This window comes from Puma concolor, chromosome D1 (genome assembly GCF_028749965.1).
Source record: "Puma concolor isolate L17-30 chromosome D1, mPumCon1.1.hap2, whole genome shotgun sequence".
Classification (NCBI taxonomy): domain Eukaryota; kingdom Metazoa; phylum Chordata; class Mammalia; order Carnivora; family Felidae; genus Puma; species Puma concolor.
In genome coordinates, this window is record NC_141676.1 from 1,408,471 (window position 1) to 1,944,012 (window position 535,542).

The window sequence follows — 535,542 nt, forward strand, 5'->3', positions numbered from 1 at the left end:
GAGTGGGACATGGACGGGGTGGGGTCCACAGGCCCTCCCAGCACCCCGAGTCCCACACCCCTGGAGCTTGCCCTGCAGACCCCTGCACCTCACTCACGCGCAGGCCCCCACCGCCCAGCCTGCAATCACCGGCTCTCTGGGCCCGGCGCTGGCCGCCCTCACAGCAGTGGACCCTGAACGGGCTGTGCCCCCCGCACCCCAGCTCGTGCCCCAGCAGTGCCGCTCACACACCCAGCCCTCTCTTGCTTCCTGGGGGGTGCAAACTCCCCTGGGGCAGTGACACGCCGGGTCGTCTCTGCCAGGCCACCGAGAGTCCCTGGGTGTTGGGGGCCAGCCACAGCCCTGACCAGCCAGCTCTTTCCAGGCGTTTCCTGCCGACCGGCTCCCCCATGCGGCCACCTGGGGCATCACCTCCCTCCCAGCCCACCCCTTTGTGGACAGGAAAGAGGGGGCAGCCTGCCTGGGGAGGGCTCCAGCAGGCAGCTGGGGGTCAGGGGAAGCCTGCAGGGAAGTCGGTGGAGGGACATCTGGGCCCTTTGGCGGGGCTCAGGGCCAGCTGCAATTGGACTAAAGGGCCCAATTTCCCGGACCCTGGGCCTAGAGGCCGGGTTTGCAGTCCTTCCAGGGTCCCCGACATGGGCAGTCAGTGGGTGGTGCCTTCCAGGATGCAGTCAGCAGCTCAGGTCAGAATGTCAAAGGTGTGCACGCCGGCCCCAAGACACCTTGGAAGGAGCAGGGGCCCTCCCGGGGTTCTCTGCGCCAGGACCCCCGCGCGCCCCTGGGGTCTGCCTGCCCACCCACCCGCCACCCAGGCAGCTGCCCTGATGCAACCCCACAGGGTCCCTTTCCCATCACCCCCATCTGACAGATGAGAAACGGGGGTCTGGAAAGGCAGTGAGTGGGGGGTGGGACCCAGGCTGCCTCTGCCTCCTTGGGGAGGGGGCTGGCACCTCAGGAGCAGGGGTCCTGCCTCGACGGAGGGGTGGCATCCGTTCTTGGGGGTGCGTCGGGACCTCACATCCGGGTGGGCAACCCTGCGGGGGGCGTGTGACCATCTGGCCCACGTGGGGGTGGGGTGGGGGTGGGGGTGGGGGCCGGGCTGGGCCTGGTGCTGGTCTGGGGTCTTAGTCTGGTCCTGAAGAGGGGGGCACCTGTGTCTTGCTGTACAGCCCAGCGGGTTTGGGGGTCCAGCCACCAACACCACTGCCACACACAACCGTGGGGGTGCAGAGGACCGCTCGCTGTGGACACGGGGCTCTCCGTGGTGGCGGGGGGAGGGGCAGGGCAGAAGGAGCAGGTCTGTGTGGCCCCGTCAACAACCGCCCCGTTCCCCTGTCTGTCCCTGTCCCTGTCTCTGTCTCTGTCTCTCTCCACCCCCCGCCCCCACACACAAACATAGACACACAGACAATTAGGGAGGAAGATTAAAGTCGCAGGCAGGACCCTGGAACCGCCCGGCAGGGTGACCAGGTGGCCACACGGTGGGGCCCTTGCCCCAGTTTTGGATTCTGTGTCCACCGGCCCACTGGGGACTGTGGTGTTTGCTTCCCCAGGTGATAGGAGGAGAAGGGAGGGGTCAGAGGTCAACAGATGCCAGCGAAGGGGGGTGGGACAGGGTGGGGGGGCTGGGCCTCCATCAGGCTGCTATCAGGGAGCCCAGGCAGGTCCCAGGACGGAGGAGGAAGGGAGGGGACCACCGAAAGGCAGCGTGCTGGCCTGTGACTGTGGTGTCCTGAGCCCTGCAGCTGCTGTCCCCCAGGCCCAGGCCACGCCGCCTCCCTCAGTCTGCAGGACTAGACTCGGGGCCGCCTCTTCCAGGCAGAACAGGGTCATCCCAGCGCCCAGGAGCAGGTGTGGCTCCCTCGAGTGGGGTGGGGGTCCCCAAACTCCTCCTGAGTCCCACCTCACAGCTCTGGCCCTGCCCTGTGGCCGTGGTCTGGACCGGGGGTGTCATGGGCCGATGGGGGCCGGGCCTGAGGACACAGGGGTCCCCAGCACACATACACACGCATGCCTGTGCCTATACACACTCACACGCACACACGTGTGCACTGGCCCTTCATTCAAGCGCAGGAGAGGGTAGAAGGCTCAGCCCAGAAAGAGCCCCCAGGGCCGAGGCCTCAAGGGAGGGGCAGACAGACCTCATCTGGGGACAAGGAAAGCCCACCCCAGAGGCTGCTCCCCGGACAGAAGGTGCACCCCTCTTCACAACATCCTCCAGGGGAAGAGGTTGTGACCCTGTTGCGTGGCTGTGCTTGGCCCCCCCCCCCCCCCCCCCCGCACACCATCCGGCCCCGGGGGGACAGAGGGCCAAGCCGTTCCTGCTGGAAGGCCTCTGCGCCCAGCCGGCACCCCGACCCCGCACACACAGGGCTTGGCCTGCCCACTGGCTGGAAATGTTGGGGCCAGAGAGATGCCCAGAAGCTGCCTACTGAGCGGCCCCAAAGTCCTCCTCCCAGGTGTCCACGGTCGGCCCAGAAAGGGCCTCACAGACACAACCAACCAGAGACCTTGGCCACATAGCAGGTAGGACCCGGCCGGCTCAGCCTGGCCCGTCTGCCCTCGGAAGTCTGACTGCCACAGACAGGCGGCCTGGAGGACGTGAGTTGGCATGAGTGGCCACCACAGTAGAGGTATGGTCCTGGGGGGAGCCCAGCACAGCTGGCACCTGTGGGCAGATGCCACTCAGGGCTGAAGGAATCACACACAGCCCCACCTTGGGGCTCCCAGCCTGGGATAATCGGGGGGAGCCCACAGGAGCACAGACCTCCCACGTCCCTGAGCGCACCTGCAGGGAGCCTGGGTCAGATGGTGGGAGGTGCAGGCCAGTTGGAGGGCCCAGAGGCCCTTTACACCCCCCTGCTTGGAACACCCTGGTCCTTCCTGGCAGGCCAGCCCCCTGTCTCCGCTGGGGCCGCACTGACCACTCCCCACCCCACATGTCCCCTTGCCCACCTCCACCAGGGCCAATGAATGCGTGGGTGGATGTCTGTGGGGGCTCCCTGCCCCTGTACTCAGAATTTCCAATATCAGGGCCACCCTTCCCTCCTCAGCCTGGGCCTTCCTGAGACTGGAACACTCCGGATAGAGCCTCTGGCCAGCTGGGGTCCCTGGGCCCATCACAACCTCCAGTGAGGAGACTGGCCCACCCAGACCGTGGGTATCAGCAGGCCCCCAAGGATCTCCTGCTGCATCATGGCCAAAGGAGGCCATTGGACAGGACCTCCGGGCCATTCCTACATAACAGATCTGCTCTCAGTGCTGCTGGGCCAGTGATGGGTCAGGTGTGCGTGGTCAGTGCCAGAAAGTGTCCAGCTGGGGTGGACTATCCAGTCCTCCAATCACTCCCAGGCCATCCGGCCAGGTGGACTGGATTCCACCCCCAGGGTGCAGGGTGACCGGGGTCCCCACGGCACCCACTCTCTCTTGATCCTCCAGAGCTAGTGGGAGCGACTCCTCCGAGAGACTCACATCTCACACCCCTGAGGTGGCCCCGCCCCCAACCCTACCCATGGCCCACCCTAGCTCCTGACCTGGGGTCAAAGCCCATGACTGTGCCCTGACCACCCACTCGCACGCCCTCCTCCACACTCATCTGACCACCTGCCCTGCACGTGCCCAGCACCCACCTGTCCTCACGCACTCATTCAGGGACCAGATGCATCCACACAGCGGACAAGGGTCACCCATGTGCAAAACAAGCATGGTGTCAGAGTTGGCCCAAACCCCAAGTTATCTTATTCCCTGGGAAGGTGAAAACAGATAGTTTCAAAGCAAATGGGTTAATACAACAGTCCAGCTGCTTTTGAATGCTTTCATTCATTCAACAAAGATTCCTGGGAGCCCACTCTGAACTATGGGTTTATAGAGAAATGTGGACTGTAGCCCCCACAATTTCATAATCTAATAAGAAATAAGTTGTGTTTTAACTCATGTCCATTTGCTCAGTAAATGGGGAGGTGGATAGAGAGATTGGATGGATGGATGGATGGATGGATGGATGGATGGTGGATGGACTGATGGACTGATGGATGGATGGATGATGGTAGATGGATGGATGGATGGGCATGTGGACTGATGGATGGATGGTGGGTGGATGGATGGATGATGGGTGGATGGATGGTTGGACTGATGGATGGATGGTTGGATAAATGGTTGGATGACTGGATGGATGGATGGATGGATGGATGGATGGTTGGATAAATGGATGGATGGATGGATGGTTGGTTGGATAAATGGATGGTTGGATGGATGGATGGACGGTTGGGTGGATGGATGGATGGTTGGATAAATGGATGGATGGTTGGATGGATGGATGGATGGATGGATGGATGGATGGATAAATGGATGGATGGATGGATGGATGGATGGATGGATGGACGGTTGGGTGGATGGATGGATGATTGGATAAATGGACGGATGGTTAGATGGATGGATGGATGGTTGGATGGATGGATGGATGATGGTGAATGGATGATTGTGGATGGACGGATGGATGGATGGTGGATAGATGGATGGATGATGGTGGTGGATGGATGGATGGTGGATGGATGGATGGATGGATGGATGGACTATGGTGGATGGAAACTGAGAAGATAGACCTTTGCCATGTTCAGAATGCCCTCTAAATCTACATTCCTGGTTTAGAAGCTCAGTCCCAGCTTCCTGTGTGCTCTGAGATATTGGGTCAATTGTCTTGCAAACAGGCCTCAAAGGCCTCCAAGTTGCTAAAACCCAAAGCTTTCTCAATGTCAAACCTGGTGCGTAGTCAACATAACCCCAAAACCCTGGTCACCTGGGACTCCACAGGCACAGCAGGAGGCACATAGCTGCTGCCCCTGGTATCTGGCGAGTCCTCAACTGAGTTTCTGTCCACCGACTCAAGGTTGAACGGGTAAAGACACGGACCGCAGATAGATGCACATGTCTGCACAACAAACCCCCAAAAGGAATCCCAAGACCCGACAGGAGAATCCTAAGAGCCATCTGCCTGTCCACGTCCCTCTCTCCCCTAAGCCCAGCTGAAAGGTCACCACCTCCAGGAAGCCTTCTCTGAACCCAAGGGGCTCCCCTGTCCTCTGTCCCCGGGGTCACTCCCTGAGTTCTGGACCATGTCATTCTCTAGCGCCTGGCTGTGTCCTGGGCACCCACCCGGCTCTGCCCTGAGCAGGGAGAAGTGTATCTGAAGGCCGTGTCCGCACAGGTGGGAAGCAGAGGCCAGACCCCTCCCTCCTCCAGCCTGCAGCCATGACAGTCCTGGACACAGTCCCCACCAGACCCCTCCCTCCAGACCCAGCCCTTTGTAGCACTCAGAGAGGTGGAAAGCATAGCCCGGGGAGAAGGGAGGCAGCAGGGCGCTGAGCCTGCCCCACCCACCCCTGCCTGCAAGTGTGACTGGGAAAGCCTTCTCCACCAGGGCCTCTGCACACAAGCCCACGCCCACCCAGGGTGTCCAGCACTTTGCAGGGGTGCGGGGGTGAGGGGCCGTGCGGTGGGGGGTGGGGTTGTCCAGCTGGGGCCCGGGACCTCCTGGACACGCTGCCCCAGAATTCACTACCCCTCCCCCCACCCTGGGGGAGGTTTGTAATCCCTGGTCATAACCTGTTGGTCCTGTTTGGGAGGGAAGGGCCGCCAGATTCTTGGGGAGCCCGGGGCTCAGGCGTTGGCTGGAGGAGAGGTAAGCTGAGCGTGGAGGCAGCAGGCCCGGGGGCTGGTGTGCCCAGGGCCCTCGCGTGTGCGGGAGCTCTTGCCACGGTGAAGCACGTGACCACGTGGGGGGCCTGTTGTGTGCACGTGGACACAAGCGCGCGATCCTAGTGCCCAGGTGTGTGCTGTGCCTGTGGACGGGTGAGTGTGCACAGGGGTGCCTCCTCCCTCACCTGCCCCGGTGTGCACACAGGGGACTCCGACGGGGACCCCGGGCCCTCAGACGCCTGGCTGCCCGAGGCTCTGGGGTCCCAGCTGGTTCCCCACTGATTGGTGCTCTCCGGGGGCAGGGGCGGGGAGAGGGGGGAAAGACCCAGAGGCCCCAGCCCAGCCCCTCCCCCGCTGAGGCCCTGCCCTCCTAGTAGGTCACCCTCCCGGAGCGTCTAGCAGAGAGCAGAGGGCACGGGCCCCCAGGCCGGGAGACCCTGCCAGATACGACCCAGAGCGGGTGGCGGAACCCCTCCACGCTCTCGGGGTAGCCGCCAAGGCCCGTGGTCAGCCGCGCCATGTGCCTGAGGCCGGTGGGCAGCTGCCCTCTCCCTCCCGGCGGCCACAGGAGGCCCAGGCGGGGACCTGAGCCCTCAGCCACCCGGCAGCCTTGGGGAAGGCGAGACCTCCCGCCTTCGCCCTGTCGCCTGCGTGAGCAGCCGTGACCCTAAGGAGCCACACTCACCCGGAAATCTCTGCAATCCTGAGCCATAAAGAGGCCACCTGCCTTTCTGAATCTGTGATTTTATAGCAAAATGAAGAGATAAGTCAGCTTTGATTCTGGCTCCGTTTTATGAGCTTATGTTTTCATTCCCTCTTTTGTTCGGGGGAACAAACGGGTTTATGGCTGGGCTTCCCTCTCTCTGTCAGCTGCTCCGATAAGGCCTGGTCCCAGTCCCCTCCCACACCTGCTGCGGGTGGGCCTGGGGCCTTGCTCCTCCTCCTACCTGGGGTCGCTGGGAGGCCCAGGGGGCAGGCACCACCTTCTGGGCCTCCTCCACCGGGAAAGGCATGTGTCACAGCGGGGCCACGCACACACTCGGCTGCCGCTCAGCCTCTCCCAGAGCTCCCGGAGACCCCTAAAGTGAGCAGGCTTCTGGCGGGGGACCGGGGGCCATGAGCCTCCCCACAAGCCAACTCCACGCGGCCCAGGTTCTGCCGTGTGTGGGCCACAGGGCAGTGCCCGGCTTCAAAGAGACAGGAGGAAGCCTTTGGGCCCCACCCCTGCCCGTCTGGGGACATCAAAGGGCCTGCCCGAGGGGTGGCAGGCGGTCGGGAGGGCGTGGCACTGCCCACTGCTCCGTCTGTGTCTGTGGAGGGAGCGGCGGGGCGGGCCAGTCCCACCCTGGGGCCCACAGGAAGCCCCTCATGGCGACTCCAAGCCACCACCCTCGGGCCTCTGGGAAGTGCCATCGAGGTGGGTGCATCCCCTGGGGGCCAGGGTCTGCTCCCAGCCGGTGGCACCTGACAAGTGGCAGGGGGTGTGGTGGGGCCTCCCAGGGACTGTGACACGACCCCACGCCACCTCCTGACCACTGGGTGGACGAGTTTCCAGAGACCCACGGGAGCTCAAGCCCGGGATGATGGCGCTGGGGACCAGGCGGCCACATTGCGCTCTGGGCCCCGTGGAGCCTCTGGAAAGGTCCCCCCGGCCTTCCCCGAGGGTCAGCCGGCTGGGCCCGTGTTCTGGAGAGCTGCTCCCCTCCCCTCTGCAACCTCGGAGGCCCCACCATACCTCCTGCGTCCCAGATGTGGAGAAGGATGGACCGCAGAGGTGGGGTGACAGCCAGAAGTGCCCTTTGCTTCACCCCTGCATGAGGGAAGCTGCATCCTGGGAGGCGGGGTCACCTGGCAGGTTGCGAAGCCCGGATGGGCAGCTGGGCCTCGGCCACGAGCGCTGCCCCAGTGGGCCTGCTGGAGCTGGAGCACCTGAGAGCCGGCTCCCCTCGGCCCTGGGTCCTCTTCCCCCCACCTCCCTGCAGAAGCAGGGGCAGGACAGCCTTGCCATTCTTGTCGTGTCGGCCCCGCTCCGTGGCCCTCGGCGTGGGCCTCTCCTTGGACCCACTGGGGCCTCCGGGTCTGAATGTGACACACTCTCAGGTCACGGTGTCCGCCCTGTCCCCTTGCCCCACACGGGGTGCAGGAGGCCCGCAAGCTTTCCGACCTCATTCCCGGGATATCTGATGGAATCCCAGCTGGGGGTGGGGCTCGGCAGCTCCTGGATTCTAGAGGATTCCTGGGCAGGAATCCCCACCCGGGGCCTCCCTGGGTGGGTGTGTCTGCAGAGGTGTCCCCACGACAGGATGCCACGGCCAGGAACAGACTCAACTGTGGGGGGCGGCCGGTTTTCCCGGGGAGGGAGTGACGGGTCGCTAATTGACGTGTGGGATGGCGCTGCCCCTGACCTGGGCTGTCCTCAGGGGCTAGTGATTCGCGGCCAAGCCCACACGCTGCCAGCCTCCTGCCGCTCCCCGCAGCTGGCTCATGGTCTCCTGGACAGACACACCCTGTGACCCGGCTCCCTGCCCCGGGGGTCTGGGCTGGGCTGTTCGTGCCCACAGGAGAGTATATGCTCGGACAGGACAGGCCCCAAGCAGGAGGGGCCCCGGGGGCCACAGGGTAGGGGCCACGGGGGTCGGGTCCCCCTGTAGGGGGCGGCGGGCCGAAGGGCCAGGCACAGGCATTGCCCGTGGACAAACCAGGGGAGGGGTCACTCCCAGAAGGGGTCTCCTCGGAACACGTTCACGGATTCTGACCCCCTTCTTCACACCCTTCCGCGGAACCAGGCTTTGTCTTAACGCTTCCATTGGCCACGCGGTAGTCTCGCTGTGACGGCCACAGTGACCAGCTTGTGGGGGTGAGCCCCCCACAGACACCGCCTGCCGGCACCCGCTGGTAAGATCCAGAAACTGGCAGAGCAGGCAATAGCCCAGAGGAGGCGGGAGGCCCCTCGGTCAGGGAGCCCCGGTGCCGGGCGAGGAGGCCCAGGGAGGCCTGTGTGGGGACAAGCCCGGCCACCGCGCGTGGGGCCGGAGGGGCTTTGATGTGGGGATGTCAGCCGACTGAGTTTTGGCGTTTCCCTTCTACGCATGTGCACAAAGTGTCACAAACCCGTGACACGGACCCTTCAGCAGAGAGCCTTCCACGGGCACGAAACGGAACTCCGAGCAGGAAGAAAGCACCCTTTCATAGCTTCGTTTCTAGACCTTCTGCCCCGCGGAGATGACAGTCGTGGCCCGACCTGACGCGGGGCTTGGGGTTGGATGTGGTGCCGGCCCCCCACCGTCCGCCCTGCTGTGCCGTGGGCTCCACCGCGTCACCACTTTCCAGAAGGGAGCCGGGCCGAGGGCTGGGCGGGCAGGGCGCTTCCCAGGGTCCCCGAGCTGGTGAGGGGTGAGGTCAGACGTGCTCGTCACAAACCTTCCCGACTGTCAGGCGTCCCAGCTGGTGCTGGCTCGCTGGGACTTCAGCCGGGGCTGCGGCTGGCAGAGCTCTAGCAGGCTTCCCAGCTCGGGCCCCGAAGCTGAGTGTCCGGAGAGAACCAGGCCTGCGCCCGTGGGTGTGCTGAGCACCTGTGGGTGCCCGGCCCTGCTCTGCGGGTGGGGACGGAGACGCACCCTCACGCACACCCCACCATGACCCGGGGACGCCCAAAGCTGGCACGGGAGAAACCCCTCCGGGGCAGCGGGAGCAGGGAGGCAGTGCCGTGTAGCGAAGGTGCGTTCCTCAGGCTTCGCCGAGGAGCCGTGGGGACGAACATCTTCATGAGGCAGGTCCCCGGGAAAGGAGCAGCCGTGCAAAGGCACTGAGGCAGGGCGTGTCTGCTGTGTTTAGGGAACAGCAGGAAGAGTGATGGGGAGCGGCAGTGAGTAGGGAGGGAGTGGAAGAGGAGGTAGAGGGTGACCACAGAGGGAGAGCGGAGCGAGGGGACCATCGTGCCTCTGCCCCTAAGGGTTCAACAGAAATGGAAGGCCCCCCTGGGCTCCAGAAGACAGGACCAGGGGCTCTCAGAACTACCTACAGGGTGTGGTAAAATGCAGGCCCCTGCCCCATGGCCAGGCCCGGGGAAGCACCAGCAAAGCCCAGGAGCGTCCCTGGGGTGCCCTGAGCTGGCAGGCCCGGGGAGCCCAAGGCCCGGGAAAGTTTTGGGGCAGGAGGGGGGGGTGTTGTGCCCTGTGCGTGCAGGAGGCCCTTTAGCCCAGCTCTCCACCGCAGCGGGCAGCCGGCCTCCCCGTGCCACCCAGCTCCAGGAAGGAGGACAAGACGGCTGCCGAGCAGAAAACGGGGTCACTCGCCCACGGCCACGAGCGGCCCTGCGAGAAGCTGGCGGCTGCCCACGTCGCGTGCTGGGCCCGGTCGGCCCCACATTCCAGAAATAACCCGTCCCGGGGCTGCCCTGCTCGGCGCCACGGAGGCCAGGCCATGCGAGTCTCAGCATATGTCCATCTGGAGCAGGGGCAGGTGGTGCCCACTCCCGCCCTGGCGCGGCCGGGCAGACAGCGGCAGTGCCCCTCGGGCAGCAGAGGGGCGGCGAGACCACAGCCCAAGGCGGGGGCCGGGACAGGAGTGGGGAGCAGCTGGCAGGGAGCGGGGGGTGGGGGGCAGCAGACAGGGAAGGCACCAGAAGGGGGACTGAGACACAGAGGCAGGCCCGGGAGGGCAGGGAGGATGCGGGGGGAGAGGACGGGGCATGCCGGCTTCCCCCCCCCCCCCCAGAGGGCAGTGGCTCAGACCCAGGCAACAAAATGGAACAGCCGGGAGCCAGAGAGGTAGGCGGGATGGGACGGGGAGGGGCGGCCCGCGGAGGGGAGGGACAACGTGACTCAGGCTGTCAGAGCGGCCTCCCTCGGGCCCACTGTAGAGGGAGGGGCAGGGACAGTCCAGCCCACCAGGGAGGGTGCACTCGGAGACTGAGAGGGTCAGGGGCTGGGGACGCTGGAGGGCCGGAGGGAGCCCCTGCTGTCCCGCAGGCCCCAGGCAAGACCCAGAACAACTGGGGCTCAGAGGCTGAGGGTGAGGCTGGGTGGGAGACCCCACCGGGCCCTCTCTGTGCTCCCCAGGTCGCCCCGCCTCCCCTCCCCTCCTCTGTGGGCCTGCACTGCCTCTGGCCCACCTTCCACCGTCCCCCCACCAGGAGGAGACCGTGGCCAATGCATCCTGCCCTCCCCAGGGGTGGGTTCCAGGCCCCACACGCCCAGGGACCAGGCACTCACTGCCTCCAGAGGCCACCCTCACCTGGAGCCTGTGACACCTGCCCAGGGGCCCCAGAGGGGCAGGGACAGCCCTGCAGAGACCCTCGGACATAGTCACCTCCCTCCGCCCGACCTGCTCTGTCCAGCCTGAGGGCCTCCGCGATTCTACCTCATCGCCAAGAGCCAGGCGTGGGGAGGGTCAGCGTCTGCAGTCCCTGCACCCGAGGGACGTCTCCTTTGGGCAGAGGGGCCAGCATGTCAACCTGCTGGGCGACCTCCAGGGAGCAGCCCGGGCCTGCATGCCCCCACCCGGCCCTCTGCTCACACTCCCCCCAGGTCTCTGCCCAGCCCCTTGGTGGCGCCACGGAGGGGTCCCGGACTAACCCCACTTGCTGCGGTCATGACCCGTAAGGACCCACCGACCGGCTTCCACATCCCCATCCTGTTGTGACTGGCACCCGTGCGTGTGGGTGGGGCTTACTTGCCTCTAACTGATAGGAGGCCAAAGAGGGGGTGACGCTTCCCAGATCGGGTCGCAAAGGGCTCCGTGTGCTCTCCCCAAGGGAGCCGTGCCCTCCCGCAGTGAGGCCCTCGAGGCAAGCCCCCCACCCGTGTAGAGGCGTCACGTCAGGGCCGTCGGGGAACAGAGACCATCTCACCGGGCGGGGCCCTCTACAGCCCGGGTCCCCCCGGAAACCCCCGCGGCGAGGAAGTCCTGATTCAGCCTCTTTTGCCACGAGGAGGCCAGCTCAGAGAGGAGGCGACCGGCCAACTCCTGGCAGGGCCGCCTCCGACCCCGTTGCTTATGTGCAAACTCGCATTCGTGCCCCGGGATGCCGGCCCAGAGTCAGAGGGGGGGTTGCACCACTGTCCAATCCAGAGGAGTTTGGGATAGAACCCCCACGGGGCACGGGGAGGTCAGGGAAGGCTTCCCGGAGGCGGCTCCAGAAGGCTCGGCTGGGAGGGCGGATGCAGCGCTGCTCCTTGTGGGATCAGGGTCCGAGGCGGACCCTCCTGTGGTGGGTGGGGGGGAGGGGACTGTGGGGGGTGGGTCACCAGGCCGGACAGTGGGTTTCATATGCAAATGTTGAGGACGGGAGAGAAGGGACCCAGTGGAGCCCATGGGGCTGAGCCTGCCGGTTGCCAAGGGTGACGTGGGCGGGGTAAAGGGTGGTATGTCCGGGGGGTCAGAGGCCGAGGACTCCTGGGCCTGCCGTCCTACTGGGCCTGTGCTGAAGGACAGGGACCCCGACCCCTCACAGCCTGGCCCCTGGCCACAGCCGAGACGGTCACTGCTCGTCCCTGCTGTGGGCCTGGAGGATGGTGGGGTCACGTCCGGGGAGCTGCCCCAGGACGACAAAGGAACCCGCGTACTCCCTGTCTGCCTGTGGCTCCAGGCGGGTCAGAACCGGGCTGTGGGCCTGCTCTGGGAAGCAGTCAGGGAGCTGGAGTCCAGCAAAGGGTCTGGGTGTCCCCCGGCCCCAGGGTGGACCTGACCAGGGGCCCGTCACCCCGGATCCGGTCTTCAGGAGAACAAACCAACAGTCTCCTCCAAGGATTCCGGCCCTGGTTACGGCACTCTGGCCACCTCTGGGTTTCAACAGAGACCACCGGCCCCCCCTCCCCCCCCGTGTGCAGGCCCCCAGGGCACAGGGCCGGGACTTCGAGGTGACCTGGGGTGGAGGCGGGCCTGCAGGCATCCTGGGGGGCAGGACACCAGGAGGAGCCTCCAGGCAGCCCTGAGAGAGGGTGCCCCTTGGGGACGGGGTGCCCCTTGGGGACAGGGTCCCCCCGCCTGCGGACGCCACGGGGAGATGAACCGCTTCGCCGTTTTACAAAGGGCCCGCTCAGAGGGGCTGTAGGAAGAGAAGAAATGTGCTCGACTCTTCCCAGAACATGGGTGGAGAGCCGGCCCCGCCCCGAGGGCCTGTCCACTGCGGACCAGCCTGGCTCCAGGCGGCCTCGGGGGTGAACGGGGTGGGGTAGGCAAGACCCGTGCCGGGGGCCAGGCTGATGGCAGGGAAGGCGCGGCCCAGGGGGAGTTTATGGCCACCTTTCGGAGCCCCCAGCCCCGGCAGCCAGCCAGGCCCCTGCACCTGCCTCTTTGTTTGCACAAATCCCTTCCCTAATAGACTTAATCATGGAGCTTTGATGGCTGTGCCAGGGCCCCGTGCAGGCCCCCCGGCCACGGCAAACAAGCACACCATTGTCTGTAGCCCCACCGCCGGCTGGCCTGTTAATGGGTAAACCCAGCGGACAAGGAGGGCCCCTGCCTCAGGCCAGGTGGGGAGCCGCTGGGCTCGGCCTGGGCACACCGGTGCCCATGTCACCAGGGCGCTGCTGTCCTGCTCCGGGGGGGCCCCCATGGGCCAAGGAAAAGCACTGCTTCTCCAGAACCGGCCTCCAGAGCCCTGGAGCCGGGACATCAGTCCAGGGAGGGGCCACTGGGAGAGCCACCAGCCAGACAGCCACTCCACCCCCCCCCCCCCCGCCACGGGTAGGCGGGTAAACCTGGACACTCAGTGCACTCCCAGACCCAGGGGATGGGCGGACACAAGAGCAGCCCTCATCCTCCCCGGGGGGAGTGGAAAACGGTGTGGAGAATGGCCTGGGAGTTCCTGGAAAGTTCCGGAAAGTCAGACACAAAGTCACCACGTGACCCAGCAATTCCGCTCCTGGGTACAGACCCACAGCCATGAAAGCAGGATTCGGGGAGACGTGCGCACCTGCGTTCACGTGTGCTCCGTGGGCGGTTGGGGAAGCGGAGGGTGGTCCAGGGGCACGGGGAGCGACCCTCTGCCACGAAAGCACCCCACGGTGAACCTCCTAAGTCACTCGGAGATGAAGAAACCTGGCACTAAGGCTCTGTTTACACAAAACATCTGAGCACAGGAGGAGCTGAGCCCGGGGCGCAGAGGTGCACCTGCTTCGGGAGGGGGTGGGGGCGCAGAGTTTCCTCCTGGGCCGCTGGGAAGGGCCAGGACGAGGCAGAGGCGGGGGGGGGGGAGGGGGGCACAGCTGTGTGTGCGTGCGGAGCGCCACAGAATCGTGCACTTTAAAATAGTTCGTTTTATGCGATGGGAATTGCCCCTGAAAATAACAAACACGACCCCCAGAGACAGATGCGCAGACGGGAGCCTGGAGCATGGGGACCCAGGGGGCCCGGTGACGGGAGGCACGGGGCCCGAGCCAGGGGCTCTCGGCTCACAGATGGGCCGTGACCTTGGGGAGGTGGCTTGGGGAGCAGCGCTTCTGGGCTGCCCTGCGAAGGTGACGGAGAGCCCTCCGGGCCAGCGGTGGCCCCACTCACACTGCCCGGCCTCCTTTGTGTTCTTCGAGTCCCCTTCCCACGATTCCGTGCAGACCGACCACCCGCCAGCTGCTGTCTGGCCTCCCGGGACGTGGGCGGATCAGACTCACGCTTCCGGAGGATGCGGGCAGTCCAGGCAGGAGGGAAGGCAGGACGGGGGCGTGTGGCCCATCTTCGGGCACCACCCTCTGAGGACAGGGCTGCCACAACCCCAGCAGCCGGGCCCTGCCCACTCACCCCTCCCGGCCCTGAATCCCCAGTCCCTCAACCTGCAGCCCTGGGCCGAGTGCCCGGGTGACCGTCTCTGACCCTCGGTGTTTCCCTCTGAGATGGGGAGGGTGGACCTCTGCTGCTGTCCCGGCACCCCTGAATCCCTGCCCCCTGCCCACCTCGCTGTCCCTGGGAACAAAAGTGCTATCTGAGCCAGGACACCCCAGCTGCCCACGACGCCGCACAGCGTCCCCAGAGCTGGCTCGTTGACCCTGCTCTACCGCAAGCCGCCCGTGACGTCCCCGTCACTCGGTGCTGCCGTCCCCTGGGGACGCCTGGCTCCAGACCCGCAGGGCCCTGCCCTGCTCCTGGAGCACCACCTTCGGCCTCCCCTGCCCCCGGGGGCCCCCTAGCTGGGACCCCACCCTGGACGGGACGCCCCTCCCTCTTCAAACCCCCCCTCCCCCAGACCCAAGTCGTGGCAGTGTCTCTCTTTTTAACCCGACAGGCTTTATTGTCGCAGATCCCTAACGTCAGGGGCCAGGGCGGCAGGTGTCTTACCACTGAGAAGCCAGCTGCCATAGGCTACCTTGATATTTTTTATCACAGAAAAACACACCTAAAATGTGCCATCTTCACCGACTCTAAGCACGCAGCTCAGGGGCACTGAGCACGTTCAGGCCGTTGTGCGGCCGTCCCCACCCTCCGTCTCCAGAACTTTCCATCTCCCCAAACGGAAGCTCTGTCCCCGTGAAACACGGACCCCGGCCCCTCCCCCAGCCCCGGCGCCCACCGTCTGCTCTCCGTCTCCGGGAACCTGGAGACTCCAGGGGCCTCGTGTGAGGGGATCACACGTGAGCATCACGTCCCCCGGGTCCATCCACGTGGTGGCAGGTGGCAGAGCCTCCGTCCTCGTCAGGCCGAGCGACAGTCCAGGGAGCGGACGGACCACGTTTTGTTTACCCTACTGACAAACATTAAGTCTACAGCTGACACTGGGGGTCCCTCTCGGGGGTGCGCGTTCTGTGGGTTCGGACAAACGCGTGACGACGCGTACCCGCCACTACGGTGTCACGAGGAGTCGTTCCCCTGCCCCCAAATCCTCTGGGCTCAGCCTGCTCATCCCTCCCTTCCGTCCAAACCCCGACGACCGCCGATCCCTGCACTGCCTCCCCAGCTCTGCCTTTTCCGGAACGTCACAGAGTCGGAATCCCAGTGCGCGCCCTCCTCCGACCGGCTTCTGTCTCTCACTTGATCTGCCTTTACGGCCCCTCCGTGACTCTGCAAGGCTCCGTAGGCCGTTCCTTCCCTGGGCTTCTAGACGCACTCAGTTCCCTCCCTCCCCCTGCATCCCCCACCAACCCTCCACCAGAGACTCACCAACCCCATTTCTTCCTGTCCTCCTTGCTCAGACTATAGGTCAGGAGGCCGCCGGGTCCCTGCGCCAGCAGATTGGCCCTCGAGGAGCCCGGAGGCGTGTCCCAGCCTCCAGCCCCGAGACCCTTCCCCGCCCCAGCCCCCTCCCGGTGTCCCTCCCGGCTGCCTCTCCATCCTGAGACGCTCCCACCAGCCTCGATGGGTTCCTGGTGCCTCGTCCCCTCACAGCCCCGTCCTGGGCCCTGTCTGCATGTGGTCTAGGCCACTCCTCCCCCTGGCTCCGGTCCCAGGAGCCAGCTGGCCTCCGACTGCTGCTCTCAGACGACCGATCGAGAGCCAGTCTCGCTCAGCCTTCCCCGGCCCAGGCCCCAGGGCCCCCACAACCCAGCTCTCCTGTAAGGTTCCAGGTCTCCGTGCTGGCAACGGCCGGGTTACTGACTGCCCCGCAGGCCACCGCCCCTTCCCCACCCCACGCCTGTGCACTGGCCACCCCTGCGTGATTCGCCTGACTGCTGAGGTCTTCCCCACCCTCCCGTCTGCACTCTCAGCCTCCTCCAGGAGGTCGGAGTGACCTGTGCACATGAGAGTGTCCACGTGCCTTCCCTGTGTTCAAAAGCCCCTCAGGCTTCCCTCCTTCCCTTGGGCCTTCTACAAAGACAGCTCATGCCTGGGCCTTTGTGCCTAGCCGGCCAGCCCACCTGCCTCCCCAGGGCCACATTATGCCAACCCCAGCCCCACCTGTCCTCAGCAGCGCCATGCACCCATCAGCCACAGGTCCTTTGCACGTGCTACACCCCTGCCTGGGTTAACCCCACTGGAGCCGTACTCCCCAGGGAAGCCTTCCTCAGAGGTCCCAACCGGGTCTTGTGCATCCGGCCCTCCTTCATAGTTTCATATCTGTCCCCTCTACATATGTCCCAGGCAGCGCTCCAGGCCCTGGGGCTCCGCAAAGGACAAAGCAGATCAAGTCCCGGCAACAGCGGGACCTCCATCCTCGTAGGGAGAAAGCAGAGACCAGACGAGTCAGTAACTATGTGGCCTGTTCACGGAGCCATATTTATCCCATAGAAAAGTAGAAATGGCCCGAGGTGCGACGTGGAAGGCCCTGCGGTCCCAGAGCGTCAAGACGGAAGTGCTGGCATCGGGAGGGCGCACGTGCGGGAGGAAAGCGGCCTGAGCCCAGCCTGGGCCCCTCCGGCCCAGCTCCACTTGCTGCCCTGAAGCCCCCCTCCCACCTGGGGCCACGGGCTCTGGTCTCTGATCTGCCACTGCATTCAGCGTATGCAGTAGGTGCCCCATAGCTGAATGCGGCTGCATTCCGTGGCTCTGTGGACGCGCTGGACGAAGGCTGGGCGAGGAGCCTCCACGCGTGAAACGCTTCGGGTGGACGCACAGAGGAGGACACCGGCCCTGGGAGGGGCGGGGGAGGGGGTGCAGGGGTGAGGTGAGGGCCGGCTGGCTCTGCTCTGCCCCATCCCTCCCTGCCACCCAGGCCTCCGTGGCCGGCAGTCCCCGCAGAGCTCCGGGAAAAGTGCTCAGACGCCAGGGCCGCGGGAGGGGGTGAGCGGTCCCTCCCCTCCCCGCCCCTCCCCCCTCCTGCTCCTCTGCCAACTGCCCCCACCCCTAACAAGCACAGACACGGGCCTGAGCGTGCGTAGTTACACCCAGCCTCACACCCACAGTGACCCACTGGGAGGCGCTCCCGGCGCCCGTTCTCCAGGGGGGGCGCCAGCCACACGCAGGCGCACGCGGAGACGCACGCCCAGCCACGGCAGGGGCGCCGCGCCCACACCCACGCCCGCGGGGACGGCCCTCCCGCCCCGGCTGCCGCCGCTGCCACAGCTGCAGACACGGGGCACCCGTCCTCAGCCGCGTCCACCCCGCCGGCAGGTTCAGACAGACACCACGCACTCCGAAGCCCCGAGGCCCGCCTGCCTCGACAGGGAGGCCCGCGGTGCGCAGACACACCCCTGCCGCCCGCCCCGCCCCACCTCGCGCACGGGCCAGCCTCCCGGCTCCAGAACACGCCCGGCCTCCTTGCAGGGTCACCTTACGGACCTCGCCCCTGGGGCCCGGAAGCTGTCGTGTGGGGGCACGTGGGCCCTGCACGCGCCCCCCCCCCCCCCCCGCGCTGGCTGCCACCAGCCGCTCTCACGCACGGGGTGGGGGGGGGCACGCCCACCCGCCGGGGCAGCCCCCGCCGGGAGGGACCCGCAGGGTAGAAAAGGCTGGTCTCCGACCTCCAGGCGACCACCCTGTGACACGGTCTGTGCCCTTGTGCTCCCGCGGGGGCCGTCCCTCCCCTTCTCCTGGGGACACCCCCTCCCACAGATCCTTAGCAAGAATGACAGGCTTTCTTTCTGGGGGCCGGGCTGCAAGCAGGGCCCCTGCCGTGAGCACCCCTCCAGGGGCCCCATGCAAGGGGGGGGCTGGGCACGGGCCGCCTGGAACAGGGTGTTTGCTGAGCTCGCCCTGCACGGAGCTGGGCCAGAGCCGGGCGGGAGCCACGTCCACAGCACTAGTGAGCCACAGGGAGCACCGAACCAAAGGCAACGGAGGGGTCCCCACTGAGCTCTATGGATCCACAAAGTAAAGTCAGGACCGCGAGTCCCAGGGTACCGGGGGAAGGGGAGGCAGAGGGGGCAGGGCCAGCCAGACCCAGGAGCGCGTTGTCGGGGTCCCGGGATGATGGAAGAGGAAGCCCTGAGACCCTCACCCTGAGAGCGTTGAACGCAGACTCCCCACGTGCCCCGGGCCGGCGGGAAACCCCTCTGAGGAAGATGGAAGGCACACCCTGCTCAGAGATCACATGGGGGCCTCAATGAGGCAGGGGCCCCCAGACCCACAGGCAGGGCCGAGCCTCAGCACCAGCAGCCGGGGAGGGCCGGCCTGGACAAAGGCGGCAAGAGTTACAGGCCCGGTGGGTGCAGGTTGGCAGGGCCTGGGGGCAGGCAGGGGCCCCAGGTCAAAGCAGCAGTGTATACGAGGCCCATTTCCCGGGACATAGGATTGACCCTTGGCAGGGGCCCCGGGGAACAGACCTTCCTCGGAAGCACAGCAAGACGCTGGCCGCAGGAAAGGGAGGACAGGGGCCCGGGCGGCTCGGAGAAGCGGGTCCCACGCAGGTCTGTGTGTAAGCCCAGAAAACCCAGCAGCCGTGCTGTTCGGAGGCCCCCCTTTACGGAGGCAGTACAGGGGCCCAGCAGGGACCGTCCTCCCGAGGCTACACATCTGGGCTCCCAGGCATCAGTGGGAAGAGAGAATCCTGGGATAGCCTGGGGCGGCGGGGGCGGGGGGGGGGGGGCGGCACACATCTTTCAGGGGCACGGTGGATATAATCACATTACGGGCAGCGCTGTAGGCTGAATTGTGTCCCCCAAATTCCTGTTGGGGTCCTGACCCCCAGGACCCCAGAATGTGACCGTAACTGGTGATGGGGTCTTCGCAGAGGTGATTACTGGGGTCACTGGGGTGGGTCCTGATCCCGTGAGACGGGGTCCTTGTAAGAAGAGGGGATCGGGACACAGACACGCACAGAGGGACGACCCCGTGAGGACACAGCGGGAGGACGGCCAGCCACACACAGGAGAGGGGCCTCGGGGGGACCCAGCCCTGCCCACGCCTGGACCTCGGGCTCCGGCCTCCAGGACCGGGGATGGCGACCGCCTGTGTTTAAGCCCCGTCGGTGGAGCTTTGTCACAATGGTGCTAGCCGCCTCATACGGGCAGCAAAGCCGGCACCAGGGCCTGACCCACGGGATCTACAAGGTCAGGGAAGCACGGTGCATCCAAGACGAGGTGAGTGGCCAGCAGCCGGGTGACCACTCGGAGCCACACGGACAAGACACGAAGACCACGGGGCCCAAGGTAGAGGTCATCCTCTGCCGTGCAGAGTCACGGCCCCCTGGCCGGTTCCCCCACCTGAGCCGGTTCTCAGACGCGGACCCATCCACGGAAAGAGAAGCTGGGTCCCCAGGAAGAAGCGTCCCACCATGCAATCCGTCCGTCCTTCCCCCCGGGGCACTACGACCCCCAAATCTGATAGCCACAGCTGGGGACACCCACACCCTTGCATGCAGGGTCCACACGGACACTGATACCGGGTCCCGACGTGCCATCCCGGGCCCCCGTCAGAGAAGCAGCACGTGCGGATCTGGTGACAAGGACGTCCCAGCCCGGCTGCATCTCGCATGGGTGCCTGTGTCCCAGGGGCCCGAGCGGTGGTGACCTCCCCCACTTCCTGCAGCACGGTCCCAGCGCCAGGCTTTCCTGTGGCTTCCCTGACCTGCGCGGTAGGACCCATCCAGCAGGAGGGCGCAGGGGCCGTCCCCGAAACTGCCCCTCACCCCCGACCGGAGCCTAGAGGGCACCTCAAAGACACTGACGCTTCCCGAGGGCCTCATCGCTTCTGGCAAAAGTGGAGAAATGGAGCTGGATTTCTCTTCCGACCTGAAAAGTTGAAATTCATGAAATGCATGAAACCCGGGTTTTCAACATGTTGGATCTCGGGCAACAGAGGCCGATGCCCCCCAGAGCCAGAGAGCAGGACCGGCGCCCTGCGAGCCGCTCACGACAAAAACCCACAGCAGAGGAATGAGCAGAGGGCACGGGAAAGCTACACAAAGAGCCGGAAGCCCCATGTCATCTGCCGGTGCTGCACTGACCCCTGTCCCTTAGCTCAACCCTCTGGTCCCCGAAGACCAGGTGGTGGAGAGAAGCTGGGCGTGGCTCATCGGTGGCTCAGCTGGGTGCCGGAGTGGACTGCCCTTGGACTGTTCAGCCCTCTCAGGTGGGGTTGGTGGTCATGGACTAAGTGACAATTACAGGGGACCCCCCCCCGGCAGCGACAATTACAGGGGACCCCCTCCCCCAGCAGCGGACAGACCTCTGAGCGCTATAGCCACTGACCTCCCGTTGGTCTCGAGACACTTCCCCCAGGAGACACTGCTAAACATAAAGGGTCCGTTACCACCTGGCCGCTTGGGGTCCTTGTGCCGGCAGACCTCCGGCAGAAGAAAGGAGGGACCTTATGGGCAGGGGCACCGGCCCCGAGCATGAGGGGGAGGTCAGGCGTTGTTCTCAAGCGGGGCGGGGAACAACACGTTTGGTGCTCAGCCACCCGCGCCGGGCGTCTCTCGGCCCCCGCGTGACCAGACTTCACCGCCAGCGGACGAGCCCCACGGCCGGACGCGCAGAGGCCACGGTAGCTACGGGCTGTCCGAGGAGGCAGGCCACCTGGCGTGGGCGATGGAGGAGGGAAGCGATGAGTGTCCGTTCTGGCTCCAGGAGCAGAACAGGAATTGTGGTTCCTCCTACTGGACCCGTCAGTGTCGATCTCCCCAGCTGGGGCGGACCGGGTCCCGAGACGTGATCCCGGACGGACAGCACGTAATAAAGCAAGGGCCGTTGGCGCCCCGTCCAGCTCCTTCTACTGGGTCTGTGTGCTTGTCCCCCCTCGAGAGGGTCCGCTGCTAGGAGCTCCCCTGAAGATTGCTCTTGGCTGACGGGGAGCTCCTCAAACCGGAGGCAAGGGCCACGGGGGGACTTCACGGCAGATGTCTGGCGTGGGGGAAGGGAAGGGTTGGCCTCTTGCTTCCGGTCCCGTGGGGCCGCCCCTGCCGGGTATACCAGTAAGCTCCCCGGGGGTCGGGCTCCCACGTCCCTGCTTATCTGCTTTCTCCCGCACAGCAATGCTGTCCTGGGCCACGTGTCCGGGACACCTGCAGTGAGACTACAGCAGTTTCCGCTTCATGCGGACCAGCCAGTCAGCTCTGCTGGACAGCGCCCGGTGCCTGGTGACAGTGCCTGGTCCCTGGTGACAGCTCCCAGTGCCTGGTGACAGAGCCCGGTGCCTGGTGATGGCATCCCGTGCCTGGTGGGGTTCGTCTTGGACCCTGACACCACCCTCCCGACAGTCTGGAAAGGAGGTTAGGACACGCCCTCAGCAGCACCCAGACCTGGTCTGGGCGGGCCAGCAGTCTTGGCTTGGGAAGTTCCTGATAGTCTTTGTGAAGGAGGGCTGGGGTCGGGAGAGGGCAGGACGCTGGCTACGTCTCCTTCAACAGGCATCCCCACCTGAGTGTCCGCAGAGTGGGGGGGTGGGCGAGATGAATCCAGGACTCCACTGAAGGTCAACAACCCGTGGCTTACTGTGGTGCTGCCCCCTTTCTCCTCGCTCCCTGCCCCTCACGACCCTGACTCCCCAAGCCCTGGCCCGTAATGATGCTCCTAGAAACCAAGAGAGGCCCGCTTGAGAAAGGAGGCTGTGGGCAAGGCCAGGCTGTCAGGTCGGCACCTGACCCGGGTTCCCAAGTCGTGCGGATTCCCCGGCAGACGGGCCCTGAAACCCCCGGGGTATATATTCTCCCAGGAGAGTCAGAAACCTGACCCACCCTCAGCCTCCACACTTGCCTAAGCCCAGGATGTCAGAAAGGCCCTAAATGTCAAACTCAACCCGCCAGTCTGCCTCCATATCCAGGGATGGGCCCGGGGGTCCTTGGGTGGCATCAGAGATTCCCAGGTACAGGCCTAAGAGGTGATCCCAGGAGAGGGCCAGGCCAGGGGGCATCAGAGACAGAAGAGGTTCACACCCCACACCACCCTGACCTCCCCCTCTGGGACATGACCAGCGGCCCCAGGGGCTAAGGACCAGCCCCAGCCACTCTGTTACGTCAGGGTCGAGCCACGTCTAAGAGGATCTGGAACAGCCTGGGACACGTCCTCACTGGGAAAGCTCCAAGAATATAGAAAGACACCCTGTCGGATGCACAGCCCAGAGGCAAGACTTCAAGCCGAAGGCAGGTCTGACACTGGGAAAAACAATCTCCACACCACACACGAGGCGACGTCAGAGGAATGTGATGTCCGTGGTGGTCTGAGGGAAACCATGGCAACGAGAAACCCACCAGGCTGACTGCAAACCCCGTCTGCAGGCGTCCTCATTTCCAGGCATAAGATTATTTGCCCCGGTCTCCTCTGTGTGCATCTCGGCAACAACCACGAGGCTATCAAAAGGGCAGAGAGACGACACGCCTCTGGGCCCAGGAATCGGAGCGACCAGACTCGGACGTGATACAGATGTTGGGACCGTCGGACGGGACGTTTTCAACAACAGGGATAAATATGCCGGAGATCCTACAAAACACGCGCCCAAGATGCTCAGAGAACACCCAGAACGATAAATACCACAAGAGACAACCCGAGCTCTATTTACATATTCAAACTGCTGAAAACCCAAGGCAAGAGAGAACATCCTGAACGTGGCCAGAGAAGGAAGCACGTCCCATAAGAGGAAGAAGATAAAAACAACAGCACGCTTTTTTCAGAAACCAAAGGAGCCAGAGCAAGAACTCTGGGGTGGCTCGGTCGGCTGGGCGTCTGACTTCGGCTCCGGTCATGATCCCGCGGCTCGTGAGTTCGAGTCCCGTGCCGGGGCTCCGTGCTGTCAGTGCCGAGCCTGCTTGGGAGCCTCCGTCCTCCTCTCTCTCTGTCCCTCCCTCGCTTGTGCTTTCTCTCTCAAAAATAAATTTTAAAAAAATTACAAAAAAAAAAAAAGAATCTGAAGAAAAGAAGAAGAAAACGAAGCTGGAGGTTTTGTGCTACCTGATCCACGTGCAAAAAAATGAACCCCGGAACACACATCTCACAGCTTATACAAACACTCGAGATAAATCATAAAGCTCAGTGTAAAATATCCAGCTAAAAAACATCTAGAGGAGAAACCCCGGGAGAAAATCCTCATGCCCTGAAGACAGCCAGGGTCTCTCACCTCAGCACTGGGGACATTCGGGGTCGGGTCACTCTTTCCTACAGGGGCTATCGGACACACTGCAGAATATCCGGCACGAGCCACTGGTACCCTCCAAATGTAACAACCAAAACTTCCAGACATTGCCACATATTTCTTGGGGGCAAGATGGCCCCTAGCTGAAAACCGCTGGGTTGGGCAAAGATTTCTGAGCTACGACCCCAAAGCACGGCCAACGAAGGAAAAAAAAAAAAAAACCCGATACATTGGACTTGGTTAAATGTGAGACTCTCCCTCCGTAAGAGGCGAAGTTAAGACACGCTATCTCATACCAGAACTTGGATCCGGAACAGAACTCCCCAAACTCGGCAGTGAGACGACAAATGAGCCAAACAGAAAGCCAACCTTGAAGGCACGCAGATGGCAAAAACCCACGTGGAAAGATGCTCACTACCACCAGCCAGGAGGCAAACGCAAATTAAAGCCACAGCGAGACGTCTCACGTTGAGACAAAACAGTACACACAAACGAAGGAAAAGCCCTCCGCCCCCGCCAGCCCAGCACTGGCCTGGCGAGGGGACAGGTGGCCCCTCACGCTGCTGGACGGGGAGGCAGTGCCGCCCGGCTGCGAGCCAGGTGGAGCCTCTGTGCCCCTGGCTGTCACAACCCTTTGCCCAGGAGCCCGTGGGTGGAGGGGGCAGCAAGGCCAGAAGCAGGGCGGGGGGTGGCGCAGGGAAGGCACAGGGGCACAGACGTCTTCACCCAGCCCACGGCGACCTGAGGGCCACAAGCCCAACCCTGCATCTGTCGAGTCTGTGTGCAACTGTACATGTGTGCTGTGTCTGGATGTGTGTCCATGCTTGCGTGCATATGCGTCTGACGTGTGTGTGTGTGTGTGTGTGTGTGTGTGTGGAAGGAGGGAAGGAGGCTCCGGCTGCCTGGCTTTTCCGAGAGCGCAGGCCCTCAGAGGAGGGCAGGGATGCGGAAGCCTTCAGAAGCAGCTGAAAGGGAAAGCTGGAATCCACCCCCGGGGGCAGCTGCCCAGAACAGGTTGGACCTGAAGGAGCAAAGCCCTGCCCTGGGGGTGGGGGTGCTGGGGCAGGGAGGGGAGGCCAGGGGCTGTGGGGGTGGGGGCCCGGGTGCGTCGGTTCTGCTCTGTCCCCTGCCCCCGGGGGTCCCACATCCATCCGTCCCTGCCTGCTCTCGGGCAGGCCCTCTGCCTGAAGGCTCTCCATCCTGCAGGGCCCCCAGTCCCCGCCTCCAGGAAGCCCTCCCTGCCCACCCCGCCCCCCCGGCTGAACTTTGACCCCCACGTCAGTTCCCAGCACCCACAAGGGCTCCGAAGAGGCTGGGCATCCGAGTATCTGAGAGAGGGGGGGTCCTTGAGACCGTCATTTCCCACCTCCCTTCAAAGTCCCCGCCAGTGGGTGGGCCGACGGAAGAGGGAGGGTCCTCAGCTCCCCTTGGGCCCGGCGCCGGACTGGGCATCAGACTGACCCGCGGGACCCTCTCAGGCCACCTCCTAGCTGTCTGACTGGGTGCATCTGTTGATTTTAATGACATTCTGCCTCATTCCGAAAGGAACGTGGGGCGCAGGAGCAGAAACGGGAGCCCCCTGAACGGGAGGCCTGCTTGGAGGACGTGAGGCGAGAAGCCACAGGGCAGCGCAAGCCCACGCCCGGCGCCCGAGGGTGCACGGCGACCCCCAGCTCACGCAGCGCTGGCCCCCGAGAGGTTCCCCCACCAGCGGCCACGCTCTCTGCAGATGCAGGGTGAAGGAGGGTCAGGCCCGGCCCCTCCTGCCCCCCATCCCCAGGCCACACTGAGTGGAAAGGAATGGGACGCAGCTGGACACACAGAGTCCACGCCGTGACGTTCAAAGACAAACCCGACGTCCGGAGACAGGGGTCAGAGTGGGGGCGGAGGGTGAGGGCTCACCCCTTAGGGCGGGCTGGGTGAGGTGAGCTGAGTGCGCACATGTGGAAAATTCGAGGACACACACTCCAGGTTTACGCGTTTGAGAAGAGTCGTACCCAACTAGACCTCGGGGAGGCAGGCAGGGCTGGGTCAGCCCCGATGGGAGAGGCGGAGGACAGGTCACCTGTACGTTCCTGTGGGGCGTGGGCTCATCCGTCCCGTCCACCCGCCCTCCCCACAGGACCCACCTGCCCACGGCCGCTGGCCCTCGACTCCCCGCCAGCCCTGTCACTCCCCGTTTCCTGGGTGAGCTGGCCCAACCCCCGCCCCCCTCCCCCCTCCCAGGGGCAGGGCGTCTGGGAGCAGAATCCTGCTGCCTGGTTTTCTCGAAAGAGTGAACACAGAGGTCAGACCTCCAAGCCCTAAGTCACCAGATGCCCATTCTGCTGTGAGATCCCGCACGGGCCACCAAGACCAGCCCTGCCCTCCCGACGATCCTGCTGTGCCCCAGTGCTCCCCACACCCCGGGAGCGAAGCAGCATTGAACACGCAGGGCCCAGGGACCAGTGGGGGCTGGCGGAGCTTTCTGCCTCCCGACCTGCCTGGCCTCCTCCCCAGCCATCGTCTCTCCCCACCTACCTCGGGAATCCCACTCTGCCCCGACCAGCCTTGGAAGCTCATCCGGTGTCCAGGTCTCAGTTTCCACGCCTATAAAATGGGCACAGCACACCAGGACGGACTGAGGCACAGCCAGAGGGGCAGTTAACATGGTGACACCACGGGCCTGGTGAGTTCGCCGGCACTGGAAAGGCAGAGCCTGTGCTAACTACCCGAATACACACACGTCCGGCCACACGCCCACCCCCATGACAGCCGGGCCCCTGGTGCATCCCAACCCAGTGCCAACTGGGAAGTGCCCCCCCACTCCGCCTGCCAGCCGCCACCCCCTCCCACGGAACCCGAGCTCTGAGTGGGGGCAGAAGGGCCCCAGGACCCTGCAGGAGGCTCTGTGCAGCACAGGGACCAGCAGGGTGAGAAGCCTTTCAGGGCTGGGGGTTGGGAAGGGATGGTCAGCGAGGGGCCCTGGGGCCCCGGAAACTGCCAGGTGGGGTGGGCGGACCCGGGATGGGGCAGGAGGGGGCGCACAGTACAGTTCAGACCCCAGACCTAGCGTGCCGGTGTGTAAGAGCCTGGCTTTGTCTCCTGGAAGCCAGGCCCCTGGCAGCCCCCGCCCGCCTGCCCACAAAAGGCATTCAAATGAGAGCCAAATATTTGAGCCCGGCCCGGCCTCTGTAGGCAGCTCCCAGGCCCTCATTTGGGTACTAATTGGATTCCATTTAGAGATTTGCATGCTATCAATGCCAGCAGTGGCCAGCCACTGGGGGCTGGGCCTGGGGAGCCCCCACGCCTACAGGCCAATGCCAGGTGGAGGGTTGGGGGGAAGGACTCAGGAGCCCTGAGCGTCGGCATCTCCCCACTAGCGTCAGGGTAGCAGGAGCTGGGGGGGAGGCCACCACCACGGGGCCGGGGCCGTGCTGAGCGACAGGGAGCCTGGGTCCTGGCCTGGACCCCACACAGAGCTGGGACGTGGCGGGGACAAGCAGGGAGAGGAAAGTGGGTCATGCCAACCGCTCCTGATGATGACGCCACCCTCCCCAAGACACTGGCTGCCATCACCCCACCGATGGTGCCGGCTCCCCCTCCCAGGGGGTTAGGACGGCCCTGGGGGTCCCGTCACCTGACGTCCCAGGCAACAGAGGCACAGACACCCTCCCTGGGGAGGCCTGGAGCCTGTCCTCCCATTCCGCGTGCTCGCTGGGGTCCCCGAGAAACAACTCATCCATGGCCACCGGGGGCCCCGGGCCTGTGGGTCCTTAGCAGGGCTCACCTCGGCGTGGCCTGTGGCCTCTTGCTGAGCCAGCTACACCCTGCAAAAGGGGCCTGGAGGCAGTAACGCTTAGCCCGAGGGACCAGACCGGCACAGGAGAGAAGGTGTAGCTGGGGCCCTGCGGCGGAGGGTGGGCAGCGGGCCCTGGGGGCTGGCGTTACTGGGAAACCCCTTTGTTTCTGCCTGTTGTAGGCTGAAATGTGTCCTCCCCCCAAATTCATGTGGTGGAGACCTTATTTGGAACTAGGGTCTTTACAAAGGTCATCAGGTCATTAGGGGGACTCTGATCCTGTATGACTGGGGTCCTTACATAAGGGGGAATTGTGGACACAGACACGCACAGAGGGGCGACCTCGTGAGGACACAGCAGGAGGACGGCCGTCCACACACGAGGAGAGAGGCTTCGGGAGGCCCCGGCCCGGCCCACGCCTGGACCTCGGGCTCCAGCCTCCAGGACGGGGGGCAGCGGGTGTCGTGTGACCCTCCCCACCCCTGATGGTGGTTTTGTCACAGCATCCCGCTGACTAACGCGCTGCTGGGGCTGCTGGGTTCCTGCCCAGGCTTTGCCGGCCCACCGGTGGATGCATTACCTCTGGGGCCTGGTTTTCCCGATCTGTGGCTTGCCGCGGAGAAAGGGCTTTGCTGGTGGCAGGCGGGGGCACACAGGACCTGGCCTGGAGCCCTGCGGCGCCCTGACCTTGTACGAGCAGGCTCACACACACCCCTTTCCTCCGTTTGGTGTGTGGCCTTGGGCAGGGGCTGTTCCTGGGGTGCTGACAGGATGACCCCCGTCAGCAGGCCCCTCCCTGCCTCTGGGAGGCTGGAGGCTCAGAGCTCTGGTGACAAAGGCCTATTTCAATAAGTAGGGAGCGCTAGGGTCCCAGCCTCAGTGGGGGGCCCTGCGGGGGGCACGGTTTGCTGGCGAAGGGAGTTCTCTGGGCATTCTGCGCCCCCCCCCCCCACCACACACACACACACTGATTGATTTGCCCCATTAATCACAGCCAGCAGCTGGGGGTGGGGTGGGACCAGAGCAGGCACTGGGCCAGAGCCATGGGGGCCCCGGGAGGGGGGCAGAGGTCAGGACAGGCTTTCTCTGTCATCTCCCTTTCCCTCCAGACCCACCCAGCTGAGGGGAGCCTGGGGAAGGGACACAGTGCTTGGTGCCTCTTCCAGCTCCCCGGGCCCCCAGGATTCCCTCCAAAGCACACCCGGGCCTCCACCCATTTGGAGAGCCGGGGTGTCCCGAGGCCCGAGCTAGCATCCCGGGTCCTGTCCAGCCTTGACTGCTAACAGGACCCTCCTTTTCGGTGTTCTCAGCAAAAAAAAACAGCAATAACAGTGCCTCCTCCAGGCAGGTGTCCGGGGCCAAGGGAGGCACGATGGGGGCTTCAGCTCAGCTCTGTGGACTCTGAACCGGATTGCCTCTGGGTACCTGTGGGCCTTGGGCCGGGCCTAGAGGTCGGGGCGAGACCCCGTGGAGGGGCACATCTGGATGCACCAAACCCCTCGCCTCTTGGCCTCTGGATTCCGGGAGGCCTTACCCACCCCCCACCCCCGGCCCACCGCCCTGTGGTGCAGCCCCTGCCCAGAGCCGCCCCCAGCCTCCACTGCTGGGGAAAGGGTCAGGAGCCCTGCGGGGCCCCCTTCCCCCTTCTCCCTTCTCCCCACCAGCAGTCGGGCTCTGCCCCCTCCCCAGTCTCTCAGGCCCCCGACCTGACCGGCACCCCACCAGCCCTACTGCTGCGGTCGGGTCCCTTCTGTCATCCCCCCAGATGCTGGCTCCAGCCTCCTCCTGCTGCCCCTCCCCCCAGGACCCCATAGGGGTTCCCCGCCCCGCCTCCCGCCACAGCCAGGCCTCCCTTCAACCCCAGGTCATGTCCGTCCTCCCCTCCCTGCCCGGCAGAGTCCTCAACCCCTGGAGGAGCACCAGAGACTGGACCTCTTCCTTCCATGAAGGGTCCCCTCGTGGTCCTGTGGCCTCCGTTCTCCGGACGCTCCATGCTCCCAGTCTGTGGCCGCCACCAGCCCCCTCCCCAGGGTCCCGCCCCAAGCACCTGGACGGAACTAGACCAGGAACACGGGAGAGGGAGGAGACAGCATCCCAGCCTTGCGAGCGCCTCCCGGCCGCACGACGGCCCCACCGGAAGCCACGCACCTGCGCGGTCACCCTCCCTCCCGGCGTCTTGAGGCTCCTGGCTTTATGGTAAGGGCTGATGTCACTGAGCCCGGACGTCCCCTCCACCCCGTGCTGTCGCAGCAGGGGCTAGAGGCAGGTCCTCAGGTCCAGTTCGGCCAGGGGCTCACGCCGGGCGAGCCTGGCCTTGCACTCAGCTACGCTGCCGCCTCTCCGTGCGGAGGGAAGGGGAGCGCCCGGCCCCAGGGGCCGCCCGCCCTCCCTTCCGGGTGGCGGGGGGCACCTTGCTGCCGTTTCGGGGATCCCTTATCATGGAGGAGGGGTCAGGTGCTGGCTGCCTCTCCACGAGGCTCCCCCCGCCCCCAGCGCTGGGACGGGGGGCAGGACCAGTACTGGCTTCGGGTGCTGGAGACCTGCGGACACACAGGTGCGGAGGGGGGCCCCGTGCGGTTCGGTGCTCTCCGCTGGCTGGTTGGAAGGACCCCGTGCTTTCAACCCTGAACGTGTGTTTGCTGGTGAAGGTCAGTGGGACAGAGGAACACACGAAGCTTGCCCTATGGGGGTCCACCCCACCCCCAGGCCCAGGAACACAGACGCCCGGGGACCCACGGCACGCTCTTTCCCCCGGGGGCCCAGCGTGTCCACCACTGGCCAGCCTTGCTGACTCACCCATGCTGCTTGTGGGTTAGACCCTAGGATGTAGGGTCCGTGAGGTTTCCCTTGGGCGTGTCGGTGCATCCTAAGCTCCTGGCACAGAGAAGGTGCCCAATAAAGGTTTCGGAATAAACGGGGAGGGGGGGATCCAGGTGGGCCAAATAAGGCAAGCCTGGATGCATGGACCTCCGTGCTCGACCCCTGGTGCCATCGGGACAGTCCCATGTCAGCAAGGCCTCCCATGTGATCAGCCTAGGGGGACATGTTGAGGGCAAAGCCATCGGGTGAGTTGTGGCCACAGATACACCCCCAGGACAGCAAGGGAGGGCTCCTTGGGGCGCCCGTATCATGAACAGACAGGAACGATGTACTGACCCCAAGTAGCAAAGGGCTGCCAGAGCACTCCCGGGGCGGGGGGGGCTGGTCATCCGGACTGGACTGTCCCACCCCTCGTGCCCTCCACAGCCCTGCCTGGTCCAGAGGCTGCTGGGTCTGACTTTGTGCAGTCACCTTAGTGAAGGTCTCCAGCTTCACCCCTAGTCCCAAATCACCATCCCCCCCCCATCTTACGGATCGGGGTCCTCAACCTAACTCCACCCTCCGGCCTCTGATCACCTTCTGTCTGCAATCAGCCTCCCGTGGGGGGCAGGGCCTGGGCTGGGGGCTCCTGGCAGAGCCAGCTGGGTGTCCAAGGGGCTGCGGTGTCCTCCCAGGACACCCTCTGCAGCCGCGCCCTCCTAGAAGGGGAGTGTCACAAGGCCTTGGAAACGAAGCTACCCAGGGTTTGAATCCGAGTCCCATCGTTTTCCAGTCCTGTGACTTCAGGGGCTCAGTTGCTGGGTTCTGCCCTTCACAGTTCCCTACGATGGGCGTGTGAGCAAAGGACAGATGGGGGCACTTTGTAAGTAGGGTGAGCGGGCAGGCCGGTGTGCCCGGGTAACACGCCTGATGGCCTGGCTGAGCCCCGACTGCAGCCCTTCCTGTCCCAGTAACGTCCCTGCTCCGACAGCGAGGGACGCGGTCTGGTGGCCGCGCGTATATCTGCCGGCAGGCTGCAGCGGCGGGACCTCCTCTGAAGTGAGCCAGAAACCCAGCTGGAACCCGGCCCCCTCCCCCGACGTGCCGGAAATACAGGCGCAGACACCGGAGAGAGGGCACCCAGAAGGGTGCCCACCAGCAGCGCCCAGAGCTCCGGAAACACCGCAGAGCGACGGACACAGCTTACGAGAGGCTTAAAGGGCCCGCGGCCAACTCCGCGCGCGACCCGGCTGGGGCCTGATTCTGCAAAACCCGCCGTAAGAGACCCAAGAGGCCGCCACAGGGTGTCGGCTCCAGCGAAGGGACCGTCGTTCACGGCGGGGAGAGCGGTGCAGGGGTTTCCCGGACAGGCGCACACGAGCAATTTCCAGGAGGAAACGGTGTTGGGATTTGCTTCAAAGCAACGTGGGGGGGGGGGGGGGCGCCTGGGTGGCGCAGTCGGTTAAGCGTCCGACTTCAGCCAGGTCACGATCTCGCGGTCCGTGAGTTCGAGCCCCGCGTCAGGCTCTGGGCTGATGGCTCGGAGCCTGGAGCCTGTTTCCGATTCTGTGTCTCCCTCTCTCTCTGCCCCTCCCCCGTTCATGCTCTGTCTCTCTCTGTCCCAAAAAAAAATAAATAAAACGTTGAAAAAAAAAATTAAAAAAAAAAAAAAAAGCAACGTGGGGGGGGAGCGGTGGGGTGCCAGGGCGGGCGCGGCCTGCTGACGGGGGCTTCTCAGAGGCTGCTCGGGCCCCGTGCGTCCCTCACTGACCAGCCTGGTGACAGACTCACCTGTGCTGCTTGTGGGTGGGATCCCACGTCCCCCCCTCCCCTGATAGAAGTTCGCGACGGTTCCTGGTACAGAGAAGGGGTCCAATAAAGGTTTTAGAACTTTTGCCTACATCTGGGATTTTCCATAGTAACAGCAAAACAAAAGTGGTAACACTTACGTTATCACTCAGCCCTGGCAGGGAGGGAGGGGGTTTTCCTGGGGGCCCGTTCTCCCATGCCTTCCCTCCCCCAAACCCATGTAGGGTCCCACCCTGCCCACCACGCTGTGTCCAAGCCTCTCCCTGGGGTTCAGGCGTGTGTGGTTCAGTGAGGTCACTGACCAGGCAGCGGGTCCCTAGGAGAAGGGTGCGGGGTGCCCCCCTCTGTCCCTCAGATGAGGCCCTGCGGCCCCAAGCCACAGCGGCTCTCCTGACCCCGGCCCAGCCTGTGCCTCACCAGACCCACAGACCTGGTCACCAGGGTCACCCCGGACCCACCTGCTCTCTGCCAATGTGGCCAGCTCCACCCCCCAGCGTTCCAACGACTCTGACCCGACCACTCCCTGCCAAAGGAAGGGGTGCCTTCGGCACCCTAAAGCAGCCTGGGGGATCCCCACCAGCCCCGCCCTACTCCTGCAATAAAAGAGAGCTTTGGGCCTAGCGAGACTTCAAAGCGGCAGAGGCCGGGGTCAAAGGTAGAGCTGAGTAATCTCAGCAGATTCTCCGGGCTGGGGGGCCTGGGGGGCGTCCTTGTGCCTCCCAAGGGCGGCCCTCATAGCACCGTAAACAGAGGCGGGCAAGGCCTCAGGCCCGGGGGGGGGGGGCCGGGGCCTACAGCCCAGCAGGGACACCACTGAATCCTCCCACCACTTCCTGGGGCAGCCATGCTGTCACCCCACCCGTGTGTTGAGGGATGTGCCCAGCCCACCCAGAGGGTGGGGAGCAGTGCCATCACAACAAAGCAGCCTGATGCCAAGCACGTGTCCTGAGCCCTGAGACGGGGTGGGCCGAGCCCCTCCCCCAGCACGCACCCCAGACCCTCATGCCTCTGCCAATCTGCAGCCCCCAGACCTCAGCCTCCCAGCTGAGTGGCCCTGCCCGGCCGCCCGCCTGCGCCTGCCACCTGCTGGAAGCTCCCTGCCCCACGAGGTGCCTATGAATTGCTTTGGCACAGAGGTGACCCGGCTGCAGGCGCTGACCCGGCTGCAGGCCTCTGGCCCCACCCTACAGAGGAGGGGGTGGAGTCCAGGAAGAAGTGACCACAGGGGCCAGACCTGCTGGGTCCCACCCATGCCCCACCTTCACCTGGGAAACGGGGGCCTGAGGGCATGGAGAGGGCACCCCCAACGCCAGATACACAGCACTGATTTATTCGTTAAGTCCACCTGCCCTGAATCAGGGTTTCCAACAAGGTCCGACCGGAGCTGGTAGCACGATCCAGCCACTGCAAGGGCACGCCTACCGGGGACACTGCCCCTCAGGGGGCAGCCAGCGTCCAGATCTTGGCGGGGTTGGGAAATTCCAGTACTGGGGAGGGGCTGGGGTAGACAATCTTTATTGTGTTCAGAGTCTAAGGAATTTTTTATACAAAAATAAGTCTTCATATTACCGGTATCCCTGGGCAGTTCAAATGAATGTGTAAAAGATCGACGTTCTGTGTCCTTTATAAAATCCTCTCCCGTTCAAACCTCTCGGTGTTGGTGCCCTGGCCCCATCCGGGTGGAGAACCTCTCGGGGAAGGGTGGTCTGGGTCTGAGGAAGCTGCTGCCAGCGGGGCAGGTTCAGGCCGGGGACCGTTTCCCCAGCGGCGCTTGGTCAGGCTGGGCCGCACGGGGGACCGTCGGCAGAGACCAGGCTCGGCGGTGGCTTCGCCCGCCGGGACGGTGGGCCCGAGGCGCGGGCGGCCCACTTTGCTCCTAGGTGATGAGCGCGCTGGCCGCTCGGTGTCCAGGGCTTCGGCTGCTGGGAGGAGAGGGGAGGGGAAACGCGGACGCGCATTAGTTCGGGATCCGGCCCTGCCCCCCCCCCCAAACCCCACAAGCGAAGTCTGCAGTTTCGTTTGCTTGGTTGGTTTTGGAGCTCGAGTCCGTGGGTGCCTCGGATTCGGTCTGCGCCCGGACCGGGGCGGGGGCGGGGCGGGCGCTCTGAGCCGCAGTGAGTCAGGCTCCGCACCCGCCGACTCATTTCTGCCACTCGGCCCGGGCGCGTGATTTGCAATGCAAAGTCACCCCGCCTCCCAGCGCCCAACTCTGCCCCGGGATCAGCGTGCGCTCGGGGCCTCACCCGCCCGAGGGCCCCCCTCCCTGCTCCCCCTTCAGCGCGGCAGCGGGAGGAAGTTTTGCAATCCCGGACAAACAAACGCCTGTCTTGCACAGGCTTGACAAAGTTTGGGGAAAATGAAGAGTGAGCGAAATCGAAGCCCTCACCCGGGCCTGGCGCTGGGCTCGGCTGCTCTCGGGGGTGCGTGCGGCGGGGCTGTCCCCTCCACCCCGCCCGGCTGCCCCTGCTGCGAACCCCGTCTTCCCCGCCGCCGGAGGTTACCTCGGGGACAGGGCGCTCAGTAGCCCCCTAACCAGCTGGAGAAGTCGAGCAGCTCGCGCTCCACGGGGCTAAGCGCGCCCTCGCAGCCGCTGTCGTCCAAGGAGTAGGCGGAGCGCGGCGAACCGGGCTCCGAGCTGCCCCCGCGGCCCGGGGACGACGAGGCGCAGGAAGGCGAGGCGGCGGCGGCGGCGGCGGGGATCCCGGGAGGCCCGCTGGATGCGGGGGGCCGCGCGGCTGTTGGTGCCAGCAGCCCCTCGGCCAGCGCGGCGCGCACGGCATCGTGCTCCGCCAGCAGGCGTTGCAACGCGCGGATGTACTCCACGGCTGAGCGCAGTGTCTCCACCTTACTCAGCTTCTTGCTGGCGCCGCCGTGCGGCACGTGCTGCCGCAGCGCCTGGAACCCCAAGTTCACCAGCTTCACGCGGTTGCGCTCGCGCTCATTGCGCCGCGCCACAGCCGCCGCGCCGCCCCCGGTCTCCGATGCGCCGGGCCGTCGCCGCCGGCTGCAGCGCAGCAGTGGTGGGGATGTGGGTCGCCGCCGAGCGGCGCAGCCGCCGGAGACACCAGGCACGGGGGGCGCGGGCCGGAGCAGTGCGCAGCTGTCCATCGCGCCCGCATCCACTCGCCGCGCGATTCCTCCGAGTCCCCGCGCGCAGCAGGTGGGGCGGACAGAGGAACGGGAGTCGGTGGGAGGACGATACAACCCCGAGAGGGCCCCGGGCGTTGTGCCGCGGAGCGATTCGCCAAGGTACGCGTCCCGGGTCGTCTGGGGCCCAAGGAGAGCGGGGCGCAGGGGGCCAAGAGGTGGCAGGCCGTGCGCGCCTGGGAGCGTGGGGCGCTCGTGTCCCGCGCGTGCGGTCGGACGCTCCCCAGGTCTCCCCAGCGCGGCGCAGGCGGTTCGGTTTTAAATGTATAGATAACCCTCCTCCGCGCCGCCGCCGCCTCCTTTCTCACGCCCTCCTTCCCTCGCCTCGCCCTCCTGCCACGCTTCGCCCTCCCCCTTGCGCATACAAACCTGCAAACACCACGCCGCCGTGAGCGCGTCCCCCACCCCGTCCTCCCCGGGCGGAGTCTGCAGGTCCCCAGCGGGCCCCCAGCTCCCAACAGGTGCTCAGTGCGCCCCCCGGAGACGCAGGGCGCAGGTCCCGTGTGCACCCCTCACCCCCGCCCGACCTCCGGGCGCTGTCTGCAGGTCCCCGGTGCGACCCCCGCCACCTGAGCTGTGTCCACAGGTCCCGCGTGAAACCGTCGGGGACCCTCATCCCATCCCACGCGTAGCCCACTATCCCCGGAGCTGTTGATCTTTCGCACGCGCAGCGCGCGCCTTGGGGAGGAGGGCGTGGCTTCGATGGAGGCGCGGCCGTCCCGGAGGCGCGCGAGACCCCCCGAGGGCAGCACGCGCCGCGCCCCCCACCCCACCAGACCCGCGTCCCTGGGGGCGGGGGCCGGGGTGTCAGCCAATCGCCGGCCGGCCGGCCGGCCAATCGCGGAGGGCGCGGCCCCACGCCCCGCCCCCGGGAGGAAGCGCGTATGCCCGGCGCGTGGCTCCCGGAGCGTCGCTAACAAAGCTTGGTGCTGCCAGGCGGCTCCCCGCGCCGCCGGGGTGGCCCGCTCCCCGCAAGCACGCTTGGTCCCTGGCCGCCCACCTAAGTGTTCCTCTGCGGGCAGAGGGAGAGGGTGATGCGCCCTTGGGGCAGGGCGGGATTGGAGGAGTGGCGTGCTGGGGTGGGGAGTTCAGGCTCCTGGGACGCCTTCCACCATCCCTGCAGGCACACCTTTTCCTTTGCCTGTGGTTTCCATGTGCCCCCGGGCTTGCGGAGGCTGGAAGCCCAGGGCCTGGAGGTTTGCACTGGCCCCTGAGGCCCCGGGGCGGCCGTCAGCCTGGCCCCGCCTGGTCCCGCCTGGCCCCGCGGCGTCTTCCCTTTAGCATCTCTCCCCCCTGCCCCCCAACAACCTTCCCCCACGTTCTGCCTCTCTGGCCTCTTAGGCTCCTGCCTGCTCACCCTTGGTGCCAGCCCGCTATCGTGGCCCTCGCTCCTTTTCCCTCAGTGCCACCCTTCTGGCTTCCTCTGCCCGCCCCCCCCCCCCCCCCGCCCCTGCCCCGCCCCTGGCTGGGGTCTCCCTCTGTCTCCCCAGCCCAGGGACTGAGATTGGGCTGCCAGGGGAAGGAAGGTTTCCGGACAGCTGCCCCACACCGGGGCAGAGACTGGTCTCCCAAGGGAGGAGGGACAGGAGAGTTTCTCCCTGACAGATGGGAAGACATTTAGGGGCAAGGACCACGGAAGTGTGCAGCATGCGCCCTCAATGGAAAGGTTTGTTCTGTCCCACGGCAGGGGCATGCCCGCCAAGTGGCTGTGCCCTCAGGAGGCCGCGGCCCGCTGGTTTTTGCGCAAGGTGACCAGATCCTCCTGGGACAGGTCTGCTGGGAAAGGAGTTCTGCCAGGAGCCACTTCCCGTCTGGCTGGGGAGAGGCCCTGGATTCCTCCCCAGGAAGCTCCCCTCCCCCCCCCCCCCCCAAGGCCCCAGGGCCTTGTGGGCGTCCACTGGCTCCAGTTACTCTGAGGCTCTCCTGGCGGGTCGGTTTGGCCTTCCTGCTCTGGGGCAGGACCTAGAGGCTAGCACCTGCCTGGAGCCAGGTGGGGACGGGCCCCGTTCGTCTCGGGAGGAAGTGACTCCGTGAGGACCCAGGCTGTGTCTGCAGTCACCCCTCTGGCCAGCGCAGCAATCCAGGTCGAAGTCAGGGCCCAGACCCCTGACTCCAAGTGGCCCAGCCTTCCTCCCTGTCCGGGACGGAAGGCTTGGCTCGTGCTCTCTCTCCAGAGCCTCTCTGTCCTAGCCTGACAGTCAGCAGCCCCCAGCCAGAGACGAAAGCAGATCGAAGCTAGCAGGGAAAACCCCAGAGGCCTGCAATCCGGCTCCTGACAGCCCTCGCCTGGACTTGTGTTCAGTCTCCGGGGCCGGGAGACCTCCACTTACCTGTCCCCACGCGACAGACTCCCCAGGTTCTGGCCGCCTTCCCAATGATTCCTCATTTCTGAGGACTCTGGTGGTGCCTCTGCTGGCTTGGCCCGCCGCCTGCTGCGTGGCCGGGTCTCCACGTGGCCCTCCCCCTGCCCTTCCCAGCTGGGCTCCGATTGCTAGAACACCACCTAAGAGAACGGGGTTTCTTTCTGAGATGGTGCAGCTGTTTTAGAATGGACTGGGGGGGGGGCGCCTGGGTGGCTCAGCCGGTTGAGCGTCCGACTTCGGCTTGGGCCACGATGTCACGGTCCGTGAGTTCGGGCCCCGCGTCGGGCTCTGTGCCGGACCACGGCCACACGTCTGTGTGGACGGGCCACGGTTTGTTTATCCGTTTGTCCATCGCGGACACTTGGGGTGACTCCACGTTTTCACGGTTGTGAATAACGCCACTGTGAACGTGTACGCGCACGTCTCTCCAAGACGCTGCGGTCACTTCTCCTGGGGGGACGTCCAGCATTAGGACTGCTGCTCACGTGGTAATTCTACGTGAAGCGTCCTGAGGAACCTCCACACTGTATCCACAGCCGCTGCCCCCTCTTAAGTTCCCACCGATGGCACGGGAGGGTCTCTGATTTTTCCACATCCTCACCAACGCTCATCACTTTCTGGGTTTTGTAATAAGTTTTTGATGGTAGGTCATGAGTGTGCATTTTGTTTTGTTTTGTTTTGTTTTGTTTTTGACCGCCTAAACGCGTGAAAACTATTCTCAGCTTGCGGGCAGTCATTGGAGCTACGGGGCTGTGTGGACTCCCTGGGCCGTCCCCATCGTGAGATTGGACTGGGCCGTGTGGGGGCTACAGCAGAGGGGTGACCACCGCCTGGTTTGGTCCGGGCTCCCCACTCGCCCCGCACACAGCTGAGGCTGCTGCCTCGCTTTATCTCAGCCCTTGCAGAGGTTCTGGCCTCCCAGTTACGTTCTCTGGGTCAGGTCATGGGTTGGGAGGCTGGGAGCCCAGCTGGGCCAGGCTGGCACCTTCCCCAAGCACACAGATCAGGCTGCAGTCCTCTCCTGTGCCCCATCTGTGTGTTCAGGTCACTCGGGAGCCAGGAAGCTTCTGGAATCCGGCTGCCGGGGAAGCGGGAGCTGTGGGAAATGAAATACATCCAGACGCTCAAGCTTTGGGTCCACTGAGGCACCATCAGGGCTCTCCAGAGACACAGCGGTAGGAGTCACAGACTGACTCACGTGCTCAGGAAGCCCGGATGCCCCACCGTCTGCCGTCCGCAGGCCGGGGGCCCGGGAAGGCTGGTGCGGTGGTTCAGTCCGAGCCCGAAGGCCGGAGAACCAGGGAGCCGGCCGTGAGAGTCCCGGGGTGAAGGCCGGAGGAGACGACAGGAGACGTCCCAGCTCAAGGGGGGAGGCCAGAAAAGGGGCAACTTCCTCCTTCCTCCGCCGTCTGGTCTGCCCAGGCCTCGAGGGGAACCCGGTGAGGTCCCCCCGCACTGGGGAAGGCTGTCTGTGGTCCTGAGTCCACGGAGGCCAGCTCGTGTGTCCAGAGACGCCCTCCGGACGCCCCCAGAAGTGATGTCCGGTCCGGGCCCCCTGCAGCCGGTCGCCCTGACGCACAACACTAACGTCCTATCAACCTGGCACCTGTACCATTTCTTTAAGCCACACTGAATGTGCGAATAAAGACACTGACGAGCTCATAATTCCACTGGGAGGCTAATTCCTAAATACTGGGACGTGAAATTAACAGCCCTCAGTCCTTAGGACAGGAAGACAATATATCTTATGTTTCGTGATAAGGGGACAAGAGAGGAGAGAAAACAAACACACACATTCACAGGAATCAGGAGGAAATGCTTGTGACCGTTACAGTCCTCACTTTTAGGTCCTGTGGTCATCGCTGGTGTTTGTAGCTCCCTTCTTCCACTGCCCCCTCCGCCTGCACTCCCTGCGTCCTCAGCAAGCACCCCAGATGGTTGTGGTTCTTAACCTGGTGGAGCCACTCGGCGCTTCCTTCCTGGAGGGTCTGGACCATTGCTGGTCCTCCCTGGGTTGGGCCGTCGTAGTTTTCCATTGACCTCAATCCCAGGGGCGGTACCACTAAGAGACGCCCTATAGGCTCTGCTGTGTTCCAGACACGCTCTTCCTTCCTTACCCCGACTGTGGAGCAGCGATCCCGTGTCCCCTGGCTGTCAGGATCAGTCACTCCCGACGACACCATACCTCCCTTCCCTGCCTGTTGATTCAGGGGCATGAGGGGCCCAGGGTGGCCAGGTGGCAGTCTGAGCGGCCAGTCCAGTGGAACCATTGTTGTGTCTTCTGATGGAAGACGTCCCTCTGCGGCTAAGACCTTAGGCAGTGAGCATAAGGTCGTGGGGACGGGACGCAAACGTTTTGCCAGTGGGTCCCTGGTAGTGAGTGGGGCCCCTGCCGTTTCCACCCCTTGATTCCTGGGCCCGTGAATCCTGGCTCTGGGAGACACGGCCCCGCATGCTGGACACTGACTCAGAGCACGCACGGCCTTCGAGAGAAGCCTGTCCCGGCCCTGGCGGGCATTGCCACCTCACTGGGGCTGTAATGGAGCCACTGTTCTGTCATGGCAGCTGCTACAGTTGGCGGGAGCCGTGGCGAGACCCACCATGTGAGCGTGGACCCAAGGCCACGCTTCGTTTGCGGTGGAGCGAGTTTCTGGGTCAAAGCTCTGCTGGCGGAACACCACGAGGGCGGATGAGGCATCCTGGAAGTCCACGATGTCACTTGGGTGGAACACAGCGTACACAGAAGGCAAATCTGTGTCCCGAAAGAGTGTCTCTTCCAGTAGGGACAGCCCTGCCCTTTCCGTGACGGAAGCTGTGAGGTGCAATCCACCTGCCGGCAGGTGGCTGGCCGGTCGCCCCAGGAATGGTGCCGCGTGAGGGCTCCGTGTGGGTCTCGGCCGCTGGCAGACTGGACAGGCGCTGGCCCACTGCAGCCCCTCGCTGGACATCCCTGAAGGGCCCGGGGAGGGGACATCCTCCCGGGGAGCAGAACCGTGGGCAGCACACCCGGCCGTGCCCCCTGCCCGGAAGGAGGAGGGCCGGACGTGAGGTTACGCACCGATTCGTGGGCCGTGGCCAGTCTGGCTGGAGGGTCCAGGGACTTGGAAGGACCGCGACTGGGAGACCGATGACAAAGGAATTTGGGGAAGAGGCATGTGGCCAGGCAAAGCTGTGGACACTTGTGCCCCGAGTGAATGCCCACCGAAGCGGGAGCTCGGCAGAGGGTTTCACAATCAGGTGGGTAGGATGACCCACTCCGTGGATGCCAGACAGCCCTGCCAGTGCCCGCTGGGCCGTGAACAAAGGGGCCGTGGTGGCAGAGAGGGAGGTGATGTGTGGCCCAGCAGCACGGACTTCACCCGCCAAGGCCGGCTGGCTGCCCAGGGCTCCGAAGGCACCTCTGTCCACACTGGCACTTCAGGCCCCATCGGCTGTGCGGGTCCCAGCTGCACAGAGTTTGCCCGCGCCTGCACCTACCACACAGCCGGCCCTTTACTGGGCCCCCCTCAAACCTGGCAGCTCTCTGGTCTCAGAGCTGACCTGGGGTGGCGGGGAGGGAGGCGGGAGGAGGGAAGGGCGGAGGGGGGAGAGGGGGATGGAGGCGGGAGGAGGGGGGGCGGAGGGGGGAGGGGGGCGGGTGTCTCTCTTGTCAGGATTCAGGTGGGACGTTTGCCCGCTTGACCCAGGACGTTTCTGCTCATACGATCGAGTGTGGATTCCGTGGGCATCCCGTCTATTCCCCGCCAGGAATGCCGTGATCCCCCCGCCGTCACCGCGCCTCCCTGAGAGCCACACTGTGTTGACGGCCACCCGGACTCCACTGTCCGTCCCGGGAGCCATGCCCAGCTGGCCTTGGGTGGCCGAACCCCGCCCGCCGCTCAGCCCCTGCTCCCTGGGATCCAACTGCCCTCACCGCGTGCAGGTTCCCGGGTCAGAGGCTGGAGCCCCCCTGCGCCCCCACGACCCGGGGGGGCGTGGCCTGCGGAGAAGAGTGACCATGGATCTCCCCCCCCACAGGTCCAAAGAAAGTCGTGTCATGTGCCCCCTTGCATTGCAGGGGTGAGCACATCTCAAATGACGAACACACTCCGACTTTCCAATCTCCTACGCCTTCGATCAAGGGAGGCCGGGCCTCTCTGGGCCACTCTGGGCACACCGTCTTCTGGTCTGCGTTCCGGCCTACCAGACTGTGAGAGCCCCTCCTCGGCGCCCAGGCTGCACGGTTAAACCCAGAAACCCGGCCCGGTCCAGCCGCGTCCCTCCCAGCGCCACCCCGACCCATCAGCACCCTGTCCCACACGCGCTCCCCACACTTGTGCTGCGTGGTTAGAAGGTGAGGATCACCTTCTCCTGAGTCACGCTTGGTGCCTCCCCTTCGGGGCCTGCCGGGGCTTGAGTCCAGGTTTGGCTCTGGAAGCCAGGAGGGGCGGTGGGCTGGGTCCTGAGGAGCAGCCGCCTGGGGCAGGGCAGGGTTCACCCCTCGAGGGAGCGGGGAAGGCCCCTGCCCACTGGGGGAGGCGAGGCCTTTCGCACGGAAGAGAAGAGCGACGGAATTTAGGGGCGCCGCACCCCCAGCTTCTTCGGGGTCTCCCCGCCCGCCTCCGAGTCCACGCACAGGGTGCCAGCCTTCGCAGTCAGTGCCCTCACGTAGCGGCAGATGCCCCGCGCGGCTGGGGGCTCAGCGGACATTGTAGTTCAGCCAGTCCCGGGGTGAGGGTCCACACCGGTCTTCTTCGGCGTCAGCCCTGGCGCAGTAGGGAGAAGGCTGTCCGTCCGTCGTCCGGGCGGGGCGCACACAGCGGCTCTGAGGCCGGGAATTCAGGTTCTTGACTCATCCTTTCCCTGAACCACTCCGTCCAACAACATTAGGAGCAGCCAAGCAACGTCGCTGTAGACCTCAGTTTTCCAGAATGTTGGGAGTCATTCAGATCCTCGTTTCATGTCAGTGGCTGACGACAGGCTGTAGGTATCTCATGCGTCCCTGTGGGCAGGTCCCGCCGTGGACTCTTGTGCTGCGTTTGCTACTGGAGAGCCAGTCACGTCTTTAAACTGGAGAGAGGATTCCAGAAACCCCAGCACCAATTCAGAAAACTCACCTTTGGGGCGCCTGGGGGACTCGGTCAGTTAAACGTCAGACTTCAGTTCAGGGCATGACCTCACGGTTCGTGGGTTCGAGCCCCGCGTCGGGCTCTGTGCTGATGGCTCGGAGCCTGGAGCCTGCTTGGGATTCTGTGTCTCCCTCTCTCTCTGCCCCTCCCCCCACTCATGCTCTGTCTTTCTCTCCTCTCTCTCAAAAATAAATAAAAACATATATATAAAAAAAAAGAAAATTCATCCTTAACATCTTGTCCCTCTACAATCACTCTTGGTCCCCGAATCTCTATTAAGGTTCTCCAGGGAAAAGAACCACTAGGTGATATCTAATCAATCAACAGGGAGGGGAGAGAGAGGGAGAGGGAGAGATATGATAGATAGATAGATAGGGAATTCATCACTATAGATTATATACGTATTAAATGAATACTAAGAAAATATTATAAACTTTATGCCAATAAGGTCATCCACGTAGATGAAATAGACAAATTCTTTAAGATACACAAACTACCAAAACCCATTCAAGAATAAATAAATACCCAGAATAGCCCCATATCTATTCAGTAAATTAACTTAGTTGTGAACAAACAAAAACAAAAACAAAAGACATTTCCTACAGAGAAAACTCCGGGCCTAGATGGCACAACTCGTAAATTCTTTCAAATATTTAAGGAACAAATAGAACCAGTCCTACAGAAACCCATCTAGAACAATTAAAAAGTATAGACTACTTCCTAACTCATTTCACGAGGCCAGCATTACCCTGATACCAAAGTCAGACAAATACAACCCAAGCAAGGAAAACCACAAGTTGTCATCTCTCGTGAGCATGGGGGCAAAAATTCTAACGGAGACCCCAGCAAATCAAGTCCAACAATACACAAGGGGGGGTTTATTCTAGGAGTGCAACTTGGTTTAACATTCAAAAAGCAGTCCACCCAATTAATCGGCCATATTAAAGTTAAAAAGAAAAACCACATCCTTATCTCAGTGGACACAGAAGAAGCAGCTGACAAAATCCAAGAGATTCATAATTTTTTACGTTTATTTATTTATTTTGAGAGAAAGAGAGAGAGGATGAGAGTGAGCAGGGTAGGGGCAGAGAGAGAATCCCAAGCAGGTTCCCCACTGTCAGTGCAGAGCCTGACATGGGGCTCAAACTCATGAACCATGAGATCATGATCTGAGCCAAAATCAAGAGTCGGTCGCTTAGCCGACTGAGCCACCCAGGTGCCCCAGCCATTCATGAATTTCAAAATCCCAGCAAGCTAGGAATCAAAGAAACTATTCCTGCCCTGATAAAGGGCATCAAACTTAGTGCTGAGAGACTGGATGCCCTCCCTCTAGGACCAAGGACCAGACAAGGATGTCTCTTCTCCAACTTCTATTTAACCTTGTTTTGTAGGTTGTAGCCAGTGCAATAAGGCAAGAAAAAGAATCAAAAGGCATCCAGATTGGAAGGAAAGAAAACGTTCTCACTCACAGAAAACATGATCGCCTCTGAAGAAAGTCCGACCAAATGTACAAAGACACTACCCTAATTAAAATGAGTTTAGCAAGATTGCAAGATACAAGAGCAGTATAGACAACAAATTGTAATTCAGTATACCCGCAAAGAACCATTGGACAATGAACTTTAACATGCCTTTTACGGTAACATAACAAATATTAAGTATATAGATGTAAATATGGCAAAAGATGTTTAAAACTATACACTGAGATCCACAAAACATTGAGAGAAGTTATACAAACCTTAAATAAATGGAGAGGTACACAATATTCATTGATTAGCAGGTACAGTATTATAACACTAATTTTCTCCAAGTTCATCTTTAGATTCAACATAATCCCAATCAAACTCCCACCGGGCCGTTTTATAGAAATTGACAAACTGATTTTTTAAAGTTAATTAAATAATTAATTAATTTAAAAAAAAAAATTTTTTTTTTTCAACGTTTTATTTATTTTTGGGACAGAGAGAGACAGAGCATGAACGGGGGAGGGGCAGAGAGAGAGGGAGACACAGAATCGGAAACAGGCTCCAGGCTCCGAGCCATCAGCCCGACGCGGGGCTCGAACTCACGGACCGCGAGATCGTGACCTGGCTGAAGTCGGACGCTTAACCGACTGCGCCACCCAGGCGCCCCATTATAATTAATTAATTTTAAATATTTCTTTCTTTTTGGGAGAGTGCAGTTGAGGGGGAGGCAGAGAGAGCGGGACAGGGGATCCAAAGTGAGCTCTGTGGCTGACAGGCTGACAGCAGCGAGCCTGATGTGGGGCTCGAACCCACAAACTGTGAGCCCATGACCTGAGCCAAAGTCAGTTGCTCCACTGACTGAGCCCCCAGGCACACCCCTCCCTTTTTTTTTTTTTTTTTGTTAAATATTGACAAACTGATTTTTTAAATCCCCGTGATCTTTGTACACATTTATTTTTCTTCCTCAATTGTTATATTATTTTACCTGTGGAAGTTTAGGGGGTACTGGGTTGGGTTGGAGCGCATCATAATTTTTGCCATTAAAATTTAATGAGAAAAATATTTTTTTTGTTTAACGGCTTTATTGTTCACAGAAAGACTCTCACGAACAAAGTATACTTTTTTATTTTTTTTAATGCTTATTTATTTTTGAGAGAGAGAGATACAGACAGAGTAGGAGCGAGGGAGGGGCAGAGAGAGAGGGAGACAGAATCCGAAGCAGGCTGCAGGCTCCGAGCCGTCAGCACAGAGCCCGACGCGGGGCTCGAACCCACGACATCATGACCTGAGCCGAAGTCGGACGCTCGACCGACTGAGCCACCCGGGAGCCCCGATGAACAAATAAATATTTTTAAGCGTGAAGCAAATGTCTACAAGTGTGTGTCTCCCACACCTTCCACCCTCTGGCTTTGGTCTTCCCTCTTGTGTCTGTCCCATGCAGTTTGGGATTTTTCTGTGGGGCTTCATCTTGGGTCTTTCTGTCGGACAAGGCAAGTCCCCCTTTGCTGTTCTTTGCATCAAGCTGACTGTCCTACTCACCGGCTTCTACGCTTCAGTGTCGGTGGTGGGTGAGTGCCCTGAGTGTTGCAAACTCCGAGCTGAGAATCTGCGTGGGCTGGCGCTGGGTGCCTGGGTCGATCTGGGGAAGATCGGCGCCTCTGCCCTAGGAAGCCGTTGCTCCAAACAACGTCCATCAGGGTCATTGTTTGAGTCTAGGATCTGCCACGTGGAGGCCTGAAATATCCCCGTTCCGCTGATTTCTAGACACCTCCAGGTATGTTAGTATTGCCCGTGGTCTCTCGCGGGTGACTGTTTCCTCCTTGATTGCTGGCTTTGTGAGCTGTAATGGTCTGCTATCTTCCACAGCTCTTGATGGACCCTCCCAGATTTATTTCTGGGAATTTGAGAATCTTGTTGGCAAAGCGGGTGTTTCCGTGGCCAACACTCCCGACATTCCGAGGATTGTTCCTGACGGGATCTTTATTCTACCTCCGGAACGTTCCAGAACTTTGGTGTTTGTAAGTGTCACTCGGACGCGTCCGGTTTCCTCCCCATCCGTCCTGTTGGCTCCTGAGAGCGCTTGCCTGGGTTTCTTTAATTCCGAGGCACTTGCTCCTTCTCCGGCGTTTCCTCCCCTCATGTCTTGTGTCCCCGTGTCACTGCGCACATCAACCTATTCATGCTTTCTCCCCGCGCCCCTCCGCTTCCTGGGCCCCCCCCGAATCCCTGCGTGTGACCGTCCTCCTCACTGACAACTCTGCTGCGGCTCCCGGGCTGCCACGTGTCACTCGCCGTGTCACTCGACTGCCGCTGTCCCCTGGCTCCTGGGATGTGCTCCCCATGACCTCTTCCTGCTGCACATCCCACCCCTTCTGCTCGGGGAGTGTCGGTCAGGATTCCTTGAACCTCTCGTTCTGCTCCGAAGGCCGTGTGAGCGTCGGACTGTGGCTTCTCTTTTCCGCTGGTGTGCCCAGGATTCACGTTCCCACTCAAATGTCGCTGCTCCGCTGGGTGATGAGCATGGGAAGAGCCGAGGCCAGGCCCCATCCGGGTCCCCCAGGCCGTCACAGAACAGAGCAAGGGCTTCTGTTCCTTTCTCGTTTGTTTACTTAAAACACGTCTGTCGGTTCCCTTCCTTCGAAACATCCAGGCTGAGGAGAGGAGGCTGGGGGACAGGGCGGGCGTTACAGGCGAGGAGGTGGGATACGGGGAGAGAGGGAAGAATGAGGGGTGTGTGTTGGGGTTGGGGGAAGCCAGGTGCCCGAGGTCAGAGAAAAGAGCGACAGATACGAAATGGGGGAGCCTAGTGCCCCCCCCCCCGCCGTGTTGGGCTGACATCAGACAAATCGCTGTGAACTCACGATTTTTTTAAATTTCTCTTATGTTTGTTTATTTCGGAGAGAGAGGGTGAGAGCGAGCACGAGCGGGGGAGGGACAAAGAGAGAGGGGAACAGAGGACCCGACGCAGGCTCTGTGCTGACCACAGAGAGCCCGACTCAGGGCTCGAACTCAACCTGTGAGATTGTGACCTGAGGTGAAGTCGGACACTCAACCGACTGAGCCACCCTGGCGCCCGACTCGTGACCTTTATTTTTTTTTTTTTTAATTTTTTTTTTTTAACGTTTTTACTTATTTTTTTGGGACAGAGAGAGACAGAGCATGAATGGGGGAGGGGCAGAGAGAGAGGGAGACACAGAATCAGAAACAGACTCCAGGCTCTGAGCCATCAGCCCAGAGCCCGACGCGGGGCTCGAACTCACGGAGTGCGAGATCGTGACCTGGCTGAAGTCGGACGCTTAACCGACTGCGCCACCCAGGTGCCCCTCGTGACCTTTAATATAGGAAGATGGACAGAGAACCAGAGGCAGATGTGTGTGTGACAGAGAGGGGGACAGAGAAGAAAAGCTGGTGACTGACGGTAGTCATGTCCCACCCATTCCCGTCAACTCAGGAAGGAGCTCAAGCAACTGTCGAGGCCGCCTCGTGCAGTGGGCCACGTGGACGACCGGGATCAGAAGCGTCTTCCTCCCCCCGCCCACCATGCCACATTCTCTCCGTCTCGACATGCCCCTCAGCTGGTTGTGGCTCCTGGCTCCGCGGATGACCCGAGCCGTCATTCCTGATGGGTCTGGGCCAATGGCTGTGATGTCCCGTGGACTCTAACAAGGGGACAGAGGAATCCGAGGTGCTCCAGGGACTCTGCTCCCTGACAGACATACTCCTCCACCCCATCGTGTGACATCAGCCTCCCTTCAAGAGGATTGGCCCCCGCAGCCTGCGCGGTGAGCCCCCCTCTGCCTGCCGTCTCTCCGGTGCCAGGACCCCAAGGTGGCCCGGTGGCCGTCTCGGCTTCCAGTGTAACCGACGGTCGTGTGTCCTTGAGTGGGAGCCCCTCCCGCAGGCACTCGGACTTCCAGACCTGGAGAGCCTGGAGTGGTGGGACGGGAAGGCAGGGTCTCAGCGGTGGGGCTCCATCGGGTGGCAGAAATCCCAGCCACTGCCCCCACGACTCTGGAGCCACGGATCTGAGCTGATTCAGAGCGTCCCCTGCATCCTACAGGGCGTTGTCCCCGCCCCGCAAAGTGCTGTCACTCAGCAGATGCCACGGCCCAGACTTCAAAAGGCCACTCCCCTGTCCTCCCTGGTCGGCTGCTCCAGGGAGGCCGGCATGCGGGAAGACCTAGGAACTGCACGAGCAGGGGCCCGCTGCCCACCCCGCCGGCTGGGCCATGCGCTCCTTGGCCAGAAATAGGGGTGCGTGAGACGCCGTGATCGCGAATAAGGCGCTCTGGAAGTCGGCAGCGGGAGTTTGGGCAGAAGCGCGGTGGTCAGGAAAAGCGGATCCGCGTTCAGAGTCAGAGTGTGCCCTAGTGAGGCCAGAGTGGCGCCCTGTCCCTGGGGGAGGCCGTCCAGGGCGGCCACTGCCTGCCTCAGGGGAGCCGGTGGGCCCCCGCATGGCATGGGGGTGTCAGGGCTCGTCCCCGCGGGGTCTCGGGGCACAACCCCCACCTTGGCCCCCGAACGCACCTGCCGATGGCAGCGGCCGCGGAGGGAGGCTGTCTGTCCCACAGAGCGGCCATCCTGTCTCCCCGGTAGCTGGGACTGCCCTCGGTGGAGGCGGTCGGCCCCTCAGCAGATGCTCACATGGCTCACAAACACCTTCAGGTCCCGTGCCCTCTCGGGGAAGTCGAGCCGCGCTCCTCCTCCCCAGACCCTCCTTCCCAGAACTCCTGCGGCCCGTTTTCTAACTGCATTCATTCCGGGTCCCTGACCGTCCAGCCAAACAGTTAGCGGCTGGCCGTGAATCGGAGCAGACCTGTGACGTGGCCCCTCCAGCCGTGTAAACTGGGACAACCAGGGGGGCAGATGCCTCGCCAGCCCGATGGCTGCGAAGTTCGACTTTGTTACAATTAAACCCGGTGAAGACAAGGAGACACGGGGACTGGAGGAAATATTGGCAAACACACACCTGACGAAGGGCTCGCCTGCGAGACGTGCAAAGGACCCTTAGAGCTCAAGAGGAAGAAAAGAGCCTGATTTAACACGGACCGGCAGAGAAGACGCACAGACGGCCGCCGGGCCCACGGAACGATGCTCCACGTCACGTGGCATGAGGGAAACACGCATCAAAACAGTCGTGAGCTCCCTCCACACACCCGCTGGAGCGGCCCAAAGCCAGAACGGCGACATCACCCAATGCTGGTCAGGACACAAGGCGACGGGAACTCTCGTTTGTTCCTGTGGGAATGGGAAGCGGGGCGGCCGCTTTGGGAGACAGTCTGGTGGCTTCTGAGAAAACTCCACACGCCATTACCACGCGACACAGAAGCCCTGCTCCCCGGTATTTACCGCGGGAGCCGATGACCTACGACCACGCAACGCGGGCTCACGGGACATTCACGGCAGCTGTATTGATAATCCCAGCAGCTACGTTCACAACTGACAACGCCCGGACGCCATCAAGATGTCCTTCAGCTGGTGGACAGATAAATAAACTGTGAGATGTCCAGGCGAGGGAATACTATTCGGCACCGAAAAGAAACGAGCTAGGAAGCCGTGGAAAGCCGTGGAAAGCCGTGGAGGAAACGTAAAGGCATCTCACTGAGTGCAGGAAGTCGGTCCGAACAGGCTGCTCACCGCACGATTCTAACTCTGTGACATCTGGGCAAGAGCAAAAACGACACACAGCGCAGATCACCTGCCCTCGGGGGCTCAAGGGCAGCAAGGAATAAACAGAAGGAGCGTGGGGGTTTAGGGCAGGGAAACTGCCCCGTGTGACACAGTCGTGGTGGATCCGCGTCCTCGTGCATCGGTTCAAACCCACGGAACGCGCACCCCAGAGGGACCCCCAGTGTCAGCTGTGGGCTTCCGACAATAGTAACGCCTCAATATTGGCTCATCGATTGCAACCGTGTCCCCAACGAATGCAAGATATTAGTAACGAGGGACGCGCTGTGTGGGGAGGGAGGCCGTGTCTCCGAACTCTCTGTCCGATATCTGTAAACCCAAAGCTGCTTAAAAACTAAAATCTATTTTTGGGGGACGCCTGGCTGGCTCAGTCAGTGGAGTTGTGACTCTCCATCTTGGGGTTGTGAGTTCAAGCCCCACGTTGGGTGGAGAGATTACTTAAAAATAAAATCTTACAAATAATTATTATTTTTTTAAAAGCCTTTACCAGATCCATGGCTGTCACGGGGTGTTTGATCGGCTCCAGCCATCAGCCGTGCCCGGAAGGGCTGGTGTGGTCCGTCACCGCCCTCCAGGACCCTCCTGCCTCCCGCATGGGCCCCGGCCGGCAAGGGGGATGGGGGCATGCCGGGAATCACCGCCCACGGCCTTCAAGTCCTGGGTGGAGGCTCAGCGTCTACACGGCCCCCGGGAACTCGGCGTTGCTGTGCGTGGACTCTCGTCCTGGGGCCACGTGGTTCCGGAGGCTCCCCTGGGCCTGTCCCGCCACGACGGCCCTCCCTGCACAGTCGGGGAGCCCACGTGGGGAGCTGCCAGCTGCCGAGCATGTCAACTCCCATTACGCTTCCGGGAGCTGGAGAGGAGGCCGCGCACCGGGGGGGGGGGGAACCCGCTGGCCCCAGTGCGAGGTGGCCCTGGGCTAGAAGTCTGTGGGCCCCCGTGAGCCCCGACTGCTGGTTACAGGGACGTCTGGGGCCTCTGGGAATCGGGGTCAGACCAGAGCCAGGGCCCCGTGCCCCCCAGAGCCTGCTTCTTTCCCCCCCCCTCCCCTGGGGCACCGTCGCCCTGGTAAACGCCGCAGGTCCTTTGCGGAAGGCGGGGACAAGGTGGCCAGCGGACGTGTGCAGCCGTGCCTGGGGTCCTCCCTCCAAGCACGGGGTCTGGGGCCGTGAACTGGCCCTGGTCTCGGAGCTGACCCGGGGCGGAGTGGGGGGAGGGAGGCGGGAGGAGGGGGGGCGGAGGGGGGAGGGGGGCGGGCGTCTCTCTTGTCGGGATTCAGGTGGGACGTTTGCCCGCTTGACCCAGAGCTTGTCACGTGCTCCTGTCCTTCCAGGTTGATTCTGGGACACACGGTCCAGTAGCTGAGATCATGGGTCCCCATCACAGGCCTGCAAGGGCTCCAGGGCCTTCCAGCCGGGCCACCCCTACCTGCATCATCAGCAGTGTGGCCGTCCCCCAGCCCCCACAGCCCTCCTCCATGCTTCCTGACTCGGTGCCCACCCCCCTCCGTCTGCTGTGGTCTGGATCCACCACACCCCGTTCAGACCTCGCTTCATGCCGGCCTGTGCGAACGGCAGCCCTCAGCCGATGTAGCATGTGCTGCCCAGGGTCAGCTGGGTCCTTGGGGTGGGACAGGCCTGGGGGTCCCTAGCTCCCCTCATCCTGGGGTTCAGCCTTACGTGGCTCCGCGAGGCAGGGAAGGCACCACTGGGGGCCCCACTTTGCAGCTCCTGACCCAGAGAGTGGCCCTTAAGGGTCACATATCCAACCCCAAGGCCCACCATTGGGGGCGGGGAGGGCCACTGTGATCGGCCAGAGCTGGTCCTGGGTCACCTCTGCAGCCACCAGGCCGCACGCCGGCGGGGTGGGGGGGGCATTCAGAGTGGGGTCTCGGCTGCCTGCCCCCACCCAGGCCTCCAGCACCTCTGCCTCCCGCCTCTCGTCCCCCATCCCTCCTGCCACCTGGACGGGCCCCAGCATTTCCAGACTGTGTGTCCTATAGGCAGGCGACGACCGGACGGAGCTCCTGCCGGCTGGTGACCGCTCCCTCTCTTTTCCTCACCGCCTCCCCACACGCCTCTGCCTCTGCCCCCAGGACCCGGGTCCACCCCCCCTCACCCCTGCCCGACCTGAGCCTTCCCCAGGCCTCCCCACCTCCCCGCTCCGGATGGGCCCCCCGAGGCCGGTGGCCACATCTGCTTCCCTCACTGGATTCCCCAGAGCTGGCTCGGAGGTGCTCCGTAAACACGAGGTGCACGTGTGATGGCCTGCCACGGCCTTCGCACCGCGACACCACAGGTGTGGCCTGCAACCTCAGACGTTTATCCTCAAGGTTCTGGAGGCTGCGAGCCCGAGGCCGGGGCCCCTGCACGCGGTTCCTGGGGAGCCCCCCTTCCTGTGTGCACACAAGGGCCCTTCCCTGCGGGTCCTCGCCAGGGCGGGGGGTGGGGGCACCCATCCCATCGCGGTCGCCACCCTCACGCCCTCACTCACCCTAACCACCACCCTGAGGCCCGGGCTTCGGCTGCGAACCCGGGGGCAGAGCATTCAGTCGGCAGGATGCGGGCACGGAGCTCACCGCCTGAGTGCGAAGGCCTCTCCTGTCCCCTTCCTCACTCGGCTGTTGGCTCCACCCCGACCCCGGCCTGCCTTGGGAGACGGAGGGCCTGTCGGAGGGACCCCCTGGGGCGTGGGGTCTGCAGCCTGAGTGGCTCCGGGCCCCCGGCGGGGGTGTGGATATGCCCCGGAGCCACGCAGCGCTGACAGTGAGTGCTTGGCACCGTTTCGTCATCGGGCACTCTTTCACGGCGGGTTAAATAAATTCCAGGAGTGGGCTGGAAATGTTTGCCGTGAGGTGGAGGCACCCTTCGACCCCCTCTGCGTGTGTGCAGGGGTGCAGCCCTCCATGGGCCCTACCCCACCCCTTCATGGGCAGGACAAGCTCTGTCCCAGAATCTCGGGGCGGGGGATGGAGCAGGGCGCGGAGCCCCGAGCCTGGGTGTGGCTCGGCCGCTGCCAGACCAGGCCAACGTGTGCCCTGCCAGCCTGGGGTGGGCCCTCCTGGGGGAAGAGGGGCTCCTGGGGCTGTGCGGGTCCCACGTGGACAGGTGGGCAGGTGGGCAGGTGAGTGCACGAGTGTTCAGGCAGGTGGGCAGGTGCCGTCACCGAACAGGCGACAGTCTTGGTGGATGAGCAGCTAATGGACTGGGGGTGGGTAAGCGGGGGGAGAAGAGCTCACGGCTCAGTGAGTGAACAGGCAGAACCAGCACCACTGCGCCCCCCCCCCCCCCCCCCACCGCCCGGTGCTGTGAGACTGGGGTTCTGGACATAACCACGCCTCTAAATAAAAGCTATTGTAGGACAGCTTTAGGTTTACAGAAACGTTGCCGAGGTCGTGCAGAGAGTTCGAGCACCCCCTACGCCCGCTGTCCCCTGGCACCAACATCTGACGTGGGTCTGGGACATCTGTCACAACGAATCAATGGCTGCTGACCCATTATTGTTAACTAAAGGTCCACACTCTACGCAGAGTTCTTGTCTTTCCCCGCCGTCCTGCTTCCATCCCCGATTCTCACCCAGGGCACCGCGGGACACTTGGTCCTCAGGTTTCTGACAGTTTTTGACGCCCCGGACAGTTCCGAGGGGGACAGGTCAGCCACATCGTGGGGCGCGTCCCAGTTGGGGTCTGTCTGGTGTGTGTGTCACGGTCAGGCGGGGTTGTGGGTTTGGGGGGAGGGCCACAGGGTGACGCGCCCTTCCCACCCCATCACGTCCGGGCTCTTGCTCCCCACCTGCCTCGTCCCCGCGATGCTGGCCCGGCTCACCTGGCGGAGCTGTGCGTCAGGTGCGGCCAGGCTGTGGTCTCCGGAAGGACGTCGCTGTGACAGCCACACCTGGGCTTCTCCAGGCCGGCGGGTGTCCTGGTCTCATCTCCCGTTCCTCCAGGGGCCACCTGCCCAGTGTGGGCGCCCGGGTGTCTGCGACGGGGTGGGTTATGGGGCTATCGTCCAGCTCCACGTCGCCGAGCCGGGTCTTTGCTGTCCCAGCCTTGGCCACTGGGGGCACTTTCAGTCAGCTCCTATGACAGTTTCCAATGACCCGATTAATTATTAGATGAGGTCGCGGAGGAGGAAGGAAAAAGGAGGTCGCCGGCCAGTAAATAACATATAACGCACATATGCACACATGTGTGCACGTGCTCCCACACACGCCCAGCGTCTTCCGTGGAAAAGAAAGCAGGGGCGGGGCGCCTGGGTGGCGCAGTCTGTTAAGCGTCCGACTTCAGCCAGGTCACAATCTCGCGGTCCGTGAGTTCGAGCCCCGCGTCAGGCTCTGGGCTGATGGCTCAGATCCTGGAGCCTGTTTCCGATTCTGTGTCTCCCTCTCTCTCTGCCCCTCCCCCGTTCATGCTCTGTCTCTCTCTGTCCCAAAAATAAATAAACGTTGAAAAAAAAATTTTTTAAAAAAGAAAAGAAAGCAGGAGGAAGGCCGGGGCTGGCTCGCGATGGGGCCACCGTCAGGACGGGGTCTGAGGGACGCAGGCCGGGCAGCGTCCCACCGGGCCACCCCTCGGGAATCGGCCTGCTGCTTTAGGCCCCCTCACGGCTCCTGGAGGTCGTGGCCGCCCCAGGTGCCCGGAGGAGACGGGCAAGTGTCTGAAGGCCAGGAACCCAGGCCCGGCTCCGAAAGCCTTTCTCCAAACTGAGCACGGAGGCACCTGGGGGTCTGGCTGCAGGCAGGGTCACCTCACTGCCTCCCGAGAGGCTGCCAGGCGCCGTGTCTCTCACCAAAGTTGGAGAGAAGTGACGGCAGTGAGCGGCTCGTCTCCGCCAAGAGAGCGTCAAGCTGGCCAGTCCCCACGGCCGGCACCCTGAGGCACCCGGGATCCTGCACCCCCACTCCTGCCGCCTCCTGGCTCACGCCTGGGCTCCATCTGGAGCGGTGCCACAGGCATCAGAGACGCCCCTGTGTCCCTGCAGACCCGGGGGGTACTGCTGGGACCAGAGTGGAGGGTCTGGGGGCACCGGGATGGGGGAGGCCTCCCGGCTGCCCCTGTTCTTTGCAGCGGGTGGGAGGAGATGGCCAGAAACGCTGGTTTCCAGAAGGCCAAGGGGGTGACCTCGCCTGCAGCTCTCAGGGGCACCCCCTCCCCTGCTGAGGTCCCCAGGGTCCAGGGGGGACCCCACACGAGAGACACCAGAAGGGAGCCGTTCCAGCACGGAGGTGAGCCCCCTGCTCTGCCCAGACAGCCTGCCTCCCCGAGGAGCACAACAGCGGCTGAGTGGTACAAACCGGCCAAGATTGGACCCCAAACAGTGGCTTCACCACGCGCCCCCCCGGGGGACACAGCCCCACGTGAGTTTGTGGCCCTGCCTCACCCTCAGGTTTGAATCATCCAATTACAGACTCGGGTTTGGACAAAGCCTCCCTGGGCCTCCCAGCCGGGTGCGTGGCACCAGGGCCCCGGTCCTCCCCGGTGCCCCCAAGATGGCTCTGCTCCAAATCACCCCTTTGTGCCACGAAGGCGTTGAAAGTCAAATTCCCTTTCCAAATATTTTGTCGTCACAGAACATTTCAAATGGTGTTTCGTAAGATGGCACACCAATCCTGATGTTCGCGTTAGATCCTGCCTCCCACATTCCTCCCAGAATCGAGCCTGGGGCAGGATTCCACTTGTATGCTCCCAGGACAGGAAGCTCACCCCCTACCCAGGCACCTTCTCTGCTCACCCACCTCCCCTCAGGATGTGTTCTGCGGCCACACGGAGAACAAGGCCACACTCTTCGGGGGAGGCCCCGAATCCCTCCAGGGGTCCTGGTGCCTCGGGTCAGTGCTGGAGGGCAGCAGGGGTGGCAGGAGCTGGCCTCACCACCCCGCCCCTGCTGCCTTTGTGTCCTCTGGGGCAGCCAGAGGCTCAGTTCTCTGGGTGTGTTGACAAACACAGAGACACGCAGGACGCAACCTACCTCCTGGGCGGGCAGATGTGGTCAGAGGCCCCTGCCCAGCTGGAAACCACAGTGGGCGGGGAGGGGCGGAGGAGGGAAGGAGGGAAGAGGAGAAGGGACCGGAGGAGGCCACCATGCAGTCCTGGAGTCGAGTCAGGGTGGCCAAGTGCCAGCTGCTGGTCACCAGCTCCTTTGTCTTGGTAACAGGCTGGTCAGGTGGGAAGGGTGGGGGGCGGGACACGTTATCGGACCTCTAGGACTGTGGTTCCCCCACACCCAGCCCTGCTGTCCCTATCCTGCCCCTGGGACATGCACTTGGAGCCCCTGGTGGCAGACTCCTGGCAGGTGACTGTGGGGACAGGACGCCCCTGGGGGCCTAGCCAGGCAGCGCAAGTCAGAGGGGGCAGGGGGCAGGGAGAGGGGGCTGCTGGGGTGGGGTGGGCCCATCCTCCACTGTGCAGACAGAATGACCCAAGGTTCTGGGTCCTTTCGGTGGCTGGAAAAGGAATGTGTGTGGTGGGGGAGGGTGGGGAGTGAGTGTGTTGTTGGTGCATCTGTGTGTGCAACGTGGTGCCTGGGACAAGATGAGCCTGTCCCGAGTGAGACCATGAAGCTGAGGGAGGTTGGCCAGTGGACCCAGGACACCCAGACCCTGCTCTATGGGGCCCCGTTCTGCGCCCAGCCCTGCCCCAACACTGCGGGTCTGCCCCACCCCCAGCTACTGGGCCTTTCTATGGCCGCCATGGCAGCTGTCAACTACCTAGGGACACACTTTGCTGTCGTCGGCCGCGCATCCTCAGACAGGACCCCCTATGAGGCCACACGCCGCTGGGGTAAGTGAGGTCCTGTCGGGGTGGGGGAGGCTGCAGGTGCAAAGGCCATGGGGGGCATCCTGGGCTGGGGTGAGGGCCTCCTAGTGGAGCCAGGCTGGGCCAGGCAGTGGGTCAGGGTAGAGAGGTAGAGAGGGTCACCCCGGGGTCCTTCTCCACTGGGCAGAGCCAGGGCCCGGGACACAGCCTCTGCCTCTCCCTAGGTCTCCCGCCCTCCCTTGGGGGCCTGGGGACAAGCGAGACTATCACATGGCATCCAGATGGCCTCGTGTCCTGGAGGCGTTGCTCCAGGACAAAGGGGCCCGGACCTGGATGCACTCTGGGGGCTTGGTCTCAGGCAAGAGCACAGGACGCCAAGGAAGGCAACCGTGGGGGAGACTGAGGCCCACAGGATCGGGCCGTGGTCCCAGCCCCAGGCCTCCTGCCCCTTAGGCCCCAGTTTTTACCCTGAAGCCGGAATCCTGGAGCAGGAAGCCTGGGTCTTGAGCCTGGACCGATAAGACACCCCGCTCTTGCCTGGTGGCTTCCGAGATAGCCCGGGCGGGCGACTGCAGAAGCAGAAGTGGGGGGCGGGGCCTCGGGTCTCCTCCTTCCCTCTGGCCTTCTGAGCATTGGGAGGAGAGGGAGTGGGTGGTGGGCGGGACGTCCTGCCTGAGGGGGCGTGTGGACCTGTTCAGAGCTCCCAGAAGTCCACCCCCCAAGTGTACCCTTGGGTCGGATTTCCGACACAAGCCCTGTGCACTCCGGACCCCCGTCCGGGACACCCCTAACCTCCTCCTCTCTCTCCCCACCCAGCCTTCTGCACCAGCATCAGCCTGGCTGGGCTCCTGACCCTGGGCGCCGTGCTGGGTGCTGTAGCCACCGTGAGGGAGGCCGGAGGCCTCATGGCTGGGGTGAGTTCTCGCTGCCCCTCCCTCAGCCCCCCAGCCCCTGGGGCGGGATCAAGAGCGGGGAGGGCTGGGAGCACCCCTCACAGTGTCGCAACAGAGACAGAGGTCCCAAGGCTGTGCGCCAGCTGGGACCCCCATCCACCGGGGCCAACCAGGGCCCCTCTGCCAGGCCTCCTTTACTCCGTCATCCAGGGGGGCAGAGTCGGCCCTCCCAGGCCTGGAAGCCATTGCCAAAGGCCTGGGGAGGTCTGGTTGCATCATGCTGGAGGCTCTGGGAACCGGCTTCCATTTCCTGTTACGAGGACACGCGGGGAGGCAGGGATATGGCCCCCCCCACCCCTCTGGTGGCCAGATCACTGCAAGTCAGGGCTCGTGCGGTGCCCCAAGGCGGCCTGGAGCCCACACTGTTCCCTTGCAGCCGTGGGGAGGCTCTATCTGACTCCAGAGCAGCGGCCCCTTGTCCCCATCCCTGCCTCCCCAGACCCGTCCGTCCTGCCCCCTCTGGTGCGAACCCTCCTCTCCTAAGGGACCCTGGGCTCTCACCTGCTCCCCCCCACCGCCGCCACCAGCACATGCCCCCCCAGCCTGGGCCCCTTCCGGGACTCCCTACAGGCCCAGCACAGAGTCCAGTTGACAAAGGCAGGCCAGGCCCAAGGACCCTGAGGGGGTCCCGCAGAACCAGCCAGGAGGGCCGTCCGCTTCTCACAGGACAGAAGTCACAGGCGAGCGGGAGGAAGTGAAAAGTTTATTGAATATCAGGGTCAGTGACAGAGAAGATGGAGGGAGACGGGGAGACTCAGAAAGGACAGAGAGAAAGTCCCTCCGTCACTCAGGTTTGATTTGGCAAAGGGGTCCGGGGTACGTGTTTCTTCGGGACTCCAGGGTAGGGTCTGGTCAAAGGTGAGCATCACCGAGGGGGAGGGGGCGCCCACGCCGGTGCCTCCCAGGTTTGTCTGCAGCTGACGTCCCGGAAAATGATGTTCGCTTCTGCTGAGACGTTCTCACGTGCTTGGGGCCTAGGACCAAAGCTGGAGGATGACGAAGTTTCTTGCCTCCCCCTTGGAGTGAGAATGTGGCTTCTTTGTTTATTCAGATGCAAGGGCGGGGTGGGGTTGGGGGGGGCTACACAGTTACAGAGTAACCGGGGCGCAGCAAAGAAACAGACACAGAGCCTTTGGACACCGGGAGCCCCTTCCGCTGCCCGCAGGGCAGGCTCCCTGCAGCCCCTTGGGTCCCCCAGGCCTCCCTCTACCCCCTAGGAGACCCCCCCCCCCCTCCTGCCTCCAGCCCTCTCCTCCTGCAGACCCCACCCCTACCCTGAGAGCTGTTCATGGGGTCACCAGCCAGGGAGCCAGCCACCCCGGGGCTCGCCGAGGGCTGGCAGGGTTCTCCACCCAGCCCGTGTCAGCAAATGTTTGGGGAATGACTCCTGGTTTGTAGGGACACAGGCCTCTCCTAAAGCTGCAGTCTCGGGGGGCTCAAGGGCACCGGCTCCCCGCTGGCTGGTAGGCCGGGCAGGAGTGAGGGGGCACTGGGGCACTGGCAGGGCCGTCCGTCTGTGTGACCAGGAGCCCTAAGGCCCGGCTCAGGGAACTGACAGGCGGGTGGACTGCCCCCCGCCCCCGAGCGGAGCCCTAAGGCTGGGGGCCTGCCAGCGGGGCGAGGCTGGAGAACGAGGCCGCACGCCCGCCCGGAGAGGCCCTCGCCGGGGCGGCAGCCTCGGCCGCCAGGGGGCGCCGTGGTGCCGGTCGAAGCGGTAAAGCTTCGGGAGGCGGGAGGTGCTCCCATTCCCGCAGTTCGCGCTCCGGGCACCGGATCCGGGCATCCCCAGCCCGCGGCGGCTCTTCCTGGTCCAGATGCTCCGGGGCGCCTTCCGCTCTGGCCTGTGGGCAGGGGGCAGGGGCACCGGGATTGAGCCGACAGCCGCCTGCGGCACCCCGCCCCCTCCCTGGGCGCCCGGCCCGATGCCCGCGAGGGCCCGCGCCAGGGAGCCGCCCCTGCGCGTGCACCTTCGTGCGCCGCGGTGTCTGGCGCGGCCGGCCGTGCGTCTGCACACGCCGAGCAGCGCGTGTGGACGGACTGGCCAGCGGGGGGACCCTTCCCGACTGTCCCCCGCCCACCCCTTCCCGCTCCCACCTCCTCCAGCCTCGCCCCACGCGGGCCTCTCAGCAGGAAATGAGCGGAGCCCAAAGGGCGGCTGATTTATTCGTGGTTTTTATTTAGAAGGAGAAAGCAAATGCTGGCGCTGGGCCGGCCGCACCCAGCGGCTCCAGGCTGTGCAGGCCCTTGGGGAGGTGAGGTGGGCCTGGGGCCGCCAGAGGCCCTCCCTGCAGGCGGGCGAGTGGAGGGAGGGAGGTGGCGTGCTCTCTCCTGAGGAGCGAAGCGATTTCTGGAAAATGCTGGTCTCCTGAGCTGGCTCAGGGCCCCCATCCTGGGAGGCAGTGTTGAGCGATGGTTTCCAGATGGAGAAGGAGGCCCTCAGCCAGTCAGGGAGGAGGGGGAACAGGAGGAGGAAGAGGAGGAGGAGGGGGAGGAGGAGGAGAGGGAGGAGGAGGGGGAGGAGGGGGAGGGGGAGGAGGGGGAGGAGGAGGAAGAAGGGGAGGAAGAGGGATGTGGAGGAGGAGGAGGGGAAGGGGGAGAGGGAGGAGGAGGAAGAGGCAGAAGGGAGGAGGAGGGATAGGGAGGAAGCGGAGAGGGAGGAGAGGCAGGAGGGAAGAGGAGGAGGGGGAAGAGAAGGAGGAGGAGGGGGAGGAAGGTGGAGCCATCTCTAGGACAGGCAGGCAGGAGGCAGCAGGGGAAGACAGGGGGCTGCCTGCTGCCCCCCCCCCCCGCCCCCCACCACACACCCCAGGGCAGAGCCAGAGGTCCCAGTGCTCCTACCAAGTTTGGGGACTGGTGGGCATGGCCTGCTCTCTCCCGGCACCTGGTGGAGGCCCCTGGCACGGACCGTTTCTCTGTCCCGGCCCCGCCCAGCCAGTGTCCATGTGTCTGTGTCTGCAGGCATCTCTCGATTCCACTGGTCATCGATCCTCCTGGGTGTCATCCTTAGCGAGGCAGTGGCTGGGTGGGGAGAACCCGGCCACAGTCTGCCCCAGGCTGTAGACAGTCCCGGGAGGACTGTCCCCCGTGGCACGGGGCGGCGGTGCCCTCACAAAGCCAGCGCGGCGGGGAGGTGAGGCACACACAGCGGGCCTCTGGACACCTAGGCTGTGTGGTCAGCAGCCAGCCGAACTGCCCAGAGCTCTAGGAGACCTGGCCGGAGTCCCAGGTCTGAGGGTCACCGGCACGCAGGTGACCGGTCAAGCTGCAGTGGGGGTGACATCCCCGGGGCGGCATGTGAGCCAGGGTTTCTAGTCTCGGGTGACCTTCTGAAGCTGCCCACAAAAGCTCGGGTCATGCGCACTTCTCCGGGGAGGGGCCCATAATACTCCCCGGCCTCTGCCAGCGGGGGGCTCAACAGTTCCAGACCCCCGAGCCAGAGAGAGGAGGGCACCGTGGGGGCACTGATGATGGAAAGACATTCCCCCCAGAGAACTCCCTCTCCTCCAACGCTGGGGTCCCAGGGGGTGAAGACAGGAGGCGGACCTCTGCCCAGACTCCCCCTACCTGGGGGTGCCCCACCTGCCCTAGCTCCTTCCGGCCAGAACCACAGAAGCCCAGCTGCAGAGGCTGGGGCTTGACCCAGAGGCACGTTCCAGAAAGCAAAAAGAAATGAACAGTCCCTGCTGTGCGCCTGCAGAAGCCCCCACCCCCCACCCCTGTGCTCCACTCACTGGACCCTTCTCCCAGATCCGCATCTCAGCCCAGCGCCCGCCCCCGGAAGCAGCCCCACTGGGTGGGGGCTCCCATCATCCAGGGGACTGCCTCCTTCCCTGGGGTTGGGGGGACGTGGCGCTGCCACGGAAGGGCCCCCGCGAGCCAGAATGACCAATAGGGGAAGAATTCGCAAACAAGCCAGAAGGGCTGGGAACAGTGTGCCCGCAGCCCAGGTCTCTTCCTCGGCCTGCGTGTGCACCCCATGCACTAGGGGGCCCAGGCCCAGCCTCGAGGTGGCCGGTCGGGCCGCACAGGGTGACCCTCGTCTCTTCCGCCCCAGGGCTTCCTGTGTTTTGCCCTGGCGTTCTGCATCCTGGTGCAGGTGGCCTTCTGGAGATTCCACAACCCTGCCCAGGTGAGTGCCTGCCCGCACCCCCCCCACCCCCAAGCATCACACAGCAGGGGGTACCTGAGCCAGGTAAAGTCCACTCTGGGGGGGACTGGGACCTGAAGGCTGGGACAGGCCTCGGAAGCCCCCCAGGCCTGGGGGGTCAGGAGTTGGAAAGGGGGTGAGGTGCGGGGGAGGGGCGGCCGGCTGACCTGAGGGACTGACTAGACAGGTCCGTGTTCCGGAAACTGGCCCAGAAGCCCTGCCGGTGTCCAGGCCTTATCCCCAGATGACAGCCACCCTTCAGCCCTGGAGCAGGGGCAGCCAGGGGGCCACGGAAGGGCAGGGCTGTCCTCCTGGTGGCACTTCGGGGTGGGCTCTTCCCCAGGGCTTCCGTGTTGGTGGTGATCGGGGCGGTGATGCCCGTGGGGGGTGGACCCCCACGGGAGGTGGTTCCCATGTCTGTCACCCCTCCGCCCGTCAGCTGCTGTCCTCTGTGTGCTTGCTATCTCAGCACAGTGTGGATGGACTCAGGGTGTGAGAGGGGGCCCTGTCCTGATTTGGGGGCCGGGGGGAGGCCCCAGCTCTGGGATAACTCAGTCCTCAGGGCCAAAGTCCCCAGAGAGCATACATGAGCCAGGCTCAAAGCCCGCAGGCCTGGGTGCTGACCCAAGGGACCGAGGCCAGACCACAGCTTGGGGGCAGCGCCTCGGGCACAGGGGCCAGGACAGCCTGGCCCTGCAGAAATTCTGTCTGAATCCAGAGCCCTGAGACGGAGCTGAGAGCCTGCCTGGGGAGTGGGGCTGGCCCCCTCCCAGAGCAGGGCTGGGGGGCAAGGCAGGCCCCCCGTCTGGGCAGAGGAAACGGGTACCCTAGAGGCTCAGAGAGGGAGGCCCAGGGGTCCAAGCCCCTAGCCCAGCTGCTCCCTGGCTGAGGCCAAAGGGACAAGAGACAGGCCGTCCGCAGTCCCCAGCGGTTGACAAGATCCTGATGGCCCTTGGGCCCAACCTTCACCCATGAGAGCCTAGACCCAGGTGGGGTCTCTGGAGCAGGCTGAGAAGTCAAGGGGCCAGCAGGTGGGACTGCAGACAGGGTTGGGAGAGTTCTGCTGCATAGACCCTGTCTGCCCTGACTTTCTGTGATCCCTTCTCCGCTGGGCCTCAGTTCCTCCGTGTGCTCCCAAAGGACCAGCCCAGGCAAACCGAGGCCAGTCTGGCTAGAATGTACTCGGTTTCTGGCAAAACACTGTGCAGGCAGCAGGTGACAAGCCAGGACTTCTTGCCTGTGTGTCTGAGTCCCAGTGGCCCCAGGGTCTCTTTTGGCCGGGCCCCCAGAAGCAGAGGCCCCCAGGGGCAGCTGGGTCAGGAGACTGGGCCTGGCTTATACTGTGTGCTTTTAGGTTTGTGCTGACCCTCTCTGGTCCTGGCTTCTTCCTTTCTCCCTCACATGCTCCTCGGATGGAGGAGGCCGGATCACCGGGCCAGGTTTGATGGTCATGGCCTTGCTCTATAGAGGAGGTACTCAGGCCCAGGGGTCACCTTCCAGGGCACATTGCCCTGAGTCAATGCCTCTTTGCCCCTCTCTGCCTGGGGTTTACCCTAGACAGTGCACCACCCCCCCAGCATCATTTGGGGTCACCACCCTGTGACCAGGTGGGAATCTGAGAGGAGCACTGTCTGGGGGGTACGGATCCAGAGACCCCAAGATCCCCTCCACCCCTGTGTTTCCAAACCCATCCTAGGGGGCCCCCCTGGGGTCCTGGAGGTCAGGCTCAAGGAGGAGGGACCCTGGCAGGAAGCACAGAGGCATCCGAGACCACCAGGTGCACTCCAGTTTTGTCACAGAGAAACAAGGCCTCAGGCTCCCAGAGCACCCCCAAACCCAGTAACGGGGACAGATGCCGAGGCCTGTGGGGAGGGTCCAGCTGGGCCCCCACTGCTAGGCCCCGGGGTCTTGGGTGAGGGGCGTGGCTTTGCCTGAAGCCGGGGCCCGTGCCTCCTGCTTCTGGGGTTCTGGGGACAGACCCCGGTCAGCACATATTCTTCCTACGCCAAGATTGCAATCGCGAGAGCCGGCCGTGGGCCACCCGGCTACTCCCTGGGCCCTAGTGGGGGTGATGCAACCAGGAGGGCGGTCCGAGCTGGCCTCCTTGAGTCAGCCACTTGCCCGCTGACCCCAGGCCCACTCTCCCAGGCCCCCAGATTCACAGGGACGCCCTCCCATGGGGACACAGTGGCTTCATGGTCTCCCCTCGTTTTATACCTAGAGACAGAGGCAGAGAGAGGGCCACCAGCCAGGCCCTACTGCGGTGCTGGCCAGCCTGACGCCTGCCCTCTAGCCCAGTGCACTGCCCACCTCCCAGCGATTGGCTGGAAACCAGCTGACCCAGTTTGGGATGGCTTGCAGTGCAGAGTCTCAATGGGAGGGTCCCTTAGTGCCAGGAGTGGGTGCGGAGGGGTTGATGAACGTCCCTCTGGCTCCTGTTGAGGCACAGGGGCTTTGGACATGGCTGGCCAAGAGACCCTCTGTGGCCTGCCTACCCCGGTCCTCCAGGCTGCCAGCAGGACAGCCACCCTTTCCGGGGAGCATGTGGGTCATGCTGGGTCATCTGTTTACCCCCAGCCTTGGGGACAGCCCTGAGCAGCCATCGTGTCCCAGCTGTCAGTGTGACAACAGCACAGGGTGGAGAGAGGGCAGGGGAGGGCTCAGGGTCTCTAGGAAGGGACAGGAGGCATCACAGGACAGGGGAGCTCAAAGAAGCCTGGCCCACGCCAGGAGACCATCGACCCCAGGGCGGTCAGGGAAGGCTTCCTAAAGGTGGTGAGATTCCCGTTTGTCTTCAAAGGACTCATTTGGCAACAGGTGGGCATTTAGGTCTGCAGAACAGGTGCTTAGGAAGATGGAGGCAGTGAGGTCTGGGTGACACTGGGTGCGAGGTGAAGACAGAACCGGGCCAGGCCCCTGTCCACACCTTCCTTCTCCGTTATCTGCCTTGTCTGCTCAGAGCCAGCCCTGGATGCCCAGGCTTCTTCCCTGGAGCCCGGCTGCCTGGCTTTACAGAACCCACCACGTGGTTCTGGGGAGAGACCTAGACCATCAGGGGGGAGCTGAGCTCCTGGCAGAGGGTCCTCCCAGGCTTCTCTGTCCAGGCCTGGCTGCCAGCCTTCCCTGTCCCACCCCCATTTCCAGATCAACAGAAGTAGGGTGGCCACTTCCCTCGGCCAGGCCTTCTATGCTCCAAAAGGTCAGAGCCGGAGGTGACCGCGGCTCAGGGCTCTGGCTTATGCAAGACCCCTGCCCCCAGAGCGGGACTGTGGCATTGGTGGCCCTTCCTGTGGGGAAAGATCCCCCCAGCTGAAGCCTCGGGGACTGCTGTGACCAGCCTCCCAGGAGACCTCAGGGAGCTCTGCCTGCTGGAAGGAGGAGGGGACTGTTTGGAAGGCACGTGGGGGCAGGCCCGCCTTTGGGGAGCTGTGTCCGTCATAGGGAAGGGGCTTCTCCGGCACAGAGGCCTTCCCGCGATGCTCTCGGTGCAGGTGGAGGATGCCGTGTTAGACACCTACGATCTGGTGTATGACCAGGCAGTGAGGGGCTCGTCCGTCACCCTGCGGCAGCAGCTGGTGGCCATTCAGGACACGGTGAGCGTGTGGGGGGTGGCCTCCTCCTCGTTGGGCGGCTCCGGGACACTCGGCCTCCCCAGGTGGATTGCAACCCCGAAAATGGGTACAGGGTGCCCTCCCAGAGTCAGCCAGCCGGGGCCAGATGCTGAGCAGGGGGTCCCAGGACACGGGCCACCAACGCCCTCTCGGTCGTGGGGACGGGGGGTACAAAGACCTCTCGTCTTCTCCCTCTGACCCGGGCAGGGCTGGCCACCTAATTTGGGGGGCCCGAAGCAAAACTAAAAAGGCTTCTTGTCAAAAAATGAAGAATTTCAAGGTGGCGATAACACAGCATATCAAGCAAGGTGGCCACAGGGTCCTAGCCCGAGAGGCCCAGCTGGGCATGTGAGCCGTCCCGGGCAGGCGGCCGTGGTGACCACTTGTAGCTGACCCTTAGGGGACCTCTCCCCCCGCCGTGTTCTTGCAGTTCCTGTGCTGTGGGAAGAACTCTCCTTTCGGCCTCCTGGGGGGCACGGAGGTCAGTCTGTGTCCGGGAGAGGAGGCCACCAGAAAGGTGAGGAGGACAGCCGGGACCCTGGGCTCTCCCTCCCCGGGCTCCTGGAGGCAGCAGTGAGGGCTGGACTCGGCCCCAGGCTCCGTTCACGCCTCCACTGCCTCACGCAGTTTCAGCTCGGGGCTCCCCAAGGCCAGGCCTGCCCTCGGAAGCCTCCAGAAGCATAGAGGGAGGTGGAAGACAGACAGTGATCTGGAGGGGGCTCCTCCGGAAGGAGCCGGAAGTGCATTCGCGGAGGGAAGGAACAGCCTGGCCCCAGTCAGCCCGCCCAAGGGCCTCGGCGACAGAGGCTGGGAAGTCCCTTGCTCCCCAGAGAGGGACGTGGCCCTCCCTCCGACCACCCCACCAGCCCTCCTCCAACCCACCGCCTTCCCTGCTCCCCTCCCCCATGTCCGGGAAACAAACCCACCCCTATCTGTGGGCCAGAGGCTCCTGGCCGTCCTCCAAGAAACAGACAGGAGGTTGCTAGGGCTCCGGGCCCAGCAGGGGAGGGAGGGCGGCGTGCAGGGGAGGGGCGAGGGCAAAGGAGGGCCCAGCAGGGCTGGCAGGGGGCTTTCTGCCACCCAGGAAGAGGCTTCAGGCGCCCGTCTGCAAAGCTGGGCCACAGGCCGCTTGGCGACCTTCCAGAATGGCGGGGTCCCCACTGTAAAGGCCTCAGGGGGTGGGGGTAGGCGCTGGAGCCACCCCGGGAGAGGGCGCTGGAGGGGCTGGGGTGGAGTCCCTGACGGTGGTCTGGCCCCCAGCCTGCCTTCCAAGAGGAGCAGCCACAGGGGGAGTAGGGGCTGATCAGGGGCCATTCCCCCCACCCCCCTCCCCCCGGGGCACCCAGGCCAGGCTGCAGCGTCGCGGCCCAAGCTCCTGGGACCATTTCCAGCTGCCCTGGGAGCCAGAGGTCCCAACCTCCCAGCCAGCTGAAGTCAGTCCCGCGGCCCAGGGCCCAGCGAACATGGGAGCAGATAGATGCACAGACAGACGGCAAGCCAGCCTCCCCTCCCCCATCCCAGCCTTCAGAGCAACATCCCGAATGTGCTTCCTTTCTGCAGCCGCCCCAAATGCCAACATCTTCCCCAGACCCAAATGCCGCCATCTGAGTGCTTCAGAGATGGGTCGGTCACCTCCCTTTTCTGGAGGCAGAGCCTCTGCGGCAGCCGTGCCCTGGGGAAGCACTGGATGGGGATGCCCAGGACCCCAGGCCTCTCCCCCAGTGCTTTCTCTGCCCCTCTTGTTGGCCAGCACCCCCACCCCTCCCCTCACTGATGCTCTGCACCCAGCCCTGGGCCAGGGAGTGAGGGAGAGCCAGCCTGCCCACAGCAGCCAGATGCATGACCCAGCACAGGCTGCTCAGGGGACGCCTAAGAAAGGCACGCGCTGGACCCTGGGGCAGCGACCTCTAGTCCCCACAGAGGTCTGCTCTGTCCGTCCGTTTTTCACCTGTTTGTGACGCCATTCCCCAGAGCCCCCAGGCCCCACCGACTTCCCATCACCCCAGCATTCGCCTTCAGTGGGCACTGCGGGTCTCTGCCTTGCGGGGGGGGGGGGCGGGCCTCGACCCCGGGCAGGGGAGGGGCAGTCAGGGCAGGCGCCTTACGAGCTGTCTCTGCTCAGGACTGCTTGGTGGGGGTCAGGAGCTTCCTGAGGACCTATGGAAACATCGCCTCCACCCTCACTGGCATCGGCCTGGCCTCCACGGTACACTCGCCCTCCCTCGGCACCCCTCCCCCACCGCCTGCCCCTGCATCCACAGGACCCCCACCCCGACGGAAGGGCAGACTGGGCAGCCCCAGGCCAGCATCTCCGGTCTGGGGGAACACCGGCGAGCCAGAGAGGACGCTGCTGACCCCAGGGACGCAGTCTGGGGGGTGACGGTGCCCACCTCCCGAGACGGGCGGGAGCCCCGCAGAGCCCAGACCCTTCTAGGGAGGCAGTGCGCGCCCCACTGGAGCCGCCGGTGCCTGTGCTGACGCCACCCCCACCCCCCCAGGTGTATGCCGTGCTGCTCAGCTCCTTTCTCTGGTTCGCCTTTCGCTCTGGCTGCAGCTTGGACCGCAGGGGCAAGTACACCCTAAGCCGGAGGTAGGTCCCAACCCGCCCACCTGCCCCCACCTCACCCCCCCGAGTGCAGACGGCGGCAGGTGGAGGCGTCTGGGTGCTCACTGGCCGGAGAGCACTGCCCCTCCCCACTCCCGGGATGTCTCTACTGCCCCCGGCCGCTGGGACCCCCGGACCAGTAGCCCAGTCCTCTAAGGCGGGTGCTTTGGGGGTGGCTGGCCATGTGGAGGGAGGGGGACAGCTGGAGAGCTGCCAGACCAGCCCCCCAGAGACGCCCCTCTCTTCACCCCACTCCTCACCGAGACCCGACCTCACAAGTGCTGTCTCCACCAGCACCGAGAGATAGATGCTTCTGGGGCCCCGCACTAGTCCCAGGCCAAGACCTGTGATCCTGGGGAGCCCCAGGGCTCCCCGTGCACCAGGAGCAGGGAGGACCCAGGCTCAGCGGCCAAGAAGGCCCTCCTGGTGTTCACCAACCCCGCCGCTCTGCCCCGGCCTTCCCGTCCTGCCCGGGGCCTGGTGCATTCTAGAACAGCCTCACAGTCCCCTCTGCTTCTTAGAGCCCGTGACTGCCGGCCCCAGGAGCCCAGCTTCTTCAGACGCTCCCCGGGGGGGCCCGCACTCCAGCACCCGATGGAAGCGGACGTTCTCGATGGCCGCCTGCGTGCGAGCAGACCCTCAGGGGGCCCTCAGTTCCTCCAGGACAGCTGACGCTGCTTCAACCACCTGCCCTGCCACCTGTCGGCCCACAGAGCCCGAGCGGGCCTGAACACGAGCCTTACGAGGAGGGTGCGACGTGTTTTCTGCCGCAGCACGGAGGGACGGGGAAGGAGAGGAGGAGGCCAGCTCTGTTTCAGCAGACAAGGGGACCGGGGTCACTCACTGACTCCTCCGGAACAGACTGGGAAGTGGTCGGAGCAGAGAAGCCACGGGGCAGGTTTGGGCAGTCTGCTTAGTCTCACGAGGTCAGAGCCCAGGGCCGAGCCTGGCCGGGCGCCCCACTGGCCGCCGGCTCCGGGGGACCCTACTTCCAGGCTCAGTCCGGCTGCTGGCTGGACACAGGTCCGTGCGGCTGGAGGACCGAGGGCCCCCTCCTTGCCAGCCGTCAGCGGACCACCTCCGTTCCTTCTCATGCAAGGCTTTCACGTCCGAGCCGGCGAGGCAGGCCCGTCCTCTTGTGCTGAGACCTCTGACTTCCCCTTGCCCCTGGCCGGGGAGCTCACTTGCAAGGGTTCCTGTGGCTGCAGAAGGCCCACTGGGAACCTCGTGTCTCTGGCAGAAACCCCACACTTCCGGTGGGGTGTTCACAGGTGCCAGGGCCGAAGGCGAGACTTGTGGGGTGTGTGCAGGAGGGCTCCGTAGACGGTCCAGTTTCCAGGCTGCTCCCGCTGGACACCCAAGCTACCTCTGTCCGTTCTCTCCAACCGTCCCTGAGGGTGTTCACTCTCTGCTCGAAATCGGAAGTCCCAGGTGGAACCCGGATTGGCCCAGCCCAGGCCGAGGCCCCGGCAGAGCTGACCAAGGAGAGAGGAATGTCGGGGCCGTTTAACCCCCTTCTGGGGAGGTCAGGCCTGCCGCCACCAAGACCAGCAAAGGAGGGTCCTCCAAAAGGGAAGAACCCTTTGTGACAGGACGGGCAGGCAAGACAGTGGACACGTGGCCACACCCCCCACCGTCCTCCTCTTGCGTTTCCCCTCGCACGCCCACGCACGCATGCTTCCGGAGGCAAGCGTGTTCCCACCTCATGTATAGCCGGTGGCCCTCCTCCAGTGGAAGAGCTTGACCCCAGAGTCTCCTGGGTCCTGCATTCGGGGACAGCCCAGGGTCTCCGGCCATGTGCATTTGTCCTCTAGACCTGCTCTGGTCAGTCTGTCACTCTACAGCTTACAAAACATATTTTATAATTTTTCAAGTTTATTTATTTTTGAGAGAGAGAGCCGGGGACGGGCAGAGAGAGGGAGAGAGGGAGACTCCCAAACGGGTTCTGCCCTAGCAGTGCAGAGCCCGACACGGGGCTTGAACTCACAGACCGCGAGACCACGATCTGAGCCGAAACAAAGAGCCGGACGTTCAACCACCTGAGCCCCCCAGGTGCCCTGCAGAATGTGTTTGAAAGATCACAACCAGCGAGGTGTCCTCTGCACAGCAGTGGGGGAAAGAGGGAAAGAAGATAGGGGATGTAGTTAAGCTCTACAAACACGGAACTCAGCAGGGAGGGAATCTCCAGACGGTTATTAAGAGAACAGCTGGGGCACCTGGGGGGCTTGTCCGTTAAGCGTCTGACTTTGGCTCAGGTCATGATCCCACCATTTGGGGGTTTGAGCCCCACATTGGGCTTTGTGCTGACAGCTCAGAGCCTGGAGCCTGCTTGGGATTCTGGGTCTCCCTCTCTCTCTTCCCCTCCCCCACTTGTGCTCCGTCTCTCAAAAATAAATAAACATAGAAAAAGAAAGAAAGAAAAAAAGAAAGAAAAAAGGAAGAGAAAAGGAAGGAAGAAAAGAAAGAAGAGAGAAAGAGAAAAAAAAAGGAAGGAAGAAAGAGAGAAGAAAGAAAAAAGAAAGAGAGAAAGAAGAAAGAGAAGAAAGGAAAGAAGAAAAAAAGAAAGAAAAAGAAAGAAAAAAAGAAAGAGAAAGAAAGAAAGAAAAAAGGAAGGAAGAAAAGAAAGAAGAGAGAAAGAGAAAAAGAAAAAAGGAAGGAAGAAAGAAAGAAAAAAGAAAAAGAAGAAAGACAAAAAAAGGAAGGAAGAAAAAAAGAAAGAAAAAGAAGGAAAGAAAGAAAAAAGGAAGGAAGAAAAAAGGAAGGAAGAAAAGAAAGAAAGAAGAGAAAGAAAAAGAAAAAAGGAAGGAAGAAAGAAAGAAACAAAGAAAAAAGGAAGGAAGAGAAAAGGAAGGAAGAAAAGAAAGAAGAGAGAGAAAAAGAAAAAAGGAATGAAGAAAGAAGAGAGAAAGAGAAAAAGAAAAAAGGAAGGAAGAAAGAAAAAAGAAAGAAAGAAAGAGAAAGAAAAAGAAAGCAAGTAAGCAAGCAAGCAAGCAAGCGGGTGTGGGGGCAAAACCAAGGCCTTAATATAGCACCATCAAGGCTGGGAGGGCCCAAGCAATGGGCTGGTGACCCACCAGTGCAGTGTCCCCAGCAAGTCTGGCCTCTCTGTCCCAGCTTGGCGGGTGGGGTGAAAGAAACAGGAAGACAGAGGTCACTAGGAGAAACCAGACCTGGAAGTCTGGGGGCCACGTTGAGGCGCCTGATCAAGATAAAGACCGAGGGGAAGGCCGGGTGGCTGGGCTCCACCCTCCCTGAGGTGAGGAGTCCCCAGGCCTCCTTGACACGGGAGCCCCATGCGCTGTGGCGCCCAAACCCACGGTGAGGCCGCAGTTGGCCTGGGAGAGGGTCGCCAACAGCTGGAGAGAGCAGGAGGTCGGTGAGGTGTCTTCTCCAGGATGGGGTCCTGGGGGCGGATGCGGGGTCCGCCGGGAGGTGGCCTCCACCCGCCACCGTCAGACAGCGAGCACACAACCGTACCCCTCGAGCAATGACCCTGGGACGCTGCCCTGTGCCCGTGACCCCGGAGCTGCTGGGCTGTCCTGTTCGGAAGTCCGGGTGCCGGTGGAGGGAGGTGACAGGGCCCCGCCCCAAGGGCTGACCCGCCGGCGGCCTGCCCAGCTGCGAGGGAAGAATGGGACAGGTGGGAGGACCCCCTGCCTTTGGTTTCTGTGGACTCATGGGCAGTGGCCAGCAGCCTGGCCCTGTGTCCAGAGAGACAGGGGACGGAGATGTGCCTGCTGCTGGGCCCCGTGGGAGCTGGAGTAGGACCCGTCAATGCCTACCGGAAGGACGCCTTCCAGGCTTGGAAGGAGACGGAGCCACAGGCAGGTGTCCCCGAGTGCTCCGGGGGCAGAGTGGACGGAGCAGGGGCGGGGCTGCCGTGCAGAGCGGGCCGGGTGTGCCGGGAACAGCCTCAGTGGCCCGGCAGCCCGGTCCTCATGGGGACAGCGGTGCTCGGAGGGCAGGCATTCCCCACCCTGGCCAGAAGGAGGCCGGGCTCAGGTCCCTTCCAAAGGGCACAAACAGAACGGTAGCAGCTGAGGCGAGGGGACTGAAACGACTATGTAATGACGGCCGTGCAGCAGGAGATGACGCTGCCTCCCAGCGCAGTGCCACGGGAGCCACGGGAGCCACAGGAGAGGCGGGACAGCAGCCGGACCAAGTGTAGTCGCGTGCTTTGGACTTTTATGATCATTTTGCTGTAAAGGATGCGGCCAAAGGCCAAGGAGTGGCCGGTGATGTCATTAAAAATGAATATTGGGGGGCGCCTGGGTGGCGCAGTCGGTTAAGCGTCCGACTTCAGCCAGGTCACGATCTCGCGGTCCGTGAGTTCGAGCCCCGCGTCGGGCTCTGGGCTGATGGCTCGGAGCCTGGAGCCTGTTTCCGATTCTGTGTCTCCCTCTCTCTCTGCCCCTCCCCCGTTCATGCTCTGTCTCTCTCTGTCCCAAAAATAAATAAACGTTGAAAAAAAAAATTAAAAAAAAAATGAATATTGGGTCTTTGTCTAGTTCCCGGCACACATTCCCTAAAACCCCTGGTTTTGCAGTGTTGAGAGTGTCCCAGGTGTGTTCCTGCAGTGACTAGTGGCTTATGGACAGAGACTGGCCTCCCGGGAGGCCAGGCGTCCTGAGAGCCCCCGGGAGGGGAAAGGGCGGGAGACCCACCAGTGGCCAGCTGTGAGATCACCCAGGCCCACCCAGCGGGACAGCCAGACAGGCCCCGAGCCCCTGGGCTAGACTGGTGAACACGTGCAGGTGGCAGGAGGGGGGGGCGCCCCCAGACAGGGGCGTGGACCCCTTCCGCGGCACCTCGCCACCTGCACGCACGCCTCCCGTGTGGCTGTTCCTGAGTCGTGTCCTTATAATGAGTCGGTAACCCCCAACGTGGGGCTGGAACTCACGACCCAAGATCAAGAGTCACACGCCCCACTGACTGAGCCGGCCGGGCGCCCCTGACTCAAGCTTTGGGGTCACTGGCCCCAGACTCAAGCTGCTGGACCAAGAGAAGGCACGTCCCTGTGCTCACGGCCTGGCGGTTCCGGACCCGGGGATGGACGCTGTGACCGGACGGGCTTCGGGGAGGCACAGAAGGTGTCTGGGGGCGTGGAGGGGGCACGCGGGTCAGCAGGTCACCGTGTCCTGGGCAAAGAGAACCGCTGCGTTTCTCAGCCTCCCCGAGGGAGTGGGGTCAAGGCGGCCACGTGGCTGAGTTTCACCAAGGGCAAGCAAGGAGGGTGAGGTCAGCGTCTTCTTCCCTTCGAGGTGACCTTGGAGGACACGTGTTCCCAAAGACACTTTGAAGGTGAAGGAGAGCTGGTCAAGCCCCGTGAGACCCCATGCAAGGGAAAAACAAGCACCCTGGGCTTCGGGGCCAGGCCTGCGGTGTGGTCAGCCCTCGCCCCGGAGCCCCTGACCCGGAAAAGCCGCTGAGCCCGCAGCTGGGTGGCCGCAGGCCCTCGGGGGACCTGCTGGCTGTGCAGGCTCACAGGGAGCTGGGGGCGCTCGCTAGGGCGTGGTCGTCGTGAGGACCAGGCGTTCGAGGCCCAGCAGGAGCACAGGAGCTGCGGGAAAGCAGATTGCCCGGGAGGAGGCCGGCGAGTGACGTGAGTGCAGAAGGGCCTGGAAGGACGGGGCCCAAAGGGAGCCACTGGCCTCACTCACGGGGGTGGCGTGGAGGGGGCTGTCCCACTGGAGGATATGGGCACTGGGCCTGAGAAGAAGATTGGAGGCCGGCCTCCGTGGACGTGGCCCTTGGGAACCCCCTCCTGTGCTGACGTCGGACCCCTGGAACAGTTCCAAGGGCACAGCGTTTACATCAGCGTTCTTTAGGGAAGCAATACTGTGTGCGTGTACATAGAAAAGAGGTTTGTCGTAAGGGATGGGCTCACGTGATTATGGAGGCTGAGAAGTCGGCGGGCGGGAGCGGGGGGTGGGGGGCAGGGACCAGGCAAGACCGACACTCCAGTATGAGTCTGAAGGCAGGAAGACAGTGATGTGTGGGCTCACACAGTCCGCCACAGGAGTTCCCTCCTTCTCAGTCCTTTCGGTCTAGTCAGGCCGTCAACTGATTGGGTAAGGCCCACCCACATTAGGGAAGGCCACGTTCTACTCGATCTATGCGTCGAAACGTGAATCTCATCCAGAAGCACCCAGAGACACACCCAGAATCACGTTTGTCCCAATGTCTGGGCCCCCCGTGGCCCAGGTCAGGTGACACAGTTAGCCCTCACACAGGGCTTCTTGTTGTCTGTGATGGTGTGGTGTTCTACCTGATCTCCCCCTTCGGGACCACAGGCTCAGATATGACGAGGATGAGACACAAAGGAAGCCGCAGAAGCTGGGGGTGTCCGTGGGAGTCTGAGCCCGAGCCTGCCGCCTCGGGGAGAAAACATATCCAGCCGGATGCGATGTCCCTGTTGGAGTACTCCATTGTGACACGGGGCCTAACTTCCTCGCAAGGGTCTTAGAGCACCCAGGTCACCCCTAGGCTGGCATTTGGAAGCAGGAGGACGAGAAAGAACTTCGACTATGTGTCTCTGTCTGCTCGGGCGACCATAACTCACGCCACAGACTGTCACGTCCCCATCCTGGAGGCCGGAGCCCGAGGTCCAGGCATGGGTGGGGCCAGGCCTCCCGAGGCCTCTCTCCTGGTGCGTGGATGGCCGTCCTCTCCCTGTGTCCTCGCGGGGGTCGTCCCTCCATGCGTGTCTGTGTCCCCATCTCGTCTTTTTACAAGGACCCCGGTCACACGGGATCAGGACCCCCCCCCCCCGGTGACCCCGTGTTACCTCAGTCACCTCTGTAAAGTCCCCATCTCCAGATATGGTCACATCCAGGTTCACCATGTGAATTTGGGAGGACGATTCAGTCCACAACACTGACATAAAAGCACAGGACGTCAGAACATACTGCCTGGTGAGGCCGATGCCTCGTTCCCCATTTCTGCTGGGACATGGGACAAACGATCACACAGTCGGGGGCCTCAAACAACAAGAGTTTTGTGGCTCCGCACCATTCCGGGGGGCCAGAAACGTACCTCAGGACGCCGCAGGGCCGCATTCCCCGCACAGACTCTAAGGGAAGATTCTTTCCTTCCCTTCGTGGCTTCTAAAGCCTCAATCCTCGGCCTGTAGCCTCTTCCTCCATCTGCAAAGCCAGCAGGGCTGTGTCTCAGGATGCGACTCTCTGCGGCCATCCCCCCATCACCTTCTGCGGCTCACTCCCCCTTGTGGCCCTTGCAATAACACTGGGCCACATCTCCACAGCTCAAAGTCCTTCACTTACTCACATCTGCAAAGCCCCTGTTGCCGTAGGAGGGGACATTCCCAGGTCCCAAGGATTAAGACCTGGGTACCTCTGAAGACCATTACTTAGCCGACCTCGGCCAGAAACCCCAGCAGCTGTGTTTGGTGGGGGCCCCCGAGGACACCCCACTTGCCGAGGCAGCGAGGAGTGGAGAGTGGAGTGGCCAGGCTGAGGGTAGGGCTGGACTCTGATGCTGGGACCCAGCACGGCAGATGCTCACAAGCAGGGACAGGGTGCTGTCACTGGAGCAGCAAGGAGCCAGGACCCAGGCAGAAAACACGGCTTTCCTGGGAGGACACGGGGGGGGGGGGGGGGGCAGGCAGCAAGGGTCCTGCTCCGTCTGAACCATCACAGATACCAAAGATGTGTGCCGAGGAGGCCGAGGGCGGCCATCCTGTTATTGGCTGAATTGTGTCCCCCAAATTCTTGTGTCAAAGTCCTGAGCCCCCAGCACCTCAAGGCATGACTGCATTTGGAGGCAGAGTCTTTAGAGACGTAATTCAGGTGAAACGAGGTCATATGGGTTATTCCGGGTGTGTGTGGGGGAGAGGAACTTTTGGAAGGGCGGACTGGCCCTCCTGGTGTGGACCGGCCTCTCCCGGTCCTGCGGAGAATGGGGGCGGCGGGGGGGAGGAAAGCTTGCCGCCGTCTCCGTCCTCGTCCTGGCCTCTGGCCTCCACACCTGGCCCAGAACGTACGCGGTGGACCCTCCCGGTCTCAGACCTTCAGCCTGCTGACCTGGGGGCCTGCCAGCCTCCGTGAGCGCGGGGCCAAGTCCCTATCATAAGTCTCTGCGTGCATCCGTCCCGCTGGTTCTGTTTCTCTGGAGAACGCTGACCAACACGAATCCCACCAGAGCAGCAGACGACTCAGCCGCTGGGCCGAAGGCACGGGCTCAGGACGCGGCGTGCGGCCAGGGACCTCCTGAATGGTTCCATTCCTCCCCCGTCCAGAAGGCGTCCTGGGCATCTCTGTCTGGGGGGCCGTCACATCTCCCCCCGACCCCGGGGAGGAAGCGCACAGGGGAACCTCTAGCAGCAGCTGTGACGGGCAAAGGTCTTGGGAGCACAGGTCTGTGTCCACCGAGGGGGGGCCCTGAGCAACCTCAGAGAATGGTCTCTGACCTTGGCCACTCAAATGCTGCCCCACGGGGCCCGTGAGCAGAGTGGCCTTGCCGATAGCCGAGGAAGTCCCTCCCACAAAGGATGACCCGGGTCATGGCTGCTGCCCATTGTCCGACCCGCCGGCCACAGGCCACTGGGGAGCCCCGCTGTGACACCATCCCTTGAGAAAGCTGTTGAGCCCTCTGGAGGCCACCCGGTCACTTCAGACACCCCCACCTGTAAGGGGCAGTCATCTTCAGCAGAACGGACACTCAGGCCAGGTCAGTCTTCCCCGAGTGCAGGCGCTCAGCCTGCCCCACTCGATGAGGGTCTGCAGTGTTGGATGAGTGTCCTGGGCCCAGGGACTGTGTTTACAGCGTGGCAGGAGGTGCGGCAGTGGGCATGGGTCCCTGTGGAGGCCACACCACTCAGAAGTGGCCAGGCCCACAGAGCCCCGGGACAGCCTTTGGAAAGCTCGGCTGAGGCTCCAGCTTGGGGGGAAAGCCTTGAGGCAGGGGGGTCACGATGCAGCATGCAGGGTCCACCCCAAATCAACAAGCACAGGCACTGTGTCCCCAACAAGGCTGGAACCAAGCGGTGTTAGCAGGGGTGCAGCCCACCCTCCCAGCCAGTGACCACCCTGTCCATGCCAGGCCGTGTGGGCTGGAGGGGGCGCAGCAGGGGTGAGGCCATGTGGGCTGGAGGGGGCACAGAAGGGGTGAGGCTATGTGGGCTGGAGGGGGCGCAGCAGGGGCGAGGCCGTGTGGGCTGGAGGGGGCGCAGCAGGGGTGAGGCCATGTGGGCTGGAAAGGGCGCAGCAGGGGTGAGGCTCTGTGGGCTGGAGGGGGCGCAGCAGGGGCGAGGCCGTGTGGGCTGGAAAGGGCGCAGCAGGGGCGAGGCCGTGTGGGCTGGAGGGGGCGCAGCAGGGGTGAGGCCATGTGGGCTGGAAAGGGCGCAGCAGGGGTGAGGCTATGTGGGCTGGAGGGGGCGCAGCAGGGGCGAGGCCGTGTGGGCTGGAGGGAGCACAGCGGGGGTGAGGCTATGTGGGCTGGAGGGGGCGCAGCAGGGGCGAGGCCGTGTGGGCTGGAGGGAGCACAGCAGGGGTGAGGCCATGTGGGCTGGAAAGGGCGCAGCAGGGGTGAGGCTATGTGGGCTGGAGGGGGCGCAGCAGGGGCGAGGCCATGTGGGCTGGAGGGGGCACAGAAGGGGTGAGGCCATGTGGGCTGGAGGGGGCGCAGCAGGGGCGAGGCCGTGTGGGCTGGAGGGGGCGCAGCAGGGGTGAGGCCATGTGGGCTGGAAAGGGCGCAGCAGGGGTGAGGCTCTGTGGGCTGGAGGGGGCGCAGCAGGGGCGAGGCCGTGTGGGCTGGAAAGGGCGCAGCAGGGGTGAGGCTATGTGGGCTGGAGGGGGCGCAGCAGGGGCGAGGCCGTGTGGGCTGGAGGGGGCACAGAAGGGGCGAGGCCGTGTGGGCTGGAAGGGTGTCGAGCAGGGGTCCTACTTTAGACCACAGCTGCTGTCTTGTCACTTCATGTTCTTTGTCCTGACCCCACCCGGCAGGCAGGACAAGGTGTCCGGTGACCGTCAGGAACAAGCGGGACAACAGTCACACAGCAGAGGCCCGTGTGTCCACGCGGGGCCTCTAGGTGCCCCCCTGACTGGACAGGGGAGCAGCCCTCTCAGAAGGGGGTGGGCACCAGGGGCTCAGACCCTTGCAGGTGACCCCTCGGCCAAGGGCGGGGCCCGCCGGGAGGGAGGGGAACGGGGTTCGGGTAGCATGTTGGCTGTGGCCCTGAGACGCCATCGGGGCAGGGCTGTGGTCCACTGTCCCTCCCTGGGAAATGCCCAGGGCCAAGGGGAGCTGGGTCCCCCGAGGTTCACCCCGGGGACAGTTTGTACCAGCGAATGATTCGGGGAGGGAGCGTCAGTCCGTGATTTCCATCAGGCCACCTTGGCTCCCAGGATGCACCATGGCATGAAGCTGTTCTCGCGGGCACACCCCTCCACCTGGTCCCCCTCCTCGGCTGTCCCGAGTCCTCCTCCGGAGTCCTCCCCACGACACGCCTGGCCTGGACATCTGTCCCGCAGGGTCTTTTTCGGGGCACCTCAGCCAGCTCCCCATCACCAAGTCCCTAGGTCGTGTCCAGACCCCTCGCTCGGCTGCCATACCCTCCCCGGGGCCTGACAGCCTGCCCCCCCCTCCACCCCCCAGGCCTGGCATCCTGTGTGGTGGGGCCTGGCACACCCCCACTGCTTGGTACAATTCTTTTTATTATTATTTTTTTTTTTTAATGCTTATTTATTTTTGAGAGAGGGAGAGACGGAGAGCAAGCTGGGGAGGGACAGAGAGAGAGAGAGGGAGACACAGAATCGGAAGCAGGCTCCAGGCTCCGAGCTGTCAGCACAGAGCCCGACGCGGGGCTCGAACCCATGAACCCTGAGATCATGACCTGGGCCGAAGTCGGACGCCCAACCGACTGAGCCACCCAGGCGCCCCTAACGTTTATTTACTTTTGAGAGACAGAGCGCAAGTGGGACAGAGGCAGAGAGAGAGGGAGACACAGAATCGGAAGCAGGCGGGTCAGGGCCAGGGGGTGTAGACAGCAGACGTCTGTGTTCTCGAGGTCTCGGGGCTGACAGTCCAGATCGAGGTGTGGGCAAGGGAGGATCTGGTCCAGGCACCTCCCCCCGCTGCTGCCCCCCCTTGGGGCTCCTGGGCCGGGAGAGGCATCACCCTGATCTCTGCTTTCGCCTTCAGCCCCCTTTCTCCTGTGTCTGCCGCGTCCAGCAACCGGGACCCCGTGGCCTGGGCGTCCCCAGCCCCATCTCTGAGCTTTGGAGCCGAGAAAGACACGCTTTCAACCCAACTTCCCACTCCCAGTCCACCCGACCCACCCTTGCTCTGTTTCTGCCCCTGTTTCCCTATTTTGCAAGCGCCAGAGAAAGCCAAATACGCCTTTCCTGGGCCGCGCCGGCTGGCCGCCTCCCCCTCCCCCTCCCCCACCCCCCAAGGTTGACAGCCTCCCATCGGGACACACCTAAAACTTCCCTGTTTTCAGCTTTACGGAGATGCAATTCACACACCGTAAAATGCACTCACCGAGGCGTATGGTTCAGGGCGCCTGGCTCCCTCCGTGGAGCGTGTGACTCTTGGTCTCGGCGTTGTGAGTTCGAGCCCCACGCTGGGTGTATAAATTACTTAAAAGAATTTTTAAAAACCTTAAAAAAAAACCCTAAATGTACAGTTTAGTGTTTTTAAAAATACTCTCAGGGTTATGCAACCACCACCACTGATCTAACTTCTCCGCGTCGCAAAAAAAAAACCCTGCGCAAACCCGCTCCGACCCTCCCCCCCCACCCCCATCCCGCGATGGTCGCGAATCTTTCTGCCTGTGGGTCCGCCCCACGCGGACATTTCACATCAATGGAATCATCCAGCGAGCGGCCCTCTGCGTCTGGCCTCCCTCTCCCGGCACAAAGTCCTCAAGGTTTCTCCGTGGTTCGGCCGTGGACGTTTCATTCCGTTTTATGGCCGAGTGACACTCATGTTGTGGATGGACCAGAGTTCGCTGGACCACACTCCTCAACGCCCCGGGGGTTGAGCCGCGCCCCCCCCCCCCCCCGCAGCCGTTGCGAGCGATGCCGCTGTGAACGTTCGTGTGCACACAAGAGTGTGCTCTCCATTTCTCAAAATGCCCCGACGGGGAGGTGCCCGGTCACACGGGAACTCTATGTTTAGCATCTGGAGGAAGTGCCCGTCTGCATTCCGGGGCCAGCCGCCCCGCTTTGCACCCCCAGCGGCCGCGAGTGCAGCGAGGGCTCCGGTCTCTCCACGCCCTCGTCAACACTTGTCATTGTCTGTCTTTTCCACCCTGGTGGGCGAGAAGCCTTGCCTCATCCTGGTTCTGATCTGCATTCCCTGACGGCGGCGTGTGACTTCGCCCCCTGTGTGCTTCGACCATTCTGTGTCCTCTTTGAAAAAACAGGTATGCACACCCTTCGTCCGTTTTTTACGTGGGGTTATTTGGGGCGTTAAGAGTTCTTTGCATGCACTGGACGCTCGTGTCTCATCGCATCTGTGGTTTACAAATATTTTCCCCTATGTCGTGGGCTGTCTTTCCTCGCCACTATCCAGGTCTAATTTACATAGTTGTTCTTACTCTGCCTGTGTTTTTGGCGTCCTGTGTAGAAGCCATTGTCTAAGCCAAGGCTGAGGGTCTGCTCAGCCGCCACACCGAGGGCTCCGTCCGCCTGAGATCCCCGTGAGCTGGTGTTCGCGTGAAGCGCGAGGCGGGGCCCAACTCCGTGCCTTTGCATGTGAAGATCCACAGGTCCCAGCATGGCTTGGTGGACAGACTACCCTCCCTCTCCCTGCCTCGTCCCGGGGCCCCTGCCGAGACCACCCGACGACGGGGACTGCGAGGGCATATTCCTGGCTCTCAAGTGTTTCCCACGGCGGCTCGGCAGCGCGTTTCCAGGGGGGAAGTGGGAGTCCAGTCCTTCATTCTTCTGCTTCAAGACCTGTCTTCGCTCCTCTGCAGCCCCCGCGTCCCCTTGTGGATTTTACGATGAGCTCCTTGAAAGGCCAGCTGGGTTTCCACAGCGACCCTGCGTGCCTGGAGGCTGTAGGTTAATTTGGGGAGTTCAGGGCATTTCAGCGGCATCGGGACTCCCGATCTGGGGACACTGGTATCTTTCCACTGGGTTAGATGGTTTGCATTTCCTTTTGATGATGTTTTGTAACTCTTTGTGCACAAGTGTTACTAAATCCATTCCTGGGTATTTCGTTCTATTTGCTGCGACGCCTCCGGGACCCCGTTTGCACACTGACCATTGCTCGTGCGTGTTGTTAGCACACTGCTTGTTTTTCAGACGTTAAACTCTTTTCTTCTTTCTTTCTTTTTTCTTTCTTTCTTTCTTTCTTCCTTCCTTCCTTCCTTCCTTCCTTCCTTCCTTCTTTCTTTCTTTCTTTCTTTCTTTCTTTCTTTCTTTCTTTCTTTTCTCTTCTCTTCTTTCTTTCTTTCTTTCTTTCTCTCTCTCTCTCTCTCTCTCTCTCTTAAATATAAAGCTGTCCCCTCTGGGCCTGTCTCTGCCAAGTGCAGGGATGGTCGCTGACTCCCTCACGGAGCACACTCCGCATAAACTCCCTGCTGGCTTCATTTGGGTGGTCTTTGTTCATTGCTACAGGAAATCAAGGCACAGGAGTGGGGTTCAGGGACTCCCCCAACAGGAAGTGTGCTCCACGGGAGCAGTGGCTCCGGCCCCTGGAGCTGTGCCTGGCAAGTAGCCTCCAGTCCAACAAGCCTGAAGGAGGAAGCTGCCTCCTGCCTCCCAGGGGCCAGGCCCTGCTCCACGTGCCCGGGCGTGGGCGTGACCTCACGTGCCACCACCCAAGAGCAGGTGATGGGCACTGCCACAGATGGGGAAACTGAGGAAGCTCAGAGCCAGACCCGGGGAGGCGGGGCAGCAAAGGCCTGCTCTTCGCACGTGCCCAGCACATGGCCACCCTCATCACCCCAGCAGCCTCACCTGCCCTCAGGGTAGCCAGCCCCTCTCAGGGCGCGGCTCTCCCGTCGGGGGGTGTAGCACTGGCAAACCGGACCCCATTCTCTAACCCCTCACGGTGCTATTCCGTGCATCCTGGAGCCAGAACAGAAACCCTTCTCGGGACACACCCCCCGGGTACCCACCTGCCCCGATCACACCAACACGTGTCACGTCACTGCCGCCCGTGACGTTAGTGTTGTGCGTCAGGGCGACCGGCTGCAGGGGGCCCGGACCGGACATCACTTCTGGGGGCGTCCGGAGGGCGTCTCTGGACACACGAGCTGGCCTCCGTGGACTCAGGACCACAGACAGCCTTCCCCAGTGCGGGGGGACCTCACCGGGTTCCCCTCGAGGCCTGGGCAGACCAGACGGCGGAGGAAGGAGGAAGTTGCCCCTTTTCTGGCCTCCCCCCTTGAGCTGGGACGTCTCCTGTCGTCTCCTCCGGCCCTCACCCCGGGACTCTCACGGCCGGCTCCCTGGTTCTCCGGCCTTCGGGCTCGGACTGAACCACCGCACCAGCCTTCCCGGGCCCCCGGCCTGCGGACGGCAGACGGTGGGGCATCCCGGGCTTCCTGAGCACGTGAGTCAGTCTGTGACTCCTACCGCTGTGTCTCTGGAGAGCCCTGATACATTGCTGGTGGGTCCCCGACGTCCTCACAAGGTCAAGTTGGTGGGCCACTGGGCGGCGCACTTCAGAAGCGGTCCCGGGCGGGGGCGGGGAGCCCACCTGTGCCAGGCTCCCAGAGGTGGCCCTGAACACCCTCACAGCCCATTTTCACAGTAAGCCCCACGTGCCTGTGGTGCCAGTTCCCCTGGAGGGCCGAGGCAGCCTGCTGACACGCGTGTCCCCATTCGACACGGGAGCCAGGCCTGTGCAGAGACCCTCCAATCGTCAGAATCTAATGCAGCTCTGTTCTGGGCTTCAGACCCGAGGGCTGGCCCCCCGACCCCCCACCCGCTCCCCCACCTCCACGTGTAGCCCTCTTCCCCCTTTCTGCTCCCGTCCCCTGGCTTCCTTTCTCTCCCTCCAAACGTGTCCCCCCTTTGCCTGGAATGCTCCTGCCCTACAGGGCTGACTCCTTCTCAGTCTTCAGGGCCAGGTCCCACCCCACTGTTCCTACCTTTACGTCATCCCAGGAATTCCCTCCCTTCCCAGAATTGACATGGTCCGTTGCGGGGTGACACCTGTCACCTTCACCAGTTTCTAAGGGCCTCGAGGGAAGAGGGCCTGGCCGCCCAGTCCCCACAGCCAGCATCTGGAATGGCACCTGGCACACGGCCGGGGCCCCTAAGTGGCCACTGCATGCCCGAACACAGAACCAGCGGCCAGACGACCTATTTTGGGGGCTGATGGACCAACGGCTCGGCGTGTGAGGTTCTGCCCCCCACCTGGCTCCGTGAGGGTGGGCTCATAGTCCCCCTGTGCTCCCCTTTCCCGAGGGCCCAAGGAAGGCCTTTCTCTGAGGAGTCAGCCCACATCTGTGGCAGGAAATGTCCCCATCACTGTGGACAGCAGGCCCCTGATGGGAGAGCAGACGGCCCAAGACTTCTAGACAAGCGTTTCGACACCCTGGAGACCTGTTCTGCCTCCTTTCCAGCAAAAAAGAACCTTGGCGGACCCCCGGGTAAGGACTCAAGCCACTTTTATTAACAATATCACCTGGACGCGCACAAACCTAACACCGTGTACAAACGTGTGCTTACAGCTCTCATCCAAGCATGAAGCCAGAACAGATTTTGAAATTAGCCACCAAAGGGGCGCCTGGGTGGCTCAGTCGGTTGAGCGACCGACTTCGGCTCAGGTCATGATCTCACGGTTTGTGAGTTCAAGCCCCGTGTCGGGCTTGGTGCGGACAGCTCGGAGCCTGGAGACCACTTTGGATTCTGTGTCTCCCTCGCTCTCTGCCCCTCCCCCGCTCATGTTCTGTCTCTCTCTGTCTCAGAAATAAATAAACATTAAAAAAATAATAATAATTAAAAAATAAATAAATCAGCCACCAAGAAAACCACAGAAGTGGGAGCACACAGGAGTAAACTGGGCTGCCGCTGTGTCTACATGAAGCCACAGCAGGGAAGTGCAGTGAAAAATTCGGTTCTGTGGCGGTGGCGGTGGCGCTGGCCAAGTCTCAAGCAGTCAGCAGCGATGTGTGCTAGGGTTATGCGGATACAGAACACGTCCGCGGGTCACCTGGCCACAGCTTCGCTCTGTCCCTTCGGGAGGAAGAACCCTCTCCACATCCTCGTCAGCCCAGGGGGTGAGGGCAGCAGAGCCTGGCCCCCACGCCTTCAGAAAGCCAGCTGGGCTGTGCGGCCGGCTTCCGTGGGGGACCGGCACCACCAGAGTGTGCACAGGATACACAGTATTTAGAGGCTGTCTTCCAGGTGGCTTGGGTCTCCTTGTCATTTAACACTGGTCTAGAGTCACCCTCTCAGCGATCTTTCCGAACAAAGACACCTCTAACAGCACTCCACAACCACCCCCTGACCATGGGACAAGGGCTTGGCTGCCTGGAATCGTGTTCCAAGGTCTTCAGGCCCCGCAGGCTGACTCTGTCACCCACCCAGGGTCCCGACCCTTGGAGCTCTTGGCATCGCCATCTCTGGTGCACCACTTCCTCCAGGGAGCCTCCGTGGATTGTCCAAAGCGCCTGAGGGAAGACAAAGCGGAAGAGGTTCTTCCCGGGGCGCCGCTGGCCACAAACCCCGTCTTCCCGCGCGGCCCCTCCCGGGCTCAGGCTCGCGGGTTGGCTGCACGCGGGTCTGACCCCGCCCCCGCCGGCCGAGCGCCTGCTCCATGGGGGAGGGGCTGCGCGCTCGGGCGGGAGGAGGCGGGGCCTTGTGGGCGGGGCCTTGTGGGCGGGGCCTGGGCGCCCTATAACAGGCGGCGCGGGGCGCGCGCCCGGCCAGAGAGCGAGCGCGCAGCGGCGGCGGTCACCCCAGTTGCCCCGGCCCGGCCTCCCGCTCCCCGCGCCCGCGTCTCCGCGCCCCACCCCCCCCCTCGCCGCGTCCCGCGCCCCGGCCCCGGGCCCGCGCCCCGGCCCCGCCGCCCGCTAGGCCCCGCGCCCCGCGCCCCGGACCGGCCCGCAGGCCGCCCGCCGCCCGCGCCGCCATGGGGGTGGAGGGCTGCACCAAGTGCATCAAGTACCTGCTCTTCGTCTTCAATTTCGTCTTCTGGGTAAGCCCCGACCGGGGGTGGGGCGGGAGGGCGACGGGGGCCCCCCGAGCCCCGGCAGGCCGCGCGCCGCGCTAGGCCCCGCACAGGGGGCGCAGCCAGGACGCCAAGTTGCGGGGCCACCTGTGGGCGCCGTTCGCGGGTGGGGGTCCTGGGCGGGCACGCGGGGAGGTGAGGGTCGTCCTGGCGATGGCGACACTGGGGGCTGCGAGCCGGGTCTAGGGGCTTCTGCGCGGCCGGGCCCAGGGCCCCCGCGGTCGGGCCGGGGCGTTCGGGGGCTTCGGGTCTGTGCCCGCTGGGTGATGGCTGTCGGTGCGGTGGGTGCGGGCTCCGAGCCGCCGGCCGCGGAGTCAGGGACCACCCGGCTTCGCGGGGACCGAGGGGGCTCGGGGGCGGGGCTCCAGGCGCCCCGCCCCCATGAGCTCATCCGGGCCACCGCCCCTGAATGGGCGGCCGGGGGTGGGGGGGGGGGTGGGGGGTGCGCACTCGGTCCGAGTGTCGGGAACCGTCCACTCCACTCCATTCCTGGCCCAGGTCGGCTCCCACCCCGGTCAGCTGCCTCCGCCCCGGGGACCGCCGTGAGGGGTCCGGGCCGCGGCGGAGCTCACACAGGAAGCACCTCAGCACAGTGTGGCCCGCGTGCTGGGCGCCCGCACCGCGGTGGCCACGCTTTGTGGGGCTGACCCCCCTGCACCCCTCACCCAGACCGAGACTGCAGCCCGGCCTCGCCCGGGAGGCTGTGGAAGCTCGGACGGGAGTGGGGCTGCGGCGGCCGTTCGGAGTTGGCACAGGACAGGCGGCCCTGAGGACCCGAGCCTCTCTGGGCACGCGGCCTGGGTCTGGGTGGATGCCCAGGTCTGGGCTGAGGTCTGGGTTTGGACATCCCCCTTGGAAAGAGGTCCTCCCAGGATGGTCATCTCTGGGTGCAGGAGGGTCTTGGGGGCTCCAGGCTGCTGACCTGCCAGTTGTGTTTTCCTGGCCTGGGTTAACCGCTAGTGTGTAACCGCTGGTGCTTTGGCACGGTCTTTGCTTCCTGTCTGTGTCGGGGTTGGGGAGGGGCCCGACTGGGTGCAGGAACACCTCTCAGGCCCTGCTCTGCCTCCCTGGGCAGTGACTGGGTACCCTCCTGGGCCCCTCCATCCTGCTGTGCCGCCACAGGCCGCTCACCCTTTCTCAGGAGGGACCCTGACAACATCTGGTGGACAGTGTATTTCTCCAGTAGACACTGGGGGGTAAACTTTTAAAGTGGCCCCTGAGCAAGTGTGTGGGACCGGGGACATCTGTTTCGCATCTGGACAGCCGAGGATCCCAGAGTGAATCTCGGGGCAATGAGGTATTTGGGGTGGTGAGGACAGAGACTGGAGTGAGCTCTGGCTGGGGGTGGAGTGGGGGTGTCACATCCTACCTGGCTGGGGAGGCACAGGTGGGGGGGGGTTGCGGCCATTGGCCTCTGCCCAGGGAGTGGGGGGCAGTGGGGCTGTCAGGATGGGCCAGGTGTGGCCTGAGCAGCCACTGGGGCCTTCACTCAAGGGGTGTTGTCAGTGTCACGTTAGCGTTTGCCTGCTGTGGCCTGGGCATGTAGGGGGCCAGGGGCACATCCAGACGCCCCTCTGCTGGCCCTTAGGCCCATCCCCTGCGAGCAGAGCCTGGATGTGGGGTCAGGGCCTTGACCAGGAGGTAGAGGGTAGGCGGACGTAGACAATGTGGCTTGGAGTAGAGTCTTGTCCTCAGGCTGAGTGTCTTTGCTGGGTAAGTCCCTCCCCCCTGCCCAGACTGGCAGGTCTCCAGGGCAGCCCCCACTCACCCCCCAGCTCTACTTGGGTGAGCCTGGTATTTCCCCAGGCAGCTGGGGTGGAGGCCTCACACGTCCCCAGGGGCTGCTCTGTATTGAGGCTTGAAGAGATGTTTGAGGCCTCTCCCCTCAGCAGCCACCCCGCTGAGCACTGAGAACTATGTTCCACGGTCCACGGTCACCGTGGCCCCACCCACCCCTGCGGTGGGGGCATGCAGAGCTGAGCAAGGCGGGGCTGGGGGGGCACCGCTCTGGCAGAGCCCCTCTCAGTGCGGGTGTCCTGCCTCTCCTGGCTGAGAGCACGGAGCCGTGGGGGTGGGTCTGGATGCTGGAGCCCCTCCCCACTGTCCCGGTCCTGGGCCTTGGCTTCCTGCCCTCTAAGGTGGAGGTCCACATCCTATCTCCCGGGGTTGGCCGATTACTAACGCTCCAGTGTTCGGAACTCAGGAAATGGTTGTAGAGCGTGGATGGCCGGCAGGAAGACTGCTCTCCTGGCCCATGTGGGCAGTGCCTTGGGGAAGGGGCTTGGGGGACCCCAGAGGATGTCGGGTGAGCCCAGCCTGACTCTCACTCACTGGGCAGCCTGGCCACGGTACAGGAGCAGGTGTAGATGGGGAGCTGGGAGGAGGCTTTGACAGTGGGTGTCTGGACCAGGTGCTTTTAAAAGTTCCGTTTCAGAGAGTGAGGAGGCTCCCACGACGGGGGGCGGGGGGGGCTGGCTCCTCCGGGAAGGGGCGCCGTCACCTTGCACACTCACGAGGCACGTCTCCTCCTTGTGCTCAGACTTCGGGGCCCCGGGCAGTGTGCAATCCGTAGGCCTGCCCACCGCCCGCTGGGGGCTCCCTGGCCGGGTGGGCATCGGGCAGTGAGGCAGGGACAGAGTGGGGGCCGGGCCTGGGCCAAGCCTTCGAGACGGTGCCGGTGGTGCAGACACCCTGCCCGGCAGCGAGGAGATCCTCCCGGTGGGGCGGGACCCGGAGCTTCCCGGCAGAGGCGGCAGGTCCTTGGGACTCCTGCCGCTGGGGCATTTCAGGAAGGGCAGAGGCTCCCCTCCCCGGGACCCGGGGCAGGTGACTGGCACGTGTAAGGTCGCTCGCCTTCCTCGTCTGTGAAGTGGGTACGATCGCAGCCTCTCCTTAGAGGCTGGCCGGGGAGAGTGCCGCGTGCCCCGCCCGGGCCTGGCTGCTCCTCCGACCTAATGCCTTCCGTGGCCGCCTTCCAGAGGCAGGGCAGCCAGGCCCGGCTGGGAACAGGGCTGATTAGAAGCCTCGCTAACTGGCATTTCATTCTCGCTTCCAGACAGCACATGACTGTCTGTCACTTAGCGGTTCTGTCGCCTTCCTTCCGGGAGAGGGGATGTGACCCTGGCGGGCTCTGGGTGGGGGTGGGGATTTCCTGTGCCCCGTTTCGGGGGGTGGGCCAGTGGACGGAGTGAGTGGCACAGCTTTGGGGGAAACAGCCGTTGGGCTGAGACAAGAAAAGGAAGTCTGTGGTCTGTCCTTGGAACGAACTGCCCCCAGCCCCCCAAGGATGTCTAGGCGGCGAGAGGCCTGGGACCCTGGCTGGTTCTGCTCTGGGGCTGGTGCGGTGCCCTTCCTGCAGGGTTCCCACCCCACCCCCAGCTCAGGTCTGTCCCCAGGAGTTGAGTTCACCCCCAATCCCTAGCTCACTCTGCTTCGAAGTCCAGACAGGGAGACGGACCCCAAAAGCCCCCTCTCCCAAAGAATCTACCCCGTGCCTTCATATCAGCGCCTGAAACCCCGTGAGGGGAAGAACCTGGGGCAGAAAATCAATAAGGCAGAGTCCAGGCACCCGTGGGAGGGGCAGATGGTCACCTTTGCCCTGGCCCAATGTTTTGGGTTGGGGATGGAGAAGCACAGGGGCTCTTTCTCTGGCCCTGGCACCCCAGGACCCAGGCCAGGGCACACGGCAAGGGCCGGGTGGTTTTCAGCCCTGGGTCTGCCCTGTGGCCAGCATGTCTCGTCCTTGACCAAGAACCAGGCTCACCCGGAATTGGCCCTCAGGACCCTTTTCCTGGGCTGTTTTCCACCTGTCTGGCAGAATGTGGTTTGACCCAGCGTGCTTCCAGAAAGCACTGGACTTCTCAGTGCCCCCCTGCCCCCAAAGCACACATCATTTGTACTTTGGGGCCTGGCCTAAGCCCATCCTGATGGCAAAGCAGGTGCTAATTCACACAAGACCACTTGGGGGCTTTCCGGGTGGACCCCCAGAGGCTAGGGGAGTCCCCATGGGCCAGCTGAGCCATTTCCCTTCCTAAGCTAGCTGCCAGGGACAGGGTAGCCACCCCCCCCCCCCCCCCCCCCGTCCCCGACCATGAGGCCTGGCCAGAGTGAGGGGCTTGGGAGGCAGGTTGGGCTGGGGGTCAGGTTGGGCCTGTAAGTTCCTCCAGTCAGTGGCCAGGGTGCTCTGGGCAGCAGACCAGAGGCCAGCAGCTCAGCCAGGGCCTGGGGGTTCGTGCCTCTTTGTCCCCTTCTTCTGACTTTGGAGGGTTAATCTCCCTCGCCTGCCTCCGATGAGTGGGGAACATGGTCATTGTCAAGAAGGTAAAAGACAGGAAGCCAGGGCCATCTGCCCTGCAGAGTCGGCGAGTGGCTGACCCACCCTGGCGTCCGTGTCACACAGGAATCGTCTGTCCCAGCTATCCCACACCCGGCTTGGCCTGGGTCATAGACGCCCTCGGGAGATGTCTAGCAACTCCCTGTCACCTGTCTTACCTGTGCCATCACAGGTGTATGTCGAGGCTGGTTTTGCACTGCCGCTGACAGCCAACTCCTGACCGAGGACGTGGACACTCAGGCTGAGACCCAGGGCCGAGAGGGACCCTGTTGCGGCTGGGGGAGCAGGAGTGGGGACTACCTGCCTCCCTGGGTCTCCATCCTGGGGGCCGGGAGGCCTGGCCCCCGGAGCTCAGGGCCCTTGGTCTTGGGTGGGGGCCTCCGAGAGGCAGTGGGTTTGGTAGTCACCGAGTGTGGTCCCACCCGGAGCTCACGGGGAGCTCACCCTCTCCCATGGCTGTGGCTCTGCTTGGCAGAAGGCCCACACTGCTCCCTCTGGGTGGGCAGTCTTTCGCTGTGTCCCCGAGATGATAAGAGCTCCGGCCCACGTGAGGTGGCCCTCCCCTGGGCCAGCTGGGCACAGGGCTGGACGTCTCCTTTGCCTGCAGCCGGGGCCCAGCCGAGGAGGCCCTTGCCCCGCTGTGCCTCACAGCCTGGCGTGGCTCCAGGGCTGGGGCTCCCCTGGGGCGGGGACAAGGACATCCTGACCTACTCTCTGGTCCCCTGCCCAAGCCCGCCCACCTCCCATCTCCCTCCCCAGGAGGAAGGCCAGCCCACCTCTGCAGCCCGTCTTCTCTGGCAGGTCACCGGGATGTCTGCGCCCACATGCCCTCCCTGCAGCGGGCGGGTTTGGGGCAGGGGAGCAGCCCACTTCCTGGTTTCACTACGCGGGGATTGGGTGGTAGGGTCGGGGTCTGGCCCTGCAAGTGGCTCTCCAGTGTGGCCCTAGAGGTGGCAGGGTGGGCTGGGAAGTCCCAGCTGAACGGGCCCTTGAGGGCCTGTGTCATGACCCCCTTCTCACCTGCCTTTAGGCGCCGGGCCAGGCGGCTTCCTGAGGTTCAGGGGCCTCGAGAGACACTTCTGCCTCCTGGCCAAGGTGAGGGTCTCTGCTCCTGGTTCCACTTCCTTCCTGCCTTGAGCTGCTCTCAGAGGCCGGGGTGGGCCCCCCCTCCCCCCCCAAGGCCTGAGGTTGGTCTAGGGAGGAGTCTGGACCTGTCCCCTCATGGTGGGTGGAGAGTGAGGGCCAGCCTGCAGGAACCCAGGACCTGCACCCAGCCTGAAAGATGGCAACAGGACTTCCCCCTTCCCTACTCACCCTGTGGAGCCCATCCTAAAAGTGTCTTTTTTTTTTTTTTTTAAGTCTGTTCATTTATTTTGAGGGCGGGGGAAGGACAGAGGGAAAGGGAGAGAGAAAATCTCAAGCAGGCTCCACATTCAGCACAGAGCCCCATGCGGGGCGTGGTCTTATGCACCTGGAGATCATGACCTGAGCCGAAATCAGGAGGCAGATGCCCAGCCCACTGAGCCACCAGATGCCCCTGAAGCGTCTTTGCTGCGCAGCATTTCCTCCGACTTAACCTGGTGGCCCTGACGGTGTTTATGGCCTGTGCTTCCCTCCTGGGGGGTCTCCAGCTCCCCGCCAGCCGCCAAGCCGAGTGGGTGCTTCCCCATGCCTTTTCCCGCGAGCATGTCCCCTGGAGGCGGTGGGTCGGGAGCGGAGCTGGCGCGGAGCCCGGCACCCTCCCTCTCGGTGGACCTGCCCCCCTGCCCCTGACACCCAGGCCCCGGGCAAGACCAGCACCGCCTGGAGGGTGTCAGTGACGCACCAGTTGTCCTTGTTGCCCATGGAGCGCGTGGGTGGGACGGGGGTGACTGCTCAGCTGCGGGCCCGGGGTGCGGCTGCCCCAGGCCTGTCCGGGCAGCACCCGCTCTCTCTTGCTCCCTTTTAGCCGCTTCTTGGAAACGGCCGGCAGGCTGGGCAGGATCCCAGCGCACTTGGCTGTCCCCTCCTGTTTCAGCTGAGGCTGATATTTATTAATTCTCAGAAGGGAAGAAGAAAGAAACAGAAACAGAGCCTTTCATAGGGTCCTAAAGTGGCCGTGCTGTCTCCACCGTGGGACCCGCCCCTGTGACCAAACTGGCAGTCTCCTTCCTGAGTGCTGTGCCCTGGCCCGCCCTGTGGGAGCCTTTGGGGGGCAGAAGCCTGTTGGGGGGCAGGGGTGGGGTGCAGGAGGCTGTTGGGGGGCAGGAAGCTGTCGGGGGGCAGGAAGCTGTCGGGGGGCAGGGGTAGGGGGCAGGAGCCTCTTGGGGGGTAGGAGGCTGTCGGGGGACAGGGGTAGGGGGCAGGAACCTTTCGGGGGCAGGAGCCTGCCGGGGGGCAGGGGCAGGAGTCTGTTGGGGGAGGCAGGAGGCTATCGGGGCAGAAGCCCTGTCGGGGGGGGCAGGAGGCTGTCGGGGGGCACGGACTGGGGCCAGCAGGGCTTCCGGCAGGCGAGGGGGTCCGGTGACCATGCGTGCAGGGTCCTGTTGGGTGGGGATGATGAAACGTGTCCGGCCCTACCGCTGATACACCTGCCGCGATGACCATGGCCGCCGGCGCGTGTCGTGAGCCAGTGTTATCCAGGGGCGGCATGGGAAGCACTCTGTGACATGAGCTTATGTACCTTTATATCCTTGTCTTACGAGGGAGGGTGTGGAGGAGCAGAGTCACGGAGGTGAGCCTGAGGTGAGCGCAGGGCACCCCTGGCTGCCCGCTCTGGGCCCCACCCACTGCCGTCACTCCTGCGGTCCCTTAATGCTGGACGTCCGGGCTCCACAGTTCTGCGGTCCCTTCTTTGGCCCTAAGACCATGGTTCTGTGGCAGGACTTCAGCACAACCTCTCCAGGTGCTTGCCACGGGCCACGGGCACCCTGGCGAGCCCAGAGTGTCGGCCTCCTCACCTTGAGGCCCGGTGGGACCCGGGAGAAACATTTACCCCCAAAGACCTTGCTTAGAAGTCCGTGGTCAGGGTTGACTGGGCAGCTGGGGGTTGAGCACAGCTGTGTCGGACGTGGAGCACCCGGCACGTGTGGGAAGCGTACACCTTGCTTGCTCAGTGCTGACCCAGGTGGACCCCTTGGGGCTTGTCACCGTGTCGAGATAAGGGACGTGTCCACCAGCCCCGGCGGCGTCCCGGGGCCTTGGGGCCCCTCCCCCACCCCGGGGCGGCCAGGGGCCTGTTTTCTGTCGCTGCGCGTGATTTGCATTGCGTGTACTTTATTTAGAAGCTGCTCTCCATTTGGTCTGGCTTCTGTCGCTCAGCACAGTTCTCGAGCCTGCGGGCTGTCGTGCAAGGGACACACTTCCTACTGCCGGTGGCTTCGCCGCGTGGCTGGGCCACTTTGTTTTCGTTCAGACTGTGGGTTCTCCAGTTGAAGGAGAGGTCTGGGGCTGGGAACAGCGGGGCCCACGTCATGGTGGGGGCGCTCTCGTTCACGTCCCTGGGGGGACACCTGTGCCTCGCCACATGGTGGGTGTGTGCTGGGCCGGGTGGAGGACTGCCTTTTTCTGCCAGCACATGGACTTCCCTTCCCTGCCGGGGGCGCTTTCCAATCCCACCCCCCCCCCCCAGTACAGATGAGGTGACCTAAGGTGAGCATCTGCCCCTCCTCTCCACCCCCCCGCTGCCTGGGCCTCGTCATCTGGGAGCTGGGAATGGTCCTCACCACTGCGTTCACCTGGCTCTGCCCGGTGCGTCTGTGCAGGGCCTGGAGTGATGGGGTCCTGGCAGGGAGGGGACACTTCAGCACCAGGCGGGACCAGCTTCCATGGGCCTGTGGTCCCGCCTGTAGTGTCTGGGGGGCGGGCTCAGCATTTCTGCTAGGACCATGCGCCCCAAGACTGGCTTGTCTCCTCCGTCCCTGGGGGGCACTGTGCTCCACACCCCGCCCCCCTCCACTGATGGGGACAGGGAGGCCAAGCTGCAGCTTGTGGCCAGGCCTCTGCGACTACAGAGGGACTACAGAGGGAGGCCCAGGACAGGGGCTTCCCCTGCCCCTCCCCCTCCCCCCTGGAACATCTCACAAAGCCGGCTCTGGACCACAGTTTCGAAACAGAACAAGTGACCGTTTCAAGCCAGAGTTGCCACGGCAACCCTCAGCCTCGACACCGCCTCCCTTGGAGCCGCAGATGGCCGCCACCTCGGGAGAAGCCGAGGACTCTGGGGCCCCTGCCCTGCCCACCCCCCCTCAGCCGTCCCCTGGGTCCTCTGGTCCTCTTGCGGCTACGACAGGTGCCACAGAGAGGCACAGGATGCTGGGAGCCCGCGGCCCTGCCCTTTGAGGGCTACGCGGCGCCCGGAGTGCCACGGGAGGGGACCTTGGCCAGCAGGTGCACTGTAGGCCCTCGGCACTCACGCTTGGATGGGAAGGGCTTACGGTGCCTCCGTCTGCCCCTCCCCCACCAGACCTGGGACTCCGGGAGAAGTGAGCTGAGAAAGCGAAACCCAGGCTAGCGGGGCGGCAGACCGGGTGCTCTGAGGGACGTGCTGGTCAGCCTCGCCCCCCGCTGATGTGCCAGCGGTCCCACCGGCCTTACCGTTAGCTGAGCCGAGTGTAGAAGGGTCTGGGAGCTGCTGGGGCTTTCCACGGGGCACCGTGCAGTGCTGGGGCTCCCGGCCATACCCTCCGCCGTCTCGGGGGTCTGCTCCCCGGCCGGGGCCCCGGGGCAGGTGCTGGGCTGGCCAGGGGGTTTCCTTGGGGTCTGCTTTTCAGTTTCTCTTCCCCATGGGACGTGTAGCTGTGGGTCTGTGTGTGAGGGTCAGCGTCTGGTGCTGCTGTGGGAAGACCCCGGCTGCCAGCACACGGATGGTGGGAAGAGGGAGAGCCGGAAGCTGGCGGCCGCGTAGCCAGGCCTCCCGACTGGAGCCGGAGTTTGTAGCTCTGGGAGTACGTGCCACCTTGGTGGGGCACCCAGGGCTGGGACGGCCCGGGGAAGAGGCTGGGGCACTGAGGGCAGCCCGGCCGCTGGCCCGGGGTTGGTCGCATGCTCGTGTGGAGGCTGGGCCGGCACAGTCCAGGCTCCTCTTCGGGGGGCCCGCCCCCACCCTCCACGGATGGCCCTGCGCCGGCAGGACAGTGAGTCTGGTGGGGGCCTCCCTGGGCCGGGAGCCCCTGTCCTCATGCCAGGCTCTGAGCAGAACCCCCGTCCTGCCCCAGCTGCTCAGGCAGCCCCTCCCCTGGCCTGAGAGCACAGCGGGCTTCCTTCCTCCTGCAGTAGCTTCCCTTCCCAGGGCCGGCAGCGGCAAGGATTTCTCCCACAAACAGCCCGGCCCCTCGGCCTTGCGGCTTCCTGGATGCCACCAGCTCAGCTGCCTCCCTCCTCTGTCATTCCCTCCATGGGTCCCGCCAGGACCCCGGTGGCATCAGACCCACCGCTCTGTGTCTCTTGGCAACAAACACCTGGGGTCCTCTCTGTGGGGTTCCCAGATGAGCTGAGGGCTGCTGGAGCCACCCCCCTCGGAGGAGGGCCCAGCGGTCCCTGGGGTGCTCCGGTCTGGTGTGGACTCTGGCCAGATTTAGCAAATGAAAATACAGGACATCCACTTAGGTTTGCGCTTCAGATAAAAAACGGATACTTTTTTGACATAAGCGTGCCCCATCCGATATTGGGGACCTGGTCTTCGGTATCCAGGCCTTCTTGGGGCCTCTCAGATCCCAGGTCAGCAAAGCAGACGCGTGGAGCCGGGAGGCTGCCCAGACCCCGGCAGTGTCTGTGAGGGCCACCTGGAGCGCGAGCCCTCGGACAGCTGACCCGGTGGCAGTGGGGGCCCAGCACCTGCCGCCCCCTGGATGTTCAGTGTGGTGCGGTTCACACTCACCCCTGCACCGCTCTGGGCGAGTAACCCTGTACCCGTTCTTTCTCTAGTTGGCCGGAGGCGTGATCCTGGGTGTGGCCCTGTGGCTCCGCCATGACCCACAGACCACCAACCTTCTCTACCTGGAGCTGGGAGACAGGCCTGCGCCCAACACCTTCTACGTAGGTGAGTGCACTCAGTCCGGGTCCAGGGCCTGGCTGGCTCTGGGCTGGGGGACCAGGAAGGACCCATCTAGGCCTCGGATCATGACTGCTGCAGACAGACGGTCAGGACGGGCTTCCAGGAGGAGGAGGAGGAGGCAAGGCCTGGGCCGACTTAGTGGGGCTTGCCCTGTGCTAGGCTGCTAGGCAGGTGGAGGCCAGCCAGGAAGGGCTTTTTGGGCAAGAGAGTGAGCTGGAGACAGAAAGTGGGTGGGGTCACCTCAGCCTGGGGACCTTCGGGGCCTGGGGTCAGAGGTGGTCAATGCCTGAGTGCTTGGGACAGGAGCCAGGCTCCCGGACAAAGCTGGAACTTCAAGGGGTGGGTGAGTTGTTGGGACCCCACCAGATCACTGCCGGGGACCAAATCGGGGCAGGAGGCAGCTGGGTGGGGGCCGGGGAGCTGTGTCTCCTGGAGGGTATTTCGGGGGAGGCTCCCTGGGAAGGGGTGGGGCCGGATGCCTGGGCAGCGGGACTGGCAGCTGGAGCCCAGAGGAGGGGGCGGGGGGGAGGAAGACTGGGGCCCCAGGGTGGGGCAGGGGCCAGTGTGACTCAGGCCGCCCCCCCTCCAGCCACACCTTGTTGCCTTATTAGGCTTCGGCACCAGCTGTGCCCCTTCGGGGTGTCTGTCCCTGAGGGATCGGGCCCCGCCCCCGCCCACCCTGTCCAGCAGAGTTGCACTCCTTAGGTTGGTCCCCAGCCAGTGGGAGGCAGGGCCTGGCCCTCGTGTTTGTGGAGATGTTTCTGTCCTTTAAAGGAACGGCCTGGCCTGGCCTTGGCAGCTGGGCAGGAAGTGTGTGTGTGCCTTAGGGTTTGGGGCTCCATGTAGGGGTCAGCGGCCACCCCTCTGGCCTGGTGTCCTGTGTGCCGCCTGGAAAGGGTCTGGGCCCCTCCCATGCACTTGGGATACATGCTTGGTTGCTGAAGCAGGGATGGCCCAGGGCACCCCGGGCCACAAAGAGGATCCTCTCTGAGCTGCAAGGTTGAGAGGTCGGGTCCAGGAGCACCAATAGGGTGGCCCCTTTTTGCTCCCTGGAGATGGGAGCTTGTGACTCTGGCAGTGGTTTCCTGGGGCTGGCTGTCCCTGGGGCGTGGGGGAGGGGTCCTCCATCTCCACATTCCCAGGCTCCCCCAGGGCTGTGCAGCCCCTCCCAGGTTTGAGTCTCCGGAGGACAGGGTGCCTCCGCCTACCTGCTCCGAGGGTGCATGCGAGGAGGACTGTGACCCAGGGTCTGCCACAGGTGGTCCAGGCGCCCTCAGAAACAAAGCTGTCGGCTTTGCCCGTGAGTCCAAGGGCAAGGAAGTATCCTCCAGACCCGCGAGAGCCTTTTCTCTCCTGCGAGGCTCCTCTCCCTCCCCTCTCCCTCCCCTCCCCCAGAGGTCCGAGCCAGCAACAGCTGGGCGTGGCCTGGGGGGGTGGTAGGTGTGGGCAGGTGGCTCCGGAAGGGATCCCCCTCCTGAAGGAAGCCTCAGGGCACTCCTGTTCTTGCAAAGCCTCCCCCTCACTCCAGGCCAGGGCTGGGCAGGGGAGGGTTCAGGAAGCAGGGGGGCAGGGAGGGGAGGGTCTGCTGCAGCTCCAGGCCTCCTGCTCTGCAGGGCTGTGCCCGGGCTCCGGTGGGGAAGCGGTCCCACGGGAGAAGCTCCCTCATAGGGGCGCCACGTCAGGCTGTCACCCGGGGCCTGACCCTGGCTTGCAGAGAGGCCTCCAGCTTGGTGCTCCTGGCTCTGGGGGTGCCTGTCCTCGGGGGTAGCTCCAGCCCAGGGACCTGGGCTCCTGTGGTGCCCCCCTTCTGCCCTCCCCCACTCCATGGGCTGCCAGTCCCTGCCCATCAAGGACCAGCCTTCTGGAGCCTCCCACTGGCCCTGGTGTGGGCTGGGCCTGCCAGGGAGGCGGGGAAGCAGATGTGTCCCTGACAAGGGCTCTTTGTCCGATGCCGGCAAAGGGGGAGGTCAGCTGGGTTCGCTCAGCACCCTGGGCAGAGCCGCAGGGCCCGGTGGGTCCCTGACCTCACCTGCCAGAACCCCCCACAGGCTCCAGAGGAGGTGGGGCCTGGATGGGGCGGGGGGGTCAGGCACCTGCTGCCGTTTGCCGAACCTCACAGTGACCCGGGAATGGGAACTTGGGGGTCCCATGTGGCCTTGAGGATGGGGGTATCAGGGCCTGAGGGAAGGGAGACCCAGTTTGAGGGTGCTGCCCCCCTGAGCCGGGAGCCCCCTAGGGCGGCCGTAGCAGGAGGCCTCTCTTCAGCCAGGTCCACCGAGTGCTGCCCAGAGGCTTTGGCTTTTCTGAGCCCAGTGGTTGAACCCCAGCCTCCTTCTCCCCCCCGGCTGGCCAGACAGAGGAGCCCTGGGGGTCTTGGCTCTGCGAACCGGGGCCTGGGCTGCCCACAGTGTTGGCCGTGGTGGCCAGGGGACAGGCCCAGGCTTGCGAGGCGGCTATGGCTGGCACCCCCTGAGGGGCTCAGGGCCCTGTCTGGGTGGGTCACAGGAACCAAGAAGGGCAGCATGGCTAGGCCAGAGGCATTCCCAACTCTGTGGTGGCCCCTCCTGCCTCCCCAGGAGCATGCGCCCAGACCGGTGGGCACCCCGGGCAGAACTGTCCCTGCCACCACATGCCATCCTCAGTGGGGTGGGGCACCGCAGCCGCCAGGCCACCTTGTCCAGCAGGCCGAGAGGCTGAGCCGAGCCCGCTCCTCGAGCCCACGGAGCCACACAGAGCCACGGGATCTGACCTCTGCCCAGGAGCAGTGGGCATGCCCTGCTGCTGGCAGAAGGGCCCCTGCAGCTGCCTCCCTCTTCCCACCCCTCAGGGCCCTGTGCACCGAGAGGGGTGGTGCTCTGTGCCCCGCCTCCCCCACCCCGAGTCCCAGAATCTTAGGAGGAGCCAGAGTGGGTGCAGGTTGTACGAGGCCCTCCCCTCCTGGGGCCCGTGGGTACGGATCTGATGGCGGAGCTCTCTGCGCACCGAGCACATGCCAGGCAGTGCCGGCCTGGGCCTCACCGGCCTTGCTCCCGGGTCGTGGACGAGGAGGCCCGTGCGGGAGAGGTGCCCTCATGGCTGGCCGGGCTGCAGGGCCCTCTCTGCTCCTCCCTGGGGCATTGGGAGTCCTTTGTCTTCCGGCGGGGTGGCCCGAGTCCTGGGCAGGGGCCGTGCGCACATGGCTGGGGAGGTCCGGGGCGGCAGGCTCTCGGGAAGCGGTGCCCTACGGGACGTGGCGCACTGAGGGTATCTGTTGCTCCCCCACAAAGGCATCTACATCCTCATTGCCGTGGGCGCCGTGATGATGTTCGTCGGGTTTCTGGGCTGCTACGGGGCCATCCAGGAGTCCCAGTGCCTGCTGGGGACGGTAAGGTCCTGGGCGGGGTGAGGGGTGGGGCACGGCTCCGCTGGAGGCAGCACGCGTTCACTCTGGCGGGACCCCCTTGCCCTCTTGGAGGTGGGCTCTCTCCGTGGCCTGGGGACCTCTCCCTTTGGTTGCCTTGCTTGGTCCTGAAACCCCTCTGTGCTCGGTTGCCGTCCCGCCTGGTCCCTAACTCACGGTTCCACAGTTGCTTTTCTTGTTTTTAAAGAAAAGTCACAGAAACGACAGGGAGCGAGGCCCCGACCCATGGCCGGCCTTGGTGGGGAAGCTAAGGCCAGCCAATCCGGGAGGCACGGGTAGCGGGCGCTGTGTCATCACCCCCTTCCCGTGGGGAGAGGGAGCAGCGGGGTGCGCAGGGGACACGGGGCCCGCGGCTATGCCAGCCCCTCCAGCTGCCCCGCCACGCAGAGCCCACCCCGCGGGGATGGCGATAGGGTCGGCACACGCTTCTCGACTCCACGCGGCCGGGTGCCACCGAACGCCCCACGCACACCTGTGCGTCACTCGGGTGCCTGTCGTCTGCGGACGGTGAGCCCCAAGCTGCCCCGTGCCTGCTCTAATCCCCCGTTTCTCTGTCCTCCTCTGGGTCCTGCACTCCGTCCTCAGTTCTTCACCTGCCTCGTCATCCTCTTTGCCTGTGAAGTAGCTGCTGGCATCTGGGGTTTTGTCAACAAAGACCAGGTGAGCCTAGGGCCGGGGGGCGGGGGGGGGCCCGTGCAGCGTGGACAGGAGGGAGGAGGGCCCTGCCGCTCAGCCGATGGGCCTGACCTTGGATGCAGGTGCTGTTGGGGTGCCCCCTGATGAAAGGCCACGGAGGGCTTTCTGGAGGAGGTGGCATGGGGGCCAAGTAGAAGCAGGTCCCCCTGTCTCCCAGCACCCAGGGCGGAGTGGGGGAGGCATCCAGATCTGTCCTGGAAGCAGTGTCTTCCCAGAAGAGCCAGGTGAATGCTTGCTGCCCCGCACCACTGGGGGGGGTGGTCCCTGCCGTGGGTGTGACCTCACCCCTCCCACACACCCCTCCCCCAGATCGCCAAGGACGTGAAGCAGTTCTATGACCAGGCTTTGCAGCAGGCCGTGGTAGACGACGACGCCAACAATGCCAAGGCCGTAGTGAAGACCTTCCATGAGACGGTGCGGGAGGGGGTGCCCGGGGACCGGGGCGGCTGGGGGTTCGGGGCGTTGGCCTCTTGGGTGTGGCCCCAGCACGTTCCTCAGGAACAGGAGGGGCGTGGGGGACCTGGCAGCCCTGCCCCTGGAGGGTCTGGGAGCCCCCCTGGAGGGGATTCTCCAGGACCTGTGCATCCCCAGTGTGAACCAGATGAGCCAGTCAGGCTGCGGTGCCGGGGTCTCTGAGCAGCTCAGCTGAGAGGGAGGAAGGGAAGGGGAGGGGCCCCTGGGCTCAGTGCTCCCCCTGGAGTGGACCATCCAAGCCCCCCACCCTGGGCCAGGCTGGGGCAGCGGCTGGGGCTTCGGCAGCCTGTGGGGTCACCTGGGCCATCTCCCTGCGGATCCTCTCTCAACGAGGGCCCAGGGCTGAGCACGGGTGCCCTCGCTCTTTGCAGCTCAACTGCTGTGGCTCCAGCACGCTCTCCGCGCTGACCACCTCCATTCTCAAGAACAACCTGTGTCCTTCAGGCAGCACTGTCATCAGCAACTTCTTCAAGGTACGCGCTGGCGGGCCGGGCCGCCGGGCTTGCTCCCCGACTCGGCTGCCGCCACCCCTGGGCGGGGCTCGGGCAGTGGGGCGGGGGGGGGGGGGGGGGCGCCTGGCTGCTCCGCTAGCACCAGCAGGGATGCGGCCGACAGCCAAGCTGGGTGGTGCTGTGGCCAGTGGGGGTGCTCTGCTGGGGGGCTGGGCTGAGGCCGAGGTTTTGCTGACAGCCCCCCGGGGGAGGCGAGTCTCTGCCCCCGGAGAGTGGGTGTGGACGGCGCCCTGACCTCCCAGATCAGCACCCTCCTCGTGGCACCTAGCGACCTGAGTGGAAGACAGCACGCACAGCACGTTCCGTCTCCACGTCCATTTTAAAATGGGTGTGATAGGGGCGCCCGGGTGGCTCAGTCGGTCGACCGTCCGACTTCAGCTCAGGCCACGATGTCACAGTTCGTGAGTTCGAGCCCCCCGTCGGGCTCTGTGCCGACAGCTCGGAGCCCGGAGCCCGCTTCGGATTCGGTGTCTCCCTCGCTCTCTGCCCCTCCCCTGCTCACGCTCTGTGTCTCTCTGTCTCTCAAAAAATAAACATTAAAAAATTTAAAAATAGGGGCGCCTGGGTGGTGCAGTCGGTTAAGCGTCCGACTTCAGCCAGGTCACGATCTCGCGGTCCGGGAGTTCGAGCCCCGCGTCAGGCTCTGGGCTGATGGCTCGGAGCCTGGAGCCTGTTTCCGATTCTGTGTCTCCCTCTCTCTCTGCCCCTCCCCCGTTCATGCTCTGTCTCTCTCTGTCCCAAAAATAAAATAAACGTTGAAAAAAAAAATTTTTTTAAATAAATAAACAAAACGGATGCGAGATAACCTGGCAGAGACTGGGCCCCTGTCACACCTCTCCCGAGGGGTGGAACCCCTCCGTGCTCTTTCCGTAATGATCTCGTGCTGCCATACCGTGGGGGCCTGAGGACCTACGCCCCTGACCGGCTGCGGGCTGTCACCCCACAGGAGGACTGCCACCAGAAGATCGATGACCTCTTCTCGGGAAAGCTGTATCTCATTGGCATCGCGGCCATCGTGGTTGCTGTGATCATGGTGAGCGCACGGGCCGGGCATCTGACCGGGGTCCCCACTGGGTCTCCGGGTGCTGACTGTCCCGCCCGCCTCTCCCCGCAGATCTTCGAGATGATCCTGAGCATGGTGCTGTGCTGTGGCATCCGGAACAGCCCCGTGTACTGAGCGGCTCCAGCCGCTCCTGCTGCAGGGGGGGGGGGGGGGGGGGGGGGGGCGCTGGTGAGAACCCTGCGGTGGCCCTAGAGTGACCGGACATCCCTGAGGGCCCCCCTGGAGGGGCCGCCACCGCCTATGTATAGAACTTCTCCGGTAGTACTCTGCTACACTTATTAGCCTTTTTACTTCCGAGGTTTTGTTTTTGTCCTGAAGTTCCCCGTTCCCTTTTGGGGCTGAAGTCACCTATAGACGGCATGTGAGTTGGGCCTTGGGGACTGCAAGGCAAGGGCCCCTCTGCTTCTGCAGCTGCTTAGGGGCTCTGCCCGCTCAGCCAGGCTTCTCCTGGGGGCCACGTGGCCCACCCACCTGCCCCGTGGGCTGCACGGCTCATGCCTTTTTTAACCCTCTTTCCCCTCCTGCCACTTGTCTAGAGCCGGGTCTACAAGCAGCCTTATGCCTTCAGTGCACCTCTCCTTTCTAACTTGTCACCTTCAACTGTAATTACATCTTGAAAGTCATTCAATAAAGAAGGAAAAACCGGGCATGCTAACAAACTGTCTGGCCCCTTCCTGTGCCTGCAGCATCCGAGACCCTGGGGGTGGCTGGAGGGGCAAAGGACCCTGGCGCTCGTGAGGCTCAGCTCTGCGGACCTTGCTGGGCCCAGGGTGTGCTGCCAACCTGCTGGTGGGCGGTGATGGGACCCCCGGAGAGCACTCCCCACAGCAGGTGCCCCCTTGGTGGGCCCTGTGCCACCTTCAACAGCTTCCCCCCAACCTCCCTCCCCCACCTACTCCTGGTCTACCACCACCCAGAGCAAGCAGCTGAACAGGGCAGCCAGATAGCGGGGTATAGGATGTGTTTGGGGTAGGGGGCTGCCACACTGCCCCTCCTCCTGGGAGATAGCTCTGTGGAGGACACGCGTCTAAGGGTCTGTTCCTGGCCTGCCTAGCTGCTCCCTCGTAAGCATTCCCTGGAGAGGCAGGGCAGCTCCGGGCCTAAGCTCCATCTTGCAGGGGCTAGAGGGGAAGATCTCAGACACTGAATGAGGGCACCCACCCGACCCAGCGAGGTGGACTGAGGCCCAGCTGCCTGTGGGGTCAGGCTGCTTCCCCCCACTCAACACCCCGCGTGCCGGGTGATGTCACCATGAGCTGAGCGCGGGCACCAGCCTGGTGTGTGCTAAATTGACCCCTTGGGGGCCACAAGGGTCTGGCTGGGATTCACGGTGAGGGCTCGGAGCTGCCTCCTTCGGGGGCCACCGGGTCTCAGTGGGTCTGGCCCCTCCTGTCACACCCCTCTGCCTTGTGTGCCAGGGAGGGTCGCTGGGAGAACAGGGTGGCCCAAGGAGCCCCCCTGCGCAGCACGGCCCCTGGAGCGTCCTGGCCCGGGTGCTGGTGCGGTGCGTGCCGGGGGCCAGGACCGCCGCTCCTGAGGGGCTGCGGAGGGCGGCCCTGGGGACAAGAGGTCCCTGGGCTTCCCGCGACCCCACGACTGCAGCCCCGGGAGGGGCGGGACCCGTGGAGAGCTCGCAGGGTGGGCCGGGCGCATGCGGCCAGCCAGGCCATCGCGGTGGGCAGGCGAGGCCAGGCCGCCACTCCCCCGCCCGCCTGGAGCTTGAGACCAGCGCCGGCCCGGCCCCAGCACCGCTCCCGGGACCCACGAGGGGCGCGGCCGCGGGCTTCCGGCCGGACCGGAAGTGCCCGGTAACAGCGCCGTGCGCGATAACGTGATTCCGGCTTGAGGCGCCCACTGTGCTCGCAGCTTCCGACAGGTGGCGCTGGGGCCCTGGGAACGCGCAGCTGGCCGTTAGCCCTCGAGCATTCTGGGAGTCACAGTGCTGCCTCTCCCTCCTCCCTCGTTTCCTTAATCAATTCCGGCTCTGCGCGAAGGAGCGCCGCCGTTTCCGGGGAGGGGTGGCAAAGGAGAAAAGCGAGGGCGCATGCGTAGGGACTCCACGGCCCGACAGGCCTCTGGAGTAGCGGTCCAACAGGCCTCGCGAGTAGCGGCCCAACAGGCCTCGCGAGTAGCGGCCCAGGGCCTTGTGGGGGATGTAGTTCCCTAGCTGCGGACGCCGCGGCGCTGGGCCAGCGGAAGACTCGGTTTCCCAGAGAGCCGAGCGCGGCGCCAAATGGAGGCCACCAGGTGGCGGTGAGCCGGTAGGTTTGAGGCGAGGGAGGGTGGCGCTGACGGTCGGGTCTCTGGGAGACCGTCGTCCACAGCCTACTGGCTCGACCCCGGAGACCCCAATGTGCTCCGTGTCTCCCGTGCCAGACGGCCTGGGCCCTGGGACCCGAGCCACGTGAGGCCCGGACGCTGGCCCGCCCAGGCCCCCGACACGGAGAGCCTGCTGGGCCCATAGAGCGGAGAAAGCCAAGGGTTTGCTTCCAAGGGGGAGAGAGCGCGGCGAGGAAACCCCGGTCCCGCTCCCTGGGAGCTGGCCTGCCCAGGCCCTGGACCCTCGGAGGCCCCCGACCCCGCAGCCCCACGCCCCCCAGCCTGGACTCGGCCCTGCCTCCGCTGAGCTCACCAAGTCCGCAGAGAACTCGCGGGTCTCTGTCCCCATCTCCCCCTGGAGTGCCCCGCCGGTCAGGCTACTTCTCTGGGTCGCGGTGGAGTCCCCGGCCGTGTGGACGCCGGGAGAGCGAATTTGGGAAGCAGGAGTCTGGTGGGAACTCGAGCTTCCCCTGCAGCAGTGTGTGCAACTGGCAGGTGATCTCTCCCTGGCCGGCCCTGCCAGCTGTGAAACACGTCGGTGGCGTGTGTCCCGTGCTCCCTTTCTCTCCTGGAGTTGTTCTTTCACTGTGGGAGTCATGCCCCAGAGCGATGGAGATCTCATCTGTGTCTGATCTGGCGTGGGGCACTCGCGGCCACTCCGGGTCCACCTACCTGCCTGGTCTCTCGTGGGTGCACGACAGCGGGTCACCCTGGGCTACGGAGGCTTGGTGGGGAGGAGTCGGTGGATGGGTGGGTGAGGCTGGGCTGTCCTCTGAGCCTGGCCGTGAAAGCTGCTAGGTGCCCTGCTTGGCCACGCTTGGCCGCTGAATGAGTGCCGAGTGTGGGCAGCACTGCTCTGCTGGGGAGGGGGAGGTGTGTGGGGGCGGTTACCGGGGAAACAGCGCTGGAGGTTGCTGCGGGCTTGCCTCTGCCCAGCAGGGCTGCTCCTGGTGGTGATCCACACCCCAGCTCCCTGAGAGCTTGACCCTCAGGTGCCAAGGACCTGGCGCAGACCCCTGTGGAGCTCCCAGGGCATCTCCCAGCAGTCGGGAGCAGACCCCCTTGCCTTGGACCAGGCGGGTGGCCCAGTCTTTGAGGACTGTGCTCCGTGCTGTGCCCTGTGGTTAGTAAGTGAGCCTGCTTGGTGAGAGCGGTCTCGTGAAGCGGAGGCTGTGTTTCCCCAGGTTCAGGCCCGGCTCTGCCTACCCACCCCCCCTCCCCGGGCTTAGCTCCCAAGGACCTGCTCTCCGCCTGGCCTCTGTCGGGGCTTCGCAAACCTGGGACTGCCCCTTGGGGTTGTGGCACCACCTCTGCACCTTTGCTGTCTGATCTGATGGTTGGCCCTCCTCCCCCCACAGCCCACTACAGTGGAGCAGCTGAAAGGAGCCGGACTGAGGCCACCACGCCTGTGCCAGCAAGGGGCCTGTGCCAGCACGCCGGTGTCTGCACGGCGACCCTCAGACAGGGGAGGTGAGAGGAGGGCTTTCAGGGGGCGGGGGTCCTCGGTCCCTTCCTCTGGACGACACCATTCTTAACGCTGATCCTGCCGCCTGCCTAGGGACAGTGGGTCTACAGGGCGGACGTGTCCTAAACGCATGCGATCGTCGGAAACGAACTTGGGCTGTTTTGGTCTAGGTGTGGTGTGCCCTGGGACACATGGCTGAGGCAGGGGCAGGACAGCCCCTGGAGGCTGAGCAGGGGACAGAGTATGACACCCTGCCTTCTGACACCGTGTCCCTCAGCGACTCAGACTCTGACTTCAGCTTGCCTGGCAGTGCTGAGATGGCGGCTGTGTCCCCGGGGGTGCTGCCCTGGGAGGCCCAGGGGGACTCAGACCCCGATGAGCCCGCTTTGCCTCTCAGGGGCCGCCCCTCGGCCTCGGCCTCGGCGCAGCCGTTCCACCTGAGGGACACGAGCTCCACCTTCTCCCGGCGCAGCCACAACATCTTCGACTGTCTGGAGGGGGCAGCCAGGCAGCTACTGCCCGGTGACAGTGGGGACTCCGCACGGCCACCGGCGCCCTCAAGCCAGCCTGCGGCGGAGGGCCCAGGCGGAGCCGGCCAGAGCCCTGCCCTCCCGAAGCGGCCCCCCGTCCCTGACTACGTGGCCCACCCCGAGCGCTGGACCAAGTACAGCCTGGAAAACGTGGCCGAGGCCAGCGAGCAGAGCAATCGGGCCGCCGCGCTGGCCTTCCTGGGCTCGAAGAGCCTGGCCGTCCCTGGTGACTACACACCCTCTTTCAACCAGGACCCCTCCAGCTGCGGGGAGGGGAGAGTCGTCTTCACCAAACCGGCCCGGGCGGGCGAAGCCAGACCTGAGAGGAAGAGGGCCTTGAGGAAGGCAGGAGAGCCAGGCGGGGCTGCCCCTGGGAACCTGGGAGCGGCAGGGGGCGAGGGTCCAGTGGAGCTGGCCCACCTGGCGGGGCCTGGGAGCCCCGAGGCTGAGGAGCAGAGCAGCGCCCCCGGGGACCTTCAGGACGTGGGCTTGCTCCGGGGGGCTGCCCCCGCTGGGTCAGAAGCCGGGCCTCCAGTGGTGGAGACCGTTGGCTTCCATGGCAGCAGGAAGCGGAGCAGAGACCATTTCCGGAACAAGAACAGACCCGAGGCCCCGGGTGCTGAGGTCTGAGAGAAGAGCCTGTTCGGCTGATGTTCCCTGACCAGGCTGGCGGAGGGGGGCGGCCGGGGTCACTGCCCGCCTTCGGAAGGGAGCCTGCAGGCTGCTAATAGGAGGGACCAGCGTCCTGGGGCGGGGGGCGGGGGGGAGGCTCAGGGGAGTGGTCTCTGAAGCAGACAGCTTGCCTGCGGATGGCAAAAGCCCTGCCCACCTTGTGGGGCAACAGTAAAGGTCGTGGGTATTCCTCAGACTCTGTATCTCTGTATAGACCCTCACCTTAGGGTCTCCTCTGCCGTCCGCCACATACAGGTTCCCTGCCCCCTCACGTGAGCCCCCCCAACTCGGTGTCAAGGGGACACAGGATTTATAAATTGACGCTCGGTTCCGCAGCAGCACATCTGCCCCCTGAAGGTGTCAGGGAAGGCAGACAGGAGCAAGCACGTACCCCCTGTGCCTGGTACGGGGCTTAGTGGAGATCGGCCAGCCTGCCAAGCCCCCAGAGGGGAAGGAAGGAAGCGGGGACCGACCTGAGCCGCTCACCGAAGCTGGGGGGGAGCACAGGAGCCTGGACCCCGACCCCACAGGACAGGACCCCCAGGTATACCCGTGTCCACTGTCCCGCGGCCTTCACTGGCTTGGTGTGGCTGTGTTCTCTTAAGATGGAACAGCTTTGGGGGCAGTGTCCCGGGGCCGTCGCCCAGGCCAGACACAGTCCAGCGCTCACCATGCCACGTGAGCAGTTAGGGGCGTGCGGGGTGTGAGCCCACGAGCGTAGTAAACACTGGCCCCGGTGCTAAAGGGCAGAAGCAGCCACTAATGTTCTGGATAAATCCGTGTTTTGGCGGGTAACACAGGGTGGGTGGGAGACTTGCCCAACAGACGGGAGGTGCTTCAGGCACGGCACTCAGCAAGTGCTGTCAGCCCAGGCCGGGCGGTTCGGGATGGGGACCCACGGGGCTCTCCACCGGCCTGGGAGAGGGCCCACCATGCTCCCAGGTGGAGGGAGGTCCTGGGAAGGTGCCAGGCAGGGCAAGGAGTGGTTCCTTTTGACAAGGCCACTCGAGCCACAGCCCACTGAGGGCTCCACCAGAGCGAGGGGCAGTTCAGTGTATCTTCAGGGGCCCAGGACGGCCAGCTAAGGGCCACGTTCCCGCCTGCCCATCCTGGTCTGGGCCAGAGGGCCAGGCCGGGGCTCTGGGAGAGGTGGGCCCGGTGCGCCGACAGTCCAAATGCTCAGGTGTCTGAGAGCAGCCGGCCAGCCTCTGGGTGCCCCCCGCTGCCCACGCCCTCTCTGCGCCCGGCAGAGGCTTGCTGGTGTCCGTCTTCGGTGTTCTGAGAGTCTGGTGAGGAAGGAAGACCCCTCAGCTGCTGGGTGTCCGGTGGGGCGGGCCCGGGGAAGGGAGAGGTAGCTCATTACTGTGAACAGGGGACAGACCTGGTGGCTCTGGGTTGAGGGCTGGGGAAGCAGGGCGGGGGCCTGCGTGCTGCCAGGCAGGGCCTCCAGGAGTCGGCCTGGCCAAGCCCTCACGCCTGGCTGAGTCGATGGGCCTCGGCAGAGGGTACCTGCCCCACCCTAAGGACTGTGGCCAGCCGAGGGCCGTCGGAGAGCTGGGCCAGTCCCCTCCCAGGACAGGGAGAAGCAGAGACCCAGAGAAGGCAGCGACGGGGCACAGCGACAGCCCTCCACCCATCTGCATATCAGCCTGTGCCCCTCCCCGCCCTCTGCCTTCCCCACACCCCACTTACTCCGGTAGGAGCCGCCCTGGGCCATGGAGGACAGGAGCACTGTGCAGTAGTCGACCTGGAGGAGAGAGGCGTCCGGGGCAGCCCCAGGCCCTGCTGCCCCGTGACCCTCCCCTCTGCTGGCTGTGCCTGAGGGAAGGGGTGTGGGTGTGGAGTGTGGACAGTGAGGGGTCTTGAGTGCAGGACCCACTCCAGGGAGGGCATGTGTTTTCCAGAACCCTCTCCAGGGAGGGCACAGTGTCTCTGAAGTTGCTTGTGGGGACAGGGACCGGGTAGTGGACCTCCGCAGGGCCTCAGCCTGCCCTGGGCGCAGGGCTGCGGGTGAGGGCCCCCTCCCAGGAGAAGGGCACGAGGTCTCCCTGTCTACCTGTGACTCCAAGTGCTTGATGCGCTTTTCTTGCTCTCTCAGCCCCCCGAGGTACTTGGCCATGATGTCCACCCTGTGGCAGAAGCTGGTCGGTAGAGGGCGCTCCAAATTCCCAGATGCTCCCCATCCTCCCCTGAGGCCCTTTGGGTGGGTTTGGGGTCCCTGAACCCTCTCTGGGTGGGATGCCCTTTTCTCTCATTCCCAGATCTGGGTACAGAGAGCCCTTCTGAGTCCTCCCTGGGAGCTCCATGGGGGCTGAGTTCCGCGGGGGCAAGACGTGGGGACAAAGGCAGGCAGGGGCCGCGGGCGCCTGGACAGCTGGGATGGACCATTTTGGGGGGAGACCCAGAGGACGGGGGGAGGAGTTCCACTCGGGAGACCCCAGAGCTGGGAGGACACCCCCTGTGTTGGCCCCCCCCCGTCCCCCAAAAGCAGGGCAGGCCAGGCTCCTGCCCCTGCCAGCCTCAGTCTGCCCAGCTCAGGCAGGTGCAGGGCTGCGGGTGAGGGCCCCCTGCCCTCAAGTGACGGGCAGGAGAGGGCCCGACACCCCACGCCCCACTCGGGGTCCGGCCCTCCCTTGGGAGGTGCTGCAGGGGACGCAGACGCTTGCCCCCAGGCCGGGGGTCCCGGGGCACCTGCACACCTGTAGGCGGTTTTCCTCAGAACCTCTTCCTTGCTGTCCTTTCTCTGTCTCTCCAGCCTGCTCAGGTAGTTCTCCTTCTGAACCGTCTCCCAGGTGACCACCTTCTGGTCCAGGGGCTCCGCCAAGTCTCTCTCTGGGAAGGTCGGGGCGGCACAGGCTCGGCCAGAGCCTGGTGGGCCTCGGGGCCAGGGGAGCCCAGGGCAAGGGCAGCGGGCCTCAGTCACCACGGCTAGCCCGGGCTGTGAGGTGGAGAGAGGGGGACGGCCCCCCTGCAGAGAACTCCAGGCTCAGCCCCGTGCCAGCGGCTCTGGGGGTTGGGGGGGGGGTTAGGGAGGGGGCGCGGCCTCTCCTCACCTGCCCACTGGGCACATCGCCCATACCCCCCGTCCCCCCCCCCCCCGCAGTCCGGGGCGGCCGGCCGGGTCCAGCCCTGCGGCCTCACCCAGGCGTGCCCGCCTCTGCTCAGCCCCCTTCTGGAAGAGCCTCTTGAGTGCCAGGCTCAGGTGGCTGAGGAGGATGAAGGGCGGGGCCAGGGCAGGGCGCTCCTGGTACTCCGCGATGAGGTGGTAGCGCTGGAACTTCCAGAACGTGTCCGCGTTGCCCTGCACCACCTGGAACGTGTAGCTGTGGGGCCGGCGTGTGGGTGACGGGGACGCACAGGCACCCCCTCTCCTCCCAAGCTGTTGCCAGAGCCGGGGGGCACCCTCTTCTGTGATCGTCTCAGATCACTGACTTCCCTCTGCGGGTGTGTCTGGAATGGAGTCCACTCAGGCCCCCTTCCGCTCTCCTGGACAAGCCCGGGCCTCTGGTTCCAGAGGGGACGACCCGCCCCCTGACCTTCCCTTCCTCGGGGCCCTGCCCTCCCTCCGCCTGCAGCCGGGGCCCGGCGGAAGGGGAGCCGGTGTTTGGGGTGACCCCTCACACTCAGGCCTTTCCCCACACAGGCCCCAGCCCCTCCCGGGGGTGGAGAGACCCCCGCAGCCCCCGGGCCGGAGGGATGAGCAGGTCTGGGCCGGGACAGCCGGGCCTGGGGGCGCCCACGAGGGGAGGGTGGGGGAGGGGCACCTGAACATGGCGATGAGTAGGTTCATGAGCAGCACGTTGGTGACCAGCAGGAAGGTGACCAGCAGGAGGATGACCAGCCAGTTGGCATAGAGGTTAGGGCAGGAGGCCGAGCCCTCTTGCAGCAGGGGGTGTAGGGAGCAGTTCACGCGGGCTTCTGAAACGGGAGTGGTGTGGTGGGGGCGGCGCGGCCACAGGGGCACCCTTGGGTCTGGAGGGCCTCCCCCTAGGGCTAGGGCCCCCGGGGGGCAGGCCGGGAGACCAGCTGTCCCGGTTGACGGGGGGACTGTCTGGTTTAGCACTGAAAGTTCCCGTCTCAGGACACCCCAGTCCTGTCAAACCGGATGGATGGTCAGCCTGGGGGCACTGGTCCACTCTCCACCTCCACCTGACTGGGGTCATGGCCAGGCCGTTTGGCAAGTGGGCACAGAGGACCCCAGTTTCTGCTGGTAGTTGTGTGGATTCCCCACCTCCCCACACCAAAGGCTGTGCTCAAAGCTGGTTTGGAGAAAGCTGCCCTAGACACGGGTGACCGTGTCTCCCCCTGCAGGACTTCTCAGGGCCTTTATAACACTAAGGCCTGTCACATGGCACCCAGCCGGGGGGGCGAGTCTGCATCACCTCCAGAGCTCATCTGGCCAGGCCGCCCTTGGCACTGATTGCAGCAGGCACCGTGGACACGGCATCTCTGGGCCATGCCAGCTCAAAGAATGTTCTCCGGGCAGTGGGAGTGAATGCTGGGTCTGGGAGCAGGCTGAGCCTTGCGCCCTGGGCAGGCACGCCCTGGGGGGCCCGAGGATCACACCTCTGGCCCCTCACCAGCCAGTCCCCTCCTCACGCTCATGGGATGGGAGGCAAGGAAGGAAGGGCAGATATCAGTGGGTGAGCACGCAGGCCGTGTATGTGCGCGTGCCCGTGTGGACGCTGCACACGCCCGCACGTTCGGCTGTGTTTCTGTGGCTGCCCCTCCTGATCTTTGCTCCGTGACCGAGTCCAGGTGACACTGGGGGCCTCTGTCCCTCTGTCTACACCTGTGTGCCCGTGTCCCCACTGTGCACATGTGTCGGGCCGGCAGGGGCTGTTTTCGTGTGTCCGTGGCTCCCTCTCTGGGGGGAGGCCCTCTCCTAATGTCCCCCAAGTCAGTCTGTGCCAAGAGCCCACGGTGAGCTGCGAGCGTGCAGAAGGGGGTGGGGAAGCAGCATCTTCCCAGACCCTGCCCTGCCCTGGCCTGTATCTGCTCAGGGCCGATTCCGGACCCTCGTCTCTCCCCTGCGCCCAGGCTCGGGAGCAGTGAGACCCCTGTGACTCTCAGAGGCACCATGAGGCCAGGCTGGAAATTAAAGCGTCCATGGGCCTGGAGGCCAGACCAGGAGCTCCGCCCCAGGGCTCCCTCCTGGCACACGGGGACCGGACGGCGGTGGGGGGGGGGGGGGGCGCGCTCTGGGCTCCAGGACCCCAGGGTGCACACGTTAGTGAACCACCACAGCCCTGCCCCACGTGGTGGTGTGGCCCAGAGGCCTGAGCAGACGGGAAGCCCAGGCCCTGGGAGGGGAAGGGGCCTGCACAGTGGGCTGTGCCCCGACCTGGCCCCAGTCACGGACTTCGTGCCACAGCCTGCACTCAGACCTTCCCAAGGCAGCCCCCGGGGCTAGGACCGTCCACCCCCGGAAGTCTGCACAACCTCTGCCCTCCCCCGGTGGCCCCGGGAGTGACCCCACCCCTGCCCTCCTCCAGAGGGTCCCTGCAGTACAGGGCTGGGCAGGGCCTGGAGCACTCCGGATGAGCAAAGGAATCCCAGCTGGGCGGTGGAGGGGGGGCAGGGAGGAGGGAGGTGGTGCTAAGAAAATAGTCCAAGGAAAGGGGCTTTCAGAACACCCCAGTTAGCCGGTTTCCACGGTGGCAACGCCCCTCCCCATCTTGGCGGCTCAGGTCCGCTCCCCTCACACTCTCACCCCACTGACAGACACTCAGTGCGTGTGGCGGGCACCCGACCTCGTCTCACTGGCTCCGGCGGCTGGGGCCCGGCCTTAGACACCATGTGCCCGGGGGCACCCTGGAGCCCCGGTGGCCCTGGTCCGGCACCAGCCTGAGTGAACGGCCCCCGGTGCTGGCTCACTGTCCTGGAGGGGCTGGTTCCCTCTCCTCCCCCTCCTCACCGAGTCCCAGCCGTGTCGGGGGCTTGCCCCCCAAGCCAGGGCTCCCCTACACCTACCAGCCCCCGCGGCGGAGCGGCTCTGCCTCCCGCACCGTCCCCACGGTCCTGGGACAGTCTCAGAACCTATGCTGGCTGGCCCTCGGCCCTGCACAGAGGCCGCCTGCAGACGGACGGGAATGGCCTCGGCCCTGCCCCTGCGGCACCTGCCTTGGCACAAACCATCCCAAAGCAGGCCGGCCTCCAGGCCCCCCAGCAGAGGCTGCCTTGCAGCCTCCTGGTGCCTCAGTTTCCAGTCTGGGGCCCACAGGGAAAGGTCTCTGTGACCAACAAAAGTCCTCCCGGAGCTGCCCCTGGGCTGGGCCCGACCCTGTGCAGGTGTGTGGGGCCTGGGGACTGTCCTCAGGGGCCTCGCCATCTCAGCCGGCTCCTCTCAAGGGCCCCACGTCCAGAGTCTTCTGAAAGGAGGCTCCGTAAACTGGACCCCATCTGACAGCACCGTAGGAAGCAGGGGATCTTGTGTCCAGCTGGCTCAGGGACACGCCCCCCCCCCCTCAGGCAGGCTGCGTGCTGACCATCGATCTCGTCCAGCGGGATCTGCCCGAAGATCTGCAGGTAAGGCCGGTAGAGGACGCGGCGAAAAACCCACTCCAGGCGGCCGTCGTGGGGGTGCAGCAGGGCCTGTGTGGTCACGCCGTAGGCCACCAGCCACACACTCAGGAAGAAGAGGAAGAAAAAGACGTCCTTCATCTGGGGGAAGAACGGAGAGTGTTAGCGGCCGCCTGGCTGGGGGGGGGGGGGCGCTATTTCACCAGCTCCCCCACCCCGGCCCCCAGGCGGGACCTGGGGCTCACCATCCGCTCCACAATGATGATCTTGGGGCCCAGCTGCTTGTGGATGGCGAAGATGTGGATGAGTCGGAGCGTGAACACCATGAAGTCCACGGCGAGGACCGCGCGACCCGCCTCAAACACTGAGGGCAGCATCCTGGGGTGGGGGCCGTATTGGGGGTGCCGCTAGTGCCCAGAGAGGGGAAGGAGCTTCCCCCAGGACACACAGCATGGGGGCCAAGGACAAGCCGGGCCTTCTGAGGCCTTCCGAGGCTTCGTCTTGAAGCCGGCCAGCCCAGCGGCCCACCCGAGGGGCCCGCATCCCAGGCCTCTGGGCCCCAGAGACCTGCAGGTGACGCCGACGACGAACAGGAAGATGGCCACCATGTCGCACTTGTTCCAGTGGTCTTCCACGTAGAGGGTGAGCTTCTTCACCAGACTCGTGTCCTCGTCCGTGAAGAATCCCTGGCAGAGGGCAGAGGGCAGAGGGGCGGGCGGTCCACTGACAGCTGGCCGGGGACGCCCCGCCCCGTCCAGGCCAGTGGGAGCGGGGGGGGGGGGCAGGCGGGGGCGCAGGGCCCACCACTGACCTGCCGGATCTCTTCCAGCACCAGTGTGAAGACCCAGAAGTACAGGGTGACCTCGGGCCCAGACGGCCCCCGGGGAGGTGGCCTGAAGTCCACCAGCAGGACGTAGGTGAACAGGAACAGGAAGGCAAAGTACATGACCACGTTCCCCAGGAACACGGTCACGGGCGCCCCCCAGAACATCCGCCAGCGCGTCAGCAGGAAGGCAGCACGTGGACCTCGGTCACCCCGAGCCCTTGGTGCCCCGGTCAGCGCGTCCCGCCTGCACCGTGAGGAGAGACCACGGACGGCGGTGAGGCCAGCAGCAGGGGCCCCGCGGAGTGAGTCCAGCCCCCTGGCCGGCCCGCCCCACGGCCCTCACCGGCTGCCCGGGCTGCACAGCAGGCTCCTCTCTGAGTCCAGGCCGTCCAGCTCCTGAAGGCCCTCGGGGACCGTCCTCAGCAGGGCCTCCTCGCTGTGAGCACGGGGCACCCTCAGGGCCCGCGGGAAGGGCACCAGAGCACCCAGCCAGCAAAGGAAGCGCAGGGGGCCCTGGGGAGGGATGTGGGCGGGGTCTTTGGCCAGTGGGGGCCCCCCCACCGCCCCCGGCGGCTGCCCGCACCCAACAGACCTGAAGGTGATGAGGTTGGTGTAGATGAGGGCCGGGCAGAGGAAGGCCCCCAGCAGCCGCAGGATGGCCGTGCCCGAGGCCATGTTCCCCCACCAGATCTTGGTCAGGAAAGCCTGAAATAAAGGCACAACCTCCGGTCCCCCCCCCCCCACACCTCTGCCCATGCTGGGCCGGGCACCGGGCGTGCCCGTCAAGGCTCAGCTGAAGCATTGTCCCCCCCCCCCCACCCGCCCGCCATCCGTCCTGGTGGGGACAACCTTCAACGGGGAGGCCGGGTTTTGGGGTCTGGGAGGGCTGAGCTGAAGAGGTAGCACTTCTGCTGAGACCCCAAGTGGAGAAAGGGCTGGCGACAACAAGAAGGCAGCCAGGCAGGTGCCGTCCAGGAAGCGAGCAGCCCCTGCCCTGCACGGCCAGGACATGGAGAGCGGGGGGGGGGGGGTGGGGGGGCATGGACACGGAGAGTGGCGGAGGGGGGCTCCCGGGGCACCTCCCGTCTGCCGTCCGCTTTGCCCCTGACGGCCTTCCCCGAAGCCAGACCCTCACCTGCACCCCGTCGTGGGCAAAGAAGGCCTTGGTGTCGGCCTCGGTGGCCAGGTGCAGACAGGTGGTCCTGCTCCAGCAGCGGTTCCGACGCACCAGCAGGGCGAAGGCGCGGTCCTCGCTGCTGCGGTAGCACTCAGAGAAGAGGCCTGCCCGAGGGCGCCGGCCGCCCGCACTCGCCCATGCGCCCCCTCCCTCCTCTGCCCTGCACCCACCCCCGCCCCCCCCCCCCCCCCGGGGGCTGCCGAGGCCTGCCCGCCCGACCTGCCCAGGGCCCTTCCCTCCCCCGTCAGTCACCCCAAACGTCCCGAGGGGTAGCAGGACCCGGTGTGTGCCCAGGGCCCCGCCCAGAGCCCCGCTGCACCCCGCCGGGCCGGTGGCTCACCCAGGGCCAGCTGCTCGTACTTGGCCTCGCTCCCGCCGTGGTCCCCCTCGGCCCCCGCCTCCAGGTGGGACATCTCACGGAGGATCTTGCAGGCGGCCAGAGCGGCGGCCACCCCCTCCTGGCCCTGGGAGACGGGGTCTGAGGAGGCCGCCCACCACGCCGCCCCTGCCCGGCTCCCCCCGCCCCTCCCCCCCCAGTCAGGGACCCACCCACCATGGCCCAGAAGTAGGCGGCCATCTCGTGGCGGTTCTGCAGCACGGCCCAGAGGAACAGGTCCCGCCACGGGTTCTCGCTCTTTCGGTTCAGGTCCAGCAGCCCCTTCCGGGCCTCGGGCCGCCCGGCCGGGCCCCGCTCCTGTGGGACCGGGCTGTCAGCGTCAGGGTGGCCCCGCCCCGCTGCGCCCCGCCCGGCCCGGGCCCGCTCACCGCCTGGTAGAGCCCGCGGCAGGCGTCGTGCAGGAAGTCCTTGAGCAGGCGGGACACCTCGTGCAGGGAGAAGGCGGGCGGGCCCTCGGGCGGCTCGCGGGCCTGCTGGGCGCCCAGGCCGGCCAGCGTCAGCCGGCCCTCCTCGTGCTTGCGCCGCAGCAGGTCGAAGAGCAGGCTCTTGGGGGGCGCCGAGCGGTACAGCTGCTGCAGCCGCCCGAACGTCAGGAAGTCCGCCACGTCGGCGCCGTTGTCCACGAAGAGGCGCACGAACTCGGGCTTGTCGCTCACCAGCGCGTCCATCATCACCTCCTCCAGGTCGCGGGACTGGGGCCGCCACCCGACACGCCCGGGGCGGGGAGAGGGGCCGAGTGAGCGGGAGGCGTGGCCTCCCTGCCCCCCCCCCTCGGCCGCGTGGGGCAGAAGGGGCCCCCGCCGGCGGCCCTCGGGGCCGCCGCCTGCCCCCAGGCCCTCAACTCGGCGCTCGCCCCTGTGTTGGCCAGAGGCGAGGCTCCGGAGGCGTCGGCCGGCGGGTGGGCGGGCGGGCACCTTCCACTCCACGTCCCCGTTGAAGATCTCGCTCTTGGCGATGTCCACGCGGTCCCAGGCCACGGCCAGCTTGAGCTCGTCCAGGTAGTCCTGCGCCTCCTGGCTGTGGCTCTTGCAGGCTGCGGGCAGAGCGGGCGGGAGGTGAGCGGCGAGCCCAGGGCCCCTCGCGGTGGTCTTCTGGACACACAGCCCTGGAGCCATGGCCTGCGTCACGCCCTCTGAGTGACGGCGAGAGGCCCACGGCGTCGCAAGGTTGTCGGCAGAAATGTTGGCTCCCGGGACCCCGACGGGACGGGGTGAGTGGAGCCGGGGGGAGTGGATGGTCTGTCTGGAGGAGCTTCCGGCCCCCCTGCCCCTCCCGGCCTGGGTCTGTGTCTGGCTGCCCGAGGTCAGGCCCTCGGCACGGCGTGTCCCCACCATGAAAAGCCTTTTGAGGGGCAGCCAAACAGCAGGGAGAGCACAGTGTCTGTCATAGAGGAACAGAGAGAGACAACGCGGTCCCTCCGCTCCGTGGAGTGTCCCTCGGCCCTGGAAAGCAGGGAGGCACCAGCAGGCCACAGCGTGGATGCTCTTCAGAAACACGGGCTCAGAGGAGGGAGCCGAACACTGCCCACGGCGGGAGCCCATGGATGGGAAGGGCCCCAGAGGGGCAAATCTGTCCACACAGAAAGCGAGCCGGTGGCCACCGGGGGCCAGGGAAACGGGCAGTGACTGAACGGTGCCAGACTGTCTTTGGGGCAATGCAAACGTTCTGGAATTAGACAGTGGGGATGGTTGCACAACTCGCAAATGTACTAAAAGCCGCTGGATTGAACGCTTCAGTTTCTTAAATTACAGTAAGATAGGTCAAACTGAATCTTGTCGACCACAGAACACTGGACAAATTTGCACAGAAGCCAGGGCCATCCCTGTGTCGTTCCAGTGTTGTTACATGTGCTGCTGGAAAACCGAGCACTGGGCCCCGCACACAGGCACAGGCACTCAGGCACACGCTCACTCACACAGGCACACGCCCGCATGTGACGCACACAGGTGCATGCATGAGCACGTGCACACACACACGCACACACGCACACACGCACACACGCACGCACACGCACAGCAGAGGCGTGCCATCCCGGGAGTCCTGGCTGCTGATTGACGTGGTCCCTGGGCGGTGGCCCGGCCCCATGGACGTGTCAGATCCTGGAGGGTGAGGCCCAGGACGGGGCGGGTGCGGGAAGCAGCCCCTGCACAGCTGGCGCCCCCGCTCACCCCTGCCCCTGCGCCCTCACCTTTTATCAGGGCCTTCAGGATGATGGTGTCCAGCTCCTCGGAGCCCTCCTGCTCGAAGTCGTGCACGGTGAGCAAGTGTGGGTGGGAGGTGATGTTCTGCAGCTGGGACACCGGGACAAAGGCCCTGAGTGGCCCTGGGGGCAGGGGGCAGGCCAGGGGCCTGAAGCCAGAGCGGGCTTGGAGACTTTATTGGGGAAGGGAGGAGGCTGGGCCCTTCCTCGTGGACAGGAGGCACGGAGACGCCCAGCAGGACTTTCCCCCGGGGGCGGCCCACCCGGGAGGGGGGCCTCGTCCTGTGGGGGGCCCCTACCAGCTGGGTCCAGTGCACGACGTCCTCCCAGCACAAACGTTCTCCGGGAAACTTCTCTTTGAACTGCTTCTCCACCGCCTGGGGCACCAGGAGGTGGGGCTGGTTCACGAAGGCAGCCAGCACGTCCGCGATGCCCCCCGAGCCCGCCAGGATCAGCCACGGGGCAGCGTGCTCCACGGCCCTGGAGATCCTCTGAGGCGGCGTGGCGGGGAGAGTGGACCCCGAGTCAGCTCAGGGGCCGCCCTGGGCCCATGTGCCAGAGGCAACCCGTCCCAGGCCAGGGAGGGCCCCGCAGGAAGCCGCAGCCGGCCAGGGGGCTCCCGCCAGGCCCCCACCTCCCTCCCCTGCCCTACCTCCAGGGTGCTGGGGTCGCCGTTGACCAACAGACAGAGGACGGGGATCTCGATGCTGCTGGTGCCTGCAGACAGAGCGCCGGCCAAGTCCTCCCAGGTGTCCGAGCAAGTGGGGACCCTGGCACCCTCCCCGTGGGGTGGGCACCCAGGCCGCTGGCCATCACCCCCAACATTATCTAGGGAGACACCTGCCCGGAGGCTTTTTCTAGTGAAGTGTGGGCTCCAGGCTGCATATCACATACAGACACGAGCCCCTTCGCTTGCGGACAAGGACGTCAGCCCCGCACCCCACTGCCCAGTAGGCCGCTCACAGATATTTAGACACAGAGGAACGTAAGTGAAGTGAAACACTCAATCCCTGGCTGCACCAGCCACGTTTCAAGCGCCTCTATTCCCGTCATGGCAGAAAGCTCTGCCGATCGCCCTGCAGGCCCGCGGGAGCAAACCAAAGAGTAGGGGAGGGGCCTTGGTCGGCTTCGCCCCCAAACGTTAGCCGGAAACGAGAGTCCCGACGCGGGAGGACGCTGGGGAGGCAGGGAGCAGCGGGCCCCTGTGACTCCCAGAGCGGCCTCCTCGTTGAATCTAGAGGACAGACCGGTGCGTGCCGTCCAGGCTTCAGCGAGCCGGAGCCCCCCACCACCGACGTGGTCTAAATGCGGCCTCGACCATGTTTTTATTCTTAAAGAATACTCAGTTAGCAGATATTTAGGCTGTTGATAAATATCGTAGGCAGTTGTATATCGTGTGTATACATTTTACTTACGCACTAGTATTTCTTAATACTAGAAACCCAGCTTTCAAACCCACCTCTGGCCACAGTCACATCCGTTCCTTGGGCAACACCGCCCTCTGGTGGCAGCGTACCTCGTGGCTAGCTTGGCTGGTAGAGGAAACCAGGCCTTTCACAGCTCGCAAATCCGTTTCCTTCCCAAGCCCCGAGCCCCCCCACCCCCGCCCCTGGGGAGCCCCGGGGCGGGCGGGCGAACAAACCAGCAACTCTCTCATCCGGCAGGAATGTCGCTGCCCGGCGGGGCCAAACTCCTAGCTGCGCCCCCACCAACGCACTGACCGCTTCCCATCCCAGACCCCCAGAGGCCAGGTCTCCACACTCAGGCACGCTCAGTGCCTTCAGCCCGGAATGCGCACACCCCGTGCCCCCATGACCACCCCCCTCCCACCCGCCCTGGGACAGGTCTCACCCCCATAGCCGGTTCTCTGCTCCGAGATGTGCTTTTCCAGCCTCAGCTGCAGCTCCGTCGGCCCGTCCCCCTTCCCGGGAGGCCCAGGCTCCACCAGGATGAAGTAGGCGTGGTTGTTGTCCAGGGAGCAGAGGGGGCCCCGGCTGCTGCCTTCGTCCACGGGGTAGTGGACAAGGCTGTCCTCCTGGACCCCCCCCCCCCACCGTGAGCCCTAAATGAGGGTTCTTCTGCCCAGGCCTGTCCCCACCCCCAGAGGGAGGGAGGGCCGGGCTGCCGGCGCCTGGGGCCCAGGGGCGTGGTGGGGGAGGGGGGGGCGGCCAGTGGGTCCTCTGGACAGAACCAGGGCCGTGGGGCTGCCAGGCCCTGCCTCGGACAGACTCTGGGCGGGGAGCAGAGGCCACTTGCCGGGGTCACCCAGGCTTGCGGGCCGGTGTCCGGATGGGGCCTGGGTCCATTGGGAACCAGTCCTGGGCAGGGCTCTGGAATCCAGGTCCCCATGTCTGGTCTGCGCTGGCTGCGAATCTGGCAGACCCCTCCCCACACTGCTCCCTGAGCAATGCTGCCACCTGCTGGCCGTGTGCTGGGCGCGCCCTCCTCCCCCTCTCCTCTTCCCCTCCTCCTTCCCCTCCCTCCCCTCCTCCTTTTTCCATCTCCTTTCCTCCTCCCTCCCCTTCTCCCTCTTCCCTCCTCTCCTTCCTCCTTTGCCTCTCCCTCCTCCTCCCCCTCCTCTTTCTCCTCCCTCCTCCTTCCCCTCCCTCCCCTCCTCCTCCCCCTCCTCCCCCTCCTCCCTCCCCTCCTCCCTGCCCTCTCCCTCCTAACCCCACCTCTTCCTCTTCCTTCCTCCTCCCACTCCTCCCCTTCCTCTCTTTCCCCTCCCTGTTCCTCTCCCTCCTAGTCCCTCTTCTTCCCCTCCCCCTCCTCCCTCCTCTCCCTCTCCTCTTCCCCTCCTCCTTCCTCCCTTCACTCCTCCTCCCTTCCTCCTTCCCCTCCACCCTCCTCCTCTCCTTCTTCCTCCTGTCTCCTTCCCCTCCCTCTCCTCCTCCCTCCCCTTCTCCCTCTTCCCTCCTCTCCCTTCCCTCCTCCCTCCCCTCCTCTTCCCCCTCCTCCCTCCCCTCCTTCCTAGCCCCTTCTCTTCCTCTTCCTTCCTCCTCCCCCTCCTCCCTCCTCCCCTTCCTCTCTCCCCCCTCCCCGTTCCTCTCCCTCTTCCCTCCTAGTCCCTCTTCTTCCCCTCCCCCCTCCCTCCTCTTCCTCTCCTTCCTCCTCCTCCTCCTTCTCCCTCCTCCCCTTCTTCCCTCTCCTGCTCCTCCCACAGCTTCACTTCAGTATCTCGGTCCTTCAGGGTGCCTGCCTCACTCCCTGAGCCTGTGAGCCCCCCGGTGTAGGAGTTACTCTGTCCATTGCAGGCCTGGCATGTGGAGGGTGTCTGGTTTGCCAAATAACCAGATGGTGGGGTGTGGTCGGCCTCGGAGAGAGCACCGGTGGCTTCCTCGGCGTACCTCCTACCCTGGGGTGGGTATATTTGGGGGCCACGAGCCCCTCCCCGCCTCCCAGGCCCAACTTGCCCGGCGGCTCGGCGCTCCAAGACAGACGCTTACCCGGGCGTCATCCAGAAGCTGGTGGTGCAGGACGCGGCCCAGCGAGGCGATGCCGATGGCCACCACGCGGGCCTTGGTGGACGTGCTGGCCAGCGAGTGGTCACGCACGGCCTGGCCCACGTACCGGGCGAGGCCCACACGGAGCGCGCTGGTCAGGATCCAGGCTCCTAGGGCAGGGGGCTCGGTGTGCCCGGTGGGCTCGGGCCCCCAGGCCTGCCGGAGCCGAGGCCACCCCCCCCCCCCCCCCACCGCCTGCAGGTGTCGGCCCGACCCGAGCCTGGGAAGGTTGTTCTGAATCACGAGGCCCTGGCCTAGTCGGGTGTGCAGCCTCTGCTGCACAGCGGTCACCTCGCGGTGAGGCGGTTCGGAAACCCCATATCCTTCTGCCGGCTTTTCTGCAGGCTCGGCGGGCCTGAACATAAATTAGCCCAGTAACTGGGTTTGGACCCCACGACCGTCCAGCAGGCGGCTCCCCTGAGGCAGGCGGAGGGTGCGATGGGGGCCCGCCCTCGGGCGCGGGTGCAGGGGGGGCCGTCTTGCCGAGGCCCGCAGGGTGGGCTGCGCCTCCCGGGGGGGGACCCCGGCTCCCCCCTCCGCTGCATCCCCCAAGCTGCTCCCGCTGCAGGCTGCAGGGAGGGAGGCACCGGGCAGGGTCTGGGGGCTGTGTGGCCGGGGCACGGGCTCCGGGCTGTGCGGGCCGTCGGGCCCTGGCGGGGCCTCACCTGTGCTCTGAGCCGCCTTCACCAGCCCCTTGCGCAGGACGTCCCGCAGCCAGGACCTCACGGCGAACGGCCGCTCCTCGCCCGCCAGGGACACCACGAGGTTGGGCACTGGCAGCTGCCACTCGGCCAGAAGGAGGTCAAAGAGCACGGAGGGGGCCACGCCGCTCGGAACCTTCACGAACTGCAGGGCAGGGTGGCCTGCAGCCTCAGGGCGTGTGTGTGGGGGTGGGCATGGGGGTGCTGGGTATGGGGGCGTCAGGGGCACTGGGTATGGGGTGCTGGGCATGGGGGCGTCAGGGGCACTGGGTATGGGGTGCTGGGCATGGGGGCACTGGGCACAGGGTTTGGGGACACCAGGGGCACTGGGTATGGGGCACTGGGCATGGGGGCGCTGGGTATGGAGGCACCAGGGGCACTGGGGATGGGGCATTGGGCATGGGGGCACCAGAGGCACTGGGCATGAGGGCACCAGGGGCACTGGGTATGGGGTGTTGGGTACGGGGGTGCTGGGTTAGGGGGCACCAGGGGCACTGGGTATGGGGCGCTGGGCATGGGGGCACTGGGCATGGAGGCACCTGTGGCGCTGGGCATGGGGGTGCTGGGCATGGGGTCACCAGGGAAACTGGGTATGGGCTGCTGGGCATGGGGGCACCAGAGAAACTGGGTATGGGGCGCTGGCACGGGGGTCACAAGGAGGTGGGGAGCAACCAGCATCAGGAGAGAGGCCGACCCCGTTTAGATGCAGGGTGGCAGCAGGCGGCCAGGGCGCAGGTGGGTCCGGCCTTCACCTGACTCCTGCCTAGGCCTCCCTTCCCTCTCCGTGGTGGGGCGGGGTGGGGCGGGGCGCGCAGAGGAGGGGCCCTGGACGTGCTGTGCATGGGGGTGGGAGGCGGGGGGCCAGAGGGCTGGAGTCGGGTCCTGGAGGCTCTGACATCGGCCAGGCTCTGGAGGGCAGCAGGCGCCCAGCGCTCAGTGTTTGGGGAGAGACTGGGAGCTCAGCATGGGGGGTGGGGGGCGAGCCTTAGCACAGCGGGGGCGGCGGGGGCGGCCCCTTACCTTGCCTCGCTTCTTCCCAGACCCTCCGAATTCGATCTCGCCCCGGCACAGGTCCTGCGCCCACCCACGTCCGGCAGCCCTGGGGCTTCCCCGGCAGGGACCCCCGGCACCCCACATGAGGACCTCTCTGCAGGGACAGAGCCGACCTCCGAGGGCGTGAGAGGCAAACCCTGTCCCCCTCCCTGCAGGACGCCAGCGGCGGCCTCACTGGGGAGGCCACCCCCCCTCCCCCCCTGCCAGTGGCCGGGCCGCGCCACGATGTCCACAAGGCCCCCTCGCAACCCGGCTTCAGCTACTGGAGCCTCCCACGCACCCCCTTCCCAGTGGGGTGGGGAGTGGGGGTGCATCTTAGCCCCTCCACCCGGCTCCGGGCCCTACTACTCACCCCCCACCCCGGGGCGCCTCAGGCCGGCCTCTCCCGTCAGCACTTCTGCACAGGCTTTGGTGGGGGGTGTCCTAGAAACCCCAAAAGTCTCTTGGGCTTCTGGACAAGAAGCCTGTCCCCTGCGCCCCCGTTGGCCCCCGGATGGGGATGGACACCCTGGTGTGCCTGGGCAGAGGGGGGATGCGGGTGAGAGGGTCAGGCTGGTGCACACGGCTCAGGTGCAGGGGCCCCGGGAGAGGGGGGCCGGGGGAAGATGGCGTGGGGGGAGTGACGGACCACCTCTCCTTGCCAGGAGGCCGGGCGGGGAAGGCCCTGCCCCAAGCTCTTCCCCCCACGTTCCTGGCCCGCCCCCAGGCCAGGCGCCCCTCGCTGCATCCGGACCATGTCCCTGCGGCCAGCAGCTCCACCCCACTCGACAGGGACTGAAGGCTGGGGGCCCAGGACTGGCCCATGTGACCAGGAGCTGGGTCCCAACGGCCTGCCTGACTGCTGGCACCCCCAGTGTCTCCCTCACCCCCAGCCCACATCTCCCTGGTTTTCTCTGCCCCTGCCCAAGGGCCCTGGGTTCCAGGACAGGTGAGCCGCCCTGGCCAGTCTCCCCCACCCTCGGGTCCACGGCCACCTGTCCAAGTAGGGGCGTCGGCAGACCCCCTGCCGCTGAGTCAGTTCCCCAGCCTGTCCACGGTGGCCCCACCGGCCCTCTATCCCCGGGAGGCGTCCCTTGCTAAAAGGCAGCTCCCCGGCCAGGCCACCCTTTGTGTCTTGGAGAGGGGCCACCGGCATACAGAGGAAGGGGCAGCGGTGGCGGTCACGGCCCCGCAGGCTTGACAGGGACCTACAGCCTCACACCCTCCCCCACCCCCGCCGTGTGCCCCAGAAACCCAGGCCCAAGTCCTAACTCCCGGCCCCCATGAATGGGGCCCTCTGGGCAAATAAGGTCTTTGCAAACGTGGTCACGTTAAGAGAGGACATTAAGGTGGCCCCTGACCCGGTGACTGGTGTCCTCATAAGAGAAAGGGAGGAGCCCAGCGAACGCAGGCAGAGGCTGGAGCGATGAGGTCACAAGCCCAGGAATACCCGGAGCCCCAGACGCTGGAAGAAGCGAGGCAGGGCCCCCTCTCGACGCTTCAGAGGGAGTGCGGGCCCCTGACGCCCCGATTTGGGAGATGCACACCGTGAGCTCCTCTGTTCCGGCCGCCGTGGACACGGAGGCCCACAGAGCCGGGCGAGCCTTGCTGGAGCCAGACCCCAGGCCGGGGCCGCCATGTGTCTGGGCAGGGCTGGTGTCCTGGGGGCGGGTGGGATGCAAATCCTCCTGACTTCCACCCCCCAGAGCAGGAACCCGGGCTGGATTTGAATGTGGCCTTTCCAAGCTGGGGATTATGGACTTTTAATAGGAGGCTGGCGTCTGGGGACAAGGCCCGGCCATGTGTGGGTATTACCGGGGCAGCTGTGACCAAGTCCAACAGACCTGGTGGCTTAGAGCTGCCCCTTAGATCTGCGTGCCCCCTGCTCAGGAGCCCGAGGGCCAAACTGAAATGTGGCAGGGCTGCGTTCCCCCGAGGCTTTAGGGAGGGTCCCCCCCCCCCCTCTCCGGCTCCTGGGGGCTCCAGGTGTCCCTGGGCTGTGGCCACGTCCCTCCAGCCTCAGCCTCTGTCCTGTGTCTCTGCGTCCAAATGTCCCTCGTCTCGCAGGGACACCAGTCACTGGATAGGGGCCCACCTTACCCCCTGTGACCTCACCTTCACTAATTACACCTGCAAAGACACGATTTCCAGATGAGTCACATTCTGGGTTTCCGGGGACGTTCCTCAACCCCCAAGTGCAGGTGTCGAGGTGCAGAGTGTGTGTGCCTCGCTGGGAGGGTGGGGGCAGGACAGGGACCTCGGGGCTGCCGTCTGGGCACAGACCTCCCTCCCACCAGGGGCCTGGGGTGCCGGCCGCCCTGTAGGGTCCCCTCTGGCCGCATCTGGGCGTGTGCCCTGTAAGCAGGACGCACACAGCCCAGGGTGTGTGAGCGTTTGGGGGCGTGGGGCCTGGACAACTTGGGTGTGCTCAAACCCCGTGAGCCTCGGGCTTGCAGTCCCAGGGAGGGGACCCGGTGGGGACGGCAGCAGGCAGCGTCTGGAGTTCCTCCTCCCTCCCTCCCCGGGCCCTCTGTCCTCCCGATGGGACAGGCGGTCCTGAGCAGGAGTGTGGGACGCCAGCCTTGCCTCGCTGTGACCACACCCACCGCCCCGCACCCCGCACCCCAGCCTGAGGGCCGTGCCGGGCTCCAGGCAAACGGGCCTCCAAGAGGGAAGGCCATGCAAAGAGGCCAGATTTGCATGAGCAGCTGTCCTTGTTTCCAGAGGGGTGTGGGGGTTCGGGGAAGCTGGAGGGGGTTCCTGTATGTACAACCCCTGGTCGGAATCTCACCCCACGCCTTGTTGGGGAAACGGAGGCAAAATCTCCAACCCTGGCAGCAAGGGACCTGGGGGCTCTCGCTTGGGGGGCAAAGGGCCACCCCTTCCCAGAGGCCATCAGGAAAACGGCCCCAGCGTGGACGCAGCCTGGTACCCAGGCCCCAGGGGTCCCAGCCCAGCCCCTCCCCCAGCTGCGTGACTGCGGGCAAGCCCCTCAGACCATCTGAGCCCAACCCCTCCTCCACGAGTCGCAGGGAGAGACCAGCAAAGAGAAGGCGCCAGACAGACCCCCACCCAGCTCAGCAGGCCAGCGGTCAGTGCTGTGGCCCTTCTGTCCCCCGTGTGAGGCCAAGCGTGGAGGCGGTGGGTCGGGGGAGGGCAGCGTGGGTGAGCCTCCCCGCCCAGACAGGCGCCGCTGGGAGCCCCTGCCTCCTCTCCCGACTGCTTGGGCAGACGCTGCCCCAAACTCCAGGGCCCGGGGCCTCGGGGCCACCCGCCAGCCCGGACCCGCCCCAAGCACCGGCTTTCGGGCACCCCCTTCCCACCCCCCTGCCTCAGACAGAGAGGCTGTCCTCCACCACCCGGGAAGGCAGAATCCTCTCCAGGCTGCAGACCAGGGGACGGGGACCAGAGTGAGGGATGTGGCCGGGGCCCCCACTCCGTCCCACCTGGAGGCTGGCAGCCTGGGCACCCACCTGCCTGCCTTCTCCCCGGCGCCCTGGCATGCGGCTGCCGGCCAAGGTGCAGAGTGCAGGCCACCCATCGGGGCGCCCGCCCGCCAGCTCTCTGCTCCTCCTCTTCCGCCTGGCACCCGGGCAGCCAATGCCGTGCCCGGCACGGGCACCACCTGATCTCTGCACAGCGGACCCACACGCCTGCCGCGGCCAAAGGCCCACCCCCCGGCCCCGGCACTGAGGGCCAGCCTTTCCCGGCCTGACCTCGGGCACAGCTACAGGGGGCCCCACGTGGGGGTCGCTGCCAGGCCACCTTGCTTGCGGTCACGCCCCCCACGGGCTATGCCCCCGGGGGCGGCCTGGGGCCTGGAGCAAGTCCCGTCTGTGTCACACCGGACGCACCTGGATCTCTCTGTCCAACAAGGGGGGTGGCTGACCCCAGGGTGCGCAGCCCAGCCGTATCGTGGGGGACCGGCAGCCGGGGACTGCCCCTCCCCTCCTGGGCTCGCACCCTGCATATCTGTCAGGCTCCCCATCCACTCTGGGCCTCTGTTTCTCTGAAAAATGGGAACCTGAGAAGCCCGGCTTCTGAGAGTTTGTGGGTCACACCTGAGAACAGAGCCTGGATGACACTTCTGTAGGCCCCTTCCCCAAAGAGACCCCCAGGACCCCCCTCCCCAAACCGCCATCCAGGGATGACTCATTCCCTGAGCTGGGGGACGGGTGGGGGACAGCATCCAGGCCCTGCCCTCTGCCCCCACCCCCCCCCTCCACCGAGGCCTCTCCAGTCTGACCCGTCAGCCACCAGAGGGCGCCCCAGGACCGCGAGCAGAGTCGGGATGGCCGAGGAGGTCCGGGCAGTGGACGCCAGCTTTGCCCCCGGACACACAAGGGCTCAGATCACGGCCGGGGCCCATCCCCTAGCCTTGCTGGGGGCCTGCCCAGGGAGGATGGGGCTTTCTGAGGTCCCTCAGGAAATAAGGGGCCCCAGGTAAGTGGAACCCACAAGCCCTCCGGGCCTGAGACCCTGTGGGCCAGATTCTGAAGGGGAGCGGCCGCGTGCACCGGGTCAGACTACGGCCCCGGTAAGAAGGGGGGGGGTCTGCTGGGCCACTCCCCAACTCCGAATGAGCAACCTGGGCTCACGCCCACCCTGCCAGCCTGGGGCCTGGGCCGGCTGGGGGTCCTGCCGGTGTCGGGGGGAATGGACAGTGAGGCGGTCTCCCCAGCCCCTCGAGCTCGTGGGGCACACGGTCTGCCCCTCACGTCCCCTGTCCCTGTCCTGCCCCTCTGTCTCTGCCTCCCGGGCACCCTGCCCCAGCCACCCCAGCCCCGTATCGGGCCAGGCTCCTTTCCTGCCTACAGCCTTCCATGGCTCCTATGGTTGAAGTAGAACCCTGACCGCCCGTGGCCCCTGCCCTGCCCCCGCCCATCCCCCCGCCTCCCTCGTCTCCGCCTCCCCACCCCTGCCCATCCCCCGCCTGCCTCTCTCCAGCCATCCGGACTCCGCTTTGCTCCCTGCCTCCCCCTCCCTTCTGCTGTCCCCCTACCTCTGCCCGACCAGCACTGGGTCCTGCCCCGGGGTCTCTCTCCCCCACATTTCCCGGTGTTCTTCTCCGGGGAGCCTGGCCCTCTGAAGTGACCTGTCACGTACTTGTTTGCCTCGGGTCTGCTTCCTGGTCAGACCTGTCAGCCGCCGAGTCCGCCGCCGTCCCCACCCCAGGCTCAGAACCAAAGCCGTCGGGAAACAAAGGAATGAGTGGGGGGCTCAGCGAGCGTGCGGGGCTGTGTCTGGGCGCGAGCCGCCGTGGGGCCAAGACAGGACAGCTGGCAGGTCTTAGTGCCTGGGACAGGCAGGGTGTGGCCAGGCTCGGCTCAGGCTGGGGCGCCTCCAGGCCCTGGGACCCACCAGCGCTGCGTCCCTCTGTGCGGGGAGGGCCGCCCCAGGGCCCTGGGACCCGCCGGCCCTGGGACCCGTCCGAGTGGGCCTCCCTCACCCTCACCACAGTTGGCCCCGGACGGGATTGGGTTCACACGACGCCTGCTTTTGGGGGAGAGACCAGGTCAGGGAGGGGACCAGCCCCCCAGGCCTCAGACCCCGCCCCAGAGCAGGCCGACCCCAAGGACCCACGGAGGCACAGCCACGGCCCGGGAGGGACACAGGGGTGGAGGGTGTGGCCCTAGAGGGGCGGCCCTCCCCGGGGTGCTGGCTGCCACACCGGCTCTCGTCTGCGGGGAGACTCTCGGCCTCTGCACCACCTTTGCTCTGTGTCGTAGCACAAAAGCCATGACCCAGAGAGGGCCCCCCGGCCCTGGGTCTCCTCCTTCCCCAGGCCTCCCTTGGGTCTGCATGAGGCCCCGACTCAGGGACCCTCAGACAGGAAGGGTCACTGCCCTGGTGCTCATGAGGGATGCCCCCTCCGGCTGCTCCCAGCAGGAGAGGGCAGGGCAGGCTCTGGGGGCCAGGACCCCTGACCGCAGCCCCTGGGCTGACCCGGGTGCCCACAGTGGAGGCCAAACGCCCGGTTTAAGGGCCACCCGTGCGGCGCAGCCCAGACTCGCACCCTGCCGTGAAGCAGAACCGGGTCTCTTCCCCCGGCTTTCTGGAGCGGCACGAAGGAGACACGCCCACCCGTCCCCTCCAAGGCGCTTGGCGGTCAAAGGCGGACCTGCAAATAAAGGAGTGCCTCCCGCAGCAGGCGGCCGTGCAGAGGTGTGGAGGGCTGGGCCCAGGGAAGGGGTGCTGTGTCCCGCACGTGTGCACACACCCCCGTGAGGGGGCAGGGGCTGCCGGGTAACGCTCCCTAACAACCGGGTCCCCGTGCGAAACACAGACGTGACTCCACTGCCCGTGGGCTGTGGTATGTGTGTGGGGGGTGGGGGACAGTGTCCTGAGCAGAGCCCTGCGTCCTTGGAATCGCTGGAGCTCCCTCCCCCGCGCCCCGCGCCCCAGGGCCCCAGGGAGGTGAGCGTCCAGGGACCAGAGGGTGTGCTGTGCACCCGCCAGGTGTCTTCGGCCACACAGGTCTTGTCCTACAGGGGCAGCTGGAGCTGCGGAATGCGGCATCGGGCCCGAGGACCACAGCCCCGCCAGTCCTCAGCTGCCCCCATCCTTCCTCGTGGCCTCCAAGAAACCAGTCCCCCTCACCGGGCTCTGCGAGGGTTGTCACACACGGGCCTCTGTGGACTCCCCGCCTCTTGGCCCCGTGGTGCTCCCACCCACACACCACCCCGCACCCCTTCTGTCACCAAACACGTCAGCACTGTGCCGGGTGTGAGGCGAGACACAGACAATGAACAATGAGACACGTCGGAACTAAAGAAAAGAGAGAGGGGCTCTTGGGTGTCCAGCTCTTGATTTCGGCTCAGGTCTCGATCCCAGGGTTCTGTCGAGCATGGAGTCTGCTTCGGACTCTGTCTCCCTCTGCCCCTCTCCCTGCTGGCTCACTCTGTCTCTCTCAAACATTAAAATAAGATAAGGTAAAATAAGATAAAATAAAGTAAAAGAAACTCCGAAAATAGCTGTGGAAAAAGTGATTATAGGATTTATTTGAGCAGGTCTGTCTATGAAGGATGACCCATTGAGAAGGTAACATTTTGCAAACGACTGAAGGAAGGGTGGTCCATCTGCCTGTCATTCATTCGCTTACCCTCCCCCATCCATCCACCAGTCCATCTGTCCATCCATCTGTCCCACCACCCGTCTGTCTGTTCATGCATCCATCTAACTGATCCATCAACCCACCTGTCATGACTCATCCATCCATCCATCCATCCATCCATCCATCCATCTGTCCATCCAACCATCCATCCACTCATTCATCTATCCATCCATTTCTCTGTCCATCCATCCACCCATCCATCCACCCGTCCATCTGTCTATCCATCCATCCATCCATCCATCCACCAGTCCATCTGTCCATCCATCTGTCCCACCACCCATCTATCTGTTTATCCATCCATCTAACTGATCCATCTACTCACCCGTCATGACTCATCCATCCATCCATCCACTCATTCATCTATCCGTCCATTTCTCTGTCCATCAATCCATCTATTTATCCCTCTACCTGCTCATCCCTCTATCTGTCCATCCATCCATCCATCCATCCATCCATCCATCCATCATCCACTCATTCATCTATCCGTCCATTTCTCTGTCCATCCATCCATCCATCCATCCATCCATCCATCCATCCACCTGCCCACTTTTCCACTAACCCTTCAGTCCATCTACCCTCCCATCACCATGCATCAGTCCATCCGTCTGTCCTTTCCTCAGTCCACCCACCCCCCTCTCCATGCACCCATTCGTCTCTCCGGCCATCCACTCAGCATTCACTGCCTTCTCTTGGACACCTGGACTCACAGGAATGAATGAGTCAGTCTCAGCCCTCAGGGTGCCCACATGGCTGGTGAAAACGGCTCTTTCACAGGCGCTGGGCAGCTGTGGGGGGAGCAGGGGAGGGGCCGGGCAAGGCACCGTGTATAGCGTGTCAGGTTCTCATGTGGTTTCTCCCTTGGTCTGTGTATCTCACAGACAAAATCACCATCCCCCCCCCCCCGCCCCGGGGCAAGGCCTGGCCTTCCGCTCATCTGGTCTCCCCCACACCGTAGCCAAGCAAGGCTGGGAACTCAGTAGGCGCCCAATAAATACTGGCTGGGCGACTGAGTCATCCCTGCTTCTCCCTCCTCCATTCATCCCGTTTTGCTGTTGGCTCTGCCACCTGGCCTCCCTGCCGGTCTGTGGCCTGAACCTGCTCACCTGCCCCGCTCCTGGCTGAGGCCCAGTCTGGTTCTGGCTCCAAGACCGGCCCCAGGGGCAGCTTCAGAGGGCCCGCCTGTTGGCTGGAGTGCCAAGCCAGCAGCACTAGCCAAGTGGACAAGGACCCTGGCCAGGAAACTGCCTGCCATGGCCTCAGAGGACTGGGGACAGACCACCTAGTCCGGGCTTTCTGCCCTCCATTCTCCAAATGGCCAGGGACACCCACCTGAGTCTCCAGCAAGGAGGGGCCTGATAGCTCACCAGATGCCCCAGGAGCAGGCCCTGCATGAACCTCGAGGGGACACAGCAGCCTGCTGACGGGGCAGGGTCAGCTGAGGCCATGTGCAGTGGGCGTGGGCGGAGGGGAGTGGGGGGTGCCCCCAGGGCCCGACCTGGCTCGGAGAGCCCCTGACTGTGCCCTGTCAGGTCACACTGGAAAGCAAAGGATGAGGGCGAGAGCCCGAGGAGCACGTTTTCGGGGTGATGTCACCAAAGGGCACCAGACCGCACATCTTTGCAACGGTTGGATGGATGGTTTAGCATAAAATCAAATCTCGATTTTGCAAGTAGTTGGTGCAAATTCCCAGCAAAGGTATTATTACACGGCCCTGCCAGCTGGACGCTGGCCCCAAACCCCAAAGCTGACTTTTCTGCCCAGGGCGAGTGCTGTCCGGGGCCCCTGCGAGGGAGACCACGCCAGGCTCCAGCCGCCTTGGACCCTCGTCACCGGGACTTTGGATTCTCGGGGCTGGTCCCGAGGACATCCTCTCTGAAGGGGAAGGAGGCTCGAAGGCTGGTGGGGGGGGGTAGCCGGTGGGGGGGGGGGCCAGGGTTCTTGCGGTACAGTCACAACACGCTTCTGAAGCTGAACCCCCAGCACGAAACCAGTGCCGGGGCCCCAAACTCATGCGAAACGTTTGCTCCATCAGGAGAACTGTGGCTGAGCCCCAGCGAGCGGGCAGAACGGCCGCCTGTGGCCGCCCTGGGCCCCGGCCCCAGAACGGGGAGCGGGAGAGGAGCTCGGGAAGGCGGTGAAGCCTGGTGACCTGACCTCGGACCACAGAAAACACTCGGGGAGCTCCCCGCTCGCCCACAGGCTGCCAGGCAGGACTCCGTGTCCCGGCTGGGAGGGGTGAGTGTGGGCGTCTGATTCTGCCGGCAGGGCTCAGCCGCAGGCAAGCGACCGTGTGGGCGGCCGGCTGGGGTCCAGGTATGGGCCTGCGGGGGGCTCCCTGCCCCCAGCTCTGACCGTGCCGGTCTCCCTTCTGAGCCCTTCTTTCCTCCGACCCCACCAGGTCTGGTTGTTGCTTCCAGGCTGCCCTTCCAGGAGGGCGGACGGGATATCTCCGGTCCCTTCGTGGTCCAGCACAGCCCGGGCACACGTGTGTGCCAGACACGCACGCAGACAGGCAGAACACATAGGCGTGCCCACGCACCCCACAATGTGCTTGCACACTCGCGTGCACATACATGCACGTACACACGTGCATGCACACGGCTCCAGCCTCGCGCCTCGGAAGGGAGAGGGGCAGAGAGCACAGGCGGCAAGTGGAGGAGAAGGGCGGGGGGCCGTCCGTCTCCTGCCTCCGCGGTGTCCGTGTGCTGACGGTGCGTCCAGCTCCGTCTGTCCGGCTCGGCTCTGGGACCCGCCAAGGCAAGGCCTCTCGCTCGCCAAGCCGGGCACACAGTGGGAACCGGTCACCTCTGTGGAGTGACGTTCACATGGCCCACGAGGGACACAGACGTGGGCAACTCAGGAAGGATTCCCCTCTGGCCTCTGTCCGAGTGCGGTGCCCAAAACTTGGGGGTCCTCAGTGTCCCCTGCCAGGGAGGGCGGGGAACCCACCGAAATGCCGATTCCTGGGCCCTCCCTAGACCCACTGCGTCTGCGTCTACACTGGGAGTCCCAGGCGACTCGGTGTCCAGCGGCCGGAGACCCCTGCCTCGGGGATGCTGTGCCCACCGGCCCGCGCGGACGGGAGTCCGTGCGGGGCAAGCGTCTAGGGCTCAGGTGCGACCAGAGCCGCCAGTGGCCAGGATGGAGAAGAGCCTAAGTGTGCGGCTGGGCGGGGCAAAGCCACATTCCCCGGCACCGCTGCCACGCCCCCAGGGAAACGCGCCAGCCAGCACAGGACCCTCTTTGGAGAGACTGGTTAGCTTGAGGAAGACAGAGCCGTGGCAGCGCCCCCCTGTCCCCCCCTCCCCCACCCCGCATCTGTCCGCTCTGCACTAACTGCCCACTCTATGCAGATACCTCTCCAATCAGCTGAAGGGCCTGGAAAAGGTCTTTGTAAATGTGTCCCCCCTAGACCTTCTCTGGGGGTCCCCCTCAGCAACCCGCCCTCCCCCTCCCCGGCCGCTCTGTCTCCTGCGTCTGCACTGCCCGCTCACGTCAGTCCCCGGGAGGGCAGAGCCTCCTGCACACAGCTCGTGGCCCCTGCGTGAACGCTGTGCCCCGTGCTCAGTGAGGCTGGAGTGAAAGTCAAGCTGAAGGCCACCAGCTGGGAAGCCTCTGGTGGTGCGTGCCCTAGGCCACAGACCCCGTGGCAGCCACGCACCCCACCCTTCACCAGCCTCAGTTTACCCAAGTGTCTTCCATGAGCCTAGGCTCCTCCCACGGCAGCTGGCCTGTGGCCCCCCGGAAGGAAGGTCCTCAGTTCTCAGTCCTGGGTCCTGGGTCCTGGGTCTTTGGTCCTGGGTCCTAGGTCCTCGGTCCCGGGTTCTCCCCCAGGGTGGGGCTCGCAGGGAGCTCTCTGCAACCTCGTGGCCAGCCTCCCGTGCCCCCCAGTGTCCCTGTGCCACCGCCCAGGACCCCCAGAGCAGGCTCCTGCACGGCTCAGGGCACGCCCACCAGCCCCTTGCCGTCTGGCCCGCAGCCCCAGGCCAGCACGTGGCCCTCCGGGAAGCCTCCCCGGGTGCCTGGGTGGCAACATGTTACAACTTAAAAAATATGGAAACGTACACAAAAAGTAAACTTGGTAGTGTCATGACCTTGCCCATCGGCCAGCCCAACAATGGCCAATTCAGAGGCGGTTTGGCCTAATCTGTACTCTGACCCCCACCCCTCCCTGCCGACTGCTTCAAAGTGACTCCCGACCCGGCACAATCGTTATCGGGAAGTAGAGCAGGGCACACCTCCAGCACCTGGGCCTCTCGCCCCTGAAGTCTGGTTCAGAAAAGGGCGGGCGGGATACACACACCGCCGTCCCTTCTGTACTCGGTTCCAGAACAGCGGGCCCGCTACCAGCACAGGCTCAGCGAGGATTTTTTTTTTTTTTTTTTAGCCTCGCTCTGAATCAATGGTTTAAGCCATGAGGTCGTTTGCTCCACGAGTCTTTTTCATGCTCAAGTTGTCCTGCTGCCGACGGGCCCCTCCTGAACCTTTTCGGCGGGACGGGCTCGAAAGTAATTTTGTCTTCAGATAAACGGGCACAGCAGATGATGCCAGGATTCCCGATTCCGATCCAAGGATTGATCCGTATTTCCTTGATGGCTATGCTTCTATTTCTTAATACCCAGAGTCCCGGAATTTAACATCCTATACCTAATCCCAAAGTGACAATACTCCTATCAGGAACAACGTGGTCTCTGGGTGCCCTGGGCCTTCGCGTGCCGGTGAAAACACCGATCGTGGGCGACACTGTGGGGCGGTGCCATATCGCATTCGACTAACTGAGGGACGTTGTTTCCGGTGTTTGGCTGATACAACCAGCACACCGCTGCGTGGCCCGTGTGTGCACCATTTTCCATCCCCACCCCCGCCCCGGGTCTCTGGGTCAGTTCCCGATGTGCGGGAGCCCTGCCTCCTCGCCCGCGGCATGGGGGCCCCGTCAGACGTCTGGATTTTCGCCAATCAGATAGGTGAACGGGGCATCAGAATGTACTCTTCGCTTGTATTTTTCCTGCCACGAGTGACGTCGGTCATTTTCTCTAAGTGCAAAGACCACGAGCCCCTTTTCCTGTGAACCCTTCCCGTCTTGGGTTCCCGTCTCCCGGAGGCCGTCTGTCATTCTCTGTCCCACATCAGATGTCCTCTACGAGTGGGTGCTGTATCAATCCTCCGCCTGTGATGGGAGTCGTAAATTCTCCTTCCAGCTGCTCGGTTGTCTTTTTGACCTTGCTAATTTCAGGCATCGTCTCGATTTTAAGCACAATTAGACATGTTTTCCCTGCCTACAGGTGTTTGCGGAATGAGAGTTTCTACAGGATCCGCGTGACTTCACTTCAGCGTTTATATTTAAGCCTCCGCCCACTCAAACTCTACTCCCGTCTGCTGTGTGTGAGACGGATCCGAACTCACTTTTTTCCTTCCTTCTCTACGGCCCTCCCTCCTCAGTTCTTCCACTATTAAAAGACCATCTTCCTCCTTCGGCTTGGGATGTGGATGTGCGGACGCAGCTTGCTCATTCACGCGTTCATTCAGGAAGGATTGACTGAGTGCCTGCTGTGTGCCCCGGCCTGTCCCCTGGGGCCCCGTGGTGGCTGTCTCTCCGCCTCCCTCTGGCTGTCTGCCGAAGCGTTGTACTTCCAGAGAGGCTCCCCAGTGCCAGCCTGGAGTCTCCGAAGTGCCCGGCACAGGCTGGGACCCACTTCATTCATTTTTCTGCAAATACAAACTGCTGGCTGTGTGCGGGCAGCACCCAGGGGTGGGGAGTCAGGGGCGAAGGGCCAGAACCGCACTGTATCCACCAACACAGGTGGCTTTCTGGTGGGGGCGGGGGGGGGGTACATGAAATAAATCAGCCCGGGGTGCTCAGTGAAGACCTGGGAGGCGTCTTGTAAGTGACCTGTCCCTGACATGGCTAGCAGGCAGTTATCCGTCTGCCCTGGGCAAGGTCCCAAGAGAGGCTATTTTTTTCTGTTCCTCCCCCAATGCTCCACTTCTGCACCCCAGGGTGCAGGGAACCGGACGCCAGGGGCAGTGCGGAGGACCTTGCCAACCTGACACCCACCCGCACCCAGGGAAATCCACAGGTCCAGCCGCAGCCTGGGGCAGAGGGCCAGAAGGACAAGACGCCCATCCTGCACGGCCCTTGAAAACACCTTGCCATGACCTGCCCAGCGGTCAACCCCACCGACGACCCCTGACAGACACTTCCGGCAGCCTCCACCGGGCTCCCGCTGGGCGGTCCTGACCGGCTTGCCTCCCGGGTCCGATGGCCCTGGTGGGCACGGAGCCCACCCATATTTCTCCACTCACAGAGCCAAAGGGGGGGGGCAAAGGGGGGGCGCGCAAAGTGTTGGAGGAAGAGCTAACAGGCCGCCCTCCGGGCACCGAGAGGGTCAGTCCGGGCGTGCCCTAGGGCGCCCCTCTTTACCTCTGTATCCCCACCCTCTGTCCGGTAACGCGGGTGCCCGAGCCCCACCCGACTGGCCCGCCCGGCCGCCCGGCTCGATCGGGGTCGCTGCACCTGCCGCCCAGCGCCTGCCTTCCCGAGGCTCAGCTGGGAGCGCCTTCCCCGCGGCAGGTGGGCGTGGGGGGCGGGGCGCGCGCGTGGGCGCGACGGGGGGCAGAGCAGAGGCGCGCGGGAGGGGGCGGGCGGAGCCGGTGAATGACACAGGGCGGGAGGAACAGGTGGGCGCGCGGCTCGGGAGGGACCGAGCGGGCGAGCGGTTGCAGGCGCGGGGCCGGGGCAACCCCGGAGCGCCGACGGTCCGGGCGGGGCGTCTGGCCGGGGGGCGGGGCGCGCCTTCCCCCGGGGACCGGCCCTCGGCCGCCACCCCCTCCGGCCCCGCCCCCCGCGGCCGGGCGGGGCGGGCAGCGGTCCCCCGCGGCGGGGCTGGCGGCAGCGGCCGCCCGCACTGCGCCCAGGCGCCCGCCCTCGCTGCAGCTCCGGGTGCCGCCGCCCGCCCGGCCCCCCGCGGGCGCTGCCTGGCCATGGCCGCGGCCTCCTCCCCGCCCAGGCCCGACAAGAAGCGCTGGGGCTGCGGCCGCCTGCCGGGCTCCCGGCGGGGCAGCACGGGCCTGGCCAAGAAGTGTCCCTTCTCGTTAGAGCTGGCGGAGGGCGGCCCGGGGGGCGGCGCGCTCTACGCACCCATCGCGCCGCCGGGCGCCCCGGGGCCCGCGCCCCTCGCGTCCCCGGCCGCGCCCCCGACCGCCGCCGACCTTGCCCCGCGGCCGCCCGTGAGCCTCGACCCGCGCGTCTCCATCTACAGCGCGCGCCGCCCGCTCCTCGCGCGCACCCACATCCAGGGCCGCGTCTACAACTTCCTCGAGCGCCCCACCGGCTGGAAGTGCTTCGTGTACCACTTCGCAGTGTGAGTAGCGCCGCGGGCCTCGGCCGGCGGGCACCGGGGCTCCCCGCGGGTTGCGGAGGGGCGTGCGGGTCCCCCTGTCTCCTGCCACCTGCTGCCGCAGGGACGGTGCCAGCTGCGTGCGACCCAGAGCGGCCGGGAGGGCAGGGAGGGCTTCACGGGGAAAACGGCGACTCTGAGGAGCCCGTCCCTTGGACTTCAGGGACGTGTGGGTCTGACCCTGTGGGGTGGGAAGCTTCCTGCTGGCTCTGCCCAGGCGTGTGGGGGGGAGGTGGCCCGAGCCCAGCAGTTGGCTCCGTGCCTCCCTGGAAGGACGGTCCAGGTGTTAATCCTTCTGGGAAAGACCGCGGGCCGGGGCGCTTGCCCTTGGGTGCAGAGGAGAGAATTCCTCCGGGTCGCTGGGACCCAAGATGCCGGAGCCCCCAGGAGGGGAGGGGCCCAACTCCTGCTGGTCCAGCAGCGTCTCAGACCCTCCCAGTTCAAGGCAGTCCACGTGTGGTGGTGGGGGGGGGGGTCTCCCGGCCAGGGGTGCAGGGCTGCCTCCCAGGGTGACAGGCATCGGGGTGTCCCTGAGGGGTCCCCCTGGCCGCGGGGAGGGCCCAAACCGCCTTCAGAGATGCGAGCTGGTGAAGCAGCCTGGAGGAGGAGGGGAGGGGCGGGGAGGGGAGGGGCGGGGCGGGAATGTTCCCCGGGGTTCCAGCCCTCAATCAGAGGAGGCCGGGCACCGGGGAACGCAGGGCCCTACAGGCGGCACCTGGCCCTGCTGTGAGCCAGGTGCTTCTGATTCGCGCTGTGGCGTGCCTGTGTGGGGCAGGGCCCTCCTTTCTCGGGGGTGGGGGTACAATGAAGTTCCCTCCTCGGGGCCACCCTCCTCGCGGCCTGCCTGGAGCCCTCCCCTGCTGTTGCCTGGTCCTACTTCCTGGCTGTTCAGCCGGCCAGCCTCGGGCCGTGAGCCTTCACGGGGGTTGGGGGGGGGGGGCTCTGCCGGGGGGGCACGTGGGTTAGCCTCCCTCTAGTGACAGGTGCTGTCTCAGCAGCCTTGGCTGGCCTGTGGCCGGGAGAGACCTGGTTGGCGGGGGGGGGGGGGGGGGGGGGGGCGGGCGTCAGGGCCCTTCATTCTCCCGCCGAGAGACCCTCGGGCCCCAGGGGTGCAGCGGGAACTGGGCTCCGGCTGGCTTGGAGCATCCTGTGGGGAAGGTGAGGCGGGGTGGGGGTGGGGGTGGGGCAGCCTCAGCTTCGCACTCCGGCTCCTCTGTGAGTGCAGGTGGTACCTGGGCTGCTGCCGACCCCACCGAGGGTCTTGTCGGCTGACAGGTCTCCGGGACGGTGTCCCCAGAGGCATGGGAGCCTCTTCCCCACCCCGCCCCCACCTCCCAAAGAGTCAGAGGGTGCCCGAACCGTGTGGGTGGCCCGTCTGTGGGAGAGAGCGGGTGGCCCTGCCCGTGGTTGCAGCAGTGGCTTGTTTGGGGCTTAGGGAACGCTCGTGTGCCTCCACCCCGAGGGACCCCACGAGTCAGACACCGGCTGTGGGTGCCACGGTTCCCACGGGCTGCCTGTCTCCTGGCCCTGACCTGAGGCGCCCAGGGGTGGGACGGACCCCACAGCCAGGCCCCGGAGAAAACCCTGCCCCGCAGCCTCTCCGTCCCGGAGCCCCACGTGCCAGCTCCCAGCAAAGGCGGGGAGGCACGCCCGGGGGTCTTCCCGGTGGCGTGGCAGTGGCTCCGTGCCCCTGGAGTGCTGCCAGGACTAGGGGCCTCCGGAAGACCCCCGATGCGCATCCTGGGGATGCAGGCCTGGGGGCGCGCGTCCCCCGGGCTCCCTGGCCGTGCCGTGTGGAGGAAGAGGGCTCGCCGCGCCCCAGAGGAAGTCTCTGCTTACACTTGTGTTTTCTTCCTGATTCTGATTGTTTAGCCCTCGGAAGTGTGCTCAGCACAGCGCCTTTGCCCGGCCTCTCCGGGAGCTGGCGGGCAGGGGTGGCTGCTGGGGACGGTGGCTGAGTGGCTTCCCCACGGGGTGGGCCAGGAAGGGATGCTCCTGGAGTGGCTGTGTGACCTTGGGTCAGTCATTTCCTGCTCTGGGCCCTGCCCTGGAGGAGGTATGCCGTGGCCCTGGGGGGGGGGGGTGTGGACCCCCGCTGCGGCTCCCCACCCCCGCGTGGGCCAGGGCTGGAGGTGACCCTGGCCGGGCAGGGCGTGTGGCTTGTCTGGGGCCTGGGAAGCTTGCCTCCGTCACCCCCGGTGTCTCCAGGAGGTCAGCAGGCCCTGGTCACTGTCCGAATTGGCCAGTGACTTGAGGGGACCTGGCCTTTGAGCTGGGATTGCAGCAGGGGCCTGGGGCTGGGTGGCCTGAGCCCAGACGGAGCCCCGTGAGAGGGGGCCACGGCGTCCGCTCCGGCCCCGGTGCGGCTGGAGGGAGTGGCCGAGATGGCGGCCGAGAAAGCCCTGGCCTTGCTGGGCTAGCTCGTGCAGGGGCAGGACAACGCCACGGCGGCCGGGCTCGGTTTCCTGGCCTCGAAGGGCCAGGGCCCCGGGCGGGCGGGCGGGCGGGCGGCCATCTGTGGGAGCCACTGTCCCGGCGGTTCCCGCGAGCCTGGGCACACTCTTCCGGGGGCAGCTGGGGAAATTAGCCAGGATATCCTGTCCCCCCCCGCCCCTCCCTTTTCGGGGAACCCCTGCTCCGGCCAGCCCCGAGGAGAGCGGCCTTTCCTGTGTGCCCCCGGCCTTCCCTGGCCGCTGGGGTCAGGGAGCAGGACTCTGTCCGCTTGGGCTTCCTGCCCTCTGGCCCCCCGGCCTTCCGAGGCCCTTTGTACCCCCACCGCGTGGCGGCTCCCAGTCTGCCGACGGCGCGGGGGTCCCGGTCTCCCCGCTGATGGGCCACAGTGGAGCCGGCTGGGCAGGGGAGAGGTTCCCCTAGCCACCCTACCCTGGGTGCTGGGCCGGGCCCCCACCTCCCTCTGTAGACCCCCGGGGGTCCGTGTCCTTCCCCTGAGTGGTGAGCCTCGGGGAACCCCGCCTCCCCTCTTCCCCCCTCTTCCCTCCTCCTTCGTCCTCACCCCTCTCCCCTCCAGCTCTCGGGGAGCTGCAGCGTGATGTGTGCTGACTCTTGTCCCTTCCCGCCTCCTACCCTCCCACCACGGTGGCTCCCCGGTGCCGGCCAGGTGCGCAGCGCCCCCCACAGGCAGCATCGACTCCGGCTGCCCTGACGTTGAGAGCAGGTGCGGCTGAGAGGTTTGAGGGAGGGCCTCAGGGCGCGTGGAGGGGGTCTTGGCTCTCAGACTCCGCGGGGCGCTCCTGTCCCCGTCCCCCTGCCTCTCCTGGGCTCCCAAGGAGGCTCTGGCAACACCTCACGGCGAGTGTGTGTTAATCATTGACGTGCTGGAAGTCGGCCCGGCGGTTTCTTGGGCTGCGTGGGGGGCGGGGTGCCGAGGACAGCTGTCAGGCCTCTTCCCACCGCCCCTTTGGGCCTCCCCGACGCGTTCCTCCGCCCCAGTGCTTGGTGAAGCTGGGAATTCCTTTTAGTGCCTTTCCCCGTGTCTCCTTCTCTGGGGCCTGGTCCTCTGGTCGTGGCCCGGCTTAGTTGGGGATCCCAGGCCACAAGCCCGAGATGGGGGGCAGGCGGGGAGGCCCTTCCTCGAGGCCACGAGGAACGTGGGAGGAGAAGAGGGACGGTCCAGGGGTGGGTGAATTTGGAGCCCGGGCCAGAAGGACCTCCGAGCACATGCCAAGGTCCGGGGGTCCGGAGGCCATGGGGCGCGGGATGCAGGGAGCGTGGCCAGGGGGCGGGGATGGGGCCTCACGTCTGAGCACGTCCGTGGCTGGGCGGCCTTGCCAGGTTCCTTCGCTCTCTGTGGCGGCCTCAATGGGCTGCTGGCACCACCCGGGAGCATTGCTCAGACGAGAGAGAATGTTCTCCTGGGCCTGGCCCCGAGTCGGTGGCTCCCTGTGGGCTCTGCCTGTCCCTCTGCGGGTGCCGGGGTGCTCTAGGAGGGACCCCTTTGCACTCGCTGCCCCCACACACTGGACCTTAACATGCAACAGGGTGTCACAGGGGCTGGGCGAGGGCTGGGGGGGCCGTCCTGGGGAGGATGGACATGAGGCGTCTCGGGGCTGCTGGGTGCCCGTGGGATAACCTGCCTGTGACTGGGGCGGTGGGGTGGGGACACCGGGGTCCCGGGGCCTGGCTGTGTGTGGTAGGAGTGCTGGCATGGCCACACGGGTGCTCTCGTTTGGGTTCAAAGGTCATATCACCACCCTGAACCCCGAGACCGGCAAATGTGGCCGTATTTAGAGAGAGGGCCTCTAAAGAGGTGGTTAAGGTGACACGGGGTCACCGGGGTGGGTCCTGATCCCGTGTGACCGGGGTCCTTGGAAGAAGAGGGGATCGGGACCCAGACACGCACGGAGGGACCACCCCGCGAGGACACAGGGAGAGGACGGCCGTTCGCACACAAGGAGAGAGGCCTCGGGGGGACCCGGCCCTGCCCAGGCCTGGACCTCGGGCTCGGGCCTCCAGGACCAGGGGACGGGACAGTGACTGTCTGTGGTTTAAGCTGCCCCGTCCGTGGTGCTCTGTCGCGGCCACCGCAGGAAACTCCCGTGCCTCCCTGCCCGGCAGGGCTGCACTGCCCGTGGTCAGGGTGACTGGGGCCCAGGAGCCGGCAGGTCCCTGCTGTGTGCCGTCCAGGAAACGGAGAGCAGCTGCAGAGCAAGGAACCGGTCACGTGGAGCTAAGCAGCTGAGGGCCTGGAGGGTCGCGTCCACCAGGGATCCGGGGTCCAGCCGGGCACCTGGTGTGCTGCTTCTCGGGGACTCGAGTGCCCGGAATCTCCCTCCTGCTGCAAGAGCCGGTTCCCAGGTTCACTGCTCTGGTGCTGGGCCTCTTTGCTGGCACGCACGGGGAGCGGCCAGGCCCTCGTGCCCCGGGGAAGCCGCCGAAGGCAGGTGTGGTCCGGCAGGCGTGGGGCCCGAGGGTCCTGGTTCACCAGCTCCCTGGTGACAGGCCGTGCTGCCCTGGGAGCACGTTCTGGATAGCGAGGCGCAGACGCACGGGTCCTGTGCCGGGGTGGCCGCTCGGGGAAGCCCCCTGGCCCTTCTCAGACCCACGTTCGGAACCAGCTTTTGGCTGGCGTGGCGTGGCGTGGGGCTCGAGAACCCGTGCTCTGGCAGGGGTGACGTGGCCGGGACGAGCTCACGTCTGGCTGCTGGGAAGCGGGAGACGGTATCCGAGGACAGCTGTCTGCGAGGACCCGGGGGGGCATCATGTGGGCCCTGAGGTGACGCCACACAGAAGCTTCTGGAAGCTCCTGTGCCCCCGGCTGCTGTGGCTGGAGGAGAAGTGAGAGTTTCTGCACGCCTTGAGCTCAGACCCCCACGGATCTGGAGGGTCAGCTGGGTCCGGGCTCCCTCTCTGCGGGAAAACCTCTGAGTGTGGAGGAGGCCCCGGGTCCCCAGGGCACCTCGGGCGACCGTCCACACCTCCTCCACCAGCGAGGGCCACCGCTTTCTGTCCCGAGGCCTCCCCAGGGGCTGTGAGCAAGCCCAGATGCCATGAGGGCAGGGTGGTCCTGGCTGGCAGCAGGTGTGGGGGCTCGGTGACCACCAGGGACACTACGTGACCCGAGCCCCAGGAGCCATCTTTACGTGAGACCTTCCAACCTGTGAGAGGACCCGCCCTCTGAGCTGGTTGTCCTTTGCCGTGGAGCCCGGGAGACGCGGGCCCTTTTCTGAGCCCGTGTAGGCACCCGCTGTGGTGACCGTGCTGGGGCACAGGGGCCTGGCTCCCCTCCCTGCCCCCTGCCCCCATAGGAGTGGAGGCGATGAGTGGTGCTGGGTACAAGCCCTGGGGCTCAGAGAGGGCAGGTGATGTGCCCAAGGCCACACAGCCAGGCGTGCCCAGGGCTGTTTGGCTGGAAAGCCCGCAGCGCCTCCTGCGATCTGGGCCGGAGCCCGGGCAGCCCCGCGGAGGCCCCGTGGGGCAGTGGGGAGTGTGGTGTTGACCCGTTCGTTCGTCGGGGACGGAGAGGGGCGGTGGCCCCGGGCAGGTGGGAGCCGGGCCCAGCCTGGAGGTGCCACTGGCCGGTGAGCTGACCGTCCGCGCGTCCTAGGTCTGCCCACCCTGGGTCGGGGGGTGGTGGCCGGCCTTCAGAGGCCTCTGCCTTAGAGCTCTGCCTCCCAGAACCGCAGGCCGCTCCTCCCTGTGGAGCCGACTGCCTTTCTGCCACCTCTACCCCCGAGCTGGGACCCCGGTGGCTCAGCAGCTCTCGGGTGTTAGAAGATCTGAGTGGGTGATGCTGATGGGGGGCAGGGGGGCTGCCCGGGTCCTCCCCCTCCTGGCACCCCGCAGGGCAGGCGCTCATGACAGGGTCACCTGGCATCCGGCCTCAGCAGCCGGGGCCCCGAGAGGCCTGGGCCGAGGCGCTAGGCCCGTTGCCCAGCAGCTCCGAGCCCACAGACAGGCCGGGCCTGATGATATCCGTCTGTGGGTATTTTTATCCAGCGGCATTCCTGAGCTTGGGAAAGCGGTGTGCCCGAGAGCCCTGCGGGCCCCGGGGTGTGTGGGAGGCCGTGGGGGGTGCTTTTCAGAGCACTTACCTCAGGGACTTCTCTGTGCCCGGCAGCCCTGGCTGGGGGTGGGCTCGGAGCGGGAGGCCGAGGGCCGGAGCGGCTGGGGGCGACGGCCCAGGGCCACGCAGCACCTGACGGCGGGTGAGGCCCCGGTGTCTGACCCCTCCCTGCCGCCACCCGCCCTGATCTGCGGAGCCGGCCCGGCCCGGGGCAGGACTCTCTGAACGGGCCCCCTGATCTGCGTGCCCGTCCAACCCCCCTGGGTCGGAGGGCCTGCCCCTGCCCACCCGGGACTCTGGACCTGCCTTTACTGTTCAGCCACTTGCAGATGGGGAAACTGAGGACTGGCCCCTTGGCTCACGCAGCCCCTGGAAGCCTATTCCACGTCCGCCTGGAAGTGCGTGGCACGTGAACGTCCTCGATCAGGGCGAAGCCCCTTTCCCGGCATCGTGCCCGGTGCGCGCCCAGGGGCACCTGTACGCTCTCTGGCCCTCACCCCCAGGCTGTAGAGGCTCCCGCTCCACAAAACACCTGGCGGCCGCCTCTTAGATGCTCCCGACAGTGGCTCCTCTGCCTCTTCCCGCTGGATTTGCCACCAAGTGCCACACGGAGGTCTACGGGGAGACTGAACACAGCAACTACGGCCAGGCCGGCCGGACAGGAACCCTCCCTGCAGCCCCGGAGACGGCCGGCCACACCGGGACTCCCACCCCACCCAGTCCCGCGGGGGGCTGTGCCTTTACCGGCAGGATGGGAGGGTGAACAGGAGGAACCCCGACCCAGGGGGACAGGCCCCCGCCTCCCAGAAGTGTCCCCCATGGCAGGGGGTGCAGCAGGGGGCCCCTGGGGGAGCCCAGGAGAGCTTCAGGGGGTGCCCGGGGAACCACGCGCTTTGAACGTGTGATGTGGATAGGTCTTGTGGTGACTTTCTGCTCCATGACGTCTCCAGTGGGTCCCTTGTAAAAGTCACATCTGCGTTCTTGGCTAGGACGGCTCAACAGATCATAAACCGTAAAGCTCGGGTAATTAGGACGGTGCGGTACCAGCACGTGGACAGGCGGATGGACAGTGGAACAGAATGGAAAATCCGCGTGTGGACTCGACCGCGTGTGAACGCATGGCCGGAAATCTAGTCGGCGCGTCGGGCCAGTGGGGGAAGCACGCGGTGCGGGGGAGGGGAGGGCCCCGAGGAAGAGGGCCAGGCTGGACCGCGGGTCACGCCGCGGCAGGTGGATTCCGCGTGGGCCGAAGGCAGCCCGGGGGCTCCTGTGCGGCTTTAGCACGTTAAGACGAAGGGCGCATGTGTGAGAAAAAACCCTTCTGCGACACCAGCACCGTAAGAACAGGACAAAACCTGGAGAGGGGTTGCGTCTTATCACGGAGGCTCGATCTCTCTGGTAGGGAGGGAGGGAACTCCTGCAAAGAAGCAAAACCCCACTGACCCCGCGGAAGGTGAGCGAGAGGTGAGCACGGCTCAAGGGGTCCTAAGAGAGACGGTACGAGCCCACTGGGGGTCGGGGTGGCACGGACACCGCCAGGTCCCATCGGACAGGCAGGAACCCGCCAGCCTGTGTAGACAGCCTCGCTGGCGGCTGGTGAGGCAGACAGCACTCGTCTGGCAGGACAGCCTGCCGGATGCTAGGCTCTGTGGGGAGGGGGCTGTGCGTGCGTGTCCTCCCTGCCCCAGCAACCCCGCGTCCTGGAGTCTATCTCAAAAATGTTGGCCACAAAAACCCCCAACACGACCCAACCGGAAAATCTGCGCGCGCGAGGCTGTCTGTTGAAGAGCTCCTCAGCACAGCAAAAAAGGACGGAACTTCCGGCGGCCGTGGTGGGGACCGGCCGGGTCTGCCCTGTGCAGGGCCTCGTGCAGGTGTGGGAAAGGGACCTGTGATCCCCGCACACTCTCAGGGAGTGATTGCCAAGGGTAAAAGTCTAACAAGCCACTGGGCACCTAGTAGAGGGAGAGTCACAGGCGTCCGCGTGTTTGCTTTACGTTAGAAAAGTGAAGGCAGCAGGACAACCCAAAGCTTCCACAAAGGCGCCTCCGGGGAGCAGGAGGGGCCCACGGAACCCGCGCAGCTCTGTGGGCACTTTGTTGTGCAGACCTGGCCGGGAGACCACGTCGTCTCTGCGATTTTCAGTGTCCCGGCACACTGTGATGGCCCTCACCTGATTAGTCCCAGGCCTTCGCACGGGGTCTGCGGGTGAAGCACAGGAGTTAATTATGTCGGCGTCCTCGAGAGCTGAGACTCCTGGCAGGAGGAGAATCCCAAGGTAAGTTGGTGAAGCGAAAGCCCTCCCGCCCGCACCTGAAGTGTCAGGTGTTCATGGTGATTTTGTTGAAGAAAATGCTTTTCTGCTTGCTGGAAAGGGCCAGAAGGGAGGAGCGCCCCCTTAGCCGTGAGCACCCCCAGCCCGCAGAGCGTGGCCTCTCTGCACCGTCTTCCCTGGACGATCCCAGCCATCTGGGCCTGGGGCAGGGGTGGTAGTGGTGGAGCCCACGCTGGAAGCAGGACGGCCATCAGAGGCCACCAGGGCCGCGTCACCAGGCCGCGGTGACAGCTTGAAGGTGTGCTCCCCGCTGGAGGCGTGGCCGGTGCGGGGGGACGCTGCGCGGACCGAGATGCACCAGGAGGACTTTGCACCCTGGAGCTCACCTGCCGGTCAGGGGCTAAGCCGGCAGGTCCCTGTGGAGACAGCTCGTCATCTTGTACCCTGACGAATGTGACTCGGGGAAACCCAAGAGCCGGTGAGGTCCTGCCTCTTCGGGGTCCTGCCTGCGGCCTGAGCAGGTGGCCCGGGGGCTCGAGGCCGTGGGTCTGGCACCGAGCGTCGCGACGGATCCAGACGTGTGCCTGCCCGTGACGCTTTCTCGCCAGTGTAGACGGGTGAGAGAGTAGGACGAAGCCTCTAGGTCCACATGCGAGCCGAGTGGAGGCACCAGGGCCCCAAGAGCACAATAAATGAAACACGGGCGCCCCTGCAAAATCCCACCGGGGGGACCCTCTGCAGGCCAGACGCCCCATTCTGTCCACAAATAAGAGACCAAGAAATAAGAGGGAACGGGACCCTTCGGAGAGGATCGTGCAGGGACGGACCGCGACGCGTGACCTCACCCGGGCCCTGAGTAAACCCCGTCCCCTCCAGTGGGACGGGTGCCTGTTCCCGTGGACGCTCCCAGCCCCCTGCTGTCCTGGTGCTCCGGCCCCGTCGGGAAGGTGTGGGGCTATTGGGACCCTTCCGCGAGTGGCTCCCTCCCGTCCCTGGGCCAGGGGTCCCTGGGGTAGGAGGTCTGCGTCCACACACGGCTCCCAACTCCCTGCGGCCCCTCAGCTGTTTGCCGGGAGACCCAGGCTTCCTTCCTGTCCAGTGGCAGGGACTCGTGGCCTCTCATAGCTGCACCGTGGTGCCTGCTGCCGTGATGTCAGGGGCTTGCGTGGCAGGCCTGGGGCTGGGGACGGAGACGCACGTGACAAGGAGTCAGAGCAGGCCTCCTGGAGATGTGCACTGGGGAGAGGGTGGTGGGAGACCCGGGGTGCTGGGGTGGGTGGGCTCTGGGGTCTGGGCAGGTGAGCTGGAGGCGTTGGTGGGGGCCGTGAACACAGGCGGAGTTGGCCGGGCTCACCTGAGGGCCACGGGAGGCCACGGCCACATGTGTGTCTCTAAAAGGCCACCTGCCCTCGTGGCTGTCGAGCTGTCCAGCTTGGGCCTCGCCCCGGAACCCCAGACCCGTGTCCTGCCTGGCTCACGTATCACAATGTTGACAGGTCCCAGATGGCACACGGCGCCCTCCCCCCGTCCTCCATGCTGTCCCCGCGACGCCCCGTCTGCCCCCTGGGTGTGCGGGTGCTGGACGGCAGACGTGTGTCCCCTCCGTACAGGCCGCAGCGTCTTTCTGCAGTGCTCGGGACTTTCTGTCTCAACAGGTTGCAGACTGTTTGGACGCGGAATTAGCCTGCGGTTCACGTTTAAGGCGATCCCTGAGGCTCTCACGCCCTGCAGCGCCGGGCGCGGTGGTCTCCCAGAGCGCCTCCCGGAGGGCGTCTCTGCACCTGGGACTGCGGGGGTGGGTGGGTGGGTGGGTGGTCTGCGGTGTGAGGGGGCGCGTATCATACCGCTGTTCGCTGTTCGGAGCGCAGATGTTCACAGGCTGGGAAGCACGTGGGAGATTCGAGGCCGGTTGCAAACGAGCGGGGGAAATGCTCAGATGTCCGCACCAGGGCTGAGTCGCTGTCCTTAGACAGCCTGTGCTTAGCACGGTGTCCCCCGTGCTTAGAACGCGGGGGGGGGGGGGGGGCAGGAGAGAGGCACGCGGCTGGTGTGCGAGCACGTGACAGTCTGATGTGCCGTGCAGTGTCCCTCACGGCGGCAGGCCGGCCCCCTGTTGCTCCAACCCGCCGGCCCCTGTCTGAGCTCTCAGCTCTGGGGCACAAGTGCTCACAACCCTCCTGATGTGAGGGCGCACCTGCCGTGGGGTAAGCCCGGGTGCGGGGCCCAGCAAGGAGCGGGGGCCGCTGAGGGATGGGAGGGTGAATCCAGGGACGGACAGACGGAGAGACGGTGGGCGGCTGGACAGATGGGCGGACGGGTGGGTGAATGGATGTCTGGGCAGACGGATGTACAAATGGACAGACAGGTGTGGGCGTCTGCTGTCCTGAGAGGGTCTGTAGGTGGATGTGGCCTTGGCCAGCCTTGTGCCCACTGTGGTTGGGGTAGATTGATGCCCCGTCGGCCGTCCTGGGCCACTCTAGCCACGGTCCAGGACGCGGAAGGTGGTAGAACGTCCTTGGTCCTGGGAGGACACGAGCTCCACGGCCCCTTCACGACCCCTGGGCCCGTGGCTGTTTTTGGGGACGTTGCTGTGGGAGCCACGGGAAGCCAGCTGGTGGCCCAGGTTCCAGATAAATGGGCGTGTGGGTGGGCAGCTGTCCCTGGGGCCACTGGCACCGTGCATGTGTGTGGGTGGTCGGTGGGGTCAGTGTTGGGCTGTGATCTCTGGTGCTGAGTCCTGACTTGCCTCCTCCCTCTGACTGGCCTCATCGTGAGCTGAGCACCTGCCATGGAGCTCCCTGCAAAGGCCTCAGTTTCTAGAACGTACTTCCTGCTTCCTCTTCCTCAGAGCAGAATCAGCTCTGATCGGGGAGGCCGCTGTCACAGCCCCATCAGGTCCCGCGAAGGCCCCCTGTTACCAGCGGTGAGCCAGCGCTCACGCACGCGACCATCCGTGCCCTGGGTGTCGCGGGGCTTAGGACCCAGTGACCCCACCCGAGAACCACATGGCTCAGGGTGGCCCGAGGGCAAGGGGGCGAGTAGGGCCGGTGGGAGGGTGGCCCCTGCTTGTGGAGCGGCGGCTGCAGTGGTCAGAGGCACCCAGAGGTGGAGGGGACACCGAGGCCTGCCCAGGGGTCGTGTTTCTTCCCAGTGTGTCCAGCAGCCACGCAGCGTCTTTGCAGTGAGGGTCCCGACCTGGTCTGAGCCTCTCCAGCTGCTGAGGAGGGGGCGGGGGCAGGAGAGCAGAGGGCAGGGGGCTTTGGGGGCAGGGGCGGGAGAGCAGAGGGCAGGGGGCCTTAGGAGATGTGGGGAGTGGGGCAGATTCCAGGAGGCCCCGGTTTGCATGTGACCCCAGTGGGGAGTCCTGACATTGTCTGCTCTTGGCTCATCCCTGACCGGCTGTGTGCCCTTGGGTGACCAGTTGACCTCCCTGTGTCCCTGGAGGGCCCATCATTCCTCACCGGGCAGGGGACGAAATGGGGGGCTCTGAAAAGCCCCTGCGGTCCCTGAAGGTGAGTCCCTGTGTTTCCCCCTGGATCGGGGCCCACTCAAGGTCCTGGCGTGCAGCTCCCTGGAGACGCAGCACCTCCCGGGCAGCCCTGGAATGTTCTGGCTGCCCTTGGCATGAAGGGGGATGGGCAGGCTGGGGGCTCTGCAGGCTGGTTGGCCTTGTCCCCAGGGGTAGGCCCCGCCTCCCCGCTCTTATCAGGCCTCTGCCGGGCGCCCGGAGCATCCACAGGCCTTTCCAGCCTCTTCTGGGGCAGGGGTGGGGTGTGGGGTGGCAGTCTTTGTCCCCACTCCCCCACCCCATGCCCAGACAGCGCAGGCACTCGGAGCTCCGGGAGCGGCCAGCCGAGGTCTGAACCGGGTTTGAAAGACCCAAGGCTCAGAGCAGGGGCCTCCCTGCTTCCTGAGACCCCAGGACGTTGTCTGGGAGGGGTCCGTGGGTGCCCGGCTGCCACTCAGCGGCTGCAGGCGTCCTTCCCCACGGGCGGCCATGTGCCCAGGAATTGCTCGGCAAACCCGTCACAGGGAACACGGGAGCCGGCACCGAGGGGCCCTGTGTCCCGGGGCCTCCTTGCTGGGCACTAGAGCTGGTCTATCAAAGGCGGGCCTGGGACAACGGGCCCCGTCTCTGCAGCAGGATGGACCGAGTCTGGGTAGGGCAGGGGCAGGACACCTTGCAACAAGTAGAACGTGGCCTGGGCTCGACCCAGGCGGGAAGGCGGTGCCCTCTCGACAGCAGATGGCGGGCACGGCTGCGTGGGTGGATCGTGAGGGGTTCCTCGTGGCCACGCTGGGCGTGGATCCTGGGTCCAGGTCTGCTTCGGCGAATTTTCTACTTTGAAAACATTGTAGGTTGTTTAAAATACAGGCAGCGAGAAGGCCCCCGGAGTGTTTTCTGGCTCTCCCGGGTCAGGTTGAGCAAGATACGGGGCCAGGAGGGTGACCTGGGGCCGTGCACTGGTGAGCACGGAGCGTCGCCTGCCGATTGGGCCCCAGACAGGCCTGGGTCCTGCCTTTGGGGAGCCTGGGGGGTTGGCAGTTGGATGGGGCGGGCCGGGCTGCTGCAGAGGGGGCCCCAACCCCTCTCGTGGGGTCGGAAGCCCACGGCCCATGTTGGGGGCCCTGCTCAGCCCAGGTCTGGAGTGGGCTTCCTGCTGAGTGAAAGGACAGTCTGGCTGACCCCTCGCAGGTGGGCTCGACATGGAGGTTGGACACCCGTCTGGGCTGGGGGCGGGGGGGGTTGTGCCCAGAGATGAAGGGAGCCGGCTCCATGGCGGGGGGAGGGAAAGGGGGCCTGGATGGCAGGCTCATGGCCAGCGCTGTGGCCCTTCCCTATGGGACAGACCTGTGAGGCCCAGGGCTCGGGGTAGGACACCGTGATGGTGGGGGGGTTGGAGGTTGCCGTGTGTCCAGCCACAGGGCCTGAGACTGCCTGGCCAGTCGGGGGTGGGGGTGGGCACCTGTCTCCTCTGCTGGCCATCAAAGCGGGTCACGGCCTGAGAGGGCACAGACACTACTCAGCGTCACACAGCTGGAGGGTGGCAGGCTGGCATCGGACCCCATCACGTGACTCTGTCCGGCGTCCCCCTGACTTGTTCTGCACAGCGTCTTACCCCACGCCAGCCCCTCGCTCTGGTCCTGTTCACGGCGCGGGCGCTGGACAAGCGGTCCCCGGGGGGCCGTGGGCTGGGGGCATGCTGGGTGTTGGGCCCCGACTGGAGTCCCTCCCCAGGCCGGGGGAGACCTCGCCCTCCCACCTGGATGTCCCCAGGGTAGCTCAGACTGAGCCAGGGACACTCTTGGCGGGTGCCCAGCCTCTTCTTGGGGAGACTGGCCCAGCCTGCCAGGGGGGCGGGGCAGGACGGTGGGGACAGAGATGCAGGAGACCTGCCGGCTCAGCGATCTGCCTCCCAGTGCTGTGCTCCTCTGGGGAACTTCCCAGCCGGTGGCGTCTGAACTGGGGAGAGGCTTTGGGAGGGGGGTGGCTGTGGGGCAGAGACCAACATGCACCCCTGATGCTTATCGTGTGGGTCGGGACAGCGTGCCATCGGGTCCGGAGCCTGGGTGGTCCCTGGAAGGACGGCACAGCCTAGCTCCTCACCAGCTGTGCCTCCCGGAAGCTGGGAAGGTCATTGTCGGCCTGGCATGCCATGGCAGGGGCTGAGCGCTGCCGAGCAGGTCTGGATCTGGATGGTTCCTGGTGGCACATGCCTGCCTTGTAACCTGACTCGTCCTTGGGGGAGCCGGTGACTGCCTCGGCTTGTCTCCCGGTGGGAAGGCGGGGAGGGCACCGACACCAGCCGTCTAGAGGTGCCCCAGGCCATCAGGAATGCATTTGACTTTTCCAGAGGTGTCTGCTCAGGCCAAATCACCTGCAAGCCTGGACAGTGACCTTCCTTGTTAAGGAGATGGAGGACCGCTGTGGCCGTGCTGCCCCACACGGCGGCCTGGGGAACCCAGGCCAGGTTGGAGAAGGGGCCTCCTGCCGCCTGCTGGTGGGGAGCACCCTCCCTCCCGCCCCAGCGCCCCCTCCGTACCCCGTGGTTCCCTGGTGCCCTTCCTGCTTGCAGGAGGAGGGCTCACCAGGTGAGAGTCATGGAGGAGACGGAGGGCTGGGGTCTTCCTTCCCGGTCCTGGGGCTGCTGTCTGCAAAGGGCTGAAGGTCTGGCCAGTGTTGCCCGTGTGGTGGTTGGGGCCTCCCTGCTCGGCTCTTGCTTGTCCTGGAGTGGGAGTGACGATGGCGTCACGGACGCCTGCCTGGCCTCGGGGGTGCTGGCCTTGCCCGGGGAGATGGGGTCCCCAGGAGCCAGAAAGTCCTTTGGGGACCTTACTGCTGTCAGATGTCCCCTGCGGCTGGGCCGCAGGAATGCCGGTCAGCGTTGCCCAGGGGCTCCTGCCAGGTGGGCGTGGGGAGAGAGGCTTCCTGCCCTCGGGAGTGGGGGGCCCGGGGGGGCCCTGCGCCCCAGCCCCGGCAGCCCTCTGGCCCGGGGCTTGCGTGACCTCGAGGCCTCAGCTGTCTTATCTGGAGACAGCGATCGCGATCGTTTTCCGTTTAGGGGACAGGGCTCCCCCACCTCCGCACTGTTGACGTTTGCTCCAGACGGTCCTGGGGTTGGGGGGCTGCTGTGGGCTGTGGTGTCAGCCCCCCTGTGGCCTCGGTGCCCACCACACGCCGTTAGTGTCTGCCTCCGAGTTGTGGCAATAGAACCTTCTCCAAACGTTGCCCAATGTCCCTGGGGGGGCAGAGCGTGGGGTTGAGAACCTGGGCTTGGGCAGTAAGTGGGCGGGGGGGGGGGGTGGGTGGTGATGGTGGAAGAGGTGAGCACCCTCAGGCCGTGAGAGCACCTGGCGGGGAGAAGCCCCAGCCTGGCCCCGGCTGCCCCTGTGGGTGGCCCTGCTGGGCACAGCGGCTACCGTCAGGGGGAAGGCCGTGGTCAGCTGGGAGGACGGGCCCAGGGCAGTCAGCTGAGCCGGCGGCCTGTTCCCCTGGTTCTCCGAGGCCGGTGGGGCTACTGCCTTCTGTGGGTGCCGCCACCCCAGGAGAGGCCCCTGGTGCTCCCGGGAGAAGAGGGAAGGGGCGAGATGCGGCCGTTCGGGAGCTCTTGGCCCGTGGGGACCGCTGACCAAAGGCTGAGTGGCCCCTGCACCGTGCCTAGCTCAGGACCCAGCGACATCCAGGTCAGACCCCCCCCGGTCTTACAGGGTTGATGCCCCCGGTCGTTGGCCCATTCTGAAGCCTCCAGGGGGTCCCAGCCCTGGGGTGGGACTTGGGTATGTGCCTGGAGCCGGCCCTGCCCGCCTGGGCCTTGTCCTCCCAGCCCTGCCCCCTTCCTTGCTGGTGTTCTGTGTCTATGGTTTCGTGCCACGTGGGGCCCAACTCATCTGTCCACGCTGGGGGACGGGCCTGTGTCCGGGAGTGCCCAGCAGGCAGGGGGCCCCCGAGGACCCATGCCGATACCCCACGCATCCTGCCCCGGGCCCCACGGCCCGCCTACACCTTCTGCGCCCAGTCTGCCAGGCGGAGACCAGGGGGCCTGCTGAGATTAGGCTCCGTGGTCTGCAAGGCTCAGGGGGCCGAGGGGCCCCGCCCACGTGTTCTGGACAGGTCACGGGGGGTGGGGGGGTGGGGGGTGGGATCACCCTGTTCCCGCACTGTTCACTGCCCGCCTGCCCGGGGACCTGCCCCGCCCCCAACCCCGGGGCCAGGGCCCGGTCGCGGGGCCCTGAGCAAGACCTAGTTGGGGCCCTGTGCGTATGCAGGGTGCTCAGGGGTACAGGAGCCCGAGGTGGGCTCTCACGGGAGGCTGGGCTTGAGTGGGACGCTTCAGATAGAGGCAGGAGGGGGGCCTCCTCAGGGGCCTGAGAGGCAGGCAGGGTCGGTCAGCGGGCCTGCGGAATGGGTATCCTGGGGGGTGGGGGTGGGGAGGCCCCTGCAGGGCCGGTGGGTTCGTCCCCCCATGGCTCCCGGGGGTGGGGCTGAGCTGTGGGTACCCCTGTGGCGCCCCAGTGCCCGGCAGGAGGTGGGTACCCTGGAGAGGTCAGGGCTGGCCCCGTGTCTGCTCTGCCTGTTCCCACCCCTCGGCCTGGGTCAGCAGGGCCAGGGTGCTCTCGCAGAGGATGTGGTGTGGCCACGAGGGTCAGCTGAGGAGCCACGGGAAGGCAGATACGGCCTCAGGAAGTGGCTCTTGGACACGGGGTCTGCGGAGCCATTGAGATGACATCGAGGTGTGGGGGGGCAGGGGAAGCCGGCCTCAGAACCGAGGGGGACAGAGTGATACGGGCAAATGGTCCCTTGCACTCGGCCTGGTAATAACCTTTCTTGTGCACGGACCCCTCCTTAGCAAGGCTTTCTTCAGAGCGGCCGGATGGGTGTGCGGGGGTGAGGCGTTGGGCCCATCTAACAGGTGTGGAGGGGTGAGGCGTCGTGGTCCTGGAGTTGGACCACCTGGCAGGCATGCAGGGGTGAAGTGTCGTCCTGGGGTTGGGCCCGTCTGGCAGGTGCGCAGGGGCTCCCTGCCGCGGTTGGGTTGGCGCGTCCCTGTGACTGACACGCTGAGCGTCTTTCCGGGTGTCGTTTGCCGTCCGCGTCTCTCCTGCGTCTCTCCCTTCCTCTGTCGGGAGCACGTGGGTGGTCTGTCTCCCGATGGCGAGCTTAGGTTGCGTTCTGGATGCGAGTCCTCCGTCACCGCCGTGCCGGGCAAAGACTGCACTTGGTGGGCCCGTCTCGTGCCCGGAGCCGTCTGGCGGGGCGACAAGATTGAACTCTGGGTGAAGTCTGAGAAACCCCCGAGCAGCCTGAGGCCCAGATCTGCGCTTTCTTCCAGACCTTGGTGGTTTCAGCTGCGGCTTTAGGCCCGGGCCCGTGTGGACTCCGTTTCCGTGTCAGGTGTGAGCTGTGGCCTGAGGCTTCTTGTGAACGTGAGTCCCCGAATGTCTGTCCGCCCCTGCCCTCAGGGGCACGGCCCTCACAGCGACCGCAGCACCGGGGACAGGGTCCTGGAGCCCCTGGTACGAACAAGCCTTGACTCCCTCCGCGCACCTGTGGGTCACTGGAGGGTCAGCAGACCCAGCAGAAGTCTCCGTGTCACTCTATACACCATGAGCCCCCAGGACTTGGAGGGCCCGGTGGCTCTGATGGTCCTGGCCCTGGGTTTTGACCATGGCAACACCGTGGCTGTGTGTGTGTGTGTGTGTGTGTGTGTGTGTGTCCCTTATCACACAGGGCAGCCTGTGCATCCCGGGGTTAGGCGCCTGCATGCAGAGAGGGAACATTGAGGGCTCTGGCCTGGGGCTCGGGGTGCTGGCCTCTGCCCCTGATGGAGGGGAGGCTGTTGTGCTGTGGGTTTTGGGTCCCTGTGATGTGAGTGTGTGGGTGGGGGTGGCCAGCTCAGGTTCCTGCCTGCCGCGTGTGCTTGGCCAGGTCGCTTGCCGGGCCTCTTCCCTGTCTGGGGTACCCAGGAGACCGGGCCTCTCCTGCCACGTCCCCCGCTTGTTCGAGGAGCGCATGTGATAGTGCTCTGTGTACCCTTTCCACACCGTCCTCAAGGGCATTGGGAGGACACCTGACATTCCCGGGGCCGCTGTGGGGCGACAGGACTCCCAGCTCTGGGCCAAGACTCGACCCTGGGCTCCTCTGACCCCATAGCCCCCCCCCCCCAACACCCCAGGGTACCCAGATGGCCATGAAGAGAGGGCCTCTTGGTGAGGGGGTGAGTGTGGGCTGGGGCGGGGATGACTTTGGGGGAAGAGCTTCCTGCCCCTCCCCCCAGTCGTGGCCCCTGGTGGGGAGCACCTTCCAGGCGGAGTGGGCACAGAGTCCCAGGCGTCTCAAGCCCCCCGTTTGCCCCAGGGGAGGCTCCCACCTGTGGGTTTGACTCTGAAATGTTCCGTGTGTGGCTGAGGGAGTGGCTGGTGTGGGCCAAGGAGAGCAGGCAACATGTTGGGGGCAGGCCGGGGCAATTCTGTTATTTTTCTCCGGTATTTGTACAGTAACCAACAAATGGGGATGGAAGTTGGGAGCCCGTGGCATCCGGGACTCAGAGAGGGTTGGGGGCCTCATCAGGGAGGGAGCCTGGGTGGGGGTGGCGAGGTGTCCTGGCAAGGGCCCCGGGGACAGGGCTGGGGAGGGGTCTGTGCCAGGGGCCCCAAGAGGCAGGGCTGTTTCCCATCAGGTCTGGAATTGTGTCCCCAGTGGTGGCGAGGTGCCTGGCGTGGGACGGATGGTTGGTTGGGACGAGCCGGCGTGCGTGGCCTGGTGTCGCTCTGAACCCATCAAGAGCCTTCAGATTCCTGAGGCCCTGATGCCAGGGAGGGCCAGCTTGCCAAGATGCCCCTCGCCTGGCGGGCGTCACCCGAGAGCCCTCTGGCAGGGCAGGGTGACCTGCCCCCGGGAAGCCCGGGGAGAGCAGCACCTTCGTGTGTCCTGGACTGGACGTCCTCCTGCCCCAAACCTGCCAGGAGGCACAGAGGGTGGGGTGGGCGGCCAGGGTCACAGGGCAGCGGCTGAACCCCGTGCTCTTGGCTTGGGCTTGGTAGGCACCGGCACCCCCTGATCGGGAGCCCCCAGTACCTTGTCTGTGGGACGCGCCCCACCCTGCGGCTGAGCAAAGGAGGCTCCCGGGGCCAGGTCCCAGAGCACCGCCAGAGGTCGGGGCGTCTGTTTGCCTGGTGGGGGTGCCCTCGGGGAGGCCGGGCTGCCAGGCTGAGGTCTCTGGACCTTCCGTGGTGCGACGGATGCTCCTGCTGGCGCCTCTGCCCCTGCCCTGACAAAAGGCCCCGGCCTCAGGTGTGAGGGGGGCGGGGCGGCCGGAGACATGCTCCTGGGACAGAGGGGCTCGTCCCAGCCCGTGCTGGCGGCTCCCTGCAGCTGCTGGGGCTCAGGTTCGCTATGAGGAAGGAGGTGCTGGCGGGAGGGCCATCATGGCCCCGGTGGATCGTTCTCCATCACGGCGGTGGTGGTCAGCCTGACCGCGCGTGGACCCCAGACGAGTGCCGGGCACTTATGTGGGCTCCCCACCCGGAGCCTCCCCACGGCCCCACACGAGCCTTGTCACAGACGCGGAAAGCCAGGACAGGGCGCCCCGGCTCTCTGGCGAGGGGCAGAGCCAGATGGGAACCCGGGGTTGGACCTCAGAGGCGACCTCCATGTATGTGTGTGCTTCAGAGCGCGTTTATTGTGGTCACCCAAAATGGGCCATCCTGGCATACAGCTCAGTGTTCCGAATTCCCCAGCGTCTCCGTCGCCCGCACAGGAAACCCCTAACCCGGCAGCAGCGAGCCTTCTCCCCAGGGCCCCGGGCGGCCCCCGCGCGCTGTCTGTCCCTCTGGACTGGCCTGTTCCGGGCACTCGGCATGAGTGGAACCGTGCAGGGCGTGGCCCCGGCTGCCTCCACTTACCATCGTGTTTCCAGCTTCAGGCGGCCGTGACAGGTGTCTGCACGTCAGGGCTGTTCAAGCTGCGTGGTGTTCCGTTGTGAGGACGGGAGATGTTTTGTGGATGTGTCCTTCCGTCCGCGGGCGCTTGGGCTGCCTTCAGTACAGCCTCGCTGAACGCCCGTGTTTCTCTTTCTTGGGCGTCTACACCCGGGGGGCGGGCTTGCCGGGTCACGTGGCTGCTGGGCCAAGCTGCCCGTCGGGCCCCGCCCACAGCAGGGCCCCGCCCACAGCTTCCACTTGCGGGGGCCGCCCCCAGTGGGTCTGGGTTTCGGGTGGCCTCGGCTCCCCCCAGCTCCCCGCTGCCTGCCCTCCGACTCCCACGCTCAGGCCCCGGCTGGAGTCCCTTCTGCCGTCCCCTCCTCGCCCACCTGGACCCTATCGTGCTGGGCGCCCAGGCTCTCCCGGGACCCGTCCCCACCCTGCCTGGAGAGCCTACGCTTCCATCCGTGAAACTGCTCGTGGGCCCCCCTGTTTGTGGTGCCCGTGGGTGTCAGGCCCCCAATGTCCACCTGCGATGAGGTGCAGCCCCCGAAGGCCGAGTCCAGGAGAGAATGTCTTCGAGACCTAGACCTGGGGAGGAGCCAGACTCCTGGAAGACAGCAGGAGACCCCGCCCCCTCCGCCTCCCCTCCCCCAGTGGGGGAGAGCAGCCCCCCCCTCGGGCCTTCCACAGCTGGGGGGCAGGGGCTCTGAACTTCAGCATCCCTCACCGGCAGCCCCACATCCTTCCTCCCCTCCCCTCCCGTCCCCTCCCAGCGGGGCTGGGTGCCCCTAGAGGTCCTCACAGGTGCCCGTCCTTCCTGACTCAGCTCGCGCTCTCTGCTGGCTCTCCCGCAGCATCACCTCTGCCCCAGACAGAGCACAACTGAACCTGCACCCCCTTCCCCAGCTCTGCGGCCCTCACCCCCCACCCCCACCCCAGACTGGCTTTTCTCCCCTGCCCCAAAGGGCCAGACATCTCTGTGCATGTAAACCGTGCTGAGAGCCACTTCCTAAAGGCCTGCATTTTAGAATGGATTGAAAACAAACTCCAATATATGCTGCCTATAAAGATATCACGGAGCCGGGAGTGGCGTCCTGGAAATAAAAGAACGGCGGAAGGTTTTCAAGTAACTGCACCAGGAGAGAACAGAGGCGCGGCCTGCATCTGGGACAGAGAGTTGGGGCAAAGAGGGTCATTTCCGTTGCTGGTATATGGTTCAATCATTGGACGCACGGGTTGTGCCCTGTGAGCAAGAGAACTGCCCTTTGCAACGTTCCCGGGACAGCCACAAAAGCAGATTTTATGCCAAAGCCAAGATGGGTTCTGACTTGTAAACTTGCGTTCCAACGGGTCGGAGAAACTTCGCGAGACGGTCGCTTATTTGGGAAAAGACATTAAGTCAGAGCCCAGCCAGTAGGAGGTGTCTCAGTAGATACGGAACAAGCCGGAAAGGCCACCGAGGGGCCCCGGGGGGTATGATGCGTGCAGGGTGAGGCGCGATCGGGACCCTCCACGAGGTGGCCCCGGTGAGTGCGAGGCCGGTCACGGCACAGCCTCCGTTCTGTGTGCTTGAACGTTTCCGAGTGCGGGGTGGGGAGCACGAGAGAGAAGGCGCTTCTCTCCTGGGGAGCCTGTGGCCGGGCGACCTACGCCTCCAGGTCCTTCCCCGTCCAGGACGACACCGTGGCCACCAAGCAGCCACCCACCCGCTTCCACTCGGAGCACAGTGCTGACCTCCAGGCCTGGCGAGGACCCCCAAAGAGGCGACTACAGACCGGCCCTGGGCGCAGGCGGAGGTGGAGAATTTGGCTTAAAACAACAGCACGCGAAATCCCGAAGTGCGGTAGGAGAGGCCATCACACAACGTGCGGGCGATGCGTGGCGCTCAGGGGAGAAGGCCGGGAAGGTTGGCTCCCTGTGGTCGGTCATCGGTGGGGACCCCACCCTGGTGGGCAAAGCCAGAGCAACGGGAGGGCTCGGTACCCGGCCTCAAAGCATCTCCCTCGGTGGTGACAAGCAGAAGATTCGTCCTTGCGGGATGAAATGTGCTGGTGCCACCGTGCCCGACTGATCAAAGTTAACATCCCCAGGAGGGGCCAGACCGACCACAGGAGCCCCCAAGTGGACGTCCTCAGCCAGCCGAGTTCTTGCCAAAGACCCAGAACCTGAACCTGATCGTGAGGACACATCAGGTGGACCGGGGTGAAGGGCGCTCTGCGCAGTAGCTGGCCTGAACTCTTTGCAAATGTCAAGGTCAAGAAACCGTAGGGAGAAGCTACAGAAGCGTTCAGATTACAGGAGTGTGAGTTACGACAGGATGGGGCCCGGCCGCGGGGCGCTGGCCCACGGGGCTGAGCGGTGGCGTGTGTGTGGCCTGTTCCCCGATTCTCACGCCGGTCCTGTGGTTACCGACCGGAATGTCCTTGTTCCTGAGATACGGGCAAGGAAGTCTTTGGCAGAAAGCAGACCTACCCCCAGATGCTTCCGGAAAACCTGACGGAGGGAAGGAGGAGGCGGGGGAGAGGGGGGGCGCGGGGCAGGAAAGGGGTGTCGTGAGCGCTGGGGAATCTGGGCCAAGGGCATTTGGGGGTTTCTCATGCCGTTCTACTCTGTAAGTTTGCGATTAAACCGTGTAAGTAAAGAGTTACCAGAAATTGCCACGACCACCCTGGGTTTCTCTCCTGACCACGGGCGTGGGCGGCTTACTCTTCCGAAATGTGCCGATAGGACATGTTGAGTCACTGGCGCTCGTCGAAAGCACGTGATCATTTCAGTAGCTGCTGGAAAGCTTCTGGTTATCTCCTCAAAAACATAAGGACGCGTTTTTTTTAGAGGATCACCTTTTCTGATCATAAAACTCAGACACGCTGAGCGTAGACCATTCGGAAACTTGAACGAAGTAATTACAATTGCTTATTGAACCCTCACCCGGCGACGCCTGCTGTGGACTCCCTCCCAGTCCTTCCCCAGCTCGGTGGGTGTGTGTGCCCACGTGCGCTCCTGGGGTGCGCGAAAGAGTGCGTGCCCGTGGTGCGTCCGTGGTGAGCGGAAGGGCCCCGGCCGGCTCGCCCCCTGAGCTGTGTGGCCGCGGGCTGTTTGCTGTTTGTGCCTCAGTTTCTCCCTCCACGAAATGGGGCCGGGGCAGGCCCTTGCCCTACGTGGCTGCTGGAGGCGAGGCAGGCTCTTTGGAACACGCTCCGATTCGCGGCAGCTCAGAGGAGGCCCTCGGCACCTGTCACCACGTGCATTTGCACGCGCGTATTTACGTAAATACCTGATAAAATGGGGGCGATGCGAAACCAGTCGTTGCTGAGCTTGCGCCACTTGACTCGGGGCAAGTGTTTCCCGCGTCCTTCTTTCACACGTGACGTTTCAAGGCTGCCTAGCGGTGCTGCTGGGGGACCCAACAGAACGGATCCTGCCTCCGGTCCCCCCGTTGACAGCCGGCTGATTTCCCACTTTACTCTTCCAAGATTCTGATGCACATCCTTGTACGTTCGTTTTTGCCCGGAACCTGGATTATTTCCTCGCAGGAGATTCCCCGGCGGGATCAAAGGGTTCCCGCGTTTTTATGGCTCTGACACCTTCCTCCAAACTGCCTTCCGGGAAGCTTTTCCTAATTTAGCCTCCCTCCCTGAGGCTGGACGGCCCTGGGGTTTTTTTCTACCCTCTCTAAAGCTGGGTATTATCGGAAAAGCACTTTGCCCTTTTGATGAGGCAAAAATAGCGTGTTGTTGTTTGTAGCGGGGGGGGGGGGGGGGGGAGCGCCTTCATGTGGATCGTATGTTAGTGGTTGAGTCAGCCGCCCGCGGTGCACCTGTGATGCGCAGGGCTGACTTCCAGGTTCCGGGAGGACTGAGTTAGTGAGATGGGATCGCTGTCCTCCAGGACATGACGCCCCAGAGAGTAGACAGGGGCTCAGGCAAACAACAAGGGCATGAGGTGGCAAGAGCTTGAGAAGGCGTGAAGCGGGGAACGGGGCAGAGAGCACGGTGGCTCTGGTGTCCTTTCCTGGGGGTGGTCCGGGGCAGCCCCTCAGACTGGGTGGTGGTTGAGCAGAGACCCGAGGAAGCGGGCCGTGCCCACTGGTGAAGGAGGAGGGTGCGGCCAGAGGAGACAGCGTGTGCAAAGGCCCTGTGGTACAGTGTGCTTGGCGCACGTGAGGAGCAGCAAGGCTTGGGGGCCGGAGGGGGGCCGGGTCACGAGGGTGGGCCCGGGCTGTGACTCTGGGAGCACTGGGGACACCACGGGGCCTGAGTGACGGGTGCTGAGATCTGTCCTCTCAACTTTTGTACTTTCTGGTTTCGGCCTTTTGTTTGGAGATAAGCGCAGATTTTTCAGAAAAGCTTCCCAATGGTACAGAGCGCCCCGTAGGCTCCTGCCTCAGCCTCCCCTAGTGGGAACACCCTCCTGAGCCAGACACGTGGACGAAAAGCAGGCCACTGACCTGCTGTGTTCCTACCAACAAGGCTACAGACCGTGTTCAAATCCCGTGGGGTTTTCCCGCTAATGTCCTTTTCCTGCTCCGAGATCCCCACGCTGCATTCAGGGGTCTCCCGCGGCCCCTGGCGGCTCCCCTGGCGTCCCCTGGTTTTGTGACCTGCGCGTTTTTGATAAGCACCAGTCAGCTGTTCTGGGGTCGGTCCCTCGATCTGGTTTGTCTGATGCGTGTGGTGATTGGATCGAGGTTGTGCCTTTTGGCGAGAGCAGCCGGGAACACCGTTGGGCCCTGAGCGGCGCCTCGTGCCAAGGGTATGTGACACGGGCACGTCTTATTCCTGGAGACTTTGACCTTGATCGCTGGGGTAGACGTGTGTCCTTCAGGCTTCTGTGCCGAAAACTCCTTTTCTTCCCTTCTGTCGTTAACGAATATTTTGAGGAAGACGCTTGGAGACGTGGCAGGTAGCTCTTTCCTCCCCAAACTCTGCCCTCCGAGTCCAGCGTCTGTCAGCAGCTCTGGTGAGCGTGGCTCCTTCCGTGGCATCTGTCTGACGGGGATTTCCTATCCCTGCTCTCCCCTCCCTGCTTAGTGACTGGAATTTGTCCCTAGGGCGAGGGTCTCTTCTCCTCTGCTCATTTGTTTGGAGGTTTGTTTATATCCGTGTGGCCTCGTGGACATTGATTCGATTTATGGGTGATCGTCCAATACGATCACTACTGACTTCGTGGCTCGACTCGTCCAGCGCTGGGCACCGGGAGCCCCTTCGGGTCAGCTTCTGAGCCTTCCGGCACGCCCCGTCTCGGTGGAGCACTGGGTGTCCCTGTGCCCCGCTCCTGCCCCCGGGCACGCTCCAGGCTTCTCTTGCCTTGTCCCTTGTCCACCCACGTTGTGGCAGGTGTCACGGTGTCTCTCCTTGTCAGGGCTGAGTGACAGTCCTGTGTGTGGACGGGCCACGTCCATCCATTTGTCTGTCGGTGGACGCAGGTGGCCTCCGTGTTTGGCTGTTACGAATCCTGCTGCTGGGATCATGAGCGCACAATTACTTCTTCGAGACCCTACTTTTAATTCTTTTGGGGACGTACCCCGAAGTGGGGTGGCTGGATCAATGGTGACTCCGTTTGTAACTTTTTTGAGGGATCGTCATACTACCGTCCGCAGCGGCCGCGCCCCGTCCCCTTCCCACCATCAGAGCACGAGGGTTGGTTTCCCCGCCGTCTTATCGACACCTGGTCTCTCTCGTCTTCTGATGATGGCCCTTGTGACAGGCGAGAGGCGACGTCTCCTCGTGGTTCGGATGTGTATTTCCCGATGGTCAGTGATGTTGAGTGCCCCCTGTTGGCCGTCTGCTGTCTTCTTTGGAAAAATGTCTGTGTGGGTCCTTGGCTCATTTTGAAGTCAGGTTCTTGAGTTTTTTGCTGTTGAGTCGTGTGGGTTCCTTGTCTGGTTTAGGTGTTAACCCCTTATTGGATGTGTGGTTTGCAGACATTTGCTCCCATTCCCAAGGTTGCCCGTTCATCTCGTTGCTGGTTTCCTTGGCCACACGGAAGCTTTTTAGTTTGATGCGGTCCTGTTCGTTTATTTTGGCTTTTATTGCCTTTGCCTTTGGTCTCAGGTCCAAAAAAACATCTCCAAGACCGATGTCAAGGAGCTCACTCGCTGTGTTTTGTTCTAGGGGTTTTACGGCTTCACGTTGCACACTCACATCTTTAATCCATCCTGAGTTGATTTTTGGGTGTGGTGTGAGATAGGGGTCCAGTGTCATTGGTCTGCACATGGCTGTCCTGTGTCCCCAGCACCGTCTGTTGAAGAGACGGTTCTTTCCCTCTTGTGTGTTCTTGACTCCTTTGTGACAAATTAATCAACCATAGGCGTGGATTGATTTCTGGGCTCTCTGTTCTGTCCACCTCTGTGTCTGTTTTTACAGCAGCACCAAACTGCTCTGCCGACCTGAAGTTTTGTCTCAGAGCCTGAAGTCAGGAAGCATGATGTCTCCAGCTTTGGGGTCTGTGGTGGTTCCACGCACCGTTGAGGATCGTTTTTTCTGTTTCTGTGAAAAATGACATTGGGATTTTGGCAGGGATTCCGTTGACTCTGTAGATCGCTTTGGGGAGCATGGCCATTTTAACGACATCAATTCCTCCAACCCATGAGTGTGGGATGTCTTTCTAGTTATTTCTCTTTAATTTCTTTCACCAATGTCTTCTACTTCTCAGTGCATGGCTCTCTTACCTCCTTGCTTAAAAGTATTCCCAAGTATTTTATTCTTTTCTTTCTGATGTTTATTTTTGAGAGCGAGAGAGACAGACAGAGCACGAGTGGGGGAGAGGGAGACACAGAATCCGAAGCAGGCTCCAGGCTCTGAGCTGTCAGCACAGAGCACGATGCGGGGCTCGAACCCATGAACTGTGAGATCATGACCTGAGCATAAGTCGGATGTTTAACCGACTGCGCCACCCAGGTGCCCCTCTATTCTTTTATCTTTAAAAAATATTTATTTATTTTCAGAAAGAGAGAGAGTATGAGCAAAGAAGGGGCAGAGAGAGAGGGAGAGAGAGAACCCCAAGCAGGCTCCACACTGTCAGCACAGAGCCCGACATGGGGTTCGAACTCACCAATCGTGAGGTCGTGACCTGAGCCGAAACCAAGAGTCAGATGCTTAAGAGACTAAGCCACCCGGGTGTCCTGGGATTATCTTCTTGATTTCTTGTTCTGGTACGTCATTATTCGTGTGTAGAGACATAGCTGGGTTTTGTATGTTAGTTTTATATCCTGCGACTTAACTGACTTTGTTTACTCTAACAGTTGTTTGGTGGGGTCTAGGGTTTTCTACCCCTCATATCATGTTGTTGCAAATGGAAACAGTTTTACTGCCTCTGGTTTGGATGCCTTTTATTTTTCGTGCCTAATTGCTCAGGCTGGGACTTCTAGTCCCATGTGGAATATGAGTGGTGTGGGTGGGCATCGTTGCCCTGCTCCTGATCTTAGAGGAAAAGCATTTAGCTGTTCACCATTCAGGAGGATGTCAGCTCTGGGCTCATCCTATGTGGCCTTTATGATGTTGGAGTACGTTCCCTCTATACCCGATTTGTTGAGAGTCTTTACCATGAAAGGATCTGTCCGTGAGTTTTGTCAGATGCTTTCTCTGCATCTGTAGAGCTGATTGTTAACTTTAGCCTGCATTTTTAAAATTTTTTTTTAACGTTTATTTATTATTGAGAGACAGAGCATGAGCAGGGGAGGGGCAGAGAGAGAGGGAGACACAGAATCTGAAGCAGGTTCCAGGCTCTGGGCTGGCAGCACAGAGCCCGACACGGGGCTGGATCCCATGAACCGTGAGATCATGACCTGAGCCGAAGTCTGATGCTTAACTCACTGAGCCACCCAGGCACACGTTTTGTTAATGTGGTGCATCACGTGCGCTGATTTAGGGATGTGGAGCCATCCTCACAGCCCTGGAATAAACCCCACTTGCTCATGGCGTGCGACCGCTTTTGTGTATGGTTGAACTTCGTTTGCTGACGTTCTGTTGCAGGTTTTTGCATCTGCGTTCATCAGGGATGCTGGCCCGTGACTCTCCTCCTTCCTTGTAACGTCCTTGTCTGGTGTTGGTGTCAGAGTAATGCTGACCTCAGGGAACCAGGGTGCGAGTGTTCCCTCCTCTTCTGTTTTCCCGGAAGGGTTCAAGAAGGATTGCGTTGGCTCTTGAAACGTTTGGTGAATTCACCAGGGAAGCCACCTGGCCCTGGGCTCTTCTTTGGGAAATTTTTGATTGCGGCTTCAATCTCCTTACTCGTAACTGGTCTGTCCAGATTTTGTTGCCTGACGATTCAGTCTTGGTGGATTGCGGTTCCCAGGAACTCATCCATTTCTTGTGACCCTTTGGACTTCCGTGTAATTAGTTATTATGTCCCCTCTTTATCTATGCTTTTATTTATTTGAGTGCTTTCTCCCTTTCTCTTGGTGAGTTTGGCAAAAGGTTTGTCTGCCTTGGATGTCTTTCCCCAGAGCCCAGGTCTGAGTTTTCTTCCTCTTTGTTTTATCATTTCAGACTGTGTTTCATTTCTCCCTGCTGCAATCTTGGTCACTTCCTTCCTTCTGTTCACACCAGGCGTAATTCTTTTTTCAGTTCCTTGAGTGTAAAGTGGGTTCTTCTTTTTTTTTTTTTTTTTCAACGTTTATTTATTTTTGGGACAGAGAGAGACAGAGCATGAACGGGGGAGGGGCAGAGAGAGAGAGAGGGAGACACAGAATCGGAAACAGGCTCCAGGCTCTGAGCCATCAGCCCAGAGCCCGACGCGGGGCTCGAACTCACGGACCGCGAGATCGTGACCTGGCTGAAGTCGGACGCTTAACCGACTGCGCCACCCAGGCGCCCCTAAAGTGGGTTCTTCTTAATGTCGATGTTTCTCAGGACAGACTTTTCCCTCTGCACTGATTTTGCTGCATCTTGTAAGGTGTGGTGTGTTGGGTATCCATTTTCTTTTTTTTTTTTTTTTAACATTTATTTATTTTTGAGACAGAGACAGAGCATGAACGGGGGGAGGGTCAGAGAGAGGGAGACACAGAATCTGAAACAGGCTCCAGGCTCTGAGCTGTCAGCACAGAGCCCGACGCGGGGCTCGAACTCATGGACCGCGAGATCGTGACCTGAGCCGAAGTCGGACGCTCATCCGAGCCACCCAGGTGCCCCGGGTCTCCATTTTCACCGGTCTCAAGGCCTTTTGTTTTAATTCCCGCCCTGATTGCTTCTTGGTCCACGGTTGTCCAAGAGCGTGTGGTTTAATCAACACGCACACATGTGAATTTCCCAGTGTTCTTCCTGTAACGGATTTCTAATTTCGTACCACTGTGGTCAGAAAAGATGTGTGGTATGATTTCAGCCTTCTCGCGCTTAGGAAGACTTGTTTGGTGGCCCAGCATGCGACCCGTCTTGGAGCGTGTCCCCCGTGCGCTCGAGAAGAGTGCACACGTGTCCCGCTGCTGCTGGTGGGGACGTCGTGTGTGTGCCTGTAGGTCCGCCTGGGCTCCCGTGTGGTTTGCGTCCAGTGTTTCCTCACTGACTGTCTATCGGGACGATTTGCCCACTGTTACGAGCGGGGGATTGAGTTCTGGGCTGTGATTGCATAGCATACGCATCCGTCTCCTTTCGGATCTGTTTGCGTTTGCCTAATGTATCTAGGTGCTTCTGTGTGGGGTGCGTAAATATCTGCCAGAGTTACGTTCTCTTGTGAGTTGGCCCTTTGATGGCCTTCTTTATAGCTTAATGCAGCCTTGGGCTTGAAGCCTATCCTGCCCGATGTGAGTCCGGCTGCCCCTGCCCTCTCGTGGCTTCCGTTTGCACGGGCTTTACCTCTCCATCCTGCACCTTCAGTCTACGTGTGTCCTCACGGCCGAAGTGCGTCTGTTGCGGGCAGCGCAGAGTTGGATCGTGGCAACTTTAAATTAGGTGATGGCGGCGTTGACTTGAGGAGCTCTAGGATTTATTTACGTGTACCCTCTCCCGGTCTAGGAGGTGCCTTTCCACTTTACTGATGATGTCTTTGGCTGCACAGAAATTTTTCATTTTCACGCGGTCCTACGTACGGGCCTAAGTTCATCCTGAGTTGATTTTAGCGTCTGGTGCAAGGTTAGGGCCTAGCTTCATTCTTCTGTGTGTGAACGTCCAGTTTTCCCTGCACCCTTTGTTGGAAAGACCGTGGACACTCGTTTGTGACCGTGTATCCTGGAAATCACCCTGTCTCCGCTCATCCACGCCTTCCGCGTTGTCTGTCACGGCTGCCTGGGACCTCGCTGTGCGACGCGCCCGCGGCTCCTCTACGGGCGTTTAGGTCGTTTCCGATATTTGGCGACTGCGGACGCCGTTGCGGTGAATAACCTCGTAAGCTTGTATTTTTGCATTGTCGGAGGTGTGTTTTTGGGGAGATGCCTGGAAGCAGGGTGCTGGGGGGTGGAAGAAACAGGTCATGTTGTGAGGCATGACGACCAAGTGTCCCTGCGGAGAGCCTGGGCCCCGTGCACCCCCAGCCGCAGACGAGACGAGAGTGCCAGCTTACTCATGGGGTGTTTTCACGCTCTTGTTTCTGGCCAGCCTGATAGCTTTGTGGTTTTTTAACGATTCTTTTAATTTGTTATTTTTTTATTTTTTAGATAGAGAGAGCATGAGCAGGGTAGGGGCAGAGAGAGAGAGAGAGAGAGAGAGAGAGAGAGACCAACCAAAGCAAATTCCACATTTAGTGCAGAGCCCGACGCGGGGCTCAAATCCGTGAACCATGTGATCGTGACCTGAACCAGAGTCAAGAGTCAGATGCTCAACCGACTGAGCCACCCAGGTGCCTCTGATGGCTTTGTTTTCATCTGCGTTTCTACGATTATAATTATGCTTTTGGACATTTTTCATATGCTTGGAGGTCACGTGAGTGTGTATTCTTGGATTCGTGTCTTTTTCAAATTTTTTCTATTGAGTTTTTGGTCCTTGGTCTCTTAATTTTTTTTTAAGCTTATTTATTTATTTTGAGAGTGAGCGAGTGAGCATGAGTGGGAGAGGGGCAGAGAGAGCCTCCCAAGCAGGCTCTGAGCACTGTTGGCATAGAATCTGATGGGGCCTCGAACCCACGAACCGTGACCTGAGCTGAAACCAAAAGTCGGACACTCAACTGGCTGAGCCTCCCAGGCGCCCCAGTCTCTTAATTTTTAAGTCCTTTATATTCGGGGAACATTAGTCCTTTGTGGCCCGTATTGGGGATTTCTTCTGTCAGTTGGCCATTTGTCTTCTGCCTTTGTTTCTGGTGCTTTCGGTCAGGAAGAAAGTTTCAGGCCCGCCGGTCCTGCGTTCCGTTGCCGCTGGTTCGTGAGTCACGGTGGAGAGCCGTTTCCCCACGCTGCGTGCGAGAGCGGTTCACCGTGTATTCTTCTAGAAGATGGGGGCTTCGTCCCCTGCATGCCACGCCGTGTCCACGTGGAGTTAGCGTGTGCGATCTAAGGTCACCTCTTTCCGGTGGCCGTCCAGGGCCCTTCCTTAGCCGTCCGGCCTGCTCACCGGCCCTCTGGCCTCTGGGAGCAGTGGGGGCAGGGAGACCAGAAGGCTGACGCTGGGAAGGGCTGGGGGCCACTTGGCTCAGATTGGGATGAGAGCGAGAAGGGAAGGGTCTACCACCGAAGCTAGGGGTGTTTTCCGGGAGAGGGGGCAGTGGGGGCAGGACCCGAAGGTTTGCCTCGGCACCTGGGCACGTGGGGTCTGTTTCTGAGTCGGGGAAGGCGCTGGGGTCAGGCGGGGACGCGGAGCCCCGTGTGGGATGTGTCCTGTTGCAGGGCTTTGCCGGGCAGCCGGGTAGGAGGTCAGGGAGCTGGTGGGAGCTCAGGGGAGGGCCTGGCTGGGCTCCTGGGTCTGGATAGGTGATAGGGGAGCAGGGGCCAGATGGCACCTCAGGTGACGGTGAGGAAGGGGGAGCCCAGGAGGGCAGGTGTCCTGACAGCAAGGTGAGTGGGTGCAGAAAAACAGGGCAAAGCATTCGGGGGTCCTAAAGGGTCTCAGACCGGCCTTCGGGGGCCCCGAAGCTGCCCTAACGCCACGTCCTCCCCGAAAGCTTGTGGATCCTGATTGAGCGTCCAGGGGGGCTGGCGGGGGTGGTGAGACCCAGGGATTGGGGTTCCCACCTGGCTCCAAGCTGGGACCCCGGGGACTGGCCTCACGGGGCCAGGGGGGCCCTTGGAGCAGAAGCTGTGGGGGACACAGCCCTTCTGAGTTCTGCCCCTGCCCCATCCCCCGCTGTCCCCCCAACCTGTGATGACCTCGGTGACCGCCCTGGCTTCTGTGACAGCAGCGCACTGGACAGGAGGGACAGGCAGGAGCTGTCAGATTAGCGCTGCTTTTCTTCTGGCTCACCGGGCCGGAATGTTTAATTCATGCCGCCTCCGCACCAGCGTGCCCCAGGACGTGGGGATTGGGCCGGGCCCGCAGACCCTGTCCCTGCCCCCGTGGGCGCTGGGAGGGGAGCATCTCAGTCACAGGATCACACCAAGCAGAGAAACAACGCTGCAGCTGAGCAGGCAGGTGTGCATCACCGGGCACTTGCGTGTGGTTTGTGTGAGGCACTTGCCTGAACAGTCCAGGAAGGCTTCCCGGAGGAGGTGTTGCTCAGGGTGAAATCGAAGCTTCCAGATCACTGCAACACCCGCCCTGTCACGGGGGCCCCTGGGGAAAGAGCCGGTCTGCGTGATGAGGAAGGAGTGTGGCACACGGCACAGATTAGGGAACAGCAGACATCTAATGGTTTTTATCTGCTGATTCACGAGACAGAGAATTTCAGGCTTTGACGTCCTGCAACATGTCGTGAGAGGTGGCTGTGGGGCAGACGGGATGCCAGGGCACCCATACCTGCCAAGCCCTGCCCCCCACCCCCCATCCGAGGCCTGCAGGGGCTCTCTGCTCTGTTGTGACGGGTTTCTGGAAGGCTGGTCGGCGCAGCGTGGGGCGTGCTCAGTGTCCCGGGGAGAAGTCTGTCCACGGGCAGAGGTCAGGGAAGGCAGGGCAGCGGCGGGCTGAGGTCTGGGCCGGCGGCTCAGAGGATGTGCAGGCTATTCTGGGCGGCGGGCAGGAAGCGGCCGTGCTCCGGGCGGCTGCGGAGAGGTGGGAGCCAGCTGTGGGCATCTCCGGTGCCCACGTCGGTGCTCCGTCCCAGCTGGCTCTTCCCTTCCTCTGCTTTGTTCCCTCCTCGGCCACGGCCAGGAGACAGTCCCCGGATTGAGAGGGAAGAGGGGCTCTCGGGGGGGTGGGGGGGGACGGTCGGGGGGCGGCCCCGTTTGGGGCATGCCCGCGGAGGTGAGCAACTCCCACCGCGTCTGTCTGAACGTGTCCCGGCATGGCCTGTTCCCTGGTGTCGCTTCCGGTTGCTGCACAAGAGAGCAGAGCACGGCTGCCGTCACCCCACCCTCCCCCCCATCCTTCCAGTCAGGGTCTCTGGGGCCCCGGCCAGATGCTCAGCTGGTAAATAGCTAATGCCAGCCCAGAGCCTGTGCCCACTGATCCTGGGAGGCCTGGCACAGCTCGGTGCCTCTTCCACTCCTGAGCCAGGCCTTCCCCTGAGCCCCTGTCACAGGTGGCCCTCCCGGGCCTTCCCTGACCCTCCTGTTCTGGCCTCAGGCCTTCCAAACTTTGCCTCAGGGCCTTCGCATGACAGTCCTCTCCCAGGCCTAGCTGCATGTCCCCAGCTCCTAGAGCAGTGCCCCCCCCCCCCCCCCGCCCCTCAGCCCCATCACTGTGACGGCCCCTTTCTGTCTCCTTGGGGTGGCTGTCACTGTTCCTTTTGATTTGTAGATTTGTTTTCTAGGTTATTGTCTCTTTTTCCCAAGCCTGCCTCACTCCTGGAAGCTGGCCTGGTGCCAGGCGCGCAGACCGGGCTTTCCGTCGGGGCCGGGATCGGGGCGGGGAGGGCGGGAGGCCCCGCCGGGCTGTGCAGGCAGGACAAGAAGGGCGCATTTGTGTTGAGCCCCTGGGGAACCACAGGAGGGCTTCCTGGGGGCGCCGGCTGGCACCAGAGGATTCCCGCCCCTGAAACTCCAGAGGGACCAGAGTGGCCTTGCGGGCCCGGGTGTCCTCCGTGGTCAGCCTCCACGTGGCAGGGACCTGGCTCAGCCAAGTCCCACTCACTCCTCGGCCTGGGGACCCGCCCTCCGTGGCCGGTGGCCGGGGAGGGTGACGGAGGAACGTGTCTCTTGTCCCCCAGCCTTGGCCAGCGGGCTCCTTCCGGGGGCCGGGGATGCTGACACAGAAATAACGCTGCTGTTTGCATCCGGCGGTGAGAGAGGAACGCCACGGCCCCCGACCCGCCCGCCGCACAGCTGGCCGCCTCCTCCCTCCCTGCTGGGAGCGGCTCCCGCCTCGGCGAGGGCGGGACCCGGTGGACAGCGCCACGATGCCCGGCCCGCGGGGCACGGGGGCACCTTGACCACGTGCGGGGCGCGGGCCCCCGTCCGCGTGGGTCCCTTCTGACGCCCAGGAGCCCGGCGCCGTGCGCTCACTGGCGGGGTGGGGGCGGGGGCGGGGGCGGGAGGAAGTCTGAGGCCAGCCGGACAAAGAGGAAGCGGGCACTGCCCGGAGGGCACACCCCCCGCGAGGCCGGCTCCGGAGGGCGAGACCTCATCTCGTCCGGGGAGGCGGCGGGAGGCACCCTGCCACGCGCCTCACCCCTGCCCCTCGCGGCTGGGCCCTGGGTGGTCGCCGGGTGACACGGGACTCGTGTCCCCCTTGCTGGGCCCACGCGGGGCCCCTGCCCCCGGGACAGGAGCAGCTGAGGGGCTGGAGGTGCGGCCGGCCGTGCCGCCCCCCTGCCCCTGCCGTGCCCAGGGCCCCGGGCACGCGCTCACCCTCCGGGCCCGCCTGCTGCAGCGTCCCGTGGGGCCAGCCTGGAGGGCCGGGCCGGGCCCACGACAGGCGGGGGGTGGGATCTGTGAACGGCGCGCCCCGGACCCTCGGATGCGGTGTGGACGCCATCCCCCGAGCGATGGGCTGGGGCCCTGTGCTGGGGAGGGCACGGGGTGGGCTCAGGACCTCGGCTGTCGGTCAGGGGGCCCGCGGTCCTTGGTGACCACCTGTTCCCACCGTGCCTTGGCCGGGGGTGCGGACGCCGGCCGGGCAGATGTGTCCGCAGCAGGGAGGTCCCCATGATGGGCAGTCAGGGAAACCCCGTCTGTCTCCCACCCCCAACCTCCCTGCCCCTGAATCCCTGCTTCCCCCCTACCACGCGTCCCCACCTCGCGCCCCCCTCCCCCTCCCCCTGCATCCCTGCCTCGCGCCCCCCTCCCCCTCCCCCTGCATCCCTGCCTCCCTGCCTCCCCGCCACACACATCCCTGCCTCACCCCATCAACTTCCCGGTCTCCCCCCACCCCACCACCTTCCTGCTGAAATCACCCCATATCCTTGCCTCACCCCTCCATGCCTACCTCACCCCCCTCACCCCTGCCTCCCACAGGCTTCTGGGCGCTCTGTAGGAGAGCTCGCGTGCAGCCTTGCCCGACCGGTCTCTCTCCCGGGGCCTGGGGCTGGGCCATGCCCGGGTCCCCGGGGGTGCCCTCTGGGGTCCGGCCCGTTCCTCCCTGGCACCTCCCACACCACAGCAGCAGGCTGGCGAGGCGCTGTGCCCGGCTGAGAGCTTCGTGTGGGGGCAGGACCGGCCCGGGGAGGCCCGGGTGAAGGGCCCCATTCAGGAGGCCCGCCCGGGGCTGTATGGGCCGGGCTCCCGCTCCCCATGGGCAGTCCTGTCTTGTTTTGTCAGCAGAGGCTTTCCTGCTCTGCAGGTGCAGGGGACGGGCCCCCCTGGGGGCCTCTCGAGAAGGAGGAGGCTGTGGCCGGGCTCCAGGGCCCTCACCCTGCTCCCTCCCTGAAGTGGGGTCGCCCTGGCCCTGCCCACCCCCGGGCCTTCTGAGGAGTCAGCGTCCCGTCCTGTCCGGGGAACCTGGGCCGCGGGCAGGTCCCACAGGACAGGAGGACTCCCGGGGACCCTGCTCACCGGGCCAGGGCCTCCCCAGTGCCAGCCGACTGGGATTAGGGGGACCCCAAAGGGGGTGCGGGTGGGGTGTGCGCTGAGGCCAGTGGGCGTGTGGGCGTCCCGTGTCTGTGGGGTGGGGGGGGTGGGGGTCACGCAGCTGGCCGTCTCTGGCTTCGAGGGATCGGGTGGGCCAGCCCAGGGGTTGGGTGGGCCCCACCTTGGGTTACAGGCTGGCCACGAGGGCTTTCCGGCCTCTCGGAGGACCTCTGTCTCTAAGACACGGGGTCAGGGCTTTGGGGAGGGCGGGGAAGGAGGCGGGGGGGCTTGGCCCCGAGGACAGTATGGGTGACCCCTCAAGAGCTGCCCTTGGACTACTGGGGTCTGGGCTGGGGGGCCAGGGCTGGAGGGTGAAGCATGACGGGGTCGTTCCGGCCCTGTGGGCGGTGAGCTGGCCCGTCCCCGGCACATGGTGCCCCTCTATGGAGAGGGGCCCCTGGGCCGTTCCCCGTGAAGGGATTTCGCTGTGTGGTCTGGGCCGGCCTGACCTTGCTGGGCCTGATTTCTCCTCTAGAGAAGCAGGGCCCGCTGGGATTCTCTCCCAGACCCCGTGTTCAGGCCTTTCACAGGACGGAGCCACGGCCCCAGAGGGAGCGCGGGGCTACCCCCTCCCCCACACTGCCTTTGCTCCTTTTGGGGGAACCCCAGGCTTCGGCATTTCTTTTTTTTTTTTTTTTTTTTAGAGAGAGACAGAGCATGAACGGGGGAGGGGCAGAGAGAGAGGGAGACACAGAATCGGAAACAGGCTCCAGGCTCTGAGCCATTAGCCCAGAGCCCGACGCGGGGCTGGAACTCACGGAGCGCGAGATCGTGGCCTGGCTGAAGTCGGACGCTTAACCGACTGCGCCACCCAGGCGCCCCCAGGCTTCGGCATTTCTAAGCCTCTGTTTTCCCGCCTGAGAGATGAACGTTCTAATACCTAACTCGCTGCCTCAGTCGGGGGTCCAGGAAACACTCTGGTGTTGTTGATGGAGCCGGGTCGGCCGCACAGGAACCCCCCGGCTCTTACCGCTGTCCTTCTCGTCAGTGACCGTAGGCTGCTGCCCCCTGCCGGGTCACCCCCTGGTGTCTGCACGACAAACGAGGGGCCTCGTTCTGGCAAGGTTCCTGGTCTGCGCCTGCCGGGTCACCCTCTGGTGTCCACATGACCAATGAGGGCCTCGGCCCGGAGAGGTTCCTGGACTGCACGGGCCCAGGCGGGAAGGCAGGGCCCTTCTGAGGGGCGGGCAGCTGCAGACAGGACCTGGCAGTGAGGGCATCCACCCGCCCTCTCCTCAAAGTGCTGGGCAGCTCCTCGGAGCCACAGAGCCCTGGTGGTCTGGGACCGCTCCCCAGGGCGTGGCCCAGGTGCCCCGGCCCGAGGCCCCCCTGTCGGGTTCAGGGGTCCACAGGCATCTGTTTCGGAAGAGACAGCGAATTCTGGGGGGCCTTCTCCAGTACCCGGAATCTGGGGCCGCTTCCTGGCCTCACCCTGCCCGCTTCCTGGATTCTTTGCTGTCTCCCTGGGGGTCGTGTTCTCCTCTGGCCTGGCACCTGCCGCTCCCTACCTCTGCCAGGACCAGGTCCCTGCCTCGGAGAAGCCCTCCCTGATCACCCCTTCCAAGGGGAATGAGAGAGGGAGGGGTTTCAGGGAGAAAGGGGTGCCCGGCTGGAAGGAAGCCCCACCTGCTCATGTCAAGTCCAGTGAGGTCCCTGCCCCCCGGGGAGTGTGTGCCCAGCCAGCTGATGCGAAAGGAGGGCAGTGCCCTGGCCCCTTGGTGACACCTGGGAAAGCCTCCTTCCCCTTCAGGGTCTGCTGGTGGTTCTTGACTCCCTTGTGAGGCCGGGCAGCATCCCCCTGCACCCCCGCGGTCCCGGCTCCTGGGGCTCAGGCCGACAGGGTACAGGTCAATCTGATGGCAGTCATGGCCCAGGAAACCCTTTACTGAGTACGTGCAGGGGGCATCCTTGATGCGTCCCTTCCCTACTTCCCAGTGGGGAAACTGAGGCTCAGGTCACACATGGCTGTTTCCATGGGCCCCTCGTGTCCCCTGGAGTGGGACCAAAGCCTCCACAGTGGGGTTGGAGGTTCCTTCATCTGGAAACTAAACTACAGCAAGAAAGACTTAGGCTGGACACAAGGAGGGACTTCCCCAGCAGGAAGGAGCCTGGGAATCCCATGCCCTCCTGGCAATGGTGGGGTCGTGTTGACCTGGCTGTCCGAAGCTCTAGGATCAACGTCCCTCCTTCTGCCCCACCTTTCTCTTTCTTGAACCTGGGCTGAGGCATCCTGGGAGTCCTGGGCACAGCCTCGACTGCTGGAAGGAGGGCAGGGCCCTTTACGTGCTTGCTCTGGGGTGCCATCGTCCACACGCTGCCCCAGGCCAGCGCCCCCCATTGCCCTTCTCGCCCCAGATGGGAAGAGGGGAGGTCCCCCCTGCCCCGGGAGGCCTGCAGGGGCTGGCCGTCCCCAGGCCGAGGACCTCCCGAGACAGGGGGTGGCTGGGGTGCAGGGTGGGCACAGGTGAGTCCAGGATGGGACCCCTCCCTGGGGAAGATGGTGAGTGAGCTCATGGGAGCACACGCGGCCCCTGTGGGTGAGCTCGGTTGGGTTACTCTCCCCACACCTTCTAAATAGGTGCTGAGAGGGGCTTCTTATCAGGGCACCTGGGGGGCTCAGTCGGTTAAGCGTCTGACTTCCGCTCGAGTCGTGATCTCGCGGTTTGTGGGTTCGAGCCCCGTGTGGGGCTCTGTGCTGACAGCTCGGAGCCTGGAGCCTGCTTCGGATTCTGTGTCTCCCTCTCTCTCTGCCCCTCCCCCGCTCGTGCTCTGTCTCTCTGTTTCAAAAATGAATACACAGTTAAAAAAAAAAAAAAAGTTTAAAGAGGGGTTTCCATCACAGGCCGGCCAGGCTCAGTGCCTGTGCCTCCCTGGGCCCCGGACGGCCCTCCCGCCCCACGGGTGGCTGCGTCAGGTGGGTGTCCAGGGCTGAGTGCCTCCCAGCTCCCCACCTACCCCGTGCCGTGTGCCCGGTGTGGCTGCGGCGACGGCTGTGACTTACCATCCAGGGTCTGTCCTCCCTCTGCCCGGGCCACACGCAGCTCCCGGAAGGTGGACTGAGGAGGGCCTGGGGTTCCCACCGCTGGCTGACCCCTGAGGCTGGGTGGAAGGAGGCCTGTGCTGGAGCCCTGTTCTCACTGGCTTTGGTGCTGTGTGACTGTGGGCCATTTCTCACCCTCTCTGAGCTTCCCTCCTCCTGTGATGAGAGATAGCCCTGCTTCTCAGGCTTCCCGTGAGGACTGGAGTGGACAGGAGGAAGCAGGCTTTATGTAGCTCATGGCCGCCCGCCCTCCATGCTGGGGCCTCAGACCCACCGGGCCCTTGGGGGGCTGCTGGGGGGGCCTGACAAGGGAGAGGATGTCGGTCTCAGCTCCGTGGGTGGGTGTCCCTGTTGTCTGATGGGCGCCGACCCGGGGCCGGAGGCTCCCAGCTCAGTCACCTGCAGCCCGACGTTGGGACGTGCCTCCGAGTCACGCGTGCACACACGCACGCACACCGGGGAGACCCCTGAGCAGCCCCTCTAGGGCCCCCTGAAGGCTTTGGAATGACAGCTTGGGTGGCACGGTTAAGCTCACAGCCAGAGTCTCTGCCCCCAAGCCACCCCCAGTCGGCGTGGCCCTTCACGGGGTGACAGTGGGAGACCCCATGCCCCCCTCGCACACTCGAGGTCTCTGCGCTGCGGCGGGTGTGGGCAGCGAAGGGACATGAGCACAGCCGTCGGCTCGGGCCCTCACGGCCCCGCGGGGCCATCCAGACACACGGCCGGTGTGGGGGCAGCTGGGTCTCCCACCGTCACCACCTCCGGGGGTGCAGCGGCGTGTCTGGGGGTCGGCCAAGATAGGCCTGAAGTGCCTCCGGCCAGGGAGCCCCGTTTCTGTACCTGGTGGTCGGGGTTCTGAGCGGGGCCAGCGGGGTGAGTAGCCCCTCTCTGTCCCCCCATCTCAAGGGGGACAGATTCTCTGTCCTTGTGGCACGGAGCTGTCATGGGCCTTCCCAGAAGAGCGCAACCCCATCCCTGGGCTCCAGGTGTCCCCGTGTGCCTGTGACATCCCTGTTTCGGGGAGAGGCCGGGCGGAGAGGGTGCGGGCCGAACCCCAGCCTGCCACCGCCTGCGCGGTGGCTTTGCCGAGCCTCCGCGGGCACCAGGAATAGCGGGCACAGGGCAGTGCCTCGTCCGGCTCTGAGAAGGCCGGGGGGCTGGCAGCATGGGTGCTGGGCTGGCCTGGTGTCTCCTGTGGTCCCCGGGTGCGGCCCTCCCTGCCGCCTCGGGACCCTTGCCCCGCGCCTCCTGCCCACGTGTGCGCCTAGCAGCTGGGGCGGCCCTGCCTGCTCCGGGCTCATGCCAGAGCCACCCCCTGCCCACCCCCAGGCCCCTCTGTGCCTGGCACCGTTGACATGCAGGCTGGGTGTGTGGAGAGCTGCCCCCGTGCGGCGCCCTGGTCCACCGGGGGCCCTGTAGGGCCCTGCTGAGCCTGTGGGGGTGGGGCAAGGAGGGACGGAATGGAGCACGAGGACCTCACGTCTTGACACACCCTGGAGGCCTGCGTGGAGGAGGCGGCCCTGAGAATTCTGTTCACTGAGCCCCTGACCTGAACCTAAAGCTGCGTTCGGTCGGTTCAACAGACGTTTGTGTACCAGGCCTCGCGCTGGGCCTTCAGATGGGGCCCCACCTGAGGAGGCAGGGGGCGGTCAGTGCTGTGATGGGGGTGCGGCAGGGGCCACGGGCCCGGCGGGGGTGTCTGGAGGCCTCCCTGCAGGGGAGCTCAGGCCTGTGGGGCAGGGGGTGACCCAGGAAGATGGGCCTGGAGTTCAGGCTTCATCTGGAGGGTCTTCAGTTGGGAGGGAGCTGGCAGGCTTGCATCTCCCCAGGGCCCCCGGCTCCCCAGTGGGGACTGAACCGCTGAGGTGGGGAGACCGGCGGGGGCTGGGCTGCGGGTTCTGGCCGCGGTGACCCCGGGCCGGTGCCGTGTGCATAGGCGCCCTGTGAGGGCCCGGCTGGAACACGAGGCGGGAGGGTCCATGTGTCTGGGGTCCCCAGCGATGGGGATACAGGTTTTAATCTTCTGGTAAGCTTCTTGCCTGGCGGTCTGGAGTCTGTGCAGTGGGGCCTTTGGGGAGACGATGACCCAGGAGCCACACCTCCGCGGGCCCAGCTGCCTGTCGTGTGGTCCTTGGGGTTGTGGGTCGAGTCCCCGGGGCAAACCTTTTAAGGAGACGAGCCTCCGGACAGTCCCTGGTGGCAGGTCGGGGCCGTGTGGGGGTGCGGGGAGGCGTGGCTGCGTGCTGGTGCACGTTGGGGTGTGGCAGCCAGCGGGCGGGGGGGGGGGGGGGACACAGGCGGGGCTGCCCGGGTGTCCCTGGGGGGCTGGGCGGGAGGGAGGGACTCGGTCTCCCCTGGGGGCTGTCCTCTGCCCCTCCTGCTCATTTGTCTCCCGGACCTGAGGGGGTCGTATGGTGCAGTGTGCCCGAGGGGGACCCCGAGGAGACGTGTCCACGTCCCGACCCGGGACCCGAGAACGTGACCTCACGTGGAGAGAGGGCCTTCGCGGGCGCAGTTCGGTAACAAAAAAGGAAAAGACGAAAAGGACGTATTTCGAATTATGTTTTAAAAACCGCTACCAATGTTTGTACCCAGTACTAATGCCAGTTTTTAGAAACTCACGGAGGTTTCCGTAGTTATTATCGTCACGAGTAACTTGTTGGCTTGGCAAACGGCCATTACGAGTGCAGGGGCCGAGCTGGGGGCCCCCACAGATGTCTGGTCCCTTGGAGCATAAGGATGAGACCTCACGCAGAAGCACCTTTGCAGGTGGGACGGAGCTCAGTGTCGTGAGAGGCCATGGCCATCCCGCGTGCCTGGGTGGGCCCTGCACGCGGTGACGGGCGTCCCCATGCACGAGAAACTAACAGCAGGGGCCACGTGACCGCACAGCCACCAGCCCAGGGCGATGCCTGGGGCCCCAGAAGCCGGGAAAGGATACGGCCCCCCTCACCCCACCCCTCCCTGCTCAGGGTGAGCCCCCACCAGGGCTGAGCTGCGTCCACGCACAATGTGGCATTCCTGCCCCGGGGTCTGTGGCTGCCATATGCCCCAGTGGGGGGTTCAGTCTTGGCCTGAAGCCAGGGCTGGGGGGATCCTGGGGTCGGCCAGCTTGGGCTCATGGTCGCTGTGGCCTTTGACGTGCTCCTGCTGGCTCATAGCCTCGGAGGTCCCATCAGTGGCCGTGACTCCCCTCTGGGATGTCCAGGGCGTCTGGGACGGAGGGCCAGCTCCACAGCCTGGAAGCCCTTGGAGGGCCCGTTGAACCGCGCCCCAAGGCCCCGCCTCCTCACGTGGGATGACGGGTCACCTTCCGCATGGGGTTTAGAGGGAACAGTGCCACGCAAGGGCTGGGCCCGCAAGGGGACCCGGGGCACAGCCATGCAGGACCGGAGGCCGCCGCCGTGGGAGTCCGATGTCGGGTGGATGTCGTGGCCCGGGGTGCTGAGCTCATCGGCTTCACGGCAGGACACCTGCCCTCGTGTGTTCCGGGGTCTTTGGAACTTTCCAGGGCGACTTTTATACAAACTGAAGCCTCTCTGATACGATTTGGGGTTTAAAACGTCAGCACCTAATCTGTTGAATCACACGTTCAAAACCCCGTCTGGCCCCGGGCTTGAGGTCCCTTGACGAGCCCTTGGTTTATCTGCCTGGAAGGTCCTGTCCTAGCCCGGGCGGGGGGGGGGGGGGGTGGCGGGGGGTCCGGACCCCTGTCATGCCTCACCACCAGCCTTTGTTAGGCTCCCTCCGTCAGCTGCTGCCCACGAACGTCATTCCCTTTCCTTTTTGAAAATTGTGGTAAAATACACACAAAATTTATCATCTTAACCTGTCAGGTACACAGTTCAGGGACATGAAGCACATTCCGTCTCCAGAACTTTCCGTCTTCCCAAACAGAAACTCTGTCCCTGTGAAACACGGACCCCCACGCCCCCCCCAGCCCTGGCGCCCGTGCTCTGCTCTCTGTGATCCACCGCTATGTTTCAGCCTCCCCGAATTCTAGCTTAGACCCCAGGGTAAGCCCGGCGGCCACGCTCTTGGGTGTTGGGGCTCCGAGGGCTCCGGGAACAGCCCGTGCTTTCTGCACGAGTGTGGTCTGCGTGTATGATTCTGACCTTCACCGGAAGCATCCCAGGGTGGAAAGGTGCCTCGGGGTGGGCTGGAGAGACCTCGCCGTGGGTTCACAGCGCCTCCCGGGAGTCTGGGCACACCCCCGACTCAGCTCCCCACCTGCGTCCTGCCCCCGCGCCCTGGAGTGCCCTCCCGCTGTCTTGGACGGCGGCCCTGGCAGGCCTCCCGCATTCTTCCGTGTTCCCAGGGCACCTGGCCGCCACAGGTACAGGGATGATGACCGATAAGATTCAGGACGTCCCTGGTGCTTGCGGTCCCGGCCCCTGGCCAGCGGCACAAGCAGGGCACTGTCCCTCGGGGCCGACGTGGCCTCGGGGGGCCGGCGCCTCTTCTGCACCCCGCCCTGCTCCCGCACCCTGACCCAGAAAACGGGTCAGATCCTTCTCTTCCTGGTCCTCGTGTCCCAGCTCTCGGGACGCATAGGCGGCGGACTGGGCCGGAGCCGTGGTCTCAGCCCCGTGGAGGCAGGAGGTCCTGAGCCCCCCCGAGGGCAGGGACCCCGCCTCAGCATCTCTGGGGCCTGCAGGCCCACCCGGGACAGGACAGAGTAGACACGAAGCACACTGTGTGTGTCACGACACCTGACTGACCGTTTAGCCTTCAGGACGCAGCGGGGCTGGGGAAGCACGACACTTGGGGGGGCGTCCCCCGTCCCCCCGGCCTCGGTGGAGAACCCCCGGTGGCCGTCCCAGGAGGGGCTCCTCAGGCGGGCTCCCACCCCCCGGCCCAGTCTCCGCCGCAGCTCTGTCTGCACAGGGGCCTCGCCGTGACCTCTGCCCAGGAGCTCGGGGGTGAACCCCTCCTGACGTCCCCTCCTGGGGGCCGGCGGGGTCCGTGCGCAGATGGGACTTGGCCCCGGTCATCCTTCCGTGCCCGTGGGCCTCCCATGGTGGACGCTTCACGTAAACGGAGTCACGCGACACGTGGTCTATAAGCGTGGCTTCTCGACGCCCATGTTTCGGGGTCTGTCCCGCTGTAGCGGGGGCCCGGGCCTCGTCCTTTACGGCCGGCTGACCGCGCCCCGCTCCATGCGCCTGGTCCCCGGCCGGTGGGCCTCGGGCTGGGTGGCACTTGGAGTTCTGAGACGGGGGGAGGGAAGGGGCGTGGCCCCACTGGGCGGGGGGTGGTGGGCAGCCCCTCCGGTCCCCGGGCCTGGGCTTGTGTCTGGGCGGGAGGGAGCGGGCGGGCTGGCCGCGGAGCTGACCGCCGTGTCTTCCCGCCCTGCAGCTTCCTCATCGTCCTGGTCTGCCTCATCTTCAGCGTGCTGTCCACCATCGAGCAGTACGTCGCCCTGGCCACAGGGACCCTCTTCTGGATGGTACGTAGCCACGCGAGGGGCTGGACCGCTGCCCCAGCCGCCGGGGCTCTGGTCTGCCAGGCGAGTGGGCCATGGCATGGAGTGAGCTGCTCTGGGCCTCTCCCGCCCGCACGGTGGCCCCGGACCGATGTCCTTCCCACCCTGCCGGCCAGCAGCCGGGGACCGGAGGCATAGAGACCCCCACACTTGCCGGGAAGACCGCCGTCAGGCTGGGACTGGTGGTCTGGGAGGGCTTCCTGGAGGAGGGGGCTCCGAGCTGCGCTGGAAAAGGAGGACAGGAGGACCTGTCCGCACGGCTCGCCAAGCCTGCCCGGTGGCCTGGGTGGGGGGGGGGGTGACTCCTGACCTGGGTTGAGGCCGGTACGCCGACCCCGTGGGGGTCTCGCCCCACCCCACGCCTCTGGCCGCCTGCTTGGCCCCGTCCACAGACCTGCGTCTTCCCGCCCTGCCTCGAGGTGCCGTTTTCATGGTAAACCAGAGCCCGGGGGCGCGTAGACCCTCGTGGAGGCTCTGCTGCTCCGTCCCCCTGGTCCGACTTCTCCCCCAGGGCCGCGCAGCTTCCGTGACTGTGTGCCGAGGTCTGTCCTATCTCACGACGTAGCGTCCGCGCGGCAGACCGTCCTCGCTCGTGTGGTCTTCCCAGCGACCTCTGCCGCCCAACTGCCTAGCGTTCGGAGAAGTCTGGGGGCAGCTGGGGGACGAGCGTGGGGAGACTGCCCTCGGTCTGGTCTGGTGAGGTCTCCCGTCCACGACCGTCACGCACCCGTCTGCCAGGCGCACAGGTTTGCGATGGGGGCTTCCGACCGCGGCGGTGACGGCTGTCCCTGGTGACGGCGACAGTGGTCACTGTCGGCTACCGTCACAGATGGGTGCTCGGACCGCACAGGCCACAGCTGCCGCCGCCTCCGTGTTTTCTGGAGGTCGCGCTCGCCCGCGGCCCCCTTGTGCGTATGAAAGCTGTTGGTGGCTCTGTCTGGACGTGGGGTCGCGGCCGGCAGAGGCGTGTGTGGCTCGCGGGGCCCAGCGGGGGTCAGCGTGGTGGCCGTCGCGGCTGCCGGGCCCCCGGCCTTGCGGGCTGGGCGCACTCCCGGGGCTTCTTGTGAGGAAGGGTGCCGGCCTCAGGCTGGCGGGCAGTGGGTCTTCTCTTGACCGGCGGCATTCTCCGAGTCTGACGTGAGGGTGTTGACTGCGGGCAGCTCTCTCCCGCGTCCGTGGAGATGGTCGCACCGTGGAACCGCTCGCTGGCCCAGCATGTCGCTTTCATCGTCCCGATAGGCTACGCTTTCTCGTGTAAAAGCAGGGACGTGCTCACCGTCCAAAAGCAGGATGGTGACGCTGACAGCCTTTGGCTGACAGAACTCTCCCCCGGTCCTGGGCGCCCACGGGAGCAGCCGAAGGTGCCGGCCTGGCCCGTGCCGAGGCCCTGGGGGCTGCAGCCCGGAGAAGGTTCCTCCTGCACCCGGGCAGTGTGTCAGCCGCCACTGTCCTGGCGAGGAATGTCCCCGAAGCCCTGCGCCAGTGGCCCCGGTACAGGCCGGGGGAGGGGGTCCACCTCCTCTGCAGGTGAGACGTGGGTGATGCTTCTCACCTGCACCTGCTTCCCAGGGTGGGGACTGTCCTTCCCGCTGGGCGGCCTCAGGTCCCAGCGGCCAGCAGCTGGGGAAAAGTGGGGAGCGTGGGACATGTCTCTGTGTTTGAGGGTATCACATGATGAGTCCTGGGCCGCACGGAGCACGTCCGAGTGTCCTGGGGCGGCCGCAGCAAAGTCACCCAGACATGTGGCTTAAACAGCATTTATCCCCCACGGCCTGGAGCCCGGAAGTCGGAGATCAGGGGCCGGGATGGTCCGTTCAGCGAGGACACCCTTCCCCCTTGCAAGCGTGCCCTCTCTGTGTCCTCACACGGGGGGTGGGGGCTCTCTGGCGTCTCTTCTTACAAGGACACTGACCTTACAGGACCAGGGCCTCATCCCAGTTACCTCAGTTTACCCAATTGTCTCCTTAACGAGCCCATCTCCAAATGTAGTCACATTCCAAGGTGCTTGGGGGCTGGGGCTCCCACATGTGAACTTGGGGGGCAAACGGTTCGGCCCATGAAGCCCCCCGAGTGGCTTGGGGTGGTCACTCTGGTACCGGGAGCTTGGCTCTTGGGTTTTGAGAGGCCCCGATGACATCTGGAGTCTGGGTGGGCGGAAGGCATGCCGGGTGCCCCTGCACGCAGAGGGCTGTGTGAACTGGGGGCCCTGAGTTCAGGTGGTGACTTGCCCCGTCCTCGAGAGCTCAGGCAGGGCCTCCAGGCGCAGCTGGGGTGGGGGGGCAGGGGGACAGGACGGAGGCTGCCGAAGCTGCCAGGCCCTGCCGACCGGGACCCCGGCAGTCATGGCCGGCACCCCGATGTGTCGCTGGGACCCCAGGCCCTGCGCTGTCTGTGGAAACCAGACCCACAGATGACGGCCCCAGGGTGGGGGCAGCCCCTGGCAGCCTCAGGCCCTGTGTGGTCTGGCCTTCACTCTCCTCTTGCCCAGGAACACCTCCTGCCAGACAAGGCTTGTCCCGTTCAGAGCACATAGTTCATTCCATGGCACGGGGCTGCCCTCTCGGCAGCCCCTCCAGAATCCCACCTGTCCCCCCGGCAGCCCCTCCAGAATCCCACCTGCCCCCCCAGCATCCCGGCAGCCCCTCCAGAATCCCACCTGCCCCCCCAGCATCCCCTCCAGTATCCCACCTGCCCCCCCAGCATCCCGGCTGCCCCCCAGCATCCCGGCTGCCCCCCAGCATCCCGGCTGCTCCCCAGCATCCCGGCTGCCCGCCACCATCTCGGCTGCCCCCCACCATCTCGGCTGCCCCCCAGCATCCCAGCAGCCCCTCCAGAATCCCACCTGCCCCCCCAGCATCCCAGCAGCCCCTCCAGAATCCCACCTGCCCCCCCCATCTCCATTTCTCCTGGGCATCTCCTCTGCCTGCCCGCCCTCAGTCACAGCATCTTTGAGGCCCGCGTGCCACCTGGTGGCCGTTGTGTGAACTGCATGCGCAATGCCCCGGCTGCGGACGGGGGCTCAGCAGGGGCTGGGAAGGGGGAGGCTTGTGGGTACTCCTTCCCCAAGCGGAGAGCCCACTCCCACTGCGTCCCGCTTTCCCTCCACCCGTTTGAAGGCAGAGACCCCTGCGGCCTCCCTTGTCCCCCACCCTCTCGTGTCCGCTGCCTCCTGCCACCCTCGTGTCCCAGCAGGGGCCCTCTCCGCACGCAGCCTTCTCTGGGGTGGGCAGTGCCTTCCAAAACAAGCCTCACCGTTCCCAAAGCTCCCTGTTGCATTTAGGAGAAACCTGGCCCCTCTGTCTGGGCCTCCAAAGTGCCACACGTTCAGGCCCTCTCCCCCTCCCTCTACTTCACTCTCTCCCCCTACCCCAGTGCGCTGTTTGCTGACCCTCGGACTCTCCCCACTGCTGCCTCGGGGCCTTTGCACACGCTCTGCTCTTGGCCCGCTATTTCTCTGCCATGCCACATGACCGGCTTCTTGTCCAGCTTTGGGCCTCAGGCTGGCTGTCACTCTTCCTGAACCTGCCACCTGGGGGTTCCCTGCTCCTCTCTCCTGGCGCACCTGCTTTTTCCCAGCAGTCTGAGCGTGCCAGGGGATCTGCGGGTGGGTTTGCAGCTTCCCATCATTGTGTACTGCCTGAGGGCAGGGGTCCAGTGTTGGTACTCTCCCACATGCCCAGCATGGTGCTCCCAGAATTTGGACATCCCTCCTTTGAGCCCCCCCCCCCACAGGACACCCGCAAGTTGCCGTGTGGTCCTGGGCCTCAGCACCCCCCCACCCCGTCCCCCGCCCCCACTGGTGGAATAGAGGGGGTGGTCAGGGCAGCTTCAGACTTAGCCCGCTGGTGGCCTTGCTGGGTTTCCAAGGACGTCCGGCTCCGTGGCCGAATGGAGCCGGATTGCTTCGGGCCGGGGGGGTGGGGGGGGGATTGAGCTGGCTGTGTCCGGCTGCCACTGGAGAGCCCTGACCACGGGGGGTGGCGGGCACGGGGGATATACCGGGGAACGAGGCAGCCCGGTCCCAGCCTCCAGGGACGGATAGGAGTTGTGTCCCTGGCAGGGCCGGGAAGGAGGGGCACGGTGAAGCGGGGCCGGGTGGGATGTGTCCGCACAGGTGCGGAGGCCTTCTCCAGGGAGGGGATCCCCTGAGAAGGGCAGGGGAGACCAACAGGTACTGGGGGCTGGGACAGGCAGGGGCCCCCGCCCCGCAGCCTACAGCCGCCGGGCCCCTGCGGGCGGGAGGACGGGAGGGGGACTTCCTGGGGAGGCGGCAGTCGGCAGGGGTGAGGTCGGAGCTGACCCCGGGCGGGGCCGAGGAAGAGCCCCCTGTCGGGCGGGGGGGAGTGGGCCTGAGCGGTGGTGGCGGGCAGAGGGCGGGGCCGCGGGCCACCAGGTGGCGCTGTCGTCCGCGAAATGCGGGCACCGCTGGCCGGGGCCCAGAGTGCGAGCGGGAGCCAGACCGCAGGCGAGAGCGCAGGAGGGGCCGAGCGTGGGCTCCGTGCGAGGGGCCCCGGCGACCCGCGCGCCGCGGACACGGTGGAAAAAAGCCCCCCGAAGCTGGGCTTTCCCAGGGAGCCCATTTGCCCCCGTCCCCTTTCACAAGCCTGGCGTTGGGAGGCCGAGCTGTTATCTCGGCGGAGCGAGGAAGCCCCAGGGCGGCCTCCCGGGGATTAAGCGTTCTGCTGAAGCAGGCATATTCGAGGGCCTGCAAAAGCCATTTGGGGAGGGATCTCGGCGCTGCGGGTCCGGCCCCGGGGCCGTGAGCGGGCACACGTGCGACCCGAGCCCCGCCGGCCGCTTCCCGGGGAGGGGCCCTTCCCGCCACGGCGCGGGCACGCGTGTGCGCGCGCCCTGCCCGTTGCACGCGCGGAGCGTGCGGCGCCCCTGCGTGTCCGCCCGCGTGTGCGCGTGAGCGCGCGGGCGTGTCCGCGCCGCCTTAGGCGCGCAGTCCGCCCACGTCCCCGTGCGGCCGCACGGCCGTGAACGTGACCGTGAACGGGCCCCCGGTCTGTCGGTGGCCCTTTGTTTCTGCCTCTGCTGCGGGGGCAGAGCCCCCCGCCCTGGGCAGTGAGAGCCCGGGCCCAGGTGAGGGGCCGGGTTTGGGTTTTGTGTCTTCTCGACTCGCACACAAAGAGAGGCCCTCAAAGGCCCAGCACAAACAGCGGGTTCGGTGCCTTCTGGCGCTGAGCATACCAGGGGATTGTCCCGCGATGCTGTGGTTAGAAACCCCGTGAGCCGCGGCCCGGAGGCCTGGGGGATGAGGTCATCGCTCGCGGCTTCCTCCCTTGCTGCCGGAGGCTCCCTCAGCCCCGCTGCCGCTGCCGCGGTGACCCAGCCCTCCTGCCAGCTGGCTGGCCCCCCTGGGGTTCCTGCTTCCCCGCGGCGCAGCGCGACACCCTCCTACTCTCCCGGCCTTGCGTTGCGAGCTACAGCGCGAGGCCCCCCCGGGACCGTGGGCGCCCTCGACGGCCGTCCGTGGGTCCCCGTTTCTCGGAACGAGGTCCGGGTTCTGTCCCCGGTCCCCCGGCCCCTGCAGACCTGCGCGTTTCCAGCTTCCGCCCTCCACGCCCTTCAGATGCCAGGGAAGACGGCTGGGCTAACTTCAGGGCCGGCGGCTCCAGTGGTCGGGAGCCCACTGTGCGAACGCTGTCTGCTGTGCCCTTTGCTCGCACGGAGGGGACGCAGCTCACGGAGCCTAAGTCGCTTGTGGCCAAGGTTTTCCACCAAGAAACCCCGAGGTCTCATTTGCTCCGGGGCAGCCTCCTCCTGGGGGGGTCCTTCCCGCTCAGGCCTCACCTCTGTGCTTGGTGAACTCCTACACATGCGACAAAGCCCCACTCCACAGTTGCCTCCGGGGCCCCTTTCTGCTAGCCCCGTGGCGTCACCTGCTTCGTCCACTGGAGCCCAGGGTGCACTGGGCAGACCGCATCTCCCTGCTTCACAGCCTTGAGCTCACATGTCCCTCTTTCCCCAGCAGGGCTTGCATGCAGATAGGTGTGGGCTCTCAGGGACAGGACACAGGCTTCACGTCTGCACCCTGTGGGCCCTGCCTGAGAGCGGTGGGTGCCCAAGTGCAGGGCAGGGGCGACCCCTCGATCCCCGAAGAGAGTGTGTGCATGTCTGTAGTCCCCAAAGAGTGTGTGTGTGTGCGCGTGCGTGCGTGTGTGTCCGTGTCTGTGTGCACGTGTACCGTGATAGGTCACACTTGGGCTGTTGCTGGCACACATGTTCAGATTGTCCCTCTGCAGGGTGGGGGCTGTCCGCTGACCCTGGGTGGCCCGACTTCCACGGGCAAACCAGACCTTTGCTAGTTTCGACAGAAGCACTGAGATAGATGTAAAGAGCCCCGAACGGCTGCGGACTGCATTCTGGATGTTTCTGTGCCTGTGGAAGAAGGGCAGGGGACCTCTTCTCCCGGGTCTGGCAGGCAGAGGTGTGAGTCGTGCTGTGTGAACACGGTCGGCCTGGGGTGCCCACTGCGCGGCCCGTGGTGTGGAGCGGCCCGTGGCCCTGCTCAGTGTCCTGCTCACGTGCCCTAAACCCAGGTGCCGACCCAGGGTGACAGCGTGGAGGGAAGCCGGGACGATGGCGGGCGGGGTGGGGGCCCAGGGCCCGTGAGCAGGGGCCTGATGGGCACGGTGCTCGTCTGGTGGGGGCAGGCTGCTGGGGGGCCATCTCTCCTGTGCCGGGTGGGGCAGGGAAGCCCTGGCAGGCCTCCCCAGATGCCCCTCAGTCCAGGTCAGCCCCTGATGCCCCCGTACATGTCCGCAGCATTGGAAACCAGTACCCTCCAGGGGACTTAGCCGGTTCGCCAGAGCCCCGTGCTGGCGGTCAGGGACCCCTGAGAATGATACCCCACCCCCTTGGTAGCCTGAGCCACCTCTAAGACCCTGGTGCTTTGACACCTGCTTGCTGGGCTTCAGCCCTGGCTCTGCCTGACCATGCCCCACACTCGGGGCTCTATGCCTCGTCCCAGATTTTGTCGAACGAGTGGGGTTGTCACGGGTCGTGACCCCCGTGACTGGGCGCGGCGGCCATTCGTTCGTGGTCTTCCTCCTCCTGAGTTTCGAGGGGCCGGTGCCTGCTTCAGAAAGGGGACAGTGCCCCGGCCCCCGGGGACGTCTGAGCAGGAGGAAGCGGAGGGCTCGAGGCTTGAGGGGCCCAGGGCAGCAGCTAGGCCGTCCCGCCACTGGGGACATAGTTTCCGCCCCACCCAGGACCCCGCTCCTGGTGAGGGTTACAGGGTTTGGGCCGGCTGCGTTCCTGTCCCTGAGGGGACATTCCCTCTTGAGGGGTCTGCACTCAGCCCAGGCGTGTGAAAGCAGGAGTCCTCGGCTGTTACCAGAACCTTCCGGCGGTACGCCGGGGCCCTGTGTTGGAGGGTCAGTGGCTCGCTTTCTGTGACAAAGACACCCTCCGTGAGGCCCACCGCCGGGCCCCGTTATCTGTCGCCAGAACTGTCGTATCGATCGAGTCTGTTCACAGCGAGGTGGGGGGCCTGGGCGGGAGGTGGCCGAAACTGCCACAAGCGTCCGAAACTTTCCTGAAGAGCCGCACCCCGTCCTGCGGGAGGGTCTGAGCTGGGCCCACGCTCCTGGCCCCGGCCGGCCAGGCCGGCCCGGTCCTTCGGGGCTGCTCAGCCCGCAGTTCTCTCTGCCTGGGTGGGGACAGGGGCGCCCCCTGCTGCCCCCGGGTCACCCGCGAAGCGGGGCACCTGTTCCCTCTGGCCCCTGCACCCCGAGTCCCCCCCCCAGATGCCGCCCTGATCTTGGTTCCAACTGGACTCCTAAAGGAAAAGGGAGGTGGCCCTCGGCTTGTGCCGAGTGCCGGATCCCCGTGGTCCTGGGGCGACTCTGTGATGGCCAAGTGGAGGCCCCGGGGCCCCAAGACCAGCCGGGCCTGGCCGGTGCCGGCCTCCCCTGCTCTACAAACCGCCGGGGCCTGGGCCTGGCTGTGTGTCTCCATAGCATTTCCTGTTTTCAGGCTGTTAAACTCTGTGATGCGAGGCATGTGCTGGCATCTGTGCTGGGGGCCCTGGTGCGAGCCCCGGCCGGCACCCCGGCTGCCCTGGGCTGTGCGGGCCTCCTTGACCCTCCTCCCTGGGAGGCTGTCGGCCCCGTGAGCGGACCCCCCCACCCCCCCAGCCCCAGTCCCCCCTGGGGCGGACATGACGGCCGCCTGTCGGGAGCAGGGGCACCGGGGCGGGAAGAGCCAGGTAGGGGGACGGCCCGGCTGGTTGCCCAGCAGGCCGAGCGGCCTCTCCGGGCACCTGGGGTGCACGCGTGTGCGTGGTTTCCAGGCTTCTCCCCCCGTAGTGGCCAGGCGTCTGGGTGGTCTCAGGTTCCCCACCGTACCCCGCTGTCTTTTCTTGCCTGCTTTCAGAAATCGTGCTGATTCAGCTCCGGGTTGGTAACCGGAGACAGAGCGGCCCCGGGTTGGGGCGCAGGCAGGGGACGAGCGGGGCGCTCTGGGCGGGTGGGGGGGGGGGCTCAGCTCAGCCTCTGGTGTCGGGGCGGACGCAGCAGGAGTCCCTCCTGCCCGCCTGGAAGGTGACGGCCGTCGGCGGGGCATGTTTGCGTGCCCCCGGGTCTCCCATCGGCTGCCCCCCCCCCCCCCCCCCGGGGAGGAGGGTCCCCGCATGGCACTTTGGGTCGGCCCGAGAGGCGCCAGCCCGCGACGGAGGCCTGGGCTGCCCGGGGCTCCCAGGCCGGCTCCCGTGTTTTCTCTCCCGCCTGGCCGGCCGAGACCCGTTGCGAGCGTCTCCCTGAGGCCCAGGACAAAAGTCAGACACTGGGGTGGGGGCCCCTCGCCGCGGCCCCGCAGGCTCCCCCATTCGGGATTTAGCGGGATTAGAGTGTGCCGTCCGCGGGACAGGTGTTTCCTTTATGCTGTGCCCGAGGGCTGGAGAGACGCTCGTCATTAAGTGCCACATTCGGTGGGGGTCCCCGGCTCGGGGTAGCTGGAGGGCCTTGTTTTCACATCTGACCCCGGCCAGCTGGAGAGCCTTGTTTTAAGCACGGGGCAACAGCTGACATAACATAACGGGGACCGGGCTGAACAGGCAGCGTGTCGCCGGGCGCAGGCGGGCCTGGCACTGGCACTCGGCGGGGGGCTCCCGGGGGGCTGCCCCGGGGAGGTCGTCCGGGGTAATGGGAGGAGCCCGGAGGGGCCTCGTGGCCGTGGGGTGCGGTGCTGCCGGCCGTGTTTGCCAGCTGTCGCCGCCCGGGTGAGCGGGCTGCCCGAGTGGCTGGTCGCCGGGCGGGGGCCACGGGCCTGTGCAGGTGCCGGAGTGATCGCCCCAGGGTACTGCATTCAGACGGGTTATAATCACGCTCTCTGCCTCCCCAGGTCACACAGAATGAAAACCAGAGCCCCGGCTGTGCAGCCATTGAAGTGTGTGATCGTGGGTCTTTGCAGGCAGGAAGAAGGGGGCTCAGGGCCGCTCGGTGGGGTCGGGAGCCGCCGCCCGCTCACCCCGCCCCCGCCCCTGGCCCCCTGCCTCCCCGGACCTCGGAGTTGGGGTGTAGCAGCTCCTCTAGTGTGTGCTTTGTTTTCCGGCTGTAAAGTCATGTGATGGGCACGTTGGGTGGGGCAAGTGGAGAGGGGGGCCGTGGGTGACCCCCAGGACCGGTGGCTTCTGACAGCCCTTTTTTGAGAACGGGGTGGGAAGGGCCCTTGGCCAGGAGCCGGTCCGGTGTGCCCCGAGCACCACCTGTCAGCTCTCTCCGGGCTCTCAGACGGCCCCCGCTGGGCCAGGAGGGCCCAATGACACCCGTAGGTTCCGAGGAGCTTCTTCAGGCTCATGGGAGCTGGGGGTGATGCTCTGCACCCCAGGCTGTGGCTGCTGGCCACCTGGGAAGGCGAGGTCCAGGCCTCCCCTTGGGTGGCGGCTGTGGGGCACAGACCCCCAGCCCGAGCCCAGGGCAAGGGAGGCCACGCCGGACCCACCGCCGCCGCACCGAGAAAAGTTCCTTGTGCCGAAAGCCAGGCTGGGGCGGCCATGGCCAACGGTACCGTTTTCCCGGCTTGGTTGGGGTCGAGGGCAGTCGAGGGAGCAGGTCGAGAAGGACGGGCCTGGTCTGGCCCTGGTGCCTGATGGAGAGGCAGGCGTGCAGAGGCCCCCCCCCCCACACACACACACACGTGCACACGGGGACAGCACACACAACTACACACACGTGTGCACAAGCACGCTCAGTCCTGGAGCTTCGGGCCGGCAGGGAGCGAGACCCCTCGGGGCCGCGTTCCATTTGCACATTTAATCCAGAAACCGTCAGCGCGGAAGCCTGGAGGAGAACAGAATGTCAAGTGTGTGCTGAGAGGCGCAGCCTGCCCCCTTTCCTGGCGGACGATGATCTGGTCAGTTTCCGAGCACGATGAGCTGAGAATAATTTGTGCATTCAGAGCAGGGTTCGCGGGGAGACCTGGGGGAAGGGCAGGACTCTTTCTTTTACTTCTAGTTTCTCGGGCTGCCCTGAGTCTCTTCTCCCGGCCGCTCCCTGCACCCACCGAGGAGGGTCGGGGCCGAGCCCTGCTGTCCTCGGCGGTGGAGGCCGGGCCGGGGTCCGCACGTGACTCACTTCTCGGTGTTGCCTACCCCGTGAGGTCCCTGGGCCCGGCAGTTGCTAGGGAAGCCGGTGGCCCCGCAGTCTCCGGGGAGCCGGGCTTGGTCCCACCATTGGGATCCCTGAACTTTCCCCGAGACACCCCTCATCTGCTCGTGGTCTCCGTCTCGGTGTCAGGTTCAAGGTGATTTTCTCGGAAACGAAGACATCCGTGAGACCATTTGGTGGCTCTGGGACATCGGGAAACACCTCTCCTCCTAGGGGTCCGGGAGCACTAGCTCCCAGTGCTAAGACCCCCGTCCTAAGGGCCGTCGCCGGCCCCTGCGTACACAGACGGCGAGGGGCAGCGGGAGGGGGCTGTGGGACAGCTGGTCTGGGAAAGACTGGCTATTGGGCGTGGCCCTCCGAGGTGCCCAGACCCTGGGCCTCGGCAGGGAGCCTGCAGGAGGTGGTCAGGGTCGAGACCCCCCCCGAGACGTGACCCTGCTGGGCCTTGGTTTTCTCACATGTATACGTCGAGTGACGTTGGCAGCTCTGACCCCAAGGGCCGTTGGGGTTGGGCACGTGTGGCGTGAAGGTTCTCGGTCCCGAGGGCCAAAGGGACGTGGTGGATGAGGTGCACAGTGGCCTCCCCATGTGGGCAGGTGTGGGGTGGCAGGGTGGGCGTGCCGGGGAAGGGGCAGGAAGGCCGTCTGTGCCGCCAAAGGTGCCCTGGTCGCGAGCCGGTGACCTCGCTGTGCGGTGGCAGTGCGGGCACAGGTCTACACGAGGCAGCACGCCACTGCTTTGTATCCTCTGCCTCTGACGGAAGCCAGCCGTGTCGGGCTCTGCCTGATGCGTGGTAGGTGCCGCGTCTCAAGCGCGCAGCTGGGTTTGACACGTGTAGACACGGGGAGACAGTCCCCGCCATCAGGACAGCAGACACGATCCTCCCAAGTGTCCTTGTGCCCTTGAGGTCCCTCGTCCCCCCCCCCCCCCCCGCCCACTCGGGAGGCACCCGCGGCCGGTTTCCATCCGTGCCGACCCGTTGGCATTTTCTAGAGCTTTCTTCAAATGGGCGCCTACGCCCGCGCCCTCCTGCCTGGCTCCTTCCACTTGGCACCGCTGTCCTGAGGCTCGTCCAGGTGGCCGCGTGTGTCGGGCGCCCTTTCTTCTTGGTGCCGCGTCGCGTTCCGCCACGTGGCCGTCCCGCCGTCTGTTGATCGATCGCACGTTGATGAGCATCTAGGCGGCTTCCGGTCACGAGCTGTGGTGGGGACGCGTGTCCAGGTTGTGGCGCGGACCTGTATTTCCTGTCTTCTTGGGTAAACACCTAGGGACCGAGCGGCCGCATCGTACGGTAGGTGTTCATTCGAGTGCCAAAGACACTGGCAAGCTCGTGGCCCCACGAGCCACGTGGGGTTTCTGCTCGTGGCCCCACGGCCACGTGGGGACATCTGGCTGCTCCACGGACCCGCCGCCACCTGGTGTGGTCTGTCTTTTCCTTCACCCAGCACGCGTGGGCGGTGGTAGCTCAGGTTTTAATCTTTATTCCCCGGTGACTAGGGACGCCGACCTCATCTCCGTTCCCGTTCGTATGACCTTTTCGGTGAAGTATCTTTTCAGATCTTCCATTTTAAGATTCGGGGGTTTGTCTTGTTGCTCCGTTGTAAAAGCTCTTTGTATATCGTGGACACGAGGCTCTGTGCTCACAAGCATTTCTCCCCCGTCTACGGCCGCCCTTCTCATTTACGGAACAGTGTCTCTTAAAGACTAAAAGTTCTCAATTTTAATGAAGTCAGGTTTATTGCTTCTTCCTTTTTTACGCTTTCTGTATTTAAGGACTCTTACTCTGCCCCAAACACACGATTACTAAGATTTTCTTCTCTACTTTCTTCTGATAGTTTCAGTGCTCGTCTTTAGGTCCGCGAGTTAATTTTTACGTGCTGTGTAAATCATGGGTTGAGATTCACAATCTGTTATGTGAGTGCCCAGTTGCTACAGTGCTGATTGTTGAAAAGGTTGTCCTCGACCCATCGAACCCCACTGACACCTTTTGAAAAGTCAACTGAGGAGAACGTGGGCTTACTTTTGGACTGTTTATCCCAATGCATCGGTCAGCAAATCTGTGTCTGTGCCTTGATTACTGTAGCTTTACAAGAAGGCTTGAAATAAATTAAGACAACCACCCAACCTTGTTCCTCTCTTGCAAGTTTCTCTGATTTCCCCAGGTCCTTTGCGTTTCTTTTTTTTTTTTATTTTTTTTAATGTCTATTTATTTTTGACAGAGAGAGAGAGAGAGAGGCAGAGCATGACTGGGGGAGGGGCAGAAAGAGGGAGACACAGAATCGGAAGCGGGCTCCAGGCTCCGAGCCATCAGCACAGAGCCCGACGCGGGGCTCGAACTCACAGACCGCGAGATCATGGCCTGAGCCGAAGTCGGACGCTCGACCGACTGAGCCACCCAGGCGCCCCACGGTCCTTTGCATTTCTACATAAATTTTAGAAGCTTTTCCAAGGCAGCCTGGTGGGATTTTGTTTGGGATGGTACTGAACCCAGAGATCAGCAGGGGGAGGCTGGGTCTACGGAGATCAAATTTTCTGGCCCTTGGACGTTGTACATCCCCCATTTATTTAGATTTTTAATGTCTGCCGGGCTGTGTTGTAGTTTCCAGAGGAAAGGTGCTACGCATCCTTTGTCAGACACCTAAGTATTTCCTATTTTTTATGCTGTCGCCTATGGTATTTCTTTGTCACGTTTGGTTTCCGATTATTCGCTGCTGGTATTCCAAACTGTAATTTTGGTATCTCATGTCTTGAATCTTTCCTAATTCGATTCTTTCTTCTAGTGGCTTTTTTAGTGGGTTCTGTGGATTTCTTACACTGATAATCATGCCTTCAAGTAAAGGCTGTCTTAGCTCTTGCTTTGCAGCCTGGACGCCCGCCTGTCTTTCTTGCCCAACTGCACGCCGCCTCACAGAGGCGGGCAGAGCAGGCGCCCTCACCTTCCCACTCGTGGTAGGAGAAGCACGCTGAGCCCCTCGCCGCCGAGTGTGATGTCTACGGCAGGTGTCTGTGGACCTCCTTTGCCAGATCAAAGAATATCCCTCCTAATACAGATGCTTGAGAGGTTTGTTAACACAGGTGGATGTTGAATTTTGCCGAATGTTTTTTCTACATCTCTTGAGGTACTCACGGCGAATCGCGTTGATTGATTTTCGAATGTTAAACTAAGCCTGCGTTCCTGGATAAACCCTACTGTTTGTGTTGTATTTATTACCCTTTATATATACTTTTGGACTTCATTTGCTCTAATCCTGCTAGGAACTTTTTTGCATCTTAGTTCATGAGGAATATTTTCTAGTTTTCTTATAACATTTCGGATTTGGTACCAGAGTGATGCTGTCGTGGTTGAGTGAGCTGGGCTGTGTTCTCTTCATACGGGAGAAGAACTTTGTGCAGAATTGGTTTTATTTCTTCCCTACGCACATGGTGGAACTCATTGGTCAAGCTGTCTGGGCCTGGACTTCTCTTTCTAGGAAGGTTGTTAGCTAGATTCTGAACATACTTAATCAAATATCCAGGCGACTTATTTCTTCTGGAGTAAGCTTTGGTATTCTGTGTGTTTGAAGGAAGTTATACGTTTCACCCAAGGTGTTAAGCTTAGTGGCACAAAGTTGTTCGTGATGTTACGTTTTCCTTTTAACAGCCGTGGGACATGTAGTGATGTCTCTTCTCTCGCTCTTGATGTTGGTAATCTGTCTTTTTTGTGTGAGATGGGTCTGGCTAGAGTTTCCTTGATTTTATTGATCTCAAAGAACCCACTTTTGATTTGGGGTTTCAGTGTTTCTGTTTTGTGATTTCATTAGTTTCTTCACTGATTTTTATTCTTAAAAGCGCTTACTTGGTGTCACTTGGCTGTCCTTTTTCTAAGTTTTCAGAAAAAAATGTAACGTTTGTTTGTTTTTGAGAGAGAGAGAGAGAGCACAAAGCAGGGGAGGGTCAGAGAGAGAGGGAGACATAGAATCCGAAGCAGGCTCCGGGCTCAGAGCTGTCAGCACAGAGCCCGACGCAGGACTCAAACTCAAGAAACATGAGATCATGACCTGAGCCGAAGTCGGACGCTCGACCGACTGAGCCACCCGGGCATCCCTTCTAGTTTGTTAAGGTAGAAGCTGAAGGCGTCGTTAGAGTCCCTCTGATACAGAGTTGGGCGGTATGCATTCTCCTTGACGACTTCACTTGCATCCCACAGATCCTGACGCGTTATGTTATTTTCCTTGCATTCAAAATATTTTCTAATTTCCTTTTTGTTTTCTTCTTTGATGCCTGGATTATTTAGGAGCCTAGGACTTACTGCCCAAACATGTGAGGATTTTCGAGATACCTTTCTGATATTGATTTCTACTGTAATTCATTTGTGGTCAGAGAAAATACTTAATATGATTGGATTCTTTTTATTTTTAAAAAAATTTTTTTTTTCAACGTTTATTTATTTTTGGGACAGAGAGAGACAGAGCATGAACGGGGGAGGGGCAGAGAGAGAGGGAGACACAGAATCGGAAACAGGCTCCAGGCTCTGAGCCATCAGCCCAGAGCCTGACGCGGGGCTCGAACTCCCGGACCGCGAGATCGTGACCTGGCTGAAGTCGGACGCTCAACCGACTGCGCCACCCAGGCGCCCCTGGATTCTTTTTAAATGTATTAAGACTTGTTTTATGGCCCCAGCATACGGTTTGTGTTGGTAAATATCGTACCGGGCGTGGGAAAACGGTACGTGTCCTGCTGCCGGGAGGACCGTCCCGTGGACGTCGACCAGGTGGTTGCGGCCGGTGGCGGGGTCTGCTGTCGAGGTGATTGCCGGGCACTGAGACCTCCAGCTCTAAGGAAGGGGCTGTGGGCTGGTTCTTCCAGAGCTGGTCACTCTCAGAGTGTGTTGTGAGGCTTTGTTACTGGTGTGTCAGTATTTGGGGCCGTGTGTCCTCTGATGAATGGGCCCCCTTATCACCACGAAGCTCCCTTCTTTTTTTTTTTTTTTTTTTTAATTTTTTTTTTCAACGTTTATTTATTTTTGGGACAGAGAGAGACAGAGCATGAACGGGGGAGGGGCAGAGAGAGAGGGAGACACAGAATCGGAAACAGGCTCCAGGCTCCGAGCCGTCAGCCCAGAGCCCGACGCAGGGCTCGAACTCACGGACCGCGAGATGGTGACCTGGCTGAAGTCGGACGCTCAACCGACTGCGCCACCCAGGCGCCCCAATAGTTCCTTCTTTATCCCCAGTCACGTGCTTTGCTCTGAATTCTACCTTGTCCGCTACTAACTCCGGCTTTCTTTTCCTCCGTGTGCCCATAGTGTACGTTTTCCACGTCTCTGGCTTTTAACCTGCGTGCGTCTTTATACTCAAAGTGGGCTTCTCGTGTGAAGTTCATGCTGAGTCTTACCTGAATCAAAACGTTTTCCTCTTAATGCATCGCTTAAGCTCGTGTGCACTTATTAGCGTGACTGAGATGCCCGGTGTCAGCTGTCACAGTGTTTCCATAATCGTGTGTATTTTGTCGTAGCCGCCGTGGCGGTGCTGTCTGCAGGATGCGTGTTCTCTGTTCCGTAGAAACACCGTGATGTTCCGGAAGGTTCCCTTCTGTCTCGACAGCTGCCTGTGCACTCACGCTGTGACGTCTCCCCAGTCCTTACGAAGACCGTCACTGTCCCGTCACCACCTGGCACGCTGACACTCGTCCACACCCCCTCACGCCCGCCCGCCGCCCTCACGCACCACACGTGACCCTCCGGCCTCCTGGGTTTCAGGCTCCGGAACCCGGTGGACAGCCGGGTGCCCAAGGGAGAGACAGTGACACACGTGGTTGTGGTTCTCAGTCGAGGGGTCCCCAGTGGCCTCGCTGGGCAGTGTGGCTGTGCGAGCAGGGGAAGGACAGAGTCGCGCAAATATTTTGGTCACAAGTGCTCCCAGCAGAGGGGATGGCATGTGGTCCTGTCCCCTGCCTTGCGCCAGCCCCGGCCTGGCTGGCCCTTCTGTGCTGGAGCTGGATGGGGCCTCGGCCACCTGCCTGTGACACCCCCCCCCCCCACTGCGGGAGCCTCTGTCTCTGGCTGTGGGGTGTCAGGGATCCCAGGGCTTGTGGGTCGGATGCAGGGGGCTCGCTGGCCTCAGGACAGGAAGGCGGTTAGGCCTGGGGAAGGACGGAGCAAACCAGCAGCACGAAGGTGCCAGCGTTTCCCGTGGTGGGGGCGGGGGGCACACACAGCCCCCCAGGGACAGCGCAAGGGGCCGGACAGCGTGGGCGCACACGGGTGGGGTGCGTACCAAAAACACTTCTTTAAGATTTATTTTACAAAACGGACAGACTATTTTTCACAGCATTTTTAAGCTTACGAGAAATTGCGCAGAAAGTGCAGAAAGTCCCCGCGTGCCCCCCACCAGCACCCTGACCGTGCCCTTCTCTCCCCAGCACGGGCCGTTCGTCACAATCGATGGGCCGACGCGGATATGTTACCGTTCGCCCGAGTCCGCCCTTTCCATGGGGGGTCACCCTTGGTGTCTTTTCTGTGGGTGTCGACCGACGTGTGAGGGCGTCCCGTGTCGTGCAGAGGAGCGTCCCCGCCCAACGGTCCTCTGTGCCACCTGTGTGCATCCTCCGTCCCCCGCTCCCCTGCAGCCGCCGGTCTTCCGCTGTGTGGAACTGCGCTGACTCCTCGGCGGGCGTGTCCCAAAGTGGGGTCCTGGCCCCGTGTCGGCCTCGGAGGCGGGGTGAGCCCTGACCACGCTCCTTGGCTCCGAACTGGGCCGTGCTCTGAGCATCCACAGGGTGAGGGCGTCCCCGTGCCCTCGGGGGCAGGTCTGGGCTTGGCCGTGCTGAGGTCGCGCTCTGATCCGGGGCCACAGGGCTCGGACGTGGTCCCAGGCAGCTGTGTGTCTGGGAGGCCCCCGGCCCACGTGTACCCCGTCGCACCTGGGCACAGGCCTCCCTTCGCCCCAGCCCGAAATCTGCTGTCCCTTGTCCGGAGTGTGCTGGCCGCCTGCCCGGCTCCCTCCCTCGGCCAGGCCTCACCGGCACCCACAACATGGCGGTCAGGACAGACCTCCTCACAAAGGGAAGCAGATCTAGTCACTGCCTTGTTTAGAACTCTCCGGAAGCTTCCCACGGCTGTGAAGGGACAGCCACGCCCCTCCCTGTGACCCACAAAGCCCCTCGGGGCCCCACCTCCTGGACTCGACCTCCCCGACGCCTGGCCTTCGCCACGCGTGACCCTCCAGTCCTGCAGGCTGCGGCTGGGTGGTCACTCCCCGGGGAGGCCTGCCTTCCCCCGTCCCCGTCCCTCTGCCCTCTCTCCTCGCCCGCAGTTGGGTCCCCCCGAGAATGAGCCTTTTCGGTCACGGTGCCGGGGGTCTCTGCAGGGGAGGAGCCCCGTGACCGGCGGTTGGCTTTCTTCCGTGTGGGGTACCCTCACTGTCACCCCACCGCCCCCGCATCAGGTCGCTCTGGGGATGCGGTGCAATGGTGTGGGCGGCAGGCGGGAGAAGCCAACATACTTCGAAGGTCACAGAAAGCTCAGAACTCTGCACGTTCCCTACTGAGCAGCTCCGAGTGCACGCGGGGGGCGGGGCGGGGGGCCGGAAAGCCGCCTGAAGTGAGCTGGGCGCCCGCGAGCGAGGGGCCGGGGACACGCCTCCTAAGGCCGGAGTGCGAGGGTGGGGCCCCAAGTTAGCGCCCGAGCCCAGGTCCCCCGAAGGCAGATGGGACGTGGGCAGTGAGTCTGGGGCTGGTGGACGTGGCTTTCTGGGTGGGGGACGGCTCAGGGGCTTCTGGGAGGAGCCTGGATGACCCCGGTGGCCACAGGGTGCGCTTCAGGTCCCCTGGACTCAACCCGGGACCCGGCTGCGGATAGGGTTGGGGTCCCAGGTGTGAGGTGTGGACACAGGCTGGTGCTGGGGCATCTCGGCACCTGTTTCCTGGGCATTTCTTGTACCCTCTGCCCCGCACGAGGACGTGAGCCAGAGGGGGTGTGAGGCACCCTCGGGAGCTCTTGACGGAGAGGGAGACTGGCGGCCCCAGGCGGTCACCAAGACGCGAGGTGATGGCTTGCTGTGCTAGGTGCTCAGGGGAGTCACCGAGGAGGACAGGGGTTGGGGGGAGACCTCCTGGGGGGCGATCGGGGACCGCAGCCCAACTCCCCGGTGACAGGAGCTCGGTGGGCCTGGTGAGGGCCAGTCGTCCACTCTGGGCATGCGGGAGGGGGGCGATTTCTGACTCAGGGTGTTTTTGTGTTTGTTTTTTTTAATCTCCAAAAACCAGGTCTTTGATTGGGCGCATCTCTGTTTTTACTGAATTAACTTGTTTCTTGCAGAAGGGTCCGTTTACTCGTACATCTCTCAGGCTGGTTGCATTATTCGTCTGATTTCTTCTTCCTCTTTTCTCCTTAGGCCCGTAGGGCTCTCACTCCCCAGCAGCGAAACCACGCCTTGTAGGTGCGCGGGCCAGCGAGTCCTGGCAAATGTCTGCCGTCGTGAAATCACGATCTGGAACATTCCCATCACCCCCAAAAGTCCCTGGTGCCCCTTGGCAGCTCACCCCGCCCCCGCGCCCCCAGCACCTGGTAATCACGGATGTTTCCTGTCCCCGCGGTCGTGCCTTTTCCAGAACGTCATACGAACGGCATCCTGCACCACGGAGCCATGGCGTCTGGCTTCTTTCACGGACCAGAATACACGTGAGCTTCATCCCCGTTGCGGCGTTCACGACTTTGTTTCCTCTTAATTGGAAAGGATAAAATGTACCACAGTTTGTTTATCCGTTCACAGGCTGATGGACACTTGAGCCATTTCCAGTTTTCTGCTGTTATGATTAAAGCCGCCCTGATTATTGCATACAGGTTTCGAGTAGGCCCCGTGTCCTCATTCCTCCTGGGGAAAGCCCTCGGAGCGGACGGCCGGGCCAGCACGCTGGCCTTGCTGAGAGACCCCACGCCGGTTCCCACGTTTGCCCCACGTGCACGTTCTTTCCGTCGTCCACGCACGGCTGCTCTGGGTCCCCGTCCGTGCGGCCACCGCTCACGGTTCTAACTGCGTCTCCCCGGTGACCCGCGGCCCTGCGCATCTCTCCCGGGGCCCGCTCCCCGCGCTGTACCTTCTCCGACAGAGGGCTCCGTTCTCTGCCTACCTTCGCGATCGGGGCCTCTGTCCTGCCGGTGGGACAACCAGTGGGTTGTAACAGCTGGTACATTCTAGATCCAAGTCGAGACATTACATTGGGACGATCAAGTGTGTGTTTGGCCAGCATTCCCCACCCCCCCCCGCCCACCGCCCCCCGATCTGTGGTTTCTCTTTCCTCTTAACACCGTCTTATGGGAGAGCACAAGTTTTTAATTTTGACAAAGTCCAATTTTTCAGGTTGTTTTTTTCTTTAAAGGCTCATGTTTTTTGTGTCCTGTCTAAGAAATATTTGCCTAATCCAGGGTTACGGAGACTTCTCTCCTCTATTTCTGTAGAAATTTTATAGTTTTACATTCCGTGTTTATATCTGCGATCCGTTTCAAGTTTAATTTTATGTGCAGTGACAGGTATTAAATCTTTCTTGCATGTGGCTATCCAGCGCCGTTTTTCCATCGAATTAGTTTGACACCTTTGATGAAAATCAGTTGACCATATGCGTGGCTCTGCTTCTGGACTTTCTAATCTGTTTTGCCATTACCACACTGTCTTGATTAATGTGACTTTTGTAGTAAGCCTTGAAATCAGGCTGTGTTAATCCCTCAATTTTGTTCATTTTCAAAAGTATGTTGGCGATTCTAGTCTTTGCATTTCCATGTAAATCTTAGGATCACTTTGTTAATTTCTACCAAAAAAAAAAAAAAAAAAAAAAAACCCGTCAAAGTGTTGATTCGCGCCGTGGTGAGCCGGTGGTGGGTCAGTGAATCTGAGTGTCCCTGCGGATCTCAGTAACATTGTGTTTTCTGCTTCACGGCCGTGCTGTGTCTCTATGCTTTCTTAGATATTTTTCCGTATCGCTCATCCGCGTTTTCTGGTTTTGAGTGCACAGATCTCCTACGTGATTTGTGCGATTTGCTGTGTCGTGTTTCTGACATCACCCAAACGGTGTACTTTTCTTAATTTCACTTTTGGATGGCTTCTTCCTAGCATGTTGACCTGGTGTCCTGTGGCTTTGCTAACCTTATTAGTTCTGGAAGCTTCTTCTTTTTTTTTTTTTTTTTTGGTAGATTTTTTAGGATTTTCTATGGAGATGATAGTGTTGTCCCAAACAGAGTCAGCTTTATTTATTTATTTTTTTTCCATTTCAATCTCTGTTGCTTTTTGTCCCTTGTTCTTGCCTGATCGCTGGCTGGGCCTCCACGGTGACGTTCAGTAAATGGTGAGGAGAGACCAGACCCCCCGCTTCTGCTTCCTGATCCCGGGGGGACGCTTGGTCTCTCGCCGTGAAGCGCGATGCTAGCTGTGGCTTCTGGACATGCCCCTTAGCAGCTGGGAAGCCCCCCTCTTTCCACTGTTCTGGGAAGAGTGGCTATCGAGTGTGGCTGCTGGATTTCGTCAGACGCTTTTCCTGTATCTATTGATTATATACGTGTGTTTTTCTCCCCACTTTATTAATACGGCGAACTACACCGAGTGATTTTCAAATCGTGAACCGACCCTGAATTCTTAGTATAAAGCCTACTTGGCCATGGTGCGTTTTTTAAAAAATACATTGTTGGCTTTCATTTGGCCAACGTAACAGAGAGTTTTCACATCTGTGCTCACGAGGGATCGTGTCCGAGGTTTCTTTGCTCTCAGCGTCTTCGCTTTTGGCATTAGGTAATCAGTTGGGAACCGTTCCTGCTTTTTGGTTCCGGAAGATTTAGGGCAGAAATGCTGTTTTCTTCAGCGTTTGATAGGACATGCAAAGCCATCGGGCCTGGGGTTTTCTTGGTGGGAAGGTTTTTGGTTAGAAATTCAATTCTTTTCACAGGCTTAGGGCCGTTCACTTTATCGATTCCTTGCCGAGTAACTTTTGGTAGTTGGTATCTTTGACGTTTGTCCCCAAGGAGCCAGCCCCCCTCCCCATCCTAGGACCAGGGTCAGTCCCCTCTGTGGGAACGGGGGGACCCAGGGCTGTCCAGACACGGAGGACCCTCCTCGGTGCCCTGGTGGGGGGGGGGCACGGGCTGGAGGCTTGTATCTCAGAGCCGCTCCGGGCCCCCGCCCAAGCTGGCCACCCGGCCGGGCGCCCCCCACTCTGGTGACGGTGGTGGGGGTTGAGCGGGGACTGAAGGTCAGACCTTCTCTGTTGCCTCCCAGCCCCGCTCCCTGGAAGGCCACCCCTTCTTGGAGGAATGAAACTCAAGCAGACGGCCCTCGGAGACCACGGCAAGTCTGCTTTTCTCTTACACTTTTACTCTGTAAACTCCAGCCCTAAAACAACACACATCCTTCTGAAGCTGTTCACATATTAGCTCTTAAAACAGCAAAATCCGTGCACAATTTCCTCTCAATCCCTTAAAACATTCCTGAAAGAAGAAGAAGAAAAAAAAACTGTTGAAATTCACCGCCTGTCATGCAAACCTCTGGATGTGCCGAGCCGGGCGAGGCACCCAGCCGTCAGGACACCGAGGAGTGGGGCCTCCGCACACGCGCGCCCCGCGGGGACCCGAAGCCCACGCGGGCCCGTCCTCCCCCTGCCGGCAGCCCCCCGCCGCCTCCGCTAAAGCAAACACCATTCAAACCAAGGCAGAGCCTTTCAACGCCTCAACCAGATAATTAGAAAGGGTTTTCGTCCCCAAGTCGCTCTCGGTTCGGTCAACTTCTCTTTCTGGGTGAATTCTTAAATGAGACGTTTTTAGCAGCTCGGGCCCTCGGCAAATAAAGACTCGGCCGCCGCCCTCTCTCCCCCAGCCCTGCCGGCTAAGGTGGCCGTCGCAGGGGTGGAACTTCTTTGGGGTTAACGGCCCTCGGCAGCGAGGTTCCGGGGCTGAAAATAAACCCCATTTAGCCGGCCTGGAGACGGAAATAGCCGTGCCTGGGGAAGACGAGGGATTTGCTTTAAATACGTGTAAAGCTGGCTGCCGGGGCGCCTGATGGTGTCTACAGCTGGGCACGGGCGGTCCCGGGGCCTCCCGCGCCCCCACCGCAAATTACAGGGCGGCCCGCCCGGCTACTCCCGTGTGCGCGAGGCCCCGAGCGTGATTCACGGGGCTCTTGGCCCCCAGGCCACGAGGTGGAAAGCCCCCCCCCCCCGCCCCCCGCCCCCCGCTGCCTCTCTGACTGTTTAGTGTCCTGGAACACGGCACCCCCCACCCCGACACACACACACCCAACCTTTCCTGCCCCTGGGCCTTTGTTTCTGCTGGCCTTAAGCCTGGGATAACTCTTCCAGCCTTTCGGGGTCTGTCTCCAGAGCCCAGATTTTCCCGTGGAGCAGGGAAGGCACACAGGCCAGCGTTTGCCCACGCACAGAATGGCGCTGTCTCACCAAGGCCTACAGGACAGGACCCCTTCCCAGGAGGAGAAAGCTTTGGGGCCTGTGACCTGGACGTCCACAGGGACCTCCGTCCAGCTCTTGGTCTGACCTGGACGACGACCCCGAGCCCCCGGATGTGACTGCTGTTCCCTTCGGGCCAGAAGCCCGTGATCAAGGGGTCGCCATGTGGATTTCCTCTGAGGCTGGGAGGGGAGGGGGGATCTGTCCCAGCGTCCGGTGGTTCCGTGGCTCGTAGATGTGTCCCCCCCACCTCTGTTCTCTCTGCACACGGCATTCTCCCTGCTCATGTCCATATCTCCCCCTTTTGTCAGGACACCAGTCATATGGGATCAGGGCCCAGCCTAGTGACCTGGCTTAACTAATTACACCTGCAAAGACGCTGTTTCCAAACAAGGTCCCATTCGCCATCCGTGGGTCAGGACTTTAGCATACGAGGTTTGGGGGGAGACCCTTCAACCCCAAACGGTGCCTGGGTGAGGGGTGAGGAGTGGGTCTGTGGAGCAGGAGACACTCAGGATCACTCAGGACCTGTCCTGCTCTGGTGTGGGAGGCAGGTGGCCCTTGGGGACTATTGCCACCCGGCCAGCACCCTGGGGGTGGCATTGTGCTTGGAGCCAGGGACTTGGTCAGAGGGACACGGGAGAGGCCCCTGTGCTCAGGAATTCTTGAAAGAGATGCGGGGTGTCATTGAGTCCACTGAAGTGACGTTGGAAACTGCTTTGTCCACTCACAGTGCCATCGATGGGGGAGAAGGGACGGGGGGGGAGATGAAGTCACCGGGGAGGCAGCCACTTGGGGGGGCTACAGTGTAAGCTCTCCCGACGGGAGCAGGGGCTGTTCCAAGCTTCAGGGGTGAGGGTGCAGCGATGGAAGAGGATAGTCCAGTGAGACTTACCCGCTCAGGAATGAGAAGGGAAGGGATACTATGCTGATCACCTCTCCCACTCGAAGGAAAATGAAGGAGACAACATCACACAGCAAACAGTAAGTAAATCGAATCAGATGTATCCAGTTTTACACTAAATGTGAATGGCCTGAGAACCTCTGTTAAAAAGCAGGGACTCTCAGAAAGGTTTTTATTTTTTATTTTATTATTTTTTTTATTTTTGGGACAGAGAGAGACAGAGCATGAACGGGGGAGGGGCAGAGAGAGAGGGAGACACAGAATCTGAAACAGGCTCCTGGCTCCGAGCCATCAGCCCAGAGCCCGACACGGGGCTCGAACTCCCGGACCGCGAGATCGTGACCTGGCTGAAGTCGGACGCTTAACCGACTGTGCCACCCAGGCGCCCCTCAGAAAGGTTTTTAATTTCATTTTTAACAAATACGTCGTTCAGAGGAATTCAGTAAAGCAAACTAATAATGGATGGTGGAAAACGAAGGAACGGCCGAGCCATGCTGAGCGCGTACACACAGACGCGGGGTGAATGGTGTCCGCATCGGCACTCGACAGGCCCAGGCAAGGCACCACTTCTGGAGGAGACGGGGTTGTAAACTCTGACGTGTCAAACAGCGTAAGAGCTCCGTAAAGCAAAAGCTATTGGAAATGCGGGGCAAAGCGGGTTAGATGTGATCACTGCAGGAGGCTTAATTGTACCTCCCAGAATAGGACGATTCTGGCCGACGCAGAATACGTGAGGGTGTGGACGGCTTATGTTGCAATGGATTCTAACGGTAACCTGTGGCCCCTGCTGCTTACAGCTGTGTAACAAGCATCCCCCAACCCACGATCCAGCACTGTAACTATGGGTCTTCCTGACCAGGACCTAGTTCCTTACGCCCACAAACATTTGTAAAACCAGTCATTTCACTCAGCTGGGGGGGGGGTAACCCAACACACTTTGAAAAATTGGGGTGAAGTTGGCTGTGATCAAAACCCAATGCAGTTAGAAATAAAGGATGACGAGGTTACCAAAAAGGCTCAGCTATTTGGGAATTAAGCAGCGAATGCTCTCGTGAATAACCCCCAGGACGAAGAGGTGAATGTCGGGCACGCCTGCCGGGCAGGGTCATGGAAAGGCTCCCTCTGCGCCGTGGGAGGCACCTTCTGGGACTGCACCCCGACACCGACCACGGACACATAATTTTCATCCCATCATCCACAGTTGGCTGGTAGTGGCTTCCTTGTGTTGTAAGTGTCGCCTCCCCACGTGCGTTGAAATTCACTCATTGAAAGCAACTAATGAGTAAAACACACACATTAGATGGTCGCACGTACCGCGTGTCTACCGAGCGCCCTTCACTGGGTGCTCCGGGGGGCGGCCACGGGCTGTATAGCCACTTCACCAGAATCTGGGAGAAGACAGCTGCCTGGGGCCCACTTCCTGGCTGTGTCTGCCTCTCCCCCCCCGCCCCCAGTCAGGTGTCTGTAGCGGTGGAGCCCTGGCCCACCTCCCGACCTCGGGAGCACCCGGGTGGGGAGGAGGGGGGCCGCGCTGACGTGCCCTGCGGTGCGGGCACGCTGTCTGGTGCAGGAAGCTGGGTCCTGGCACTGGTAACACGTGCAAAGTGACTGTGGCAGAGAGAGTCACTCTTCCCCTCCGGCGAGGTGGGGGGGGGGGTTCTCTCAAGGCTGAGCTAGGAGGCCTGGGATCCGAGGATTACGGGCCTGAGGATGCACCACGGCCATGGGTGTGGTCGAGTTTCTGGTCTTGCTTTTACGCTCTGCGCCCCCTGGATACACACACAGCCGTGGGGCCCGGGCCCTGGAGTGTGCAGGTGCTACAGAGGAGGGGGCCGGGCTGGACGCCTGACTGGAGCCACTGAGGCTCCTCTGGGTGGGCAGTGAGCTGTTGGCCTCAGGGACGATTGCTCAAAAGCTGTCCTCTGCTTTCCTTGTTCCCTAAAAGCCCGTCTGGCCCTGCAGAGGGGTTTCCCGGGAAGCCCACGCGTGGAGAGTCGGGACATCTGTGCCTCGCCCCATTGGCCACTGAGCCTGCACAGCTGTACTGGCAGGTCTGATCTCGGCTCCCATGAGGCTGGGGTGGGGGTTGGGGGGTGGCACAAGGTGAGCCCCGGGGACTGACCCCAGCCAGGGCGTCAGGAGTGGGGGGGAGCCCTGGAGCCTCACCGTACCCCCAGGCGCCTGCTGGGGTGCGGAACAGGGGTGAGGGAGGCAGCCAGCCCCCCAGCAGCCTGGACGGTGGGCCTACCTCGAGCGGCCTGCTCGGGCAGCGTCCGCGGCCCCTCACCAGGCCAGGGGACCGGACGGCCGCTGTTGCCCACTTGCAGGGCCCGGCTGCTGGGTAGATGGGAATATCTGTCCCCATGGTGATGGATCAAGGCTGTGGCCTGTCCTGCTTGGCCTGCAGAATGGCCACCCCAGACAGCTGGCAGGTAGGGCTGCTTCTCGGGAGAACGCGGACCGGTGCCTCCTGAGTCGCCCCAAACCGGTGACTGTGTTTAAGGGGTGGGGCAGCACCCAAGGCCCGTCCAGGCCGTCGGCCTCCAGGCGGGGGGCTCCTGTCTCCTTGCTGTCTGATGGCTCGCGGGGCCCTCCTGGGAATTCAGGGTGGCTAGCCTATTGGGGAGAGGCTGTGGGGCCCCAAACCACCGGTGACTTCAGGCAGGTGGGTCCCAGACCCGTGTTGGGGGGGAGGTGGGGGTCCATGTCCCAACAGCAGGGAAGTATTGTCTGGCCTGGGGACACTGGGTCTTCCTGGGTCCCCCAGCCCCCCCGGAAGGCAGCACCCACCCCGGGTGAGGGGGCGCGGGGGAAGAAGCAGGCATGTCCCCCACCTAGAGTTTCCCGTGTGGCCCTTAGAGCACCAGGTGGGCGCCCTGCTGGGGCTCGGTGTGGACCGTGCTTCCAATGTGAAGACAGACCCCCAGCTCGGGAGACAGCTGAGGAGGTGGGGAGGGGTCCCCTGGGCTGGGATGAGTCCCACTGCCTCGGCAGGAGGGAGGTCGGGCCAGGGAGACACAGGTGAGGTCCAGGTGGAGGCGTCAAAGGCTTGGGGTGCATCACACAGGGTCAGGGGTCAGATCAGGAGGGGCCCTCTGTGCTGCGGGCAGAGTGGGGGTTCCAACACGGATCCGGGGTGGACTCGGGCCTCCGGGGGCGGCGTGCGAGCCCCAGACCGGGTCAGGGTTCTGCACGCCTCTGTGCCGAGCCCCCCCCCCCCCCCCACCTGCTTGCCTGCCCCTGGGAGGTCACTTCTGTCTTGAGGCCCTTCAGTGCCACCCTGTCTTCTGGGTCTTTCCATGGCATCTCCACAGGCCCAAGCGGCCTGTCTAACGTCAGCCCTCCCCACAGCCCTGGGAAGTAGGCACCCCAGGACCCCCACTTTATAGACCAGGACCCCCACTCTACAGACGAGGACACTCGGACGTTGGCACGGTTGTGGGGCCCACCAGGGTCACCGCCTGCGTGTTGGGGATGCCGTATCCTGCCGTCCTGTGGGGGAGAGGGGCCCTCAGTGGCCTCTGTCCCGGCGCAGGGCTCCTCTCGGGCAGCAGGGCCCCTTCCCTGTACCCCCAGTGGCTGACCCGGGGCCTGGCCCACAGGCTGTGTGGACCAGGGAGCAAAGGGGTCCAGGCACACGGGCCCCCGCCCCAGCACGGGCCGAGGTGGGGCAGCGCTGGCGGGCGCGGGTGGGGCTGGTGGGCGCAAGTGTGGGCCGAGGGCCCCAGCTGTGCCCAGCACATGTCACCGGGAGGCCCCAGAGCCCTCACCGCGGGCGCGCGGCTGGGAGCAGCTGGCCACGGGCAGCTCCTGAACAAAGGGTGCTTTGAGCGGCCTGCACGCCTGCTCTGTACTCTCCAGCCAGCTGACTGTCCCGGGAATGCGCAGGCCAGCACCCCTGCGGCTCATGGGGTCCCGCTTGGAGTCAGAACAGCTGGGCTGGCCCCTGTGCTGTAGGGACCACAGCGCGCCCCCCCCCCCCCCCGTGGGGACGCCTCCCGGCTCGTGGGAGGAGAGGAAGACCCTCACGCTGGTTGCCCATGGCCCCGCCCTGATGGGTGGCCTGGTCGGGTCCCCGTGTCCCCCCCGCCCCGTTCCAGGTCTCCGGGACCACTTCTCCGCTGGCGAAATCCTGTTGACCCCGGGAAATACGGGCATCCTGCCCCCTGTGGCGGTCCTTGGTGCGGGGCGGGGGTGGGGGGCAGGAGCTCCTGCAGAGCGGCCCCCACCCCCACCCCGGGGCTGCACCCCTAGTGGGCCACATCCAGCGCCCACAGGGCCACCGGGGAGGCAGCTGTGCTATTCGTCCTTGACCCTCATTCCTGCTCTTTGTCATTTCTCACCTGACAACCCGCGGGCCCCTGCACCCCACAGTCCCCGGCGCTTAATCCTTTGTGGTTCAGTCTCTATCTCTCTCCGAAATTTTTCATCATCGAGATAATAGAACAGTCACATCAGAGACCGCAGGGATCACAAGGATAAGGATCTGGGAGGCTGCCTTTCTGTTTAGCAAAAGAAGAAATATTTTCCGTCCCAAGAGTCGGGATGTGAGGTCGGCTAATCTAAGCGGGTTTAACCTTCAGGCCGTCTTGCTCTCTGTCACATGTGAGTGGTTCGTGGTGGGGACGTTCCCGGCGCTCCTAAGTCATGCGATGCCAGCAGCACTGAGCCTGAAAACACGCGGGGCCTTAGACGATCTTCCCGCTGATGAGGATGCAGAGTAGCTGATAAGGAACAACAGATAAGCCCAGCAGCGACCTTCATCCTTCTTGTCGTTCTACACGGTTACGAAACGCTTGAGTAATCGCCAACCTTTTCCCCGTGTGCGCTCGCAGCGGGAGAAACCAGATGAGCCCCTGCTTTTCTGAACCTTTATCTGCACTCTTGGGATTTGCAGAAATGCTGTCACAACAGTTCCCCCAAAACAGCGAGGGCAGGGGAGGGCCGGGGTGTCTGTCAGCAAAATGACAGGACTCCAGGCGAGGACCCCACGGCCAAGTCCCGGGGGCAGTGAGCCCGTGCCGTGGGGCGTCCGAGGCAGGGCCCAGAGCCTCCCGGGGAGGGACCCCGAGCTTGTGCAGGGCCCCACGTGCCCTGTCAACCCCGCAGTGAAACGGGGCAAGGGAGCGTTCAGAGACTCCGTGCTCACTGCCAGCCCCCTCCCCAGGTGGACCCTTTGCACACTGCCTCCTCTGCTGTCCCCGCAGAAGGGGACCCGGCGGGGTGCCTGGCATCGTTCCGTGAGCTCCCCTGACACCGGGCTAGCAGCGGGTCCGTGAAGACGGGACCGTGAAGACGGGACCTTGTGCCCCAGGCCGACCACGCAGTGACTCTCCCAGCCCCAAGCGGGGTGACGTTTGGGGCCCATCTTTCCACCCCGTGGGGCCGCCCCGAAGGTCCGCTGCGGGGCCCGCGGTGTGTCTGTTGTGGTCAAGCACACAGAGCACCACGTTCGCCATTTCCAAGGGCGCGGTCAGTGGCATTCAGTGCATTCACGGAGTTGGGCAACCACCACGCCCGTGTCGTTCCAGAACTCTCCCGCCCCCCCCCGGAGGAAAGCCCCTAACCGGGGGCCGCCGCTCCCCACTCCTCCTCCCTCCAGCCCCTGGCATCCACTAATCTTTCTTTTCACAAAATCGTGGTGAAATACGCATACTATGCACTTTATCATATCTGTGTCGAGGGGCATGCAGAGCTCTGGGCGCTGAGCATGTTCATGCTGTTATGCAGCCGTCCCCACCCTCCGTCTCCAGAACTGTCCGTCTTCCCAAATAGAAACTCCGTCCCCATGAAGCACAGACCCCCAGCCCCGGCGCCCCCCGTGCCACTTTCTTTTTTAAGCAAAAACCCAGGGGCGCCCGGGTGGCTCCGTCGGTTGAGCGTCCGACTTCGGCTCAGGTCACGATCTCACGGTCCGCGAGTTCCAGCCCCGCGTCGGGCCCTGTGCCGACAGCTGGGAGCCCGGAGCCTGCTTCGGATTCTGCGTCTCCCTCTTCCTCTCTGTCCCTCCCCTGCTCGCGTGCTGTCTCTCTCTCTCTCTCTCTCTCTCTCTCCCTCAAAAACAAATAGACATTAAAAGAAATTTGTTTTATTTCAATTTATTTGAAAAAGCAAAGCAGATCACTCATTTCTCACTGCGCCCCCCCCCCCGCCCCCAGCAACCGTCAGTCTGTTCTCCGAACCCACAAGCTTGGTTTCGCGTGTATGTGCGGTTTCCACACGAGTGAAATCTGGGGCATTTGCCATTTGCCGTGGTTCCCTCGAGGCCCAGCTGTCGTTGCGGACGCCAGGGTTTCCTTCTCCTTCCGTGGGCAGCCTCTGGCCGCCGCCCTGCCTTGGCTGTCGTCAGTAACGCTGCGGTGAGCGTGGGGGTGCAGGTATCTTTTTGGATCAGCGTCTTCATTTTCCCTGGATAAATCCCCAGGACTGGAGTTCCTGGGTCTTACAGGAACTGTCACCTTCCGAGGCACCTCCACCTGGGCTCCATCCATGGTGGCCACACTGGGTTGCGTTCCCTCCAGCGGCGCGCGAGGGCTCCCTTTCTCCACGTCCTCGCCGACACTTGCGGTTTCTTATCTTTTCTTGCTCGAGCCTTCGTGACAGGCGCGCGGTGCTATCTCACCGCGGTTCCGATCCGCGTCGCCCTGATGGCGAGCACCCTTCTGGGTGTCTGTGGGCCGTCACGTCTTCTCTAGAGAAATGTTTGCTCAAATTCCTCACCTATTTTCCAGTTGGGTTCTTTGTTAGAACTTGTTTGTAGGATGATGCCGGATCACACCGGTAACACCGCTGAGAGCCACCCCTAACACCCAGCACCGGGGAGACCCACAGGAAGGGCCCAAGTCCGGCCCGAAACTCGCGGGATGACGCGGGTCAGGGTGGGGGGCTAGTTGGACGCTTGGACCCGTGAGGTCCGTGTCTCAGCTTTGGCAGGTGGCAAATGCTTGGGTCTGTCCTCTGGTCTCAGCACCCGCCCTGGCCCACCGGCCCCTCGGCCATGAAGCTGGCACCGGCCGGGGTGGGAGGGGTCCCCCCGTCCCTCTGGCTTGACTGTGGTCTCCGAGAGCTCCTCTCGGAGGACAGCCTCTGTCCTTGTATCTGCAGGGCAGAGCTCAGGGCCGCACGCCCTCAGCGTCCCGGCCTCCCGGCCTGCATCCTTGACCTGCTGCACACCTGGGGTCACACAGGCACCACGTGGAGCTGGCCGAGAGGGCCCCTGGGCTGGCTGTGCTATCGGCGGGGGAGCCACGTGGCTTCCACAGGGGTGGTGGGTGCGGCTCCCAGGGGGTGGGGGGTATTGAGCTGGACCGAGGAAGGGTAAGGACCCAGAGTGGGGAGCTGGGGGGAGGGGAGCACCTGGGGTGTGGGCCAGCCGCGGGCCAATGGGAGGCTCTCAGGATAGGGTAGGGGGGTGGGGCCCTGGGAAGGGGGCCACAGACCCCGACCCTCTGGTGTGGAAAGTGGGGAGCGACAGCAGAGGCTTGAGCAGTGAGCCTGGGGGGAGGTGACAGCTGTTGGCAGGCTCTGGGCGCCCTTTAGTTCACCTTTGGGGCTTGCTTAGGGCCTGGAAAACAAAGACAGAAGAGTCTGGGGCCTGCTCCTGCCAGGGTGGAGAAAACTCAGGGCACAGAGGGTGGCCAGGGTGGGGGGTCACCCTTCCCGGGTCTGGGCCACTGGGGCTGGAAGCTGGCCTCCCTTAGCCCGGAACTAATGAGCTTGCTGTGGTCCGGGGGGACGTCATACCTGAATCAGGGGTGACACCACGGGATGACAGAGGTCAGTCCTCATGCAGGCTCCCCGCCACCGGTCTCTGCAAGTGGACGGTCAAGGCCAGTCACAGCCCCGCAGCAGCCTCCAGCCCTCCTGTGAAAACATTCCAAGGCCCCTGCTGGGCCACAGCCCCCGCCGGAGCCCAGGCCAGTGGACAGGTGGCTTCAAGAGAGAGCAGTGGGCCGGGCTGGCCAGCAAGCCTGCCCGTGGGGTGCTTGAGCCACGGCGAGCCCCCCGCAGCCCCAGCACGCAGCACCCAGCTCTGAGGGCCTGGCTGTGGCCTTGACCCTGAGTGCCACCCCACCCAGCACTCCAGGCAAACATCCGTCCCACCGCCTCATGCCCCGTCCCCATCCCCTCCCAGCGTGCAGGCAGCATGGCACCTCGAGCTCAGCCCCGCCCGGGGCCTGGGCCTCGCTTACACACGGTGAGCACCCCATGCGGCCCGCCGGGCCTCGCGCTGCATTCCAAACTCAAACAGGATTTGAGGATTAGCATTGCTTTAAATTATTCCTACACCTCACCCCTCCAGGGGGGAGTCCGTGTTCTCAGGCGGCCAGCCCTGGGAGAGCGGGGGTAGCTCCGGACCAGGTTCTCCCCACGAGTGAGACGAAGATGATTCGGGTCTCAGCAATCAGCAATCCCTGATAGTTCGTTATCTTGAGGTCTTTCAGAAGACGTTTCTTGTGCTTTGAGTCTACGCGGGGCACAGCTGAGGAAGGGATTTAAATGGTAAGAATTGCATGAAAACAAGAACGAAAACTATGGAATGACTGATAAGCCGGATGGTGTGTGGATGTGCAGGCAGAGCGGGGAGGGAGGCCCCGAGGACGGCTCTTCTGGGGACCCCCTAGTGGCCAGGTGACCCCTTCTCCACAAAGATGCCGGTGCCCGTGTCTCCACTTGGGGAACGCGGAGGTGACGGCCAAACCCTGGAGGCCCGTGGTGCATTCAGACCTCGCCCATCACGGGCTCCTCCCGCCTGCCGGGACCCGGCAGGGCCGGGTTCTTGGGGGACACGTGAACAGGACGGAGCCTTGCGAGCGGGGGGCCGTCGGCCCCGCTCTCTCGTTCGCCCGGTGGACCCACACTGAGCGCCAACCGGGGCAGGCCCTGGGTTGTGGGGCTGTGGAGCGGGGGATGGGCGGTGCACGTGGCCACTGCCCCCGTGAGGTCACACGCCCCCTGCCCCCTCCAGGGCACGCACGACGCCCTCCCCCCCCCCAAGGATTCAGTGTTATGAACACAACTTTTTTGCAACAGGAAAGAGGTAAACTCTCCTAGGCTTCCCCCCGTATCCACTGAGCTTCCCCAACACTGGGGGCAGTGTCCCGCCACCCCCTCGTGGCGGGGAGGGCAGGGGTGCACTACGGACCAGGACCTGCCCTGTCACCCCGTGAGGCCCCCTGCCAGGGCCGGACTCCAGGGGCAGGAGGATCAGCATTGCCGTCTTCATCCGGCTCCTTCCCCTGAGCCGGCGGTCTGGCCACTGACACGTCACGCCTTCCCCCCGGACCCCATCGTGGTCCTGGCCTCCACTGTCGTCCTCCGCGTGGGCTCCAAGGGGCAGGTTTTTGGGCCACCCCAGGGCCCATCCCTGCTGGGGCAGGTGTCAGAACCTCCTTCCTTATAAGGCTGAGTGATATTCCCTCGTACAGATGGCCCCCATCAGGGTTTGGGGGGACAGCGCTGAATCTCTACATCACTCTGGTGCCGGCAGCTTCTCTGCGGTCCAGGACGGGGGCTGTGCCTCCCTCCTTTCATTTCTTGGCATGATATCTTCAGGTTTCACCGCACCCGGCTTTTGCCTCCTTTGTTAACTCACAACTCCCGGATTCCTTCTGATGCGCCTGTAAACGGAATTGTTTTAGTCCTTTCTTTTAAAGATCGTTCGCGGTTGGTAGAAACGATACATTGTTAACTCACAACTACCGGGTTCCTTCTGATGCGCCTGTAAACGGAATTGTTTTAGTCGTTTCTTTTAAAGACCGTTCGCGGTTGGTGGAAACGATACAAGTGACACAGAAATGCAGTTGCTTCGTGCTTCTTGACTCGCACCCGCCTTGCTGAATTCTGCAACCATCTACCCGGCGTGTTGTGTGTGCCTGTGTGATCTTTGCAGTTTTCTACACGTAAGTTCACATCCCCTGCGAGCAGAGATGGTTTTGCTTGTCCTTTCCGATTGCGATGGCTTTTCTCTCTCTTCCGCGCTCAGCCGCTCTGGCTGTGTTGTTTAGCACAGCGTCGAATGCGATGAAGGAAAAGCTCCCGTCGATGTAGCGTGTGCTGTGGGGTTTGCAGGTGTGGCTTTTATTACGTGCAGGCACTATCCCTGCGTTCCTGATTTCACTGGTTTTAGCAGGAAAAGGTGGGCAATTCTGTCACGTGCTTTGTTCGCAGCGACTCAGGTCGTGCGTTTTTACCCCGTTCTGTTGTCGTGACGGGTTGTAGCTGACCGGTCTCCCTACGCCGGGCCCCCCTTCCGACGTCAGTTCCACTCGGTCACAGTGTGTGATCTTTCCGACAGGCTACTGAGCTGGCTGCTAGTATTTTCTCGGGCGTTTCTGCACCGGTGCTCACAACGGAGGCCGATCTGGGCTCCTCGTTCCTTACACGTAGCGTCCTTGTCTGGCTTCATTCTGGCCTCGCAGGACAAGGCAGGAAGTGTTCCCCTCTTCAGTGTTTTGGAGAAACTCGGGAGCGATCGGGGTTACTTCTTCTCCAGATGTTTGGTAGGTTTCACCAGCGGAGCCGTCGGGTCCACGGCTTGTCTTTGTTGGGAGAGTTGTGCTCACCGGTGCAGTCTTCTCGCTAGTTCTGGATCCGTCAGGATTTCCCGCCCCTCCTCATCCATCTGTCCATTTCACTACATTGTCGTTTGTTTCCCTTTGAACGTGGTTTTCATACTGTCTCTCTTCACTTGTCCGCCTCGCCACCTGTCCTCGGTAGCCTGGGTGTTAGCCCTCGGGGTCCCGGCGTCCCCTCCTCGAGGTGCGCTGACTGCAGACTGAGCCCTGGCCGTGGAGCGGCTCCGCCAGAGGTGTCCTCGAGGCCTCTGCCCTCCTCCTCCTCCTCCTGCCACCCACCTCCCTCCCCTGCCCTGGGGCGCTCCGGCCCCCGGGTCCCGGCAGAGCTGACAAATGTCCCCGGATGCTGTGTCCTTGGTGGCGTGGTGGCTGTGAGGTGAACGAGGGACCATCTCACGAGGATGGATGCTCTCTGACACGCAACTCAGGATGCACGGCCTGAGCTCTGGGGGCTCGGTGGCTTAAACGAGTGCGGCTGGAGGACACGAGCCCAGGTCGTCACGTGCCTCGGGGCCAGGCGAGGACGCGAGACCTGAGCCGCTGCTGAGCCCGGGTGTGGATGTGGCCCGGCTGGGCCCCGGTCTGAAGAGCAGCAGGTGTCTGCTGGGGGGGGGGTGGGTCCGGCCTTGGGCCACTGGCCCGTCCCGGTGGGCTGCCTGCTTCCCCCCCCCCCCCCCAGACCCAGGCCAGGACCCAGGCCAGCCGCTCTTGGGGGTCTCTGGGTAGAGGCCCCGGCTCACGCCCCTCTGCCCCGCAGGAGATTGTGCTGGTGGTGTTCTTTGGGACGGAGTACGTGGTCCGCCTCTGGTCGGCAGGCTGCCGCAGCAAGTACGTAGGCATCTGGGGGCGGCTGCGCTTTGCCCGGAAGCCCATCTCCATCATCGGTGAGTTGTGCCTGCACCCAGGGGAGCTTCGCGCGAGGTTTCGGGGCGCGGGCTGGCACCCTCCCCAGAAAGGGGGACCCGGCAGCCCGGGAGCGGGGCTGGGAGGTGGGCCGGGTGGGCCCGTGTGCCTGAGACGGAGGGCTGCTCTCCCGTCCGAGTGGCCCTGTCCTCCTGACCGCCAGGCCCCTTCCCCCGAGCCAGCGGCCTGGCTGTTGACACGCCGCCCTTCCCCCCGCAGACCTCATCGTGGTCCTGGCCTCCATGGTTGTCCTCTGCGTGGGCTCCAAAGGGCAGGTGTTCGCCACCTCGGCCATCAGGTACACCTGGGCCACAAGCTCTCCCGGCTGGGGGTGCGAGGGCCGCGGGGCAGCGTGCTGGGTGGGGGCACGCGCTCAGGCGCCACAGCGAGGTCGGCCGCCCGGGTTAGAGACCCAGCGAGAGCACCTCTGGGCCTGGGGCTGTGACCTCCCCCATCTGGGGGCCTCAGTTTGCCCATCTGTAAACCGGGGTGATCCCAGGGCCGTGCCCAGAAGGTGGTCTGGGGACCAAAGGGATTTGGAGGTGGACAGGTCCAGCTGGGGCCTGGCGTGTCCCCCCTACCCAGCCCTGACCCTGTGCTTGGGGGGGGGGGAGCGGGGAGGCTGGCACGGCGGTGGGTGGGCAGACCCAGAGCCAGGCTTTGAGGGGCCGAGCGGGGGCCCCGGGGCTGTTGCGAGGCACCTGGGCCGGTGAGTCGGGGGCAGGGGCACAGAGGCGTCTCCCCCGCAGGGGCATCCGCTTCCTCCAGATCCTGAGGATGCTGCACGTTGATCGCCAGGGAGGCACCTGGAGGCTGCTGGGTTCTGTGGTCTTCATCCATCGCCAGGTGGGTGGTCTGGCTGGGGCGCGGGGGTCCCGGCTGTGGTGCGTGCATCCTAGCCGGCCGGGCGGACGATGTGCCCGTGTTTCTTCCAGCTGGGGACAAGAGGCTGGGGGCAGAGCTAGGGGCAGACGTGCAGGGTGGAGAGAGAACGTGAAAGCGGCAGGCGGGAACAGTCCCCCGACTGAAGACGGGCGCGTCACCACGGGTCTCGGGGCACAGCCGGGCAGCCGGCGAGCCTGTGTAAGCCGGCCCGTCTGTCCAGGTGGCGGCCGGGGCCCGACCCTGGCCAGTGGGGAGACGGGTGGAGACGGGCCCCGCGTGGGCATGTGGACCACGTGGGATCCATGTGGAACCGTCTGGGACAGGCCGAGCTCGCACCGAGCAGGCCGCCGGCCTGTGCCGCCTGCCGGGAAGGTCACAGAGGCCTGGGCGGCCGTCAGTGCTCCGCTGACCCGCACCCCTGTGCCCGCACTGCCCCCAGGAGCTCATCACCACCTTGTACATCGGCTTCCTGGGTCTCATCTTCTCCTCGTACTTCGTGTACCTGGCCGAGAAGGACGCCGTGAACGAGTCAGGTCAAGTGGAGTTTGGCAGCTACGCGGATGCCCTGTGGTGGGGGGTGGTAAGTAGAGACAGGCGTCCCGGGCAGCGGAGGGGAGGGAAGCCACCACGGGGGCCGAGGGCACTGCGGGCTCGGGCCACGGGCTCCTCACGCGAACGTGGGGAAGGGTGCCCGCGGGAAGGTTTGCGCCGGGAGCCAGCAGCGCGGGGGCGCTCGCTCCGAGGGGGGGACCCACAGTCTACCCTTCGTCTCCGGGCACGTGCCGGGGCCGGGCCCTCTGCTGTCCTTCACCCTGGTGGGGGGGAGGCATGTGCCCTGCCGTCTGGGAGGGTTTGCGCTGGCCCCAGGACTATCCCTGCACCAAGGAGCGCCACGTTAAACGGCAAACAGCACCGTGACATGAGGGCGGGGGGACCTCCCGAGAAAGAAGTGCTCCCCTGTTCTGGCCGGGCACCAGGCCTGCCTGCGGGTGCCGTAGCTGGGCCCGGCCCGGAGAGGTGCCGGTTCCCCCCCACAGGGCCCCCAGGCTCTCCTGGCTGTGGAGATGGGCTCCTTGGGTGCACTGAGGGCAGGGCCCGGCGCCCCAGTTCCACCTGTAAGTGGCCCTGCTGGGCAGCTCTCGGCTCCCTGGGCTGCGAGGCTGCAGGAGAGGCGGTCACAAGGGAGAGGGCCCCACGGGGCGGGGGGCGGGCAGGGGTCCTGGTGGGTCAGCCTTGCAGAGGGCCAAAGGGACATTCTGCTGAGGACCAGTCATTGCTGTGGACAGCCAGGTGAGGCCTCAGCCAGCCACGTGCGCCCTGAGTCCTGGCCGCGTCCTCGCCGTGTGGGCCGTGGAGAGACCGTTCAGGGCATGAAAGGTGCCCCTGACCACACCCTCCACCCACAGCCTGGCTTCGAGGGGAGGGGGGTTCCAGGCACTTGACTGCGGGTGGACCCGGGCCCGGGATCAGCACACACAAGGCCCCGAGGCAGCCCGGGGCGGACGCGTGCTGTGGGGAGAGACAGGGGTGTGGGCCACGGGCCGGGCCCCCACACTCCCCAGCTTTCCATGGGGTACGGTGCTCCCTCCTTCAAAGTGCTCTGGGGTGTGAGCAGCCAGTGCCCGGGAGGGCCTCCCACGGGGCCAGGAGCAGGGGTCAGGGAGACAGCAGTGGACACCGACCCCTGCTTCAGGCTGAGTGCGGCTGCGTGGGGAGGGGAGCCCCTTGGAGCTGGGGGTGCGGCGGCCGATGTCTGGGCTGATTGGGGAGGGGCTGAGGAGAGGGTCCTGGCCTTCACGGGGTGTGGTGACGCCTCGGGGCCAGCGCCGTCCCCGGCCCTGTCTGTCCCCAGCCTCTTCCTTCCGGAAAAAGCGGGCCTTGCTCTCCCCTGGGGCTCCCTGCCCTCCTCCAGAAAGGAGGCCCTTCCCAGTCCGTCCAGGTGTGGCAGGAAGCCACCCGGCGGCCCCCCCCCCCGGGCGGACACATGCCCCTGCCGTGTCCGTGTTCCACGCCCGTGAGGCCGAGCACACAGAGGGGGCTCCCGATGTGGGCGAGTCTGTGTTTTCTGGAAGCTTCCAGCGTGCCAGGCCGCTCGAGGGACCCGACTCGGGGCTGAGGAAAGCCCGGGTTCCGGCCTCCGTCTGCCCGTGCGCCCGTGCCCCCGTAGGCCCAGGCGAGGCGGGCCCTGGCAGGTCTGGGGGCAGGGAGGGGCGGGGAGGGGCGGGGAAGGGCGGGTCCCGGTGCCGGGCCCGTGCGGGCACAGGCTGTCCGGAGCCGGGAGGAGGTGTGTGGGTGAGCGCCCGGGGCCCGGCTGATAAGCGGTGCCCAGCCTTGGCACCGGCCTCCCCGCCTTCCCGGGGCCGCCGAGGCTGCTCCCCTGCCCCCCGCCCTCGGCGGAGCAGCGCCCCCACTCCCACACCTGTGCAAACATCCGCCCGCCGGCCGGGGAAAACGGCCCCTTTGTGCCCAGCTTGGCACCGGTGCCCCAGCCCTCGCCGTCAGCTGCAGCCCCAGCCTCGGCCACCGCGGGCCCTGGCCCGGCCATTGTTCCCGCCGGGCCCCGCGCCTCTGGGCCGCCCCGGGCCCCCCGCCCCCCGGGGCTCCGGGGCAAACGGCTCCCATTCATCGCCGTGGCTGCCCCTGCAGCTGTCCGGGCGGGAGCGGCCCCCGAGCCTTGAGTTATGGGCTGTGTTCCTGGCGCGTCGCGGACAAACAGAGCTCAAGGAAAGCGAGACGGGGCCGGCCCCGACTGGGGCTTTGAAGCCAGTGTGGCGGCCTGTGACTGCGCCCGGCAGTCGCTCCCGACCCGCTCCCGAGGCCCGGCCCCGCTCGCCTCTCCGGGGGGGGGGGGGGGGGGGCGCCGGCCCGGGCCCCGAGGCGCCCCGTCCGGGACGGGCAGAGGAGGGGGTGCCGCCAGGGGCCACCCCGGGGAGGGGGGGGCGGAGGGGGGAGGGCGAAGGCTGCTGGCCGTGCTGGGGCAGGGGAGGGTTCCGGTCCCCACTCCGGGTCCGCCTCACTCCCCACGGCCGGGCCGGGGGCTGGCCAGAAGCCAGACCCGCTTCTCAGCGTGTGGCGGGCCAGAGCCCGCGAGGGGGCGTCTGGGCCGCGGGAGTCCGGCGGGTGGGTGGGAGAAGGGCTGTGGGTGCCACGGGGGCGGCCCCGGGTGTCCTCAGCACGGAGGTCCAGCGGTGTCCGTGGTACGAACGAAGCGCGGACGGGCCCGTGGAGCGGTTCCGTCTGTGGCCCCAAGGACAGTGGCTGTGCCAGGCTTCCGGGGCGGCTGTAACCAAGTCCCGCAGACCGAGGCGCTCAAAGCGTGAGAAACGTGTCCTCCCCCAGTCTGGAGACCAGAAGTCCGAGATCAAAGCCTGGGCAGGGCTGCGCCCGCCGCGGAGGCTCTCGGGGAGGGTCCTTCCTGCCCGTGCTAGTTTCCGGGGGGTTCGGGTGTCCCCGCGCTGGTGGCCGCATCTTCTGCCTCTTGTAAGGACACTTGTCGTTGGCTTGGGACCTGCCTGGATGAATGAAGCAGGACGATCTCAGCTCGGGATCTTAACGTGACCACCTCGACAGAGGCCCTGTTTCCCAAGGCACTCCCGTTCCGAGGGTCTCGCGGACACGAATGTTGGGGGGACGCTATTCCGCAGCCCGGGACCGCCGTGTGCCGGCCAGACTTCACGAGAAGTCCCCTCCCCTCCCCCAGCCCCAGTCCCTAGGTTGTCCAGCGAGGGTGACAGCTCAAAGGCCGCGTGTCTCCCCCCCCCGCCCCCACGCCGGGTGGGGACGCCCGGCTCTGGTGTGCAAGCCCCCTGTTCCCCCAGGTGTGGCGCCCCGTGCCTGGCTGCTGAGGTGTTTGGGGAGGATTTAAGACCTTTTTCTGTGCCCTTGGAACAAAATGCGTTTGTTTGTGTTAAAGTTTGAGTGGAGGGAAAAGCCGTTTTTGCAAACACGGGCTCCTCTGTTTAGCGCCCGGGGGTCTCTAAAATCGGGAGGCTGCTGGGCTCTGTTTACCCCCCGCGTCTAAATTTAGAATTTAGCGCAAAAACGCTGGAAGCCCGTCCCTGCATTTCAGCCCGACCCTTGCCAGTCTCGGCAGCTGGCGGCTCCAGAGGGGTCCGGGCTCCGGGGCTCCTACATCCTGGTAGTGTGAGGTCACAGGGGTCTGGGGGCTGAGGAAGGGCCTGCGTGAGGACGGGACCCCCCCAGACGTCCACGTGAACCTCATCTGAAGCTGGAAAAACCGAGGCCCTGGGCCCCCAGGGTGGCAGGCCGGGCCCCCAGCCCAGCGCTCAGACCCCACCCGTTCCAGGCCTCGTTCTCTGCTGGAGCTCTCTGCAAAGCCCGAGAGTGCTGTGCAGCTGGGAAGCGAGGTCCGCAGGACCCCAGGCACAGTCTTGTGCCCGTTAGACATCAGGTAGGGGTGAGAGTGGTGGGCTCTGGGAGCCTTCCCCAGAGAAGGACCCGGACAGTGGGTTTTGCAGGATGCGTAGGAGTGCGCAGGGTGAGCACATCTTCTTGTACTCGCTGTGCACTGGCTGATCCCTGGGGAGGAGTTCTCACGTGACCTGGTGGGCCCAGTGAGGGTGGTACACGGGATTGATTTCTTCTTGGGGCGGGGGGGTTCAGCTCATGTCACTGAGGGTAGGAGCTTTCCAGCTTCGGCCCCAGGGAGAGACTCGTGGTCAGCCTCAGGAGACAGGAAGATAGGAAGCTGTGGTCAGCAGCGGGGGGCAGAGCCACCTGTGGAACTGCATCTCAGCTGCACCGCTGACCGCGTGTGCGTCCTGGTACAGGTTGCCCAACCTCCGTGAGCCCATCTGCAAACTGGGTACAAAATGCGGGCCTCTGCCCACAAACTGTGGGAGAAGTCAAATCAGCGAGGACACGGGAGGTCTGGGGCCCCAGGCGCCCGGCGAGGAGGCAGCGGAGGCGGTCTGCACATTGTGGGGGCCTGTCACCAGCCCGTGTTCTCTAGGCTTTCCCCAAAGCCAGACGCTTGCGACAGACCCTTAGCAAGCTAACTCACGCTACGGTGTTCGTGGCTGCCATCATGCCCCAGTCACACCCCTTAGCCCTTCTGCCTTTGAGGGTCCTGCTCCGCCCCTGACCGGCTCCCCACCTCCAGCACCCTCCTCACAGGATGGCCCCTTTCCGTGCATGTGTTTTGGCCTCCCGGAACCCCAAGGACCCCCACGCTTCTGATCCCCATCCCAGGCCCTGGGCCAGGCCCACCGCAGGGAAGGGGCTCGGGAACGAATGACGCCCTTCATCAGGCCTGGTGGTGGAGACAAGGAGGGCGGGCCACGGAGTCCGCAGATGCCTCCTCGGCTGCACCGATGAACTGGGTCCGGGGCCAGCGAGCACGTGACTGGTCCGGTCCTCAGTTTCCCCGTCCGTAAGATGGAGGGGCAGCAGAGTGGCTCCGAGGACTGACGTGGGGCTCTCCGCGGGGGCTGCAAGCCCAGGAGGGCAGCAGATGTGTCTGTGGCCCGGAGCGCCAGGGTTTCCGTGAATAGGAAGATACGCTCACTGAGAGGCTCTGATCTGCGTGGGTCTGGGTTTGTTTATTGAGTCCTTCCCACGGAAAGGAAGCCTGGCCAGGTGGTTCCCTGGCCCCCGCGTGCGTCTGTCCCCTCCACGACCACTTCCCGCCAGCCAGGCTGGGGCCCCACGGGGGCTGGTGCCGGGCGCACCCTCAGGACAAGCGCCCGAGAAGCCTGCTGCCCGAGGTGTCCCGCCATCCGCCCGGCCCCCCGCTCGGTCTGTGACTCTCCCGTCCCCGGCCGTGTCCTTGCAGCCTCCTCGGGGCAGGCTGGTGGCACAGTGTCCGGCCCGGGGTTTGCTCTGCAGCCTTCCCGGGGTCGTGGGAACGCGCCCGCTCAGTCACTGACCAGCGGTGAGGCCTCGTGCACCGTGACTGCCCTCTCAGCCTCTGTCTCCCCCTCGGTGGGATGGTCCCTACCTCACGACACTGTCACAGTCGGCCTGCGGTGCGAGCCCCTGAGTGTACCCACCAGCGTGGTCCTCACGCCTGCTCGCGGACGGACAGCCATGACGTCTCTGGCGGGCAAGGCCCGTGGGGTGGCCGTGGGCCACCCGCCTCCCCGGCAGGTCGGGGTTTCTGGGCTGGCCCTCCCATCCCGCTGGGGGCCCACAGGGCCTCCCGCGCCAGGGCGGACTGTGTGTGAGGGGAAGCTTCCAGGTGCCTCCTCGTGTGAGCGGGGACACAGAGGCCAGCACGCGCCCCCGCGGCAGCTTCCAGAGGCCGGGGACAGCTCGATCCCCTGCCCCCACGGGCCTGTCCCTGGGGCCACACGGCCCTGTCCCCGGCGGTCATGCTGGGTCCCCCCACGTTTGCGGGCCCGGACGTGCACGTCTGCCCCTGGCGCGCCCCGGTCAGGGGTGCGTGGCAAGCGCTGGGCAGTTAGCACCCTCCCGCAGCTGCCCGTGTCTCTGAATTCGGGAAAAACAAACAGCTCTGCGGGGATGGGCCGTTTCCTCCAAGAGCCGAAGGACGTCGTTAACTTGACAGAGCAAGTCTGTGATGGGGTCTGAGAGGCGTGTGCCCTCCCCGGGGTGGGGGTGGGGGGATGCCTGGTCAGGCACTCCTGATCTCCGCTGGCCGGCCGGTCCCCAGGAGCCCCAGCACCCCAGACGGCGCAGGGCCGGGGAATGGCACGAGGGGGCCGCCCTGCGGGGCGCGGGTCTGTCTGCTGGGGGAGAGGGTCTCCGGGGACCCTGCCCCACTAGCCCCCAGGGCCGTCCAGGCCGCCCCTGCCCTGCCCGCCCCCTCCCCCCCCCCGCCGTTCACTTCCCAGTCAGGGCACATTTTGTTTGTATTTTTATAACCTTCGTATCGATGGTCTTGATGCCTGAGTTTTCCAGTGCCCCCTTGCCCCTGAGTGGGGGGTGCCTTGCTGGCGGCCCCTGCCTCCCCCTGCCTCTCCCCACCCCTCCCTGCCCTGCAGCCATTCCCAAGTTTGTTGGTCTCGGGACTACCTTACGCTCTTGACAATCGCTGCGGAGCCGGGTTATACGACGCTCAGCACGCAGGCAAACGCGACGGGATTTTAAAAACGTGTCCATATTAATCCATCACAATGTAAGGCCCATCCCGTGTTTTTATAAATAAAATAATTTTGTGAAAAACTGTATTTTCTGAGAGAGGGCTGGCGCGGCGTCTCAGATGCCCTCACCCCGTCCGCAGCCCCAGCTCTGCCTTTGCTCCGAGCACCCGGGCCCTCTGAGCAGGCAGCTGTGGGCCAGGCCTCACACATGGGGCGCAGGCCTTCCGGGGAGGACGGCCCACAGCCGAGGGGCGGCCCCCGTACCTGCCAGCTGACTGTCAGGCTTGCCCCTGGCTCTGCCCCGCCGGTACCCACGCCGAGGCCCAGGTGTGCGCGGCCCGCGTGCAAGTCCCGGAGCGTGGAGGGCTCGGCGTGGGCACCGGCCCCTCCTTACGTGCCCTCGCTCGTTCCGAGCATGCGTGAGATGCTCGCACGCGTGTGTGCTGTGCCGCCTGTGTGGGGGGCACGTTGGTGGGCACGCATCCACCTCCACGGGCTCGGCTGGTCCCTTCGAGGGGCCGGGCAGTAGGCAGCTCAGTGCGCTTGGCGCTCGCGGCGAGATGTGTGGTTTTGAGGGACGGTGACGTCGCGGGAGGCCCAGGACCACGGCAGGCGCCCCGGGCCAGGCTCCACAGCGGCCGGCCCCCTCGTGGACGCCCAGCGCTTGTCTGGACCCGCTGCGTGCTGATGCGCTCGCTGGTGCCACCTGGCCTCCTGCACCGTGGCCCCTCTTGCTGCGAGCGGACATGTGTGTCCCTGCCTGCCTGTGGCCCCTGGGTTCCTCCCTCCGTGCCCCGTGGCTGGTGGAAGGCGCCCACCGGGGTCCCGGGACGGACGGCGATGAGGCGGACCTTGCCACTTCCCGCCTGGGCCTTGCTCTCAGTCGGAGTCTGTTAAACGGGCCTCTGGGGCCCCGGCCCTGCGTCCTTCCTTCCTCTGGGACTCCTCCGGGCAGGATGTCAAGTGAAGCCTCCATGCAGACCTTCCTGGTCCTGCCCTGGGCCTGGACTGGAGGCTCCAGAGGGGAGAGGCCGGGCTTCCCAGAACAGACTGGCCGTGACCACAGGGCCGGCACAGGAGGACCTCAAAGGCAGAAGGCCACGTGGCCACTCTGGGCCACCGAGCCTGCTGCCGTGCCGTGCCGTGCGGGTGTGAGGCCCCAGGTCCCCGGGCCAGGCTCCTGCAAAGCCCACGGGCGGCCCCAGGCCCCAGACGCCAGGCAGGCGGGGGCCGGGCATGTCGGGGCTGAGTGGTGCAGCCAGGGCGCGTGCTCACGTCCTGCAGGATGTCTATTCAGGCTCACGCCGGAGGCCCTGGGGACAAACCTCAGAGGCAAGCAGGATGCAAGCCTGGGGGGCGGGGGCGGGGGCGGCCCTGGGCCCGTGGGCCCACCGCAGGCTCTGCCGGTCGGCTCCCCCACCGAGAAGAAGGCTCAAGCTGCGTCTGGTCCTCTCGGAAGAAGGGCGACTGGAACATCTGGCGCCCTGGGCGGCGTCAGGAAGCGAAGCATCATCCCCGTCCGGGCTCCTGGTGCAGGACCAGCCTCAGTGCGCACTTCCGGCCTCCCGGGGGCTGCGGCACGGCGACGTCGGTGGCCCGGGGGTCGGGCCCCCTGGCCGCGTGTCTGATGGCAGGCCCCCTGCGCACGCCCGAGGACCCGCTTCCCGTGAGGCACCGGGTCTGGGGGGCCCCGGCCGTCTGCAGGGCTCGCGCCGGCAGGGGCTGAGCCTGGGCCATCCCGGTGGTGGCGGCTGGAGCTCCGCGTCTGTGTCGGCAGAGTGGCGGGTTCGGGCCCGACGGTTACCCGTCCCGGGCTCTGGGCCTGACCGCCGCCCCCCTGCGCCTCCCGCAGGTCACGGTCACCACCATCGGCTACGGGGACAAGGTGCCCCAGACGTGGGTCGGGAAGACCATTGCCTCCTGCTTCTCTGTGTTCGCCATATCGTTCTTCGCGCTCCCGGCGGTAGGTGCTCCCGCCTCCTCCTGGCTCCCAGGCGGGCAGGGTCCCCCCCGGGAGCAAGGCCACTCACAGAGGCTCCTGGGAGTCCCCTGCCCCTGCTGCTCCAGGAGGGTGCTTTGCAGCAGGTGTGGGTGGAGGCCGGTGGGGTGCGGCCGGCGCATTCGGCCCAAGGGGTCTCGGGGAGAGACCGACAGCAGCCGCCAGGCGAGGGCAGAGGCGGAGTCTGTCCGCCTGGTGGGGGCGCTGGTTCCCTTGCGCGGTGGCCTGGGCCCCGCTTTGACCCATGTCCTTCCGAGAAATCACAGATCCCGAGGGCCACACCTTCTAGCTCCCCGAGCGCGTGGAGGTGTACGCGTCACGTGTTTGGTGCACCTGCTGTGTGTGGTGAGCGTGCGTGGGTTGCGTGTGTGCTCTGTGGTCACCTGCGTGTGTCACACGGAGCATGTGTGCATCTATGTGTGTGCGTGATTGATCCCCTCTGTGGACGGGGAGCTCCCTCCCTGACGAGCCGGCCCCATCCATCCCGTTGGCGATCCTGGGGAGGCGGCCGCGGTCCCCCTCGGACGGGGCCGCCTCCTGCCCGAGCCAGCGTCCCGGTGCCGCCCCGTGTCCCCAGCACCTGTGCCCCACGGGCCGGGCCGGGCGGTGGCTGCCTGCGTGGACGCGAGCCCCCGTCTCTGCTCCTTCCCAGGGGATTCTCGGCTCCGGCTTCGCCCTGAAGGTCCAGCAGAAGCAGAGGCAGAAACACTTCAACAGGCAGATCCCGGCCGCAGCCTCCCTCATTCAGGTGACTCGCCTGCCGTCCTTGATGTCCGGCCTGGCGCCGGCAGGTTAAGTGCCGGCTGGTGTCCCTTCTGGGAACCAGGAACTACCCTCGGCCACAAAGCTCACGAGACCTTCTTGCTACGGGTCCCTCTGGAACACAGATGAGCCTGTGCTACCACACAGACGTGCTCGGGCCTTCTGGGGAGCGTGGGCGATGCCGACGGGGTGGGCACGGGAACGCGGGGTGCCCACCTCCCTCCCTAGAGGTCCTGTTGGAAGAGTGGGTCCTGGGGGGGCGGGCCAGGGGACGGGGACGTGCCCTGGCCCGTCCCGGGTTGGGGTGAACTTTCTGTGGGCCCCTCACCTTCCAGCCACAGTGGCCTCCTTTCGTGGTCACCCCCCTGCTTGGCACGGGGCGAGTCTGGGAGGGAAACCCCAAGGGTCCAGGGCCCTGCTTGTGCAGCACGGGTACCTCCAGGGTGTTCCCCCACATCCCACGGGGCTAGGGACTCCCAGGTGACAGCAGGTGAGGCCTGGCGAGCCGACAGCTCAGCCACGCTCTGGGTTCACAGGCCCCTCAGTACCCAACGGGGACCCCGAGGCCGCTGTGACAAGGCCTGGGTGCTGGAGGAGACAGAGGCTAAGAGCGGCAGGGTAAGGAGGGTGGCCTGGAGCCCCTGGATGCTCAGTTCTGTGACCCCAGCCTCCCAGATACACCAGAGAATGGCTGACTCTTAATTTAGCGCAACAAAGACTTAGGCCGAAAACCGGGTCCCAGACGGTTACCAGCCCCCGCCCGGGGGCAGAGCAGGGATGCGCGGGCCCAGGTCTCGCCCGGGGAGCAGCTGGGCGGGGGTCCTGGGGCACAGGCCCTGTGGGTGTCCAGCCGTAGATGTGGGGCCCTCTGCCCAGCGGGACAGCCACACCCAGTGCCGAATGCCCCTCAGGGACGGTCCTGGGGTCACCCCCGGGGCCCTGGTCTCCTTCGCCATCCGCCCCGGGCAGGGCCCCCTGCACAGGCAGCAGCCACCAGGTTTCGCTCAGCCAGGGGCGCCCCCTCATTCCTCTGAAGCCCTTCCGGACCCTTCCGGAACCCACCGTCTGGGGCCTGGACGGTGGACCTGGACGGGAAGGAAGTAGCAGCCGCAGCCATAAAGCCGAGGGGCCGGGCCCCCTCAGGCCTGGTTTTACGGCCCACAGCTTCTCCTTTCGGGGAGACCATAAATCAGGCCCGTAAAACCAGCCCAGGCCGCCGTGGGCAGGCTGCCGGCGGGAGGGGAGCACGGCGGGGTCCTGGCGGAGCCGGTGCTTGGGGGTGAGCACCCCTGCGAAGCCCGGGCTCGGGTGCTGAGCCCGAGGGGTGCGGACACGTCCGCCACGGCAGGACTGGGGCCCGGAGGAGGGAACGCGGACCAGACCCGGGTGGGAAGCGGGCGGCGGCCTTACGTTTGTGGGGATGGTGGGACACGGAGGTGGCACGTGGCCGTGGAGGGGCCAGGCCTGTGGCCGTCCCCTGAGCGTCCCGGGCAGGGAGGGCTGCTGTGTGTGTCCGGGTCCCCATCCTGGGTGGCGTCACGGCCTCCCACGAACCCTGCCAGCTCCCCTGTCTGCTCCCTGCTGTCCGTCCCCTGCTGCCTACCCGGACACGGCGTGTCCTCCACTCGGATCCCGTGCAGTGGTGTCCCCTCCTCTGGGTCGTTCCTGTGTGGCAGTCGCCACGAGCATCTCTCTAGGATGCGGGTCCAGAGCTCCCCACGGCGACAGGCCGTGCCCGGGCTCCGGGACCCAATACGTGGGCCTCTGGGAGGGGCCCGCCCCCCATGTCCCCCCACGCCCCCTGCCCCCCTGCCCGGTGTCCCACAGGCCCCGGGTGTCCTCGGTGTCTGTGTCGGTCCCTGCACCCGCCGTGCGTGCCCCGGGGAGAGGCAGCCGAAGGGTGTCTGCGTCTGCGGGTGGGGCCTCCGTGGCGCCCGAGCCGTGGGTACCGGCCCGTGGGTTAGGCCGTGAGCCGCCTGGCGCGGGAGCAGCCCCGGGAGGTGGGGGGGCTGGCACGCAGGCCAGGGTGCGGGCGGGCCCGGCGGCTGACCGTGTCTCCCCTGTGCTTGTTCAGACGGCGTGGAGGTGCTATGCGGCCGAGAACCCCGAGTCCTCCACCTGGAACATCTACGTCCGGAAACCCACCCGGAGCCACACCCTGCTGTCCCCCAGCCCCAAGCCCAAGAAGTCCGTCATGGTAACAGCCCCCACCTGCCTCCTGCAGGGATCCCTCGTGAGCGGGGGTGGGGTGGGGTGGGGTGCGGTGGGGGGGTGGGGAGGCCCTGGGGGCCACGGCTGCTGGCCGGGGTTCGGCCCTGGCATTTCAGCGGCGCCACATCAGGGCACTGGTGCCACTCACTCTGGGCCCTGGGGGTGGGCACCTGTGCTGGGTCCTGCCACCTGGGGGTCCCCCTGGCTCGGGGCCCCGTAGGGCTGGTGCTCCCAGGCCCGGACTATGGGAGGCCCACAGGGGGCGCCCCGGGAACAGGCCGGGCTGGGTTCTGGCTAGAGGTTGGGAACAAGGCTCTTGAGAGGGCCCTGATGTCAGGCTTTCTGTGCCGGGGACAGCGGGTGCCGGTCAGGACGGAGGTCTCTCCCCAGCTCGGGGAAGTCGATCTTCGGGTCGTGGTGCAGGGGGCTCAGGTAGGCTCTGAGCAAGAGTGTCACGATGGGGCCGGTGTGGGGACTGAGGGGGGCACCCAGGCCTCCCGTTGCCAGCCGCCCCTGACGCCTCTGCACTCGCTGTTCCCTTGCCAAACGCCCTCACCAGCTCCCACAGCTCCTCCTCCACGTCACCTTCGCCGGCCCCAGGCTGTCCCCCCGATGGCCCCCGCCGCGTGCCGGAACTCCCGGTGGCCACAGCCCTAGTCCCCACGTGCCCGCTTGTATGTTTACCTGCCCGGTTTCCTGTCCGCCGGCCCCTTCAGCCCGAGCCCCCAGGCAGCGCCTGTGCCAAGCCCCCCCCCCCCCCACAGCACCCCTGTCTGCTGGCCCTGAGGCCTGGCTCCCTGGCTGGTGCCCTTGGGGGCTGCTAAGGGGTTCTGGGGCTGGGGACCCCCGGGAAGCGCCAGCTTAGTGCTCGTGGTCTTAGGTAAAGAAGAAGAAGTTCAAACTGGACAAGGACAACGGGGTGAGTCCTGGAGAAAAGACGCTCACAGTCCCCCACATCACATGTGAGCCCGTGTCAGAAAAGCGGAGGCCAGACCACTTCTCCGTGGACACCTGCGACAGCTCTGGTGAGGAGCCTTCGCCCAGGGTGGCAGTGTGGGGACGGGGATGGGCGCTCAGCTCCCACTGACCTGGCGTCTACCCGCCAAGGCCCTGCCCTCCCCCGACAGACCCCACCCCGGAGGGACCCTTCCTCCGGCTCTGTTGCGGGCTCTGGGCTGCGGGTGCCGGGCCCCGCCTCGGTCCCGCTGTGCGGCCGGCGCCCCGTGCCGGGCAGAAGGGAGGTGGCCCATGTGTGCGGACCCCCCGTTCTTGGTTTGGGGGGGGGCGGGCGTCCCGAGCCAGCGCTGCGTGCCTGCGTCTGTCCTCGACGCCGCGTGCCTCTGCTCGTGCGTCACCGCCCTGTGGGTCTCTCCCTCCTTGGACCTCTTCCCGGCACCCACCAGAACGTGCTGGCACATTGGCAGTCGGGAGGGCAGTGTCGCTGTCTTAGACGTGGCAGAAGGGGGACAAGCGTATATTGTTCCTGACCCTTTGTGCTTACGGGCGCCTGGCCCGCCAAGTGCTTGGTTCTCGGGCGGCTGACCCCCGGTGTTTCCTCCCGCATTTGGTCACAGTCCCCTGGAAGAAGGGCAGAAAGTGTTCCGGAAAAGGGCTGCGGCTGCTGCCTGCTCCTTGGGGCTGTCGGTGGACCGGGCGGGGGCGCCCACCCCGCCGGGCACCGGGCCACCGTGGCCCCGTCGCAGGCGGTTGGGATTCCGCTCTGGCCTGAATTTGGCCACATCGCTGGTGAGCCCCCGGGACGCGCTCCCCGCCGCCCCCCGGAGTGGGCACAAGGAACAATTGTGCCAACGAGTGCCCGGCAGCCCCCCCAACTCCGGATTCAGGGGCAGGACCATTGTCGCGATGCAAATGGGGGCTCTCTGCAAATGCTAATGGGCAGGTCGGGGTGGGTAGAAGCCTCTCGTGCTGTTTGCTGCGTGTGGAACTGTCCATTCAGCCTTCTTGCTGTTATTAAGTGCCCAGTGCCGCCTGCAGAATGTTAATGAGGCACGAGTGCAGGGACAGTCAGGCACCCTTTGTGGGGTGCTTTCGCAGGGAGTTTTCCTTTCCCGCCAGCACGAGTCAGCCCAGCCCGGAGCCGCTGTGTTTCTGGGGCCTCCGCCGTGGGCCCCGAGTGGCCCCCAGCCTCCGGGCGGTACCCGGGGCCCTCGAGAGCCCTGGTCGGGGGAGAGGGGGCCTCATCCCGGCCAGGGCCCGCAGCCCCAGCCTCCACATGGCAGGGCGCAAGCAGCCACGCTGAGAGTACCCCCCCGCCCCCCACCGGCCGCACCGAGGCCTGGCGCCCGAGCCTCGTGCCGCACCCCTGCACACCCCGCCCTCCAGGCTCCCGTCCGCATTTCTCATGCAGGTTCCAGCCCCCGGCTGCTCACGCTGTCCTGGTCGTCAGGACCCGGCTCCGTGCGCGTGAGGGTGAGGCCCCGGGGCGAGGCGGGCCTTGGCATCAGGGAGGAAGACGCGCGGGCGTCTGGGGCACGAGCACCCAGCTCGGCCTGGTTGGGCCCGCAGGCTTCCTGGAGGAGGTGGTGTTGATGCTGAGTACAGCTGGCCGGGGAGGGGAAGGAAGGATCAGCGGCTGTGATGGAGTTGCCGTGGGGGGAACAGTCGTGCTTCCGGGCGGGATCACGTCGTCACCCCCCACCCCCGCCCCGGGCCCGCCACCTGCACACCTCAGGTGTGGTGGGTGTGGGGCCTCCCTCCTGTGGAGAGGCCCACGTGGGCTCCTGCCGTGCCGACCCTCCTTCCTAAGACGGGAGCGGTGCCCAGGAGCCTGCGGGTGTCGGACGGGCGCTGGGAGTCCACGGGGCAGGCGTGGCTGCGGGCAGCCCTGTGCCCTCTGAGGCTCGCCCAGGAATGGCACGGATGGGGACAGGGCAGGACAAGCCTCGGGCCAGGCCAGTGCCTGGAGTGACGTGGTGGCTGTGGGGCTGGGGGTCAGAGGAGTCAAGGCCAGCGGGAGGAGCTCCCGAAGACCCGGGCAGCCTGGGGGCGACCCCTGAGGGCAGGCGGGCCGTGAGGCGCTGGGGGCACCCTCACTTCCGTCTCAAGGTGGTCAGAGCCGACCGAGTCCCCAGCCTGCGTGGGGCCTGCCGCTCACGAGCCCGATTCAGGGGACGCAGTCTGCAGCCCCACCCGCCGGGCCTGGCCTGTCGCCCTCCCCTCGGGTGGCGGCCCTCACAGGACTATGTGCCCCGGATCCCACCCCACCCCCCTCACACGCCGCCCCTGCCCTGTGTCTTGCCCTTGTGAATCCCCTGAATCCGTGGCTTGTTGGGTTCGTGGACACTTGCCGATATTTACCAGCAGATCCGTCGGATTCCGTCTCGGGGTTTAACATCCTTCTTCCTGAAGGCCCTTCGGCGGTTCCTTCAGTGACGGTCTGTTGGGGGTCAACCCGGTCTTTGCCCCGAGCCTCCGTGTTCCGACTTTGCTGTCGGATGGGGGTCTAGCTGGGGGAAGGTTCCGGGTTGAGATACGTATTCTCTGTGAACGCTCGGCAGGCGCGTTGTCCAGCTGTGCGGCCGCCCTCGGGAGTGGCCCGGCCCCCTCTGGAGACTTCGAGGGCCTTCCCTTGGACGTCGGTGCTGGGTAGTTCCAGGACGGTGACCCAGGGCGGTGCATTATCTCTGTTCGTCCCCCTGTGGTTTGCTGCTGTGACAAACCTGCGGGTTTGTGTCTTTCATCCGGTGTGGAAAGTTAGCACGGTCCCGTCACAGGTTACCGCCTCCCCTAAATGCTCTGACCTGCCCCCGAAACGCCTGCCTGACCCCCGCGTCCTGGCCTCCCGGGCCGTCTCTGCTATTTTCCTGCTCAGTCTCCCTGCACTGCATTCTAGCAGCTTCCTTCCAGTTTGCTAACTGTGCCGCTGTGTCTAACCCACGGGTTAATCCACCCGCCGAGATGTTAGTTTCCGTTACTTCTGCGCCTCTGCGTGTGAGGGCGTCATCTGCTTGGCCTGTGTCTTCCTCATGACTTACACCTTGGAATTTCCGAGTCATTAGAACATACTCATTCCGTCACCAGGGTGACGTCACGTCACCATCCGCGGTTCTCGGAGAGTCTAACTCTGCTCCCTGTGGCTCCCCCAACTTTTTCTCATGACGGCTTGTTTCCCCGTGGGTCTGTAAGCGTGGGCTCCTTCTCGTGGGCCCCCCCCCCCCGTGCACCCTGTTGAGGGGACGCCTCTCTGGAGAAGCTGTCCCTTGCGCAGGGTGACCCCGTGAACCTGTGCAGAACATTTGTGGTGCGGGTTTATAGGCACGGGGTTTTCTAGACGACCGTGAGGGGTCAATGCAAACCCAGCCTCTTGTCAGAACGAGCCTGTCCCCACGTATCAGGGGGAGGCTTTTTACTTTTATTCTGAGAAAACAGGCCAACACCAACGAATTTTCATTTTTGTCCGCATTTGCCAGTGCGCGGGCTGGTTCGCTGGCTTCTGTCTCGCTTTGTGCGTGTGATTTGAGTGCACCCTCCCCCCGTCCCTCATCCAGTCCACACCGTGGCTCCTGGCGTGAGCGGACGCCGTGCTGCCCGCACACGGCCGCAGTTCCAGAGGCGGCTTCACTCCTGGCCCTTGGGGACGCCCCCCGTGGAGCCCATAGGAGACGTTTGCTCGTTCCAATGAGCTCGTTTGGGAGTTCATAGAGAGAGGCCTTTGACGAAACCAGGTCTGCTCATTGCCAAAATCCAGGTCCTCGTCCTGGCGACAGAGTGTCCCCAGCAAGGGAAGCCCTGAGCTCCTCAACGGCAGAGGGCTGGACAGTGACACTCCTGGTTGGAACTTCCCTGGGGGGGTCCCTCGAATCACGAGGAGAGTTTTAACACAGACCCGGGCTGCCCCCACTGAGATTTCAGGTCCCAGGGTGTGCGGGGAGGCCCAGGGGGCGTGTCCGTAACGAGTCCCCAGGTTACTCTGGGCGCTGTACCTGTGACCCTGAGGATGAGGCCGGGCACCGGGCTTCTGTGGCTTCCGGGGCGACCTCACCTGGGTTGGAGGAGAAGGTCCTCGTTTGGGGCCCCCACCTGGCCCCCGCACCGGGGTTCGGGTTGGCCGTTCATTATAATGGCTCTCTGTCGATAGAAGAGAGGGAGGGTCTCGGTGAAGACCACCCCGAGTCAGCTGCAGCTGACACACGTAGCGAGGAAAGACGGGCTGCTGTCCCCTGCAGTCGGGATCTTGGCGAGGATGCCTGCTCTTATCAGTTCTGCTCCGCCTCAGCCTGGAGGTTCTAGCCTGCAGGACGGTCCAGAAGCAGAAATCCCAGGCGGACGGTCCAGAGGCGGAAACCCCGGGCACCCAGGCTGGGAAGGAGCACATGAGTGGAGCCGGGTCAACACTCAAACGTCACGTCTACATCTGTGTTCCGGCAGCCCGTAATCTGAGGTCGACAGTATTTACGGTACCCGAAATCATGGCATCCTGGGGCGCCTGGGTGGCTCAGTCGGTGGAGCGTCCGACTTCGGCTCAGGTCACGATCTCGCGGTTGATGAGTTCGAGCCCCGCGTCAGGCCCTGTGCTGACGGCCCGGAGCCTGGAGCCCGCTTCGGATTCTGTGTCTCCCTCTCTGTCTGCCCCTCCCGCACTCACGCTCTGTCTCTCAAAATAAATAAATAAACATCTAAAAAAATTTCAAGATTTATATGAAAAGCAGGCCGGGTTTGAACATTCACCCAAGAAGATGTACAGATAAGCACGTGAGGCTATATTCAGCACCATCAGTTATTAGGGAAGCGCAAACTAAAACCACAATGAGATGTTACCACGCAATTATATTGGCTACAATTAAGAACGTTTTACCGCGTGTCGTGGTTTCACGAGGGACGCTCCCATCACTCCCACGAGTGCTGCCCAGGACGCGGGCACCGAGCCCTTCACGCGCTCCCGCTGGACACTCGAACGGCACAGCTGCTCTAGAGAACAGGCTGCGAGTTTCTGAGAACATTATGTGTGCACCTGCCGTATTATCCAGCCATTCCGTTCCTGAATGAGCGGAGGAAAAAGAACAGAGAGCAGACGTGTATACGGATGCTTGGACGTGGAATATCCCCGTCGTCGTGTTTTCTGAAAACCGGAAACAGTGCAGATACCCCTCGTGGTTTAGCCCCCACAGTGAAGTCCTCAGAAATCAGAAAGAACGAGCCATGAGCATACACACCGGCCTGGATACATGCCAGAATAATGATGGTGAGTGAAAGAAGCCAGACTGGAAGGAAGGAAGGAAGGAAGGAAGGAAGGAAGGAAGGAAGGAAGGGGAAGGGGGGCAGGGAGAGAGGAAAGAGAAGGAGAGAGAGAAAGAGAGGAAGGAAGAAAAGGAAAGAGTACATGTTGCTTATTCTGTCTGTGTGAAGGCCCGGGAAGGGCAGGCTGGTCTGGGACCACGAGGCCAGCAGGCGTGCGTGGGCGCGATCGGGTTGGGAGGAGGAGAAGGGCACAGGGAGGCCTGGGGCCGATGGGTGTGTTCACGATCTCGATTGTGATGACGTTGTCGCGTGTCAAAACTCACCGAGCGGCACGCTCTAAACACGGCCGCTTTGTTGTGTGTCCGGCACGCTTCAGTGAAAACGTAAAATAAAAATGTGGTGCAGAGCAAAAACAAACTCCAAAACCATTTCTTCAACGATGATCTGGAGAAAATAGTTGCGGCTCGTATTGTACACGCGGGGCTAATTTCACCCAGATACCAGGAGGCTCTGTGGGTCATGGAGACGAAAGGATAAAAGCTATAAAAACAGGTCTGGAGAAAAGGGATCCCGAGATTCTCACCAATGAACGGATGCCAGTAACCTCAGTGGCGATCACGGAAATGTAAATTGACGCGACGGGAGCTGTATTCATCTCGCGAGCCTTTGAAGAGTGAGGAGCCTCGTGGGCCAGGCACGCGCGAACCCTCAAGCTGAGTCACCACGTTGGGCGGATAAACGGATAGAGGCTCTACGGAGACAAAAACGGCCACTGCCGTGAAAATTCGAGACGTGTACGCCCTTGAACCCTTCCAGAAATGTATTCCGCACTTGCGTTGCACGTCTGCAAGACGACCCGTCGTCAGGATGCTCCTTTCTGCGGTCGCTAACCGGCAAAAGGTAGCCAGCCGTCTACACCCGCGGGTGGACACCCGCTTGCGGGAAGCACGGTGTGCGCGTCGAACCCGTGAGACGTGTCCGCGGCGTGCCCCCCTCCCCCGACGGCTGATCGCGGAGGCGACTGTACCTCAGGCTCAGAAGGGGAGGCCGTCTGCCACCACGTCTGCGCGGACGCAGTGTCTGCACCGGGGAGACCCGCCCACCTTGTCGCGCGTCCCACACCCGTCGGAAAACAGCGCCGGAGTCCCCTTCTTCAGGGGCTCAGCAGCGCAGCGAAGTTGTAAAACCATCTGGGCTGGTACGTGTGCTCAAGGAGATCTTTAATTTCCTTTTAAAAGTCTGCTTTATGGTAATTTGTTCTAAATAAATGTGCTGCCTCTTTGGACGTAATTTATTCATTGCTCTTTAATCCTCAAGGGTTTCAATTATGTTGCCTCTTGGTGGCGAGTTACTTCTAGTGAGTTGAGTTCTGCTGTCTCTATCAGCTCTTTGTTTCTTGCCTGAGCTTTGAGTTTTGCCTTTTTTCCCTCTAAGCTCATGAGACATTTATCTGCTTTATGTGTGTGTGTATATATATATATTTTATATTATGTATATAATATTTAATTATATATTTAACATTATATTTGTTATACATTATTTATATTATACATATTTATACATAACAGCACGTATCATATAGAATATATTTATAACATGTATTATTTATATTCTATTATTAATCTTTATAATAATAATATAATATTTAATATATGTAATATATAATATTTACTTTCTTAGCCGAAAACTACCATTTCACTGTTTTTGTTTTCTATTTCCCCAACTTGGGCTTCTATATCTGTGTCTCCCCTCTTCCTGATTATTCACTTTTTTAAAAACTTGAGTGAGACTCGCACCTAATGTATCTAAAGTCTTTCTTCTCCGAGGCGTTTTAGAAGTTACATATATTTTCCTCTGATGGCAACGTTAGCTGTGACGTAGATCTTACTGTGAAATGCGTTCCTTTTCGTCGCGTTCTTGGCCGCCTTTACGTTTTGACTTTCTCTTTGGTCTAAAGAAATGTTTTCCTGCTTTTGAAGCAGAACACGTTTTATCTCTGTTATTTCTAACTTAACAGCCTTACAGTGAGAGGACGTGGGCTGCAAAGTATTTGCTTTTACTAAGTGAAGATTCTCTTTGTGTCCGAGGGCAAACATAAAAGCATTGCTTTTGCAAATATTCCTTGGACTTGTTAAGGTTATATGCTCTGTCTGTAAAACAGAGTTTTATTTGTGTGCTCAGACAGATAACACGTACGTTGCGATGGATCGCGCACACACACGTGGATGTGTCCATAGCATCGTTCAGATCTGCCCCACCTTTCCTTATTATCACTACTATTTTTTTAAGTTTATTTATTTTGAAAGCGATAGCATGAGCAGGGGAGGGGCAGAGAGAGAGAGGATCCCAAGCCGGCTCCGCTCCATCAGCACAGGGCCCCATGTGGGGCTCAGACTCACAAACCGTGAGGTCATGACCTGAGCTGAAGTCAAGAGTCGGATGCTTAACCCACTGAGCCGCCCGGGTGCCCCTAGCATTATTATTTTTTAATCCGGTGCCAAATTCCGCGGCAGGAAAATTAATCCTTCCTTTACAGTTTTGTCCTTAAAAGCCGAGTGGCAGATTCGGGGAGTGGCTCTGAGTACAACCTGACGGCCGGCCTTCCTGGGGCCGAAGGAAGTTCTGCCATTTTGTCTTGGGTGACCCTGGGCAGGCCACTGCCTTCTCCCAGCCTCGGTTTCTGAATCCGCGAAATGGGGACCCTTGCGGGGTTGTTGTGTTGACCAAGCGAGTTAGAACACGCGAGTGCCCCACCCCGCCACCCGCCCCGGGCCTGTGTGTGGCCAGCTTCCTGGTGCCTCTGGCCTCCCACCTGGAACCCCTCTCCTGGGCGCCCACTCACCCTCCACCCAGCTTCTCACCCCACAGATCCTGGGGCTGGTTTTTCTTTTAAGGTTGTATTGCTGTCCCAGGGCTCGTGCTGTAAACGGGCTCGTCACGGATTTCCGAACTCACGGGATCACGTCCCACATGCTGTCTCGCCTTTCCCGCTCAGCTGCACGCGGTGCACCTCCTTGCTGGGGCATTCAGCCTGCAGCCTGAAGTCTCTCCTTCGTTCCGGGATGTATTAGTTTGCTAGAAACTTCCATAACAAAAGACTGCAGACTGGGTGGCTTGGGCAACAGAAATGCATCTCGCCCATCCTGCAGGCGGAAAGGTTTCGGGTCACGCTGTCGTCTTTCCTGGGCTTGCCGACGGCCACCTTCTCGCCACGTCCTCCCCCTGTCCTTCCTCTGCATCCCCGTTTGTCCAAATTTCCTGTATAGGGACACCCGCCATAGTGCAGTGGGATCCACACCAGCAGCCTTGTCGGAACTGACCTCTTCAAGGCCCTTCTCCAAACGTCTGAGGTGCTGGGGTCGACAGTGCTAGTGTGTGAGTTGCAGGGACTCAGTTCAGCCCCTGACTCAGGATCAGGTGCATTATTAACATCGTGGGTGTTGCCGGGTCACTTTCGAGGGCTCCCTTCCTGGCACCCCTGCGGGCTATCACCGGCCACCCGGGCAGGGCTCTGTCTTGTCAGCCGAGCGAAGCGGGTTTTCTCGCCTGCGGCACCAGTGACATTGGGGGCCAGACTGTGCTTTGTCGAGGGCTCAGCTTCCCTGGCCTCTTCTGGGGCCAGCGTGGTGACCAGAGAAAGGTCTCCCCTGGGCAAAATCGCTTCCAGTTGAAGACCACTAGGCCAAGGGGATACCTCAGGGTTCATTTTGCCGCATTCGTTTTACCGTTCGTACCCCTTTCTGTAGGGATCTTGATGTACCTGGTTCTCTGAGTCCTTTGACAGTAAGCTGACCACTCTGGAGACCGTGGCCCCGAAATGTTTGCCGTGTTTTTCCTAAAAACAAAAGTCCCCCTTTTACAGCGCCCTGCACATGAAACGTGGGTCCAGCCCTCTCTCCAAACCCACCTGCGTTCCGTTGTGCCAGTGGACGTGACCCTGCCCTTCATAGCTGTTCGCGGTGAATGTTGCCATCAGCTGTCCTGTCTCCGGAGCCTTCTTGAACCTGGAACATTTCCAGTTTCCGCCTTTTACGGCGTTCGCGTTTTCTGCGGGCCACAGTCCTGCCACTTCTTAGGGATTTGCAGGATGTTTCCCTTGTAGTTAGATTCAGGTTGTGCCTTCCAGCTGGAACATTCCATCAGCGACATGGTGTCCTTCTTGGGGTGACCCACCCCGGGACATTTGATTCTCTCTGCCCCGAAATGGGGTGTGACTTTAATCACCCGCCGAAGACTTGTCCTACTTTGCTTTGTAACCGATAAGCGACAGGGAAATTGTGCAAGGCTATGAGCACATCTGGTCCCTTATTTTAAGTTTTTTTTTTAATGTTTATTTTATTTTTGAGACAGACAGTGCAAGCAGGGAAGGGGCAGAAAGGGTGACACAGAATCCGAAGCAGGCTCCAGGCTCTGAGCTGTCAGCACAGAGCCCAACATGGGGCTCAAACCCACGGAGATCATGACCTGAGCTGAAGCCGGTCGCTTAACCGACTGAGCCACCCAGGCGCCCTTCCTGTTCCCTGTTTTAAAACGTCTCTCAGATGCAGATTTTCTGGAACCGTCTTGATTATGGTGGCTGATGCCCTCTCAGCTCTAGCACACCTCCCACAGAAGTACTAGGAGCTGCCTTCCAGCCGGAATGGTATTTATTCCAAGAGAAGACATCTCCGGGTCGTTCTGTGGGAAAACCTCCCTTCTCCCCCATCTGTCTGTTTCTGGGACTTATTATCTATATGCATGGGCTCATGGATTTTTTTTATTATAATTCTTTAGTGTCCTTAATTATTTTGATATTCAAATTGTCCCAGATTTGGCCAACAGAAGCCTTTTCAAGCTGGCTTCTGTGTCCTTGGGACATGCTCACATTTTTTTTTAGCATTTTTTATGTTTATTTTTAGAGACAGAGAAAGACAGAGCGTGAGCGGGGGAGGGGCAGAGAGAGAGGGGGAGGCACAGACTCTGAAGCAGACTCCAGGCTCCAAGCTGTCGGCACAGAGCCCGTTGCGGGGCTCGAACGCACGAACAGTGAGATCATGACCTGAGCTGAAGTTAGACACTCAACCAACTGAGCCACCCAGGTGCCCCAATAGTTCAACTTTTTATTTTTATTTTAATTTTATTTTATTTTATTTTATTTTATTTTATTTTATTTTATTTTATTTTATTTAAATGTTTATTTATTTTTGAGAGAGACAGAGAGAGAGTGAGCTGGGGAGGGGCAGAGAGAGAGAGACACAGAATGTGAAGAAGCTCCAGGCTCCGAGCCATCCGCACAGAGCTCGACGCGGGGCTAGAACCCACAAACCACGAGATCCTGACCTGAGCTGAAGTGGGACACTTAAATGAGCCACCCAGGTGCCCCCCCCTTTTTTTTTTTAGCATTTATGTTCTGGTGTAAGAAGAGTCAAGCTAATTTCATACACCCTCTGCTCCAGCCCCGGAGTCGGCCAATTTTCCAAGGAGCCCCTTTTTCCCAGGGGAGGAAATGACTGGAAACCAAACTCTGGGCCCTGCACAGCCTGCAGAGAAGCCGGGATGTTCTGGTTGCCTCGTCCTTGGGCTGTAACATCAAACCTGCTGAGGAGGGTGAGGGTTCGCCTGGCATTCCCCGCCTCCTCCCACTCAAGATCACGGGCGTTTGATCAAATACTGTCGTCTCCATGCGCTTGGATTAGTGATGTTCTCCTCTCTCCTTTCGATGTGGTTTTTTCTCGCTCATTTGAAAATGAGTTCGGCACATTTCTTTTTTCTAACTTGCTTTTTAAAACGCCACTCTATCGAAGTACAATTTACGTACCTAAAATTCACCCATTTGCGATGTAATTTCAGTAAATTTACTGACTGACGCAATCATCACCACCATTTAGGTTAGAATATCCGCCACCCACTCAGTTGGTTGAGCATCTGACTTCAGCTCAGGTCGTGATCTCACAGTCTGTGAGTTCAAGCCCTGCGTCGGGCTCCGTGCTGACGGCTTGGAGCCTGGAGCCTGCTTCGGATTCTATGTCTCCCTCTCTCTGACCCTCCCCCGTTCATGCTCTGTCTCTGTCTCAAGAATGAATAAACATTAAAAAAATTTCTAGAATATCCGCCACCCACTGAAAGACCCACTGTGCCCACTTAGAGTTAATCCCTGTTCCCACGTCCGGCCCCCACACCCCCTCATCTACTTCCTGGTGGTGGCCATGGATTTACCGCCTCTGGAGAACTTGTTTAAGTGGAATCGTATAAAGGGCGCCTGGGGGCTCAGTTGGTTAAGCGTCTGACCCTTGATTTCAGCCCAACTCATGATCTCACGGTTCATGAGTTGGAGCCCCAGTGTCAGCACAGAGCCTGCTTGGGACTGTCTTTCTCTCCCTCTCTCTGTGCCCCTCCTGCTCACTCATGCATTCTCTCTCTCTCAAAAGAAAAAATAAATAAATAAAAATAGACATTAAAAAAATAAATGGAAGTGTATAAAATGTAATCTTCGTTCACCCAAATTATAGCACATAAAAGTATTCCATTTTATTGTCTCTTTAAAATTTTTTTAGTGGGGGAGAACACAAGCAGGGGAGAGGCAGAGAGAGGGGGACAGAGGATCTGAAGTGGGTTCTGAGCTGACAGGCTGACGGCAGCGAGCCCGACGCGGGGCTCAAACTCACGGACTGCAAGATCATGACCTGAGTCAAAGTCGGACGCTCAACCGACTGGGCCACCGAGGTGCCCCCGTTCCATTTTGCTGTTAAAAAGTAAAAAGTATTCATTATGTGGATAAAACACATTTTGTTCATCCGTGCACGGTTGAGGGACATTTGTACCGTTTCCACCTTTTGGCGATTATACGTAACGTGGTTATGAATTGTGTGTTCACAGGCTCACACGTCTCCTGGAGGGAGACCTAGCAGTGGAATTGCTCAGGTGGTAACTTCCTTTTTATATTTATTTTCGAGAGAGAGAAAGAGAGAGCGAGAGAGAGAGCACGAGCAGGGCAGGGGCAGAAAGAGAGGGAGACACAGAACTTGAAGCAGGCTCCTGGCTCTGAGCTGTCAGCACAGAGCCTGACTTGGGGCTCAGTCCCACGAGCTATGAGATCATGACCTGAGCCGAAGTCGGACGCTCAACTGACGGAGCCCCCCAGACGCCCCTCAAGTGGTAACCTCACGTTTAAGTTTTTGAGGGATTGCCGGACTGTTTTCCAAAACGGATGTGCCATTTTATATTCCCACCCACAACCCGTGAGGATTTCTGTTTGTCCATACCCTTCTTAGTATTTCTTATCGTAGCCATTCGGGTAAGGGTGAAGGAGCATCTCGTTGAGGCTTTGATTTGCATCTCCCTGATGGCTCATGATGTTGAGCATCTTTTCTTGTGCCCGTTGATCGTTTGTGTATCTTTTTTTGAAGAAACGTCTGTTCAGCTCCTCCATCCTTTTCTACAAATGAGAATATTTGTCCTTTTATTTTTGAGTTGTAGGAGTTCTTCGTAGATTCTAGCCACAATCCCTTATCAGATACGTGATTTGCAAATATTTTCTCCCATCTGTGGGTTTCTTGTTGCTTTCTTTAGAATGTCCTTTAAAGCACAAAGCTTTGATTTCGATAATGTCCAGTGTATCTTTTCTCGTTGCCCACGCCTTTGGTGTTAGGTCTTAAAAAACACGGCCAAATCTGTTCGTGAAGATCTATCCCAATGTTTCCTTCTAAGAGCTTTGTTACATCTTGGTCTTTGATCCAGTTTGAGTTAATTTTTGTACCCGGTATAAGGGAGTGGTCCAACTTAATTCTTTTCATATTGTTCCAGCACACCATTTGTCCCCGAGGTGATTCTTTCCCCCATGAATACTTTCAGCACCCAAGACAAAAATCACTTGATGATGGATATAAGGCTTTGTTTTTTAGACTCTCATCCTATCCTATTGGTCTAAATGTTTTACCTTAAGCCAGTACCACACTGTTTTGAATGCTATTACTCTGTAGCAAGTTTTTTAAATTGAGAAGTCTAACACCCCCCCCCCAACTTTCTTCTTTCTCAAGATGACTTTGGCTATTCTAGGTCATTGGAACTTCCATATGAATTTTAGAATCAGCTTGTCAATTTGTACAAAGAATTCAGCTGGGCTTCTGGTGAGTATTGTGCTCAGTCCGTAGGTCAGGTTGGGGGAGTCCTGACAACACGGCAACATTGTCTGCCAATCCATGAACATGGGATGTCTTTGACTTATTTAGATCTTTTATTTCAGTAATATTTTGTGGTTTTCAGAGTACAAGTTTTGCATTTCTTCTGCTCAGTTTATTTCTGAGTATTTTTTTCTTTCTTTATTGTGGCAAAGTAGATCTAAAATAACATTTACGATTTTAGCCATTTTTAAGTGTCTAAGTCTGTGGCAGGAAGCACATTTACATTGTTGTGCTTTATTCTTTTTTGATACTTTTGTACATGAAACTTCTTTCTTGATTTCATTTTCTGATTGTTTATTGAAAGTATGTAGACCTACAATTGATTTTTGTGTACTAACATATCTTGCCATCTTGCTGAACTTGCTCCTTATTCATAATAAGTTTTGGTGGATTTCTTGGGATTTTCTATATATAGAATCATGTTATCTGTGAATAGAAATACTTTCACTTCTTTCTTTCCAAACCGGATGCATTTGTTTTTCTTGCCTAATTGTCCTGTATCGAACCTCCAACATAGTGAATAGACGTGGTGGGAACAGACATCTTTGTCTTGTTACAGATCTTAAGAGGAAAGCACTTAGTCTCTCACCACTAAGTACCATGTTAGTTCTGGTTTTTTACTATATGCCCTTTATCAGACTGAGGAAGTTCCTTTCTGTTCCTGGTATACTAAAGCCCTGTTTTATCATCACGGAAGAGTATTGAATTTTACCAAATGCTTTTTCTGTGTCTTTTCTTCGACCGATAATCATGTAGTTTTTGCCCTTTATTTTACTGATACGGTGCATTAGATTCATTGATGTTGAGATGTTAATCCAACCTTGCATTCCTGGAACAAATCCCACTTGGTCATAGTGTATAATCCTTTCTTTCTAGTGCTGGATTGTATTTGCTGGTATTTTGTTGAGCATTTTGCATCTATTTTGATAGGAGTTGCTGTTCGGCAGCTCTCCGTTCTTGCCACATTTTTTCCTGGTTTGGTAGCAGGGCAATGTCACCCTTGCAGAGTGTGTTGGGGGCGTTTCCTCCTCCCGTTCTACTCTCCTTTTTGGAAGAGTTTATAAAGAATTTTTATTCTTTAAGTTCTTGGTAGAATTTATCAGTGAAACCATCTGGGCCTTGTGGGCTTTTGTTTGTGGGTAGTGTCTTGATTACTAATTCAATCTCTTTATTTGTTATAGATGCGTTCGGATTTTCTACTTATTTCTGATCGGTTGTAGTAGTTTTTTCTTTTTACTTTCTAGGAATTTGTCCATTTTATCAAAGTTGTATAATTTATTGTTATGAAATTGTGTGTAGCATTCATTTAAATCTTTTTTATTTCTGCAAAGCCATTTCTAATTGTAGCAATCTGAGTTTTCTCTCCCTCATTAGCGTAGCCAGAGGTTTCCCAATTTTGTTGATCTTTCAAATAATGAATGTTTGGTTTCATTGACTCTATTATTTTTCTGTCCCCTATTTCATTAATTCCCACTATAATCTTTATTATTTAATTTCTTATTCTCGCTTTAGGGTTAGGTTTTTTTTCTTTTTTTCCTTCTAGTTTCCTCCAGTGGAGAGTTAGGTGAATGATGCGAGTTCTCTTTTCTTTTTTAATGTGGGCATCTACAGCCATAAATTTCCCTTTTAGCACTGTTGTAACTGTATCCCAGAAGTTCTGGTATTTCGTGGTTTCATTTTCATTCATCTCAAGGTATTTTCTAATTTTTCTTATGAATTCTTCTTTGATATATTGGTCAGTTAAGAGTATGTTGTTTAGGGGTGCTGGGTGGCTCAGTCGGTTGAGCGGCTGACTTCAGCTCAGGTCATGATCTCACGGCTTGTGGGTTCGAGCCCCACGTCGGGCTCTGGGCTGACACCTCAGAGCCTGGAGCCTGCTTCAGAATCTGTCTCTGTCTTTCTCTGCCCCTCCCCTGCTCACGCTCTGTCTCTCTCCCTTGAAAATAAATTAAAGAAAAAATTTTTTAAAGAGTACATTGTTTAAATGCCACATATTTCTACTTTTATTCCATGGTGTTAGAAAACAATCAGTATTATAATCCTTTAGAATGTATTGAAGTTTGTCTTCTGGGACAGCAATATGGTCCCTCTTGGAGAATGCTCCATGGGCACTTGAAAAGACCAAATATTCTTTGGTTGTTGTTCGTGTTCTGCAGTCATCCATTGGGGATAGCGGATTTATTGTTCATATCTTCTCTTTCCTTGTTGATATTCCCATTTTTTGTTCTATGCGTCATTGCAAGTGGCATACTGAAGTCTCAAACAGTTGTCACGCGGGCTGTTTCTGTGGCCACTGTGATTTCAGCGTAACACCCCCCGTATGTGTGGTTGCTGTTCACGTGATCTGTCTTTTTCCAACCCTTTGCTTTCAATCTGTTTGTGTACTTGAACCTCAAGTATGCCTGCTATAGACAGCGTCTCACTGGACTTCATTTTTTAATCCAGTCTGATTAGCTCTGCCCTTTTGATGGTTTGATCCACCCATGTTCAATGTTACTGATACAGTTGGATTGATGTCTGCCCCTTACTTTTTGTTTTCTATCTGCTGTATTTTTTTTTTGTTCCTCTCTTTCTCCTTTACTGCTTTCTTATGCATTTAGTGAATATTTTCTAATATAGTTTTTAAGATTTTTCTAAATAGTTCTTCACTGTTTCCTTAGTGGTTGTTCTTATATTCATCATCTACATCTTAACTTCAGATTTACGCTCACCTAAGCCTGGTTAGATACAGAAGTTGCCCCGATATTCCTTTATTCCGTTTTACCCATTTCTGTGATATTATCGTTAAATATATTTATGTCTATTTTTGTTACAAGCCCAAAGGTGTATATAGTCTTTGTCCTATTAACCTTCTTTTTTTTTTTTTTTTTTTTTTTTAATTTTTTTTTCAACGTTTATTTATTTTGGGACAGAGAGAGACAGAGCATGAACGGGGGAGGGGCAGAGAGAGAGGGAGACACAGAATCGGAAACAGGCTCCAGGCTCTGAGCCATCAGCCCAGAGCCCGACGCGGGGCTCGAACTCACGGACCGCGAGATCGTGACCTGGCTGAAGTCGGACGCTTAACCGACTGCGCCACCCAGGCGCCCCCCTATTAACCTTCTTAATGAACATTTTTGATCCTTTTCATTTCTTCCCGTGGATTCGAATTACCCACGGGTGGCCTTTCCTTAGCTCAATACAGCTTTGCAACAACCAACCTGCTTTGAGTTGGCATTGACAAATATATTACATTCTCTATGGTACAAGCCAACAATACAACTAAATACACGTTTTATACATTTGCTCTCTAAATTAGTTCTGAGAAATGGGAAGAAACACGCATTTATATTTTCCCATGTTATTACATAATTACCTTTATGGATACTTTTCATTTTCTTTAAATTTTTTTTTTCAACGTTTATTTATTTTTGGGACAGAGAGAGACAGAGCATGAACGGGGGAGGGGCAGAGACAGAGGGAGACACAGAATCGGAAACAGGCTCCAGGCTCTGAGCCATCAGCCCAGAGCCCGACGCGGGGCTCGAACTCACAGACCGCGAGATCGTGACCTGGCTGAAGTCGGACGCTTAACCGACTGCGCCACCCAGGCGCCCCATATACTTTTCATTTTCTATCTGCGAATTCGATTTCCTATGTGGAGTCACTCCCTGCCTGAAAAATGTCCTTCCACAGTTCTTGTAAACTGGATGACTAACAAGGAATTCTCTGTTTTTATCTATCTGGGAATGTCTGTATTCTGTTTTCCTTGTAAAAGATAATCTTTCTGGATGCAAGGTTCTTTTAATTTTTTTTTTCCTCTAGATATGTTACCTCACTGCTTTCTGGGCACCATTGTTTCTGATGAAAAGTCACCCGTTAATTTTTGTTGGAGCGCTCCCTTTTTCCTATTCCCGCTTTCACGATTTTTCTCCTTGTCTTTGGGTTTTGGCGCTTTGACTATGATGTCATCTTCAAATAGCGACAGTTTCCTTTGTTCTTTTTTTTTAAATTGTATTTCTTTTGGGGGGGGGGTTGCTTCCCTAACACCGTTGTGCATAACGCTGCTACAGCCACGATGATACAAGTCCCTGCTTTCAATTCTTTTGAGATTATACCCAGACGTGGAATTGCTGGATCATATGGTAATTCTAATTTTAATGTTTTGAGGAACCACTGTAGCATTTTCCGTAGAGGCTGCACCATTTCACATCCCTCCCAGCAGCACATAACAACTTCCCCACTTCCTCACGAACACTTGTCTTTCTCTGTTCATTAAAAAAAATATTATTCTTATAATAGCACCCCCCCCCCCCGTGGGTGTGAAGTGGTATCTTGTTGTGGTTTTGATTAGCATTTGCTTGATGACTCGTGATTTGACCATTTTCTCAAGTGCTTACTGACCATCTGTTTATTCTGCTGGGACAAATGTCTATTCAAGTCCTCTGCCCAGTTTTGAGTTTTTGTTTTGTTTTGGTTGTTGTTGAGTTGTAGGAGACCTTTATATATTCTGGATATTACACAGTTTTCTTTTTTTCCCCGATATGTATGTCTTTTATTGACTTTTCTTGTGTTATTGCAGTGGCTATAACTTCCAGTACTCTGTTGAATAAGAATGATGCGTGAACATCTTTGCCTTGTTCTTGATCTTAAGAGGAAATCAGTCTTTCACCGTTAAGTATAATGTTAGGTACAAGTTTTTTTTGTTTTGTTTTTTGGTAGACAGTATTTATCAAATTGAAGATGTTCCCTTTTCTATTTTTTCTGAGTATTTTTGTCATGAAAAGATGTTGGATTTTTGTCAAATGCTCTTTATGCATCAGCTGATATGACCACGTGGTTTTTATTATTTACCTATTGATATCGTACATTACATTGCACGATTTTGAATACTGAAACAACTTTGCATTCCTAGAACAGATCCCACTGGTCATGGCGGATATTGCTTTTCATATATTGCTGAATTCTGTTTGCTAACATTTTAAAGGGACTTTTCCATCTCTATTCATGAGGGATATTTGTTTGTACTTTCCTGCTTTGGTACTATCTTTGGTTTTGTTATCAGGGAAATTCTATATAAAATGAATTGAAAAGTAGTCCCTCCTAGTCTGTTTTTTGGAAGAAATTGTGTGGCATTATAATTAATTCTTTCTTAAAAATTTGGGCGAAATCTCCAGTGAAGCCATCCGTACCTGGGAATCCCTTCTTCTGAATTTTTAAATTAAAATTTTAATCTCCTGAAAAAAATTTAATCTCCTGAAGTTATAGGGCTATAAAAATGACCTATTTCCTACTGGGCAAGTTGTAATGGGTGCTTTTGCGGAATTGATCCATTTCATCTAAGTGGTCGTGTATATGTGTGTGGAGTTGTTCTGAAATATTCTCTTGATATCCTTCTGATGTCTTCAGTGTTTCTGAGGGAGTAGTTTTGTAGAGTTCTCTTAGAGTCGCCCTAGGTATTACAATATAAATATGTCATTTATCATATTCTGGTATCAGTGCTTTGCCTCTTTAAGTGAAGAGTTGAAACCTTACTTCCCGTTAGTTCCTGTTACCTTTTTGAAAATTGATTGAACAAATTGTATGTGCAGTATTGTGGAAGTGTAAGGTGTACAGCATTCCTATGATGTACTTATATGCTGTAATATGGTTGCTGATGTATCTAACACCGTGTGTAACTATAATATGACATTATGCTCATTATACTGTGTCTTAAATCTCTACAGCTTATTTACTATTCATTATAATTTTGTCCCTTAAACCGTCACTCTTATCCCTCCCTGAGCCCCCACCCCATTCCCTGGTAATCACCATGTTCCTGTCTTTTACAGATTTGGCTTTTTTTTTTTTTTTGATTCCACACGTAAGTGATATCATACAGTACTTGTCTTTGACTTATCTCAATTAGCATAATGTGCCCAAGGTCCATCCATGTCATTGCAAAATGGCAGGATATCTTTCCTTCCTCGTGGCTGAATAATATTCCACTCTGTATATGTATCTTTTTAATCCACTCATCCATTGATGGGCATTTGGGTTGTTTCCATATTTCGGCTACTGTGAATAATGCTGTGATACACATAGAAGTGTATATATCTCCTTGAAATCCTATTTTCATCTCCTTTGGATATATACTTAGGAGTGGAATTCTTGGATTGTATTATCTACTTTTAAATTTTTGAGGGAGCGCCTGGGTGGCGCAGTCGGTTAAGCGTCCGACTTCAGCCAGGTCACGATCTCGCGGTCCGTGGGTTCGAGCCCCACGTCGGGCTCTGGGCTGACGGCTCAGAGCCTGGAGCCTGTTTCCGATTCTGTGTCTCCCTCTGTCTCTGCCCCTCCCCCGTTCATGCTCTGTCTCTCTCTGTCCCAAAAATAAATAAACGTTGAAAAAAAAATTTAAATTTTTGAGGAACCCTCATACTGCTTTCCATGGTGGCTGGACCAATTTAAATCAGCACCAACAATGTATAAGGCTTCCTTTTTCATCACGTCCTTGTAAGTACCTGTTGTCTCTTCTTGATGATAGCCATTCGAACAGGTGTGAGGTGATGGCTCATCTTGGTTTTGATTTTGCATTTCCCTGATGATTAGCAATGCTGAGCATCTTTTCATGTGTCTGCTCGTCAGTTTTCTTAAAAGTAGGCTCCACACCCAGCGTGGAGCCCACCACGGGGCTTGGACTCACAACCCTGAGATCAAGACCTGAGCTGAGATCAAGAGTCAGATGCTTAACTGACTGGGCCACCCAGGTGCCCCTGCTGGTCATTTTTATGTCCTCTTTAAAGAAATGTCTAATTTAGTTCAGTCTGTTTTTTAGTCAAATTGCTTGGGGTTTTATTTTATTGAGTTCACTGGGTTCTTTGTATATTTTGGCATCATGTCTCCCAAATTATTGCCACAACCAATATGGGTGATCTTCTTCCCTAGGTTTTCTCCTTGGAGCTTTTTGTTATCAGGTCTACTGTTTAAGTCTTGGATCCATTTCAAGTTAATTTGTGTGAGTGGCGTGAGATAGGGATCTAGTTTCATTGTTCTACACGCGTTTCTCCAGTTTTCCCAACACCATTTGCTAAAGAGATTGCCCTTTACCCATTGAGTACTCTTGGCTCCCTTGTTCAATATTAGTTGACCATATATGCTGGCATTTAATTCTGGGCTCTCTGTTCTGTTCCATTGGTCGATGCGTCTATTTTTGTGCCAGTACCATACAGCTTTTATTACTATGGCTTTGAACTCGTTCAAACTAGTTATAGTTTTAATCACACATACACACACACACGGTGATGTTATAAACTAGTTTATAGTGATACCTCCAGCTTTGTTCTTTTTTCTCAGGATCGCTTTGGCTACTGGGGGTCTTTGTGATTCCACACCAATTTTAGGAGTGTTTCTTCTATTTTTGTGAATAATGTCTTTGGTATTTTGATGGGGATTGTGCTTAATATGTGGATGGCTTGGAGTAGGATGGCCATTTTAACAGTATTAAGTCTTCTGATCCTGAACATAGGATGTCTTCCCATTTGTTTGTGTGTTCTTTTTTTTTTTTTTTTTTTTTTTCTTCAGCAAAGGTATGTAGGTTTCTTTGTATAGACCTTTTACTTCTTTGGTTAAATTTATTCCTATTTTCATTTTTTACACAATTTGGAACGGGACAGTTTTATTTCTCAGATGCTTCCTCATTAGTGTAAAGGAATGCGATTGATTTTTGTATGTTGATTTTTGTCTCCTGCCACGTTGATGAAATCACTGATCAATTGCACTTTTTTTTGACTAATTCTTTGGGATTTCCTATACACCAGCAATAATGACAATTTTACGTCTTCCTTTCCAATTCGGATTCCTTTTATTTCTTTGTCTTGCCTGATTGCTCTAGTTGGAACTTCTAGTACTTTACTGGATAGGAGTCGTGAGAGTGGGCATCCTTGCTTTGTTCCTGGCCTCAAGGGATATGCTTTCAATTTCTCTCCATTGAGTATAATGTTAGCTGTGGGTTTGTCATGTGTGGCCTGTATTGTGTTGTGTTGTGTTGTGTTGTGTTGTGTTGTATTGTATTGTATGTTCCTTCTAAACCCAGTCTGTTAAGGGTGTTTATCATGAAAGGATGTTGCACCTTGTCAAATGCACCTATGGAGATGGTCGTGCGACTTTTATCTTCCATTATTGCTGGGTGACATAGATGTTTATTGATTTGTGTACGTTGAACCATGCTTGCATCCCAAGGGGTAAAATCTCACTTGGTCACGGTGTTTAATGTTTTTAACGTGTTCTTGAATTCGATTTGGTAATAGTTTGTCGAGAACTTTTGCATCTATATTCATCAGAGATATTAGTCTATAGTTTTCTTTGGATGTGATGTCTTTATCTGGTCTTGGTCCCAAGGTAACACTGGCCGTGTAGAATGAGTTTGCAAATGTACCCTCCTCCACATTCACTCCCTCTTGTCCCCGTGGTTTTGGATGACAAATGCACCGCCATTCAAATCAGTGTTTCTCTGGAATTAGTGTGCCAGTTTTCTCCTCCCGTAAGATTTTGTCTTTAGTTTTCAGCAGCTTATCATGTGTCTTGGCATAACGTTTGTTTGGATTTATGCTCTGTATTCACTTGGCTTCTTGAATCTGGAGGACTGTATCTTTCACCAAATTTAGGGAGTTTTCAACCGTTATTTCTTCGAGAATAATTTTTGCCTCACTTTCTCCTCCCCTTTGGGACTCCAAGGACAGAAATGGTAGCTCTTTTGTTATTGTCAAACAGGTCCCCGAGATTTTGCTTTTTATTCTCAGTCGATTTTCTGTTATTCAGATTAAGTCAATTCTATTGATCTAGCCCTAGCCCCAAGTTCACTGATTGTATCCTCTGTCATCCCTACTCCACACTGGAGTCCCCTCAGTGAGGTTGATTTTGTTATTGTATTTTTAAATATTTACATTCTAATAGCTTCTATTTCTTTGCTGTGATCTTCGGGGTTGTTTTTTTTTTTTTCGTTTGTGTCAACAAAATTTGTAATTGCTTCTTAAAGCACTTTTATAATGATGTCTTTAAACCTTCTCCAGTAATTCTGACACTTGACTTGTTTTGGTGACAGCATTTCTTGACTATCTCTTTTCCTTCATGTTGTGACTATCTTGATTCTTGGCATGGCAAGTGATTTTTGTTTGTACCCTGAAAATTTTAGAGATTATATTACGAGACTCTGGATCATACATACATATGTGCCTGTGTATAAAAACATAGCTATTTTTTGCAGACCGTTCCCCTGTTGAGGTGTAGCAAGAGGGCCAGGTAGACACGAATGTTGAGCCTCCCCCCGGGGACCTCCCACCCAATCCCACTGCAGAAAACGTAGGGCACTGCCTTTCGCTACTTCATTATAAGGGGGTGAGTAAAAGTTCGGTTCCCTTTTGCCTGCAAACACCTTCTCGCCAGCTCACACTGTCACATTGCCTGGGTGACACATAAGATGGGCTCCCTAATGGATCCCCTGACACCAGAACAGGGCGAGGCATTAAGCAGACTGCCACACAGCTTCGTCATGTGGGCACGTGACTTCATTCAGCAGTAACAGTTCAACACTCCACTCTTCACAATTGACAAAATGAGGCAGAGAATCAACAGGGACACAGCAGACACGAATACTGTTATTTTACTCTTGAATTGTCTGTCATTGCCGAATTGCCTAGTCCATTCTGTCAGCTCTTGCTTAATGGATTTTAGGACTCCGTTAGCTGCATATATGATTTTTATTTCTTTATAACTTTCACAGTACGTGACTTTTATTTCTTGCCGATGAAGTGACCCTTTTATCATTATAAATGTCCCTTGTTGGCTCCAGCAAGAGTTTGTTTTTAAAAAGTCAGTTTTGCCTGGGGCGCCTGGGTGGCTCAGTTGGTTAAGCGCCTGACTTTGGCTCAGGTCACGATCTCCCAGTTCATGGGTTCTAGCCCCGCATCGGGCTCTGACAGCTCAGAGCCTGGAGCCTGCTTCGGATTCTGTGTCTCCTTCTCTCTTGGTTCCTCCCCTGCTCACGCTCTATCTCTCTCTCTCTCAAAAATAAATAAAGATTAAAAAAAAATTTTAAGTCAGTTTTGCCTAACATTTAGTAGCAACCCCAGCTTTCTTGTGTTTAATGGTTGCATGTCATTTTTCTCCATCCATTTACTTTGAACCTATTTGTGTCTTTGAACATATAATGTATCTATTGTAGGCAGTTTATACTTGGTTCCTGTTCCAGGCAGTCTGGCCATCTCTGCTTCTTTATTGAGAGTTTAATCCGCTTATAGTTAATATAATTACCGATATAGTAGGACTTACATCTGCCATTTGCTACTTGTCTTCTGTATGTGTCCTGTCTCCTTTATTCCACTCTTCCTCCCTTACTGCCTCCTGTTGTATTGAACAGATATGTTTTAGGGAGCCAGTCTAAGTCCTTTGCTAGGATCTTTGTCCTGTTTTCAAGTTGTTTTCTTAGCAGTACAGCCTGGGGATTATAGTAAGCATCTCAACTGGAAACCACCTGCTTCAGGTCAATACTGAATATGTCTTCAAATGTCTTTGTCTGGCCCTCCCTCCTCTCCCATTCGGGACTCGAATTGTACAGACGTTGCTACTCCTAATGCGTCCAACAGGCTTCAGGCTGCATTTGGTTTTTCTTTTATGTTCTTCGGGACGAGCCATCTTTCCCAATCTATCTTCAGGTTTATTGATCCTTTCTTTCTCCTACCAGCACACCTCTGCTGTGCAGCCCCTCTGGGTTTTCATCTAAGTTACTGTACCCCACAGCCCCACAACTTCCATTTGGTTTGTTTCATAAACCGTTATCTATTCATTGATAGCCTCCATCTGATGAGTCCCTGCCATCACCCTTCCCTCGGATTCTTCACATGTGGTTTCTTTTCATCTTTTGACCGTGTTTATGATGGCTGCTTTGAAGTGTTGGCCTGTGAAGGCCAACATGTTAGTGCCCCACCCCCGAGATCACTTCTGTTGACTGCTCTTTATTCCTGCTTAAGGGTTACACTCCTGGTTTCTTTGTATGTCTTACAATTTTTCGTTAAATTTTTTTTTCATTTTTCCATGATTATAGGAACTCCGGATTCTGCTTCTCTCCCCCGCCCCCCTAATCCGGGGTGATTATGCTGCTGGGTCTCCTGTAGGCTTGTTTACTCCCAGCCTTCAGAAATTCTGCAGCTCGTGACCTCCTGCAACACATAGTCACTGGTATCTCTGCTTGGGTTTTTTTTTCTTTCTTTCTTTCCTTAATGTGCTTTTTTTAAGCCTGGCTTTCTTCATGTCACCCCTGGATCAGCATAGCCCAGCGGTCAGGCCGCGATTGGTCAGAAGCGTTGTTCGAGCCACCGGAGCCAATGAGGCGCCCCTCCATTCGCTGAGGTGATCTGCGTGTGAGTTGAGACATTCAAAGTTCAGGCAGTTTACAAGTCTTTCATGGTGGCTCCTCTGCGCCCGCATGGAGCCCCACGGTCAGCCAGGGATAAGCAGATAACAGGTGTCCTCGCTCGTCTCTCTTGAGGGTGCGTGCCATCTGCCAGATCTCAGGAATCCCTTGAAAAATTCTTGCGGGGCCGTAGCTTGTCCCAACCAGTACTGCAGCCTCTGGTAGCTGTGGAATCAGCATTCCCCAGTTATCTACCAACTTGCCCCTGGGATCACTGTGGTTGGATGTGGTCCGTGGGGTCTCCCACGAGGCTCCCAGTCCGGCTGGCCCTCTCTGTTGGCACAAAGACCGAAGATCCTCGAGGCCACTGCGCCACCGAGCTCGGGGCCGGAGATGGGGGCGCGGGGGAGGGGGGGGCTTGGGAGCAGCCCCGAGTGAAATTGCCACAGGCCATGCTGTTCTTACTGAGGTTCAAGAACTCTTTCTTGAATAAGCACTCTTCAACCTGATGTGTGCCTTCGGTTCATTTCTGGAGTCCTTATGTGGTTGTTTCTGACAATTTTGTCCAGTTCTACCGTTGCCTTTTAGGGACAAATTTTGTCCAAGTCCCCATTGCATGTTTCCAGAGGTGTGCTACATGTCACCAATTTAATGTAGTTTAACTTTTTTTTTGTTAAACTCAGAGGTTTTTTTGTTAAGCTTCAGAGGTTTCTGAAGCTGGGAGACGTGGGTAGTTTCTGGAAGGCGGCCTTGCTCACCATCCTGCGGCCAGCATCTTGGTCGTTTCTAGCATTCTGTAATTGCAGGTAATGGTGCCCTTTGCACATCGTTGGAGGTGTATCCTTAAGGTAAATTCCGAGAAGTGGGATCACTAGGTTGGAATACAAATGTGCGTTCGGATTGGTTAGATATTGCTGAACCCCCCAGCACAGGGATCGTGCCATTTTGCACTCCCAGCAGCAGTGGGAGGCTGTTCCCATGTGGCTTCACCAAAGGAGTAGGGCATCGATACTGAATTTGTATCCCTCCGATAGGTAACGCATGGTATCTTGAGTCAGCTGTAGCTTGCGTCCTTCGCGTTACCGGTGAAACCGCAATCTTTTCCTAGGCGTAAGGGCCATTTTCACCTATTTCCCGAACTGTTCTTATATTTTGTCTATTTTTCTACAACCACGTTGGCTCTTTACTCCTCCCAGTTTTAGGTTTGGTGTGGATCACTGCCATCAGCCTTCTGTCGGTGACACATGTTGCAATGATTTCCTTCCATTTTGTTATCTTTTAATTTGGCTTTAGGTATTTTTTTTTTTCCTATGCAAACGTTTGTCTCAATGTACTTGTAATCAAATGTAGATTTTTAGAGGCAGGAAGCTCTTCTACCGGGCTTGGTTTATAGAGGAATTCATGGTGTCATTCTAGTTTTTGGGCAGTTTGATCAAGGAGGCGTCCATCCGTTTGTATCTTCGCGAGTTTTTAACAGGAAGGATAGGTTGATAAATTCTTACGCATCATCACGTTTCGTCTTAAACCTATTCGTATGGGGAAATACGTGAAGTTTTTGTACCAGCCTTCACAAATAATGTCGGCCTTTTATTTCCATGTTCCACTTTTATCAGGTTTATATTTCAGTGTTACACTTGCTTATAAAAAGTATTCGGAAGCTTTCTTTCATTTTCTGTGCTCTGAAACAATATATGTAGTACTAAGGCTCCAGTCTCTAAAAGGTTTTGGGAGAATTCCCCTGTGAAACTTTCTTTCACAAGGGAAAGATGTGGCACTTTCTTTCAAGGCAGTTCCTTGGTATTTTTTTTTTTCTGTTTTCTTTCTTTTTTGAAAATCAGTGTGCGTAAGCTTTCTATTTCTGCTGAGATCAATTTTAGATAAACTGTATTTTGCAAGGAAGTTATCCATTTCATCTGAGTTTTGCAAATTCTTTGCATAGAAGTGTACCAAGAAGTCTATCATTTGAAAAATGTCCTTCACAGCACTTTCTCTGGTTTGTTTTGTATGTTCTGCTCTCTTTTATCCCTAATTCAATAGTAGTTGGCCTATTTTTTCTCATGGAACCAGGATCTTTATTATATTAATTTGCTCTATTATTTTAGTGTTTTCTGCCTCATTAATTCCTTTTATCTTTGTTACTTACTTCCTTGAGCTTTCTGTTGACTTACTGTCCTTTTTTTCCCTGGCTTTTTCGGTGGTCGTGTGTGTATTTTTATTTTTACTGATCTTTGTATTTACGCCAATAAATGTGTGCTCAAAAAAGGACATTCGCTATGGTCATGGTGTCGTGTTATTTATATATGCATATACGTATATAATATATATATATTCACAAAAAACGTAACTTATGAATTACCTTCCTCAGATTTTTTATATCTTTCCTTGTTGTTCATTTAATTTGTCATATGAACGTGGAATGTTAGCCTCTCCCACATCTAATGTGTTTGTATTTCCCCCGGCATATCGGGTAGCTTCTATTTTATATACATGGTTGCTGGGCTGTTTCCTAGAGAGTTTCACATAATTGTTATAACTTCATCAAGACATACAGCTTTTAGTATTAAAAGCATCCTTACTGGTCTTGTTTAATGATTTTTTTTTTTAGCATTAATGATGCTTTCGTCGATATCGGAGTCACGCCCCCTGCCCTGTTGGTGTTTACGTTTACCTGATAAATCTTGACCCATTCCTGTATTTTTTCAGCCATTTCAGTCACCGAATTTTAGACATCTTTTTTTTTTTTTTAACTGCATAGAGTGGGGTTTTGCTTTCTGAGCCGATCTAAATAGATTTTTCTTTTGAGAGGCATGTTTTTTACCGTCACTTATTAGTAGAACTGATGCATTTGTATTATCTCCTATTGAAATTATCTCCTGTGTTCTGGCATACTGATTTCGTTGCTCTGTTCTGCGTGTGTGCTCTGCTTTTTCATTAATCACTTGGGGGTTTAAGAACGTTTACATATGCTTTTCCCTAGCGGTTTCCTTTGCATTACTGGTTTCCTTCTGGCTTAATACCCCTTTTTCTCACTCGGCCCTATATTGTTTGATGTGCCGTTTTAACTGTATCTCTGGATTCCTATCTGTGATGTTTCCAAGTCCTACTATCTGTACCCTACATCGGGTACATCCTGTCTACTCTCTCCTTGTCCTCTCAGACTGGTATTCTTCCTCTTGTGTCAGAACATAGGACGTTCACGTTATCTTCCAGCCAAGACTCTATCTGGGTCCCCATCCAAAGTGAAATACACGAAGCGTTCACTGTCCCTTCTCTTGCCACAGCCTGTCCATTCTCCCAGTGGTTGCACGTCGCTCCCCCTCTGGTGTGAGTCCCTGAGCCAGGACGCCGTGTGCAACATCCATACACACGTACGACAGGTTCTCCGTCACCTTGATATAGGAAGGTCAGCCTGGCTGAATGTAGGATCCTTGGCTTGCGCTGGCCTAAGGGTTCTGAAACTGCCGTCCCACCGTTGGTGGGAAGTCTCTCGCCAGCATGCTTCTCTTGCCTTTGTAAATTACTTCATCTTTCTGCTCGGAGGCCATCTCCTTTATTTGCAAAGTCTTACAGTTTTACTAGAAAGTGTCTCAGGATCGATTATTCTAGATAAACTCCCTGCTACCCACGTGGCACCAGAAATGCAAGAGTTAGATTTTACTATTTACAGGAATTTTCTTAGGTAAGGGCTTAAGTACGTTTTCTGCTGTATTATTTTCATTTTCTTCCTCAGAGACGTCCAGTGATCTGCATTTGGGGCCGCCCTTAACCATACTCACCATTGTTTTTGTTACTTTCTTTACGTCTCTGCTTCGTTGAAGTCTTCCGCACCCCCTTATGTTTTTTAATGCGGTAATAGTCACATAATGTAAATTAATTACTTTCAAGTCCAACAATTCAGTGGCATTTAGCAGATTCACAATGTTGGCTTTGTCACTTATGGCGTATCTAGCAATTGATTGCCAGATCCAAGGTCATGTGACTTACCGCTGTGTCTTCTAAGACATTTATGGTTTTTAGTTCTTATACCTGCATATTTAGCTCTCGTATATGGTGTGAGGAAGGGGTCCAACTTCATTCTTGTGCCTGGGCTGTCCAGTTGTCCCAGCACCATTTGTTGAGGAGACTACTCTTTCCCATTGAATAGTCTTGACACCCTGCTGGAAATCAGTTGAACATATATGTGAAGGTTTATTGCTATGTTCTGTTCTATTCCGTTGGTTTCTACGTCTGTCCTTACGGCAGCACCACTTTCTTTTGAGCACTGTAGCTCTGTGTAGGTTTTGAAATTGGGAAGTGTGAGTCTTCCAACTTTCTTTTTCAACACCAGTTTAGTAAGTCAGGGCTCCCTGCAATTCCATAAACATTACGGGAACACTTTCTCCATCTCTGCTTAAAAAAATAGGGGGCCATTAGAACTTTGATAGGGAATACACTGAATCTATAGATCATGGAGTAATACTGTTATCTTAACAGTACTGTCTTCCAATCCATGAACATGGATGCTATTATAAATGAAACTTCAAGTTTTCCTCCTCAGGTTGTTCACTGCCTGTATAGAAACAAATGATTCATTGTGGGTTGACTATGTGCCCTGCAACTTTGCTGAACATATTTAGTAGCTCTAGTAGATGTTTTTCTTTTCTTTTTTCTTCTTTTGAGGATTTTTTGGCATTTTCTAGATGTAGGATTATGTCATCTATGAATAAAAGTAATTTTACTTCTTCCTTTCCAACATGGGTGTCATTTACTATTATTATTATTATTATTTTGCCTAACTGCTATGGCTGAAACTTCCAGCCCATTAGAGAAAAGCAGTGGTAAAAACAGGCATTCTTGTCCAATTCTTGATTTGAGGGGGAAAGTTTTAAGTCTTTTCACCAGTGAGTATGATGTTAGCTGTGGGTTTTCCATAAATGTTCTTTATCGTATTCAGGAAGTTATCTTCTATTCCTATTTCCCTAAGAATTTTTATTCTGAAAGATCATTGGACACTGACTTCTGCCATTGAGGTGCTCATGTGGGTTTTTTTCCTCTTCCTAATAACGTGATGTATGACATTGATTTTTCTTATGTTGAACCACCCTTCCATTCCTGAGTTAAGTCCCACTTGTTCATGGTATATAATCTTTTTAATATGCTGCTGGATTTGGCTTACTAGTATTTTGTTGAGGGGTTTTGCATCTATAAAGATATCAGTATCTAGCTTTCTTGTGTTGTATTTGTTCGGCTTTGACATCAGGGTAATACTAACTTTACAGGATGTATAGCCAAGTGTCCTCCCCCCCCCCCCACACCGTGACCTCCTCTTTTTTGTTAGAGTTTGATTGGTTTTAATTCCTCCTTAAATGTTTGGTGTCATCGTTCACCAGTGAACTCATCAGTTCCTAGAGTTTCTTCCTTAGGAGTTTGTTGACAACTGATTCAAGCATTTTCCCTGATACCGATCTGATCAGAATTTGTTTCTTCTTGAGTCAGTTTTTGTAGTTTGTGTGTTTCTAAGAATTTGTCCATTTCGTCCAAGTTATATAATTTGTTGAAGTGTGACTGTGCATGGTGTTGTCTTCTAATCCTTTTTATTTCTGTAAGGCTATGTGTAACATCCCACTTTCATTTACTATTTTATTTATGTTCATGGTCTCGAATTCTTTCTTAGTCATTCTAGAATGCTAAAAGTCTGTCAGTTTGGTTGATCCTTTCAAACTCAGCCAACTTTTTATTCTGTTGATTCTGCTGTTTTTCTATCTTCTTGCACCTCTCACCAGTGTCATTTTTATTATTTACTTCTTTCCTTCTAACTTTGGGTTTACTTTACTTTTTCTAGTTCTTTAAGCTATAAAGTTAGGTTGGTGAAGATCTTTTTTCTATCTTAAAGTGGAAATTTGCAGGTGTAATTTTCTCTGAGCACTGCTTTCATCGCACCCATGTTTGGGTATGTTATATTTTCATTTTCATTCATCTCAAAGTATTTTCTAATTTCCCTGATGACATCTCCTTTGACCCGTTAATTTAAAGAGTGTCTGCTTAATTTCTACCCATTTGTTAATTTTCAAGTTTTCCTTCTATTATTGATTTCTAGCCTCCTCCCATGTTAGTTAGAGAAGATACTCTGTATGACTTCAGCTGTTAAAATGTACTGAGACTGCTTTGTGGCCTAGCATGCAATCTATCTTGGAGACTCTCCCATGTGAACATGAGAACGTGAGAAGAACATATATTCTGCTGTTGTTGGGTCAAGTGTCCTCTAGATGTTTGTTAAGTCCCATGGGTTTGTAGTGTTGTTCGTATCTTCTCTTTCCTTGTTGATCTTCTGTCTGGCTGTTCTATGCATTATGGAGTGTGAGGTATTGAAGTCCCCAACAATAATTACAGAACTGTCAGCATCTTCCCCAAATTCTGTCAATGCTTGCTTCATATGTATTGGGGCTCTGTTCTTTGAAGTACACATATTCGTAATTGCTATGTCTTCTTGACCAATTGACTCCTTCCTCAATATATAATGTCCTTTGTCTCCGTTAACCATTTTTTACTTAAAGTCTATTTTCCTTGGCATTAGGATACCCACTCCACGTCTCTGTTGGATACTGTTTGCATAGAATATAATTTCCCATTCTTTCACTTCCAATCTGTTGGTCTCTTTAGATCTAAAACGAATGTCTTGTAGACAGTGTAAGCATGTAGAATTTCTTTTTATCCATTCTGCCAGTCTCGGTCTTTTGATTGAAGAATGTAATCCATTTACACGTAATGTAACTCCTGATCAGGAAGGACTGCCAGTTTGCTGGGGGTTTTTTTGTATGCCTTATACCTTTTTTGTTTCTCATTCCTCTTTTACTGCCTTTTGTGTTTAACTGATTTGGGGTAGTTTACAATTATTCTCTTCTCAATCCTGCCATGTATATTTAGATGCTTTCTCAGTAGATACCATGAGAATTACATTGAACATCCTAAATTCATAAAGCTCTAGTTTGAACTGATACCAACTTGGCTTCAATAGCATATAACACACAGCTTCTGTACAGCTTCATCACCCTCTTGTGATTGTCACAAATTATGTTGTTATACATTATGTTCCCAATAACATAGATGTGTAGTTCCTGTTTTATGTATTTGTTTTGTAAGTCACATAGGAAAAAAAGAATTACGAACTAAAAGTATGATGACATTGGCTGTTATGTTCACCCACGCAGTTCCCTCTTCCGGAATTCTTTTGTTGTACAGCTTTGAGTTCCCGTCTAGTGTCCTCTCACTTCAGCCTGAAGAACTTTCTTTAGCATTTTCTGTAGGGCAGGTCTACTAGTGCTGACCTCCCTCAGCCTTAGTTTGTCTGGGAATATCTTAATTTTCCCTTGTTTATTTCTATTTATTTATTTTTTAGACAGCATGTGGGAGCAAGGGGGAGGGGCAGAGAGAGAGAGAGAATCCCAAGCAGGCTCCACATTCAGCACAGAGCCCAATGCGGGGCTGAGTCCCAAGAACTATGAGATCATGACCTGAGCCGAAATCAAGAGTCAGACACTCAATCAACTGAGACACCCAGGTGCTCCCCCCTTCATGGTTTTATTTTACTTTATATTTTATTTAATTTTAATTGTATTATAATTCCAGTACAGTTAACATAACAGCGTTCAAGTGTACAAGACAGTGTCCCCTCATTGTTGAAAGGTAATTTTACCAGATATAGAATCCTCGACTCCTTTTTCTCTCGCTGCTTGGAAAGTGTCATCCCACTCCCTTCTGGCCTCCGTGCTTCCTGAGGGGATGTCTGACATTGACCTTACTGTGTGTTTCCATACACGATACATCATCTCTCACTCTTTTCGTGGTTCTTTGTCTTTTAGCAGTTTGGTTATGACCTGCTCACTTTCACCTCTCCTTCGAGGAGTCTCATGATGGATATTTTGGTATGCTTGATGGTGTCTCACAGGCCCTTAGGGTCCGTTCCTTATTCCTTCACATTTTTTCCTTCTGTTCCTTAGACTGGATAATTTCAACTAACCTATCTTTGTCTTCGCTGACTCTTCCGTCTGTTCAAACAGGCTAGTGAAACCCTCTACTGCGTTTTTCATTTCAGCTATTATGCTTTGCAGTTCCAGAATTTGTTTCATTTCTTTTTATACTTTATCTTCATTTACATTAGGTATTTGTTCATGTGTTGTTCTCCTGGTTCCCTTGACTTCTGTCTATGATTTCTTTTAGTTCTTTGAGCCTTTCTAAGAAAGTGGATTAAAAGCCTGTCTAGGATGTTTGATGTCTGTGCTTCCTCAGGAACACTAGCTGCTTGTCTTTTCTGTAAATGGGCCATACTCTGTTTCTTTACATGTTTCGTAACTTTTTGTTGAAAACTGGGTATTCTAAATATTATATGCAGCAACGCTAGATAGCAGATTCTTTCCCTTAAGACTTTTTTTTTTTTTTGCCGTGGGCTGTAGCTGCTTAGTGACTTCTAACGCATTTTTGTGAGATCTGTAAACTCTGTTGTGTTTGGTCTCTGAAGTTCCTTTAGTTCGTGCCCAGTTTGTATTTTCACAAAGCTTTTCCTTGGTTTCCAGGGGTCAGAAAAACAGAGGGAGAACTGGGGACAGGGAGAAATAAAAGACTCTTCCCATCTTTGCAGGTTTGCTTTGTGCAGGGGTACTTCTGCGTCCAAATGTCCAGGCTCTTCAACTCTGCCTTAGCCTTCACCTCTTGTTTGGGGCGAGCGCAGAGCTCAGCCGGCGGCGAAAGCTTGGCATGTTCTCGGGACTCTCCAAAGCATGCGTCCTGCCCTGGGCGTGAGCTTGGATTTTCTCAATCTCTCAGTAGCCACGGTGCTTTCTGAGCGGCCTGCTTTCCAAAAGACACTGTTTTGTCCGGCTTTGCCCCCAGGCTTTCGATGCTCTGTTGCGTCCCTCAACTGTAACCCGTCCCGGTGGCTGAAAGTTGCTGGACTCCCTCCGCCCACTTTCACTACTCTGTTCCTTCCAGAACCGAGGATCAGGGCCCCCGACCCTGGGAATGTGAACTTGCCCTCAAGATGCCACCGAGCCGGGGGCGGGGTGGGGGGAGGTTGGCAAGGGCAGGTGGAAACGCCACGGTTCGTCCCGCCCACTTCCAAGTCACCGCCTTCTGTGACTCTGCCACGTTGACTCTGGAAGGTGTTCCTTGACTTTCCAAGGCCTCCGAAGGGAAGGGTCCTTGAAGGTACACACTCCTCTATCCTTGCCGAGGCCTCTCAACGTTCCCGTTCTTGACTGAGCGCCTTAGCCTTCACCTCCCGCGTCTGCGTCCACAGGCTTGCGACGGCGGGAGCACCGCTCGAGGCGGGCTCGTCTGTCCACCCACAGGAGACCCGAGGCCCTCGTGCGCGGACTCCTAGCGCGGCTGGAGGCACGCTCGGGTCTGCTCTCATTGGCACGTCTTGGTCCCGTGCCCCGGCGGAGGGTCGGTTCAGAGGCCTGAAGGGAGCAGGGAGCCTCTGCTCCGCAGACCTGGCCGGAGGTCGTCCGGACCCGTGCCTCCTTCTTAGGGCGTCTGTCCGACCCGTCACCACGTCTTGTCGACTCCCTGGGCCGTGCCCACCCCGTGCCTCGTCTCCTCTCCGGCCACCCTCCTGGTCCAGGCTGCTGCCCTGCCCTCTTCGCCGGTCACTCCGTCTCCGGCCCTGCCTCCCACCCGCCCACCCCCCATCCTTCACACAGCGACCCGAGGGAATTCCTTAAATACGAAGTGGACCTTGCCGCTGTCCTGCTTAAAATGCTCCAGTGGCTTCCTGTCACAGTGTCTTGGGTCAGTTCCACCGGATACAGAGCCCAATTCAGGAACCCTCACGCAGGACGCTTATTGAGGAGAGCTCCATGGTGGGCGGCCGGGGAGCTGCACAGAGCACCCAGAGCTGCTCCCACCAGCGGCTAAGGTGGCCGGGGTGTCTGTCTGCCTGCCGGGGGCTGCCCCTCACCGCCTTTGGCCCAGCCCGCGTGCGGCCCAGCGGGCCCCAGGGTCAGAGGGCCCTCGCAAAAGCATGTGGCAGGTTTGGCGGGTCTGGAACGGGCGTGCTGAGGGCACACGGGCGGGGCCCGGCGCTGCCCAAGCGTCCCGGGGAGCAGGGGCCGTGTGGCATCTGCCACCGTGTCCCCTCTGGGAGGCTTGGTTGGGCCGCCCGACCCACACGGGGCTGAGTCGCTCCCGCAGCCAGATGAGGCCAGCCACGTGCCCCTCGCCATCTGGAACCGACTGGTCCTCAAGGAAGCGTCCTCCTCGCTTCTCCACGTTTTCTCCAATGACTGGAAATTCCTCACGCTTGACCACTTTGACTCCTGGGCCCGCCAAGAGGCCGGCAGCTTCGGAAGGGGGCCCGTGCGGCCATGCCGGCCCGACGCCCCCGTGCCTTTCCGTGCCCCGGTGTGGGGTGTGTGGCTGCGCTCCCCTCGGGGCCCCCTTGCCCTCTCCCAGTCCCCCCAGCCCTCCTGCAGCCAGCGGGGTCGGGGTGGGGGAGCCGGGCGGAGTTGATGATTTCTGACATGGGTTGTTAACATGATTTTGACGTGGAGCCTCCCCCCCCCCCACGCCCCCCACCCCCGGCTCTGGGGTGGCTCTGACTGTCCAGGCTCCGGCCTGGGGAGCCGTGGGGAGCCTCTCGGCCCCGGCTCTGGCCTGGCTGGGAGGCGGCCTGGGAAGGGACCTGTGTTTCTCAAGCCCGCGCCCTCGGGGCCTGGGGGTGGGGCCCGAGCAGATGTCTGGACTTGGTAGCCAGGGCCTGGAGCCGGATGCTGAGAACGAGGCCTGCAACTCATTTCCCCATTAAACATTCTGAGAACATCTGCACCGGCTTCCAAGGCTTCTCCCTCACTAATTGCCGTGATTATTGTGTGAAGTGAGGAGCTGGCATGTTTCCGTGCTGTGGTGAGGAAGGTGAAAACATCGCTCTTAATTAGATTAAAAACATTTTTTTCTCCCTCTGTAATTTTGCCTTGAAAATCAAGGCCACTTTTTTGTTTTCTTCATCCAAAGACCTCCAGAAACTTTCCTCCCCACCTCTCCAGAGGTTTCTTGGGAATGTCCTGTGAGCTCAACTCTTGGAGAAGACAGTGCTCAGCCCAGATTCCATTGTATATTAACGTTTCCCGGGGCCGCTCTCGCTGCCGGGAACCGTCCCCCTGAAACCGTGTCTGGGGAGGCTCGGACAGTGACTTCCCGGAGCACGGAGACCCCAGAGGGTCGCAGGGTTGTGTGGGTGGCGGTGCTGCTCCCTTTCTGCCGACCCTGGCCTGGCCTCCCCGGCGCCCCCGCTCTGCAGACCCCACCCTTGGGCGCACAGACGTCTCTGGTCCCTGTCGGAGCTGAGTGTGCTGGGGCCTGCAGGCTCTGCGGGGAGGGGGGCCGCTGGGGAGGGTCCTCGGCGCCCTCCACGCCGGGCCTGTGGGAAGCCCGGGGTCCCCGGGGCTGGCCAGGGCTGCCAAGGCCGCCCCCGTCTCCCACGCCGCCGCTGTGACACGTCCACGCACGTGTCCTCGACTGGACAGGAAACCCGGCCCGTTCCACCGTCAGGGACACCCGTCCTCTCCCACCGAAGGGGTGGAGAGACGGGGCTCGCACCCCAGCGGGAGAGAGCCAGCCACCAGCTTGCGGGAGCCCCTTCCCAAGGGGTCCCCAGGCCCGCCTTCGTCCCCTCTGCCCAGGGCCTCCCAAGTTCTCCTGTGATCTGGACTCCCCAGATCCGTCCCCTGGGGCCCACGCCTCACCCCTGTCGGTCACACACATTCCTGAGGACTCTCTCGGTAACAAACGATGGAACCCCAAACTCAACCGAGCTGAAGCACAAAAGGGACATTTTTTGGCTCGTACATCTGGACCCAGCTGTTTCAGACACAGCTGGACCCCGGGGCTGGGATGATCGGCCTTGCTCGTTCCCACTCTCCCCCACCCGCCCTGCTCCCTCTGTGCTCTGGCCCCTGGGACGGGTTGGCCTCAGGCAGCCGCTTCCCAGGGGGACAAGATGGCCGCCAGCTCAGCAAACCCAGCAGACAGAGGCCGTCTCTTTCCCCGTGCTTCCTGCCAGAGTCTGGGCCCAACGAGAGCCAGGGTACAGGCCATCCTAGGCCTGCCTCCGAAGGCCAAGACCTGGGCCACAGGCCCCCTCTGGGGACAGCCAGTGGGCACCTGGGAGCGGGGAAGGGGCCGCTCCCTAAGGGAAGATTCGAGAAGCTGTTCCCAAAGCCGGGCCTGGCTGCCGGGCCGGCGAAAACAACAGGTGTCCACTCAAGCAAGGTATTTTCCTAGCGGGACCGGGTGCCAGCTGTGAATATACATTTTCGCTCCGCTCCTCACCCGTTCCTGGCAGCTGTTGTGGGAACGGCTTTTACACTTTCTGCCCATGTCCCTTACTTCTCGCCTCTGAGTGGAGACACAGGTGGCGGCACGGCCGTGCTGGCTCGGGGTCTGTGAGCCGGGCACAGGCAGCTGGCACAGGCCCGGGGCCGCGGCTCAGCGATGTCACGCAGGGCCTGGCTGCAGCTGTCCGGATGCCCTGGGGAGGGGGTGTGCGTTCACGGTGTAGATCTACAGGGCTTTGGCAAATCCGCCGGGGGGGGGGGGGGTGGATTTCGGGGGAGGGGGGTAGGGAGGGGGCTTGGACTGGGGAAGGACAGGGGCAGCTTGTGTCTACCCCTGTGGGACAAGCCGCCCCGGGAACGCGCCTGTGCCTGAGGCCTGCAGGGAAGACGGGAGGTGACAGGCGAGGTCCTGGCCCAGACCTGAGGGCCTGTGCAGGGGCGGGGGCGGGAGAGCTTTGGGGACCGAGGACTTGGGTTACACCTGGGAGATTATGCAGGATTTTAATCAGTCACGAGGCAGGGCGGGTGACTTTACCAGGCAGATTCTCCCCGGGGTGGAGGGCAGAGGGCGGGCGGGGTGGGGGGGGTGGGGCGGGGGTGGAGTGCGGGGGGGGGGGGGGGGGGAAGGGGAGGGGCTGGAGTCCGACTTGGTGCTGCAGGCCCGGCCTGGTCTGCGTGACCCGAGGCACAATTTGTAGCCTCTCAGAACCTTCCTGCTCGTCTAGATACAGAGATGGGAGCCCTGATCCCGTGGGGCTGCTGGGGCAATAGAACGAGGTCATACCCGAGCATCAGATGGGGAGATGGGAGCCCCCTCCCGCATCTCGGGGGAGCCAGGCATGCCCCCGAGTCGGGGTTCAGCCGGCCTGGCCCTGTGGGTGAGGGGGCTGCGTGGGGTCAAAGGACACAAGACCTGGTGTGCGGTGGGGACCGAAGGCCTCGGGCACGCGTGTGGCCGGTTGGGGCTCCGGGTGGAGGATGGGGAGTGCGGGGCCGGGGGAGGGAGGGCAGGGCACGCACGCAGGGACACCCACAAATTGCCGCCTCCCGCCGTGGGGAGCGTGCCGCACGCCCAGAGTAAGACACACGGACACAAGAAGTTAGGAGACGAAAATCGCCCACCCGTCTCTTCACCCAAACACGGACACAGCTAGCATTTTGGTGTATTTCCTTCCAGTCTTTTTTCTGTGCCCGTATTTTTTTTTAAAGGAACTTTAAATCGCCCTCCTGAGCAGGGCTGCTGGCCGGGAAGGGAGCTGCTGCACTGCTGGGTTCCGTCCTCTGGGGGGAGGGTGAGCCTTGGCAGCCCGCATGGCCAGCTGTGCTGGTCGCCAAGCCAGAGGCTCTGCTCGCCATCCCAGACCTCCCATTTTCCTAGAAAACACAATTGTTCTGCCCTGAAAACTGAGGCCCAGATTCTGGCCTAGACCAGGCAAAGGCGGCCAAGGAATTAAAGCATCGGAGAACTGGGACGGTCTTAATGGAAGTATGACTTCACTGTCGCCGGGAGCAGGGCGCAGGCCTCTCCTCCCCAGGGTCCAGCCCTCCCGGGAGCCCGGGGTCCGGATGAGCTGCCCTGTGGGCTCTGCCCCGGGCCCGGCCAGGCCTGGCCGTCCCTTGCCTGTCCTCATCTCCGGCCCCTCGGAGGTAGGGGTTGCGAGCCTCTCGGGACCGGCACTTGCCCTCCCAGGGGCCCTCGCCTGAAGGGGGCAGTGTGTCGCTGTACCTGCGGAGGAACCGCTTCCCCTCCCCCCAGCCGCTGCAGCTGGGGACCAGGGAGGTGGTCTAGGGCCCTGGCCGCTGCCTGCCCGTGGTGGGGGAGGCAGAGCCCGCGGTCTGTGACACAGAAACGGGGAGAGCAGCGCCCTCCCTTTCGGTTTGGAAAAACACACCTGTGGAACCCCTCGCTGCCCCTCGCTGCGGGGCCCCCGTGCTGTTCCCAGGATTAAACCAAAGACTGCACATTCTTCTGTGGCAGGCGCAGGCCCCACCCGCCCTGGACAGCCAACCGACGTGCACATTTCAATTTCCTACAACACCAGGGCCGGGTGCTTCTCAGGGGTCAGGCGGCTCACCCTTGGCCCGCGGGGCTTTGGGGATGGCACTTGTCACCTCGGGTGCTCAGAAAGCAGCCCCGCTTTCCAGCCACCGTTCCGCCGCTCTCGCCTTCTGTATACAAGTGATGCAGACATGAAAATATGTATTTGTGTTCTTTTTCCTTTCCTTTTTTTTTTTTTTTTTTTTTTTTTGAAAGAACATTTGAATCCTGGACGAAGCTTCAGCCCTGTCACTTGACAACTGTATAATATAACCCAGGGCACTTGAATCTCAGCCCCGAGCCTCTGAGATGGGGCAGCCAGTGCTCTCGCCAGGTCCCAGGCCTGTGAGCCTCTGAATGTAGACACATTCTTCGAGGCTTACCGGTCACTTTCCTGTGCTCTCTGGGAATGTCACGGGCAGAGATCCCTTCACTCAGCCCTTCTCCCGGGTGTGACTAAGTCATGTCTGTGCGGTTTCCTGCTGGAAGTCTGCCCCTCACCCCCACGGGCCGTGAGCTCCGAGTTTATTTACAGCTCTCTGAGTGCTAGTCAAGGCACAGCACCTTTGCACGTGCTCTCAGGACATTCTGATCCCTCCTTGGTGACGTGCCTGTTGCCCATTTTTCCTTAGATTGTTTGTCTTGTTCTTACAGATCTGCATGAGTTCTTGGTATTTCAAGGGCACCATTCCTCTGTAGCCGTCTTTTTACCCTGGAAGGTGGTGCTTGATGACCAGGTCTCAGTTTTAGTGTCGCGGAACCCACCGGTCTTTCCCCGCGTGGATACTGGAACTTTCAGGAAGCCCTTCCAAAGCCTGAGGTCATGACTCTATTCTAGATTCGGTTCCACAGGCTTCAGAGCTTTGCTTGTCTTCGTTAGGTCTTCAGTCGCCCGGAATGCTAAGAATGAAGTTTTGGTGTGAGGCATGAGGGTCCGATGGGACGTTTCTCCCACGTGGACGGCCAACTGTCCCCAGACATCCTCTGCCTGCCGCGTGAGGCCGCCTGGGGTACACAGCTAAGCGTCCCTGTGCAGGTGGGCTATTTCCGGACACTCGGCCCCGTCCCGCTGGCCCGACTGCCACGCTCTGTATCCACAACACGCCGTCTCGATGACCACGGCTTTTCGAGAAACGCCGGTGCCTGGTGGAGCGAGCCTACCCCGCTGCTCTTCAAGAACGTGGTCGATTTAGCTTTTTGCTTTTCCAGACCAATTGTAGAATCGGGTGCCAGGGGCGTGAAGGTCTGAGGAGACTCTTCGCTACGGAGCCTTCTCGGCAACGGAGCAAAAGCGTATTTCCGAATTCAGTTCTATCTTCCTGAATGCCTCTCACTGAGGTTTGGTAATTTCCCCCTTAGAGTGCTTGCACGTCCTTCATTAATACCGAAGAATTTTCCCTACTATCGTATAGAGGATTTGCTTATCTTTTGACTTCAGGGTTTTTTAGTTTTTTGCCTCAGCTTTCAGAATGCTTTTTTTTATTTACACGAAAGGCAAAACTAGCAGTCCCCACCCCCACTTTTACTGGCCTCCCCTAATGCCCCCGCCTTCTGTAATCATTGCACCATTATTAAAACTAAGAAGTTGCAACACTATTATGAGGCACAGTCCAGCTCACTCGTGAGGATTTTCCCAGTTCAACTACTAATGTCCTTTTTCCGTCCCAAGACCCACCGAGTACGGTTAGCGAGTGCGCTCCTATCCAGCAGGTCTCTTCCGATCTGCAAAAACGCCTCCTCGGTCCTCCCTTGCTTTTCGTCGACCTTGACGCTTGAGGAATACGTCCGGGTTTGTCTGGCATCTCGGGAGCCTGGGGGTACAGGTTTGGGGGGAGAATGCCACGGAAGTCAGCTTTGCCCACCGCGTCGTATCAGGGTCCACGACATCAGCGTGGTCTGTCACTGGTGTTGCTAACCATGACCCGTGCGGTTGAGATGGTGTCAGACAGGTCCCTCCGCTCCCCGGGCACTGGTTTCCCGTTTCCATAGCCTGGTGGTTGGAGCGAGTCCTGAGTCGGCTGTACTCCGGGGGAGGGGGCTTGTGCCACCACAGCTGTCACAGCCACCACAGCGGCAAGGAAATATCTGAGGCAAGACACTCTGAAGTTTCTCCTTGAAGCTTCACCTGCCAATTTGACCGTCCATCCGTGGAGGAAGATTTGTCCCTCTCTCGCGGTCGTTTGTTTGTTGATTTGTATCCGTACGGACTCAGGCCTACCTCTTTTTTGGGCCGGAATTCAATACTATTATTTATTTGTGTCACTCAAAACGTTCTAGCTTTGGCCATTGGATTGACAGTCCTTTTGGGTTAGCTCCTGCGTCCGTCTGACATGTCTCCCGTCCCTTCCATTTGTGTTTTGCGTGTCCCCTTCCTTTCTGGCGCTGAACAGCGCTTGAGGCTCGTCGTGTATGTGCCTTGCCCCAGAATCCTCATTTGGCCAGAGAGCCCTGGTTCCTTTTACCGGGAAGCGAGTGACTTTCAGGCACCAGGTCTGGTACAGGGTGTGACCGCTGCTCCTGGGCCGTCACTGCTTCTGGACTTCCCAGTGGGCAGGACCAGGGGGTGTGTGCACGCAGCCTGAGTACACACGTGTGGTATATTTAGCGAAGTAGGAGTTCATACCAACATTTCTGGCCACAGGACTCCTTCCTGCCCCGCCCACCCACTCCACACACACACTCGGTGTGTTCCTTTCTTTACTTATTTGTTTAACCCGTGTATGTGCGGTCCCCCCTCCACCCCCCAGAAGCGTAAGTACCGGCTGGAGCGCTAACGGTTATGGCAGTCAAGAGACTGTTTCCCAAGGCTTCGTAGGCCGCCTCCTCCTTCCCTTCCTCTCCGTGCCGTGTGGTAGGTACTGTCATACGTTCCTAACACGGGACTCACTTTTTTCACGGTCTGCTTTCATTCCTAGGACCCTCCAACAGGCTGGCTGGGGCTTTTTTTTTTTTTCTTTGTATACAGTAAAATTCACTCCTGGAGATCTGCAGCCCTGTGGGTTTTGACAGATGCCTGGATTCGTGTGTCCCCCACCATAGCACCCTACGAAGGAGTTCGACAGCTCTAGGAGTTTCCTTGAGCGTGCCTTTGGAAGTCAGATACTCCCCCCTCCCAAACACTAGCAACCATTGATCTGGTTTATGTCCTTGTAGTTTTGCCTTTTCCAGAATGTCATATAAATGGAATCATATAACGTGCAGCCTTTTACATCTGGCTTCTCTCACTGCTGAGCAAAATGCATCCGAGCGTCCCCCACGTTGCCGCAGGACCTCTTAGTTCATTTCCTTCGGGTCCTGGGTGCTGTTGCACTGTACGGACGTGGCGGTATGTCCCTTCACCGACTGAAGGACATCTCGGCTGTTTCCGGGTTTTGGCGACTGTGAGCGAAATTGCTGCGCACGCTTACGTACAGGTGTTTGTGAACGTGGATTTCCGACTCGCTTGGGTAAATCCCTGGGAGAAGGACTCCTGGATCACATGGCAAGTGCACGGTCAACTCTGTAAGAGACCGCCCAAGTCTTTTCCAAGGTGGCTGCATCGTTCTGCACTTCTGCCAGCGGCTGGAGAGTTCCAGGCGCTCCGTGTCCTCCTGCTTGCGTGGCAACGTCAGGCTTCAGTTTCTGTTTTTTGATTTCAGCCATTCTGGTGAGGGTGCTGTGGCATCTTGCTGTGGTTTTAACTTGCATTTCCCTAACAGCTGCCGGTGTCGACTGAGCTGGGCATCTTTTTAGGTACTTGCTTGTAACTCACTTCATAAATCGGGTCGGGGGCTTTCCTGCTATCTGCTTGCACGAGTTCTTCGTATATTCTAGATACAAGCCCTTGCCCAAACAGCTGACGTGGAAACGCTTTCTTCAAGTCCGTGGCTTATCTCTGCGTCCCTTAGCGGCGTCTTTTGCACAGCAAATGCCTGGGATTTTGATCAAGTCCAACATTTCCATTTCTGCCCCTCACAGATTGAGCCTGTAGTCTTGTGCTTCAAAACTCAGCGCCAAACCCGAGGCCCGGAGATTTTCTTTTGTGATTTTTCTCAAGAAATTTTAGTTTATGCTTTAGTCTCTTAGGAGTGTATCCAATACCTTTACATTTTCAGATTGTTGACGATCACCCGTAACGTTAGGCAGAAATGCCAAATGTGTTAAAACTTACACACACACAACATTCATGGGTTTATATTACACATAATTTAGGAGGCAGCCGTATTACTCTGAAGTGGGAAGATCTTCCTTTTTCACAAAACAAAAGATAGCTCTTATCACCTTAAACACATAAAACACTCTCTATGATAAAAACAACCATCCTAAGGGCTGAAAGACCAAAGATTGACGGGGGGAGATATCCATGCCTGATGTAACAAAAAGTTAACATCTTTAATATATAAACACTTCCTACAGATTGACAAGCAAAAATGGGCAAGAGATATGAACAGGCAATTCTGCAAAAGGAAATGCAAATGGCCTCCAAGCCACAAAAGGCATTCAGCACAAAAGGAAAACCAGATCCGGTCTTCATCCACGCGTGGCACGCCCCGGGGAAGGGTGCCAACGGCTGGTTCGCACCTGGATGTGGGGGAGCTGTCATATTCACACACCGCTTGCTGGTGGAGTCTGAATTGCTAGTTTCTTGGGAAAGCAATCCAGCAACATCTATTAAAATTACCTAGGGAGAACCCTCTCACCCAGCCCCAGTGTCAGGTTTCCATACAAATGGGTGGCTCAGCATCGACTCAAAGTAATGGCTTAAAGCTAAGAGAGCCTAAGGAGCTATCAGACACCGAATGGTTGAGTTAATGTGGCAGGCGTGAACCACAGACTATTATCCAGCTACCAAAACGCAGCCCCACATCTGTATACCTGCAGAAAAATGAGATGAGCATGTCTCAGAGTGACAGGGACAGCACTGTCCCATGTGGGTTAAAAAAAAAAAAAAAAAAAAAAGAGGTCTTACCTGGTGTCAGCGGCCGCTGAGCAGAGAGAGATGAGCTAGGAATCCCGTCGGTGGTTGACCTTGAAGGAGAGCCTTCGTGGACCTTTGAACTGTGTCACTTTCTACAATGAGTACTTAATTTCTTTTACAATAAAAACGTCAACTGAAGGGAAAAAAAATCAATCCACACTGAGAATCAGGGGACGGATAACGTATTCTCAGCAGCGCTGAGCACCAGCCCCAGACTGTAGGGGGTGGGCCCGGGAGCCTGAACGTTACGCTGACCCTTCGTGGCGGGTATGGGTCGCAGACGTGACGCGGTGAACCGAGCGAGGGGCCGGGAGCTCACCGGCTGCCCCTCTCTCCCAGGCTTGCCACTCCTTGCGGGCAGGAGCGCGACTGCCCCGGGTCTCCGCTGACGTGAAGCCCTCCGTCTGCGTGACGGGGACGGCATGGTGGCGGGGCTCCGGGTCCCTCACCGGACCTGTGCCTGTCGGCCGTGTTTTATCGTTGTGCCTGAACGTTCAGGGTGAACCCGGAGACAGACCTAGACGCCCGGGCTGAGCCCTCGCCCTGCCCGGGTGTCGGGGGCCCTCCACTGGTCCCCAGCCTCGGGCTCAGGGGGGCCGCCTCAACCCCCACACCGGATCCCCCGTGCGGAGGCCCCGTGTACCGTCCCCGTCCCTCGCGCATCCCTGCAGGCGCATGTCCTGTCAGTCTGTGGGAGGGCTCGGGGCGTGCAAGTCTGCCCCGCGGCGGGGTGGGGGGCGGGGGCCGGACACGCGAGCCCGGCTCTGGCCAGCCCCGGGCCCTTCCCCGGCGAGCCTTGCGTGGAGGCCTAACGTGCTGCCCCACACCTTTGCCCACAGTGAAGAGCCCCATGCTGCTGGAAGTGAGCACGACCCACTTTTTGAGAACCAACAGCGTGGCCGAGGACCTGGATCTGGAGGGGGAGACGCCGCTGGTCCCCATCACGCACGTGTCACAGTGAGTGGCCGCTCGCCCGCGGAGAACGGGCTGGAGGGGCGCGGGGCTCAAGAGGGCCGCCTCGGGGCCGCTCCGGGGCCCAGGCCTGCTCTCCCGGGGCCCGCCGCTTGCCGCCCGCCCTCGGCAACCTGGGGGCCACCGGCGGCCAGGGGCCGGCGCCAGCGCCCAGGCACCGAGCGCGGAGGAGAGCGGGGGCGCCTCCCGCCAAGTCTGGGAACACGATCCTCTTGTTTGGACTTATGGAAAACCAAACTGATCATTTTCCACTCGTTTTTGTGCTCTGAGCGTCTGAGAAGATTGTTTTTCTCTCCCCTCGCCCCCTCCCCCGCCCCCCAAAAGAGAGACGACTTTGTTTTTCAGCAGCGCTTCCCCGTAGAACCCTGGCCAGAGCCAAGGGGCAGATGCCGCGGCTGTCCTCAGGGGCTCCTTCAGGTGGAGGAAATGGCTGATTTTCCACGCCTTCCACTTGGCCTTCCCCCGAGGCACAGCTGGCCTGGGACGCACGCCCGCCCTCCCCCGCCATGCCGGCATGGCCAGGCCAATCCCCAGGGCCCGGCCATGGTGTGATTCCCTTGCGATGTATGACTCAGTGCTCCCGGCAGGGGCACCCAGTGGTGACAGCACGTGGTGGGGTCAGTGGGGCACTCGGGCGCCGTCTGGCCGCCGCCCCGTCGGGGACTCCCCGGAGGAGTCCTTCTGTGTTGGGACGCGCGCGCTCCCCTCAGCCCTTCCCAGAGTCACTTGCTGACACGGTGTCCTCTCCACGGACATTTCTCCGGAGGGTGTGTCCGTTCTCCCAGGGTCTCAGGGTTGTCGTGAGCCATGTGCGCCTCTGTCAGAGCGAGGCCCTAGGCCTGCCGGCTCTGCCCGGCAGGTGACTGGGGACTGAGACAGCCGGGACCCAAATGGCAGGGCCTCCTGGCCGCCCACGCGGGACTGGCGGAGTCGGGTGGCCAGCGAAAGAGGAAGGCAGGACTGTGTCACGATGGTACCGTGATCACACAGGACGGGACCTGCCCGCCGTCTTTCCCTGCGCAGCACCACCTCCCCCCAGGCTCACGGGGGGTCAGGCCTCACCCGGTGGTGGTGGGGGAGGGCATTGTGCGCAGGACCTGTTTACCGGACTCGCGTGAGCCCGCTGGGGCCCTGGGAAGCAGGGGCGACTTGTCCTCATGGACCCGGCAGCGGAGGGGGCTTCTGGGCCCCCATCCACCCCGGAGATGACCGGACAGGCTTGCTGGGCGAACGTGCCAGGGCAGAGGTGTGAACAGCCAGGGAAGCCAGGCCGTGCGGGTCCAGGCCGGGGCCCGAAGGCAGAGTGCGGACTTAGGCACTTGGGCCGAGGCGTTTTCAGAGTCCAGGGCACAAGAGAGACCGCAGGGTGCTAAAAGCTGGCGTTCCGTGCCTGGTGGTGTGTGCGACTCCGGCGGCAGTGGCTACTCGGGGCAGGGACAGCCATGACCCTCAGGCAGGTGGATTCCACGCGGGCGTCACGGTTCCCGCTGCCCCTTCTCGCCGCTCTCTCCCGTCAGCCCGTTCATTCTCCCAGCTGTGGCCCAGCCCCTCGACACACAGGAGGAGTCCCACCCTGGAAGGACAGGGCTGCCTCACCAGCTCCCTGGCCCTGCGAGATCCCCACAGGGAGGCCCAGGGTGAGGGTGATAAAGGACTGGGGATCCAGGGGGCCCACAGCCAAGCCCGCAACAGTCACCCCTTCGGGGTGAGGGCCGTCAGCATGCACCAAGCTTCCCGGGGCCACGGCCTGCCCACCTGCCCGGGGAGCCCCGGGAGGCGATCCAAGCCAGCAGAGGCAGTGTCATCAGGGGCACTGGGCCACTTCTCTTCTAAAACTGCGGCCGTCAGACCGGAGCGGCCCGGATGCTTGCTGCGGATTGGGTGCTTCGCCGTCCCAAACGCCCGCCGTGGGCCTTCTCGGGCCAGCACTCCCAGTGTGGCAGGTTGGCTGGGGGGTGGGGTGGGGTGGGGGGGTGTCTCCTGTCACCCCCGGTGCTGTCCGGGCCTACACCCCAGTCCTTGCCCAGCTGGGTCCCCATGCTAGAACCTACAAGGGCTTCTCCCAGCAGATCTGTCCACCGCACTTGGTCAGTGGTGGGTGCTGGGAGCAGGGAGCCGAGGTGTCAGTAGAGGGGCCACCTCAAGGCATCGCTGTCCCATCAGGTCAGGGTCAAGGTGGAGACCGCAGGGCATCTGCGTGAACGTGTCCTTAGTACAGGGTGCTGTGCCCTGGGGAGCCCTGGTGAAAGGCGTGTGATGCGGGCCCAGGGAGAGGTGGGGGGGCCTCAGAACCCAGACGCCCCCGAGGCTGCAGGCAGGGCAGAGGCCCCCCCACCCCCCGCCCCACGGCTGGCAGAGGTGGCTCTGGGGGCGCCACGACTGCCCTCCGTGCCTTCACCTCCTGCCCGGCACTCCTCCTGACGGATGCCCCCAACTGAACAGCTCCGGCTGCTTGGGGACACGTCAAGGCTGCTGCAGGCAGCCCGGCCCCGCGGGCACCTGCCTTGGTGTGTGTGAGAGGGGCAGGGGTGTGCACGGGGGTCTCGCAGGGGGGCAGAGAGGGTGGGAAGCAGTTGCTGACAAACAGATTCGTCCTTCTCCAGCGTTTTACTGATGTTCAATGTATTACCACGTTGGGTCGGATCCAGGATTCAAATTAAAAGCATAAATAAAGACACATTTTGTTTCCATCTCAAGCTCTCCCCACCCGTTGGGCCCCAGGGAGGTGAGGTCACTGCAGCCTTGATTACGGGAAGGTCCCTGGGGCTGGGCGAAGCTCCTCTTTCCGGGGCCTCTGGCCGGGATGAGGGGCGGGGAGCCGGGGGCCCTGAGCAGCCCTGGTGCGATCTAGGGAGTCGCCGGGGCGTACCGTGTTAGGGAGACAGAGTGCTCTCGGCCACCCCAGCCCCCCACGCGAGCCCCGGAGACCCCATGCAGCCCTGCCCCGCCCCCAGCTCTAGGGAGCCAGGCCGCAGCCTGATGCACCCCTTCCAGGCCGACCGCCTTCCAGGGCCAGCGGAGGGGAGCCCCGTGCACACCTGCGTCCCCCACCCAGAGCCTTGCCACCAGGTTTCCGAGGGGCCGGCGTAAGGTGGAGATGGGGCATCTAGGACAATGGGGGGGGGCGGGAAAGCCCTCTCCCCAACTCTGAGAGAGGAGAGGAGCCCTGCCCCCAATAGGAGCCGGGAGGAGTTCCTGGGCTCCTGCCCCATCTACTGCCTTGTGGCCACTGACGGCCACTGACAGGACAGTGGCGGGGGGGGGGGGGGAGGGCACCTCTGTGTGCATCCTTGTGCCTCCCCATCTGCAGCCATCAGATTCCCACCCGTCTTCCCAACATCTGCTCGGCCAACCTCACCCCGGGGAGGCCCAGGCAGCCAAGCCCTCTGGCTGTCGAGGCCTCCACACCAGCTCCCTGAGCCCCGAGTACGGGGCCTGGGACCCTTCCGGGGCTCCGTCTCCTCTCAGGCTCTCTCTCCCTGGGAGTCCTGAAGCCCCAGGCTGGGAGGGGCTCCAAGACGTGGCTCCCACCCCCCGGCAGGCGGGACCCGCACCGGGGCCAGGCCGGCCTCACCTGAGATGAGGTGGTGAGGGGTGTGGGTGCCTCGGCATGCCTGTTAGCACACCTGGAAGTGGGCAGCTAGGCCCGAACTGGCCACAGCATGAGGCCCCGACTGGGACCGCGTACGGGTGTGGCCTGGGTGCCCCTCGCCCAGGGGCCTTGGGACACGGCAGCCATTTCCACGAAGCCCCCTCCACCCCTGCGGCCAAGCCAGCCAAGCATGGCCAGGAGTCCACGTCTGTCCCACTGGCTGCACGCGGACACCCAAGGCAGGCTGTGTGAGAGGCCCCCCCCACCCCCGACGGGTTCCTCCGGAAGTGGTGACCCCCGGCCCCCTCCATGTCTTCTGTCACAGCATCCTGGACAGGCGAGGCTCAGCTCCTGTCTACCAGTCGCCCCCAGCCCGTCCTGCTCCGCCGGGGACAGTATAGCGGGACACCCTGGGCACAGATGGGCACGGGGAGGGCCTTCCAGGGAAGGCAGAGCTGAGGCTGGGGCACTGCGGGGCCCCTACCAGGTGGCCACGAGCAACTGTGTGCTTGTGGGCCGTCCTGTGACAAGACAGCCTGTAGGTCCTTGAGCAAAACCAGCCCCGTGTGCTTCCATTAGAATTTCCGTGTCTCCGGCTTTCTCCTGGGCCCTGCGGTCTCATGCCGAGACGCTCGATCTCTCTTTTCCAGCAAGGCCCCCGCGGCCCAGCTTTCACCCACGTCACTACTAAGGTCACCTGAGTTCTGCGTTTGCCAGGGAGGCCAGGGCCAGCCCCACGCCTTCTGGAAGCGGGGCAAGTGTCACAAGGCTCGGCCCTGTACTCAGCTCCAGGGACGGCGGGGCTAGCTCTCTGGATGGGACCAGGGTTGCCAGGGGCATTTCAGGGACCCCAGGGCCAGCTGCGGCTCGCTCCCGCGGACCCTGGTGGAGGCCCAGGCACTGTGTGAGTGGCCACCTCCTTGTTCTGCAAACCTTGGTGGGGAAGGACGACGAGGCTGCTTCGGGGCCAGAGAACAGGGGGAAGAGGGAGGGGGCCTTCCAGGCACATCAGAGACCGGTCTCTTTCCGGACCGGTGTCCTGTCTTCTCGGAGCTCCGGACCACCTCCGTCCGCACGAGGTGCCAAGGAAACCCCGTGGGAGCCCGCCCGGGAGTGCCGTGTGGAGCTGCCTGAGTCAGAGCCTCCCAGCCCCGGCCAGCTCAGACCCGTCTCTGAAATGCACGGGGGGATTAAATGTTCTCCTAATTAAATTAGAAGCGAGGCGGAGTGGCTCAGTGGGAAAGGGACGGGACTAGGAATCAGATGCCCTCGATCTGGCTCCCAGCCTGCACCGGCCCAGCTGCAGGCCGGCCCCTGAGGCCCCTGCTCCGGGGAGTGGGCCCTCTTCTAGGTGGAAGGCCCAGAGGAAAGCGGAAGGCTTCTTACGTCCTTTGGGGACCGTGACAGTGAACTCCCGGCCCCGGGCCACTCCCATGGCGGGGCTCCGCGCTCTCCAAGGGCAGGGCTTTGGTGAGGCCGGCCCCGGCCAGGCAGGCAGTGCTGGAGGAGGTCAGGGACAGGAGGGCATCCACTTGCTAGAGGCGGCTGGAGGACTGCAGTGACTCCAGAGGTCGCGCCGGTGTTGCTATGGAGACATCTGCGGTGGCCGCGGGTACCTCCTCTATGTGCTCTGCCTAAACCTGCGAGGGGAGACTGAGCCCTAAGGCAGCCCGGCCGGGAGGCCTGCGTGGGGGGCGGAAGGGGTTGGGGGCCGGGCCGGCTCAGAAAGGACAGTCCTTGCATAGAGAGTGTTTCCCACTTTGTAGTGAAAGGAGACGAGCACGCAGGTCTCCACGGGACTCGGCTCCGTTCACCCCGGGCCCCATGTGACTAGCAGGCAGGTTCCCAGGAAGCCCCCGTGTCCCCAGTCCCCGCCATGCCTTCGGAGGGTAACCACCGTCCCGGCTGCCGGCGGCACCGCTCAGCCGCGCCCGTTCCCGAACCTTCCGCAGACAGACTCGCACAGTGCGCACACCCACCGGCACGTCTGCCTTCCCGGAGCCGGGCCGCGCGGCCGCAGAGAGCGGCGCCTGCCGGCCGGCCCTCCGCGGGGTTCATCCATCCCGTTGCCGGCGGCCACGTGGACGGTTTCCAGCGCCGGGCTGTTACCGTCGGTGCTAAGAGCGTCCCGCACGGGCTTCCTGGGGCGAGAGCAGGCTGCACGTCTGGTGAGAATACGCCCAGGCGTGGGGCTGCTAGGCTCGGGTTCAACAACACCGCCTAGCTGCTGCCCCCCACCGCGGCGGCGGGGCGGCGGGCCGGTTCCGCAGCGTCACCAGCACCGGGCCTTTTTCACGGCCGCTTTCCGCCACGCTGGGGAAGCGGGGGCAGGGGGCACGGCTCGCAGCAGCGCTCTGGGATCTGGTGCAGGCGAGCCTGTTCTGTCGTCTTTTATTCCGCGCGTACTGTCCTCCAGGAACGTGCTCGTGTCTCCGGCCCGCTTCGTTTCGGGTGGCCTTTTCTCATCCATTTACAGCACTTCGTTCTTTCTGCCTTTACCGTCGCCTGGCTAGGACGGGCGTCAGAAACGCGCGTGCCCACGCCCACGTACGTACACGGCACGTAAGGGCCGCCTCCCCCTCTTCCGTCGTCTTTCCCTTCTCCTGAGGGTGTCTTTTGACGAACAGAACTTTAAGTGAACTCCTAATGTGATTCAGTTAATCAAACATTTCCTCTCCGGATAGTGCCGTTTGTGTCCTATTAGGGACACGTTGACTGCTCCAAGGTCATAAAGATACTCTGGTTTTTTCTGAAGCTTTATTAGCTCACCTTCCCCGTGTCGATCTGCAGGGCATCTGGAATCCATTTCTGCGTCCAATGTGAGGCCGAGGTCAAGGTGCATTCTCCCCCACCGGGCTGCGCAGGCGGGCTCAGCACCCTTCACCGGAAAGCCCATCCTTCCCCCGCTGCCCCGCCAGGCCCACCCCGTCACCCTCCGGCTCGCTGTCTGCGTGGACCTCGGCTTCGGAACCCCATCTGGTCCCTCTGGTCAGACTGTATGTAGTTCGCCAGGGCCATGCCTCACGGTCCCCGTGCTCCGATCCCGGGTCTTGACAGCCGGCGGGGAAGGCTCCGGCCAGGTCCCCAGCTTCGCCGCTGGCCTGTGTCCGTTTGGTCCACCCCTCCACCCACAGCCGGTCTCCCCAGAAAACCTCCTGTAGGTGGGGGGGGGGGCTCTCTAGACGACTGTGGGGAGGGCGACCATCTTTGCAGGATCGAGTCTTTGCGACTGTGGCCCCGATGCGTCCCTCGTTTACTTAGAACTTACTTCTCTTTTCGTGGCCTGTAGTTTTCTGTGCAGTGATGGTGAGCGGTGCGTCTGAGATTTATTCCTCGTCAGCTGATGTTTGTATGTCCACCAAGCCCAGAGACGCTGCATTCGCGGGAGCCCTGGCCAGCATGGATCATGTCCTGCCTGCAGGACACCGGGGCAGTCTGCTGGCCTCCCTGGGCCCTGGTGCCCTCTTGTAGACACCGGAGGTGGGTTCTCACGGTGCTGGTATGAGCCCTTGAGGACACGTGGTCGGGAGTCTGGCCTTGCACCTAATTCAGGAACATGCCTGATAAATGTCGGCCGGTGTAAAACGTCCCCCTGGGACGGAAGAGCCCATGGGGACATCCCTTCCTTCACCCAAGGGCTTCTGAAACCGCCACATGTCCATGGGGATATCAGGGACTGTCCTTAACAAGATGTACACGGAGGCCATTGAGCCCCGGGCCTCGAGATGGGCTGGAGGCAAGTTCACAACCTCTAGTAGCCTCTAGTAGCTGGGAAAGGGGGTCCGGGACCGTCGGGGCCCCTGGCTCCCGTGGAGGTGCAGGGAGAGGCCTGGGCCCGCCGTCCTGCTGCTCAGGGGTGGGGCGAGGGGGGCCGGAGGACCGTGCCCCGGAGCGGCCACACGTGCCCCAACATGCTTGGGCCGTTCACGCCCCTCACGGCCGGGCCCACCTGCCGAGGACAGCACAGGCTTGCGGCAGAGCGAGGGGCAGCGTGGGCCGTGTGTCCCGCCCTCCCTGGGCCCTGTGCGAGGCGGGGATGGAGGTCTAGCCCTCATTCTCTGGGCGGCTCACTGGTGCCCAGGGGTGCCCAGCAGGGCGGCGGCCGTGCTCCCGGGCTTGCTCGTGTCCAGGTGCTTAGAGCCCACACCGACGGAGCCCTGCTCTGTGTCCAGCTCTTGTGTCAGGGTCGGGAGGGGAGGCTGCCCTTAGCCGAGACGCACAGCTTGTGTCCTTGCGGGTCGGTGCGCCCGTTCACAGCGCCCGGCCCTGCCAGCGTCCCCGTGAGGCAGGGGCAGAGCCGGGGCTCATGCAGACACGCCGTCTCTATGGGAGCCCAGGTCTGTGAGGTGGAACCCGGGCCGGTAGCCTGAGGGCCGGCAGGGGGAGAGAGGCGACAGGGGGCGTGGCATCGGCCAGTGCCCCTCTCTTCGCCGGCGGGAGGGAACGGCGCGCGGAGGCCTGTCTGCGTGCCGGCTGGCGGTCTCTGCGGCCGCCTCCTCCAGGGAGAATCCTGCACGGTCAGCATCTCCACACGCCACGGCCCCGGGGCGCCACCAGGCAAGGGGGGCAAGGGGCCTCGCAGACCTACAGGCTACCCGGGGGGCTCCCGGATGGCTTGGGCAAGGCCGAGCTGCCTTCCCGGGACACGGAGTGACAGGCCCAGGGTCACGGCTCCTGCTGCGGGCCCAGAGCCCCCCCAGAGGCATCCGTTCTCAAGACGTGCCGGCCCTTTTGGGACAAGGCAGGCATCCTGGGCAGGGGCGGGCCACAGGGCGGAGGTCTGGCTGTAAATCTGTGAGGTCTGGATGGCCCACGGGAGGCCTGGGGCACCAGCTGGGAAGGAAGTCCTCATGGAGGAAAGGGGAAAGACAAGTGGTGGCAGAAGAAGACAGGAGTCCGGATCCAGCCTCGGAGTCTGGTGTCCACGTCATCCCCACACCCTTAGCCCTGACCCCGCTTTTGCTTTGATCTCGATAAGTAATCTCTTCACATGGGCCGCAGCTCTGGAGGCTCCCTTTAAAGACAGCACTGGGAGGGTCCTGGATGTCTGCACTCAGGGCCTCCCGCCTCCGTGGGCACGAGGGCGGCGGAGTGGGGGTGTGCACAGAGCCCCGAGCGCTGGGTTTTTTTCTTTTTGGGGGCAATTCAAGGGATTTTCAAAGGCAACTTTGACTCTACTGGGTTTGCCTTCCAAGACTTGGGAACTGAATCGTGGGTGAGATATCAGACTGGCCGGCAGCCGAAGCAGGATACCTGCCTCAACAGTGCCCTGCTGGGGAAACTGAGGCAGGGAGTGGGGTGACTTCCCGGTGGGGCGGGGGGAGGCCGCTGGAAGATGGGTGGGAGGTAAGGCCTTGCAGAGAGCGCACAGCTATGCACACCCATACACACACACACACACACACACGCTCAGGGGCGGTCCTTCCCCACGGTTACCTGGCCTGCTGTCCCCCCGAGAGCCAGGCCCCCCCCGAGAGGAGGTGGGCAGCTCCCCGCAGAGTGGCCCCCTCTTGATTCGTCAGTCAGCCAGGCTCTGTACCTCTGGCTTCGAGCCTTTGAACGTGCCCTGGGCTTGTCTCCTGGCCCAGCCCCGGGCGGCTCTGGGGCCCAGTGCCTGCCACTCGGTGGCCCAAGGGCGCCTTTCTTCCCCTGCCTGTCCTTGCTCTCAGGCCTTCTTGGGGTAGGCTTCTGTTTCAGAGTTTCAGGATTTGTCACATCGAACAGAATCTTTTCCACTTTGAAACACTTGAATGCTTTTTTTCTTCTTTCTGCTGTTCTTTTTGAACTGCCCTGCAACCCCCCCCCCCCCAGGCCAAGCGTGCGGGCTCCCCTCCGGAGGGTCCGCAGCAGGAGCAGGGGGCAGGCTCGTGAGATGGGATGGCGTCGGGATCAGGAGAACAGGCTCCCAGTAGGATGGAGTGCCGGCTGTGTGTGTAGGGGCCGGGGGCGGACTGCCCGGGAGACTCAGAGGGACTTCCCTGGAGACGTCCTCCCCAGTGACCCCACGGTCCACGGCAGCTCCGTGCTTATGGGCCTCGCCACCACCCAGCCGTCTCCTGCCCTGGGGAGTGGACTTCTCCAGACCACGTGGCGGGGACTCAGGGGTGGGAAAATATCTCTGTAGGTGTCAGGAAATGGACAAACTGGGAAATGGCAGTGCCAGGACCAGAGTCCCAGGGACCAGTCCCTGAGGGGTCCCTGCCCAGAGAATATGCCAGCTGTCGACAGAGCCGGGGCCGGGCCCTGGGCTCCAGCCTCTGGATACCGTGCCCCTCCGTGCCCCGCGCCTGCTCCTTACCCTGCTGATTCTCCCACCCGCAGGCCCTCCCCCAAGGGATGGTGAACAGTGTCCCCCAGGCGGGTCCACCGCAGGCCAGGCTGGGGAGCAGAGGCCGGTGCTAACCCGTGAGGTCTGAGCTGGCCAGAAGGAACAGTGAAGGTAGCCTCGCGGGCCACGGCGGGACCTCACGGTGCCCAGCCAGAGGCCCCAGTGGCAAGACCGGGGCAGAGGTGCCCCCATTCCCGTCTCAGGAGCACCAGCGAAGCCCTGAGCGGGGCCAGAAGCCTGGGCTGCAAAGCTGCAGCCTCTCCCCAGGCAGAAATGCGAGCCCCCGGGAGTCTGCCGCTTTTGGAAACGGTCTCTGGAGCAAACAAAGGGCCTGTCCGAGCAGAGCGAGGCTTGGCCTGGACTCAGAGCCGCCACTGCCTGGGCGCCAGGCCTCCCTGGACGCCGCGCACCCGGAACTCCGCAGAGGCTCCTTCCCGCTGCTCACAGCCCTCGTCGGCTCCCGTGACCTACAGAAGGACCGCACCGTCCACCTGTCGCTACCTGGCCGCACAGGTGGCAAGGTCCCCGTGACTTGGGTCAGAGAGAAGCGAAGCGTGACCAGCCTGTCCACCGTGTGTGGCTGATCATGGGCTTGTCTCATTGACTGGGCTGGTGTGGGTCTCCGTCTGTAAATGTTTAACTCCCGAGGATGCCAGATCCCAGGGCCTGAAGGCCCAGCCTGGGTGGGGGGAGGGGGCAGTGCTTCTCACTGGTATGTGGGTGTGTGGCGGGGGGGGGGGGACAGGGGAGATCATCTGCAGCCGGCACCCCAGTGCTGCAGCAGGGGGGGCACAGGTGGGATAAGAGGAGGGACTTCCCGCGGGGAGCTCAGCCCCAGGGTGTGCCGGTCAGGGAAGGAAGCCCCATCTTCTCCCCCCACAGCCGAGAGGCGGCCACGGGTGGGATGCCCAGCCCCGAGGGCCCCTCCGTGGTTTCCGGCTGCTTCGGGGCTTGGGGTGCGGCCCCCTCGCCCGTACTTGCTGGCTGCCCCGTGAGGGCCTGGCCTAGGTCTCCCCGCTGGTGGGGAGGGAGGTGTACAAGTTGGGTTGTGGGGCCACCCAGTGTGGGCTCAGGAAGGGAAGGAATGTGACCGAGGCCGGGTGTGGCTGAGGAGAGCACAGCCAGTTGTGGGTTTTTCTTGGGGCCCAGATAGACGTGAGCAAAGATGGAGGGGCCCTCTCTCGCAGCCCCCGCCACACACACTAGGACCTTTCTTCGGCGTGTGGCTACGGAGCTGGAGGCCAAGGACACCCTCTGGAAATCTGAATTCCATTCGCTCTTGGCAAAGAGCGGCTTCCTGCCTGGGGAAGGTGTGTGCGTGTGCGTGCGTGTGCACACACGGCCACGGGCGCTGGCAGGGGCGAGGCGCGTGGGTGGAGGGGTGTTTGATGAGACGGGGGAGGCGACCCCCGTGTGCTTCCCGGCACCGGATGGCACTCGCAAAGCCTGTCCCGAGGACTTAAGACAAACCCTGGAGGAATGAATCAGAAACGTGCGGCCGCGTTGCCTTTGGAATAATCTCAGGCTTAAACCAGTCCCGGCTAAACAGCCTTTGAATTTGAAAGCCAGGACTTTTTGCAAAATAATTCAAAAAGTTTGTTGAACCTTAACCCTTCCCTGATGAGTCCTTCCTTCTGAAGTTAACTCGTTAAAGCTGCTCCAATCCCAGGCTGGTGCCAGACCAGCTTCCTGGAAACCCTCGCCAACTGCTGGCCTTTGGAAAGGCTTGTCACCCTAATAGCTGTTAAAAAAAAAAAAAAAAAAAAAAAAAAAAAACTCTTGCTGGGCACCTTGGCTGCAGGGTCTGAGAGTCCTTTGTGTTTCCTCCAGAGCAGTTTTCCAGGCCTCGCTTCTGGGGCTGACAGGCTGCTGCTGTCCGCGGCCTTACACTGCTGGGTGCCCGGCTGCCCTCTTCCCGCCCAGCTTCGCCAGCGCTGTGTCCCAGCCTCCCCACGCCTGGGCAGAGCCCCCCCCCAACAGGCTAAGTGTGGATACGTCCCGAGGGGCTCGTCAGCCTCTGTGTCCCCTCCGTTCCCTTCCCCCGGTGGTTGGGGGGGGGCAGTGCCCCAGTGGGAACAGACCGGGGGCCCCCTGCTCGGCCAACACCGTGCGCCGCCCCCCCCCCCCCCCCCCGGATGCCCAGCGTCCAGGCGGTGCTGTGTCACAAGTGCAGATAACTTGCTCCTCCCCAGCCCCGAGTTTTTGGCCACACACACAACGCCCGGTCGTGAAACAGGGTCCGGGTTCTAGTACTTTTTCAAGCTTAGACCGTGAGCACGCGTTAGCCGATATTTCAGTGGACACAGACAGGAGGCAGATGCATTGAAAAATACATCATCTTGTTAATCAGAATCAAGGATTACCTGAAAATGGGAGGGGAGGGAGTTACGCAACTAAAATATTTAATGAGACACGGCGGTCAGAACAGACCACGGGCGTGCACGGTCCTCCCTTTACAGAATCACGGGCCTCCAGGTTCCGTGACGACCGGACAGACGTGACGTTTCGTTTCCGAGGAGAGCTTGCGGCTCGGCAGATGGTTGGAGGGCACCCTTCCCACCGGGGCGGGGTGGGGGGGTGGTGGGCTCGCTTGGAGCCTGCCCGGGGTCTGCTCTCACTCCGCTTCTGCCTTGCGCTGTCAAAACCCCCTTTGTGCCGGAGTAGGCCCTGCCCCTCCGGGTGACACGAACCAGAGCCCGTGGCACCGTGTGGCCGAGCTCCCCCCCCCACCCCACCCAGGGCTGCCCCCACACCAGCCGCCAGCACCCCCCCCCCAGGGCTGCCCCCGGAACAGCCTGGAAGGACACTTGACCCACTGCAGCGCTACAAAATAATAACAAGGATAAAGCAGGCCTTACACGCACACGGCAGAACAAATTCAGAGCGCCACAGGGAACACGGGAAACTCAGGCTGTCCCCACCCCGACCCCCACCCCCACCCCCGAAGTCTCCTTCCCTGAAGGTGAGCACCGTGACCGGTTTCCGATCCTATTTTCCTGAGCGTTTCGTATGAGCGGATACGTCCGTGCGTGTATTCTCCCAATGTATACCGCCTTTCTCCATAAGTAGTCACGTGTTACACATATTGCCTGCGGTTTTTTGCGGGACTGAATGTGTAGGCGTGCCACACCTCTGAGCCACCCGGGGGACACCGATTGTAATTATAGGGGGCACTGCCTCGGAGAAGCACCATTGCCGAGGAACCGTGTGCACGGGGACGCGCCCACGCACGAACCGGGGACCGCTCCGCGCAGCAGGGTTCAAGTGCTGCTTCTGCGATGCTTGCAGGCTCCTGGCCCGTGTCCCGGCGGTCCCCAGATGGGACCGTGCTTGGGGTAGCTCTGGGCTTGATGGCACTGCTTCCATAAACACGGGGACCCAGACGTGGCGGGCTGGGAGGGCCCTGCTCGGGGCGAGTCGGCGAGCTTTCCGTCAGTGGACACAGGGACCGAGGGCCATAGGACTTAAGTGCAGGTGGCGGGACGGGGCCGGCGGTGGCCCACGCAGTGACCCGCAGGCAGGACGGTCTGGGCAGGAAGCAAGCGCGGGGCATCTGAAGAGAACAGCCGGCGTCCTGCTGTACGGGCACCTCCCAGCTGTCACCGAGGGAGCCCACGCATTTCTCGGTGAGCGCGCGGCGTGGCCCTGGTGCACGGTGTTCCAGGGAAGATGCCTGGGCGTTCTGGAGAAGGATCTAGATCGGGACATCTAGCGCATCTCCTTTCTATTAACATTTGCAGAGCATTGTACACAACACGTCCTCCTTGGATGGGTGCGCGGGGCAGCCAAAGGCAGCCATCAGCCACTCGCACAAACTAAGGAGCTGCCCGTGGCGAAATCAGTCCATCCCTCCCCACTGAACACTACCGTGGGTCCCCACCGCGCTCACCCCTGCTCGCGCTCTCTCTCTGCTGACGGAGGCTCTTTCTAGGCTGTCCCTCATCAAAGGGGGACAATACAAAGTAAATCAGTTACGGAGGAGACCTATAAATCTTGCCAAGATAGGAGATGTCGCGACGTTAAGGGAAGTGAAATCGAAGACTCTCTCTCACAGATTAAGCAGAGTTAGACACAGTCAGCACGGAGGAGAAAATCAAGGCCGATGCCTAGGTAAGCACTTCAAAGGAGAGCAAATGAAACGATACGAGATTGAGCGTGGCCCCCAGGCAAAGCGATGGAGCCCTACTTCCCACTGTCTTCATAGCTGCTGTTGCTGTCTCTCAAGGTAAAGTCACATCCAGTCACACCCCTTTTTCATGTAATGTCTCCCTCTTAAGCGGATTCCTTTCAAAAGGTCCATTTCCTCCCATCTACACGTTTTGACCCACGCTGCCACATGAGGGCCGCACCTGCCCCCGCAGTGAACATGGCCGAGTGCGCCCATCTGCCCGCGCCCTCCCCAGCAAGTGAGTGGTCCCCGATTTTCTCTTCATTCAGCTGATGGGTGAGCGCAGGTGTCCTGGCATCTGTTCCTCTTATTATAAGTGAGGACTTTAGCTCTCCAAGTATTTAAGAGCATTTCCTTTTCTCTTTGTATGCTGTCTCCCCAAATTCTCATTGTTTTTTTTTTTTTTTGATTTTTTTTTTTTAACATTTATTTATTTTTGAGGCAGAGACAGAGCATGAACGGGAGAGGGTCAGAGAGAGGGAGACAGAATCCGAAACAGGCTCCAGGCTCTGAGCTGTCAGCACAGAGCCCGACGCGGGGCTCGAACTCACGGACCGCGAGATCATGACCCGAGCCGAAGTCGGACGCTTAACCGACTGAGCCACCCAGGCGCCCCTCTCATTGTTCTTTAACACCTCTCCTTACTGACTTATAGGAAGTCATGTGCGTTGAAAATGTCTCATCCCAGTTCTTCCTCGGTCTTCTAACTTCTACTTTTAAATTCTGACGTCGACTTTGGCGGTCTTTTGTGACTTGGGGTCCTCGCTGGGAATTCTGAAGACTTCTTCATTCTGAGATCGCTGTCACGATTCTTCCATCTTTATTCCGTCTTTTCACATTTAATGGTGCTTCATCTGGATGTTGGGGTAAGAAATCATCGCATCCGATGTGTCCCCCGCACGTCTAAGTAGCTGTCCCGACACGATCGGTTGGAGGGCGCCCGACTTCTCTCCGCCGACGTCAGCTGTCGCCTTTGTTGTGCCTCAGGCTCTTCCCGTAATCCGTGTCCGCTGCTAGACCGGCTTCTGGGCGGCCGACGGGCCTGGTGATAGGCCGGACGCGACGGTCTCACTCGGGAGCTTTACGACGTCCTCAGCGGCGTGGCGGGGCCCCCTCATCTACGTTACTTCAGGGCCGGCGCGAGGAAGCCGCGTTTCACACGGTGCAGTCAGCCAGGGAGTCCACGGCACGGCCGCAGATCCAAACGCCCTTCGGAGGCAGACATGGGATTAGTGGAACGGGACACGCCGGAGGGTTGGGGACCGAGCCCTCACCTCGGCAGCGGGGCATGTCAGGGACCGGGAGCGCGCGCACAGGGGACCCAGCCGCTCGCGGGGTGTGGGGCTGACCCACGGCCTGCTTCCCGTGCACGCTAAAGGGCAGGTTTTGGAGCCCATGGCCCAAGTTCCAACCCTGACCGCACCACCCGCTACTGGGTGGACCTCGAGGGAGGAGTGGAGCCGGGGTCTCGGTCTCCCCATCTGTAAAATGGGGATAACAGGAAGGCGTGCCTTCCAGAGGGCCGCCGGGAGGGTTGAGCGGACTCCTGCGTGAAGCCTCGACACCGTCACTGACACGCGGGAGGGCGACGGTGCGCGCCTTCGCCGCGGTGGGTGCCTGGCCAGGCCACGGGGAGGGGGGTTTGCATGAGTCAAATCGGCCTCAGGAAAAAAGGCAGTGCACACTCACGAGCCTGTTTACGACCACAGGCACTCCAAAATCCGCTGCCTTCTAGATCACAGGGCCGGCTGCCGCCAGAGAGCTCCAGATGACGCTTTCTCAGAAGTTTTCAAGACACACAGACGTGTGCCCCGTGTTCGCAGAGACTTCGGGACCAGCCTGTGTGATCAGGAAAGGACCGTGTGTGTGTGTTTCGTGACCCTCTGTAGTCCGCTGGCGTTTTCTGCTGAAGCTGGGATCTATTTAGATTAACTGAGAATTCTCTTCACAGAAACAGCCTTTCTAGCCACAGATAGAAGAGGTTTATCTGTGTGTTCAAAGGAGCCGTAACGTCCCTCAGCATTTCTTGGCGCTTTGGGCAGGGTTTGTGCATTTAAAAATTCATCAGTGGGTACTTTTAGGCCCGTTGATTTTTTTTAGTACGGGCATCGTGATTTTTTTAAATAACCTTCATTCTGAGAGAATCGCGGATTCACATGCAGTTGTAGGAAATAATCGCTTGTGTGTGTCCTTCGCCCGGTTTCCCCCTCAGTGACATCTTGAAAACTGTAGGGTAAGATCGCCGGCAGGACGCAGACACTGATCCAGAGGGGCTCCTGTCCCCCACAGGGGCCCTTCTGTCACCCCTCAGGGCCATACGCACTCCCTCGACCCCACCATGTCCTCAGCCGCCGGCAACCGCCCCTCCATTCTGCCCTTCGAGTCTGTCCTTATGAGAATGCTCTGTGAGTGGGACGGACGACATGGGACCTTGTGAAATCGACACCACTCCCTGGAGACCCACCGGGGCTGCCCCGTCTCCGTGCATCCTTGGCCTGGCCCCACCCAGGCTTGGACTTTTAGAGCCGGTGGACCCCAGTCACTAGTATTTTCTTTAGGCTGGTTTGCATCACCATGGATGAAACAGGGGCACGTTCCCGTGTAATGCCAGCCTCGCCAGATGCCGACACCGGTGGAGTCCGGGCTCCGTTAGTGAGGCTCCGGATGATTTCGTCAAGAATGTGATTATTTTAAATAGATGCTCAAAAAAAAGATCCAGTGAAAAATGTTTTCGTTTTGCTTTTAATCTCCTTATTTTTAGCCCCTTGGTTGAGGTATGGCTGGCATACCAAATCTGTACGTGACGAACAGTGCGGCACGAGGGGTCTGGAGGGAGGTACACGCCCGAGACCATCGCCGAGACCTAAACGCTCCATCAGCTCTCGCCCGCTTTATCGTCTGCATTATTGTTATTTCAGAAGGGTGCTCCACACAAAACCCGCCCTCCTAGCAGGCTGTGAAGGCAGCGGGGCTAACTGCGAGGGCCCTGCGCCCTGGGGCTGGTCGCAGCCCCACCCGCCACGGCCACCGGCCCTCCACTCCCTGGGGTCTGGCCGACCTGCATCACCAAGCATGTGTCCTTCTGCACCTGGCTTACTTCCGTGTCCTCCACGTTTGTCCCTGTCGTCACAAATGGTAGGATTTCCTTCTGGTGAAAAAATTCTTGGACCACGGCTCCATTTCTGAACGTCAGCAGGACACAGAGAGTCCTTCCGCGTCGCTGGTGCTGGGTGAAGGGGTGGGCTAGAAGGAAGCAAGCCAGCTCCCTGTGGGAAGACGGGGGGCCGGGGAGCCCTGGGGCCGTCCTGTGGGGGCGGGGAGGGGGGCATTCCTGCCTTGAGTGCTCCCCCCAGAGAGGGCCTCACTCTCTCCTGGTACCTCCTGTCTCCCCACCAGCCCGCTCAGCAACGTCTGCCCCTGTCGCCCCTGCTATGGGACCCCTAGTCGTCGTCTCGAAGCTCCCTGCTCACCCGCATGGAAAGGATGGCTCTTGGAGCCGGGGTGACTGCACCGGTCCCCACGAGAGTTCTGGCGGAGGGAGGGGTGCAGTCAGCCGACCTTCATGGCGTCAGGCTCCCTTGATAGGAAACGGGGCTTCCCAAAGGCCCCTACCTGGTCCAGGCTGGGCCAGCCCGTGAAGCCTGGAAGGGACTTGTCTTCCGCTTCTCTGGAGGTTTCTGACTGTACTCCTGCCCCCCAGCACACACCCTGAGCTAAGACGGGAAAGGGGCAGCTCGGGTCTGGAACTCCCGTGGGCTCCCCCAGGGTGGATACGTGCAGGGTCCGGGCTCTCAGAGCTGCAGGCGTCTAGAAGATTCTGCAGTACCCTGAAGGCAGATGGAGGAGAGGGTGCTGCCTCTCCCCGTGTGTGCGTGCTCCCACGAGGGAGATGCGAGCGCGCCAGGCCCTGTGCGGGCCCCAGGGGACCAGCCGGGGGCAGCCCTGTCCTCTCAGAGGCCCGCCAGTGCCGTTTAGGCGAAGAGAAAAGTCCCCAGCCCTGCACACACTCTGGGCTCAAGAATAATCTTCAAAGAGTCAGAGGATTCGTACTTCCCTCAGCCAGGCTCTGTGCTAAGCGCTTTATAAACATGATTTCACTAATCTGCCACATCAGAGCAGCTCTTGACGTAAGAACATTATCACCCTTGCTTTATACATAATCAACCTGAGGCTTGAGAGGTTAAGTCTAGGGCCCAGGGTCACAACGCTCGTAGTGACCCTGGAGTGGTAGGTCTGATGAAGTCACCGTGCCTCCTCGGACATTCCCTTGGTAGCCTTTTAAGCATGCCGAGCCCTCTCCCCGCCCCCCCTTCCCCCCCCCCCCCGCCCCCGCCACCGCTCCCCTTCCCCAGGCTGGGAAAGACTCACCCTACGGGTCCTGGCTCAGATGTCCCCACCTCAGACCGGGCCTCCGAGAACCCCGCACCCTGCCCCCCATTCTTAATGTGTAACCGCGTGTGTATTTGCGCTCACGGGTTTCCTGGCTGTCTCCTGCAACTGCGAGAGGCCGGTGGAGGCAGAAACCAGCCTTTCTGTTCAGCGTCGTTATCTTTAGTGCTTAATCCGCGTGGAGCCCATCACGGCCCCTCTGTGAATGTTTGATGAATAAATCGGTAAATGAATAAGCGAGGGGGATTTGTGCCCAGGCCGTCAGGTACGGGACCCCGGCTGTGGTCCGTCCGTCATCCCGGGGGGAGGGGGGGGCCTGCTGGAACCCACGTCGCCTGCGGCGGGTCTCAGGGCAGCCATGAGGCCTCAGAACTCTTTTCGGAGCCCCCCTCAGCCCCCCTTTTCCTCCAGGGCTCATGGCTCATCCTACAAGGCCATGGCAGCTGGGAGCCCAGGGTCTGCCCAAGGTCCCTAATCACAAAGGATCTCTTCCCCGAGGCCCACTCCCCTCTGTCGCCATTCTACACGTGGGGAGAAATCAAATGCACGAAGTGCGATGACCCTCCAGGGGCCTTGTACGGAGAGGCTACTTGGATTTTTATAGATCAAGAGACAGAGGCTCGGGGAAGGCAGGTGCTCCCGGACAGCAGGCGGGGGCGCCCAGGGAGGTGCTCAGAGAGCTGCCTGTGCTGTAGGCCAGGAGTCTCCCTGCCACGGGCTGCGCTCCGACGCCGGCCGTGCCTGGTGGCCCGAGTCCTGTCCTCCCCAGGCAGGAAGTCTGCCCCCGCCTCTTAATGGAGTCCCCTCCTGGGAACCAGGAGCCGTTACATCTTCCTGTTCCCAGGCTAACGCTCACCAGCCAGGGAGGTGTGGGGACGGCCGGTGTCAGGAATGAGGCCAACACCTGCCTGAAGGCTCCCACCGAGGCTGAGAGAGCGGAGGAGGGACAGGGACGGAGGGACAGGGTGGGGGGTCCCGGCGCTCCCCTGCAGGCCTGGGGACGGGCAGTGGCGTTTAGTTTGCAAGATAAGCCACGTGGAGGCCGGGTTTCCCGTTAGGCCGCTGTGCCTGTCACCACCACCTACAAAGCCTGGTCCTGGGGGCTCTGGGTGGCCGAGAAAAAGGAGGGAATCGCGTTACGATTCCATCAAGGATGGTTTTCCTATGAAAACAGGACTCGTTAAAACACGGGGCTTAGTTCTGAGTAAACATTTCTTTTTTTTCTTTTAATACTTATTTCTGAGACAGAGAGAGACAGAGCATGAGTGGGGGAGGGGCAGAGAGAGAGGGAGACAGACACAGAATCCGAGGCAGGCTCCAGGCTGTCCGCACAGAGCCCGACGCGGGGCTCGAACCCACGCACTGTGAGATGGTGACCTGAGCCGAAGTCGGTTTGCTCAACCGACTGAGCCACCCAGGCGCCCCTCTGAGTAAACATTTCTAACTGCTGAGGAGAAGCAGAGATTTATAACGCAGAGCAAGAATTAAAGAAACAAAAGCCCCCTATATATACCCTGACGGAATCCGTGAATCCTGCCCTGAAACACCACTCCGTCCGATCTGCTCCTCGTCTCTGCTCCCGGGAGCCTGTGTCACGTTCCCGTCTGGGTACTGGCGGCTTGGAAGGCCCCGGAGCCTGGCCGGGGCCTCGGGGCCTCCGCGCCCGCTCCCAGGTTGAGCGCCAGGTCGGCCCAGACGGCCTGGGCTCCGGGACACAGCCCGGACCTCAGCCTCCGCCTCACACACCAGCTTTGTTAGCGTCCTCTCCCTGGCCCCACGCTCACGGCTGCCTCTCTCTTCTGAACCATAAGCACAAAAGATGGCCAGAGGTACACTCTCCACGGCATTTTTCCGAGACAGACAAAACCCGACGAGAGCCTTTTGATTCCTTCCACTTAGAAGCATTTCCCTGGCAACCCTGTCTCTCCTTAGTCAACACCAGCTAACTTCATCCGTCCCCTTTATCAAGACATTGTTTAGAGCAAATAACTCATTCATTAACTGGTCCCGCAACTTGGGAACCCTTTCACACCGGCTCTCAAGAGGCCTTTCCCCTGAGAACAGGCACGCCGGGCCGGTGGAGAGCGGTGCCGTGGGGGCTGTCTGGTCTCGGCCGGGAGACAGGCAGCTGTCCATTTATCCACCGTGCCCACTACCCTCCGACTGGATTAAGGAACCTAACAAAAGGGGAGCTGATGTGGCTGGAGTGACCTACCCTGTGTCTATCCGTGTGGCCGCTCCCGGGGGGCCCCGGGGGCTCGGTCCTCACAGACTCCCACAGCATCCTCTCTCACTGGGAAACATGCTCCTCTGGCAAAGAGACTACGTTCCAGAACTTTCTAGCTGACCTCTCCTCTCTTCCTCCGTTTCCACTGTTAGGTGTCAGAGAAAGCCCCAGATTTGCTTTCTCGGTGTCCCTGAAGGACTCTCTGGCAGAGGAGAAAGTTTTTCCCTTGTCTGTGGTGCCGAGGTTGAGGCTTCCCTTTTCTGGGGGGGGGGGGGGGGCGGGGCGGGGTGGGGGGAGGAGAGGCTCGCTGGCCTGGCTGGGAGCTGGCAACTGAGACCGAGGGCTTGCTTCAGCTGTGGGACCCAGGAGGAGCCCCGCGGCTGCCGTGCCCGTCCGGGGGTGGGGGGCAGGCTCTGCCTCAGTGTCTCCCTTGCGGTGGGGGCTGCCTCCCCGTGTGCCCTTGCAGCAGAGTTCCCAAGACGTAGATCAGGGCTTTGCACAGACTCTTCTCTCTATGGAAGGGTAGATTTGTGTTCCTGATCTACCCAGGACATTGTGGCTGCTCCAGGGGACGGAGGAAGAGGTGAAATGCCTTCGGCTTTTAAAGTCCTGCCCTATTCATCCCCGATCTCCTCCTGCCCTGCCTCAGGTACTCCTGCTTCCTGGCTTTAAAACGTGCGCCTCTTGGACAACCCGTGGGTGTGACAGATTGGGGGACCGTGCTCCCCACTGGTGCAGGTGGTCTGATGGTCGGACAGGGAGGGGCTGCCCGCCCAGCCCCCCTCCCCCCCATCTAGACAGAACGGCCCCTGCGTGGGGCTGGCGAGTTCGGCCCACGGGAACATGGCTTCCGTCTCCTTCTCGATGGTTCTCAAACCCCCATGGCATACATACCGTGACCTGTGACACGCATAACCATGGGTTTCCCACTTCGGGGCCCCAGCCACGTCACATGGGGCCCCACTGCATCACTGAGGCTGGACAGGGGTCAGCGGACCTCTGTTCACCCAGACCTGCACCCTGAAGGGGAAGCCCTCAGGGTCGCCAGAAGCCCAGTGTGCCTCCCACCAGGCAGGCCACACCTAAGCATGGGACCCTGGCCCCACTGCGCAGTGGGACTACCCACAGGAGTAACAGCTTGTCGCTGCAAGGTGGGGAAGTCACCCCAGGCGGGGTAGAGACACAGGCCCACACAGACGCTTGAGGCCCCAAGTGGGTCTGGGGTCTGGGGCTTGTGCAGGCAGACCCCCGCCCCGGGGGCCCTGACTCGATCTGCCCAAAGGGCCCACACAGTGGGCACATCCTGGGAGCAGGCAGCCTCCTGGCTCACCAGGGGCTCAGCCATCACCTGGGCTCGGGGAGGACGAGCCTGGGGAAGTCCCGAGCACCACCGGTGAGGCCTGCACGCTCTGGGAGAGTCGGGGTGGGGTTTGCCGTAGCCCCCTCTGGCCCCCGTGGGGGACGGCGGGGCAGAGGAGGGTGCCAGGCCGGCCCCCCAGCAGGTCTGAGTCGATGGCCAAGTGCGGGCCCTCGCTGTCTCTCGACTCCTCACTTCTGGGTTTTCCACGCCTTCCTGAGAACACAGCTGTGCCCGCCCATCCGGTGTCCCTCCAACCCCCACAGGCCCCGTGACACACAGAGCAACGTCCCCGTCCCAGTAAACGCCGCTGGCCTGGGAGGCCGGACCCCAGACCCCAGTGCTCCGTGCCTGGCCAGGGGAGGAACATGCTCGGCTGGGCTTCGCAGGGCGTCACCCCCCAGCCCCCCCCCCACCCCGATCAGGAGACCCAGATCCCTGCGCCCAAAGCCCCTGCCTGCCAAGTCTCTGTGATTGTTCTGAAACGTTTCCCACCAGCAGACACCCCCGCCCGCCCCCCGGGGCAGTCGCCTGCACAGCCGGAACGAGAGCCCCGGCGAAGGCACAGCTGCTGTGAGCAGATCTCGGAGCCTGGCTGCCAGCACTTTCCACATGAGCGAGTCTGCTCTCAGGCTGAGCCCCGGACTGTGCCGAGCACGGCTGCTGGACCAAACACGGGTCCCCACCTGGGCGGCAAACCTGTGTCTGAGGTGGGGATGAGCACCCCATTGTCAGCCGCGGCCCAGTGGCCTGCAGCTGTAAAACCACACCCCCTCGGCAGGAAGTAGCCCTCTGCCCACCCCCACAGAGCAGTCTCAGCCCTGGCGGAGAGGGGCCCCAGGGAGGGGTACAGCGGGCCTGGACGGGGCGTATCAAATGGACAGCAGTCCACGAACCCCTCCAGAGAGATCTGACACTGGCCTCGCCCACCGCCCGCAGGGTCTGTGACAGCGTTGGGCTCCCAGACCTGATGGCCTCGGGACGAAGGCCGGGACGGGCTGGCCTCCGTGGAAGCCTCCGGTCCACGGATGCCACCCCTGCACCCAGCTGTCCAGGCGGCGTCCCCGCCTGCACGGGAGCCATTCTGGGAACCTGGGACTTGGGACTGTTCCCTGTGCGGTCCCCTCACCCCTGGGAGGCGCTGTGGCTGCTGGGGGAGGGGCCCTCTGCTGAATCGGTGGCCATCCCTCCCCAGCCAGGTCCCAGAGCCCGGGCGCTGAGGTGCCTGGGCCGGTAGCCAGCAAGGCTTGGGGACACAGAGGACAGGGGTCTTCCGGCATCCCGGCCATGCTCCCCAGCCACCCAGCCCGGCCCCTGCCCAAACCCTGGTTCCTGAGGAGACTCAAAGGCCAGAGTCGGGGTGTCCTGCGGACATCCTGACGGGATGGAAAATCCCCAGCAGTTGGGCCCCGGGCTGAGCCGTGACACTGACTTCTCCCGCCTGCTGGGGTCAGCCGGGCCCACTGCTTCCTGCTTCCCTTTGATGTCTGCGTGTGAGGGAGGGGTCGGCACCCCCCTGGGTGCGGGCACACTTGCTCACTCGCTCGCTCGACTGCAACGGGGAGTCTGTGCTTGTGGGGCCTGGGTGCGCTGGGGTCAGGCAGGGGGCCCGGCGGGGTTGAGAGGGAGGCCGGGCGGAAAAACCCCAGCCTTCGCAGAGCCCTCCCGAGGGTGAGGGAGGGTCTGCCCCGAGCCCCCCAGAGGGCACGTCGGCTTGCTCGGGGGCCCTCCCGCCTACGCGGTCTGATCTGGGAGGGAGGCACCGTAACGAGCCTGTCTAGATGAGGAAACTGAGGCCTCTGGACGGTCCCAGCAGGTCACTCGCATGGACTCCTGGGGGCCTTGCTCTTGTGCATGGGAAACTTCCCAAGATGCTTCGGTGGCCGCTGCCATTTTACCGGCCCTCGGTGCGGGCGCTGGGTCCCAGGCTCCACGTGTGCCCTCCTAAGTCGTAGGAGCCGGGCAGACAGGCCTGGTGGCCCTGGTGCCGGCCTTCTGCACGCTCCCTGCCTCTAAGCCAGGCGCTCTCCTGGACGCTGGGCCCAAGTCGGCCCCTTAAAACCGGTCCAGTAATCCCAAGAGGTACCTGCTGGTTTTAATCAGTGTGCAGAAGAGGAAAGTGAGGCAGAGAGAGGAGGTGACCCGCCCCGCCCCACTGACACCCCCCACCCGTCTGCACTAGAGCCGGGTTCCAAACTGGGTGGCCTGGAGCTGCTGTTTCATGGCACTGTGGGCTCCCACCACCCCACACCTGCAGACTCAGCCCCCACCTCCCCCGCCAGGCTTGGCCCTCCTGCAGAGGTGCCCGAGGGTGACAGGGCAGGCTGAGGGTCATGCAGCAAGGCTGAAGCTGACCTGGGGGAAGGGGCTGTGTTCTCTGCTCCCGCCTCCAACTAACGTGGGGCGGGGGGGCTGGAGAGCAGGCTGGCTCTGCCCGGACAAGCCCCAGAAAACGGCGAAGGATGACCAGGGTAGTGGGGGCCGCAGGGCCCAGGACAGGATCCCCGGAGGCCTGGGAGGCGGGTGTACCTTCTGCAGCATTTTGAGGAGCAGTTATCACCCCCTCCCATTGTGCCGGATGGCGTGGGAGCTGAGCGGTCCGGCCCCCACCTGCCTGCACAGGTGGGCCTTTGAGACCCGAGGAGAAGAGCCGTGAGGCACGGGTGACCGGGGAGGGCCAGGGCCCTCCCCTTTTAATGACGCTGGTGCAGGGGGTCAGGGGCAGCAGCTTTGAAGCCAGCCCTGCGGGATGTTCCAATCAGCCCCCGCACAGATAATCTCCCACCCGACCCTGGAACTCAATGCCAGTCTTGGGGTGCCCCCCCACCTTCAAGCCTGAGGCCTTTTTGGTGGCCTTGGGAAGAGCCCCACCTTGGGAAGTGGAGAGTGGAGGAGGGGGCGGCCCTGCCCGCCAGGATGCATGCCCCCAGAGACCCCTGCCCCCTACTCTGCCTCCCTCCAGGTACCAGCTTCCTCAGCCGAGCCCTAGATGGCGGGGGGGGGGGGGGGGGGGGGGGGGGGGAGGGGTGTCCGGAGAACCACCCAGTCTCCTTAGCCCTGGCGCCTGGCCCCGGCAGGCTGGCGTGACCCCCACCATGTCCCGCCGCAGTCCCAGATTTCCTCCCTTGCCTCGTCTGCCGGCCTAGGAGCTCACAGAGGGCCCCGTCCGATGGTCCTGGTTTCCCACCACTGGGCCTGCGCAGGAGGGACAGCACGATCGATGAATCCATGAAGTAGCAATCTGCTAGCGGGCTATCTTCTGGATTCTCAAACATCCAAACATTTCAGGACCAAAACAGAAGCCGACCAGTGGCCCGTGGCCCCGGCGGTGGGAGGGGGAGGGGCAGCAGGCAAACAGCGGTTGGGGAGGGCAGCGCCGACGAGTGGCCTCCGGGGACTGCCACCCTCCGTGGCTTTACGCGAAGCTGGGTGAGGGGGCATCTGCGCCCTAGCAGCCCGTGCAGGGGGAAGGCTGCCTCCTCGGGGTGGCGGCTGGCCCTCCCAGGTGTGCAGCCGTGGCCTCAGGCGTCCCTCTTGGGCTTCCGGGCCGCCTTCTCCGACGACGGGGACGGTGGCGGGCCACGTGGCCCATGGGGACAGGCTACTTGGGCAGCCATGGCCCCCGCAAGGGCCGCGAAGGGCCGGGTGAGCCCCGTGTCTCCTCCCTCTCCTGGTTCTGCACCGGTGACTTTCTGTCTCTTCCAAGGTTGGGATAGGGGGCCCTGTGGCCCACCCCAGGCGCGAGAGGACTCGGCGGGCCGGTCTCCCCAGAGACTGGGCTAAATCCTGCACCGTCGCCGCCCAGCGGTCTCAGGTGAGACACTCCGTTCCGTGGGGCCGGGCTGTTCTTTGCTGCGCCCACCCGTGCAGACAGCGCCCCCTGCCTGTAGGGCTGTTCGGAGGATAAGCAGCGAACTCGAGGAAGTTGAGGCACTGGGTGGTCCGGGAGCGCCGTTGCCGCTGGGCTGACTGTTCTGGCGGGTGACAGTCTCCCTCTCTCAAGAACGTCCCGCGGCCAAGAGTGGGACCAGTGTGAGAGCAGAAGCCAGGGCGGGGGCCTCGGGAACGGCCCCGGGGCCCGGCAACGTCTCCACCTCCATCGTGAAGGTGCTGAAGGGGCTGGGGTTTGAGCAGGAAGTGACTCGAGGGGAGAGAACCATGGGCGCTGGGGGGGCTCGGGTGGGGGGGGGCCGCGCGTGTTATTTCAGCGCACAAGTTACGGGCGTGTGTCAGGAGCGTGGGTGCAAGGGGGCCGTCTGTTAGGCTTCTGAGGGGGTTCCATCCCATCCCGGGGGCTGAGGCTGGAGAGGGTGCCCCGGAGCCCTCACCCCCCTGGGAGCCGGTTGCAGGGGCGCAGGAGTCTGAGCCGCTCCTCCCTCCGGGGTTCACTGGCGAGTCAGGGCCGCGCGTTAAAGCCCACCAGGTGTGGGCGGAAGGCAGAAGCTTCGGGAGAGAAGTCCTGTCTCAGGAGGCAGACTGAGCTGGCCGGCGGAGGGAACGGGAACGGGGAGCCTTTGTTCTGGATGCTTGAGGACTCCTGGCGATGCGGGGGGTGGGGGCTGTGCAGAGTCCCTCTCAGGGCCTTCTGGGAGGGGCGCTCCCAGCTCAGCTGTGTTTAAAAATTAGCGAGCAGAGGAGTCTGAGGTCCTGCAGTTAACCCCTTTAGAGCCTCGGAGGCCCATCTGAACTGCTAATCGGGAAGGCTGAGCCGGGCAGCCGAGCCCAAGAAACTGCGGGGGGACTGCTGTCTGCGTGGGGTCCCCCGGGCGCCCTTCCCCCTCCCCAACTCCCATGTTGACAGCCTCTTTGTTTTCTCCTCTCAGCCTATTCAAGGCCGTTTTTCAGCTTGCTGGCTTTCCGTTAAGATTGGGGGGATTTTCCACCCTCGTGAGGTTATGAAACAGCGAGGACGAGGACGAGGCCTCCCCGCGGGAGTCGACCCGGCCTCCTGCTGCACGTGCGGCAGGGAGCGCCTCTTTGCTGCCCCAATTCCAAGGGCAAAGTGGGAGCGGAGGGAGGGCAGTGTGGGGAAGGGGCCTCTCCCTGGCGGCCCCGGGGAGAGGTGGCCGGTAGGGAGCCGTGGGGCAGGCGCGTCCCAGGGGGCCACCGTTAAGCCACTGGCTGCCCCGTGGCTGCCCAGAGTCCGAGCACCGGGGTGTTGGTTCCAGAGACTGTGACCAGGGGGCAGGTGACTGGATACTGGGAGGTCCGTTCCGAAGGCGGGGGCTGACAGAGATCCAAGGGGGTCCCTCCCTGAGTGGGACCTTTCAGTGGCTGCGGGTGCCCTCAGTGGGGTCAGACTCAGCAGCACGGCTCTCTGGTCTGGCCTCCGCCTGCAGCTTCTCCCGGGCCTATCCTGCAGCCTCCTTCTAACCCTTGGGCTCGTGGGCTGCCTCCACCAGAGGGCCCCTTGCCTACAGCCCTTGTCCTGTGCCCCCCTCCCCACCTTCCCCAAGGGAGCGTCTAGGACCCTAGGCTGATTCCGGGTGTAGGCCCTGTTCCGGGTGGTTCCTGCGCGGGCCGGCCTGCGGATCGCTCCCCCGGGAAGTGCAGTAAGACCCGCGCCCTCACACCGGGGTGGGGGGCTGGGGGGCCCTCCCCTCCAGACCACCAGCCCCAGGAGGGCCTGGTGAGGTTGCCACAAAGATTTGTTCAAGGACCAACTCTGTAAAAGGGGGCGCTGACCGCCGCCCTGCCTCTCAGACATAGTTCACCGCCTGGGAAAGCTCGAAGTCGGCTACGCCGCGGCCTGTGTCGCCAGCAGGTGCGCGCGGCGAGGGTCCACGGCAACCCCCCAGGTGGGTTCCGGCATACGGGGGCTCTGGACGCGCGCAGAATGAAGGGGCAGAGGAAGGGTTCCACTTGACTACACTGGGAAATGGCTCCCTCCTGTCTGGAGTTAATTGGCTCCTAGACGACTTCCTGTCACACCGTTGGATGCTCCGTGCCTCTGCCCTCCCGAACACACACTCAGGCAGAAACGTGGCCTGGCCCTGGCTCCAGTCAAGCCCCCTCCGGGAGGGCCACACGTCAGGGCCCAGGGTCACCTGGGTGGCCTCTGGCCCCCACTGCGGTAGCACCCACCTGCCCCCCCCCCCAGCCCTGAGCGGCGGCAGCCCTGCTGCTCTCCCACCCCACCCCCACCTTGAAGCTTAGCCAGGACGGCGGCGGTGGGGGCCCCTCTGCAGCCCGAGGAGCTGGGGACAGCCCTGTGTGCCGGGCACTGGCCCCCCAGGGAGTCCCCATTCTGTGACACTAATTGCTACAATTAGCAGGAGAAAGGCCTATTAGATCAGTTTCTTCTGGCTGAGGCCTGGCTGCTGGGGAGGGCCAGCCCAAGCCCAAGGCTTTTCGGGGGAGCAAGGACCCTTCCACAAATGAGGCCACATTTAAATTGCAAACAAGGGCCTCGCCCAGCCCAAGGAAAGGCTCCCAGAGAAAGGCTTCAGTTTGGCGGACGAAATGGCTGGGGAGTGGGTGCCTGCACGGCTCCGTGAGCTCTCCCGGCTGATCCGATGGGAGCGGGGGTCCTCCAGGAGTGGCCCGGTCCTGCCGGGGCCTGGCCAAAGGGCGGAGGGGGGGGGGAAGGGGGCACGAGGGAAGGAAAGACAGTGGTAGAGGCTCCCCCTGCCCTGCCCCGGGCCTGCTTGCGGGCGGCGGACCTTCCAGATCTGCTGTCCACTGAGAGCCACTCTCTCACCAGTCTGCGAACCTGCAGGAGGGGAGAGGGCCCTCCCAGCCTCCATCCGGGCCACGGATGCCCGTGCCCTAAATGGCTTAGAGTCTGCAGCCGAGACAGTTCCGGGTGGCAGCCCAAGGGCCATAGGACTCGAGGCACCCGCCAAACTTGAGTCACACCCCTGGCCAGGGAAGGGGGTGCCTGCGTTGGGGTGTCTCTCTCTCTCTCTCTCTCTCTCTCTCTCTCTCTGCGAGGGTGAGGTGGGGCAGTGTGTGCAGAGGCCAGGGCTCGTTTCATTTAAAGGAGCAGAGACCATCCCGGTCCCCAGAGTGGCCCTCACAGTTTTGGGTTTTTTATGTTTATTTATTTCTGAGACAGAGAGAGAAAGAGACGGAGTGGGGGAGGGGCAGAGAGGGAGACCCAGAATCCAAAGCAGGCGCCAGGCTCCGCGCCGTCAGCACAGAGCCCGACGCGGGGCTCGAACCCACAGACGGCGAGATCATGACCTGAGCTGAAGTCGGTCGCTCAACGGACTGAGCCCCCCAGGCGCCCTGTGCACAGTTTGATGATCACAACTGAGGGGCTGGGCAGAGGCCGGGCGAGCCGCTAACCACCCTATGACAAAAAAGACACCCCCCGGTGATACAGAATGCGCGGGCCTCAAATGTCCCCAGCACGGTGGCCGGGAAGTCCTGGTCCGAGCAGCCAGGACCCCCGTGCGCTGCTCTGAAAATGGACTCACACTTGCCCGGCCCCTTCCTTCCTTCAGGAGCCATGCCCGACGCACCCAGCGGGCCGAGCCTGTGGAGGGGACGACCGTGCTCTTGTGAGGCCTCCCTCTGGGTGGAGGACACGGGCGGGCACAGAGCGCGAAGGTGACTAAGGAGCTAGAAAATGTGTGGCCTGTGCTTGCAGAGGCGTGAAACGGAGGGCTGACCCCGCGGGCGGCTCAAGGGGCCGACCGTGGTGGCTGCTGGGGGAACGGCTCCCTGACAGGCAGCACTTCAGGTGGGACCTGAAAGGGGAGGAGGAATCCTCACAGGAAGTCCAGGGGGACGGGGATGGGCCAGGCAGGCAGGCAGGCAGGCGGAGGGGGCTGGCGCACGGGCCCCTGAGGCGCTTGGCTGGCTTGAGACAGAGGCAGGCGTGCCGGGAACTCAGGACAAGGACAGACAGCGGGCAGGGCAGATCTTGTAAAACCTGATGGAATTTGGATATTGTTTCCTAGAAACAGAAACCACTAGAGGGTACCTGGCAGGAGGGTGACGGGACCCGCGCGCACCCGTTCACTCCTTCTTGGCTGTGGGGTGACTCACAGCCCGAAGCCCACGGAACACTGTCACCGGGCGAGGGCCTGGGGGAGGCAGCGCCCTGGTCCTTTCTCCACCCCCCACCCCCCCACCCCCCCTCCGCCAGAGACGGTGGCTCCCGCGTCGTTTATTTCTGTCGTGCGCCCGGGCCCCGCTGATGCTCGGAGCATCTTTCAGCAGGTCTCTGCACGGTGCGTGGTTTTAATTGCGATACAGCGTCGCGGGCCGAGGCCCCCGCTCCGTTGGGCATCGGCGTCACCCGGTGCCCTGTCTGCGCACGCCTCCGGTCTGCGAAGCGTACGTCTAGTCCTCAGTCCTCCCCGCAGCGCCGGGCTCCAGCCCCCCGCCCCCACAGGCAGGGCCCCGACGAGCTTGCGCGCACACAGCCCCTCGTTGTTCTGCCGAGCGCTGCCCTGGCCGCGTCCCCAGGAGGGGAACCGCTGGGCTGCAGGTGTGAAATGTTTTATTTGAGGAAGAAGGGCTGGAAGGCTCTCCAGAAGGTCTGTGCCTGCCCGACACTCCCACCTGCAACACGCAGGAGAGGCTCGTGTCCCGCGTTTCTGCCAACACTTGGCATTACCCTACTTTCTAATCCTTCCCCGATGAAGGCGGCCTCTCGTGCTCATCCGCGTTTTCGACGGGACGGCCGATGAACTTCAGGCTCTTTCCAGAAGTTTGTGAGCCCCCGCCCCCTGTGAACTGCCAGTCCCCCCTGTCCCTCGTGCGCCCGCCGGCCTCACCGGCTTCCTCCGTTTTTCTCGTTGGCTCGCCGGACTTTGCGGGCTGTCTTGGTGATTGTCCCCTTAGCGGTTTTGCGTCAAATATCTTGTCATTTGTCATCTGTAACCTGGGCAAAGTCACACGAGCGAGGGTGAAAATGGCAGGTCCCGTCTCACGGGTGTTGACGAAAACAGTTTTGACCTTTGCCACGACGGATTTATCGAACAGAAATGATTTGCCCGCATTCGAGTTCATAAATTTCAGTGTCGAAGTTTGTGCTTTTCCAGGTCTCCGTGTACGACCCCCAGGCTACCTGGGCCATGAAATTACTCTTCACGGCCTTCTCCTCCTGAACAAACATCGAGGACCTTTCCTTTTAACTCTTTCATCCATTTGGAGCCTGCTTCTTCCAGGTTGGGCAGGCATGCACATTCAGACCGCGCCACTCGGGGCTGCTCTCCCCCGGATCATCCGTTTCACGGCCCCCCACCAACAGGCCGTGCCACCTCCATGTCCCGCCACCTTCCTCCAGAAGCAAGCCAGTGTCCCCCACCGTTCCGGAGGCTTGGAGCGTGCCCCGGGATCTGCTGGTACAAAGCCTTCTCTGTTCTCCTTTCCCAACGTGCACTTGGCGTTTGTAGATCTTTTGCTTGTGCGTTTTAGAAAATGTGTGTCAAGTTCCTCAAAAACTCCGGCTAGAAGTTGGAGCAGAGGTGTAGCCGACGCACGGGTTCGGGAGGACGTGACCCCTCTCCTAAGGGGAAACTGCCCCATCCAGGAGAACGGAATGTGTCTCCATATCAAAACATCTTCACTAGCAGTTTCAAATTTGCTCCACAAAAGTCTTCTTTGTTGATTCGCAGACCTGATATAAACGTTGCTGCTATTCCAATTGTTGCTCTAACTTCCATTCTGCTTTTCGGTGCCTCACTACCGGCCTAGGTGCTTCGGGGAGTAGGGCCCGGGGCGGGGTGAAGGGGCACGTCGATCTCCTATCCAAAACCTTTGCTGAAGTGTCTTCCTGATTCTAAAAGCTGACTGTTTTTCGTGCAGCTCAGCAGATTTCCGAGTATGGTCTGAGGACCCCAGAGAGCCCCCGAGGCCCTCTCACACAAGGTCAAAACCATTTTCATCATACTAACTACTCAGACATTCCTGCCTTTTCTGCTCTCGCTCTCACAGAGTTAAGGAGTTTCCCAAAGGCAGCATGACCCTGCTGGAACATGTGCTTGGGTTTTCCCGTGTTCCTCAGTTTGAACTTCCAGGAAGGTAACTCTCAACAGATACAGCCCCTATTAACACGAGTTCTTTGGGGGCCTCCCTACTTTTTCAGAGGACAAAGGTCCTGAGGCCGCACTGCTTGAGAACCCCCTTGTGGGCGACACACCTCCAGACGGGCTGCTCCCCCTCTCTCGGGCCTCTCCTCCACCTCGGTCCCCTTTCCTTGTACCACGGCCCCCTACGCCTACGCCTCGCCTTAAAGGGACGGATACACTTGGGGATTCTCTAGCAGGCTCGCTGCAAGGTCAAGTGTTGCTACAGAAGCTGCGTCAAGTCAGGGCAGTTCCCTTCTGGTCCTGGCCGGCTCTGTGGTATCCACCCCCCTCCCTAAAATCATGCGTAGGCATTAAACTATATCATGTAATTCTTCTGCCTCTATGCAGAGAACCATATGGTTTTTCTCCTCTAGTCCCTCAATGTGGTAAATTACACGGATAGAGTTTCTCATACTGGATCATCTTTGCAGTCCTAGGAGAAATCCCGCTCGTTTAGGGGTCGTTGCGTTCACTTTTGGATTCGGTTAGCTAATGCAGTCCGTGGGACTTCTCCAGCTATGGGACTTCAGCATGCGTGCGGGAACAAGTTCACAATTTTCTTGTGCTCTCCTTATTTGAATTTGGACATGCTCTGACTCCCGATTTAAAAAGATCCCTCTTAGCTGGAGCGTAAATCCCAAAACAGGCCCACTTTTCTCTTCAGCGTGTTTGGAAACACATTAAAATAGAACCGTGATCAGGCAACCCAATCCTTCAGTTTTTGTCCCAGCGAGTATCTGGAAAACAGGTGCAGAGATGGAGCATTTGAGACACCATAGAAATCTGGTTAATCCTGCCTGCCGGCTCTCCTTCGGCGAGTATTGCCCGGGCAAGGCTGCGTATCAGGCTCTGGGCTGGGGGTGGGGCAGGCAGCAGAGAACAGAACAGCCCCTCCTGGGAGCTCTCCGCCCAGCGCAGGCGCAGCAGGAAGCACGGGGACTCGTAAATGCACCTGACACGCAGATATTCTTGTTCTAGCAATGTCTTTGTGCCTGGTGACCCTCCGTCTAGGACAGAGCTATTGTGTGCAGATGAATTCATCCCTTTCATAACCACCACAGTCCTGCGGGAAGGCACTCATCCCCATTTCACAGAAAAGGCAATTTGACCTGCTCCGGGAGCACTAGGCGGTGGGGGGAGGGGACCTGAACTCCCAGGCTGTCTATCCCCTGCTACTGTCCAGACCGTGACCTCAGTCACCAACTCCAGTACCGGACACGACCAAGAGTCCCAGGCCCTACTCCCATCCCCCACCTGGCCCCAGGATTCCAAGCCCCAACCCCAAGTGGACCTTGCACTCAGAATCCCCACCCTGACTCAAGCCTCGACTTCACTTTCTGTGATCCCCAACTCAGGACCCCTAACCCCAACTTGCCCCCCCGCCCCGCAGCTGACCCACAACCGGACAGCTTCCACACACAGTCTCTGGACCCTGACTCAGAAGCACCACCCTGGCTCCAGTCCGCACATGGACCCCAACCCCGACCTGGATCCCCTGCTCAGAACTCTGACTCTAACTTGCACCCTAGACACCCCACTAGCACTCCCGACCCTTGACACAGAGCCCCAACACAGACCCCGGACCGAGACTCTGGTCCTCCACCGGGACCGCCGCCGACAGGCCAGAACCCCTGGCCCTTGGTCCCGCGTGTAGGCCAGGGGGCGGATTTCAGACACAGTCTGGGACCCTGGACTCAGAACCACGACGTGAACTCTGATCTCCGACTCAGAATTCTCATCTTAACTCCAACAGACTCTGCCCTGACCCCCAACTTGGAACCCTGAGCGCCTACCGGAACCGGGAACCTGGACTTGGATCCCCCACACGGGACCGCCACACGGACTCCAAACCCAGATTCCATCCCCGGACTCGGACCCCCCGCGCAGGACCGCGACACGGACTCCAAACCCAGCTCCGATCCCCGGACTCGGACCCTCCGCGCAGCACGCGACGCGGACTCCAAACCCGGCTCCGATCCCCGGACTCTGACCCCCCGCGCAGGACCGCGACGCGGACTCCAAACCCGGCTCCGATCCCCGGACTCGGACACCCCGCGCAGGACGCCACGCGGACTCCAAACCCGGCTCCGATCCCCGGACTCGGATCCCCGGACTCGGACCCCCCACGCAGAACCGCGACGCGGACTCCAAACCCGGCTCCAATCCCCGGACTCAGATCCCCCGCGCAGAACTGCAACGCGGACTCCAAACCCGGCTCCAATCCCCAGACTCAGAACCCCGATGCAGGACCGCAACGCGGACTCCAAACCCGACTCTGATCCCCGGACTCAGATCCCCAACGCAGGATCGCAAGGCGGATTCCAGACCCCGGCTCCGTTCCCAGGACTTGAAACCCCCGCACTAGACCACAAGGCGGACTCCAGACGCTCTGACCCAGACTGGGATCCCCGTTGCAGGACCGCGAGGGGGACTCGAAACCCCGGCTCCAACGCGGATTAGAACCCCCAACGCAGGACCGTGAGGCGGACTCCAGGCGCAGAATCCAGACCAGACTCGGAACCACGACACTGGACCACGTGGTGGACTCGAAGCATGGAATCCGACCCGAACTCGGAACCATGACGCAGGAATGCGCGGCGGACTCCAGACCCCGCCTCTGACCCCCGGGCTCGGAACCAAGAGGCTGGATCACGTGGTGGACTCCAAACGCGGAATCCAACCCGGACTCGGAACCACGGCACTGAACCACCAGCCAGACTCCAGGCGCGGAATCTGACCCAGACTCAGATCCCCGACACAGGCTCGCGAAGCGGACTCCAGACCCCGGCTCCGATCCCCGGACTCAGATCCCCGATGCAGGACCCCGAAGCAGACTCCAGGAGCGAAATCCAACCCAGACCTGGAACCATGACACTGGGCCGCGTGGCATACTCAAACCCCAGCTCTAACCCGGACTCAGGTTCCCGACGCAGGACCGCGGATCCCGGCTCTGATCCCTGTACTTGGAACCATGATGCAGGACCGCGTGGCGGACTCCAGACCCCGGCTCTGACCCGGACGCGGAACCGTGACGCAGGACCGCGTGGCGGACTCCAGACCCCGGCTCCAACCCCGACTCGGAACCGCGACGCAGGACCGCGCGGCGGACTCCAGACCACGGCTCTGATCCCCAACTCGGAATCACGAGGCTGGACCGCATGGCAGACTCCAAGCGCGGAACCCGACCCGGACAGATCAACGCAGGATCGCATGGTGGACTCCAGACCCTGGCTCCGATCTCCAGACTCGGATCCCCGACGCGGACTCTGCAACCAAGCCAGGACCCCCGACCCGGGCCAGCGCTCCTGGAGGCGCAGAGCAGAGCGCCGACCTCTGCTCGCAGGACATAGAGCTCACCTCGGTGCGCCGGCGATCTCCCGTCCTGTGCCGCCAGGTCAGACCGCGCCCGCAGCGCTCGGGGGCCGGAGGAGTGCAAGCTGCGGAACTGGCGCGGCCGAGAGCAGGGCGCGGCCAAGAGGGGGGCCCTGCTGCGAGCCGAGCCCCGCAGCCAAGAGCAGGGCGCGGCCAAGAGGGGAGCCCCACCGTGAGGAGAGCCCCACCAACAGGACGGCCCCGCCGAGAGCAGCGCGCAGACTGAGCAGCCGGACGGCAGTCTGCTCAGAGAGGCTGCTGCGGCACCCGGACCCCCGCTGACGTGGCAGCCTCCCGGCCGTTGATTGGACGAGCCCGAGGGGTGGGTTGCCGCGCGCTGCCGCGCAGATTGGCTGGGTGCGGAAAGTAGTGTGCCGCGCTCTGCCATTGGCTGAGACGGACCAGTGCCGATGCCATCTGGGCTTGGATTGGTGGGACGACTACAGTGCCACGTGCCGTGCGCCGCCCCCGCCTGGGGTCCGAATGTCCACCCCAGGTCCCGGTCACCTCTGCGCGTTCACACCCTTCTTGGCACCCCATGGGACGCTTGTGGCACTCGGCACACAAACTCACTGCTGCAGACCCTTGCCCCATGGGTCCACAAAGGCAGGCAGACGGCCTCCCACCTCCCTCTGGGGACCTTGTAGGGTATATTCGTGCTGTCTGGGGCTCTGCTAAGGGGTGTCCTGGTGTTCACTCATCAGGAGACCTCGTGGTGGGGATACCCAGACTCTGTCAGGTGGGCTCCTGAAGGAGGCTCCAAAACCTAACCAGGTCACTCCAAGGGAAGTAACCCAGGTGCTCAGCTTCCTGCCTGAATCACTACAACTCTGGGTGCAACCTTCTCCTTATCCACCTGTGCCTAAACGCTGGGTCCTGTCACGTGGCTACTATCCACCCACCCACCCACCCACCCATCCATCCAACCATCTGCCCATCCAACCATATATCCACCCATCTGCCCCTCCATCCATCCATCATCCACCCACCCACCTGCCATCCAACCATCCATCTTCCCATGCACCCACCCAATCATCCACCCACCCACCTACCTATCTATCCATCCATCCATCCATCCACCCACCCACCCACCCACCCACCCACCCATTCACCCATCCATCCAACCAACCATCCACCCACCCACCCGGCTATCTGTCCATCTACCCACCTACCCATCCAAGTATCCATCCATCCAACCAACCATCCATCCACTCACCCAACCAGCTATCCATCCGTCTACCCACCTACCCACCCAACCATCCCTACACCCATCATCTGTCTGCCCACCTGCCCATCCAAGTGTCCAGCCAGCCAGCCAACCATCCACCCATCCACCCAGCTATCCATCGTCTACCCACCCACCCAACCAAACATCCATCCATCCAACCACCCATCCATCCAACCACCCATCCTACCTTCTCTACATGCATCATCCATCCACGCATCTGCGCATCCAAACATCCATCCATCCAACCATCCAACCATCCATCCACTGACCCACTCACCCATCCAACCAACCAACCATCCATCCACCCTCCCAGCTGTCCATCCATCTATTTACCCACCCACCCACCCACCCATCCCTATATCCATCATCTGTCCACCCACCATCCATCCATCCATCCATCCTACCTTCTCTACATCCATCATCCATCCACGCATCTGCCCATCCAAACATCCATCCATCCAACCACCCATCCATCCAACCACCCATCCTACCTTCTCTACATCCATCATCCATCCACGCATCTGCCCATCCAAACATCCATCCATCCAACCATCCAACCATCCAACCATCCATCCACTGACCCACTCACCCATCCAACCAACCAACCATCCATCCACCCTCCCAGCTGTCCATCCATCTATTTACCCACCCACCCACCCACCCACCCATCCCTATATCCATCATCTGTCCACCCACCATCCATCCATCCATCCATCCATCCTCCCATCCTCCCATCCTCCCTACACATCTGCAGAGCTCCTCCTGGGTACTGGACGCTGCAGTAAACACTGGCAATTGGTGGCAAACAGCAGTCAGGAATCTGTCCTCGCAGGGCTCTCGCTCCATGCAGGTCTTAGCAGCAAATCTGGGGCAGTTTAGACCTTATGTGAACCCTCAGTCTGTTCTCAGAAGTTGGTAGCCCCACTCCACCCCAACCAGGATTGACTTTAAGGGAGTGAGGGGGAGGCTGGAACCAGCCGAGCAAGCAGCCATCCCTTACTGAAAACAAGCAATGAGCCCATTCATCTCAACTGCTTTTGCCTGAAATATGTGTCTACAGAAAGAGCCAGGAATCTCCCCAAGGGTGAGAGTCACTTTCTTCTTTGTGGTGCAGCCTGGAGGAGAAAGGGAAAATGGCGTCATCTCTTTACACGTCAACAGCTTGTCCTCTGACTTTCAGGAGCAATGCCCATGCCCAGTTTGGTCATCTCTGTGTCTCCCGACCAGTCCGCAGGAAGGCTGTACAGCAAGCCTAGCCTGGGGCGTCTGAGTCAGAGGGTCAGCCAGCCCTCACCACATGGGCAGGTGTTTTGGGGGCATCTACCAATTCCAGTGGCAGGTTGTAACCAATACCATCGCATGGGGCCCTGCACTCAGAAGGGCCCCCCACACGTAGGGCTTTAATGCTCTGGAGCCACCACCTTGAAATTCTCAATGATTTTATCTTTGAACTTGTGTTTTGTAAGTGAAGTCCAGTGGGGCCATGGAGTATGCTCCAGGGGCTGGGAGCCTAGGTTCCCGTGTCGTCCCGCCACCTTCCTGCCACCTTTGCCTGCCCAGCCTCCCTCTCCCTGCTCCCACCAAGTGGCCACTGTCCCCCCCTGCCTTGGCCGAGAATGGCAGGGAGGGACTGGGGTCACGGCCACACTGTGCAACACTGGGATTCCTACCTGGCAGGTAGAGGTGACCTTGCCGGCCTTGTGGAGCTGTTGACACGAGAGCAAGAGAGTGACACAGGGGGCACTGCCTGCCTCTTACTGCCCGGAGCGGGTGGGACAAGCCTCCCTCCTCTGCCTCTCCTGGCCTCCCGCACCCTCCCGTGGGAGGCAAAGACCCTCCCCGGACACCCTCCTGCCACGTCCACTTCCACCTCCCTAGGGTCCTCAGGGGGATGTCACAGACCTCCTGCCTGGGTGGGGTTTCCAGTCCAGCAGGAAAGACGGACAAGAAATTCTCAAGGTGCTCTGGACGTTCTTTGTCAGCGCCTACAGCCCCCTCTGTTGTTTTGTTAGCTGGGTCTTGGCCCCAGTACCTGATGCCTCTAGTCTTTGCTCGGGAACGCGAGCTTTTCCCCAACGTCTTGGTTTCGCTTTTGTCTGTCATCCACAGATCTTGATCGCGGGATGAAAAGCCACCTCGGGCAAGTCCGCTTAAAATGGTGATCCCCCTTTCATAAGAGTGACAGGGTGTTGACTGGGATTTCGTCTTGAAACCTGGTGTTTAAGATCGTGAACACCGAGTTGACTTGATGTTAACCAAAGTTGGGTGCTGATGACATGACTGGATGGGGGCACACCTCTCGCACGGCCCGTTTCACTTGTGTATGTTTCCTCGTGGCGGTGCCGGCCCCACCGAACCCTCCAACCTCAGACCCTGAGACCCCGAACGCTTGGATTTCCTCCCAACAGACTCCCTCGTGCAGAAAGTCGTGGGCACCGTGCCCTTTTGTGCTCGAGTGACCATCTTCTTGGGACCGTGCTTCGAGCCAGGCCAAGGAGGCTGCTGCCGTTGGCTGTGGTGACCACACAGTGGTCAGGGAGGATGGTTCCGGGTCACGTGCAGGCCCGTCCTCAGCCCTCAGCCCCTGGCTGTGCGTGGGGGTGTCGCTGCCTGCCGGCCCCGGTGCACCTGTTATGTGCCCACACCACCCCTCCTCCTCTTCGCTAGTCCTTTGGGGGAGACAGAGAGGAAAACATTCCAAGACTGAGAGGGGTTTGTTGTCTCGTCGGAGACAAGAGACACGTGGGAATTGGCTGCAGAGGCATGTAGGGCTGGGCGGACCCCGGGCCGGGAGTGCTGGGAAGGGGGCCTGGAGCCGGCTTGGGCACATCAGAATGTGGGGAGGGCTGGCGGGCATGGCCAGCCTGGGGGCTCTGTGACCCCGGGAGCCCTGGGCTGTGATGCCTGCTCCTCGTCACCTTCTTAAGCAGGGCGGGTGCAGGGCAGAGCGCCCGGGCACCTGGTGGCCTCGACGCCCGCTTCCCGTGTGACAGAGGGTATCCGCTGTGTCTCATCTGTGCGTGGGGGGGGGGGGGGGGCGCTGACCGAACGTCCCTCGCGCTCCCTCCAGCGCTGATGTTTGGGGTTCAGAAGGTTCCCTCGCAGCCCCTGCACCCGAGCACACGCACGCATACACGCACACACAGCTGAAGAGAATTAGGCTCAAAACGTCCACTCGGCTTTTCTCTTGATTCCGAGGTATTTAGAGTGGGGGTGGGGGATTAGGAGAGGAAGTTGCTAAGCTAATTCCCCCGCGTTTGCCAGCACAGAAGTGTAGATGGGGCCCAGAGCCCCGGGCGTCCCCGGGGGGTGGGGGTGGGGGGGATACAAGCTCTCCTCCCACGGGGCAGGGCAGGAGGGAAGGGCTGGTGGGAGCCCCGCACCCCAGAGCCGGGACAACGGCAGGCCCTGGCCCGGGGCGTCTCGGGTTCGCGGCTCAGCCCCCCTCCACCACTGTCCCACCCCCAGAGGCTAAGGGTGGGACGGGCCTCAGGCGCAGGCAGGTTCCCAGAGAGCTGCTTCCCCCTGAAGCAGAGAGGCCCAGGGCCACGTGGCCGCCTCTGCAGCATCTTCCAGGGAAGGCCCTGCCCCAGCTGCTCTGAAAGTGGACGGGAACTCGGCCGGGGTGGGGGGAGGGGGGCGTGAGGAGCCCAGGGTACCCCCGGGGGCCGATGCAGACGCCAAGAAGCCTGCTTTTCAGGTCGGCCGGTGCACCGGGTGCCCACCATCGGCTCCCATGTCCCCCGAAGCGGCGGCCACCGCTCAGTCCCCCTCGGTGAGACGGGCACTCGCACACGCACCCCTGCGGCTATCCCGGGGGGGGTCCCTGTGACCCCCCCATCAGGTGGCTCTTCACTGATCCAAGGTCTCTCTGACCCTGCTTCCCACACACTCCTTCCAGAGCCTTCCTTCTCCTGTGGCCTCTGTGCGCCTCGCGTGCCCAGATTCCACCTGGGCCTCCCCTCCGCCCCGAGACCTTGGGGTGTGTTGATCTGCAGCTGACTCCCCGCTCCCGCTCTGCCCTGGCACTCATGTCTCACCGTCCTCGCCCCCGAGCTGTCCCGTGCCCAGAGGTGGCATGGCCTCCCATCTCCGGGCAGAGCCCTCGTCTGCCAAGCCTCCCTGCCTCGTGCTCTCCGCTTTGGACCTTCACACCCCCCAGTGAGGATGAGTAGACTCCACACCATCCTGGGCTTTGCAGGCCACAGGAGGGATGAAGCACGGGGGGACGTCTCTGGGCGGTTTGGGGAGAGTGGCGGTGAGGATCAGGCCCCCCTTCTAGAAAGACCACTGTGGCCACTGAATGGAGAGAGAATTGGGGAATGGGGGTGGGAGGGGAGATGGAGGGGGGTCTTGCCTTGTGGGGAGACTTGCCATCACCCCGTGGTGGAGGCAGGAGGCCTGGGGGAAGGTGGCACCTGTTGGGGGGGGGGGTGAGAGCAGCCAGGCGGGGCTCTCACAGGGGGTGGCTTTGGTGGGACCCTGTGGCCCAGGGCAAGGAGGGTTGCAGGTGGCCCCGTTCCAGGATAACCTTGGGCCCCCACGGTACCCCTTCTCTAAGAGCAACATGGGAAGGGGATCATGGGGGAATGCCATTAGACGGTTCTGCGTGGGGGTCGGCGCTGGCCTCATGAGCAGATTTGCTGTCCTGCACTGGGATGGGGAGGAGGGGGGTCTCGAGTCCAGGCGGTCTGATGAGCGGCAGTGTGGGGTGTGGGTCACTTCCTTCCCATCAAGAGGGCAGCTGTGCTGTGTGCATGTACGTTCAGGCATTGCACAGCCAAGCCTTGATTAGCCGACCCCGATCCTCCCAGAGCCCCCGCTTCGACGCGGGTTAACTCAGCAGCTGTCTTGTGAGCACCTGCTTGGGTCCTGGTTGGATGCCAGGCGTGGGGGGTGGGAAAGCAAAGCGAGCTGGGCCCTGCCAGACCCGCCGCCTAAAGAGCCTTTTGCACCATCACCTTCCAGAGGCCAGTTCTTCCCCCAGCGCGTCCCCCCAGGGCATGTCTGCCCCCCGCTTCCTGCCTAGGCCGGCCGTTGGCACAGCCACGACCCAGCTACGATCCCCCCCACCCCGGCCCTCGGGACTGGATGGGCCCAGGCGTTTGAGGACATTGGCATTGCCAGGATCAAGCCAGAAAGGACTTTCGATGATCTCTGCCGTCCTGGGAGAAAGTGCTGATAGGAAGCCCCGTCCCCGTTGCCCTGGTGGTTGTAGATTGTTTTTAAATGTTGAAGGGCCCTCGGTCTACATGTGTGGTGAAAACAAACACTTGTAGAGAACCCGCTACGTCCTGGGCTCTGTGCCCGTAGAGGGCAAGCCCACTGCCGTGAAACCCACCAGGCCTCTGGTGAGCAGTGGGCACCAGATGATTGGCTATGGGGGGCTTTGGGGAACCGACTGAGAATGTTCTGATCAAGCCAGACAGGCTCAGAGGATGGGTGGAATTTGGACAAAAAAGACAAGAATGTGGAGAAAAGCGTGATCCGTCTGGGACACCACGTGGCATGTGGTTTTCAGATCTGTCCGTGAGGTCTCTGAGACTCCTTCCTTCAAAAGGTAGAGCTTAATCCCCCCCGCCCCCCGCCAATGCCTTGATGTTGGTGTGGACTCAGTGATTTGCCTCTGATAAATAGAATATGATGGCGGTGTCTGAGCGCACCTTCCAAAACCAGTCACGAAAGGCACTGCTGCTTCCTTCTTGCTCTCCCACTGGGATCCCTGGCTCTGGAAGAAGCTGGCCGCCATGTTGTGAGGGCACCCAAGCAGTCCTGTGGAGAGGTCCGTGTGGTGAGAAACTGAGGCCTCCCACCGATGGCCTCCTGAGCACATCATCATGGTGGGGGATTCTCCAGTCCCAAGTCTAGACATCAGAAGGCCACGGCCCCAGCCCACATCCCAGCTGCAGCCCCCCAAGACACCCGGGGCCAGAACCACCCAGCCACTCCTGGATTCTGACCCACAGAAGCCACGTGATATAACAAACATTCGTTGCCTTAAGCTGTGAAGTTGTAGGCTAATTTGTTACTCGGCAATAGCCGGCTGATATATGCCAGGTTCAGTCTGACCCTTGACAGGGGCAGCAAAGAGGGCTTGGCCTGCCCGTCAGCTTTTGCCGGTGGTCGGTGGCACCTGGGCACGGGAGAGAGAGTGCGACGGCCAAACGGCAGTGTCTGCCCCAGACGTACACGCCGTGCCTCTGCTCTTCCGGGATTTGAATTCCGTCTTCCAGGCCAGGGGCTGTCCACCTGAGGTGCCCGTGAGAACCCCAGCCCCGCGCGGGCCCCACTCAGAGATGAGTGCTTTGGACTCAGCGGGTGGTCCTTGGGGGGTTTGAGCAGAGGGGCGACTCTGTGGCGACGTGCTTCTGGTTGGGAGAAGCTACCGGCTGGCATGCAGCCCGGCAGCCGGAACAGGTGATTGCTTTCTCCCCGAGAACATCCAACTCCAGCTCTTAAACACGCGGGTAGGACGACAGGCAATGCCGCTCCTGGGACTGGTGACCAGGGACCCCGCACCGCCAGGTAGTCTCCTCAGGTGTGGCCTGAGGGTCCGAGGGCTGACCTTGAGCTCCCACATGGATGGTTCTTCTGTGACCGGGGGCCTCCTCAGCCAGCTCTGGCCCGGTTCGCCTTCTGTGCGCTGGGAACACTGACGGGCCCTCTCATGGGTTAGCCACAGGGAACGGGGAGCAGGCCCATGGGGGTGACGGCCTGTCCTGTGTGGGCAGACGGTGGCACCGGGGACCCCAAGTGGGGAGGCACGGCCTGTCTTACGTAACCAATGGAGCGTAGTGGCCCCTGTATGCCGCCCGGTCCCAAGGGCTTTGTGACGGTAATTCCTTTCCTCCCATCGCAACCTGCCGTGGCGATGGGGAGACTGAGGCCGGTAACGCCAGGCATCACACGACCAGCAGGTACTAAAGCCGGGCTTTGCTCATGGGCGTCCCAGGACCAGGCTCCATCTGTCCGTCCTTCCCTCTGCCACGCGGCCTTGGTGTGAGGGACACGGGCTCTGCTCACACAGCAGCCCTGCCACTTGCCTGGGAGGTCCCGGTGTGGACACAGGGTTCACTGGTGACTCTTGCCCACATTTGCCGGGGAGGGCGGAGACCCCCCGAGCACCAGCCCGCCTTCCCTAGAGTTTGTGTGCCCAGCGGGGGAGGACGTGCGGGCAGCCGCACCCCCAGACGTACCAGGCCCCTCGGGGTGTGCCCCTGCTCCTCAGGTCGCCTCCAGCAGACAAACAGGCGGGGACCCCTGCTCCTGAATCGTTCCACGTGAACGTGACGTTCTTCTCTAACGTGGCCGGGGACGCCTCAGAGGGTCCCCTCAGCAGGGAGAGCACGACTCCCCCCGGCCCAAACCCGCTCTGCGGCAGCCACATGGCGGACTTAAACACCTTCTCGGCAGAATCCCCTCCTTTCTGGGGTCTGCAGCCCGACCCCCGACCCCCAGCACGGCCAGGCAGGACTGGGCAAGGCGGTGAACCAGGGTTTCGTTTGTGCCGTGGGCCCTTGCCATTGTCTCTAATTTGCCCGCGTTCCTCCTCTTTCTTTGTAGCTTCCCTTTGGTGCACCCCAAATCTCTGAGGAGCGTGGGGAGGTGGGGCAGGGAGTCAGCATAGGCGAGGCCTCCGGGGGTGCGCAGTGGCCCCAAACCTCAGCGCTCGACCCGCTTCTACATGCGGGAGGCGAAGGCTTTACAAAGCCTCGGCTCGAGGGAGCAGGGATTTGGTGTCCGATGGGGGGTGGGGGGGGGGGGCGGGTCAGCCTCCTTCACCCCGTTCCCTCCCCAGGCCCACGGGGCTGGGGCCAGAGTCCTCCTCGGGACATGTCGATGGCAGCAAACATTTTACAGATGTGACATGCTCCGAGCCTGGCAACAGGGGCGGCTCCAGCTGCTGGAGAACGTGGTTGGATTTACGTCCACAGCAAAGCACCCCGTCACCTTTCTCTGCTTGGAGTGTAATCTTTTTTTGGAAGCCTTGCTGGAAAATCTGAATCTTGTGAGCCATCAGCTGTTTATAATCAGAGAAGCATATGTTTAAAAGAGCTGAGGGGCCTTATAAACTCCGTGTGCAAATTACCTTTGGGGCTGCCTGCCCCGCCGCCCCTCCCCGCGGCTGCCATCCCTGGCGAGGGGCTCAGCGCGCTGCCCAGAATTAGCTGTCACCCCGTTGTGGCATGGGGTCTGTTTAGCGTTAGCCACGTCAGCTTGGCCCCGGAGCGTGGGAGCTTCCATGTCTGCTGCACGGCTCCCAGGCCCCCCCCCCCAGGGCCCCCCCCCCCCACCCCAGCTGCAGAGGACTTCTGGTCTCCCTGTTGCTGGGCGAGAAACGTCCAGCCTGGGGGCCGCGTAGCAAGACGTGGGTAGGAGCTCGGCCCTCCGGGCCCCCACGCTCAGCAGGGGCAGCCCAGAGTCGGGGGCTGCCCTCGGGGCCGGCCGGGGCGCCCTGGTCCCGCAGGTCTGTTTGTTCTGTGCTTTTCAGTTCTTGTTTTTGTTTTCGCAATAGCTTTATTCAGATATCACTCGCATACCGTACAATTCACCCATTGAAAGTGTGCGAGCCGATGGCTTTTAGTGTTTCGGCGTTGTGCAACCGCCACCGCTGTCTGGTTCCAGAACGTTTTCAGCACCCCTAAAAGAAATCCTGTGCCCGGGTGCAGTCGCTTCTCACTCCCCCTCCCACCCCCCAATCCCGGGAAGCCACAAATCTGCTCTCTGTCTGGATGGATTTGCCTGCTGTGGACATCTCGTAGACGGAGAATCACACAGCACGTGGCCTCTTGTGGCTGCCTCCTCGCTTGCCACGGTTGTCCTCAAGGTCCCCCCATCCCTTGCGGGGGCTTCACTGCCAAGCGGTACCCCGCCGTGTGGCCACACCCCGTTTGGTTTGTCCTTTCGTCCGTGGATGGATATCTGGGGCCGTTTCCCCTTTTCAGCGGTTATGAAGCATGTTGCCGTGAACATTACCGTGCGAGCTTTTTGTGAACACGTATTTTCATTCGTCTGGGATCTGCCCCAAGTTGCAGAATCGGCGGGTGACGGGGGAGCTTGACGTCTAACCTTGTAAGGGACCAACCACCCGACGGGTTTCCCGAGGTGGCTGCAGCTCCTTGCCTTCCTCCTGGCTTCATGTGACGCCTCCGACGCCGCCACGTCCTCGCCCACACCTGCTGCCCTGGGTCGTTTTCACGTCAGGGATCCTGGTGGGGGCGAAGAAACATCTCGTTGTGGTGTTGAATTGCATCTCCCTGATGGCTGACGAGGTCGAGCGTCTTTTTCGTGTGTTTATTGGCTATTTGTTCTTCATCTTTATGGAATGTCTAGTTAGCCCCTCCGCCCAGTGTCTATTACGTATCATTTTATCATTGAGCGGTTTGAGTTCTTTATATATTCTGGATGCCAGTCCTCTATCAGACGTGTCCCCCTCCGTTTTGTGGGTTGTCTTTTCACTTTCTTGATGGTTTCCTCTGGCTCACGATAATTCTTAATTTTGATGAAGCCCAAGCAAACTACTGTGTTCTCTTGATGGTTGTGCGTTTAGTGTTCTAAACTAAGAAGCATTGTGCAAATCCGAGGCCACAAAGATGTATTTCTGTTTTCTTCGAAGTGTTTCTTCTAAGTTAGCCTCAGCTCTTACATCTCGATTTTTGATCCATTCGAGTTAACTTCTGTGGACGGAGTGAGGCAGGAGCCTGGCTTCGTTCTCTGGATACAAAGATCCAGTTACCCTCGCACCACTTACTGAAGAGACCGTCCTTTCCCCGCTGAACGCTCTTGGCACCCATGTCAAAAACCGACTGACCGGGCGCCTGGGTGGCGCAGTCGGTTAAGCGCCCGACTTCAGCCAGGTCACGATCTCGCGATCTCGCGGGATCTCGCGATCTCGCGGTCCGTGAGTTCGAGCCCCGCGTCGGGCTCTGGGCTGATGGCTCAGAGCCTCGAGCCTGTTTCCGATTCTGTGTCTCCCTCTCTCTCTGCCCCTCCCCCGTTCATGCTCTGTCTCTCTCTGTCCCAAAAAAATAAATAAACGTTAAAAAAAAAAAATTAAAAAAAAAAAAAAAAAAAAACCGACTGACGGTAAACGTGAGGGCTTATTTCTGGGTTTTCCATTCTATTCCATCGATCTGTACGTCTGTCCTTATGCCAGCACCCCGCCGTCTTGGTCACGGTAGCTTTGCAGCAACTTTTGAAATTAGGAAGTGTGAGTCCCGCAGCCTTGACAGGTGAGCCGCTCACCTGTGTCTGCCCCCGCAGCCGGGCTGGGCCAAACCACATGAACCAGATTGGGTCTTCCAGCTTTGTTCTTTTTTCAAGATTGTTTCGCTGTCCCGGGTCCCTCGAGCGTCCATACAAATTTTGGATCTGCTTGTCCATTTCTGCAAAGAAGCCAGGTGGAATTCTAAGAGGGATTGCCATCAACCTGTAGGTCATTTTGGGGAGTATCGGCATCTCAACAATGTGAAGTCTTCCGTCCGTGAACATGGGATGTCTTTCCGTTTGGTTTAGATCGTCTTAGGTCCCGGGGAGGGGCTACTGTGCGTTTATGGACCTGATGCTGCGGGGTTTGGGGCAGCAGAGACCAGCAGCTGCCCTTCCTTCCCACCCACTGGTCCTGCCCAGCCTCCAGACCCATAAACTCCCCAGGGTCTCCACGCTCCTCCCAGCCCTGAGCCCCTTCCTCCGGGCTCTGGCAATGCTTCGTGGGCCCAGCTTAGTGCAGAGCACAAAGTGTTGCTCTGACCCAAATCTCTTCACACCCCTGCCTGGGGCACATACCCTCCCCTCCCCTCTCTGGGAGTATCCTCATGTCCCAGTGGGCTCACAAGTTGCCCCTCATACCCAGGGCCTCTCATGCCTCTACTCATGGCTTGGTTGTCCCTCCCTGAGTGTGACCACCACCCCCAGACTCTGGCTTCTGGAAGCTAGGATGGCTCTACCGTCTCACCTACTCTGCACCCCAAGATTATGTACGAGGCGTGGAAACCCCAGGAAGGTCTATAGGAATAACTAAACTGTTTCCCGGACGAGTAGCTTTATGGCAGTGCCTGCCCCAATCGAGAGAGAGTCCTTAATACCAAGCGAGGCATCTTAGGGCCTCACTGCCAGGGAAACAGGACTTTGACAGCTTGCAAAAGGAATTTGATTTTTTGATTTCCTTCCAACTCCAGGGTCCCAGATCTGGTGTGTAGTCCTTGAGGGAAGGGTCCTGGCACTGCTTCTGGGGAGGGTGCCTTTGAGGGGAGGCAGAATCGGCTCGTGATGAGCTCACCTGGAGCCAGTGACAGGTGGCTGGGGCTGTTCCACTGCTCACCTGTGTGTGGCCTTTGGTCAGGGCTGGGTCAGACCGTCTGGAGCAGGTTGGATCACTGACAGCTGGTACGCCCCAGCCTCACTGGGTCTCCCTCCCCGTTGGGGAAAGAGGGAAATGCTCCCTGTATTCCCTGCCCCCCCCCCCCAGAAAGCCAGAGAGGGGACCAGGTCCAAGGAGGTGGTGGCTTATGTCCTTTGGGGTCCTGGGGAGGGGCTTTGTGCAGGCATCATCTCATTCAAACTCCGAGTATGGCTCCTTCCCACTCACCCATGGACTGTGCGTTTATGGAGCACCTCTGTGCACCAGCCCTCGGCTAGGTGTGATGGCTGCAGTGTGGTATGGTTGTACGTTCGCTGATCCCAGAGAGGTCCGGGCTGCCTGGCCTCAGGGATATCATTACAGGCTCACCAGGGCCCAGGCCGGAAGGGGGATGGCAGCACCCCAGAGCCGTAGAGAGGCTCAAAGAGGGGCCCCCCGTAGTCACAGCGAGGTGTTGTGGGGCAGAGAAAAGGGCTCCCTTCCCACCGGCCTCCCCCAGGGTGCTAGGCCGGATTACGGGCCAGCCAAAAGCACATTGCACCGGAGCCCGGAGGCCTGGCTGCCAGACTCTCGGAGGCTCGCCCCCACCTCATAAGATGGCGGTAAGTCAAGGAGCTGTGAGGGCTTCTGTCCCTCTTGGAATGTGCAAATGGGTTAGACAGAGGCCTTTAGTGGGAGCCCCCCCCCCCCCCCCCCCCCGCCCCATGGCCAGCACAGCCTGAGGCCTTCTGTGCCCTCAGCAGCCGTACCCTGTGGCCAGGAAGCCGGAGGGGCTGAGCTCCCGTGCCTTCTATGCACATGACTCCCTTGCAGCCTCCTGGCGTGGGGCGCACACGTTGTCCCCTGGACAGGCTTCGGCTGGCCATGGGGAGGAGGCTGTGGGCGACACGGAAGGATGCCCGCCCCTGCACCCCTGCGAGCCTGTTATCAGAGTGAGGCCAGCCCCCTGGTTGTAAATGGGGGTGGGCTGGGGGATCCTGGTAGGGATGAGGAACCGGAGGCCCCACCTGCGCGGTCCCCCCACCGACACAAGAGCACCCGGGGTGCAGCCAGCTGAAGCCCCCCGTGATATTAACCACGTCACGAAGCGTTTGGCATTTGGGGATTTTACGTTAGGGAGGGATTAATGAGCCTCCGAAATGAGATCCGAGAGCAGCCAGGACCCTGCCTGAGACGCAGCTTCCGTGGATTGAGCGTGGGGAGCCCCCACTCCTCCCGGCGCCCCAGGCCAGCCGGACCTGCATTCCACTCCTCCTCCCGCCTTCTGGAAGCGTTCCCTGAATCACATTGTTCGCTGCGCTCGGTCGGGCCTTCTGGGCTCTTCCTCTGCTGTTTGCCATAAAAACGCTCCGGTCATCTTTTCCGCTGTGGTTTTTATTGTTTTATTTTATTATTCCAGCTATATTAAGTCGGCAAGAGCTACAGAAATGGTTTTTTTCTCCCCCAGATTCCAGAACAAGTCGTAGCCATGGTAGATTTTAATTCATCACCCTCCCTGCCTTCCTCCCCGCCCCCCCCACCCCACACACACACACTTGCGTTTTCTCCAGCGTTGTCCTTCTCACTGTAAATGGGCGTCTCAAGGACAGGAGCTGGAACCGGTCTCTGCTTCCCCCCCAACCCCCACTCCCATCCAGGGCGAGAAAAAAGTGAGCTCAGATCCCGGGTCAGCCCTGTTTCTGGAGGCCACGGCCACAGGCGCTGCTGGCCCCTGGCCGGGCTGGGCTGCGGTGGGAGCCAAGTGCAGGGTGAAGGCCTGGGGAGGAATCTGGGTTCTTTTGGCTGCTGGTAAGATTACCCATTAAATCCATATTCCTCACTGAGTTCACGTATTCAGAGAATATCCCGTACTCTGGCCGTCTTACATTACTGCAATATTGCTTCCAGATGGGCAAACACCCACTCAGATCCCGGCCCTCGCCAAAGCTACGGCCCAGCGTGCTGCCCGCCACCGTGCCTTTGTTCTGTCCCCGATCACTCGCGGGGGGGGGGGGGGGGGGTGCCAGGCCTGTGGTCCCCAGCCCCACAAGAGTCTCTGGAGAGAGAGAAGAGCGCGGGAAACTGAGCGTCTCCAGGCCCGAGCCGTGGGCCGCCAAGGCCTCTTCCCGGGGCCTGTTGCCGCCGTGGCAAGGTCCCGGCCCCACCGGTGCCTGGGCTGGCAGAGTCCCGCTTGTCTGCCCTCACGTCGGGGCTGGCTCAGACAGGAGCCTTCCAGCATTCTACACCTGACTGGCGTGGGTCAGATCCCCTCGCCCTCTCGGCCCACTCCCCTCGCACAGCCCACCCCGCCCCTCAAGGCCCCGCCCGGCCCCAGTGAGGCAGTGCGTGAGCTCTGACTGTGCCGTCTGCTGGGCCGTGGACTCTAGGCCTCCTCCTTTCGCTCCTCTGGTCGGCTTGAGCGCGCTCTGGGTGGGGCAGTCATCAGAGACCTGGTCTGTGCCTCTCCCGGGCTGGGCACGGGGCCCCGACCCCACGTGAGGTGGTGTTTGGCAGAAAGGTGGGGGGCGGAGGGTCGGCCGAGGCTTCGTAAAGTCCGATCCCTCGAGGAGGAGACGGCACGCCGGGCGGACCCCGCACAGGCAGAGGCGTGGCGGGCGAAAGACGGCACAGGGATCAAGGCCAGGGCACCGTCAGGTGGGAGGAGGCCTCAGAGGCCGGCTATGGAGCCCCACCGCCATCGCTCAAACGGAAGCATTCCCTTCTTGAGCAAGGAGGCGATGCGGACAGATGGGCTCTCGTTCCCCAAAGTCCAGGTCCTGGGACCTGAGTCCTGGCCCCTCACACGCGTGTCTCCAGCTTGTCAGTGCCTGGCCCGGATGCCGCAGCGGGGACCCCGGGGCGGTGCTGCACGTCCGGCCGCGAGGCGTAGCAGACCGTGGCCACGCCCATCGTTGCCGCAGGGGAGAGGTCGCGGGGTGGCTGGGCCAGCCCAGCGCTCAGGGCTATCCTGGGGAGCTGTCGGCAAGGGCACTCCAGGGCACCAGCCCCGAATTACAGAGACATTCACCGTCCCTCCCCCCCCCCCCCACACACACACCTGTATCCCCAGCCCGGAAAGCAGCCAGCAGCTTGGACCTGTGCCTCTCTTGGGTCTGAGCTCTCAGGGGAGCCCATGTCTTAAAGGCCGTATCCCAGAGGAGCCAGGGAGGTGGGGCGGGGCGGCCTGTGCCTGTCGCCCAGGTCCCCTTGGTGGCCAGCAGGGGAGGGAGAGGGTCCAGGGAGCACCCTCCTGCAGCCGCCCAGGCAGAAGGTGCCGTGACCAGGCCGAGGCAGGGCTCATGTGATGGAGAGGAGGAGACCAGAGCTCTGGGGACTGTGACGGCTCAGGGAAGGGGGGATGGCCAGGGGCCTTGGTTTCCAGCTGTAGGAGTGGATGGGGGTGGATGGGGACCACCGCACCCGAGAAAGCCCAGGTCTCCTCCCTCCCACCGTCCCAGGCTCTCTCGGAGGAGACTCCCGTCTGTCCCTGGCCGTGCCTGTGAGGGTGGACCGGCCAGCGTGGCCTCCTGCTCTCGGGAGCCCCGTGTCGACCTGCGTGCCACCTGGCCTTCTGGGGCGGGGGAACGGCCATGTGAGCCTGAGCTCTGGTGACTGAGCGGGCAGGGGGCAGCCAGGTCGGAAACCATGCTGACGCAAGCCATAAAACCATCCCCCGGGGTCTCCGTCAACCCCCCGCCCCCGGCTGGCCCGCTGTGACGGATGGCAGGGAGAGGCCGCCCTCCGCCCAGGGGACAAATTTTGGACCTGACTACCTGAGATAAAACAGGGATTTCCTGACAACCTCAGACCTGCAGCTTTCGGATGAATTCCCTCCCGTAAAAGCCCGTTCCAGAGGGCGTGAGCCACCCAGGGGCTGTGCCCTGCCTTTGACCTCGGCTGCTCTGGGAGTGGCAGGACAGGCTCCGACAGGGAGGCCAGACCCCCTGTCTCTCATCCACCTCGTTCACCTTGGTTGCTGGGCCCACGTTAATTGCTATTTGTATCACTTACAGTTTTTCACATTTTCCACATTTGTGGTCATAAGTAGCCTCACGGCAGTGCGTACCCACTCGGGGCCACGGAAAGAAGCCAGGGGCCCCTCAGCATCCTCAGACAGGCCAGGGCTCCTCTGGGTCCCCCGGAGGGACGGTCTCAGGGGCCGGAGCTACCGGCTAGCGGGCGCAGCCACCGTGGAAGGAGGCAGCCCCGTGGCCAGACACGTGCCCACGTGGCAGCCGCCTAGGAGCACTGCCGTGTCTCCTCCTCCGACAGCCTTGTCCCCGGCCTCCAGCGTGGACCTCGGGCTTCCTGGGCACGTGCCTGCCCGCCCGGCTTCCAGGGCTCGGCCTGCCTCGTGGCGTCCACACACACACAGTCTCAGTTCTGCGAGGCCTGCCGGATTTCCACTCCCCACCTCCCAGCCACGGCCGGGCCACAGCTGGCCCGAGACGCAAGAGTCCCGCCGAGAAAGTGAGCTGAGAAGGCGTGGGCGGTGTGGCGCTTCTCCCGGGGGGCGGAGGGGTGGCGGGGATCAGGCGGCCGACATCAAACGGGGCAGCGCACGGGTGTATTGGCTCCACAGCGTTATTTCTGTTTCTGCTTCTGGGGGGAGCTGTGGGCAGCCAGGAGCCCGTGGGAACGGGGTCCTGGATAGGAACTTACCGGGATCACTCCCGGCCTCAGGCCGGGAGCTCAGGAGGAGATCAACATACAGCTGCCGGAGGGGCCCCGGTCTGATGTCAGGGGCACGGTAGTCCGTGAGCCCTGGACCAGTCAGGATGACCAAGGACCTGCTGAGTACCAGACAGCCCCGCGGCTTTCCTTCCCTCTCGAGCTGCTGTCCCACTCGGGCCGGCCAGGGGGTCTGCACAGGAGCCCTGCTTACGGCACCAGCAGGAAAAGGAGGGCTGAGGGGAGGAGTGTTTGGGGGGGGGGGGTCTCTTCTCTCATCAGAGTTTGGGGATCAGGGAGCAGTCCTGATCAGGACTGAGGCTGGCTCTCTAGAAGCGCGCTAGCCCTGACCATCGGGGCCCCGGCACGACACGGAGCCGGCCTCCAGCCCGGACCCCTTTAACACGCCGCTCACTGTGGAGAGCCCTGGGTTCTCCTCCTGCCCCCCGACCCACAGGCCGGACGCTTCATCTCGCTGAGGGTCAGCTTAGGGGGCACGAGATCCTCCTTGCGGGGCTGCGTGTGAACTTCACTGAGACTCACGCCCGTCAGGTGCTACCTCTGTTCCCAGCAAGTGAGAAATACGCACCGTGGGGGCTGTGTTATCATCCAGGTGCCAAGTGCACTCGGCCGCCAGGTGCGCATACCCCAGCACCTGGGCCTGGAAAATTAACGGTCAGCCGGGTCCCCCCCACCCCGCACAGGCGGTCCTGCTGGCTGGTGCCACGGCCCCTCTGGCAGCCGAGCCGCCCTGCAGGGGCGGGGAGGAGGGGTCCTGAGCAGCGTGCCCTCCCTTCCCTCTCACCCCCAACAAGGCGAACACGCAGGGGTGAGGTGGTGGGGTTGCTCCCCTGCGGCACCCCACCCCCCCCTTGGCAATATTCAAGGCCGTCTCGGGGGAGGGGGTTGGAAATCAGCTTGTGGATCGCCCAGAGCGGGAGGGTCAGCAGCTGGCCCTGAACGCCACTCACAGTTTCTCCAAAACACTCAGTATTCAAAAGCCAACAGAAAGGAGACTTTGAGGTGGCCACGGTAGAGTTCTCCCTCCCTCCAGGCTTTCCGGCCTTTTCCTTGTCCCTCTCGAGAGCCATTACCTATGCCGGCCCCCTCTGGGCCCCACCAGCCCCCTCTGGGCCCCACAGCCCCACCGGGCCCCACCGCCTGGGCTAGGAGGAGACTGGTGCTGGGGGAGGGGAGCTCCAGGAAGTCACGGCCCTCCCCCCACCCTGTATTCAGGAAAGTTCCGCAGGCCCCGCTCGCTGGCTTCTTATTTTGTTCTAACCGCAAGCTCTCAGGAGAGCAGAAGCAAAGGTCCCTGGGGACAGCACTGGGGGGGAGGGGGTGCGGGAGGAGGCGGGGAGCAGGAAAACTGCCCTTGAGAGCCAGGGAGAGGGAAGGAGAGCCTGTCTGCAGCCTTGGGGCCAGAGGACCCCACCCCAGGACCTCAGGGCCTGAGTACCCCAGAGTAGTAACTCCCCATCAGGGTACTTCTAGGGTCACAGGGAAAGAACTAAACTCTGCCCCCCTGGGGCCGGGGAGGCTGCTGTTCAAGCATTTCGTGCTGTGTTGTGTTGTGTTGTGTTGTGTTGTGTTGTGTTGTGTTGGAAGGGCGTAGTCTGGTGCCCTGGCAGCTCCTGGCTTCAGGCTGATCCCTTCCTCCGGGCTCTGGGTCGACAGGCTGACACGCCTGGCCTGGATAAACCCCTTGAGGACCGCCCCAGCCTACAAGGTCGAGGTTCAGGACAGGGGTCCAGCCCCCAGCCCCTTCTGACCGCCGCCCCCCTCTCACATGCCCCCAGCCTCACGGGTGCACCCTGGAGCCGGGCACCAGCTGCCCGAGCCCCTGGCCGGCCCCATGCTTAGCCTCCCTGCCTCCGGGAGGGGCCCCCTCCCCGTCTCTGAGGTTCCACGCACGGACCTACCGCCACCACAAGCTCTCTGGGGTGCAGCTCCCAGGGTGTGGATGCAAAGGAAGCAGGGGGGGTAGGTGCTGGCTCCAGGAGCTGGCCTCCAGCGACCGCGAGGCCGACAATTAGGAGCCGTCAAGGAGAGCTAGGACCCCAAACCGAAGCTCCCTGCAGCACGAGCACGGCGGGGGCCCCGTTCGGTGACACTGGAATTTGTCACGGGAAGGACAGCTGCAGCTCGGAGCACACTAAGGTGTTGACACCCACCCGGTAGGGTCGTCTGTAGGTGCTGTCTCCCTTGTCACCGCTCCCTGGGTACATGCCGGGGGCGGGAGGCCCCGTGGCTGTGGACTGCGTCACGGCCCCTCCAGCTGAGGGCTCTCAGGCACGCAGAGGGTCTCCAGGTCCGTGCCTCCCGGGGTGGACGTGCATCCCTGGGCTTCGTGATCCCAGGAACACACAGATTTACCTTCCAGAGAGGCGACGTGCCCGGCACACGGGTCCCCAGTGCTTAGAGAACACAGGCCGGAGTGAGGGGTGAGTCTGGAGGATTGTCACAGCTTCGCCGGCCCTCGGCCCAGACGTGGCCTGCAGCGTGGCAAGCCGTGTCTGGTGACCTCAGTGCCCGGGGCCCACTGGTAACCGGGGCGGCCAGGGACAGCACCTCAGGCCGTATGTCGTGTGGTCTCAGAGAAACGGCCCCGCCTCGGCCGTGACCTCCAGAGGCACATCCTAATTTTCTCTAACCTTCACTTCCGGAAAGACAGAGAGAAGCCCAGATCAAACTCTCCTATTGTAAATGTGTGACCAGGTCGCACATGTGTGCCACATACACGTGCCTGACCCCTCTTGCGCCCCTCGGAGCGGGGGTGGGGGGCACTCCGTCACGGGGACCAACACGCGGACCCTCACGGTCTTCCAGGACCGGCTCTGGAAACTACCTGTGTCCCTCCACCGTGGCGTGGCTCCCGCCGAGAGCCGTGGGGCTGGCGGAGGCTGGTGAGGAGACACTCCTAGGACCTTAGATGGCACAGGGCGCTTCCAAATTGATCACATGTGTGAGGTTTAGAGGCTCAAGACAGAGCCGCCGTCCCCGCCATTTATTATCCTGCAAAGTATCGACGATATCCCGAGAAAGGCTCGCTTGCGTCGGCGGCCAGCCGCGGCCGGTGATGTGCACACGCAGGCACGCGCTCCCTGGCTCGGTTGCCTTCCGGGGCCAGGCTGAAGTCAGGCCTCCTTCAGGCCAAGCCCACGCTGGCCTTGTGCGGGGACAGCTGAAGGCCAGGAGGAGGCCACTGGCCTTGGGAGAGGCTCCCAGAGCAGAGGCAGCCCCCTCGAAGGTCACCGGGCTGTTCCCTGCAAGGGGAGTGGGACCCAGGGCTGGCCAGCACCGGCAGTGTCTGGTTAACCCCTGCCTGCCGGAGCTCCAAGCGCCTGCGGGGGCCTTCTCGGAGCGCCCTACGTTGGGGACCTCGCCCTGGGTGCCAGGGGCCCAAGAGTGACTTCTCCTTGGCCGCGGAAAAGGGAGCTGAAGCTCAAGCAGGGCCATAGCCGCCCCATTTTGGCAGGCTGGGCTTCCAGAAGCTGGCGGCCCCGTGCCTCCTGGGGAGTTCTCGCTGTGTCTCCTGCAGCCCACGGGAAGTCAGGCCCTCGGAGCACCGGCGGGATTGTCCCTCATTTGCCCCGTTAAGCAGGGTCCGGCAGGGGAGTCGGAGGCCAGCACAGACCCCAAGGCCACCGGGGCTCGGTCCCGAGGGAGAAGGAAGAGGTTCTCCCGGGTTTCCGCATCCCAGGGGCCACGCCGGGCACTGCCATCCTGTCCTCCCCAGCTTTCCAGGGACGAGGGCCCCTGGCACTCACGGAGGCCCGGCCCGGATGCAAGAAAGGGGTTTTGTCTGTGGACGCTTGTGAAGAGTTAAAAGGCAGGGAGGGGGCCAGCAGGGGCTGCTTCAGGTGACCCTTTCTGAATGTCAAGAGACGAGCTGCCTGGGCCAGACCAACTCCAGGGAGACAAGTTACAAAACATCCAGCAGCATCCACGACTAATTTCTTCCCCTGTTTGTCCTGCAGAGGAGGCTGAGTTAAAAGGCAGTGCTTTGGGGGTTGAAAGGCTCCCTGCAGGGGTCTGCGTGCAAGGGGACCCCAAGCCTCCACAGCTTTTGTTCGAGGCCGCTAATAAGCTGACTCCTGCTGGGCGCTTTGAGGGCCTGAGGCCTCCAGTCCCAGCCCAGCGGCTGCCCCTTTTGCAGCGCCCCAGCCCCAGCAGCCGGGGGTGTGCCCAGCATTTCCCCCGTCCATGGTGTGAGTGGAATTAGCAGACTATCAAGAAATATTTCTAGGGATTTACATTCCGGTGGTCAAGAGCCTTCTCGTGGCTTTTCTCCTGCGTGCAGGGGTGGGAGGCGGCCCGCAGAGCTGGCCAGGGGGAGGTGGGGGCGGGCCTTGGGGGGTCACCCTCCTCCATCCCACGGAGCCTTTAGGAGGACCACTCCACTCGGCAGGTCGGGATGCAGCGGACGGCGTGAGGCGGCCACTGTGTGGCTGTTTGCCACCCCCTCCCCCAAAGTGGCCGGGTGGCCGCCCCCGGCCCGGCCGGCAGCACCACTCACCCGGAGTCGTTCCTCTGTCCGCCCCTCGGGACACCGTCACCCTAAGCCCATAAGGTCCTGCTGTGTCCTTGTCACCACCCGCCCCCCCGGGACACGTGCACCAAGCTTCCCGTCACTTCCAGCTTCCACGGGCCCCCACGGGGCCAGCGTCTTGCGTGGACCGCCTTGCCGCGTGCAGGGAGCACACAGACGGCCTGCCGGGGTCCCGCCTGGCACAGGTCGCAAGGAAGCCCCACACCCCCTCGTAACAGGGCTGATTCCCGAGATCCCCTTGTGGGCCGGCCGGGGCGAGTCAGGGCGTGGGGGTGGAGGGGTGGTGGGGAGCCACAGAGCCAGCACACCCTGTCCCTGGAGCTCACAGGTGACGTGACATCACATCAGGCTGACAGGTGAAGAAACACAGGCTGGGTGAGGGCGGGAACGGGTGCGGGCGGCTGGGGTGGGGCTGGGTGTGATTCTTCGGCCCCGGGTGATGGCTTCCCCAAGGGGGTGACAGTCGGGTGGGACTGAGGGCGGCCGGCCGTGCGGGGATGCGAGTGCAGTCTGGGGGGGTCCTGGGGCCAGGGTCTGAGGGCCACGGTGCCCTCGGAGGCCGTGAGAGAGGGGGTGACGGTAGGCAGAGCCGGGCTCTGGGTGCACCCCCGTCCCATCCTGCCAGGGGCAGACGCGGCCTCCGGCCGAGCTTGGAGCCCCATGTGCCTGTGACACAGGACGTCCCCGCCCCAGGGTTGTCCCCGTTTACCATGGGACAAATGGGGGGGTCACAGACTCTGTAGGGTAACCTCTCTGGGTAGCCTCCCTAGGGACACCGGGCATGTGGGCCTCATGGTGCGCTAGAAGTTACGCGAACCCATGCAGACCAGGATCCTGGCTGGGGCCCTCGAGACCCCCAGCAAGCCCCTCCCTCTCTGTGTCTCGGTGTCCTCGTCTGTCAGGGGGAATATGGTACCCTCCTCGATGGATTCGGGGCGAGGCGGGGAGAGGCACGTAGGTGAGGCCGTGTGGTACTTTCTACGTTCCCGGCATGTCGAGGCCCCGTGAAGACAGTCCCAGGCCAGGTCCGGTCCGTGGACGTGTCCCTGCTGTGACAGCGGTGCCTGGAAGCAGGGACAGCTAGTCAAGGACGATGCTGAGGCTCGAAACGGCAACGTGTCTGTTAGCTTTGCTCGGAAACAAACCGTCCCCAAACCTAGCAGCTCAAAGCAGCAAACCTTCCCCGAACCGAGCGGCTCACACTTCCATGGGTCTGTCGAGCGGGCGGACTGGTACGAACGGGGGCTGGATGGTCTCGGATGGCCTCACTCGCAGGTCAGGCCCTCGGCCGGTGCCTGGGACCTCTCCAGCCAGCTCGCTGGGGTGATTCACACGGTGGTGGCCCCAGGGTTCCCGGCGGTAAGAGAGGACGGCCCAACGCACAAGTTCAGCCGTGCTCCTGACTCGGTGGCCAGGGCACGCCACGGGCAGGGGGTGGGGGAGGGGAGAGGGTGGTGGCCTTCGGGAGCAGCTGCAGGTGTGAAGGAGTTCGCTCTCTTCACCAGGCAGAGCAGAAACGCAAGGCTGGCTCCCCGCTCCTGACCCGGAGCCCGCCCTCCATCCACCTGCCCCCTCCACCACCACCTCTGCACCCTGACCCCTAGGGCCCGGCCAAGGGGCCCCATCCTCCCGACAGAAAACCACATCTGGACCTGGGCCCTCCAGTAGAGTCACAAGGGAGCCCCCGAGAAGGAGCCCAGGAAGGAAAGACAGGCTCAGATAATCCACAGTCTCCCGCCGGCTCAGGATCGCTTCGTGGGGTCACCTTTCCGCGTGGAGCCACTCACTCTGTCAGGGCAGACAGTCCTCGCTCTGCCAGGTGACGGCCCTACATCCTCGGGAGCAGCAGCCGTCGCCCCGCCCGGACTGCGTCGTGCGGGATGGACCAACACTGGCCGCCAGGGGCCCCGGCAGGTGCCCGTCGGGGACTGGGGACCGGGGCTACGGTCGCCCTCAGAGCAGGGAAGGTGGGGAGTGAGCAGAAGGGTCAGGATGCCCTGCGGGGCTGGAGCCTCATCACCCACGGGTGGGGTGCACGTTGGTGGCCCCCCTGCACCTGCACACGGCACCCTTTGCAGGCCCTGGAGGAGGAGGGCAGAGGAGCCGGGGTGGGGGGGGGTGAGTGCCAGCCTCGTGCTCTGCCCTCCCCCCTCACACCCCCAGGAGGCGATGCCATGACTATCCCGGGCTCCTAGACGAGGACGTGGGGACTTGCCTAGGGAGACAGAGGGGCCAGTAGAGCCAGGAGTCAGGATAGGGCTTCGGATCACCTGCCCCACCCAGAGGGGGCCTCTAGGATCAAGCTTTTGGCCTCAGCACAGAGCCGGCTTTATGTTGCCCTGCTGCTCTCCAGCTGTGTGGTCTTGAACAAGACCCTTACGGGCCTGGGCCTCAGCGTCCTTAGCTGTCAAGTGGGGGCACAGTGGTTTCTGTCACACCTGACCCAGTAACCCTAACCAGATACCAAGGGCAGCACCAGGGCTCAGGGGCCGTCCATCGGGAACCAGCACACTGAGCCCAACGTCACCAGGCGCCCGGTCTGCTCGCGCACAGCCCGAGCCCAGCGGTCAAGTGTGCAATTTGCCCGAGACCGACCGACGTGGCTCTGAATACACGCCTTGAACCCGGGCTAGACCCGTCCGCCGCCCTCATTTCAGCTCCGGGGAGCCCCCCAGGCAGGGCAGTCGGAGATTGTGAACCGGAGACAGGAGCGAAGTGCCCTGGGGCGAAGGCCGCCCCCGGGGGACACAGGGGTCTCCCCTTCCTGGCGCGATGGCGGGAGGCAGTCCTTGGCGCTCGGGGCTCCGGGCACCCCCAGCCCTGCGCCGCGGGCAGGAGAGGCCGCTCAACCCACCTTTGTGTCCACAGAACGGCTTTCACAGCTGAGACGCCCTGCCGTTCATCTGCGGGGGGGTCCCTGACCTCCCTGGGTCAAAGTTGAGGCCTCGCGTTTACCTGTGGTTGAGCGAGCAGCTTCACCAGAGGCTCCCCGCGAACACGGGCTTGCGCCCCAGAACCCCAGTCCGGCTGGCCTGGACAAGCCCATCACACAGGCCGAGTGCCCCTGTCCCTGCAGCGCCCGGAGCTCCTGGCTCGGGCCCGGCTCCGCGGCCAAGGCTCCCTTCCAGCTGTCGGGGACCTAAGGAAGGCAGGGGTGCCGGGCTTTCTGAAACCTGCCAGCTTTTGCAAACGCTGTCTCCCCCCTGCCCAGAGAGCGGGTCACCTGCCTGGTTAATCATCCCGGGGCCTTGCAGGTCAAGGAGAGGCAGGAGGCCAACTCCCTGCTTCTCAGATTCTGCTGAACTAACCGAAACCCTAACCTTCGGGCTTCCCCGCTAATTTGTGATAAGGTCTCGCCAAGAAAAACAGCAGGCCGAAGACCCCTGATTTCTTCACGAATTCCAGAGCGCTTGGTTCATTCCGGCAGGGAAGGGGCCCGAGGCAGCCGTGGGTGCGGGGCCAGGGACGGCCTCGCAGGGGCCGCTCTGGACGACCACCTGCCCGCTCCTCAGAGATTGCTTCCAGCTGGCCTGGGCAGCAAAGGCCGAGGGCGGGCCCCGGGCGGCGGCTCAGACCAGGCTGTGCCTGCTCATGTGACGTGTATGCAGACGTGGCCGGCTTGGGTGGGGTTCGTGCGGAGGCTCACGGGCCCAGGCTCCTGGCCTGGCGACCCTGGGGTCCCCGGATGGAGTTGCAGGGATCTGCCAGTGCCCTCGGGCCAGGGACAGCAGTGCCTCTGAGCGAGAGACAGGGCCTTCCCGGAGGCAAGCCTCGGGGTTTCAGAGGGCCAAGGGCCCAGACGTAACGCAGGGGCAATTGCTGCGCTCCAAGAGCTGGGGAAACTGAGGCCCAGGGTGGAGAAGTGATCCCCTCGAGGTCCTGGATCTCCTCACCCTTGCCCACCGTGGGGTATGTGACGGGGCAGCGGCCAGGAGCCCAGAGGGTGCGGGACTGCGGTGACAAGCCAGGACACTGAGGCCACAGAGATGGGCAAGGCCCATTCCCGACAGGGAGGGGACGTGCCCTTCCAGAGGCTCGGGAAACACACGCAGGCCCTTGCCCAGCAGCTTCCAGCAGACGGCCATCTCCTTAAAGAGAGACGGAACCTGTTCCGTTCACCCCTGTGCAGGGGCCCCTCTCGCTCTGCCCCCCAGCTTGAGGCCCTGGGCGAGGAGGTCAGCAGGGGTCAGAGGACTTTTGAGCCCCATTCCTAGCTCCCCACCCCCAAAAGGGTCTTGGGGACCCGGAATTGCCCCTGATGTATCCCGGCAGGAAAGTCTATGCCTGCTTTCGGCATCAGTGTCCTTCAGTTCCTGAGCTCCGGTCCCACAACCCCACAGTTGGAGCGAGATGCACCCTGCAGTCCGGGAAGCACAGCCCCAGATTGGGGTGGGAGCGGGGGGGGGGGGGTGGGGGTGGTTCTGGGGGAGCAGAAGCACTTTCCAGGGACAAGCATGCAGCTTAGCGGGCGTTCTGGGGCAGACACACGGGGACCCAAATCCTGGCCTGCCGAGATCGGGGACAGCTCACAGCCTCTCCAAGGTCCCGTCTCCTTGTCTGTAAAACAGATGATGAAGGAAAGCTCAGTGCGTGGGGCAGGACCCTACAGACAGCAGGTAGCTCCTGGGGACCATCTGCGTGTGGGTGAGGTACTGGGAGCAGCCAGGCTCCCCTCGGGAACCTGCGGCCACTGTCCTGGCAGATCCAGCCTGGACCCGGAGGACGGGGGTGCGCGGTGGCCCCAGAGCCCTGGAGAGGGAAGGCTGCAGCTGGCCTTGAGCAGAGGAGCACGGACCCGAAGTGGGAGCCGGTGGGGGAGGGCTGCGTGGTCTGGAGGGTGAACGGGCAGCACCAGCGGGAAGCATGCACTCGTGCGCCCACGCCGTGAAGGGGCAGGGACATGGGCATGTCTGACACAGGTCCTGCCCCACCCTCTCATGACTCTCGTACAGCCGACGTGACATGGCCAGTTCCCGCTTCCCACAGCCCCTCACTGCACCCAGGCGCTCTGGCTTCTCCCTGTTCCTCAGCCCCTTCCAGCACGTGCCTGCCCCAGGACCTTTGCACAGGTTCCCCTCCAGGTCTCACGATGGCACTGCCCTTCTCCCAGCCTCTCCTGTCCCCTCATCCTCCTCTTTTCTGCTTTGACTCTGACCGTGGCTCCTCACAGCCCCTCCCCCCAGGGCATGGTGCCTCCTCCCACCTTTGAGGCTGGGGCAGGACTCTTGCTCCCAGAGATTCTAAAACCACCCTGAGGCCGCCCATCTGCAGAGCCGGGCCTTGGAAAGGACCAGAGCAGGACACGCGGCATCGTCCCAGAGCCCGGCCCGGGGCAGACGGATGGCCAGTAAGATGGCCAGTCCGGTCCCCGAGGGCTCAGGCTGGCGGGGGGCATCCAGAAGGGCCCTGCAGAGCAGTGTCTGTCTGCCCTTGGCAGACCCCTCGCCACCCCAGAGGGCTGGCCTCCGTGGATGCTGTTGAACCGCCAGAAACTTAATCTATTATTACACAGAAACTTCTGTGAAGTCAGGGGTTTGAACTCCCCAGAAGTGTTTGCCTGATTCGGGGCCGATAGCGGGGTGATTAATGCTGGCGATAAGGTGTTGATTGGTTCTGGGAGCCGCTGCAGACACAGGGGCTGCTGTGCAGCCGGGCTGGCAACGTGCTCGCCCAACAATAGCCCGTTTATCCAGCGCCCCGCCCGCCCCCCGCCCGCCGCGGACGGGCGGAGAGGGCGCGAGGGCCGGAACCCGGGAGCCCATTCTCTGCGGGGAGGCCGCCCAGGGCCCCCTGTGCTCCTCCTCCCTCGGGCTCCCCCCGGGGGGGGGTGGGGGCACACTGCGGGTGACACCCCCCCCCCCGGCCTCAGTAGCTGTACCTGCAAAATGGGATACTGAAGCGTCCACTCCAGGGGGCCGCCGGCCCGTGAAGTTAGACCAAGTAGCAAAGCCCTCAAGGAGAGACAGGTGTGCATTTATTCCACAGAACACCTGCTCCAGGTGTGGGGCGGCCACGACCACGTGGGGTTGCAGAATTGACACAACCTGACTCAAAGCCAGTGCAGAGCGGAGGGGCCGACGTTCCAAAGTGGGGGGCGGGGGGGGGGGGGGACGGACAGTCACAAGACCCGTAAGCAAACGCATTGAGAAGGCAGACGAGGCTGGTGCACAGCAGGGGCCCGTCCTAGGTCGGGTCAGGGGGCGGACGTCTCACAGGGAGGGTGCTAGGTCAAAGCCTGGGGACGGTGAGCTTCTGGTCATCAGGGCAAACAAGGCTGCGGACGAGGGCCCGCCAGAGGAGGCGATGTAGCCGGACTCCAGGAGTCTCACGGGGACACTGGCTTTCACTCTGAGCAGGCTGCAGAGCCGAGGACAGACCACTGAGGGGCCGGGGCAGGCCTGGGAGACCCGGGTGTGCAGGTGAGAGGGGGCGGTGGCTGCGCCGGGCCCGGGGAAGGGAGGTGGCCGTGTCCTGCGGCTGCTATAACAAATGACCACAGACTTAGTGGCTTTAAACAGCACGGATTTATTGCCTACTGGTTCTGCAGGTCCTAAGTCCACAATGGGTCTCACAGGGCTAAGGTCAAGGTGCCAGCAGGCTGCGTTCCTTTCCGGAGGCTCTAGGGGGATCCGTTCCTTTCCTTGCCCTTCCCAGCTGCTGGAGGTGCCCGCGTTCCCTGGCTCGTGGCCCCTTCCTCACGGTGCTCAGACCTCGCCTCCTTCACCTCTTCTCCCCTCCTCCTGTCTCCCTCTTTCCCCATGAGGATGCGATGGAAAAGCGAGGCGGGGCAGGGTCTGGAAGGCCCCGGGAGAGAGGCCTTTGTCCCCGGGCAGTGCGTGCAGAGATGAGTCTTGCTATGGCCACAGCCTCCCTGCCCCTGCCCTTGTCTGCGGTGGAGGCGGATCAGGGCCCCGGCTGCAGGCGTGCGGCCATGGCGGCTCGAACGGGCAGAGGAGAGGGAGAGGGGGCCGGGGCCAGGCCTAGGAGGCTGTGGACAGGAGCTGGGCTGGGCTCTCGGCCGGATGGACCAGCGCTTGCCCCGGTGGGACCTGGGCCAGGTCCCTTGTGGCTCCGGAAGGTCAGTCTCGCTCACGGAAAAGGGAAGAGGCGTTGTTACCTCGTGTTGTGAGCGAACGCCTACCACTGGCCTCTCAGCCATATATAGAGCCAGACGGAGGTCCTGGGGCCTGGTGGAGCCGCCCCCCCCACTGCCTGGACTCCCCCTGCCAGAACCTCAGCCCCGTACGAGGCCCAGCCCGGCATAGGGCGGGGGCCGCCCCGAGGGGAAGCCCACGGCTCCCCAGCTTGAAGGCGGCCGAGCTCCCCGAGGCCGGGGTCGGTTCTGTGGGATGTCATCACCCGTGCTCCCCAGGGTCGCGTGGAGAGGACAATAACCAGATGCCCTCGTCCTCCAGTCGGAATGCCCGGCCCCTCGGGAATCAGGCCCGGGTGAGTCCAGCACATTCCAGCTGTGTGTCAGCGGGAGAGTCCCTGGAAAGGCCTCCCACCACACCCACCTCGGGGCTGGGCACAAGGACCCAGGACGTCCAGCGAGGCCACGTCCCCCGGCGGGATGTGCGGCATTAAATGCTTGTCCTCCCTTGTCCTGGTCCTGTCCTCAGCTCTAGGCAAACCCCTCAACAACCCAAACAGGGCCTTGTCACGGCCCAGGCAGCCCAGCTGCCCGGGGATGAGCAGTCCTGGTTGTCAGGGTCCTCGGCTGGCCCTGGGCAGTGCACAGAGGGCGGACCACAGGAGTGTCTCCGCAACAAGCTGGGGCAGAGGGCTGGCTTGCGAGCCCGGGTGCCCTACAGAGGCGCCATCTCTTTGGAACCTTCTAGAAGCTCTTCCCATGGGCCTCTCTTGGCCACCTCTCAGTCCCGGGTCCTCTGATGGAAATGCGGTTTTGGGGGGACTCACTCAGCAAAAGTAGGTTCCTGGGCCACTGTGACAACCTGTCACGGATGGTGAGTCACCTCTTTTGCCTAGCTCCTACCCCCAGGTCGGCAGTTTGCCTCGACCCCTCAGCGCCAGAGCTGGGAGGTCAGCCTGCAGCACCTTCCCTCGAATGTCCCTTCCTCAGCCGTCTGGCCCTCGGGAGTGTGTGCGTGTGCGTGGCCGGGGGGGGGGGGGGGGAAGCGGGCCCCTCTCCCTGCGTCTGGCTCGTGGCCGAGGCCCCACCCCCCGCACAGCACTGTCTCTGGGGGGGGGCTCCCCCCCCCGGGAGAGAACTGGAAGCATCCAGAGGGCCACCGTGGGGAGGTGACTCAGGGTTCAGCCCCTGAGGCTGGCACGTTGTGGGCTCTGTATTCCTCCTCCCCCATCGCGGGAACGGAGACCAGGCTTGGCTTCGGGATGGTTTCCCTTTAGGGTTTCGAGATCAGGGCAAGCCAAGAGTCTGGGGTGTGCTCACCCCAAAGATGTCTGGCCACAGCTGTGTGTCCCGGCACCTTTCTAGAAGCCTCCGGCAGGGATTCTGCTGGGGAGGGGGGGTCACGGCTGCCATCCGCCGGCTTCCGGGTCTCTCCATAGCCTCGCCCTGGCGCTCCCTGACATCAGACTCGGGCCGGCACTGCCCCCACAGTGAAGCCCCTCGTGCCCAGAGTGCCTCCCGGGCTCTGTGCCTGGCTCAGGACGCCTGCCCCGGCCGGCCAGGCGGACTCCTAGCTCCTCTTCCCTCTGCCTCCGCGGGGGCCGCCTTGCAGACCTTGTCTGGCACCTTCACTCCCGTGCCAGGGCCCAGAGGTGATGTGGATGGACGGCTGTTACAGCTGAGAGCGAGCAGAGGGGCCTGAGGCCCCAGTTGCTTCCGACGGGGCCCGAGGGGCGTCTGACCTTTCCGGCCACGGGGCAGCAGTTGCGTGAGCGTGAACAATCGCCCCAGTGTGCAAGGCACAAGCGGCCTTTTCTTCCTCACCAGGCCAGCGCACACAGCTCCCAGCCTGGCTTCCCTTGAACAAACATATTTATTGTGGCCGCCACGGAGGGCCTCGCCTCACAGCCGGAGCCCGGGGGCCTCTGTCCCACCCACCGGGGCCCGGGGAGGGGACCCCTGCCCCGGCGGTCTCCCCCGCCGGGTCCCCTGCCCTGCAGGCCCCAGCCCCGTCATGCCCCAGGCGGGGTGGCTCCAGTCTCCACCCCCACCCCCACCCCCACCAGCCCCCAGTGGCTGCTGGCAATCCCTCCGGGAGCCTGTGACCACCCACAGGCAGCAAGCCAGCTGCTGAGCCACAGGCACGTGGGAGGAGGGGCCTCAGGGACAGCCACACCTGAGCCAGCCCTCACCTCCCTGGGCTCAGGTCCCTCCTCGGTGAGATGGGGAGTGTCACCCGCATGGCTCCGGCCGGCCTGGGGAGCACCCTCCTGCCCGCCCTGGTCTCTGCTCCTGGTGCTGCTCTGGGCTGCTTGTCCCCCAATCCGGCAATAGGTACCAGGAGGGAAGGGATGGCCTGGGCGCCTGGGGCTTCCCGGCCCCTCCCTGGGGACGCCCCGAGTGGTGGGCACTCCCAGCCGTGCTCAGCACAGGGGCCTCTCTGGTGCTCCCCCCCCCCCACCGCAACTCTGTGGCCCCCTGACCCTTGCTCTCCCTCAGCCCCCGTCAATTCGCTTGCCTCCTTCCTCCACCTGGCAGGCAGATCCAGGCTCCTTCCCACGTGCCCGGAGATTGTGGCTGACCCCCAGGTCAGCGGATCCGTACTGGTTCAAGGGCGTGGGCGGGCCCTGAGGCCCGCACAGGGCAGGGCAGTACCCCAGCTTCCAGGCAGCACCCCTGGGAAGGAGAGCCCGGAGACCTTGGCGGGGGAGGGGGGCGCGGCAGGGAAGGGACACGGGGCACGGGAGCCCCGTGGGGAGGGGCAGGGATGGGTGCTGCTGTCTCTCCCCTGACCGGTGGCAGCTCGGTTAGCCCCACCCACAAACCTGCCGGAGGCAGAGTACGGAGGCAGGGGGCCTGCCTGTCTCTCCCTGAAGGTTGGGAGCTCGGGTGCCTGGCAAGGGACGTCACTGCTCTGGTCCTGGTGGCCCCGGATGTGTGTGCGAAAGGTGCTTAAAACACGTGTGGAGCAAATGAATGAAAACTCACACAGGCCTGAGCAAGAGACGGCTGGTGAGTTTCAGAACCTGCAAGTGACTCAGTCAGGCCTGAGCCCCGGTGCGTGACGTGCTGGGCAGGGGCGGCCGAGGAGGGCCTGGTGATCCCACCTGCGTTCCAAGGGCTGGCCTGTCCTGCCCTCCCTCCTCGTGAGTTTCCTCTCAGCGCTTCTGGGAGCTTGATGGCTGTGCCCACCAGGGAGAGCTTTTGTAACAAACACCATAGGCGGTCACCGTCTCCTGGTCCCTGAGGCCGGAGCCCGAGGTCCAGGCGTGGGCGGGGCCGGGGCTCCCGAGGCCCCTCTCCTTGTGTGGGGCTGGCCGTCCTCCCCCTGTGTCCTCATGGGGTCGTCCCTCCGTGCGTGTCTGTGTCCCGATCCCCTCTTCTTACAAGGACCCCGGTCACACGGGATCAAGGCCCACCCCGGTGACCCCGTGTTACCTTAATTTTCTCTCTAAAAGCCCATTGCCAGATACAGTCACCTTCTGAGGCAGGATGGCATGAATGGGACGAGGCCTCCCCAATTTCTTCAGCGTCTAAAGGACAACCGGAGGCAAGGAGGTGACCTCCGCCTCGGGGAGGCAGATGACCTCTGGGATGTGGGTGCAGGAAGCTCTGTCAGCTGCCGGGAGCTGGTGCAGGGAAGGGGGGCTGCCTGAGATGCCGGAGGGCTGCTCACTGGCCGGCCCGGCCCTCCCGCCTGCCCTCGGGGCTTCTCCAGTGCCCCAACCACTGTCCTAGGGCTGCTGGGATTGGGACAGGCCTACACTCCATTCTAGTCTTGAGAAGACATGGGATTGAGGAGCACTGAGTTTGGAGGGTACTGGGTACTTGTGAGTATTGGGAACCTGGATAGTATCTGGGTCCTGAGTCGCAAGATCCCTGAGCATCCAGGACTGGACAGCCCAGATCCGGGGCCTGTGAGTATCGGAGCCTGAGAGGCCTCGGGGATCCATGGAGTCACTGGGGCCCGTGAGAATGATGGGCTCGGGGAGCCTCGGGGGTCAGAGGCCGCCTGCTGTACTGGGGGTGCAGGGGCAGCGTGGGTTCCGGGGTGGGGACAGTGGGAGCCAGTTCCCTGGAGAGGAAGCCCCTGGCTTGGCCCCGGGAGGGAGGGGTCAGCGTAAAGTCCCAGCCACGGGGGGGGGTGGGCTCAGGCTGTCTCCTGGCCCCCACCCCAGCCCCTTCCAGGTGTCCCTTTGTGACCTCCTCCAGGGCAAATCCAGTGCGGCAAGGGCTGCTGCCCGATGCGGGCATGGCAGGGAGCAAAGAGCGGGAGGCTGCCTTGGTGGGCTCGTGAGCCCGGCCCTCCGGGCTGTGTGCAGGCACCGGGTGGGGTGGGGCCATAGGATGGGAACTGGGTTGACACGAGATGCTGGAGGCAGGTCCCCAGGCAGGGTCTCTGGTCCCCCAGGCGGGGCGCAGGGGGTGAGTCCAGGTGAGGCGTGAAGGGGAGCGGTTGGTCCCCGAGCCGGCCACCACGTGGGCGGAGGTGGGAAAGGGAAGAAGAGGTCACCGCTTCCCCGCCTGGTCACCACTCGCCCAGCATCTCCACCGCTCGGCCTCGCGGGGGGCTGCTGGGCGCCTGAGAACCAGGAGCTGACTCCCAGCCGTGTGGCCTGGCAAACCGACTCACAGAGCCATAAAGTTCTGGTTTTAAAAATCAGTATATTAGCTTAACTTTATAGATTTCAGAAGTGCTACTTGAAAATAAAAATATCCCAATTATGTTTATGATCCCAACGTGAATCCATTCGACTCGGCTCTGGTGAAAAACCTTTGTGTAAGAGGCCGGGAAGCCCTCGTCCTGACTCAGCCCTTACAGACCGCGAAACGCAGCCAGAGGGTCAGAGCTGGAGGGCTCCAGTCACCGGGAAGCCTCTCCTGCTCTGAGTCCCCCTCACCACCCGGGGGCAGAGGCCGGGCCTCGAGGGGAGTCGGCGGGTGTCAGATATGAGGACCGGCTGGGCCGACATAGGTATGCACAAGTGGGGCCACGTGGGAGCTGCCTGGGGGCGGGGTCAGCACTCACAGCATCCAGAGGAAGGACGTTCTGGACCCTTCTTGGGGTTTGGGGAGAACCGATGACAGGGGAGAGCATCCTAGCCTGGCCATGACCAATGGCCTGTGGTCATTAGGGGAAACGCAATTTGAAGAAGGTGCACAAGGAAACCTGCAGACAGCAGGAAGGAGTGAGCCCCCCCCATGCAGGGTGGGTCACGATAGGCTCCTAGGCCAAGGGGTGGGCAGCAGCACGGTCATGAGGCCAGGGTGATCAGGGAGGACTCCCTGAGGAGGTGACATTTGATTGAGTGTGACAAGAGGGGCAGAGAGTCCCCGCTTCCAGCCTGAAGAGCAGAGTGAAATGTGGTAGGAGGCGGGGCCCGTGACACCCAGCCTATCTGCTCTGGGCGTTCCCCGGGCCTCTGCTCACCCTCCTGGGGGCAGAGACCCAGCCAGAGCTGCGGGGTGGGCCTGGAGCCTGGTACCTTTGGGGGCCAGAGGAGGCCAGCCTACACTCACCCCAGCCCAGCAAGGGTCCCCAGGTCGCTCGGGAGGCCGCGGGGCTTGGCCTGGAAGGGGCCTCTGCGGCCTCCAGGTGTGCGTGTGGGTGTCTGACTTTCCCGGGGGGGGGGGGGCCCGGCTGGGCCAGGGTCCTCTCGGCAGACCGCACGCTGGGCACCAGGCACACACATCGGACGGGACCGCCTTCCCCCCCGGCCTGGCTTCTGCACTCGGATCTGCTGCAGGAATTCGGAGCAGCCCGCTCAGTGGGCTGTAATCGGACGCCAGGCCACCTCTGTTGTTGCAGGTGCAGTGTGGGCACCCACGGCCAGGTGGGCGGGCACAGCACCGCCTGTCACTCACGAGCCGGCCCGGCACACAACCTTCAGCAAGGGCTTCCCCGCAGTCTCCATTTCCCTGAGAGGCAGGGAGGACGCTGGCCTGACCCCCGGGTGGGGGTGGGGGGGGGACCGTGAGGATGTCAGGCTGGCACCTCGTGCACACCCAGGGTGGAGGGACAGGCCACAGCCACAGCAGGGCGCCTCCCCAGGCTGGACAGGCTGCCCCAGCCTCCGTGGTGCGACGTGCTGGGCGCGCATCCTGCACACGCCTTCCTGCTGAGGCCCTGGGAGGTGGGTGGCAGGCCCAAGGTCACCCAAGGTTACGCGGGATTAAACCCAGCGGTTCTGGCTCCCGACACAGGCCATTTCCACCCTGTTGTCCTGTTGGAGGCCCGGGCTGGTCCCCAGTGGCTGCTGTGACACATGACCCGACTTCGGTGGCTGGAAACAATACAGATTTTTCATCGTACAGTCCTGGAGGTTGGAACAGTCTCCCTGGACTAAAATCAAGGTGTGGCCAGGCGGGGATCCTTTCTGCCAGCTCTGGGGGCTTCTGGAAGGAAGCCACCCACGTTCGCTGGCTGCACAGGCAGCCACGGCCGGAGGACCCTCCTCACCTAGCACCCATCTGACCTTCTGCAGAGCCACCTCTCCCCCTCTGACTCTGCCCCTCCTGCCTCTTGCCCTGCGAGGATCCTCGTGACCACAGATAATCCAGGGCAATCTCCCACGGCGAGGTCACCTGCTTGGCAAACTTCTTTCCATCCACAGCCTTTCCCCCTTTGCTGCAGAGCGGAATTTGTCCCTGGGCTCCAGGGGACAGGACGTGGGTGTCTTTGGGGGCCATTGTTCTGCTCACCACGGTGCCCTGGGTCCCACTGCAGCCCCCATGGGACGCCTTGGGCTATCCTGCCTCAAATGGGAACCGAAGGGTGTCTTGGGAGGCTGGGGACCAGGGCATGTGAGGGCAGGACTCAGACATCGGCCAGGTCCCCTGGGAGCTAAGGGGGACGGGGCTGCTGCCTGCCATGTCCTAGCCCTCCCAGCATGCCTTCCTTTATGCTGGTCCCTGACCTCCTCCCTTTAGCTTCATCTGTTAGCCATGCAACGTTCTAGAACATTCTGCTGCACTTTGCCGGCAGTCGTCACCCCGTCACTGTGAGTGGAGGTCCTGGGCCGTAGAACACTCCAGGCTCCTCGAAGGGGCAGCTAGCTTTGGGCACACCAGCAGCTGGGGCCAGGTCCTCTTCCAGTGACCCATCCCGCCTGCCTGCCGAGCCCCTCTCGTCGGCTCCCCAGGCAGGTCCAGGCTGGGTGAACGCCTGCAGGAGCCCCCAGAGGCCCCCACCCCCCGCACTCTCGGTTCTCCAGTTTGTTCAGTGGTATTGGCTGTTGTAGGTCACTCTGCCGGGCATGTGACCCGTAAGATCTTTTTACATTAAAAGGTGAAAGGAAGAAAATTAAGTTGTAAAAACACGCCAGGCTCTCCTGCCCTGGCCTGCAGAGGCTTTGCGCAGAGGGGCTGTCCTCTCTGGCCGCCCCCCTCCCCCAGGAGGTGGCTTGGACCCCAGACAGGACTCACACTGGCTGGAAGCAGCCGTACGAGATGGGCGGAAGGGTCCGGATCCAGGGGCTGCCTGGTGCCTGGAGTGTAGACGCCGCGGGAGGTGGCTGCCACGGGAGGTGGCCAGTGGCCTTGGGGCCCGACGGTTCCCGCCGAGGGGCTGGGCCTGGTGGCGCCCGTTTGCCGCCTGTCTCGGAGCCAGGGCCATCTGGCCACTGAACTCGGGTGCTGCAGTGGGGGCCCTCTGTCCAGTAGGGCGTCTGCCTGCCCAGCTGTACTGCCTCACAGGAAGGATTCGCTTGAATGCGGGTCCAGGGGGCTCAGGCCCCCACCCCGCCCTTTCTAGGGGGCAGTTTGCACTTTGCAGCTGAATCAATCAGAGGCAGAAACTCCATGGTGGGGGGGTGTTTACTGATTTGGCTTTTCTGTGGCCAACGATGCTCTGTGTTTGTCCAGGCTCTGTCCTGCCGGGTCCTCTGGGAGCTTTGCAAACAAGAGCCCCGGGAGGGAAGGAGGCCTCCCCTCCAGGGGGCCATCGGGGCCTCCCGTCTGAGTCAATGCAAGCAAAAAGCCTAGGGGCCCCGAGGGGGTGGGTGCAGGAAGCCCAGAGGTCCAAGACCTCTGGGTTTGGGTGTGGAAGCCACCCAGCAAGGCCAGACAGAAGACACCTGACGGGCCACCATGACAGGCCGGCCCTCAGGTGCCCAGGGGTGGGTGTTCCTTCCTCCTCTCCCAGACCTGCAGGCGGGGTTCTTGAATCCTCAGTGGGGCCACACAGCCCTCTGTAGCACGGAAACAGATTCTCTGTGAATCGAACCTGAACCAGGAGACCCCGGCTATGAGGTTTGGGAGGGAGGCAGACGTTTTTTTTTTTTTTTTTTTTTTTTAATTTTTTTTTTCAATGTTTTTTTGTATTTTATTTTTGGGACAGAGAGAGACAGAGCATGAACGGGGGAGGGGCAGAGAGAGAGGGAGACACAGAATTGGAAACAGGCTCCAGGCTCTGAGCCATCAGCCCAGAGCCTGACGCGGGGCTCGAACTCACGGACCGCGAGATCGTGACCTGGCTGAAGTCGGACGCTTAACCGACTGCGCCACCCAGGCGCCCCGAGGCAGACGTTTTTAACAGTGACTTGGGGGCTGCTGGTGTGGCCCAGACGCCCCAGCGAACTGGGACTCACAGGTACCCTAACGACCCCCTGTGCTTCCCCAGGGCCATGCTCGCCGCGTGGGGACCGATCTGTGTCGCCAAGGGTCTCCCCGCCCCAGGACTCTGTGCTCCTCAAGTGGGGGAGGTCTGGGGCCACGGGTCACCTTTCTTCCCTCCTTTTGAAGTGTTATTCCAGCCCCTTCCCTCCAGGACCTGCCCTCTCTCATCCTCTGTCAGGGGTGGACTTTGGGGCTGGAAGTAACCCGGCTCAGGCCTGAGATGTCAGGGCCCTTGCTGTCATTCTGTCGCAGCCGCCCCCCGACTCCCCTCTCTTGGCTCCCAGAGAAGGTGTGTCAGCAGGGAGGGGAGGGATGGACCCAGAGGAGAACAGCCTTACCTGGCCCTCTTTTGCTGCCTGCGTGGCTGGGCCACAGGGCTCTGCGTGTGCCCGTAGTGCCGGAGGGGGACAGACCTGGAGTACTCCTACCCGACATCCCCCTGCCCACATGTTCACCCAGAGGCCCTCTCCCTGATGCCCTGGGGAGTATGCCCAGCACACTAGGCAACAGCCCAGACATGCTTCTTCCTGGTGGACCAGACACATACAAGTATACACGTACGTGGGCCGCCCCCCCCACGGCATTGTAATATATCCCATTCTAGTTGATTCTATTCTGTTTTAAACAATTTCATTTTATTGATAATACTAAACAGTGTTTGTAATAATGCATTGTAAGTTCATAGAAAATACATCATAAGTAAAATGTGTAATACAATAATGTTATTAGTTTAACCACATTAGAAAACTATCACGACCTGTGGCCTGGATGCCCTGTTGGAGCCCACCCGTGCCCCCATCGGGGCACCTGCTGACTCAGCCCGGTGGGTTGTGTGGTCGTGAATGGTTAAAGTTCATGTGCCCCCGTGCGTATGCACAGACACGGATTTCAGATTTCTGTGAAAACATAACTGGAAAGTTCAGGAAGATTCTGTTGAGGTGTGTCGGGTCAAACAGCTAAAAGAAAACAAAACAGAACAGAAAAGTGTCGTAGGGGATTCCGCGAGAGTTTCGTGCTCAGCTTGCCCCGTAAGTGCCTTTATGTTCTCTTTCCACTGGAAAGAAAAAGCCTAGAAAATCTGGATACTCTCGGGGTGTGGTGGTGCAGACAGGACTTTGGTCTGCTTTGCAGGGTTAGGGAGTCCGGGGTTAGGACAACATGTCGGAGGTGGCCGTGTATCAAACTCACCACTTGGGGTTTTGCAACCGGCCTTTTCGACCATCTGCCACCAACTGCCCAAGTGCACGGCTTTACAGGCCCGTGGCCCCCAGCAATGGCACGGGACACCAGTGCAGGCTACGAACCGCCTCAGGGAAGGAATGTTACCCCTGGCCGGTCCTCCCAGCAGGGCAGGATGTTTTAGGGGGAAATCATGCAGGTGTCCTCACAAGACATCAGGTAGGCCAGGGGGCAGGGGTGCCGGCCTGCGGGCCCACTTGTGTGTGTTCTCACCCGATCCGGGCTCCCCTGAGCCCAAGCCTGGGCTCCGGGCCCCGGTGACCACCCTCCTCCATGTGGCTGGGGACGTCAGCCACCCTGTTGCCGGTGCCTGAAGCACCTTTGTTGATCCCCTCCTGGGACACACTACCGTTCCCCCAAGCCTTGAGCCCGGTGTGTGGGGGGCACTTCTGGGGCCCCTTAGGGTCACACCTTCCCCAGCTGCCCCGCCCTCACCTGCAGGGGAGCCTAAGGCTGTTGAGTGCATCCCCCACCCTGCTCACTGCTCACGGAAGGCTTCTCTTTGGAGCCCTGGGGTCAGGGAGGGGGGACAAGGAATGGGAAACTGAGGGATCAAGATCCAAGCTCTTTGCTCAAGGGTGTGTGGGGGATGGGTCTGTCACCATGCATTTTCACGGCACCTGGTGTAGCCATCAAGGAGGGTCTCTAGGCCACCACCGCCTGCTTGGGACGCCGTGGGTCCACATGCGTGTTTCCTCCAGACGTGTGAACATAGGACTCGAGAGAGGTTTCTGGGCCAGGCGGACACCAAGCCGGACCATCAGCTGGGGAGCTGCTCACGCCTCTGGGCCCTAGGAGCCGAGGATGCGTCTCTTGCCCACTCCAGTCCCAAAGAGCATCTGACACCTGTAGGGGACGCGGTGCACCTGTTCGGGGCCCTCCAGAGGGGGCCCAGGCCGGGCAGAGTGGAGACTCTGCGGGAGCCGCTCCTGGGTACAGAGCTGGGCGGTGTGGAGCCCGTGTGCCTGCAGTCGTCCCTCTGCCACCGTGCCATCCTATCACCGCTGTTCCCTGAACCCCTGTGTGCCAGACATGGTCCTAGACCCCAGAGATATGAAAGTCAACAAGAGAGACAAAGTCCCTCCCACAGAGCGTAGGATTTTTCCGGGAAGGCGGCAGGGAAGAAGGAATGTCCGTAAAGAGAAGTGGGGTTTTGGCGAGGCAGCGGGAGGGGGCAAGAACAGGGCCCCGGAGAGGAGCTGAACAGCCCCGCCAGCCCAGTGTCCCTCCGTGAGCGGGAGTTCTAAGCTCTGACCCACCAAATGCGTGCTCCTGTGGCCTCGTCGCGCGTGGCTCCGGGAGATATCATCCTGCATTTCCTTCCATCAGTTACAGTTGCCCCTCACGTAGGGCTTTATCGCTTCCAGGGGACAGCCCGGGGCCCGGCCTCGTTTTCCTCCGCGCAGGAGGGGGGCCTTGCCTCCCGCCTCCCCAGCCCGCCCCTGCCAGGCGCCAGTGTCATCCTTTGTGGTCAGCCCTGTCCCCAAGTGCACAAGGCGTGTGGCCTGGGTCCCTCCTCCTCACCGGGGATCTGCTCTCAGGAGGATCCACCAGCACGACGCAGACCCGCTTTGCAAATAGGTGCTAACGCGGGCACACGCTCACCCCCTCTCTGCCCCGCAGGTGATCTCTGTTAAAGTTTGACTTACCTCTTCGGGACATTTGTTTTTCCACGTCAACCTTATTAAGTTTCTTAATTGTAATGGGAAGCTTGCTTGGGGGTGCACTGGATTTGCCGGCTGGCTTTGGGGGAAATGGAAATTCTGACTTAGGCCGTCTCGTCCAAGAGTGAGGGGTCTCTCTGAGCGCCTCGGGCCGTCTTCGGAGTCCCCCCCTGGGGTCTGGGAGCATTCTCAGGGGACTCCTCTCATGGGGGGAGGGGTGGCTTTCTTACCCCCGACAAGGCACCCTCCCTAGAGCTGGGGGCCTCTTGCTGGGGTAGAAAGCACCACGGACCTACACGGGTCGGTCCTCTGTCTGGCGTCCCTGGTGGCCTCTCGTCGCTTGTCGTTAGCCTTGATAATTTCTTAAGTAGATGATCTTATCAGCTGCAAATAACGACCCTTTCCTCTCTCCCGACCTTCGCGCCTAGTTCTCTCTTTCCTTTTGCAGTAAGCGGGATCTGTGTGACTATGAGAGCGTGGGGCCCGCCGTCCTTGTCTTGTGTCAGCACTTCATAGAAATGCGTTCTGCATCAATTAACAGATTAATGGCACCGAGAGAAATGTTTCCTGCGCTCCTGGGACTGTTGGCTCTCGCTCTTGGCTAACCTTACCAAGTGAGGGAAGCTCCTTTCCAGTCCCATTTAACAGAAATTTTAATGTAGCTTTTTGCTCTAAGAACGTTTGAACTTGGCCAAATGCTTTGTGTACCAACAGGGGTTGTAAACCATGGCCTGCCTCCTATTTTCGTACGGCCCCTTGAGCTCGGGATGGTCTTTAAATTTTTAGGGGCGCCTGGGTGGCGCAGTCGGTTAAGCGTCCGACTTCAGCCAGGTCGCGATCTCGCGGTCCGTGAGTTCGAGCCCCGCGTCAGGCTCTGGGCTGATGGCTCAGAGACTGGAGCCTGTTTCCGATTCTGTGTCTCCCTCTCTCTCTGCCCCTCCCCCATTCATGCTCTGTCTCTCTCTATCCCAAAAATAAATAAACGTTGAAAAAAAAATTTTTTTTAAATAAAAAAAAAAAAAAAAATTTTTAAAATGTTGGGGGGAAAGAAAGCAAAAGATGAATAGTCTTGCTGAGGCACTAAAAAGCCGTCCGAGGTCCGAGTTGTAACGTTCCAAGACCCGGTCGCCGGCCCCCAGCCCCCGTCCTCACCCCTTCCGACCCCAGCCGCAGGGTGCGGGGCGTGCACGCTCTCGTCCCAAGGCCCCGTCCCGGCTCTCAGGGCCCATCTATCGGCCATTTCCACCTCCCCCAGCACCCCCCTCCCCGGCACCTCGCCATCCTCCCCACTTTGGGCCGTGACCTGCTTGGAGGCCTGGCATCTATACAGCGCCCAGACAGATCCCAGCTGACGCGGTCAGGACACCACTTGGCCCTCGGTGGCTCGCACCGTCTCCCCCGCACGTCTCCCCCGGCCCGGCCTGGTCGTGGTGCCCCCTGAGCTCATGGCGGTCCTGCGGTAGCCTCCAGACCAGGTGACAGTGCCCCCACGCAGAGGGGGAGGGGGAGGCAGAGGCGGGGGGAGATTTAGAACAGTTTGGGAATCACAGAATTGTCAGGAACGTGTGCAGAGAGCTCCCCTGTGCCCCCCACCCCTCACCCACAGCTCCCCACCGTTAACATCTCACGTGAGGACCATGTGTTTGTCACGGCGAACAAACCGGCCGTTGTTAACCAAAGTCCATACTTCCTTCAGAGCTCCTGTCCCCCTGCCATCCTGTCCCGGGACCCCGTCCAGGACTCCACCTGATGTCTCGTTGTCTCGTCTTCTTGGGCTCCTGTGGGCCCTGCCACTTTCAGACTCTCCTGATGCTTGACGACCTCAACGGTTTTGAGGACATGTTGGGTGTTTTGCGGGACGTCCCTCGACAGGCTGGTCTGCGGCTTTTCTCACGGTTAAACTGGGGTTTGGGAGGGGGACCCAGGGGAACTGCCCTCCTCGTCCCTCATGACAAGGGCACGTGCTATCGACATGAAATGTGAACAACGTGTCATGACGTGTCCCGTCCCTGTGACGCTGAGCTTGACTGCCTGGCCAGGGCGGCGCCCCTCGGGTGTCTCCACTACCCGCTTGAGCTCTTCCCTCTCTCCTGTTGCCCGTTCGGACCCACCGGGGTTTGGCCGTGGGGTCCTGGGTCGTCCGGTTGGCCCCTGTGAGCCCCGGGGTGGGCAGACTCGGGAAGGGACCCTCTGGAGAAGGAGGCCTGGCCTTGGCTCGGATCAGAGCCGTGCCCTGGTGTGCGGGGGCGGGGAGGCTGGCCGGGCAGACGGAGTGTCAGGCCAGACGTGGGAATCCACACATGGCCCCTTCTCAAAGGCGGGTGCTGTCCCTGGGGCCCCTGCGGGGTCCTCGGGCCTCTTTCATTGGGCACATCCGAGCCTAGCCTGGCCCATGGTGGAAATGCAAATCTAATTAGTCTGGCATCGAGCCCGTCTTAAAAGTATTAACAGAGCCTTAAACTGTGCTGTTGGATGGGGATGAAGAAACGCCCTAGCAAGAAATTACCGGATGGTGACAAAGCCCCAATTTATTAGTCTTCTCCAATGGGGGCTGTGCAAAGGACGTTAATTACTTTAATGGGACTTATTTTGCTTCGTTGCCCAAAGTAATTGGTTTATTAACCTCTCCTTTCCTTTGGGGGGAGGGAAAGGCGGAGGGCCGAGTGGTGGCCCCGGGAGAGACCGGCCCAGCACGCCTGACCGGCGGCAGCCCGGCCCCCCTCCCGGGCGGTGGCACCCTGTCCCTGCCGGCCTGGGCTGGAGCGGCCCGGCACCCGTGGCCTCGTTCTCGTGGGCCGGGCACTGGCCATGTGTCAGACGCCGGGAATGTAGCCATGAGAAAAACAGGGCCCCACGGGGGTGCCCCGGCAGAAAGGGGCAGAGCTCCGGGGAGGTGAGGGCAAGAACCTAAGGCCGGAGAGGGCAGGACCCGCAGAAGGACATGGGGACCTGGGGGGGGGGGGGGGGGGGGGGCGGGGCAGAGTGTCCAGGCCGGTGGGCTTGGTGGAGGCCCCGGGACCAGAGAGCGCAGGGCAGGCCGGGGCCGGGCCGCAGGCAGGTGGGGCTCCCCACCTGGGGAGGCGGCCACCCCAGGCTTCAGCAGATAACAGTGATAACAGTTCACATTCCAAAACAGTCCCTCAGCTCCCAGCCAGCCCTCTCAGAACCGGACCGGCTGCTTCCCCGCCCAGACAGGAGGGCTCTCCAGGAAGGCCACTCCGGCCTGGGGCACTGAACACAGTATCTGATCTGCAGAAATCTGCACCCCACCCCACCCCCACCCCCGCCCCACACTCGGCCCCCGGGGTCGGGGGGCGGTGGTTGCGGAACTAGACAGGGAAGGCCCTGGCCCCGACCCCCAGCCCCCCGAGAAAAGCAGGATGGGGGGCGGCCTCCTCGTGTCCCTAGACCAGCAGGGAGGGAAGAAGAAAGTGCCCCTTGGGACGCAGGCTGAGCCAGCGCCGGCCCCCACGACCGGCCCCACGAAGCCTGCTTCTGGGTGCGGATCCCGGGGATTTCCCTGCCCTGTTCGTCCAGGGAGAGGGTTTGTGTGTGTGTGGAGGGGGTGTGGTGGGCAGGGCTGGGCGCCCCCCGCCCCAGGGGCCTTCACCAAGTGGGCCCTGTGGCATCCTGGAGGGAATGAGCCCAGGTGAGTCGGGGGCTGGACTGGAGGCCTCATGGGTCTGGGGGCCACTGTCTGTCCCTGCATCACCCGAAGCCCCGGCCGGCATGTCGCCGTCTGGGCCTACAGGTCACCTGCCACGTGAGAAGGACACACTAGGCCTTCCTCGCCTTGGCTGTGAGCTTCAGGGGGCCGAGCTCTGGCCAGAGTCCGTGCCTCTTGTCTGGGGGCTGCGTACACATCGCGCCCCCGGCCCCCGGAGCACCCACCACCTCTCTTTACAGCTGTCGCTCTGTCCCCGAGGTCAGCTGTGGACTGAAGGGCCGGCCCTCGGCCCTCTGTGCTGCCTCAGGCCCCGCTCTTTGGCCAGGCGGTGGGGGGAGGCCTCCAGGGCAGGGAGAGGGGCGTGGGCCGTGCCAAGCAGGTCCCTGCTGCCCCTCCCGGGATCCAGAGCAACCCCGTGGCTGCCCAGTTGGCACGAAGGGGGCTCTGGGAGGAAGGAGGCTCGGGGCCCAGCCCGGCAGTGCAGAGACCCCCGGCCTATCTGCTTCACCCCTGAGGTGGGGGCCCAAATGCTGAGCGCCCTGGCAGGAAGGGTTGATGGATGCCGTGGGGGGTGTTTGAGAGGTGCCAGGCGAGGACGCGGGCAGTGGGCGCCCGGAGACCACATCAGCCCCGCGTCTCTGAGTCCAGGCGGGAACGGGTGGGAACGGATGCTCCGGCGGCCGGTGGCTCTGCCTCGCGGGGCTGCGGCTTCCTCCGGTTCAGTGGGGGTAACGGAGTAGCTACGACGTGCTTTCCGAAGCACGGGGCCCGGCTCACAGGCGGCCCGTGGGGTGCGTGCTGGGGAGGAAGAGGAACGCGGGAGAACGGAGGAGGGAAGGAAGGGGGCCTGGCGTCGGGCATCTTGCTGGGATGCTGGGGGCCCTCCCCAAGGTTTGGTGGGTCCAGGCTCCGGGTCTCTGGGGAAGGGTGGGGCCCTCGGCCCTGGACCGTGGTCATGGGAGGTCGGGGTGCAGTGTGGGGCTTGCGGGTGGCCTGGCACGTCGGGGAATCTCAGGGTGGAGGAGAGTGGTGGAGGGACACTTAACAGGGCCTTCCGGAAAAGGCTCTGCCTCCAGACACAGGACTGCCACCGCCAGAGTCCCACGGCAGACCCCCCGAGCCCGCTGTCACGGCGCTGACGGGCTGGGAAGGGCATCCGTGGGCCCTGCGAGGACCACACGCCCTCGGGGGTGACCCTGCCTGCTTTCTGCTCCTGAGAGCAAAGGGCGGGGGCCTGCCCTGCCCCTCCTGACGTGCCCCAGGGGGCCTGGCTTCTGACCCCCGGGGCTCACCCAGCCCGCCATCCATCCCTCGCTTTACTTTTGTGCCTTTCCGTCCTGCCGGGAACCCAGGTGGCCGTAGAGGCGCTGGCCGGGGACAAGGCTTTTGGAAGGAAGTGCGCACGAGTCGCTTTTCTAGAAGAAAATCAGTGAGAAGCCCATGTAATTCTTCTTAGACATCAGGGGTTTCCTCCCCTTGTTGTAATCAACGAGTCCCCAGTAAGTCATTCCAGCGAGGCCATTACCGACGGCCCATAATCTCCCGGGGCTGCGGGCAAAACGGGACCCCTGGCTCTTTCGCTGAAAACACTTTTCTTGTTTTCTTTCTCCAGCGCGCTGGAAGCATGCCAACTCGCCAGTTCCATTAACTTAATGAGGGCTGACAGGCTGCAACTACTGTCCTCATAATCTCCCCGGGATTTAAATGGGGTCCTCCCGGCCGCCTGCTCACACCCAACCTCCCCTCTGTCTGCGCGCCCAGCCCCTCCCGGGGACAGAGGCGGCACAGACGTGCGTTTCTTGCCTCAGGCTTTCAGGCCGTCGTCCCGTTCGGGGCACAAGGACGCCTCTCCCCCCCCCCCCCCCCCCCCCCGAGAGGCCAGAGCCTGGCCACGCCGCCTTCTTGAGGCTCAGAGCCACCAAAGCCTCGAGCTGTGTGGCTGTGCTGGCCCCGGGGCCCCGCGTGCCTCCGAGGCCACATCCTTGTTGTGACGGGACCCGGTCCACTCTGTCTTTGCAGGGCCTCCAGCTCCTGAGGCCTCCGAAGCTCTGGGGGGTTTTCTGGAACCACCTGAGGCCCCAGCACGGGAATCCACCTGGGGTTCTCTCAAGCCCTTGCCCAAGCTCGCATCTCCTGTCCCCTGCTTCCAAGGGGAGCCCCAGGCGCTCGGGAGGAAGTGGACCCCAACTTTCGGGAGAGGACCGGGTCCCGGAGCAGGGGTCTCCGTGGGCAGAGGAGAAGGGAGCATTGAGCCAGATGGCCAACGTGGGCGGCAGTCGAGGGTCCCACCGCCAGGAAGCCCTTCCCCATGAAGGGACTGGAGTCTCGCCCGTTGTCTTGGGGGGCAGTGGGGGAGGGGCAGCACACACACTGCCAGGGCCGCTCGTCCAGGGTCACGGTCAGCGCGGCCCCTCTCACAGCTCACGGGCCCTTGCACGGGGGACATGGCGCCTGGCCGCCCCCAGCCGGAGTCACCCGCAGCGTCTGAGTAGAAGCCGCCTCTGTGTGCTGCTCCCCCGTGGAGCCGGCCGGGCAGAGGGAGAGCAGGAGCGGGGAGCTGGGGGAGGCAGGGGTGACTGCGGGTGAGGACGAAGGTCACCACGGCAAAGCACTGAGCCCCGCGGAGCTTAGTTCCTCCCCCGCGAACAACACCGGTCACAACGCCAGCGTGAGGCTGGTTCGCGGAACCTTAGGCTCAGTTCCTGGCTCCGCCGGCGGCCGCCAGCCGCAGTCACGGTCATCACTGAGGTCTGATGGTGCCCCTTTTTGGAGGGACCACGGACAGCACTGTCCGCGTCCTCAGCCACCCCCGTGCGTCCTTTGCTGCCCTCACTCGGGCCACCAGCCACACCGAGCTGTCTGTTACCGCCTCCCCTGCCCAGGCCTTGTGCGTGCCGGCCGCCACCCTCCTCCTCTCCTCAACCCTGCGTGATGCCACTTCCCGGGAGGCCTTCCCCGGCTGTGTCTCTCCTCACTGTCTCGGGGATCGCCACACTGGACTCTCCATCCCCGTGGCTTGTCTGGCAAAGGTGGCTTGGGCCAGGGGCCCCGTCCCCAGCAACGGTCACTCCCCTGCCCAGCTGGTTTCAGCTCCCCAGAAAGCCCTCCGGTGCCAGCTTCTCCCCACGACCGCCACCCCCCACTCGCCTCCCTTCTTAGCACCCCCGGGGACGAGGTGGGTGGCCCAGGACGGCGCTCACGTGGGGGTTTCGTGCTGCTCTGGGGCTACTCTGTTCCTTGGACACGACTGCCAGCACGGCACCTCCCTGGGGCATCGTATACTGCACCGCCCTCCCCACGAGCTGAGAGGCCATGCAAGGAGGGCCTGGTCTTCCTTACTCACCCCTGCTTCTACCGCAAGGCCGTGCTCTTAGCAGGAGTGTGGGCACCCGAGCGGAGGTGCGTTGAGTTGCCTTGGTTGCCTGAACAGAACCGGAGGGAACCGAGTTTCCCGTCTGGCCCAACTGGGGTCGTGTGAAGCAAGCTGTGTGAGTGGAGTGGACGTGATGTAAGTGACGTTGAGCCAGGTCAACTTGAACTTGGGGGTTTGCAGTGAGTAGCTTGTTGGTCTGACCTGTGTCTGGGGGCTCCCTACGGGGACCCCCCCGTCTTGGGAAAACAGGGACAATTCGTTCCTTTCCCTTGGTTCTGGGATATGCTGAAACGAGTCCCTATCTGTTTCGGTCACCTGTCCCGAGGTCCTCAAAGAATTTCGCTGCCAACCAGGGAGGTCTGCTCCGGCTGGCCCGGGCTCGGGGGGCCAGCACGGGATGGCTCTGATTTATGGATCGTTGGTATGAAAAAAATCTTACAAAGACCTCAGAGCCATACACATTTAACGTGACACGTGACACGGCAGTTTGAGGGGAAGGGAACGTGTGTCACGTCAGGCCCCGCCCCGAGCACCTGCCGCTCATGTTTTATTTGTTCGGGCACGTTGTGAAGGGCCGAGCGGGCCACCCTCAGAGTCTGGATGTCACTGGGCAGGCAGTAGGGAGCCATGGAGGGATTTGTGGGTGGGGGGAGGGAGGGTCGTGGATCCACGGTTTGTCTCTTGGCCCAGAAAGCCCCCTCCGGCAGCCATGCAGTGGTGGGTGTGTTGGAAGGGGGAGGCTGGGCCACACCGGGGAGTGGGGAGTCCCCTCTACCCGCCCGGGTCCCTGAGCGCCCTCCCCCGCCCGAGGAAAGGGTTCTTCCCCCAAGATGCCTGTGCCCTGGGCAGAGCTGGGAGGGCCCGGGTGTCCCCCTCCTTCCCTGTCCTCCAAAGCCTGCCCTGTGTCCCAAAGCACCACCCAACACCTCGCGTGCCTCTCTCCCAGCTCCTGCTCTCAGGAGCCACCTGAGCGCCCACCAACACTACCTGGTTTTAGAACATTCCCGGCACCCCCGGACACAGCCCTGCACCCCCGAGCAGTCACCGCCCCCTCCCTGCTCCCCCAGCCCCTGGGGAGAAAACATTAATCTGCTTCCTGTCTCCATGGTTTCGCACATTCTGAATGGAATCACGCAATATGTGTCTTTTCTGGCTCCTTTCACTTAGTGAGATGGTTCTGAGGCCACCTGTGTGGTGGCATGAACCGGGCCGTGGCGGGGGACTGACTGTGCCTCCCACCCAAGGAATAGGGCCGTGGGCAGGTGAGGTGACATGAAACCAACCGCAGTCCCAGAGCCAGCACGGCCGGCAACGGCGAGCCACCCCTGCTCGGAGAGATGCGGCTCTGTCCCAAGGCTGTGGGCCGAGCCTGCGTCCCAGCTTGACGACCCCATCCCCGCGGTCGTTCGGGGACCGTGACAGGGAGGGTCCTAATCCCTGCGGGTCCCCGCTCCCGATCTGGACCCGAGTTTCCGGGCCAGAGCCCTACGCCAGGCTTCCTCGGCCTGTGGGGAGGTGAGACACGTCTTTAGGTTTTTCCACCCCGGCCGCGGGGGCCGCGGGGGCTCCGAGGGCTCTCAGGCCGGGGGCTCGTCACCTGCTTCCGCCCCCAGGCTCTGCCTCTGGACCCGCGCCCAGCCGGACGTGGCGAAGAGTATGCGCCACACAGCCTCGGCCCCAGCACCGGAGGCGAATCGCGCGCGGTGACATTTGCAGTCGGCGCCCGGTGCTGCGGGCTGTGCTGTGACGTGAACACGCGGTGGGCTCGGGCCAGGAGGAGGGTGAGGAGCACCCACACGGCCCCTGGCCCGGCAGGGGTCTGTGGGAAGGGGTCTGCAGAGAGAGAGCTCAGCAGCCAGCCTCCACCTGGCGGGGCCTCTCCTCCGGCCGCTCTGGCCCGCAGCCACCACGGGTCAGCTCAGGGGCAGCATAAGACAGGGGCAGGGTCACCATTGCCCCCTGTTTCACCTGACCTCAGAGCACAGTGGCTTCTCTGACCTAGGCGGGGCCGTGCGGGGGAGGGTGCCGGTTCCAATTACTGGGATTTCACAATGCGGGCCCGCGGGGCACCATTTGCGAAGTCGCCTGACTCGGCTGTGGACTTTCCCGAATGTACCTGGAGCTGCAGGCCGGAGCTGGAGCGGCCCCGGGAGGCAACTCAAGGCTGGGGTGGGGGGGTGGGGGGGACTGTGGGGCCCACTGGGCAGGATGTAGATGTGGAGCCCAGCACGGGCCGGGGGAGGCCTGGAGACCGCCCCACCCCCTGCACACACACACACACACACACACACACACACATACACAGATGGGAACCTGAGCCCAGGCTGGAGGGTGACCTCTCATGGGGACAGGTTCCCCCAGCAGCCTGAGCTGTGATGGAGGCTCCCCTGGGAGTCCCAGATGGTGGGAGGCCTTCTGGCCTGGGAACGAGAGGCAGGCCGTGGAGGGTGGGGGACCGAGGGGGACAGGTGAAGCCGGGTGCCCAGGCGTTATTTCCTGAAGAAGAAAACTCCTTTGGGCCGACCAGAACGTGTTGGAAATGGGAATAATGGGACGTAGAGAGAATAGAGAGAACTGTCCCTCCAAGTCCCGTCCCCAGGCTTGTGTGGGACGTTTCCGTCAGTGATCTGGCACCACCAGCCTCCGGGTGGTTCCAGGGACGTGCCCCCGGGACCCACAGGCCCTGCCTTCAGTCCTGCAGGGAGGCTGGGACACGAGGCTCCGCCCACCTCCCCGGGCCAGGTGGGGACACCCTGCCTTCCCATCAGAGCTGGCACCCGGGAGCAAACACGGTGCCAGACGTTACTGACCAGCGAGGCAGGTGGTTTTAGAGCTTGAACTGAGGGGCCCTCCTCCCACACCCCTCAGGCCTCTGGAGGGGAGGTGACAGCAGCCTGGGTCTCCCCACACCATTCCCAAACCGCTTCCTTTGGACAGACCTAAAAGAGGGAGTCCCTGGAGTCAGCCACTTTTTGGGAGTGGGAGAGCAAGGATCCTGGGAGACGCTCCCACGGCCTCAGGGAGGGGTCCTGGGTGCAGACTTCGGGGACAGGTGTCATGGGGCTGGGTCTTAGGGCACGGACCTTCGGGGACGGGTGTCACGGGGCTGGGTTTCAGGGAGCGGACCTTTGGGGACGGGTGTCACAGGGCTGGGTCTCAGGGCGCAGACCTTCGGGGACGGGTGTCATGGGGCTGGGTCTCAGGGCGCAGACCTTCGGGGACGGGTGTCATGGGGCCGGGTCTCAGGGTGCGGACCTTCAGGGACAGGTGTCACGGGGCTGGGTCTCAGGGTGCGGACCTTCAGGGACAGGTGTCACGGGGCTGGGTCTCAGGCCACACTAAGAACAGCAGCCCCGTCTCAAGATTAGGGTGGTCCTCTGCCCTCTGTTCCAATCATTTCTGCTTATGGTGCTGTTCCCCCCGCACACCCACTTACTTTGGGTTTAATTTGGTCTTCTTTTTCTAGTTTCTTGGGGTCGAAACTGAGACCATTGGTTTGAGGCCTTCCCTTTCTGTTAGTGTAATCATGGAATGCTATAAATTTCCCCCTGAGAACTGCTTTAGCTGCATCCCTTAACTTTGGCTGTACTGTGTTTTCATTTTTTGTTGTTTCAGATGTCTGCGTACAGCAGGGATTAACTGCCCCACCAAAGTGTGGTAGAATTTGGGGTAAGGCCACCTGGGCCTGGTGTGTTCTTGTGGGAAGATCTTTAACACCCCTTTGATACCTTTAGGAGGTGCAAGCTTATTCAGACAGTTTATCCACTCCTCAGTCAGTTGCAGGGAGTTAGCATTTTTTCTAAGAATGTGCCCAATTCTGTCTAGGTTTTCCAAAGTTGTTGGCATATAGTTGCTGAGAATGTTCTTCTATTGTCTGTTTTATCCCGATTTGTAGTATTTGCTAATTTTCTTTTGTAATATTTTTATTCGCATCTCGTCTTAGTCTTGCCAGAGCCTTGTCTGTTTTGTTGGCTTTTTTAAAGAACCAAGTTTTACTTTATTTAGAGATTTTCAAGTAAGACTTTTGTGAAGGGCAAAGAGATACTGTACTCTAGATAAGACATTCCACATTCTAAAGATGTCAATTCATTTCTTCCTGGTTGAGAAATAGATTTACTGTAATTCCAGAGAAAAAACCCAACAGGTTTTTTTCATAAGACCTACTGTCCTGAGTCTAAAATGTCTGTGGCAAGAACAGAGTTGAGACTAGCAAAGACCTTCTCTAGAACACAGATGTCGGGGGGCGGGGCGGGGAGGAGGTGCCTGGGTGGTTCAGTCAGTTAAGAGTCTGACTTCGGCTCAGGTCATGAACTCCCAGTTTGTGGGTTTAAGCCCCATGTCAGGCTCTGTGCTGACAGCTCAGAGCCTGGAGCCTGCTTCCGATTCTGTGTCTCCCTCACTGTCTATCCCTCCCCCACTCACACTCTGTCTCTCTCTCTCTCTCTCTCAAAAATAAAAATAAACATTAATTTTTTTTTTTTTTTTTTTAAAGAACGCAGGTATCAGGGCTTGGTGTGAGGCTGATTTGGGGGTATGAGGTCAACACTCAGCCAGGGCGTAGAGCGGGCAGCCCAAGTGGGAGGCTCTGGGGTGTGCTGACAGCACTGGGGCGAGGAATTAAATGTCAGATACGATCCTTACAACTCTTTGGACACACGGGTTAGGGGGGTTAGGGGCACCTGGGTGGCTCAATCGTTGAAACATCTGACTCTTGACTTCAGCTCAGGTCATGATCTCAGGGTTTATGAGTTCGAGTCCCACATTAGGCTCTGTGCTGGGATTCTCTCTCTCTGCCTGTCTGTCTGCAGCTCTCCTGCTCGAGTTCTCTCTCTTTCTCTCCCTCTCTTTCTCTCTCAAATAAAAAAGTTTAAAATTAAACTTAATTAAAATTAAAATTAAAAAAAAAAAAAAAGAACCACGTGGGTTAGTTAGTATCTTTTGAACCTTAGCATCTGGAACTATTTCTTATACAAGACCCAAAAGCATCGACTGTGACGGAGAAACACTGATAGAGTTGTTTCTATAAAATTAGAGTTCCTGTTCCCCAAAAGGCACCTGAAGGAAAGGGAGGTGATTTGCACGCTGGGATCTTCATTCATTTTCTGGTGTTTGCTGCAACAAATTACCTCAAACCGAGTGGCTTAGAACAACACACACTGATTACCTCTGGGTCCCACAGATTAAATGTGACGCGGTCTGACGGGTCTGCAAGGGGGCACGGGGCTGGTTCCCCCCGCAGGCTCGAGCAAGGAAACCATTCGCCGCCTGGCCTCTTCTGGCTTTGGGGGCGCCATCGGCTCGCCGCCCTGCCCTCAGGGACACTGTCGGGAGGGGACACTCACAGCCGGGACGCTGTCACTCTCCGGCCTTTCCCCCACAGTCACAGCTCCCTCTGACCACAGCTGGGGAGGCTTCTTCGCCTTTAAGGGCTCCGGTGTCTACTCGGGCCTGCCCAGGGAATCCAGGGAAATCACCCCATCTCAGGGTGCATGATCTTAATCACATGTGTAAAGTCCCCTTTGCCTTCTAAGGTGACATATTCACGGGTTCTGGGATTAGGGCATCTTCCGGGGAGCCCAACACAAACCGACCAAGAACGGGGAGCCAGGTAGGTTAGGTAGATGTTAGAGAGACAGCAAGAGCCCAAGTAGCCAAATGGAACAACGGCCCAGAGACTCGCTCAGCCCCCCCAGCGGAGGAAGCATCTGGGGCCACTTGGAGTGTGAAGGCACAGTTCACACTCACTTTGTGGGCGTGCAGGCGGGGCTGTGGGGCCCGGGGTCTCCCGCACTGCTGGGGGGCGGGCACGGCCAGACCACCGCTCTGGAGGGCAGCGCAGCATCTCGGTCGAGGTTCGAACTCACACACCCAGTGACGCAGCCGTCGGGGGCCCGGGGGGTGGGGGGGGACGCCCGAGCAGGCAGCAGAACGCCGTGGCGTCCTCTGGCTGTCGGCCACACGCGCGTCGCAGGAAGAGAGGAAGGGACTGGGAGTATCTACACAAAGGAGTATTTTCCACCCGTCAAAACAAACGAACCAGAGCGGCACATGACCGTCTGGGTAGGTCTGGGCAACGAAACACCCAGGAAAACCATTACGCGCTTTTGTAAAGTCTAAATCACTAAAATAAAAAAAAACTACGCGCCTTGGGCGGGGGGGGCTACGTATAGATGGGATAAGATGACGTCAACAGGAAAGCAAGGATGTGAGCAACACGGGTTTGGGGTGGTGGTCACCCAGGGTGGGGAGGCTGGAGGACAGTAGGGGTGAGGGCTGTTGGGGCCAAGCTTTTCTTTGGCGTGGTGGGTTTCCTAGGCCTTTTCAATATTACTAACAAACCCCAACTAAGTATGCAACAGTGTGTGAAAAATGAAACTCCACAGCCAAATGAGGTTTATTCTGGAGAAGTCAAGCCCATTCAACATTCAAATGTCAATTAATGGGGGCGCCTGGGGGGGCTCAGTCACTTGAACATCTGCTTGATTTCGGCTCAGGTCATTCATGATCCCAGGGTCGTGGGATCCAGACCCACGTCAGGCTCTGTGCTGAGGGTGGGGCCTGCTTGAGATTCGTTCTCTCTCCCTCTGACCCTCTCCCCTGCTCATGCTGTCTCTCTCTCTCAAAAGAAATTAACATAAGCCGTCACATCGGTGGGGGAAAGAAGAAACATCATACCCTGTCAGGTACTGCAAAATTTGACAAAATCCAGCACCCACCCAACCCTTGTCTCACGGGGGCGGGGGGTCCCCTTTCTCTGGGCAGCGAGGAGCAGATGTGTGGCATCACCAGCCCTGCAAGGCCCTGGCCTTCTTGCCTTCCCCAAGCCGGGGGTGGGGGGGGGTGGCCGGGGGGGGGGGGTGTCCAGGTGGGTCCACCCTCCCCGTCAGCAGATGGGGAAGACCCGGAGGGTGGCCTCGCCCAGGCAGGGTGGCCACCCACCCTGCAGCCTCAGCACCTCAAGGTGATCAGGCTCCAGGGGTCTCCTGCAGGGGTCAGCGTGCCCCAGGCCTCCATCCTGTCACCTGTCCCACCTGCCTGTTCCTGTGTCAGAGCCACCAGAAAAGGGCACTGGGCCACCACCTTCCCAGGCCAAACCCAGCCCAGAGAGAAGAGAAACCCCACCTGGAACGGAGCCAGACGGGCCCTTTCCTTGCAGACCGCGGAGTCCTTTGCCCGCAGCAGAGGGGGGCCGGCAGGCAGGGCTGTCTCCACGGTAGGCCCGAGCAGAGCTGGGCCAGGTCCTGACGTCCCAGCCCCAGCTTTCTGTCAGCCTGGCCGGTGCTGCCTGTTGGCAAAGGCCAAGGCTTTGTTCTACAGAGCTAGTGAGGGCGTCAGGCGGCAGCTTCGAGAAGCCACTGACGTGGTCGCCAGCCGTGGTCCTTTGTTTGAGCAAGGCAGGATCTCAGGAGCTCTGAGCATTCTTCTCCCCGGACCTCAGGCCGTGTCCAGGCTGGGCCATCACGGCCGGAGGGGGGCCCTTCACACCGAGGTGTCCAGAAAGCCCCAGCCTTCCGCCTGCTCCCACGTCATTGGAGGTGATCAGAAAGAGTCGGGGACGGGAGGCCGGGGTGGCGTCCCCTCCCGTGTCTCTGGCCTGGCTGAGGGGCTGAGATCCCACCCTAGAAGAGCGATCTCTGCGTCTTGGGGCCTCCCTGGTCTGCTGCCAGCTCTGCCTCCGCTCCCCCGATGGGGAATGTGTGCGCGTGTCAGTGCGCATGTGAGTTCGTGTGCGACGTCCCCCGCCTGCGCGGGGTGTGCTCTGGACCCCGGCCCCTGCGTCCGCCCCTCCCTGTCCCGCTGCCTCCGGGTTCTCCCGCGCTGTCACGGAGAGCTCCCTCGGTGGCTTGGGCCGGAAGCCGGGGAGGCCGGGGCGTCCGTGTCTGGGCTCAGTCCCGGCTGGCCCCGCACCCAAGCCTGTGCCACCCCAGTGTCCTATTGCAGCCCCGTCAGGGCAGCTGTCTTGCCCTGGGTGGGGGTGGGGGGGGCGGGGTGGGGAGCTGGCGGCTGGGAGTACCTCGCTCACGCTCCACCTGTCTGCCCACATGCCCAGGTGAGGCTGGGGTCCCCTCGGATCCCGAAGGTCCCCCGGAGCGGCCCCACGCCTGTCCTCTCCCTACTGTCTCATCAGCACCACGGAGGAGGAGACATCGCCCGCTGGCCTGGTCCGCTGGTCCCCCAACCTGCTGGCCGGGCAGCTCGGCTCCCTGAGGCCTTCCAGCCTGGCCATTCATTCGGTTCCGGGCTGAGCATGGACCCTGCACCCTGTAGGGGCTGGAAGACGCTCCAGGAGGAGAGAGGGAGGGACAGAGTCCCCGCGTGCATCTGAGCCGCCCTCAGTCTCCACAGGGCCCGCACCTGAACTGCCCTAGGAAATGGCCAGCCTTCTCCCGTGCCTCCAGGGAGATTCCTCACCCTCATCCCTGCATCGCCCCAGCCTCCCTGGAGCAGTGAGGCCTTCTGTTGCCCTGAGGTCCCCCATTTTGGAACTGGAGCCACCTGCGGGCCTGGCTGGGGGCTGACCAGCCTGGCAGCCAGGGTGGAGCTGAGAGCCTGGGCCGAGCCCTCAGCTGGGCGTCCTCTCCTGCCCGTGAGGTGACGCCTTCTCTCTGCCGAGGGCACACGACTGCAGGGCTCCTTTCCCAGCTGGCGCCCGTGGCGGGTCCTTCCCCGGCCACATGTGCCCTTGGCCGTCACGAGGCGAGCACCCCCCCAGGTGCTTACAGGCTAGCCCAGGTGGCCAGGGCAGGGTTCTGTGTGTCTGGCGGGGGGCCAGGAACGGACCAGCGTCGGGCAGAGAATGGCCATGGCTGTCACGCACAGGCGTGAGCACGGCGCGCACGGGTGAGCAGGTGGGCTCAGGTCTGCGAGCTGCATGCAGGGGCCGCAGGTGCTCACACGAGAGGACGTGCTCAGGGAGGCTCAGGTGTGGGGGAGCTGACCTGACTGCCCTCTTCCGGCAGCGACCCTGAGCCAAGCAGAATCTGCTTCTCCCCGAGAACTTTATTTTTGTTTTGTAATTTTTTTTCTGAGTTTACTCATTTATTTTGAGAGAGAGTGAGCATGAGCAGGGAATGGAGAGAGAGAATCAGAAGCAGTCTCTGTGCACTGTCAGCGCAGAGCCCGGCACGGGGCTCGATCCCGCGAACCGCAAGACCATAACCCGGGCTGAAATCAAGAGTCTGCCGGGTAACCGACAGAGCCACTCAGGCTCCCCGAAAGCTGCCCCTCTTGAAAGCCTTTAAAAAAAAACGTGGTGTGATGTATTTATTATAAAGCTTAATATAACATATGATATATATACTTTGTAATAAATAAAGCACGCAGATCTGAAATGAACAGATCAGCTTAGTTTTACAAACGTAGACACTACCCGGAAACAGCCGGATCAAGACGTGGGACGCTTCTGTCACACCGGGAGCCCCCTCCCTCCCCGTCCCGGGGAGCCCCGCCCCCTCCCAGAGCTCACAGGTGCTCCGACGTCCCTCGCGGCGGCCAGCCTTGCCTGTCCCCGAGCCTGCATGGACACACACACACACACACACACACACACACACACACACACACACACACACTGTGTGGCCGGCTCCCTTCTGGGAACACCACGTTTCCGAGATTTGTCCCGCGGCCGCGTGCGCCGCTCGCCTCTTCCGCGCGTGGCCGTCTCGCACCGCGCCCCGAGCTGTCAGCAGCGCATTCTTTGGTGTCCCTGGAGGCGCACGACACCCTCTGGCTACCTGTGCTGCTGCAGGTCGACGTTTGTCACTCGGAGCTTCACGGACGCGGAGTGAAGCCGCCTTCGGTTCCGATGGTGCCTTTCGGGGGACGTGTGCGCCACTGTCCCCGGGTGGCAGCACCCGCGGGCCTGTCGCGCCACGTCGTCGCTGACTCCTGACGTCGGCCGTCTTCCTCGTTCCGGCCATTTTAGCGAGTGCACGAGAGCACCTCATCGGGGCGTCGATCAGTGTTCCCCCGACCAGTCGTGGCGTCGAGCGCGGGTTCGTGGGCGCGTTGGCAGGTGGACGCCCGCGTCGGGGAAGCGCCCGTTCCAACCTTTGGTCTGTCTTTTTTTAAAATCATGCGGTCTTTTCCTCACCGACCTGTAGGCATTCTTGATACTTTCTGGATACAAGTCCTCCACCAGCCTTAGACGGTCTGTTCATTCTCTCCATGATGCCTTTCCGTACAGAGAAGCTCTTGACTTTAAGGAAGCCCGAGTGGTCAAATATTTGCCTTTTATTGTCGGCGCTTTTGTGTTGGGTTAGACCTCGGCCGTTCCCGAGGTCCCGCAGCCACATCCTGCTGTCGTGTTCTCCGGGATGGTCTTCACCGTCCCGTTTAGGTGTCCAGCCTCGCCAGAATTACTTTTATAACTGTGTAGCAGGAAGCATGACCCACACTTTTCCATATGGATACCTGCTTTGTCCCGGGACCGTTTATCGAAAAGAACATTCTTTCCCCGCTGGACTGAAACCGTGCCTTGGTTCCAAGCCAAGTGATCGCATGGATGTGTTTGTACCTCTGTATGCTCCGGGCTGTTCCGCTGAGATAGTCGTCGATCGAAATCTAATCCCACCTGACTAACAGTGCGACCTAAGACTGCCTCCACCAATACCCTCCGTTCCTCCCTGACGCTTGGCGGTGAGGCTTGAGCTCCGTCGTGTGAATCTGCCGAGCCCGTCGTTCTTCAAAACCGTTTTGCCTGCTTGGGGCTCCTTGCGTCTCTGTAAATATTTTAGAATCTGCTTGAAATTTCCCCCCCAAAATATTAACAAATAAAAGCATTCAGAGACTGATTGGAGTCACATCGAACCCGTACCTCAAAATTAGCACCTTACAGATACGGTATCTTCCAGCTCGTAAACCTTGTATCCTGAATTAATTCATGGCTTCTTTCCTGTTTTTCACTAGCGTTTCTGTGTAGAGACCTCGCTCGTCTCCGATAGATTTATTCTGAGGCATTTTATGGTTTAGATGCCGCTGTAATTGGAACCTCTTTATTATTTTTTTCTGATTGCCACTAGCATATAGAAATGCCCTTGGTTTTTGCATGTTGTCTTTAAAACCAGTGCTCTTGCTAAATTCATTGGGCAATAGAATGGTTTGTCTGAAGATTCTGGAGATTTTTTTTTTTAAACATCTATGATTACATCATTTGCAAGTAATGATGGTTTTACTTTTTTTCCCATCCTGTTCTGTCTTTTGTTTCCTTTTTCTTCCCTTGACGCGCTGGCCGAGGCTTTCAGGATGATGTCGAGTAGAAATGGTGAGAGCGGACGACCCTGCCTGGCTCGCTGTCTCAGAAGGAAGGTGTCTAATGTCTCACTGTGGAGTATGATGTCCACTCTACTGGGTTTTGTCTGGTTTCCCGCATGGATTTGCTTTCTACATAACACAGCTTCCCTCTGTTCCTGGTTGCCTCTCAGTCGCGTTTCTGACTGTGAGTGGGTCTTGAGTCTCATCAAATGTTTCTCTGATCTTTTGAATTGATCACATGTCTTTTCTTACGCTTATTCTGTTGATTGTTGATTTTATTCTGTGATTATAAAATAAATATAATTTATGCTTACTCATTCTGTGGCTTATTCTGTGGGTTGGTTTTTGGATGCTAATGCAACCTTGGGTAAGTGGATCAGACCTCATCTAGCGTATGTCTTTATAGACAGCGTTGGGTTCAGATTCTTGCTATTATGGGCAGGACATTTGCACCTACAGTTAGGAAAGATTGGCCTGTGATCTGCCTTCTGCTTCATAAAAATCCTCCAAAAGATTTGTATAAAACTGGTGTTATTTCTTCCTTAAATGTTTAGAAGAATCTACTAATAAAATCACCTAGATTTAAAGTTTTGTTTATTTTTTTAAATTTTTAATGTTTATTTTTGAGAGAGAGAGAGACAGACAGACAGACAGACAGAGTGCAAGCAGGGGAGGGACAGAGAGAGGGAGACACAGAATCTGAAGCAGACTCCAGGCTCCGAGCTGTCAGCACAGAGCCTGACGCGGGGCCCAAACTCACGAACCGCGAGATCATGACCTGAGCCCAAGTCGGATGCTTCACCGACTGAGCCACCCAGGTGTCCCTTGTTTGTTTATTTTGTGCAAAGATGATTAAAATTCCAAATGTAACTTATGTAATTCATACTGGGAACTTTGAAGTTTTTATGTCTTGTGTCTGTTTTTATATATTATATTTAAGGAATTGATATATTTTAACTAAGCTATCAAAATTATGTTTGTACATAATATCCTCTGAGTAGAGTTTTTGATCCTCGAGGTCTATAAAGATGTTCAATTTTTGATCCGTTGGTGATTTGCAGCCCCAGGTCCCCCGGTCACTCTTGCCAAAAGTTTGTCAATGTCATTAGTTTCTTCAGGGAATCAAAATTTGGCTTTGCTGATGTTTTTAACGTAAGGTTCATTTTTTATTTCATTGAGTTATACTCTGTATTCTCTCTTTCTATCAACTTTCTTTGGGTTTAATTTTTTTTTAAACTTCTTAAAACAGAGGTCAGCCTCCCTCTTCTCTAATATATACATTAAAGGTCATCAGTTTTTCTCTAAGGACTTATTCGTGGTACCTCAGCCATTCATTTAGCTGTGATATGTGGCATTTTTATCATTATTCAGTTCAAAATACTTTCTGATTCTTAGTAGATTTTTTTATTTGGTCTTGTATCATTTAATTTCTAAGACACTTCAGAATTTCTGGTTATCTTTTCCTTATTGATTTTAACTTAATTTCACTGTGGTCAGAGAACCTACCTGTGTGATTGAATTTTTTTTTTGAAATTTGTTAGAACATGCTTTTAGAGCTGTGTATATAGTCTGTTTGGGTAAGTGTTCCGTGTGCAGTTGGAAAGCTTATGTGCTGTTCAGCCATTGAGAGCAGCACTCTGTAAATATTGACTAGGTCAGGTTGCCACTCATGTTGTCTAAATTCATCTCTCTGTCTATGGTTTGACTGCTTTTTATCAGTTGCCAACAGAGGTGTATTCAAATCTCCCCCCATGATGGTGCATGTTCTCTTTTGCCTTTTAGTTCTGCCAGTTTTGCTTTATGTATTTTAAGATTATGTTTTTAGGTGCATACAGATTTAGAATTGATATCTTCTTACCAGAGTGATGACTTTTTAAATTATGAAATATCCCTCTTTATCTCTGGTTATATTTAAAGTTTACTTTGTGTGATAGAGCTTACCTATACCAGCTCCCTTTTGGCTACACCACGACATCTCTTTTTCTGTCCTTTCGCTGTCACGCTTTCTACATCTTTATATTTTTAGCCCCGTCTGCCAGTGTTGGTCCTTTAATTGGAATGCGTTGTCCTGTTGCAGTGCACGCACTCTGCTGCCTTCCACTCATCCCCCCTTTGTCCCCTCACTTCTTTCTTATCTCCTTTCCTGCTTCTGGGTTAATCAAATATTGATACTATTTAATTTGTATTCTCTGTTAGCTTGTTGCATTTACACATTTGTATTATTCCATCAGTGGTCGACATCTTGACTCATCAGGGTTGACCTCAAATTAGCACTTTTACCACTTCCCTGACAGCACAAGGTGCTCACAGCTGTGTGACTCCATCAACACCCTCTGCCTTTTATGCTATTTGTATCACACATTTCAGCTATGCTATACAGATACATGTGTGTATCCCGTTTTTAACTGCATGCAGATTTAGGATTGATATCTTTCTACCAAACTGACCTTTTTTTTTCTTGTTATAAAATATCCCTCTTGGTCTCTAGTGATGTTTAAACCTCATAAAACCTCACTATTTAAGTCAATACAAATTTAAACTTTCTCATAAATCTGCCTTTTTATGTGTCCTTGATTCCTTCCTGTATTCCCATGCTTCCTTCTGGGATCATTTTGCTCTGCCCGGGGAGTCCCCTGAGTCATTCTTCCAATGTGGGTCTCCTAGCAGTGAATTCTCTTGGTTTTGGTTTTGTTTCCTTCCTTCCTTCCTTCCTTCCTTCCTTCCTTCCTTCCTTCCTTCCTTCCTTCCTTCTTTCTCCTTCCTTCCTTCCTTCCTTCCTTCCTTCCTTCCTTCCTTCCTTCCTTCCTTTCTTTCTTCTTCTTCTTCTTCTTCTTCTTCTTCTTCTTCTTCCTTCCTTCCTTCCTTCCTTCCTTCCTTCCTTCCTTCCTTCTTCCTTCTTCCTTCCTTCCTTCCTTCCTTCCTTCCTCCTTCCTTCCTTCCTTCCTTCCTTCCTTCCTTCCTTCCTTCTCTCCTCCCTTTCTTCTTTCTTTCTTTCTTTCTTCCTTTCTTTCTTTTTTTCTTTTTCTTTTTGGTAGTAAAATATACATAACATAAAATGTAGCATCTTAACCATTTTTGTGTACAGCTCAGGGGCATTGAGCACATTCACGTGTCGTGCAGTTGTCCTCACCATCCATCTCCAGGACTTTTTCATGTTGTGAAACGGAAACTCTGTCCCCATTAAACACCAACTGTCATCTGTCTCCCCCAGCCCCTGGATCCCACCGTCCTGCTGTCTGTCTCTATGAATCTGACTCCTCTAGGGACCTCATCTGAGTAGAATCCTATAGGATTTCCTTCCTTTACTTTTGTCTTCATATTTTTTTAATTTTTTAAGATGTTTATTTACTTCTGAGAGAGAGAGAGAGAGAGAGACAGAGAGAGAGAGAGACAGAGAGACAGAGCATGAGCGGGGGAGGGGCAGAGAGAGAGGGAGACACAGGATCCAAAGCAGGCTCCAGGCTCCGAGCTGTCAGCACAGAGCCCGACGCGGGGCTCCAACTCACGAGCTGCGAGATCATGACCTGAGCTGAAATTGGACGCTTAACACTCAGGCGCCCCAACTTTCATCTTCATATTTCAGGGTATATTTGATGGGTCTCGAGTGCTTCCCTGTGCACTTTAAAGATGTCACCCGACTTTCATCCAGTCATCAGGATAATGTGCCATCCCCTCCTCCACTGCTGCTGTGACCTTCCCTGTTGCTCAGCGGCATTACTGTCATAAGCCCAAGGATCTAAAGAGCTGTTTGAGTCTGCGGCCTGATGTGTTCCATGATTTCTGGAAAATTCCCAGCCACCGAGTCTCCACTCGTCCCCTCTCCTTCTGGGATTCCACACGTACACGAACTTTTAACCAGAGGTCCCTCATCTTACCTTTTTGTGTGTGTTTAATGCTGCTGTGTCTCCGTGCTCCCACCTGCCTGTGCCCTTCCAGTTCTTGCGTGCCCACTCTGCCATCAAATTCATCTGCCTTCTTACCTTCCATCCTTGTCTTTTCTGTTCTAGAATTTCCATTTTATTATTGTCACCGCAGATGTCATTTCTCTGGTGAAATTCTCCTTCTATCTTCTTGCACCCATGATCTTTATTTTTTTTAAGCTTATTTATTTATCTTGAGAGAGAGGCAGAGTGCGTGCACGTGTGGGCAAGCAGCGGAGGGGCAGAGAGAGAGAGAATCCCACACAGGCTCCTTCCTGTCAGCGCAGAGCCTGCCTCGGGGTTCGATCCCACCAGTGGTGAGATCAAGCGTCGGACATCTAACCGACTGAGCCACCCAGGTGCCCCTGCCGTGGTTAAAGTCCTCATCTAAAAGCTCTGAAGCAAACCATAGCTGTCTGTTTGCTCACGCGTCCGTGGGTCAGCATTTGGGCTGCTCGTCCGGTGGTCTTCCTTAGGCTCGGCTGGGCAGGACTGGGTGGTCTCCTCCGGCCACACGTGTCTGGAGCTGCCCGGCCGGCAGCCCGGCAGCAGCCTCGCTCAGACACATCCGTGGGGCAGCAGTGTTCCGACAGGATGACGGTGGGAGCTGTGAGGTCTTGAGATCACGGCTCAGACTCACGGCCCTCTCCCACCACGGGGGCCTCACCTCTTGCTTGGGAGAACTACAGATCTTGACCCGTCTTCAGTCCGCAACAGGCCGTAAGTCCCAGCACAAGGTTCACTCACCCCTACAGGACGCGTGAGAGTCTCGTGTGATGAGTGACAGCATCCGCCCTTGTTTCCTGCCTTTGTCCAATGCCCGGTCCCCAAACCAGCACCGTGTGTTTGAGGGTCTCGGGGCACCTGCGTGGCTCACTCGGCAGAGCGTCTGACTCTTGATTTCGGCTCGGGTCACGATCCCAAGGTCGTGGGGTCCAGCCCTGCGTGGGGCTCCACACTGCGTGTGGAGCCTGCTTGGGGTTCTCTCTCTCCCTCTCCCTCCACCCCCGGACCCCGCTTGTGCGTGCACATGCTCGCTCGCTCTCTCTCTCTCTCTCTCTCTCTCTCAAAATAGAAAATAAAATAAGTAAAAATAAAAAATTTAAAAAGACCACAACCCATTTTCTTGCTCACGATTCTGTGGCTCAGCAATTTGGGGTCAGCTCGGCTGGGCGGTCGTTCTGCTGGCTTCGTGTGCGTGTTCGTGCAGGTGCGGCCATCTGGCGGCTTAACCGCGGCTGGATGGTCAGGGGCGGCCTCGCTCGTGTGTGTGTGTGTCGCTTGATGCTGGCTCTTGACTGGGGGTCCCCGCTCTCCTCCGTGTGGCTGCCCCGGCCAGCCGGCTCAGACGGGTTCACGCGGCCGCGTTCCAGGAATGCTGGCTTCCCAACATTCTTTTTGTCGGAACAGGCGTCAGGTTCCCCCAAACTCGCAGAGCGGGAAGAGCAGAGCCGTCTCTTGATGGAGCAGCTACAAGTACGCAGCACATCGCCTGCGTCACATCCTTAGATCTGTTTCTGTGGTCTGTTTTCTCCCTTGGTTGTTGGTCTTTTGAGCATAAAAAACCATGTACAGGCTCCCTGCTATCTCCCCGCAGATGATCTGGTCTTCCTCCAGCGTGGAAAGGGCACAGGGCAGGGCGCTTTGCTCCGGGTGGAGACTGAAACGATTTGAGGCCATAGGGGTCTCGACTGAAAGCTTGGGGAGTCCCAGGGTCCCATCTCCTGGGTAGACCCTGAACCCCAGTGCTCCTCTCCGCAGTGACATAAGCCTGCAAGTTGTCTGCTTAGCTTTTTACCCTCCTAGAATCTTACCCCACGCCTGTGCAGCTTAATCCACAAATGCTTCAAGGGGACATTCTGTGAAAGGGGGCTCACGGCTCAGGAGCTCCCATCCCCCCAAGTCCTGGATGTCTTTGTGGCCCTGGACTCCCCTGTCTGTCTCCCCAGCCCAACGAGCCTGACTCTGTGTGCTACACGACAAATGCATCAGTGCTCAAAGGAGGAGACGTGCGGCCACACACACGGCCCGTGTGGTCGGTCTCTTTTCCGGGATCTCAACCCTTCACATCACTGTGTCACCCCACAGCCATCACACCACTGTGCTGGTTTGTTCCTTCATCTCGTGGGGGTTCTTGGCAGAGGTCGGGTCACACGCGGGCTGCGTGGCCGAAGCCGCACGGCTTCCGTGCAGGTGTATTTCCTTCTAGACGTCTTTCTGTGCACACCATCAGCCATGTTTCTGGAAGGATCTTTGTTTCTAGAAGGGACTTGACAGGGGAGACAATACAATCTCCTGACACAGTGGCTCAGGCAGTGACTGCCTCTGGCTTGTTCCTCCCGTAGCCCTTACATTTTCCGAGCACACGCGCATGTGTGGCAACAGGGAACGTTCCAGCGGAGAGGGGCTTCAGGCACCCGCTGTACTCCTTCCCCATTATACTGGTGAGGAGCCTGAAGGCCCAAGGGTGGAAAGAAGCTTCTGTGGTTCTGCTGAGTTAGGGGCACAGCCTGTATGAACCCAGGACTCTGACTCCCGCACCATTTCCAAGCAACAGACGAGGCAAGGGTCCCTCTGGGCTCATCCTGCTGGCTAAAAGCTTCTTGCCTCTGGCCTGCCCCCTTCCCCTGCCAGGATGGAGTCTCGAAGACCTCCATCCCGTGGGGTGAACATCCTCCGCGTTTCTGGAAGGGCCCAGCCTGCACGCAGGAGGCACTTGGGAAGACGCCGAGACGCTGAGAGTGCCGGACGCAGGATGACCGTCCCAGGGGGGCCACTCATGCCTCTTCTCCATTTTCTGCCACAGGCTGCGGGAGCACCATCGGGCCACCATCAAGGTCATCCGGCGTATGCAGTATTTTGTGGCCAAGAAGAAATTCCAGGTGAGTCCTACGCTCAGCCCTCCTGTCCTTGGCCAGCCCCGGCAGCCGCTCGTCCACCCTCGGCCAAGACTGCGAGGCCTCCATACCCTACCACAGCCTAGACCTCACCCTTCACCCATCAGATACCCTGAAACAATGTCATTCTCCACCCCTAAGACAGCGGGCCCCTGGGAGGACACTGCCCTAGGGTCCAGCCTGGAGCCGGATGCACACAGAGCCTCAGGGGCTCACGCAGCCCTCCCCTAGGTGACTGACTGACGATGGCAATGACATACAGTGTGCCAAGCCCACCCCACGTCACCTGGGCAGGAAGTGGGGTCCCCTAGACCCTGGAGCCCCGTCCCATGCAGTCAGTGCTCCTGGCCCTGTTCTCCACCACCCCCCACGTGAGTCAGGAGAACGGAAGGGAAGCCCGGCCCTGCCTGCCCCAGGGGGGTGGCCCACCTTTACAGGGAGAGGTGGGGGGCTCCTCGGCTGGTGGGGCTGGAGCCTGAGGGCTCCCGTCCCCCATCAGCTGTCCGTCCAGGGCTGGGTCTTCTGGGGCCCCCAGAAGAAAGCCAGCTGGTAGCAGGCCCAGCTCCTTCCTCCTGCTGTGGGGACAGTCCTTGGTCTGAGGAGGTCCCGGCTCAGCCCTCACTCTGAGAGCATGTAGACTTCAGAAACGGGGACCCGCGGGGCTGCTCATTCTCTTTCCAGAAGGCTTGGCCACCAGCGCCTTTAAAAAGTGACTGCCCGCTGGAATGGGGGCTGGGGGCCACCCAGAGCAGTGGCAGCGTCCAGAGCCCCAAGCAGGGAAGGGCGGGGGCTGACCTGCTCACTTCCCCCAGCGCGGACCCCGCAGGGCTGGGGCGAGAACCCGTGCCCCTGTGTCCTGCTCCCGGCTGCGGATTCCACGCGGCCCCTTCGGCAGAGCCCACACCCACTTGGGCCACGGAGCCCGACTCGGTGGGGGGTTCTGGAGGCAGGTCCACGGCGGTTCTTCCCCATCCGTAACAGGAACCAAGAGCCCAAGAGATTGGCGTGAGATGGCGTCCTCACGTCCCGCACACGGCCGACACACGCGGCCGGCTTTTGGGGAGCATCTTCCCCAGAGACGACCACCACTGATCCGAGCCCCAGGAGCGCCCCTCGGCGAGCCTCCCGCCCCCCACTAACGAGCGGCGTGCAGCTGTGGGAACCCCCTCCAGGGGTCTGGTCTGGGCAGGACCAAGGGGACCCCGGGAACACCAGACATCAGCCTGGTGGAGCAGAGGGCTCCGTGGGGCATCTTCCAGGATGGGGATGGCCCCCAGCCCGAGAAGCCAGGCCCCTGAGGCTCCAGGGCCGGGCCTACCGCTTGAGCACAGCAGGAACAGTGGTGGGGGTCGGCTGTGCCAGGGTGGACAGCGGGCTTCCGGGGAGGGGGGGGGTGCTGTTGCCAGGATTTAAGCACACCCAGCACGGCAGGCAGAAACTCGGGGTTTCTGGCAGGCCCCGGTCGGGGGTAACGCGGGCAGCTTCCCGCTCAGGACAAAGTTTGTCCCTGGCAGACGGGGTTCAGGGGCTGGAGCCGACTCGGGGAGCACCCTGTCCCTGAAATGCAGGTGAGAAAACTACCTGCTCGCATCAGTAGGGGCAGTAGGGCCCCTGTACTTCCTTCCAGGCTGGGGTTCCCCTTGTCTGCCGCACAACACGGGCCAGGGCCCTGCAAGTGGCCTGGGAGGCCCCCAGAAGCAGGCCGGGCAGCCCCACCTTCCCTGCTCTCTGACGCACCCCTGTGCACAGGACCCTTGGGGGCCTCGAGTAAAGCAGGTGGGGCCCTTTGAATGGAGAGGCTCTGAGAGCCTCGCGATTTGTTCTTGCGGGGTACACGGGCTCTCAGGCAAGGCGGGGACAGGGGCGGCCTCAGCCTCACCAGCTGGCCCTTGTTGCCAGGGAGGGACAGGGATGGGGGGGAGGGACCCACAAGGTAGCGGTGGGGGGGAGGGGGGAGCCCCTGGCAGGGAGGAGCTCTGCAGGGCTCCGGCCCAGGCCCAGCTGTCAGGGATGCCTTCCCTTCCCCCCACAACAGCCTGTCTGTCTGTCTGCCTGCGCCCGCACCCCGCCCCGCCCCCAGCCTCAGGGGCCGCAGACGTGGCGGGTGGCCCCCCGCCTGCCTCGCTGGCTGGCCGATAAGTGCCCGGCGGGCCGCCCCTGTGTCTGGCCAGAGGAGCCAGAGCCTCGTAGGCCTCCGAGTTTGCCTTGAACTCCCGTGTCCACCGTCGGTCAGTCTGGTCGGCCCTGCATTATCTCAGCTCATCTCAGGCTCCGGCTGCTGCGGCCGGAGGAAACTAGCTCTGGAGAGAAAGCTGAGATGGTTTCTGCAGCTGGGCCCCAGGCAGCCCCTTTGACAGAGGCCTCCAGGAGTGGGGACCAGACCCTGGGGGACTCATCCGTACCAAGAGAAGTCTCAGAGGGCCTGGGGCCCACTGGGCCACGGGCCCTGGGTCTCACCCGGCGTCACTGACCCTTCTGTGGTCTACGCTCTGACCAAGGTGAGGTGGGCGGGGCCGTGCCCAGCAGCCTTACCCCGAGCCACGCCCAGAGAGCCGCCCCCTCCTCTGCGGGCCTACACACTCCCGCACTCCCATGCCTGCCCAAAGGCACATTTGTGCCCACCAAAGTCCCAACACGCTCAGGTGCCCAGGTCTCCCTACGCGCCACCCTCCACGACCTCCAGCCTGTCTGGGAGCCCGGCACAGGGATGTGCCCCACCCCAGGCCAGGCCTGCACCGCCTTGAACTCTGAAGCCGGCCGGTGCCCCAGCCTGCCCCAGACCTCACGGCACGCCTGTAGGTGCCACATGCCTCACAAAGCGCTTTGGCCCACAGCAGGCTGTCATGACTCAGGGCCGCCTTCAGCGTGCACCGAGGAAGAGCTCAGACCCTTACAGAAGGGACGAGCAGACATTCCCATTCCCATTTTGCAGAAGGGACAGTCAGGGAACGGCATCCCCCATCGCACAGAAGGAAAAACCAAGATCTGGGGACATTAGCACTAGCCCGTACCCAAGTGTTATTTTGATGACCGTCACTCAGCTCAGTGTGGACGGCCTGGAGTCCCAGCCCGTGCCCGACCCTGTGATGTCGGGACAGGCCTGGCACGCGGCCCACAAGGTGACACGGGTGGTTCTGGGGCCCCGCACGGTTGCAGGTCCTTCTGTTGGGGGCACGGCTATGGTTTGGGGAAGATCAGGGCAATCCCAGCCCCGCCAATCTCAGGGTCCTGACTCGGGGCCCGGAGAAGGACTGTGTGTTGCCTGTGAGGGCCCCCCCGGTAGATCGTGTGGGGCGCAGGAACCCCCTGGGCCCCTGGGAGGGGGAGGCCTCTGCCTTGGACCTCTCCTTGGACCTCCTTGGACCTGGCAAGCATAATGCCAGGGTGCCCATGTTGAGCGCAGGGCCCCTGGGCATGTCAGAAGGGTACCCAGGGATCTGAAGGAGGTGCCCTCAGGGGGGCCCGTCTTTCTGGGGAAGCAGGGGTGGCCACGCCCTCAGACTAGGGTAGCCCCAGTCTCGGGGGGAGAGGGCACCCCAAGGAGGGGAGGCCTCAGGTGGGCAGGGGGACATGTCCCCAGGGGCCCCCAGGCTCGAGAGCGGCCCTGACATCGGGTGGGGTATCTGCACCTCATTCCTTCTTGGCCTCTGACCCAGCCGGCCTGCTGCACCAAGATGTCCGGGCCTTTGCCCTCCTCAGCAAGAGGCAGCACCCTCAAACTCATTGCTAACATGGACTCTTCAGTGCTAATGAGGACCCTGGCCCCTTGGGTAGGCGGGTTCTACGTCCCCACGCGGCTCTGGCTGGCTTGTGTGGGTGAAGGGCCTCCTGGGCCATCGAACCCCCATCCAGCCGGCCTGCTGCTACCTGGGGGAGACCCTCAGCCCACGGGCTCCTGGGAACGGGGCCATAAATGCGGCTTGAGGTTTCACTGGCATCATAAGAAGCCTCATTCTCTCTGTTGTGGTTTCTGGTGATTTCACCTGAGCCCCACGTGCATTTACGGGCTCAGAGCTGGCACCAAGCCCAGGTGCCTTGGGGTCAGCTGCCCTGCCCTGCGCGGCCCCAGGCTTGCTGTGCAAACAGCCCCTCTGCCCTGGCGGCCTCAGAAGCCCGGCAGGCGGCCTGTGCCAGAGAGCAGGCACGGCTGGCTGAGGCTGTCACCTGAGGCCACCTCCACCTGCCGCGGAGACTATCTGGGAAGAGCGCAGAGCGCCCCCCCCCCCCCCGCCTCCCTGAGAACAGTGGGCGCACCTGTCCGCGAGTGTGTCCAGGCTCAGCTTGGGGCCAGGGGGACAGTGGCTGCACAGAGCTGTGTGTGCCCATCAGCAGGACCAGCTCTTCCCAAGAACAGAGTCTGGTAACCAGGAAAGGGAAAGCAGGCAGGCCCCTGCTGTGAGTGAGCCCGAAGCTAAGGCCCAGAGAGGCCAAGCGCCGGCCCAGGATCACCCAGCCCCAGTGACCAAGACTGGAGCAGCCGAGCCACTGGAGAGGGCGTGCTGGGCCAGCACTGCCCTGTTGGACCCCAGGGGTAACCTCCTTAAGCCCACAAGGGGCCCCTGGAGGCGGGCGGCTTCTCTGCGAGTTGCCCGCAGGGCCCGGGGTGACGCATCTTTCCGCCCTGCAGCAAGCGCGGAAGCCCTACGACGTGCGGGACGTCATCGAGCAGTACTCCCAGGGCCACCTCAACCTCATGGTGCGCATCAAAGAGCTGCAGAGAAGGTGGGCGCTGCTGCCGGGATCGCAGGACAGGGAGGTCGGCGGGGTGGGGCCCCCTCCCGCACCGGCCTGGCGGCCCCTGCTCCACACCCCCCCCACCCCTCCCCCGCGCGACCCTGAGCAGCCCTTCCCACCGCCCCACCCACAGCACGGGCCTCCTACCCCCCACTTCCAGGCAAGGGCCAGGCCCCGCCCCAGGACACGCCCACCGCCTGGGAGACTGCCAGGAGCAAAGCCCCGCCCCTCCCCCTCCCCCCCCCCCCCCCCCCCCCCCCCCCCGCGCCCCGGGCCTGCACCCTGGGCTGTCCCAGTCCTAGAGCTGGAGCCGCGAACCCTAAGTACCGGGAGCCACCGTGTTCCAGGCTCTGGCTTCGAGCCCGGAGCCCTCGTTCCCATGGAGGCAGCATGGTCCTTGGGCCCTGCGCAGGCTCAGGCCAGCTGTGCCTCTACCGCGGGCTAGCCTGGGAACCCAGCGGCCTGTGTCACAGGGTATGGCTGGGACATCGTGCCTGTCCTCGGGCTTCTCCCCACCCCGCCCAGCCCCATGGTTAACCCGCTCTAGGGATATGAAGCCCACCCATCTCGGCAACCTGGCCTCGCTCTGGAAGGGCTCACTCGCGGGACGTTCTCTCTGAGTGTGGCTGAGGCACCTGGCCTGGGCCGCTTACAAGACAATGACAGGACACTGGGCAGTCCTGAGGCCCTGCGCTGCCCAGGGGGTACGTCTAAGGGGCTTTCCAGCCACTGCTCCCCACCTCTGAGCCCCCTGCCCATAGTAGTACAGCCTCTGGGGCCTGGAAAGCCCCCGGCAGCTTTGTGGGTGCCCCCAAAAGGGGTGGGTGGCTTGTCACACTGCTGGGCACCTTGCCTGTCCACCCACCAGTGCCCAGGCCCAGCATGAGCTCGTCCTGTCTGTCTCCCTCCCAGGCTGGACCAGTCCATCGGGAAGCCGTCCCTTTTCATCTCTGTCTCAGGTGGGTTCCCACGTCAACATAGGGTGGCCAGCACCTTCACCTGCCTCTCCCCACCAGAATAGGTCACCAGGGCCTCAGAGGTTCAGGACACTCAACACGCCAGAGGGGACCAGGTGGACCCAACCCTGAGCCAAGTGCCCTGGAATTACACTCCCTACAAAGAAAGTTTCAGTTAGTGCAAGGAACCACGCGGGTCCCTTTAAACAGCAGGCCTTCTGGGCCATCGAAGATCTAGAGGTAGAAACGTGACCCGTATCCTATGAAGGAGGAGACCTGGGGAAGGGGGCTCGGGGGGTGAGTAGCCAGCCCAGAGCCCGAGGGACCATCAGCAGCAGCGAGGGGGATGCTATTCTCCAGCTCTGACTCCTCGTGTCCTCTGGAGCGGGGCTACGGTCACACTAGGAAGTTCCTTGGGATCGGCCTAGCCCAAGTTCAAGCGGGAGCCGTGGCTCACACAGGGGCCAGAAGGCAGGGCAGCTCGGCCTGGGCAGGGCTGGTGCAGCCTGGGGAGGGGGACAGGGGAGAAGGTCCACGTTTGTTCCCAGACCACCGCGATAAAGCAAATATCGCAATAAAGTGAGCCAAAGGATTTTAGGGTTTCGCAGTGCACGTAAAAGTTACGTTTACACCGTATTGTAGTCTACTGTATGCGACGGCATATGTCTGCAAAACCAACGTGCATGCCTTAATTAAAAAGAACTTTGTTGCTCAGAAGTGCAAACCGTCACCTGGGCTCTCAGCGAGTCCCGTCACTGATGACAGATCACCAAAACCAAAACAAATGTAAGAATAATAAAAAAAAAAGTTTGAAATAGTGCAAGAATGACTGAGTTGTGGGGGTGCCTGGGTGGTCACAGACCTGAAGAGGCAGTGGGCCACGGGGCTCCCTGCCCAGCCCACGTCTGGAGCTCCCACCAGGGAAGAGCTTGCAGAGATGTCTTCCCAGGTGAGCCCCCCACCCCCGTCACCCTGCTCTCTGAGGCCCTGCCCCGGTGCCAACACGCGTCCCTGATTCTGGTGCTCTACCCCACAGAAAAGAGCAAGGACCGGGGCAGCAACACCATTGGGGCCCGCCTCAACCGGGTAGAAGACAAGGTAGGCGCGAGGGGCCCGGCCCCCCACTGGCTCCGCCGGTCACCGTCCCAGGGGCTGGCACCCGCGGTGGCCGTTCGCTCTCCCACATCCGTCCTGAGCTGCCGTGCGGGATTCCGGGGGTGCTAGGGGCCTGCGGGCCTCCCTGCCCCCTCCTCCTGTGCTCAGTGCAGTTCGCACGGCCCCGGGAGCTCCCCGAGATCTGGCTCACATCCACCCCCCTGGATGAAGCTGGGCGTCGGTCCCCTGGCGCCTGGTTTGTAGACCTCTGGCAAGGGGCTTCTTTACTGACCAGCGGCAGCCGGTGCCCACGGGCCCCTCCCGGTGCGCGCGGGGGGTGGGCAGTGCCGTCTGGGGGAACATCAGAGGTGCTGACCGTGGCTCGCAGGTGCATCATCGTGCGTGGGCAGGGAGGAAGGGTCGCGTGCTCGAGGACCCTCGGCTGTAGGGTTCTGATGGAGACGGTGGCCGGGCCGGCCAAGGCCCTGCTGGGCGGCCAGGTGGGACCCCGGGCCCGGGATTCCAATTCTGTGCCACAAAACCCATGCTCCCGCTGCCCCAGGCACAGGGCGCTCGGCCCCCCAGGATGCCCCCACTCCCCCAGCAGCCTTGCGGGCCTCTCAGCCCGGGGGGCCTCTTCCCGGGGTGCCCTGGGGGCCGAGGGAGGCTCTGGGGAGTGGGAGGGCCTTTCTCAGGCTCAGGCCCACCCTGTGAAATCTCTGTGGTCTGGAGCGGGCTGTTATCTTGCCCGACAGCTCGTCCGTCTACACGGGCTTTATCTGAAAGTAGCTGGGAGGCTAAAAATAGAGGAATTTCTGCTGGGCAGGGCCTGTGTCTGCCGCTCGGTTTCCCTGGCAACGCCGGGCTCTGGCCCGCTCTCAGCCCGCCGCAGCTGAGTGGGCGGGCAGGGGTGCAGCTCCGTGTTCCCACCCGGGCGCCGGTCCGCAGCGTCACCACCTCCCCACCTGCTCCATCTGCCCCTGGCCCGGGCTGGCAGCTGGGCCGTGACACAGTGTGGGACCAGGCGGGGGCCGGGGGGGGGGGGGGGGGGAGCACTGTCCAGGTGCCACAGGGACCCTCACTCCGGGCCTGGCCAGCTGACACATTTGACCCTGCCGCGGGGCCTGGCCCTCTGGCCAGTGCAGACCCGAGGCGGGCGGGTACCTGGCCTGCTCTCACTGGGCAGACAGCCCTGCCTGGCAGGACGGGACCAGTCGGGAGGTACCAGAGGCCCAGGGACCCTGGGCTTCGCCGCTGCAGTGAACAAGGTGTATCCTTGGCACTCTCTGTTTGTGCGTGGGGCCAGGGGCTCGGGGCTGCCATGCCCTTCTAGAAGCAGCTGGTGGCCACACTCAGTGCAGCAGGCCAGGCATCTGTGTGGGGGCTTCTAGACGCCCAAGGAAGCAGAGCTCGAGCAAGGAATAGACCCAGGCCCCTCTCCCCGACCTCCACACCCAGCCCTGGAACCCCGGCCCCCACAGCCGACAGGAGTTATGGCGGCCCGTGGGTGCATGAGCCTTCCTGCCCCCGACGGCCCCGGGAGTAGCCCCTGTTCCGCCAGCTTCCAGATGTGCTCGCCTCTCCTTGACCCTCTGCCCTGCTGTTCTCGGCCTTTCTCACAGCTCTGCCCGCCAGGTCTCAGGACAGGCCACCCCTTTAAACTCAGACTGAGCCTGGTGTCCTCTGGGGGAGACAGGGTCTCGGGGAGCAGCGCCCCCTCCCCAGGCTGGAGCAACGGCATCTAGCAGCCTGCGGGGCCTGAGGACCAGGACGCAGAACCTTGGTTGGCCGAGGTGGGGCCAGCGCTGGTCTTGGGGAAACAGAGCTACGTGCCCGCGTTTCTTCAGATCTGAACAACAAAGAAGTGTTTTCCGGAGTCCCTGATCCCTGGCGACAAGGTTTGGGAACAACGCCCCCAGTGGCCTCGGCACCCGGGAGAGGGGCCGTGGCTGGGCGGTAAGACTCGGACGTCCACACGGGCGGCGATTCGGGAGGCCGGTTCTGGGCGGTCTCCAACCCCTCCTGCTGTGGGGACCGGCTCGAGCTGAGAGGTGGCCTCATCTGCTCAGGGTCGCCACGGTCCCGGGCAGGCCGTGCTCCCCGCCCAGCCTCAGCCCCACTGTCATCCCTCAAGGCGCTGCTGGAGATGGGCTGCCCTGGGCAGAGGCCACCCCTCGGCCTGCCCCGGCCCTCCCCCACCGCCGGCCCATGCCCCCTCGGGGGACAGGCCCTGGGAAAGGGCCTCGCCAGGTCCAGAGGGCAGAGTGGCACGTCCCGGGCCCCACATTATCACAGTTATCACTGGGCCCATCGGGACTATAAACAACCCCCCCGAGCAATCCTGCTGACTGCAGGAAGCCGGGGGCAGGAAATCCCTAACCCCACCGCCACCGGGCCTCAGCGGTCCGGGTGCCCCGTCCTGGGCGGGCTCTCGGAGCTGCAGGCCAGAGGCTGGAGGAGGAGGGGGAGAGGGGCGTCTGGGCTGCACGGCTGCTGGCCCCCATTCTCGGGAATGGATCAGTTCCAAAGACCAGGGGTCTGGGGTGTCCACTTGCAGGGAAGGCTAGCTCAGCTTGTCCAGGGGCGGGGGGGGGGGCTCAATTTCCCTGCAAAGAGCCCCCTTTCCTTATGTCCAGGCCAGGGGGCCACATGGGACAGAAGGGCCCACGTACTCGCTGCCCGAGCCCTCGTCACGGCTCGTGCGTGGCAGTGGAGGCCTCCCCCAGCTCAGAGCCCCCCACCCGTCTGTTCCCGCCCCTGGCTGCCGAGCATTCCCACCCCACGGCCTATGCCCCCATGGGCCTCCCCCTCCAGACGGCCGGGAACCTGCCCCCCACCCCGGCCTCCCTTCAGTAGTGAAAGCAAACGGTGTGAACCACTCTTTGCACGCTTCTGTATTCCGGAAAGGACTTGTATGTGGCCAAGCCAATCCTTTCTTACAGGTGGGGAAACTGAGGCCCGGAGAGGTGGAGCGCTTGCCCAGGGTCACACAGCTGGCTAGGTGAAGAACCGGTCCCAGCGGAGGCCACAGAGGGGTCGGGGAGCTGAGGTGCAGAGACAGAGGGAGCCAGAAAGTGCTTCAGAAACACGGAAATATGAGGGGTCTGCTGGAGGAGAGGCCGGGTATAAGCGTGGAGGGCCGAGCAGGGGGCAGGCTGGGGCTGGGGAGTGGGGGGCAAGCAGTAAGGTCCGGAGGCCGAGCCGCCCAGGGGAGCGGCACAGATTCAGACAGGCCCCGGAACAGGAGTCCTGAGAACACGGCCCCTGCCCGGCCCCCGGCTCCCGGCTCTTCCAGGGCTGCTCAGAGGACAGGCGTGCCCTTGGCTCCCCGGGGACTCCCTGGGGAAGACTGCTCCAACCTTCCTCCCCGTGTGTGTTCTTAGCTCGGTCCTCAGGACCCGCTGCACCGTTTATGTTGAGCCCTGTTTATTTTGCAAGTTCAGTTCGTGCTGCTTTTGCTGATGCGAGGAACACGGTGGGCTGGGGCCGGGAGCATTTCTTTCTTCTCTGTTTCTGCCGGAAACGTCCACGGCTTAAAGCCTGGAAGGCCTGGGTTTGCAGGCCCCGGTTCAGAGGGTGTGGGTGGGAAGGGGCCCCCCAACACCTGACCCTCCTTCCGCAGGCTCCCGTCCCAGGCCCTGGCCAGGCATACCTTTCTCCTGGACACGAAAGCCCCCCGCCACAGCTGCCCTGGCCCCCTCCCCTCGGATCAGATAAGCCCGGATACCCAGGCCTTGAAGTCTGCACCAGACTCGGCTCCCTTGCTCTGGCCTAATCCCCCCAGCCGCCAGCTGGCCTGAGGCCCCGTCCTCCCAGCAACTCCCTCCCCGCTCACCCCCAGGAGCCGCCTTGATGCCCTGCCCTGCTGCTCACCACGGCCTCCCCGCAGCCTCTAGGTGTTTGTCCTCTCCCACTAGGTGATCGTCCAGCCGTCCCTTTGGTCTCCGGCCTCACCCACCCCACCTCACATTGTGCATCATTTCCCAGGCGCTGCTGAAACCCGCTGGCTAGTATTTGCTTCAGGAGTTGTGCGTTGGCATTTATGTGCGAGATACACACACAGCCTAACTGTCCTTTTTCTGTGCTGTCTTCGGCAGGTTCTGGTATGAAATTTATGTGAGCCTCGCTGAGTGGGCCGAGAGGTGTTCCCTCTTTTCCTGTATTCTAGAATATTTTACTGAGAATTGGGATTTTTTTTTTTTCTCCCTTGAATGTTTAGTGACGTTTAAAGGTAAAGCCAGCTAGGCCTGGTGCTTTCTTTGCGGGAAGACTTCACGTTCTAAGTCAGTGGCCTCAACGGTTGTAGGACACAGGTTTTCCATCTCTTCTTGTGTCAGTTTTGTTGAGTTGTACGTTCTAGAAATGTGTACGTTTCTTCTCAGTTTTCCAACTTACTGGCATTATCGTTTTATTTTTTTACTTTTTACTTAATTATTTTGCGAGAGAGAGTGTGTGAGTGGGGGAGGAGCAAAGAGAGGGAGAGAGAGAATCCCAAGGAGGCTCCGCTCTGTCGGCGCAGAGCCCGACACGGGGCTCAGACTCACGAACCGTGAGATCATGACCTGAGCTGAAATCAAGAGTCGGAAGCTTGACCGACTGAGCCCCCCAGGTGCCCCCTGGCATTATCATTCTAATGCCTGTATCCTCAGGAACTAGGAACCTTTCTTAATTGCCAATATTGTTTATTTTGCCTTCACGTTTTTTCCCATTGGTTGAGCTTGCCAACTATTTGTCGGTAATAAATTCATTAATATCAGTGAAAAAAATAAAAAACTTTTGACCTTGTTGATCCTTACTATTGTAGGTTTCCATTTCGTTTCATTTGCTTTCTCCTATTTACATGGCCTTAACATGGCTCATTCTCTTCTTAGGTGGATAGTGCCTAATTTTCAGGCTTTCTAGATTTCTAAGATGTGAATTTAAGGTTATACATTTTCCTCTGAATACCACTTAAAGTGCATCAACCAGTTTTGATATATAGCATTTAAATTTAATGTTCATTCCCTTATGTTTTTCTGATCTCCATCATGACCCCTTGTCTGCCCCAGCAGCTATTTACAGCCTGACCTTTGTCATTGGTAGAATTGTGGGAGCTTTCTAATCTCACTTGTCAGAGAAAGTGATTGGGTGACATCAGTCCTTTGAAATACTGTGACACGCGTTTTGTGATACAATAAGTCGCCCATTCTTCTAACTGGACCTTCTGTACTTGAATGCCATGTGTCTCCTGACGTTGTCGGGCGCAGGGTTATATTTATGTCCATTAGGACAAGCCGGCTAATCATTTTCTTGAAATCTATATTCTCACTGGAATATTGTTATCTACCCAATCCATCACTCCTGAGAAATACAACAAAATTCCGACTGTTGTGGAGAATTTAGTGTTCCTTACATTTCTGTCAGCTTTTGCTTTATATGTTTTTAGATCTTATGATTAGATGCATATATCCAACTTTTTATACAGTCACTGTTGGATTCAGTGTTTTATACTCACATAGCATCCTCTTTATATCAAGTAGTGTTTTGCTTTCCCCTGAAGTATATTATCATTGCTATACAAACTTACTTTTGTCTGCACATCTTTTTTTTTTGGAGCTTTAATTGAGGTGTAATTTGCATGCCATAAAATTGATGCAGTGTAAATGCACAACAAATTTTAGTAAACTTCTTGTTCGATGTGCAGCCATTGTCAAAACTAAGCTTGAGGAACGCGTGCGTGGCTCAGTCGGTTAAGCATCCAACTTGGGCTCAGGCCATGATCTCATGGTTCATGGGTTCGAGCCCCACATCTGGCTCTCTGCTCTCAGTGTGAAGCCTGCTTTGATCCTCTGTCTCCTCTCTCTCTGCCCTTCCCCCTTCTCTCTCTCTTTCTCAAAAATAATAACAAAATTTTTTTAAAAAAAGATTTCCTCCACATCCTCGCCAGCATCTAGAGTCTCCTGATTTGTTCATTTTAGCCACTCTGACCGGCGTGAGGTGATATCTGAGTGTGGTTTTGATTTGTATTTCCCTGATGAGGAGCGACGTTGAGCATCTTCTCGTGTGCCTGTTGGCCATCCGGATGTCTTCTTTAGAGAAGTGTCTATTCATGTTTTCTGCCCATTTCTTCACCGGATTATTTGTTTTTCGGGTGTGGAGTTTGGCGAGTTCTTTATAGATTTTGGATACTAGCCCTTTGTCTGATATGTCATTTGCAAATACCTTTTCCCATTCCTAAAATTTGCCTTTTAGTTGTGTTGATTGTCTCCTTTGCAGTGCAGAAGCTTTTTATTTCATGAGGTCCCAATAGTTCACTTTTGCTTTTAATTCCCTTGCCTTTGGAGAGGTGTCGAGTAAGAAATTGCTGCGGCTGAGGTCAGAGAGGTTTTTTCCTGCTTTCTCCTCTAGGGTTCTGATGGTTTCCTGTCTCACATTCAGGTCCTTTATCCATTTTGAATTTGTTTTTGTGAATGGTGTAAGAAAGTGGTCTAGTTTCAACCTTCTGCATGTTGCTGTCCAGTTCTCCCAGCACCATTTGTGAAAGAGACTGTCTTTTTTCCATTGGATGTTCTTTCCTGCTTTGTCAAAGATTAGCTGGCCATATTGCACTGTTGGTGGGAACGCAAACTGGTGCAGCCGCCCTGGAAAGCAGTGTGGAGGTTCCTCAAAAAATTAAAAATAGATCCACCCTATGACCCGGCAATAGCACTGCTAGGAATTTACCCACGGGATACAGGAGTACTGATGCATAGGGGCACTTGTACCCCAATGTTTAGAGCAGCACTCTCAACAATAGCCAAATTATGGAAAGAGCCTAAATGTCCACGAACTGATGAATGAATAAAGAAATTGTGGTTTATATACACAATGGAATACTACGTGGCAACGAGAAAGAATGAAATCTGGCCATTTGCAGCAACGTGGATGGAACTGGAGGGTATTATACTAAGTGGAATAAGTCAGGCAGAGAAAGACAGATACCATATGTTTTCACTCTTATGTGGATCCTGGGAAACTTAACAGAAGACCATGGGGGAGGGGAAAAAAGTTAGGGAGGGAGGGAGGCAAACCATAAGAGACTCTTAAAAACAGAATAAACTGAGGGTTGATGGGGGTGGGGGGGTGGGTGGGTGATGGGCATTGAGGAGGGCATCTGTTGGGATGAGCACTGGGTATTGTATGGAAACCAATTTGACAATAAATTTCATATTAAAACAAAAAAGATTTCCTCTAAAGAACAAAAAATTAAGCTTGAGAACATTTTCAACATCTCCCCAATTCTCCCAATTCCATTTGCAATCATTGCCATTTCCCACCCCAACCATAGTCAAAAACTGATCGGCTTTCGGTCTTCGTATCCTTAAGTTTCTATACGGCTAGAAATGTGCCTTTTGTAAGTGTCTCATGCAAACGGAGCCATCCAACTTGTGGTGTTCTGAGTGTGGCTTTTTTTACATAACGTAACGTTCCTGAGATTCCTCTGTGTCGTGCCGTCTATTTCTTTCCTTGTTAATGCTCACTAGTGTTCCGTTGTATGGCTAGACCGCATTTTGTTTATCCTTTTGTCAGTTGATGGACATGTGAATAGTTTCCAGTTTGGGGGTATTACAGGTAATGCTGCCGTGAACCGTTATCTGTAAGTCTTTGTATGGACACATGTTGTCCTTTCTCTTAGTTAGGTTCGTAAGAGCGGAACTGATGGCTTTTATGGTAAGTCTCTTTTCACCTTTCTAACAAACTTCTAACCTGTTTCCCAAAGGGGTCTGGACCATTTTGATTTCCCACGAGTAATGTCCAGAGGTTGCACTTTCCCTGTATCCTTGCAAATACACCGTAGGGTTGGTCTTTTTTATTTTAGCCAACCTGGTGAGTATGTAATTGTACCCCATTGCGGGTTTGATTTGCATTTCCCTAATCACTGATGACGTCGAGCAACCTTTCACGGGCCTGTTGGACATTCATAGTCGTGTTTGGTGAAATGTTTATTCAACTCTCCCGCCTGTTTTCTAACTAAGCAGTTTATTCTGTTATTGAGTTGTAAGAGTGGTTTATATGTTCCAGATACAAGTACTCTATGAGATATATGACTTACAAATATTTTCTCCCCTCTGCGGCTTTTCTAATCATTTCTTTTAAAAACAAAAGTTGTAAATTTTAATGAAGTCCAATGTATGTTTCTTGCAGAGCTCATGATTTTGGTGGTGTACCCAAGGCCATGAACATTTTCTTCTGTTTTCTTCTTGAAGTTGTATGGGCTTAACTGTTACATTCAGGTCTATAATTTATTTTCAGTTAATTTTGGGGTGTGGTGTGAGGTCAAGTCTAAGTTAAGTTCCTTTTTTTATTTCTTTTTTTTTCCTTATAGAAATCCAATTACCTCAGCCTCTTTTATTGAAAAGACTATTTTTCCTACTGTGTTGTCAGACAGAAATTATATTGTCAGAAATCAATTGAGCATAAACATGTGGGCTTATTTCTGGATTCTCAATTCTGTTCTCTTGATCCATATGCCTGTCCTTAAATCCACATCCCACTGTCTCGGTTATTGTAGCTTTGCAGTATGTTTTGAACCCAGATAGCGTAATTCCTCCAAGTTTTTTCTTCTCCCTCAAATTGTTTTGCCCATTCTAAGCTCTATGAATTTTTCTACAAATTTTAGAATCAGCTTGTCAGTTTCTACCACATTAATGAAAGAAAGAAAGAAAGAAAGAAAGAAAGAGAGAAAGAAAGAAAGAAAGAGAGAGAGAAAGAAAGAGAGAAAGAAGGAGAGAAAGAGAGAAAGAGAAAGAGAGAGAGAAAGAGAGAAAGAGGAAAGAAAGAAAGAGAGAGAGAAAGAGAGGGAGAAAGAAAGAGAGAAAGAGAAAGAGAGAGAGAGAAAGAAAGAAAAAGAAAGAAAGAAAGAAAGAAAGAAAGAAAGAAAGAAAGCAAGCAAGCCCACTGGCATTTTGATAGGGATTGTCGAATCTTTTGTTAAACTTACCTCTGAATATTTTATTATTTTTGGTGCTATTGTCAATGGAATTGCTTCCTTCATTTCATTTTTGAATCGTGTATTACTAGTATATAAAAATACCATTAACTTTTTATATCAAACTTATAAACTGTGACTTTGTTGTTATTAACTTTAGTAAAGGTTATTGTTATTGTTGTTGGTTCCTTGGGATTTCCTACATATAGGATCATGCCATGTGAATAAAGACAGTTTTACTTCCTTCCGATCTGTATGCCTTTAATTTCTCTTTTTGCCTCTTTACACTGATTTGAACTTCCAGTAAAATGTTGACTAGAAGTAGCCTGATAAAATCAATCAAGTACAGCATTCGTTGTTCACTATGAAGTGTGGTGTTAGCTGGAGGTTTTCCATAGATGCTCTTTACCATCTTGAGGGTTTTTCCTTCTATTCCTAGCATGTTCAGAGCTCTTATCATGAATGGGTGTTGGATTTTCTCAAACGTCCATTCCGCACCTTTTGAGACGGTCACATGGTTTTTTATCCCTCACGCTATTAATACGGTGGGATATATTAATCACTTTTGGCGTGTTGAACCAACCTTGCATTTCCCACTTGGTCACGGTTCATAATCTCTTTTGTATGTTGCCATATTTAGTGGGCTAAATTTTGTTAAGAATTATCTGTATTCATAAAGGATATTGATCTGCAGTTTTCTTGTGATTTTTTCTAATTTTGGTGTCAGGTGTTTAAATTCTTTTCTTTATAATTCTACATACACATTTTGGATGCCTTTGGTAAACTTCATAGCTGAGGGGTTTTTGTTTTATTTATTTATTTTGAGAAGGAGAGAGAGCACAAGTGGGGGGGGGGGAGAATCCCAAGCAGGCTCCACACTGTCGGTGCAGGGCCCTATGTGGGGCTCAAACTCATGAACCATGTGATGATGACCCCAGCCGAAGTCAGAAGTTGGACGCTCAACAGACTCAGCTACCCAGGCACCCCTTTGGCTGAGAGTTCATGGTTTTTTTTTTTTTAATCATTTAGCACATTTATACTTAATGTAATTTCTAATAGATTTGGGTTGAGTTCTAATAGATTGGGTTGAGCAATGTATTTTGTGCTTTCCATTTGTACTAAATTTTTTTTTTTTAATTTTTTTTTTTTCAACGTTTATTTATTTTTGGGACAGAGAGACAGAGCATGAATGGGCGAGGGGCAGAGAGAGAGGGAGACACAGAATCGGAAACAGGCTCCAGGCTCTGAGCCATCAGCCCAGAGCCTGACGCGGGGCTCGAACTCGCGGACGGCAAGATCGTGACCTGGCTGAAGTCGGACGCTTAACCGACTGCGCCACCCAGGCGCCCCAGCCATGTTTATTTTTTAACCCAATGGTTCACAAATAACAGTGTTTTCCAATATCGATATGTATTTACATTTACCCACCTATCTGACTCTTCTGTCATTCATCATTTATTTTTCATCTCAGATCGTACATCTGGGATCACTTTTTACCACGTGAAGTATTTATGAGGATTTCCTTCAGTGAAAATCAGAACCTGCCAGATTTTATTTTATTTTTTAACGACTTCTTTTACTGTTCTTCTTAAAAAAAAAAATATTTCCACTGGGAAGAAAATTCTAGGCCCCCCGTTGCCAAAATGGTTTTGTCTCGGCACCTTGAAAATATTATCCAACTATTCTCTGGCTTCCGCGGTCAGTCTTGAGGACAAAGGTGAGGACGAGATCTTGCTCCTTGGAAGACAGAGCGTCTCTTCTCTGTGGCGTCCTCAGAGGTCGCTGCTGTGGTTCTAGTGTTCTGCATTTTCACTGCAGTATCTTCGTGGAGTCTCTTCTGTTTGTCCGTCTTGGAATTCGGTGAGTTTCCTCAATGGTGTCAGGCATCCTCTCTGGATTGCTCTCAGTCAGTACCTCTTCAGATTTCATTAGACGTGCGCAGACCATCTCACTCCCCACCAGGCTTCTTACTCTCCCTTGTTCTAAAATCAGATTGTTTCCCTATATTGTATTCTGGATAACGTCTTCTGATTCACCAACTGTTTCTTCAACTGCGTCTAATCTGCTGTTAAACCCGTCCGATGAATCTTTCCAGTAATTTCCCGATTCTTTTTCTATTTATGAGAAAACTCTACGTGGCTCTTATGCATGCTTGATAGATCATGTTTAGAGTCTCTTTTTCTTCACTTGAACTTTCAAACTTTAAAAAATCTTGGAGTGTATCGAATGTGGCCGTGTCATATTTAGTTTCTCTTAATTCTGGTATCTCAAATCTTTGTGAGTCTGCTTCTCCAGTCTTTTTCATTTTTTGATTTTTTATTTTTTCCTTGCTGGTTCTCATTCATGGCGTTTCAGTCCCTTTGAGGGTTTTCTTCTTTTTAAGTCTTCGCTTCCTACATCTTAAAGTTTATCTGTGGGAATTTTTGAGGACTAGGGGAGTTGAGGGTCTCGGGGAGGTTCCACGGTTACCTCTTCCTCTGCTATACAGGTGGGAGTGCTGCCATGCTGGACTTTGAATTCTAGGCTCAAGTTCTCCAGCCCACCCAGGTAGTGTGCATTTGGGCCTCCGAGCTGAGTGTGGATGTGATGTCTCAGAGCAAATGCTATTCCACTCCCCTTAGCAGCAAGGCAACCTTCTTTACAGTCTTTCTGGGAAGTGGGTTATTTCTCATTGACCCTCACACTGAGCGTAGAATCCTTTGAAAGTCGACGTGTAGGGCCGTGCCGCGAGACTCCCCACCTGGGGCAGGCCTGGGCTTGGATGCCATCCGTCACCGCTGGAGCTCATGTTTGCTTGGCTCATCAGGTGCCTTCAGGGCAACTCTCGCCTCTGTGGGTTCTACTGTCTGCACTTTCAGACTCTGACCTCCCTTACTTCCCGGCGAGCTCATCGAGGCCAGTGAGTCTCGCTCCGACACGTGATCAGACAAGCTCTTGTCCTCGTACAGGGGACAGAATCGGGATTTTGAAGATGGGATTTTTCTGGGAAGCCTGGGCCTCACGCCCGCTGTGTCCCAGGTCCCTGTACCGCTTCCTGACTCTGCTGATGTCTGTTCCCCCACGATCCTGGGAGCTGCTGGGCAGTGGTGATAAGTGCGGTTCGTGCCAGCCCCTGGGGTCTTAGTCATAAGTGGGTCTCATGCTGGAACCCCAGGGGGTCTGGGTTGGGCCACCAGCCTTCAGCAGGCTGGACAGAGAGGGACACACTCCTGCAGTCTCTCTTCCCCTCAGAGAGGAAGGAATCTCCACTGACTTGTACAGAGACCTCCTGGCCTAATTCAGCCTCCAAATCTCAGTCCTGTCCTATTTTCACGTTTAAAACAATAATAATAACAAGTAATAACGAATGTTGCACATTTAAAACAGAAGACAGAGACAGAATGTGATCCACAACACTTAGGACATTTACTGTCTGGCCTCTTTCAAGAACTTGGCTGACCCCAAGCCGAGGCCAGTGTTGTCCAATAGAAATCGAATCAGGAGCCACAGATATAACTTAAATTTTTCCAATAGCCATATTTTAAAGGTTTTTTTTTTTTTTTAACGTTTATTCATTTTTGAGAAGCAGAGCACGAGCAGGGAAGGGGCAGAGAGAGAGAGAGGGAGATGCAGAATCCGAAGCAGGCTCCTGGCTCTGAGCTGTCAGCACACAGCCCAACGCGGGGCTCGAACCCACAAACTGTGAGATCATGACCCGAGCCGAGGTCGGATGCTTAACGGACTGAGCCACCCGGGCGCCCCTCTAATAGCCATGTTTTAAGAGACAAAAAGAAACAGATTAAATTCATTGTAATAATTTTTTTTATTTAACCCAATACATTGAGAATACTGTCGCTTCAGTAGACAATAAATGCAAAAACTTACTGGGACTATCAACACTCTTCAAAAGCTGACGTACGTTTGACGTTTACAATACCAACGGGGAAAGGGAAGAGGGTGTGTTTTCGTAAGAACTACGTGGTCTGCACTTAGACATAAAATGTACAGTTAAAAAGGAGACTGATTCTCCCACCTAAGTCATTCTAAGCGTAAAGTTTTCCAGTAGCTGAATCGGGGACCTGTGTTTAAACTTAAAGGTGAATGTGCTCAATTTAAATCCAAGTCAAATTCACTTCCCCCGTTTCGTGAGCCACATTCAAGCACCGCCAAGTGGGGCTGAGGTGATTGGGCAAGGCCGCTCTGGTGCCTTCCCCCGGCATCCAACCCAGGCTGGACCCAGGGAGGGGCCCGGTGGACAGCGACGTGCGGAGAGGGTGCCTGACGCGGGGCAGACGCAGGGCGGCGGGCAGGAGAGCGGCTTCTTAGAAGCTCTGACGCCCCCACAGGGGGCTTGTCTCTGCAGACCCCTCCTCGGCCCCCGTCGCACAGAATCTTCCCCGGATTCCCTCCCTCGAGCCCCCAGAGCCCACGACCCACGCCTCTCTGCCCACCGTCTGCCTGGGATCCTGGTTCTTCCGCCTCCTCTGTCTCCCACCGGCCAGGCTTCCCCCCACTTCTGCTCTCAGGAGTCGGTCAGGAGCAGCGCTCACTGCGCGAGGCTGCGTTTCCAGGGTCCACGCTACCTTGGTTCCGTCCTGTCCCTCGCCAGCGGCTCAGGCTGGTCCCATCAGGAAGTCGGGCAGGGGTGGGGGGCTCCAAGGACAGCCCTGCCACCCCCCCCCCCCCCCCCCCCCGCCTCTGGCCTTCCCCCGACACCGCTCTCTGTGCTGGTGAGCTGTTCTTGAGTGACGTGGCCATAAATAGGCGAAGGCGTGGGCTCTGGCTGATCAAAGGGCCCCCTTCAGAAGCCTTCATTAGCTGCTATTCTGGGAACTGGTTATTTTAAGGTTAGTGTATTTTTTCTTTCCTGAGGAGCCGTCTTAGTGGATGGCGAGGTCCTGAGGTCTTGGCTCTTCAGTCAAACCACACAAGCCCTGTTTTGTCTGGGGTCTCAAAGATAAACCTGTAATAAAAGCATCAGTTGACGCTGAGTGCCACCGCCCCCATTCCTGGGCAGAGGTGGGCGGGCCTGCCGGGGAGTCCCCGGGCCCCAGGAGCCCAGGAGACTGGGCACTCCGAGCCGGGGCCGCGTGGGGCCCCGGGGAAGCCGGGCCCAGCATCCTCGCGGCGGCCGGGGCAGCCCCCGCAGGCTGTGCCCGGAACCAGTCTCGGGAGGCTTCCTTCGGTAGAACACCAGCTCCGCCAACGGTCTCCTGTGGCAAGATGCCCACCCCCAGCGGTGGCCGGGGGGGCGGGGGGCACACACGGACGTCAGAATGTAAGAAGACACAATACCCGGGGCTGGCACGCACGCGGGGAGACGGACGCGCCCGTGCCTCGCTGGTGGGACGAGCTCCGGGACGGGGTCTAGCAGCGTGTGTGGACGTCGAAAAACACGTGCCCTCGGCTCTAACGTCTCCACTCCCACGACAGTAAAGCACGGGGGTGGGGCATGCACGGGGGGGGGGGCGCTGGCCGCACCCCGTCTGTAGGAGCAAGAAAGCGGAGCCGCCCGCTTGGGGTTGGGGAGGAGCCCGCGGCTGCAGGAGGGCAGCTTCCTAGGGAGTAGGGACCCCAAACTGTCCAGAAGCGGGTAAGGAAAGCGTGCGGCCCAAGGTAGGCACGGGGAGGGCCGTGATGCGGGGACCGCACGCCTTGGAGACACCTGGTTCTTGTTGGTCTCGGGTCGAGACGCCCCTCACAGTCCGTGCGTGCGTTCCCAGGTGTGACAGGTGCGTCAGAGGCCGGGCAGCTGCCCTTCCCCGCCAGCCTCCTGCTCTGGCGCGTGGCCCTCGGTCAGCTGGGGCTGCTCTCCCACCAGGACCGCTCCCACCGGGACTGGCCCCCGCCCTGCAGTCACTCCCCCGGGGGCCCCTCTGCGGGGTTCTCAGCTCACCCAGCACCCTGTCTAGGGCTCGGGAAGGTCTGAGCCTCCTTCCCCTGTCCGTGCAAAGACGGGGGGTGCTGTCTGTGGGGGCCAGGCCCCTTCCCAGAAGTGACACACGCATCATTCCCCATTGGCGCCTGAGGGGCCTCCGTGCCGGGCTTGGTTCTATGGGTCGGGTCCCCCCGGGGGAGAGGCCTGGGAGGAGCACCCGTGTCTGGCCATCCGTCCATCCAGCACGGGCCGGCACCCAGCAGTCGTGCACGCTTGCGTGGAAGGGACAAGAGAGGGCAATGGGAGGGGCTGTGGCCCAATCACCTCTGTGGGTCTGAGTTCCTGCGGGAGGTGATACAGTCCCTCCCAGTCCAGAGAGTCTGTGTCCCTCACTGACATGAGAGCGTTGGTCAGGGGGCCTTTGAGGGACCTGTAGGTGTTCCGGACCTTTCCGTCCCATCAAAGGTGAGACCCTTAGGTCCCTGTGGCATCTAGAGGGGTTGGCCACCAAGAGGCCACGGTTGTGGGATGGAAGTCAGAGCCACGGCTGGCCCAGAGCTGAGAGCTGGAGCCTCTAGCCGGGCTGACGCCCGGGGGCAGCCTGCTGGCCGGAGCGCAGTCCCGGGCCTCTCCACGTGCGAGGGCAGAGGCTGACCTCGTGGCTTGCCCTTTACCGCTGCCCAGCCCACTCCCTCCTGGCCAGACGCAACAGGTGCCCCATGGTGACGGCCTCGCCGCTTAGTGGCACCACCCACTCGCCTTCCCAGGAGGGAGTGTGAGTGCCAGTTTTTGCAGCCTGTTTCTGGCCTGAAGGGCCCCACGGGGGCCTGAGAGGCTCTCCCTTGATGGGGTGGAAAGGCCTAGAAGGTCTGCAGGTCCCTCCGAGCCACCTTCTGGCCCGGGGCCCGGGGCTGGGGCTGTTTGGTGAATGGCAGTGATCCTGAGGATAGCACCCCACCCGGCAGTGGGCCCCCACCTCTGGGACCTTGAGCCGCTGTGGCTGAGCGGGGCCTGGGGGAACCCGTGGGGAGACAGCCAGTGCTCCCCGCTCTCTGAGCCTCAGTGTCCCCTGTAACCCAGGCAGGGAGGTGGGAAGGAGAGAGGTGTGCGTGTGCGTTCGGGGCCACTCAAGCTGGCCCGGTATCCCGTGGCCCCCGATGCCCAGCAGGACCAGAGCCTGCCCAGAGGGTTGCCAACAGCTGGGCCCACAGGTGCCTCCAGGGCCAACCCTTTTCACCCAACTTATGGGCCCGGAGCCTCGTCCCTTCCTGAGGTCGTGCCTCAGTGGAGGCAGGGCCAGGATCTGGGCCCTGGGCATCGTGGCTCCCGTGCCCGTGTGTTCTCAGATTGCACACGTGTGGCTTCTAGGCCTCCCGCTCATACGTGGCTCCCAAGGGGCCTTCCTGTCGCCCCTTCCCATTTTACAGAAGACAAAACCCAGCCTTCCCTTTGCCTTTGTGCAGCCAACAGCTGGGTTCAAGCCCTGCCCCCTTGGCTCACTAGCCATGAGAACCCATGAGTCACATCGGGGCCTCAGTGACCCCGTGAGTCACTGAGGGTGATGGTAGTGCTACTGGGCCAAATGCTGTGGAGAATTCCTGAGCTGATCCACATCCAGGCCCGAGGGACCTCACATGCAAAGGCCCTGTGGCACGGGGAGATACAGCAAGCTCCAGAACCAAGAGACCTACCTGGGTTTCTGATTGCAGAGCTCAGAAGGAGTCGCGAGGGTGGGCTGGCCACTGGGCCGGGGGTGGGGTTCAGGGACTAGTCGGAAGTTCAAGCGCTGCCCTGACCCCACTCGCTGCGTGGCCACAGACAGGCCTTCCAAGCCTGAGCCTCAGTTTCTCCAGCCGCACCATGGCCTCCCGCTTCTCGTGCCTTCGACAGTCCCAGAGAATTGTTCTTCCCGACCCCTCCCTGCACCCCCGCGCCTCCCTTCCCCTTTCCTGGGCGTTTCCCTTTCGGTCTGCCCAGAGACGATACCCCCCCCCCACCCCCGCCCAGCTAGGCCTCCCTGAATGACTCTATTTATAGGCTGCAAATACTGGCCAGAAAGGAAATTTACATTTTGTGAAAAATGTAGCTCAAGTCCCTGTGAACTCCTGTGGGTCGACCGAGAGATGCAGGAGCGCAGAATGGCGGCAGGCGAGGGCGCAGGCCCGGCGGGTGTGCAGAGCACCGTGGCCGTGGGTCCTCCGCGGTGCGCCAAGGCCGGTGCGCGATCGGCGGCCTGGACCGGGAGAGCCGCAGCGGGCAGGCCGGCTGCGGGGGCCCAGGCATGAGGGCGGCCCGGAGCCTTCTCTTTGAGGCGAACCCTGCCCAGCCGCCTTGGCCGACCTCAGGAAAACATGTATTTTGATCAAAATGGGCCCTTTTTTAAACTTGTCACCCTGCGGGTCAGGGCACAGCCCGCCCCCGGCCAGTCCTGCATATTAAGCAGTGGCTTGGTCACCTCCAAAAATAGACGTCCCGGCCCCGAGGCCGGGCCGTCCCACCCCCACCCCCGGGGAGGGGGCCGCCGGCCCAGGCCCCTGCAGAGCGGCCCCCGAAGGTGGGCAGCGGGGAGCCCGTGGCCCGGCCACGCGGGGGGGGGCCGCCTCTCCCGGGGTCCCCAGAGCCAGGCCAGGGACAGGATCCGAACGTCCGGGAGCCTCTGGGGCTGGGAATGGGGTGGCGGCCTTGGCGGCCCAGGCCCGACTGGCGGGGGAGGGGCCCGAGCGCGGCCCCCGCCTGTCCGTGGCGCGTGGCAGGTGGATGCCGGCAGGTCCCCGCCCGCAAAGCCGCGGGCGGCCCCCACCCTGCCCGGGGCCTCCAGACCCGCAGGCCGGGGACCGTCCTCCTCCTGGGCCGCCCGCGTCCACAAAATGGCTGACGCCGTCGTCCGGGCTGGGGCGGCGCACGCAGGGGAGTCGCCGCGCGGACCTGCTGTTTATTTTGCCGAGCGCACGGCCTTTTCGTTGCCCGGGTTCCGAGCGCTCCAGAGGCAGATGGAAATTTTTGTGGATTGAACACGGAGCTGAGGCGCGCTGGGCTGTTTGGGTTGGCAGCGGGCTCCCTCCCCACCCCGTCCCTCATCCGCTGCCCCCGCCCTCGTCACCGGAGCATCCATTCATGCCTCCGCTCGGGGTGCCCTCCCCCTTCCCCCCCCCCCCCCCCCCCCGCAGCCCTCCGTGCCCTCCCTCGCTTCCCCGGGCCGGGCGGGGGCTGGCCCTGCTGGCCCAGAGGAGGTAGCCTCGGACCCCTCCCCAAGTTTGGGAGAGGCCGCAGGACGAAGGGAGACCGAGTGGGACGGCCTGCTCCTTGGGGCCCTTTGCAGGCCGGGGCCCCCTCTGACCTCCGGATCCTCGTCTGTGAAACGGGAGCCATTGTACAGACAAGGCAAGCAGTGTGTGGGGCGTGCCTGTGGGTGCAGCTCCAGGAAAACGCTCGGGACACGAGGCCCGCCACAGGTCCTGCTGGCAGGCAGGCCCACAGGCACCGGGGGAGCGTGAGGGGCGCACCCTCCCACTCAGAAGAAGCCCTCTGTGTCTCGGCAGGACTGGAGGGTCCGCTGGTCTGCAGGAGACGTCTCTAGGGGCAGGGGAGCAAGGCCTGTGGATATCTGCGGGGATAATGTCCCGGGCAGAGGGCACAGCCGGTGCAAAGGCCCTGAGGCGGGGCCGGGCCGGGCTCACGTGAGCGGCGGGCAGGCAGCAGCGTGGCGGGAGCCACGGGCTGAGGAGGAGCCTGCAGGTCAGGGGCAGACAGGTAAAGGGCCGGGCAGAGCATCAGGCCTTGTGAGCCACCGGAAGCTGGAGGCTTCGCTGGACAGAGGTGGGGGTCTTCAGGGCCGAGGAGGGCAGAGATCTGACCGCGCTACTCTGGCAGGTTGAGAACAGACGGAATGCAGGGAGGTACGGCCGCAGGGGGGACCTCGCGGGGCAGCGTGTACCCCTCCTGCCCGTCCCCCGCGCCCACTGCCCCCACCCCCACCCCGCGACGCAGGCTGGTCAGCGTGCACAGCCCCACTCTGTTCCCAGCCGGCCAGGAGCCACAGGTCAGGCCTCTCACATAAAGAGCCATCTGTGTGGGCAGTGAGGTGGCCGGCCAGCCTGCCGCCCGCACAGGGACACTCTATCCAGCGGGGCCTCCCCGGAGGGGCCTGTGGACACCCTGTTGGACCACCGGCACCCACCCCCCTGGCAGAAGATCCTCAGGGTGCCGTGAGGCCCTGGCCCGAGGTACTGACATCCGGGCGACCCCTGTCACCTGGCCACTATGGGCCCCAAGATCCAGAGCCATGGGGCCCGGCAGGGTGTCTGTGGTCCCGTCCTGGGTGGGGTCTCGGCTTTGCGGCTTCGTGACACCACCTTTTTATAAGAGGGGTCGTGTCCCACATACCCATAGGGTGGAAACTGCGTTGGCAGGGACCTGAGAGTCTCGTCTCAACCCCATACTTCTCCAGAACCCACGGGTGTCCTAGAAATTGAGGCCCCTCTGGTCTCGGCAGAGGGACCCCAAGTCACGGGAGCGGAAAGTAAAGCGACCAGGAAAGGGTTCCCCTAAAGTACTGCCCGCGTGCGCACAAGCATTCAGTCATCTTATGTCCGTTGAGTACCAACCACATGCGGGGGTCGCCCCAGGAATGGGACGGGCTGGTCTCTCTCCCTCGGAACGCACGGTCCGAGAGGCAGGAGAGGGGATGCACCCAGTGACCCGTAACTCCCTATTTCCCAGTATGGAAAAGAGGGTGCACGGGGCGGGCGGGGGCCTGGGGCCAGCCGGGAAGGAATGAGGCGGAGGCTGTCGTGGGGTGGAGGAGTATCCGGGTCAGCAGCCTGTGCAAAGGCCCTGGGGCACAGGCGGAAGGGGGGCAAAGCCATCTGAGGCTGAGAGCAAGCAAGTGAGACGGTTCTGCGGCCACCACCCCCTGTCCTGTGCCTGTCCCTTCCAGGCTCCTCTCTCCTGGTAGGTGGAAATGGGGAAGCCCACGGATCGCTGTCCTTTGAGGACAAAAAGATGCCCACGGGCGGGCAGAAGGCCATGGGAGGATGTGGCTCATCACACCCTGCAAAGTCGCAGAGGGCAGGAGGGCAGGGCCAGGCAGGTCCCAGGCAGGTCCCAGGACGCGAGTTTGCGGTCACTCCCCGTTCCCAAGTCCGCTCAGCTCACCGGCACGCAAGTCAGCTTACCGTTCTCTGCCTCGGTCTCCCTGCCTCGTCTCCCTGCCCTGTGGGTGCTGCGTGGGTGGGGCGGAAGCACCCGGAACAGCTGGGGAGGCTCCGTGTCCTTCCCAGCAGGGAGGTCCTGCCATTCCTGGGCCAGCAGCTGTCGGGGGGCACCCCTGTCTGGGGACCCCACCCGCAAGGCCACGGGGGAGCAGGTGACCTGGCTTCTCTGTCCCACCCCATCCCCCTCCGTTCCTAAGACTGGAGCGGTGCCCCCAAACGGCCTGCCCGCGCCCCCCACCCAGGGCCGGCCGGAGCTAACGGAACGGTGACCTGTGGGCACGGGTGGGCACCACTGAACTGCTTTCTGCACCAGGCCGGCTCCCTCCCTGCCTCAGGCAGACCCTTGGTCGCCACCCCTGCGCTCACCTGCGGTTCGGCCATCCGGAGTCCGTCTCGTCCCCTCCCCGCTCCTGCTGGCTCTGGGCTTTCCGTTACCTCAGCACAGCGACGCCCCCAGAGCCCCTTTGCGAGGAAAACCAGCTTGTTTTTCAGCCCCGTAAACCTGGCGGGAGCCGCACGGCCCCCTGCCTCAGTGCTGGGACCCCCGTCATGGGCACACGGAGGCCCAGGGCAGCAGGGAGGCCCCTCGGGTTCCCCCACAGAGCCAGACGCTGTGGGCTGTTCTCCCTGTTGAGGGCCTGTCCTTGTCCCCACGCAAGCCCGTTGCTACACCGTCCCTGCCCACAGCACCCGACAGGTGTGATGGTAGCGGGACGTTGGGCAGGTGCTGACACAGCTGACTTTCATCCGGTCACGGCTGGTTTCTGTGCAGAGGGAGGCTGTGCCTGTCCCGGACCTCGCCCTAAAGGGCCGTTGAGGTCAAGCCGGACCCACAGGAGAGAGTGCCACCCGTGGCTGGGGGCACAGCATCCTGGGACTTATGAGGACTGTGCCCACAGCCCCGAGACAGGCGGTGCCAGGCAGGAGGCCCTGCGAGGAAGAGGACGGAGCCGGAAGCCGGGTACCTCCCTAGTGACGTCCCCCTTCACCTGTGTCCCCGTCCCCCACTGACAGGCAGGGGGCAGAGCACGCTCCGCTCCGGGGACCATCTTCCCTGGGCTTCCCCGACATCCGACGCCAGCTCCTGCCTTCTGTGTCCCCCAAAACCCCCCAGAGCACCCAGGGCCCCGCAGACTCCTCCCCACCCGCCCCCCTCAGCCCTCACTCCAGGTCCCCGGCATCCTCCCCTGCGCACATCTGACCGCCCTTGGCCGTGTCTCGAAGGCTCTCCTCTCCTTCTCTGTGGGGCTCAGCTCCATAGCCTCCTCGGCACCCTTCCGTGCTTCCCCTGTTCCAGCCCCGTTCCTGGGCCGTGGGACCCTCTCACACCCGGCCTCTGCCTGTGCTGTGCCCCATCCCAGACCGCCTCTATGGGCACGCACGGTGCGAATGACAGGGGGCGGGGGGAGGGCGACACAGACACCCAAGGGGGCTGGGGCACGTGCCCTGCCCACCCTCCGTCTTTCCTACTTCCGTCAGAAAGGGGCCCGGAGGGGCGCCTGGGTGGCGCAGTCGGTTAAGCGTCCGACTTCAGCCAGGCCACGATCTCGCGCTCCGTGAGTTCCAGCCCCGCGTCGGGCTCTGGGCTGATGGCTCAGAGCCTGGAGCCTGTTTCCGATTCTGTGTCTCCCTCTCTCTCTGCCCCTCCCCCGTTCATGCTCTGTCTCTCTCTGTCCCCAAAATAAATAAACGTTGAAAAAAAAAAATTAAAACAAAAAAAAAAAAAAAAAAAAAAGAAAGGGGCCCAGAGAAGGCTCCTCAGTCCCACCTGCAGGCCAGACAACCTGGGGACGGGCCAGTCCCCAGCGCCCACCCGGCCCCGAAGCCAGCCAGGGTCACCTTAAAAACAGCCGTGGGGTGGGGGGGGGGGGTCTGCGGTGGCAGAGGACCCTTTCAGACTAATTTATTGGTAACAGCAAAATGACGCCGAGTTCCGAAAGAAAGAAAGAAAGAAAGAAAGAAAGAAAGAAAGAAAGAAAGAAAGAAAGGGAAAGACCCGCTCTATTTCCTCATTAACATAATTGCAAACAGAACGAATCTTTCTTGATTTCATGTAAACAACAGCTTGAAATGGTTTATAATCCTTGCAGGTATCATATTAAGTTCTTACTTATGGTCTGGAAATTAATTAGCCTTGCAGCAAGACAAATGTGAGAACTGTGCATTTTTGACAAGAAAATTAAGCAGCTATTGGGGAAAATGTAACTTAATCGTCACAGAGAAAATTGTTTGTAAATTGGTCGCGTTGTCTGAACTCTCGCCTCTGTGGCCGCCGGGGGCTGGGTGAGCGTGCGAGCCTGCGTTTGCCTAATCTGGGGCCGGTTTGGGCGATTATTGGGGTGGCGGTAGGGGAGGGATCAGAGGGACCGAGAGCGGGGCAGGGACGAGGAGAGGAGGGAAGGAGGAGGAGACCCATATGAAGGAGCCGATGGCGGAGGAGGGCCAGGAGACGGGACGCAGCGATCGGGGGACCACCCTTCCCTGACCTCACAGCCTATACTGGGACCTAAGGGAAGGAGGAAGCAGAGCCCTCAGGTAACTGGGAGGAGGGCTCCACGCAGAGGGCAGTATGACCAAAGGTCCTGGGGCAGGGCTGAGTCTGGGACAGACAGGAGGCCGAGGGGGCTGCAGCAAAGCGAGAGAGGGGCCGTGCAGGCGAGAAGCCCTCAGACAAGGGATGGATGCCGGGAGCCTCGTGTGCGAAAGTGTGCAGGTGCCCTGCCCAAGGCGGCTGGAGGGCAAGTTAGGAGGGAGGAATGCGACCAGTGCTCAGCGGCCATCTTTGGCCCAGCAAGGTGGCAAGGAGGGGCCGCGGTGGACGTGCCCACTGCCCCCCCCCCCACCGCCTATGGTGGAGGCTGGTAGGGCAGGCAGGTGCAGGGCGAGGGCTGCTGGAACCAACACCCTGCTTAGCATTCATGCAACTACGCACTTTGCACGGCTCCTGTGTCCCTCAGTTTCCTGAGCCCTGACGTGGGGGACAGACGGGAACAGCCACCAGGCTGTTTGGGGATTGGGGATGTGCCGTGTCGCACACCCAGAGCTGGCACGTAGCGCTCCCCAGGGAGGACGGGCGAGCACGGTTTTCCAGGTTACGGAGTCATTCGGCTGTGGTGGGCAGCAGAGAAGGGGCGGAGGCAGAACAGGAGGAGAGGGTGGCTCGGCCGGTGCTCACGAGACTCTGACCGTGGGACCAGACCCAAGGGGTAGAGGACAGAATCGGGTGTCCATAACACCCGTCTGCCGCCGGAGGGCCCGAGGGGGAGCCCAGGGTCACCCCAGGCTCCTCCCCTCCCCCTCCCACAAGCGAAGTGTAGGGGCACCAAGCGGGAAGCTAGAGAGGGAGAGAGCCCTTGCCTCTTAGGGCCACACCCATTGGCCAGGTCAGGGCAGCACAGCGCAGCCCCTCTGCACCGTGAGGGGACCCGGGTCCGTGGGGCTCCTCGTGACAGCCACCTCCCCCAGCAGCACGGGCCCCGAGCCCCACGCGGGTAACAGAGGAGCCCGCAGCAGAGCGCAGGCCCTGGTTCTGCCTCGGTGGTCAGGAAGCGGGCGGCTTCGGGGTCGGGCGTCGGACCCCAACCTACTGCGTACGAGCTGCGGGGCCTCGGGCCGGGCTGGCCTCCCTGAGCCCGCTCGTCCTCGCTGGAGATCCAGGATGGCCCCCCTGCCCCCGCCCCGGTGCCCTGAGGTCTGTGTGCTGACCGTGCGGGGACCGCTGGGAAGGTGCTGGGCACACAAAGCCTGTCGCGTAGCCTGGACGGGGCGCCCCAGTGCCACGTAAACTCTGAAGCGAAGGTGTGCCTGGCACTGCCCCGCTCCAGACCCTGGAACGCCAGAGCCGCCCAGCTGCCCACGCCCTGCCGTGTCAAAGCCTACAGGCCACTCTGCCGAGCCACTGAGGGTCCCCTGCTGCCCACGCAGCCCACACATCCTTCCCGTTGGGGAGGAAGCTCAGGCTTTGCAAGGAAGGAACGCCACACGAGGCCACCCCAAACAGCACAGCCGTCCCGTGCCCTACCTAGTTTCACACCAGCACGGGCCCGACCTCCGCCCCTCTCGGGGAGGGGTGGGGCAGAGCCCCCAGAGCCCTGTTCAGCACTGGGGCCTGGGCGGCGGGGGGGGGGGGGTGTCTTAGCTCTCAGCTCCTCCTTCCTGCCATCTCCAGACCCCCAGACAGGCCCAGGGGTAGCCTGGTGACATGGACAGTTCACGCCTCTGCTCTGAGCCTCCATTTTCCCACCTGTACGACGGGGATGACGAGAGGCCCCAACTCAGAAGAAGCAGGAGATTGAGGAGGAATTCCGCTGTAGGGCAGGCTCCCTCGGGGAGGGTTTTTGCCATTATTGCCACAAAGGAGGAGTTCAGCTGGGACTGGGGGGGTGGCCCTGTGACCAGGGACCCAAGAGGTCAGCTAAACCACTCCTTGGCCATGGAGAAGGCTGTGTGGAACCTTCTAGACTGCCTAGTCTGCTGAGGGGGAGGACAGCAAGACAGTGGACTCAGATCCTGGCCCTTTCCCTGTCGCTGGCCAGTGGGACTAGGGACACAGCGCAGCCTCCCAGACCACGTCAACACCGACCATCATCTCGAGGGGCCGGCCCTGGAATATGCTCCCCCCTTGGACGCTGGTGGCCTCTTGATGGACCCCCTAAGACCCGTTCGTTAATCCCGCCAGAGACCCCGGCCACGGCAGAGCAGGGTCACAGTTTACCCCGGCCTCACAACCCCTTCAGGGCTCGCGGCTCAGCTCAGTGCTCTCTCTTTCAGGCCTCGACGGTGGCTCTGGTGGCCACTCCCGTAGGGCTGCCCTATGCCCCCAGAGTCCCCAGGAAGTGAGAACAGGCCTGGCAGAAGCTACTTCACCCGGCCAGCCCCCCGCCTGGCACTTTGCAGAGGACAGAGGGGCACCGGGCACCTCCTGTATGGCCACGTTGGAGGCTCCAGGTCCAGGGAGTCGGGGATCACAGAGGGAGGGGGCCAGGGAGGGGGTCGTCCACTCGACACCACGGGCTGGAAACAGCAAAGCCGCTGCCAGTCCCCCAGTGCTTCACGCCCTAGGCCAGGGAGCCACCGTCACCCAAGCCCACGCCCTTGGGCCCGGGCAGCAGGGCCGGGGGGTCCCCAGCCATCCCACCAGTCCCTCAGCATTGCCTGTGTCCGCCCGGCTGCCTGTGGATGCGACCGGCGGGTGGGTTAGGCCACGCTCTGGGCTCGTCTGCTCCATGAAACGACCCCTGGGCCCCCCCCCCGCCATGAGACCCCTGGGACAAGGCCTGCCCCTGCCACTCCCCACGAGCAGAAGACAGGCAGGCAGCGCAAATCCCAGCGTCAGCCAGGCACTGGGACACCTGCCGGTGTGGCACCCATAAACCTGGAGGGTAAGAAGGCCGGGGGGCCCGGCAGCTCAGGACCCCAGCCAGGGCCCCGCACTGGACACACCCAGGGACCAGCGTGGCCTTCCAGGAGGATTCTGGGCTTGTCTGAGCTGATCGCAGAGAAATGAATGGTGTCCGCGAGTCCAACAGGGCCTCCGAGGGGCCGCGTTCGCCTGCACGGAGCTAGGGCTTGGCGAGGGAAAAATGCTCCCGGCCAAGGGTCAGCCCCAGCCAAGGCAGGGATGGGCCGGGGTGGGAGCCTGGCCTGAAAGCCCTGAAGGCAGGGCGGGGAGAGGGGAGCCCAACTGTGTGCTTGGGGGGTTGTCTGCGGAGGTCTTGGGGCGCAGATAAAAATATGTCCCCGGGCCAGAATGGGGGGGACACTGTCCCCCCTACCCTGGAGGATGCATCTACGTCCCCGGGAACTCTTGAGGTGTCCCGTGCTGTGGTTGGGAGCCAGAGCTGGTGCGCCACCTGACCTCACCCCTGCAGGCGTGCTGATCCCGGGCAGGGCTGGGGAGGGGGTGGGCATGCTGGGGGAGGGTCCGCGCACCAGGTTCGGGGAGGGGTTTCAGAGCAGCCTGCCTGGGCCTGTGCCCTCTGGAGCTCTGCTGCCGGCCCCTTCCTCCCTGCCTGCTCCAGCCTGCCCAGAACGCAGCTCGGGGGCCGGTGCCCGCCCGCAGCCTGCCCCCCAAATGCCCGGGGCTGCCACCTGCCCAGGCCTGCCCGGGGAACTCCCAGGGCCCTTCTTTCTCCTGTCCTCTAGGCCGTGGTCCCTGCTCCTCTCCTGGCCTCTCTCATGCCCTCTGGCCCTCAGCCCAGCCCCACCAGCTCCCACCCTGCTGGCTGCCTTGCCGTGCGCACGCTGGCCGCTCTGTGCCCCACGCTGGCTGCCAATCCCACAGCCCCGACGTCAGTGGAGTTCAGCCCAGCCCAGGAGGTGGAGCCACCTCGGGTCACCTCTGCAGCCACCTGGCGGGTCCCGTTCATGCCAAGCCCGGAGAAGTGCATGGCGGTAGCTCGTGGAGCTGGGCAGGGCCACAGGGCTGTGCAGAGGGGGCCGGCGTCGTGCCCTCCGTGGGAGTGCGTGTGCTCTCGAGTGTGAAAAGAACCAGGAGCTGTTTCCACATCTTAAATTCGAGGTGTGTCAGGGGATCACACAGTCCTCCAGGAAAGCCAGTGGCCAGTTAGAGGGTAACGGGGGGTGGGGAGTGCCCTGTTCCCAGCACGCCTAGCACCGGCTCGCCATCCAGATGCGCCTCCTCTCAGGCGCGGGCCCCCATGATGTCACTTTGCAAGAGGGAAACGGAGGCTCAGACCACTCAGGCACCACTGGTCACCCAGCTCGTTAGCGGCCCGTGGGCTGACCAGCGCACCGCTGCCCGGAGCAGAAGCAGAACGTGCTGGCAGGCACGGCAGGGTGGGCGTGCCCCCGGCAGAAGGTCGGGGCGCAGGCTTCGGTCCACCCCGAACCAAAGCACGGGGGGCATTTGTGACCTGACGAAATGGTGCCGAGCGCTCGCTTAAGAGTAGGACGGAAAGCGTGTTTCGGGGGGGAAACAACCAGTGCTTGGGGTTTGTCTTCCCAGTGCCGAGGGACAGGCCACCATCTGACATTTGCACGGCTCGTAGGCGTGAAAGACCAGCCCCGTGGTCCACGCCCCAGCGCGTGCTGCCTCCCGTGCGGCGGGCGCTGCTGGCCTTACGCGTGTTTGAGGAGGCGGAGGCCTGGGCGCACAGCCTCGAGTCTCGGGAGGGACTCGTCTCCAACCCACTGCCCATCCCCCGGGACCCAGGATAACATTTCTGGTAGGGGAGAGGCAGGAGCATCACAAACCAGACAGTACGTCGAGAGCGCCAGCTGTGTAGGGGGAAAGTTAAGCTAGAGTGTCCCTGCCGGCTTACAGACACTGTAGGTGTAGGGCCATGGATGTCACGTTGAAGCCATTTAAAAGGCACAACCAGGAAGGGTGTGTGAGTAGCCAGCCCGCAGGCAGCAGACAGAGGTGACCTCCACCTTGGTGGCTCAGGCTGAGCCAGCCTCTGCGGCAGGGCTGAGAGCTGGAAACGGGGAGCGGGGCTGCAGTCTCACGAGGCCCCCTCCCCGCCGTGCGGCGGGCCGGGGAGAAAACCGCAGGTGACAATGGAGAGAGACACTCCTTAGTAGAAAGGCACTAAGGGTGGGCAAGGAACTGGAAAGACAGTTCACAAAAGAAGGGTCACAGAGACTGAAAAGATGCCTCACCCCTTCTGTCCTCAGAGACAGGGCTGGTCAGCCACGGCCCAGGGGTCTGATCCGGCCCTCAGCCTGTTCTTGTAAATTAAGTTTTATTAGAACACAGCCACGCCCACTCGTGTAGGATGGATGTCTGACCGCCCTCGTGTTGCAGTGGCAGAGTTGAGGGGTTGTAACAGAGACCACCCGGACCTCGACGCCTAAAATATCTACCCCCTGACCCTTTACAGAGAAATTTGCAAACCCTTGTCCTAAGAACTTAGATGGAGAGATACAAGACTGGATGTAAATTCTGTGCTGGCAACACAGGGATGAAATGGGCCTGGAAACTGGTCTCCCCTTCCAGAAAGTGCCTCGAGGAAATGTGTCAAGACCATGAAAACCTGCTCCTCTCCCTGTGGCCCTTTCGTCCCCCTTCCAGCAATCTACCCTGAAGAACGAATCAGGGGTGCCCCAAAGAGTAACGTGCAAACCAGCTAATAGCAGTCTTAGTTTTAACAGTGAGAAATTAGACACAGCACGGCCAACATTTGAACACCGGGGATATTATGTAGCTTCTAGTGACCTGGGAAAATGCCTAGTGTACGAGGTGACTCGGAGACGGATGGGGAACAGCGTGATCCGAGCTGGCGAGGGCACGCGCACGCGCGCGTGTGTGTGTGTGTGTGTGTGTGTAGAAAACAGCGCCTTACGGGAAAGCAGGCTGCTCCCGCTGTCTGTCTCTGGAGGGTGGGCTCCCAGATGCACGCATGAAGAGCTTTTCCTGTACTTTCCAAAATTTTGTCCTGAGCCGTTTTGGTTTCAACGAGTGGGAAACAGTGAGCAATGAATGTGGAGGGGAGGAGGCTTTGAGGGGCTCCCCTGCAGAAGCGCCTGGTCTGGGAGTGGCGGGGGGGACCGCAAGCTGGGCTGTGGGACCGGGCACCCACTCAGGCCATGCCCAGGTTGGGCCAACGGGCCAGGCCCAGGGACCTCTCTGCTCTGCTCACTGAGAGCCATTGGGGTCACCTGGGGCCTTGTGTAGGGGGGGGCGGGCACCTTCCAGGGCTCGCCTGCCTGACCTGCTCCCCACCTGCCAGCCGCGTGCCCCAGCCCACTGCCTCCATGGGGCGGCCATCATCAGGTGGCTGCCATGAGGACATCGAGACTCAGGTCCCCTTTTGAGGTGACTCCCCCGACTGGGGGGTCTGTGTAGTGGGTGGGACCCACCCTGTGGCCCCAGAGACTGACACCCTCCCCTGAAGTAGGGCCGGGCCCCTGCCCCAAACCCCCCCTAGGCCTCAGGTGCCTCCAGCCTCCGTACTGGTCCCCCGTTTCGATGGGGCAAGGGGCCCAGGGCCAGAGGGACAGAGCCGAGTGGCCGCTCGGGGCAGGCGCGGGAGAGTCTCGGCTCTTTCCGAAGGCGCCAACATTTCCTTGTCACAAAATGAAGTCAATGGGACAGTTAAGGGCGGGGGGGGGGGGGGGGTGCAGATTTTAAATTGCCGCTTTAAGCCATTTGGAAGTCTGCTAATTATTCTCTTGGGGAAAGAAATGCAGGTTCATTATTATAATGAGCTTTGGGCAAAATATTTCATCAAATGCGACACTGCGGTGGCTCCTGAAGACAGTGGCCTCCCTCTGAAAGGCCTCCTGCCCGCCTCGCAGCTAATTGGCCCGGGGTCTGCCTGGCCCTGTGCTGTTTGTGTGCTGTTTTAATTCGCTTATGAAAAGCCCCCGCTTTGATGTCCGGGACCAGATAAGGACGTCGGCGGGGACCGGCGCGGGGAGTGGGTCTGCCCGCGAGGCCTCCCCGCCGCCCGCTCTGGGCCCCAGGCCAAGGCGATGTCATGAGGTAGCTGCACAAACAGTCCTGCCTGAAAAAATATGCTTTTGTTTCACTAATAAATCTCTCCTTGGAACACTCCCCGCGGGCCCGCGGCTCTCCTTGGGCCGGCCACTGCCTGGCGGGGCCTCCCTGCTCGGCACCGGGCACGGGGTCCTGTGCCTCGAGGTAGGCACCACGCGGTCCAGCGCGGCCCAGACCCGCCTCTGTGCCGGCCGCCCCACCCCTCCCTCCCCTGCCCTCTTCCCCGACCTCCCCACATGCTGGCCTCAGTGACCTCTCTCTGCCCCCTTTCCCTGCCTCCAAGCTTGGTCCTCAGGGGGCGCCCAGCTGGGGTGGGGGCAGACCAGGGTTGGGGGTAACCAGTCTGCAGCTCACATCTCGGGCCGCGGGCGGACAGACCACCCCCACCGTCCCGCCCGGCTCTGTCTCTGTGCGACCGCCTGCCTTCCGTAGGCCTAGGGGACGGTGGCCCTGCCGTCGGGAGCCCAGAAGGCAGCTCAGCCTGGCCTGCCCAGGGCCTGTCCGGGGTCACAGCATCCTGTGCGGGAGGCGCCGGCTCCGCTCCAGAGCTATCTTGGCCAGGACGGGGGACTGAGGCCGCCACCCTGCCCATCCCAGGCAGACCCCGGGAGCCAGCAGCCGAGGGATATATGGGGTGGTCCGGCCCACGCGGAGTGACAGGCAGATGGCGTGGCACCCCTGGGCCCGGCTCTGTCCCCCTGCCGTCACCCCCTCCTTGCTCCTCTGCCCCCTCTCAGGAGCCTGCCTTAACCCTCTCTGCCCGGCTGCCACCCACTCCTCTCCTTCCCCGCCTCGCCTCTGCCCCAGCCCAGCACCTCCCCCGTCGCCCTCCAGAAGCCCCCCTTCCCTTGCCTCACCAGCTCCCCACAGCCCCTGTGGTCTCTCCCGTCAGTGACAGGAGTAGCATTGACAGCAGGGAGAGCTGAGCTCGGACCCTTGCCTTCCCACTTCCTGGCTCTGCCACCCCAGGCACCCCTCCTGGCCCCTGGGAAGCTCGGTTTCTGCGTCCGTAAGGAGGAGTCGGGGACACTAACTCTGGGCCCCTGGCCAGGATTACCTGGAGCCCTGTCTGTTGAGCACCTGGCCTGGCGCCCGGCGCGTGGCAAGGTGGAAGTTCTCGGTTCCCACCCCCTCTTGTGGGCACCACTGTGGGCACTGCTGTGGGTTCGTCTTCCCCGCCCACTGCCAAGCACCAGACGGGGATTTGACACCATCTGCCCGGGGCACCGAGAGCCCGGGGGGCTGCGGCTCGAAGTAAATGCCACCGGGCTGACCCCGCGTCCACTCCCCACAGCACCCGCCCGAGCTCCTACCATGTCCCAGACAGCGGGCGTGTACTGGGGGTGCCGCGGGGACAAGATAGCGCTGCTGGCATTACGGAGCTGGCCCCGATCAAAAGTACACCGTGTAATCGCAGACCTGGACGGTGGCTGTGCAGGAGCAGAGCAACGCACTGTGACAGAGGGGACCCGAGGGCGAGGGAAGACCTCCGAAGGAGGGGTATCTGAAAATAGCCCTCGGGGTGCTATTAATAGGCTTTGGTGCAGAGCTGTCCAGAGGAGAAAACAAACAGAGGACTCTAATTTCTCCATAGATGGCTGTCATTAATGCTTTTCAGTGGAAGTGTTTAGATAGATGTTTTCGTTCTGCTTGAACTTCTAGAAAACTCAAGCAGTACAGAAAGGTTGGAAAACAAAAGGAAAAGCCTCCAGGGCCTCCCTTCTCTCCCTAGGGATCTCCCATATTATCCCAGAAATACCCATCTTTAATGTGAGAACATTCTGGACATTGCACTGCTTGTTGCACGGAGAAAAGGACGAGTGGATAGACAGGCGGATAAGTGAAGAGATAAATGGGGTTGTGGGCTGGGTGGACAGATAGATGACTGAGTGGGTGGGTGGGTGGATGGATGGATGGATGGATGGATGGATGGATGGATGAGTGGGTGGCTGGGTGGGTGGATGGATGAATGGGTGGATGGATGGATGAATGGATGGATGGATAGATGGATGGATGGATGGATGGACAGATGGGTGAGTGGATGGATGGGTGGATGGATGGATAGATGGATGGGTGGAAGGATGGATGGATGGATGACTGAGTGGATGGATGGGTGGATGAGTGGGTGGGTGGATGGGTGGATGGGTGGGTGGCTGGGTGGGTGGCTGGGTGGGTGGATGGATGGATGGATGGATGGATGGATGGATGGATGGATGAGTGGATGGATGAGTGGGTGGGTGGGTGGATGGATGAATGGGTGGATGGATGGATGAATGGATGGATGGATAGATGGATGGATGGATGGATGGACAGATGGGTGAGTGGATGGATGGGTGGATGGATGGATAGATAGATGGATGGGTGGAAGGATGGATGGATGGATGACTGAGTGGATGGATGGGTGGATGAGTGGCTAGCATATGAATGGATGGATGGATGGATGAGTGGGTGGCTGGGTGGGTGGATGGATGAATGGGTGGATGGATGGATGAATGGATGGATGGATAGATGGATGGATGGATGGATGGACAGATGGGTGAGTGGATGGATGGGTGGATGGATGGATAGATGGATGGGTGGAAGGATGGATGGATGGATGACTGAGTGGATGGATGGGTGGATGAGTGGGTGGGTGGGTGGATGGATGGATGGATGGATGGATGGATGGATGGATGAGTGGATGGATGAGTGGGTGGGTGGGTGGATGGATGAATGGGTGGATGGATGGATGAATGGATGGATGGATAGATGGATGGATGGATGGATGGACAGATGGGTGAGTGGATGGATGGGTGGATGGATGGATAGATAGATGGATGGGTGGAAGGATGGATGGATGGATGACTGAGTGGATGGATGGGTGGATAAGTGGCTAGCATATGAATGGATGGATGGATGGATGGATGGATGGATGGACAGACAGACGGATGGACAAATAAACAGACATACCACCAGAAATTATTAATATGATAAGGCTACTTTAGACTTATTAATTTTTCTTAACAAAAAAAAAGTGAAACAAAAAATGTTGAATTTAGATAACATTTCTTCACCAAAGGAGAAGTTCATTTCTAAATGTCACTTTCAGGTTCAGGGGGAGAAAATATTGTGAAATTGGGAAGTTGGGGTCATTGTGGGTTTTTGCGGTCTTCTTTCAACTTCATGTGGCTCTGAATGGTGCTGCAATCCTGCCCACCCTCCTTTCTGCCTCCCAGTAAGAGTTAGTCCTGTTGGTGTTGTTGTTCTGATGTTGGTCAGGCCTCTAGCATGTGCATGCAGATTGGAGGCCCTATTTCCCATTGTCTGTTTACCTTGGTTCTGCATTAAGGTAGAGTTAGGGCTCACCTTGCTTCCCACTTCTCACTTCTTCAGTTCTATTTGGATTACTTATCTGCTAATTAGATGAACTTCTTCCTCAAGCGACTGCTTCTGGAAGGTCCTGTAGTTCTTGCCCCTTCATGCTGTCCTTCCTCCCATGTGCTGTCTTCCATCATTAACCCCTCCACCTGCCCAGATCCAGGCTGGTGCCTTGTCTCTCAAACCCCTGTGTCCTGCCCACAGTCCCTCTGGAACCCTCCTTCTTCCTGCTCCAATCTGGATTTTTTTTCCCTTGAGGCCCCCAGCCTAGCATCATTCTAGAACTTGCTGTTATGATTATCTAGGTTGGACTTACTGTCCTTGTCTTTACTTTTTGTTTCCTCTGTTTTCTGGAAAAACCTCCAGTGCCTTTCTAGGAAGAGGTACGTGGAACGTAAGCATTCTGAGCCCTCAGAACATCTTAAAATGTCTTCATTCAACCGTCATGCCCTGGTGATAGTTTAACTGGGTATAGAATTTCAGGTTTTCCTTCAGAATCGTGCAGGCCTGTCCCGAGGTCTTCTGGCCTCCTGACTTGCTGAGGGGAAATCTCATGCTTGCCTTAGCCTCAAGCCTTCCTTAGCGCTCTCCCCTTTTTTTTCCTGGAATTTTTTGGTATCTACATTCTAGCCTTGGAGGGGGTTCCTGGTCAGGTTCCTTTGCGGCTGACTTCGTTCGTTGATAGTGCTGAATATCTGGTAGGGAGACTTGGAGATCTGGAGACTTGAGTCCTTGAGCTCTGGAAAGTTATCTTTATTATTTCTGACCATTCCTTTCATGACATCATCTCTGTTGCCTCTCTCTAGAACTCCTTTTAATCAGATTCAAGACATTTTAAATGAAACTTCGATGTCTCTTTTCTCTCTATTCGATTTGTAGGATTATGTCATCGACTTTATCCCCTTTCATGAAATTCTACTAGCAACCCTGCCTTCAACTTCCTGTCTCCTTGTTTTCTAGCATCTGTGGCGATGTCCTGCCCTTCCCTGATGGGTGTAACAGCCCCTGGAATCTTTCTGGGAACTCCAGATACATTTTCATATCTGGAGATTACCTCGCTTCCTGATCTTCTGTTTCTGTTTGGTCAGCCTGGCCTCTCTTTCAGGTTCCAAACATTTTTAGATATTTGCTTGGGATCTAAGTATGGATGGGCTTGCTGGCGTTTAGGTTGCTGTTGGCCAGGATTGGGGGGGGGGGGTGTCAGTCACAGCACGGAGGGTCCCCACATGTCAGAGTGCTTAGGGCATTGCTTCCAAGTGTTGCCTGGAGACACAGGGCTGGTGGCTGGGAGCCCACCAGGAGGAAACCCTGGTGTGGCAGAGGGACAGGATGAGATCCTCATGCCCAGCCCTCCATCCACTCTACCCTCTTGGTGCTGTGGGCAACTTCCTGGCATGGCATTCAGCCGGGCTGGCCTCAGTACTGTCACAGCCCCAGGTCACCAGGACGGGCACGGTCCCCAGCACATCTCCACTCCCATACTGCACGTTTTGGTTGTGCCCCATCCTGGGCAGGGGAGCCCCTTGCTGTCACACCCGGCCACCCTCCCGCACAGCCTGCCACGGAGTCCTCCCTCATGAAGCCCCTGCACTCTTCCTGGCGCCCTGGCTCACTGTCTGCACCAGAGCCCAAACTCCCCGCATTCCATCTGGTTGGAGCCCCCAAGCCTGAGACCCTCTCGAGGTTGGGAGTCATCTGGGTCCCTCTCTGCGTCCCTAAGCGCAGCTCCTTGGTACTGTTGCTGCTCCATGCATGTTTCCAGAATGTCCTCCTGAACCTGTATGCAAGTCAGTTAAGCAATGGCTGAGCTTTCCGTAAGGCCTAGAAGGGCGGGCGTGAGGTTGTGCCTACGGCCCCCAGGGCCACTCTGAGGCGCATGGCTTCTAGTGCCACCAGGTAGGGAACAGGGACACGGAGGGTCAGAGCTGCCCAGGTGGACCCACCGGCCGAGCAGAGGGGCGGGGGGTCGTGGTGTGGGGGTGTCCTGGGCAAGCGCAGTGCCAGGGGGTTGACGGACCGCCGTCCAGAGGACAGCAGGTGGTGTGGGCAGGACGGACATCACGAGGGATAGCATGGTGGTGGGGGGCTTGGCCGCTGAGCAAGCCCAGGTGGGAAGGGCAGAGGCCAGCAAGGAAGGGGCCCAGGGACAGCCCATTGCAGGCCAGCACTGGCCCCGGAAATGGACACCACCAAGCAGCACTCCCCCACTGGTCTCTCAAGGTGGGGCGGGCTCTCCGTCCAGCAGCCATGAGAGCGTGAATTCGCCAGGGGAGGGGGCCTCCGTCTCTGGCCTGAGCTTGATGGCCCTCCCTTCCCCAGGGTGCAGATCCCTCCCTGCAGGGGGGCAGCTGCCTGAGCCCCCCTCCCCAGGGCCAGAAGAGCCGCTGGGGAGGGGTGGCAGGCAAGATCCTGGCCGCTCCTCCCTCCAGGGGAGTCCGCCCGAGGCACTCACCCCACCGTCCCAAGGATCCCCATCGAAGTGGCCTCCGGCCGCCCCGGGCTCAGTCGTCTGGACAGCTGGCAGGATCTGGTCCCGGAGACACCTGCCCAGACGCCAGTGGGGCAGCGAGGAGTAAGTAGACTCCTTGGCAAAGCCCTTCCAACAGAGTCTGAGCTCAGGCGGCCACCTCCAGTATTGTCATCGTCCGCGGGGCCACACAGGCGTTACACCTCTCTGAGTACCAGTCTCCCCTTCTGCTAACTGGACCGGCAGGTCTCCTTGGAGGACCAGGAGGGGCAACCTGTGTCCCCTCCCCCGGCCCCGGGCCTCACTGAGCCTGACTGCCAGCTTCCTGCCTCACGGTGGGCGAGCGGGACCCGCACGGGACCTCCTGCCGCGGGGCTGACAGCCGTCCCTGGGCCGCCGCCTCCCTCCAGCCCCGGCAGGTGGAGCAGGGTGACGGGTGCAGGGGTGCCCTGCCCAGCGAGATGGGCAGCAGGCCGTCGGAGCACCGGCACCCCACGGCCTGCAGTGTGGGGAAGTCGCGTCACTGAGAGCGTAATTCCGCGTTTAAGGTAGCTGGGGGAAGAGAGGGCGTGGCTGTTCGGGGCCCGCGCCCGGTCAGAAGCCAGCTGGGCCGGGCAACCATCCCGTCTCGACACCTTACGCCGTGGTTCACTCGGACGCCTATGGCATACCGAGGGTCGGCCAGGCAGTGTGGACGTCCAGCGGGTCACCGCCTCGTCCCTGTGGGCCAGAGGGCGGGCCCGGCACATTCTCAGAACGGTGGCCGAGGCGTCCACTCCGTCCCCCAGGGGCTCAGAGTCATTCCTCTGTCTCACTGCCCCTCCCACCTCTCAGACCCCAGCCCCGCCGCGAAGCTCCCAGGCCCGACTCCGGAGGGCCGTCAGCCGGCGACACGCGTGGGTTCAGGCCCCAGCCCTGCCCCTGACCTGCAGTGTGACCCCAGGCGGGTGGGGGTTTCTGAACCTCGACTTCCTTAGCAGAGTGGGGACGAGCGGTTCCAAGTCTCTGCCCCGCGGTTGTGGCGGGGGGGGGGGGGGGGGAGGGTGTGGGAGGGGCCTGTGAGCGCCGTCCCACAGGCCACGGAGGGTGTGGATGGCCCCTCGGAGCCCTCGCTGCTCAATGCCCAGCAGCTGCACACGCCCTGCCCCGGGCAGACCCCCCCACCCCACCGGCACCATGAACCCACCGAGCTCCTTCCCCGGCTCTGCCCTCCCTGCTGCCCCTCAGCCTGCCCCTCGGGGCCCCTTCTCTGGGAAGCCACACCCCTGCACTGAGCCCTCAGCCCCAGCTTTATCCAGCAGGCCCCCAGGAATCAGGTCTTGAAATCCCACTTTCCATTTCAAGAAAGAGAAACTCCCCCAGAACCGCCTGCACGAAGAAGGAAACGTGTTGACTCCCATAAAGTCCAAGAGGAGGCAGTTTCAGGAACGCCTGGATCCAGGGCCCAGAGGGCAGGAGCAGCGTCCCCCTGCTCCGGGTTGGGTGCCTTCCGTCCGGGAGGGGGCAAATGGCTCTCAACGGCCCAAACGTACCCCCTCCCACGGGTCACATTGGGTGGCAGGCCCGATCCGCTGGGCCGCTTCCTGAGCGGGCTGTGCATGACTTCCAGGGTCGCAGGCAGGAAGGGTGCAGTGAGAATTCCTCCCTGGGGCGTGCCTGCCCAAGAAGGGACAGAAGGCCCACCTTGCCGGCCACCAGTGGGGGCCGAGGGGCCGCAACTTTCTGACCCAGTGGGCTCTGTGGGACCTGAGAATGGCAGAGGGCAGCGAGGAGCCTCAGCTCACCTCTGCCGGGCCGGCTTCCCCGGGACGGCCGTGGAGCCGCCGTCCCGGGGCAGCTCTGGAAGGGGGCCCAAAGGCCAGGCGATTCCCACCAGCAGGGAGGCGGGGCCGTACCCCAGAAGCAGGCCTCATAGCCCAGGGCGAGCTGGGGACTCCTACATCTGGAAGCCGCTCCCAAGCTGCAAGGCTTCCAGAAGGTCGCCAGTTTTAGCAAAAAAAGAAAAAACAGCACAGGATGCTTAAAATGAAGACTTTTTGGGTGTCAGTCTGTCCCAAATATTTCATATGACATTTTATGCTAAAAAAAAAAGGCCTGTTTATCTAAAATTGTGATTTTTCGCTGGGCATCCTGCAGTTCTCCATCACTGCTATTCGAGAGGGTCTCCAAACCCCTCTGAGCCTTGTCCCTGCCTCTGGTGTCCCCACCTCCCAGGACTAGAGCAGAGAGGACCACACCATACATCATACGCTGGGGTGCTGGAGGGTGGGCCGTCTGCCGACGTCTGAATGCGCGTGAACCGACTTCCTTCCCCCTCCCTCCCTCCCTCCTTCTCTTTTTCCCTCCTGGTGATCTGGAACAGGGAGGAGGATTCTGTTCCCAGCCCCACCCTGCCAGCAGGACCAGGCCCCAGCTCCTTGCTGCCTGCCTGGCTGGATGGCACAGTGGGACATATGCCACCGTCCCATCAGCAGACACGGGCCCCGCTGGCTCACGGGGCTCGGACTGTCAGACCGAAGACCCCACACACACCCAGAGGGGTCCGGAGTCCCTGACTGGCGAGGCCGGGGCACCGGGGGGCTCTGTCCCGGGCCACCACTGTCAGTGTCCTGTGGAGCGGCCCGCAGGCATCCGGCCTTCTGCTCAGCTGGGGGACCCGGCAGGAGCCGAGGCCTAGTGCCCCCACACAGGGATCTCCTCGTGTCTTGGGCTAGCCGTCCGCACAGGTGAGGGGCTACGGCGTGCCCGGTGCTCCCGAGACTTCCAGGAGGAGGAAACCACCTGAGCCGTGGGCACTCAGGGAGAGCTGCCCAGAAGGGGTGGGCCCCGAGGCCAATCGGCCCCACGGGTATGTTTACTAAGGCCGTTTGTAGCTGAGAAAACCGAGGTGTGGAGAGAGGAGAGCAGTGTGCCCAGGGCACGGGGCGTGAGTAATGGGGAGACGGATTAGAAACACAGCCTCTCTCCTCCGCAGCTTCTGCCAGGGGCGGAAGGGCATTTCCGCAGACGGGAACAGCATGTAAGCACGCAGCGTTCCTTCCTAAAGATGAAGGCCAGCCCGTCCCAAGGGGCGCCCGGCTTTCCCTCTCCCCACTACATTCCTGTCTCCACACAGTGGCCAGAGGGACGTTTCAAACATAAACCAGACCACGAGCTCCCTGCCTAAAGCCCCTTTCCCTGGAATGCAGTCCAGGCGCCCTTCATCGGCCCGTGGGCCCTGCAGCCCCACGCCTCCCTCCTAGCCTTACCTGCCTGAAGCTTCTGTTTGGCCCGCCAGCCTTCCTGGGGTCCCTTGTCAGAGCCTCTGGGGCTGTGTGAAGGGTGGCCTGGAGCCGGGGGGCCAGCCGCACAGCCACCCCCGGGGCCGCTCCTGGTCCTCCCCCACCTGACAGGCCTTCGGGTCTCTGCCCCCAGAGCCCTAGCTGGGAAGCCTCCAGCGCCCCCAGTCCCTCATCACCATCCGACTGTAAAGCTGGCTGGGGTGTCTGGCTCCCCCACAGGAATGGCTGGTCAGGAGCTGTCCCCACCAAAGCCCTGTGCCTGGAACACAGCCTGGCATGGAGTAAGTGCCCGACAAGCCCTGCGGTGGCCGTGCTGCCCAAACAAATTAACCGTGAACAAAGCCAAGCTGAGCCTTCACCTCCCTCTTGGCGCATGTCAAAGGGACAGGCAGGAGTCGGAGGGCGTCTGTCCCAGCTCCCGAGTGCCGGGGCAGTTCGATGGGTGCTCTGATGGCCCCGTAAGTGCCCAGGGTCCATTTCAAGGCCACATGGTCCCAGGACCCCAACGCTGGCCCAGCCCACACCCGTGTGTCCCTGTGTGGCACACTCAGCTGGGACCTCCTCTTGCTTCCCCAAGCCTGACTTCCGTGGGTGCTTGCTGTCTCAGCAAACGGCTCCCATCCACAACATCAGCCAAAACCCTGACAGCCACCCCCTTCATCAAGCCCACACCAGGTAACCAAGCCCTGACAGCGCCCCGGTGCCTGTCCCCATGATCCCCTTTGATCTGGGACCATTCGGCTACATGGAGCGTGTCCCCTGTTGAGAGGGGCAGGGACTCAAGAGACAGAGAAGGAATAGAGAGAAGGCCAGCATCTTGATCCTGGTCTATTTTTAGTTGGTGGCAGGCTGTCACTCCAGAGGCCAGTGACTGCGTCATCAATGCCTTTTGATCTTCTTGTCATTGCTGCAAGATACACAGGAGGCAGCTGCTAACGCTTGTGGAGAGAATGAAAGCAGGCACACAGGCCTGGGGTGGGGGCGGAGGCGGGGCGGTGTGAATAAATGTGGGTGGGCAGTGGGTGGGTGGAGAGATGGAGAGAGGGCTGGATGGAGGGGTGAAAGGAAAAGGAAGGCAATGAAGAAAGGGGAGGGAGAGATGGATGGTGGATATATACGGAATGGAATGGCGGATGGATGGAGGATGGGTGGATGGGTGGATGGGGAGATGGATGGTGGAAGGATGGAGGGATGGGTGGATGGATGGATGGACGGGTGGGTAGCTGGATAGATGGATGATGGATAGTGGGTGGAAGGATGAATGAGTGGTTGGGTGGGTAGGTGAATGGATGGATGAATTAAAGAATGGTGGATGGATAGGTGGGTGGATGGATGGATGATGGGTGGTAGATGGATGAATGAATGAATGAATGAATGAATGGTGGATAGATAGGTGGATAGGTAGATGGATGGATGGGTGATGGGTGGTGGGTGGATGGATGGATGAGTGAATGGTGGATGGATAGATGGGTGAATGGGTAGATGGATGGATGGTGAATGGATGGATCAATGATGGGTGATGGATGGATGGATGGGTAGATGGATGGATGGGTGGGTGGGTGGATGAATGAATGAATGAATGAATGAATAGTGGATGGATGGATGATGGGTATAGTTGGGTGGGTGGGTAGGTGGACGAGTGGATAGATGGATGGATGGGTAGATGATGGGTGATGGATGGATGGGTGAATGAATGAATGGTGGATGGATAGATGGGTGGATGGGTAGATGGATGGATGGATGGGTGGATGGATGGGTGGATGAATGAATGAATGAATGGTGGATGGATGGATGATGGGTGTAGTTGGGTGGGTGGGTGGGTGGGTGGATGGATGGGTGAATGAATGAATGAATGGTGGATGGATGGGTGGATGGGTTGATGGATGGGCAGATGGATGGATAGATGGATGGGTGAATGAATGAATGAATGGTGGATGGATGGGTGGATGGGTTGATGGATGGGTAGATGGATGGATAGATGAGTGGATGAATGAATGAATGAATGGTGGATGGATGGATGATGGGTGTAGTTGGGTGGGTGAGTGGGTGGATGGATGGGTGAATGAATGAATGAATGAATGATGGATGGATGGGTGGATGGGTTGATGGATGGGTAGATGGATGGATAGATGGGTGGATGAATGAATGAATGAATGGTGGATGGATGGATGATGGGTGTAGTTGGGTGGGTGGATGGATGGATGGATGGATGGGTGAATGAATGAATGGTGGATGGATGGATGGATGGATGGATAGGTGGATGAATGAGTGAATAAGTGAATGGTGGATGGATGGATGATGGGTGTAGTTGGGTGGGTGGATGGATGGATGAGTGGATGGATGGATGGATGGATGGATGGATGGATGGATAGATGGTGGGTGATGGGTGGATGAAAGAATGGTGGATGGACGGAGTGGCCGATGGACAGGTGGAAAGGAGGTAGAGAGTGAGCTCACAAGCAAAGGTGGAGTAGAGGAAGGACCTCAGCAAGGACTCCTCAGAGAAGGAACGCGTGGGCCCCAAGCTCTCAGGGCTGGCGTCCCTTCCTGTTCCATTTGCCTCTGAGCAAACAACTCTGTCACACTGCCAAGCCCTGAGTATGGAGGCATTTCCCTTTGGGACTCTTCCCTGCTTCTGAGGAGTGCTCCCCATCTGCTTCCTGGCCTGCCTGGCCCCCTGCCTCCGGGGCTGGCCGGGGGGCTTGTGAGAAAGTGTGTGTCTAGTCTGCAGCTACATCCACTCTCTTCCCTTGAGGCCCACGCAGGCCTCGCACACACCCACGTAGGGGCGCCCGGGGCCCTGGGCTCAGGGAGGGGGCTCTGTGGGCATCTCTAGGCTCTGAAGGGACATGCTGGGGCCCCTGTCCTGCCCCATGGAGTCAAAGGAGGTCCTAGAGCCCCTCCTTCTCTGGGCGTCCAGACAGCTGGTGCCGACTCCGGCCCCCACCCCTTCCAGAGCCTTTGGGAGCGGGGACAGAGAATCCCGTTACCGTTGCCAAGCCCAAGAGAGACAGGGCGCCCAGGATACCTGGCCTGACGGTAGAGCCACCTGGCACTGGCACCGTCACCACCCTCAGCCCCAGGCTGGCACAAACCAAAGGGAGGCCCGAGACCCCCCTGGAGAGCCCCCCTACCCCTGTGCAAGCGAAGATGAGTGGGAGGTGCTGGGGGACGAGCACAGGGACGAGAAGGGGCAGCAGAGGCGCTGAGCTGAGCCACCCCCACCCCTTCCTGCCAGAACCCCCCGGAACTCGGGGGCCCCACCCTCAGCCCGGGCAGGCGCTCAGGGGTCTCCAGACTGCACCCAACAGCTGCCTGTGCCGAGAAATTGGGCACTGCTGAGTCACCCCGCACCTGTTGGGGGCGGGGGGTGGTGGGACCGGGGGGCCGGACCAGCCGGATGCATTCCCTGGCAGGCGGCCCCTGGCACCGGGGGCCCCGGGTGTGCACACAGCCCTGGGTGAGGGTCGCCTGCGCGAGATGAATACGGACAGCTGGCCGCCCGGCCCCGAGATAGCGAGAAGCCCCTGAAGAAAGGACAGAAACTGGAGGCCCAAAGGCCTTCGTGTCCTGTTTCTGTGGATGGGACGAAGTCTCCCTGGGCGGGGGAGGCTCTCCGTCCCGTGCGTGGCGGGAAAGGGTTACCAGACGCAGCGCGGGCATACGCTGACCTCGCCGCGGCCCGAGAAGGTCCCACTGCGACCGAGCCAGACGGCAGGCCTCAAGCCTGGGGATCCGGGGTCTGGGAAGGCGGGCTGTAAGAGGCAGAGTGGAGAAAATTGACGAGGAGAATGGTGCTCAGTGCTGGTGACGATGAGGGGGACACGGGGCTGTCCTACCTGCCCGGGGACAGTGTCTCCGGCCGTTGGCAAAGGGCCGGCCAGCAGCACGGACGTGGTGCTCCTTGGCCCTGTGATCACCCCTCAGAGAATCCGTCCCAGAGTGCGAGACCCGGGTGACCGGCGGGCCCCGGGGCCGTGCAACCACTGTGGGGCGCTGGCCGGCGTGTTGGTGGCGGGGGAGAGGCATTGCCGGGGGGGGGGCACTTCACGCAGGGAAGAGCTCTGTGGCTCGGGGCACACGCTGCCCTCGGCCACGGAAGGGCCTTGGCCCGGAGCGCACCTCCGTCCAGCGTGCCCGGCTCACAGAGGCCGCCAGGGACCCCCACCTGCCACCTGCCACCTGCCATTCTGGGTGCCTGCTCGTCACGTCTCTGCCCCCGACCACAAGCCGGCTGCTGGGTGCCACGTGGTTTTCCCTGCCGGCCTGGCACCCGCGTGCAGACCCCCACACACTGGTGCCCCCTCAGGGTCCCCGCGTGTCCGGGAGCCACAGCCTGACCCCCGGGAGGTGGCCCCCAAGACCTAGGTGCCCCCAGCCCGGGAGGACGTGGACGCGCCCTCGGACAGTGGAGGCCAGCAGCGTCCCGCGCGTCCTGAGCCTGCGTCTGGAGGTCCCTCCGGGGAGGACCCAGGCCGCGGCCCCGGCCGAGCGCGTTCCCTTCCAAGGGTTAACGCGGGGGCTCCTCAGGCACCGGCCCGTTTGCATTTCACATGAAAATGTTTTTGCAGCAGGCCCGGATGCCAGCATTTTTGTGGTCACAGTCAGATGTTTTTAACTACATTGGACAGAACCCACGACGCCTCTTTCCGTGGCTTCGGCCAGTTTCTGAGCGCTACCTTGAACCCCCGTCATACCCCAGGACCAGGGCCGTGTCGGCGCCCCCAGCTCTGCACAGACTTCGGTGGCCCCGGAGTGAAGCTGGCCCGGCCGGCAGGGCCCTTGAGGGGCCTGAGCTGGGCCCACCGGCCCTCCCTGAGCTCCCTCCGCCCCCCAGGGAAGAACACGCTCCCCAGTTTGACTTCCCGGTGCCTTCAGAAGGCTCAGCCAGGGGTGGGTGGGTGCGGGGCAGAGCCCAGGGCATCAACTCGGGGCTGTCCCAGCTCCACAAAGCCCACGGGAGCCACCGCTGGCGGGGACACGGTGGCACAGCCAGGCTCAGGGCCGGCCCTTCCCACACAGGGTCTGGGGCTGGACTGAAGGAGACTCGAGTCCTCAGGATGCACTGCTCAGAGTTCTGACCATGGGTCCTGGGTTCGCAGTCGGAAGAGTTTCAGGAACCTTCCAGAGACACCTTCCCTTCCACTCCACTCCCTCGGCTTTGTGCAGAAGAGGCTTATCTGCATATTAAAGGCCCTGAGAAGGCCTGCTGGTAAAGAAGCTAATTTTGTGTAACCCGGCTGTTCCCCAACTATATTACCTACAAAACCTGTGGGTTTTTTCTGGCGCATACACATTAACAACTAAGCGATTATCTTGTCAGGGAAGTTGCAGGACTGTCCACAAAAACACGCGGTCGCCCGTCTCCATCGCCTCCCCACGTGTCCCACGCGGAAGGAACCCAGCCTCTCGGGGCCCCCAGACTTGCTTTCGCCTGACTCGCTCACACATCCCTCAGCGCACCTCCCAGGGCCGCTAAGAAGTGCTCAGAAAGGTGAACGGAGGCCTTTCTCCGATGGAAACACCTGAGGCATGTCCGAGCCCAAGGCTGGGGGCCGTCACAGGACGTCGCCACTGTGGTGAGGGGCCCAGACGGACCCCTGCCGTCTGTGCTCCTGCACTGGGTGCCCCCCCCATGCACACATAGCTCAGGCACCGTGACGCGGCCGCGGGGTGGGGGGGGGCCCAACCCTGGCTCCAGCTGTCGCCAGCCCAGCTGCCTGGCCCCCACCCTGGCTCACCTGTCAGGCCACCGGTCCTCCGCGCCAGCTGCCCACGGTCCCCCTCCCCGGGCCTTCCCCCCCAGCCCGCCAGGCCCTGCTCTCAGCTGCCAGCACGGCCCCCGCCACACCCTCCCCGACAGACATCTCCCCCCACGGCTGCCAGGCCAGCACGATCATGGGGGTGGGGGTGGGGGCAGGCCACTGGGCACTTCAGGAGGCAGGAGGGGCCCGGCCTTCGGCAGAGCCCGTAGCCCCTGCCCCAGCCCCGCGGGACCCCCACCTTGTGAGGCTCCCCATTCCGGCCTGGACTGGGTCGGGCCTCTCCCGCCCGTTCGAGAAGACCAGCCGGGGAGTTTCTGCCCAGCGGGTCCAGGAGGGTCACTCGCTCACGTACTCGTTCATTCGACGAGCGTGTACCACATGCTCCTGTGCTCCAGGCCTCAGTGGTGGGCGTCATCCTGGCCCCCCAGGGGCCGTGACCCGTCGGGGAGACATGCAGGAATCAGGGAAACAAAAGTGAGCAGGACAGCCTTGTGACAACAGGAAGCATGTGGGGGCTGTGACAGAGGGGCCTGCGGGGGCCAGAGGGGGTCTCTCAGGGGCTGAGACCCAGATGGCAAGAGGCAGACGGCCTGGCGGAGAGCAGACAGAGGAAAGAGCCATTTCAAAAGCCCTGGGTAGGAACGCGGGGCCCAGGGCCTTTCCCCCAGAGAAGCTCCCGGCTCCTTGTAGAACATGCTTCTTTCTGGCCTCGCTCCGAGCATCTTCCCTGAGGGCCAGCCGGGTGCCCGCACAGGACTGCTGCTGCAGGGGGCACGGCCCAGGGGTGCTTGGGGCTGTGGGTCCCGCTGGGCCAGCAGATGCTTGGGTACGTGGGGAAGGCATTTGGCGGGGGCTCCCAGTGAAGCGTCTCCGGACTTCTTTTGCCAGAGGCCTGGGTTCTCTGTGCCCTGAGAGGCCCAAGAACCCACCTGAACACAAACCTGTGTCTGGCTGGTTCAACTCGGGAACACCGAGACCCCTGGGCCTCCAGATCCTGGGGACCCCCAGCTCCCATCAACAAGAGCTGACTGGAGCGGGGAGACCGGGGCGTCAGACGTCCCCACTGGCTGCTCCCGTCCCGTCTGCCACATTCCGTGCACCCGTCCGTCTGTCCCTTGCATCCCGGGGTCACGCCGTATTTGTGCAGGAACCGCGGTTGGTGGGGAAGGGCGCACGTGGCTGTGTGGGATCACAGTAACAGCTCAGTCCCGCGGTCGTCCCTGTGCCCGCTGTGCGTCCGGCCCCGTGTGGCTGGAGACGAACCACAGAGTACAAGCGAGGGCAGGCAGGGCAGGCTGGGAGCCCGCGGGTGGCAGACGCACCCCAGATCCCATCGGCCCCCAAATGGGAGTGGAAGTCAGGTTGAAAACACACCCGAGCCGGGGGCCAGATCGACCGTGTGCGCTGGCCCAGACCCTAGAAATGCCTGGGTGCTGCCGGATCCCGTCCCCTGCTGTACGGGGCAGGGTGGGGTTCTATGTGGGCAGCTGGCTTTGCCTGGGTTTGGTGCCTGGTTTTGCCTCGTACGTTAGGCGACGCCCCCCATCTTTCCTGGGCACCGGGACGCTTTGTGTGGGATCGTGGTTTCCCGCTTCTCGGAAATATTGTAGAAATCACCCCCAAAACACCGGGCGTGAAACTGGCTGGAGGAGTGCACGTGACTATCATTTCAACTCTTCCAACGGGCTTTTGTGTAATGAGATTTTTCTCCCTCGTGAGCCACTTTGGGTCATTCTTCCCTTAAGAGGTTATCACCGCATCAAGTTTTTAGTTTTGTGGGTCGTAACATCCTCAGTTCAGTCTGCATCTGTAACCGTTCCTCCCCTCCCGTTCCCCATTCTTCCTCTGCTCCTTGCTTAAAGCTTACGTGTGTCACCGACCCTTCACAAACAGCCAGCATTCGGTTTTTCGGTCAACTCTGCTTTCGTAAAAATGTTTCTGTTCTGCTAATAACTTCCTTTATCCTTTCCTGCTCATTCTTTGCCTTTGTTTTCATGTACTTCCTCTGGCTTCTTGAGTTGAACGCTTGGCACGTTTATCCTTAACCTTTCTGATTTTCCAAAGCTGCTATCACTGTTCCTCTGAATACACCTTTGGAAGCATCCCCCGGGGTTTCTATATGTTATAACTCCCATCGCGGATCTTTCTAGTTGAATCGAATTGCTTTTTTGTTTCCTCTTTAACCAAAGCGTCGTTTAGAGCTGTATGTTGTAAGCCTCCCTGTGTATCAGTTTCGTCTCTTCCTTTTTGTTATTGATTTCCCATTTTACTTCAGGGCACGGCCTTTTGAGAATGCGTGGACTTTTCCTTTGGGGTCTGAGGAGGTTGCCTCTGTGACCTTTCTGTGCACGTGTGGAGGCAGCCAAGGCTGTTCTGCCGATCGACTTGAACTTGTTAGCGGAGCTGTTTGGTTCCTCTACACCCTTATTCTGTTGGTTGGTTTTTCCCACTGTGATACGTCAGCCTCTGACGAGGTGCTGAAGTCGCCAATGGTGTCGCGGGTTCCTGGACGTGTTGGTTCTGTTTGGTCTTTCCTGCTCCGCACTCTGGGCACACGTGTGCCCTCCCACAGATCTGTACAACGCGCCCTGCTCCCCACCAGCTCTGCCCCTCACCCTGTCTCCCTCTGGAACCTCAGCCTTGGGGTCCTCCCCCTGCTCCGCGGCCACCTCCACTGCCGGGGCTTTGATTCTGTTCCGGCCACAGACGCCCAGTCTCTCAGCCTCCCCGAGGACATCAGCTCTAATCTGAAGCCTGATTCGGCTTGCCCTCCTCGGGTGTGAGCTCACCCCTGTGCGGCTGGCCAGGCTGGCTCAGAGGGGATGGGAGGTCATCAGAGCCGGGCCAGAGGAAAGGACAGGTGGAGAGCCTCAGGACACCCAGGAGGAGTGGCCAGCAGAAGAGCCCTGTGAGGACAGGATCATGCTGAGCCCCATGGCCACCAACCGTGTCCACTGCCCTTCCTGTTAGTTCTAGCCTCTTCACAGGGCTTCTGGAGCTTTGAGATGGGCCCTGACCCCCTCCTCTCAATGTCCCCCTGGTGCCGCCTTCTTGTTTACCTTAATCTCTCCCCCGCTTACCTGGCTGGTCCTGGAGGTGTCCCCTCCAGGAGATCTGTTACCTTACACTGGCACCGTGTCCTTTCTCTGTGAGTGCATATGACCACTGTGGTCACATGACGGCCCCCAGGATGTCCCTGTCCTCCCTGGCACCTCGAATGGCAAAGAGACTTTGCAGATACAACTGAGGAAGGGATCTCGAGCTGGGAATTACCTGGGCTTATCCAGGTGGGCCCAGAGGCATCACAGGGGTCCTTACAAGAGGGACACAGGTCAGAGTCAGGTCACAGGAGGGGGTGTGATGACAGAGGCAAAGGTCCGAGAGGAAATAAGATGACAGGCTGCTGGCTGTGAAGGCAGAGGACGGGGCTGGGAGCCAAGGAAGCGGCACCTCTAATAACTGGAAAAGACAGGAAACAGGTTTGCCCCTGGACAGCTCCGGTGACCCCTTGAGCTCCTGGCCTCCAGAGCTGCAAGATAGCCAGTGTGTGCCCCCGAAGCGTGTGGTGACTCATCACAGCAGCAATAGGACACTGACATGAGCAGCAGACAAGGTGGAACAGACCCTGCCTCCGTGAGCATTGTCCTCCAGGAGGTGGGGGAGGGTGGGGACGGCCATGTCTTTAGAACCACGCTGAGTTCTGTAAAGAGGGCTGGGGGTGGGGCACATAACCTGTCTCAGAAGCACCCTGTGATCTAAACACAAAGCATGTGCAGAAATGAGACTACACAGGGGGATGCAGACAGGGGTGGCATGTGCAAAGGCCCCGAGGCAGAGGCAACAAGCCTGACTTGTGGATCTGAGTGGAAGCAGAGGGCTGAGCACAGGCCAAAGGAGAGAGTGGGGTGAGGGAGATGAGGCGCCAGATGGGGCTACACCCTGGGGGGGGGCCACTCAGAGTGAGGATGGCAGGGCACCCCAAAGGACGTAAGGCAGTGAAGCTATATGAAACACATCTGCATTTATGAGATCTCTCTGAAATACCCGAAGATCATGTAATCATGAATCCAGAACAGGATGCTACGAAAGAGAAACAGATAGAAACCAGAAAGAGCTCTTGGAAATGTAAAAGATGCTGTTGGACTTTTTAAAAACCTGGCAAATGAGGGCACCGGAGTAGCTCAGTCCATTAAGCGTCTGACTCTTGGCTTCAGCTCAGGTCACGGTCTCACAGTTCGTGTGGCTGAGCCCTATGTCGGGCTCTGCGCTGACTTGTGGAGCCTGCCGGGGATTCCCTCTCTCTCCCTCTCTCTCTGCCCCTCCCCTGCTTGCTCTCCTGCTCTCCCTCCCTCAAGTAAATAAACTTTAAAAAAATTGATGAAAACATTTAAAAGCTTGGTAAATGGTTGAATTAAATGTCCCAGAAAGTGAAATAAAGACAGAGATGTGGGAATAGCCAGGAAGCACGGCAACCAAATCCAAGGCTGCCTACCACCCAACTCCCAGACCTTCCAGGAAGGGGTGGGAGACGGCCGAGGGGGGAAATGTGAATGGGAGGAGGAATGCACCTAGAACCTGGGGGGAGCTGTGGTGTGCTCACCCCCTTCCACCCTGGAACTCCCGGAAATCTTCTTAAAGAACCAGCGGGTGGGCGACCTACCAAACTGCAGGCTGGTCTTCAGTAGAGACTTACAGAAACGCTTTCAAACTTGTGAAGGAAAATACCATTCTATACCCAGCCAAAGTATCCATTAAGGGCGAGCATCCCATGAAGGCGTTTCCAGACCCCGAGAGTTCATAAAATTTACTTCCTGCACCTTGTTTCAGAAAGTGACAGAGAATGGAGGCACTTAGGTGTCTCAGTCGGTTCAGCGTCCGACTTTGGCTCAGGTCATGATCTCGTGGTTCACGGGTTCAGGCCCCGTGTCGGGCTCTGTGCTGACAGCTCAGAGCCTGGAGCCTGCTTCCGATTCTGTGTCTCCCTCTCTCTCTGCCCCTCCTCTGCTCATGCTCTGTCTCTCTCTGTCTCAAAAATAAATACACACTTTTTAAAAATAATGAATTTATGGAGAGTGTGCCCCAGAAAAATGTGGGAGAAACCAGGACAGAGGAGGCCCCGGAGGTGGGCAGGGAGAAGGTGGGGTGGCCCCAGCCTGGGTGCGAACAGGGGACAGCGGCAGCTGGGGAGGCCTCCCAGGAGAATGAGTGGGGTGAGCTCAGAAGGTGACCTGGGGCCTCAGGGCATCTGACAGCTGAGGGTCACGCTGATAAAGGTTTTACCAGAACACAGGGTGGGGAACCACGCACCTTTTGGCTCTAAGGGGACTAAGCCTTGGGCACAGACCGCTGTGGACTGAATCAAAATAATGGTGAAGCTGTACCGGAAAATCAGAGGCTCGAGAATCATAAATGGCGTGAGAGCTCAGTCCTCACTCCCCGACAAGGAAACGTGTCTAAAGTCAATTAAATGAAGAAACCTCATGGCAAACACATTCCTGGGGAGGGGTTGGGTCCGGGGGTGGGGCAGGGCCGTCAGCAGGAAAGGCACCCCCCGCCCCCCACCAGGCTCCGGTTGGCCACACAGCCCGAGAGAGGAGGACGTGACGTCCCTCAGCTGCTGCCTGGGGGCACCTGCCTGCGGCAGTCAGCGTGTGAGGCCCAGAGAGGTCCAAGCTGAAGGCAGATGCTGGAGAGGGGCGAGCGTAGGGCTGGTGCCTGAAGAAGGCTGTCACCCTTCTGGACGAGGTCACCAGCCAGGGGATTGCAAGGGGACTGCAGGGGAGGAGAGCAAGCCGGGCCCCGGCCACACAGAGCCGCGGGATCCGCATTTGGTCTGACTCCACTCTGACCTCGCTGGACACTGCGCTGGTCGGGGACGTAAATCACATCACCGGGGTGACCAGGCCCCCCCACTGCTGCTGCATCGTAGGCGCCCCCTAAATTCTTGGGGCCTGAGTGTCGGAGCGAGGTGGCAGGCGCTCGGGGCGGGGACAGCCGGAGTCCACAGAGGCCGGCTCTGCCCGGCAGAGGGGCCCGGCGAGGGGAGCCGTGGGCCCGTGCCGCGTCCACACGTTGGCTTCCGCACGGGGACAGTGCAGGAGGGGTGGCGGGCCGGACCCCAGCCTGGGCCCGAGCGGAGGTCAGAGGCACCTGGGGAGGGGTGTCCTAGGGCCCAGAGCCGGTCGCAGGGGAACACGGGTCCGGAGAGGGCGGGAGGCACTGCTCCCCCAAGCCGCGTCCGAGGCCAGGCCCGCGCAGGAGCCTCCCTCCGTCCGCAGCCCCGGACATGGGTCCCCAGGCGTGGGCCTGAGGCCGGGCTGCTGGGCAGACCTGGACGGCGGGGAGGGGAGGCCGAGGCAGGGCCTTCCCAGCCCACACGTTCTGAGTCCTCCGCCCGCCGCGGCCCAGCATCCTTCCAGGGAAACGGGCATTTCCTGCGGGAGCACTCCGGAGGCCCAGGTGTCCGAAAGAGGCGCTGAGGGCAGCAGGAGCGTCCACGGGCATCCGCTTGCCAGAGTCCCTTTGGCACTTGCTGCCAGGAGGCCCCTCCCCGTGTGCCTGAAGTTACGCCATTGGCCCTTCCTTCTTCGGGTTAGATGTCGTCTTCGACAAATATTTTCTGAATGTCTGCTATGTACTAGGCGCTGGGAACCCGGGGGAAAGTATGTGGACCTGCCCTTGAGGGAGTAATGTGCATGGGGGCCGCGGACAGTAGACGGACCGTTAACGATCTTCTGCAGAGAAGGAGGGAATTCTCCCAACACAGTTGGACCTTCACACTTCAGTATGAATGAGCGTCCCCCGCGCTTTGCTCGGTAGAGGACCGGACCGGGGTGGCCTCACGCCTCAGGGACTGGGGTGCGGGCGGGGGGTCAGAGCGGCGAGGGTCAGGGCGGTGCCTTCCCCACAGAAGCTTCCCCAGCTCCCAAGTTCCCAGGCTGCATCCCTGGGGCCCCCTGGAGGCCCTCCCTCGGGCCCACCCCCACCGGGCCCGGTCTGGGCTCCTCCTGCCCCAATACCCTCTCCCTGAGGCCTCGCCCTCCCCGCCATCCTGGAAACGATTTTGTTGTCTGCGGAGATCATGTGTACTGTCTGTGAGTTATAAGTCTCCAGAGCAAGCAGCCTGTTACCTAACCAGGCCTGGCTCATGCCAATGTCTTGAGTAATTATTGGGGGGCGGGGGGCCATCCAGCCCACAGCAGAACCTCTCCGAGGGAGCGCTATTGTTTTCCGTGTCAGCTGCATTTTAAGGCTCCATTTCACGTCAGCTGTGACTTGGAAGGAAAGAGGGCCCGGCCTTCGAGACCGGGGTGGTGGAGGGCGGCTTAACCCTTCGGGCCCCCGGTGCTCCCCAGCTTCCCAGGGCCGCCTGACGGAGAGCAGGCTTGTTGGGGATCAGAACCCGTGGCCAGGCCCGGCGGCTGCCACTTGGCAACGTGGATGGAAACCGCCGTGCGGTTACGCACAGACAGTCACGGAAACTCCGGAGGACGGCCGTGTTGGAGGCTGAGCCAGGCCTGGCCTCTGAGCCCTTCCTGCCTCTGCTCCCACGATCTGCGGCCAGGTGCCCACAGGGTGCAGATGGCGGGGGGGGCGGGGGGTGGGGGGCCCGCCCGGCCCGCCACCAGCGGGTCCCCGGGAGAACGGAGAGGGGTGTAGGGCAACTGTATCCACCCCGGGTCCACCGACCCATGAGTCGGGCGCCTCCCGCGTGCCAGGCACGGTGCCAGGTGCTGGGGGGGCTGCACAAAACCGCGTCTCGGGAACCTCGGTCCAGGGAGAAACGGGCAAGGAGCCCGCAGGCGCCCCGGTAGGCGCAAGGTTGCGGAGCAGCGGGGACCGGGGGAGGAAGAGGGGCGCACAGCGAGTGAGCAGTGGGGTGCTTGTGGCAGACACGAGATGAGGGACCCGTGAGCCGCACAGGCATCCAGGAGCGAGGTAGGGCTGTCACAGCCGCCCTTGGCCCTGACGGCACCTCGTGGTGCTGACGGCCAGGCTCTGACCCCAGCCAGAGCCCTGGAAGCTTCCTGTGCTTTCTGAGAGCAGAGGCTGCACTATGTCACTTGCTCAGCTGTTCCCTACGTCATTCAACCAACCTTTACTCGGGGGCCAGGGACATCAGTCCTGAGGTCCTGGGGTGAGAGCCTGGCTCGCTCGGGGGACGGTGGCACCCAGGCCAGTGGGACGGGGGAGGGCGGAGTGCTGGCAGCACGGATCGGGGTCCGGCAGCGCCCCCGTAAGGAGTTCGGACTTTGATGGGAAGTCGCAGGACGGTTCGAAGCTGTAAGACTGGAGGGGACCTGCGCTGGCTTACATGCTGCTGAGCTCTGTGCTGAATGGGGCGGGGACACCAGAGGGGACCGACCGGGTTCAGGGCAGGGGACTGGTCCCGGCTGTCGCTAAGACAACAACACCAGTGGTAACCTAATCCAGAGAGTACGCTGCCACCCCCGGGGTCGCACCACAGGAAGTCCCAGGACTCTGCTCTCTGCCTGCTTCCTGGTCCAGAACACACACACATCTTCCGCCTCATGGCCCCCAGTGGCTGCTCCCACAGTCGCCATCACATCTGCATTCCAGCAGCAGGAAGGAGGGACAAGACCCTGCACAGAGGCCACCTGTATGAGCTTCTCTTATGTCCACTGACCAGAATGTAACATACGCCCCAAGTCGCTACAAGGGCCCCTGAGAAACCAAACCTCTACTCCAGGCGGGCACACAACCCCTTTAATTCCTGGTTCTGTTAGTAAAGAGAGAAAGAGTGAGAAAGTGAGAGAGGGAGAGAGAGAGAACGGCCATGGGGACCGCTTGACATCTCTGTCCAGGACAAATCCTACATGTGTCTGGAGCCCAGATGGAACTCAGGTGGGAACCGGACGTTGCCAGTGAGGAAAGGGGAGGGGACACGGCAGTGGAGCAGACGGCTGTGTGGCACCGCCACCTCCTAGGATGAAGAGAACAAGGAGGACAGGACGTATCGATTCGGGATGCCCCCGAGACACCAAAGTGGCGAGGCCAGGGCTGGGGCTCCACGGCGTGGTTGGCCCTGAGGAACCAGGAACCACCAGCGTGTGGACGCGGGGAGGCCGGAGACAGGGGCAAAGTGAGGCAGCCACCGGGTGATGGCCAGCAGAGAAAGGGGGTCCCGGGAGGGGGGGGTGCTTGGAAGAGAGAACCCAGGGGAGTGGGGTCCCGGGAGCTGGAGGGCTTCAGTGGGGGGACCCGCCCTCCCCCAGAGGAAAACTCTGAGAAGTCAGGGCAGAAGACAGGGTGAGTTGGCCACTGGGAGGCCACTGGTAACCAGAGCAGTGGGTGCCAGGGACCACAAGCCAGATGAAGACGGCTGAGAAGTCACTATACACCCTCTGGTTAAATGCAGCAAATTAACACGTGTGTTTATTTCTACTCCCTCCAAACCCCATTAAAACGACAGTAAAGACATTTAAGTGTTCTAAAATATAAATCAACAGGGCTTACGTGATCAGAAGGGAAGAAAAGAGAGACAAAAGTGTAGAGATGGGGAGGCAGAAGGACCTCTGGAGACCCGGAGTGTTGGCACTATGCCCTGCAGGAGTAAGAGCCACCGAGAGTGGACAGGCTCCCAGCCCAGAACCCAGGGCCGGCTCGTGGTCAGGTGCCCCAGGGAGCCTCCAAACTGCTGGAGGGGACTGAAGACAGGATGTTTACTGGAGATGGTCCGAGCAGCAGACACTTCCCCGGCCATACATGCTCCCAGGCTGTGAAGCCGGGTACTGCCTGTCCCCCAGTCCAGCCAGAGACAGGAGGCTTAGCCCCTGGAGAAGCTGGCTCTGAGAGGTTCTGAATATGGGGACACCAGGAGCAGCTGGGGTGGAGAGTGAGCCATCGCGATAAAGACAAGCGGGACTCAGTGAACACTTCTATGCTAAGAAGTAAGACTTCTATTCTTTCCTCCTTAATTCCCCAAGTGTCCTCATCAGGGCCCCAGGTTGTGATTTCATTGACACCGGCAATAAAGTGGACGTCCTAGGTTTCCAGAGAGAAGACGTGGGTCACATACACAGTGTAGTGAATCACAGTGTCATCAGACTTTTCAACAGCAATGCGGAAAACTAGCACATAATGCAGAAATGCCTTTAAACTTCTGAGGGCAAAAATATTTCCAATCTAGAATTCTACACTCAAAGTCTCAGGTATGAAAGTAGATTAAAGACATTTTCAGACACGCACAGTCAAAAGTTTTACCTACCACGTGCCTTTTCTCAGAAAGTCACTTGAGGATATGCTCCAGCAAAATGAAGAGAAATCCAAAAAAGAAAGGCATGGGCTCCAAGAACCAGGAGAATCCAACACCAAAAAATAGATGATGATGATAGATAGATAGATAGATAGATAGATAATTAAAGATAGACCAACTGGCTAAGGAAATTCCCAACATGAGAGGGAAAGAAGCTCTAGATATTACAGTTGTTCAGCAGGCCTGGAGAACAACCAGTCTTTCAAGGACTCCAGGAAGAAACTTCCAGGAAAAAAACATTACGAAGCTGATAGATTGCTAGTGTTCTCAACTGAATGAATAGAAGCTTTACAATTCTGGCAGAAAGTTTAAGAATGAATTAGTGACAGATGCATTAAAAATTCAGCAAAACAGGGGCACCTGTGTGGCTCAGTCAGTAGAGCACGCAACTTTGATCTTGGGGTTGTAGGTCTGAATCTCACGTTGGATGTAGAGATTACTTAAAATCTTTTTAAAAATGTTAAACAAAACATGAAGGCAACTCTTAACCCCAGGCAAAACAAAAAGTCGTAATCATAGAAGACCACATGACTCAAGTAAAAACCTCATTTATGTAGGCATATAAAGTTGCGTAATTTTTACATAAAACACAAACAGTAAATACTTACTTGGCCTGGAATTGCAATATAACTCTATTGAGAGGATAGGGGAGTGGTAGGAGCAGGGGTTGTGAAAATGAAATCGCGATCTCTCGTCTTCCATGTTAGGCAGTTGCTAGATAACATCTAAAACTGCAAAAGCAAGGAACCGTAATATAAGCATTGATTTAGAAATACCAAGGTCAAGTGACAAGACAGCTGAGAAGGCTGAAGGGCTGCGTCTGGGGTCGAATTAGGGATGGGGGATCTAGCACCCTCGGGAGCTCTTCAAGTGGCCTCGCTTGCTGACGGTGAGAAAACTCCCTAACGGAGGCAGGGAGCGATGGTGGGGGAGACTGGAAGATCTGACGATCTCCTCCTGGGGAGGAGGGGAAGGGGGAGGAAGAGGGCTTGGTCAGCAGAGGGCAGGGGCTCAGAGGGGGAAGGTGAGGGTGTGTTGCCAGGTCTGGAAGAGCAGGAGAGCAGGTAAAGAGGCATCACTTCAAGCTACATGTGCAGACTTGGAGCTGACAGGTCCCTGGACGGGAGCCGGGGGCTGGGGCCTGGTGGGAGGGGACAGCGATGAGAGAGAAGGGCTCACTAGTGGGGACGCCCTCCCCGCCTTTAACTCAGGCTGACAGAGGCACGGGAGCTTCTGCTGAGATGTGACCCAAGTGGTACCAAAGGATGGTCTCCAAGGCCCCTGGATCTGGGCACGAATGGGGAACCTGCAGGCTGTGACAGTGGGCCACCCACGTCCTCCCAGAGGCCTGCAGACCACACCCGGTCTGGCCAGTGTGGGTCCCCCCCACCCAGCCCCGGTGTCCCCAAGAGCTCTTCCTTCCGGCCTCAGGAGCAGGAAGGGCGGGCTGGGAGCCGCAGGCTGGGGCCTGAATTTCTCATCAGCTCCCAGGTCAGCCTAGGCCAGACGGGCCCCCAGCCAGCCCCCCACCTCCCTCCGGGGTGGACGCCTCCCCCACGCTTCCACTCACCTTCCGAGCATTGTGGGCTTCCCTGGGAACCCCCGCCACTCCGCTCCGGCCTCCCGAGGACACCCCGAATCTCTCCCCGCCAGTGCCCCGGCCCTGTGGCCACACACTTCAGGGTCAGAGCCGGGCTTCCTGAGGTCACAGCTTTGGTGTGGAGACTGGACTGAGGTGGGGACAAGAGTGCAGGGGCACAAAAGTGGCTCTGTCACTTTCACAGGGGCCGTGAGGATGCGGAGAAGTCCCTTTCTTTTCCATTTAGACCAGGCCCCCATGCAGACTCCTCTGCCGAGGGTGGGTGGACGCCCTGGGGTAGCACAGGCCTCCCTTCCCCGCCGCGGGCAGGTGGCACGTGGAGGGCCTGCCACCGGCCCCGGCCCCTCCTCCCTTCCCCAAATGGCAGGTGGCCCGTGGGCTTCCGGAGAAGCCAGCGGATCGAGGCCCAAAAGTGACGGAACCGGGGCCAGTGCCTTGCAGTGCCCGCCCCGGGTAGGGCGGGACCCCGGAACCCCGGGGAACTCGACGAGGGGAGGCCCCTGTGTCCAGAGACGGTCTCTCTTGGCCTGGGGGGGCCCCACCTTCGCCACAGCCCTCCCGGTGTCCGTCCAGGCTGGGGGAGGAGGGGGGAGGCAGAGCCTGAGAGCCAGGCCCCCCACCTGCCCCCCGGGCTCCCCTCCCGGGACACCGCCCCAAACAGGAGCCTGGAACTCTGGGGATTTGTGCCCTCTCCCGGCACCTGTGTAAAGACCACCTTGATCCGTGGGTCACCCGTGCCGCAGGATGGGCCCCCGGGCACGGCCACGACATTCTGGGTCTGCCCCGGGCCCCTGCCCTCCCGGCCATGGCACTTTGTCATCCGTCAGTGACTGTAAATGACTTGACCACCACCTGCCCCCGTGACCGGGACGAGACTGCAGGGCAGGGGGTCGAGAGACTGGCCCAGGCCCCGGACGGGCAGACCCACCCCTCCACCGCCTCTCAGAGCGCCCCTCCCACGCGTGGCTAACAGAGGCCACGACAAAAGCCAGGAGAGGTGACCGAAGGCCAGGGCCCGTGCTGGCAGGTGGTGGGGTCGGGCTGTTGACCAGGCGGTCGGCCACACCCAGCCAGCAGAACGGGGGAGCCAGCGAGAACCCCAAGGGCAGGGGCCCCAGGGAGGGACCTCAGGCAACAGTAGGGAAGGTGGGCCAGGGAACAGGGACGGAGGGGAGGGCCGGGAACGTCCGCCTGCCTGGGAAGGAGGGGTGCTGGGAGCAGAGAGGGCGCGGGACCGGCCAATTCTGTCCAGATGGGGCTGGAGCACTCGGGGCCTGGCCTGGAGCCCCGGCAACTTCCTGCCCGCCCACCCTGCTCCCCCACCTCCTCACCCGCTTCCCAGAGAGTCGGTCTCGGTGGGGGGTGGGGGGGGGTGGGGGGAGGGGTTGCAGCAACACCCTGCTTAGCCACGGGGAGCGTGGCCAGGGCCTGGGCACCCGGGCCGGGGCGGCGGGGGGACAGAGGCTCGGGTCCGCCCCCACACATGACACCGAGCACCTGCTGTGCCTGGCTGTGGCCAGGTGAGAGCACAGGCCTCCCCGGGGCCACACGTCCCCGGGAGGTGGGTCCCGGGGAGGCGCCCAGACCCGGCGAGGTGGGAACCACCCCAAGCTGAGCCGTGAAGGGTGAGGGACTTGGAGGGGGGCAGTGGGCAGAGCGCGGGCAAGGCACAGGGCAGGGTGCCGGGTGCAGCACCGAGGTGCCAGGGAGGGGGCGGTTAGGGGGGCGGAGAGGACAGGCGAGTCTGGAGGGCCCCTCGCTGTTCTGATGGCCGGAGGACCAGAAGTTGCTGTGCGAGGCCTCGGAGAACTGCCTGTGCGCTCCCGCCCCAGCCCAAGCCTCCCGGAGGCCCATCTGCCCGTTCTGCTGGGGCTTGGGTTCGTGCTTCGTGGAGGGATCTGCCCCAACACCCAGACAGAGTGAGCATGCTGGGCTTACCCATGAGATACTGAGCTCCCCGTCCCGAGGGCTGTGTAAGAGGCAGACAGTGTCGGGCAGAGGAAGGACAGGCTGAGGGGGCTTCTGGCTCAGGGCCCTGGGCCTCACGAGCCAGGAGGGAACAGCCTTGGGAGGGCGTTGTCACTTCCACGACGTGGGGAAGGCACACCCCAAGCTCCCAGCAAGGCCTCACATTCCAGGCAGGACACTGGGCTTGAGCCCACAGGGGAGGAAACCCCTGCGACTTCCCTAGGAAGGCAGGTTCCGGAAGGGGGCTCCGGCCCTGCCGTCGGGCACGTCCCACGCCTCCCTCCCCACAGGCTCTTGCAGGTGCCAGGAAAGGGGCGGGATGCCAGATTCCAGGCCCGGCCACCCCGGCCCCCATCTGGGACCCCAGCCCAGAGCGCTCGGGCCCAGCCTGCAACCTGGTTCCAGCCTCAGGGGGCGGCGAATTCAGGGAATCCTGTCCTAGGAGCTTGAGCAGGAAGTGGGGGTGGGGGAGCAGCCGCGGGCTGGGTCCCAGCCCAGGGGCCGGGGGGCCGGGGGGCCGGGGGCTGCCTGCCCGTCTCGTTCAGCCACAGCTGCAGCCTGCGCCGGGCTGCTGAGTCATGGGGCTGCTGTCTCCGGGCCAGGACCAAGGCGGGAGAGGCAGTGAGACCCGACACCCCGGCACCTCGAGAGCAGGCAGGGCCCCCGGGGACCGCGGGGGGCCGGTCTGTACCTTAGCCCTCCCGCACCCCCGTCCCGGCCGCCACCCCTGAGTCCTGCAGGTGCCAGCTCCCAGCTTTCACCCGCAGCCGGCGCGGCCCTCGGCACAGCTCTGGCGGAAGCTCGTGTGTGTGCACCCATGCAGGCACGCGTGCATGAGCACACACGCGGGCCGAGCCCCTCAGCCCCTCTGCTGGTCGCCCTCCCTGGAGCCGACCTGAACAGTTCCGGCCTCGGGTGGCCCCTTCTGCACGAGTCTTCACGAAGCACCTACTATGCGCCCGGCCCTGGCCTAGCAGCTGCGACGAGCCCCGCCCTCAAGGAGCTGACCATCTGCAGTGGACAGAGACACAAAAGGAGACAGGGCGACAAAAAGGTGATAGGGGCCGAGGATAGGGCAGCGGATAGGTCACAGGCATGCCGGGATGGGGTGGTACCTGAGAGGGGCACTTGTGTAAATGCTTAAAGGACGGCAGAGGCAGCCTGAAGCTCACAGAGCGGAGAGCCTGCCTCACAGGCAGCAGGTGCAAAGGCCCCGTGGCAGGACTGAGCCTGCACAGAAGGCCCATAAGACAGAGCCGATCAAGCAGGGGCAGCAAGGAAGACGTGACCGGATTGTGATGGGCATCAGGGCCACGACGGTGACCCTGGCCTTGGCGCTGAGGGCGCGGGGAGCCCTCATATCAAGCCCTTCTCCTGAGGTCTAAGAGTGGCTATGGGGCCGCAGGTGAGAGGCGGCCGTGGCATGCGGTGGGTTGCTGGTGGCTCAGCCCAGGGCAACGGCTATGGCGGGCAGGAGGGAGGCTCAGATTCGAGATCGATTTGCTGGGCCCCGAATGTGTCCAGCCTTGACCATGCTGGTGCCTCTGGGGTTGGTTCACATGAGAGATCCGAGAGCAAGGAGCCGGGAGGCCCCGGGATTTCTGACCTGACCCCTTACCTAAGCAGGGATCTCGGACAGGAGCGGCCTGGGAGAGACGTCGGGCCCAGAGAGGACTCACTGAGTCCCGGACGCCTTGACGTCTTGCAGAGGCGGCCCAGCAGGCAGGAGGCCCGTGCGTGGTGCTGGATGCAGGTGCTGCCCGGCCTGGGCCCAGAGGACAGGGGACAGCACCTCCCAGGAGAGACGGGGGCGCTGTGGCCACGGGGCAAAGTCAAGGGAGGGCTTCGTGCGTTTTGCTTGTTCGTGATGGGGAGTCTGCTGGTGGAGGGAGAGGCATGCCGGTGACCTGGGGAGAGGGGAGAGAGCTAAGCTGGCTGGTGTTCTCTGCGGGGCGGCCTCGGACAGCGGCTGGACAGCCCGAGGACAGGCCAGGGCAGAGGACCCCTCTCCCCCGGGTCCTCGAGGTGCAGATGGAGAAGGGCACGCAGAGCTCTGGGGGAGGCGGCAGAACGTGGGAGGTGAGTGGGCCAGCAGGGTGCAAGCCGGCAGCGTTCTGGGGGACCCCCGGGCCGGATGCGGGCGGACTGTCCCGGGTCTGCAGCGGCCGGGGAGTGGGGGACACAGCGTGTGGCTTAGCCCAGCGGCCAGGGGGACAGGTGTCGGGCAGAAGCGATCCTTCCTGGTGGCAAGGGGGTGGGGAAGGTGAGAGACGGCCGAAGGACACAAAGTGCTCTGTCGGGGGCCAGTGGTCTCTGGGGTCGAGGGCATGTCGGAGGCGGGGTCACAGGAGGCCCACCCCACCTGCGGGGCAGCCCAGTCCCCAGAATAAAGGAGGAAGAACCCTTTAGCAAGAGCGGAGGGTCGTCCCTCAAGGCTTGACCGTGAGCCCCGGGCCAAGGAGGGGCCAGTGGGAGCAGAAAGGCAGGTGCAGGGGCCATGTGGAAGGGCCACTGCAGAGCACAGCCTTGGCCCCGGCCCCCAGAAGGCCACTTCCCGGAGCAGAGCCCCCTCCCCTGAGTCCCTCGGAGCCTGCACAGCTGGGGGCTGGAGGCGGGGGGTGGGGGTTGTCCTCTGAGCCCTCAGCCTCCCCGCCACCGGCCACGTGACTCTCCCAGAGCCCCACGAACAGGCTCCCTGCGCGGCCGCCCCCAGGAGCAGGCTCCGTGGACGTGTTTCCACAAGACAACCCCCAGACCCGTGTGGAATAAAAACAAGCCAGGGGAGAGCTGCAGCGTCTCCCGTTACCATTTATGCTAAGACCTGCCGCGGAGAGAGTCTGTCCACGTGCAGACGTCGGTGCCTTCGAGCACAGCCGCAGGGGGAAAAGCCAGGTGACCTGGGGGGGGACAGGAGCCGGGTGAGGCGGCCGGTCCAAGGGGACAACTCTCTGAAACGTCTTCGCGTTTGGGGGCAGCACTTAGACCACGCGCACCTTGCGAGCGGGCCAGCTGGAAAACGAGACCGCGAGAACCCCCAGCCGGGCCGGGCCGTGGACTGGGGAGGGGGCTCGGCCGGCGGGGCCGGGCAGGTGGGGTTGGGTGCACGGGCCCCGGCCTGTGGGCCCAGGCTGAGCGGGGCCAGGGAGCGCGGCCTGAGAGAGGGGTGCAGAGAAAACGCTCCGGGCCGTGGGTGTGGCCACAGCTGGGGGACAGGGAACTGGTCAGAGGCAGCTGTGAGGTGCTGGGAACCTGGGGGACATGCTGGGGCTTTCTCCTTCTTTCATGGGCCTGGGGGACTGCCCAGGGGAGCCAGACCCTGCCCCCCAGGAGACCCAACCACATACACGGGGACCTCCATTCTCAGACGGGCCCCTTCAGCTGCCCCACGCAGCTGTCCCCTCCCCATTGGGCCCAGAGTCAGCCGGCCGGTGAGGGGTCACGGATGGCCTGTCCCTGCTTTCAGGGAGGCAGATGTTGAGGAAGCAAACAATGCCAGCAGTGCCCGGGGCAGAAGAAGGAGAAGGATCCGTGGGCTCTGCGGAGGGGTGGACTATTCCAGGAAGTGGGACCGGCTGGTGCAAAGGTCCTGAGGCAGGGAGGGTTGTGGCACATCCAAGGAACCGGAAGAAGCCAGCCTGGGGCATGAAGGGGCAGGGACTGAGGTGGGACACAGGGCCCAGACTGTGAGGGGCCCTGTGGCCAAGGCGGGGCCGTGTCTCCATTCCGAGGGCAGTAGGGAGACCTCCATGGGCTGCGCTTAGGGCCAAGACGGGCTGTGAGGGCAGAGGCGAGGTCTGTTGGCCATGGAGAGCTGCGGGGAGGGTGAGCCGAGCCTGGAGGGGGCACCGCTAGGTGGCCCGGAGGCTGGAGGGCTTAGGGGTCCCGTACGCCAGGCCCCGGCCGAGGGCCCCCCCGGGTGGGGGCGTGGGGGTGGCCGGGCCTGACCGGAAGCAGCCGGTGGCAGAAAGCACACGGCCAGCAGAGCCACCGGCAGCCCCTGCCCACCTGCCAGCCGTCGCCGGGCGGGGTATCACCCTCCCGCCGGCCTGGGGTTCGGCCGAGGCACCCCCCCCACCGCCCCGCCGCTGGCTCCAGGTACAAAGTGTCCTGCCCGGCGTCCCCCTGGCTTCCTGGACTCTGAGGCTCGTCAGAGGGGCAGCGCAGGGGGGAGGCGGGGGAGAATCAAACGCAGGTGGGGCGTTTGCACCGCCAACATAAACACGGCCTCTCGCTTCCAGCCCCCGTTTCCAGCCTGCCCTACATTCCCGCTTGCCCGGCCCCCGAGCAGGGCGGCTCCGTCGGCCCGGCCCAGGGCTGCCGGACGTGGGCAGGGCGGGCGGCGGCCCCTGCTTGGCCTCCGCTGCCGGGACCCCCCGGAGGCCCCGCTGGGGGCTGGCCGGCCCGGCAGGGAGGCCCGAGCCCCGCCCGGGTTCTCCCCCAGCCCACCGCCCAGACCCCCCTTCCGGGTCCCCCTGACTCTGCCCCGACCCCCTCTGCACCCGGAGCCTTCTCCTTCCTCCCTGAAGCGTTGCTGTAAGCCGGTCGCGGAGGCCTCGGTGGGGCTTGCTGGGGCCGTGGATGTGTCGTCCCCGACGAAGGCGTGGGGGAGGGCAGGGGACTGCGTGTCCGGGAGGACGCACTGTGTCCACGAACGGCACAGCGCCCACAGATTCTGCAGAGCTTTTCATCCGGGGGGGGGGGGGGGGGGCGGGGACAGGAAGTAAGACCCATGAGAAACAGGCCGGTGGTGTGGGCATAAGTTTTGGAGGAAAGGAAAGGTAGACGGGGGCCGGGGCCTGGGGGGGCAGTTCTCTGCATGCAGGACAGAACCCAGGGAGGCTGCGTGGAGGAGATGGCAGAACGTGGACGAGCTGAGGGCACAAGCCACGTGCGGTCCCAGGAGGATGTTCCTCACGGCCAGGAGGGAGGGGGCGGGAGCGGGGCCAGACAGGGGGCTCCGAGGCCGGGGCCGGCAGGGCGGGCGATGGGCTCGGACCACACAGTGGGACAGAGGACAGGCTTCCCCCCGGGTGGGAGCAGAAGAATGCATCCCTCGGGCCGCGGGGGCCAAGGGCAGAGCGCACTGGCCTTGTCCCGGTGAGCTGGTCCCCGCTCCCCTCGAGGCCTCTTCTGCTGGGCCCGGGGACGGAGCTACCGAGGTTCTCCACCTCCAGAAAGAACAGCCCTGCCGTGTAGGAATGACCCAGAGCAAAGCGCGTTGTTAGGCCGCCATTATTAGGGTCTTCGCGCAGATGGCAAGGTAGGTTGGGGCGTAACGAACATCGTATATAAAAAGGTCTTCGCGTGCAGAGGGGAAAAGGAAGCCCACTCAGTAAGGTTCGGTGCATCGATAGGATCAGCACTGAAACCTTAGTTCAAACTAAGTCCCATGCAAATCAAAGATTTGCGGGTAAAGTACACATCCAAAACAGCGCCAGGAAGAAAGGGCCACCCAAGTGTGCACAGAAATCTAGAAGCCAGAAAGGGGAAGAGGGATAACGCCGACTGTGTGAAAAAGCAAACAGATAAATAAGACTTTTGTACGGCAAGACGAAACATAATATTCACGATTGCCACAAACTGATTCACGACGCAAATAGCACACTAGGGAAAACCGGTCGGGATGTACGTGTCAAAGGACAGGCTTCCTTAATATACAAAGAGCCCTTGTAAATCAATGACAATGAAAAGGCCTGAGAGCAGTGGTGGCAGTGCTCCTGGCCCCTGCTCCAGAGACAGAGCAAGCCCTGGGTTTGGGGGACCTCTGTCCCTCCTGCCTGGCACTGGGGCCCCCAGAGAATGTCAGGGGGCCTCGTTTGCTCAGCCAGCAGTATTTGTGAGGCACCAACTTTATGCCACGTGTATCTACCCGGCACCTACTATATGCCAGGCTCTGGGATACCCTCTGGAGATACAACAGTGACAGCGTGGTCGAAGGCCTGGCCTCAGGAGGCTTCGGTTGGTGGAAGGGGCCACGAGCACGTAAACCAACACACTAGGACATTTTGCGGAGCGGGGAGAGGTGCAAACGGAACTGTGAGCAGTGAGATCAGGAGGCTCCTGGCTGGAAAGGTCAGGGAAGTCTGCTCTCAACATTGGAGCTGAGGTTATACGACGTGGTGGCAGAGCGAATAGCACGTTCAAAGGCCCTGGGGCAGGACCAACAGGGGCGTATGTGCTCAGGGTCTGAGAGAAGAGGATCAGGGAGGACTGGGTGAGGGGGCTGCAGAAGATTCGCTTTCACTCCGGGAATTCCGCGGGGGGCGGTAGCACAGGTCCGCGGGGGGAAGCTCGGCCTGGCAGCTGTCTAGGGCGAAAGGGAGACGGCCCAGCCCGTGGGTGACAAGTGGCTATGACAGTCCCATCCAGCGATGCGGCCGGCCAGGCTGGGGTGTCGGAGAAGGAGAGGCCAGGGGTTGGATTCAGGGCCCCAGCGGGTGGGAGGTACTGAGTGCTGTACTGTGTGAATGTCTGAGCTGGGAGGACAGGGCTGGGGGCAGGCTGGAGCCCGAGTGCCCTCTGGGACCTGCTGGGCCGAGACCCCGTGAGACCCGTGTGCCGGCGGAGGTGAGGTCCTGGAGTCCCTGCGGGGAGCGCGGAGCTGGGGCCTGGAGTTGGGGGTGTCTGTGCAGAGGGATGCCCTGGGGCTGGGTGTGCAGGGGTGCGCCATGATCCTGAGGCCCCCGTCGGCGGACGGCCCGGAGCCCGGCGGTGCTGGGGGTCCCCCCTTCTCCCGCCCCCAGGCAAGCACGTGTCTGTGGGCGGGGAGAAGGACTTTCTCAGAGGCAGGCGACCCGTGCTCCTGCGGCGTGCTCAGCGAGGGCCAGCCAGGCCCAGGCAGGCCTCCGGAAGGGGCCTGGGGAGTGGCACTGACCAGGCCCTCACCGTCCGGTCACGGTACGCCAAGGACCCGGCCGAGACCCGGCTCAGGCCACCTGCCTCCTCCAAGTGCGCGGCCTCCTCCATCCGCCCTGCAGCGCGAACGGCACAGCAGGTGACGCAAGGGACAAGGGCTGGGACAGGGGCCCTGGTCCGCGGCCTCCAAAACACTCACCTTAGCAAAGTGCCCACCCATCGAGCCCCCCGTGACACCGGTGCTGGGGCCGAGACGCAGTGGCCGCCGTGTCTCCTGCCTCTCTGGGCCGGTGTTCACCCAAGCAGAAGGCCCGGGAGACGGCGGAAGGACACGACGTGTGTTGGTGGCCACGAGTCCCTGTTGGAAGACACCTGGCACCTCGCAGAGCCCCCCGCCGAGTGGGGCCCCTGCTGCTCACCCCCTGTGTCGCGCTGTCCCAGCAGCACCGCCGGCTGTGGACCGGCGCTCACCTTGGCACGTGCAAAGGCCCAGGGGCCTCAAGGTCCCGCTAGACACACTCACACCCTCGGCAGCTCAGGGGACGATTTGGTGGGCGGCAAACTGTGTAAAATCACACCCGAGCGGCCTACGCATCCCCCGACACAGTCTCCCATGCTCTGTAAAGCCCGGTGTGGGTGTGTGTGCACACGTGTGTGCACACACACGCGCCGACCGGCCTGCGCCGGAATCCTGGCTCAGCCTCAGTCCGCACAGCACACGTGCACGCCTGAACACGCGCTCTCAGGAATCACTGGTCTCGAGGCAGCGGGACCCTTCGTCGGAGTTCAGCAGGTGCCGGGCCCTGGTTCCGGGGTCCCGAGCGTGAACCCTTTCAATCCCTGCAGCTTCCCGCCGAGGGGGCTTGTGCCATCGCCCGGAGAAGCGGGCTCAGGCAGCGACCCACCCCAGCCCACCCCGCTGGGACCCGAACCCAGGTGGCCTGTCCGGTGCCCGGCCCTCCCCTTGTACCCGGACCCCGCGCTTATGCGGCACACCTGTATGCACACAGCCACCCCCCCTCCCAGCCTCCCACGGCTACCCTGCACGCCCCCCGGGGCGGCTGGGTGCACGCCCGCTGGCCGCAGGGCGGAAAGGCCCAGCCGAGCGGCTGCCCCGGGGACTGGCAGTAAACCCCAGCAGCTAGAAACACGGTCGGTCTTCCTCCAAGAGCGAAAGCACTAAAACAAAGCCATAAACGCAATTACACCGTCTCCTGCCATAAATTAGGACGTTACGAAGTGCTGTGATCTATTCCCACTCATACCCGGCTCTGTAAGACGGCCCGGCCCCACGGGCCCCCCCGAGAGGGTGATTTACGGGTGCTGTTGTCAACGGCTTGCCGTGGGGGAGGGGGCTCCCGAGCCCCGAGGAGTCGGGGGCCCAGCGCAGGCCACATGCGCGCTCGGGGCCGGCCGGGCCACCCGCCGGGCAGGGACACCTCGCACCTCCCCCCTTCCCCTTGGCCCGAGGGTCCCCGGGGGGCTGGGCCCCGTAGCACCCGCTACGTTGATTCCGCCAGCGTTCACCGGAGCCCCCCAGCGCTGGCGAGGAAGGGCGGGGGTCCCGGGCGCATGGAGCCTAATTCTGATGAGCGACACAAACCCACACCGGGCGTCTCGGGGGAAAGAGGTCAGGCGCTGCTCAGGGGGATCGGGAGGGCGGCGAGCTCGGTCAGTGATGTTGGTAAGACCTAAGGGTGGGAGTGGCTGGTGCCGACAGCAGGAGCATCCCCGACACAGGCCACCATGTTTACGGACCGGCCCGGAGATCTGGAGTGGAGTGAATAAAGAGGGAAGAAGGAGGGGAGGCCAGAAAGCCAAGGGGGACGTGCCAGGGGACCACAGCAGGGACGCGGCTTCTGGGACTGAGGTGGAGCTCGTTGCAAGGGAAAGCTGGCTGACAGGCTACTGCAACCGTCCCAGCCAGGGAGCATGGCGGCCTAGCCTGGGCTGGGCCGTGGCGGGGGAGGGGAGGGGGCAGGGCTCTCCCCGGCTCCACCGACAGACACGATGCTGAGCCTGACGCCGAGATCTGCAACCTTCTCCTGAGGCGAGGAAACCGCGGAAGGGCCGGGCCGGGCCCAGAGAGGTGGAAAGGCCTAGATGGGAGCGCAGGACGCCGTGTGCTCGCAGTGTGCACGTGCCGGTGTGTGTCCCCCGCCCGAGCCTGGCGCGCTCCAGATCCAGAGGGCAGCGGACCACGGCTGTCGCATCAGGGGGCCCTCCTGCTGGCACAGTCAGTGGGGAGAGCTCTGGGCAGGCAGACCCCAGATGGAGCCAACACCTCCGCGTGGACACGGGTGCCCGGCATGTGCGGGAGGGCACAGGGGGCAAAAGTCATAGGTCCCCGTGACCCCCGCCGCCCTCCCTGACCAGGCAGCGGCTTTCTGAGCGAGGACCAGGGGCCACGCCCACAGGAGCAGGGCACAGGCGTGGCAGTCTACAGGGATAGAGGCCCCAAAAGTCCCGGAGTGGGGACGGGACCACCTGCTCGGTGGCCCCACGGCCCCAGGTGGGGTGTCACCCCCTCGGTCCTTCCTGCGTCCAGCAGGGCCCGTGGTCCCGCTCGGCGTGGCCGGGCTGTGTCATGGGGCGGGCCAGTCGGCATTCACTCCTCAGACCCCGTGTCCCACCCTGTGTTGGTGGCTTTGCATGATCTCTGTGTGTTTGGAAGGGGTGGCGGGAGACTTTGGGGTGAGACTTTCGGGTGCTGGGGCCCTGGGGCCCTGGACAGGCAAGGCGGGCTTCTGCCCTGAGCTTTCCAGCACAGGGCTCCCTCCTGGCTGGGGGAAGGTACCCCTACCCCCCTACCCCGAGTCCCTCCTAGCCCTGCCCCCAGCTGTGGGCCAGCCACACCCCTTCCTCCAGGAAGCCTCCAGGGACTCGAGGTGCACCTGGACCACAGCCGCTTCGCCGTCTAATGGGCTCGGCAGTGGTGGGGCCGGGAGAACGGGGACCGTGCAGGTGTCTCAGGTCTGCAGCCGGGGGGGGGGGGGGGGGTGGGAGAAGACAGCCGGCGGCAGCCCCAGGGCCCCCACCTTCCTTGGGCCTTCACTCCCGCACCTCCCTGGTATCTGTGACATGGGAGGGGGAGAGCTGGGGGCCTGCAGGACGGATGGAGGGCAGGTGAAAGGTGAGGTTATGCAGACGGGCTGAGTCACGGCAGCCATGTCCCCGTGCGTGTCCCTGGCGTGCGAGCCAGCGTGGAGCCAGCTGGGGCCCCAGACTCCTGCATGCCTTGAGTCTCGGACCCCCAACTCCCTGCAGCCCACACGGGTCCTGGACAGTCTGCAAACAGGAGGGCCCAAGTGACCTTCGTCCCGGGACCCTACAGACGGCTCTCAGATGTCCCGAGAGCAGGTCCTGCCCCACCTTGAGACCCTGACCGCCCGTGGCGCCCCAGGGCACCGCGAACTGCCTCCCAGAGCAGGGGGCTCTCTCCCTCGAGCCCCAGGCCTTGGTGTCCGCCCCCCCACCCCCCCTCCCCACCCCTTGGCTGTCTCCCACCAGTGCGGCCAGGGCCATCAGCAGATCTGGGGCTGGGATCAAGGCCAGGCAGGTTCTGCAAAAATTTCCCTTGAAAGACTCTTTTTCAAGATTTTCTTTTGAAAACAAATTCATAACCACATCACACAGGAACCCTGTCGCCTCGGGTTTGATCACCAGCCGCCCGGGGCCCTCTCGCTAGCTGTTACCCTAACTGCTTTTTTCTCCTGCGAGGGCCGCGTGCATCGTCTGCTGAGTTGAGACCAGGAACAAGGGCGCTTTTGTCGGCCTTAGTCTTTCAGTCCCTATCAGATTGCAAGGAAGGATGAGGTCCCAGATCCCCAAAACCCATCTGCCCCAGCGGCTCCGGGGCCCGAGCGCGGCGGCCTTCCCCTGGGCACCCGCCAGGTGGACGCACCTCTGTGGCCCATGGCAGCTACCCCGGCCCTCTGAGTGCTCATCGCGTCACCTTCCACCGTGTAAGCGGGACAAAGTCACCTGTGCCCAAGTGGAGAAGACAGAGCGCAGGACAAGGCCACCTCAGGGACCATCTCTCTGGGAAGTGACAGAGTCAGGCCCAGGGCCAGACAGGAGCTACCCGCCCGTCACCCCAGCTCGGGTTCTCCGGAGCCCACCGGCCCGGGCGAGTAAGGCCCCTGCCAAGGGGCTGCTGCATGAGTCCCGGGACCACCCTGATGCCCTGCCCCCAAGCACAAGAGTGTCGGACTCCATCAGCCTTGAGGGGCAGGGCCTAGGGGCTGGGGAGTACAGGGCAGACTTGGGGTGCTCAGAGCCAGCAGCTGAGCGCAAGGTAGCCCTGGGGACAGGGAGTGGCACCAAGGCCAGCCACTGAGCTCCAGGAGGGGCACGGCTCCGGGGGAAGGGGCCGGGAGGGCTCTGGAGGGCTTGGCCCACCCACCACCCCCCCACCGTTCACCGCACCCCTGCCGGCCCCAGCACGGACCGCAGGACGGTGCCCAGGCGGCCAGGAGAGGCCCGGCCTCCCCCGCCCCTCCCGCATCCCTGCCACACCTCTGTTTCCTCTTTGCCCCAGAACACCCTGTAAAGGCTTCCATACCCACACGCACACCCGGGGGCTTCGACAGATGTGCACGTGCCGCAGGGTGAAAGCTTATGAAACCACAGATCCTCTTCTGTAATGTACTTGGTGCTTTAATTAATGCCAAACTGATCGATACCTGAGCTGGGGCCAGTTAAGTGCCACCGGGCCACGCCCGGATGTGCCTTGTTCAAAGCCACTGGTGTGCAGGCCTCGGGGAGCCCAGGTGACTTCCGCTGGGCCTCCCAGGGCGCCCGCAGGTAGTGGAACTGAGGGGCCCCGGGAGTCTCGGGCCAGGGAGGGAGGTGGGGTTTGGCTGTGACGGCAAGCAAGCCCCCCCCCCGCCGCGTCGCCTCCTGTCCCGGGCACTGCGAGTGTCCACTCAGCCTTCTGAGCTCAGCCCAGACCCCTGCTCTCACCCCTTCCCAGGACCGGCTGCTTCTGCCCTGACCCCTCCCTGCCTGACAGGCGTGTCTTCCCAGCACAGAAGCCCAGGGGTGGGGGCCGCAGGGGTGAAATGGGAGAGGCGGGGTCCCGGCCGGTGGCCGTGAGCAAGTCCTCTTCTTGGGGCCTCGGTCAGTGGCCTCCAAATGGCTCTACAGAGAACGAGGGTGTTGAACGGTCATCTGGGGGGTGTTCGGGGGGTGGTTGAGCGGAGCGGCCCCAGGCCCCACCCCAGCTGAGCCAGAGAAGCCCACTCCCCCTCCCCTTCCCTCTACAGCCGGGGCTGCTGCACCAGATTTATCCGGGAGAAGAGAGGATCAGGCCCCTGTCCGGGGACCTTACACAGGTTACGTCTCAGACCCAGCTCCATCTGAGGGAGGCACCGGCCTCAGCCCCACAGAGCTGGGAGACGGGTCACCTGGGTTTTGCCTCTGGGGAAGGGGCAGGGCCCCTCCCACGGCCCTTCTGATGGAGGGGGGCTGCTGCTGGGACGGGGGTTCCTCCTTCTGGCCCCCATCTTGGCCTACCTGGTACAGGGTCTCAGGTGAAGGGACTCCTTCAGCTCCTCAGGAGGGACCCCCTCTGCATCTTGTTTCGACCGTCCCCTCCCTCCCCTCCCCTCCCCTCCCCTCCGGCTCCGGGTCTAGGGTGGGCAGGAGGGGGGCGGGCGGCCACACCACCTCGGAAGCCGGCCGCCCTGGGGACCAGCTCCTGGGTCTCCAGCCCTCGGGGGTTTAAGGCCACTTCGCCCCGCAGCCATCTTCCCCGGGGCCGGCCAGCCAGCACCCGGCTCTGCCTGGTCCCGGGGAAGTGGGCCCCGGGGCGGCCCAGGACGGAGCCCTCAGGTAGAACTGAGCTCCTCCTCTCCCGTCCCCACCACTGCCAGTCCTTCCGGGGCGCCCGGTACCCCAGGCAGCGGAAGGAAGGCCTGATTTCTTCTCTGATGGAGCACCGGGAAGGAATCACCCTCCAGGGCACCGCGACCCCAGACCCTGGCCCACACCCGGACCCCACGGGCCCACGGCTCACTGGCTCGGCACGCCTCCTGGCCTACTCCCTGCGGGCAGGACCCAACCCAGGGCCCACCGGGACTCCCGGCGCCGCCCCAGGCTGGCCCCCGACCCTGCACTCCTGGCCGGCTACCCGGCAGCCCCTGGCGGGCAAGCGCTCGCTGGCCCCGGGCCGTGCCGCGCCCGCATTTGCGTCCCGTTTCACGGGGTGGCCCTGTCTTGTCCACCAGGGGCAGCCCCAGTGCCCAGAGCAGGACAGACTATTGGAACAGAGTGTCGGGCCACGTGGCCAGAGAGAGCGCCGGGGACCCTGGCCTGACCCCTGGGGGGGGGGGGGGGTCGGTGCACACGGGGTCCTGATTTTCTGGCTCAGCGGGAAGACGGTGGTGCCGTTGGTAGGGGGGCAGAGGGGTCAGGCAGAGGGCAGACCCCACCCCGCGACCCTCGAGCCCTTCCCAGGGCTCCACTTTCGGGAGAAGGGGCGGGAGGGGCCTGTCGCACGAGTGCAGACACACGGGGGAGGGAGGGGGGCCCAGACACACGTGTGCTCGTTCCGAGCGCACACAGGCATGACCGGGGCCCGGGCGCAGCTCGCATTTGCACGAAGGCACCTTCCGGCCCCGGGCTTCTCGGAGCCCCGGGGCCCCCGAGGCCACGTGCACACCTGGGCTGCCCCCGCCGGCCTCACCTCTGCTCCCGTCTCCACAGGTGGCGCAGCTGGACCAGAGGCTGGTGCTCATCATGGACATGCTTCAGCAGCTGCTGTCCCTGCACCACGGCGGCCCCCCGGGGAGCCGCCCCCCCAGCGGGGGCGGGGCTCAGGTGCAGCCCTGCGGCCCCACCAACCCTGAGCTCTTCCTGCCGGGCAACGCCCTGCCCACCTACGAGCAGCTGACTGTGCCCCGCAGGGGCCCCGAGGAGGGCTCCTGATGGGGGCTCGGGGCCCCAGGCCCTCGAGGGAAGGCCCGGAGGAGCCCCGGGCGGCCAGGCCCACCTCCCACCCAGCAGGGGCCCCCTGGGTCACTGGCCCCTCCCTCGCAGGCCCCAGACCCCCCGTGAGCCACGCTGCCCTGAGAGCCTGCTCTTAAAGGGTCCCTGAGGCCGCCTCTCCCCAGCCGGCGGGTACTAGAACTCGGCTGGGTTCGGGGGCCCCTCTCGGCTCTGAGACCACACCGTGGACCCCACATCACTCGTGTGGCAGTTGGGACACGGTGGCAGGGCGCAGGCCGGACACCCGAGGCACTTGGTCCGTCCCACGTACGGCCAAGAGAGAGCACAGGGAGAGCAGGCCCACCCTGGTAGGCCCTAGGGGGCTTCCTGAGAGGAGACAGAGGGGCAGCCTGGACAGGGTCTGGGGGTACCACACCCTCAGACTCGAACCCAGGACCCCTGGAGAAGGCAGGCAGGGCAGGGCAGGCCCAGCCCATGCCAACTCAAGGATGCCCATGACGGAGGCCCCAGAGCCCCGCTCAGCAGGCCCCAGGCCTGGGCCACGGCTTCCGGCAGGAGGGACCAGCCCACCGCGGTCCCCAGAGTGCTCCCCTGGGGGTGGAATGTCCCCCACTTTGGACTGGCAGCTTCTCCCGCTCACTCCCCGCCCCGCGTGCGGCCCCCGCCTCAGCTCCCCGCCAGGTCCGATCAGCTGGAAAGAGGCACAGAACCGTCGTGTCCCCTGGCCGGCTGCTGGGCGAGGAGTCGCGTGAGGCTGTCACGGTCCCTGCATGGGACAGGGGCTCCTCCCGGGCGTCACGTCTCACGGAAATCAGAATGATTCAAGGTGATTTGGAATCTGTGTTTTAATGAGTTTCACAGTATGATTTTTGACTCTTAATTGTGACGCTTTTCCTAATAAATGTGGACTCACGAAATCTGTCTGGGCCCTGCGCTCGCCTGGGTTCCTGAGGGAGCGACCCATCCTTGGAACACGCCTGTCCTCCTGGGGAGCACCCTGGGCCCGTCTGCCCTGCCCCAGGGAAGGAGAAGAGGCCCGGAGCCAGCCCGCTGGCAGGAGGGCCCCTCCCGGTGACCCACAGGCACCGTGAGGCCAGGCCATTACTGCCCCGTCCCCATTGCCAGCACCGAGGTCAGCTTTGTCCACACGAGCTGAGCAGAGGGAAGGAAACGTGGCCTGCCATCCAGGCCTTGCCCCTGTTGGCACCTTTGCTGGAACGTTCTTCCCACCCTCACCTCCTTGTATTGAAATCGCTTCTTCGGTCCGGGGCCCAGCTCAAAGCCCCCTCCTGCTCTCTCTGGAAGCCCCTCATGGGAAGCAGCCCCTCCAGGCCTTGTGACTCCTCCAAGGGACAGGGGCGATGGGTGAGGTCATTGTCCTCAGACACGCCCAGGGTTGGAGCTCAGGGACCGTGTCCTCCAGGCCCACGCCCCACACACCAGCCGCACTGTCACTTCCCGGGCCGCAAGGCTTGGTGTGGACAGGACAGCGCCCAGCCCTCCCCTGCGCGCCTACCTGGGCCACCCCACCTCCCGGCCCAGCTGTCTTCGCCTCCTGCCCAGTGGACAGGATCCCCCCCCCCAGTCCCCTTACAGGTAGGTGCCCAGGTGGCTGCTACGTAGGAACGCACGGTCTGTGTCACAGAGGAGGGGGCCGGTGTTGAGAGAGCTCGCAGAGGCTGTGGATCCCGTCAAAGGCTGCAGCCTTGGTTGGCATGGCTCCTGACTGGGGCTGTTGTGGGCGCCTGGCGTGGCCAAGATGTGGTCACGGCCTGTCGCCCAGCAGCCCCTGAGCCCCTGGGGAAGGCAGGCACCTTGGTAGGACCCAACACTCAATCCAGGCCTGGTCGGAGCTGTGGATGCGGGGTGAGGGGGGCAGAGCCACCCAGGGGAACACTCGTCTGTGCCCCCCCCCCCAGGCAGACCGGCCCTGGGCCGAGCTCCACCACGGCAGTGGGCACATCCGGGCCCACCCTCCCTTTAAGGAGGTCAAGGAGCAGGGACTGGATCCCCACGGCAGGGGGCGGGGTGCAGGGCCCCTGCACAGACTTGCCTACCCCCCTCTAGGCCTTGACTTCCCCATCAGTAACAAGGGGCTCCCTCGGGCCTGTCCAGAGTCAAGCAGGCTGGGGGCACGTGCCAGGGGAGCCCCAGCCCGCCCTCGCCCCACCCCAGGGGCGCCCACGGCACTCTGCGTGGCCCCCCAAGCGGTGGCCCTCGGCCGGGGTGGGGGGTGAGTCCGCTCCACACACCTGTTCCTCCATCGTCTGGGACGGCTGTGCCGTCCTGTTCTCCTTCCAGAGCCCACCCACGTTCCCAGGCCAGCGGGCTGGGGGCGGCTGAGAGTCGGGTCTCTGGAAGCCGCTGGAGGCCAGCGTCGGGACAGGCGGCCCAGGTTTCCGATGGAGGGGAAGCTCGGGCCCCTGTGGGAAGGGAGGGCCCCGGGTCCCCGCCTTGCCGCGCCCCAATGGGCCGGTGCCCCCTGGGGGGCTCCCACCGCGGGGACTCGGCACCTGGCCTGACCAGCGTGGGCCAGGGCAGGGGAGGACAGGAGGGGCGGCGCAGGGCCCGTGGCCTCCCCCCCACCCACCCCTGCACCCACCGGGGGAGGGGCGGGAACGACAATTACTGGAAAGGCAAAAGCTGTTGTTTCCTTGTTGGGTAAACATTTGTGGAAACCCCAGGAAGCGGCCGGCTGGAGAGCAGGGCCCTCCGCGGCGCCCCAGGCCCCCCCAGCACCCCGGCCCCCCCGGCCCCCCGGCCCCCCGGCCCTGGGTGTGCTGTGGCGGGGCCGCCCATCTGGGCAGGGCACGGCCCCTGCACCCAGCCCGGCTTTGTTTTCCGTATTATCGACTGAACACAAAGTGCCTGAGTGCTTCACTCCTGGACGGGCCATTGCGGCCCTCTCGGGTGTGAAATGCAATTTACCTGAAATAAAGCCCAATTATGGAATTAGCTAATTAAAGCCCGCGGTGGAGGCTGGGCCCGGCCGGCCGGGCGCTCAATGCCCGCCCGGTGCCCGCGGTCTGGGGGAACAGATGGCGCCCCGGCCCGCCGCGCCGGCCGCATTCCTTCACTCTGTCCCCCGATAACTGACTTAGACAGCACACGGCCATCTGGTGTGTGACACATCCTGTGTGCCCCGGACAATGGCCCAGCAGACCTCTCCGGGAGAGGGCCGTCGCCCGGGCAACGGTGGCATGTGCAGCCCAGGCCCACCGGCGGCCCCTCCCCCACCCCTTTGTGGACCTCGAGCACGCGGCTGCCTGGCTCTCGCCGCCGACAATGCCCACGGATATTCGTCCGCAGCCCCCGGCCTTTGTCTCCAAATTGGGCTCCCTTCTAGAGCCCCTCAGCGTCCGATGGGTGCTGGGAGCATCTGCTGGGGTGGCAGGGTGGGGGCGGCCGCTCCCCGGGGCCCCCCGTCCCCGGGCTGGGTCCCCCTCCCCCACGGGCGTGCCCTCTGGAGCCGGGCGGATGGCACCTCGCAGACGCTGGGCTCGGCCACGGGGGCCAGGCTCCGAGGCCCGTGCGGGCCCCACCCTAGGGTCGCCCAGTCTGGGGACGGGGGGGGGGGGGGGGGGGGGTTGGCCTGCCACCGAGTGTCTGTGAAATGGGAACTGTGAAGGTGCCCCTCAAAAGGGTGGGGGGGAGGGGCTGATGGAGCAAAGACATGTAGGCACTGGGCCCACATCTGGCACACAGTCGGTGCTTAATAAAGGCAGCCAGACAGACCGCCCGGGAGATTCCTGGGTGCTGGGCTCGACCTCCTGGATGCACCCCTCCTGCCAGGCCCGCGTGACCCCTCGGAGCAATGTCTCGGCCCCTCCCGCATCCAGCCTCACCCCCCAGGCCGCTGGCGGAAGCCAGAGAGAGCCGTCCTATGCCCCAGGCTGCTCCCGTCCTGCCCAAGCCAGCCCCAGAGGCCCTGTGAGCCACATGGCACTTCCCCCCCGCCCCCCGCCCCGCCCCGGAGCCCCCGAGTCTCCGGCCAGGCCGGCCCCCACTTATCCCTGTACCGGGCCCCGAGCCGCCAGCGGGCACAGCACCCCCGTCGGGTGCCCACGACGTGCCACTGGAGAAGAGGCTTTCCTGGGACTTTGAGACCACAAGGATGGCCGGGCGCTGGGTACTCAGGAAGTGCCGGTTAAATTAAGGGATACAATGAGGGTTTGGAAAGAGGCTGGTGGCACCAGGGGGCTGCAGACATGCCCGGACGTGGGCACGGCTCCACCGGGCCGTGCCATCTGGGGAGTCCGCCGCCCTGTGCCCTGAAGGAGGGGATCAGGCAGGTGTTTTGACTGACGTGGCCGGACAGCTGGGGCAGGGGTGGGGGCCAGAGACAGCGGCCTGAAAAAGGATCTCCTCTAGCACCAGAGCAGGGGCCACCGTCCTGCCCCATCCCAAGGTCCCTGCGGCCAGGGCACCACCCTTCCCTGCCCGTTCCTCAGGTGCCAGCTGTGTGGCAAGGGGGAGGGGTCCACTCTGAACCCAGGATCCTGCTCTCTCAGCGGGTCCTTCCACGACCTCCTGGGCTTGATTCTGTCGTATGGCCCTCCCGGCAGCACCCCTGTGAGGCACCAGGGGTGCTGTGGGGGTGCTTGAGGTCTCCCCACATCCTTACCCCCTCCAGCAGTCCCCAGCACCCCAGGCACCTTAGTGAGGCAGAAGGTGACGGACACCAGAGAATGCTCAGACCCTCCCTTCCTCTCACTCGGAGCTCTGTCCCCGAGCCCTCCCTGCAGGCACAGCTACACCCACCCCCCCCCCCACGTGTCCCCAGGCCCAGGTTCACACGTGTCTGGGCAGTGGCCCCTCACCCTGAGGAGGGCCCATCCCGGTGTCTGTCGGGAGCCTGGCCTCCTCCTTCTTCCTGCGTGGGGACCCAGGTTGCAGGAGCAGGGGTGTGGAGACTGAGCTGAGAGCCTGTTGCTTGGACAGCACCGTGTCCAGGACCCCCACCTGCCCACGACTCTGAAACCCCCGCCCCCACCTCCTCTCCCGCCCCAGCCCCCTCCCTACCCTGCTCCGCGAAACTTCCCCCTGGTCTCTAGCCTCTAGGAAGCGTGTGATCTTTGTGAGTGACATCAAAGCAGGAGACAAGAGCCGCTTGGATCAATCACGCCCGCGGCCCCATCTTCCTGCCGGGCCCGCTGCCCCAGGAAGCGGATAGGAAACGGTAAAACACACCGCGAGGGAACACCACACCCGGGGTGCTCGGGGGGAGCACGGACCGTGCTGGGGGGAGGGAGACGCTTGGAACAGAGAAGCCTCCGGGCACACGGGCCCACCCCACCTGGGGCAGCTGGGGAAACCGAGGCCCAGGGCACAGCCGGCCCCACGTGGCACTTGTCTGCGTGAATCTGCGCCGGAAAAGCCTCAGAGAAGAGACAGGACTTCAGTGGCACAGAAGTCTGTGGCCAGGCTAGGAAGCTGGAGGGCAGCTAAAGCAGGAGCTGACCTTCTCAGATGAGATTGAAAGACCAGAGAGACCAGATCCGAGGACAACATGTAGAAAATTCCTAGTTTGTGCGTGGGTTGAACACAGCTCCTCTGCTGGTCCGCGTCGGCCAAGAAGCCAGGAAGCACTACCACCCGCCCAACGGCCAAGTGCCGGTGGTCCATCAAGGCATGCTCACTGGTTCCAATAAGGCTGCCATTGCTCCTGCCACGCAAGAACATCCCAAGCTCCCCCACAGAGCCTCAAGACACTGGTGCAGGCCTAACTGCTGATTCAATCGACCAACCCCCACTGAATTCATTTTGGTTATTCCTTACTTTTATTCCTCCCCCACCACCCCCCTAAACACAGGCACACGGCGCAAGAATGGCCTCCCCTGGGAATGTGAGGGAAGGCAGTGGGGATGCGGGAGAAACTAGGGGTAGAAGCCAGGGATCGTCCTGTTCCCATCCTAGCTCTGCACTCTCTCGCCACGCGTCCTTGGGCAGGGCACCCAGCGTCCGTGGACTTCAGCTGGCCGCGGTGGCCCCAGCCCCACAGAGCGGCCAGCAGGATGCCAAGCAGAAAAGAAGGCAGCACAAAAGCCACAGCGGCCTCACGACCAGGCGCCGGCGACAGAGCCCGCGGAGCTCAGGGAGGCGCGTGTCCCCGAACACGGGAATGCACCCTCAGACACCGCAGTGACACGGAACCGTCGCTGGACGGAAGCGTCCGCAGCACACTTTCGTTGAGCAGGAGAGCTGCGGGGCGGCACCTGGCCTAATGACTAGGCAAGGGCCTCATTACTCTCCATCGGGTTCGTCTGGAACGGCCGAAGGAAGCCAGCAGGGGCCCAGGGAGGAGCAGCCCCTCGCGGCAAGGCCAGCACTGGCCTCAAAAGCCTCAGGTGACTGCTCACGGGACACCCCCTGAGGCCAGAGGACCGGCCCCAAGGGCCTGGGGCAGGCACACAGGGAGCCCTAAGCCCACTCCCAAGAAGGCGGGGCCACGGCCCCTCTGCCAAGGACAATGGGGGTGACAGGTCGGAGATAGATCGCGGGCTCAGGGAGAGGAGGCTCGTGCTGGGAGAGGCCGGCTGGGGTAGGGCTGCCCCAGGCACTTGAGGGGGAGGTGATGCAGAGGCCCTGGCCGATGATGGGCTGGGGCCTGGGCGGGCCGCGGGGACCACAGCATTGCCTGGGAGAAGGGCCGTCCTGGAAGGGGGGGGCGGGCGGGAGGCCGTTCGAGAAAGGCTTTCTGAAGGGAGTTGTCGGGACGGTGGGTAATGTCATTAAGTAATTTCAAAGGGTCTTAATCAAATCCCCTCTCCCGTCCACAGGACTGCGTCAAAAGGCCTTTGGAAAGGAAAAGGAGGCCACAACAATCAACTTGGGCCTTCCACTTGACTGGCCGGCCCTGCGCGCGGGGCCTGTGGGCTCCTGCCCCACCTACGCCTCGGCGCCTGCCCCGAGGCTGGGCTCCCTGGGCCTCGGGGCGATTCCAAGCAGCCCCGTTCAGGGACAGGTCCGTGGGGGCACGGCTCTCTCCCCACCACCCCCGGGAGAGACCTCCGAGACACCACAGCCACTAAGAACCACCACTTACAAAAAGGGAAACCGAGGCTCAGGTCGCTGTCCAATGTTGGGGGAACGGTTTCAGAGCTTCTGAAGCCTGTGAACGCGGGCCAGGAGCACAAGGCCTCCGTACCTCAGTTTCCCCATCGGTCACATGTGCGTGAGACCACGTCCCATCCCACGGAGTTGCATCGGCTGTGAGCGAGGCCACAGGGTAGGTGCTTCCTGAATGTTCTGTGGTGGCTTCTCAGGCCCACAGCGCCCTGAGGTCCCGTCAGCGTCTTTCAGAACCCACCGTTTTCCCTTTGACCCTCTGCTCAAGGTAAAGACACACACACATGGTCACTGCGTGTCTGCAAACACCCCGAGTCCACAGTCTGGAAAGGGACAGGCCCCTCAGCCATCACCCCACCTCCCTCTTCCCGCCAGGAGGCCACGGGGCGGCACACTCCTCCAGGCAGGTGTGCAGCAGGTGCAGCCCCCGTGTCCAAGCTCACGTGTACCTGGGGCCCCGGGTCACCACCCCTCGGCCATGGGGCCACCGGGGAGCCTCCATGGTGCACCTGCCCGAACCCAGTCCGCACCCCCCACTAAAGGGCACAACTGGGGCGCCCGGACCCACCCGGCCCGCAGGAGCCGGACTCGCTCTCCCGAGCGCCACCCGGCAGTCCTGGCTCAGCTCCTGGTCGGCCCGCGGGGCGGGGCAGCCCTGGTGCCCCCAAAAGACGCTGCAGGCTCACAGGAAGCAGCTGCAACGCACAGGGCACCTCCTGTCGGGGTCGGGCCCAGCTGGCTGGGCCAGCAGGCGGCCAGGTGGGCACGCGCAGTGGGTGGCTGTGGGACGGCCGAATGAGCAAATGAATGCGAGAGTCGGCTGGAGACACTTCTGAACGCGGGCCCCCTGTTGGGGGAAGCAGGCACCCCCGTCCTGACTCATTACCGCCAGGCAGCCCTGAACCTCCTCGCCACCCTGCCTCCCACGAAGCGAGCAAGAAAGAGCCAGCCCTGCCCTCACCTCCTGCGGAACTCCAGCTGCCAGGGGAGGCCAGAGGCCAGCAGGTGGCCGGTCACAGCCCCCCCCCCCCCGCGCCCCCCCGGCACGCGCCAGCAGAGTCCTCTCCTCCAGCCCCCCCCCCCCGGCCGTCCCCCTGCCACCAGCCTCAAGGTGAAGCAGGCGGAGCCATGCCCTGAGAACGCTCCACAATACCCCGCGTGCGTCCGAGCGGCTTCGGTTACCCGGCGCCCGGCTGGCCCAGCCTCCCTCCAGCCCTGCCAAGGCCTGGCAGCACCACCCCAGCAGCCCCTCTCCCTGCCAGCAGCCCTCGAGGCCGGGGGCGCGGGCAGATTGCTTTCCCCCTGTTCCCCTGGGAAAAGGCCTCATTGTTTACCCCCCCCCCCCAACCCCCGCCTGGCTCCGAGACGCCCGCGCTCCGGGCTCCGAGGTCACCCGGCCCCACAGCATCTACCTGAAGCAGCACTAGCTCCAGGAAAGCGAATGCCCGCGGCAGACGACAGGCGCGGGCGGCAGGACAGAGCGCCATTCAGCCCGCGCCGAGACCGCCTGGCCCGACCTGGTGGCCGCCACCCCCGCCTGGGCCCGCCCACTCCCAGGCCCCGGCCTCCAGGAGCCAGTGCTGCTCAGACTGCCTGCTCAGGGGACCACGCCTGGGGACACAGGGACCCAGGGTAGGTGTGAGGGCAGGTGGACGAGCAGGCAAGACCCTGCCCACCTCTGGGGCCTCACACAGAGCGGGCAGCCCAGAGCGACCCCGGGGACCCTCCACGCTGACCGTTAAAAGACACGGGCCTCCTGCCCGGGCCCAACACAACAGGCAAGGCTTCCTGCCCCCATTTTATAGACGAGGAGCCTGAGGCCAGGACACGTGACCTGCCTGCCCAGGTTCCTGCCCAGGCGAGGAGAGGACTGGGTGGCACGGGGTGTGTCTGACTCCCCAGACCCGCCCCCCGCCCTCGCCCTGCCTCGGGGTCCCCCGTGGACGAGCGGCAGGAGGCGGCGGCCTGAAGGGGACCAGCCCAGCCCGAGCAGCCACTACGGGAGGGTGAGACGCTGGAGGGAACGGTGTGGGTGGGTGGGCGGGAGAGGGCCAAGGGCTGCGGGACCCGGCCTGCCACCCTGGACACAGACCCCCGTGCCCGCGTCACACGTGGGCCAGCGGCGGGGGGACGGGCAGTCCGGGCAGAAGGTCAACACACAAGCTGCGTCAAGGAGAGAAGGCGCTCACCCCTGCCCTCCCTCTGCTGCGGGACAGGCCCAGCGTGACTTGGGGTCTGTCTCTTATCGCCTTCTCCCCACCCTCAGCCCTGGCCCCTGCGTTTGGGTGCGGCCTGCGACCTCGCAGGCGCCGGCCCCAGGCCCGGCCGACCCCCAAGCAGAAGGAGGTCGTCTCTCTTCCGGTAAGGGTCTCCGGCAGCTCTGTCTTCTGTCCCGTCGGCCGCGTGTGGGCCAGGAAGGAAGCGAGGGACCGAGCGAGCAGGGAAACGGAGCCGTACCCGTGCGTCCTGCCCTCCCGGGCGGCCGGGCCGCACAGCCGCTGGGGGCACTCAGGTTCCACGGCGAGGACCCGGGTTCCAGCACGCCCCCCAGGCCGCCCAGGTTCCCGCTCCATCATCCAGTCCCGGCCGGGGCTTGGCCCAGAGACGGTCCCGCTCTCCGGACGCAGGGCCACGAGTTGCCTCTCAGCTCTTCCGCCCGGCTGGTCACGCTGAAAAGAGCGTCCGGTAGCTAGAGGCATGAATATCGGCTCAACCCACTGCAGGAAGCAGAGACTGGAAGCCCAGGGCAGGAGGAGCCCCATTCTCCCCCCCCCCATCTATGCACCGCTGTCCCAGCTGCTCGCACGTGCCCCCGGTGTGGCCACCACCACCTCCACTACCCTCCGGATCGGCCCCTCCTCCCCTTCTCCATTTACCAAACTCCTACTCACCCGACACAGCCCAGGGTCTGGGGCCCCTCCTCCATGAAGCCTTTCTGAAGGGCCAACCAAACGTGGCCCGGGCTCCCCCTCATAGCTCTCGGTGAGCACTGCTTCCGTGTCCCCTACAGACAGCAGCGCCCCCTCAGTGAGTTCTGGGGGGTGGGGGTGGGGGGGTTGCATGACATAACCGAGAGGGTCCTCGGGCATTTGTCTAGAAACTTCCAGTTCGCAGGAGGCCAGCTCAGCTAGGCCCGGGAGCTCCCGAGGACAAGAGCAGGGAACGTGGCCGTTCACAACGTTGGGCGCCAGGCTCCAGTGTTTGCTGATGGCTCGGACCTGACCTTGGAGAATGGAAGACGCCCATTAGGAACCACACCCGGAGCCCCTAGGGTTCCACCCCACGTGCCTCCCCAGCCGCCAAACCCCCCCTACCCACCTCCCACATCCGGAGAATTTTGAAGGCAGCATCGGGAGAGCGGGTTTCTTGAATTCTCTGTACCCCATCCTCCATGGACACGCCCCCAGAGATTTGGGGGAACAAGGCACTGCGCACCAGGCCCCAGGCACAGACCCAGCACAGACGGGGCCCCGTCCTCACCATCATCATGACTGACTCGACTTTGCTTTGTGGGGCACCTCGCACCTTGTCCGATGAGCCTTGTTCCAGCTTCCGAAGAAGATCTGAATGCCGGGTGCTACCACGTCCCAGGCATCGTACCTCCCGGCACCCTCGTGATGACGGCAGGAAGGGGTTACCCTAGCCCATTTACACGGCAAAAATGCAAGACCCGGGTGTAGAAATGCCCCACCCAGTCTCACACGCCCACCCTCCCAGGGACCTGTGTGGCCCACAGACCAGGACGAGGGCCACTCAGTCACATCGCAGATGGGAGATCCCCTGGTCCTCGGGGCGGATGTCAGCCAGAGCCCCCACTCCTGCCGCCTGGCAGCGGGATGTACGACGCGGGACGCCCCCGCACACCCACACCCTCCCAGTCTGCCTGCCCCCGTCTAAGAGACTCAGTGTTCCAACACTGGTCCCTGGACCCCAGTTTCCAAGAAAAGGTGTCGGCAGACTAATTTCCTCTGGAGTGTCGCTGGCCGCTCGACTTAAAGCTTGCTCTTTTAAGCTGGCGCTGGCGCCCCAGCAGGAAGGTCTGAAGGAGACCGGATCTGACCCTGGGGTTAAGGACATTCCGGCCACTGCTAAAGGCAGATACGTGAGGGTCCCCCAAAATCATGATGCCGTCTAGTACTCACAGCGTTAGGATCCAGCCCTTCCCAGCGTCTTCCTCATACACCCCCACCAGGATCCTAGGCCCGAGCCCCGCCCAGCTGACCCCAGGATGGACAAGCGCCCCTCTCCCCCCTCCCTCGGCCCCAGACCTGCCTCCTTCAGGATGCCTCCCCACTACCCTCAGGCTGGGCCAGGGGCCCCCTCCACACGCTGGGAGCAGGTGCCGATGGGGAAGAAGGACAGTAGTCCCAGATGGACAACACCCTGAACAGGATCACCAGGAATTCTGTTGGTGCGCCTGGGGAAACCGAGGCCCAGAGACAGCCACACAGTGTCCTCTGTGCCTCATCCCATCCCTAGGCCTCTGGGGGTACCAGAGTCTGAGCAATGCTGTCAAAGCACAAGAGACCTCGAGGGGCACCAGGTGACCCGGGCCTCTCTGCAGGCTCCCTCGGGCCACGGGGCGCCCACCTCGTCTCTCTGCCCATGGCCCTCAGGCACCCTCTCACACATTTCTGAGCTCCTGAGGGTTTGGTCGGGGCAAGGAAAGAAAGATTATGAGCAGTGGCTGGCCTCCGGACCCCAGATCCCCAATTTCGAAAGCAACGAGTCATTGCCAAAGGTGGCCCCTGACTTTTAAGGCCTGTAAAGCATCTGTAAGTCACGGTTATCAGAGATTCGGGGCATTGGGGCGCCTGGGGGGCTCGGTCCCTTAAGCATCCAACTCTTGGCACTAGCTTAGATCATGACCTTGCTGTGGAGGGATCGAGACCTGCGTCAGTCTCCATGCCGCGCGTGGAGCCTGCTTGGGATTCTCTCTCTCTCTCTCTCTCTCTCTCTCTCTCTCTCTCCCCCTCTGCCCCTCCCCTCTCAAATAAACATTAAAAAAAAATATTCCAGGCAGTAAATACCATGGGGAAAAGTCCAAAAACTTGTCCAGGTGGCCACTAGGCCAGCTTTTAGTAGCTCTGCAATGTAGAACTTCCCACACCTGGCCCCCACCATCCACGCCCACCCAGCCCACCGGCCGAGATTCTAGAAAGGATCTAGCAGAATTCCCAGAAAACCCTGCCCGGGCGGTAGGCACGGCAATAAAAGGCCCAGAGGGGCAATTATGGGGGCAAGCGTGGGGTCTCCGGGGCTCGTGGCGGTGGGGCCCGGCCCGGACAGGGGGGCTCCGGGGCGCCCAGCCTGCCTCCCGCGCAGACCCAGAGCGGCCCGGGCCGCCCCAAGCCTCCCGGTGCCAGGCCGAGGCCTGGGCCGCGAGGGGCCGCGCGGGCCGGGCGGCGGGGGCGGGAGCGGGGTCGGGGGTCCGGCCAGCTTTAATGCGTTGACAAAGCCTCATTTGCAGGTCAATGCCGCGGCACACTCGCCTCTCCCCTCGCCCGGCGCCCTTTGTCCGGCCGCGCCCGCTCCTCGCGCCAGATGGCCGCGGAAATGCTAATTTCGGGCGCCCCCCGCCCCCCGCGTTTAATTGCGCCTTTGCAGATGGGCCGCGAGTGTGCGCTCCATGCAGATGAGCGCGGCCTGGCCGCCGGGGGCCTGCAGGCCGGCTGCCCTGGGGCCCGGAGCCGCGGCCCGGGTGCGGGGGAGGGGGGGAGGCAGGAGGGGGAGGGGGCCGAGGAAGAGGGGGAGGGGCGCCCCCCTCCCCCCCCCCCCCCCCCCCCAGCGCGCAGCCGGGCACGAGCGGGCACCCAGCGGGCCGGGCGCGGGGAGCGCGCTTTTCCCTTTTCATTTCTCCAAAATGGGATCTTAAGTGATTCTGAATGAAAACAAATTGGTCCGCTTTCTTCTCCAAACAGACGCGCGGGGGCGGTGGGGGCTGCGGGCGCGGGGGAGGGGCCGGCGGGGTGGCAGCGGGACCCCTGCCCGCGGGGACGGCCGTCCCTCCCCAGGGCCCTAGCCCCCTGGGGGCACTTGGGGGCGGCCTGGGAAGTCCGGGCAGACACGGGGACTCTTCGCTGCAGCCACGGCTCCCAGGCCCTCTTCGAGCAACCGGAAAGCCACGGACGCCCCTCCCTGGGTTTCAAGCCAGAAAAGGGCCGGCAGGACCCAAGATCGGGGCAGGCCATGGTCCCACACACCCGCTGGGGGTCAGCCTGGCCTCCTGCACTGTCTCCACCCCCGTGTGCAGGCCGGAGACCCCTTGGATGCCCAGCTCCCCACACCGGGCACCTCTGTGCCCAGAGCCAACTCTGGCCTGACTACACAGAGCCCAGCGGGACTCTGGGGCTTGGGAGAGTGGACAGAATGAACCAGCGAGTGAGAGAATGAATGAATGACAGAATGATGGGGCAGGTCGCTTTGTGACCTTCTAGTATTTTAACCACAACCAGAAAAAGCTTGTGCTTCGGCGGGTGATGGGTTTGCCCCACCGGCAGCCATGAAACAAAGTGGACCGGTTTCTGGACCAGCAAGTGCTCCCGACCCATCACTGAGGCCAGAACCACCATCAGAGAGAAACGACTCCCGTTTGTTCCTCAGCTTTGCTGTTGGGTTTTTGTAACCTGTTCAGGCAAAGGGACGCTCTGTCGGCCGGGTCCGCAGCCGGCCAGCACGGTGACCTGGTCCAGCTGCCACCAGCCCATTCCTAGCGCTCCCCCCCCACCCCCTGCTGAGGCCCGTGCCTGGAGTCCCTTCCCCCACAGCCCTCCTCCACCTGCACTCCCTCCTAGATGCCTCGGGCTCCTCAGGGGCTTCTCTTCCCAAACAGTCCCCAGGCATCTTCCTCACCTGGCTCCTCAGGGGAGGCCCGCCCCCCCCCCCCACCCGCTTCACCTGCACAGGGTCTGGCCCTCTGGGGGACGTTACAAGGTCTCCTGCTGACAGGCTGGGGCCAGAGGGCTCGCCCCCTGCCCCTTGATATCTGTCCCGACGGCCAAGGATCTGTGCCAACACAATGATGAGCTGTGGGCAGGGGGCGGGCCGTGGGAAACGCACAGCCAGGATGCACCGTGGAAGTTTCCATGGTCATGAGATGGAAACCGTTTCCTATCAGTGTGGAAATAACAGCTGCCCTCCTCAGACTTCCCCTCTATTTTCTTTCCAGGAAACAGTTCAAACAGGATTATAATAACCCTTCCAGACAAACATGGTTTGGTCCTAACCCCCTGTAGTCCCGTCATTAACCAGAGACTTCCATCTTGCTCCTGGGATCCAGCAAGAGCCTGGCCGGCTGAGCCCCCGACCCTAGGATCCAGCAAGAGCCTGGCCGGCTGAGCCCCCCACCCTGGGATCCAGCAAGAGCCTGGCCGGCTCAGCCCCCCACCCTGGGATCCAGCAAGAGCCTGGCCGGCTCAGCCCCCCACCCTGGGATCCAGCAAGAGCCTGGCCGGCTCAGCCCCCCACCCTGGGATCCAGCAAGAGCCTGGCCGGCTCAGCCCCCCACCCTGGGATCCAGCAAGAGCCTGGCCAGCTGAGCCCCCGACCCTGGGATCCAGCAAAAGCCTGGCCGGCTGAGCCCCCCACCCCGGCAGTGTCCTGGGACCTGCAGCCTGCCCGGCTCACCAGCCACTGGGACCCACGGCCTTTGCTCGCTCAGTCTGCGCTCTGGGTCCTCCTGTTCCCAGTTCCTGCTGCCAGTGTGCAACAGCAGCATCCCCCCAAACCCAGAACCTGGATGCATGCAGCCCTCTCCTCACTTGCTGAGACGTAAGCCAGTCTTGTACAGTCACCAGCCGCAAGGAAGCCCTTCTCCGGAAAGTTCATCTGCCCCTGCGCTCCCCCCAGTCATATTATGGGTCTCTGTAACCTCTCATCGTGGTTCATATTTTGAAATTAAAATAAAATACGGGTGCCCACCTACATTCACTCTAAAGCTTTAAAATATGTGCTAAAATACATACGTGGGACCTAAAGAGTGAATGGGGGTCCCAAACTTGGGTCAAGCCCCAAACTGTCTCCTCCACGGTTCTCTTCAGGTGGGAGAATCTGTCTGAAGGAAACTTTACTTTTTTATATACGTCTGTATTGTTTCCATATTGGGGTTTTTGTTGTTGTTGTTGTTGTTGTTTTACAATGAATGTGTATTTCTACAATCAGGGAAAACACAAAGCTATTTTCATTTTGGAAGTTGAAAAAGTAAAAAGCACCAGGCTGCGGGCTGGCCCCACCAGTGGGGGAGCCCCAGCCCTGCACGGGGGTCCGGCGGCAGGACCACCTGAGTCCTGGGGGCGCCTCAGTAACTAAAGCCCCTTGGACAGACGCCAGGGCAGGCCCACTATGTGCCACATCCCACTCGGGCCTGCCCTCGGTTCCAGCAAAATTCCAAAGTATATTGTTGTTGTCAGGGACTATTTTGCAATTACGTGACATTTTTTAAATGCCTGGAGTGTTTTTTCAGCCATTCTCATTAGCTCCCTGCCCCTCGGCCTGTGAGACAGGCTGGCATTTTGCTTGCCATGAAGCAGACTGGCCAAGGCTCAGAGAGGTCCAAAAAACCCGCCGGGTCACACAGCAACACAGAGCCACAAAGCGGCGGGGGCAGGGAGGGAAGGGAGGCTGACCCGGGCCACAGGACCAGGTCATCTTGCAGAGCTGTGAGCTCTGGCCCCGCTGGGCTTTTATTTGGATTTAGGGATGGCAGAGGTGGAGTGGGGAAAGAGAAGAAAAAGCCGGAGTGTGGTAACGGAAAAAGGAGAGGAGAAGCAGAGCCATGCACAAGAGCTAGAAGCGAGGAGGGCCGACTCCCCCGGTACGGGCCTGGCAGGGTGGCCGCGCAGGGGGCCAGGCCTGGGTTCCAAAGGAGCCCTGGGCCCCAATTCTCAGTGTGCGTGGGGCCATGGGGGCATGGGGGGTGGTGAGACGGCACCTGAAGGAGAATATCCGGTCCAGGGCAGGGGGGGAGGGACCTGAGAGGAGGGGCGGCCCCCAGATGCCACTCAAGGCCTCTCTGAAATGCAGGAATACTTGGAGCCCGCATTAGTCCTGAACCCCAATCACCAGGCCAACCCCCGCCCCGGCTCTCGGACGGAAGCAGGCCGCCGGACAGAGCAGCTCGCCACTGGGCGCCCCCGGTCTCGGGGCAGGAGGCCCAACGTGGAGGCCCAGTGTTGCACACGGGAGGTGTCCCCCCAGGGTTCTGTGTTGGGGTCCTACCAGCCATGTCTCAGGATGTGACCTTATTTAGAGAGAGGGCCTTTAAAGAGCAAATTAGGTTAAAATGTGGTCACTGGGGTGGGCCCTCATCCCGTGTGACCGGGGTCCTTGTAAGAAGCGGGGATCAGGACACAGACACGCACAGAGGGGCGACCGGTGAGGACATAGAGGGAGGACGGCCGTCCGCACGCAGGCGAGAGGTCTCGGGAGGCCCCGGCCCTGCCCACGCCTGGACCTCAGGCTCCAGCCTCCGGTCTGCTCTGGAAGCCACCTGGCGTGCGGGACTTCGTCGTAGCAGCGACACGAATCGATCCAGGGTTCCACAGAACCCCAGCCGGGCAGAGGGGACGACACCAGTCCGACCCATGCGGCCAGAGGGGGGGGAGACAAAGAGACCACACCCCGGGCCTCCCGCAGAAACCCCCACCCCCACCCCGCTTCCGCACCTTTCCTGACTCAGGGCCTTACGCGGCGTCTCAGGCTGCTTTACTTCAAGAAGCACCGTCTCAACACCCAGGGACGCATCAGGAAACGGGGGAGTCCCCCCAAAATGCCATCTTCCAGGGCCAAGACAAAAAAAAAAAAAAATGCCACGTGCAGAGCCGACGGCCGTGTGCCCCTACCGCTAACTGGGGACAGTGGGAACTGGGCTCTGGCCGGCCGGCTGGGAGGTTTGGCGCCCCAGAGAATCAGGGCCCGGCTGGAGGACGCAGGACGGCGCCCTCCCTCCAGCTCGCCGGGGGCTCATTAACCGCAGCGTCCAGTCCAGCTGGAGTCAGCTGATTAGCGCATCGGGGCGGTCCTGGGACCCCCCCATATCTCTCTTTCCACCCGCACATGTTCAATTAAATTTCGCCTTTGTGCCAGCGAGGCCTCTGATGTGCACGTTTCTTGGGAGTTTTCCATGCTTCTTTATGTCCTCGAAACCAAAGTCAGCCACCAAGTTTCAGAAAACAGCCCCCTGGACCGGAGTGGGTAAGAGGAAAGAAAAACACAACACAAAACAAAAGCAGAAGAAACAAAGGGAAAAGCACTAGCTGCCTGTATCCAGAATCCTCCTGCGAGGAGACAATTCATTCCGATTGAAACGTTTCCATTGTCCGGGGTGCGCAGAACGGGCTTGTCGCATTGGGTAGAAATGCAAATCCCCCTTTTTCCTTTGATTCAAATATTTAAATTTTCAAATATATATGCTGGAACATTGAATGGCAGCTGACCTCACTTACTTTCGTAGAAGAAATGCGGAAGCCATGGGGGCGGTTAATCCAGCCAGCAGTGGCCCCCACGGCCCTGGGGGGGCGGGGGAATAATCCTTTCATTCAGACATTGGGCTTAAAAGAATAACAAGGAGGAAAAGCTGGAACATAATTGCATTGCATGGAAAACAGAGAAAGATTTCTCCCTCTCTCTCCCTCTCTCTCTCAAATGCCCTCTCTCTCTTCCTTCCTCAAAGGACAAGGCTCATGACCACAGGCTATTTTCTTGGTGAAGAAATCAGGAGGTTTTTCCTCCGGGATTGTCCCCACGCCCACCCCTCCCCAAGGGATTTTCATGGCTGTCTTGGCTGCCACGGGCTCATTGATTCATTCATTCACTTGCTCAGTAATCTCCGGGGGAAGACCTACCGTGTCCTTCAGGCTCTGGCTGGGCTGGGGTGACCAGGCGCCCCAAGCGCAGCTTCCTCCTAGCTCCCTGGGGCGGGGGGGGGGAGCCCGCGTCCCCACAGAGCCAGCCCTTGGCCCTTGGAGGTACCATCCAAAAAGGATGGGCCGTCGCGGCAAGTTCAGTCCCTTTGCACTCCCCTGGGCCACCCCCCCCCCCCCCCCCCGAGCACCTGAGACCAGGCCTCAGACACGCAGCGGAGGGGGCAGAGGAGGACAGACCCCTCCCCGGGCGGGCAGGGCCAGCGTCTGCCACAGTAGCTGCTGCTAAGTCCCGTTCCCGGGCCCAGGGCTCCCAGAGGACCCCGGCCCAGCCCATCAGCAAGGCTGGGTCTTTAATATTTAAAGAGCTCTCCCGGACATTTCAAGAACTCCCTGACACGATTTTCTGTGATGCGTGTGCTGTCCGGACATCTGTCTTCTGTACCTAATAAAGTCGCCCCGATTCAGAATGAACTCCTCGGCATCGCTTTGAATCCGGGCTCACATATGGTTGGTAATTAGCTGGCTATCTCTTGGAGTTAAATGATTTTTTTTTTTTTCTCGCCCGTTCGCATCCATAATAGACGCGAACAGAGTTGTGATTGTTCCCTGTTGCGGGACATTCTGCGCCTGAATGAGCGGGTGCTGCTGTGTCGACGCGGATTTGCCATATGGTTGCGCGGAGCCGGGAAGAATGGGCCCCTGTGTGTGCGCCCGGGACGCGGCGGCGCGGGCCGTGCCAGCCAGGCGAGCCGGGTGCCCGACGGCGCAGGAGGAGCGGGCGCCACGGCCAAGGGCGCGCCGTCGGCGCGCGGGGTCCCGGCGGGCCTGGCAGGCGGGTCGTGAGCCCGCACAGACGCCGCCGCCGGGGCGCACAGGCCGGGCTCCCAACGCCAGGCGCGCGGCGGACGCGCGGACGGACGCACCGACGGCGCACGGACCGCCGGCCCGCGGCGCCGGGTACCATCGCGCCCGTGCAGGGCTCGGGCCGCGGCGGGGGCCGGCTCTGCGGCTGCGGCGGCCCCATTGTGAGGCCGGCGAGACAATGGGCGGCCTGAGGAGGCACCTGCTCGCCTGAAAGGCCCATAAATCGTCGCCGCGTCCAGCTGCCTTCCCGCCCCTCCCCGCGGACCCCGCGAGCCGAGCGGCCGCGGCCGGAGGGGGAGGCTCCGCCTGCCGCTCCGCGTCCGCCGTCAGCCCGGCCCCGCTGCGCTCCCTCCGGCCCCTCCGTAGAGACCTGCGTCCCAGGGCCGCCGGCCCCTCAGGTGGCCAGCACCCTCCGGCCCGGTACCCTCCTGCAGGGCTCCCAGGCATCCGCGCACCCGCCAGACGGCTGCTGGCCCGCCCCGGCTCAGGGTGCTGCTCTGGCTAACTTGGAACCAAATCCTTGACCTTTTGAACCCCCGCAGTCTGTTCGTAGCGTCGGCGCCCAGGAAAGCACCTTCTGGGGAGCGCCAGGCTCCTCGCTGCTCCCCCCACTCCTGCCGGGCTGCCGTTCTCAGCCCCACTTCGCCAAATGAGGCCCAGCCGGGTCCGGGACCTACCAACCCTTAAACGCAGGGACTGACACTCTCCCAGGGCCTGCCGCACCCAGCAGCCACGTCCTGGGGGCCAGGCCCCCGCCCCCCCCCCCCCCCCCCGCGCCTCCTGGCCACCTCCGCTTTCAGAGATGGGGCTGAGGGCTCCACGCTGGGGAACCTGACTTCACAGCTCCTGCCTCCCGCCGCTTGTGTGCGCCTGCCATCAACTCCCCCGGACAAGGAAGACGATCGGCTTGTAGCCCCTGGTCACCTGCGTGGAACCCGGAGCAAAGGGGAGGTGGGGCAAGCTTTTTCCAAAACACACACTCGTCGGAGCCCAGGCCTCGGGGGTGGGGGCTTTGAGCATCGATTCCTCCCCTTAACCTGAGGCAGCCTCGTATCTCCCCCGATGATCCATTAAATATCTGTGGCGGCCGCAAATCTCTTCCCTTGGAAGGCGGAAGCCACGGCCAGGGTAGGCAGAAAGGGGCCAAGGGTTACTACAGGGGCCCTGTTCCCACCTGGAGTGCACCCAGACGGGGCAGCAGCGCAGGCTCACCTGGGTCACAGTCCACAGGGCCCGGGAGCCGGGCCCTGCTCCAGACGGCCAGCCTCAGGCGGTCACGGAGATGGGCCGCCACCGGCATGTCGGGAGGGGTGGGGGGAGAGGCAGGGGTACCTCCTGGCTGTGGACTCCCTCTGTGGCGGCTCTGCCCCCCCCCCCCCCCCCCGCCTCCCCCGGGGCTGGACGGGCGCTGCCCCTCTGTCTCCACGGAGGGGGCTGGGCGAGGGCTCCTGGACGCGTCTGGGCACCACAGTGCTCTTGGCGCACAAGACCAGCCGGTGCTTCCTTCCAGGAAGGGGCGTGCGTTCAGCTACCGGGTCTGTGGCAGCGCCAGCCCCGCGCTGCGGGTGGCCGGCAAGTGCGCGCCCCCAGCCGTGAAGCGTCCCCGCCCTGGAGTCGCGGGCGGAGGTGGCTCGGGCAGCCGGGCGGCCCGCGCATCGCGAGGGCTCCTGGCTGCGGGGAGGCGCTCGCTGCCGCCGCGCAGGTCGGGTGCCCGGCTCGGCGCCTTTTCATCCTGTGAGGCCATCCTCTCCCCAGGGAAGGGCCACGTCCTCCCCATCCCTCCCTTCTCCAGGACGCGTCAGGAGAACGTTTCTCCATTTCCTTTGATGTCTCTTACAAGTTGCATCTCATTTCCTGCTTGGGCATTTCTGACCTCGAGTGACTTCAACCGGCCCGGCTGCTGCTTGGCCGCCGCGCGCGCCCCGCCCCCGACGCCGGCTCTCCTTCCTCCCGTGCGCCGCGAGGCTGAGGCTTGGGCGTCCCCCCACCTTCCCCACCTTCTCCCGGGGCCTCCAGGCCCCAGCCCCGGGGGGTCCCCGGGACGTCTGTCTGCCTCCGGAGTCTCCCACAGATTCGCTTCCCCGAGACCCACGTGCCTCCTCTGGGCGACCTTCTTCCCCTTTGGGCCACCTGCTCCGGCTCACGTCTCGCCTCCCTCGCAGGGCGGGCTGCTGGGCACCAGAGGGGAGCCCGGGGAGCCGGCGCCTGCGGGTGGTGCAAGAGCCGGCGGGTGGGGGGCCGGAGGGGTTCCCTAAGGGGCTCCGTGAGCCCCCGGAGCGGCAGGTGACAACTGACAACGAATATCCCCGAAAGGAGCCACCAAGAGCAAAACAAACACGAAAAAACAAACAACTGAAGCGTGCCTTTCTCCTTCCCTCCCACCTCCCTCCCTCCTCCTCCCTCCCCTCCCTCTCCCTCCTCCTCCCTCCCCTCTCCCTCCCTCCTCACACCCTCCTCCCTGCTCCTCCCTCCCCTCCCTCTCCCTCCTCCTCCCTCTCCCTCCTCCTCCCTCCCCTCCCTCTCCCTCCTCCTCCCTCCTTCCTTCCCTCCTCCCTCCTTCCTTCCCTCCTCCCTCCCTCCTCTCTCCCACCTCCCTCCCTCCTCCTTCCCTCTTCCCTCCCTCCTCCCTCCTTCCTCCTCCCTCCCTCCTCCCTCCCCCCTCCCTCCCTCCTCCCTCCCCCCCTCCCTCCCTCCTCCCTCCTCTCCCTCTCCCTCCTCCCTCCCTCCTCCCTCCTTCCTCCCTCCCTCCTCTCTCCCTCCTCCCTCCCTCCTCTCTCCCATCTTCCCTCCCTCCTCCCTGCTCCTCCTCCCCTCCCTCTCCCTCCTCCCTCCCCTCCCTCTCCCTCCCTCCTCCCTCCCCTCCCTCCCCCCTCCCTCCCTCCTTCCTCCTCCCTCCCTCCCTCCTCCCTCCCTCCTCCCTCCCTCCTCCCTCCCCTCCCTCTCCCTCCTCCCTCCCTCCTCCCTCCTCCCTCCCTCCTCCCTCCCTCCTCCCTCCCTCCTCCCTCCCTCCTCTCTCCTATCTCCCTCCCTCCTGCTTCCCTCTTCCTTCCCTCTTCCTTCCCTCCTCCTCCCTCCCCTCCTCCTCCCTCCCCTCCCTCTCCCTCCTCCTTCCCCTCCCTCTCCCTCCTCCCTCCCTCCTCCCTCCCTCCTCCCTCCCTCCTCTCTCCCACCTCCCTCCCTCCTCCTTCTCTCTTCCCTCCCTCCTCCCTCCTCCTCTCCTTCCCTTCTGCCTCCCCCCTCCCATTCTTCCTCATCCCTCCTCCCCTCCGTCCCCCTCCCCCTCCCTCCTTCCTTCCCTCCTCCCTCCATCCTCCCTCCATCCCTCTGTCCTCCCTCCTTGTTTCCTTCCTCCTCCCTCCCTCCCTTCCCTCCTTCCTTCCTTCCTTCCTTCTTCCTCCTCCCTCCCTTCCTTATTTCCTTCCTCCTCCCTCTTTCCCCCTCCCCGCCTTCCCCCCTTCCTTTCTCCCTCCCTTCCTTCCTCCCCTCCCTCCTTGCTCAGGCACATGGCTCTGGACCCAAAGCACCATCAGAACAAATGACAATATTTTTCAGGTCAGGCCGGGAACCAGGTGCTGTCACGCAGGTCGCTGCCCCTGCCCCTCCGGGGTGTGAGAGACCAAAAAGGGATCTCCAGGCTCAGGAGGGCAATGGCTGAGGGAGGTTTGCACAGGAAGACAGAGGAGACAGACACTTGCCTTTGTCTCAGCCCGCGGCTAGACTCCCACGGGGACTGGAGCCAGGCAACCCGTGGGTCGGCCTGTCAGAGTCCCTGCCTGCGGGGAGCGCTTCCCGGGAGAAGGACCCCCGACCCACCTGGCTCAGTCCCGGGCCGGCAGCTGGCAGGTGGACTCCCTCTGGCCCCTGGAGTCCTGGCTCTGACACCAGCACCAGTTTTCAGGACCAGAGTGAAGGGCCGGGTCCGGTAATAAAACCCACGTGACCATCAAAGCAGAAACCCCCAAGCTGTGAGCTGGGGGGGGAGGGGGGGGCCCTCCCACCAGAGGGGCCGGTTAGGTCTCCCGAGCCTGGGTCCGGGAGGGCCACCGGGTGGGGTCAGCACCAGCAGCCAAGGGATGGAGATTCCAAACCACCCTGGGCTCCACAGACCCAAGGAGCCTCACTCTTCTTTCCTAGAGGGGAGACCGAGGCTCAGAACGGGGAGGGGGCTCGTGTCTTGCTTCCCTCACCATGGAGGGGCCCCACCCCAGGGAAAGACCAGCAAAGAGGGGGAAGCGCGGCATGGAAAATAGGAAGACGGCCCAGTGCTGGGCACGACCCCACCCCACCCCTGCTGCTTCCCTGCCCCCACTCCCCACCCCCAGTGAGTCGGGCTGGGCCCCTGGGGTCCCTGAGGTGGGGTTAGAAAACTCGGGGCCTGTTCTCTACATCAGCCAGGAGCCAGCCGCCGTGACCCCAGCCCTGTCCACGGGTCCTCAAGACCACCTGACGATGCCTCGTGCCCCCAAGAGCTCCTGTGGGAAGTGGGCACAGGGATGATCTGTGTCCACACGTGGACCACTAACATGACCCCACTGTGCTCCTGAGGGCCCACTGGCGTGGCTGAGCAGTCGGCCAGTTGTCCGTGGACGTGCCTCCCGCCGTCTGCGTGTGACGGCCTGTGTGGCCGTTCCATTGTTTACTACGAGTGCGGTCACCAAAAATGGACCAATGGCTCAAAAGAGGTTCAGAAAAGCAGCAACGTGGTGCCATGCCGAGAGCCCAGGGCAGCCGCGGGATGACCTCTAGCATGGACTGTCCGCCATGTGCCACAGAAGCAGCCAGAGAGGCGTGAGGCCCTCCGGGTGGTGGTGACGTCACTGGACAGGTCCCCTGCGCAGGGAGGGTCTCGGGACACCCGGCATGCGTGAGGTCGGCAGTAGATTTGGGTCTTTTTCAAACAAAGCGCAGGGACTTCCTCGGAAGCCAACAGTGTTCTTCTGGAATGAGGGGAAAGGCACGCGTCTGGGATGAAGCTGGCAGGGAAGGGACCGCCTCCGCCTTGGCACCGTGTGTCCCCGCCGGACCTGCAGGAACCACGCTGCTCCCATATTGCAAGCAGCGGTTTGCCCGTGGGGGGACACGGGCTCCGGGACCCCGTGTAAACAAAAAAGATTCAGGGGCACCTGGCTGACTCAGTCGCAAGAGCACGCAACTCTTTTTTTTTTTTTTTTTTTTTATGTTTATTCATTTTTGAAAGACAGAGACAGAGCATGAGCGGGGGAGGGGCAGAGAGAGAGGGAGACGCAGAATCCAAAGCGGGCCCCGGGCTCCGAGCTGTCGGCACAGAGCCCGACGTGGGGATCGAACTCACAAGCTGTGAGATCACGACCTGAGCCGAAGTCGGACGCTTAGCCAACTGAGCCACCGAGGCGCCCCAATAAATAACTTCTTAAAAACATTTTCAACCGGCTACACAGTTCACGAGAAAGAGAAATTATGTAAATGTACGTGTGTGTTCTGTGCGCCATATAAGCACGCTACCTCTATGTATGCGTTCATCATGAATACTATGTACGTGTATTTATATATATACGCACACTTGCGTAAACGTGCGCACGTCCAATACAGGAAGGCGGCAAGGATTTCTCAGGTGTTGTCGTGGGACCATCTCAGGGGTCTTGGAGAGGAGGGGTCCACGCTGTCCCGTGCAAGCGCTCCCAGCTCTGCCTCGGGACTAGCCCCAGCTCTGGGGTCCGAGCAAAACCCCACTGCTGGTGTGCTGTGTGTTCAAAGCCAGGCGTACCCAACGACCCGTTTTTCTGAGTGTTACTGGCGTTGACGTCCGAAAGACGGCGTTGCTTTCAAGTTAAGCAGTCCTTGTGTCCTGAGTCCTGAAGTAAAGCCCCCAGCAAGTGCTGGGTACGCACCGAGCACCAATGGCTCTAGGAAGGGTGCTGCGGCCAAGGTGGCCACAGCTCTCTGGAGAAGCAGGGCTGGGGCACCCGCCCTCGCATCCCGGGCCGGCTCAGCTGGATGAGGCAGAAGCGACGGCAGGCTGGGCTGGTGCAGGCCACGCTCCCGCCCGGCGGTGGCAGAATCCGGCGGCCACACCGTGGGGAAGCCCGAGGAGGAGGCACAGAGGCCCCCAGCCGACGGCCGGCGGTCCGCGAGGCCGGGCACGGGAGCCACCGGCTTGGAAGCCGACCCCCAACCCCCATCCCGCCACCCCCGCTGACGCCCCATAAAACGGAGCCAAACTACCCGCCAGCACTTCCCAAATTCCTGACTCATAACATCACAGGGATAAACAAAACCGTTGTTTCGAACCACAAAGCGCCGGGATAGGTTTTACTTGGCAGGAGGTCGTTGGAACAGGTGTTCTCGGCGCTCACCTGACTTCACGCCCCTGGCACCGCACGGCGCGCTCGCGGTCACGCTCCGGGGCTGGGAGGTAAACACGCTGAAGCCGCCGGCCCCCAGGAGGAGCCCGCCGCGAGGGCCTGGGGACGACAGCTGAGGTCACAGCAGACGCCACTCGGGCCACCGGGGGCCTTTCTATCCCGTATCTCAGAGAGCGCATCTCAGCGATAAAATCTGGTCTCGACTTCCCCCGGACCACTCACTTCAAGGCCTAAATAACGCCGTCTTTCATTTTCGGAATAAGCGACGGGGCCTCCGTAGGTGTGCGGGCACACGGCTCAGCCCTGGAGTCTGAGACGGGTCCCCAAGTCTTGACGTGTGTCCTCCATCATCAACGACAAAATTAAGAATTGCCAGACACGTGGGTCTGTCTATATATGTGTCCCTTTGCGTGTCTGTGTGCGTCTCTGTCCGCGTGCGCGTCCCTGTGTGCGTGCGCGGGCGTCTCTGTCCGCGTCCCTGCGTGTCCCTGCGTGCATGCGTGGGCATCTCTGTCCGCGTGCGCGTCCCTGCGTGTCCCTGCGTGCGTGCGTGGGCGTCTCTGTCCGCGTGCGCGTCCCTGCGTGTGTGGGCGTCTCTGTCTGCGTGCGCGTCCCTGCGTGCGTGGGCGTCTCTGTCCGCGTGCGCGTCCCTGCGTGTCCGTGCGTGCGTGCGTGGGCGTCTCTGTCCGCGTGCGCGTCCCTGCATGCGTGGGCGTCTCTGTCCGCGTGCGCGTCCCTGCGTGTCCCTGCGTGCGTGCGTGCGTGGGCATCTCTGTCCGCATGCGCGTCCCTGCGTGTCCCTGCGTGCGTGCGTGGGCGTCTCTGTCCGCGTGCGCGTCCCTGTGTGTCCCTGTGTGCGTGCGCGGGCATCTCTGTCCGCGTGCGCGTCCCTGCGTGTCCCTGCGTGCGTGCGCGGGCATCTCTGTCCGCGTGCGCGTCCCTGTGTGTCCCCGTGTGTGTGGGCGTGTGCAATGCCTCATCAAAGAAGCGCCTGGACACACCCTTCTGGAGGGAAGGGGCAGGTTGGGAGGATGGGAAGGGGAGCTAAGGTGCAACTCAGACACACCTCTCAGCCCATCGCCCCAGAAGCCCTGGAGCTGGGACGGCCCCTCAGAGCGCTCTGTTCAAGGCAAGGGGCCGGGCTTTGTCCCCCAAGCCCACCGGTCACCGGAGGGGGGCCACCTGTGGGAAGGGATCGTGACTCTGGCCGCTGAGAGCGAGCCCCGGAGACACGCCCATCTGAGCCATCAGCCGCCAAGCCTCCTACAGAGGTCAGTCGATGCCTTCGTCCCACCGCGTGCGCGTGCGGTCCACGCTGTGGCTCGTGGACGTGAGCCTTGCTTCCAGAGCCTCGGCCCCAGACAGTTGGGGGGGGGGGGAGAGGGGCCGAGGAAGCTGCATGGGGCTCGTTCTTGAGAAGCTCGGTATCGGTTCTCCTGCCTCAAGAAAGCTCAGGGTGACCAATCCCCACGGTGGGGATGAACACATGGCCGTCACGTGCAATGATGCAGTCAGCAGCTGGGTCGCTGTCACGCTAGCCACGCGGAAGGGCTCCGTCTGGCCCCGGGGTCTTCCACTGCTCTGTGCCGCTTGCCCACCTGCCTGGATGCTCCCTGCCTCACCAACGGATGCCTTTCAAAGCACACAGGCCACCGAACAGAAGACGACCAGAGAGGACGGAGACCCTGCCTTGCTGAAAGACCCAGACTCCCAGCCCTTAAATGAGACAGTACCGGGCCAGCCCCCGGGGGACACCGAATGCGGTGCCCGGAGAGGAGTCTGCAGAACCACCGGACAACCTGACACGATGCCACCAGGCCCTCGTGTCCTTCCCGGAGTCCTAGAACAGGGCATTGGGGTCTTCAAAAGAACTGTCTCTGTCAGCGCAGGGCACTTCACGCTGCGTAACGAATGTCTCGGCGGCTTTCACCGCTTGCAGAGAGAATTTCTCTCTCGCCGTGACAGTCCCACCCTGGTGGCTGTGGCTGGGCCGCACGTCCTCTGTCGGGGCCCTGCAGGTCTCCTGGTGGAGAGAGAAAACGGTGGCGCCGCAGGGCAGCTCCTAGCCGCGGCATGTGCCACGCCAACCGTCGCATTGGCTACGGCAAGTCACACGGCCACGCCTGGTCTCAACCTGCGGGAAAAGTCAAATCCCCCCGCGAGGCAGGGCAGCAAATATTTGGACAAGAACGTAATCCACCAGAGCCGACCGGATAAGGAACTGACCGAGCTCAGGCTCCCCAACCCAGCCAGGTCAAGCCAGCGAGGGGCCCGCTTCCAGCCACAGCCATCCGTGTTCATTTTTCACTATGCTTCGTCCTCGCTGCATCTAAATTGTAGCAAAGTTTTACGTTTGTTTGTTTTTTTTTAATTCACCTAAAAACTGTGGTCCACACGGGGAAGAAGGTTTTAAAACGGGGTCCGGGACAGAGACTCTTCGCTGCTGGTGGGAATGCAAGACGGTGCAGCCACTCTGGAAGACAGTTCGTCCGTTTCGTGCAAAACTCAACACACTCTCACCGCACGATCCAGGAGCCACACTCCTTGGTATGTCCCCGGTGGAGCTAAGAATTTAGGTCCACACCAAAAACCTGCACAGCGTCACGCGTAACTGTCCAAAGTCGGAAGCAACCAAGAAGTCCTTCAGGAGGCGTGTGGACAAATGGAGCGTGGTCCATCCGGACAGCGGAATGTTACTCAGCGCTGAAAAGAAGTGGGCTCCCAAGACACGAGAAGACCCGGAGGAAACGCAAACGCGTGTTACTAAGTGAAAGAAACTGGTCTGAAAAGGCTACGCAACAACGTAGGATTCCGACTCTGTGACGTTCCGGAAAAGGCAGAGCTGGGGAGGCAGTGCAGGGATCGGCGGTCGTCGGGGTTTGGACGGAAGGGAGGGATGAGCAGGCTGAGCCCAGAGGATTTGGGGGCAGGGGAACGACTCCTCGTGACACCGTAGTGGTGGGTACGCGTCGTCACGCGTTTGTCCGAACCCACAGAACGCGCACCCCCGAGAGTGAAGTCATATAAAAACATAGACTTTAGTTAACAATGACATATACATTATTTTTTTTTTTTTAAGAAACAGTGCTCTCAAGCATGGGGGCGAGCGGCCAGGGCTGTGGGGTCACCAGTGCTGAGCCGCATCCTGGCTGGTGACCCCAGGCCCTTCGCTTCGCTTCTCTGAACCTGCCGTCTTCACCTGTCACGTGAGTGCTAACACCCCCTCGGCAGGGCTGTTGAGAAAACCAAACCCGTGTCCGCGGGGCCTGGCTGAGACCGGGAATCAGGACAGGGAATGACAAGACTCTGCTCCCCCTTCTCTGAGGAGGCTTCCTCAGCTCTGAGAATGACCCACGTGTGCACTGACAGGAACCGGAAACCACAGACGCCTCCCCCACCTGTGTCCCCCTTGCCCACCCGCAGTCCCTCCCTGCCAGTCCAGCTCCGCTCTCTCGACCCCACCCTCCCACCCCAGCCCCTGAGGCCCATTATTCCATCACCACTCCAGGCCTCTGGGCCTTTGCCCTGGCTGTTCCCTCTGCCTGGAACTCCTCTCCCAGTTAATCCTCACGGCTGGTGCCCCTCACCCCTGTCAAGCTCAGACGTCACCTGCTGGGGGGCCGCAGGGGGGCTTCCTGACACGGCCTTCTTTAAACGGTAAGTGATGAATCACAGAATTCTCCTCCTGAAACCCTAACGCTCTGTGCGTTAACTAACATTGAAATTTTAAAAAGGAAGGAAAAGTGAAGATTCCATTTTACATTGCATAAAAAATAAAATAAAACGCTCCATTAAAACAAACAACCGAACGGTAGCCCCTTGCCTTCTGCCCTGGCACACGGGCCCAGCCTCACCTGCTGGTGGCCCTAACCGCCTCCACTGTGGCTCACCTACCGCGTCTGAGCACGTGGCCTCCCCCTGCAGAGGCAGCTCCCGCCGGCAGGGCCTCTGTCCCTCCCAGTCACTGCTGTGGGGCTGGGGCCCCGAGCGGTGTGTAGCAGGCTGGGGGGACTTGGGGCGCCTGTCCACCCAGTACCTCTGCCTGGATGGCCGCGGTAGCCCCTCCCCCACCCCCGCTTCCCTCTCCCCCCAGCGGCCTCCGCAGGCCTCACAAAACTGACCCCAGGGGTGGCACAGCTGAGGTTGAGTCACCGACTCTGGGTTTCGGCTCAGGTCAGAGTCCGTGTCTGGCTCGCACTGGGCATGACACCTGCTTGAGAGTCTCTCTTTGTCCCCTCTGCCCCCCTCCCTCTCTCTCTCTCTCATTTATTTATTTAATAAAATAATAAAATAAAATTAAAATAAAATAAAATAATAAAATTGCCTTGGGGGTGTCTGGGTGGTTCAGTCAGATGAGCGACTGACTGTTGATTTCAGCTCAGGTCAGGATCCCAGGGTCGTGAGATAGAGCCTGAGTCAAGGCATGGAGGCTGCTTAAGATTCTCTCTCTCTCTCTCTCTCTCTCTCTCTGTCTCTCTATCTCTCTCTCCCTCCCTCCCTCCCCCTCTGCCCCTCTCCCTGCCTGCCCCATATATATGAAATAAAATGAAATAAAATAATTATTATAATATATTGCCTCAGCTGTTGTCAGCCCAGGGCCCCCCACTGCCCACAGACAAACCTAACCTTTGACCCCAGCCCAGCAGACCCAGGAAGGCCCAGAAGACCAGAGGAAAAGGACAGGGAGTGGGGAGGCCCGGCAGGCACGCCCCAGAAGGCACTCTTACGCGGAATAACGTCTGACCCATGTGTGGGCCCAACACCCAGCAGCAGGCCAGGCCGGCCCAGCCCAGAGACCCCCACACAGCCTCCAGGCCCCGCTCTCCCGCCTCATCCGGACCCTCCGGCTCAGACAACGCTCACCGGGCCTTCTTCACGACCTCTGTCCTCCCCTGGCCTCCAGACCCCGTCCCAGCTGAGCACACGGCGCCCCCCCTCCTTCAGCTTCCCTGAGTGTGCGGCTGAGGCTCCCTGCCCGCCACTGCCCGGGGCCAGTCCCTTCTCAGCCTCTGCCCGGTGGGCCTCCAGCTTAAAGCTCCACAGCCTGTCTTCCCGGCCTGGTCTGTAGGAAGCTACCGTGTGGCTAGAGTCAGGCAGGACCAGTGGGAGCCTGCAGGAGACGCATGGTCCGAGCCCCTACACGCACTGCACACCGACTGCGTGTGCCGGGCACGGCACGCTTTGTGTGTGTGAGCTCGAACTCCTCTCCTGCGGTCCTGGGGCCTGGCTCCCCTCCCGCCGTGCGCCTGCCTTCCAAGGCACAGGACAGTACAACGGAGCAGTCCCAAGTCCCTCAGCCCCGCCGAGGTCAGTGATCCGTCCACCCGCAGCTTGCCCTGTGCCTCGGTTTCCTCCTTAGGCAGACAGTGGGGTGGGGCCACATTGGGAGGGTGTCGCTGAGGAAGAACCGTGCTCAGCCCCTGCCACTAGGGCCCCGAGACCGGATGTCATGAGTGTGGCTGTTAGGATTATTATTGTTATTATTATTATTATTATTATCACGGATCCCCAGGGGAACTGGGATCAGGCCCTGACTGAGGACAGACCCATCCCACATGTGTGCTGACCACCGACCCGCTCCCCGGGTGCTCTGGGCTTGGGCAGGGCCTGTGGGTCCGGAGAGGAAAGGGCCCATCCTGACAGTAGGGTACATACTCCTGCTCCCCGCCAGGAGCACAGATGAGAAAAGAGATCTGGGGCCAACCATCCAATGCTATTGTTTCCCTAAGATCCTCACATGAGGGTCACAGGGCGCCAAAGGCAGGAAACTGAGGCCCACCGAGGGATGGAAGGGCTTGCCTCCGGCCACGTGTGCCCAGGGTCACGCGTGTGGCTCAAAATCCCATGCTTGCTCCCGGTGGAGGACAACCTCCAGGTATCCGTTACCATCTCCCCCGGAGGCGGTGGGGGACCGTCCCCAGAAACAGTATTATTGTTGGTCCTCCCAGCACCGTGCGTTTGAGAAAGCCGGGGAGCCGGAGCGGGGGTCAGGTGGGTCACACGGGTGGATGTGGGGAAGGCCCCCTCGAAGCCAGGCCCCCGCAGGCCTGATTCCCAGGTTGCGATCGGGCCCATGACGCCATCAGCTGAACGTCGCGGGGGGGGGGGGGGGGGGGGACCCTGCTTTCACTGCCCGCGCATCTCGGAGTGATCCGTCCAGCCCCATCCCTCTCCTCCAGGCCCGTTTAGGCACTTGGGGGCAGGTTAATTATGAATCTGGATGCATCTTCCAAATGGAAGGTTGGGCCCAGCCTTTGTCCCTGACCCGTGGGGGACGTCAGTGCCGCACCCGGCCCCAAAACGGTTAACTTAGATACACCGCCGGTTCCGCTTTTCCGGGTCCAGGGCACCAGCACAAATCCTGCTAGCCGTCGGTTTGTGCCGCTTTACGTCACCCTTTCCATTGTAAGCCATAATTTTCAGAGGTTTATAGGTCAGCTATAAAAAAATAAAATAAAATAAACCTCCTCTTTTCGACTAAAAGAGAGTACTTGGAAACCAGAAGACTGGTGGGTGCACGCGGGTGTATCCGACTTCGAGTTCCTCGACTCCGAGTTGCTCCACGGCGGCAGCCCACCCCTCCGCACCCCTCCCCACCCCCACCTGGCCCCAGGCGCCTCCCCTTCCCCGGTCCCCCCCCCCCCCCCCGCAGGCCTTCAGGCCGCCCCTCCCCCACTGCTGGCGCGTACCGGCCAGCAACATGTCAGGGCTCCCCTGGCCCGACCCGTGGGGGACCCCGGCCCCACCAAGCTGGGGACCCGGGAGCCGTCGGGGCTCCACCCCGAGTGCCCGCGCCGCAGTAGTCAGGAGGGGGGATGGGCCACGGCCCAGCCCCTGCGAGTGCCCCCACCTGAGCCCCATGGGGGCTCAGCCCAGCGCGGCTGGGGTGTGGGTGGTTTCCTTGGAGCAAGGGACGCACGGAGCCCGAGAGAGTCTCGGCGCACAGCCCCGCGCGCCTCGAGGGGCGGCGGGGGGCGGTGGGGGGGGGGGGTGTGTAGCAGAGCGAGGGCGGGGCCGCTCATCCCTAAGTTAGGGGCCTAGAGCAGGTGGTCTTTAGCCAGTCCTGCCAGGGGAAAGTCCCTCTCCCTTTGGAGTGGATGGCCTACAGCGTAGCCTGGCCGCCCCCTCTGTCCAGTGTCCTATCTCCCTAACTTGTGGGGGCGCCAGAGAAGAAAGCTGGGAGGCAGGGTACAAGGACACACGGAGCTGACCTGCGGCGTTTTTCGGCCTCTTTATTTGGAACCCGGCGGACGAGGGGCCGGGGCAGTGCTGCAGACGGCTCAGGAACCATGTTAACAGATTTGTCTTCCAGTTTAAAATAGCCATAATAATAAAAGAGACAGAGAAAGCGCGAAGAGAACTGCTAACTAGCTGGGCTTGTTCGGCAGCTACAGCTTGTGAGCGACCCCTCCCCCCCCAGAGTCCGCTATAAAAATAAATTTACATTTGTCGATAACCAGATGCGGGTGACGTGCCTTTGGCGGAACCAGTAACCGAGCTATCGCGCGGCAAAGCGGCCCGCGCCTCGGCATAAATAGAAAATATAAGTTAGTATAACTTTAAAAACTTTTTGTACAAATATACATGTTTTTTCTTTTTTCCTTTTTTTTTTCTTTTTTCATTTTTTTTTTTTTTTTTTGCACTGAGTTTCAGCAGAGATTAAACACTTTATATAAATGACTCTTAAAGCTTTACACCTTGGGACCAGTGTACTCCTCGTGCAGAATACATTTAGATATAAAAGACGTTATTAATACATTGCACAGTTGTTTTTTTTTTTTTTAAATTTTAAACATAAAACCGAACGCTGCTCGGTGGCAGCTGCCGGCCGGTTGCTGCTACATGGACGGTCCCAGCCGAGGCCCAGCGCTCCTGTCCTGTCCGCTGCCCAGCGGGCTCCCTCGGGGCTCTTTGGGCGCGAGGCTGCGGGGGAGAGAGGCTCGGTGAGCGACAGCACACAGGGCGACCGCCACGACCCCGCGGGGCCAGCCCTCCCCGCCCCGCGCGCCCCTGCCGCGCCCACCTCATCGCAGCCGCTTGCGCGGGGTCTGCTCCGCCGAGCCCACGGCCGGAGCGGCGCCAGGGGCGGCGCATCCCGCGGGGACCTCGTTCGACGCCTTGGCCTCGGGCGCGGGTCTCTTGCGCTTGGCGAAGAAATCTGCGGGCGGCAGGCGCGCGCGCAGCCGGTCAGGGCGGGGTCGGCCGGGGAACCCGAGCGGGGGCCGGGACGGGGGAGCGGGCGGGCGGCCGGCCGGCCAGGGTGGGGGCGCCGTCCCCGCCCGCGCCGAGGTCCGCGGCGGGTCAGCTTTGTTTACGTCGCCGCGCAATGTGCTGTGTAAGCATTTCTCCTTGTCCCGCGGCCAAGCCCCCCGGGGCCGCCGCCGCGCTTAACCCCCTCCGCGCCGCGATCGCCGCGCCCGCCGCTCCCGGGGAGGGGCTCCGGCGGCCGGAGCGGGGACGGCGCGCCCGGGGGCGGGGGGCGGGGGGAGGCCAGGCGCGCGCTCTCCCATCCCTCCCGCGCCCCGCCGCTCGCGAGCACAACAGCGGGGCGGGCCGGGGTGCGGGCGCAGCCGCGCCCTGCGCGCCGCTGGCCCTTTAATGCCACGGGAGGAGGCGGGGACCGAGTGAGGCCCCCGAGGCCGGGGGAGCCCGGCCGGCCGGACAAAGCAGGGCCGGGCCGGGCCGGGGCGGGGCCGCGCGGGACTCACCGGAGATGAGAGGCCCCGGCAGCTTCTTGATCGCGGCGCCTCCCGCGGCAGCGGTGGTGGCAACAGCCGCGGCGGCGGCGGCGGCGGCGGCGGCGGCATTGGTGGCGGCGGCGGCGGCGGCGCCAGCGGCAGCGGCAGTGCCCGGCGCGGGGCGCCCCGAAATCCCTGAGTGCAGCGGCTCGGCTAGGGGCTCCTGGCTGCGCGGCGGCGGGACCGCCTCCTGCTCATCGCTCTCCTGCGGCGCCGCGGCTGGGGCCGGGGCGGGAGCCACCGCCGGGCCGCCGGACGGCGGCGCCGGCGCCTCCCCGAGGCCGTCGAGGGGCTCATCGGCCGGCGGCGCGGGGGGCGGGCTATCGCCTGCGCCCTCCGGGCGGGGCCGGGGCGCCAGGAGCAGGCGGCAGCGCCCCACCTGCACCGTCTCGCGGTAGAAGGCGGGCACGGAGTCGCTGTCCACCTCGGTCCACTGCAGGCGCCCGGGGCCCCGCAGCGGCACGTCCTGCTGGAAGTTGTAGTCCCAGCGGCGCTGGTCCTCGGCGCTCAGCTCGGCCAGGCGGATCTGCAGCTCGCGGCTCAGCTCCTCGTGGTCCACCGGCCCGAAGAGGCTGCGGCAGGCGCTAGTGCGCGCGAACAGGGGGAAGGTGCGGCGGGCGACCAGGCGCTCCATTGCCAATGTGCTGCAGAGACACACGTCGAGCCTGGCCCGGGGCTGCGCGGGCCGGGGCCGCGGGAGAGGAGAGGAGAGGAAGAGGAGGAGGAGGAGGAGGAGGAGGAGGAGGAGGAGGAGGAGGAGGAAAGGAGAGGAGGGCGGAGGCCGGGCGCAAGTGAGACCCCGCGCAGTCGGAGTCTGCATTTGCAAAGGGACGCGGCGGGAGGGCGGGCGCGGCGGCTACCTGGCGGTCGGGCCTCGGGCTGCTCCTGCGTGTCGCTTGCGGTGTCGTCCGGCCGGCGGCCGCGCCCCCTCGGTGCCTGTCCTCGCCCGCTCGGCTCGCTCGGGCCTGGCTGGCACCCACCGAGCGCAGAGCACTTGGCCTGTGGAACGCCCAGCCCTCGCGCGCCCCTTTATACGCGAGGGTCCCAACCCCCCCCGCGCGGGGGCCCCGCCGCGATTAGCATAATGTAGTATTTTCAGTTTCAACAACACGGCGGCGATTGGCCCGCGCCGCTCTGCCCCCGCCCCGCTGGCGGGCCCGGCCCCCGCGTGCCGCCCATTGGCCGCGTGCACACACCCACCCGAGGGCGGGGCGGGGCGCGCGGGCCGATTGGCGGGGCGCGGGCCGCGCGCGGCGGCGGGCGGGGGGCGGTGAGAGGGGCGGGGCCCGAGTTAAAGGGCGCTGCGGGCGGTAACGTGACACCGCGGCGCCCCGCCCCCTCGCCCCATCCCCCCCCCCAACAGCACCACCGCCACCCCCACTCCCGCCCCCCTCCGGCTCCTTTGTCTGCCGGCGGGGGCTGCGAGGCGGCGGCGGCGGCGGCGGCGGCGGCGGCGCGGGCGCCCCCTCGGCCGGCGCGCCCTCCTCGGCGCGGCGGGGCCCGGCGTCCGGCCAGTTCCGAGTCGCCCCCCGGGGGCGCCGGCCCAGCCGCCCGCGCTCACCATTGGGCCTCCAGCGCCGGCTGACGGGGCTTGAACCCGCCGAGGGCGTCTCGTTCCTAGCGAGGCGGGGTCTTCGGCTGCCCCCGCGCGGCCTGCTGTGCCCGGGGCTGCGTCCCTGGCAGGGTTCCGCGCACCTGGCGCCCTAACACACCTGCTGGCCCTAGGGCCCTCGGAGCGAGAGGGCAGGCAGCTCCACTCTTTCCCCCGAAGGGGCACCTTCAGAGCCGGCTCTCTAGCCCCTGCCCAGCCCTGCTCAGCGGGTGGGAGACCGGAGCCCCTCCGAGGCTATGCCCACCATGTCATGGACCAGGTGCCCAGCACCTCTCAGGCTTTGGCCAGGCCACTCTGGGCTTGGGCCACACAAGGTCCCGCTGTCCAGACCGGCTGGGGGCCGTTGCTCTGGCTGGGGTCCTGGACGGGGCGCGGGAGCCTCCTCCACTGGGGTGGACCTGGCCCTGCCTCGCCGGGGCCCTTGACTGTGTACATTGGTTCTCTGAACCAGCTTTATCCCCCCCTATCACACAGGGAACCCCCAGGTGGGAGGTGGGAGGTGGGAGGTGCCGCCACTGGTGGGCAGCAGGTGCCCAGGCAGCCCTGCTCTAGCTGGAGTACCTGTCCCACTGTCCCGGAAGGCTAGCACTCCTCACTGTGCCCAGTAAATATTGTTGGCTGCGGAGAAACGACAGCCCTAAGAGTGCCTGGGCAGGCGAGCCAGAGGGCCCCTCCTAGAGGCGTTGGGGAGGAGGCCTGCCAGGGCCCAAACCCCTTCTCCCCGACCCGCCGTGCCTTGGTACGGCCCCAGGTTCTCCCAGGTGGCTCTCGTCCCAGCTGGGCCAGGCCATGGGAGACCATTACTTTCTGCTGCCTTCCCTTTGGTGCAGCCTGTCTGGGGGCTGGGAGCCCAGGAAATGCCTCCAGACCAGTCCACGAGATAAGAGCAGCCCTGGGCTGGGGGTGGGGAGGGTCAGGCACCTGCAGGAGGATCCGGCAGAGGCCTGAGCTGTCAGCCCCTGTCCCCGGTGAGCCCGGAAGCCCAGCGAGAGAATTAAGGCTGACCCAACCACGACCAGACTCCCTACCCTCCCCCCCCCCCCCCCGCCCCTCCGCCACAGGGTCAGGTGGGCTCCGGGACACCCCAGGGATGGGATGCTGTGATAACGTGCCGATGTGTCCCGGAGGAGGTATCCTGGGCCCCGGGTCGCAGGGAGGCCAAGTTTGAAGCGAGGGCATGAGACGGACAGGAGAGGGCATCGGCGCGGGGTGAGGGACAGGGCGAGGTGCTGGGCTCTTGAAAGACGGACCAAAGGCGGTGCTTTTTTTTTATTCTGTTCTGTTTTTATTCTGTTTTTATTCTGTTCTGTATACTGTATCCCCACATGCCCACAGGCGCAGATGCTACAATTTTTTACCTTCAGGAAAATAAAAAAAAAAAAAGCTGCTGAAGTTTTCTGAAGCTCTGTGGACCGCTTATACGGGGTCACCGTCACCCGGCCTGGGGCTCAAAGGAGGCAGGGCCTTGCCCAGCCCTGGTGCCCTGGTCACACTGGCTTCCCCAGTGCCACAGCAGGTAGTGAGCACAAAATGTGGAACCAGGAGGATTCCTCTCGGATTTCCCAAGAGCTCCAGATGCCCTGGCTCCAGCTGTCCTGGAGGGCAGGCTGGGAAGTAGGCCACCCAACCCCCGGATTCAGCCTCCAGGCGGTCTCCCTTCCTCCAGGAAGGAAGGCACCCCGCGCCCAGCCCCGCTCTGGACACTCAGGGGGCCTGAGCTCTCCTCCCTAGCGGGAGCTGCCGAGTGCTATGAATAGCTGTCTGCCCTCTGCCCCCTAAGGGCAGGGGACCTAGTAGGTGCTTAGTAAATGAGCAGGAGTGAATGACCCAGTCCTCCCCACGCACTGTCCTGGGCTGGAGTGGGTTTAGAGGGCCATTCCCACTGCCTTCGGTGCCAGCTGAGTTCAGACAGTCGGGTCCCAGCACCCCACCCCCCTGTCTCCGTGACAAGACTGACAGCATGTGACATCGAGTCCTGCCTCCGAGCACTGGGAGTGGCAGTCCCACACAACTCACATCACGCGGTGCGGCAACAGTGGCCACCCTTCGCTCGCGCCAAGGGCCGTCCTGATGGCTTTACGCATCCCCTTGGTGGGGCCTCACCTGTTGTGGGAATGGAACTCTAGCGGGAGCACCATGGGGCGGGAGCGGAGTCGCGCTGCCCCTCCTCCAGCTGCCGGCCTTTCTCTTTGCTTTCCCTCTGGGCTTCCCGTCCTTCCTTGTATTCTCCAAAGGCCATGGGGACATCTCCCCTCTTGGCTTTGTTAGGGCAGGGAGGTGACCTCCTCTGAGTATGTGACTCTGAATTTGGTCAAGGAGGGTACCCATTGGCTCACTGACCTGCCAGGCCCAAGAGCGGGGCTGGGCCCTTCCCCCGAGCCAGGGACAGACCTGGGGGAGGACAGCTGGGGGCCCGGAAGTCTGAGAGAAGGCCCAGTCCTCCACCCCGAGGGGCCCCCAAGCTTGCAAACATCTGCCTGAGTACAATAACCAAGCTCCACTTTTGTAATTAAAAGTGTATCCGAAGGAGAAAAGAAAACAAAAGGAACAACGTTTGTACTCTGGGTGGCTGCAGATAACAGAACCAGACCGGGGGGGGGGGGGGGGGGGGGGGTGCTGGCCCCTGGGGAACGGCAAGGACAGGCTCCCGGGACGCTCCAGCACCCCTAAATCCTGCACGCGTGGCAGTGGGGGAGCCCGTGTGCAGGGTGAGGGGGTCGTAAGCACCGGGCCCCCCGCTGGCATCTCCAGTGCGCATCTCTGTCCTTCTTACCCGGCCCAGCCCTGTTCGCTTCTTCCTCCTCCAGACGAACAGAGCAAGGACCACGTCCCCAGCCCCTCTGCAGCTGGTGGGGGAGGGGGGGGGCACGCCACCAGTTTGGGCCACAGACAGGAGCAGAAATAGCCTACGCTGCCTCCAGGCCGAGGCCCGTCCAGACCAACCTAGCTCTTCTGCCCTCTGCCACCCACCCTGCCACCGCTCTGCCAGCCAGATTGGGGGGCAGAGATGGGGGGGACTTCAGCCCTGAATGACCCAGGGAGCAGAGCCACCACCTCCACAGCACCCTCTGCACACCGACCTGACCGAGATAGGAGTGAAAAATAAAGGTTTATCGTGTTTTAAGCCGGTAAGAACTGGCGGGGGGGGGGGGGGTGTCTGTTAGAGCAGCCAGCCCTCCCCAGCTGGAGTCACCTGTGTGGCACCGGCCTGTTTGAGGTGTCATTTTTCTGGAAGAGGAGACAGGCCCGGGCAGATTGAAGGACTTACTTGGTCCTGCTCTAGTGGTTACGGCAGTTAACCCACTAACCCAAGACCTCATGGGGCTATTTCTCCCCACGGCGCCCGCCGTGGTCGGCCCAGGGAGTGGGCCCCTTTTGCAGCTGAGGAAACTGAGGCTCGGAGGGAGCCACTCTTGCACGCGCGAGCGGCAGAGCTGGGCGGGCCGGGGAGCGCCGTCTTTGGCCACATGCTGCCGCCTGCTGGCTGACTCCCCGCCCGCGTCCCTGAGCTCCCTCCTCCTGGGGAGCCACACGGACCTGTTTCTGGAAGCCCAGGAGGGCCCGCCCCCAGTGTGCTCCCCAGGCCCCTGCGAGGGGTGTGTGTGTGAGCAGAAAACTTCTCCCGGACAGACGGCGGCGTGAGGGGCGCGGAGGGATGTTACAGATGATGACAGCACCAGATTCCAGGAGCCTGCCCTGCACCCGGGCTCGGCCCCTGGCCTCCTTTAATCCTTCCAAGAACCTGGACAGGGAGGCATCTTGCTGCCTGTTTTTGCAAGGGAGGAACCAGACGCCCAGAGAGGTTAAGCAACCTACTCAGAGCTCTGTGGCCACAGACGCGCGCCTTTCTCCAGCCCGGAGCCCCTCCCGGGACTTCTATGAGGGGCTGGCGAGCACGAAAGCAGGAGAGGAAAGAAAGCAAGAACCCCCTGACTGCCCCCCCCCGCCCCCCCACCCAAGCCTAGAGCCGGAGCTGGGCATCTGGGCTGGGGGAGGCGGGCTGTGGCCCTGTCCTGGGGGGACTGAGCCTCCCCCGTGTGCCTCCCACCAGGGAGGTGAGCCAGCTCTTGCCTGGCTCAGACGGGGCCCACCGGGGCAAAGCCCCACGGCCCCGTCCGGCCCCGCCCCCCTGCCCACAGCCCCGGGAAGGGCCAGACCTTTGGCCCCAAGCCACTTCACCCAGCAGTGGCCCTGAACCGGCCTGGCCAGACCCCTCGGGGAGGACGCTGCCCCTCGCAGCCTCACCTTCTCCTCCACAAGATGAGGCCTGGAGGCCCCGAGGAGTATGGAGAGTTACAGATTAACTAGCCAGCCTCCAGCGACAGGCAGCCAGCCCAGCTCGGAGCTGGGGCTGGCGGGGAGGGGGGTTTCCTAGCACACTTGGCCCGGGGCCCAGCGCCGGCACAGCCAGAACCTTCCTCCCCGCACCGACTTCCCGCGCTCTGCCGGCCCCGCCCCCAGCCCCCCCAGGACGGGCTGTTCTCGGGGCGGCTGCCAGGCACGTCCTCCACAGGTGCCGGCCTCCCTCCGGTGACGCGTCCACATGCCGCACAACGCGAATCCAAAGCTCGGATTACAGGGGCTGCCTTGTGCTCCGGCCCCGGCTGGGCGGCTGGGCCGGGGGTCCTCGCTCCCCGGGAATTAGCAGGAGGGGCTGGGCGGGCCGTGGGGGGAGGTGTGGAGGAAGCCCGGAGCAGCCCTGGACGTGAGGGCTCCCTTGCCCCATCCGCACGGCCGGCCAGGAGGGCCAGGCACTGCTTCCTCTCCGAGTGCCGAGCAGAAGGCCACCCCAGCCCAGCTGGCCCACTACTGCTCCGGGCTCCGCACTGGCCATCCCGGGAGGCCCTGGAACACTGCTTATCCTAGCCCCCCACAGACCTCTGCGGGGCTGGGGAGGGCTCCCAGGGTCGGGGGCAGGCAAGGAGGAGGGTCTGCGGCTGGCCCTGAGCCCCACCAGGCCTCCCGCCTGGAAAGAGCAGGAAAAACGAATCTGGGTGAGCAGATGCCCCGTCCTGGGTCTCGTTCCGCCGAGCCCCCGGCTTCCTGTCCGGTCTTCTTGAGCTAGAGGGGACCCCTAGGAGTCAGAATCTTCTGTCCAGAGGGTTCACCAGGGCCGCCAGCTCCCACCCTGCTTCCAGCACACCCACGCGGCGCTCAGAGAAGCCCGAAAGCCGCGGAGGAGACGTGAGGGCCCCAGCCCTGCCCCCGGCCCCTCAGAGGAGCGAGCCCAGCCGGGCCCCGGGGCCACGGAGCACGTACTGGGCCAGGCAGCGTGTAAGCTCCCTGCTCCCGTGACACCCTGAGCAGGCTCCCAGAGCAAGTCGGGCCCCCCAAGGCCAGGGGAGGGGGAGGCCCTCAGCATCTCATCTGTGCAGTCTTTTACTACATTTCCTAACCCCCGGCACCCAGCTGGGTCTCAAAGGTGAGCGGTGGGAGGTCAGGACAGAGGCCCGGAGCCCCGCAGGCCGCACGGAGTAGGGGCTCAGCAGAATGGGTGCCCGTCCCCTCCCTCCCTCGAGGGCCCGGACACAGTTTGGAAAGCTGCTGAGGTGCCAGAGGTGACAGCTCCCGAGACCCGGGGCTGCGGGCCGCCCGCCCTGAGGCCCAAAGCTGGGCGCTTGCTGCCCCCTGGTGTCCACAGATGGCACTGCAGGCAGGAGCCCGCCCCGCCCCCCCCCCCCCCCGGGCCCGCCCACCTGCCCGCGCACTGGCGACTGGGAAGGAGAGCCCAAGTGGACCCCAGCGCAGCCCTGGGGGGGGGCGGGGGGGGCCGTATTCATCCCTCACCTGGTGGGGAATCTGGGCAAGGGCCTGGCTCCCTGGGCCCACAAGTCTCCTCGAGTCTAAATGGGGGGGTCGGCCTAACGTGGCCCGCCAGGGCCGTTCAGGGGGGAAGCCTCGTTTTCAAAAAGTACCCCATCACCCCTAGATGTTTGGGCGGGATGGGGGGGGGGCTGTCACTCACACATCACTGGGAAATAACACATGGCCTTCTCCTTTCTCCCTACACATGGGTAGGGGGGCAGGGAGCCAGGGGGCCAAGGAGCAGGGAGAGGAAGGGGAGGGTCAGCCAGGCTAAAGACGCAACGTTGAGAGCTGGCCATTCCCTCCGGTGCCCCTCAGCCCCCTCTCCGTGCCCCCCACCCTCAGCTCCTCCTCTTCCTGCCCCCCCATCTCCTCCGCCCCCATCACCCCTTCACCCTCTGCCTCCTCTCCCTCCACTAGTGCTGCTGATCGAAGCCCCAGGCAGTGCAGGGCTCTGTGGCCGGCCGGGGCCCCCACCGGTCAGGCCTGTCCCTGCCTCGGGGCCTGCCGGCTGCCTGTGGACGCTGCCACGAGTCCATCCACCTCTCACAACACCCACCAAACCAGTAACCCTAAGTGCGCCTCTGCGCTGGGAGCTGGGGCCCTGCCAGGGGAGCGGCATCCAAGAAAGCAGGCCTGCAGAGCGAGCGCCCCACAATGTCTGCTGGCCCCCCAGAGATGAGCCCGCGACTAAAGGGGACCCTGGGGGCTGCCAGGGAAGGCCTGGGCCTACCTCCAAGCTGCCCCTGCCAAGCCCTGAGCGTCCTCCGCTACAGGGGCGGTCCGTGCCAGGATGGTGGGATGTGGGGTACAGCGGGAACCCCCAGCAGAGCCCCCCCCCAGGTTTGGGATGAGGAGGGGGATCCCGGCAAGGGCGGGGGTCCCAGGCGGGGACGGGGCCAATCCCAGGCCCTCGCCCGTCACGGCTGGTACCGAGAGTGAGCCCAGAACGAACCAGATTTCTGGAGAGGGCTTCAGGGGCCGGGTGTGCAGGGCCTGGAGTCCAGCCCAGGAGCCGGCCACCTTGAGAAGGCACCGAGGAGCCTTGGAGGCTTCCAGCTTAGGGTCCAGGGTCCTGAGGTTTAATGGAGGATGCAGGTGCCTCGAGCAGAGAGGATGGGAGGGGGGCTGAGGAATGGCTGAAGTCAGGCGGCTGGGAAACGATGGTGTCCCAGGCCAGGGCAGGGGCTGGGGACCCCGGAGGGATGAGGCCAGAGGGCGCTGGGACCGTGGGATGTGGGGGGCGTGACGAAGGGGGCAGCAGGCCTTTGCTGGGCAGATGGGGGCATGGCCACAGTCCACGGCAACCCCCCCCCCCCCGGTTCCTGCTGGTGGCCACTTGGTGGCTCTTCCCTGTCTGGCCACTCTAATGCCGGCAGCATGCACGTGGCACAGGGGTTGGGGCAGGGGACAAGGTAGGGGCACTGCCTGGCTAAGCCACAAAGCTTTGGGCTTTGGAGTCAGGCACGGCAACTGCCTCTTACTGGAGCTGTGTGACCACGGACAAGTCGCTTAACCTCTCCGTGCCTCTGCTTTCTCCCCTGCAAGGCTCCTGAAGAGTCTCGGGGGCCGTGTCCACACGTGCCTGGCGCGGTGGCCAGCACCCTCCCCGTGGCCACTGTCTCCGCACACCTAGAGGGGTGGCCGAGCACAGCGCAACACCAGCGGCCCCCTCCAGCTGCCACTGTCACGTAAGCTGGACATTTGCTCTGAGTGCAGGGCCGTGGGCTGGTGGGGAGACTCAGACCCCGACACTCCCATCATGTGCCGTTCCCTAATAACCCGTAGGGCACGGTGGAATAGTGTTCACACGCTGGGCAGCGTGGACAGTGCCACCAAGCCCTCCAGAGCCCTGGGGGTCCGTGGGGCACAGGTCCCCGCGACTCTGCCCGGCGCTCAGCAATGTCCTCGGCCAGCCCCGGCTGGACGCTGGTCGGTACGCAGCTGCCGTCGGCACACCCTCTCTGTGCCAGGCAGCCCCGTGCGTTATCTCACCGAATCCGCCCAGACCATTTCACAGATGGGGAAACTCGGTCAAGAGGACGAGCCCCTTGTCAAGAGCTGGTAAGTCCCGGAGATGCCAGCCTGCTGGGGCTGACTGCAGGCCGCCCCCCCCCCCCCGCCCGGGCTCCATCCATCCTGAGCTCACTGGCTGCTGGGTCCTACAGATGGGGCCTCCCTGCTGAGCCCCTCCCCCAGATGCTCTGGATTCTGACTTGGGGCAAACAGTAGAGCGAGTGGCCGCCTTGGGTTGGACATCAGCCACGGTAGCCTGGAAGCCCACTGTTGGCCGTGGGTCCTTGAACAGGCCCTCCTCCCCGAACGTCCAGTCGGGATCCAGACCGGGAGTGTTTCTCTGGGGCCTGGGGGGTGGGTGGGGGGCCTCCCCTCCAGGGGCTTCCAGGCTGGTGGGTGGAGCCAGAAATAGGTGAATAAACCAGGGCAGGGTCCACGGCCTGATGAAACCGGCTCCAGGGAAGATTCTCAGGGTGAGTCCCGTGGGGGGGAAGGGGCTGAGATGCTGGGGTCTCGCTCATCTGCAGTTTATCAAATGTGTGCAATACCCAGCTGTCACTGGAGCTGAGCAGGGGACCAGGGGCCCGGGGGCGGGAGGCACCAGGGCCCCTAGAGTCCGGTCCAGCCAGGTTCCAGGGCTCCCAGAGCACAGAAGACAGGCTACTATGTGTGGCCGTCCCCAGCACAGACAAAATAACCAGGCTCCCTAAGTGCCATCCAGGCAGGCGGAAGTGACCGCAGGACAGCCGGGGGGCTCTCTAGGGTAGGAGGCTGTGTGGGTTTGTGACTTCTCTTCTGGCTCCCTGGAGGTCCTTCCTGCTTCCTCCTGGATGGCTTCTCCATGAAGTTCCCAGCGGGCAGAGGTTCTGGAAGACACTGGATGGTCAGAACATGGCATCGTTCCCTCCAGCCGGGGGACGAGGCAGCAGGACAGCGGAGGCCGTGCCGGGGGGACCTAAGAGGCAGGCGCACTCCAGGCCCCTCGGGCATGTGCCTGGGGGGGGGGGCGGGCAAAGCACCGGGAGCACACGAACAGGAGCGTGTTCCTGCCACTTATTCTGCCTCAGTTTCCCCACCGCAGCCTGGTGAGCAGGTGTGGGGCCCCAGCCCCAGCTGCTCTGAGACCTGCTCTCCTGGACGGTTCAGAGGCCTGCCTCTCCCTGATTCCAGGCTGCCCTTCTGCCCTCTCACACCCCCTCGGAGGCCCTTGCCAGGCCAGACCACAGCTCCTGGCCACTTCCGCTCCGGCCTCCCCTGGCTGGACACCCCTCCTTCGAAGCTGTTTTTCTCCGGAGGTCAGGGCAAGGCGTCCCTCTGGGGGGCTGGAGGTAGGGTGCCCATGACCCTGTGTTCCCATCTCCATGCTGCTATCCCTACCCCAGCACCTTCCCTCCTCCCTCTGGGCCAACTTCCAGCGTGAGTCTGTCTGGCCTGCAGGGACCCATAAAGGGAGAGTGGCCAGCCATCCTGGTTTGTCTAGAACTCTCTGGGTTTTTCCCTGGAAAGCCCCATGTCCCAGAAGCGCCTCAGTCCCGGGCAAGCTGGGGCAGCGGGTGCCTCATGCCAAGCCTGAGTTTCCCCAGACAGGGTCCCCTGTTCCTCCTCTGCTCTGGCGGGAGGAAGGAGACATAACCTTCCCAGACTGTATCCCACCCGTCACGGGGGGACCCCAGGTCTCCAGTCTGCGAGCCTCCTGCCATGGGCACCTCCAGCATCATCCACTGGCTGTCATGAGGGACCCCCGCCGCAGCATGAGGGACCCTGCGTCCCAGCACACAGCCAGGGGCAGAGCAGGGCTCAGTGCATGCAAGGTGTGAGCTCGTCCATCCCAGGCCTCTGCCCCCGAGCAAGCTACTCCCTCCTTCCCCCTGACTCTGCGGTCCCTGCGTCACTAGAGGCCCGTGGAGAAGCCCCCGGTAGCTGGCAGAACCTCCCCTCTAACCCAAGGCTCAGTCCCCTGAACCCACCCGCAGGGTGAGTCAAAACTGACCTGGCATTCAGCTCAAGAGACCCCGCTGTGGACACGGGCCAGCCCCTCCCAGACCCCAACCCCAGGAGCCTACTCACAGACTCCAGCTCTAGAACATTCCTTGGCACCTGCCAGCCCAGCCCCTCCTATGGCACCTGCAGAGGGACTTGGCCCTCTGAGACCCTTAACCAGGTGGCCTCTGGGATGGAGCTGACAAGCCGCGGCCAGGCCCCCGATGCCCACAGCCGGCCGGGGTGCCCCTTGTAAGGCTATGACTCCAAGAACAAGTCACCAAGTGGGAGTCGGCATCCGACACCCTCTCCCAGCTGGGAGGGGGCCCCCTGAGCCCCCAGCACGGATGCCGCTGTGGGGGTCTGGGTGCCCTGCTGGTCGAGGCCCAAAGCTGCGCCTCGGTGGAGACCCCCCCACCCCGCCCCCTGGTCTTGGTCCTAAACTGGCCAAAACCCTGTGGGCATCCCCGAAGAGGTAATGTTTGAGGTGGGCCCTCGGGAAATAGAGTAAGAAACACTCAACCCACGAAGGGGCTCATCTGCCCAGGATGAAGCCCCCCGTCAAAGCCCCGGCTCGGGCCACAGCCCCAGACCACACTCTCCTGCACCCGCACACTGACCCATGTCTCCGCCCACCTGAGCGCAGAGTTCCAGCACGTTCTCCCTTGAGAAACCCTCTCGGCTCCCGGGGCTCTCACTGCGGGGGCTCCCCCGGCCACGCCCAGTCCATCAGGACCGCCCCCCGGGGGTGAGCAGCTCCCCACCCCCCACCCCAAGTCCGCGGCCCCCTCACCGTGTGCCTCCGCTGCCCAGCCCTCTGGAGCTCCCCAGGGACCCCCCCCCTCTACCGAGAGCTGGCCTCACCCCTGCTCTCCAGAACCTACTCTTGCCCCACACACGCTGACTCGGGCTCTCAGTATACACCCCAAGCCTGGCTCACCCCTCTGCCTCTGTTCAGCCTGGCTGGCCCTGCCCACCCCTGGCCCATCTTCGCTCACCCTTAAGACTCCTTGGAGGCATCACCTCCTCCGAGAAGCCCTCCTCCCTAACCCCAGCCCTGATTCCTCCAGTGGGCCTGGATCAGCCTCACCCTGCAGCCTGTTTCTGGGAGAGGCAGGTGGGTGGCTGGGTTGGCCCCGGGCCGGAGTGTGTCCCCGGGGGGGAAGTGCAGAGCGTTTGTTGAGTGGCTAAGCGAGGGGGGTTGGCTGCTCTGGAGAAGGACGACTGGGCCGGGGATTCCAGGGTTACGGGTGCTCCTCTCTCCTCGCCCAGCCCAGAGGGCAGTTTTCCCACACTCCGGGACCAGGAAGCGCCCCGCCCACACTGAGCCAGCTCACGACAGATCCTCCGGCAGCCCCCGATCCCTTCGGCCCCGACCAGTTCCCAGCCTCCAAACGTCCTGCTAGAAGCAGGAGGAAGGGAGGGGTGAGTAACCAGCCCCTTCCTGCCCACCCCGCGTGCTGCTCGGTCCCCTCAGCCTCCCCGACCTGCCCTGGGGCAGAGTGGGGACTCCCACCCCACCCTCTCCTGCCTCTTTACCCACAATTCCTGCCTAGAGAATCCAGAAGGAGCCAGATGATGTCCCAAGCTCCTGGCCAGGTCTCTGGGGAGCAGCCACAGGCCCTGGGGTTTGGAGGGGGAGGTGAACCTCCTGGGGACAGTCCCATCCCCCACCCCCACCCCCACAGAGCACAGAACCACCTGAACTCCAATCCTTCTCCCAGGGCTGTTGAGTCTAAGACACCGTGTCCCCCTACTTCCCAGGCCAGCCTTTCTTAAGGAAAAGCCCTGCTGGTGCACCTGCCCCAGCTCGGGGCTCTCAGCACAACTCCTGAGCCTGACAGAGAACAGGGGACACCGTCCTCAGATACAAACACGCCCCCCCCACCCCCGTTTGCACTGTCTGGACCGAGCTCTTCCTCAAACCCAGGCCCACTGTGTGTGGGTGGGGGGGGGGGGTTGAGCCGCTCCCCTCGCTGCCCCGGGGCCCACTAGCCTCTGCCCTGAAAGGCCCCGACCGCAGGCCGCGGGCTCCCCGGCTCTGCCCCGAACAGCCGGACTTTGGTCCCCGCCTCCCAGCCCTCGCCAGGCACCGCGGGAGGACCTGGCCCAGGAGCCTGGTGCCCGGCGGCTTCCCGCTCTGCTCAGCTACAGTTAACACAGGCAGAGGGGACTTCACCCCTGGGCCTATGGTCTGGCTCTGGGGGACAAGCAGCAGAGTCCTGGCCCGGTGCCTTACCTGGGGTACCGTGTCTGACCCCGAGGCCGAGTGCGTGTGCTCCCGAGGATTCCAGCAGGGAATCCTGGGGACCGTAAGCCCCGCTGCAAGCCCCACAGACAGACGGCTTGGAGCCAGGCGTACCTGCATCCGGGTCTCTGGCGGCCCGGCCAAGGGGGTACAGTTACTACAGGTGCGAAACGAGGACCAGCGTCCCCTGATCTGCAGGGGAGGTGGGGAGAGGGCCCAGGAGCCGTTTCCAGAAATGTTCCTGTCCCCCCCCCCCCCGCCCCCGGCCCTCCTCTGGGTCTCTGTGCAGACCCCAGGGAGGGGGCAGGCCAGACAATGAGCCCTGCATTCCTTTCCCTCCCTCCACCCCTCTCCCCTCCTCTCCTTTCCAGCCCCTGGCTCCCGTCCCTCCGCCCACCCCATGCCCCGACTGCCCTAAAAGTCAGAGTTCCTGCCGCCCCACCCGAGTGAGAGCAGGGGCTGTGTGGGAAGTGGCGGGGTGGGGGGCAGGCTGCTACGCCCCTGGGCCTGTAAGTGGAGGTGAGGCTGGGGCTCCCCAGGGAGGGTGGGTGCCCCACGTCACCCCAGGAAGGCCAGAGTCCCAGGTTACCCCAAGAAAGCTGGTGCCGGGTCACCCCAGGAAGGCCGGGGCCTCAGGTCACCGGGAGACCTCAGGTGCCCGAGCCCAGTGCTGGAAGGGCCAGGCCGGAGCCTCCCCGGGAGGGCTCACCCCGCTGGAGCGGTGCCCTAGGGCCGGGCAGGCACCGGAGCTCACTGTGGAGAGGACGCCCCTGACCAGGACCCCTTGCGGTGTGGAGCCTGTGAGCGGCCGGCTGACGGCCCCTGACCCGCGGCTCTCAGCCTCTAGCCTCCACCCCCCAGCCTCCCCGAAGCGGGAGGGGGAGGATGCCAGGAGGGCCAGGCCCGGGTTTCCTCCTGCTGTTACCCAGCCCACTCCCACCCCTGGACCCCAGACTCTGAAGGCCACCCTCGGGGCTCAGCTGACAGTCGGGTGTTAATTTGGTGACACTCTGTAGAGGCCTCCCCGGCCCTACAAAGTCTAGTTTCTGCCAGTGGGGGGCTAGAGGGCACACAAGGCCTTGCTCTGTGCCCCACCCCACCCTCCGGCCACCCCAGAAGCCCCCTTGGGCTGGGCGAAGGGTGTCAAGCCTGCCTCTGGAAGCCGCCCCTAGTGGTGAGGGGTCCCCCGTGGGCCTGAGGCGCCCCTCGCCCGACAACAGGGACCCAAAACCATCAGCCCCATACATGCAGGGGGCACCTACCTGAACTGCAGTCAGCACCCATCCGGGCCTCTAAAATGGGGCCTCCCTCTTAAAATGGGGTGCTGGTGCCTTCCTGCATGGGGCACGTGGGTCCCCCAGCTTGATTCAGGCTAGGTTCCAGGGAGCTGTGTGCCCAGAGCCCCAGAGCTGGCTGGGGAGGCGCCTAAGGTCACACAGCAAGCGGCCGGAAGCCCTCCCCGGGGGTCCTGCAGCACTGGCCTCTCCCACAGGCCCTGTCCCAGAGGTGAGCGCCGCCCGCCTCCCGCCCCGTGACTCAGCACCCTCGCCGGGCACCACAGGACTTTTGCCCCCTGCGCACCGTGCCGGCCTCCTGCCCCGATCCGTCCAGGCTCTCCCGCCGCACCTGCCCAGGATGCAGGGAGCCGGAGCCCCCAGGCGCCGGGGCCCCTACTCCAGGGAGATAGGCGCTCTGGGCCGTCCCGGGGTCATACTACTCACCTATGCGCTGGTGACCCTGGGGCTCACCTGCCTCTTCATGCGGTTTTCCATCATGCCGGTGAGTGCCCGCCCTCAGCAGCCTGGCCGCCAGCACGGCCGCACTGTCCCCCTCGGCTTCCATCTGTGCAACAGCGGGGCCCCGGGGGTGGGGCCCGTGCTGCCCGAGCCACCCACCACACGGAGCTGAACAGGTTGAGGGACCCGGGGACCGTGCTTCCCGGTCCGCCCGTGGGCACTTCCTGTGCCCTGGTGCACAGCCAGCCCTGCCCCGTGGCAGTGCCCCTCCCCCCGGCCGGCCTGGCTCCGGCCCCATTGGCCTATGGATCCACCCGCCGGGACACCTGCTCGGCTCCCGTCCTTCCTGTGCTCGGGCCTCCGCTCAGGCCTTCTCCGCAGCGAGCCTCCCCTCCCAACCCCTGCCCGGACCCTCTGTCCAGGTCCTGCTTGGCCAGCCTTCCTGCCCGATGTCCGCACCCCACATCCTGCCGCATGTGTCCCCGACCGACCTGGACCGAGAGGACGGGGCTTGACGCATCACCTCCTCTGCTGCCCCCACCCCCCCCACCCCCCCCACCCCCCCCACCCCGGCCTGGAGCGCTGCCTGGAGCGGTTGGTTAAGCGCCTTGGTCAACACTCAGGGCCCGCCCGCCCACCTTTCATTGATCCCACCTTTGCACCCTTGCTTATTCATTCAACAGACCCGTGTGGGGCTGGCCGGGCTCCCACCCTCTCAGGGCAGCAGCACCCGGGGGGGCTTGAAACGTCCCAGCGCCCCTTCTCTGTCTGGTCTGGGTGGGGCCATGGCACAGCCACTAAAGCCCCCCAGGGGATTCCCGTGAGCGGACTTGTGCCTGGGGATCTGGCTGGGAGGGGGCCGCTGTGGGCATGGCAGGAGCCCCCAGCCAGGTGGCGAACCCTAACCCCTGCCCCAAAGCCCATTTCACTTCTACCAGACAGCCCGGTCCAAGCCCTGACTCCCTTCCTTAGCGGCCAGGTGGCCGGGGCGGACGCCTTGAGGTCCCATCATGAAACGGGTCACGATGTCCCTCCCTGGAAGGGTTGGTGCAGGGAGCGACGAGAGAACAGTTAAAGGCACAGAGCAAAGGCGGCTCTCCCGTGGATGTTGTATGTATCGTTCAGCAAATGCCCATCGAGCACCTACTGTGTGCACCCTGTTCTCAGAACTTCAAATAGAGCAGGCAGGGACTAAACCATCCTTAGGCTGTGCTGTGCGTAAGATCATGAGGCGTGCGGGGGGTGCTGGGGCTGCCCACAGACGTGTGGGGGCTTTGGGATCAGGAAAGCCTTCCTGAGAAGGCGGGCTTAAAGGAAACAAAGAGCAAGCCTGGCTAGTTAGTGCAAAGGCCCTGGGGCAGTAGTGAGAACAGTGCAGCTAGAGAGGAGTGAGTGGAGGGGAGAAGGAGGGAAGGCCAGAGAGAGAGGCTGCCAGGACTCCAGGAGGATGCTGGCCGCGGGGAAGGCCCCGCTGCCCTCAAGGTCTGTGAAGGGTGAGCCCAGGAGCCGCCGATGTATTGAATGTGGCTGTGCAACGGTTCATGATTTCAAGCCCCGCATCAGGCTCTGTGCTGACAGCGTGGAGCCTGCTGGGGATTCTCCGTCTCCCTTGCTCTCTGCCCCTCCCCCACTTTCTCTCTCTCAAAAATAAACAAACATTTTTTTAAAAAAAAAGAATGTGGCTGTGCAAGAAAAGAGGGGTTCAGGGAAGACACCAGGGTTTGGACCTGAACCCTTGCCGGGGTGGAGGGGGGTGTCAGCAAGGGAGCAGAGGGGCCGGTCCTGGGGGGAGGCCATGGGGAGTCCGTTCTGGATGTGCTGCATTCCAGATGCTTCTGGACATCGAGTGGAGAGCCGGGGGCAGTTCAGGAGAGAGGTCCCAGGACAGCAGCCGTCCTGGGGACCGAGCGAGGCTCCCTGGAGTGACAGGCGCAGAGCAGCAGGAGGGCGAGCGCCTCCAGGGCTCTGGAGAGACACTGGTCGCTGCCTTTGCCTCCCCAGGTGGGCATGGCTCCAGAGGGGCCAGGAGAGGCTGGAACCCACAAAGAGGAGGCCTGTGTCGTTCGGGGAAGATACTGCAGTCCACGGGGCAGCTTTGAGCGAACGAGGCTAAACCGGTGGGAGCTGGGGGCCCCCCCACCTGTTTGAGGTGCGCCCCGCAGAGGGGAAGGAGGGCCAGCCGCTGCCTGTTAGAGCCTGGCCCCAGAGGCCCCGTGGTCTCCTCGCTGTGGGAGACGCAGCTGAGTCCCAGGCCCCAGGCCCCTCCCAGACCCACCGCAGACTGGTCAGAGCAGCTCCCTCCCGCCCAGCCCGGGGCCACCTCTCCCCCTCCTCACCCTCCGGGGACCCTGGATCCAGACCCTGACCCTTCCCGTGGGCCCCCCTGTGTCTGCAGTACCTGACCCGGAGGCTGGGCCTGGACTCCGTCGCCTTCGGCCACCTGCAGACCACCTTTGGCGCGCTTCAGCTGCTGGGCGGGCCCGTGTTGGGCAGGTACCGTGGGGCAGGGAGTCTGGGGGCCCTCCCCCCAACGATGACCAGGGCCTGCCCCTCGGAGGTCAGGGGCTGGGTCGTGCCAGCCTCTCAGACCGACACTGGGCACAATAGTCCCTTTCATGCCGGGGACCCCTGCTCCCTGGGTCCCTGCCCGCCTCTTCCACGAATTCTGGTTTGTGGCCAAAGAGGGGATTGTCCTGGCAAGGCTGTCGTGGCTGGAAACGTCCAGCATTGCCGAGCTGGGGGTCCCACCAGCGACGCCCCTGGACCCCCACTCCTCCACCGGCCTCAGCGCTGCTGGGGCGTTGGGCTCAGGGACATGAGGGCAGACATCATCCTCCCGCAAACCCTGGGGTGGAGATCCACGTGGCAGGCGTCAGATCTTCGGGGGAACTGTCCAGAAAAGGGGCTCCAGAGGCGGTCAAGTCGGACCGAGCAGGGCTCCCCAGGGTTTCGCGGCCCTGCTCGGAGGCCGGGTGGAGACAGGGCAGGAGCCTGGAGACGCTTTCTGCACAACACACACGCACCTTGCTCCCTTTGGAGCCCGCAAGGTGTTCTCAGAGGGAGCAGGAGGGCCCTGCTGGGCCAGACACCCCCAGGTCGCCGGAAGCTGACCCACTGGAAGGATGGCGACACTGAGGCTCCGAGACGAGACCCCTGCAGCCTAGCTCCTCGGCAGCCCCGGGGGGCGGGCGTCAGGGGCAGAGCTGGCAGGGCCTGCTTGGTATCTGTGAGGATCACAGGTTCGGTTCCCCCAGGTTCGCCGACCGGCGCGGGGCCCGCGCCGCGTTCACGCTCACCTTCCTGGCGTCCTCTGCCTTCTATCTGCTCCTGGCGGCCGCCTGCAGCCCGGCCCTGCCCGGCGTGGCCTTGCTCTACGCCACGCCCTTGCCTGTCGCGTTCATGCAGGGGATGCCAGGTAGGGCCAGGCGGGGGCCCGCTGGGGCTGCGGGAGGACTGCGGGTGAGGGTGGGGCTGAGGTCACGACCTGAGGGAGGTGCGGGGCGCGGGTCTCCTCTGGGTACCAGTCTAGGCCAGGGAGCAGGACCGAGGTGGGGGGGGGTGACATGGGGACGTGGCCTGGGGGGCAGGTGGCTGAGGGTGGGGGGCGTGGCCTGTGCAGGTGCGGAGTAGGTCCTGGGGGATGTGGACGAGGCAACCTTGCGCGGGACACCCTCAGGGTGCGGGGTGGGGCGCGGTCCGGGCCTAGGCCGCTCGGGGCTCCGCGAGGGGGCCTCACAGGCTCAGTCCCCGCCCCGCACCCAGTCGCGCAGATGACCATCGCGGACCTGTCTGAGCCCCAGGAGCTGCCCGCGGCCCTGGGCCGCCTCGGCCTGTGTTTCGGGGTCGGCATGATCTTTGGCTCACTGCTCGGCGGGACCCTGAGCGCCACGTGCGGGTGAGTGGCCGAGGCTGGAACCGGGCCGGGAGGTGGGGGGGCGGGCCAGGAAGCGGCGTGCGGGTGCTGGTCGAGATGGCCGAGACTGGGTGGGCCCAGGCCGACCACCTCGCCGGGCCTCGGTTTCTCCGTCTGCACGTTGAACGTCTTGGGTCCGGTGTGGGACGGTCAGCAGGGACCCACGCGGTGGGCGGGGCTGGAGGGGGCGTGGCTAGTGAGCGGGCGGGGCCGGAGGGGGCGCGGCGAGCGGGTGGGCGGGGCTGGCAGGATGGACAGGGCAGGGACCGGAGCCGACCCAAGCAGGTGGCGCGGCCCGTGCAGTCCCGCAGGGTGCGCGCCAGGGCGGCACGGAGGGCACCAGGAGGTCCCAGGCTAGGGGGACGCACGCGGCTGGCCCGGGTCACATGAAAACCTGAAGAAATTGGACGGCAGGCCCTGGAGGCGGGGTCCCCGGACGACCAGCGGGCATCCTGCGATGGGGGTGCTGCGGGCAGGAGGACTCGAGGGCAGCCTGTGGGCGGTTCCGTAACTGCACAGAGCCGTCTGCACCAGCAGTCCTTGGAGTGCCCCCTGGGAGAAGAGAGGAACCTTGAACCCGGGACACCGAGCCCTGGACAGGCCCTGCCGGGCGTGGGCGGGGAATCTCACTTCCGCCGCCCCACCCCCATTCCTCCTCCTTCTCCCCAGCAGCCCCAACACCCACTCAAAATCGGCTTCTTTCATAGGAGTGGACCTTGCTCCTTGCCTTCCTTCGACTCAAGTCTTTGCTTTTGGTCTGGAATGTGGGTGCCCAGCTGTGGATGGGAGGCCCTGTGCCAGCTGGGGACCCACCCGTGCGGGCCTTAGGGAGTTGCCCTGGGGCCCTATTCAGGACAGGAACCTTGCTGGTCTCTGAAGTCACACACACACACAGAGGAACACACACAGGCACCTCTGTTGACAGCCCTCCTTCTAATCTCGGATGAGCCTGTGCTGGCCCCTGGGCCTCTGGGGGCATCGGTCTCCCCAGGCTCCCCCAGTGCCCCCAGACAGCCCCCAACAGTGGTAGATGCAGCGGGTGATGGCTGATCTGCAGGGACGGGGGAAGGGGAGGGTCCCGTGACCGGCTCCACCAGCTCCCCACCCCAGGATTTTCATCAGAGTCTGGGGTGCAGATGTCTGTCTCCACGGAGCACCTCAGCCAGGAGGCTGCGGGGGGTGGGGGGGAAGCAGAATTCCTTTCATCTGCTTCCTCACCGGGATTTATTGAGCAGCTACTAGGTGCCCTGGGATTCCAGGTTCTGGGATACCGTGGTGGCTAGGACAGGCCGGGTCCTCGGATGAAATGAAAATGATACGTATTTCTAAAGTGTCGGGGTGAACTGCCTGGTGTGAGAAGTAATACAGCGCGATCGGGGGCCAGACAGACGGGTGGTCACCAGGGTGTCACCTGCAGGAGGTGAGGGGGGGCGGCAGGACGACCGGGGAGGCCGGTGTGGATGGAGTGGGGAGCAGGGAGGGCAGGGAGCCGAGGTGGGCAGGAGGCGGGGTCTGCCTCGGATTTGCTGATGGCTGGGATGTAGGTGTGAACCCAAGGCCACGCCTGGACGCTGGGGCCGGCCTCGGGGGGAGCCGTGAACCTTGCTGAGGTCTGAGCCATCCGCCATGCCCGTGGCAGCTGGGTCTCCGTTGGGCTGGGTCTGGTGCCCATTAGGCCCTCCAGGCAGCTATGGATCGGGCAGCTGAGCGAGGGGACCTATAGTGAGCAGAGCAGGGCTGTGTCCTCAGGCGGGTGGTTTTTAAGCCCCAGGAACGGGTTCAGGTTGAGCCCCAAGCCCCGAGCCCCAACCTGGCACTTCACGTTAGAAGCGGGGTCGAGGAGGAGGTACAGTGAGGGCAAGAAGGGAAGGAGATCCAGGAGAACATCCGGAAGCCGAGAGGTGTGCAGGTCAAGGAGGGGAGGACCCTCGGTGCTCCGAGGGGCGGCAGTGACCATGGGTTCTGCCTGCACATGAGCCGCTGGGGGTGATGGGAGCCTCAGTCGCTAGACCAGGAGCGAGAGGAGGGAGGAGAGCCTCTGCGCTCCCGGGGAGAAAAGGAAGAGGGTCGGGAGGGTGTACCGGGCGGGGTGGTGGGGGGGGACGTCAGGGTGTGAAGAGTGTGCGGGAGAGGGAGAGGCAGGGCCGGGAGGAGCCTCCCTGCCCCCACGCTGCCCCACCTACCTGGACTCACAGCCAGGCGCCTGTTACCGTGGTCACCTTGACAGGTGCTCTCACCCGTGAAATGGGCCTGCGACTGTGCCCGTGCCTAGGACCACCCCCCCAGCCCTCCCCCCACGCCCCCTCTTGTCCCCCCCAACCCCCCCCCCCCACGTCCCCTCTCGTCCTCACCTTCCTTTTTTCCGTCCCAGCTGCTGACCCAGGAGACACCACTCACTGTCCTCTCCCCTGGGCCTCCCCCAAGATTGCCTGCGCCCCTGCCCTCGTGTTCCGGAAATATCCATTCAATTCCGTGCCTTCTTTCATCCCGAGATCGAAGGTGCTTTATAACCCTATATGCATCCTTTGATGGGAAAACGGAGGCCCCGGAGAGCGCGAGCCTCCCCATCCAAGGCTCGGGGGAGGCGGGCTCCCGGACCCCGAAGCCCCGTGGCGAGGGCCACATCCCGCCTTCCTTGTGAGGGCTCCCTGGCTGCCATCTTCCTGCCTCCCGTGCCCCGGTGACCCCTCCCCCAAAAAGCATCAGCCGTGTCCCCCACCTCCGGGAGCAGGTGAGGGGAGAGGAAGTGCCCTTGGCAGCCTGCGGGTGTGGGGCGGGCACCAGTAGAACTGGTTTCGGCTCAGCCTGGAGCTCTCCTACCCAGGGCCCAGGCCCTGAGTCACTTAGCAGGTGGGGGCCGCTCGGTGACTCATGGCCCTGAGCCCAGCGCCTCACAGCCTGGGGAGGCCTCTATCACACCCTTCCCACAAGTGCGCCCTGGGCCTCGGCGGTAGGCAGCACCAGCCTTCGGAGCCCAGCTGAGTCAGGTCCCGGGGGTTGGGGTCCGGGGGTCCCCGTCGAACGTCGAGCCAGCCCCCAGGCCTGATGGCTGGAGTCAGCGTGGACAGGCTTCCCCCGCCGAGTGCGAGGCTTGGGCTCCGTCCCCCGGAAGGGGTCGGGATTTGGACAGATGCCCCCGAGGGTAGCAATTCCTTTCGTCTGGGGGGGATTTGGGCCCGGCTGGGGGCTGGGTCAGGCAAACTGACATGGTGCCAATGGTGTCACCGTCACTGGCGGCCCTCCTGGGCGCTAACGCGGGAGAGGGGCCCTGCTCTGGCCCCAGGGCGAGCTTTGCCCGGGGGCGCTCGGCGACTCGGAGGGGATTTATTATACTCCTTATCTGCAGCCCCGAAGACTGGGGACTCCGTCTCAGCCTTTGTTCTGGCCGGGGAAGAGGAAGCCCTCATCCTGCTGACAGAGGGTTTCTGCCCGGGTGACACGGCCGCTTCCCCTGGAAGTTAATGAGTAAACACACTGGGACAGGAGTGACTCATGGGTCAGCCAGGCGGCCTGCCCCACTCGGTGCTCACGATGGCTCATTGAGGCCGTGCGGGGCCAGCCCGGTGTGCGGCCTCCCCACCGCAGGGGGACACAGAGACCTGACCCAGAGACCCTGGGTTTTCCGGGCAGCGGGAAGTACACACAGCACAGGGCCCACCTGGCCAAGAGCGAGCTCAGCTTAGACCCGGGAAGTGAGAGAGAAGGCAGCTACTGAAGGTGGGGCTGGCACAGACAGTGTTCCAGGCAGAGGGGGAGCCTGTGCAAAGGCCCTGGGGCAGGAAAAGGCCTGGGGCTTGTTCGGAGGCCTGTGTGGGTGGGACTGGAGGGATCAGGTGCTCTGGGAACACAGAGGGCTGCAAAGTGTTAGGCCAGACAAGGCTTTTAGGCCTTTTTTCTGGGACCCAGAAGCCAGAGGGAGGCTGAATCAGGAGTGGCCCCACAAAGATTCCCATTTTCAGACATTGTTCTTGCCACGACATCGTGGGATGTGGATGGGGCAGGGCAGGGGGACTTCACCCCAAGCCCCAGGCTGGACGTCCAGTGACTCTCTGGAGACCCTCACAGCCAAGCGTCACATGAGGCTGGGCCCCAGCTGACCCCAGCCTGCCGTCCAGGTTGGATAGGAGAGGGCGGTGCCACCCAGGAGGCCCTGCGTCCCCTGGGCCAGGGGAGCCACAGAGCAGGAGGGAGGGTGGCCCAGGCTTCCCGAGTACCGTCACCCTGTGGCCAGTCCACATAGGGTGGGCCAATGGCCCAGCCCACCGCCCTCCTGATTCTGTCGGCTTGGCAAACTCCAGGCCCTCGAGATAGAGGTGAGAGGTGGTGTTTACAGCCTGCACCGTTTGACCAGCGCGGGCAACCAGCCGTGACGAACGGAGGCCGGTGGGCTGGGCTCCAGGACGGCCAGGCGGCCCCCGGGGACCCGTGCCGCCCGTGGGGGATGGGGACAGGGTGTCCCCGGCAAGGGTGGCCCTCATTTGCATCTGAGGAAAGGAAGTCACCCAGCAAGGTCGCCACCGGGAAGGGCAAAGGGACAAAAGACTGGTGCCCAGAGTCCTGCCCGGAGTCCTTTCCCGGCCTTCATCCCTCCAGCCTCCCGTCCGTCCAATGAGCCAACAACCACGGCTCGCAGACACCCCTCGTGATCCTGCACAAAGGAAGCAGGAGGCCCCCAGCAAGGGAGCTGATTCTGCCTCGTGCTCAGGGGCGCACTGACCCGAAGGTCCCTGGGGAGGGGCGTCGAGTCTCGTCCGGGAGGGCAGAGCAGTGCCCGCCTGCCTACCCGGTACGCAGAGGCATGAGGTCTTTCCGGCATTTTGTCCTGGGGGAGCTGGAAGGGGGCCTGTGGCGGGGGTGGGTGGAGGAAGGACACTCCCTCCCTCCGACGTCCCCTGGGAAGCTGTGGCCCCTCGACTCCCTCCGGGGCCCCCAGAGTCCTTGTGTTTCCTTCGGTTTACCAGCTAGCATGCCGGGGTGGGGGTGGGGGGGGGGGCGGGTGGTGAGAGCCCACAAGAAGGGGCCTGGCTCCTTGCCACCCAGCCCACACTTGTCACCAGCCTCCCAGAATAGCCACCTAAGTGGCCGCCTCTGCTCCCACGAATTTCCGGGGCATCTGGCAAAGAAAGCAGGCTCTGTCCCTGCCCCCGAGGTCCCGCGCGGTGACATGCGGGTCCTGAAGAAAGGGCCCTTCTCTCTGGGGACAGCCACCGGGCCCGGGGTGTCCCTGCCCACATCACAGATCAGTTCCTGCCAGCGGAGGAGGGGGCTTTGGTCTGTGCTGGCCTCGTCCCTCCCCGGGGCGTCAGTCCGTGGGAATTCCTGTTCATTTGGAACCTGGTGCCCAGAAAGCCCGAGCGCCCACCATCCCCAGCAGTGGGAGTCGGCCGGGGGCCCTGACATGGGCCAGTGGGGGGGGGGAGGTCTGCAGCACGTGCAGGCTGGACCAACTGTGTGCGCCTGGGCAGGTCCCGGCCCCGCCCCCAAGCCTCGCTGACCCCACGGGGAACAGGGCCTCTCCTGGCTGTGGTTGCCCACAGGAGCCCTGTGTGTGTGCACCCCTGTGTGCGTGTGTGTGTGTGTGTGACTTGCTCGTCTGCGTGTGCACACGTGCAGCCGTGGGGGGCGGGGCGGGGGCACTCAGCTTGTGGTTGGCCTCGCTCGGAGATGCAGGGGACACCCACCCCCCTCTCGTCCCATGCTGTGCGGCCCTGAGCGGGAGCTCCGCTCAGGTAGGCGTCAGGGCTGCGTGAGGGTGAACGGCTCTCACCTGTTCCGCGGTCTTGGCTCGGGGTCCCGCCCAGGCTCAGTCGTCCTCAGGGCCAGGCACCGTGTGTCTGAAGGAGCGAGCCCCTCTCAGAGGACAGAGTGCCCCCTGGGGAGGACTGCCGGGGCGCACGGAGAAGGGCTCCTGCAGGGTGCATAGGAGCTCCTGCTGCCGCTGAGGGGAAGGGCTCTCTGGCCAGGCACCAGCCTGGAAGGGCCGAGCAGCCTGGCTCAGTAAGAGGCTCCCACGTGTTCCTCCCTCCGTCCCCCACCCCAGGAGGGGGCGGTTGGCCTGCAGGAGGAAACGGGGACGGTCACGAGGGCTGGCCCCGGGGCCAGCGTTGTCAGGTGATGTGGGGTCACCGGAGGGGTCAGGGCCCGAGTTTCCATCTGATGACCCACAGCCCGGAAGGGTTTTCTCGGAAGCTGAGGGGCCCTCCCAGGTCCGGGTCCTGGGTGCGGGCGGGCAGGAGGGAGGGCATCCTGAGGGTGGTGCCCAAAGCGCCTCCCCCAGCCCGGAACGTCCCGCGCCCCAGGTCGAGGGGGAACAGGAGCGCTCCCCAGGAGGGAAGGGAAGGAGGCGTGCCGGTCTCCACGACACAGAGGAGGCCGCGCGGGGTCCCGTGGTCTTCGTGCAGGTGGAGCTGAGATGCAGACCCGAGCCCCGGCCCGCCCCTGCACCTCGGGGTCGCCGGCACCCCCTCCCCTCCTGGCGCCCCGGCCCCAGTGCCGCCTGGCGTGTGTCTCCCCATCAGCCCCCAGGGACAGAGAAGCAGCACCTACAGGGACAGTCGAGCCGTCCCCCACCCCGGGAGGCCCGTCCAGTCCCCGCAGAGGGAGGCAGGGCCCTTCCTCTGGGAACCCGTTTGCTCCTCCGTCCAGGGCTGTGCAGGGAGATCCCCGTCCAGACACCGCCCGGGGCTGAGGCGCGGGCCCCCAGGTGTCCAACGCCCTTGCCCCGGCTGGGCACAGCAGGGGCACCGGGTCGGCCCCTGGGGGGTCTTCCCACCCCTCGACACCTCCTGGGAGAACCCCCACCCAGCCCGCCGGGGCTCACCTCCCGGGCTCGCGCTCGGGGACCGGGGCCCACGTGTGCTGTGGCTGTCGAAAGCTGCCGCTGCAGTGTGACCGTCGGACACGGTGACGGCTTCGTCGGCCCCTTCATTCTGTCACCTAATGAATGCGCCCTGAGGGTCCCGTCCCCTCCCTCCAGGTCACAGGCCTTGGGGACATGGCTGGGGGGGTTTGAGCGGTTCTCAGCTGCTGAGACCTCATTGTGGCTGAAGGGGCCGGTGGGGGCCGCGTGTGGTGCCCACAGCCTGGGACCCGCGTCCTGTGTCACCACTACTGTCGCCCCCAGGATGCAGTGCCCCGCGACTGTGGCTCTGGTGGCCAACCTCGTGGGAGCTGTCCTCAGCTTCACCTTTATCCCCGTTAGCACGAAAGGGGCCAGTGCCCACGACCGGGCGGTCCCCGCAGGTAAGCCCCGCCTGGGACGCCCTGCCAGGCCGGCCCCCTCAGGGACGCGGTACCTGGACACCGGGTGGGTATGAGGCCTGAGCCCTCCGCCTCCCCAGCCAGCACCCCGGGCCTCCCTGCAGGGAGCGTTGGCCAAGGCCAAGATGCACGACAGCGGCTTCCTGTCTGCTGGTGGGTGGAGGTGGGGGTGGGGGAGGGGCATCAGAGAGGCTGAGGCTGGAGGCAGGAGAGATGTAGGGGAGGCCCGGGGAGGACCGGAAGGACCACGGGGCAGGGGCAGGGTTAGCCAGGATCCTGAGTCCCAAATCGCCAGGTGCCGTGGTGCCCACGAGCCACTGCCTGGGTCACATGGGCTGGGGGAGCCAGGGCCAGGCCAGGTCGCCCGACAGCAGAGGCACTGTGTTTCCGGAGCGCCTCCCAGAATTCGGGGGCTCCAGGGTCAGTGGGGGCGGAGGGCTCAGCCCTAGGAGCGTGACGAGCTGCCCGGTGCCCCCAAAGGGGCCAGCGAAGGGGGGTGCCGGCATGGGGGCGGGGTGCTTTCCCGGACCCTGCAGCCCGGCCGAGACCGGGTCAGGGAGCCGGAAATGGGCTGAGGCCTGCCCAGCCTCTCCGGGTCCCCCCAGGCGGACCCCAGGCCAACGTGTTTGACCTGAAGGCCATCACCCGCCTGTTGCTGCAATCGGGGGTCCTGCCCGTGTTCCTCATCAAGGTGGCGTCCAGCCTCCCCTTCGGTGAGTCCCAGACCTGGTGCAGCTGAGAGCTCGGGGCCGTGGGGAGGGGGCCTGCGGTCAGGGCGTCCCCCTTCTCCGCCCTGTATCCCGGGCCGCACGCTTTCTCCTTGCCATCACACGCGTCCTGGAGAAGGGGCGGGCCCCCTGGTTCCTGCCGAGTGGAGGAGGGAGGGAGGGAGGGAGGGAGGAGGGGAAAGCGGTGCCCCATTCCCTGCAGCCCCACAGGGCCCCCCTCACGCACAGTCCGAAGTGCCCTGTGCTTGGCAAGCCCCCCAGGGTCCGCCCGAGAGCAGGGGAGGCAGTACGTCTGAGATGAACCCTCAGGGGTGCCCAGCACCCACCTCCAGCCCCCGTCCGGGGTCCTCTCCTTGGGGGCAGCGCAGAGAACAAACCAGCGAGGCTTCGCGCTGGTGCTCCAGGGCTAATCCCTCACCTGCGGGGGCTTCTTGCAAAACTGTGCTGCAAATCTCGGGGTCGGGGTCAGCGGGGTTGAAGGCTGAGTCAGGGGGCCGCCTGGCTGGGCCGGCGCCTGGAGACTCCGGTCCGACTTCAGTCGAAGGGGCCTTCAGGGGCCACCAGTGGGTCCGGGGCCAAATCCTCTCACACGGTCAGCCCCGGGCCCCCCACCTCCCGACCGCCTTCCCTCCTCCCCCCACCTGCCCCACCTACCCTCCCGCCCAGCCACGGGGTAGCTTCCGGCACCTTCCTGCGCACGGGCTACATCGGTCCCTGGGGCCCCGCTCCCCGTGACAGAGAGCCACCAAATCGCAGGGAAGGCCGCCAGGGCCCCACAGTCACCCGCCCTCCCTGAACCCCCCTCCTAGGGCTCTTCATGGTCATGTTCCCCATCGTCTCCATGGACTTCTTCCAGCTGGATGCCGCCCAGGCCGGCTACCTCATGTCCTTCTTCGGGCTTCTCCAGATGGTGAGTGGGTGCCGGGCACGCGGGGCGCGTCTCAGACCCAACGGGCCTTGCAGGGCGCTGCCCTGAGCGCCTGCCATCGCTGTTCTGTACCGTTAGCTTCCGGCTGCCCTCCTGTCCCCGGGGGAGTGTGCCCTCCCCTCCCTGCCCGAGGCAGCCACCAACGGGCCTGCGCCCGGTTTGCACACTCGTCTGCCCCGGAGAGGGGAGGGAGGGGGCTGGTACCCAGAGGGGGCCGGCGAGCCCCTGGCCTCCTGTCTGGAAGCACGCGAGGGTGCACGGTCCTCCGAGTGTGCAGCCGGGCGCCCCCCAGCAGAAGGACAGGGCGGGAGACAGCCGGTGGTAGGGCACGTGACAAGATGCGGGCAAGTTCCTCGGGCCCTTGGAGCCCCGGTCTCCTTGCCCATCAAGCGAGTGACCCTTGTGGGGTGGCTGGGCAGATGAGGTGAGCTAACCCGGCAAAGCTCTTAGAAGAGGAGGAAGCCCCACCCAAGTGACGGTCACTCGGTCCTCGCGGGGCGCCCTGAGACGGGCAGCCGCCTTCCGGTGGTACGGGGCGGCCCGTCTCCCAGGCCCCGGCTCCTCGGGGGCATCTGCACCAGGGCCCGGGGCGCAGGGACAGGTGGCGACAGCCGGAGTGCGGGAGGGGCTATTCTGGGACCGTCTGAAGGGGAGGGAAGCGTGTGACATTCCCAGCTCCTCCTGGGCATCTGCTCCCCACGCCTCTGGGCCCAGGACGGGTCTCACCCCTGGTGCGAGAATAGTAGCCTCAGGGCTGCTGCCGCCCGGCTGGCGGGCCACAGACTGGAAACAATGATAATTCTCCAGAGCTGGGGGCCGCGGGTTCCAAATGGCCGCTCCAGCCCGCCTGGGCCCTGCCCTGGAGACCCCCAGACCCAGGAGACCAGGCCCGTACCTCTGCGAAAGCCAAGAGACCCCCCAAGACCCTCAGGGACAGACGCGGGTAGTTCCGGCCTGGCCCGGGGCAAGGTGCCCGATGGCGACCCCGCCCGAGACGGGCCTGGGGCTCCAGCACCCCTAAGGATGGCGGGCGACCCCCGGGGGCAGCTGAGGCCCCAGCTGCGTCTGGAACCTCTGCGGGCAGAGGGTGGGGTTTTGTGTCTACAGGGAGAGGCCTGAGGCCCCCTCTGCCAGTCACCTCCCAGCCCCCAGCCCCGCGGGGTGGGGCCGGTCACCGAGGGTCTCAAGAGGCAGCCTGGGCGCCCCCACAGCTGGGCTCCCACCTGCTGCCTCCCTCCGCAAACCATTTCCTGCCCCACCCCGAAGCGTGTGGGCTGCAGCCCGACCCCAAGGGGACCACGGCATCCCCCTCCCCGTGGGGGGCGTCGGGGTTGGGGGCTGGGGGGGGGGGAGTGGCAGCCCAGACGGTCCTGAGGGATGGCGTCACCACCCCAGCGGACTTGCAGACCCCTGTCTGTCGCAGGCCGTCCTGCGAGAGCCCCCACGTGGCCCTCACGTCCACCCCAGGCACGGTGCCACCACAGTGCTGGGAAGCGTCCATCGTACAGGGCTGGGGGGAGACAGAGATAAGCCCCCGACCACCCTCATCTCATGTGGCAGGGGTGATGAGCTGTCAGAGGAGAATAAGGGTCCTCAGGAGGGCAGAGGTGCAATTTTAGATGGGACAGTCGGTTGGGGGGGTGGGGGTCGGGAGGGGCTACAAGTACAAAGGCCCTGGGGTGGGGAGCACACCAGCTGCTGAGCTGGCTGAGGCAGCAGACTGGGCTCGGAGGACATGTCGGCGGGGGGGGGGGGGGTCCGCAGGGCCAGGAAGGACCTGGATTTACTCAGACTGGGGTGGGGGCTGTGGAGAGGGTCCACGCAGAGGAAGCCGTTGCCCTCCCCCGAAGCCGCCTGTGAGCAGTTAGTCGGCCTTCGCTTGATGAAAATGTGTTCATCACGCTGGAAATAAAGGACACGGGATTCGTTTTGGAGATGACTGTCCGGGTGTATGGGTGCCGACGTGCGGTGCCCAGGCCACCCCGCCTCCCGAGGACCTGGCCGCTTCGGGACCCGCCCTTCTCCTCCGGCCGGGTGGCTGCTAGGGCTGGGAGGGGGTCCCCAGCTGTGGGGGGCCGCCCCCGGCCAGACCCCTCCCAGCCGGCCTCTCGCTCTGTCTCCCCAGGTCATTCAGGGCCTGGTCATCGGGCGGCTCAGCCGTCGCTTCTCGGAGAGGGCGCTGCTCCGGGCCAGCGTGCTGGGCTTCGTCCTGGTGGGACTGGCCATGGTGAGCACTTTCCTCGGGGCCGCACCCCACTGACAGCGGGGTCCCGGGCCCATCACCCCAGCCGTCTGCACATCCCAGGCTGCATGTGAGCCCCAGGGCCCCCTCCCCCCGGGGCCAGCTCTACGGGGCTCCGGGGATGGGCCCTTCCACCCCGGTCCTGTGTGGCCCCCCCAATCCCGTGGCCTCCCTGTCCCATGCCAGGCACTGATGTCCGACGTCCTCCACTTCTGCCTCCTGATGCCTGGCCTGGTCTTCAGCCTGTGTGCCCTCAACGTGGTCACCGACAGCATGCTGACCAAGGCCGTGTCAGCCGCAGACACGGGTGAGCCAGTGAGGGGCAGGGGACCCCCGGGGCCTCCTCTCTGGGAAGCTCTCTGGGCAGTTTCGGATGGAGCAGCTCCCCCGCCTCCCCAATTTCAGGCTGGGTCTGCCCAGACCCAATGAGTACTGAGTGGGGTGGGTGGCCCGGGGTCCAAGTGGTGGTGGTGGGGGGGGGGGGGGCTGCAAGATGGCTCAGGTGAGAATTCTGGCCGCCACCAGGCTGGGCTGGGCCTGGGGGGTGGAAAGGGGGCTTCTCGGAGCTGCTGTCTGGCTGGGCTCTGAAGCAGGGACAGGATTTCCCTATAAAAGAGGAAGGGGAAGATTGGAACATTCCAGGCCAGGACCCGGCTCGGCGAGGTGTGGAGGGGGTTGGAACTGAAAGGCTCCTGAAGAGGCCAGTTAGGAAGACAGCCCAGTGGGGCCAAGCGTGGTCAGCACAGGGGGCTGCCAGGCCGGGAGGCAGGGTCCCCCCTCCGGCACGGGGTGGGTCGGGGGTGCCCGTGCTCCCTGAGTGGGGGAAGGCGCGCAGCCGGTTAAACCCAGAAAGCCCCCAGCGCCCCCCCTCCCGTAGGACACGGGTGTCCCCAGACAGGGGATCCCCCAGCCCTCACTCTGTGCCCAGCGTTCTTTCCAGAGGCCTACAAGCCTCTTGTCCAGACTCAGCTCCCTGCCCCTGCCCTGCCCCCGGGCTCCTGTGGCTGGTTGGGGTTGAAGAACATCCCAGCAGGCTCGAGAGCCCACCCGACCGGCCACCCCTCCACCCCTCGCTCCAGCTCTAGCCGCCTATCTGCCAAGGGGGGAGGGGCAGGCTGAGCTCTAGAGGCCGAGATGGGAACCCGATGGCCGATGGTTGCAAGGTCGCATCTCAGGGCTGCTTCTGGTCCGGGGAGGCCAGGCAGGGCCCGGAGGGCTTCCTGGAGCGCTGGACCGGCCCCCAGCAGAGGCCAGGAGGACGCCGGGGAACGAAGCGTGGAGAGATGGGGGCAGGGCCCGGCAGGGAGGGGGGCGGGGCCGCACCTGAGGCCCCGCCCCTAGGCTCAGAGGGACCGGGGAGCCGGTTCCCAGAGCCAGCCTGGGAACCCGAGACCACAGAGGGGGCGGTAATTGCTCCCGGTGTCTGCAGGGCGTGTGGGCAGGCGATGGGAGAAGCCGCTCTTAAATTTCCCCCACGCCGGGCCCTGGGCCCAGGCGGGGCCGGACCAGGCCGCTCCCAGCTCACCCGGCGGGCTCTCCAGCAACCCGAGCGGAGCGGGGGCCCTGAGCCCCTGGAGCTGGGGACCCTCTGGGCACATGTCTTGACAATACACGCACGCACACACAGGACACAGCTGCCCGGAGGGGCCTAGTGACAGGGGAGCCAGGTAGCTGGGGGCAGAGGCGGCCAGGTGAGCCCGGGGGGACGTGGGTGCAGAGAGGCGGGCGGGCCGCCCCGCGAGGGCCCCCAGGACCCCGCCCCTGTCCTGCGGAGGGCATCCTCCAGTCGGTACGAGGGTGGTGGAGGCTGTGGGGAGCCTGCTTTGCACCCCAGCCCCAGCCCTCACTCTGTGGCTCAGGAGGATCTCCCCCCAAGCCCGCCGTCCCCACGTCAGGGAGGCTCTCTCCAAGCTCAACCGGCCTGAGAGGGCGGGGCCTGGCCCGTGACCTGTGGCTCCACTCCGGGGCTCCTCCTGGGCTTGGGAACTTTCTGGGGCAGGGTGCAGGCACCCGTGTGGCCCCTGAGTGGCTGGGTGGTCCGAAAAGCACAGTCTGGGTGGAGGGAGCTGGGGGAGCAGAGAGCGGACAGGGTTGGGGGCGGTGAACACTGGAGACCTGGGCTGCGTCTGGGAAGCGGGTGGCCAGGGCAGCCTGACTTGCCGCCCACCCCCACCCCTCAGGGACCATGCTGGGCCTCTGTGCCACCGTGCAGCCATTGACTCAGACCCTGGGGCCCACCCTGGGCGGCCTCCTGTACCGCAGCTTTGGGGTCCCCGTCTTCGGCCACGTGCAGTTTGCCATCAACCTCCTTGTCCTCCTCGTGCTCTGGAGACAGCCTGTGCCCCGGAAGAAGGACTGAGTCCGGTGACCAGTGGCCCCAGGGCACAGACTGGCAATAAACTCTTCCAGCCTGAGTCCTGCAAATTCCCATGGGTTAAACAGGGGACCTGGGGGTGAGCCATGGAGGGACGGAGGGTCAGATGCCGGAGAGCTTCCTGGAAGAGGGGGCGTGCAGCCGGGCCCCAGGGCTCTGGAGAGAGCCTGATCACCCAAGTTGTCCTTGTGCAGCAGGCCCTCCCCCGCCTGGAGCCCATCCCACGAGGAGTCCGTCCCCAGCTAGGAGGCCCCCCTGTTGCCGCCCAGACAGCTCTGCTCAAACCCCCCGAGACCGGAGCTGTCCACCCGCCCCCAGTCCTCCACCGGCTTGGCCTCGGGGCCGAGCGCGCTGCCTGCTTGTTTGCCCTTGTCAGTCACCTCACGTGAATGGAAACAGGTTGTTTTCAAAGATGAGGAGTTTGAGGCTTGCAGAGAGGCCCAGGGAAATGGCCCGCCAGCGGACCCAGGCCCGGAGAGCCCCACCCCCTCCCCACCCCTCAACCCAGCTGTAGGGAGAAAGGCACCCGGGCACAGGGGGGCCAGCGTGACCAGTGTGGACACAACAATGCCAGTGGGGTCGGCAGGTGACCCTGAGACCATGAAGGCCACTCCCCACCTCTCCGCGGGCTGCCTGTAAAAGAAGCTAGTTCACAACTCAGGACCCCCAACCCCAGAATTCCATGGTCCAACCAGCAGGGCCTCAGAGAGCAGAGGTCCGTCCACCCTCCGGCCCGAGAGCTCAGACCAGACCAGCTTGCTTGTGAACCTCACTGGGGATGGGGGGGGGGGGGTCTCACCTTGACTTTCACCCTTTGTCCCAATGAGGGTCTGGGCGGGTCTCCAGGGAGGGGCAGGACAGGGGTCCGTCGGGGGCCAGTGCAGTCCCCCACTGGCTCAGGGACTTCGTAAGGAGTGCTGTTCCCTTCGGGAGAAAATTCCTTGCAGGAAATGGTTTCCTTGGGCTTCGCAGCAAAGGGACAGCCCCTCCCCAGTCTGAGCCCTGGGACCCGGCACGGAGGCTCCCCCGGTCCCGTGTGAGGGTGTGAGGGACAGACATCAGGGCCCGATGTTTGGTCGTTCGCTCCCGACGCCGCTGCCTCCCCCACGTGGCATCGCCCTTCCAGCCAGAAGGGTCCCCGAAATGCAGGCCCCCTCAGCGGCCAGAGATCAGGGTCCCCCTGCGCGCTCCGGCTTGGTCACTGCCAGTGCACCTTTCCGCGCGGGAACGCTCCTCCGGTGTCCTCCCATCGGGCGTGCTGGACTGACGGTGGCGGCCGGCCTGACTTCCGGAGGACGGGGACCCGGCCGGACAGGGAGGGCTCGCCGGCTGCCAACCATCGGGAGTACGAGGCCCCGGCCTCCCCCCACTTGCCCGGAGGCCCCGCCGCCTCCCCGCTCCAGCACCGTGGGTGCGGGCCAGCGGGGCCTGGTGGTGGCTGCAGGGAGCCGCCCGGGCCCCAGCAGGGCTGGGGTCAAGGGGAGCACAGGGGGTGCGCGGCCGGAGGGCTGAGGGCTCCCTAACGGGGGGCTGGGGGCACAGGTGGCATGTGGGCGGTGGGGGGCAGGTGGGGCCGGCACCCGCTGCGAGCAGGGGCAGCTCAGGTGCAGGGGGTGCCCTGACCTCAGCGGGGCGGTTTGGGAGTGACCTCCCTGAGCGAAACCAGGCCCCGTCCTTCCGGACACACGCCCAGGAGCAGAAGTCAGCCAGGACCAAACCTCAGGGCACTTCCCAGCCTCTGGAGAGGCTGCTTGGCAAGGAGGGTGTGGACGCGGCCCAGCGGATGACACTGCGTTCATTCAAAGTGCCCTGGCTTCCCGGCCCTTCCGACGCCAGGGTGGCAGCTCTCCCCACCCCCACCCCCACCGAACGGGCCGCCAACCCTCCCGCAGTAAGGTCACACGGCACCACAGCGGCTGGTGGAAAAGGGAACGGGTCAGGTGGTTTATTTGGAATGAACATACTGATGCAAACACTACATATGAACACAGACGGTTCCACGACGAATAACCATCAAAATAAATACATAGACAGTCTGATAATTTAACGCGCCCGCTCAGCGGGCCGAGGCTCGGCGGCTCCGCACGGGAAGGTCCTTCTCCGTGGGACAGGGACATGGCTCTCGGCCTCTGTCCTCACTGTGGGCGGCGGGAGGGCGGCCCCCGACTCGTCGTCGAGTGAGTGGCTCCTGTAGGGGGGAAGGAGGAGGGTTAGGGAGCTGGCGGCTCGGCGTCCGGCCTGTGGGTCCCCCTTCTCCCCCCCCTCCCCCCAGGCCCCAGACGCGGGAGGAGCGAGCGACAGCCCCGGCCCGCGCGCCCCAGGGACCCCTCGACGGCGCGGCGCCCCCCCCGGACGGCGTCCCCGCACTCACCGCGGCGGCGGCGGCGGCGCTCAGGGCGCGCGGGCCGGCCGGGACTCGGGGGGCGCGGCGGGCGCGGCGCGCTCCTGGCGGCTGCGGAAGTCCTGCAGGGCGCGGCGGTTCTGGAAGTCGATGAGCGCCAGCGTGATGGCCGCGTTCCAGCAGCTCTCGCCCGCGCAGCGGAAGTCGATCTCCTTGCGGTCGGTGGTGACGATGGTGAAGTAGACGTACTTGCCGGTGCGCTCCACGCAGTCCACCTTGAGGATGGAGTGGAAGCGCAGCTCCTTGGCGCGCGCGCCCGGCCCGGCGGGGAACAGGCGCAGGCGGTCGGGGGTGAGCACGCCGCGCTTCTTCTTCCACAGCTGGAACAGGCTGTCGCTGCGCTTCTCCAGCTCGCCCTCGCGCAGCACCTCGCCGGGCGTCCTCATGGCGGCGGCGGCGGCGCTGGCGATGCGCCCCGGCCGGCCAGGCGACGCTTTAAGGCGGCCCCGCCTGCGCCCGGCCCCGCCCCCTCGGGCCCCGGCCCCGCCCCCAGGGCCCCGCCCCCACCGGGGCCCCGCCCCACCAGAGGCCACGCCCCTGCCGTCCAGGACCGCCGGGGGCTGTCAGCTCGCCGGTGCCGGCCGCCCCGGCCCCCCGGCCCCGTGGGGTGACTTGTGGTCTCGCCCCCCGCCCCGCCAACCCCGCCCCGGACGCCGGCCCCGCGGAGGAATGCGCTGCGGCCGGCCCTGCCCGCGGTGACTCACGGCCCGGAGCCCTGGGAAGCACCCGGGGACGGAGCCGGCCCAGGACGCCCACCCTCCCGGCGCTCCGGCGGCTAGTCCCGCCGCTCGAGGGCTCGCGGCGGACGCCCCCCGCGCCTTGGGGACCCTTCCTGGGGACACCGTCCGATGGCCCTGCCCGGCCGGCCTTGTCTCCCCACCTGCCCCTCACCCCCCACCCTCCTGCGGGCCGCGCCTGGCGGGAACCTTCGCTCGCCCACCTGGGCCGGGCCTACCCGGAGAGCAGGTGCTCCGGGCCGGCTTTCTCTTCTGTGACATGGGGACAATAACACTTTCGTTAGATTGGGGAACACGTGGCAAGTGCTGGAACAGCACCCCGAGGGGGCCTGTCCTCCTCCCTGGGTCCTCCTGGCGTCTGGGCAGAGGACTCCCATCGCCTGCACAGCCCCACGGGGCTCGGCCCTAGGCGCTGTGGGTGCTGGAGGGTCGGCCTGGAGAGGGGCGGCGGGGCGGCTGAGTCATGGGTATTTCCTCCCTTCCTCTAAAGGGTTTACGGGAGCAGGAGTGACGGCTGCCCGCTCCAGGCTCCTCAGAAGGGGTCTCTGGGGGCGGGGACCGCTCCAGAGCACCCACCTTCCAGCGCCCCCCAGCCCCCCAACCCAGCTGTGGGGGCGGGGCGGGGCGGGGCGGGAGGGGCGGAGACTGCGCACAGAACAGGGAAGGACAGAGCCCCCTGGGGGCGGTGACCAGCACTCCAGGCGGCACACCTGTGGGGCGGTACAAATGAAAACCAGGTTCCCAGGTTTCAAGCCAATGACAGTGGAGCATAGAACCGAATGCAGGACCTTCTAGGTGCAGGTCTGTGAAGCTGCCCCCACCCCCCAACCCCGGCTCTGTGGCCTTGGCAAGTCCCCTAAGCTCTCAGAGGGCGGCCCTTCGGGCTCACGGGGAGGAAGGAGGACACCGCCAGCTCACACGAGGGCTTGGGCCAGGCCTGTGCAAATGGCGTCAGGTGTCAGCTGCCCAGCGGTCCCCACCGGTGTGGCCGGGGGTGCGGAAGGGCAGGGCGAGTGAGAGGGAGTAGGTGAGGCCGGGTAAGGCCGCCTCCCGCCGGTCCAGCGCTCCTCTCTTTGGCCGCCACTGGCGGGGCCTCTCTGGGGAGCGTTGATGGGTCAGGGACCCCGGGGTGGTGGGGGGGGTGGTGCTCTGACAGGTGTGCGTCAGGCAGAGCTGGGAGGGCAGGTGGAGAGTCCTGGCTCCGACCTCGGCAGGGAGACCTGGGGCCGGACAGCCTGGGTGGGTGGGAATCAGGCTGGGGATTCCGGAGGGTTGGGGGTCGGGGGCCCGGCCCACCCGGGCATCTCCACTGCCAACAGCCCCCGGCCTGGGGCCTGAGACCCGCATCCCCCACACGCCCTATGGGGAGCCTGCCGGCCTCTGCTACCCTCCCCGCAGCTTAAGCCTGGAGCCAGGAGGGGGCCCTGTGCCCCCCCCCCATCCCCAACAGGCCCATCTGGGGGAGCTGCTGGGGAAGGGGGCTGGGAGGAATGACGAGGGAGCAAAACACTGAGCCAACATCCCCAAGGGAAGACCTTTCAGGGGGAGCCCGCTTTGGGCCATCGGACAGCCACCAGGACGGCTTCCCGCCGGGCACTGGGGACCCCGGTGTGGATTTGGGCTGCACCTCAGGGGCACTGGGGCCTCCCCAGGCTTCTAGGCCGGTCGGGTGCCGGACTGCCGCAGGCTGGAGAGACGGGGCCCCAGCGCCCTCTATGTCCCTGATGGTCCCTCGACGAGGTGGGGGCTGTTGGGGTTGCTCTCTTGGATCCGCGGGGAACGGAGTGGGGGTCTCAGAGAAGTTAGGGACCCGGCTGAGGTCACACTGCCAGCCGGAGGGGTTCAAACCCAATCCCTCCTCCTGCGCCCCAAGGCCTGGGGGCAGGAAGCGGCCCCGCCCAAGTGAAGGGGGTGGGGCCGTGCTGGGCCTCGCCTCTGTCTCTGGCGTCAGACTGTGGGTCAGAGCCAAGTTTACTAATGTTTATCCAAGGGTCGCATCTGGGTCTCACGCAGGGCCTGCCCCGGGGGGACACCCCCTTCTTCCCCCGGGGGCAGACAGACTGGTCTCCAAACTTCCGGCCAAGGCCACTCGCTGTCCTGTCCAGCTGGGCCCAGACGGGATGAGGGCACCTCTCTGAAAGGCCCCTCGTGAGGTCACGCCCACAGCGGTGAGAGGCTGGGCCCGGACGCTCTTGCCCAACCAGCCCTGGGAACAGCAGCCTGTGAGGAAGCCGTGCGTCACAGCTGGCCCATGTGCCTGGGGCTCGATACTACCCTCTTCCTGTGGGAGGCCGTGCTCAGGGACAGCCGGACATGGGGTTCCCTGCTTCCCCTGCCCGGGAGACCCTCTCCTCCGCTCCTCTGGCCTCCTCCAGGAAGCCCCCCGGGTTGCCGGGAGGGGCATGCCCTCAGGACTGCTCCCACCAGCTTTGTGACTGCTGGGCCTTGGGGGTCCCGCAGATGCTCCAGCGCGAACCTCAGGAGGGCGGGGAGGCCCACGCTGCCTGGAGTCACAGCACCAGAGGTCGCGGCCTGTGACTGACTCAGGCCTGCCCTGCATCCCTCTCCTCACTGCTCCAGCCTGGGAAAAGCGAGAGGCCCCAGGGCAGGAGGCTGGTCTCAGGCTTGCATCGCCAGCCTGGCTTCGGCCCCTGGGACCTGTGTCTCTCGTCCCCCCGTCTGGTCCTCTGAGCCCCTTGGCTGGAGTCTCACAGGTGGGGGGCCTGCCTCCTAAGACACTAAGGATCCAAAGAGAAAGGGCCCAGAACGCCTTTCTCCCCCTTGGCCCCTGGCAAGCTCCCTATCCAGCCCGCACTACCTTGTTCAGAGGTCACTATCAGCTCCTGGAATGCAGGGACAGTGTCTCAGTGTCGGGGCCGCCAGGGCCCAGCCCAGGCCCTTGGGGAATGTTTTTGGAAACCAGTGGCCCGAAAAGGCACCTGCCTCACTGACCAAGAGACGCGATTAGAGCATCTGCCTGTGTGGAGGCCGCAGAACCAGGAGGGCAGGCACGGGGTCTGGGGTGGGAGCGGGGAGGGGGAGCCGGTGGGCATTCCCGTCATGTCATTGGCCGAAGACGGCCCAGGGCTCAGCCCCCGGGACACGGGACCTCTCGGGAGGCCCGAATGAAAGCATGAATATGGATGAAGGAAACGGAGGGAGACGAGGTGGGCGAGGCTCGGCTGCCACCCTGTGGACGGCGGTCCGTCCTCGCAGCCCCCGGGCGGTGTCCGCACGGGGACACACGGGGGGCCGGGCTGCCCCCCCACGTCCCGCGGCTCTCACGCAGCGGGTGCGGGGCAGGGCCCCGTCGTGCACATTTTGATCAAGCCCCTTCCTACTTTAAAAATTTTCCAAAATTAGGGCGCCTGGGTGGTTCAGTCAGCTACACGTCCCACTCTGGATTTCGGCTCCCGTCGTGATCTCACGGTTCGTGGGTTCGAGCCCGCGTCGGGCTCCGCACTGACGGCGTGGAGCCTGCTTGGGACTCTCTCTCTCCCCCTCTTTCTGCCCCTCCCCTGCTCACTCTCTATCTTTCTCTCTCAAAGTAAAAACTACGTAAACTTTAAAAAAGAAAAAATTGCCAACATAGTAACCAGTTGTTGGCATAAAAAATAAAAAAGGCTGAAACGATTCCAAAGTGTCCTCATGTTGCCACCCTGGGCCACTCTTGCTGTCTTGAGTGAACTTTCATCCTTGTTAAGAGGCATTTCCCGGGGCGCCTGGGTGGCTCAGTCGGTTGGGCGTCCGACTTCGGCTCGGGTCACGATCTCACGGTCCGTGAGTTCGAGCCCCGCGTCGGGCTCTGGGCTGATGGCTCAGAGCCTGGAGCCTGTTTCAGATTCTGTGTCTCCCTCTCTCTCTGACCCTCCCCCGTTCATGCTCTGTCTCTGTCTCAAAAAATAAACGTTAAAAAAAATTAAAAAAAAAGAGGCATTTCCCCCCAAAATTAAAAATCGAATTACCATGTGACCCAGGAGTCCCATGTCTGGGTCCATCCCCAAACGTGAAAGCCGCCCAGAGGTGGACTGATGCTGACCCGAGGGTTGCATCCAGGATTCATGCGGAGCCTGCCTGGGGGACGCCCCCACCTGCCCCCAGACAGAAGGACTGGTCCCCCGATCGGGAAGCGACCCCGTGTCCACCGACGGACGGATGTGGTCCGTCCGCTCCCTGGACTGTCGCTCAGCCTGACGAGGACGGAGGTTCTGCCACCTGCCACCACGTGGATGGACCCGGGGACCGTGATGCTCACATGTGATCCCCTCACACGAGGCCCCTGGAGTCTCCAGATTCCCGGAGACGGAGAGCGGATGGTGGGCGCCCGGGCTGGGGGTCAGTGTTTCACAGGGACGGTTTCCATTTGGGAAGATGGAAAGTTCTGGAGACGGAGGGTGGGGATGGGCGCACAACGGTGTGAACTGTGAATGTGTTCCATGCCACCGAGCTGTGCACCTGAAAATGGTTGATGGTAACGTAATGTCACATGTACTTTGCCACAATGTAAGAACTGTATCCACGCACACACACACACACGCACACACACGCAGGTCCAGATAGGAGCTTCCAGGTTTCGCACAAGGGAAACACAACGTGTGCATTGTTCCGTGTGTCCTGGGTGTTCCCCACGCATCTGCCTCCCTTCCCGGGAAGGACTCCGGGATTTCATCACCTCCCATAACACTCAGGCTGCTGCGCCCAGGCTTCTGCGATTATCGCGATGTCGTGTGAACGTCCCTGAACTTCACTGGGACTCACGGCTGGATGTGGAACTGTCGTGTTAAGGGCGTGAGAGCTCTGGCAAGACCGTCTGCCGGCCGGCTTGCAGTCCCACCTGCGTGTGCCGGGCGCCCGTGCCCCCTACAGCTGGCCCTCCAACGGGCAGTCTGCATTTGTGCCTTTTCCCCAGTCCGGGGACCAAAACCCGGGGTGTCATCTCCATGGAGTCAGCGAATGTGACTTTATGTGGTGAGAGTGTCACCTGACACGACAAAAGATGCGATTCAGGACCTGGAGCTCGTGGCATCCTGGGTCACCCGGGTGGGCCTGAATGCCATCACGGTGTCCTTCCCAGACACACGGGGAGGGGTGGGGGCACATGACCACGGAGGCAGAGGCTGAGGGGATGCTGGGAGCCCCAGAACTGGAGGCAGGAGGGACCCTCCCCCTGAGCCCGGCCCCGCCCACACCTGGCCTCCGGAACCCAGATAGGCACAGACTTCCGTGCGAAGCCTCCCAGTCGGTGGTCATTCGTCACAACCACCCTGGATCGGAATGCAGCCCCCAGGTGGTCTGGTGTCAGCCCTTCCTTGGCCTGCCACACAGTCCGGTGGCAGATGAGGACCAGAGTGATGGCATTAGCTGGTGACTTCTGAGCTGGGGTTTTGAGGATGAGCGGTTTCTCCACATCACAAGGCCGTCCCAAGGCAAGGGCATGGGAGAGGGACATTCGGTGTTCTGTGCTCCCCTGGCCTGGGACGCCTCTCACGGCCCCCCTCCCCCGCCCCCACCCCACCCCCATCGCAGAGCTGGTGCAACCCCTCAGGGAGGGCAGCCCTACTGGTACCTTCCAGTCCCCCCCCCCCCAGAAATGGGGGCGGGCTGAGACCCAAGGAGGTTCAGAGACCTGATGGACATTCCCGCCAAGCCAGCCTTCCGGAAGCCCCCAGCCCGGCCCGGCGGGGGAGGAAGCAGCCGGTGCAGGACGTGTGTGTGGGGTCTGCCGCAGAAGGTCCCGGGTCGCAGACCCCAAGAGGCCCGGAGCCCCGGCTGGGCCAGGCACGCCTGTCTGGTCGTCAGAGAAAGTAACATCCGGCCGCCGCCCTCCCTGCGCTGAGTCAGCCTGGCATCTTGGGGGCGGGCAGGGGCCCCGCCCAGGTGCCCCGAGAGGACTTGGCCTCAGGGTGTGCCCGGGCCTCACCCTCCCGGTGGCTGGGGTCAGTATTTGGTGGGAATGCAAGCTTCTGCCGGCCACCGTGCCCTCGGGGGTGCCGGCTCCTGCCCTCCGAGCCTCCGGGGCTCCCAGGAGGGTCCCAGGCAGACGAGGTGCCTGCAAATTCTGAAGAACGGAGGGTTCGGCCGGGGCCAGCAGAGGACGGTCCTGGGGCCCCTGCTGTCGGGGGGTTCTGCCTGCCACTACCTCCCGGCGGACGGGAGACCGAACGGCTGGTCGGCCCGTGTCCAGGTGGCCAGGCGCTGAGGCCGGAGCGGGAAGGATGTGTCCAGGGGCCAAAGTCCAGGGGTGCCTGAAGGCTGGGCCGGAGCCAAGGAGCCCTCCGGGAGCGGGAGCGGGAGCCATCCGGCCGACTCGGCCTGGCTCCGGAGGGGGTGCGTCAGGCCTCTGCTCGGCCCCCGGCCCCACGGGACAGGGCCAGGAGCCCATCCGGCAGACTGGCCGCCACAGGGCTGCGGGCGCTGTGGGCACGCTGTGGAGCCCTCACCCGTAGGCGTGGTCGGGGGCGTGGGCGACCCACCCCCGCCCCCGCCCCCGCCCCGGGTGGCCACAATTCCCAACCCATCATGGGGGAGAACCAGGATTTCAGGTGGACGGACCCCGACTTGGGAGCACTTCTGGCAACGCGGGTTCCCCGAGGTACGGTTTGCACACACAGCCGAGCGCACTCACTGAGGGGTTTCCGCGAGTTTCCACCGCCCGGAGGTACCCTGGCCGCCCCCGCACCCGCTCCCCAGTGACCACAGTCCGCGCACAGCCTCCAGAGGCCACCGCGTCACCTGCACGCCCTCCCTTGTGTCTGGCTGGCTTCGCTCAGTCCCTGCTTCCAAGGTCCCCCCCGCTGGGACCCCACCTTGAACTCCAGGCATCTGTGGAAACCCTGGAACGGCCCAGGGCAGAGCCGAGCCGCCCAGGGGCCGGGACGCAGAGGCCGGGGCAGGACGGAGCTCGGAGACGGCAGCCACTCGATTCTGAGCACGTCTGAGGGGGCACGGTCTCGTGTGACGTGCGAGACTCCGGCCCCGTGGCCTCAAAGGGAACAGTCTAGGGAGGGAGGGAGGGCACGGGCAGCAGAGGCCGTGAGGACAGGAGGTGGGCCCGGATGCTCACCTCACCTGACCCTCTCAAAGAAGCATCGTGACGGCCCCGCCCACGAGGGTCCCAAAGAGGGGCCGGGTGGGCCCGGCTCCAAGCGGTTCAGGGGGTCAGTGGAGACAGAGGTCAAAGAGCAGCCAGGCGGGCAGCCCGGGGGCCCCGAGGCGGCGGCAGCCCAGCCCCTGCAGAGCCGGCCAGCCCCCAGAGCTGCTGTCTCCTGGCTGCTCCGGAACTTTCGGGAGCAAGCAGCAAGGGAGCGTCTGCAGGTTCCCCGAGGTGCTGAGGGCCGGCCGGCAGAGGCCCCGCCTTCCCCTTCCTGTGACTGCGCAGGGGTGAGGTCAGGGAGCAGCTGCGCCGACAGGCCAGGAGGCAGGGCCGCCGTGGACGGTTGGGGAAGGCACGGCTTCTCAGGGCTTCGAGCTGCATCTTGCCGTCCGAATATGTTTGGAACAACCAGCGCCAGCCTGAGGCCGCGGGGACCCAGCTCCGTGGAGCTCGTGCACTCTTCTTCCCGCAGGGAAATGAAACCCAGCGTCTCCGGGGACGGCCGGCATCCAAACGTCCCTCCCGCTGCCCGTCCGTGCACCGGGCACAAACTCTGACACCCACGCCCGCTACGGCCTGCACCGCGACTCACCACGGCCAGCCAGCAGGCCCGGAGTCCCGTCCCACCGCCCCCGGGGCCCAGCCGCCCTCTCCAGCTCCTTGTTCAGCTCAGACCCCGAAGGTAACCCCTGTGAACACACACGCACAGGCGTGCACCCACAAGGACGCCCGTTCTTGGTGGCCACGCATGGACTCGGCCGGTCTCCGAAGGGACGGAGCTCTGCACACACGCGCTCTGCACACACGCTGGGTGCGGACTCCCGCCCGTGATGCACACCTACGTTTTTGAAGGCCTCGGAACTGCCGGGCAGGGGGGCCCTCGGACGGGGCTGCCCCCCGCCCGCGGAGCTGTGTGCCCTTTGAAGACTCTTCCCACGTGACCTGCGTTTCTTCAGTGAGGCCCGGCAGCCGCCAGGCTGAGCGGTGCTGCGGCTCCTAGTGGGCGTGGGTCTGCCAGGGGCCGGCAGGAGGGAGGCTTCCCCTGAAAGGTCATGCTCGCAGTGAGCCCTGGGCCAGTGGGACCAATGCTCACAGAGCCGTGTCCGTCCCTGTGAACCTCCTGCACATCACCCAGGCACACGGTCGTTCCCTATCCTGCGGTTACTCAAAGCCACAGGTTTGTAAACAGATTCATTCTGGATGCTCCAGGGGAATGTGCCAGTCGGGAGTCCTTGGGGAGCCTGGATCAGTCAGGATCTGCGGGGACAGCAGCTGCCGCAGAGGTCCGGGGCCCCATCCTCCAGGGGCGCTCCCAGCCGGGGGCCCATCCCGCAGGGGTGCTCTCAGCTGGGGGCCCGACCTCCAGGGGCGGCCTGTCCCCCAGGCGCTCTCCCAGCCGGGGCCCTTCCTCCAGGGGTGCTCCCAGCCGGGGGCCCGTCCCGCAGGGGTGCTCTCAGCCGGGGGCTTGACCTCCAAGGGCGGCCTGTCCCCCAGGGGCGCTCCCAGCCGGGGGCCCGTCCCGCAGGGGTGCTCTCAGCCGGGGGCCTGACCTCCAGGGGCGGCCTGTCCCCCAGGGGCTCTCCCAGCTGGAACCCGTCCTCCAGGGGCGCTCCCATCTGGGGCCTGACGTCCAGGGGCGCTCCCAGCCAGGGCCCCGACCTCCAGGGGTTCTCCCTGCCGGGGGCCCGTCCCCCAGGGGCGCTCCCAGCAGGGGCCCCGTCCCCCCTGGGTTCTCCCAGCCGGGTGCCCCTCTTCCAGGGGCTCTCCCAGCCGGGGCCCGTCCCCCAGGGGCGCTCCCAGCCAGGAGATAGGGAGCTGCATGCAGGCGTCTTCTCTGCAGACTGTCCTCCGGGATGGGGTGTTTAACTGCGTCAGCGGGAAGAAGGCAGGCCTGGCGACCCAGGTGGGGCGCACCCGTGGGCTACCCTGGCCGGGGAGTCTGAGCCCCAGCTCGCCTGGGTACTTCAAGAACCAAGAACATTCTGGCTCCAGTTGTCTGGGGCACGCTGGAAACACGGCTCTTCCAGCTACTCCCAGGGAGAGGCTGGTCCCCGGGCAGACAACGGGTGGACCGGATGCCGGCTCCTGGGCCGCAGGGAGGAGCAGGCTGGTGCGCTTGCCCTCTCCCGGCCCCGGCCCCGGCCCCGGCTCCTGCTCAAAGAGCAGACAGACACCCCCAGGTCAGGTCCCGAGCAAGAGCCCGTGCAGGTGTCCTGGGAGGGAGCGCCCCCTCTCATGAAGGGACGGGGACCCCGGCAGAAAAGCCCCAGTGAGAAGACACAGCAAAGGTGGCCTTCGTGCGGGACCCCTCCCTCCTGGGAACCTCTGCGTCTGGAAGGCACAGCCCCACAAACTCTGGGAACGGCTTTCTCCTCGGGGAGGGCCCACCCGGGGACCCTGGGACCCTGCTGGCGGTGA

General features: G+C 62.2%; 9 protein-coding genes and 2 long non-coding RNA genes across 27 annotated transcripts; 5 read left to right on the plus strand and 6 right to left on the minus strand.

The window, feature by feature from the left end:
• Positions 1-14,895: 14,895 nt before the first annotated feature.
• On the minus strand, positions 14,896-16,035 carry LOC147576299 (uncharacterized). Of its 2 annotated transcripts, none has more exons than XR_015241403.1 (2): positions 15,787-16,035; positions 14,896-15,370 (listed from the first exon to the last, which is right to left on the minus strand). It is a non-coding gene; the product is annotated as an uncharacterized LOC147576299 (long non-coding RNA). The 2 variants fall into 2 exon arrangements; XR_015241404.1 differs by having other exon boundaries at positions 14,896-15,373.
• Positions 16,036-33,451: 17,416 nt separating this feature from the next.
• ASCL2 (achaete-scute family bHLH transcription factor 2) lies at positions 33,452-35,855 on the minus strand. 2 transcript variants are annotated; one of them, XM_086679334.1, is made up of 2 exons: positions 34,454-35,855; positions 33,452-33,871 (listed from the first exon to the last, which is right to left on the minus strand). In XM_086679334.1, the coding sequence occupies exon 1, from the start codon at positions 35,058-35,060 to the stop codon at positions 34,470-34,472; it is 591 nt and encodes a 196-aa protein (XP_086535460.1). In that variant the 5' UTR covers positions 35,061-35,855; the 3' UTR covers positions 33,452-33,871; positions 34,454-34,469. The 2 variants fall into 2 exon arrangements, with proteins under 2 accessions (XP_086535460.1, XP_086535459.1); XM_086679333.1 differs by having other exon boundaries at positions 33,452-33,874.
• Positions 35,856-55,777: 19,922 nt separating this feature from the next.
• Positions 55,778-72,045, plus strand: TSPAN32 (tetraspanin 32). Of its 3 annotated transcripts, none has more exons than XM_025915616.2 (9): positions 55,778-55,869; positions 56,388-56,502; positions 57,295-57,392; positions 61,486-61,560; positions 65,070-65,171; positions 65,620-65,706; positions 67,312-67,395; positions 67,688-67,779; positions 68,316-72,045. In XM_025915616.2, exons 1-9 carry the CDS (start codon positions 55,804-55,806, stop codon positions 68,464-68,466), a joined length of 870 nt encoding a protein of 289 aa, XP_025771401.2. In that variant the 5' UTR covers positions 55,778-55,803; the 3' UTR covers positions 68,467-72,045. The 3 variants fall into 3 exon arrangements, with proteins under 3 accessions (XP_025771401.2, XP_086532706.1, XP_086532705.1); XM_086676579.1 differs by lacking the exon at positions 55,778-55,869 and adding an exon at positions 55,895-56,014; XM_086676580.1 differs by lacking the exon at positions 67,312-67,395.
• A 12,658-nt stretch (positions 72,046-84,703) lies between these two features.
• CD81 (CD81 molecule) lies at positions 84,704-102,122 on the plus strand. Its single transcript, XM_086676584.1, has 8 exons — positions 84,704-84,918; positions 95,189-95,303; positions 98,585-98,682; positions 99,304-99,378; positions 99,724-99,828; positions 100,260-100,361; positions 101,347-101,433; positions 101,515-102,122. The coding sequence occupies exons 1-8, from the start codon at positions 84,853-84,855 to the stop codon at positions 101,575-101,577; spliced, it is 711 nt and encodes a 236-aa protein (XP_086532710.1). The 5' UTR covers positions 84,704-84,852; the 3' UTR covers positions 101,578-102,122.
• A 153-nt stretch (positions 102,123-102,275) lies between these two features.
• On the plus strand, positions 102,276-106,643 carry TSSC4 (tumor suppressing subtransferable candidate 4). Of its 2 annotated transcripts, none has more exons than XM_086676583.1 (3): positions 102,276-103,724; positions 105,141-105,252; positions 105,341-106,643. In XM_086676583.1, exon 3 carries the CDS (start codon positions 105,439-105,441, stop codon positions 106,405-106,407), a length of 969 nt encoding a protein of 322 aa, XP_086532709.1. In that variant the 5' UTR covers positions 102,276-103,724; positions 105,141-105,252; positions 105,341-105,438; the 3' UTR covers positions 106,408-106,643. The 2 variants fall into 2 exon arrangements, with proteins under 2 accessions (XP_086532709.1, XP_086532708.1); XM_086676582.1 differs by having other exon boundaries at positions 105,418-106,643.
• A 571-nt stretch (positions 106,644-107,214) lies between these two features.
• TRPM5 (transient receptor potential cation channel subfamily M member 5) lies at positions 107,215-126,317 on the minus strand. The gene is made up of 25 exons (XM_086676581.1): positions 126,281-126,317; positions 123,181-123,251; positions 122,796-122,922; positions 121,740-121,920; positions 121,012-121,184; positions 119,423-119,606; positions 118,224-118,288; positions 117,871-118,062; positions 117,560-117,662; positions 116,286-116,404; positions 115,740-116,063; positions 115,528-115,668; positions 115,315-115,438; positions 114,933-115,078; positions 114,141-114,502; positions 113,783-114,041; positions 113,539-113,657; positions 113,217-113,349; positions 112,938-113,112; positions 110,214-110,367; positions 109,591-109,772; positions 109,149-109,281; positions 108,506-108,578; positions 108,142-108,196; positions 107,215-107,735 (listed from the first exon to the last, which is right to left on the minus strand). The coding sequence occupies exons 1-25, from the start codon at positions 126,308-126,310 to the stop codon at positions 107,629-107,631; spliced, it is 3,732 nt and encodes a 1,243-aa protein (XP_086532707.1). The 5' UTR covers positions 126,311-126,317; the 3' UTR covers positions 107,215-107,628.
• A 10,445-nt stretch (positions 126,318-136,762) lies between these two features.
• KCNQ1 (potassium voltage-gated channel subfamily Q member 1) lies at positions 136,763-457,095 on the plus strand. Of its 9 annotated transcripts, XM_086676593.1 has the most exons (20): positions 136,764-137,282; positions 181,960-182,050; positions 217,358-217,484; positions 217,723-217,801; positions 218,253-218,349; positions 218,828-218,968; positions 227,305-227,415; positions 228,104-228,199; positions 230,288-230,410; positions 231,305-231,449; positions 276,292-276,409; positions 377,303-377,378; positions 382,021-382,115; positions 383,040-383,086; positions 384,120-384,181; positions 385,740-385,748; positions 411,567-411,579; positions 425,722-425,802; positions 439,445-439,458; positions 455,936-457,095. In XM_086676593.1, the coding sequence occupies exons 1-20, from the start codon at positions 136,903-136,905 to the stop codon at positions 456,155-456,157; spliced, it is 2,127 nt and encodes a 708-aa protein (XP_086532719.1). In that variant the 5' UTR covers positions 136,764-136,902; the 3' UTR covers positions 456,158-457,095. The 9 variants fall into 9 exon arrangements, with proteins under 9 accessions (XP_086532713.1, XP_086532715.1, XP_086532719.1 ...); XM_086676585.1 differs by lacking the exons at positions 385,740-385,748; positions 411,567-411,579; positions 425,722-425,802; positions 439,445-439,458 and adding an exon at positions 454,495-454,563; XM_086676586.1 differs by lacking the exons at positions 383,040-383,086; positions 385,740-385,748; positions 411,567-411,579; positions 425,722-425,802; positions 439,445-439,458 and adding an exon at positions 454,495-454,563.
• Positions 457,096-488,525: 31,430 nt separating this feature from the next.
• Positions 488,526-491,044, minus strand: CDKN1C (cyclin dependent kinase inhibitor 1C). 2 transcript variants are annotated; one of them, XM_086676594.1, is made up of 4 exons: positions 490,912-491,044; positions 490,022-490,695; positions 489,337-489,471; positions 488,526-489,236 (listed from the first exon to the last, which is right to left on the minus strand). In XM_086676594.1, exons 2-3 carry the CDS (start codon positions 490,683-490,685, stop codon positions 489,338-489,340), a joined length of 798 nt encoding a protein of 265 aa, XP_086532720.1. In that variant the 5' UTR covers positions 490,686-490,695; positions 490,912-491,044; the 3' UTR covers positions 488,526-489,236; position 489,337. The 2 variants fall into 2 exon arrangements, with proteins under 2 accessions (XP_086532720.1, XP_086532721.1); XM_086676595.1 differs by having other exon boundaries at positions 490,022-490,727; positions 490,912-491,040.
• Positions 491,045-499,995: 8,951 nt separating this feature from the next.
• LOC147576305 (uncharacterized) lies at positions 499,996-505,930 on the minus strand. The gene is made up of 2 exons (XR_015240640.1): positions 504,975-505,930; positions 499,996-500,360 (listed from the first exon to the last, which is right to left on the minus strand). It is a non-coding gene; the product is annotated as an uncharacterized LOC147576305 (long non-coding RNA).
• Positions 502,803-522,933, plus strand: SLC67A1 (solute carrier family 67 member 1). Of its 2 annotated transcripts, XM_086676597.1 has the most exons (11): positions 502,803-502,889; positions 505,205-505,491; positions 507,844-507,941; positions 508,703-508,863; positions 509,211-509,343; positions 516,485-516,603; positions 517,227-517,334; positions 518,159-518,259; positions 520,403-520,504; positions 520,706-520,826; positions 522,700-522,933. In XM_086676597.1, exons 2-11 carry the CDS (start codon positions 505,348-505,350, stop codon positions 522,876-522,878), a joined length of 1,266 nt encoding a protein of 421 aa, XP_086532723.1. In that variant the 5' UTR covers positions 502,803-502,889; positions 505,205-505,347; the 3' UTR covers positions 522,879-522,933. The 2 variants fall into 2 exon arrangements, with proteins under 2 accessions (XP_086532723.1, XP_086532722.1); XM_086676596.1 differs by lacking the exons at positions 502,803-502,889; positions 505,205-505,491; positions 507,844-507,941 and adding an exon at positions 507,952-508,364.
• Positions 522,934-524,810: 1,877 nt separating this feature from the next.
• On the minus strand, positions 524,811-525,717 carry PHLDA2 (pleckstrin homology like domain family A member 2). Of its 2 annotated transcripts, none has more exons than XM_086676598.1 (2): positions 525,265-525,717; positions 524,811-525,078 (listed from the first exon to the last, which is right to left on the minus strand). In XM_086676598.1, exon 1 carries the CDS (start codon positions 525,678-525,680, stop codon positions 525,285-525,287), a length of 396 nt encoding a protein of 131 aa, XP_086532724.1. In that variant the 5' UTR covers positions 525,681-525,717; the 3' UTR covers positions 524,811-525,078; positions 525,265-525,284. The 2 variants fall into 2 exon arrangements, with proteins under 2 accessions (XP_086532724.1, XP_086532725.1); XM_086676599.1 differs by having other exon boundaries at positions 524,811-525,081.
• Between the last annotated feature and the right edge of the window lie 9,825 nt (positions 525,718-535,542).

What these genes read in the sequence shown, in the direction of transcription:
- KCNQ1 (XM_086676593.1), top strand. Translation starts at nt 136,903, where the DNA reads ATGGCCGCGGCCTCCTCCCCGCCCAGGCCCGACAAGAAGCGCTGGGGC. An exon ending in CCGCAGCCTCCCTCATTCAG is followed by an intron (nt 228,200 to 230,287) that starts GTGACTCGCCTG and finishes GTGCTTGTTCAG; the next exon opens with ACGGCGTGGAGGTGCTATGC. An exon ending in ATCAAAGAGCTGCAGAGAAG is followed by an intron (nt 382,116 to 383,039) that starts GTGGGCGCTGCT and finishes TCTCCCTCCCAG; the next exon opens with GCTGGACCAGTCCATCGGGA.
- TSSC4 (XM_086676583.1), top strand. Translation starts at nt 105,439, where the DNA reads ATGGCTGAGGCAGGGGCAGGACAGCCCCTGGAGGCTGAGCAGGGGACA.
- CDKN1C (XM_086676594.1), bottom strand. Translation starts at nt 490,685, where the DNA reads ATGGAGCGCCTGGTCGCCCGCCGCACCTTCCCCCTGTTCGCGCGCACT. An exon ending in GCCGGGGCCTCTCATCTCCG is followed by an intron (nt 489,472 to 490,021) that starts GTGAGTCCCGCG and finishes TGCCGCCCGCAG; the next exon opens with ATTTCTTCGCCAAGCGCAAG.
- PHLDA2 (XM_086676598.1), bottom strand. Translation starts at nt 525,680, where the DNA reads ATGAGGACGCCCGGCGAGGTGCTGCGCGAGGGCGAGCTGGAGAAGCGC.
- TRPM5 (XM_086676581.1), bottom strand. Translation starts at nt 126,310, where the DNA reads ATGCCAGGGCGCCGGGGAGAAGGCAGGCAG. An exon ending in CCGCCTACTTCTGGGCCATG is followed by an intron (nt 115,439 to 115,527) that starts GTGGGTGGGTCC and finishes CCCGTCTCCCAG; the next exon opens with GGCCAGGAGGGGGTGGCCGC. An exon ending in CTACTCATCGCCATGTTCAG is followed by an intron (nt 109,773 to 110,213) that starts GTGCCCCTCCCC and finishes CCGGCCCCACAG; the next exon opens with CTACACGTTCCAGGTGGTGC.
- TSPAN32 (XM_025915616.2), top strand. Translation starts at nt 55,804, where the DNA reads ATGCAGTCCTGGAGTCGAGTCAGGGTGGCCAAGTGCCAGCTGCTGGTC. An exon ending in GATTCCACAACCCTGCCCAG is followed by an intron (nt 61,561 to 65,069) that starts GTGAGTGCCTGC and finishes CTCTCGGTGCAG; the next exon opens with GTGGAGGATGCCGTGTTAGA. An exon ending in GAGAGGAGGCCACCAGAAAG is followed by an intron (nt 65,707 to 67,311) that starts GTGAGGAGGACA and finishes GTCTCTGCTCAG; the next exon opens with GACTGCTTGGTGGGGGTCAG.
- SLC67A1 (XM_086676596.1), top strand. Translation starts at nt 507,982, where the DNA reads ATGACCAGGGCCTGCCCCTCGGAGGTCAGGGGCTGGGTCGTGCCAGCC. An exon ending in GAAAAGGGGCTCCAGAGGCG is followed by an intron (nt 508,365 to 508,702) that starts GTCAAGTCGGAC and finishes CGGTTCCCCCAG; the next exon opens with GTTCGCCGACCGGCGCGGGG. An exon ending in TCCTGGTGGGACTGGCCATG is followed by an intron (nt 520,505 to 520,705) that starts GTGAGCACTTTC and finishes GTCCCATGCCAG; the next exon opens with GCACTGATGTCCGACGTCCT.
- CD81 (XM_086676584.1), top strand. Translation starts at nt 84,853, where the DNA reads ATGGGGGTGGAGGGCTGCACCAAGTGCATCAAGTACCTGCTCTTCGTC. An exon ending in TCTTCAATTTCGTCTTCTGG is followed by an intron (nt 84,919 to 95,188) that starts GTAAGCCCCGAC and finishes TTCTTTCTCTAG; the next exon opens with TTGGCCGGAGGCGTGATCCT. An exon ending in TCGTGGTTGCTGTGATCATG is followed by an intron (nt 101,434 to 101,514) that starts GTGAGCGCACGG and finishes CTCTCCCCGCAG; the next exon opens with ATCTTCGAGATGATCCTGAG.
- ASCL2 (XM_086679334.1), bottom strand. Translation starts at nt 35,060, where the DNA reads ATGGACAGCTGCGCACTGCTCCGGCCCGCGCCCCCCGTGCCTGGTGTC.